Source organism: Phyllostomus hastatus, unplaced genomic scaffold, assembly GCF_019186645.2.
Source record: "Phyllostomus hastatus isolate PE091 unplaced genomic scaffold, TTU_PhHast_1.1 phas_contig_1, whole genome shotgun sequence".
In the NCBI taxonomy this organism is placed as follows: domain Eukaryota; kingdom Metazoa; phylum Chordata; class Mammalia; order Chiroptera; family Phyllostomidae; genus Phyllostomus; species Phyllostomus hastatus.
The window spans coordinates 8,369,165-8,945,880 of NW_025333498.1; the positions used below are offsets into that span (position 1 = coordinate 8,369,165).

Consider the following 576,716-nt stretch of genomic DNA (forward strand, 5'->3'; position numbering starts at 1 on the left):
GAATATAACTGAACCACATTCAAGGCTGCATATGCCATGCCACAATTAATATCAGATTCACCCGTGAAAAGCTGTCTAATTTGAGGAAGATCAGAAACCATATAAGGATGCCCACTCTTGTCACTTTAATAGTGCTGGAAGGCCTAGTCAAACCATTTAGGCAAGAATAAAAAAAGCAACCAAATCAGACAGGAAGAACCAGGTAAGACTGTATTTGTTTGCAGATGGAATGATCTTATGTGTAACAAATCCTAAAGACTCTACCAAAGGCAACAGCTTTTCAAAAGAGGAACTCCTTTGTAATTTTTAAAATTGTTTTATTTATTTATTTTTAGAGAGGGGGTACGGAGGGAGAAAGAATGAGAGAAACATCGATGTGTGAGGGAAACAGGGCTCAGTTGCCACTCACACTCGCCCTGATCAGGGACCAGGCCCTCAACTCAGGCAGGAGCCCTGACTGGGAATCAAACCAGTGAACTTTTGCTTGCTTTGCAGTAGGACACCAACCAACTGAGCCATACCAGCCAGGACCCAAGTAATTCTGATATACTAATTTATGAAATGGAAATGTTTTTCTACTATCTCAATCATTCTACTCATTTTCGTGGAAAGATAATTATTTATCTTTTCTTTTTTTTTAAGGTTTTATTTATTTATTCTCAGAGAGGGAAGGGAGGGAGAAAGATAGAGAGAGAGAAACATCAATGTGCAGTTGCTGAGGGTCATGGCCTGCAACCCAGGCATGTGCCCTGACTGGGAATCGAACCTGTGATGCTTTGGTTCGCAGCCCGCGCTCAGTCCACTGAGCTATGCCAGCCAGGGCTCTCATTTTTCTTTTCTTATTACCACATTTAAGAATATATACAGGAGAATTTGAACTTTATGTCTGTTTACTTTCAAATCAGATTTCTTTCTAAGTAAAAATCCTGTTAGGTGATATTATAAATATTTGTGCTAGCAGTTAAAAAGTGAAATATGGCAGTTTATTGCCATTTTGGTGATTTGAAAACTATCAGCATAAGACAAATTTAATTAGGAGTTTGATCAGATTTCTCCATGAAAATTTTTTGTAGCTACATGCTGCAAATGGAACACTCATGATCATTTCTCTGTCTTCCCTTCCCCCACTCAAAAACTGTGAACTGAAAAAAGTCCTCCAATGTAGCCTGACCAGTCAATTTCATACCTGGCCACACAAAGAATGCAAAAGTAATGGAGAGTATCACTTTAAGCAATAAGTACAACAACTATAACCATACTGGCAAATGGGGTCATTTTCCTTCACCAGAAACAATGGAGCATGCATTTGCAAGGAGAATTTAGTCACTTGTCATGCATATAGGAGGCTGCTATATCATGAGTTGTAACACCAATGATTAAGCCAAGTATGAAGGTCTATTTCTTATCCTACTTGTATCAATGCTTAAGTGTACTAATAGAGGATGTGTGCATATTATTAACATACTGGGGAATAATATTTTAAATATTGCATCTATTCAGGAATATATAACATTGTTTTAGATATTTGCTTCAGCTCTGGTCCCAATAGTGGATATGTCATCCTGTGCGTATATACACAAAATATAAGTGCAAATTCAAGGAGCCATAAAATAGTTGTGAGTCATTCACATCTATGTCAAGATGAGAATGTGAGAAAAGAAGAACACATGAATTTCATAGCCTTGGTCTCCCACTCTCATCACTTGCATGATCAGCCACTGACTGTGGCTGCCGCAGTAATCCATTGAAACTCACTCCTATTAAGGCCTTTATTTCATTGTAGGTGATGTGAATAAAAAGCAAGCTTTTTAGCAGATGTCACAAATTACTTAAATTCATAATTTAGAATCCTTGATATTATTGATATGCCAGATTTTTAGGATGATGAGGAAGACAGCAAAGTATTAGTTAAGATAAAAAAATTTAAGTCCCAGCTTTTAGGCATATTAAGTTGGGAAATAGACCACAAAGTGAGAGAAAAATAAAGAAACAGAAGCCAGAGTTTTATATAGGATTAATTATTTCATTGTCATTGTCATTGTTATGGTGGAAAACCTTTTCTTCTACCTACTTAAAATTAGTGATGGGGTCCATAAGTTAAACTGAAAAGAAAAGACAAATTAAAAGGAGAAATAACAAAGTTTATTCTCAGAGGTTCATGGGAGCTCACAAAGTGGCACATGAAAGTGACTAGAATTTAGAGGTTATACACCATCTTAATAGGGGAAGGACAGGGGAGAAAGGTCACTCGGAGAACATCAACTTACTTTTAGGAAGGGCAAATGGAACTTTAGGAACTTGTATGTGAGGAAAGACAGTGTTATGAAGAGTTCTTTAGGAGATTTCTTATCCAGGTGCAGACTTCTCCTACTTAGTGATAGGAGTCAAGAACCTTGAAGTGAGGTTTATGGCTCTGAATTTAGACAGGTAGTGTTCAGACAAAGACTCTTTTTGCATCTGCTGATTTTCAAATGTCTTCAGTTCAAAATATTTGCTATGCTACAGTGGTAGAATCTAGATACTGCCACCATCTTCTCTTCTCATTAATGGTTCTAACTAGCACTGGATGAAGAAAGCATTGAAGAAAAAAGTGCTAATTATACTTCTTGCTGACATCAACCTGGGATACTTAGCATGCACATTTATGGTATTCCTGAGGTGATTTCTAATCATATATGTTAATTAGTCATCCTTAATCTATTACAGTCCTTTTACTTTGACTTATTTTTCTTTCCAAGCATTTTTATCAGCAACAAATTTAATAACAAAAACAAGAATCTTACGATGTTGCACTCTTCAGATTTCTTCTAATAGTCTACAAACGTCTATTTTCAAACAGCAATGTGAAGGAGTTCTAATCACTGGAAGGAGAAAATGGCATTAGTTTAAGATGGCAAATATATGTGAACTTGAAAAATGGAGTATGCTTGAATTTATCAAGAATTTTATAATGCCTAAATCACACATACTCTTTTCTGAAAAATCAGTTACTCTATGTTATCAATGATTTTTAGTCATTGAATAATAGTGTAATATAGACAAAACCATGTACTTTTAAAAGGAGAATGTAAAATAGTGGGATGCCTTTTGTTTTCCTGCTCTTGGTATGGTAGTCTGTTTATGAAATCACAATTAATATATCAATGCATTGGTTATTATATTTATTCAAAAAATTTCTTGACATATGGAAACAAAGTTCAGGTGGAAATTTGTTTCAGTCACTTAGAGAAAATATATAAGCTAATAGAACCATCTGTTAATTAAAATTCAAAACTGTCCAGCAAAGCTATTTAGCTCTATATTACATAGTTTCTAGATTTGAGTTCTGAATGTGATATGATTAGAAGCTGTCTTTCTTTCATGTCTGAGTAGTTTCTGGACACAATCAACTTGACAAGTGTCCTAGGAGTGACTTGTACAGAAGATGCTCTCTGTACTGCCTCAATCAGCTGTCCAGAGCTCCAGAAAATGAAGATAAAACAATTTCACACTTTTCCTTAAAAATCTCAGACACTGTGTTTTATTGAATTGTTTTCAAATACAGGTTATTATTTCCATGAAGCAGATGTTATTCTAATAAAAAGATATACACAATAAAAAGTTGCATAGTGTTCCAAAGGCTGTATACTTGCTTTTTAAAAAGACTTTTAAAAATGTCTGTACTATGAGCTTTTGATATTTTTCCTCTACTTTAGTGTGTACATTTTTTCTAAATATCACATCATGAAGAATACTAATTAAATGAATAAATTAAATTGATCCAAGAAATCTCCTACTCTGAAATAATCAATTGATTAAATAACCCATAATTAGTAAGGTAAATGCAGGAAAATTGATACATTTTGATGGAAATACTTTAATAATTTTGAACATGTACTATTTTAATATCCTAACTTGGAGTCATACTCGTTGGTTTAGTTTTGCTTTAGCAGATACAATCATGAGAGTGGAGTTAAAATAACCTCTCGAGTTTTTCTATAACCCTCAGTTAATACATAGCAGTATCTTACATTTAACATAAAGCAGTAGATTGGAGTTGAAGGTAATTTTCAGAGAAAGTAGACTCAATTTCATAAGGAAACAAAAATGTCTTTATAATGCAGTGAAATCTGAAATTTAAAAAGGCTTTTACTAAAGGTGTACTAGATGTTAAATCCACATTACAGATTAAAATTACATATTGAAATATCAAAAGTAACATCAGTTATTTGCAAGTGTCTAGAGAAATATCTTAATTATTAGTAGAAAATTAACCAATTTCTCTCCAGCTAAATCAAATTACCCATTCCTTTGCTCCCGTCCTCTATTTTCATTCCTAATCCAATATTTCAGATACCAAAAATATGTAAATATATATGACAGAAATTTGTAAATTGAATTGGCCATAAAATTTACTTTATTTACCGTAAAAAGTTCTACTTAGCCTTCAACATTCTCTTTTTCCCATAAATATATTCTTCTTAAACTCAGGATATATTCATAGTACAGCAGCTCAGAAAATCAGTGGTGATCAGAAAAAGTACAGACACATTAGTTTAATCATAAAAGAATAAAGAATAATGCATGTTTATATTTCATTAGAAATTTATACTATGCCAATTTAAAATATTTTCAAAAAATATATATAGTATTTCTAAATTGCTAAACTGTTTTTTTTTTTCATTTAGGAAAAGTGCCAATAACTAAATGTAATGATGTAAGAAAACTTAAATATATTTTTGACCATGCTTAAACAGTAATATATTACTTAATGTCTTCATTTGCCATCCCTCAGAGTAAACCCAAAAGTAAGATTTTCAGTAAAAGTATTTTATTTGGAAGATGATGATAAGAGAAACAAGGAGAATAAGTAGAGAGGAAGAAGTATGAGGAAATAAGAATAAACTGTCAAACAAGTATACCTGTAGGCAACTGGAGTGTAATCCCACTCAGGAACTCTGAGAATCTGTGAGTTTGGACTTCAGTTAGTCTTCCTGTGGGGCTAGAGAGCTTCCTGTAGGGCTAGAGTGTACTTCCACTAACACTCATCTTTGGTTGAGGGCTGTTCGGAAGGAGTCGGTTAATTCCCTGACTCTGCCTGCCTATCCCACACGTTGGCAGAGTGTCCTCTTTTCACTATAGAAAGCCTCTGTTAGGGATTTTTTGATGTCAGCTTGATTAGATTTACAGTCCCCCATTATTCATGTAAACATTATTGCCGTTAAGGGATTTTACACACATAATTAAAATTTCTCTCAGTTGATTTAAATGAAGATCATCCTGGATGCTCTGGCTGGTACTGACTAAATCATTTGAAAGGTTTTGTATGTGGGCTGAAGCTTCTCTAAGAGAGGAAATCCTGCTGTGTAGAGGAGCACTGACACTATGTTCCAGCCTACCACGTTCTTCCCTTCCTGACTCTGTCTGCCCTGTGCATTTCAGACTTCCTTAGCCAACTCCTGCAATCTTGCAAACCCAGCCAATGCTTGGATATTATATGTATATATAATCTGTCAAAGATGCAATGATGCAGTTACTACAGGTACTGGAAATTGACAATTGAGCCAATGTGCATGAATGATGTGTCAAGTACATATGGGCAAGCTGCTGATCAAATCCTCTGACTGCCCTGATACATTCATAGCTCACATAGAATTACTTTCATCTTATCACTGACTTCTCAAAGTGACTGCCAATGAATTCTCTAAAAAATATTTACATAGTTGAGTAGAATAAGCTACAATAACTCTGCTGTTTTGGTCCTGAGGATGGAACTAATGTCTATTATGTCCCTCCTCCACCATCTATTCTATCCTTCATCTTTAAGTCACTTGCTAACTTTAGTTGCTTGCCTCATTGGGTAACGCAGATCTTCATCCCTGACAGGTCTGTGGCCCTGGTTACAGTATCCTTGTCATGTGTGCTTGACATGGGCTTAACTCATTTCTCTAGAAGTAACAGTCGTTTGAGTTGAGGATAGAAATTGAGGAGCACAAGTTATCTGCCTTAAATTTTTTTATGATGATTTCCAATTAAAGCTACTTTGAAAAAGAGAAAGAGAACCACTTATCGTGGCTTAGTGCAGTGATGTTCAACCAGTGTGCCACTGGTGGGCCACAAGAATGTTTAAAACATGCAATACCTGGCTATTTAGTTGGGACACTGACCTATTTTCCCTTAGTTATTCAAGTAAAAAATGACAACAGCCAACACAACAATAGCTGTCCACTGTGAATGAATCAATATTATACTTAGTTTTGTTAGATCAGCAAAAAATATATAGTTTTTTGCTGTGCAGCAGAATTTTAGTAATTAGTTTATGTGTTCCACAAGATAAAAATGGTTGAAAATCACTGATTTAACACAATCAAATATTCTTAGTACTTTTATTTTGAAGCAAAGACTTTTCATCCTTTTCCTTCTATTTCTCTCAGCAACCACTATGGGGACAAAAGATCCTGCCTCTTGTATTTTAAAAAATTATCTCAAGGCATGAATACACTGCTTATAACCACACCTGCAGCAGACAGAGTCCAGTGAGCTCCAGGAGGTATAGTAATGATTGAAAGCAAGTAGTTAGACTGGGGCAAAGGGATGTTAGACAGAGTGGAACCTAGAAAGACTAATCCTTTTTTTTTTGGTCTCATCCTATGTATATAAGATGAGAAACTTGTATAGCTTGTTCAACAAAGAATGCACTGGTGGATTTCTTCTCATTATAAGATAGGAAGGGCATGATTTCTGTTCTAGCTTTTATGCTATTACATCTGTTTTGTGCAAATTAGTGCAACTGTCATTGCATCATACAATTATAACTGAAAACTCACTTGTCTTTGTAGCACAGGTTTTTTTTTTTTATTCCTTCTTCTACATATATTACAGTCTGGGTGCAATCCTAGAACAGAAAATATACAGGCATTGGAGCAGAAAATTTCAGTGAAGATAATTAATAATATGGGATTGGAGTAATGGGGAATTGGTCAATAAACTAAGAAATAAAAATAAAAATCTTATCCCACTAAGAAGAAATTTGGGGGTGGGGTGGGGAAAGAGTTCCCCGCAAGGCCAGGATTCACACTGCCTTCAGTCCACTGGATCTCAGAGAATTTCACTGCATTGTCCTGGCAGAGGAGTTCTATGGACAGAGAGCCAGGACTCAGATTCAGAAATTAGCTATTGTTTGTCCAAGGAAATTTTATTGGAAGCTTGTGAAGATGAGAGGAAGGTGTGTGCAGCCACACTTTCTGGAAAGTCACAGGAGGTGTGATGTGTTCATGAATTTTGTAGAAAGCTGTCACAGAAAACAAGTTGGAGCACTCATAAAACATGCCGGCTGATCATATGGGAATAAGAACAAGGGGAGATGCTCAGTAGGAACTGCCATCACCACTACCACCACCACCAAACCTGCCTGATGAGGAGAGATGTGCTAAGTAAACCACTTATAGCACTCTGATGTAAAACTAAGAAGGTGGCTACAATGTCCTTCATTTCCAAACATTAATATTGCTAATGGCAAGCATTATTTCAAGCGGGTTTCCATTATTTTATTAACTTCCTTAAAAGGGAATTTAGTATCCTATCAGAATTTAGTATCCTATCAGAATTTAGTATCCTATCAGAACATTAAAGGATATCAGACTGATAGATAAAAAGAAAAAAACAGGAATATACAGAAAACAACTATTTTAATGGGGAGATAAAACAAATAAAATATTTGCACAGAGATATTTATTTATCCAGACCATTATGCCTTAAGTACATTATAAAATCTCTAGTGTTTAATGAGCTTTGAGAAAAATCCATGCCCCTGTTTACCTGCATAGCTTGATCATGCTAGCCATATAGGCATATGCTTCCAATTTCCTTAAAATCCTGTGGATATTACCCTTACCGATTACTTCATAATTATACTCTTTTCCAAACCTGTGCAACTTTACCACAAAATTTACTTGTCTCACTTTCCTACAGCTCAATACAACAAGGGTATAACTATGTAATTTGGGAACATACTTCTAATTAGTAAGTTGTAGATTCAAAATTATTATGAGTAGATTTATAGTTGAAACCTAGAAGTAACCATTGGTTTCATGGAAACCTAAAACAAACTGCATTTGAATACAAAAGCTGACAGGCTTTTGGACAAGAAACAAATGAACACAGACATTCCTCATTTAGTTTTTGGGCTTTTTGCATCAGATTTGCTAGACTACTTAGAGATATTCAAGACCAATAGGAAAGATACAAGAAAAAATTCCATTTTCTCTGCCTGAAATAAAAGAAAGTGAATTTAAAAAGAATTTAAAAAAAATTCTCAGAAGCAAAAAATACTATCATAAAACCCTCCTCTAAACTTAATAATTATGAATACAAGATATTCTGTTGTATTTTAAAGGGTTGTATTATAGTTTTCCTCTGAAAAATTCTTCATAATAGAATTTAATTTTTAATTAAATGTGTTGGAGTGGCATTGGTTAATTAGATGATATAGGTTTCAGGTGTAAAATTCTATGATGCATCATCTGAATCTTACATTGTGTTTCCACAACCCAAAGTCAGATCTCCCTCCGTCAACATAGACTTGACCCCTGGATGTTTTTAAAGATGATAATTAGCCCTGGCTGGTGTAGCTCAGTGGATTGAGCGCGGGCTGTGAACCAAAGCATTGCAGGTTCGATTCCCAATCAGGCCACACACCTGGGTTGCAGGCCACAGCCCCCAGCAACCACACATTGATGTCTCTCTCTCTCTCTTTCTCCCTCCCTTCCCTCTCTAAAAATAGATAAATAAAATCTTTAAAAAAAGATGATAATTATCATTATTTCACCTTGGAAATTAGAGGAATGTAGACTATTATTCTTTCTAAACTCCAAGAAATAAAACAAACTATAATCTTATTCTGGCCTATCTATTTATCTAGTGTTTTCAAAGAGTGATTATTTATATAATATAGTAGTAAATATAACTATTTACTTCCATGATTAGATTAAGAACTTATTCTAAGTTAGAGGGGGATTTTTTGTTCTAAGATTTACTATGCCGTATATTTTTTCCATACTAAATACTTTAAGAGGAATAGTTGATACAACTAATAATAGTAGTTACTTTGATAGTATACAAGTAAAGTAAAAAAGATAGCATAAAACTAGTAACAGTATTATGAAGTTCTTTAGAAAACCATAGGAATTCTATACGGAATCTATCAGCATGGCAGTGGCAAATGTAGCCCAGTATTGATCCAGAAAACCAGTCAGTGTGAGGTGGCACACAAGGGCAGGTGTGCAGATCGGCTTTCCCATGGGGAATCAGGCCTGCATTGTACCTAGGATGCTATAAAATTTGCTTTTGCTAAAACTCCCTCACCCTGAGTTAAGACTGCAGATGTTTAATGTATATCTCTAAAGTAACCCCTTAAAGTCTGTGCTAAGATGTCCCAAGGACGAAATGTAAGCAGATCAATCATTTTTTATAATTCCTTTGCATTTGAAACTTTTTCTCATTTTTTATTATCTGTAAGAAGTAATCACTTAACTAAGTCTAGCAATAATGAGAACCTTCTCTGATGTAATGTGACTGGAAACAAATAAAAGCCTGTGCAGGCAAAGGTCGGGGTGCTTCCCTTTGAGAAAATAGCCATGCCATTCCTTTTTCTCCACAGGACTCAGTAGTCCATGTGGATTTGTGTACCACATGCACAACACACAGACTCCAGAGGGCCAGAATCTGCATTACTTCCAATCAAGATGGAGGCATAGGTAGAAATGCTTCACCTTCTCATGCAACTATAGAAAGAATTACAACCAGATCTTAAAACTAGTAACACCCAGAACCATCAGAAAATAACGCTGTAGGGACTTCAGACAACCAAGTATTTAAAGAAGACATTCACCCAGACTGGGAGGAGTTGTGGAGATGGGTAGGGAGGTGGTGTAGCATGGAAAAGCAGTGGTGGAACAAATAGGACAGATACCTTCGAAGCCAGTGATCCCAGTCCCAGGTCAAACAGCACAACCCAGACCACACAGTGTAGGGTTCTAGCACTGAGAAGACAGATCCTCATTACCTCTGGCTAAAAAATCCAGGAGGGGTTGGGGCAGTGGAAGAAACTGCTGAATTTTTACCACTTAAAGGGCCAGCACAGTCTTAGAATGTATGCAAACCCGCCTGCTCTTGGATTCACCACCAGGACAGCAGCCTGAGGAGTGCCAGTTATACACAGGAAGGGTGTGAAGTTACTAGAAACAGGGCAAACCTCAGGCTAACCTCAAGAAGCCAGGCAGCGACATTGTCCTTTCTTGATGTCCTCCCCACAGAGCCACAAAACAGTGAAGAGGGTTGCTCAGCAGTGAGAATTACCTAAGGCTCCACCCCACACAATTTACAGGTGTCTTTTCTAAGTAGGCCAACTACTAAGACAGGGGGTCAAAATAGCTATACCTAATACACAGAAATAAACACAGGGAGGATGCCAAATTTAGGAGACAAAGAAAAATGGCCCAAATGAAAGAACAGAGCAAAATACCAGAAAAAAATCTAAGTGAAAGGGCGATATCCAAGCTATCAGATGCAGAGTACAAAACACTCGTTATTAGGATGCTTAGAAAAGTCCTTGAGTATGGCAAAAAAGTAAAGGAAGAAATGGAGTTCACACTAAGTGAAATAAAGAATAATCCACAGGAAACCAACAGAGAAAGGAAGGAAACTGGGATTCAGAATAATGATTTAGAACATAAGGAAGAGATAAACATTCAAACAGAATGAAAAGAAGAAACAATAATTCAAAAAAATGAGGATAGGCTGAGGAACCTCTCAGACATCTCCAAACCTGCCAATATCCAAATCATAGGGCTTTCAGAAGGAGAAGTGGTAAGCAAGAAATTGAAAATTATTTGAAAAAATAATGAAAGAAAACTTCCCTAATTTGGTGAAGGAAATTGATATACAAGTTCAGGAAGCAGAGAGTCTGAAACAAATTGGGCCCAAAAAGGAACAGACCAAGACAAATCATAATTAAAATGCCAAAGGATAAAGAGAGAGAATCTTAAAAGCAGCAAGAGAAACACAGAGAGTTACCTACAAAGGAGTTGCCATAAGACTATAAGCAGATTTCTCAAAAGAAGTTTTGCAGGCAAGAAGGGACTGGTAAGAAGTATTTAAAGTGATGAAAAAGCAAGAACCTACAACCTAGATTACTCTATCCAGCAATCCTATCATTTAGAATTGAAGGGCTGATAAAGAGCTTCCCAGGCAAATTAAAGTTAAAGGAGTTCATTTTCACCAAGCCATTATTACATGAAATGTTAAATGGACTTATCTAAGAAGAAAAGGAAGATCAAAACAATGAACATTAAAAAGGCAACAAAGTCACAACAATCAACAACTGAATAAAAAAAATAAAACAAACAAACAAAAATGAAGGAAACAACCAGAACAGGAATAGAATCATAGATATGAAGATCATTTGGAGGGTTACTAGCAGAGAGGGTGAAGGGGAAAAGTGGGAGAAAAGGTACAGGGATTAAGATGCATAATTGGCAGGAACAAAAAAGACAGAGGAGAGTTAACAATAGCATAGGAAATGGAGAAGCCAAAGAACTTTCAGGCAGGACCCATAGACATGAGCTAAGGAGAGAATGCTGGAGGGAAAGAGGGTACTGGGCAGAAGGGAGCAAAAGGGGAAAAATTGGAACAACTATAATAACATAATCAAAAAATGTTTTAAAAAAGAAAACCATAAAGTCAGTCTAACAGGGGCTGTGATCACTGTCTATAAGACCATGACATTATGTAAGGTATTCTTTGTAGGAACAAGAGAAACAGCTTGAAGAATTTATTTTCTTGATTAATTTATTTTCCTGATATGCATGTTGTCTTTTGAATACTAAAGTAGTAAAAATGAGAGAGAGACAGAGAGAGAGATGAAATATGAACCTTTTAAATTAGAGGAAATATTGAGCTAATCAATGAGACTTCATCTCAAAAATCTTGTTTTAAAAACTTTAGTTCACCAAGAGTCACTATCAAGTGCTACATATTTCTTATGATCGTTCAAAAATATAAATGGGTTTAATAAAATCAAAATAAAAACTAACAAATTAAATCTTCAACCAGAGAAAATGTATATGTTAATATATGCAATATAATGTTTAAGTATTTAAAAAGATTTAGAGACTACTGACTTTTGCTTCCTCATATCTGAGGCATTAAACAAAGTGGCTTATTGTCATCATTGGTAATTGTTTAATGCCACAGAATATCAAGATCACAAATTCATTCCTGTATCACTCACCATCTCCACCATCCCCAACCATCCACTCTTGTCCTGGGAATCAAAGAGTGTTGTGATATGTACATGAGATTATATATTACCCCGAGCATCTGCTAAAAGCAACCAATATTGGAGTTGAGCTATAAGCGAGGGAATCAGATTTTGAAATTTAAATACTGAGACACATGTTAGAGCAAAAACAGGAAAGAATTCTCGAGGACTAACACAATAATTTACTTACAGGCAAGGATCTTTGGCCTTAGGTAAAGTTATAACTTGCTCAGAAGATAAAAGTTTAAGGGGCTTTAGAAAGGGAAAACTGCTAAAACCTATCTGTTATAATGCATCAGTTAATAAAGTCTGCCTTAGCCAATGTGATGTCTTGAGTCTGTTAGCAGACAAAGTAGTCAACATTCCTTACAGAGCTTATACTCACTCATCTCTTGTCAACCTACCCACACTCTGCCTGGAATGCATGGAGACGCAGATGAATATTCTAAATTCAGGAATTTTCTTAATACCCAATTCACTTCAACTTCTCTATAAGTAACAAGATAACAGGTTAAAAAAGAGAGAGGGAGAGGCAGACTAATATTACAATTAAAGTCCTCTATGGCAACAGACATAATATTAGGAGCTGGTTGTATTTGCAAATCTCCCAACATACATACCATAGAAATGATTCTGCACTACCTTTTCTGTCAAGGCAGAGGACTCATAAATGTATATGTCTGTTATATGTCCTTACATTCAGATTTAAAGTTGCCAGTTAAGTAGACTGTTTCATTTTAACTTTCCATTTATTTTTGACTGTCATTATTGTCAGGAAAAAAAGTGACCTATATTTCAGTAGAAAGGCTGCCACTGACTGGACTTGTAAAGAATTATTAGAAGTGTTCAAATCCTTCTCTTTAGAAAGAGCTATCATTCTATAAAAGGGAAAATTTATAGCAATCTCAAATACTCTCCTATATCCACTGATGATTAAAATAAGCATAATTATATTATCCAAATATTTAAATAACACAGACAAGCACCAGTAAATATGTCTTTGCTTAACATTGTCCAAATGAGCACAATAACAACATTTGTAACTGTGATCACCCTCACAGCCCAAACGTAATTAGTGCAGCTGCTAGAAAAAGCATTAATCTTGCCATAAAAATCACTTTCCTCACTGTAGAAACTTTAATCTTGTACACTGTATTAATCTGATACTTCCCTGTCAGAAAACACATATTTTCCCCTCAGAATTTTAAACACATTTTGTGTGTTTATTCAAGTAAGGTTGTTAAGAAAATTTTGACATGTTTATAAATTTATTGCAAGTATATTCTAGTTTATAATAAAAAGATAAAGGAGACCAGAAGTTGCTGGGCTAAAAGATGCTATGAGGAACTACTGCTGCCTTCCTCCCCCCAATGAAGCCAAGAGTTTATTGAAAAAATATATAAATATATAAAATTATACACTAAGTTGTATGGTCCAAAATGTCTGTGTTATAAAAGAGATAAGACACCAACTCTAATGAGAACTGGATTAGTTGGTAAAGAAAACATGAAAATCTTTAGAAGTGAAGGAAGATGGAGAAAAATGTTCTTTTGTGGAAGCATAAAGAGGAAAGCTAATGTGGTAGTATATAAAAATCATGCAAATAAATGTAGGTTAGATGTTGCTAGGATTAATAGTGACTTTCTAAGTCAGTTAATAACATGATAAAAGTTCAATTTTAAGATTCTTAATATGGCTCAGGAACATAGGATGAGTTTTCGGGAAACCAAATAGCTTGAAATCCAAGGAGGGATTGTTCCTTCTTCCCAAGTAAAAATTGAATGCCTGTATTTGCTCAATTGTCACTGAGGAAGAAAAAAAGATTTGCTTACTATATAAGCAAATAGTATAAAATGAGCTAAAATATTAACACATAACTGAAGGCCAAGTGTTGGTGAAATTGACAGTATAGAGCCCATGAAAATGAGATAAAAGCAGAGTTTGCATCCATTCACAGTCCCTTTCCTTAGCTCTGCATTGTATGCTCACGGGAAAATTAAAGGCAGGGCTGCAAAGCAGCAAGTGCTACCCTCACAGGGATAGGAAAAAGACCAGGTCCCTGTGGAAGAACTGGTCTTTTTCTTAGAAGCATTAAGCACCAAGGGGAGGAGGAGCAAATCCCCATAACCACAGAATGCAGGGAAATGGTATAGATAAAACTACCCTTTGGGAAGATGAAAACAGAGTCCTGAACCAAAGATAACACACTAAATGGTCTCCTAGACAAAACCCAGCAAAAACACAAGGCAGAATTTTCCTGTCTGTCATAGGAAATGTGAAAAAAGATCCCACACTGGAGGCTCCAAATGGAGGCTGGAACAGGATAACAGCAAAGTAGCCCTTCCCTTGCCCTGGACAGCAGCAGAGCTTTAGCGAGCACAGAATTGCAGGCATCAGAAAGCTACCACTGGGGAAAGGTTACGTGCTTTAAGAGAGAGCACTTGTGCTGTGCAAGCACATGTGGAGAGTTGAAAACCGAGGAGAGAGCACAACACTAAGAAATGACCTGTGAATTCCAGCCTCCCACCTAAGTACAAGGCTAAACTAATTTGAAGCTTGTCTTGCACTGAAGGAAAAGAGCAAAGACCAAACCTAAACCAGGCTCAACTCTTGTCAAGATTGATTCAATCCCCCTGCTACTACATGAAAAGAATACATAGTTTCAGATGTAAACACAATATCTGGCAATTACCTCAGTCTATTCTGCTGCACAAAAAATTTCCAGTGTTCAATCAAAATGTATTAGACCCAAACACATGCAAAAAAAAAATAAAAAGAAAAGACAAACAATTAACAGACTCATACTCAGAGAAAATCCCAATATTGGAACTAATGATAAGTAACCTATTATCTTTTAAAATAATTACAACAAATGGAAAATAATTACAACTAGTGGAAAGTACAAACATGGGTGAACTTGGAAGAATCTAACCAGAGATGGAAGACTATAAAAATATATCAAATACAATGTTAGAAATAAAAATAATAATATCAGAGATAAAGAATTACTGTCATGGGCCCTTTCATAAAATTGGCACAGTCAGGGAAACGATCAGTGACCTGGAAGGTAAGTCCCATAAATCACTCAAATGAGTACACCAAGTGAACAGTGAAAACTTTACACAGCCAAGTAGTGCAAGTATAAAGTATAAATATTTCTACTATTATTAATAATAATAACTCATACAATGCATGCATGAGTAGTTGCTCATGTTCAAATTAATGAAGGCAAAACATAAGAAAGTCTTGAAGGAAGACAGAAAAAAAGACACATTAATTATAGATTAGCAAAGAAATAAATATACAAGATTTTTTGTCAGAAACAATGCAATCTTAAACACAATACTGAAATATCTTTAAACAGTGGAAGGAGGGAAAAATGTTATCTATGCCAAATAAGAGCATGTTTATAAAGTAAAATTGATCTTTCCAGATAAATAATAGCTGCAAGAATTTAATTCTAGCAGAGCTGTGCTTCAAAAATTGTTAAAATAAGTTTTCAAGCACAAAGAACACTGCCAGAGAAATATGTCTACAAAAACAAATGACATGCTTATAATTCATAAAAATGAATGTAAATATAACAGTCATCTTGGCCTATTTTTAATTATTCTAAGAGATAATGTAGTGTTAAAGACAAAAATAAGTGTCAAACACATAGACATACATAACAGATATAAAAATAAAATGTGGAATCGCAATAAAACAAAGGAGAGGGGGGAGAAATTGAAAGAATACTGTTCTAAGATTCATAGACTACAAGTGATGTGATATAGTATCAAAAAGTATACTATAATAAGTTAAGGTACATACTCCAAATCTAAAGAAACTTTTAAAACAGAAGTTAGGAAAAGAGATATATCATAACATCAATAGTGCAGATACAATGTAATTAAAAAATGTACTCAATGGAAAAGCAGTTTGAAGAACAAAGAGTTGAAAGCAGATTAGAGCTAGAAAATAACTACAAATATGAAATTAAATTTAATCATAGTAATAATTATATTAAATGGAAATGGTTTTAATATCTCAATTAAAAGTAGTGATTTATGATTAAATTCATAGGAGATCCAAATATATTATCTTTACAAGAAATTCTCTACATAAATAAAGACATAGATAAGTTAAAAAATAGTTACAAGATAAAAAATGTAACATCATACAATTAATCAAAAGAAATCTGGAAAGGCTATATTGCTGTCTGAGAAAAGACTTCAATTCATAAAATATATTGCCAGAGATAAAGAGAGATATTGCATGATGATTAAAAAGACAAATCACAGAGAAGAAATAGCAATCCTGAATAAGTAAGCACCTAAGACCAGAGTATCACAGTGAAGATAATAATAAAATGTGTTTGTGGATCAGATGCTAGCAGAGTGAAACAGTAAACATGGAGAATTTCAGGGGAGAAATGCTGGTTATTTTATTATGGATGGTGTCATCCAGAATGGGAAGTTAATGTTCAAAGACCAAATCACAGGACACTGTGGGTTAGAGATTCGGTCCTGTTTGGAACGGATTGGTCAGAGGTGAAGTAAGGAAGATAAATCATTTCTTCAGATCTGGACGACAGCTCTGAGGTCAGGCCTGGTGTCCTCCATCTAGTTTCATGGGAAAATAGCTGGAGTTGTTTTCCCTGGGCTCAGGAGGTGAAACATAACTTAGGTCAAAATGTTATCTTTAGGCTGCTAGAGGTCAGGATTTTGTGATCACTAGTCAGGTCCATGCTATTGTGTTTCGATGCCTCTGTGGTTACTTGATTATTCAGAGGGAAAGGCTAGGTCTCTGAGTGTATATTTTTAGAGATAGATGATTTCTAGAGCTAGGATCAAAACTCAATTTAATCAAAACCATAAAGTTCCTTATTTTCAATTTTTTCAGATGAAGTAGTTACCTTATAAATAAAGAAAAAATTAAAAAATAATCTTTTTAAATAATAAGGGATAATCTTTTTAAATAATAAGGAATTAAACTCAAGATAATCTAAAAATGAAAATAATTAAAATAAGATTGACAATAAATGAAATGCTGAACAAATATTAACATAATCTGTATATTGCATTGTGTGCCCACCACCCAAAGTCAAATTATCTTCCACCATCATGTAATTGGCCCTCTGCATCCATTACTGCTCCTCCACCCCCTTTCTTCTGGTAATGCCCATGCTGTTGTCTGTGTCTGTGAGTTTCAGTTTTATATCCCACAAATGAAGGAAATCGCATGGTTCTTCACTTTTGCTGATTGACTTACTTCACTTAGCATAATATTCTCAAGATCCATCTATGTTGTCACAAATGGCAATATTTCATCTTTTCTCATGGCTGAGTAGTATCCCATTGTATATATGCACCAATCTTCTTTACCCAGTCCTCCATCAAAGAACATTTTGGTTGTCTCCATGACTTGGCCACTGTGAATATGCTGCATTGAGTATAGGGGTACATATATCTTTGCAGGTAAGTGTTTTCAAGTTTTTCAGGTAGATAACAGGATGGATTGCTGAATCCTATGGTAACTCTCTTCTTAATTTTTTGAGGAACCTCCATACTGTTTTCCATAGTGGCTGTACCAGTCTGCCTTGCTACCTGCAGTGAATGAGGGTTGCTATTCTCCACATCCTCTCCAATACTTGTTATTGTCTTGTTGATAATGGACATTCTAACAGGTATGAGGTGGTATCTCATTGTGGTTTTGATTTGCATTTCCCTAATAGCTAGTGAAATTGAGAATCTTTTTATAAATCTATTGGCCATGTGTATGTCTTCTTGGGAGAAGCATCTGCTCAGTCCTCTGCTCATTTTTTTAATTGGATTGTTTGTTTGGTGTTGCATTGTATGAATTTTTTACATATTTTGGATATTAACTTTTTGTCTGAGCTGTTGTTCACAACTATCTTCTCCCATTTGGTTGGTTGTCTTTTTGTTTTGTTAGTAGTTTCTTTTACTGTGTAGTTTTGATTTGCATTTCCACACAATGCAATATGCAGATATTATAACATCAAAATGTACACCTAAAAACTACATGACCATATGAACTGATGCCATCACAATAATTTAATTTAAAATTATGAACTGTAAAATTTATCAGTATAATCAATAAAACAAGGACATCACTACAGATACAATGGCATTAAAAATAAAATAAGGGAGTATAAGCAACTTCATTCTGAGAGATTTATTAATTTCTGTGATGTAAACAGTTCCTTAAAAGTCACAAACTATCAGCCCTGGTTGGTGTGGCTCAGTGGATTGAGCACTGGCCTCCGAACCAAAGAGTTACTGGTTTTATTCCCAGTCAGGGCACATGCTTGGGTTGCAGGCCAGGTCCCCAGTAGGTGGGGTGTGAGAGCCAACCACACATTGACGTTTCTCTCTCTCTCTTTCTCCTTCCCTTCTCCTCTGTCTAAAGTAAATAAGTAAAATCTTTAAACAAAGTCACAAACTATCAAAGGTTGCTCATGAAAAACACATAACTGAAATAATTTTGTTTAAAATTGAATTGTGGAAAACATCCTTACAATATAGAAAGCTCCTGGTGAAGATGGCTTCACTAGTGAATTCATATATTTAAGGAAGAAATAATAGTTATTGTACACAATCACAGTCTCTTCTAGATAATAAGAAAGGAGGAAACACTTCAAACTCATTTTATGAAGCCAGAATTATCCCGAGATAAATAGAAGAAAAGGATATTAAAAAGAAAGAAGACTAGCCCTGGCTGGCATAGCTCAGTGGATTGAGTGCAGGCTGCGAACCAAAGTGTCTCAGGTTCAATTCCCAGTCAGGGTACATGCCTGGGTTTCAGGTCATGACCCCCAGCAACTGCATGTTGATGTTTCTCTCTTTCTCTCTTTCTCCTTCCCTTCACTCTCTAAAAAATAAATAAATAAAATCTTTTTAAAAACATTTAAAAAAAAGAAAGAAAACTATATATAAACACCCCTTATGAGCATTTTTCCAAAAATCTTCAACAAATATAAGGTAATAAAATCCAACAACATATATAAAAATTTATCATGAATAGATATATTTTTCTCAGGTAATTCAAAGTTCATTTAACATTTGATAATTAATTTATACAGTTCACTATATCAACAGACAAAAAAGTTATTTCAATAGATGCAGAAAAATATTTTTTTAAAATTTAACATCCGTTTCTAATTTCAAAGTATAAGGAAAAAAGAATTGCAGGAAGCATTCTCAACCTGGCAACCTTTACAAAAAACCTAAAGCTAATATGACATATAGTGGTTAAAAACTTCATGTATTTTCCCTGAAAGCAGTAACCAGGGAAGTATGTCCCATCTCACCACAAGAAAAAAAGAAAGAAAAGACACTCAGATTATAACAGAAGGAATAAAACTGTTTACACTAATAGACAATATGGATTCCAACTTATAAAATATCAGAGTCTACATAAATATAAAACTAAAACAAATGAGTTTAGCATATCCATAGGGCATAAGGTGAATTCAAAATTTATTAATTTATATATATATATAAAGATTAATTGAAAATTAAAATTTCAAAAAGTCAGGTAATATGTTCAACAGAGTACTTACATGACGCTCATTACTCATATTCATTTGAAAATATTCAGAATAGAAATTTTGTTAAAGTTAGATTATGTAACACTTCTGTCCAAAACCCTCTATTATTTCCTACTTTATTAACCATAAAAGTTCTTAAAAATCTGCACAAAGCCCTATATATATTGTCCCCTCCCTATTCTCTCTGACATCTCCTACTTTACCATTCTTGTTTCTGTCTGTTCCAAAAATGAGCCAGATTGTTATTCTTCAAACACAAAAAGCATGTCCTTCCTTGTCTCGAGGCTGTGGTATGAGGCACCTAGCCTGGACCATTCTTCTCCCAATAGTCATATGGTTTTCTCCAACACCTCTTTCAGTGGGTATCTGATTAAAGGCTGTCTTCTTCAATTAGTGTATTTAAACTAGCACTCTTCTCCGAAGCCTACTATACCTATGATTTCTTGGTTATCAAATAGCAAAAACATAGCTTCAAATTATCGTTTGGAACATTTCCCATAAGATTATGGACTAGGTTTTCCAAGAATTTAAGCATGTTTCTTATACACTAGAAATTAAATTACACAACATAATATGTACCTTTACTTTGTTATCTGTAATTGAACTAAATTTCCTCACCTTTTTGAAGTCCCACTGAAAGCTTCAGGGCTGGAGAGGATGGGCAAGAGAGGAGGGGTAAATTGAGAAGACTTTTATTTACTAGCAATCTATCACAATCTTTTCTAATATAAAACAAATCTCTAGGTTTGTTTATTTCTTCCTTTAACACACACCCTGCCCCACAAGTGTCTGGGGAGAACAAAAATCTTAAATGTCTTCATGATAAATAGGAAGGAGATATGTTTCACATCTCCATATCCATGGGTTCTACCTCCAAGGATTTAAACTGAGGATAAAAAATATTAGAAAAAATATTATGCTGTTGCTGACATGTGCTATGTAGTTAGTCCTACAAGGGTTGCATCTACACTAAATATGTATAGACTTTTTTCTCTTGTCATTGTTTCCTAAATAATACAAATACTATTTAAATAACATTTACATTGTATTAGGTTTTATAAGTAATCTAGAGATTATTTTAAGTGCATGGTTGCATATGCATAGGTTATATGCAAATATTATGCCATTTTATATAAAGAGCTTGAGCATCCATGGGTGTTGATATCTGAAGGGGGTCCTGGAACCAACACCAACTCTCTGTGGATACTGAGGGATGTCTCTCTCTCTCTCTCTCTCCTCTTTGGTTGAGTTAGTTCAGACTTTGTCCTATTAAGGTCTTTGACTGATAAGATTATTATCTTCCATATTATGGAGGATACTCCATCTATTTAAATATTTTTAAATATTAATTTCATTTAAAAATACCCTCATAGTAATATCCAGAATAATGTTTGACCAAATATTTGGGCAACATGGTCCAGCCAAATTGATACATAAAATTAACCATGACACTAATAGTCCCCTGATATTCTTTATACCTTAAATATGAATTGTGTAAATTACTTTCTATATATTACAATTATATGTACCTACACATATTTGTCATTCAAATCATGGGAAATATGACATACCAGTTAGCTCATCTGTACTGTCTTAAAATGACAAATGTCCTTTGTTTGCAGTCACACATTGCAAAGAGCATGAAACTATTTTGCAGTAACTTATGTGTGTTAGACTGAAGATGATACTGGATGTTCAGGTAACAGGTGATGCCACAGGTAAGAGACTGTAGGGATTACACTGCTGCTTTTTTGTATTTTCTCATGAAAATGTCCCAAACATAAATATCTACTATTTGAAAGTCTCTGCAGTGGAAGCCTAGGAAATATATACCACTAGCATCTACCTTGTGAATGCATTTTAGAAACTGTTGATACTTTATATTTTTTCAATAAGCACCAAGAATCAGTCCAGATGAGGGTATAAGGAATAATGCAATTTGGACCATTGTAACAATTGGGTAGTATTACCCACCCCACCATTCTTTTGATATTGCTTCTGTAAATACTGAGTCTGACTAAAGTGTAACTTGTAGATAAACAGCATATTTGCACAAGAATCCTAGAAACTAACTTCAAAAGATACAGACCTTCAGTCCCCGCAGCTCTGGAAGATTTGCAGATCTCCAGTCATAAAACTGGGATGGCGTTAAAAGCAGGATGATGCACACCAGACTATTGCTTGATCAGTTTTGAAGTCCTTATCGGAATGTACTGTGCTGCTTTGCGCATAAAGAACTCTTCAACCCTCTCCCCTTAATCACTCTGTTCTGCTTTCCTGCATTCTTATGAAAACCTCTGCCTGCACCAACATTTTGAGATTGGCTTTGAGACAAGAGTTCCCCACCATCTAGGTTGCTGGTGTCTAAATAAACCTCTTTCCTTTTCATCAGTATCGGTCTTACAAGGTTTGGCTTTCATTGCAGCAGGCAACTGGACCTGAGTTCGGTTACATGGCTGACTTCCATGTATCAGTCCTTCTCGATTTGAGAAAATCCAGCCTCAACCCAGCTCCCATACTTACTGTACTACCCCATCCTCAATGATAAGACGTCATCCATACTGAAACCTAGGAATGAGTCTTCAGAGCGCTGTGAGACCACACTATTGAACTAAAATGTTGGTTATCAGTGCATTCTTAAGATTGATTTATGACCAAAACTGTGGATAAAAAAGGGGATTCCATGAAAAGTAACCTCACAGGGTGATGTGATTATAAATTCCTAACTGGGCAGGTTATGTTGGGTAGTCATACTCCAGGCATACAACTTTTTAGTGAAAACATTATTTTGCCCTAAACAAGCCCTGTCCACTATTTCTATGCATCTAGGTTATTATCTTTGAAATAAACCAATCTCACATAATCTTAATTATCCAGTAATTCTATCCCCTTGTTCCTTCCTGCCACCTTACACAATTTTTCTTACATATATCCTTAATTTCAATGCATAAAAACAGCTGCAAATCCATTCTTTTGAGGAAGCACTTGAAATGTTACTCCCCAGCATGTGTCATCAGTTTAGCTCAAATAAACTTACAAATATTCTCTTCTGTTTGGACGTTTCTAACATTTACACTATGTAACATTGCAAAAACAAACAAAAATCCATGCTGTTCTTCCCACTATCATTTAGTAAAATATATCAGAGTTTAAATTTTAAATATAACAAAGTATGATCTCAAATTATCAAACAATACTAAAAGTGGGAAGCTGCTATTTTCTCATTTCATCACAAGTGGCTAAAAATTCCATGAACATTATTGAATTCTGCCTTATGAGAATAATATACTGTCTCCTTTCCATCAGACGAGCTTGCTCCTTCCCCTCAAGGATATATACCACATCTATTTTTTTCTTCCTTGAAAATATGGGTAAATTTTCAATAATTTGGAAAAATAAAAAAGAACAAGGTGAGCGGTTCTTATTACTGGGGAAGGGAAAGCATGTGACAGTATTATGTACTTTGGGTCTTTTTAATACTTTTCTATATGTGTAATTCAAGAGAATGTACTTCTTCTGAAACACACACACACACACAATTGGCCATAATTTCAAGGCCTTCACAGAGTCTCAGGAGCCTAAGGACATTTGGGATCAGAACTCTTGTTCAGACATGGCTGACAAACATTTACCTTCTAGTCAAATACGTTTGAATGGCTTCCTTTTGCACCACAACAGTAGTGATGACAAACTACAGGTGCTTCTCTGAGGTCTCCACTGACATGTATGCCAGAGAACTGCCCTATCAAATCTCCCAGCAAGGTTAAGCTCATATTACCACAGGATAAGACTGAATGAGTAAAGCTACTGGACTGGATGGATTTTTGTCATAAGCACCATTGCCATGATAAACTTTAAAACATTTAAATTCTAAATAAATATTAGTGTTAGGCATACAGGTTTTATACGTGGGTTAACAGAGCTTTGCTTTCTGTGAAAAAAGATTCTGGTGGTTATTTGCTATTTAAATATTTTCAGGTAATTATTCCCTATGGTGCTTCCCAATTCAGGCTCCTGCTGTTCACGCTAATGAGATGTGACTCAGTGTCAGGCATTCCCAGCCTCCAGCATGAAGTGGTTAACTAATAATGGGGTGCTTGAGAAATGGCACACAGAAAGGGGGTACTGATCGACTGAAACTTAATTAGCACTTTTTATGTACCAAAAAAGGCAGGTGATATCTATAGTAGTAGCATTGGTAGTGAGTCCTCTGTGATGAAGCATAGTTCAAAGAGAAGAGGGAAAAACATCTCAGCCATCATCAGAGAAAAGGTATTTCTTTAGATGTACAACCTGATTCCTGAAATTATTAAACCTACAAAAATAATCAAATATTTATAAATCACCAACTCTTGTAGCTCACATTCACAATAAACACATGAAAAGTTCCAGCTGGCCAACGCAAAGAGCCATAAGAGTTGAGTTATGAGTTCTGCATTCTGCATGCTGCCCCTTTGCTAACAGTGCTCCCCTGACTTGGCCTAGGCCCGAGTACACAATAGCTTTACAAATCGATTATCTGTGAAATGTTTAATTTATAATTTAAGTATCATATATTGTCATAAAAATGCTTAGAAAGTTCCAAATAGGTATGTTGCAGAGCACATTCTCATCAAAATGTAATAAGACTATAGGTGAAGTTCAATTTAGAGGAATAAAAAATTTGAACATGATTGTTCTAAAATAATTACTAGATAAATGAGTAAACCAAAATTGAAAATATAAAATAAAAGTGTTCAAATATGAGCCTCAAATCCACATTTGAGGATATTATAAAAGCTGTGTTTTAAACTAGACAATAATAAACAAATAAATTCATTAAATTTTAAATGAAAGAAGAGAATTAAAGGTTAATAAACTAATCAGTATAAAAGAAAAAACTAACAAATTATAGCATACAGAAGAGCTGACCAAATGCCTGGGATAGAAATCTCTGTATCTAAAAAAGATACAGAGATTTCAGTACAAACTGCATTACCTCTAGGAAAGCATGACCAAAACTAAGGTGTGGTGGGTGGGCAGGAAAGCAAATGACATAAGGATAAAGACTGAGGTAAAACTACATACAGTTTATGGATAAAAGTAAAAGGTTTATAAAGGAATAAGGTATGAACATTTTGTAAATAAATAAAAAATATAAATAAGTTATAAAATATTGAGCTACATTGTATGAAAAGATATTTGTTATAAAAGTAATGATGAAAAACATTTATAGCCCAAGGTGTTATTAATTAAATAACTTTCTGGTGTGAAGATATTTGTGCATGCATATTTACGTATGTATAGATATAGGCACAAAAACATCAAAAATAATCTGAAATTCCTGACCACATGGTAGATTTTCATAAATTCCTGAAAACATGGCAGGCTTTCTTAGGGAGGAGGATTGACCATTATACTTTTATTCATATTTTAAGTAGAAAATATATTTTATTTTAAATTTTTCCTTTTGGTCATTTATTTATTAAAAAGATACATTAACAGTAATCAATTTAAAATATAGCTAAATTACTCAGCTGCTTATAAGTATTACTTATTCTTATTGCTATCATCATTATTAGAAATCTGTAGTTCATCAAAGTAAACTCCACAAAATCTCCTAGTCAAAACTATTCAAAAGCAAGTCAAAGGTATTCAGATGCAAGAGTAACTGCTGAATTTAAGGCTGAGTGTGGACATAAAAATTAGAAAGATACGTGCCTTGCAAGTCCAAGAAGCACAGAGAGTACCAAAAAAGATGGATGCAAAGAGGCCCATGCCAAGATACATAATTCAAATGCCAAAGGTTAAAAATAAAGAGAGAATCTTAAAAACAGGGGGAAAAAAAGAAGTTAGTTACCTACGGGGGAGTTCCCATAAGACTATCAGCTGATTTCTCAAAAAAAAAAAAAAACTTTGCAGGCTAGAAGGGATTGATAAGAAATATCCAAAGTCATGAAAAGCAGGGACCTTCAGCCAAGATTGCTCTACCCAAAGATATTTAGAATCCAAGAGTAGATAAAGACCTTTTCAGACAAGAAAAAACTGAAGGAATTATTCATCATCAAACTTTTGTTATATGAAATGTTAAAGGGACTTATTTAAAAAACAAAACAAAATTATAAACAATAAAATGACACTAAATACATATCTATCTAAATCTAAATTTAGATTTAGATTTAGAACTGAATCTAAAAACATGCTAAGCAAACAAGAAGAGCAGAGACAGAATTATGGATATAGAGAGGATTTTGATGATTGCCAGATGGGAGGGGAGTGTGGGGGAATGGTGAAGAAGTGAAAGGATTAAGAAGCACAAATGGTAGTACAGAATAGCCAAGGGGATGTACAGTACAGTATAGGAAATGGAGTGGCCAAATAACTTATATGCATGACCCAAGGACATGAACAATGGTGGTGGGATTGCCTGAGAAAGTAGGGGTGCTGGAGAGGGTGGAAGAGAGCAAAGGGGAAAAATTGGGACAACTGTAATAGCATAATGAATACAATATAATTAAAAAATAAAAACAAACAACAAAAAAGATACATGTCTTACAGAGACAAAAGGGAAAACATTCAGATATTAACTGCTGGATAATTGTCTAACTATTCTTTTATTTTGTTTTAAATATTTTCTTTATTTTTAGAGAGAGGGAAGGGGAAGGAAGGGAGGGAGGAGAGGGAGGGAAACATCAGTGTGTGGTTGCCTCTCATGTGCCCCCTACTGGGGACCTGGCTCACAACCCAGGCATGTGCCCTGACTGGGAATTGAGCCTACGACCCTTTGGTTCACAGGTTGGCAGTCACTGAGCCACACCAGCCAGGGGTATTCTTTTATTTTAAAAAATACATAAATAAAGTAGAAAAATTCTATTTTTGTGAACCCCAACATCACCGTTCTAATTACATGTCCATTTTTGGTTGTATTCTAATTTAAAATGTAAGAATTCTAAATATATTCATGTAATATAATAAAAAATTACTGAGACTCAGTCAATATTAATTTACTCCATACCTGTCCATGTCCTTGTTATGCAGTGTTCACTCTATTAAGAAAGATTTCATCCAACTGAAATTTAACAAAAATTAAAAAATAAAACACTTCAATTACATAAGATAGAATTAGTAAGGAAGATTGATTATCTCATATAGAAAGAGATATATGGATAAAAAAGTGGTCATGGGTGGGGAGGCTATTGGGTAAACATCTAGGAAGTGTCCTACAATAATTTTTGTTTTATCCAACATGTTGGCAGTAGGTGAAATATAGTCTTGTCATTGTAATTTGTTTTAAAACTGGATCTATAATGAATATGTTTTTGTCCTTTTTTTTGACAACTTTATAGAATCACAATGTCTATAATGCTCTTTATTTTAATTTCCTCATCTATTTTTGTCTCCAGGAAAAGGAAATGTGATTTTGTTGACACCAGCTATACCTGATTTTCAATCATATTATTTGTGCACATCTCAGTTGGGGATGCCAGAGATTTATAGCAAAGGCAGAACACTACTATTAAATCCATCTCATGTTTTTAAGAGCATCAGGAGACTGAGGCTAAAGAGAGAAATGGCTGTATTGTTTTCTTGCAAACATTTTTTTTTGTAAATGATTATGATCAGTGTTGTTATTTCCATTCATTCACAATATATTTTTATGCCCACACCGTCAGGTACTAAAACCACTGTTAATGTGGATGGACTAAACCACTGTTAACTTCTGTATTTATGGTTTATAAATTATAAAGAATAACAAAAAATTACTTAATACCTATTATGTACAAGTAATTAGTGTATAAAGCATCCAAGGTACCTCATCCTTTGAATCTGGAGGGTGCCAGAATGTAATGCCTGTTATGTACTAGTTCTTATTCCGGACACATGTTCTCTTTCAAAATCCTTGAACCAGTTATTTTAAATTGATTACTATTTTGAGAATTACCATAATTTCTTACTGTGTTCCAGAATGAGAACACATGTGATAGAGATATAATTTTGAACAAATAATGCAATTTTTTGCAAAATATGGTCTTTCATTTAATTAATAATCATTTAATCAGTTTTTTATTATAATGGAAAAAATCCCTAAATCACCAGATTTCCTAGTTAAAGGTAATGCTCCTTCTAATTGTAAGAGCTAGACAGTGAAATTGTGTTCCTTACCCACTCCTGTTAGATTTGTTTTCTCCCCCTACAAGAGGATGGTCTACCATACTATAAAACAAACAAAGAAAACAAATTGGCTTATGGTCAATGACCTGTAAAAAAACTTTTCAAACATCTACCAAGGGTGTCCAAACTTTTTTTGTCTCTGCGCCACACTGGAAGAAGAAGAGTTGTCTTGGGCCACACAGTAAATACACAAATACTAACAAACAATAATAAACAAACAAAAATAAACAAACAAAACCTCATAATGTTTTAAGAAAATTTACAGTTTTGTTTTGGACCACACTCATAGCCACCCTGGGCCCCTTGTTGGAAACCCCTGACTGGCATTGTTCATTGGCTGGGATAATTTTAATTTACAAAGCTTTAGCCCCTTCTTTCACTATTTTTGGGGCTTTTTCTCCCTTTTTTCTGTCTGTCTTTAGACTAATTGTCATTTTTATTATTTTGAAAACAAGGTCTCCCCAGTAATTTTCAAAAGCACTGGTTATGGAAGAGAATGTGCAAACCCTGTTCCGGCACCTCTCTGCTGCCCTCTCTGTAGTACTGAACACCAGAGTCTTGTTTATCTTCATGGATCAATGCCTTTGCTGTGGCCTCGATATTCCTTGACAAGTTGGAATTTTTATACCTATCGTCAGTAAATATATAAATATAATTAAAGATAAAAGGTACATCCCTGGCTGGTATAGCTCAGTGGATTGCACACTGACCTGCAAACCAAAGGGTTGCAGGTTTGATTCCCAGTCTAGGGCACATGTCTGGGTTGCAGGCCAGGCCCCCAGTTGTAGTGGGTGGGCAAGAAGCCACCACACACTGATGTCTCTCTCCCTCTTTTCCCCTCCCTTCCTCTCTCTAAAAGATAAATAATAAATAAATAAATAAATAAATAAATAAAACCTTAATAAGGGGTACATTTAACAGATAAATTTATTTTTGTTTTTTCCTGTTGTTAATAAACAATGTATCCTAAGACATAGAAATATTTTTTCAAAAATTTTAGGTTAGTACATTATTTTAATTGTTTTTTATTCATTCAAAAGAGAACGGGGACTACTAGAGAAAATGACCAAAATAAGCAAAAATAATGTCAACCAACTACAAATGATATAAATAATTTTATATGAAATCCTTTTAATCGAGAACTGTGTGGAGTCTGAGATTTAGCCTACTGGAAAGATAACAGGCTAGACCACCACACCACCACAGTTTTATGAATTCAGGTAGAAGACATGAGACAGTTGTGTTAGAGATGAAGAACAATAGTTATTCACAGTAGTAGCAGTAATCTGAGTGCATGTTTTATGATCCCAATTCCAACAGATTAATGTGAAAAAAAAACAAAATAGTTGGTTGCATTGAAGAAGAGGAATGCTGAACTTAGAAAACTAGATTGTTTTAAATAATGGACAGTAAGCATGCTTACCCTTTCCTCCAGAAAGAGAAACTGTCATTGGTTGTTCACTATTCAGACACCATTGAAAAGTAAATCAGAACCCAACATAGTCAGTACCTCACTTACAAGTCATGCTCAAACATGAGAGACACATGCAGAACTGCCTTTCAACAGCATCTACCTTATAAAAATGTTTTCTTAGATCTCCTTGTAAAGTAGAGTAGTCTGTGGAAACATTCTGAAATAGAAGTCAAACCCCATTTCAAAACAATATGATTTTAATTAGGTCAACTATAAAAGAAAAATAGAAAATAATGCCAGTGTAGCAGACACTGAAATTTCTTTTCCTCTTGGTGAGGCCTGCTCCTCTGATTTCTCTGTAGTTTTATTTTTAAGGGTCTGCACCAGCAACACTCTTCAGAGAACTTCCCTTGGGATACTGATGCCACCGTGCCTACACTGGCAGAGTTGAAAGAGGCTGAGAGCTTGTTTCCTGATGGCTGCTTTTAGCCAATGATTGATTGGTGCTTGAATTGAAAGCTCACTCTGCTTCTAATCAAGACGAACACTGAAGTGGAGCTTACACTGCCAAGTTTTCCTGAGGGATCAGGCTATATTTACCCTCCCTGAACATTCTGGAAATAACATACTTCTTGACTATTATTTCCTTTTCTGTATTTTTTCCCTTTTACTTTCCTAGTTTCTCCTGAGAGCACTTTTTAAATAAATCATTTTTACAAAAAAAATTCTTCTCAGATTCTGCTTCTCATTAAACATGCAAAAACGGTAAGGAAAAATAAGGAAAGTTATAGAGACTGCTGTTGAATGCTTACTGTATATGAGTACTGTGTATGTCCTTGATTTCATTCTCATAACAACAGTATAAGGTGGGAACAGTCATTCCCTTTTTCTTGGGAGATAGATTTAAAGAAGTTAATCAATTCATTCAAGTCTCATAGATAGTAAGTGACAGAGCTCAGTTCTGGAGTTGTCTGCACCTAAAGACTGTACTTCTGAACACTATACTGTAAGTTGTAAGGAAGATAAGAAGATGAAAATCTCTCTCTCTCCATCCCAGTCTTTTCCTGCAGAGTTTAGATAATCTAATTGAACTTTTAGTCTTTTGAACTAAAAAAGCAGCTCTGAAGAATATTTCTATGAGTCCTTTGGTTAAAATGTTAACAAAGAATACAACCGATGGACATATTTTAGCGGGGATTGCATATATATATATATATATATTTTTTTTTTGATTCAACAGGTTTGTAGTACACCTCAGGTAACTGCAATTGCACTATAGAATTTTTGAAAGTCAAAAAGGGTGAAAAAGAAAATCAATTAATACTAAAAATATAAATGTTAATTTGTCATTGCATAGTGATGTAGTAGAAAATACTTACAAATTCATTATAATATTCTAATAATGTTGTCCTGTTCCTTTTTATTCTCATTGCCTTTTTTTCCTTTTTCCTTATGTCTACCACAGATGTATTTCAAGTAACAGTGCCAGAGCTGATTCTTAGATGTTAGATTACCTAACCTGTAATATTAGAAAGCCTCTAATGAGGTTCCTAGCTTTTCTGCAAATGCTGCAATAGATCCACCTCCAGTGAGCAGAGGCCACTGAGATGAGCCACTCCAAAGTATCCAAGAACAGACTTTGCAAAGGAAAGCATATATTTCCAGGCATATAGATGAATATTTTGCTAAATTCTAACTCACCATGCTGACACAGAAGCAGATTTTGTGATGTAATATCTTTGTATCATCAGCAAGTACCTGAAATGACTTTATTAATCCTGAAAGAGAAGTCTTATGCTTTTTCTTCTACTTTTAACATGAGCTTGCCTTTATTTGATCACAGTACTTATGTGGATGAGAAAAAAATTAGAAAGCCCAGTCCAGTCCTGCTACTACCATTCCTCAGAGTGTTAGAAAGTTCAAAATGCTGGCTTGAATGCCATGTCTAACAAAATTCATTTAAAGTTAATATTTTTAATAAAACAATTACAAAAGACTTTATAAATTATAAGTATGTCTTAAGTTATAGTTTTCTACTTAAAGAAAAAAGCAAAACATCAATAGGGACAGAAGAGAATAAGAGAATCTCTTCTTTCTAAGAAATAATTTATGAAATTATTCAATAGAAATTTATCTTATTTTGCATGGTCAATAAAATTGTAAAAGGGGAAAATGAGATTATATTATTAAACATATTAGGTTATATAATTTAAAGTAGAAAATTAAAAATGACTATAAGATTATTAAATTGTGAATGATTTCATTCTAATATGTTAACTCAGGGGAAACAAACAGTCAGTGATATGGAATGTTTGATTCTCATAGTAATACATTGAAATGTATTAATTGTCACAGTAAAATAACAGATATTCCATATAAATATAAAATATTAAACCTCTACAAAAGCTCAGTTTTCCTTAAACCTAGTATTGTTCAACAAATATCTTTTTTAAAAGATTATATTTATTTATTTTTAGAAAGAAGGGAAGTGAAGGAGAAAGAGAGGAAGAGAACCACTGATGTGAAAGAGGTTGGTTGCCTCTGGTACGTGCTCCAACCGAGAACCAGGCCCACAACCCATGCATGTGCCGTGACTGGAAATAGAACCAGGGACCTTTTGCCTTGTTGTAGGACCCCCAACCAACTGAGCCACACCCATCAGGGCTCAGCTAATACCTTGTAGACTTATGAGTACCTACAATCATTTTTTCATATGGTAAAATATGTTTGTCTTACTCCAGTTTTCTTATATAATGATGTTTCTTACATTCCTCATATATGATGCCACTAAAAGATTCAATAAGTAACAATTGTTTTACTAGAAAATCCAGTCAGCACTTTAATTGAATATCATCAACATTAAACTGCTTTATAGAATCTGAGCCCAGTGAAAGTTCTAAACTTACATTCAAATTTCTAAATTACTATGTAAGAAATATTAATTAAACATAATTGACTGATAACTTGGTTTTATATCTAGTCAAATTTTCATGTATTTATACATGAATATGTATTTCATGTATTTATAGTAGGTTTGGACATCATTATGAAATTTAAAACTTTTTTATAGTTAACAATCACAATTGTATCTTTTTTGTCCCTTCATAGATATTCTAAAAAGTTTTGCTTATACTTTATTGCCCACAATTTTCTTTTAAACTCAACGCATATGTCTTCTAAACCCACTAATTTATTGAAATAACTATATCAAAATGAACAAAAATAATTTATGTCATCAAATGAAAAATACAGAGTTGTTATTTACTTCACCACCCAATGCTATTGACAACCCTCAACATAGTCTTTCACTTAAAACTACCTCTTGCCATTATTTCCATGGCACTGTATTTCTCTAGTTGTTGCTCTAGTTTTGTGGACATTTCTCTGTGTCTTCCATAGCTTCTCTCTCCTCTTTTCAAGCTTAAATGTTGGTTACTTCCAGGATCCCCTTTCCTCTTTACAGATTCTCCCTGGGCCTAATTTCAAATTTTCTAACACTTAAAATGATCAGGATGATGATTACAAAATAAAATTTTTATTATATAGGTCTTGCGAGCTTGCGATCTGTTCAGCAGTTCCTTTTTCAAATGATCTGCATCTCTATCTCAGAGTGATTAAATTCTTCATTTCCTATGAAACTGAATCCCAAAGAGTAATGTGAAGCTATTAGGCCATTCTGTAGGATATCATTATACTTACTAGACTGCTGCTAATAATTTGCCACCAGGAGTCAGATTTGTTCTCCAATCACTCTGTGCATGTTGAGTTCATTACTGCAATTCCATAATTTAATTCAATGTTGAGTAAAATGATGAAATATAAGTGCAGAGGAATAGTTTATTCCTACTATGTTATTATAGCAACAAAGTAAGAATGGAGAAAAATAAATAATTAAAACATTTTTTTTATTTGTTCAGAAGTGCATTTTAAATAAACAAGTCTGTCTGCTGGCAGGCATGGCTCCGTGCATTAAGCACCAGCCTGCAAACTGAATGGTCACTGTTTTGATTCCCAGGCAGGACACATGCCTGGGGTGTGGGTCAGGTCCTCAGATGGGGGCGTGTGAGATGCAAATGATAGAGCTGTTTCTGTCACATATCAGTGTTTCTCTCCCTCTCTTTGTCCTTCTCTTCTCCTCTCTTTAAAAATAAATAAATAAAATCTTAAATAAATAAATGATTGAATGAAAGAAAAAATGAATGAATACACAAACAAACAAATAAATGTCTGAGAAGTCATAGGTGATTTATTTTGAACATGGGCCACAGAAGAAAAGGAGACCAATAACTTCAGCAATAAAACAATTATTCAAAGACAAGGCCTTGGGATGATAGCACTGTATTAGTAAATTTCACATACAGTAAGATGATGTGAGTCAGTGCATGATGCTTAGACTTGGCCGGTGTGCAGGCACCTTAATGTGTGCTTTCCCACTTTAGTCAAGCCACTGACTGTCAATCCATCCCTCATAGTTTCAGGTAAGAGAATTGCTACTCTATATTCATGTATTTACTAGACGGCCCAACTTGGATATATTCCAAGTGCCTAAATTTAATACATCCAAAATCAGATATATCACCTTTCATTCCCTTAAAAGTACTCTAACTTTTGCAAGCTTTCTTCCACTCCTGTCTTCTATTTCTCCATAGTTGGTGAAAGACCAAATCAACCTAACTGCCCCAGCTTGAAACTTAAATTTCATTTTGAGATCCTCTCTTACTCTCTTCCAGAACTTTCTGCATAAATCAACTCCCAAATAGCTCCAGATTATTTAACTTCTAGATTATGTAACCAACATGGTATCTATTCCCTTGATGCAGCTTGAAATTTCCTTTATTTTTCTGGCATCCTCAACACTCCCTAACAAAATCACATGTAATAATGCATTCTTTGTGTAATCCTAGTGGTATTTCCAATCTACAATTCTGATTTTTAAAAATTCATCTCCTTGTTTAAAAACTGTTAATGACTACCATCCTAATATAAAGTCCTAATGATCAGCTTTTTCCCTTGCTTATCTCCTAGCCTTGTCTATTAAAATATCCCCTCCCACTCTTCTGCTCTTTTAATGTGTCACATATACTCTCTCATAACATGCTGTTTAACACACTTATTACATTATGTAGCTGATCTTATTAAAGTTGCTATTTCCTCCTTTTGGCTCATTAGTGATAGGCTCGATTTCCATCTCTCTCTCCCCAGAGCCTAGTAGAGCCCTGGAATATAGTAGATGTAAATGACCATAGAGACAAGTTTGCCTAAACAAGGTATTAAATTAAAGGGTGTGTCAAAGATAAGAATAGTGTAGCCATAGCCTGAAACTATGTTATTAGGCACAGTTTATTCCTTTTCCTCATCATTGATCAAAAGTGAGTACAAACAACGTTATCTAAACACTTATTAAGTATACTTTACTAAAATAGTTATCATGGCATTTTCTTTGAAAAATGAGATTTATTAATGACATGGAAGACAAGGCATCTCAGAGGCTTCCAAGCAGTTAAAAATATTTCCTCATCTTAGACTATATGTACATAATAATACATTCCATTTCAGCTCTTGGCTATCACTATAAAGAGACAGAGTAGCACCATGTTCAGGGAACATCAACTGGGAATTCATGCAGTCTGTGGCAGGGATGTGTGTGTGTGTGTGTTTCACCAAGTGGGTCTGGAAGGACTAAATCTGTCTCATACACTTGGAGTACCAATAACTGGAGCCCTGAGCTCTTGTGAATTCACAGTGATGACCAGCGGAGAACAGTCTGCCAGTGTCCTCCCTGGTGCTAATTCTAACTAAATGATTCGTATTTGAGAACATGCATTATTTTCAAAAGCAGGAATGGCAGTCAATATCTCTCAAAATGGGATGAAAATCTGAAGGGACAGTGAGGGGAAAGCAGCACACCTGAGGGCATGTGACCCTGATTGGGTATCAATCTTAACTTCTTGTGGATAGTTGAGTTCATTACTGAAGAAAGTCGTATTCGATGCCCGATTTTAACATTTACACTCTCACTTTGTAATCCCTCTATTCTCTTAAAAGCCTCAACCAGTCAATTCAGAAAGTTACATGTGTTCTTTTGGAAGGTATAATGGGACAGTGTGTCGTAAGACCAGTGTGGCTTATTGCATTTAACCTTTGCTGTGACTACAGGGAGAGAGAAGCATTGTTGGAGAAACAGTGTCCAAGAGTTCCAGGAAATTAGAATGCAGTACAATCAGCACTGGTTTGGGGGCTGAGGAGAGAAAGCTATCAGTACTGTAAAGCAGCTTCTAAGTTTCCAAGTAACAACTTGAGAAATTAAAAAAAAACACACACCTACTTTTCTTTACTTATCTCCGAGCTCACAATTTATAGGTGGATTCAATTTAAATTTGTGTACAGCAATTCTATAATGTATTATTTTTCATGTAGAGAGAGTTTTATTTTTATAGTTCATCTATATTCAGTTTTATAGTCCATTTATAGTCCACACTATATTCATAGCCATTAAAAATATCTTTATTGTTCGTAAACTCTCATTTCAGTCAAAACATATAAACCAGTTTTTAACATGGAAGGAGACTCTTAACACTTGACAGTATAACTATAATGAGCTTTAACAGCTACCTCCAACTTTAGCTACATTTGTCTGTATAAAAATGCATTTTTGTACATTCTTTTCTATGCTGACATATTTAGGCAAAGGTTACTATGAGAGAATAATATTGTGTCCTATGAATACTAGAGAAAGACTCTGATTCTCATATTTAAAATAGATCTTTGTTTAGCAATTGGAAAGGATAATGTCAAAATAGTGTCTCGTAATAGCACAGCAGATAGGCAAGCACACTGGCAATTCTTGGATATATAAAATGATTAAAATGGTTAAGGTCTACAATGTATTTGGAATATTACATTATGTTTTACACTACCTAAGCAATAGTGTGGCTTCACAAAGGTCATGGTCAGGACAGTTGTGTTTTATAGAAAATAGAGTTTTCATATCAACAGAACATACAAAGTCTGTCCAGAAAGTGTCCAGACATGGAATATGAAAACTAGAGGCATTTATTAAAGATTCAAGATACAAGAAACATTGTATAACACCTAGTCCCCTTCAAAGTAGGCACTGTTAGACCTCACACAGTTCTCCCATTCACCGCCACCTGCCCTGTCGTATTTTCATGAATCTCATTGATGGTCTGAAATGCTTTCCCTTTCAAAGGTGATTTTAGTTTTGGGAAAAGTCAGAGGTCTCGGGGCACCAAGTCTGGGCTGTAGAGAGGCCGAGTCACCTGGGTGATTTGATGTTCCACCTAAAAACTCTGTACAAGATGCCACACAGGAATGGGCACATTGTCATGATGAAGCTACCTATCACCAGTTGCCCATAGCTACAGCCTTCTAATCACCTAAATAGTTCCTTCACAGGAATGTTCAAGCTTACTGCAAAATTTATGCAGATTTATTGCTGTACTCAGTCATTTTGAGTGAGATGGGCACACAGTACACATGCTCACTTAGGGGCATCTACCGCCCCCACTGACTAGTACAGTGAAGTTGTCATTATTCACACATGCACATCTCCTTGATTGCCAAGTTACGTCGATGTCACACAAACCATTCTCATTGTAGTAACAATGACTAGACTTTTTCTGGATAGACCTTGTAATAATATTGCCATCATTTTTGTTTCAGTACAACTGTTCTGGAGATGGAATCCACTTAATAAAACCTATAAAAGTTTTAGGCTTATCATTTTAATTAGAAGGTTAATTCCCTACGAACATATACAAGTTAAAGTAATAGCACTTTTAAAAATATTTATTTATTTATTTATTTTAGAGGTAGGGAAAGGGAGGAAGAAAGAGAGTAAGAAAATCATCAATGTGAGGTTGCCTCTCATGTACCCCCTACTGGGCACCTGGCCTGCAACCTAGACATGTGCCCTGTCTGGGAATTGAACCGATGACTGTTTGGTTTGCAGGCTGGTGCTCAATCCACTGAACCACACCAGACAGGGCTGGAAATGTTAGATTTTTAAAACTCACTCTTCTTAAGTTTAAAATGTTATAACTGGGCAGTTTCAAATCAGAGATATGATGGCGATTTGTTAAAAGGGGGGTAATGTGTACTACAAGTCAGTAAGCATTTAAGACTGACATAATTAACTCAAGTAAAGTAGTTAACTTCTATAAGTACAACTAGGACAGGTGTGTCAAACTGATTTTCATTGGGGGCCACATCAGCCTCAAGGTTGCCTTCAAAGGGCCAAATGTAAGTTTAGGACTGTATAAATGTCACTAATCCTTAAAAGTTAAGTGAGAGCTTGGCGCTGCTGAGCCAGATAAACAAGGTGGAGGGCCAGTTTTGGCCCTTGGGTTTTGTGTTTGTCACCTGTGAACTAAAAGAATAAAGATGACGTGTCCAGGTAGCAAATTTAGGCAACAATAAGATTTGGATCAGTTGGGGCAACACAAAAGGGGCAGCAAACACCAGGTAACAGGTAAATTCTTCAGAATATAATGTGGTGCTGATAGAAGCCTGGAAGAAACTTGAGATGTAGTGTTGTTCTACAGGGGCTGGTGGGCTGAGTAGGGTAACCCAGGGACCTGCATTGACAGGGTTTTCCAGTGAGAGGCCCACTTGCAGAGCTAAGTTAGTGAAGCTAGAGGAACTAGGTTGTTTTATGCATGAGTATTAGAATCTTGTCTCTAGTCCACTGAATCCTAGTTCTTGCAGTATATGATGAAAATTCAGTTGTGGCTATAGTGTTTGGTGAGAGGAATTAAATATTGAAGAGAATTGAAGAACCTATTTGCAGAAGACCTGTCACAAAACTCCTTTACTTATTATGTGAATTTACGCTTCCTACATATATTATCAGTAAACATGTGAAGAATAAAATTAAATTAATATTAAATGATGAAATTAAAAGTCTTAGACATAATACAAACATGATATGGAAGGTAATATTAAATAACAAAATATGATGAATTCAATTGAAATGTAATAAGATTTATTTTTAAAAAATCTGAAATATATGATCTAATATTCTAAATAGTGTGAAAATAATAAATATATAGAAAATATATTCCATAAAAATGTTAGGAGGTTAATTTATAAAAAATTAAAATGGATATGTTGAAATGAGAATTCTATAAATAAAAATATTAGTAAATACTTGAACAAGTATAATAAAAATATTACCAGAAAAATAAAATTAATAAAAACTAATTTTATTTTAGATGATTAAAATATTCTTAGTTTTCTACCAGCTTCCTGAGGCCAGTAGATTTCATAGTTCATATTTTAAGGGTTGAGAGTTCAGGGAAGGTGCTAGCCTATAAGATGACTCCATGAGTAAATAATAGGATCTTGCTCTGGGCATTTTGTTTCATGAGCAATGATGTCTTTGTGTGAAGGCAAAGTGAACTCTTTCTCTGGCCCAGTGTGGCCCATGCTGGGTTGGGGGCAGGGGACAACCCACAGGGCAGGCAGGTGGTGGACTGGATTTCAGTCACACACAAACCTCAGAACAAATGGAATAGTTTTTTACTACTATATCCAAAGCAAGATCTTGAACTTCAACTGATGATATAAATTAGTCTTAAGCTTTTGTCTAATTTTATTTTTGAGAAAAAGTAAACAGTTTATTGGAAAGCCTCCCTGGTGGCAATTTTCACTCTCAAGGACAGGGGTTTAGCTAGGCAAATAAGTAGAGGGCAAAAAAAGTAGAAACAAGAATGAGAAAGGAGAATGCAATACAGTTGCAGGGGTGGGGGGTGGGAGCAGGAAACCCATTGGTGAATGTAGATTCAATCCATTTTGGTAGACATAGTGAAATACCCAACTTTGGAGAGCTAACTAAGATTGCATACGTCTATCTCCCTTTGTACACTTGAATATCTGAGCAGCAGATGTGTTTGATTTATTTCTTTACCTCCTAATCTAGTCTAGTCTCTGACATGTGATGTGTTAATGTTTGATGACAGGTACTAATAGAAAGATAAAAGATTGCCCTGGCTGGCGTAGCTCAGTGGTTTGAGCACGGGCTGCGAACCAAAGTGTCACAGGTTCGATTCCCAGTCAGGGCACATGCCTGGGTTACAGGCCACGGCCCCCAGCAACCGCACATTGATGTTTCTATCTCTCTCTTTCTCCCTTCCTTCCCTCTCTAAAATAAATAAATAAAATCTTAAAAAAAAGATTGTCTTTAAAAAAAGAAAGATAAAAGATAATAGGTGATGGATAGAAGGACAGATAGATAAATAAATATAATTTGTGCCTACCTCCTGCTGTAGGGGAAAGGGTGACTTCAAGTCATGCTTTGATTATTGATTATGTAGTTCTGTTTTAAGTGTTTCATAATCCCATTAAAAACTAAACACTACTTCATGCTAACCAGTGTTTTGAAGTCATAATTTTTTAGCAAATTGTACTTTTAGTTTGACTGATTTAGGACCATTTTGGAGTGAAAATGGATAACAGTTTCAAAACTGTAGTACAACCTGCGAAGATTTTATTTACATTTTTCCAATTCATTTTATTCCCTCATTCAACTTTTATTATTTACTGTGTCACATACTACATTAACTCAAGGGCATCTTATTCTAATGAATTTGACAAATGAGAAAGTATATTCAACACAGAAAACACTACAACAAGATGTGTCCACAGCATGCCTTGTAAGGATAGAGGACAGGAAGCTAATTTATCTGCAGAAAGAGGGAAGCTGCGAAAGAATCCATAAAAAATACTGACACCCAAATTGAATTTTGATTCATAATAGTTATCCAAGTGCAGAAAACTATAGTGAGGAAACCATTGCAGGATAACAGGACATGATTACACACACTTGAAGTTGATTGTGATTCAGTAGACAGAAGGGTTGGGCCTGCAGGAGTGCCGATGAATAGTCCTGAGTGGGGAGGCTGGCACCTAACTCACTCACTGCAAGTGTGTTCCATCATGTTAAGGACTTTGATGTTTGTCTCAGGAATAATTGAGAACCCACAACAGGTTTTTTTTTAGATTTTATTTATTTATTTTTAGAGAGGGAAGGGAGGGAGATAGAGAGAGAAACATCAATGTGCGGTTGCTGGGGGTCATGGCCTGCAACCCAGGCATGTGCCCTGACTGGGAATCGAACCTGTGACACTTTGGTTCGCAGCCCACACTCATTTCACTGAGCTACGCCAGCCAGGGCTCTATAACAGGTTTTAAAGTAGAGGGTTGTAATGATAAGATTACATTTTAAAAATATCTGCCTGGCAGCAGTGAGGAGGATGAACTGCAGGAACTCAGAAACTGGGGGGAAAGACATTAATTTATAAGTCAGCAATTCCACTTACGGAGGAGTAGGGTTAGAACATACAGTGTGTAGGGGTAGGAAAAAAATGAGAAAAAAATAAGGAAATAGAGCTGAACTGATTCTTTGATTGATTCAATATGGGCATGACACCCGGCTTCTGAATTGGTAACAGGGTTTTTTTTTCCCCATTTGTTTTTTGTTTTACAGTAATGAATTCATAGAACTTAAAAACACAGAACAAAGAAAAGGTTTCAGTGGTGCCTGGGTTTGGGTTTTGAGTTCAAAACACTTGGCCAATTTCCAGGGTGAGATATTTTGAGGACAGTTTTCAAATCATAAAGAGAAAGAGAGATGTTATTTGGTTACAGTTACAGCCTATTTTCCGTGTTTGGTTTTTATTATATAATTCATGCAAATTTATAATAAATAAATGATATAGCAATGCCTGTAATTAGAAGACTAGAGAGTTATAAATAATAGGTAAAACATGATGTTAAAATTATTTAAGTATTTGATTTTACAGGTTGTACATTAATTTACACATGGATAGGACTGATATTTCAATAAACGGTAGCCAAAAGCTCTTCCAGAGTGTACTGTTATGCTCTGGAACTCTTGACTGGTGTTCCTCTGAAAGCCCTGTTGCCCCGATTAGTCCATCCTGACTTACCTGTTTGGTTGCTTTTCTTGATGTTGATCTTCAGCCCATCAGCCCGATTGACTTGATTCTGACGTTGGTGTTATCAGAACAGATGAACTAGCATCACATTTTATACTCATTTTGAGTTTCCAACATATAATGAATGCCCAGACTATGTTAACAGCATCTTATCAAAAATGAATTATCTAGATGAATTATTGATCATCAGAATGGCTTTGACATGCTTAACTAACATTTGTTTCTTGTTCAGCCACTGGTATCATGAAAACAAATTGATTTCTGCTGAGTTTCAAGTTGTCTTAACTGAAAAGATTTTCCCTCAGACTTCCCACTTTCTATTGTATATCTAGAAATCAAGCATGCCTAGTCATACCATTTAACCAAAAGGAATATAGGGGAGCGACAGAATTGAAAAAATAAATAAAAGAAATGATACCATGAAAAACAAAGAGGAGAAGACACACATCACATGAATAGTGTCTACAATGAAATTAAGAAGACAAATACCAAGAGGAAACGGAATTAAAGAATAAGAACAAGAGTCAAGGGGCAAACAAATAGGATGATAGAAGATGACAAAAAGAGATAAAGTCTGCATATTTTAAAGCGAAACACTTGGTCTGATTGTAAAAAGCAGAAGCAACAACTCTGCTCTGAGATTGAAACAAACTGGGTCAGCATTCCCCAACAGATATTCTTGTCTATTGTATTTTCAAGGATAGTTTCAAACAGTTTGCTTGGGGAAAAGTCATCCGTTCAAATTCTAGTTCCCATTTTTGGAACATGTTATCTTAGAGCCTTTGAAATTAAATTGCTTCCCTTACCATTTTTATCTTCTATTCATCAATCATAAAATGGTTTATTTACTCTTTCACAACCATTTTTTAGGAAACATTTAAATAAATGATGATTATAGCACAGTATCAATTAAGTATATGACCCTAAGTTTTCTCCCTTATTTCTCTACTTAAATTATAGTTAAATACAGGTTATTTTGATACAGGAATATCCATTTATATTCAATATTATTTAGGATTATCCAGATGCTAAGGGGAACATAAGAAATAGCATTTCGCCCTGGCTGGCATAGCTCAGTGGATTGAGCACCGGCTGCGAACCAAAGCATTGCAGGTTCGATTCCCAGTCAAGGCACATGCCTGGGTTGCAGGCCATGGTCCCCAGAAACTGTGCATTGATGTTTCTCTCTCTCTCTCTTTCTCCCTCCCTTCCCTCTCTAAAAATAAATAAATAAAATATTTTTAAAAAGAAATAGCATTTCTTTAGTCCAACATAAATGTTGTTTCCCTTTAGAAGGACTGAGTTGGAGTCTTTGTGTCAGGATTCATTGCCAGGTGCTATAATCCCTTATCATGTGCACATGATGGAGTGAACCCTCTCTAGAGGCATGTAGACTTTGTCTTACTAAGTGGCATGGACTGGGACAAATACACATGGAAAACCTCTCTTGGGAAGAGTGTGGTGTTTCCTAATGTTCTATTGAATAACTATATTCTTTAGTACAAACAGAAGTACTTGAGTAAACAAAAATGCAGAATTTATTAAAAATAAAGCAGAATCTGGAAGGGTGTCATGAAGAATTTCTAGTTGTTCCTGGATGATTTAGAAATAGGACACAAACATGACCACTAAAAAGATGTGCAGAAGGAAAAGCTATTTATTTATGCTCCTTCCCATTTACCCAAGTAAGAGTATATCTAGATACAGATTTCCTTTATGTCATTTTTCCCAAGATATTACATAATGGATAGTGATTTATTAATTTATTGTCTAGAGGCCAAGTTTTTCAGGAAATTTAGTAAACTGTGAGTATAAGCAACGTTAGAACAAATCAGAAAAAAAAACAAATAGATCTCTTATACTTATTCTGGAAGAGGGTATCATAATTTAAGTCCTGATAAAACTCTAAAGATATTTTGCAGGATCTCTGAGTTTCAGAGGTAACTACGGATAGAAGAAATGGTATAAATCCAAAACCTATTGTTAGCATACAGTCCCCAAACAGTAAAACCAACTAAAACAAAAGTTTTATTTACTTAAATATTTAACAAAAATTTATTGCAAGATATATTTTTACTGACTTTACAGTTTCAAGGAACATGGTACAAAACATAGTGCCATTAGCTTTGTCTAAACATTAAATAGGTGCAAATACACAAAGATTTAAAAAAAAACAAAGCATACTTTACAACATAAAGTACAGTACTATAAATATAATTTATGTACATTATACATACTCTTAAGACATCAATTTAATATACAGCATATATTGTATTGATTTTGAAACTATTCAGTGCCTTAATAATATTATATTGGAAACTAAGAATTTATTTGCATCATTAGACTTACAGTAAATGATTTCATATCAGGGAGGCCACATTTACGCTAGTTTCTTCCCACCATTCAAAAAGGCAACGTTCCACTTAGGTGAGCATTTACACATATGGTAATAGTTTCCACATGAATATTTCCTTTCCCTTTTATGGTGGTGACTAGAAGAGGGGCTGTAGCGGGATGACAGCAGGGTGTGGGGAAAGCAGGGAAGGGAAGAGTGCATGGGGTAAAGGCGGGAAAGCCAGATGGCTAGGATGAAGAACAGAAGCTGGAATGATGGGCATCTGAGGAGGAGCAACAAAAGTTGGCTGATTCCCAGGACAAAGCCTCGGTCCGACCGGTCCTATTGAAAGTTGAGGTAACGATGTTCTGGTGAGAGCTGGGACTTGGGCCAGAAACTGGTGGTGTGGCTGAAGCACTTTAAAGGTTCCTGCAGCAGCTGCAGGGGCTGCAGTGTGGTGGATTGCGGTTACAGAGGTAGAACACAAGGGCTGCTGCAAAGGCAAAGGCTGCAGAGCTGTGCTGGGGGGCGCGAGGGCAGCTGGAGGGAAGGCAAACTTGACTTTGCTGGCCAGCATGTTTGGTGGTATGATGTGCTGGTAGACCTCACAGGGGAGATTTTTGAATTTGTCATGGTTTTCTATTGGGATCAGTAATGCTTGTTCTGGTAAAGCCAGTGGAGCCAGGATATGCTCTGTCGTTACAAAGGTATGACCACTGACATGTGCTTCTTTGAATGGTAATGGTGGTTGTGCGTTAAGAATTCCTGAATTAAAACGCAGCCACTCAGTTGATGTGTCGTTCACCTTTCCTTGTGGAAGGGCTTCAGTCAGTTCATAGTGACAAAGATATGATTTAGGTTGTGACTGTCTAAAGTTCTTTTCTACATTAGGCACCTTGGAAGGAATTTGCTTTTCATTAATATTTCTATTGTTTTTTGCTTCGTGTTCGAGCAAGGTATTGTTAATTTCTTCCTTTGGAGGGGCACTAGCTATGTCAGAAGATGTGGTGGGTTCACTGGAAACCTCTGGCAATGCACCAGAAGTGGAGACTGTTACTAAATGCTCATTTTCACCAGTGGGCCTGGAAGGAAGGGGACTGCTAGGGGGTAAAGTCAGTTTGTTTTCTGCTTGGTCTGTTTGTTCTGAGTTCCTTTCAACATGTGCAATTTCTTGTGGTTTTATTTCTTCTTTTTTACCTTCACTTATTAACTCATCCTGGTGACATAAGGAAGAATTGCCTTTCATGGGATAACCTGTATTCTCTTTGAGTTCCAAAGCTTCAAACCTGGTGTGGCATCTGTTTCTTTTTCTCCTCCGTTTCCTTTTGGGCTTAAAGGGAGCAGAAGCATGTGGTGGTCCCCAAAATTCCTCTGGTAAATAATTCTGTCGATTTAAACTTTCATCTGAAGAATAGCAATATGAATGTTGTCTACGTTTTCGATAAAATATTTCTGATTCATTAATGAGAGAATTATAACCTCTCTTAACAGCCTGATTTTGACGCGTGCATTTTATGTCATTTTGAAGTACTAAGCATCTGTGATCCTGACTACAGCTTGACATTTTTGCTTTACAACTACAGTAAGTTCTGGAGTATGCTAAACAACGTTTCCCAGAATGCATCATTGTTGGATTGGATCGTTCATTTAAAACAAATGAGTTCTTTATACAGTGATTCTCAGAACTGACATCATTGTTACTATTGTATTCAGTGATCCAGGTTTTACACATTTCTTCCCTTTCACTTGAGTATATAGATGCTGACTTGGGCCGTTTATCAGGTAATTGATGTGAGTCCAATAATTGCTCTACAGCTGAATCTGGCTTTTCTGAAACTGGCTCCAGTAGATTTTTCCTACTCGTATCAGTGCAACTATTTTCTGTTTCCATTTTGAAGTGAGCTTTTGATTCTTTGGTTTTCTCCCCATGATGATGGTGACACAACTTTCTTCTTTTTTTCCTTCTTCTGCTTTTATGAAACCAGTGTTCATGTGTATCTTTCAATTTTGTTTTGTGTTTCTCACGAGTATCATGTTTTATTTGCTTTTTAATAAAATTATGTCTTTTCGTTTTTCTGATCCTACAGGAAATATTTTTATACTTCTGACCCATATTCTCACTTCTTTCAGAATCACAACTAGTGGAGAGAGTGTCTTCACCCAAAAGAGGAGTGACTTGGCTGGATTCATTGCTGCTACCTCTAATGCCATCATCAGTGAGTCCTGCAATAGATTTGTCCTTGCAATCCAAAACTGGTCTCTTGCCAATGTCTTCCCCCTTCTGCTGAGAATAAAGGTCATTTAAGGGCAGCTTGTTTTTCCCTAAATTGTTGTTTAATTTAGTGGACTTAAAGTCAAAACAGAGAGGATTGCAGCTATAGGAAATCGATGGCTGAGTAGTTGTGTAAATGAGCATTTCTGATGGCCACTGAAGAACTGTGGATCCGTCTTTGTTAAGTACAGGTACAAATGGCTCACAAGGTCTCTTACAGAAATCTGATTTTTCTTCTAAGGTGGTATTATCCTCCTCAGAATTTGAAAGGGCCAACATCTCAGGACCATAATTTTTATTTTCAACCCCAACTGTGCATGCGTCATTGTCCTTAACATTTTCTTCTAGGGTAACTTGCAAAGACATGCAGTCATTAGCCTTATCAGGAACTGTGCACTTATTTCTTAACAACTCAGAGCTGTGACCACTCATAGCTACGTCTTCATTAATAACATCTTCCAGTGGTAATTCACCTGTTAATGGTACAGAATTTTGACAATTATCAGCATCAGAAACTAAGGGGAATTGAAACTGGCAAAATGAAGGCAATGATAATGTATCTTTTTCACTAGAATCGTCTTTCATCTCTTGAGTTTGAGCAGTTTCTTTGTAAGTGCACATTCCCTCTGGTGGATGAAGAGAGTTAGCTTTCTCCTCAGGACTCAAAAGCACATCTGTTGGTGAAGATAGTTGAAGATGACAAGCACCAGGGACAAATCTGCTTTTTCTACTTAATCCTTTTTCCACAGAGGCTTCATCATTGTGTTCACAGAAGGCTGCAGCTGAGGACTCCAGCTTCACCGATACTTTCTTTGGAAATGCAAAAGAAAAGCCAATTTTGTGTCTGTGAATTCCCTGGGCTTGATCTCCAAGTTGATTATTTTTTGTATAATTATTTGCACCTTCTGGATCTGTAGCAACAGTGGAAACATCTTTAGTATTCTCTTCACTATGAATCAAAGTATATTTGAAATCTTCCTGGTTATTAACGGAATCCACAACAACTCGTTGGGAAATCTCATTACAATTTTCTCTCACAGTAACAGTTGTTGACTTGAACATGGGGCCACTTCCGGGAGCACTACAAAAGTATCGAAAATTATATTAGATGGGGCACTTTGGGGGAAAAGTATTCAAACTTATTTATCTTGAAAATGTCATTATAATATTTTTTCAGTTTTTTTAACCTTTGTGAAAGAATTACTTTCATATGATGCGACTGCCTTCCTAAGCGTCACAATTACATTTAGTTATTGGTTGCCATTTGGTGTGACATGGAGGTGCTGTTGTGAGGTCACTTTTACAGCTATCTGCTAGCAGCAGTGGCACGGGTACTCCCTGCTCTCAACCAGTGCTTCTTGACCAAGATCGTTTACTCCCATGGTCTTTTTAGAGACATTTTTAAGTATTACAAAATTTTCTAAAATAAAATTACTTTGAATTCACAAATACTTAACATCATTTGTACTATATGGAGAATATGAAAGACTTAAAGAAAAACCCCTCATCGTGCCCTCAGAAGGGCTGGGAATTCACCAACATTTACTGAAACTGTAACATAGGCCAGCCGGCATGCTGTAATGAAAAACTTATGAAGAGATAATACTAGCTTGATGAGAGTTTTGAGTTCTTAGAATTGACATTCTTAATGTTTAAAAAACACCCAGAAATTATAAATGGTAAAATAATATACAGTAAATATAAGATAAATTTAAGAGAAAAGACTGCTTACTTAAATTGTGATTTCTTTTATTTGGAATTTCAGTATACCAAAAAAAGTGAGTTGTGACTGAAAGAATTATACTATCTAGCATGTAAACAAGAAACTACCTAAATACCATCTTTACCCAGATAGAATCATGCTATGAAGAATTGTCCAGCTATTTACAAAGTTAGTTTCTTAGAAGTTATAATTGCTAGATTTTAAAAATTATTTTCTTTAACACAATGGATTATTTCATCACCTTATATTTAAAAACAATACTACTTTTTAGCTGCATATCTTTAGAGTCATCAAATTAATGGGAGAATCTTCTGTGGGTGTGTATGTGCATATATGTATAATGTGAGATATGTACTATATACTAAGGAAAGTAACTTAGATAAGAAGTATTGCTTTTTTGAACATTTCCTATTATTAACTTTAGTTCTTTTAATATCTTAGGGTTTATATTTGCAGATGCTGTTCATTGGACATAAATTACACATGTCCTTTGATTATCTATAGTAGCAATTTTCAACCTTTTTCATCTCATGGCACAAATAAACTAATTACTAAAATTATGTGTCACACCAAAAATTTCATTATATTTTTGCCAACCTGACAAAAATAGGTATAATTTTAATTAATTTATGAAAAAAAAGTAATAGTAATTACCTACACATTTTGCTCCAAAGCAACTTTTTTAAAAAGATTTTATTTATTTATTTTTAGAGAGGGAAGGGAGGGAGAAAGAGAGAGAGAGAAACATCAATGTGCGGTTGCTGGAGGCCATGGCCTGCAACCCAGGCATGTGCCCTGTCTGACTGGGAATTGAACCTGTGACACTTTGGTTCGCAGCCTGCGCTCAATCTGCTGAGCTATGCCAGCCAGGCAAAGCAACTTTTTAAAAAATCAAGTGCCTATACTTTTATACAAGGATTTCTGGTATGAAGAATTAACCAATCAGGTGCAACCTTACTATGTAATGTGACCAATAAGATGCAAATCTATTAAATGACTTTCATATTTGTGGTTCAAGACAAGGAATTCATTCCAGTGGCTTCTGTTGTGTTGGAGGCTGTCATTTTTTTTTATTTTGACAGTCTAAGAGAAGAGAGGCCAGTGTCCCTAAGTGGTCAGTTATTGCATGCTTTAAAAATTCATGGAGTAAGCCAGTTTAAAATTACTGCTCTATAACATAAACTTGCACTTGCATAATTTTTCATTTATTACTATACAGAGTGAAAATATCTGGTTGGTACAATTGGATAGCAATTATATTTTAACAGTTACATATATGATTCCAAATGCATGTACATTTTATTTTGATTTTTCCAAATTTTACATTCCAAGGATTATGTGTGTGTGTGTGTGTGTGTGTGTGTGTGTGTGAATATACCTAAGACTATTCTGTATAAAATAATATTATGTAAAATAGCTTGGTGTTAAATAATACTAAGACAGACTTATGTATCGGGAGGAGAAGGAAAGGGCAGTATAAATGCAGTCTTCTTTTCATACCATTGCTCTGGCTTGAATGGTAAGTTCCAAATTTTAACATTAGAGTTGCTATTAGAAACAGGTCAAAGTGTAACAGTTGTGAAACATCTAACAGTCTAGTGACAATAAACTAATTTTGACCTACTTCTGATATGTACAGCATCTTCCCGACCCTTTAAAAATATAATTAAAATAATTTTAAAAAGTTTTTCCAATTTATGATTAAATAGTTCATCTTAAAACTCCATTTATAACAAAGGTCATAAGATGGTGTTTTGGTCTCTTCTTCAAACAAGTGTTTTTAATTTCTCCATAAAATAGAGTACATTTCAATAAGATAGCTTAAATAGCAGAATAATGTGAAATTTACTTTTCATAAACTAAAATTTTACATTGTGGCTTTTTATTGAAATGTGCATCATTTCAATTGAAATTTCAATTCAATCTAATGTTTAAAGCCCATGGAAAGCTATGAAAATGTGAGTCTTATTCTCTGTACAGAAAAAAATAAATTTGTGTCCTTTATTTCTATGTTTCTTTTTTTACATTTTAAGAAAATTTAACATTTTATTGCACACTCACCATACAGTTTCTTTTCTTAGCTCAGCCAGTTTGTGCAGACGTTGAAGTGCTTTTTCCTGTTTTCTTTCATCTTTCCTCGATTTAGATGCTACATTTCGAGCAAATTCCCTTTGTTTCAGTTCTTTGAGCCTCTATTTAAAAAATATGAAAATGATTAATAGTATTTGGGTCTACAGCAATATTAAAGTTAGTATTGTTTTTGTTATTGGGATTTTCCAATACATCATCTTTGTTTTGACCTTATCTAAGGAAAATGCAATATTTGTGACAACCCATTTCAAACAAAGATATTTTCTTACCCTTTTGGCTTATGAAATGCCATAACATATTACTACCTTATGTTAAAAGATACACCAATGCCTTAGGTAAATTGAAATTGAAAGCTTTCATTTCTGCTTCTTGACTGTTTCCTGACAAAATTCTCTGCCTAATTCAGATGAACTTGTGGAGCCTTGTAAATCCCTAATTTTCAAACATAATTATCTTGTGTATTTCAGTTATACATAGTAAATCTCATCATATTTTCATATCCTGTATATTAGAAAGACATCAGGTAGTTTTATATTTGCTAAGAATAGTAAATGTTTTATGTTAATTCATTAGATAAATGGCCTCTACTAATGTGATTTAAAATAATCCCTTCCCTCAAATATTAGGTGTATTTCCCAAATAATTCAAGATATGACAAGAAAATGAATAGTGTTTTTGTGTAAATTCTTTTTATATTAGATGTATTTTAATTTTTTTAATTTATTCGTTTTTAGAGAGAAGGAGAGGAGGATAGATAGATGATGGATGATGATGATAGATAGATAGGTAATAGATAGATAGATGATAGATAAAGATAGATTTGTTTTCCACATTGGTTAATTCTTGTATGTGCCTTGACCAGGAATCGAACTTATATTGCAAATATGCTTCAATAAACCAAGACATCCTGCCAGGGCCTAGGTTTATTTTTTATCTATATTATGAGGCTCATTTTGAGGCTGAAGGCAAGGAAAAGAGCATGTCAACTTGAACAGAATTGATAAAGAGCCATGCATGTGGCATGATTTCAGAGGCACCAAAGTGATTGTATGCCCCAAATATTTTCACCATAGTCTTTCAGAAACACAGCATATAGGCATTGAACATGCTTAAAGTAATATATTTTTCATGAAGGATCATGTTATTATGCAACTGTAGTATGTTAGAGTCTTAGAGTGAAACTATAAGAGAAAAAATATATATACTAATCATGATTTTATGAAGTGATTGAACAAAGTTTTAATAAATGCCTTGTATATATATATACACACACATTGATGTATACAGAGGTTTAGAACAATGCCTGGTATGTAAAATGATTGCTTAATAAATATTTGTTATTTATATGTGAATCACTTTAGGTCCTTCAAATTAGGAATTTTCCTCCCACAAAAAAAAATAGTAATACTAATAAAATAATATTAGACTCTTACAATCCTGAATTGTATCTACTTAATTTCAACTGCTTAAGCTTTAAATAAAGTTTAATATTTTCATTGATGGGAGTTATATAAAATGTGTATAACTATTTAAAATTATTTTAGAATAATTATTAAAAAACAAAGATATTTTGAGAATGAACACTTGCATTGACATATCTCTGAAGAATGGGTTTATTCAGAGTTTAATTTAGATAAAAGACAGATCATGTCACAAATATCTAACTTGTACAAGTGTTTTATAGACAGTAAAACATCAATATAATTACTTTAATACAATGATTAAAAGCAGCTATAATTTTATAATCTATAATACATTATTTATTGATCATAGAAAAGATCAAGAATTAGAGTATAAGAGGGAAAGAACATTTAAGTTTGGTATAAAGTTTGGTATTCCTAGTCTTAGTCATCACTATTTCCTGAATTCTTGCTGTCATATCAAGACTCATCCAAGAGATAATTATTGAGCATTAGTAAAAGTCTATTAAGTGGCTGGGATTTATTAAAAATTGGAGAAAAATGTTTACCTTTATCTGGGCTATGTCTCTATGTCTGTGACTGTATGTTTGGGCAAGTATGTATAAGTGTACATGCAATTTGAACAAATAAGGAAAAAACACACACAGGAAGGAATACCAGCAATCTATGGCTAAGGCATCTGTATTGTGCTGTATAAAGACAGATGGGATACCCAAAAAATCCCAAGAAAGGCTGCCTGGGAAAAGTATACCTGATTTGAGTCTTGAAGGACATAAAAGATCATGAAGGAATAAGGGTTGGATATTGGAAGTGGGAGGATATGTCAGCAAAAATAAAATAATTTTGTATAAATATAATAATAGGAGCATGCATATTCTAAAAAAAAGCCTATTTAAAGTATGACTGAACAAAGTATATTTGTGGAAGTGATGAAAATTGATGAACTATAGGGTCCAACCAAGTCATAGGGCCCTGACAATCATATGAAATGTGACTAGAAGAAAAATTTCTAGAAGAAACATTTCTAAGGCATAGAGTCCCATGCTAGTGGATGCTTATTCACAAACTCAGGAACATGAACTTCCACTCATGAAGAATGACCTGGTTATAGCCCCCATTGTGTGCACAATTTGCTAGCAATGGAAACAAACACCAAACCCCTCAATATGGCACCATTCACAAGGGCAATCAACGAGTTGCCTAGAGGCAGGTTGATTGTATTGGACAGCCTCCTTCATGAAAAGGGCAGGGTTTTGTTCTTCCTGGAATAGAAGTCAACTCTGAATATAGATTTGTCTTCCCTCCACAAAACGCTTCTGTCAAAACTGCAATTCATGGGCTTACAGAACACTTCATACATCATCACGGTATTCCACACAGCATTGCTTCTGATCAAATAACTCACTTCACAGGAAAGAGTAGGCCTATGCTCATGGAATTCACTGAACTTACTATGTTCCCCACCATGCTTGTTTTCACAGAACAATAAATGGCTTTCTGAAGGTTCAGTTACAGCTCTCTGTAGGTGGAGATACCTGGCCGAGCTGGAGCAAGATGCTCTAGGAGGTTGTATTTCTCTGAATCAGTGTCCAATATATAGTTCTAATTCTCTCATAACCAGGATTGAACGATTCAAAATTCAGGAAGTGGAAATGGAGATGACACCTCTCACTATAACTCCTAGTGATCCACTAGAAAAAATATTGCTTCTTCTGCCACAATATGATGCTCTACTGGCCTAGACATCTTAGTTTCAAATGGGGAAATAATTCCACCAGGAGACACATCAGTGATTAAATCTGCTACCCTGTCATTTTGAGTTCCTCAGGATACTGAATCAACGGGCAAAGAAGGAAGTTACTGTGCTGGACTAGATGACAAATTCTGATTGTCAAGGAGAAAACAGTCTACTACTCCACAATGGAAGGAAGAAAGATTATGTCTCAAATATGAGAGATCCCTTTTGGTGTCTCTTAAAATTACCATGTCATATGATTATACAGTGGAAAACTAGAACAACCCAGTTCAGGAAGTACCCTAGACTCTATAGAAATTAAAGTTGGGTCACCCCACCAAAGAAAGAACCATGGCCAATTCCTGTTTTGCTCAGGAAAAAAGGAATTGATAGTGGAGCAAGTCAGTTATAATACCAACTATGACCATTTGGCTAGTTATAGTTTTACTATGCATGAAAATATGAATATATTCATGTATTCATATAAATTTCTTCTACTTTATCTTTTATTATATAACAGGATGAATTAAATTTGGATCATAGTATTTATGTATTAACTTTTACTTTCTCTAGATCAGATATCTAGAGAAAGATGAACATCATCCGCAGAATTTGATCCTCTTCTGGGGAATGAGTTAGTGAGTTTTCTGGTCATATGCAGGATAGTTATATCATGTTAGGTAGTATGTGTCTGGTTATTGTCTTTATTTGGAGGTAAGTACATCTTAAGGAAATATTCACAGGTGCCAATTTGACAAGGGGTAGGTGTGGTAGTACCTTACATATGTCAAGCTGGCTAGTCTGTAATAGCCAGATATTTAGTTAAACCTCTACCCAGATGTCACTGTGAAAGATATTTTTAGATGAGTTTAATGTTTAAATCAGATGAGTGAATCTGATCACTCATTAAATCTTAGTAAAGCAGACCATCTTCTATAGTGTGGGTGGGCCTCATTAAATCAGTTGAAGGTTTTAAGAGAGAACACCGAAGTTACACAGGAAGAATTCTATTTCCAGACAGCCTTTGAACTTAAGACTGTAACACATCAACTTTTTCCTGGGTTTCCAGCCTGGTGGCCTGCCTTGCAGATTTTGGACTTGAACTTGTCAGCTCCCAAAATTGTGTGAGCCAATTCTTTAAAATTAATCTTTCCCTTTCTCCTTCTCTCTCTCCCTCCATCCCTACCTCTCCCAGTCTCCCTGCTCCTGACTGCCCCCTCCATCTCCCTTCTCTCTCTGTTTTTTTGTTGTTGTTGTTGTTGTTCCGTTTCCCTAGAATCCTGATTAACAGAGAACAGGCTTTTGCCAGTGGATGGGTAGTTACTTGTGATGTTTGTGGTGAACATTGCAAATTGCCTCACTTTATCCATTACATCCTTCTACTTCACTAATAGAATTTAAATACTGAAAGTACAGAAAGGTGTTCAACTAAAATAATAAAAATCTCAGCTTCTAAGTAAATAGGAGTAGCTATGCAACAGTCTTCACTGTTACAATAAACTAATTGAATTATAAACTAATATCTCTGAGAAGGATATCCCTGGGGGAAAAAAAGTAAAGTCTCATTAAAAGAAAAATCCCCTTTCCCTTTTTTTAACCATGATGTTTGCTTCCTACCATCATGTAATTGTGTGTCTTAGGTGGGCAGCAGCTGTCTTTCAACTGTGAGGCTATCAGTCTGACAAAGAAGAACTAGATGCTCAAGCTAGCAGAGAACAAAAGTCCCTGTTCCCTAATAGCATCATTGAATTACTGCATCATCCCAGGAATGATCACCTATCTCATTTGACAGAAAAAAATTATATATAAGCCAAAATTATTTGAGCTTCTCTTACTGGCAGCTGAAATAATCTTATCTTATACATCCACTTACCGGATGTGTGACTGGATAATTCACTCCATATTCTTAGACCCTTGCCTTCCCAGGTGAAGATGCTGACGGTGTCTAAAGATTTTTCTAATTTTCACATTCTGCGATCAATGTTTTTATTGCCATCTTTTAAAATGGGTTTAGTTGGTATTAAATAAACATGTATGTTTAGAACAATAAGAATTGCCTTGTTAAGTGTTTTCCCTACTACAAGTAAATTCATTATTCTTTTCAATTGTTCCAATACTCCTGTTTCTAGTTTTATATTTCTTCATAAGTTAATATATTACCCACTATTACTGCTTCCACAAGCTTAAAATTTTCTGTGAATTCCCAAGAGTTGATTCTATCACAAACTATTTCAATGGCTTTTGAAAAATCTAAGTATGCTTTCTATCTTGCATGGAAGTAATATCCTCAAAGAATTACAACTCAATCACCATCTCTATTTCCTGAATCAATTTAGCTTTCTTGGAAGACAGTATGCAGTGAGTACTATTAGAATGTTAGCAAATATATTTCTTCAAAGACAGTTAAGATATTCTGCTGAATGGTATCACACTTCAATGTGTAATTTCCTTCTAGTCATTATTTAATCAATGACATTATGCTGAGTGAACTCATGGAACACTCTTTTTAAATTTCTTTTCCCATTACTATCATGAATGTGTATCATTTGGACTTCTCTCCGGGCAGCTTTAAAAGAATCTAATCTCTTAATGGCATATCAGATCAGAACAATATCTTTCCCCAAGGCCTCTCATTCTTTAAATTCTATTAACTCAAATTTCTCTTTGTGGACAAAAATTTCACTCTAGTTCTAATATAAAAGTATTTTCAATCTGTATGTGTTATATCTAAAACTGTTATTTTGACCATTCAGTTCATTTTCTTAAGTGCTGAATCAAAAGTGTCTTGCACATTGTAAGTGCTCATGAATACTGTCAGATTAAATTGGCACAGGATGACAGTGATTAACTTTCAAATACAATAGAAGGCTTTAGAAATCTCAGTAAGATTTTAGGTAGTACAGGGAAAGCAATGGAAACTTGAGTGTGAGAAATATTGAAACTTATATTTTAATTTTTTATTTATTTTTATTACTAGTTATTTTTTTTTAGAGAGAGGGGAAGGGAAGGAGAAAGAGGGAGAGAAATATCAGTGTGTGGTTGCCTCTCATGCACTCCCTACTGGGGACCTGGCCTGCAGTCCAGGCATGTGCCCTGACTCAGATTCGAACTGGTGACTCTTTGGCTCCCAGCCCACGCTCAAACCACTGAGCTACACCAACCAGGGCTTCACTTGAATTTTTAAAAAATGAAAAATAAAACTTGATTGGCCAGAAATTAAAGAATAGTTAAGAATTATGATACAAGAAAGACAAAACACCCAATTATAAAATGGACAAAAGACTTGAACACACACTTCTCCAAGGAGGACAGAGATCCCAGAGACATGAAGAGATGCTCAGCATCACTAGCCATCAGAGAAATGCAAATTAAAACCACAATGAGATATCACTTCACACCAGTCAGAATGCCAGCATAAACAAACCAACAAATAAGTGTTGGAGAGGATTCAGAGAAGAGAGAACCCTAGTGTTCTGCTGGTGAGAATGCAGACTGGTGCAGCCACTGTGAAAAACACTATGGAATTTCCTCAGAAAACTAAAAATGGAACTTCCTTTTGACCCAGCAATTCCACTTCAGGGGTTATACCCTAAGAGCCCTGAAACACCAATCCAAAAGAACCTATGCACTCCAATGTTCATAACAGCACAATTTATGATAGCCAAGTGCTGGAGGCAACCTAAGTGCCCATCAGCAAATGAGTGGATCAAAAAACTATGGTACATTTATACAATGGTATTCTACACAGCAGAGGAAATGAAGGAGCTTATACCCTTTGCGACAGCATGGATGAAACTGGGGAGCATTATGCTAAGTGAAATAAGCCAGGTGGTGAGGGACAAATACTATATGATCTCATCTTAACTGGAACATAATCAACAAAAGAAAAAAGCAAACAAAATATAACCAGAGTCATTGAAATTAAGAACAATCTAATAATAGCCAGAGGGGAGCAGGGAGGGGACAATGGGGAGAAGGGTTTTCAGGAACTACTATAAAATACACATGGACAAAACCAAGGGGGAGGGTGGAAGCAAGGGAGGGAGGTGGGTTTGGAGGGTGTGTGCGGGGAGGGGTGGGGAAAAAATACAGACAACTGTAATTGAGCAACAATAAAATAATTTAAATTAAAGAATTTTGATACAATTTCATAAGAAAATATTTAAGCTGCTGTTATCAATAATAGTAAAAGTTATAAAATATTAGAATCATTGTTATATTATAATCATATTTAAAAACATGCTAATACGTTTACAAAATATTCAACTATATGTGCATCTATAACAATAAATGCCACAAAATACATGTATAGCTCTATTATCAAATGGATCTGTATCTATGGGGAAAAATGCCAGAAAATACACAAAATGTTAAAGATATTTCTCTTTTTAAGGTAAAATAAGAAGAATAGTAGTTTTAGTTTCCACAGTATGGTATTTTTCCATTTTTTTCTTATTAATATGTTTTATCTTAAGAAGATTTTTTAAATTTAAATTTGAAATATAAAAATGATGTGTATTTAAGAATTTTAACAGAAATTACCATCTTTTGGGTTTTCCAATCATATATTTCTATCTATGGCTCAATAAGAAACCAAATTGTTCCAAACATTCAAAGCTTCTGAACATGCATAAGCAAATAAAAAGGATAAAATCAATCTGGTGAATTTTTAAGTAGTATATGATTTTAACACATAAAACACATAAAATACTTGTGGACTGGTTAATATTTTTATGAGCTGTGTTGTATAACTATAGTGTGAAAATAATATATAGTGACTGTAGTAACAGTTGTCTGTGGGAAATACAATATTAAGTTACATAAGTATATTATTTTATTCTTATTTTCTGTCAAAATATTTTTATACATAGTTTCAAAGATTTACAATTTATTATATAGTACAGTCATTGTGAGTAAAAGGTTAAAATATTTTCTCTTTCTCTGTGGAGAAATTTAACCTTTGTGAAATGTTATAGCTTTGTTTCTTAAACATGTAATGAAAGTGGACTATCAATTGTGTTATCAGGTGATTTTGCTTATGGTTGAGAATAAGTCCTGTTTGGCAAATTGCATTTGAACTAAAGAGAATGTGAAGAATGTATTAACTCTTGGTGGGAAGCCATAACTGGTGACTTCCCTGTGTACAAACCAGGTTTGTCCCTTGCTGGGGACAGTTATACCCATGGAAACTTCTGCAAAAGGTACCAGTGCCTTTTTGTGAGATGAGGCTTTGAAGCCATAGTGGTTCCCACAACCACACATATGTCTTCTCTTTTCTCTCTGAAACTAAATAGTAACTTAGAAAGACAAAGGAAAGGGGCCCAGAACTAATGTGGGAATGTGAGGACTCCTGCTGGGGAGAAAACATCTAGAGTTAGATGCTGGCTTTCAAAGTCAAATAATCATTCAAATATGTAAGTGTGGCAGAATGAACGAGGGAAATACATATTAAAATCACAATTAGATACTGTGTCACACCACCATGGCTAAAATCACAAAAATAACATCGTCAAGGATGTGAAGAAATTAGAACTCATGCCTATTGCTGTTGGCAATGCAAAATGGTGCAGCCACAGCTGAAACAGTTCTTCAGATCTTCAAAAATTAAACACATAATTACTTTGTGACCTAGCAATTTCATTTCTAGGTATATACCCAAATTGTTCAAAAACAGATATCCCAACAAGCACTACTGAAAATGTCCATAAGGTGGAAAGCCCACATGTCCATCAATAATATATCAACAAATTGTGTTACATATATACAGTGGGGTATTATTCAGCCCTAAAAAAGAATGTGCAACATGGATGTACTTCAAAGACATTATGCTAAGTGAAAGAAGCCAACCATGAAAGCTCACATTTTATATTATTCCATTTATGTAAAATATCCAGAACAGCAAAATCCACAGAGATAGAAAGTAGAGTTTCCAGGGGTGGAGTGAAGGAGGAAATGAACAGTGACTATAAGAAAGGTTTAGGGTTTATTTTGGGGTGATAAAAATGTTTCAGAATTAGATATGGTAGTAACACAACACTGTGAACGTATGAATGTCACTGAATTGTTCATTTTATTATGGCGAATCCTATATGATGTGACTATCACCTGAAAAACAAAATGTGCAGCAATGTTCCCACATTGTTAAACATAGTCATCATTTTATCTAAGTATTTCTTTAATCAATTAAACCAAAATGAGTTCTCTCCAAGACTCTCAAACAAAATTGACAGTTGGGGCATTTTAGAAAGGAAGAGGAAGGAAGAATATGAAAAAGTAATAAAAGACTGAAAAAAACTTTATTTTTTGTCCTACTCATTGATTTAGTAAAATCTGATCTATTTAAAATTATTGGCCTTGAAATTGTTTTGTTTCAATAAATCAGTATTGTACATTCCAGAGGATTGCTTTTGACTAAAACAGTTGCAAAAATTGCATAGACTCTTGGCATAATCCTATCCAGAAGCAACTTCAGGCTAAAGAGTACAGCTCTCTCATGCCTTTGAAGAGACAGACCCCCAGCCAGTGTAACTCACAATGCTGGAGGTTGAAGAAATATCTAACAAGAGCTGTAGGGCTTTCTTGGAGGGTTTCAGGAGACTCCTGAGAATTGCAGACATAAAAGGAACTTTATTTTTAATTTAATCTTTATTGTATTTTTTTCCATTACCATTTAGTCCCCTTATATACCCCCTCACTACAATCCCCAAGCTGGTGTCCAGAGTCCGTCCTTCTTTTTGCTCAATCCTTCCACCCACCAACCTCCTCCTGCATCTAGCTGTCACCCTGCTCTCCATCTATGAGTCTGTTTCTGTTTTGCTTTTAGTTCAATTTGTTCATAGACACCACATGAGAGTGAAATCACATGGTGTTTTTCTTTCCCTGACTGGCTTATTTCACTTAGTGTAATATTCTCCAGGTCCATCCATGCTGTTGCAAAGGGTAAATTTTTCTTTCTTTTTATGGCTAAGTAGAATCTCATTGTGTAAATATCTCATAGTTGTTTTATCCACTCATCTACTGATGGCCACTTAGGCTGCTTCCATATCTTGGCGATTGTAAATAATGCTGCAATGAATGAAAGGGTGTTTATGTTCTTTTGAATTGTTTTAGGTTCCTTTGGACACATTCCAAGAAGTCAGATCATTGAGTCAAAAGGCAGATCCAATTTTAATATTTTGCAGAATCTCCATATTGCTTTCCACAGTGGCTGCAGGAAGGTACATTCCCACCGATAGTGCAAAAGGGTTCCCCATTCTCCACATCCTTGACAGCACTTGTTTGTTGATTTATTGATGACAGCCATTCTGACAGGTGTGATATGATATCTCATTGTGGTTTGAATTTGCATTTCCCTGATGTTTAGTGACAGTGAGCATCTTTTCATATGTCTATTAGCCATCTGTGTGTCTTCTTTAGAGAATTGTCTACTCAGGTCCTTTGCCAATTTTTTAATTGGGTGGTTTTTTTGTTGTTGTTTTTTTTTTGGTGTTGGTGAATATATTCAGTGTATTAGTGAATACCTTCTTCAGTTCTGTGGGTTGTCTTTTTATTTTGTTGATGGTTTCCTTTGTTGTGCAAAAACATTTTAGTTTGATATAGTCCCATTTGTTTATTTTTTCTTTTGTTTCCCTTGTCTGAGGAGATATATCCAATAAAAAATTTCTATGGGCAATGTTCCAGATTTTTCTGCGTATGTTTTGTTCTAAGAGTTTTATGGTTTTGGGTCTAGCATGTAAGTCTTTGATCCATTTTCAAGTTATTCTTGTGTGTGGTATAAGGTGGTAGAGTTTCATTTTTCTGTGTCAATCTGTCTAATTTCCCCAACCCCATTTACTGATCAAACTATCTTTAGCCCATTGTATGTGCTTGTTTCCTCTCTAGAATATTAATTGATTGTAAAGATGTTGCAAATCAATAAATGTGATTCACCACATAAAATGAATGATAAGCTTTTGACAAAATCCAGCACCCATTTATGATCAAAACTCTCAGCAAAGTGGGAATAGAGGGGACATACCTAAAAATAATAATAAAGGCTATATATGACAAACCTACTGCCAGTGTGATACTCAGTGGGCAAAAACTACAAGTGTTCCCCTTAAGATAGATAACAAGACAGGGATATCATCCTCTTTCACCTCTCTTATTTAACGTAGTACTGGAAGTCCTAGCCACAGCAATCAGACAAGAAGAAATAAAAGGCATCCAAATTTGAAAGGAAGAAAAACTTTTTATTTGCAAATGACATGATACTGTACATAGATAACCCCCAAAATCCCACCAAGGAATTACTATAACTGATAAAGGAATTCAGCAAAGTAGCAAGGTACAAAATTAATATCCAGAAATAAGGAACTTTATGCACTACCACTTTGTTCTTAAAAAATGTGGGATCTCCTTAGGAGGCTCCATTTCATTTTTAGTTAAACACATTACTGTCACATTCCAATGAAATTGGAATTGAAGGTATATGAAGGAATTGTCCAATATAGGTTTTGATATGCTTTCAACATTAGTTCTCCCTATATATTTATGTCACTGTTTTCAAATCTATGAAGAGTTGGTATTTATAATGGAGAAATTATGAATTGGGGGAGATTTCAAGAGTAGAATTTGGCCTCATTATTTGCTATTGTGTTCCTTTCCCTGTTTGTATAATAGAGAATAAAACACTTATATAAAAGCATATAGGATTTTTACCACTTAATAAATATATTTTTCTCTTCTTTATCTTAACCCTACAGTTAAAAAGTAGAATTCAATAAACAGTATATAGATCTCATTTGAGATTGTGCTCACTGGTCCAAAGGCTACTTTATCTTGTAAACCTAGACAAACACTCTTTTTAAAATATGCTAATGCTAATCAAGTGACATAATTGCATACCAATAAATATTGGAATCATTTTGAATTAGACTTGTTTAATATGTGAATAAACTGTCTTTTCAATAAGCAGTATTATATTTAATCTGGGTAACATACAAATATCAAGTGCATTTCTGAAGGTTAAAGACAGTTTATAATGGAATTTACAGCTTATATTTTAGAAAATCAACACCATATTTCATTCATATTAATTTTTCAGCTTGATTCACATATTTGTATTCATTCTGCATCAATGATCCACACATGTATGTTTTAAAAAATTAAAAATAAATATATATAAAATTCATGCAATAAGTATTTTCTTTTGCCTGTTTTTATATAAATTATTATAAAAACATTTTCAATAGCTAATTATAAAATAATTTATTTATTTCCTTAATTTGATTTGGTATTTTTGTTATATTTTCTTAATGAAACGACCTGAGATTGAGGCAGTATTACTTTATTGTTCCTTTTGTTGAAAGCCAACTTATTCCTGATATAGCAATAAAATTGTTTACAAATGAATTACTAAAAAGGCCTAATTGAGAGAGAGATTGATTTAAATATGCTAGGCTGCTGCTGCTGCTATTGGTTTTGAAGACAGAAGGGTTATAACCCAAGGGATGAAAGTTGCCTCTTGAAATTGGAAAAAGCTAGAAAATGTTTAAAAAAAAAGAAAAAGAAAAAGTAAGAAAATGGATTCTGTTCTGGAATCTCTAGAAGAAACACAGCCCTGCTGACACTTTAATTTTAGGATTTCTGACACGGAAAACTGTTAGATAACTTGTGTTGTTTTAAGCCTTTAAATTTATAGTAACGTGTTGCAGCCACCATAGGAAACTAAGACAAGCATTTTCTAGCAGAAACTTAACATAGCAGGCAAATGCCAGATGTTTTGAGAAAAGATTAATATCACAAGACTGATCACTGATCAGGAGTCCAAGATTCATTAACAGTTATCGGTATGATTTTATAAGTCAGACTATAAAGAACTTTGTGTCTTCATCTATTAAATGTCATCCTCCTATAGTTTAGATATCTTTGAAGATCAAAACAACAAATAGGCTAATGCTTCTCAACTTACAAAATGTTGTATAATTATATGACATAAATCTTGCTATTTTTGTTGTCTAGATGATGAAACCTTTGGAAGTTTGAATCTGCAAGACTAAACCTCTATCAGTATTCCTTTATTTTAGAGTCAACAATGTGATATTTTCTACCAAATTTTTTTCCATTTGAGGGAGTATGTTTAACTCATTACGGTGTTTGCCTCTGTAGTGTCACAATTTAATTAAATGTATGATTTCTTTATTTCCTGGATATAAGACATTATTGGTTTCTATGGAAGCAAAAAGATGGATAAAGAAATGTCTCTTAATCTCAGCAACATAAAATTTGGCAGAATGAAATATATTGTATGTGGAATACAAAGTACATATTTCCCAGAAGGGATTTATGAATAATCTCAAATAACCTTTGGGTAATTGTCAAAAACAGAACAACAACAATGAAAAAATAAACCTTTAAGACATAGAATAAAGGGCATCACAGGTAGTTTAAGCCAGAAACAATGACATCTGAAGATGTAGAAGAAACACTTAAAGTTTAAAAGGACAAATATAGAAAGGTGAGAGAATGTACCAGTTTTTCATTTGTGCCTAAAAAATCATCACAAACTTAAATGGCTTAAAATGACACACAATTATGAGTCACATGTCCTTAGGTCAAAAGTCCGCAGAAAATGACTGTGTTCTCTCCCAGAGTGGACAAAGCTGACATCAAAATGTCAATCAGACTGAAATTTCATCTGAAAGCTCTAGGGAAAAATCTGCTTCCAAGTTAGTTCTAATTAATGGGCTAAATTCAGTTCCTTGTGGTTGTGGAACTGAGAGACCTTTTTCCTTTCTGGCTGTTAATTGGAGACCTCTCTTAGCTCTTAGTGGCTGCTGCGTTCCTTCTCAGGTAGCTCCACAGTCTTCATCGTCAGTCTTCACGAGAAATGAGAATTTCTCATATGTCAAATATCCCTCATTTTTCAAATTTCTGACTTCTTATACAAGCCAGAGAAGGCTGTTTTTAAAGAGTTTATGAAATTAAGTTAAGCCCAATGAAATAATCTTAAAGTAACTTAATTTGGGATTTTAATTGCATCTGTAAGCCACTTCATAGAAGAACATAGACTAATGCCTAAATGAATAACTGGGAAGAAATTTGTATACAGGGGCCAGGAATTTTGAGGGCCATATTAGAATCCTACCTACCATTAAAAACAGCAAAAATTACAATAAAAAGGAAATACATTACTCTTAAGGACAAAAAGCTAAACATTGTGCTAAATTACTTAGATTCTATTCTATGATTACACAAATATGAAGCATTACCCCTCCAATATATTATTTTATGAAGCTTTTAGTAGAAAACCAACAATTTCAAGTGAGTTGAAAAATGTCTGATGCATTAAATGTCTCCTTTCCCTTTCTTTCCAGTGATTCAATAAGATGGCAACATTTAATTGAGAAAAATAAAAATAATAACTGTTTTGAAACCAAGAAAATAAGACAGAAGAGTACCTAAGTGTTTGAAGAAACCTGGATTATGGAAAGCCCATGAGATGGGATAGACAGGAAACACAGAGAAGGCAAATGGCAGCCCAGAACGCTGACGTAGGTGTGCTCATTCTCATGAACTCAAGGGCAAAAAGCTTCTGTAACCGTCAAGAACACGTAAGGTAAACACAAAGTTCGGTTAGTGTCTAGCATATATTCTTTTTTGTGAGACATGTATGTAAGCTTTTAGCGCATCTTTGTTGATGTAAGACAACACAATGACTTTATATTTTAAAATATACTAATCTGCTGAGAAAAGCAGTTTTTAATGTTATGTAGAGGATTTTGTTAGCCAACTTGGTGACATGAATCATGCTTCACTGGTTGGAAAATATCATGCTTATGCTTCAAACTTTACCTTTAGTTACCTTGGGAAATATGAATAATGAGACACCAACCATTTCTCCATTAAATCTATGTTTATCCTACAATTAAAAGCAGCTATTCCTGATGGAGTACATAGGTAGCATTTTCCCAAATGCTACAAATACACCGAAGTAAAACTGAGCAGGAGTGAAGATGAGGGAATGCTGTACCACAGCACATCAAAGTTTCCTGCAGAGGAAAGTCTATATAAAGAACATGGTTTTTGGATGAATATATTTATTTTGATGTATTTTTTAATTGAATGTATTTTATATGTGTCATGTGCCTATTGGGTGTTATATATTTACTTAACATGCAATTGCATAAGAAGAACACTAAAAATCAAAAACATTCATAGAAACATATTAATTTGTGTACATGTGCCTTTAGTATACATTGATATATACCTATATCAATACTTCAATATAAAATATATGTTAGCATACATGTCTGTAATACACAATGCCTGTAATACAAATGTATGATATTAAATTTACATCAAATATTAAATATTTTAGTAATTTAGTTTTATATCATTTGAATCATACCTTCTTGGAAAAAATTTCCTTGACTATGATAAAATAAAATTATTCATTTAGGAAATTTTGACTTATGTAACCATTTTGAAAATTATTTCTATGAAATTAGAGAGTTAGGTCTCCATTTAATTTGCTAAATATTTATAAAGTCAAGAAATGTTAACATCATTTCTATATTTCATTTTCACTTTGGAAATCTTGCAGGGATAAAAATTGAAAGTCTGAAGCTAGTATAAGGGTAATTAAAGTGTCAGAATTTAAAATATCGAAAGAAGATAAATGCAACAGTAGTGAATATTTAAGAAAAAAATAGTTGATGGAATATTTGGATTCCATTAACTATTACAAAAATCATTTAAAAATTAAAAATAATATTGATAATATTGTAGTGATTGCTATAGAGTAAACCCTGCATCTCTATAAAAATATGTGCACATCAAGAAAGCTTGAAAAAATCACTTTGTTTTTAGGTAAACCTATTTGGGAATTTTTTTCTCAGATTTCAAAATGGTTATGTATATATGTGTGTGTATTTTATTTAAAAGAATAAAAAGTAAAAAGAAATAGCAAGCAATGTAAATGTAAGTAGCTTTACATTTTAGCTTTGGGACACAAATTGTATAAAAGCAATTAGATTTATCAGGAAGAGCTAAGGACAGATGCTCTCTTTCCTCCACATATTTTCTTTCTTTAGCCATTTTCCCTTCTTTTCATAGTCCTCCAATAAAAACAAATAAACGAAAACATCAAGAAAAATAATCCCTGGTGCCTGACACGTTGGTTTCCTCAGGCAGCTTTTAGTGCTGACGAGGGACTCAGACTCTGTGATTCTGACACAGTCCTCTTCAATGTTTAAAGCAGCACAGTACAGGTTTAAGTTAAACTCCTAAAAGCTTATTTAACTCACTTTGAAATTAGGTGTTTATGGTCAAAATACATGCCAACAACTAGAAGTCAAAAAATCAGGCAGAGCAAAGGGTGTGAAAGAGCATATTGCTTTGGTAAAGCCAGGGTCACGGCAGAAAATGGGCTCTGAATAAATTTTACCATGGACTTGTGGTAACCTTTCTTATGCACTTGATCTTCAATAACTGGGCAGAAGATGGGGATGAGATTTAGAACACACGATGAAGGTTGGGGTGAATTTATGGATAGTTTTGTTATAAATTCTACTTTACTTTTCAGAACAAATTTTATCATTACTTTTATGTACAAATTGTCAAAACTTAATGTTAAATAATTGCATCTGGAGGTATGCCAAGGTACATACTATGCAAAATTATCTTTACATAGCATCAACTATTTTAAAATTGTCCTTAGACAATTTTTTGCAGGGTAGGAAAAATTCAATATAACTCATTACAGCCCCCAAAACAAAGCAAAGCCATCACAACTCATGCAGCACAAACAAGGAAGTGTTGAGAAAAATATTAATCTCTATCACTTATGAACAGAATACCATCATAAGAGAAAAGTTTTATCATCAAGTAGATTATATAATACTAAAATTATAAAGAGGAAGATTGGGAAATAGAAAATGTTAAAATACTCAATGACTGGCCTTGTGTATTGGTAGAAGATTGTGTTTATTAAGTGCTTAGGACAAAGTGTCCAAAAAAAAAAAAAGCTAGAATCCTACCTTATGGAATATAAAAAGCGAATTTTACTTGCAAGGCATGGTCATTTGAAAATTGCTAGAAATATTTGATACAACTATAAATAACCCATATTATTTTAAGCCTATTTAAGCCTTTCTTAGAATAAACATTACTATTAGAGTCATCTTGAAATCTACATAACAATATTACAACACACACATGGCATCTCCAAAGTTGTATATCCATAGAATAATAATTACAGCAATCCAACAGAATTTCAGTATATGAACATCTGATGACACCAGGTTACACAATGGCTTGTGTTTGCCAATCTTATACTTATGCAAAGTCCATATTTTTTAAAGTGTCATACTTTTAATAATTTGAAAAAAAATGTAAATGATCCAAAGATGCAATGAAAAAGAAGGGCATTTATTTTTAAAAAGAAAGTGTTTCTTAGAGATAGGGTTTTAAACATCACCATGTTCTATTATCAGTGGGTGTGATCATAATAAAGAAGCCAATCTTACATAAACGAGATGAGTTAAAGATAAGATTGACAGAATTCTCCTTAACATAGCTGCTCATGGAGATAAGAATTACTTATAGCCCTTACAACCTTGAATTCCCAAGACTTCAAATATTTGTATTCCCATATAAAGTAAGACTGTAAATGGATATACATATTCATATATATATATATATATGAATATATATATATATATATGGTCATAGGCACATAAATATCTATGTATCTATAAATTTTTTGCTTTCATTACCTTGTTCTCTATTTTTAATACTCCAGGAGACATTATTATCTGTTTGGATAAATATAATTTGTCTTTTTACAAATCATCCAAATCATTAAAAATAAGTTTTGTTTAAGATGCTTGCTGGTAACTTCTATATGTATAAGTTTACCTTGTACTTAAGTATAGCTAAATATTAAACTAGCCAGACAAACATAATAAGTGAACCATTCCATAGACTGTTCACTTCTTATTTATTTATTATCAAAATTGATATAATTTAGAATATCCTGGAAACTTGGTTGGGCTTGTTCCTTGTCAGAGTTTCAAAAATAAAAAAAATCTATTTGTGTAATTAACAATCAAATGAACATTGGTAAAATTTGTAGTTGGGTGGAAAATTTGTACACTTTACATCACAGATGTAAGAAGACATGTTTGCTTCTTTATTTTCTAAATAAATTTACCTTCCTATTTCTTGAGCCATTCCCCACTGGATAGTAGAAAATGGATAGTATTACAATCCATATCTAAGTCAACAATTTACTGGTAATAAGTTTTCTGAAATTACCACTAAGTATCTCCAATTTCCTATTTACTCTCCTTATTTCCCACTAAGCCTTCTTATGTCCTTGGAGTTTAGGGGGACAGGAGAAGACTTACAAGAGCATTTGGCAGCCACGATCCATATATTCTTTTTATGTGGTAGGTGATTTCTCTAACCATAGGCAATGTTGTTGCCTCCATTTCTGAAGTCAGTACCTGGTCTAGGTATTCCATTGTCTGTTCTCATTTTGACCAGGAGGACTTGGTACCCCTCTTTAGCTGACTTAAATTTAGCTGCATATTAGTTCTCACTGGCAAGATAGACATCTCTGAATCTACTCATCCTTCCATTTTGTTCATTAGCTCAGATAATCTACTTGCATATCTCTTTCCTCTCCATGGCAAGAAAACAGCTCTCAAATCAGTTGCCAAAAATTCTGGACACTATCCCTTGTATATTCAAACAGAGCTTCCTAGGAAGACCAAACAGCAGAGCTTGTTGCTTAAACACATTCTTATGCCAAATTTACTTATTTTTTTCTTCTCTCTTTTTTTTATTTTTAAAGATTTTATTTATTTATTTTTAGAGAGGGAAGGGAGGGAGATAGAGAGAAAGAGAGAAATATCAATGTGCGGTTGCTGGGGGTCATGGCCTGCAACCCAGGCATGTACCCTGACTGGGAATCGAACGTGCGACACTTTGGTTCACAGTCTGCGCTCAATCCACTGAGCTACGCCAGCCAGGGCTTTTTTCTTCTCTCTTGAGAACATTTTTTCCCCACTGCTTTTAGAAAGAGAGGAAGGGAGAGAGAGAAACATCAATGTGAGAGAGAAACATTGATTGGCTGCCTTCTCCTATGCACCCCAACTGGGGATTGAACCTGAAACTTGGGTATGTGCACTCATCCCAGAATGAAAACTGTGGCCTCTGGAAAGTCATTCCAACCAACTGAGCCATACCAGCCAGGGTTCTGATGCCAAGTTTATTTTGATATTGGACAAGTTTCATATTGATATGAGGCAGGAGGCCCAAAAGGCATTCTCTTTCCAGGGTCCTCACTTTTACCATATATTTCTAAGACATCTCCTTCCATCTGAGCCATTGCCTGGAGAAGATGAATCAGGATACATATGTGTAACTACTTCCCTATTGTCTTTACTTCTTTCTCCATCCACTTTCTAATATTTCTTTAACAATTTTTCTGGGATAAGAAAAGATACACTTTTGCCATGCATCTATATCATAGAAGCATGCATATGTCATCAAATGACAACTTAAAAGCAACCTCATGACCCTTGGTATCTCCACTCTCCTTTCAAACCTGGCCTCATATTATAATCATCTGAAAAATTCAAACAGAGATACATGTCATGGGCTTATACCAAACTTTGAGGTTACTATTCTTTAAAGCTTTCTTGAGGATTCTAATGTTTAGCTGGAATTAAAGTTTCTTAGTTTTACATTATCTGTACTCCTACCACAGAAAACCAAACTACTGGTGTCTTAATTACTGTAGAAGCCAGGAGAATCTTGAAATGTATTTTGAGACAATGCTCTGTACAGATAATTTAAGGTTTGGTTCTTGATCTGATTAGGAGATAAAAATTGGGTGTTCAGGATGCTCAAAGTTAAGTGCTGCTCCCAATTTCCACATTATGTTAACCTTAAACATTAATTTTTTTCTGTATCAATTTTCTTCTTGAAGATTTGATTTTGTTAAGAGCAATTCCCAGAATCTGTCTCAATTTTTTTTAGGAAAAGAAAGTATAACTCAATCTATATAATAGAATGTATGTAATAAATCTATAGACTACTTTCCAAAATAGACATAGTATCTCAATATATTGTTATCATTAATATATTATAATAAAAATAAAATAGTAAATAGAGTGATACAATTTTATTGATGCCACCAACCAAGTCATTTTGTGACATACAGGAAGAATATACAGGGTGGGGCAAAAGCAGGTTTACAGTTGAGAGTATGTGAAACAGTTTATTCTCATAATATAATTTATTAATTATTGTATTATTTTTCTTGTGAACAACTGTAAACTTACTTTTGTTCCACCCTACACTGCCAAGAGTAAATAAATAATCATTACAAAATAAATAAAGATATACCAGTTGGGCTCAAAATGGTTTCCTTATAGTGATTGTTCTGTTGTTTTAAAGAAATGAAAATTTTGGTGGTAACAAATACAAAGGTGTGGAGGGAATTTTTTATTGGCTTCTAATGCATAATTTACATGTTAGGTGGATTTCTGCACTGTAGTCTATTATTTAAATGCTTTTTGGCATAATTAGGTAACATAGAGTGCAGACCTCTATTTAAAGTTGTGGCAGTTTCTACCTTTCCTAAAGATTGATTGACTCTGTAGACAGCCGTCAATGTAACAAATTCAAGAGCAAACAAAACCCTCAGCTTAATTCTGTGAAATCATGGCTTTGAGTTGAAATGTCCATGCAATGGGGTTCTGTAATTATCTAGACAGGTATGTATGCTTCTTTTGCAGCAGTCACATTTTGGGGAACCAGGGAGGCTCTGTATGAGAAAATTGTGTTCTTCCCTTGTTTTGATCCTAAAGTTGTTTTCAAAATAATATATTACCTCTAAGAAACAATTTAAGCTTATCTACATTTGGAGTTTTGTTATCAAAAACTATAAAAGTTCATGCTCTTTGATCTAGGATTTCCATTCATAAGGACCTGTGATAAGCATACCCAAACCAATGTCCACTGTCTTTTTATTTATGAGAAAAAAGAGTGCTTTAAAGTCTAATGACAAGAGAATAGTAAACAAATCATGGTGTGTTTGCAATAAAAATAATAAGAATACAATTAGGCTGAATGGCATATCACAAGAAAAACCTCAGGGATGTTTGAAATGGATTAAATCATGCAGTTTTATCTGTATCTAATATTTTATTATTAACCTTCAAATATTTTCTTGCAGATGAAAATTTATGCCCAAATATCAAGAAGTGATTCCTTTCTCAAGTATCATATTAGTGAACATAAACTTCAATTATTAGGATACATTCACATTTGAGGAAAGACTGCCCCACTTGTATGGTGATACCAGTCCCTACAGAAACAGCAGATTTCATCTACCAGCCTGACCGTGACTTCCTCTGGAGCAGAACAAAACAGCATGCCTAAAACACTAAATCTTGACTTGCTGGGTGAAGGTCACTTTTGTGCCTTTTGGAGATATTTCAGCCACACTGAAACCTCTAAAACAAAAATCAAAATGTTTGAGGGGTAACAGAAATAAGGTGATCATTCCCTTTTCTATCTCCTCACAGCATCAGTGTGACAAATCTCTTCAGTGTGAAAATAACTCTGAATTGCCATAGGTGGCCATGTGAGAGGACAGGCACAGTATGGCTCTACTTGAGGGCAGATGAACAAGTGAAAGGGTTCAGCAGAAAACCTTTTCTTTTAATTGATGCTAAACTTCCCATTTAAATATATATATATATATATATATATATATATCAATGACTAGAATTCAGAATGATACAGAATTCAGAATTCAGAAAGGTCAATGAATAGAATTCAGAATGGTAACTGGAAACTATTCTAATTTTTCTATATGAAAGAAGCACATAAAAATATGGAATTGAGAATGAAGTAAATATTACTTATGGATGAACATAGAGGCCCTAACTATATATTATATTTGATGATATAGAATTCTTGAATTTTAGAACCAGAGAGGCTAATAAAATTCCCTTAGTCCAAACCCTCTGTCTGTGCATGCACACTTGGAGCCCTGGGAAGACCAAGATGAAAAGTACAGAGACTGGACTAATGGTTGCCAGAGAGGACGGAGGATGGGGACTGTATGAAGGAGGTGAGGGTATTAGAAGCACAAATTAGTAGTTACAAAATGGTCACAGAGATGTAAAGTAAAGCATAGGGAGTATAGTCAATAATATTGCAGTAACAACATATGGGGTTGGTTGGGCACTGTGAATATTGAGGGGAACACTATGTAAAGTATATGATTATTTAGTCACTAAGCTGTACACCTGATTCAATATAGAACAAAATTGGGGGGAGAAAAAAAAAAAGAAAGAAAAGCTTCTCCCATGCCAGAAGTTTAGGATGAGACCTGTCTGAGGTGTTCTAGTATCCTGACTCTTCAAATGTGTTCAAATACACATAGACATGTATGTTTGTATAGTGTCAAAGTGTATATGCTAAGTATATGATTTTAAATATTTTCAGTTACTATAACACAGTCTCCTGTTAAAATAATCAGTTAAGACTGCTGTCTAGCAGAGTTCACAGTGATTTAGATAGTGTATCTGTCCCTAGGGTCTGATGCCCCCAGGTCTTATCAAAAGTGACCCTCTGGATTTCAACATAACAACATAAATTCTGCCTGAATTTCTCTAGCTTATCTGTGGATAGTATACAGTATCCTAATGTCACTAAGAAAATGGAACTAGAATGGTTCTCGTGATAATCTAAGTGAGTTTAATCTTGTAGCACCTATGACTGGGTGAAACAAAAGACATTTTTAAAATATTCCATTTATTTATTTTAGAGAGAGGGAAAGGGAAGAAGAAAGAGAGGGGGAGAAACATCAGTCAGTTGCCTCTCCTATGTACTCCGACAGCAGACAGAACCCACAACTCAGGTATATGAACGGGAATCAAACCTGTGACCTTTTGCTTCGTGGGACGATGCCCAACCAACTGATCCACACAGATCAGGGTGAAACAAAGAATATTAATAGTTGGTAAGATATTCTTAAAACACTGATACAAACACACATATTTCCAAATACCTGATTTATACAGTGTAATAAATGTGTAATAACATATCTTGTGTTTTGGGGTAATTAGAAAAAAATCAGAGGAACAACTCTCTGAGTTGGACCACATAGAGAAAAACATTCCAGAATCACTTTATCAAACAAATGCCAGGAATTGCAGAATGAAATCCATACTATTTCCTGATGGATTTTAATGTTCAAATCAATCCACAGTGTATGCATATGTATGCCTTTAAGTAAGAAAATAAACACTATTTCACCAAAACCTTCCCTTTCACTGATGTGCCAGTGGAACTACTACCAGGAAAAAGAAAGGCAAGGACGGCTTTTTTAGTGTGCACTAATTAGTGGTGTGTGTGAATGAAGGCTTTTCCCTACAGCACCCTCCCTAAGCACAGTTTTGTTGGTATGAGAGAATGAAAGGAACACAGCATAAGAAAACATATACAACTGGTTCATAAGTGCTTACTGTGATCATTTCTCCCTCCTGTTTCTTACTTATGCCAGATAACTCTAACATTAATGGAAAGTTACTATAAGTCTATGGGTTAAATATGTATCTCTTCTTAATGCCAACTGAAATGATACGTGGATGACATTTGTGAGTGCTAGTTAAAAGGAAAGTGTATGTAAATTGATGATAATTAAGACCGCTAGACTGCTGTATCAAACCAGAGTGCTGCCAACACAGAAGTGGCCGTGATGGATGGAAAGTGCATGAGAAAGAGGAGTCTGTGTTATCAACTTCTCTTCTGACATCTTCACTAGTTCAAACTCATTTGTGCAGAATCCTGAAAAAATCATTCTTGGATTTATCATTGATAGGAAAATGAAATAATATTAAAATAAACTAAATTATACACATATTAAGTACTTTATCCAATATCCTTGATTATTTTTACCATCCCTGAACTTTTTCTTTCATGATTTATAGTAGTTAAAATGGCAAATGCTTTATGTAAAGAATTATAGATAAATTTGATAAATATCATTAGTTCAAAATATTTAAAAATTTATAAATTTGAAGATATTTAGATCACAACCTATAGACTATAATTTTCAAAATGCTGTCAATCACTAAGAGACAACTGGATGGTATTTCTTTGTATTGCTCTTTGCAGATTTTACATTTGGTGTTTAAAAAAAAAGAAATTGTCTGGATTGAGCATGGGCTGCTAACCAAAGCATTGCAGGTTCGATTCCAAGTCAGGGCACATGCCTGGGTTGCAGGCCACGGTCCCGAGTAACCACATAGTGATGTTTCTCTCTTTCTCTCTCTTTCTCCCTTCCTTCCCTCTCTAAAAATAAATAAATAAAATCTTAAAAAAAAGGTAGATTACTATATTGTCTTTTGCTGTCATTAGATCATCCCAGAATATCATAATAAATGTATAACAAAGAAAAAATAAATAAAAATATCTTATTCACACAGTCTACACAATTCATATTATTACAAAAGTTCAGAGATACAATATTTTTTAGACATTTCTTACTTACCTGTTTGTGAGCATGGTCATATGAATTAATGTGATTGTCAAACTCTTGATGCTTATAATACTGCTTGTCACAGAGTTCACAGTAAAAATTGGCCTTCAGATCTTCTAGAGCTTTCGCTATTGTGTTCTCCTTCTCCGCATAATCCTTAAAAATAAAATTTCAAATAAGGACGCAGTTAGCTCTCCCCAGAGTGTACTTTCTTCTGATGGTTGTCAACCAGTATGATCATTAGAGTCAGAAACAGAACTGACAGGCAACCAGCACAATGAAGCAAATACCGATAAACCAAATTAAAATAAATTATGAGTTAAAGAAAACAAAAGACTAACGGAAGCAGCCATAATAAGTGATGAAAAATATAGAAGAGCTATCACGAAAAAGACAAGCCATAGAAAGGTATAGAAGCCCTTATGTGAACAAGTGACTATGTTATAATAGCATAGAAAAAATGCAAATTATATAGGTATGTTGATTCAACTGTCAGTTTCTGTCAATAGTTTAGTTAACATAAAACTTGTAAGCTCTGAACAAATCTAAAACATGTCTTCTTAGACAAAGCCCACATGGGTACATCAATATTCAAGTCTGGCACTTTTGTTGGCTTGTTCAGTTCCTTAAATGTCTATATAGTAACATATTCATTACAACTAGATTTCATTTGACTGTTTTCATCTTGATTGTCACAATTTAGGCTGAACTTTCAAATATTCTCTAGCTGTGAAAAAATAAGGTTCTTTTCTACAAGTTCTTTACCTAAACTGCAAAAGATTAAACTGTATAAGCAGACTGCTTTCATCATAAATAAAGGTAGATGTAGTGTAATCAAACTCTGGAAAAGAGGACAAATGTAGCTTTCATTTACAAAACATAAAATAGCAAAATGTTTGACTATAGCTTTTAGGTTTTCTTAAATCTAAACATGCTTGATATTTCATGCTTCCCTAAAATTTAATGTTGCCAAACATGAATAAATTTTACAGGTTGAAGCACTGTCCAAATCTTGCACTGGAGTGTTGATAAGCAGAAGTCCTAAACTTCAATCCCTACTATAGAATATGTTATGCTTCTAATTTACATATTCTCTCATACTCACCACCTATAAAATCCAAAATAACTCTGCATACCCAGACCTCTTATATGCTACTATAAGACACTGTCTTAGACTCTTGGGTGTGGAGATGAAATAATATAGTTCTCTCTGACAATGACAATTGTCCTTTTACCAAATATGGAGGCTAGAAATGACTCATAATTTGAATGTGTAAGTTACTTCTACAAAATTTAAAAGTGGTTTACTAACTCTAAGTCAATGAGTGATAAATACTTACCTGACATTATTGTACTATATTTGTACACATCCCATAACATAATCTTCATCATGGTTTGTTTGTAGACCTTGTAGTATGCCTTGTAGTAATAAACTGTACATAGTAGTGGTTACATTTGCCATAATCTATAAACGCATCACCCACATTCTCAACTTAAAGACAGTGATCTATTGTTCTGTTTTACTAATTTGATCAACTGCATAATGAGGTAATAAAATGCAAAATCACTGAGATTGTTACATGATCCCATCAATTTCCATAATTAATTGACAATTTTTAGCAGATTTGTGAAATATTTTCTATTTTTGATGATTTTTAATATATTAAAAAGGTTGATATGAAAATAAGTCACATACATTAAACTGCTTACTAAATTCTATAAAACCTTCAAAATATTATTTTGTGGATTAGCCAATATAAACAAAACAAAAATTAAGTATTGAGATTTCATGGCTAAAATGTGCAAAGCAAAGATAACATTCCAGCTAATATGAGTAATAACGGCAACAAGTTTTTCTTCAAAGCTGAATTAGTTCTCCAAGCAATAGTTTTAAATAGCAATTTCTTCTCAACTTGTCAATTTTCCCCATTGATTATAAAGTTAAGGTACATCCTGTCTTTAAATAATTGGTTATTGCTTATTATGCTATAAGTTTATTTTCTTCCTGAGATTGATACCCCTCTAGAGAAGCAATAACTGTTTCCTGGGCCAATCTTCCAGTAAAGCAAATTGACATTTTTAGGTAAAGTACATTCTCCATAAATATTAGCCTCATCCTAAATTTGAAAAGAAAAACAAATCTGAAAATAATGGCTAACGTTTATTCAGGGCTTGTTTAGGGTCAGTCACCGAGCAAGAGTTTGGATGCATTTACTCATTTACTCCTGACTAGAATATGGTGATGCTTATTCTAGACACCTTCCTCATTTTACAGGTGTTTAAGCTGAATAATCTGCTCCATAGCATTTCCTTACATTTAAACTTTTAAACACATGAAAGTAGAGAGAACAGTGTAATAACCACTCAGGTTCAACAACTATCAGCTCCAGGCCAATATTGTTTTATCTCATCCTAGTCTATCTCATACCCTCCCCTGACCCAGATAACTTTTAAGGAAATTCTCAAGTTATCTATAAATCTTTCAGTATGTCTCTTTAAAACAGAACTTTTAAAACACATCACAAAATCTATAAACCATTATTATACCTAAACAAACAAAAGGAACTTTCACCATCCCTTGCTATCATAAAAAATCCAGGTAGAAAATTGTACTGCAAAAACAATTTAAATAAAATTAAAAAAAAAGAAATCCAGGTAGTATATTCAAATAAATACAATTATGTAATATTTTAAAGTAGTCTGTTCAAAACAGTATTCAAATAATGAGAGTCATTACCATCATCTGAAGTTTCTTAATCTCTTTTATTCCATAGGTCTTCCCTATTTTTGTTGTATTCCTTATTAAACTTTATTTTCCCAGAAAAAAATAAATTATACTTCACATTTTGAAAAAAAAGTTCAGAAGACCAGAAATATTTAAAAATATGACAATAAACATACAATTTCACTTAAACTCACTGTTAACATTTTGACATTTGTTTGTTCTCTTGTTCTTGCTCTTTACCTCTATATTTTTTTCTAAAATATTAAAAGAAACATAGCCTAGTGGAAGCTTAGATTGTAGTAGATTACACAGTAAAAAACATGTGTAGGTTAGAACTTTCAAGTTGATATGAATAGCAATAAGGAGTCAGGGCTCTATTCTAAAAAGTGTTAGTGGTTAAAAGGACTGGTTATTATACATGAATCATAAGGCAAAAGAGTTAAATGTATTGTCCTCCACTGTACTTTTTTAAGTTTTTTTTTATTTATTTTTAGAGAAAGGGAGGGAGAAATGGAGGGAGAGAAACATCAATGTGTGGTTGCCTCTTACATGCCCCAACTCAGCACCTGGCCTGCAACCCAGGCATACGCCCTGACTGGGAATCGAACCAGCGACACTTTGGTTCATAGGCCGGCACTCAATCCACTGAACCACATCAGCCAGAGCTGATTACACATTTTTTAAAATGTATGTAAACAAAATCATCCCTCACTAGACTGACATGCCCAATGTCCCTTGGCTTCTCTCCTTCCCCTTGTGGATAATATTGGAAGAGGCACTGACCGACATTATAAAGCACAGAAATACATACATACTCTACATAGCCACCCCACTGCAGAAAGTAAGAAACACATCTGAACAAGATGAAAGAGGAGCACAGATGCTCATATATGTCAACCCCAAATGCCACCCCCTCTCTATCTGGCAAAACCATTTTGTCAACTATGTACACAAAATTTCTCTAATGTCTCACTGAGTGGGATGGCAAAAAGTGAAGGAAAAAGGGAAAGCTGCCTGTGACTAATCAGACTATCCAAACCCATCACATTTTACACACATTTATAAGAGGTCAAGTTTGAATTCTTACTTCCAGGAAAGCAGCATACAACTCCAAAGTCACCAAGTCAAGAATTTTTCAATATAAAGCATTAGAATTGTGCAGTGCAATTTTTTTTTGCAGATCAGAAAACTGAAACATAAAAAAAATATTGGTTTATCCACAATTTCAGGGTCACTCAATCCAGCCCACATCAAAAAAGAAATAGTACCAAATTAGGACTTTGAAGGGAGAGCAATATTTCAAAATGATGCCTCTTATTGTGGCTTTAGTATAATATATGGTAGGAAATGATATTCAGCCTTGCATAAAAGGCATTCCTAACTTGGTGCCCTTGAATAACCTTCCCTAAGGAGTGTGAGCTCCATGAGGGCAGGGATTTGTACCTATTCTCTTCACAGCTGTATCTCCAGAGCTTTTAATACAATGCAGCATTGACACTCAACAGGAAAAAAATAGACAATATTAACACCTTTTCTTCTGCACATATATGAAATACAAACAGAACAGAAACTAGCAGCACAAGATGTACAGTACTATTACAATAGTTGTGCTCATGCCTGGGCTTGTGCTGCCCAGTCATTTGGAGAACAACTTTAGAGCTACTACCAAGTTACACCATATACAAATTATCATTGCTAACTAGAAGTTATAATGTACATTACATTCTGATCTTTCTGCTAGAAACTATTTAAAGTGTTAGAGTTGCAAAGCTATAAATAGATGAGGTAATGTTAATATATAATAATTTTCAATGCTAAAAGTAACAATTTGTATGCAATTATCACAAAATACATTGGAAAATCTCTCTCTCTCTCGCTGTTATTTCTGCAGAAAGAATAAAAGCATCTTTGTTATTTATTTGTAGGCTAAATTTTATTAGAGGTTCTTTAAAGAGGGAATGCAAAAAAAATGTTGTTAAGTTTTGATTGTAGTAAAAAGAGTGATCAAAGGAGAGAGGGCAAAACTGTTCTCTTTTAGAAGAATGCCCAGACAGAGGACATTTCATTTCGAGATCCATACCCTACATTTCCAGTAAAAGAGCGCACATCTGGGCCCCATCCTTTGTGCCAGTCACTATTTCAGTGATTGGTTCTGAAACAGTCTCCACAGCAGCACGTGTATGATAACCACCTACCGCCTTTTGCTCCAGTTTGTGCTGACACTCTTTTCCTTTCCCATCTAGGGGCTTCTCTGACACATGGTACCAGAGCATATGGGATCCCACTCAGCACTAAGAAATTCACAAGCCACTGAAGTGCTGAGGAATTAGTACCATGTAAGTTTTCTTTAAAAGGAGGATACGACCTCAAGGTCACATATTTTGTCTTTTATCTATCAGGCAGACATTTTCTGAGACAACATCCTTAGATTCCACAGACAGTCGTCCCAGGGGGTTGGAGCACCAGTTACTTGTTATAGTGACTAATATTTATCCTTAAATTAGTTTTCCTTGCTTACATTTTCTACTTTTTTGGAACTTCATTTCTGCTTCCTGGATTACTTCCCAAATAAATTCCTTGCACAGAAACCTTTATCCTGGTCCTGACTTTAAGAAGAAATGGCTATGATAAGTGTTTTCATGTTTACTATAATGTCTTGCTGACAAGCTACATCTTCTAGAATAGTGTAAAATTATATTATTCTTTAGTTCAAAAATCTCTAGAAGTCTCCTACCATTATTAGAATAAGTGTGCATACAATAGACCTGCAATTCCCACTCTACCTGGTACCTGGCTAACGGCCATCATCTCCTATCATTCTCTTTCCTTTATCTCACTTTGCTTTAGGCACCTTATTTCCTTAATGCCTCCAAAGCCATATTAACTGTACACCCTCTTTGACTCTTGAACTGGTTATTTACTCTCCCTGTAATATTCTTACATCAGATGTTTGCAAGAAACATTTTAGCAAAACTGTACTAAAATGCTATTTCTTTAAAAATGACTTCCCTTACCATGCTTCTAGCAGAGAGACACTTTTTATTCTCTGCCTTCTCTCCCCCCTTTATCTTCTTAATGTAAGAAAAATAAAGTTTATTCAGGGAGAAAACAGTTATAAGACAACTTTGGGCAGTGGAGTCCTATGTTAACAATAAGGAAGAGAAGGAGTACAAAAGAAGGTTTGTGGAAAACTGATGCTAGTTTTATGTGGTTTAAATTCTTCCCTAGTAGGCAAGAGGACAACCATTTCTCAGTCATAAAACATTGTGTTATTACCATATATATATATATAATATTGTTATTACCAGAATATATATATATATATATATATATAATATATATATATATAATATATATATATATTGAGATCGTAAATGTTACGATCTCAAAGGCTAAAGAATATATAACAAGATGATTTTGAGCAATATGTAAGGGACAACTAAAGGGAAAGTTACAAAGTCACATTTTATTAAAAGTCACAGATGTATTGAACAGAATTATAATAAAATGTACATTTAAAAGTAAAGATTTTTAAAGGAGTGCACAGAAATGCAAACTCATCTACACCATCATCCAAACCTGGTGAGCTAAACCAAGTGCAGGCTCACAGCAAGGGCCAAGTTTATCTTAATATGCACATTTACAAGAATTGGAGCAAGAAAACTTGGTTCTCAGGCTTGGTCATTTCTTTCAGAATTAGTACCAAGGCAAGAGAGTTCATTCGTAAAGTTTTATTCTGTTCCATGATCATTTAGCTGAAAACCACTGCATCAATGAGTGGACATGGTGTCTCCCCTTGGAATCTGTTCACATAAAAGCAGGATTGGCCCCCAGCCTCAGCTCTCAGAGCCCAGTCTTGCTCGTCTCACTGGACTATACTCATCATCACAAGGAAGCGTGTTTAAAGGCAAGTGTTTATCTTTTTATTCCATGGATCTTACAAGAAGTCCTAGCCAGTGACTAGTGCTTGTTAGACTCCCCGGTTAATTTAACTCTATATTTAGTACAACTTAAGAATATGAAAGAAAACTGAGTTGGATTTTTCCTTTCATGTTCGGAAAGATCTGAAGGACATGGCATTAATATCAGGTTAGATTTTCACTAAGCAGTCTTCTTGTGCATACAGAAGGCTGTGAGGCATTGCACTTTCAATGCAAACAAGAAAAAAAGTATATCAGGTTTTTCAAAGTTAAATAGTAGCTAAGGTATACAGGATTCCAATCATTCACATATATGTTTGTGTGTGTGTGTGTGTGTGTGTGTGTGTGTGTGTGTGTGTATACACAAATTGCATTAATTTGGAAAAATTGTTTCAATTAGAAACCTCTTAAATTTACAGTGATCCTTTTGTTTGAAAGGTAGAAGGAAGGCACACAATGACCTAATAGATATTTGTTACTCTCTCCATTGTAGCAGAGATCTAGAAGGTCCTCTAGTGAATTGTCTCACTGGTTATCCTAGGTTGAGCTCCCCCATAAACAGATACTGAGATAAGGAACTGGTTTTAAGTGATTTATTTGAGATCTCAGGAAGCACTGGTAGAAGAGTGGTGACATAAGAGAGAATAGGTACAGAGCTTGGAAGTCATCACTGCTGTACTCACAGCAAAAAAACAACCTATAAAAAGTGAAAATCAATCCCTTTTCTTGGACTGTCACTGAATAGAGGCCACAGGGTAAAACATTACTTCAGAACCTGAAGAGACAATCACATTTGGAGACATAGGAACTGATACCTTCTTACTTTATCTAGAAACTGCTGAAGCCATGACCTGGTCTGAACTCTTTAGTGTTAACGCTGATGAATCACTACAGACTGACCATGGTCTAGCATGTGAAACATAAATTCTTGGTGGCTATAACTCAGAAGGACCCCAAAACACTTGTGTAGGCTTTTCTTTCATGAACCCCACCAAATTCTCATGCTAATAATCTGGGAAAGAGTTCCTTGTACCCCTAGAAGCTGCATGGAAAGAAAAATTACAAAATAAAACAAGAGTCTCCTCTACAACTAAAGCCTACTCCTTAGGGATAGAGTATTTCCACATCTCAATTCAAAGACTTTATTTTAGCCAAGGAAAGAATTTACTTTTCCTACAAACTTTGTGTCTCACCTTTCCTACAATCCCTTTGTGTCATGGGAGCAGCATTGTTAACAGGGATCATGGCTTCATGAGAATAGAGTGAAAATTCTATAGCCGAAAAATGGAGTAGGGTCCTGGAGGGGATAGGAAAAATGAAGCTATACCCCAATAGAAACACATGACGGTTGTAGCACTGAGACATGGACACATTACAAGGTTGATATCCAACCAGAAGTTTATAGAGGGCTTTCTCTCCCCTACACTTTAGAACCTAGCTGTAAGGCTCCAGTATAAGAGTGCATTGGAGCTGAAATAGTTTCACAATTCCAATTCTTCCTGTGAAAATGTCTACACAGGAGCACAAAGTGAAAAGGGCATACACCATCAAGGACCCTGGAGGAATATCAAGCCTCTTGTACACAGAGCCACAGAAAACATTAGACAAAGCCCAACACCTAGACAGATGAACAAAAATATACTAAAGGTCTTTTTATCTCAGTTCCTATTACTTTATACATGCTCAGTTTTCAACAAAAAAATTACAAAGCATTCTGAATGGTAAGAAAATAAAAACAAGTTTGAAGAGAAAAGAGCACTAGGGAGAAGCTTGGTCTCAACTATTACACACATTGACATTTCAGAGAAGGAATTTAAAATAACTGTAATTAATGCATGAATGTCTCCAATGAATAAGGTGGACAACATTCAAGAACAGATGAGTAACGCAAACAGAGAGAAATTGTAAGAAATAATTAAAAGAAAATGATAGAAGTCAAAGCATTTTAACTGAAATGAAGAATTCCTTCAATGGACTCATCAGGAGACACAGCACAGCTGAGGACAGAATTAATGAACTGAAAGCTGTTTCAACATAATCTTACCAAGTTGAAATGTAAAGAGAATGGAAGGAAGGAAGAAAACAATAGAAGAACATCTTAAAACTGTGGGATAATATAAAAAATACAATGTGTAGTTGGGGTATCAGAAGGAGAAGAGAGAGGAAATAAAATGAAAGAAATATTTGAATTAACAATGGGTAATTTTTTAATTGATTAACAAATGCCTAATGTGTGTATGAGTGTGTACCTCAGGTAACATCAAAATGATTTAATAAAAATACAACAAACACCTAGCCACATCATATGTATAAAACAGAAAACCAAAGACAAAGACAATCTTGAATTCAAATTTTAAAAGGGAAAGAAAGAGGAGTACTTATCGAGAAAGAATGAGAATTACAACAGTTTTTTCATCAGAAACCATGCAAATCAGAAGACAGTGAAAAGATAGTTCGAAATATTTAAAATGTTGAAAGATGGAACAAAAAACAAACAAACAAAACCACAACACCAACCTAGAATTTTATATCCAGCAAAATTATACCTCAAAAGTGAAGTAGAAATAGACTTTCTTAGATAAACAAAAACTGAGTGATTTCATCACCAAAAAGCCTATCATGCAAGAAATGGTAAAAGTTCTTTATGAAGAAAATTACACAGGAAAACTGCAAGAGAATGAATAAAGTGAGCATATATATATATATATATATATATATATATATATATATACATATATATAAAATATTCTTTACTAATATTATATATAATGTTCTTTTAAATTAAATTTATTGGGTAACAGTGGTTAATAACAGTCTATGAGTCTCAAGTACACATTTCTATGAGGCATCATCTGCTATCGCATTGTTGCATTAAGCCAAGTCCAGTCTCCTTCTGTCACCATGTATTTGACCCACTTGCCCCTCATTATCCTCCTCCCACCCTCCTTTCTATCTGGTAACCACTATAGTGTTTGTTTTTAATCAATCTCCAAGTTAACTTTGTTGAAAACAAGAACACTAAAAATAAACCGGGTGATTATATAACATATGAGAAATAAAATGAAACACCACCATGTCAAAAAAATGTGAAGAATGAATTAGAAATACTCTTTCAGAAATACTCTTCTTAGATACCTTATGTATCTGAACTACATGTCAAATAGTCTAGTGTTATGTGAAGGTGAAATTAAATTAGTAAATGTGTATGTTGTAAACTCTAGATCAACTATTAAAATCCACTGAAAAGAAGTATAATCAATAGAGTAGAGATAAAAATCAAATCACATATCATTCAATTAAAAACAGAGAAGGCAGAAAATAGGGGGAGAAAAACAAAACAAATTAAACAAAAAGCAAGCACAAACATAGTAGCTATTACATCAACTATATCAGTAATCACTTTAAATGTGAAAAGTCTAATATACCAAATAAAGACAAAGATCATCAGAATGACTTTGAAATGAACTAAACTAATTATATGTTGTCTAAAAAATAAAAACACTTGAACTATAAAGACTCTGGTTAAAGTAAAGAGGTGGAACTAGAAGTAAATGAAGCCGGTTTATGCTGGGAACTCTGGAATCTAGTAGAAAGCCCAAACTTCCTAGCTATGTATTAACAAGGAAGGGAGCTACACTATTTATGCAACAGATTACTTTAAGGATTAATTAATGGCAGTTTCTAGAGGGCATTGACACCTGGAACTTTGGGTTTCTTAAGCTCAAGATGGAGCAGCCTCTAGTGCTGGCAGAAAGCTCTCAGGAAGGGAACCCAGATATGGCCAAGTGGAGGCCAGGGCTGTGTGTGTGGAAAGGGTAGCTGTTGTTAGGTGTGGCGGGGCACAGGAATATCAGCCTAACTGACTGAGCCCACAGCTGAAGCTTCAAAGGGAGAGCAGAGTGCGATGTCCCTGAGATCTGTGGGTTCTGGAGAGATCCCTTACAGAAACAGAAGTTTTCCTGAAGCATCCTTCACCATGAGGCTTCTCACTCCCTGAATTGTCTTTCTCATCACTGTAAGTTTTATGAATGCAAGGTCTTCATTTTCATTGTCATATCCCCAATACCTAGGAGAGTACCTAGAACAAAGAAGGGTTTAAAAATATTTGTTCAATAAATGAATCAAGGAACTGTAACTATAATTTTGGAGGTTCTACAGATCATTTGTTGTTATAGTTTTCAACCCTGTTTTTGGTGGTCTGCACTATTCGATTGGGTAGAAAAATATGTTTGAAGTATCAAAAAATACACTTTTTTTGTTTGCTGAGACATAGAGGCTTATATTTACAATGTTCACTAAGTATCTGTGTAAAATATAATGCACTTTCTATAATAATTTTCCAAAAGATAATTTGGAATACTATAATATAAATTAACACTGTCAATTCTACATGAGGTTATGGCTCACTTATTGGTTTATTTTGCAATGGGGAGTAGAAACAATGTACAGAGATGTATGAAAATCTGCCTTGCATAATAAGCAAAACCAGTTTCAGAGAGTGGAATATATATGTATGAAATATTTCTGTATTCTACTAACATCATTATGTTGGAAATGCAAAAGAGACCCAACTTTTGTTCATATGGTACATATAAATGTTATAATCATTTAGATCTCTAAACAAAGGCTATGAGAAGGGCACAGTTGTAGGCAGATACTTCAGTGGAGGGAATCAGAGGAGTCTTTCAAAATAATGCCTAATTCATTGAAAACTGAATAAGTGTGAGTAGGTATAAAAATGGTGCAGTGGACTTTATATTACAGGAAAAGTAACTATATATAAGAATGAAACATTAAACTTTTGAAAAATTGAAAGCTGATGGGTGTGGCTAGGGAATTTTGTGCGTATTTCAGTGTAGTATGAAGGATCACTGTTAGTGACAATCATAGGAAGGTGTGGCCGAGGTTAGATTGTGACAGTGTCTACAGTATGCTAAGAAATCTGAATGCTATAACAGCTGATGGGGAAGTCAGTAAAGATTTTTAATCAAGAAAGGAAATTTATCAGGCTTGCATTTAGGAAACAGGTATGTCTCCTGGGTAGTAAATGAAATAGAAATGGAGTTAAGAATGGAAGCAAAGGGACTAGTTTGAACAATATTTTCCAGGTGGGAAAAATCAATATCATCAGTAACAAGAACAATCAGAGCAGAGATGATGGGAAGGCACAGGAAGTCTGGAGACATCGTGGCAGGAAGTTGTGACTGATGAAATGGAGCACACGGAAGAGAAGAGTTCCAGCGGTGTGATAGAAACAGAGCCCAGTTTTTCCACAATGGTGAGTGATCGGGAGGCAAGAAAGTACATATTCCAAGTATCTTCTTTTAGTAGGGGAAGATATTAGCTACTCACTTCTGCAATGACTAATCTGTTGAATCTACAAAATTGTTCTCAATTTTTTTAATGAGAAAAATTCCCCAGAGCTTGGATATGAGCTCTTAAATATTTTCTGACTTTTACTCAGATTTACTTTCATTTGATTGTTTCTTATAAATCAATTCTTATTCTTTGCTTTCATTGTTACATATATTAAAAATAACATTATACAACAGATTAAAAACTTCAGAACTGCTATGTTGTTATTATATAATGAAACAGAAAGGACCTAATAAACATTGTAATAACCAAAGTACGAGGTAGCTTGTTCACCCATGCAATGATGGCACTATTTTTCCTGTAGTAACTTGGACTGAAATGACCCGTGACTAAATTCTAGAGCTACTTGGAGGCCAAGATGGTATTTTGGATTAGATGAGAAAGAAATATGTATATTTTATATTACTGCATTTTGGGAAGGAAAGATGTAAGTTTTGCATATTTGCTAAAAGATTCATTGCTTAAAAAGATGTTCACATAGAAAAGGGCTGATATGGAGAGGACCTAAGAGTAATTTATATATAAAATAAAAAGATGGATTCCTAATTATTTTAGATGAGTTCTACTACTTTGTAAAGTCATACATTTCTTTCTTTCTTTTTTTAACTTTTTATTTCCTGGCTACAAAATGAAAATGTCTTGCTGAGAACAAAATAAGGTAAAATAATAGTTCTCAAAACTTTTACCTCTATGCAATTTTGGAAAATATTTTCTCAAAAAGCAAGCCTGGCACTGTAGGTGTCACATCATAGGAGCTCTCCGACACCTGCAAAGATCATAATGCAGCTACCGTTTCCATAATAAGAGGAACAATGTGTGGAGACCTGCTCTCCCTCCCATTTGTGCCAGCAGGCTTTGCCCTGCGGCTAATTCTGCTTTGTCTTGAACTCCAAGTGGGAGTGATAGTCTGTGCATTTGATACATTGTTAGCACAGCAGGGAAAGCCCATTTGAAAATAATAATATGTTTCAAGTATCCAAAAGAAAAGGGATTATTTTGCAAAGAGAAGCATTTTACCATGAAAAATTTGCAACCAACATCTGGGTGGAGAAGACACAATGAGGAAGGCAGTACATTATCATGTCCTGACTGACAAAAATGAGCACTGCACTCAAAATCATCTCACCCTGACAATTCTAACCCTTGGGCGAACATTATTAGCCCCATTTCACACATGATGAGAAGGAGACTAGAAGTGCTAGGATAACTGCCCTGAGATTGTGTACATGTAATTGTGAGTCTGACTTTAGTTGGCTCTTTCTGAGCTACCCCTCCCCAACCCTGACAGTTTTCTCCATCAGGGGAATCAACAGTGGCCTATAAGAATTAACACAGGGGAAAATTATATATATTATATATATATATGTAACTATATATATTATATATATGAAACAGATTTTAAAAGAAACTACTAGAAGTTTAAAATGCAGCATTTTTGTTAAAATATGAACTTACTGAAAATTTAAATACATGATAATGATAATGTAAAACATTTAATCTTGTCTATTAATTTAAACATATGATTCTTAGCCAGACTGCATATTTCAGGAAGACAACATTTTAAATAATGTTTATGTAAGACTATGCAAATGCTACAGTAAAACTACACTAAGCTTAAGGAGTAGACCAGAGATGGCAGTTTTACCTGACCGTTGTAAATTGTTTTACCCATGAATATAGTGCATCTTAAATTGTAGTGGCATTAATTAGGTTATAGAAACAGTACGATGATTTTAAAACATTCATGAAATAAAGCTTTAATTAAGCACTAATCAAAGTAAGAGAATATCATGTTAAAATATGGCATTGGAATTCTGTTTAGTAAAAGAGCAGTATTTACTGAGGCTATACTGTGATGTGTTCTCTGTGGCAAAAGGAGAACTATCTTAACCTCTACCCCTTCCTTTGCATCCCTGGAACCAGCCAGGGTCCAGGAAGTCAGGGGTGAATTGCTTTACCTGAAGAAGCTGAGAAATTTCATGATTCTATAGCTCATGGAAAGAAACATAGAGGAATAAATGGGAAAAATACAAAGAAGATAGGGTGGAAATTTCACCAAGATTATTAGATGACAGGATTCAAAGAGAAAATATGTACAGAGAGGAAATCATTGAGGCAAAGATAACTGAAAAGCCTTTATGAAAGAGTGAAACTCATTGCATTTTCAATTGTTCACTTGCAACATGATTTCCCCAATTTTTAATAAAATTCTGCTAGAAATATGATTGAGATGTGGTGATATATCAGGTGTAAGGCCAAAGAGTAGTTTACTATGGCCTATTTTTGAATGACAGAAGGTTAGAGAAGAGAAAAGCTCCTAGATGTTAGGGAAAAAGAATGCTGATTCAGAAGATAGAAAGCAGAATAAGACATAAATAAGAGAAATGAATTCCTTTAGAAAACAATGGTTTGTGAAGTGGTGGTGCGATGGTAGTGGTAGTGGTGTGTGTATGTACATATTTTGCTGTGTATAATGCATATTTTTTGCCTAAAATTTTTGAGGGAAAAATAACCATGTGCATTATACGTAGGCAGCACTAAAAGTGGGTGCACCTTATACAGAGCAAAATATGGGTGTGTTGAAGGAAGAATTAATTGCTAAGTTTTTTTGCCATAAAAAGGGATCAGTAAATATTTTTATTTTGAATTTTAAAGAATTATTCTGTGATTTTGGAATTTGATACCTGAATTACAAATGATTTTTTCTAATTTAGAAATTGATTTAAATTCCTAATAATTAGAAACAAAAAGTTTGATTTTAAATGAATTTGTACAAAGAATACCAGGAAATAGTTGAACCTGAAGTCTTATTTTATTTTATAAATTTCATAAAAATATAGCTTTATTTATAAATTAGACAAAATATTTTCAACACTTTTCATCTCACAGTACATATAAACTAATTGCTGTAATTCCATGGCACACAAAAAAAAGTACATATTTTTTTTTTGCCTGACAAAACATAGGTATAATTTTTATTCATTCACACTGGATGGCTATTGTTGTGTTGGTTGTTGCTATTTTTTTTATTTGACAATATAAAAGACACAAGGTCAGTGTCCCTGACTAAACAGTAAAGTATTACATGTTCTAAAAATTGCTGTGGCACACTGGTTGAAAATCATAGGATTAGACAATAAGTTTAAATAGATTTTTCCAAAGAGACCATCTTAATATTATGAAAATTCTCATTAGGTGCATTCACCACTGTGTAGGCAGACCTAGATATAAGTTCATAGGAATGTCAAATCCTAATGGAAGAGGTTGGTTTGAATTCCTTTCTCTAAGGCTTTTTATTTTTTTTTAAGTAAATTACTAAAGTCAGGCAACTTTTTCTTAAAACAGATTTCACTGAGAACTAATGAAGGATGGTTACTCCAAGATGGAAATTCTCAAGATTATGCATCTATTATTTGGAGTAGAATATTATTTTTTTGCTATGGAATTAGTTATATGTATTGAATATCCTAGGTTATAAAACATTACTCAATGATCTCATGAACTCACCAGCTTGTGCATTAGATGTTTCTGCATATTTAAAAATGTATATTAAATTTTAGACACTATATTCTTTCTTTTGGCATAATTACTCTATGATAGAGTCACTGGTTAAAGATAGGTCAGCCTATTTCTAGCTTCTCTGTTCTGTGATATAGTTAAATCAGTTATGAGTATCCCATTGATAAAGAAATACATCACCAGGGCTCTCAAGGGCCCTGGTGATCATACTAAGTAATAACTCCTGTTATGACTGAAGCCACCGTGGAGGCCTCTGTTACTGCAGGGAAAGGCAGAGCCGATGTGCCAGGCACCCCACAGTTTAGAGACACCTGAACATCTTGGAAACTATGCTTAGTGAGCTTTCATACATAGTCTTTTTAAAAGATGACATTCAAATAAAGTAAAAATTTACAAGTAAATACTAAATAAGAACCACAGAACAATATTTTCTCCATTAATTTTTGTTTTTTCCAATTTATAAAATTATAGAGCATTACATTTTCTGTAGAAATATTCCATCATTCTCTCTCTCTCTCTCTCTCTCTGAATCACTATGAGTATTGTATCTTTTATTGCACCAGTATGTGCGGAAAATTATTTTAACTTTTTAAATATCATGGTATAGACTGAAAAATCAGAAATCTAAAAAAGATTCATGAGAAGAGTATTGAACACAAAATGTTAAGTGAATATTATTTCTCAAAGAAAATATGCTATTATATCTGATGGGACCATAACAAAAATTAAAATAAGTCAAAGGGCAGCTACAGAATATGACATAATCCAGGGACTAAATTAGGTCATGTGTTACCTCAAAGCAAGATTATTTAGGACACAGAGGTGACAACGCAGTCCTGTACTTGACCTACTGCTTAACAAGCACCACTCTAGATTCTGGTTTACAAAAAGGAGCAATCAGGCTTCCTGGAATAGAGTAACATAAAAAAAATAGTGAGAAATACATAAATAGATGTGGTCAGCCTAGAGGCAGAAGTGCCATGGTAAAGATGTCACAGCATTCTTTGGAACACTTAGAGGTCAAGGGAGGCGTCTAGAAAAGGTGACAGCTGAGCTGTAAAGAAGCAGTAGTAATTACCCTAGAAAAGAAATGTCTGAACAGGTTCCCAGCAAGAAGAAACACCACATAAATAGTCACAGAGGCTTGAAAACCCTTGATGAGGTCAGGGGACAAATGCGTTGCGACTTAGCAGAGCACGTAAGACAGAAGGATGGAGAGGGAGGTAAGTTTCTTGACAAAATGAATGGGCACACTAAGGGGTATGCTGTTATTAAGATTATTTATTATAATTGAGAAGAGAGGCTAGGAATAGGGAGGCCTCTTAAAACACTTGTAAATTTGCTCAGGCAAGAAACATTGAGTCTGTATCATCAACCTATAGGTGAAAAACATTTGTTCAATTCTAACAACAAATGTCATACTGATTTTTTAAAAATAATCCTATATTAAAATAAGTTATTAGCAATAAATATATCAAATCTTACTTTGAGGACTATTTTCTAAAATATCCAAGGACTTAATGTCTATAATCATTTATTTTCATAATAGCCCTAACGTAATTCAACCCTACTTATCACTTTACTCTGAGGCAAAGAACCTACATGCTGACGGTCATGAGTTCTTCCTGTGTCACAAGCTGCTCGAGCAGCCAGTTGGGTATGTAAGCAAATCCCCCAGATTTGTGAACGTGGGCAGGTTTCAGGCCTGGTGGCCGCCCTTTTTAGGAAGCTGCTTGTTCTCAGTAACAAGCACCCATGAGAACATAGCCAGCCTCGCTGTCACTCATTGTCCACCCTTGGTCTGTTTCCCCAGGAGACACTGCACTGTTGTTAAACAATTTAATTTGGAAAAACAGCTACATTGTACTAATCACCATGCTAGGTGTTTCTCATCTGATACTCACAACAATCATCCAAAGTACATATTATTAACCCTAATTTATAATTAAGGGAAAGGAGTCCCTGAAAGATTAAGTGGCTCTTCCAAATTTCAGAGATATTGGGTGGCAGAATGAGGATTTAAATCCACAAGTGTTTTGTCTCAGCTTTGATGTCCTGGCCATTGCCTTATACCCATAAAATAGGTACACACAGAAAATAGTACCTACAATATGTCAGGGACACTGCTTGGTGCTGGGGATGCAAACAGGAAAACCAAATCGTTTCTTCCTCAACAAGCTCACAGGGTAGACAGGAACTGGGGAGATTTAAATATAATGTCATGCTGTAACCATGACAACACAAATGAAAGAGAAATAATTAAGTTCACTCAACAAGGCAAAGAAAATCAGAGAAAGATGAAAAGGGGATAGCACTAAGTGGACCACTAAACAATGGACAGACCAACCCAGGTAGAGAATATTTGTCCAAGGGAAGAGCAGGAGTGACCGTGTGAAGCTAAAAGTTCATGGAGTGCTCTGGGGACAACCAGTCACTCAGTGCCAGAGTGTGTGAAGATGGACTCAAAAAATAAAAATGGGAGAGACCCTGGCTTGAGGCTGGGAACACTTCTGTATCATAAAAATGGATACAAGATCTCCATTCTCTAAACAGTGAAGAGCTGACAAGGAATTCTGATCTAGAAAAAGAAACTGGTTATACTCCTCTGGGCAGTATGACAACATTGGTTTCTTCAAGTATTTTTTAAAAAGAAAATGTATTCTTAAAATAATTCAGTATATAGGTGAAATCACTTATTGAAGGTGGTTTCATTTTTAATTCATTTCTATTGCCAATGGATAGAAAATGTGTTATAATAACCATGGTAGAGAGGAAGAAAAAGTAACAGAGAGAAGCTAACTACTTCCTCAGCTTTCAGGTACCTCCAAATTTGTTTGAAAAGAAAATGAATAAATAGATCATATTTAAGTTTTATATTCTTTTTTATATCAATGCATTATGATTTTAAAATTCTTCATCTGCTTTTCTGGATTAAATGTGAATGTACATTTTTTTAAATTAGAAGGAAAAATTGCTGAAAGCACTTTTTGACAAAGAAATCAGTGTTATAGTACTATTATCTGCCTAAATCTCTTTAAAGAGACAGACATTAAATCTAGAGACATGAAAGGATTTTCCTAGACACTTTAGTTTCACACTTCCAAAAATTTCTGTTATTTACTCACCAAACAAATATTTACAATAAGTTATTCTCCTCAAAAACACTCCTAAATATTTTCTAATAACCACATGTAATACTCTTCCCTTTAATGTGAGGCAGAGATAACCAATAAACTTAGCCTCATGTGAACTATTACAAGAAATGTAACAAGAACGCTATGCCTTTTTCAAGGAGATGGACTATATAACACAATGTAAAAGAAGACATGAAATGCTTGAACATTTTCTGATAAAAGTACTTTGTGTTTACAAATTCTGCTAGCTTATTTGCTAGGTTTCCATTTCAGAAAAATAGGACACTTGTCCCAGAATACCCCGAGTGAGTTGGGAGAGCTGTGATTGCATTATCAAAAACCTCACAGTTTCTGACCTGGGTAATGGAAGGGTAGACTTTCTACCCATTTTGATTGACTGCAGGGACTGAACTGCAAGGCACAGGTAATCTTTTGTTTTGCCAGCTCTTGCTTACTAAGCAGCAATGAGAGCTTCAAACCCCAAACCATTAACCATCTGGAGCACTGCAGGTATTAACAAATATTGTGTGGTTATTACAACTGTCATGAAGAAAACAGCAATGAAACCTTTTTATCCCTTCCTTAATATTTTTACTGTCTTCTCATTGCAAGAGTGAACAAATGGAGAAAAAAGTGGTAAATATCTTGTACCTTCATTGAATTTATAATCTAGTGGAGTCGAATGAACAGTAAAGATGAAAATAAACACATGCTTACAAGGATGAAAAAGAACTACAAATCATGTATGCTTTCAGAAGGAAAGACAACGACATTGTAAGGAAGAAAAACTGCATTTCAGCTCCAAACTGCACTCCCCAGCTCAGTATGATGGAAGCCCATTTCAGGCAAAGTGGCTGAAAAGGTGGTCTCCCTCTTCTCTTAGCTTGCATTTCCAGTGACAGCTCTTCCCAAGAGCAGGCTGGTTACTGGCATTCACACCCCCCTAGGCCTGTGTTGGAGAATCTCTATTCTGCTAGAGCTCTAACCAGCTCCCACTCATAGGGCAGGGGCAGAACAGGTCAAGTGTACTGGGCTCTGATTACTCTCACATGAGCTAGTCTGTAGACAAAGGTTCCATGCAGGGGCAGAGGGGTGCAGAAAACTATAGAATAGCTTTCCCCAGCCCAGCACATTGCATAAAGCTTAGATGTCACTCTTAGAAAACCAGACCACTTTTTCACCTTCATTTTGAAAGTGTTAGCACATAGTTTCTGCCCAGAGGCAACATAAAAGCTGTAAGAACAGAAAATTCCATAGTTCTCTCTAAGGTAAATGACTCTATTTAGCACAGAGTGTAGATACTTTAGTGACCAGTCATTAAGGGGAGGTTGTTAGCTGCATGATAGCAGCTATTCCAAATGGTAGACAAGCTAGAGATTTAATAGAGAAAAATCCAGGAAAGAGACCTATGTGAGGAGGGCCATCTGGAGTCTCAGGAAGCTTCAAGGACTAGACACAAAGACCATCATTTCAAAGAGAACAACCTTTAGTTGTATTAGGCTTTGTAGCACTATGTCTCAGGGCATTGTAGAAAACCTTAGAGCAATCATTTCCCATTTCATGGAGGCTGAAATTTTGTTATGATACCAGTAAAGCCATACGAGGGTATAGGGAACCTATCTGCGTGGTATGGGGAATGTAGCCCAGCCCCTACTTGGAAAGGCCAGTGGGGGGATGAGGTTGGCACACAGGACACATGCCCACGGATAGGTTTTCCGTGTGGGATCAGGCCTGCATTATACCTGGGCTGCTTTGAGGCTTGCTTTTGCTAAAACTCCCTAACTTTGGACTGAGGCAGCAAATGTTTACTATGTATCTTTAACTTCCTAAAGTCTGTGCTAAACCTCCCAGCTATGGAATGTAACCAGTTCAACCACTTTTCCCTTTGATCTGCAATACCCTTCTTTGATGTAATTAGCAACATCTTCTCCTTTGTTATCTGTAAAAGGTAACCACCTAAAGCAAACCTGTCTATAGTAAATGAGGACCATCCTCGATATAATGTGCCCAGAAAAACAATAAAAGCTTGTTTGGTCAGAGGTCAGGGCTGGGCCCAGGGCCTGCTCTTTCTCTCTTAGTGGAGTCCTTTTCTCCCCAGGACTTCTGTAGTCTATGTGAATTTGTTCATCACAGCCACAACAACGTGGACCCTGTGGACCAGAGTCACCAGGAATATCATAGAAACAGGTAGTCAAAATACCCTCAGTAATACCGCTGTCCTCTTTTGGAGGAAAAAGGGTCAAGTTAACCTGTGCACTGTCTGAGGCTGTACTCTCACAATAGCAACATCAGGTGATGCATGAGAGAGAAAATAGACTTCACTGAACTAGTCAAGCCAAGTTGCTAAAGAAATGAAAATGAAAACAAGCAAAGAAGACCCAAAGGGAAGGGCCAGTATCCATAGACCAACCCAGAGGTGCTACAAATTATGTTATCTAAAAATATCCTTTTTTCCACAAAAAAATTACAAGACATGCCAAGAAACAGGAAGAAGTGACATAAGGGAAGGACAAATCAAGCAATAGAAAACTGCCTTAAGGAACCCAGGTGTTGGATTTAGAAGACAAAAATTCAAAGGAGCTATTACAATGATAAATGAAATCATGGCATGCTTAAATAACTGAGGAAAGGTATGATAAAAATATCTCATTCAATAGAGAATATTAATAAAGAGGTAAGTGTCATAAAAAACAATAAGGAATTCTGGAGTTAAATGGTATAATAATAAAAAAAATCATCAAAAGTACTCAATAGTTAATTGGATTTGTCAGAAGAAAAACATCAGTGAACTCGAAGATAAATCAATATAGATTATATAATATGGAAAAGAGAGAAGTAAAAAATAAATATTAAGCTCATGAATATATATATATAAGTAACAGAAGGCTAGGAAGAAAGAAAATGGTAAAATAAATATTTTAAAAATATGATATCAAAACTCTTTTTCAATTTGATTAAAAAAATGATCTGCACCTCCAAGAATCATAACCAACTCTGAGTAGAACAAAAGTAGAGAGACCCACACATGACTATTACATTTAAAGTGTTGGAAACCAAACACAAAAAGAAATTCTAAAGGGGAATCTCAATAATTTACCAATTGACTTCTCACTAGAAACAATGAGCATTGGAAGGTAATGAGATGTCATATTCAGAGCACTGAAATTAAATAAAAAACAAAACAAAACACACAACAAAATAGTGTACATCCTGCAAAACTGTCATTAAAGAAAACGTAATTAGGAGATTCCCCACTGAAGAAATTGAGAGAATTTGTTGCTAGTAGAGTGGACTTATAGAAAATACTAAGACAAAACAACAACAACAAAAACCCAAAACACATTTTCAAGGTAAAAATAAAGTGGTACCAGATACTAATTCACATCCCCATACACATAAAAACATTAATAAACATGATTGTATAGTTAAAAATAAAAGAGAATATAATTGCATATTTCTTCCCCTTTTGCCTATTAATTTAAAATATGTATATGTAAAATATATGTATATAATTGTATTGTTAAGCCTATGGCACATAGAAATATAATATTTTTGACAATAACATACAAAGGAGCAAAGCTGCATTAAAGTAGAAAAAATGACATAATGATTAAACTACAGGAAGACGTAAAGAGAACAGGATACAGTAAGTGAGATTAATAGAACAAACACTTTAAATATATACTTGCCTGTTTTGCTTCTCTCAGCTTATTTAAAGGATATAAAACCAAAAAGTACATCAATTTTAACAATGCATTTTGAGGTTGGTAAAGTATATAGACCTAATATGTATTACAATAGAGCATTAAAAAGAAGATAAGATAGAGATAGGAAGAATAACTTTTTATATTTCATAGAAATTAAGTTAGATAGAAGAAGATACTAATAAATTACAATGTCTACTATAAGCCTCAGAACAGCCACTGCTAAAATAAATTTTAAATAAAGTAAAAAAAATAATTAAAATGTTACAATAGAAAAAATTTAGTAAATAAAAATAATACAATAAAGAACTTTCTTACTAAAATGAGGAATAAAAGATTAAGACATTACTAATGAACTTACAAAAATACTAAGATTTACAAAGAAATACTGTAAACACCTACATGCCAAAATATTAAATAACTTAGATGAAATGTACCAATCCTGTGAAGACACAAACTGGGAAAACAACTGAAAATAAGATACAAAATTTGGATATATATTTAAAACATGTAAATTGATTAGGTAGTAGTAATTTAAAAACTACTGACAAAGAAAAGTGCAGACTCAGAGGGTCCTAATAGTGAATTCTACCAATATTTAAATAATTAACACCACTTCATAAACTATTTCACAAAATAGAAGTGAAATAAGTCCTGAGCAGTTCTAATCTCAACACAGGAACAAAGGTATATTAAAAAAGTACAGGCTGATATTAGAATAAGTTATAAATGCAAAATTTTCTAATGGACTATAAGCACACAGGATATATCAACATAGATAATGTATTAGACATCATGACGGTTTAGAATATACCCCAGGGATGTGGGGTTACTTTAACATTCTAAAATCATTCAATGGAACACACTATATTAATAAAATCAATGACAAAAAACACATGATTATTTTATGGTAAGTACACTCCACAAACTAAGAATAAAAGTAGACTTTCTGACCCTGACTTAAAATATCTGCACAAATTCTAAAGTTCGCACCGTACTGATGGGTAAAGTGCCTAATGTTCCCTCCCACCCAGAGAGTAAACAAAGGTACTGGGCCTTGTCTCTTCTACGTTGTACTGGAAGTTCTCTGCAAAGCAATTACCCAATAATAAAAAGTAAAATTTATATAGGTTGAGGAGAAAGTATATCACCTCTATGTCCAGATACCTTGGTATGATATATAAAAATTTCTAAAATAGCCACTAAAAGCAATTATACAAGTCAGCAAGTTTGCAGGATACAAGATCAAAATACAGAATCAGTTGTATTTCTAAACACTACATAGAAATATTCCAAAAATAAAATAAAGATACAATTCCATCTATAACAGCATTTCAATGATCAGAATACTTACGAATAAATTTAATAAAAGAAGTGGAATGCTTGTACATGGATCCAAAAGGATGAAAATACATCACATGTTTATAGATTGGAATAGTTAATGTTGTTAAAATGTGAATAATTCTTAAATTGCCCTACCTTTCTCATAATGTCATCTATTTATTTTGCAGAAAATCATGAGCTAATCCTATAACTCATATTGAAATCTAAGCAACACTAAAGAATCAAAACACTCTTGAAAAGCAAGAGTAAAATTAGAGGAACCACATATCACTATTTTGAAACTTTATGTAGAGCTACAGTAATCAAAACATTCCTGTACTATCATAAGAATACATATGCACAGTCATGAAATAAAAGTAAGTCCAAATATAAGCACATATGTGATCAACTGATTTCCTATAGGGGTATAAAAAGCAGAGAAAAATAGTCTTTTCAAGAGATAGAATTACTGGATATTCACAGGCAAATGAGTGACATATGATTCCTTTTTTACATCATACACAATAATTAATTTAAAATGTATCACAGGGAATGAGGTAAGAACTAACACAGTAAACTTCTTGGAAGAAAGCATAGAAATAAATCTTTGTGACCTTAATTAGGCAAAGTCCTCTTAAAACACCAAAAACATAAATAACAAGAAATAAATAAATAAGCTGGACATCAACAGAATAAAAAAAAACTTCTATCATGCAAACGATACTACAAACAGATATGTGGGAAGGGCACCACAAAATGGGCTAGAATAGTTATAAATCACATATCTGATAAGGAACTTGTATTCAGAATATATGAAGAAGTCTCACAACTCAATAAGAAATTAATCAATCAATTAAAAATGAGCAGAATATCTAAATAAACATTTATCTAAAGAGGACATACAAATAACCAACAAAATGAAAAAATACTAAAATCATCAGCCACTTAAATAATGCAAATCAAAACCAAAATAATATATAATTTCACAACCAGTCTGATGATTATAATTAAAACAAACACAGAAACAGATAACACCTTTGGAAAGTATGTGGAGAAATTGGAGACTGTATGTTGCCAATTTGATGTAGAATGGTGCAATCAATGACTTTGTAAAACAATGTGGCTGTTAAATTGTCAAACATAGAATTATAATATGACCCAGCATTTTCACCAAAGATAAATGAAAACATACATCCACACAAAAACACAGATGTTCACAGCAGTGTTATTCATAATAGCCAAAGGGAAAGACCCAAATATCCATTAACTGATGAATGGAGAAACAAAATGTGATGTGCACAATCGGACATCATTCAGAAATAAAAATGGATGAAGTACTGATACATACTACCATACAGGTAAACAAACCTTGAAAATATTGTGCTAAGAGAAATAAGCCAGTCCCAAACATACTGGAAAATTCCACTTATGTACAAACTTCCATAGTAGGTAAATCTATAGAGAAAGAAACCAGGTTGTGATTGCCTAGTGCTGAGTAGGTGGTGGTTGGAATGGCTACTAATATGATTTTTTTTGGAGGTGAATCAAACATTCTAAAATTAGAGTGCAGCAATGGCTATACAAACCTGTGAATATATTAAAACCATTCAGTGGAAACTGCAAATGAATGGACTGTACTGCATATAAAGTACATTTCAATGACTGTATTAAAGTGACAATATAACTTTTAAGTATCATTTTGGCTGTGTTGATAGAAACTTTATTGTATAAAATGAAAATTAAAACACCCAAATATCACCTTTGATTGTGTATAAATCTAGCTTTATTCAGAAGTAGTTTTCAAGTTCATGTAAATAGACCAATGTAAATAGAATTTCATTTAAATAATTATATAGGAAAATTAAGATCCTCCATTTCTATGACTAATGTTATTAAATTATTGGGCCAATGTTCCCACTGGAAATTAATTTAAAAGTTGCACAAAATATCAAAAACTCCCCCTCAAAAACAATGCACAGGTAATAAGAAATCTCCAGAAAGACAGGTGAAGAAGTAGACCCAGGGAGGAAGTAAATGCACAAAAGCTACTTTTGCCCTGAGTGTATTATCAATATCTCAGGAATGTGGACTTAATTGCTGACCCCTTAACAAGGTGCTCACGTGGAAATACAGCTCTGTGCCTGCTCAGGTGAAAGGTTCATTGGACATCCCCCATCCACGAAGATTGCAAGGACAAAGCTTCACCATCCAGGTCACAGTAAGCCAGAGGAAATCTCAGCCTTGTCATCAACCAGGGGAAATAGCTAACTTCACCTCAGGCCTCAGATAAGTTCTACAGATAATTTTCAAACAAAATGGAGCAGGCCACATAAAAAACCTTCAAGAACATGGGGAAGACTAGGTGAATTCCATTTTGTTGGATATTGGGCTAGAATTAACAATACCTGCATAAACTGGGAAAGAGAGCCAAAGAGGGTGAGGGAAGGGAGGGGAGAGAAGAATGTATGGAATATATACATTTTCTACCTCTGATCACTGAGAGAACTTTGAAGTATTGACATTTCAGTAGAAAACAATATACCTAGCTTCCAGATGTGTGTTCCTAAGTCAAGCACCAGGCTGTATTGGATAAGGACTGATTTGAGGACTAAAGACTGAAAAGGAAAGATAAGCCTTAAACGTCATGTGCCAGCCAGTTAGGAGATATCCAAAGAACTATGGGACATCTCAGAAATAAAAAAAAGCCAGTTTGAAGAGTCTCCTATTGGCCAAACCCTGGGCATATTTAGAATTAAATAAACAATGATATTTCATATAAAGCTTGGATAAAATGAAAATAATGAATCTATATTCATATGTACATAAATAAATGATAGAGAAGAAAAAAGCCTTTTTAATAGTATGATACAAACTGCTACATGAAGAAATTATTTGGAATCAGGAAAATCACCATTTCACAAATATCATAGTAATAATTGATACAAACCAGAATTCTTAATAGATACAAAATAAGTAAGTGAAAATGTAATGAAAAACAGGATTTTAGGTAGGCTCCAAATATCTCCCCATTCATTACTTGCAAGGGAATTGCAAAGGGAAGCATACACAGTTTGCAGTAGAGAGACCTGGTAGACATCGCTTTTACTATGTGACCAAAGTTAACATGAAATATGATGGGACAAACTGACTTCATGCACCTACAGATATGATGCATTAAGGACATTCTATCATTTCCAAGACATTTTTGTGTGAAAAAATTGGGAATATATCAAAATAAGGTGTTTCTGCTTAAAAGAAAATGATTACAAATAGCACACGATAAACTACAAAATATTATCTAGTACCAGCAAAGCATCAATATGTACAGTTGCATGGTAAATATGGCAGTAAGTGGTCACATGTGGTTATATATATTTTAATCTAAATTAGTTAAAATACATCCAGGTGAATATTGAGTTCTGAAGTCACATTTCACGTGTTCAACAGCCACACGTGGCTAGCAGTCACAGTATTAAGTACAACATATATAGAACATTTTCAGCATTACAAAAATTTCTCTTGGAGAGAATTGATATACAGTTCTAGACAACACAGAGAACCCTAAAAAAACATCAGGGAAATTAATAGAAAAATAAAATCAAGTTATAAGACATATGACCCACAAAAAGGGATACCTCAATAATTCATATGTAATCCAATAAATATAAAGTAAAACAAAAATAACACACAAAGAATGAAACTTAAAGAACACGGATCATGCCAGTGCCAGGAAAAAGTGGCAGGACACAATTCTTGGGCACTACTTGAGCTAGTGACACTAGAAGACAATTCATTACAACTCCAAGAGTATGTAATGAAATTGTATATCCATAGGTTTGCAAATCAAGGTATCCACTTTTGGGGTAATAGTTCATATAAATCTTGCTAAATTCCAATACAACTTGCAATAAAATGCTTGAGTACTCTGTGGTAACGTGGGTTAGGAGGCAATGTAGATATCTGCATTCCCAGGGGAATGAACAAGTAGAACATGTTTGAGTTTTACTGGTAATGTGCAGCTAGATGTGCATATTATCAGTAAAACTGGTATAAAGCAATGAAATTTGGCACAATATTATTTATATAGATTTAAAGCACTAAAACTGCATCTCATATAACACTATGTACATTTAAGAAAATTTATCAAAATAAGGTGGAATAGATGTCTTTTGGGGGTGAGGATCAAGGATAAAAAATAGAGTAAAGCAAGAGTGAAGATTTACGTGAATGGATGATAACAATGTGCTATGAACTAAGAGTAAAATTCAACTCATCTATTGACATCCAAGTCTCAAAATAAGAAAGGAAAATGGCCAGATTCAATATTTATGCCAGAGCATTTTTAAAGTTTAAACAACCCACATTTTTGTTTGTATTAGATTATTTTATTTTGTGATCACTTTAAAACAAAAAAGTATTTGTTTTACTGACAGAAATATGCATGAAAAATAAACATTTAAGTAATATAGTTTAATAATAACTTCTGAAAAGAATTTGACATTTCTCAAAACTAAGTTCCAATTATACTTTTCCTACTTATCTTTTGTACTGTAAAGACTTAAAATGGAATTTCATCCTAAAGGAGCCATATAAATCTGCATTTTAAAACACACAGCAGAGTCCTGCTGTGTCAATAATTGCCAGAACAGGAGATCTTTAGATATCCAAGACCACCTACTGGCTAAAGCACCAAGTTGTGATAGACTCTCAATAATTTCTTATGGACTAGGGGAATGGCTGGAGGATTATAACGTGGATAACAGAGAGATAAACTGCATAATTAATTGGTAGAGCTCCATATACTTTGATGTATTTATAGGTCATTGAAATGAGAGAAGCTGCATAAAGCCCCTACAGAGTACAATTAATCCTTCATTGACTTTGTATCCTTGAAACTGCTTATTTTTCTCCATATGGTAAAATAGAAAATCTGAAGCTTTTCTTTATAGTCAAGCGTAGCTGTCAGAGTTCAAAGTTTAAAAAGAAGTATTGACTTCTACAGTAAGAAATTCAGGGTACCACTTATGTTCATAGCATTTTCCATGAATCCAAAACGGATGGAAAGTAAAATTGTTCCCCAAATTATATTTTTTCCATTCCCCTCAGTGTCACTTTTGCTGTTGTGGTGGTTGTGTTGCTTTGTGTTTAGTGAAGCCAACTTCACATACAAGAATATTTCTTTTCTTCAGACATGAGAGCTATTAAAGGAACTGGAAACTCTAAACGATGTGTTTCTAATCCGAACATCCATTTAAACCACCTGTCAAAGTGCAGACTCTGACTGAGTAAGACTGGGCTGGGCCTGCAATACTGAATTTCTGTAAAGTTCTCAAGTTACAGTAATGCCACTGAAATATTAGTTTAGTGAAATATTTAAATCACTCAAATATCTAATGTTTCAAGTACTTTTAATTTTTTCAAAGGGGCTTTAAATAATACAAAAAGAACACTTTCTTCTTTGATTAAAAAATCTGATAGCATAACAAATAATCAGCTCCATTCAGAGAAAGTAAATCAAATAATCAAGTAATACTTATTCCAAGGTTTTCAAAGTATAGCACAATAAAAAAATGAAAAAAACTCTCAAAATCCAAAAAGTTGTTAGCACTAACATTTAAGTTGAATAACATTTACAAGTTTGCCAATAACATGCACACACACACACACAAGTAGGTGTGCAAATAGGTGCTGTGCCTTTAAAGGGAAATTGGCTTTTCTCCTCTCAACTTTTAAAACTGAATATCCTCTGTAGTCCTTTTTCACTTTGAAAGTAGCTTTCAAAAATGTATGACATATAGCAGGTGTTTTCTCTCAGTATTTTCTGGAGACCATAAAACAGACTTTGTTGCAGAGCTTCATTCTAGCAGAATAACTATATTTTTACTTCTTTACCCCATAACTTCCTCTTACAAATAGAGGCTATAGTTAAAAAGAATTTATATTTTATTGTGCCATGCAACTTTTTCAGTAGTATATGGTAAAAATTACAGCCATTTGTACACTCAAGCTGGATTCCATCATCTCCTAAAATGCTTTATTCTGATGAAAATCTTTTCAGTGCTTCAGAGAACCAATTTAGTTCTTAAAGAAAGGATGGAAGGTGACTCACCATGAAATACTGATATTAAAGTTTTGGTGACTAGATATTACAAGGAGCTCTCAATTGTGTACGAACCGTTTTCTTTTTAAATCCAGTCCACCACTTGTGAATTGTCAGATGGGTCAGAGTTACTTGACTACTTAAGACAAGAGTCTTATCTTAGCATTCTACAACATCATTGCTACGTAAGTCACCTCATGAGGAAAAATATGTTTCAAATGACAAAATATTCAGGTAGACATCAATGTAATCACTTCTTTCTTTAATCACCATAATAATGATAACTTGGGACAAACACTACGACAAAAATCATCAAACTTCGCCTCTGAAGAAAATCTGTTATTAAAGCTGAGACAATAAGTTTTGTAAGCAGATCACATTTTTTTTCAGGTAAAAAACTGGTTTGTAATATTTAATACTTGTATCAAGATGGACCTCTCCTAATAAATAAACCAAACAAATTTTAAAACTTACCTATTAAATAGATACAAATAATAATTGTTACATTTTATCAGTAAGTAAAGTCTAAAAATAAATATGTATTTGTTCTGTACTACTTAAAGTTACATTTTACAAAATTAATATTTATAAAATAAAGCTTTTTCAAGTAGATTAATAAAGAATATTTTCTTATTTCATAAGTTTAAAAATGAAAAAGAATTCTAATCAATGGTTCTCCCAAGATTGAGACAATCTAGGAATGGCCTAATAAAACTAATAATTTCAGCCCTGGCTGGTGCAGCTCAGTGGATTGAGTGCTGGCCTGTGAACCGAAAGGTTGCAGGTTTGATTCCCAGTCAGGGCACGTGCCTAAGTTGGAGACCAGGTCCTCAACTGGGGGTGTACAGGAGGCAACCAATCGGTATTTCTCTTGCAGATCAATGTTTCTCTCCCTCTCTTTCTCCCTCCTTTCCCTTCTCTCTATAAATAAGTAAATAAAATAAAAAAACTAATAATTTCAGTAAAAATAATTTATGTTCCCTGCAATGTGTGTATATCAGATATTATAATTCTATTTTTTTCTTACTTGCAAGTTAAGTGATAGCTAAATGAGATTCCTTTGGAGGCAAAACAAAAGTAAATATTGACTGTGAAGGTAGAGTACACATTTTGTAGGGGACTGTCCCAATTGTCTCATAAAGCACCTCATGATAGAAAGAGTATGTTCCACATGGACAAAGCCGACGGGGCCAGGTTGGAGGGTGGGAGGTGGGGATGGTGGGGCAGAGGCAGGGGTGGGTGTGAAAATGGAGACAACTGTACTTGAACAACAGTAAAAAAAGAAAAGTAAAATAAAAAAGAGAAACTGAAGTGCTGCAGAGTTAACAATTGTATAATTAGAATACAATCATTTACTCTTGGCAACATCTTGAAAGTATGAATTTTAAAGAACAATTAAATGTCTATGTATTTGAACAAAAGTATATATTCCTTCAACAATTAATATGACAATTCTAATTCTTTTATATTTTAAATGACAATGACCAGATCACTAAGAAATTACAAAAATAATTTAATGTCTCTGATTATTAATATAAGGTGTTTATGATATTTAAATCCTTAAACATTTATTTAAAAATAGTTTTCACATTATTTAAAATATTACACAAAGGATTTAAATTGTGTGATAGCTACTTATTTATACAAAAAGCTGTGACCACACAAATATAATCAAAAGCAAATAAGATATTATGTTTTACATGCCATTTAATTAGATTCTAAATATGTTACATATAGAACTATAGTATATCTATACATTATATATGATTTTATGTAAAATTTATGTAGAATTAATGACTTCAGGCTTAATGTTTCCTATTTTTGTCAATATAGTAGGTACTTATGAAAAAATTAATATCACTAAATTTTGTTTTACAGGCAGTATATTAAGCATATTATGATGGTTAAATACATAGGATGTGCAATTAATAAAATTTAAGGAAAACATATTTATTTGAGTGTGATATTTGCATCAGTCTCCTTTAAGAAACACAGTTTTAATATCTTCAGATTACATTTGCTGCTTTACAGGTTCACTATTTGGTTCAAGAATAAATATTTTCATAATAATAAAAATAAATGCAATTTATTGATAATCGATGCTTAGACTCACATTATAAGTACTCAGAGCAAGACTTAATTGCAGTTCTAGTGCAGGATGCACATCTACTAAACTCTGCATGTGCACGAGAGCAGCTGACAGAGCTGTAGAATAGAGAACCAAAGAGGAATTGACTTCATTTGCTTGCCTTACATAGAATGAAGTCAAGAAAAACTGTGTACATGGATGTATTAGAAAACAAGTCTTTAGATATAGTATTTAAAAATATAAAAGAAACTAAAAAGTAAAGTATAAATAATTAAAAAATAGAGTGGACAATTAGGGAGAAAGGCACATAATTCCTATTTTCATTCAGGAAGATTTAGACAGAATTGACAAATCTTGATTTAGTTTTTTTATTATTAAATTTATTGGGGTGACATTGGTCCATATGGTTATATAGATTTCAGCTGTATGTTTCCATGATACATGATCCTATATTACATTTTGTGCCCACCACCCAAAGTCAAATCAGTCTCTATCATCATATATTTGGTGGCCTTTACCCTTTACTACTCGCCACCTCCTTTCCTCTAGTAACCCCTATGCTGTTGTCTGTGTCTATGAGTTCAGTTTCATATCCCACATATGAGTGAAATTATATGGTTCTTTGCTTTTTCTGAATGAGCTATTTCACTTAGTATACTATTCTGAAGATCCATCCATGTTACACAGATGGCAGTATTTCATCTTTTCTTATGGCTGAGTAGCATTGCATTATATACAAGCACTGCATCTTTATCCAGTCCTCTATCAAAGGACACTTCGGTTATCTCCATGTCTTGACCACCATGAATAATGCTGAGATGAACATAAGGGTGCATATATCTTTGTAAATAAGTGCTTCTTGAGATTTTCAGATAGACACCCTCTATCCGAGGGATTGCAACCCCTCTTCAAAGCCTCATTGTTCAACACAGTATTTAAAATTGCAATCATCTAACTATCAGATGAAAAGGTAGAGAGTCGTCCCCCATGGAAATAATATGAAGATATAAAAGGTAAGGATATAAAAAGTAAGACATAGTTTCTACTAACAACATCATCAGCTTCTGTTACTTTAATTTTTTTTGTTACCATGTTGAAATTACATTAAAATGATATACATGAACTCTAAGTACACCTTCAACAAATTTATCTAATATTATCTTGTTGGTATCAGGACTGTGTTTGATAAACCCTACTTTCACTATTAATTATGGTTATGTAATATTTACATTATTCTTGGTAAACTATTAAATGGACTAGAATGTAAGAGGATATGGTACTGATGCTAAATTATCTGAAAACTAAATTTTATTGTAATTATGCACTCCAAAGGAAAGAATCAAAAACAAAAAATCTGAATCAAGCATAAAAACATCTGAAGCATGTGAGACGAATCCAGTAACCAGGTGCCTGGAATGAGAACCAGAGAAGATGGGCTGCAGGGAGTGTGACTGAACTTAATGGGGAGAGACTAACATCCAGTATTACAACGGGAGACACAGTTACATAGGTGTGTGTGTTTGTCAAAAGTCATGAACAACTAAAATATGTGAATATTATTGCATATAAACTGTACCTCCATGTTAACTTAAAAATTAAGTGTGTCTGTGGAAAAGTGTTTTCTATATAAAAGTATAACTAGACATTTTAGGTTTAACATTATATAATATCTATTTCTAAGAAATAGATATTTCTAATACCTAAGAAACATTGTAGTCTTATATATCTCATAATAAACTGGATCATTAATATTCTATATTGTAATAAAACTAGCCCTTCACTCATTCAAACACATTGACCATTTCAGGTTAAATACCTAATTAAGACAGTTTAAAAATATTTAGACATTAAACTAGTATATTTTCTTAAGGTGAATTGATTAAATATTCGGCAGTAAGACAAAACATAGAAGACGGACAAGATTTCATGTGCACTTGTTAAGATTAAGTAGAAATTATATAAAGTTAAGATAGTTTCTTGAAGGATTAATGTCAGGGACTTAATTATTTCCTAGGCAGTGCCATTTATCATGTTTCAACAGATTTGTTTTAATGCTGTTGCCAAGTAGAAACATGGATTTGATATAAAAGAATACAAGAATAAATAATGACAACAGGCTTTGATAATACCATGTTTTTTACTGTTTTTTTTTCTGAACCTTAGTTTATAGGATAAGCTTCAAATGAATAATTAACTGGTGTTCCAAGTACCTATTAATAAACTTTCCAGGACTTATTAAAAACAAAACTCCTATTTTGGATGAAATCAATTAATGAAAAGCAATGTCACAATTATTGTTTTTTGTTTGTAGTTTTAGGTAAATGGGAAGGAAGCTAAGGAAATGCAACAATTTTGATAATTTTTTAAGAATTCCTCAAGTGTAAGAGAAACAGTGTTTTGGTTCACTAATTTCCATATAACATCAAGAGAAAATGTATTGCCTTCCAAGGTAACTTCATGTTTCGAAATCAAAATAGTAGGGCTATCTTAAAGTCTAGCTTTAGAAACTTTGTTTTTCATACTACAGCAGGACACATTAAATATACTCATTTCACTCCATAATGCTTTGCTATGTCCTCTAAATTATAAAAGTTTCAAAGAATAAGCTAAACGTATGTTTTTTTAAAAAAATGAATTAAATTGGCAGTATTCAGTTCCTAAAAAAACAAATGAGGCAAGGACACACACATACATGTATATATACACACATATAAATGTATGTGTGTGTAATGTACACCTTATCCATTAATTTATTTTGAAAATACAAGTTTGACTATATCAACACCCGGTACTGACACCTTATTCCTCCTGCTTGTGGAATGGCCTTTGTATATAACGTTCTCTGGATCTCAAATGCCACTGAACCTCCTCCACACCTGACTTAACTGGTCAGGAGGCTCTTTGTCCAGGAAGCCTTATTATGACAACTTTGGAATTTTAAGACATTATAATATGTCATTTCTTTCTTTATAACCTTGGTGTCATCTGTTTGATAAATACATTAACCTTTGTATTTAAATCTGTTTCTTTCAATGAACTCCAAGGTGCAAATAGGGTTGAGTGAAAAAGGTGAACAGATTGTGGTGTGGGAGGAGGTAGAAAAGGGTAAAAGGGATATAAATGGTGATAAATGGACACATAACTTGGGGTGGTGATCACACAACACAATATATAGGTGATAGATTACACAATTGTACACGTGAATTCTATATAATTGTATTAATGTCACCCCAATAATTTCCATTTTAAAAAGTAGAGAGTATGACATTTTTATTGTTATTGTTCACCAGTGGATTCAGTAGCAAGAAAAGAATGAAAACAATCACATTCTGATCTACAGACTGTCCTTTACTGCCATAACAAGCATATCAAACTGCCTATTCTGGTATTTTTACCAAAAGTATTTATATATCACCATGCTTTTCTCATGTATAAAGACTTGATAAACATTGAAGGTGTGCTTTTAAATTCACCGTGACTGTTCACTTCTCATGTCAGTGACCATCCAAAGCAAAGCCCTTTAAATCTTTAGTGTCAAAGTTGTAACAAATGCAATGTACACTATTGCCACTGGTGAATTCCAACTGCAAACATGATATAAATTTGTTCTCTCTTAATGACATTTTCATTTAGAATTCAGTAGCACTGTGTCATCTAACTAGATGTGTTTCATCTCTGCCTGTTTTTGAGTTACAGACTGCTATGCATTTAGAAGAAAAGACCCACTGGGAGGACATTCCAAGATGTCTGTTAATCTTTGTCAGGAGTTCAATAAAAATGTAATCTCAAAACAGTGGAACACTCATATTTAAATAAAACCTATCATAGTTTCTTGTCAGTATATCTATAAGAGGACAATATTTATTATACTGTTTAATATTTTAATAGAAAGTTTGAAAGAAAATTTACATGAATTTTTAAATTAAATGTACAGGGGTAACATTGGTTACTAACATAAATTTCAGGTGTGCAACTATATAATAAATCTTCAGTATATTCCACTGTGCACTCACCACTCAAAGTCTAATCTCCTTCCATGACCCTTTATTTGACCCATCACCCTCTTCATTCTCCCCTCCTCCTTCTCCTCTGATCACCACGGTACCTCCATCTGTGTCTCTGAGTTTGTTTGCTCATTTGTTGCTTTTCACTTTATATCTCACATATGAGTGAAATCATATGTTTTTTCTTTTCCTTTTGACTTATTGCACATACAATGATACTCTCAATATTAGTCCATGTTGTTGGAAATGACAATGTTTCATATTGCTTATGGCTGGATAATAATGCAAAAATAAAAAGCAAAAATAAATTGATGGAATTACATAGAATTAAAAATCTATTGCACAGCAAAAGAAACCATCAACAAAATAAGAAGGCAACCAACCAGCCTAATGGGAGATGATATGTTCAAATATCTCCAATGAGGTGCTAATCCAAAATATATAAAGAACTCAGAACTTAACAACAAAGAACCAAATATTCCAATAAAAATAGGCAGAACATCTGAACACTTACTTTCCCTAAGAAGATGTACAAATGGCCAACAGATATCTGAGGATTTCATATATTTGAATCTGATTTTGTGTATTTAAGCTACTTAATATCTCTCCATTCAACTTTCTGCTCTTCTTCCCTTACTTCCATGGCCTGTTTCTCACACCTCTCTGGGATTAATGGTCTTCTAGCCTCTCCTTCTCCTTCAAACATAGTATTGACAAGGTTGAGAGCACCTTTTTTTAAACTGCAAATCCTAATTGTTCACTGCTCTGCTATAGCTTTTGATTATACAAAATATTTAAGATATTTTTCTTTTAAATTAAATCTATTAGATTGGCATTAGTTAATAAAATTATATAGGGCTTAAGTGTACAATTCCATGATGATGCATCACCTGTATATTATATTGTGTGCCCACCAGTGAAAGTCACCATTAGTTTGCATAAATGTCATTTAAAGTCTCACCCCTCCTGGTTTCAGCCTCCCTTTAATCACTAACTTAAGATCCAATAACAAAAATATACTTGTAGTTACTCAAGTTGATTTGAGCATCCATGGTGTCCCTCAGCTGAGTAAAGGACTAAAGAAGAGTTTTAAAAAATAAAATAAAAATAAGTAAATAAAAATAGCATATAACATGGGGAGACAAAATTTCAAAGTTTAGTACCTTTAGGATTGTTGAAGGGTAAAAATGTGGAAATATAAGGAGGACTGGATTGGGAAATAAGATAGGTTGAAACATTTAAATCTGGCATAAATTAAGCACTTTAAAGATCAAATTCTAAAAAAGTCAAGAAGAATGGAAAAAAGGACATTTGCTAATGTATGCCTGTGCTAAGTAACTGTGCATTAGAAATTTAATAATTAAAAATAAATATACAGGACAGGAGAATTTCTGAACTTAATTTAAGAGATGGAACCTTATAGTATTATGCTTTTACAATTTTACAAGTACTTAAAATAAATAGAACCCACTTCTTTTAAGTCTCAAAATTCTGTCATGGAGAAAGTGCCAAATGATGGTGACTGACCCTCCAAGGGTGGGACTACATTCCACACATAAGTATACGACAGGACTGATAGCCTAATTTCCTTTGTAAAAAGCAATTAGATGTTAAAAGAGATATCAGACAGTCAGTTGGGGGAATTAGGCATCATTGCTGCCTAGTGACTTGCTGAATTCATCTGGGGACAATTGCCATGTTCTTTGTTTAAGCTAATAAACTTGTGGCCTACAGTTGTATTCCATTAAGGAATCTCTTGAGTCTTTTATTGCCTGAGGGGACCTAAATCAGCAGTGAGGAAAATGGGATGTTGAAAGATGTTATGTTCTTAGCTCTGTGTTTACAATGCGTTTGTCCAATGACAACTTATGTACTGTACTAGTGTATTTTAAAATGATATTTTAGAGATTTAATGCTCTTGATATTCATATGTATCAAAACAAGAAAAATTGACAAGGGGTCACAAAGTAACATGTTATAGTGACACAATAAGAACAAAAATTGAAACAAGACTTTGGCTCACTTTTACACACACCCAGATCTCACTTCTTCATCTTGGTAAAGTCAGTGTGACACTGCATTCATTGTAAGGTACTGGCTGTCTGTAGTACATGGTTGATTATTTTAAAGACCAGTAGATCAATTTCTTATAATAAATGCTCTTATAGTTTCTGTCCATGACAGAAAAAATCATGTATCTTGAGATTCTGGTCACTAGCAAATTTAAAATATATCAATTGTTTTAATTTAGAAATTAAAGATACTATAATATTATAAGCTATTTGCATTTTAGAAATATTTTGAAAAGTATGAATTATGAAAATAAAACCAATTAAAAGTATTATATTGCTCTTTAATAACAAGTTTTTACCATTATATAATCTACAGTTATATTTTATACTAATGGATAAGAACATTCATACAATTATGAACACAACCAGATGCCATCATAATTTTTTTTTCAAGAACTCAATATTTTAAAATAAGACTATTTAGGAATATCAAACATTTTGTGACTCCATATTAGGGTTTTATTTTACCATATATTATATGACAAAATATTAGATAACAAAATCTATTAAAATTTAATAATTGTAAGTTATTTTCCATTTTTTCAAAAGCATCTATCCACATCTACAAACGATAAATGTAGATAATTATTTAGTCTGTGGTAATAGAGATTTCGGAACTTCTTACAGTAACTACATTGTATCACTCACTTCCCAATTCTACAAATTTGGTAACACTAGCTTTTTGCCAGAATACATAAAAATGTTATATTGTTTACATTGGCTAGTTTTTTCTCAAGCGTAATTTTAATTTTATAAAAGGAAATTCCTATACATCCCAAAGTATAGTTCAGAGTTGAGACGAATGGATGTTCTTAATAGTGATGATCTATCTGGTATAGACAGGAGCTATAGGACGTTAAGAATGTCGAGTGTTTCAAAGAGGGAGAGATGAGAATATCCTTCACACTAAAACTTCTGCATAAACAAAGGAATTGCTGAAAGCCATATCTATTAAAGGAACAGACATGCAAGAGTAACTACTTAGGTGAAGGAGATTCATTTACATATGTCAAATTAAGTCTCCATGCCCCCCCACAAAAAAAAAAAATATGCCAGATATTTAAGTGGGTTTTAAATAAGTCACAAAAATCTACTCAAGTTTAGAAGGGCCTCTCAGCTACCAGACAAGTGATTATATCCCGGGCAGCACTTGAAAGCCTGAAACTGCCATGCTGTGCTGAATAAATTCTCCTCAACGACCTTTCCTTGACAACTTTCTCATTTCCTATAATGTGAAGACAATTAGGTGTTAAATTACGTGTTTGTGGAGCAAAGAAGCAACCTTTGAAGCAGAGGTTTTTCTGATTAAGGTAGTGGGTGAACATGTAAAAATAGCTCCTAACAAGTAATATAGCTGTACAATGTCCGGTTCCCTAATTTAACAAATGAGAAAACTGACATCCAAATAACTTCACTGACTTGATGAGGGTAACAGCAATTTTGAGTCAGAATAGCACTGCAACTCACAATTAAATTCTCAGGCTGGTGAACTTTCTATCACAATGTTAGTTTTGTACTTTTAAATAATTCAAGTTAGCCATTTGTCCTTCCATCATCTGTTCACTTAATAACAATTTAATGATGTCTCGGAGACAAACCCCAATCACAGAAACTCCTGGGAAGGCATGGCAGTTTCTAGTTCTCATGAGATGAATAAAACACCCTCCTTATCCTCAAGGAGGTCACAGTCTTCAGTCAATGAAAAGATCTTTGAGAAATTTGTATGAGTCAGGTGTATTATATTTTTAGGTGTTTAGGTATATTTAGTGGTGCACAAGACCAAAAAAAAGTGTACCTTTCTCATTGAGCTTAACCAAAAACTACAGGGGTGTGAAAAATGCTATAAAGTGTACATTAAGTGTTTCAAACACAAAGAGGTAAAGAATCTAATGTATACGCTGAACACATCTAAAAAAGGGAATCTTCCTCTTAATGGGACCAATAGAAGAGGCTAGAAGCAGGAAATAACCTAAACACAGGCATAGATAGGAGGAAGATCAAAGGAGAGTGAGGAACCTGTAATATATTTTGGGTGGTTAGTATAGGAGAGAGTGGAAGATTCTGGGATAGGCCTGTAGAGTTAGGCAGGGGTAATGCAATATTGACCCATGTTTGAAAAAATTCCTTACAGATGTTTAAGTAAAATGATGAATAATTAACAAAGTAATACTACATCTTTCCATTTATTTTGTACACATATTTTAATCAAAATAAAAAAGATCTTTGACCAGTCCTTTAATTCTGACCTTGGTACTTTTTACTATATGCATAAAAAATCCAACTTGGGCTAAATCATGTTTAGGGTGGCTAGGTTCTCAACTGAAATATGTAAAGAATTGTTTTCTTCTGTACTTGACTTCTTCCTCATGATTCTGAGATCCTCTCTACTTTCTCCTCTCTCAGACACTAACCAGATTTAACAGAAACTCTCAATTTTGACTGCATGGTTAGAAAATTAAGAGTCAGCACAGCTAGAATATTATTATGGTTCACTCACACAGCTATATCCCCTTCAGGTTGGATATTAGTCACTCAGTAATATCATGCAGCTTGTGGGGCCAGGTAACTGATATTCATTCAAATCTGTACCAAAGTGAATATGGAGGAAGTTTTGCAAATGTACACTTAAAGAAATGGAATATCTTTAGAGTTTGTCACTAACACTGTCAGAATTCAGGCATTTTGATTTGCATTTTGTTTAGGTATTGGCATAAGCTGTGAACAACACAAAACAATTCATAACTTGGCCCAAATTTGCAGAATTCCCCAGTGATGGGGTGATTGGCGATATTGTTCTCATCTGTTCTGAAAGAATCACAACCTGTTTGCAATTCTTTTTGTAACTCTCAGTTAAATTAAACTGCAAAGCTAGGAAGCAAATTCCTAAAATGATATTTTGATTGTTATGTTGCAAATTGTTTTATTATTAAAATATGAAGGTAGAAGTATAAGTTCTTTATAGATTTAATAATATTAAATTCAGATACTTAATTTATAATATAATTTTGGCAGTATAATAACACTGTACATTTATTATTATGCTCAACAATTGTAGAAAAATAAAAGGGAAAAGAAAAGAAATTGATTGTAGATGTTCAGAAAATCATGATATTCATATGTCCAGTTATATACATATTTGCCCAGTTTAGCACACAACTAAAAAGATATGGTTATCATTTATTCTCAGTTAATTTTACTAATAAATTTAATTAAATAGCAAATTTGTGAACAACTGAGAAAGTAAATTGCTATGTAAAGCTGCTGAACTACAAAGGGATGAAGATCAGGCCACTGGTGTGAAGTGTGGCTGGTGATAACGCATCCTTTCCTTGTAAACAATGATGATGTTATGCATCCCTCGGGCTTGGCTGAGTCCTGGAAGTTAATTGTGAGCATAATTTGCCACCTCCAGAGCGTGCCATCCCCAAAGTGGGACATCTGACCAAAGTACAAACTGATTTTTTTACTGCAAATTCAGAACACCTCAGTGCCTGCCACTGAGAAATTCATCTGCTGTCCCAGTGCCCTAATCATCTTCTCTTCTACTTACCAGAGTCTGTGTGAAGTGATATTGTATGAAGAAGAATGACATTGTAAAGAAAGCACTAGTAACATTTGACATTAAAGTTTCCTTTCATATGAAGACATATTTTCAGAGACGGTTTCACATATAAACACTATTTCTTCATATCTATTCTGTTGGAAATTCACATAGTAGAATGATTTTTAGTATATTTGATCAATTTTGTGGGAATAAGAATATTTACAATCTCAGGAACACTGACAATGACTATTATCATAATAAAAGAGTTACATAACTGCCCAGATTGCGTCAAAATAAAAATAAAAACAATGTGTTTGCTTGTTTGTGTTGATGGGACTGTATGACTACATATGTGTTCTCTGGGTGCAAAAAAACAGCTGTGAACATATAAAATTGACTTGTCAATAACCTAAACTCCAGATGAATCTTACAGTCAGGTATGATAATCATCTAGAGCAGAAGCTAGCAAACTCTAAAACAGTAAGCATTACACTTTACGGCCATACATTATTTGTTGCAACTCCTCAACTCTGCTACTGTCGGGAGAAAAGGACTCATAGGCAACAACAGAGACAAATGGCTATAGCTGTGCTTCAGCGAAACTGTTTACCAAAACAGTTGGCAGGTTAGGTCTGGCTCATGAGCCATGGTTTGCCCATTCTTGATCTAGAGACAAAAAAACTAGTATGTGTTTGACATAACAAATGCATTCATGAGAATTAATTGCCTTAATCCATTTTACTATTTTCATTCACGAGAGAATTTAATGGAAGAGTTGTTACCAAAACACAAAATGTTTCTATTCACATTTTTCAAAGGTTTTGAAATGTTAAGGGTTTATGTAGTACTCCTGCTACTTATAAAGCAAAAGATATGAAAGACTATGAAGAATCAAAGTACTGACATTATTTGAAAAGTTTATATGCTCTTTATATAAATAAACATGTACACATACAAATGTTGATTCATACACACTTACATAACACATGGATTATCTTATTAGAATACTTTTAACCAGTACCTTAAAAACTAAACTTTCCCTGGCTGCCATAGCTCAGTGGATTGAGCACGGGCTGGGAACCAAAGTGTCCCAGGTTCGATTCCCAGCCAGGGTACATGCCTGGGTTGCAGGCCATAACCCCCAGCAACCACACATTGATGTTTCTCTCTCTCTCTCTATCTCCCTCCCTTCCCTCTCTAAAAATAAATAAATAAATAAATAAATAAATAAATAAATAAATAAAACCTAAACTTTCATATTGATTACACTACTATGAATAAGTATACTATATACATTAAATAGTATATATTATTAAAAGTCTTTAGCATAATATTTACAAGCATATTACTGGTCTGTCAGAGAGAATTAAATGGCTACCTTTTGATGATTTGTAGGATACGTTAAGTGTGTTTTTTAAGTTTATAAATGTAACCAAGATAAATAAAACTTCTAGACACATGTGCCAATTATATTTTCCATATTACCAGCCTTTGTACTCACTGAACAGTTCATAAAATACTTTATTTTTATCCTGAATTATTTAATATCAATTCATATGAGTAGCATTCCATTTCCTCTCCCTTTTGTTGCATTCCATTTTGTAGCATTCCATTTTCCTCTCCCTTTTGTCTACAAAATGTAGACAATACCTTGTCTATATTTTGTAAATATTTCATTTAAAGATATGCGATCTTATAACTAAATTGTAAAACAAAAATACATTGTATGTTGAAACATTTTATAATAAAATTAATACATGATATTTTAACTTTATAAATTATATTCATCATACCATACATGGCATGGAATATTCTCCAACAGGTTTACACAAATCTGTATTGTCTAACAGATGTTCTTGCAATAATGAATCCCTTCAACCCTTGATTAAGTACAGAAAATGTGTATAAGTTAGAGCTCTGACTGAACTGAAATTGAGTTCATAAAAAGTAGCTAAGACAATATATTATAAAATCTTAACAAGACAAACTTTAGGAACTTATAGTGTTATTTTTTTCCAGGAAAAAGCATATCTAGAATGAACTGTAAGTACGACCCATGGACATGAACTAAGGGGGGAGGAATGCCAGTGGGAGAGGGGCACAAGGAAGAGGAGAATAAAGGGGGGAAAACAGGACAACTGTAATAGTACAATCAATAAAATATATTTTAAAAGTGCACTATGAACATGTATACCAGAGGTGAGAAATAAAAAAGGAACTATTATAAACATACAATGCTTTAAACATTAATAGTCATTATATTTGTAATGCATTTCATTACATTGTAATACTTATTTCTGTTTCTAAAACAAGTCTTTTACTAATAATGTAGGCTTAACATTCATATTTGATTATTGTTTAACTCTTCAAGTGTTCAGTATTTAATTTCTCTTGAGCCATAAAAATGTACTTGAAAACAAATTAAGAATGTTTAAAAATGTAACCTACTTTAATAATTTTAAAAACACACAATGTATATTTTAGCAATAAAATATATCCCACAATTTTATACCTAAAACTAAGTATTTTATACATAGTTTTAAAAACATAATAATAATAATAATGTAATATAAGAACAATAATAATAAATAATAAATAATAAAAACTAGGTATTTTTATTATTCTAAAACTAAATGTGGATTCAAGTTTAAATCTTGCTTTAAATATTGAGTTTTACATTTCTTTCTGAATATGTTCATCTTTTCAAATTTTAATTATTTAGCATCATTTCTGCAAAAAATATATTTTTCAAAAAACAATAGTTTTAGCTCTTACTGAATAGAAAAAACATGTATTTAAATGATTCTAAAGCATACTATAAAAGAAAAATACAATCTATATTATAAAAATTATAGTAAAACAAAAGATTGTATACAATAAATTATTATTTATTCACCCTATTATTGATTCTATAATATTTAAATAAATTAAAAGTAAAGAAACCTATACTGAATTACCTGACAGCTTCATATAATCTGTAAACCATAATACTGATATGTTTTTCCCATAAAGTTGTATTACCTTTTAGTAGGCAATTCTGTACTTTAAAGGAAATGCATTTTTCATATAACTATAAATATGTATATACATAATTATAGAATATGAATTTTCAATTTAAAATAAAAATATAAAATGAAAAAATGATAAGAACAAAATACAATTATAACTCCACATTCATACTTGCATTCCAAATCTAATATTGAATTCATTTTATTTCTTGCTCTTTCTCATTAAGTAATAATGATCTCTGCACAAATGTGCAAGGCTAAAAGGAACAGCTGGAAAATTGAAAGATTTAATAAGTGTTTTTCTTAGGCTACTCCGTTATATTGGACACTTCATTACAAACACAAGTTATACTCCACAGTGACAATTCCACTCATCAGTCAATAATTGAAACAGATTTAAAACTGCTGGATTTTTTGTTTAATTTTTAAAGGTAGAGATATTCCCACCGTGTGGTCCCTGTCTGTGGGCCACCCATACAAGTTGTCTGACTAGTCCCTTCCCCTTCTGTCCACCCTTATCCACATACCTCTTCCCCTCTAGTCACTTTCAGTCTGTTCCATGTTTCCATGTCCATGGTTCTATTAAAATTGGGGCAACTCTAACAGAATAACAATAAAAATGATTTTAAAAATAGAAATATTATACAATAACAAGTTGGCTGTCCTGCACTTTTATTTAGCATTTTTCAAACTTTTCTTCCAGTTGTACAAGTAATTAGGTGCATTTTTAATTTCCTGATTGTGAAAGCAGTAAGAAATCTAAGTTCAACAAACAAGTTGTCTTATATACAATATTCACTTTGAGAATCATTTTTTATTGCACTCTGATGGAAGGAAGTCTTTATAAATATCTTTCAAACATGCTGCTTTACCCACCTTTTCTCCTCTTTATTTTTTCTTTCTTTCACTCAGAAACAAAATGGCAAGCAATTAAACCAGGTTGCTATATTTGGTGCATCCAAACTTCAGGAGTTGATAGCATAATGATTTTAATAACTACTTTAAGTGTAACATGGTGACAAGTTGACACCCCTGGCCTATGTCCTGCAATTTTATTTTCTAGCATTCTATTGTTACACTACAGGGACAGTGATATGACCACAGCCAATGTTACCATGTTTTCTTTACTTCTGATTTAGATCTAATGTACTTATGCAGCATATATTTTTCTCAAGATATTCAAAGTAAAACATATGAAATTAAAATGAGACTTTCTAGAAAAACACAGGTAATGTTTAGTTCTAAGACTGCTCTGTTCCCTCATCACTGTAAGCAAAACATATATGAGAGTTCCCTTTTATCCATGGGAGATACATTCCATGATCCCAATGGATGTCTGAAACTGCAGATAGGAGTAAACTATATATACACTATGTATTTTTCCTATACATACCTATCATGAAGTCTAATTCATTAATCAGGCTCAGTAAGAAACTAACTATAGCTAACAGTAGAACAATTATATTAATATACTACAATAAAAGTTATGTGAATATGATCTCTCTCTTTCTCATAATACCTTATAACTAATCTGATTACCTAGAAGCCAACTAAAGAACAGGTAGCATACAGTGTGGACACACTGGACAGCAGGACAATGCAAGTTCATGGAAGGACTGAGCAGGACAGCTGGAGAGCTCATCCAGCTACTCAGAATGATGCAGTATTTAAATCTTGTAAATTGTTTATTTCTGGGATTTTCCATTTTAAATTTCTGAACTGCAGTTGATTGTAATTCAAACCACAAAAACAAAACCACGGGTAATGGTGGGGGGCTTACTGTAGACATATGATTTCCTTCATGACTTTTGATAATGCATTAGAATTTAATTCCATGTTAAAAATGTAATCTCTATTCTATTTAAATAAAGACTTCAGTATATTGATATTTATTTTCCTTTTAGTCACTAAAAACTTCATGGGACAATTTAATTTTTAATAAAGAAAAAATATTTTGCCATCTTAGAACTCAGCCTTAGTACAATAAGTTCATTTTAAAATACTTCTTAAAAACAAAAATAGCACTTTGTCATAAATATACATAAATTATAAAGATGGTAAATATAACATATTGATATTTATTAAGATACATTTCAAAACACCAATCCAAAAGAACCTATGCACCCCAATGTTCATAGCAGCACAATTTAGAATAACCAAGAGCTGGAAGCAGCCTAAGTGCCAATCAGTAAATTAATGGATCAAAAAAACTGTTACATTTACACAATGGAATACTACACAGCAGACAGAAAGAAAGAGCTCCTACCCTTTGCAACAACATGGATGGAACTGGAGAACATTATGGTAAGTGAAATAAGCCAGGTGCTGAGGGACAAATACCATATGAGCTCATCTTTAACTGGAACCTAACCAACAAAACAAACAAGCAAGCAAAATATAACCAGAGACATTGAAATTAAGAACCATCTGACAGTAACCAGAGGGGAGGAGAGAGTAGATAGTAGGGGGGAGGGGGGAAGGGTTTTCAGGAACAACTATAAAGGACACATAGACAAAACTGAGGGGGCGGAGATCAGAGGAGGGAGGTGGGGATGGCTGGGGTGGGGCTGAAGTGGTGAGGGTAAATGCAGAAAACTGTAACTGAACAACTCTAAAGTAATAAAAAAATCTTTTGATTCCTAATCCAGTGACTTTTTTCACAAGGGACCATGTTTTAAATCATTTAGATCATGTAAAATAAATATTGTTCTGTTGTATTAAATAAAAAGATATATTTCATATCATTACATATATATCATGGTGATTTGTCCTAGTATTTTATATTGCTTGAAAAAAATCTTGTTCATCATCCAGTTTGTAATGATCAATTTAGTAGCACTTATCAAACCATCCCTGAAAGTGTCTTTGAGGAATAAAACTTTTAAAAAATCCGTTCCTTTAAAAACTTGTATAAAATGTTTTTATCCAAATTAAGTACACAAGTATTTATCAATAAAAAAGTACACATTCTAATGTTGAAATTCTATTACATGTCAATATTTCTATTAATAATAACCCATTAGAAAAAATTAACTTAGAAAAGGGGGCTTATGAACGGATGAGAGTGGGACGACCCCGCTGGCAGCAGTGGCTGTGCAGTGTGTCCCTCCCAGTAGCGTGCTGGAGAATTCATTGTCATGTCACCAAGTTGCTCAGGAATTGCCTACTTTCTCATTCAATGCCCTTTATTAAGTGTTTTTAAAGTCGATAGCGATGGATACACAAAATAATTACTATTTTTACTATAAATATCCCAGGGAATCAAAATGGACATTTTCTAACTCCCTTTGATGTAAATTGATCTTCTATGGTTGTTTGTTCAGAGACGATTAAACATTTTCAAAGCCTTAGTTCAATTTCTTGGTTCTCTACAGAATTGTAAGTGATGTGTGCAAATACTAAAAACCTTAATTATTGTTTTAATATACTTCTATATATTTGTCAAAACATAATTTTTAATAAAAGATGTACTTTCTAGATGTTTCAGAGAAGACAAATGTCTTGACTTAAAAATTCAGACTCAGAATTTTTTTTAAATTCATGTTCCCAATGTGAATAAATGTCAAAATTTCAAACTCATCAAATATTTGAATATCTTTCCTTAGTTCAGTTTCTAGTGGCTTGTGATGTTTAGGCTTAACCTAGCTTTACTGAAAAAAAGGCTAAATCCATTTTTGAAAAATAGAATTTGACCAAAATAATAGAGTGCTCCCATTTTATCCCCTGAGCTTCAGCTTTCTATTAGTGATATCCTTGAGGGAGGCTGAAATATTTAGAAAAAAACTGGTAACACACACACACACACGTGAGTATAATTGTTTGCTATGACCAATCAAACTATGGTAGGTGATTTAAGATTATATTCGGTAACATTCATTTAACAGCCACATTTCAAGGCTAGGTCTCCAGCTACAAGTATATGATAATACCATTGAAACATATACAAAGACATTATGACAATTTTAAAAAAATAAAAGACAGAAAGTACTGTTAAGACTACTGGCAATTTTAAGATTTCTCAAAAAATGTATAATTTTATAGGCCCAAATTTTTCACATCTAATCTTTGCTTTCATTTCTACTTTCACCATTTTTTCTTGCAGGCAGGAGAAAAGTATTAATATGTCATATTTAGTTTAAAAGACATCTGAGAAGAAGATTCTTGTGAAAATTTGCAACTGAAGAAACTTAGGCATCCCCCCCACTTAATATGTCTATCTAAATAACACTAAGGAAAAGATTTTTAAACGTAGCCTAGGGACCAGCAACATCAACTTTACCAAAGTTATGTAGATGGCAAATAAACATATGAAAAAATCCTCAACATTTGATATTAGGAAATCACAGAGTAAAACAATAGTAAAATACCACCACACATTAGAATAGCTCAAATCCTAATCACAGACCATGGCAATCTTTGGAAGGATTCAGAGAAAGATGCACTCTTCTCTGTTGCTGGTAGAAATGTAAAATTCTGGAAACCAGTTTGTCAGACAATGATCTCTGACAAAGCTACACATTACTTGAATATGTCCTATGGAATTCAAACTCCTAGACATCTACCCATTTGATTGAAAATGTATGCCTGCCAAAATCCTTTGCTTGAGTATTTATAGAAGCTTTATTTATAATAGCTCCAACCTGAAGCAAACAAGAGGTACTTCAATAGGCGAATAGATTAAAAAATTGTGATGTACCTACACAATAGAATAGCATTTTCTAATATAAGTAAATGAGCTATCAAGCCTTATAATATTGTAGAGGAACCTTAAGTACATTTTGCTTAAAACAAAAAATACACATTCTTAAAAAACTCATTACATTTAGTTCCAACTATATGACATTCTGGAAATGACAAAACTATAGGGACAAAAGAAAGATCAGTGGTTTCCAGCTGCTCGGAGTAAGGGGTGAAGATTCAGTAGATGTAACTTAGAAAGATTTTTATAGCAGTAGAAACCATTCTATATAATAACATAATTGTGAATATGTGGCAATACATATTTGTCTAAACTGAAATAAATGCAAAGCATAAAGAGTGAACTTTAATGTGTGCAATTAAAAAATTTAATTGGAAGTTTGGAGGAATCACAGTGTGGAATGTCAAATGCAAAAAAAAAAATCTAACTGTAATACCAATGTATGAAACCACCCCACTGAAAGGAAGAGGGGGTGCCATGTAACTTTTTAATTGAATTCAATCTTTAAGACTAAAAATAACAGAAATTGTACACATGAAATGTATTCTTCTTAATTAAATCATTTCTTACTAGGATATGGGTTAACAATTCTCATTCTGCAATACATGTATATTGGAATTGAGCAATTAAATAAATGGATCACTAATGGGAGACAAGCTTCTAACTGATGGGAGACCATGTGGCAGTGGATCAGAGCTAGAGACAGCAGTGAAAATTTATGTTCACCTTGATATATATACAGATGACTACCCATAGAAATATGCATAGGTATGCGTATATTTATAAGTAGCATGCACACATGTATGTCCTTGCTCTGTCCACTGAGAAGCTAAGAAGCAGTGACAAGTAATAACAATAGATACTTAACCAGACCCAGTTAAGGTGAGACTGAAGCATATTGTAGTGACAGAAATTAAGCAAGTGTTCAAAAAACAAACAAAAGACCTGACAATGATGGAAGTATGTCAAAGATGCATTCAGAAACCAATTGAAAGAGCACCTACTGGTAAAAGTTCAATAATATGAGCAACAAAAATAAAGAAATAAATATCAATTATTACCAAAAGTATAAAATAAACATCAATGAGCATATGCTTATATAAATAAAACTGATTTTCTGTGCAAAACAATTAGAAATCTTTTTTTTTAAATGCACTTTTTTTTGAGATTTTATTTATTTATTTTTAGAGAGGGAAGGGAGGGAGAAAGAGAGAGAGAGAGAGAAACATCAATGTGCAGTTGCTGGGGGTTATGGCCTGCAGCCCAGGTATGTGGCCTGGCTGAGAATCGAACCCGCGACACTTTGGTTCACAGTCTGCGCTCAACCCACTGAGCTACACCAGCCAGGGCCACAATTAGAAATCTTTTATGTATATCCCACCCACCAGGAGGTAGAGCATGACTCCGTACTCTTTTATGTGAGGCTGTACGTAGTAACTTTCTGTTTTCCCAAAGAGGACAATGTTGAATGGCAAGAGATGAGGAAGTGTACAATAGGGAAACCTAACAATCACTACCTTTGCCAGTTCGCCTAAGACATAATCAACAGAAGTAAGTCATAATAAAGCAGGTAGCCTTGATGTGATGAAAATGGCACTTTAGCTCAAAAGCATTTCTCTCCAGAACCCATAACCCCAGTCTAATCATAAGAAAAACATCAGCAAATCTCAGCTGAGGGGCATTCTATGAATGCTTTTCCAGCACTCCCAAACTGTTAAGGTAATAGAAAAGAAGAAAGTCTGAGAAACGGCCATACCCCAAAGGGAGCCTAGGGAGATAAGATGGATAAATGTAAGGTATTATTCTGGATGAGACCTTGGAATAAAAGAAGCACATTAAATAAATGCTAAGGAAATTTGAATAAAATCTGGATTTTAATTGATACTTGTGTATCAATATTGGTTCATTAATTGTGCTCATATAGACCTTATTAATGTTAAATAATAGCTGAAACTGGTTGTGGAGCATATAAGAACTCTCTGTACTATCATTAGAATGTTTCTGTAAATTTAAAACTATCCTTCTGCATTCCCACCAACAGGGTACTAAGGTTCCCTTTTCTCCACAACCTCTTCAGCACTTGTTTGTTGATTTGTTTATGATGGCCATTCTGACCAGAGTGAAGTGATATCTCATTGTGGTTTTAATTTGCATCTTTCTGGTGGCTAGTGATGCTGAGCATCCTTTCATATGTTTCTGGGCCCTCTGTATGTCTTCCTTAAAGAAGTGTCTGATCACATTCTTTGTCCATTTTTTAAATTGGATTTTTCATCTTCCTGGACTGGAGTTGTATGAGTCCCTTATATATTTTGGAGATCAAGTCCTTGTCTGAGCTATCATTGGAAAATATGTTTTCCCATATATTTGGCTCCTTTTTCATTTTACTGCTGTTTTCTTTAGCCCTGCTAAAGAAATTTTGTTTTGATGAGGTCCCATTTGTTTATTCTTTCCTTTATGTCCCTTGCCAGTGTGGAAAACATATGGAATTTCCTCAGAGAACTAAAAATGGAATGCTTTTTGACCCAGCTATACCACTGCTGGGATTATATCATAGGAATCTTGAAACACCAATTCAAAAGAACTTATGCACCCCAATGTTCATAGCAGCACATTTTGCAATAGCCAAGTGCTGGAAGCAACCTAAGTGCCCAACAGTAAGTGAGTGGAACAAAAAACTCTTGTACATTTATCCAATGGAATACTATGCAGCAGAAAGAAAGAAGGAGCTCCTACCCTCCACAACAGCATGGATGGAACTGGAGAGCATTATGCTAAGTGTAATAAGTCAAGTGGTGAAAGACAAATACCATATGATCTCACCTATAAGTGGAACCTACTCATCAAAACAAACAAACAAGTAAAATATAACCAGAGACATTTAAATAAAGAACAAACTAACAGGAACCAGAGGGGAGGGGGTCAGGGATAATGGGGTGAAATAGGGGAAGGTCCATCAAGGAACATGTATAAAGGACACACGGACAAAGCCAAAGGGGGTGGGTTTGAGGGTGGAGGTGGGGATGTGTGGGGCTGGGAGGGCCATGGTAGGGTGAAGATGGAGATAAACATACTTGAACAACAATAAAAAAAATGTAAAACAAAAAAATCTAAACTATCTTTAAAAATAGTTAATTACAATAAATGCATTAAAATATGACCAGATTTGAAAGTATATGTGATACAAATATGTATCAATATATACAAATTAATAATTGTGTTATACTTCATCAACAAAATAAAGAATAACAAACTTCATGATCACCTCAATAGACAGCAAATGAAAGAATGTGACAAAATTCAACATTTTTTATGATAAAAACTCTCAATTAATTAGGCATAGAAAGAACGTACCTCAATTTAATAGAAGCAATATATGGCAAGTAAACAGGTAACATCATACTCAACAGTAAAGAATTGAAAGATTTTCTTCTAAGACCAGGAACAATACAAAATACCTACTCTTAGCACTTCCATTCAAGATTATACTGGAAGTCCTAGCAAGAGCAAGAAAAAGCCATCCAAATTAAAAGGAAAGAAGTAACATCACCTCTTTTTGCAGAAGACATGACCTTATACATAGAAAATGCTAAGGACTCCACTAAAGAAAAAAAAAAAGTAAGAAGCTCCCTGGCTGGTGTGGCTCAGTGGATTGAGCACTGGACTGCGAAGCAAGAGGTCATTGGTTTGATTCCCAGTCAGAGCACATGCCTGGGTTGCAGGCCAGGTCCCCAGTGGGGGATGCATAAGAGGCAACCACACATTGATATTTCTCTCCCTCTCTTTCTTCCTTTCCCCGCTCTCTAAAAATAAATAAATAAAATATTTTAAAAATTTATGAAAAAATGTAAGAACTAATATACACATTCAGTAAAGTTGCAGGATACAAAATCAACATAAAACCCTGGCTGGTGTGGCTCAGTGGATTGAGCACCAGCCTGTGAACCAAAGGGTTGCTGGTTCATTCCCATTTAGGGCACATGCCTGGGTTGCTGGCCAGATCCCCAGTAGGGATTGTGGGAGATGCAGCCACACATTGATATTTCCTTTCCTTTCTTTTTTCCTTCCCTCCCCCTCTAAAAAATAAACAAATAAAATCTTTTTAAAAATCATTAAATTTTTAAACAGTAATAGCAATCTATCTGAAAAAGAAATGAAGAAAATAATCCAATATTTAATAGCATTGAAAAGAATAAAACATTTAGGAATAAATTCAACCAAAAAGTTTAAAGATCTGTTGAAAATTAAGACATTGCTAAGAAAATTTAAAGAAAATATTTTTATTGTTGTTCAAATACAGTTGTCTCCTTTCTCACTCCATCACAGCCCCCTATCCCACCCATCCCCGCCTCCCACCCTTGAACTTAAAGGAACTTGAAGAAGACACATAAATGGAGAATTATTCTATGTTCGTAGATTGGCAGAATTAATATTGTTAACATGCCCATACTATCCAAAGTAATGGATCTTCAGTTTCAATGTAATCCCTATGAAAACTTTAATGAAATTTTTCACAGAAAGAGAAAAATTCTAAAATTCATATGGAACTACAAACAGTCCAAACAATCAAAGCAATATTGAGAAAGAAAAACAAAGGTGTAAGCATCATATGTCTTAATTTTAAAGCATATTACACAGCTATTGTAATCAAAACAGTATGGCACTAACATTAAAACAAGTACACAGACTAATGGAAAAGTGTAAAGAGCCAAGAATTAAACCCACATACATATGGTCAAATAATCTTTTAAAAGGGTGCCAAGAATACATAATGGGGACAGGAAAGTCTCTCCAATAATGGTATTGGGAAAACTGGATATCCACAGGCAAAAGAATGAAACTGGATCATACTTTCCACAATTCACAAAAAGAATTTGAAGGAGATAAAAGATTTAAATGATAGAATTGAAACTGTGAGACTCTAAGAAAAAAAAATAAGAGTAGAAAAACTCTTTGACACTAGTTCTAGCAATACTGTTTTTCAGATATGACACCACAAGCACAGACAACAAAAGCAAAACTAAGTAAGTAGAGTTACATCAAACTAAAAAAACTCTGCACAGCCAAGGAAACCATGGACAAAATGAAGAGGCAATGTATGGAACTGAAGAAAATATTTGTAAGTCATATGTCTGATGAGTGTTTAATATCAAATATGTAAGGAACTCATATAACTTAATAGCATGAAAATATATATAAGCCAAAAAAATGAATAAAGAACCTGAACAGACATCTTTCCAAAGTGGACATACAAATAACCTCAAGTAACCTGCAGGTATGTGAAAAGATGCTCAAAATCACTCACAGTCAAGGAAATGAAAATCAAAACCCAAGGAGATATCACCTCAAATGTGTTATGATGGCTATTATCAAAAGGACAATAGATACAAAGTGTCTGTGAGGCTGACTGTGGGGAAGAGGGAACCCTTGAACATTACTGGTGAGAATGTAAATTGATGTAGCCAGTATGGAAAAGAGTATATAGGTTCTTCCAAAAAATAACATAATAGTAATACCATTTGATCCCATAATCCCACTTCTAGGTATGTATCTAAAGGTAATAAATACACAGTAGAATATTATTCAGCCATAAAAAGAAAGAAATCCTGACATTTATGATAATATAAAGAAACCCAAGGGACATTTTGTTAAGTGATGTAAACCATGCACAGAGGGAAAAATGCTGCATGATCTCACTTACATCTGCTATCTGAAAACGTAGGACTCACAGAATCAGAGAGTAAAATGGTGGTTGCTGGGGGGCTGGTGATTGGGTTGGTCAAATTATACAACCTTCCATTGTTACAAGTGTGAGTTCATGGGATCTATAGTACAGCACAATAACTGTAGTTAATAATACTGTATTGTATACCTTAATATTGCTAAGAGATTATATTGTAAGTGTTCTCACAATATATACACACATTAACTGTATGAGGTGATAGAGGGGTTAACTTGATTGTGGTAATCCTTTAATGATGTATGTATATTAAATTGTCAGACTGTACACCTTAAAAATCATTTTGTACAATTTAAATACATATAAATCTGTCAATTATAACTCACAAGGCTGAAAAAAAAAGTTAAAGCTAAGTACTGACTCCTGTACACTTTAAAAAAATTCTTTTTGCCCTGGCTGGCGTAGCTCAGTGGATTGAGCGTGGGCTGCAAACCAAAGCATTGCAGGTTTGATTCCCAGTCTGGGCACATGCCTGGATTGCAGGTTAGGTCCCCAGTGGGGGCCATGTGAGAGGCAACAACACATTGATTCTCTCTCTCTTTCTCCCTCCCTTCCCCTCTCTAAAAATAAATAAATAAAAAATCTTTAAAAAAAGAAAAAAAACTTTTCTTTTTTTAAAGATTTTTTAAAAACTTTAAAAATTTTTAAACTTTTTTTAAAGATTTTATTTATTTATTTTCAGAGAGGGAAGGGAGGGAGAAAGAGAGAGATAGAGAAACATCAATGTGTGGTTGCTAGGGTTCATGGCCTGCAACCCAGGCATGTACCCTGACTGGGAATCGAACCTGCGACACTTTGGTTTGCAGCCCATGCTCAATCCACTGAGCCACGCCAGCCAGGGCTAGAAAAAAACTTCTTTTAAACTCCTGACTTCAGGATAGTCTTTTCATTGCTTTTGAGAGAGAGAGAGAGAGAGAGAGAGACATCAATGTGAGAGAGAAACATTGATTAGTTGCCTTCTCATAAGTGCCCCAACTGACCAGGGATCAAAACCACAAGTGAGGTATCTTTCCAGACTGGAAATCCAACCCACGACCATGTGGTCTATGGGCCAATGCTCCAACCAACTGAGCCACACTGGCCAATATACTCCTGTGAATATTTAATGGAGTTATTTCTCTTAATATCTTTAGAGTTAGAAAGTTCTTTGGAATTACATGATTTCCCCTAACTTTTCTTAATGTAAAATCTTACATTTGTACTGTTATCCACACATTTTGAATCTAAGACACTCTATCTGTAACCTCAACTACATCCTAACATAACACATATTGATCATTTGTGCCACAACTCTTGTTCCTGTGGACCTATATACAGGGTCCAGCACAAATAATGCCTCTTTTTTATTACAAAATCTTTTATTACAGAATCATAAGCATGTAATTCTATAACATACCAATATCACACTCAAGCACACTATATGACATTTTAGGTGAAATTGTAACAGGGTGCAGCCAAGAGAGGGGCCCCAAATAGGGGTTTGTAATAGGGTCCAGAAGAGCTTGGGGATAATTGGCTCCACACCACAGGGCCACACCTGCCCAGAATGCTGGCAGCTGTGGCCAATTGCAAGAGGAGCCAGAAATGGGGCTGCAGAGGAAGATTAGCACTGGGATTTAAACAGAGGCACAGCAGCCATTGGACATCTCTCTTTTTGGGACCATGCATCTGTTTAGGACCACGCGGCTTTGGTGTCTTGGTTTGGACCATGAGGCTTGGGTGAGAGTCAGGACCATGAGGCTTTGGAAGTGTTCCCTTTTGCCACGTGGAGGGTGCTGAGAGGACTGTGTGCATTTGTGGGGAACTTTAGTTTGTGTTATTTCAAATGAATAATAAATTCTTTTCCTTTTCACGTATCTCAGGCATTGAGAGATGTCTTTCCTCTGGCAGCGGACATAATGAACCTCGGGGGTTTCTTTCAGGTAATAGTATATTACCTCGGCTGCCCTTGCCCCCCCCTTTTGTACTGTAACAAAATGTTCAAATTAAAACTATAAATTATTACATGCATATTATTACCCTGTCAACCACACTCAAGCAGGCCATACTTCTGCTGGACCCTGTATATGCATGCTAACTATATATTTATATATGCCTTTTACAACCTTATTTTTACCAAGTTAAGCCAGGTTTAAATTAAATTTACATGTTTATGATAAACAGTTTCTGTATGGTCTGATCATTCAAAAGTTAATATAGAACTTGAGATAAAAGAATAGACTGTCTTCATTTAATATTTAATAAAATATTGATAATTTTTACTCCTCTAAAATATCATGAGACCAAAAGATGTGAATGATAAATGTGGTTTTAAGAGATGAAAACCTATTCTTTTTTTGTCTTTTTCCTTTTTTCTTTATTGGTTCAGAGAGAGAGAGAGAGAGAGGGGTGGGGGGAGAAGGAGAGAAACACAGATTTGTTGTTCCACTTATGAATTTATTGGCTGAGTCCTGTATGTGTCCCTACAAGGGGTGAATACACAGCCTCGTCTATGATGATGCTCCAGCAAACTGAGTATCCAGCCAGGGTGAGAAGTTATTCTTATTAGGGACACATTACATTATCCAAAGTGGTGGCTGTGTTTTAATAGTACTTAGTTATATTAATTGCACTTAAGGGCACTTAAAATAATGAGTATTGAGACTTGAAAATCTCTTTTGATTTTTAAAATAAATTACTATTAATTTATGCAGATTGACATACCAAATATTTTGTGGCATACTACTTGTGCAGGAATTATATTCCTGATAAACTTAGATGAGTAAATGGGTAAATTGAACACAAGGAAGCTAGAGGGTCACTTGTTGGTATTTGGGGGGGCAATGGTCCAAATGGTTGTCTCCCCCCAAATTCATATGTTGTAGCTCTAATCCTCATAATAATATTTGAAGGCAAGACCTTTGCAAGGTGATTGTGGTTAGAGTAGATCTTGAAATTGACCTCATGATAAGACTAATGTCTTTTTAAGAAACAAGAGGAGACACTAGATCTTTCTCACCACTGTGGAGGGGTACAGTGAGATGGGGGACAAAAGGGCAGCCCTCACCACAACCTGATCCTGCTATAACCCAAATCTTGGGCTTCCAGTCTCTAGAAGTGAAAAATGAATTTCTGTTGTTTAAGCCACCTGGTCTATGGTGCTTTGTTATGGCAGTGTGAGCTAAGACAAAGAGTTTTATTTACAGAGACGGATAGTCAAATTGGTACACAGCTAGTGATACATGGGTTTTCATGAGCAACAGAAATGTTTACATGAGAACAAAGTCTTACATGTGTGGCATATGTATAACAGGTAGCAAAGGCAGGGAGGCAGGCAGCGTCAGGGTGATGAATAGGTAGTGAAGCCACACCTCATGACCTGATTTTTTAGACACTGCTCCACCTAACACACAAGTCCAAGTTTATCCACAATGGACAGAGTTCTTAAGTTCTACTTTCTTAGAATTTATTACATTGTTGTTTTGAAAGATCAGTATTTCAGATGTGGATCATAATTAAGCAGATATGCATTACACATGGAGAGTAAAGAAACTAGAAATAAATTTCCATCATTTCACAGAAAAAGAATTAGTGACACTTCTCTCAGGAAGGCAAAATTTATAGCGACACATTAGGTTCACACACAACAAAAAGGGAAAACCGGAGGACTGAGAAACTTCCTCTTACTCTAGAGTTTTACCTAATTCCAAACGTAGCATCACAACACACTTGCACTGTGTTGTGACAGTGATTCTCACACAAGCCATCACAGCACAGTTCCAGCTGTTGGGAGTAAAACCTATTATCCACAGCTTTAGATACTGGAAAGGGAAGAAGCTATTGCAGAAGATGGCCCGCTGTTGTTGAGACATGTTGGCAACACTGCCTTGGAGCCTCAGTCCTGGGCTCTGCACTGGAAATGCTATTCCTTTGGGAACCACAGCCAAGGAAGAGATGGGGAGATTCTCAAATAAGAACCTTGGTTCAAACCATCCTGTGTCTCCTCATATCACTATCTACAGGTGGTCTCTTCACATGGCGATGTCTAGTTGCCACCACGGCACTGGTAGAGCCATGAGTGCAGGAGTCTCTCTTTTTGGCTTGTGGACCCTGGTACTGCCTGGGAACTTTGAGTCTCATTTGGAGCTGGTGAAGTCGCTGTGTCTGGGGCGGGCGCTGATCCACATGGCCAAGTTTGCTCTTGCCTTTCTTGTTGCCTACTACACCTGTAATGGGTCCAGCACCTGACATAGGACCTCAGGAAAGGCCTGAAGATCCTGCAGCTCTGCCAGTCGGGTGTGGTGGTCCTGGATCTCACTGTACTGTCCTCTATGGGGCTGGTGGTCATGTTAGCAGCTCCAGTCCCCACTCTGGCCTCTCACAGATGATTAGTGGTCCTGATTTCCTTTTGTCACCCGCCCTCCAGGCAGGGCAGAGTCTCTTGACGTGTCTGATGCTTTTGTGCTTGCAGTTGCCCTTGAAGCTCAGCAGTAGAGTCCCTTAGAGAAGCACAGCCCTGGAGCAGGGCCAAGAGTCCCTTGTTTCTAAAGATGAAATAACCCAGAGATTCCCTTCTCCCACCCCCACGTACAGACTGCTTGGGGCTCTGAGGCACTCATTCTCTCCACCCTGGGCCTTGGTTTGTGTTGAGGGTCAGCTCTTGGATCCTTCTTCCTGAGACAGTGGAAACAAAGCCAACTTTGTGACTCCTGCCCTGGGGACTGGGGGTGGGGCTCTGGGTGCTGCTATGTTCTGCTCTCTGTTGGAGCCCAGGATCTCCTGCACCCATACAGTGGGGATCAGGGAGGTGGCCTGTCTCAGCTGCAGGGAGCAAGGAGGGTGAGCTGGCTCTCGAAGTAGGTGCTTTGGGAGAAGATACATAGATTTTGATGTAAGAGAAAGAGACAGAAAATTATTGTTGAACCTGTTAAGGGTTATTTTTTCTTCTTTGCAATTTCAGAAAAAAAAAATAAGCCTCTTATTGTCATGTTTTCTAATCCAAATCCATGTGATATCTTTTACTGAAAATAATTAAAATATTTATTTCATCTTTGAAAAAAAAGGAAAAGAAAAAGAAGCTATTTCAGATATGACAAAAGAGAATGAGATAAAGGAGATAGAAGTGTATGCCAAGCAGGACTTTAACAAGACTACTCCAAATGTATATTATAATAATATAGAATATAGAATATATATTCCTAGAAATGTCAGATGTATCTATCAATCGTTTATCAATTTATATAAGAGTTCATGCAGCAAAAATCTCTTGCTGTTAGAAATAAGTTTAAAACCCAACATTCTCCTAGAATTGTCATCTTGGGGCACTTAGGGTAAGACTGCCTCTAATGCTTAAAAGATAATATAGCTCACGTTACCAAAAGTGTAGTGAGCCAACATAAAACATGAAGCATACTAATCTTTTAGTGAACATTTGTAATGATAACTTTCTAATAACCAAACTGGATGATTTCATAAGAATTTCACTAGTAAACAATACTTTGAAAAAGAACTACAAAAATGATACCTGATCCCCACAATGTTGTGAAACATGCAATACTTTACTCCATCTAAATGAGGTGATTGCCTTTGAAGGACTTCTGTGGCAATACAATATTGGTGAAGGGGAAGCCTGTTGTTTTACAAACTCAGAAACCACTCTGTGCAACCTGGACAGGAACAGCTTTGTGCCTAAATAGAGGAGACACAACAATGATGCTATCAGTGGAGAAATAAATGACACCCTGACTCCCAGAGCCTAGACATGCTGCGGTGAGGACCATGTGGGAAATGTGTCTTTGTCAGAGTTAAAAACATGCTAAAATTTTAAAAGATGATCTTAGAGATTTGCAAGAAAAACTAGAGAAGCTGATTCAGGAGAAAATTTCCTATTCAGAAATAAGTCAGAAAATCATTGGGGAGAAGGAGCAGAATATGAAAACATAAAGGAGATGGAAAGACAAAGAAACAGTTATTGCATTTAAGTGCCTTTATGTAACATTTTATTTTCCTCCCTTTTAGAACAAAAGAAAGGAATATAAAAACAACAAAACTTACAATTTATTTTACAATGGTCACTCAGTGTATCATAAGATTTCTACTACTTCTTAAAAATACTCCCTAGAAATTCATTATCTTTAATTTCCATGGTTATTATAATTTAAAAGGTGCTTAAAATTTAACGAATAGAATTCAGAAGTGCCTATTTTATATTAAAATATAAACCACCTGATATATTTAAAAATATTTTAAAACAAATTTGAAATCCCACTGGGGGGAGATAGACAGTACTGCAGATCTGAACACGAGAGGGAGTGGGGCTGATGGAAAGCATGCCAGGATGTCTATGAGGAAATCAATGCAAATAAAACTTGTATCTGTATTCTAAATTTCAGAGAACAAGAATAGAAAGAGAAGAGTCCAGAAAAGAAAATCACTTTATTGGAAAATGAAATGTCAAAGGCTAATTATAGATGAACTCTGTTAGGAGCTAAATTATACACCCTGCCCCAACTTCATATGTCAAAGATCTAACTCCCATACCTCAGAAGGTGAATGTATTTGGAGATAAGGTCTTTAAAGAAATGAAGTCAAATAATAACATGGGGGTAGGCCCTAATCCATTGTGACTGATTTTTCTTACAAAATGAGGAGATTAGAACAAAACTGTGTGCAGAGGGGACGCAGATGTGAAGACACAGGAAGGAGACGGCCATCTGCACAGGAAGATAAAGGCCTCGGTACAAAGCCGACCCTACTCACACCTTGATCTTGGACTTTTAATCTCCAAATTCTGAGAAAATAAATGTTTATTGTTCAAGCCACCCAGTCCACAGTATTTTGTTGTATCAGACCTAGAAAACTAATACAAAATTCTGTATGTTTCTCATCTTTCTGTCCTGATTATGAAACTGGAAAATTACAGAGAGATGTTTTCTCTTACACAAAGAGGATGCAAAGAAGCATAAGTTAGAGGAGCTAAAGCCATATGTAATACTTATCAAGATTTAGTCAATGACAAGCTGAGTTTGACATGGCAACTCAACTCCAAGCAGCCAAGGTGCAGTGTGGTGCCCAAAGGAATTTAGGTAGCACAAATGTTCAGGGAACATTTTAAAGTTTTTCCTTAATGCTGGCTGAGTACTTAAACAAGTGTGGTGGAATCAAGAAATCACTAATATTTGAAATTTACTAATTGGTACTTAATCCTGTTTTTTAAATGTGTGCTATTTTAAGAAAATATAAAGAAATTGAATATCTGTTAAATATTATTTAATAGTTATTCTATTTTCAGGAAAAAAGTAGCTAGTTGTGCCTATTGCACATGAAATATATAGAGAAATACATTTACAATATAATAGAAAATGCCTGTTAAACTGTTAACATAAATTAATGCAGAATCAATCTCTAAGTTCACTTGTTATAATGATGTTTCTGTTTTCTTAAAACCCTTAGAATTAAGAAAAACAAAATGTATATTTTAACTGGCAAGATCTAAGTACCTCAAACTTCTAATTTCTAAGGATAAGTGATTAGACATTTCCAAATTCTCATGAAGACAGGGCAAGGACATAGAAAATACCTATCCAAAGCAATCTTCATGGAATTTATGTCTCTCAGTTGCTACAGTTACTTCAAATGGACACCAGCTGCCTGCATTTCAGAATTTCAGAAGATGGGCCCTCTCCTTAGGAAGGAATTTCAGATGCAAGGAAGGCAAAATAGTAAATGACAGTTCAAGTTTGAGTGAAGGCCAAAGTTGTGATTGAAATGCAAATCTTTATCTTTTTAGTTTTCCTTCCATTAAGTTACATTTGCGCTTAACCTGCTGTTGAAGAGAATCTTTAAAGCATTTCCTGTCTTTTGAGACCTAGATTCTTGGATTCAGGATGACTGAGGAAGGCATCATTCACAGTATCCATCACATTACAGGCACTCACAGAATGTTTATGTAATTAATGAAGCACATTATTACAGAAAGCCTGGTGTGGCCTTGAAAGAGGATTTTCCCTAAATGGAATTTTTGGCTACAGTGTTTCTCATTAACTAGAAGGAATCCTATCTATTAGCACAGACTTTTGACAATTTTGAGATGTTCTTTAATGGTGTCAGAATTATGAAGGTTTTATAAATAACAGGTATGCCCTGGTAGCCCCATCTGCCGTAAAGCCATAACTTACTCCCTCTCGTTCCCTTATCCTGATCTATTTCATCTTATAACCACTTGACAGGTATGTGTTAGCTTGTTGATAGACTTTCTCTTATTCCAACAGTGTCCCACAAAATGAGGGATACTGCTGGGCTTTCTTGAGACAATTTTCTAGCATCTAGAAAGAACAGTGGGACCTGGAAGTTGTGTTCAGTGGGGCTCAGTTGTTTGGAGTTTTTCCCTGTAACTGGAAGGTTCTGGGTTTGATTCCTGGTGGGGCACAAATAGAATGCAGGTTCATACCCACTTTGAACTGGTGCGTATAGGAGGCAACCAATTGATGTTTCTCTCTCATATTGATGTTTCTCTCTTTCCTTTTGTCTCTTTTTAAAAGCAATGAAAGAAAGTCCTCAAGTGAGGATAAAAATTTTTTAAATAATATTTATCAGATGAGAAAATGATGTAATGTGGGAGTAACAATTATAACCAGAAGAATCTACGTTAATTAGTGCATGTCAAAAGTCTTTTTATCTGAAGGCAAAGCAAGAGAATGTTCAGGAGTTATCAGAGCTTTGACATAGTTCGTTGGAATAATTCCAAAATCAATCTGAAACAAGGGGTGGATATTTTTTATTTGAATATAGATTCCTCCAAACTGAAGAGGAAAAGTCATATCAGAGAAGCTAACATAATCTGTTAAAACACACTACTTTGATTATAAATTTATAAATGGATAATTAATCACATACACCACCATATGCTGTTCAGTTGATTATCTTTTAATATTCACTGAATATACTTAAAGAATGTAGGTAATATTTTAATCGACTAATCATCATAATTTCCTTGGGAAATGACTAGCTGAGTTTTGGGAAATATTTACTTTTGAAAGGAATTTTTTTTAATTGGTTATCAGTTTTTTTTTTCTAAAGATTTTATTTATTTATTTTTAGAGAGGGAAGGGAGGGAGGGAGATAGAGAGAGAGAGAAAGAGAGAGAGAGAGAGAGAGAGAGAGAGAGAGAGACACATCAATGTGCGGTTGCTGGGGGTTATGGCCTGCAACCCAGGAATGTACCCTGGCTGGGAATCGAACCTGGGACACTTTGGTTCCCAACCCATGCTCAATCCACTGAGCTATGCCAGCCAGGGCGGTTATCAGTTTTTATTAGAACTAGATGCTTTCCTCCTCCAAATCAAAGCAAACTAATTTTACTATGTTTTCTTTTAAAAAAATTTTTAAAGCTTTGGGAGAGTTTTATAACTAATGTTGGATATTTAACTTCAATAAGGTTAAGTAAAAAAATTCTGCAGGTCTGAGGCTAAATTAGAGCTGTCAGCATGAATGTATGTTGTATTTAATTTCCAAAAGAGAAAAAGCTTCAAAACATAGGTGTTAACTCTCTCTATTTAAAGGTCTAGAAACAATTATTAAAATATCTAGTAACATTCAACACCACTGAAATCTAAGACTTTGGTATATAGATATTATTTCTATATCTATAATAGCCTGTAGTAATACCCTAGAAATGAGTCTGTAGTCTATTATGATAGCAGGAAAGCTATCAAATATGATCAGCATCATATCAAAGGACTCAGCATCCATTTTAAAGAGCCTCCCACTGGCCAAAGATTTAAACATATCACAAAAGCTCCAATGGGTTAAAACACATCAAACGTGTATACATTTATGAGTTCATAGTAATAAGCACACATACCCCCACCGTCCCTTGGTAGGATGCAAGGGGACCACATTATTACTTTCTTGGAAAGTGGTAGATAAAGGCAAAGTATGTTGCATTTATTCTGCCATTCCTGTGTGAACCACCTTTAAGTACCAAAACAGCTGATGAAGAAAGTTTTCTTTTTAAAAGTGTAGTAATAAATGAGGAAGTAATGAATATTGACATTTGAAACCTGTAACTAATTGATGCAAGCAGGCAGTCATCATGTTTGGCTATAGCACAGAAGGACATCCCACACCAGCATCTCCCAGTAAGAGAACATTTCAGTGAAGTGGTCTTGGACCACAAGCCTGCAGATCAAACTCTCAGTGCAGTGGACAGGTTTCCATTTTAAATGTCACCACAGAAATACAGGACTCCATCCAAAACGGACAAAAAAAAAAAAGACTGCAGGAAAGTTTGTAGGGCAAATAACAAACATAAAACACCTTTTATGAAATTATTGAATAAATAAATTAATGAAAAAGGAAAGATAGTTAAACTGTAGATTAAAATAAACTTAAGAAACATATCAACAAATGCATGGCTATTATTTGGATTCTAATCTAAACAAAAAAGTTAATAATAGTTATATGAGTTTTTAAACTTTTTTTGTTTTGTATTTAAAATAGGGCTTAGCCCTGGCTGGTGTGGCTCAGTCATTGAGTGTTGGCCTACGAATCAAAGAGTCACTGGTTCCATTTATAGTTTAGGGCACATGCCTGGGTTGTGGGCCAGGTTCCCAATAGGGGGTGTGTGAGAGGCAACCACACATTGATGTGTCTCTCCCTCACTTTGTCTCTCCCTACCCCTCTCTAAAATATAAAATAAACAAAATCTAAAAAAATATATAAAATAGGGCTTAGCTTCCTTTAAATAGACATAGAGAGAGTGACTGCAGTAATTATACAGGATCAGGGTCTTATCACCTGGTATGGGGTAAAGACAGTGATGCAAGGGAATTAAGGTGATTGTGAGAATGTTCAGATACTTTATCATATATAACCATACAGACCAACAAAACATAACATAGCATAACATAACATAACAGCTAATAATCTGGAAGAAAATAAATTAAGGTCTGGAAGTCTTTCTGAGGTTCAGAAACAGATATGGTAGAAGCATAAGTTGGGACACTGAAGAATAAAAACTTGTAAGAAGAAATTCAGAGAAATGATTTTAAGATTTCTGAGTTGGTACATTTACTGGTCCAGCCATTTATTATGTGAACAGGTTAGCTCAGAATGTAGAATCAGAGATTATTACAGTTTAGAGGGTGAAAACACTCCAAGGTATCTTTTGGGTTATGAGGATGTCCCAGGAAATCAGTCTACAAATGGAATAAAAATAAAAACAGAGCCAAGTATCAACATCTCCCACAAATGTGCTGTAATAATCCTTAAATCACAGAAGTTCTTTTTTCTCTCCTACATATGGGTAAACAAGAAAGGAGAGAACTATGGATACTGTTGACCATAGCTTTAGGTGTCTCATTTATTAAAACATAACATTTAAGAAGTTCAAACCATGACTCCAACCCTAACATAAAATAAACCTGTGTCAAACAGTATTTCACTCATTAATTATTCAGGGAACAACTGTTAACCAGTACAAACAACATTTACAAAGCTAGGCAATGTTACGATGACAGTCGTGTCCAATAGAACCGTTTATGCTAATCTCTGGTGTTATCAGTTTCATCTGGATCAATATACAGATTAGTATGCAACTTCATTAAGTTGGAGGGCTTTAAATAACAGTAGTAATGGGTGAGCTAATTACATTTTTTTTTAGATTATCTTCAGGGGACTTTTGCTTCTTTTATAACATTGGAAGGTATGTCTCCAAAATTTCCCTTATTTCAAACTGCATGAATAATTTGTTTTTCTCATTCTCCCACTGTATTTTTAGTGTTCTCTAAAATATTACCAGGTACAGAGAAGCTGCTTAATAAATATCTGTGGAAAAGTGAGTGATCTTAGTTCTACATGTTTTGTAAATACCATCAATAACTATGATGAAATGCAGTAACAATAATTCCAAGAAAAATTCAGGAAGATTGTTAGAGTTTTATAATTTTTGCATTTGGTGACTCTTCCATGAAATCCTAATATCTAGCTTAGCTAAGATTTACTGTCATAACCAAACTTCTATTCCTCCACCCCATTTACCCATTTTCAAATTGATGAGAATTAGTGCAATTTTACCTTGCTCCATGGCTAGGAAATTCTTTAGTGGTACAAATCCTTTGCCCTGTTATTACAGATACCAAGTAGTCAAGCTTGTGTGCACAATTAAATTATAGACAGTAACCTGAGGTAAGTTGCCTGAGAATGTGAAAAGAACATTTTTTTACTAATAATCCTAACTCCCAAAGAAGAAAATTCTTTGTACAAGTATTTACTAAAACCAACTCAGCAGTTCATGTTAGTATGAGATTAATATAAGACAATACTGTTTTCTCTAATTTAGGAGTTTAGCCCCTAGAAATGTCTGCCCACTCTACAGCCTCACAGCAGGCAGTTAAGACTAATTTAGAGAGTAATGTGTCCTCAGTATCTAAGCAGTGATGTTTTCTGAAAATGACTGTCAGTAACATGGTCCTATTTTATAAAAACTAGGAGCCTCTGCTTTCTTAGCATGTACTATGGTTTCATATCATGGCTTTCCATGCTAAGTAAATACACTGTCATTTTTAGGTAATCATAAGCAACATGATTTTCAATAGATCCTGTGAGTTCTGCACAGCAAAAGAAACTGCCAACAAAACAAAAGGCAACCAATTGAATAGGAGAAGATATTTGTAAACAATAGTTCTGACAAGGGATAATATCCAAAATATAAAAAAACTCAGACAACTCAATACCAAACAAACAATCCAAAAAAAAAAAAAATGAGCAGACGACCTGAACAGACACAAATGGGCAGCAGATACAGAAAAATGCTCAACTTCACTAGTTATTAGGGAAATGCTAATCAAACTACAATGTGATACCTCCTCATACTTGTTAGAATGCCTGTTATCAAAAAGGCAAACAAGAACAAGTGTTGGGGAGGTTGTGGAGAAAATGGAACCCTCATTCACTGCTGGGGGCGAATTTAAACTCGTACAGCCACTGTGAAAAACAGTATGAAGTCTCCTCAAAAAATGAAGAATACAGTTATATATGACCCAGCAGCCCTTCTTCTGGGTATCTATTTGAAACATGAAAACATTTATTCATGAAGATAGATGCACCCCTATGCTCTTTGCAGCATTATTCACAGTGGCCAAGACATGGAAACAACAGAATTGTCCTTCGATAATGATTGAATAAAGAAGATGTGATACACATATACAATGAAATACCACTCAGATGTAAGAAAAGATGAAATACTGCCATTTGTAACAATATAGATGGATCTTGAGAATATCAGGCTAAGCAAAATAAGTCAGTGAGAAAAAGTTAAGAAATATATGAGTTTACTTGTATGCAGAATATAAAAATGAAAGCAATAAATGAACAAACTAAACAAATGAACACAAACTCATAGACACAGACAACAGTGTGGTGGTTTCCAAAGGGAAGCAGCATGGGAGATAACATAGGGTATAAGGGGTCAAAATATTTGGGGTCAAAGGGTAAAGGGAGTGACAAGATTTGATTTTGGGTGGTGGGCACACAATGCAGTGTACAGATGATGTATCATAGAAATGTACACTTGAAGCCTATATAATATTGTTAACCAATGTCACCTCCAGAAATTTAATAAAAATATGTTAATTAAAATAATAAGTTTGGATGATATTTTATAAATTTTGCCTAAATACATATTTAAAGTTCATAACAGCTCAAAAATGATTTTAGAGATTTTTTAAGGAAATTATACATGTTAAACAAGCTCACAATTACATATATACATATATTTTACAATGAATCAAAAGGAATTATTAATAAATAGAAATTAAAATAACTATCTCAAAACTATTCCTTTATAGGTACCAAGGCAATTATGTTATAAAATATGGAGATTTTTGTTTTTTATTTCATATTTACATAGAATGCAAAAATTAAAATCTGGCATTAAAAAGAAAAAGCGAGAATAATCAACCTCTTCCTCAGCATGCAGTGACTTTCTTTTTGATTACAAGTCATGTTCAAGGATCACTAATAATATTACTGACATCCAGAAGGCACGTGCTGCTGGCTGTCACTTCTTATGCTTCCATTTGCTCCACACATCTTCATACTCTCTGACCTTTGCCCTCTTCATTAATATCCCCTCGATTAGGGCAATATGCTGGGGAGATCTGATGTAAGATCTGCTCTTAGAGGAAGTATTTTGAATAAAAGAATTAAGAATAAAGCTTAGCTTTTTCAAAAAGCTTTCTAAATAATAGAATAATATGTGCTGTTTATTCTTATCAAACAAACTACCTTAATAAAATGCAGAAAAGGGACTTTTGAAAGGTTAATACAAGAAAGTACACAGATGGAGTAAAAAATAGAAGTGTTAAAGTTCAAGTATGTGTTAATGAGGGAATATTTCCCTTTTAGGATCTCTGACCAAGCCAATTAACAAACACTTTAAAAGTTTTACTTTCTCCACTTCTTTCCTGGCTGGATTTACTTTTCTCTATACCCCTGAAAATCATATACAATGCAAGAAACATTTTCAGGACACAATCTATACATTTCTAGAATGATGAAGTATATCATAGCATATGTTCTTTCGTTATGTCCACAGGAGTAAGACATATGATATATGCGTAGCTTTCATTTGACAACATTGACATTAGTGGACACTGAATTAGTTTACCAGTTACCAAATGATAGGTGATAATTATGAATATTTTTCTCATGTTTAAGGTTCATAATCAAACAGCAGTTTAACCATAACCAATGAAGCCATAGAATTAAGTTTGTGTATTCTTCATAGCATTTACTTAAGAAAGTAGGACTATTTCTTAACATTTGCCAGATACCCAAATTACCACTGAAAGACAGGTTTTCAGAAAAGTTGATAGAACAAACAGCTTTCAATAAATATCTGTGGAGTACAGTAGACTATGTAAGTATTTTCACTTCAATTGACATAGCTCTTCATCCAGATTTAATATATGCATAATGTATGCATATATTCACAAATTTAAATGCATTATCAGTATTTCCCTAAATTCTGCCACTTATCTCTTTACTTTGTGTTAACACTTAATACAGAACTTAAATACGATATTTCCTGCTTACTCTATTTCATAGCACACTGTTATAGTTGTTAGTTTTAATTAGCTACTTGGTTTCCCTCCCAATTATTACTAGTTGATAGTTAATAATATAGGTTCCTAGTACGTTGTCTCTCTTCTTTGCTCCCTCTCTTCCTTTGTCTGTCTTAGTGAATCATGAACTGGAATAGAGACCAGGGGCAATGATTCAGCAGGACTTCCATTTGTATTGGTGTATTCACATTGTGGAGGTGAGATAATGCTGGTGGTTGGAAGGAGAATTGATGACACAGCCAAGAAAAACTGAAATAATTGCTTCACGTCCACATGAACTGAGCCTGAGAAGCTGTAATTGTGTATTTCTCCACACATCATAGTGCAGCACCAGTGACACTTTTTAAAAGAACTGAATGAGTTATAATATACAGAAAAGTAGTTCAATAATGAGCATATAACTTTATAAATTTTACCTAGTAAACACATTTATACTTAAAAAAAATCATCAGCCATCAGGGTACTGCAGATTAAAACACAATGAGGTTCTACTTCATATCCACTAGAAAGATTATAATCAAAAGGAAACATAATAACAAAAGTTGCCACGGATATAGAGAAACTGCAACCCTTGTACATTGCTGGTGTGAATGCAAAATGACGCAGCACCTTTGGGAGCAGTCTGACAACAGTTTTATAGAAGTTTAAATACAGACTTAGGATATGACTCAGAAATCTCACTTCTAGGTACACATTCAAGAGAAATTACAACATATGTCCGTCCACACAACAACTTGTACACAAATGTAATAGCAGCATTATTCATAAAAACCAAATAGGATAAACAACCCAAATGTCTGATGAATGGAACAAGAAAAGTGATATAGCTACACTATGCAATATTATTTGGTCAGAAAAAATAAATGATGTCCTGATACATAGTACAGAACAAATGAACCTTGAAAACATTATGCTAAATGAAAGAAAGACATCGAAACAGGCAATATTTTGTATAATTCCATTTACATGAGAATTCCAGGAAACAGGCGTATGTATCTATGGAGACAGAAAACAGAACTGTGGTAGCCTAGAGCTTGGCTGGGGAAGGAAGAGAAGTGACTGCTAATGGATCTGGTTATTTTGATGGGGTGAAAAAAATTTGTAAAATTAATTGTGGTTTTGGATGCAGAACTCTGTGAATATCATGTAAGTTATATTGCAATAAAGCTGCTATCTAAATAAACCTGTGTTTTGAAGTAATTGTAATACCTCTGTTTATGTACAAAAATGGACAATAACAAAAACAAATAAAATTACAGAACATTCCATTGTGTCAGACAGACAGTAAATTGTCTCCTAAAGATCTTTGTCTCATTGTGTTCACATTCACACCTTGGTGTGTCCCCTCTTCTGGAGAGTGAATGAGACATTTGGCTTTCTTATAACCAGTGGAATATGGCAGGGGGGATGGGATGTGACTCTCATACTTTGGTTACATTATACGGTTACTGTGATGAGGTGTCAACTCCTGTGGTTACATGATGTTCTATAAGACTTTATAGGGCTAAAGTTTTTCTCACTCTACAACTGGTCTTGAGGAAGCAAGAAGCCGTTTTGTGAAATATCCATGAAAATGTCTACATACTAAGAAACTATGGGTGGTACATAGGATCACTCTTCTCAAGTGCTCCTGTAAATGAGAAATCAGTTCCACCGACACCTTTAGTGCAGCCTAATGACACAACGAAGCAGAAAACCCAAATAAACCCTGACCAGACTCCTGACTCCCAGAAACTGAGTTTTTTAGCCCACTAAATCGGTGGTGATTTGTTATATATCAAAAGATCACCATCATTTGGAAAGATTCCATTTCCCCCTCCCAGGAATTACAGCCCCATTACCAAAGGTAACCGATACCTTCGTTTCTAACATGTTAGAAGTATTGCCTCCTTTAATTTATTTAACCGGAATCACAGAGTATGAGTGCGTTTTGTACCTGGGTCCCAGTGATCAATATGGTTATGATTCATGTACTTTAGTGTTTTCTTGTGTGTAGCATCAGTAATCTTCATCACTGTATCTTATTCTACTGCTTGAATATATCATAACAAGCTTTTGTATTTTGTTGTTGATTTAAATGAGAGCTGTTTCCAGTGATTGAGTTACACTGCTATGAAAATTCATATTCATATACATGTTTGGACATAATACAAACAGACACACAAAAATATTTCTATGGAATATATCTACAGACATGATTTTTGGGTCATAGAATAAACATTATTCACACATTCAGGATTTCAGAAACTGTCAAAGAATTCCCCACAATTCTCTCACCAGAAGTGTTTTTCTTTTTATAGCTTTTGTTTCAGGTAGTGTCAATTTTAGATATTTGGCAATGATAATCTGTAGTTTCCACTAAATAACTTGCAGTCACATTATACTGCTTGAATTCTCTGACATTTTTCATGTTAAGTTACTTGTTTATTATCTGTTTTTCTCTACTAAAAGCAGTGTATGATGCTTGAGATAGTAACTTTGTCTTTTTAAATAACTATATAGCCAGTGTCTCACACAGTGGCTTCATAAACAACATAAATATTTGTTAAAGAGTTAATTATATAATGAATTAGTCATTTTCTTTCCTCAGGTACTTAAAAAAACACTTTTAAAGGGAGATGAACACCAGTATATGACTACTAATGCCTTTGCAACTATGCTTGCTGATATTATTTCTAACCTATTTGTGGAAATCTTATCCACTCTAGATTACAAAATTTTGAGCAATATCTTATCAGATTATACAAAGACATGTGTTTTATAGTACTCTGGGTAGTTTGGGTTTGAGAAGAAGTTACATTCTAATGTGAAAGAAAAGAGAACTAAAACACGAAACAAACTCCCATGTACTTTGTTATTTTTCCTTCCCTAAATCCTCCATCATTTGGGTTACAGATTTTTTAGTCATAAAATTAGATAGATAGTTCATAAACCAGATGGTAGCAGTGTGTTTATGTCTTAGCACAAGAAGGTAAAAACCTCGCAGGGAGAGTGTGCAAATAGCTTAGGTCATTCCCTGCCAATTTAAAGGAACATTCAGTGGCTGTGAAGCAGGGCAAACAGTAGTGCACACAACAGGGAGGTACTACATATATTTGCATAAAAACATGATCAGAGCAAGAGTAGAATAGCTCAAATCTGATACATAAAGCCTAAATTCAGCACATTCTTCATCATGTGAATCATAATTAATTTTTGGTGTTTATATGCATGCAGTTAAAAGAGGATCATTAGTTAATATAGACTACAGGATACATTTGTTACATCATGTTAAAAAATCTGCATGTGTGTAATTTTATCATCATTTAGGAGTTTGACCAGTATATGATATAGTGCCACTGAAAAAATCATTAATTTGTATAAATGGCATTATAATTACTAAATGCATGTGTAAATACGAAGATAATAATAGTCCAAGAATAATAGTCTTTGAATTTTATAAAATACGCTCCAACTTCCGGGACTTAACAGTCACTCCTTAATATGCCTCCATATTTGCTATGACAATGACACTCAAAATATGGTCACTAGACCAGCAACATCAGCATCACCACCCCTCAAAAATCTTATAGAAATAGTTTTCAGATCCCATCCCAGACCTGCTTTTGATATGATCATGGGATTTCATTTCAATAGATGTAATAGAAAGTTTGAGGAAGGTGTAAAGAAAGGTGAAATTTAACTTCAAAGAACAGACATTCTTAAGCATTAGATGCATTGGAATGATCTTGAGAGCTTGTTAAACCAAAGACATTGGGGTTGACCCCCTAAACATCCATTTCAGTGGGCCTGAGAAGGGATCAGTCACTTCAGCAAATGATGTTGGGAGAACTGGACTGGTCCTTGCCAAAAAGTGAAGCTAGACCACCAACTTACACAATACACTAGAATAAACTCAAAATAGATAAAAGACATATAGGTTGTGAGACCATAAAAATCCTAGAGGAAAACATAAGCAGTAACATTTCAGATATTACATGTGTAAATGTTTTTGCCAATATATCTCCCAGGGCAAGGGAAATAAAGGGAAATTTTAAAAAAATGTTACTACATCAAATTACAAAGCTTCTGCACAGCTAATGAAATCATCAGCAAAATGAAAAAGGAACCCACTGTATGGGAAAACATATTTGCCAATGATACATAGGAAAAAGCTTTAATCTCAAAGATATGTAAAGAACTCATAAGACTCAACACCAGGAAGACAAACAATCCAATTTAAAAATGGGCAAAGGACCCCAATAGATACTTCTCCAAAAAAGACATACAGGTGACCCATAGACATATGAAAAAATGCTCAATATCAGTAGTCATCAGAGAGATTCAAATTAAAACCACAGTGAGATGTCACCTCACGCCTTCCAAAATGGGTATCATCAACAAATCAACAAACAAGTGCCAATGAGGATGTGGAATAAAGAAAACCTGAGTACACTGTTGGTGGGAATGAAGATTGGTGTAACCACTGTGGAAAACCCTATGGAGTTTCCCCAAAACATTAAAAATGGGACTGCCTTTGACCTAGTAATTCCACTTCTGGGAATATATTCAAAGAATCCCAAAATGCCAATTCAAAAGAATATATACACCCTTATGTCATAGCAGTATTCTTTATAATAGTCAAAATTTGGAATCAGCCTAAGTGCCTATCAGTAGATGAATGGATAAAAAAGCTGTTGGTATGTTTACACATGGAATACTACACAGCAGTAAAAGAAGGAAGTCTTACTTTTTGTGGCAGCATGGAGAGAACTGAAGACGGTTATGCTAAATGAAATAAGCTAGCCAATAAAAAACAAATACCACATGATCTCCTTTATAACTGAGATCTAATGAAAGAAGATGAAGGGATTAGACAAGGTGCATATGTGCATGACCCATGGGCATGCACAATGGTGTGGGGATTGCATGAGGGAGTGGGGAACAAGCCGAGGGGAGGGGTCAAAGGGGGAAAATGAGATAACTATAATAGCATAAACAATAAAAGATGTTTAACTTAAAAAATTCCTCTACTATAGATTTTCAAAGGATGTATTTTCACCTTGTCATAGAATCCACTGGTTTTATATTAGTTATGATGAAAATGCAATGTGTACTAACAATGGTTACTTTGTGCCACTTCCATATTTGCTTTATATTGCTACCGTTACTAGAAAGTTTATTTTTAACAATGTTGTGTTTGATACATAACAGGTTATTAAGCATGACGGAAGAAGTTGAAGAGTGTTTTAACAATGGACAGGTTGAAACCACTGACAAGTATCTTATTTATTCACAACTGGACTATTTACAATAACTATTTGAATTTTTATCTTTTGATTGTCTCCAGGTTTTGAACTTTTGGACAAGGTAGACTCCTTATATTTCCTTATATTTCACTGAAGTTGTTTTTGAGTTTTAAGACTTAAATTATCACTTCACTTTTAAATTTTAAGAGTGAAAGTAAAAATCAATTTAATCATTTTATCTTATAACATTATCAATTCTATAAAATTAGTGTTTTTTCTTTGATTTTTAAAAATTGTGGCAAATATACATCATGAAACTTATCATTTTAACTATTTTATAATTCAGTAGTGTTAAGTATATTCACATTGTTGTGTAACTAACCTCTGGCACACTTTTCTCTTTCAAAATTAAAACTCTACATACTCTGAACAACAACTCTTCATCCTCTCTTTCTCACCAGCCCCTGGAAAAATACCATTCTACTATCTGTTTCTACGAAGTTGAATATTTTGTATACCTCATGTAAGTGAGATAACACAGCATTTGTCTTTTTTGTGACTGGTTTATTTCATTTAGCATAATGTCCTCAAGGGTCATCTATGTTGTAGCATGTGTCAGAATTTTCCTCCTTTTAAAAGCTGAATAATATTCCATGTGTGTATATACCACATTTTGATTATTCATTCATATGTCAATGGGCATTTGAGTTATGTATTAGTCAGTTAGGGTTGTTATAACAAAATACCACAAACAGGGTAGCATAAAGAATAAATATTTATTTCTCACAGTTTTGGAAGGTGGAAGTTCAAGGTCAAGGTGCTTTGGGGTTGGTCTCTCCAGAGGCCTTTGTCCTTAGCTAGCAGAGCACCATCTTCTCACTGCATCATGGCATGGTCTTTTCTCTGCATGCACACACTTTGGTGTCTCTTCCTCTTTTTGTGAGGAGACAAACCCTATTGGATTATGGTTCTGTTTATATAAACTCATTTAATCTTAATCATCTCCTTAAAGGTCTTGTTTCCAAATGCAGTCGCATCAGGGTTAGGGCTACAGCCTATAAACTTCTGGGGAACCCCATTCAGTCTATCACTAGACTTTTCCACTCTTGCTTTTATTGTGTGTGAATGAATCTGTGATGAATACAGTTGCACACACATCTTCTTCAGTTATTTTTAATTCTTTTGGATATATACTCAGAAGTGAAATTGCTGGATCATATAGTAATTCTATTTTCAATTTCTTGAAGAACAACAATACTGTTTTTCATAGAGGTTTCATCATTTTACCTTTCCACCAACAGGGTACAAGAGTTTCAATATTCCACAGTCTTGCCAACTTTTTCTTTATGTTAGCCATCCTATAGGTAGGAAATGATATGTCAGTATGGGTTTGATGGGCATTTCACTAATAAAAGATTTATAAAAATTTATTTAACCTTAGGTGAAAGAAAATAATTGATGTCACTGTTTAAAACATACAGAGATAATAGTTCTGAACTAAAATTGAGTATTTTATTCAATTCACTGTGAATTGATTCCACCAGTCAGTATAAACGGTGAATTCAAGATAAACTTTACCTCATGATAAGTATGAGCGTGTTTTGTATCTCAAAGAATACCTTCAGTACACTTCAATTTGTAGCCTCCATTAAATCAGTGCCAGTAATATCTTTTTTTTAATTATATTACCAAGAAGTTTTATTGGCTCCTAGACTTTTTTCCTTTGGATTGAGATGCAAGTAGAACTGTCAATTTACTTTAAAATAGACTTTATATTCTACTTCTCTTCTTAAATAGATATCGGTTTCTATAGAACTTCACAATTTTGGGTTACAACTAAGCAGAATGAGTATATTAACAAAGCAGATCTTATAAAGTAATGGTTAAAGATCAACTACTACATTAATAAAAGTCCATGTACAATCTATTAAATAGTCTGTTAAAATATTATGTTTTTGTGAGTTGTTTGCATAGAAATTTTAATTACAGTGTAATTTAAAATATATATCTAATTACTGTTTTATGCTTTTTAAGCATATTTTAAAGTTTCTGATATATATTTCAGTTATCTTTCCTGCAAAAGTGACATATAATTATGGTACTATCCATTTGAGGAAACAAATAGTAAACTGACCTACAAGAAAAAGTGAGAAATACAATATATTTTCATTTATTTAGTCAATAAATATAATCATGTAAAAAAATTGAAGGAATGATAGCCTCAAATAATGAATTCTGTACTTGTCTCACTTTTAGTTACCACAATACCTGACTACGTCGTATCTTTTTAATGTGTGCACATGAGTGTGATATGTGTGAACATTGATACAATAGGACTCCAGGTGCAACTGACTTCATTACTTCACTCAACCAAAAAAAAAAAAGTAAGGCTTACAATTATAGGCTATATATCATAATTATAGTTAAAACCCATTTTTTAGTCTCTGCTTAGGACCCTGTGCCTAATTACATTTTGTTACATAGTCTCTTGAGCATAAGTATTGTTTTGCTAGAGACCTATCTTCACTTTATAACTTCTTTAATTTTCAAACAGCTGTCACAGCTTGTCTTAGATTTTTTTTTCTTTTTCACCAGTTTTCAAAAGTGCTCTAACTATAAATCATAGAAATATCTGCAAGGCAGGAAGTAAGATAAAGTATGTTTTCATTGAATAAAATTAAGTTCTATAGCAATTAAGTCAAGGTTGCTCAGATATTTTATAGCCAGTATACAATGCATTTATTTGGATAAACTTACTAGTTTCCAAGTAATCAAATACAAGGTTAAGTTTATTTGATTCATGAATACACTTAAGTATATTTACTTCAAAGCTGAAGCTTTGATTAGCCTGTTTATCAATATGTATATGTTTCTTAATCAAAACTCTACCATAAAAATAATCTTAAAACACGTTTTTAGTATATTTATGGCTATTTATTTGTGTTTAGTTCTGGAATCTAGGAGTCATTATCCAAGTTATATAATGATTCTATGTGAAGGCTTCAGGATGTTAAATACATTACCTACAAAGTTTCAAACCCTCTGATCAGCAAGCTTATCACCAAAAAATGATTTGGTAGTTAAGTAGAAAAATAATGATTACCAAATAATTACTTTGGTTTGATTATCAATATGATTTCTAGTAAAGCAAACAATAAACTATAAGCATGCTTATATGTGTACATTTTTAAAAGATATATTTATGAAATAATGGCCCACTTTTCTTTAAATTATAAGCAGGCTGGCATTTTGTTTTTTCAGGAACAATTTTGTTTTGCAGCTCTAGACAATGTGTTATATTGCTTTTTCTAAGTAAAGTATCAGTAGAAAATACAACAGATATATAACTTTGCTTGAAACTAGTAAATTCCAAAGACCTACATGTACAATTTACTGTGGGAAATATTTTAGAGTCTCATCAATCTATGGAGAAATAATAGTAGTAGAAAAATTGACTTTTCTTTCAGCTTCAGTCTCTAAACTTAGTGTGACTCAGCATCATATTCCAATATGTCCCTGTGTGCATGTTCAACCAAGACAGTTCTTTATATGCTACTGAGGTAATAGATAAAACAAGCTTATTTTAATTGTTTCATAATTCTCTATAGAAATCCTCAGAAAGCAGTGACATTAACAAAGCTTTGTTACAGATATGTTTATAATAAAGACCATGCTAAACATAGCTCAAAATTACTTGTCCATTTGTAAAAAAATTCAATATCAAAATAAAGTCAGCTATTTCCTTAAGGCAAGAACATATTTTTGATAGTTTTACTTTTCCTCAATAAACATTTTACCATTTATTCTAACAGCTTTGAAATTTCCTTGGGATGGTAACAATAAGAATACTATAATAAATTATATGAACTACAAAATCCAGAAATTGGGTGTGGTGCAAGTACACATATATTTTCATAACTCACAACATTGGTTTTAGTTTCAGCTGTCATATATGCAATTACAAATGTCAAGGGAATGATTTGGTCCTGGGATAACAGTTTTATAGTCTTAAGTTGTTATATTGTATATAGCTTATGCATAGATTTTACATTTCTGATTGACAATAGAGCTATATTTTAATAAATATAGTCTGTCTGTATACTTTTCCTAATGGAATGAGGAAATCAGGCATGTGAATCACACAACAGGTAGCTAATGAAGCATTGCACTCGGTGTCGTACAGGTGTGAAGCCTAGTTGCTTGCCTGTTTGAACTCCAAAGGTAAAGTCATAATTTTTCCTAAGAGTATATATGATGGTTTGTAGCTCAAGAAAATAAAAGTTGTATGATTACAATAGGAAAATGAGTAACAAATTGGAAAATACTAAAATTTCTTTGTTTTATGAATCTTTTTGTTCACATCACTAATTACCATGAATTAATGAGTCATATTAATCACTCACATAACCTTACCTAAAGATGGTTTAATGGCTATTTTAGAGAGGAAACATTTAGTGTGAAGATCTGGAAAATGAAAGAAAAATACATGGCTTTTATGTTTTTGCTTATTCAAAAGTTGTTTTGACATTTAACAAAAGTCTTTCATATTTATTTGGGCTTCATACCATGGAGTCATTGACTGAACCATTTAAAAAATGATGGCACACCGATTGTATATGTTGCAGGGATGGAGACTCAGGGTGGTGAAAAACAAGTCCCTGTGCTCACGGGAGTGGGGGGCAAACATTAGTTAATGATTTAACTGTTAAAGACAAAAGCTCTTGGAAGAAAAAAGTAAAGCAATTGTATTGGAGATGGCCCTTACATTAGATATTTAGTAAAGGTCATTCATGATCTTAATAAGTGGTCAGTTTGGTTCAGAAAATCCTGATTTTTAGAGGGTTTGGTGAGAATGAAAGGGTAGAAAAATCAGTAAGAGTAATAGAGATGTGTTTCACACGAGAACAGATAAATAGAACAATAATTGAGGAGCTATATTGGCTCAAGGTGGTCAGCCCTGTGTTCTTCATTCTTTCACTCATTAATAACATATACCACTGACAAGATGCAGGGTTTAAAAAGTGAGCTATAACCACTGAGACAGCCAGTATAAATTTAAGCGTGCATTAAGATATTGCCATTTCATTGTTTTTACATTCAACTTAAAAGTTAATCAACTTGGTTATAGAATTGTATAATTTACCCAGTGTATATGTTATTAACTCTACTTTGATTCTAAATAATATGCTTATCTTTATGGATTAACTATATTGTTACTATATGTCACACTATTTTTAAACAGGTAACATGTACAATGATTTTTTTGAAATAAAATTGCCACACATATAAAAGAAACTTTATTATTATAATTTGAAAATAGTTATTCATTTTACTAAATTCCTGCTTTACAATGATATTAAGTTATGGCAAATAATTCATCAACTTTATATGCTCAGTCATTCTTCTTTTGATTTTGAAGAAGTTTTACTAGCATTGACCTTCCTTTCCTTTGGGTTCAGACCCTGCTTTCTGACTTCTTGGTGCATCCTATATCCCTATTCTCATATTAACAATATGTGTTATTTATCACTCAAGAACTCTAAAATTCATATATATTTTCAAAAATGTTAGTGTTGGCTTCTACCTTTAAACCCAATTAAATCTTGCTGCTCATAATTTTTTTCTGTCTTAGCTGAGTATAGAGCTTATAAAATTATAGCTTTATGAACAAACATTTTTAATTCTCCTATTTCTCTGCCTATTTTGGGTAGCTCAAAATACATAATCCTGTCTTTAAGTGATTATGTCTTTAAGCAGTCCTGTCTAATTTAAAAATGGAAAACTAAGCAGATAAATGATTGAGTAAATTAATTGCTCTTAAAAATAAGATTATTTAGACCTGTTAGGAGTAAATTATACCCTGCAAAATAGAGAGAATGTCAGCCAAAAACATTTTTAAAAAAACAGACCCTGATCTTTAACTTTATTTGTAACATGGGTTACCTTATAAGATGTCTCCATTTATATCTGGAAGTGTCAAGATCTTTTTGTATGTCTTTTACATTGCTGTATTCCTAGCACGGAGAACAACACTCAAAGAATAACAGGTTGTCAATAAAAATGTGTTGAATGAACGAAGAATACAATGGGCAAAGATTCCATCAGCACTAAGACAGGCTGTAGGTTTGGACCCAGCAAGTGGAGAGCAAGAGAGACAGAGAAAGAGAGGGAGATAATGAAAAAGGAGAAGGTGATTGACATCTCTTAGCCCTGTATTTCATATCTAAGCTGTATATCAGCAGTTTAGGGAAAATAATAGCTGTGGAATATATTTCCATAGGGTCGCAAATATGGATGATACAGTTTTCATGAGAAAGTTATGTCAGAAGTTTAGTCTCATAATTCCAATCTCAAAATCTCACTGGGGCCTAGGTAACTAGCAGCCAGGAACACTATCAGGTCGATACACAGTATGCAAAGTCCATCTCATGTTGTGGTCAATGGACACAACCTTGACCTCCTTGAGCAATCTTAGATACTTATATTTTATACATGCTGGTGTACACACATTTGCACTGTGGCACTTAGAAATGTAACTCCAAATTTATTTGCACATATCTGGTGATGTGTGGAGAGTTGGGAACTTGTCTTTGTGTTGTTTAGTTACATGATGTTATTTCCTACCTGTCTTCCAAGTCTCTGGCACGGCAACTAGTATATAAAGGACTCAAATAATTCCTGGATCAAATTTTCCATTATACCTAAAAATATGTACTTAAATAGACTGTTATTAGTAGTAAATGGTATTTTTGGTATCTCATTGAAAACTTGCAACGCTATTTTAATCACTTTCTGTATATGAAAGTAACTTGTGCAAGTCCCTAGAAACCATCCTTAAAGCTTTAAGCTTCTCGTTTAAGCATTATCTGGCTGAGCACAATTTGATTTACAAATGTACACTGAAATTCAAAGAAAGAGATAACAAAACTAAGGAAAAGTGATTTTTTTCATAAAGCCTTACTACATTTTTTAAAATACAAACTTGACAGATTGAAAATACCCTAACTGTGCTTGCCTCCATGCATAATGGTTTTATGCCACTTTTATGTTTGGCAAAATTTCTATAGAAATCACAAACCAGCTTTATCTCTCGCCTTTCAAACATACCTTGAGTAAAATGTGCTGAAGTAGTAAACTTAATTTAACTTCTGTGAAGTGTTTTCAGTAAGGACTCAAAATGCAAAACATCATTGGCTCTAAAGCTTACTAACTGCTCTGATATTAACACAAAGAAAAACGCTGTTTTCTTTATATAACCAAAAGAAAAATGAATCAAATGCAAGTTCATTTAATCAGATAGCTGACACTTGTCAAATTTGCCAATGCCAGGCAGTGAGTTGAACCCTTTACAGATGAGAACACTGAATGAAGCTTAGTGAGTGGAAGGGTCTCACACATTTGTTAGGATTTGAAGTCAGGCAATTCCTTTGATATACTGGGAAGGGATAGGAAGGACAGAAATATTACTAAAAAAAAAATCCCTCCACAAACTAGACAGCAATAAACAAACAAACCCTTCTAGGGACCTCGTTAAATCATATTTTTTTGCCTGTCACTCTCTCTCTTCCAAGCATAAAGTCAAATGCAGCCAACCTGTGATAGAGGGTGTCTTTCTGTTGAGGAAAGAGAGGAGGTTGGGGCTTAGGGATACCTTTGAATAACCCAGTATTAGAAAAAAAATGCCATGTTTGGCCAGTATAAGATATAGCACCTTAAAATTCACACATTATGCCCCCTTAAGCTTTGCCATAAACACACACTATGCCTTTCTGACACCCTTCCCAGCAAAGTAGAGACACAGTACCATATTAAATTTTTCAAAGTGAAATTGTCCCAAATTTACTTTAGTTAATATATATTCCCTGAATAGGAAATTCTGTAGTTTATAATGACAACATATCAAGATATATGCATAATATAATTTTGTATATGGAAAATATCTATGACCAATATTTGTATTATGTAAAGTCATAATTTACTGATTTTTTTATTTCAATTTTACATGGTATATAAAATTATGTGTAGAAAATGAATAAAAAATTTAACATGTCTATTGCACCAAGTTATCTATATCTTTTATTTTCTTCAACCATAGAAAGATTCATTATTTACTATTCATGTTATCTTTCCTTTAAATGTTTTTTGTTTGTTTTGGAATAATGTTATATCTACAGAAGAGAGGCAAATGTAATATGGAGTCTTTATGTACTCCACAAGTTTTCACAAGTTTTCTTTAATAATAATAACTTCCATAACCATGATACATGTGAAAAAACTAAAAAGTTAATATTGAGATATTACTATTAACTACAGAGTCTGTCTGGATTTCATGTTTCCCCACCAGTGTATTTTGTTTGTGTAAAGAGTCAATACAGAATACATTGCTTTAGCATACTATGCTTTTAATTTATTTTATGGACTTGTAATGTACATTTTAAAAGTTAGCTGTTCATACTTTCTTTTTACTAACAAACATTATTTTAAAAATTAACTCCCAAACATTAGTATAAGAACAGGACTTTCATATATTATTATATAGTATATTACATATTTACCATTTTTTCATTTTTATCATATCTTAAATCTTCTGCAAGAATCACTTGGTATCAATGTAATTATTGAATGAAATGAAAGCTAAATAATGTATATGAAAAGTCTTATTTTATTTTAATACATATAATAGATTCAGTGGAACCTATGATACCACTGAAAATATAATAAATATCTTAAACTCATAAATTAGTGAATTTTTTCTTTCCCAAAAGTGGCTGATCTACTCCAAAGATTGATGATATATAATTAAAATTGTGAGTTATATTTATAAATTGACTTTTTAAAATATGAATATTTTAAAAGTAAGTATTAATAACAAAAGCCAATTCAATTGTAGATAAATTCCTGAATAAACTAGTGACACTTGTTATCTGATATGGTTGTATTTTATTCTCAAATTGAATGGGAATTTATTATATTAAATATATGCCTATTGAAAATAAGCTATCTTTTCCCATTTCTACTTATTCTAGATAAAAGAACTTTAAGATGTTCACTAAATATATAAAAGTGCAATCAACTTTTTTAAAAGATTTTATTTATTTATTTTTAGGAAAGGTAAGGGAGGGAGAAAGAGAAGGAGAGAAACATCAATGTGTGGTTGCCTCTCACATGCTCCCTGCTGGGGCCCTGGCCTGAAACCCAGGTATGTACCCTGGACTGGGAACCAAACCAGCGACCCTTTGGTTCACAGGCTGGTGCTCAATCCACTGAGCCACACCAGCCAAGGCAAAAGCACAACCAACTTATTTCATATGTAAAAAGTTATTCTAAACACATTTAAATACCCATTATTAAATATGCTTCCTTAAATCATGTTTCAAAAGATGATAGAAAACTTTTATTTTGAAATCATTTATACATTTATTTTTTAAAAGAAATATGTAATAAAGCTTTAATCTTTCTTCCATCTATGAAATTCTATTAAAAATTCTATAGCTTTTTCATGCAAAATGAATATCAGTATTTTGTAACATATTTTCAGTAGTGATATAGTTTTCCATAGGTAATATTTCAGTTTGCTTTTTTATATAACAGTTTTATTTATTTTATTTTTGTTTTTATTTTTTTTATTTTATTTGTTGTTCAAGTATAGTTTTCTGTCCTTTACTCCCATCCAAAAAAAAGTTTCTTTACTAAGACATTTCATATTTTTATTTCTATTTATAGTTTCCTATGTATTTGATTCTTTACAGACAAGCAGAAATGGTTAGAGTGTAACTTTTTCACCCTTTGAAAACTTTAAGTTTTTCAAAGCTTGTTGTTGAACTAACTAGCTTTTAAAAATTACTGAGAAAAGATATTGAAAATGTCAAAAATATAAAAAAATACAAAAATAGATTCTTGTGTGAAACTGGGAGATGGATTTTAGTTTATTCAGGTAAGCTCTCAGTAATTTTGTAATCTTTTATGGGCTTGTCTAAAATGAAAAGAAAACCTTTTTCACGTTAATTCATAAAAAATACACCCTTTTTGATTCATGCTTCTATTGGGAAAAAAATGATTCACCAAAGCATGAGAACAAAGCTTCCATTTAATAATGTTGGTTTCTTATATTTGGGACAGTAAAATTATTAACATATATACTTTGACTAATTCATATACCATTTGGTATTTTATATAACTTGATTTTATTTCTTGTTATAATTTATTTATCCAATAAACATAGTCCATTATCTACTGTGTCCTAGGCATTATGCTTAGAGATAAAGAAACACATGATCTTGCTCATAAGAAGTTATAATCCAAGTAATTTTTGTTTTTTGGTTTCTGACATTTGCTCCACATTTGTGCTAAATGCAGTATATTTGTAGAATGAGTGGCCTGAGGAGAAATAAAGGCAGGGCCCTCACCATTGCAATCTAATAAAGAACTTAATACAAGAGGCTAAAATCAAAGGGTCTGTGACCCTGTTGTCCTGAGCCTGGTTCAATGAGGCTGCCAGGCATTCTGAACAACACAAGTAAATTGTGATTGGGCAGGAAGGGGAAGCCCTGGAAAATCTGCGTGTATCCTTTCCACTAGCTGGGAAAAGGAAAACCTTGAGACTATGTATTCATTCCAAAGCCTAGAAGGGGGAAAGGGATGAGTCTACAGTGCTCAAAGAAATCCTTTAAAACAACTTGTTTAATTGCCAGCCCCCTGTCACCTGTGCAAAATGAAAAAAATAGAGTCTGGAGCAAGGTAAGGATCAGGGCTAACAGACTCCCACTCATACCTACATTTGGGTAGTCACATCTCCCTGGGTAGAAGTTGGCAATACCGTTACCTGTTAATCAAAATGTAATGTCTTTGCCCTCACCCCACTAACTATATAAGTCCTCAGAATAAAATACTCACTCTCTTGGCTCTTTTTGCCACATGGGGGTCCCCTGGCCACCTAGCTTCTGGCCAGGGGGTCTCTCACCACCAAGCCTCTGGCCACCTCTTTTGGCCACCTGGCATTTGGCCACCTGGGTGTTGACCACCTGGCCTCTGGCCATCCTGCTTTTGCCAACCCCGCTCTAGCCACCCTTGCTTTTGTTTTCACATTGGAACTTAGCATGGATAAACTTTGATTGCAAGCTAGTAGGCTCGTTAATCTGTAATTCTTTATTGTGTCAACACCAAGAACCGAGTTTCTGGGAGTTTCTCCTATAACAGAAGTATTCTAATAATGGGATATTTGCTAATACCTAGAGAAAAGAAGAAAAAATAAATATGCATGAGTTTGTGTTCTGTTTGTATATTTAGTTGGAGGACTTATTTTTTTTTCTTGTAAGAATTTAGACTTTTGTTCTTGATATATCAACACAAATAAGGTCATTTAAATATGGTCCCTGAGGAATAATTGTAATTATATTCTTGAAAAGACGTGTCAGTAGAACATTGACTTAAGAATATTAAAACAAATAAATACTCATTTTTAAAAGTATTTATAAATTTCAAATTACCCTTTGTACTGAGAATTGTAGCTAGTGTAAATGATAAATTGTACAGCAAGATTTACATGAGTGGAGTATCCATCCACTCCACGTTTTAATGTGTTAGTTTAGGTCTTTATAATTATCTGTGAGCTACAAAGGACAGGTGCATCTATCCCTAATTAGTGGTCACTCACATGTAGAATCTAATGAACAAACTGTACTAACAAGCAGAAGAGAGACAGACTCCAATAGAAAGCAGAATGACAGCTCCAGCGGTGGGGGTGGGGGTGCTGTAATTAGGGGATGAAGGGATTGAGCAAAAACAGAAAAGAACTCCTGGACATGGACAACAGTGTGATGATTATGGGTGGGAGGGGGGTATAAGGGAGATAAATGGTAATGGAATAGATACAATAAAAATAAATTTGAAAAGAAAGAGCCTAAGAGAGATCCTAAGTGTGTTAGTGTAGAACTGGATATAATTAAGTGTTTTGATCATTATGAACAAAATAAAAGCATTGTGCATGTGTTGGGAAAAAAAAAGAGAGAAAAGAAAATAAATACCAGAAAAGAAATTTGTCAAAGCTCGCATGACTAGGAGGTGGTGAAGCTACAATGGAAAAGTTGTTCACTTCCTATTATTTTTACCCGTTAATGGGTGAATATTTCAAGTATCATCAAATAGATTCATTATACCATTTATTTACAATTATATATTATTATGTAATTTTGACCCTAGTATTGACAATTGAGTTTCCTAGGGACTATTTCACCATGGCCATTTCTGTACTTGGCAAATTCCAGAATGACTATATAGATGTCAATACGATGATGATCACATGTTACTTACAAGGTTCCCCAGTTAGCTAGCTACTTCTTTATGCTATTATGTTTCCCTCATCCTACTTTTACAATTCACACCTCTTTTGAATGTTATTACTATTGTTCCCTAAAACATTCTTACCTAATTTGCAGCATTTCCTATTTTATTCTACAATACTGTAAACTAGAAGAAATCTCAATCAGTGGCATATACCTGATATGCCACTGTTAAATATTAATATTTTACAGATTGAGACATTTTTCTTCAACTTAACTCTCTTTAACATATGTGTATTGCATATAATATGAAATATGTATATATTTCAATATTTAATAATTTGCACACAAATTCAAAATTATGAGACATATTTCTTTTTACAAATTAGATATTTATTGAGCCTAGTAAATATGTGCCATATATTGTTTTCCATGGATAAAATTTCATTTTGAATTTTAAGGTTTGTTTCTTTGCTTTTACCTTAATGTTCTTCATTTTTTATCTATTTCAAACATTATAGCATTTCAAGAAAAAAATTAAGATAATGGTGGATATGCCAGGCTAGACTTGCCACTTTGAAAGTGCTTAGAAAGTATCTAGTTGCAACTGTTTTCATGCATTAAAATTAATGGCCTAAGCAATGAGAGTTCAATGAGACATTGGCTTTGAAAAAATATACAGAAGCAAGTCAGGGACATAATTTCAATTAAAGACAAACAGAGCAAATAGATGATATCAGAAAAACTTGATGTTTCATTGCATATGTTGGATGATGGAAAGAGAATAAAGAATAATTTTTATTAAACACCCTTTACAATCAATAAATTTTTTAAAAGGTAAAAAAAAAGAATAATTTAGAGTTTTTAGACTTGAACAGTTGGGTGGGTAATTGTGCTGCTTAATGAGACAGAAAAGATTAAAAAATACTCAACTCTGGTGATCTTGAGGAGGGGAAAGAGAGGCAGATATAAAGTTCTCCTTAGGTCATGTTAAGGGTGGATGTTTATTAATGAATGAGACAAAAACATCTGTCAACTGTAGTTCATTGCTCTAAACTAGATGGCAAAGTTAAGTATCTGAAATTGTCAGTACCTGAAAGAAGAGAGCTTTCAAACACAGAGAGACTCAATATTAACTCAGCAGAGTAACATTCCATGAATCTAAAACTGGGGACGATAATTTTTTTTTTATTTATTTGCATACAATGTGGCTCAATTTCATCAGGATATTTGCTATCCACTCCTATAAACTCTTATATCTCAGAACTTGAGACTATAGCTATATGTTGTACCACTAGATTTCCAGGACCTAGTATTTTCTGATCAATAAATGTTTATTGACCAACTAGCTACCAAGCAGGGTCAGAGGCAGTTAAACTGAATGTGAAACTTAAAAAAAAAATCTTTAAAAACAAGGTCTTACAGTAGATTAATGCTATTATTATCAAATACCATATAATACACAAAATATCTTATTCTATCCTTTTATCTGATAAGTTGTCAGATTTGACTTTGTTCTAGCCCTTTTTCAATCCTACCCTACACTTTACTCTTTTCAAATACCTACAAAACATATTCAAAGGCAGCTGTCAGGTATTTTAGAATGAATACAAAAAATAAAATTGAACACAAGAAAATGAATATATTACCTTAGATTTTAAGCGATACAATTTTTTTTCAAAATTATGGTAATTAAAACACTTGCACAGGTTTAACAGCACAGAAAAGAAATAGAACAGCTTTTATTTCTCTAAGCCTATTATCATAATGATTAAAATGAATGCACAAAAATACTTGTATAGTTACACACCATATCCAAGACTAAATGATTAAAAAGAAAGGTTACTTCTTCCAGAATGGTATGTAAATTAGTACTTTGTATTTATGCCAACAGCACTACTTTTTTATTTTAAATCATTTTTATTTTTCAATTAGAGTTGACATATAATATTATATTAGTTTCAGGTGTACACCCCAGTGATTGGACATTACATAACCTACTAAGTAATCTTCCTGATAAATCTCATACCCATCTGACACCACACATAGTTTTTAGAATATTATTGACTGTATTGCCTATGCTGTATTTTATATACACTTGACTATTCTGTAACTACCAATTTTTACTTCTTAATCCTTTTACTTTTTTCACCTATCCCCCAAAACTCTCCTTCCATCTAGCAGCCATCAAAATGTTCTCTGTATCTATGAGTCTGTTTATATTCTGCTTGTTTGCTTATTATGTTATCTCTCACCCCCCTTTTCTTTAAGAAGACCCTTTATCATTTCTTGTCAGTCTGGTTTGGTGATGATGAACTCCTTTAGCTTTTTCTGGGAAGCTCTTTATATGTCCTTTGATTCTAAATGATAGCTTTGCTAGGCAGAGTAATCTGGTTGTAGAAAAACACACTTTGCACTTTACTAATGAAAATCAATATCTAAAACTCAAGATAGGTGAAAAATAAAACAACATAAACAACCTAAAATAATTAAAATTAGATAACATGAAAATTACTGTATTTTTCAGACTATAAGACGCAACCCCACCCCCAAATTTTAGAGGAATAATGGTTGTTAATGCTGCTCTTGAGTTCTGTTTACATTTACGTTGGTGAAATATTATGTTATTTATGTTATTAAATATTTCACCACATTTTTTGCTTCAATTTTTTTTCCTGTTTTCCTCCTCTAAAACCTAGGTGTGTCTTATGGTCCAAAAATATGGTGAACTGCTAAAACATTTATTATATACAAGCAATACAGAAAGCTCTTATCAGATCCCTGGGGAGGAGTAGGGAAGGGCTGTAGGAGGAGGTCACCAGAGGTAATGGTAAACAGTCTATGAAAGGGTTGGCTGAGAAGTTTAACATCTCTGGAGTACATGGAATTATGGGCCAGAAGATTTAAAATAAAAGAAAGGCAGAGACTGGCTCTCTGTATATCTTTCTCAAGGATGCCTAGATGATCGTGCTGCAGCTTCCTGCATTTCCCAAAGGATAGTGTTTTGTCTTGGAGAAGATACTCCAGGCACAGGCTGGGATCAAGCTAGCCTGGTAAAGGGTGGGAGGGTTATTCTTCTGTGGGTGTTCTAGAGGGAATGGGCTCTGAGGCAGAAGCCTGTCCTTTTTTCCAAAATTGTGTAGCTTTTGTATATTATGTTGTTTTAGTTTGTAAGCTAATCCTATAGAAAGAGGGTAATTCAAAACTAACAGGGGGAATGATATAGGAACTCAGGAGTTGAAGATACTATACTTAATTGATAGGCTTCAGTGACTAATGCATATGGAAAACTACTATTCCATAACTGTGAAGCATTTGAATAAAGACTCCTTCTCTTTATCACCAAAACTTTTCTCCCAGAATTTTGTTTAGAGGGTGGCAGTGGGTGGCAGGACCCCACTTGCAATTCAGTAATAGAAGCACAAAATGGAAACTATATAATTTGAAATACGTTGCTTTCTATCCAGAGGGAAAATAAAATTCTAATTAGTTGTACACTAAAACAGAAGCTACTTTAATACACAATTAAGATTTTGTTTTGAAAAAATTATCAGTTGAACTCAATGAAAAACCTATGATAAACAATATACTATTAACTATTTCATGTAATGTACAGCTGCAATTACTACCTCTAGTTTGTATATACATTTGAACTTTGATTTGAAATTCAAATGGGATGAGATGAGCATTAAGAACTTCAGTATCCTTGCTCAAAGTGAGATCTGTTTTTTGTCTTCAGCTCCAGGGAGATAATCTCTAAATCTTTGGAAAGTTTTGCTTGATAAGTGTCTTCTTTGGCCAGAGGCCTGTGGCCATGCTAGGTGATCTGATGATGTGATTTATGATGGAGGCATTGGATCTTGTAGTTGTTCTACTTCCAGAAGAGTCAGACACTGAAGTTAGCCACATGGGTAGTTCGCTATGTTTATACAACCGAGTTCCAGTAATGAAGCGGATATTGGCCAGCAGTATCCATCTCTGCTGCGGATGCTCATCAAAACACGAGAAAAATATACGTAGAGACAACCAAGTCCTGTGGGGAAATAGGGACAGAAGGGCCACTCTCTCTAGTGGAAAATGCCATGGACACCCTCTCTAGTGGAGAGTACCCGGTCTCCATTCCCAAGTAGATTTTTATTGAGAAAACAGACTTAGTTTGTGCATTCACAGTCTGGCAGAAAAGATCAAAAGAAGTAGATGACTTTCAAAGGTGCAGCCAGAACCCCCGCTCTGATTCTGGGCAGAGATTGGAGTTTTAACATTTGAAAGGAGTAACAGAACTCAAAAGGCAGTTTTGGTTTCCTGTTTATGCCTTCAAATTCTAATCTAATAACATCTTCCAGTAAACAGATCTCACAGGACCTTACATATTCTATGTCCCAGACCTGATTACCCCGGGGGTCCACCGTTTCTGGTCTGGGCTGCATTGCCCCTGCTACTTCCGTAGGCCTGAGTTAACAGAGAAGACAAAGGCAGCCAGGAGACTTGGATTTCTTTCATCTAAGAACAAGGACTCAGGCTTTGACAAAGCCGAGGGGGCAGGGGTTGATGTCCATCACCCCTTCATATCCACAGCTCTGAGTCTCTTCCCTTAGGTCATTCTCATGTGATCAAGTCTGTCTCACATTCATTTTCTTTCCTAGAGAATTGTTACCTGTCATTGACTGCCGATCATGCAAAGGGAGCCAGGCATTAGAACAGGCAGCGTTCATGCCAGGGAAATAAGTTTTGTCTCCTTAGTGGCTCCTGGTCCAGAGGTCTTTCACTCAGCCTAAGTCACGGGGGGGTTACAGCTTCCTGAGACCAGTCAGGGTGGTCCCCAACACAGTAAAGTTTCTAGACACCAAAGCTTCAGTGAGCTACATTGGCTGGCATTGTTCCACGAGTGTCGTCACCACCCTTGCTGAGAAAGTTAACATTGTCCCAGACACTAGTCGGAGAGAACAACTGAAAGCTCTATATGCACATTACTTTCCTAGACTGCCTCTTATGTCTCTTCTCTTGGATAATTTCAACTGGTATCCTTTCATGGAAATACTCACGTGTACTTGTGAGTATAACAGCTTTTCATGAGTTCAGTAGTCCTTCTGGCAAAAATATCAAAATTGAGGATGGTCTCAGGAACCCAGAGGTTGCATTTTGTGGCAGAAGTGGGGGTCTTGAGGACCCCTAAATTTGCAATTGGTATTAGAAGTGAAGGTAGTATTACAGATTTTTCCTAATTTTGAAAATATTAAATTACTTTAATTCCCCTTTGTATAATTGCATAACTGATATTTATTAATTATGTCCATAGCCATTTACCCTTGCAATGTACTGCTGAATTAAATATTATAATTAAGCCCATTTTACAGATAGGGCAACTGAAATGGTTAAATAATTTATATTCTGTCTTTGTGGTGGAAGTTACCCATACTAACTTAATGATGTTATTAATGTTGCATATAATAAACATTTTTGAGTTAGAAATAGTAGAATATAAGACATTAAAGTATTACTGAATTTTTAAATTCACAAACAAAAATACTAAAACTTTAACAGAGAAACTCTTCTCTTGCCCAAATAAGCAAAAGAATATCTGACTCACCTCTGTTTCTGAAAGATATCTTTAAAGTTAACATTTCTGAGGTTTTACTTATTCATAAGGAAATGAAGTTTTAAGGAAAAAAATAGAACTTTGGTGTTATGCTTGGGAAACAGAAGATTTGGTTTCTGAACTATCCTGTGTATTGAGACTTGTTCTCTAGAGTCATCAGCAAGTCAGAGTGCAGACTGTATGGCGTTGTGAATGTATTATGAAATCAGCATCAAGATGCAGATGTTGTTGCCTCTTAACATCCTCCTTCTGTCCCTCATCTCCCTTGTTTATGGGGATCTCATGAAGCAATTGGGTATTTCTAGAAAACATTCACTTGGTTTGAATCACATTTCATTTCTCTACCAGAATGCACATGAGCCCTATTCTGAAAGAAGGTAACCAAGAGAGTCTTAAAATATATAATACATATGAAATTTTATTTATAATTTGACTGAGGATTACTAATTATGGCACTAAGCAGCACAATTTGAGACTATGAGTCCCTTGAAAAATTGACATTAAAAAGTGTTGAATGAGTGTCAAAATTCATTTCCCAAGACATTAACATAATTATTAGAGATTGGTTAAAATACAGAAAAATAACAAGTGATATAAGAAAAGAATTGTGTTCCATACCCTAAATTTTAAAATACTATTTATTTTTGTAAAGATTTTATTTATTTATTTTAGAGAAGGAAAGTGAGGGAGAAAAAGAGGGAGAGAAACATCAGTGTGTGGTTGCCTCTTGCACACCCTGCACTGGGGACCTCCTGGCAACCCAGGCATGTGCCCAGACTGGGAATCAAACCGGCAACCCTTTGGTTCTCAGGCCTGCACCCAATCCACTCAGCCACACCAGTCAGGGCTCATCTCCTATTTTAATGAGTTAAACTAATTTTATAAGGAAAACTATATTTGAATATAGCAGTAGATGTTAAGGAATGTTTTCAGTGACTCTAATGTTACTCACATTGTGATTATTTAAGTTTGACTTAAAAAGGACTGGGGCATTCAAGAAAAGACAAGCCTAAAACATTTGAAATCTGTAAAGTAGGGGAGATGAATTATTGGAACACTGAATGACAAGAACTGGCTATTGTATTTCCTTATTTGGCAATACTGGTAAAATGAATAGTTATGAAATAATATATTTGGTAATCACATAAGTAAAAAAATAAATAGTGAATAGTCTTAGTATCTAAGCCTTTTAAATCAGTATGTAACTATACATAGCACATAGTAAATTGTTATTCATCTTTGGTGAATGAATAAATTTTTTGAGTGTATAATTAATTATATAAGTAGCATACTTGTATGTAATCAAGAACCATATTTACCTAACTAAAATGATTTTTAAAAACCTTTATTTTCCTTTCATACAATTATTTTCCATGTTAATCATGTTAGCTAAAGTAAGATCTCAAGCTTTAAATTTAGTCAGCACAATAAAAAGTTTACTGGATCAAAATTCTTATTGTTTGTACAATAATCAAATTGCAGAATCATGTGTAAAACTTTAGACACATTTATTTGCTAATTTTAATTAATGCACCTCCAAATTGAAGATAACAAATAAGTGGAATGATCTGATAACATAGTATTAATTAAATTTAAATAATTATTTTCATTGTTTTTTTCTCTGTAGAAATTTGTCTGTATGTTATTTATATCTGCAAAATATACACAAAATTATGATAAACTCAACTCTCTTTTACCCACAGTGATTTTTTAAAGTGTTTCAATTTATTTTTATTTATTTAGTTTTTAATGATTTTATTTATTTATTTTAGATAGAGGGAAAGGAGGGGAGAAAGATTGGGAGAGAAGTATCAGTGTGTTGTTACCTCTTGCATGCCCCTCACTGGGGACCTGGCCCACAACCCAGGCATGTGCCCTAGACTGGGAATTGAAGTGGTGACCCTTTGGTTTGCAGGCCAGGGCTCAATCCACAGCCACAGCAGCCAGGGCTATTTTTATTTTTTATCACTCTGTTCTGCACATTGTGTTTGCTAAACTTTTCATGGACAAATATTTAACAGTTACACTGGAATCTTAGATTGAACTTCTTTTTGAATTTCACATTTATTTTGATAAGTCTTTGAGGTACTTGCCAAAGATAGGGTCCTTTGAATCCCCAGTCCTTTAGATGCACGGAGGAAAGTAAATGCAGTAAAAGGACTAAAACAAATACATTAATGCTAAATTGGCCAAGGGGATGTAAAATAAAGTTATGCACGAGTTACTGGTTTAGTACAATGCCACAATGCCTTAGTAGGGCAGCCTTAGGTAATCTAATTTACCTGTAGAAGGACATCAGATTTATTTGCTGTCAATTCAGTCCATAAATTGTTCCCCAAAGTTCGTAAAAACTGCTACCACTGCTCCTGGAGCTGGGCAACCTAGGTAGATAAGTCCAAGCTTATACATTTAGAGTGTTCATCCTAAATAATGTTCATCTATCAGAATCTCAAAGCTTATTTATCCTTCTTTTATTCCCTTGCCTCTAATGGGTATGGCTTTTTCCCCTTTGTAACTTTCTCTTCATTAACTTCCATTTCTTTTTGGATCTACTTTGCTTTTTTTCTGAGTAAATATATTTGCTCTTCTCAGAAACAATTCTAATTCCTTACCTAATTAATACTTATTCAGGTCAAAGTGTTTATTCAACTAGGCTAAACAAATGGACTTTATTACTCTGAAATTCAAGCCTTCTGAGTGAATGCTGACTAAACCTTATTTTTTATGTACGGCATAGGCAAAAAAAAAAAACTTGAAATAAATATTAGAAAGAGCAATGGACAAATTTATTAATTAAAATAAAGTCACATTGGAGTAATAAAATAATATATTTTACTTTAGTGCGTAAAGTCGATTAGCAATGATCACATAAAATGTGGTTAAAATTACAACACAAGGTTCTATATCAGAAATAAGTAGCATTGAAATTAATGCTGAAATTATTGCATTACTAATGAAAAAAGCACATACATTTTATCCTTGTTTCAGAACAATTATATGACAAGATTTAATCTTATTTTATGATTTTTAAAATATAGTGTACTACTGGTAAATGAGACTTTTCTTAATTTGATATAAATGTCAGCAAAACCTGTAACGAATGTCAGGCCTAATGACAAATAAATTTTAAATACATTCTCCTTGACACTGAGTTAAAAAACAAAAGTGTTCAGTAACACCTAAACTTTTTAATATACTACTTGGTGTCCTGGCCATCACTGTATAGAAACATAATAAGAAAAACAAGTGTACATATTAGCAGGGAAGAGAGAGAATTCATGATTTATAAATAATAATGACATCTTGCTAGAAAATAAATTAAGCAATATTGAGTTAAAATTCAAACAAATATCAAAATACCAAGTATCATTACTTATGCTGCAAGTAATAACAGTCTCAGCATATTTAATACATGCTGTTTACTACTCACATATATAAGTATACTTGTATTAAGTTACTTATATTAAGAGTATAATATTAAGTATATGCTTGTACTAGAATATTAAGTACTGTATCCTTTATTTTCATAAAAGAATAGTCATTTTGGGTTCAGATCTAGCATGGATAAAATATCAAGCAAAAATATTAGTCGAGTGCAATCGGCAAGTTTGTCTCCACCTCACTGTCCCAAGACATTTGTAAGGCCATGATGGCACTGAACTGCCTCTGTTGCCCGAGGCTGTGTTTTTCATCCTGTGAGCAATTAAAGAGGAGCCGAAGTTGTAACTTCGTCATCCAGGGGCATGTGTGTGTGTTCGAAAAAATGTGGGGGGAGATGGAACATCAGAATTGAAAGACAGGAAAAGTCTGATGTAATCAGTCAGCCAAATTTTCAGACAGGATCTTGTATGTGCCCCAGTTCCAGTATATTCAGATCAGAATCAGATTGCAGTGAACTACAATGACATGGGAAAGTGTAAGATTATTTGTCCACACCACTTTATCCCTTTGCCTGTGCAGTAGTGGAGACTAAAACCACAAAAACTTTTTTTTTCTAAATCTTTTACTTCACCATTTCCCATGGGATTCTTCCATGTTCAAAGTTCTGCCAGTAGTGAAATGTACGCATATTCCCATTAATTTCCTCCTTTTGATTTACATTCTTAGAAAAGAAAATGTAAATTAGCATTAAATGAAGACTGCCTTAAGAGGACTTTCTTCAGCATTAATATTAAATTCCATATTTTTACCTTCAACTCTAAGAACTACAAATTTATTTTATTTGTGTATGTTACATTTTTGTGGGTAATGTAAATATTCTTTTATTGACCAATAATTTAATTGTATTTTTAGCCTGATTTTAGGCCTATGGAAAGAAAAAAAATGATTTCTAAAAATGCATTTAAAAGTAACAAAGTCAAGGAAAACTGTCTTTCTAGTAGGTTACTTAGAAAACAGTTTAAGTTTCTAAAATTACAAATTTCTTAAAATTGAAGAGAGGACATAATTCCTAAAGTTTAGTTGAATCTCAATATAAAGATTTTTAGGAGTTTGCTCAAATAAGGGTAACCATACTAGTAGTTACACCAATATTACTAATCAATATTCATTAATTTTTTTATTATGATACAGGGTCAGTGCGAGTAATTTCCATAGGGTATAATTACATTAATACTTAACATGAACAAGTGAAAAGGAAGTCACATCATCAAAATCTAACAATAATATCTGGTATCTGATCAAACAGGGTGATTTATTTTTGTGTTTGCTTTTGAGTAACTCAGTATGCCATATGGTTTTCCATAGGCTTGGCCTGAGAATATAGTGTTTTATATTGGCATGACACATTTGTAAAGATGTCTAGACATTATAGTAATAAGTGCTATGTAAATACAGAGTTGAGAAAAAATGTTTTACTAACAAAATAATTTCTACATTTTGCATTCAACATTTAATTAAGCATCTTTTTTTCATCATATAAATACATCTTTTTTTTCAGTTTTCCTTTCAATAATTTTCAGAGCAATGATATTTTTAGCTTACCTGGGCTTTGTAAATTGGCCTACAAGGGAAAACAAAATAATATTAATTTTCCCTAACGTTAAGGGAAAACTAAAATACCTGTAAATGATTTTGAAAACAAAAAGCTCAGTGATAAGCTGAACCAATGGAGTAGTTTGGAATCGTGGATTCCATTTCAAATGTACCATTTTAAAAAATGATTTCATTGTATCTGTTATGACAAATAAGGTATTCTTTGCTAGGCTGAGATCCTCTAATTCCCTAAAATAATGTTCCACCAAAGAGAAAGTGAAATTAACAAGGAGATTAACACATTATGATTATTTTCTATTTTTTCTTAAGCAAACTAATCTAATCTCAATGCCTCTTTCTGAGAATTTGGAAGTACAAAGGAAAAGTCAGCCACCTAATCTGTTATTCAAATCCTTTTTGGAAATTATGCTGGTTTGTTTTTCATATTCCTATTGTATAATAGGAAGAACATTTTCCCTTAGTGTCACAAAAGAATAAGAGCATTATGACAGAGCCCACGTGACTCAGACTTCTGCACTAAAGGATCAGAACACAACACATCTTTGTAAAGAGGTATGTCAGACTGGAGGGGATCTCCAGATGTAAAGTCCTTGCACCATTTTTTTCAGTTTTATGGAGATATAATTGATATACAACATGGTATAAGTTTAAGTTGTACAACATGGTATAAGTTTAAGTTGTACAACATACCGATTTGATGGAATCTACTTCCACCCAACGGGAAAGCCTAACCAGAAGATCCAGGCAGCCATTGAGCCCATCCTAAGGTCACACATGAGCAAGGGGCCAGCAGTCTTTGTACTTTTTAAATTCCCTGTCCTGACATCATAGACTTAACTCTGCTGGAAGCAGAGTGGATATATCCTGACTATTATAGGAACTTGTATGCTAGGGCACAGAATCAATAATACACATTGACTAATATCTACCATTTAGTGATTTCAGTTTTCCCATTCATTGCTACTAAAGCATCCAACTATGGCACAGCTTAAAATGGGAGATCAGCTTTCAATTTTGTGTATTCCCACATAACATTTTTTGTCTTTATTTTATATTACTTCTACTTTATTTTTTATGCTATTACAGTTGTCCCACTTTTTCCCCTTCACCATCCTCCACCTAGCCCACCCCCAATTCCATAATCAGTCCCCCACTCTCAATTTCCCACATAATGTTTTATTAATAGTTGCACTGTGGATGACTGTTTATATTAGGCATTTAAAAATGTTTGTTGAAGCCCTGGCTGGCGTAGCTCAGTGGATTGGGCTCGGGCTGCGAACCAAACTGTTGCAGGTTCGATTCCCAGTCAAGATATATGCCTGGGTTGCAAGCCATGACCCCCAACAACTGCACATTGATGTCTCTCTCTCTCTCTCTTTCTCCCTTCCTTCCCTCTCTAAAAATAAATAAATAAACAAAATCTTAAAAAAATGTTTGTTGAGTCCTGGCCAGTGCGGCTTAGTTGGTTGGAGTGTCTCCATAAACAGAAAGGTCATGGGTTCGATTCACCTTCAGGGGACATGCCTAGATTGTGGTTCAGTCCTCAGTCAAGGCATGTATGAGAGGCAACCAATCAATGTTTCTCTCTCACATGAAGTTTCTCTCTCTCTCTCTCTCTCTCCCTTCCCTTTTCTAAAATCAGCAAACATGTCCTCAGGTAAAAAGCTATATATGTAAGTTAGTTGAGTTTTATTTCTGGTGATTTCATCAATTATGCATTTCCTATCCATAAGAATAACATATTTAAATACTTTTCTAATTTTATATCCTTTTAAACACTACTAAGTATTTAATTTTAGGCTGTATTGAAAAGTATTACTCAACCAGCATACTGTAAGAATGGGTATCCTGGCTGCTATATATTATTTTTTTCTTGTCATAGTATTTGTTATCCACAGTTGATGACCACAGAAGACTGCTTTTAATATACTCTCAGTTCACAGATTGTGTTTTCCACTTACTACTTTTATATTCTTAGGCAAGTTATTTTCTGAGTTTCATTTGCAAATGCTCATAATAAAAATACCAAATGAAATTCTGAATGTAAAGTATCTAGTGTGAGATATAACACATTGTAGATGCTCATAAACTGGTAACTCTTTTCATCATATTTGGCTATCAATAACAGTCCTTGATGTAATTACATAAGTAACATTTGGCATTCAAATATCCACTATGAAATCATATAGCATTATATGAAATAATTTTTCCTGATAATGCTTAATGTTATAGTACACAAAGTCATTTCTAAAAATATCTCCTTTGGCGTATTGTGAAAGTCAATCTATACAGTAGTACTGAAATAGTGAGTTGGAAATAATTTATCAACTATAGACAAAAATAGAAGAATTATATAAAATTCACAATATGTTATGTACAAGCACTTAGAATAAACTCAGCCCCATAGATTAATAGAAAAACAATGAGACATAACAAAAATTCAGGGGTGGGAGGGGGGCTGGATTGGAAGTAAAAAGGAGAAAACTGTATTTGAACAATGATTAAAATAAAATTTAAAAAAAAATTCAGGTGAGTGCCTGAGGTAAAAAGACTTCATTACTGAAAGAGAAGCCCAATGATATTTAATGACTGATATTTCTAGCAATATATTAACACCTTTGACTTTAATTGCTTTGATTAAATTCTAGTACTGAGACAATTCTTTCATATTCCTGTATTATTTACTTAATGAAGAATAGATTCTCCTGGAAAAACACATCTTCTGTGTCATATCAAGCTCTGTTAGAAAGGTTAATGTGTTATTTTATAATGCTCAAGATGTGCAGGATAGTAAAGTTCTATGCAGACTAGCAGAAATGCCAGGGCATTTTTAATAAAACCAAGATGAAATGCTAGCATATGTTCTAAAAAATAAGTTCCTTTTAAGAAAATGCAAGGAAAGTGTTATGTTTTTCTGTGCTATTTCAGTTACAGATAAGATTTGCTTTGGCAAAATTACCAAGGAAACTATTTTCTAGTTCTACATAATTCCTCAGTGTTAGTAATGCTAAGGAACATAAATTCTGAGATTTATTCTATGTCTACTATTATTTTATATTAACACATTTCATATGGAAACAATTGTTCTTTAAATATGTTTTTCACATAGACCTTTTAAAAAATAAATTTGGGGAACATATAACTTAGCTTTTTAATTAAAAATTCTTAGGATATGTGTACTTTTTATGATCAAAGGTGGTCATACCCAAGGCACACAACTGTATATTTTTCCAAAAGTAATTTTTAGAACTACATTTATATAATTAGTGTAAGTTCTGGAGTGATGCAGAAAGAAAATAGATAGCAGAGATTATTTTTAATAAAAATTACATATAGGTTATTTAAGAAGCTCAACATAATTATTTTGTAAGCATATACATAGTAAAATGAATACTATAGGTAGGATAATTATGTATTTATCTTTTCCCATAGTTTAAATTTTTGGTGTGTGGTTACAGCACCCGATAACTATTCTGTTAACAAATTTCAGGTATCTGCTACAGCGTTATTAACAATAGTCATTATGCTGTACATTAGATCTCTACCCTCATTCATGCTACATAACTTCAACTTTGTCTTGTTTGACCGGCATCTCCTCATGTCCCCCACCTTCTTGCCCCCAGTAACTACCTTTCTACTCTGATTCTACGTATTTGTTTTTTTATATATATTCATATATAAGTGAGATAAGTGCTTTTTCATTGTTGTTCTTGAAGCCTACTGATAAAATTATTTATTTTCTCATGGAGTGTAAAGTGTTTCTTAACTCTAGTCCGAAAATCTGGTTTCAGAGTAGATCTTTTTCATCCTATTTTTTCAGTTCCTGGATAACTTAAAGCAAACTTACCTTTATCTCAAACATCTATTCAATATTTTTAAAAGACAAGGTATTTTTTACCTATTTGGAAATCTGTTTCTATAAAAATGAGTATTTCCTTTTGATATAAAATATCTTAAGACCGCAACGAAGTATGAGTAAACACTGATTAAAACAGCTAAAATAAAACAACGGTGATCATACCCGATGTTGATGAGGATGTGTAAAAACTCTCCTACACCATTGCCGATAGCAATGTAAAATAATACAAACATTCTGGAAAATGGTTTGACAAATTCTCAAAACCCCCAAAACATAGATTTTACACAACCTGGAAAATGTAGTTCAGGGCACTTATCTAAAGAAATAAAAAACTTATGTCAACACAAAAAAATATGTAAAGGATTGTTTACAGCATTTTTAACTTTATTTTTATTGATGACACTGTTACATATGTCCTCACCTCCCTCTTTTTTGCTCACCTCCACCTGGCCCCTGCCCCTTCCCTCTGGCCATCACCACACTGTTTTCTGTATCTATGAATTATTTGTGTATGTTCCCTGACTGATCCCTTCATCTTCTTTCATCCATTCCCCTGTTTCCCCCTTCCTCTGACAGTTACCCATCTGTTCCATATATTCATACCTCTGTTTCTTTTTTTTCTTCAGTTTATTTTTATTCATCAGACTTCACTATAAGTAAGATCATACGGTATTTGTATTTCTTTCTCTGACTGGCTGTTTCATTTAGCGTAATAATCTCCAGGTCCATTCATTCTGTTTCAAAAGGTAAGATTTCCTTTTTTTATACAGCCATGTGTTATTCCATTGTGTAAATGTAGCATAGCTTTTTTTCCTGTCTTCTACTGATGGGCATTTTATTTGTGATAGCTCCTAAACTGGAAACAATCAAAATGTCCTACAATAGGTGAATGGTTAAGCAAACTTTGATATATCCCAGCTATTGAATACTACTCATCCAAGAAAGCTACCCACTATTGATAAATAACAACTTCAACGGATATCAATGACATCATACTAAGTGAAAAAAACAACATCAGAAGGTCACATAACATATTATTTCATTTATATAACATTCCTGAAGTAAATTATAGAAAAGGAAAACACATTTTTGGTTGCCAGGGATCAGAGAAAGTGTGTGGAGGAGGGGGGTTGTGCAACTGTAAAGAAATGGCATGAGGGAAAGCTAGGGCTGGGATAATACTGTGTATTGATTGTGGTGGTCATGGCACACATTTACCCATGTAGTAAATAAGATAGAACTTACACATACTCTATGTCTTTGTCACATTCTGGCTTTAATATTGCATATGGTTGTGGAAGATGCAACCAATGGGAGAAAATGGGTGAGGGGTACACAGAAACTCTCTGTACCATATTTTTGCAACTTTCTTTAAAGCTATAAGTGTATACAAACAAAAAAATCCAAACTCCTAATTAAAAAATGTTGGGCAGTGGAAGATTATGATTGGAGGTAGATGAGGTTTATTCAAATTGATATGAGTCATATTAGATTTGTATTCATTTTTCTTCCCATTGTAAGAAAAATTCTACTATATATGATCAACACGGTATATTTACATTTTATTGAAGAATAGAGAATACAAAAACTTGCAGACATAGAATTGTTTTTAATACTTTATTTACAGTAGTAATAATAAGATAATGCTCTATCTTAACACTTACCAACTTTTTCATGCTCCAATGGCACATTTTATGTATACTTACAGCAATTTTACAGCTAATTACTGTTATTCTCATTTTTAGAAAATGAAAATGAATTTGGAAAAGCTAAGAAATTTCCAAAGGTCATTTTAATTTTAACAGTCAAAGCTAAGATCAAAATGAAAAACTGATTCCAAGGTCCCAGTAGCTAAACTATCATGGCACATTTGTTGAAAAAAATTTTAATTCTTAAAAGGCTCTAAATGTTCCTAAGGATAATTCTAATAAGAATACCATATGATAATTTAGGCTTTAGCCTAGTGCCCTAAACCCACCACACTATTTTATATCTCTAACTAATTTTTTCAAATATTGATATTCCAGCTTGTAAAATTATTTTCCTATCTGCTTAACAAACTCTTACCCATTCTTCCACCCTGACTTTATCTGTGCTCTCCTTGTACTATGAATTCATTTTAAACATTGATCAAATTGTAATAAATTTATTTACATGTCCTTCCTGATGAACAAATAGCAAGATCCATTGGGGGTGAAACTGCTTCCTGTTCATATTTGTAGAATCTGTACCAGGTACGTATTTAGCAAGAGTTTGTTGAATGATCTTGTGACTGTTACGTTATTGACCACTATCAGCATAAGTATTCTGTTTTTGACTTGAGTTGTTTCCCAAGCAGTGTTATTTAACTCACATCCTCCTAAGTGCTCTCTTGCTTCTGGGTAGTACTGTGTTGAGAGACTCTCTGATTATTTGCCCAATTTCCATTATTATGTAATTCCATCATATCCATAATACCCTCCTTCTGCTTTCTAAGGGAAATACCATGATTTCAAACTCATAAATATTCTTTTAAGTATAATGTGCTCTCCACTTATAACTCAAATAAATGCACATAGAGCGTTACATGTACATATTCTATATACCTCATTTACTTACATAAGGGAATAAGTGTACTTCTAAGTCATTTCTTATTCCATCTTTTAAGAATTTATTCACAATTTTGTTAATGTGCTTTTTTCACTTGAGGAAAGATTATAACAGTGTTTTTTTCTGGTACATAGCTTTGCAAAAATTTACTTCACAAGTAATTCTTGAGAGATACTAGAGAAGGTAGAAAAATAAAGCTAAAACAAGGAGAATAAACAAAAAAAGTGTGAGGGATATGAAACCCTATGAAAAGTATGTTGAACCTCACAAATTCAACATTGTAAAAGGATTATGTCAATTTCTAATATTACACAGTAATTTATGTTCATTTTCAGAACAATGTGCCAGTTAAAATTTTTGCAGACTGGGAGGTTAAAATCTATTAATCTTAGATAGATTGGATGGAATTGGATTGGATCTATCCATCCATTCATCTAGCCTGTCATTTAAACATTTTTTAATAAAATGAAACAGATAATTTCTTGAATACAAAAATTCTCAAATTTCTAAACCATTCGAAGACAACCTATTCCTGGGAACAATGCAAGTATTATTGCTAATCTTGAAGTTTTTCTCTGTATTGTATAATATTGCCCCTTAATCATATGGGAAGCAGTAGTTTGTTGTTTTCACAGCAATCAAAACATACATTTAAAAGAGTAATATGTAAAATGAAAGCAATAAGTAAGATGTATTTGAAGTAAATAGTTTATTTAAAGAAATATCCTCATTATAATATATCAGAGTTTTAGAATTTCAAATAAAAATATTAAAATGTAATGTTGATAAGTATATCATGTCTATAAACCAATCAAACTGATATATCTCTACACAACAATTAGTATCAATATTTGTCAATATATGATGCCTAAATTAACTTTTAAAATAAGATTTTATTTATTTATTTTTAGAGGGAGAAGGAAAAGGAGGGAGAAAGAGAAGGAGAAAAACATCAATGTGTGGTTGCATCTCACGTGCCCCTACTGGGGACCCAGCCTGCAACCCAGGCATGTGCCCTGAGTGGGAATCCAACCAGTGATCCTTTGGTTCACAGGCGTGTGCTCAGTCCACTGAGCCACACCAGCCAGGGCTAAATTAACTTTTATGTTCTATGCAAAATTAAAAATTTTTAATCAAAGTATGCCTTTTAAATTTCTTTGTGAACAAGTTTTATCTTTAATCATTTTAAGATAATATTGAGCTATAAAATAACTATTTGTTCTGCAGGGGAGGAAAAATAATTTTTTCTTAACCCTTTTGGGTTCTTGGCTGAGACAATCCCCATTCCTCCACCAGGCATAATAAAAGAAAGAGTAGGAAGAGAAACAGAAGTTCAGTAGCATGCATACTTCCTGTGTACTCCCTGGAATGGCTCAACCCATCACCTTAAATACTGTCATTCGTATGTGGAAGAATGAAGAGCTAGTTACGGAAGGTTTCAGGAAAGAACCATATACAAAAATATAGTTGTCATGCGGATTTAAGCCTATGTCTTTTCTATTGATAAAGAGTTCCTAGATATTTACACATCCTCCCTTTCCTGGTACAGGGAGGGAGACATACTATAGGAGTTTTTCTTTATAGTAAATATAAATTTCCCTTAAAAAAAGGGTAATGTCTGTATGCTGGATTTTCAAGGCTTCTCCTGTGTGTTATTTCTTTAAAAATAACCACCTCAAGATGACCCTTAGGCCAAAGGGGCACATTTCAGAATGGTACATTCCCCTCCCCTTTCTTCCATTTAGAATATCCTCATGTGCCAATCACAATGAAGCACGTGGGGATGTTGCTAAGTATATGATATGTATGAGGAAATGCAGTTTTTGCAAGCACTTTTCATGTAGACTTTTTTCCCACTTAAATGTATGATTTATTTAAACCTAGTTTTAGAATGGTTTTCTACTAAAAAAGAAGAAAAATTCTTTAATTTGCTTATGTACCTATTTCACCTCTGGGCTTGTGATAACTTTAAAATTGTACAGGGCTATTTAACTGATTATCTGTGTTATTTTATCCTTTCTCTAAAAATTCACAGTAAAATCAATCTAGCCCTCTAGATTATGTATTATGCCAGATGGTGTCTTCACAGTAATATGTTCTTAAATTGGATGATTACTTTAATAGCCTAGCAAAGTTATGCTGTTTTGAAAGGCTGCACATTGTAAATGAAGCCTAGACTTTTCTATAAGTTAAATAATATTAACAGTTTTAAAGCTATTTGATGATGTCTCTCAATGCTAAAGTTTTATTCTCTGATGAAACTCTTAGTGTGGGGGGGATTATTTTTGTAGAATTCACTTTAATGTTAGATTAATGATCACATCTAGAAATGATAAGACAGAATTTCACCTGAATCATCTTTATGGATGTATTTGAAACATTAAAGTTAACAATACACAGTTGGAAGTGATAATTTCCATTGTCGAAGTATTTCATTGACATTATTTGACATAGAGAATATAATGGTAACTTTGCAGAATCTCTATTTCTTTAATATCACCTTTTCTCCATTCTATTTTTTTATTCCAACTGACCTCACCCAGGCTTAAGGCATCGTGACTCATCTACCCATCTCTTTTCCTGTTTGCCCCTCCTTAACCATTAAGCCCTCAGGAAAATGAGGCTCTGATCAATATGCAGCATTCCTAGGAAGAAAGCATCAGGTCTGCTGACTATAGAGAGTTTCAGTGAAACTAGAGACAGCATTCAGTTTTCAGTTGTATTTTATCTCTGAATCCAGGAAAGCAGAATGACCCAATAGCCTTGTGAAGTCAGACAGAAAAATGCCACAGCTGACATCAGGACCAGAGGCCATGATCACCTACCTGCTGCCCTTGTCCTTGACCAATCAGTAGAGACTATGACCCTGACTCCCTAAGTCACCATGATTAACGATCTTTCTGTTATATAACCCATTCCTTTAAAGCCATCATAGAGCCAGGTTCTAGAGCAATGGCTAGCCTGTGACTCCGGGTTTGGTCCCATTTCCTTCAGTCAACCTTTATTGTATTTGCTGCAAAGTCCTGCAGGGTTTGCTCAGGCTTCAATGCGTGTAGGTGAGCAAACCCCTTTAACCATTCCACATGCCAATATCAAATAAAGTATCCTTACTCGCTGTGTCTGCTGAAAGTAATTTTGGGAAACTCTGAAATAATTACAAATATATTCAAACTCCAGTTTTGAGGAACATTCATAGTAGCTTTTATTATACAATCACATTTCCTAAACAACCAATTTTAATACAAAATTCCTAAAGCATAAATGTTTCAGATGGAAAATTTCTAAATGCACCATTTACTTCCCAGTAATTTTAATAAAGCATAAATATAAAAGAAATATAAACTTCTCTGATGGCTCACTTACATTGTCCTAAGTACTGATTACAGTGCAGTATTGAAATTATTTGCTGCAGCTGTAGATATGCAAATAAATTTTTTAAGCATAGAATGACCAAGACAGTAATGGTAAGTCTGGTTTTATGTTCACAAAGCACATTTACGTTAGTTTTATTTTTGAACAATTGATTCTTTTCTCAGAAACGTAAAGTTGTGTCATAGACAAAAATGGTCAAATTTTACTATTTTAAGAAATAACAAAAAAGCCTTGGCTGGTGTTGTTCAGTGTACTGAATGTAGCCTGTGAACCAAAGGGTCACTAGTAGGATTCCCAATCAGGGCATGTACCTGGGTTGTGGACTGGGTCCCCTGTGGGGAGCACACGAGAGGCAACCACACATTGATGTTTCTCTCTTTCTCTTTCTCCCTCCCTACCCCTCTCTAAAAAACTGCATAAATAAAATCTTTTTTAAAATAAATAACATAAAAAGAGCCACTTGAAAATGGAGTCAGAGCTGCCATTCCAAAGAAACTGCCTTGCAGATCTTACTCTTAAAACCTTTGTAATGTTAAAACTTAACAAAAAAACCTTAGATTGGGCCTAAATCAGCAATGTATTCCAATACCTGTCTGCAAGGATGCAAGGATAACAGAAAGCAGGAATTATAACAGCTGCTCTAAAATTAAAGACATTTTAAAATATTAACATCACGATCTTAGCTTATTTGTACCTGTAGAAATTCTTTCTTTGGCTTATTAATACCTATAGAATTTTTTTTCTATTTAAGTAATTACTCCCTTCCCTTTTTCATAAATATGCTTTGCTTTTACTTCTTATTCAGAATACTATTTGGGTTTCTCCCTGAATGAGTGCTTACAGAATAATAATTCTTTTGGATGTCAAGTAAAAACTGTTGCCTCTCACTTTGGGCTTTTATTTATTTGTTTACTTTTATCTTCACGCAAGGACATTTTTTTCATTGCTTTTAGAGAGAGAGGGAGAGAAGAAAGGAGAAAGAAACATTGATGCAAAAGAGAATCACCAATTGGTTCCGCCCAAACCCACCTGGACCACGGGTTGGTGCCCAGACTGGGGGCCACATGTGTACATGCCAGAGCAGATGGTTAAACCGCCAGCCTATGTATGTGCCCTGACTGAGAATCGAACCCACAATTCTTTCGCTACTGGATGACACTCCAACCAACCAAGCCACACTGGCTAAGGCTGGCCTTTTATTTTTTAGGTTAACGCTATCTAGAAAAATCATTTTAACTTTTGCTGTTAATATCTGACTGGTTTCTCAACTTATTAAAATGTACTTGTAATTATGAGAACACTAAAAAAGAGACCATGAGTTTCTTTGACAACTTATACAATATGTGACACAATTCCTTGTTTCCAACAGGTCTTGGTATGGAGAGCAGCAAAACAGAATCTTACTTGTGTGAACTCACAACTTCACTCTTCTCTCCCACATCATCTGTAAGAAGAAGTCCATCTTTGCCAGATGGGGTTTTTGAAATTTACTGTGAAGATTCTGAAATACAGATGTGGTGTGTTACAATGTACTGGGACTTGGAGGACCTGAGTTGCTGCCAGTGCTAAAACAAAGAGGGTGGGAGTCACTGGCTATGTACTTGACCACAAGGCTCCCCATTATCACAGGAAACTGAGGCATAGCCACCAGCATCCTGCTGGAAACCAGTTGAACCCCCACAGCCCCTTCCCCTCTCTCTCTTGAGCATTTCCCAGGAACAAGCTCCATAAGCCTCACGGACATTCTCTCACCAAATCAGTCATCCCTGACTAGACAACATTGTTGTTTCACAAACACCTGACACCCTGGACATCTGCAACAGACCAGCAAGGTGACTCATTCACTTAGGGGTCTGCTCCACATCCTTAAAAACCTCTCTGTCCCTCGCCTTGGGACTGCAGTGTGTTCAGACTCAGACCACCTGATCACAGTGTCAACCCTCTACTAAAGCCCTGATTTGGACTTTTCTGGCTCCGGGTCCTTTTTTAGCCACCTTGGCTACCTGACAAGGTGAAACACAAAGATGCCCTGAAAGTGTTAATTGTGGAGTTAGATCTCAGCCCTTGAGTTTGGCTAAGACAGAACTCAGAGCCAAGAACTCTGGCATAAGAAATTTAGGAAAGAAAGTCACAGAGGTAGAAGAAGTGAGGCAGCTGGGCCACGTGGACTTGGGAAACAAGGTACAGGGGAAAGAGAAGGGCCCTTGGAACACAGGAGAAAGATCAAGGTTATGTGCCTTGAGGGAAGAAGGGGTGGAGAAAGGCAGAGTGATAGCTGGGTCCTTTTTCTTAAAGGTTTTTATGACAGGGATTTTAGGTGACGTCTCAGGAGAGGATCTCAATAGATTCTTCATCTGATCGGCTTCAGGTGTGTCTTTTCAGGGTCCTGGTCTCTACTGACCAGTCAGTGCTATGGTAGGCAGAGGGTCCTTAATCATTGCAGCTGGTCTGGATGTCAGTCTTGGCATTCCTTCATTTGTTTTTGCTGCTTTTCTGGGGCTAGAGCTGAAACACAACTTAGGCCTAAATGTTATCTCTCCTTTGACCAGAACTCTGACTCTGTGGTCAACAGACCTGAGGCTTTGTTCCCAAGATTATTTATAGCAGGTCAGAACCTCGTTGTTCTGAGAACTTAATGCTTAAAAGAGTGATTCTGCAAAGGCTTGTTCCTCCTCATTCCTGCTCTAAGAAAGTCTAACAACACATGACTAGGGACATGAAAGGTCAGGGGTCTAAAACCAAATGACTAGCAACATGCTAGGGGGGTAAAGGTCAAACTTGGGGTGAGGTCCTAGCCTACAATATTTGTTTTCCCAGTTTTGTCATGTTAGGCACCCAAGGTTCTTTGCCCTGGCAACCTTCTGTACCTGGCCTGTCCTTCCTACTCTGCTCATGCCTGTCTAACTGCCTACTGTAACACAGGATCTAGGTCTGATTTTGAAAAAGCAAAACAGAGTTACTGGTAAAAACAACAGTAACAAATAGACCTTGAAGAAAGCGGATATGGAGAAATATCAGAACACTGAAAGTAATGGAGACCTGCACACCTACCATTAGGTCTCCATTAACAGCATTGTACTGGAGTGCCTATCCAATACACTGGGAAGTATTGGACAGAGAACACTATTAGTTATATACCATAGTGCCTATCATTGACAGCACTGTATTATCTACTTGAAAATTTGCTAAGAGGGTGTATTTTATGTTAAATGTTATTATCACAGACAATAAAATAAAGGAGGCAGGAGGAAAATAATAATTGAAGGGAATTCGGTCATTTGGAAATAAAAAAAATTTCCAGGCAGCTGAAGAACAATATTGAGAAACACACACACAAACCTTTTAAGCAACTGTATAGTATTACATGAATAGAATTCTCTTTTGCCAATTTTTAACAAATTAGAATAAAAAGCTATTCAAATTATTTCATGATGTCTACTTGTTTTGTCTTTATGTCTGACACCCTGCCAGGATGAGATTTCTATGGAGTTCTGGGTTTATGGGTCATGATTTTAAAGGACTTATGATCCCTGTTCCACACAGGCTCGTCCAGAGAGTCCTGTCCTGGCCTCAGAAGAGGGCAGTTGGGAAAATAGAAATTTTATTAGCATATGTAAAACACAAAGGACCACACTGAACATTTAATAACCATTTAATAAATAATTCCATCTCTCTTTATATTAGTTACACTTTTCAATATTTTTGCATTCATGTACACACACACTCACCAACTACAAGTTTTTTTAAATCCATCGCTCCTGGAGAGCTTTAGTTGAACCTAGTCATAGAATATGGACAACTGAGGGTGAGTGGCTCCAATCTTCATACCACATAAGTATCTAATACTACTATACAATATATTTACCTCATAACTGGGATATTCACATAATTCTGACTTTTTATATTCTGAGCCTTTTTCTTTGTTGATTAAGATTTTTAATAATTACACTGATCTCATAAATCATGAGGCCTTATGCAAATATTATATTGATTATTCAGATATTATAACATTATTTAAAGGAAATGTCACATGATTAAAATGCTTATATTTAAATATTAATTGGACAGAAAATATAGAATAGTATTTGCAAAAGCATTCTGGAAGAAATGTATGAAATATGTACTCCCAAATAGTAATAATCATGATAGTATTAAGGTATATAAAATTATGGTTATATTCCTCAATTAAATGTTCAGTTGTTCCAGATCCATAATATTTTCTTTGGTTTTATAAATATTTCTAACCTCTTTACTAAAATTAAAAGTTAAATAATACTTTTTGACATCATAAATTAAATACAATTCAATACTTACATGTTACAAAGCTTTTAGGAACCATGGAATTTTGATGGGCTAGTTACAAAAATGTTAGTCTCATATCCATTATTATTGTTGGCATAAAACACTGTACTATGTGCTTAAAACATGTATCCTTTCCCTGGCTGGTGTGGCTCATTCTGGGGCTGGTTGGAGCATAGTTCCCTAGACTAAAAGGTTGCAGGTTCAATTCCAGGTCAGGGAACATGCCTAGATTGTGGGTTCAGTCCCCAGTCAGGGCTCATGTGAGAGACATTTGACTGACATATCTCTCTCACATCAATGTTTCTTCCCCTCTTTCTAAAATCAATAAGCATGTCCTCAGGTAAGGATTTAAAATAAAGTAATATATTCTTGCAATGCCTATAACAGGCCATTATCTGCAAAGCAAAGCAACTCAGTGAAGAACTACCGAGGTAAAAATATCTTTAGATTGTTTATCAGTCCAAATCCAATCTATAACAAATGTTTTAAATAAATAAAAATAAATATCAGTACTACTTGGAATATAGATAAACGTGTTAAAAAGTATTTCAGAGAATTATCTCTTTAAAAATCTTACACTTGTGTTATTTATTCTTCTTTATAGAAAGTATTAAAAAACTGCCAATCTCAGTTACAAATGTGGGCATATTTTCATGAGGTGAACACTGTCCACTTTAAACACCTTGAGTACTCAGGAACTATTGCTTGTGTTACCTAGTCTCCATAGCCTAAAAGTAATCCATTCTCCAGATTCTACCTATTGTACAGAGACATTATTTTACACATGCATTAAAATTTGAGACTTCAAGTTACTTGACTCTTGAGGACTAGAAAAACTTTCACTCTGGAGACTTTTGCAAATTTGCTAAAAAATAAAAGTGCAAATTTTCCTTAGCTTAATCCCATGGGGCATTGGTTATATAATAGGCCCTTAGTCTGGCCACCACTCTCCTATGGAAGCATACCAAAGCCAGAGTGAAACATTTAGTAACTGAACCCTTCCAAATCTTTGCCTTCAGTATTTTCTTTATTTCAGTATAAAGAAGGGATGGAGGAAAACAAGCAATGCCAAATCTTCTTTACTTATGTTCTTTATAAAGTTTATACAATCTTAATTTATTCTTCTGATAAATTAATACTTACCTGAGTTGTCTTACTATAAAAGTTGAAGGGGTTTTATTATTTCTTTCAGCATTCATCATCAACACCAGAGCCCCGAACCCTCTCTTTACATTTGCTTTTTTTAATGCTGCAGTGTCAACATCTTTGTAATAAAAATTTTGAGAGCAGGAACCATAGCTGTCTATTTAAAGATGAAAATTTAAGAACAGTAACATCTTTATCACTGCATTTCAGAGTAAGTTATCCTTGTGCAAGAATGCCATGGGGGAAAAATACCTCATATTTAAAAATAATTCAAATCCATATAAACCAGGATATAAATCATTGAAAGTCCTCAGAAAACAAGGGTTTATGGTCATGTTGGTCTGCTCTAATGATTCTCCTAGATTCATGGTAGAGCTTGTGATTTCTCCTTGTGCTTGACTATGTACGTGACATATGAAGACACCCACTTGCTATGAACAGGCTTGATTACTGATTGTGAGGGGAAGAGGTTCCTTCCTAAATGTACCCTCTCAGCTATTTGAAATAATTCACAACTCACAGAATCCATCTTTGAAAACAATGTTAGCAGTGTTAGCTTTTTTTCTATCAAATGTCAATGTGTTTTTAACATACAAAATGAAATGAAATATGGTAACAATTATAAAACAGAAATGTGGTTGTTAGATATGTAAATACTAATGATTTGTATTTAATGACTTTCAAATGTTAAAATAAAATAAAGAAATGTAAATGCTGTCAGCAAGGGAATAGGACATCCATGTGCATGGGGTTTGTTTTTGCTGGCTGCAGATTGCCAGAGAAAGTGAAATGAACAATATGTGATATAGCAAGAAGTCATCTGATTCTTCCTAGATGGTTTTATATTTTAAGTAAACATGACAGCTATTCAGAACAGATAACTCATTTCCAACACAATTTAAAAGTAAACCACCCTATAATATACAAGTTATTCTAGTTAAGCAGAAATGTTTAGAGTTAAAAAAATAAAATGCAATGAAATAACTTATTAAACTATTAAAAATATAATCCATTAAATCTCTACACTAGTGTGTTCTAAACAAAATCTTATTGCTCAGCATATTTTTAGTAATTATCTGCATATCACTAAAATGTCTCAAAAATTGCCTAATTTAGTTTCTCATGTGTATTAACTTGAAAATGCAATAACCCAAATAAAAATGTAATTTCCATCTCAAAAGGCACATTTGCTCTTTTGCATTAAGGCCAATTTTTCATTGCCTTGTATTGTGTGTGTATCTATACATATATACATACATATATACATACATATGTATATACATATATATCTATATGATCTGTCCAGGAAAAAGTCTAAACATTGTTAATACAACAAGAATGATTTGCACGACATCAGTGTAACCTGGCAGCCAAGGAGAGTGGACTGGAATGTGCATGTGTGAGCACTGAAAACTTCACTGTACTAGTGAGTGAGGGTGGTAGACACTGTTGAGTGAGCAAGTGTAATGCGTGACTGTCACATTCATGACTGAGTAGAGCAACAAGTCTGCATCAAATTTTGCATGATGTTTGAACATTCCTCCAAGGAAAGTATTTTGATGATTCAGAAAGCTGCAGCTATGGGCAACTGATATTGACAGCTTCACCAAGCTGAATGTCCACTGGGAGACACTGGGATATTTGTACACTGGGAGATTTTTGAGATGTTTTAGGCAGGAAGAAAGCATGAGGCAGTTTACATGTTAAAATCCCAAGAGGCTTTTTACTCAGTAAATGAATAGGTCATTTATAGATAGTCTGCATATCTAAGTAGGTATACATTTATTTGTCATGATTGTAATTATAAATGATTATTTAGATGATAATGTATAAAACACTCCCCATATAGACAAATTAAAAGTACCTACATGGATAATTTTGGAGTAAGGCAAGAAAGCCTCCATCCTAGAAAATATTTAAATATTTTCAACTTTATGATAGAATATTATATTTGGGTTTTCAAAGTGAGTTCTAATGAGCCAATGTGGGATTTAAAGCAGTAAATGATTAATAGCCTTGAATCTGTTCACTGCTATGAAGTAAATAAATTTGGCACTTCAGGTAAAAATTTTAATATAAAAGGTTACATACAATGACTTTTGTTGCACTGAAATTATTTACTAAAACTATTGGAATACATATATCAACTCTGCCTAACTTGTCACCAAGACATACATGCAGTTCTACTTCTGTTTCATACAGCAAGTTAGTAAATGTACAGCAGTACAGGAACTCATTTTCTGCACAAATTCTAAATGCTTTGACACTTGAGTCAATGACATACACAAAGTTAAATACTATGAATACCAGGTAGCCAATAGCCATTGGAACATAGAATGCAAGCAAAATATTTCAGCATGTGAAAGTGAGAGGATATACAGGCTAATGCTTAGCCTTAAAACTTAGTGGTTCTGCTGCTGCTCAGGTGATACAAAAGATAGGAGACAGTCATCTGAAGCCTCCTTGGGCTCTTGTTGATAAATCAGACCGGGCAACTCTTAGTCATCTACGTGTCATTGAAGCCAAGTGCTCAGTTATCTGACCAACAAGCCATAAGGTTGGGAAAGGACAGCAACACTACTTCATGGGTTGAAATAGGTTTATATGAAAGTGGCCCTAAAGGCACAAGTAAGTTACATGGAAAAGTGGCCCAAATGCTCATGGTCTACACTCCTGCTATACCATTCTCTCTCTCCCAACCTGAATGTATGGCCATATGGGAAATTCCCTTGTATGGTCGACAATGGAATGACAGAAAAGTCTGGGGAAAAGGCACATGGATAGAACACTCCAAGAAGGCAAAAAAATGTGAAATATCTGTGTCCCAGGTGAATACTCACCAAAGGATTGCCTCAGCAGAAAAGGATTTTAATAGTTAAGTGGATAGGGGATATAAAGCACAGCATAGAAAATATAGCCAATGATATTGTAATAATGATATATGGTGCCAGGTGGGTACTGGAAATACCAGGGGGAACACTTTGTAAAGTACATGACTATCTAACCACTACACTATACAGCAGAAACTGATCCAAAATAACATTGAATGTAAACTATAATTTTAAAAATATTTTTAAAATTTTAAAAAGAAAATAATTAAGTGGTTGGGGTGACTTGTTTTGTGGACACGAGTTTGTCCCCTTCCCCAGTCATCCTCGTCATCAGTAAATGAGCTCTTGAATGAAATGGCCATGTTGACAGGGAGGAAAGTTAAGTCAGTTATCAGTTTATTGTTCAGTTAACATTCTTCAACAATAGCCACTCTTTTCTGTTTTTAAGCCTTGAACAATATTTTCTCTCACCCCTAACATGTGAAATATTCATGTGCCAACATATATAATTATCATGTATTGAGGGGTGGGAAGTTACTTTGGTGTAAAAAATTCTATAGAAACTCTCTGAAATGAACTTTCAATCATGTAGCATAGCCTTACTTTTCTTTGAAAAACAGAAATAAAAGATTTTTTTATTCTTTCAGAGGAGAGGTGTCCTCTGACCTTTTAAGTTACTTACAAATGACACTGCTTGCACTCTGACATAGGAAGTAGGAAATATATTTAAGAGACAGAGAAATAAGAGTATATTCTACATTATATATTTAGCTAAACTATTTATATGCAGACTAGAAAATCTTTGCTGATGAAATCAGTGCATTTTGAATTGTATATGTCTAAAACATAATTTAACATTAACATCTTCTCAAAAAAGTCAGCAACAACAAACATGATTTCCAAAGGGAGCATTATCATTAAGTCAGGATAAACAATGTGAGATCGTTTTTTTGTTGCCTTCTATTACCCCATGTTCATTTACTTGCTAGGCCCTGATTTTTGTTTTCATACCTTCATATAGTCATTTTTTTCTCCCCACTCCAAATGCTAAGATGCTGATGCAGGTCTTTGCTATTCACCTGGGGTATTAAAAAAATTCTAACTGGGCACCCTGTCTTCAGTATATTTGTCTTGGTCACATTGGCATGTCTGTTTTTCTAAAACATTGACACATCAAAGGGCTGTAACATCTCCTACCTTCTGTGCAGCATCGTTCCCATTCTCAGCCCTATTTAGGCTCTGATCAACCTTAAACAAGTGCAGTTTGGAACTGTCTGAATTCTTTCCCAATTTATGATCCAGAAAAGCAGGAATACTAAAAACTCACAGGGTGAATGTTTAACCAATCTAATTTGAGAAGAGATGGTTATGTTATTCTGTGTGTTCTCTTCTCAAAATCCCAATAATTATTTAGATGTACTTAAGCAATGATTTTATCCTGAATACATTAAAATGGGAAATGCCACTTTTATAGCTTTTTTAAAGATCTTGAATGTGGGGAATCATATTTCATACTTTTCATATCTTTGAAAAACAAAGTAGTTTACACTAAAAACTCTGTGCTTTTATTTTTTTTGAAATTCTCATGTGCTTTGAGCTTCATCATGATAACTATTTTGTTTTATTGAGAATCAACAAATTTATTTCCAAAGAATTATTTTGGACTTTTTGTAAATGTAATTTTAAATGTGGCATCACCTTCCATAAGTTAAATGCATACCTGACCTCTCTAAAATGTACCATCCATTCAGCTTATGCAGCTCCTCTTTGAAAACAATCCTTCTCCCAATTTATCTCCCACAAGGAGATTTTAAATTCCACAAACTGATAACATATATGTATATGATTGTTATGAATATTTGATGTTACAGTTTTCAGCAATATAGTTTGTTGTTGTGTTTATATTAAACCAGGCATTAACATTAACACATCCCATTCATATCAGTCAGTTTCTCCACAGTAAATAAACCAATAAAAAACTGCATTTTATCCATAGTAATTGTGTTCTGAGAAAATATATATGATACTCAGATTTTAATACTAAGTAGAATTACTAAAATAAGTGGAATAACTATAATTTTAGAAGTAGTAGAATTTTCCTATGAAAGTTATTTACATAGTAAATTCTTCATGAACACATAAGAAAAAAGAAGCTATCATGATAAGTCATCATAATTATGTGGCAGTCTAATTGCTCATAGTAAAATGGGAGCAACTGTGAAAAAAAAGAGCCAGACAGCATATTCTGATATGCATATTATGATATAAGCATAGCAATTAAAAACCTCAGAGACACAAAAAACATTTACTGAACTGTTGTGTATCAATATGCTTACAAAATTGGGTGGCAAAAAGAGAAGAGACAAATTACTTTAAAACATTCCTTCTAGAATACATACATCTACATTGAGATACAGCAGCTATTTGATGTATGTAAATACAAATCCATAAAAAGCCAAAAAATGTGCCTCAAATATTAACTATCTAAATTGCTGTTTTTCAGAGTTTTCCTATTCAGTGAAATATACTGGATTTTTTTTTACATATATGCATGATCGTGAAGCAAAGTTGCAAACTTACTGCTACAATAGATAACGTCTTTAAGATGAACCAGAACAACTGCTAAACCAAAGTTTCAAGACCACAGTTACTGTTTTAATCACTGTCCATTTCATCAGGATAATTTCATGAACACAGAAGGAAAGAGACGGGGAATAGAGATGGAAGCACAAGTAAGGATCAGAGACTTACACAGGCATAACCAGTGGATCACCGAGCTTCAAAATCAAAACCTAAAGAGTAAGTTTTCAAAATTGCATGCCAAGGGATGCACCTAACTTTCATCAAAAGTACGAGGTTCAATTGTCATCATTTCTCCTTCAGCTTAAGCCAGGAAATGAGGATTTTCTAATGTTCCTGACACTCAGAGTGGAACAATTCTGTGTTGATTGAGAATGCCATGAGCATTGCAGGATGTTCAGTGTAGACAGCCTTTCCCACTAAGTGTCTGTAGCAAACCCCAGTCACTGAAAACCTCACCCACTCCCATTTCTTGATGCTATTTTACAAAGGGTCTGTAGTTGAGAACCATGCCAATAGAAAGTACTTCTCATGAAAGTCACTTGTATAGCTAATCCAGACTTCTTTAACTTTTTTGTTTCTTCATGGCAGTATCTATTTTATGGGAGTAGAGGAACAGCACAGAAGTATATACCTCCTTAAGTCACTTCAGGCAAGTGAGTTAAAATTAAAGGAAAAAAAACTCTGAAAATTTTTCTAACAAACGTGTACTCCAAATATATATAATATCTAGGTTAAAAATACAAACAATGTTAATTATGGTAAATACAGGCCTATTAGAAACTTTGTGTTAAATTTTCTAATTACTGTCAGGTTATAAATTTACACCAGAATGAGAGCCTACACTGTTTATGATTGACACAGATTTAAGAATGTATACACAGTGCAGTGTGGTTCACTCTCTTCTTTAGTGTGCTGCTACAGTGACTCCCTAATAGATCTAATCCAATTACAAATCATTTTTGACCTGTATACTCTCCAAGAGCTGGTAGCTCAATCTCTTCTTCCTTGTTTTTAAAGTAGGCTTTGCAGCACTTATAGAAGAAACCACTGGAAAACAGTTTGAAAGCACTGGTCTGAAAGTTCAGATTAGGTCTTTGGTGATACCCTAAGAATCCTGAGACACCAAGTCAAAAGAATCTATACACCTCAATGTTCATAGCAGCATTATTTATAATAACCAAATGTTGGAAACAACCTAAGTGCCCATCAGTAAATGAGTGGATCAAAAAACTGGTACATTACACAATGGAATACTATGCAACAGAAAGAAAGAGCTCCTACCCTTCGATAGCTTGGATGGAACTGGAGAGCATTATACTAAGTGAAATAAGCCAGAAAGTGAAAGACAAATACTGTATGATCTCACCTATATGTGGAACCTAATCAACAAAACAAGTAAAGCAGAACCAGAGACATGGAAATAAAGAACACACTGACAGTGACTAGAAGGGAGGGGGAGGGGAATAGCGGGGGAAAGAAGGGGAAGGGACAAGTCAAGGAACATGAATAGAAGACTCATGGGCACAGACAATAGGGTGGGGATTGGTGGTGGGGACTGGCTGTGGGTAAGGGCAGGGGACAGGAGAGCAACAGGGAAAAAGTTAGGGCAACTGTAATTGAACAAAAATAAAAAAAATAGATCTCTACAGCAGAAGTGGCATGATTCATTTTCTTGTATGAATAAAAGTGATATTACAACACAAAGATGCAGGAAAGTATCAAATATTTGAATAAATTGGAATTGAAAGTCTCATTTCCAGTCTCTTACTATGTAGGACTCATCAATAACCCTGGTGTATCTCCATTCTCTTTCGTTATTTACCCTGCCTCTAAAGTAAACTTTCTGAAATGTGCATGGGTCATTCCACAGCCTGAATGTAACAATGGCTTTTTCATCACTCATAGGATAACAGACAACATCTTTTGCAATCCATCCTGGGGATCTGATGATCAACCACCTCTCTGCTTTCCCAACTTTCACTCTCATTTGTCTCTTCCATATATCTTATCATGCAGCCAACAAGCTCTATTAAAACGCAGTTTAGCTGTCATTACTCCCAGGAGGCATTTCTTATTTCTGCCAATCAGGGTTATATATATACATTCTCTACTTACAGCCCGGATCATATCACAATTGTGGACATAATACATTGTATCATCAGTATCTCTTCATGTTATCCTAAGCTAACTAAAAGCAAGAAGTGCACCATATTTATATATGTACCCTTCTCACATATAGCAGTTTCTAAATTTGTTAAATGAATTAATTATTTGATAGGCTTTCTATAAATTTTAGTAATGTTTTCTAACTGGTAAAAAACATTTTTATCAGATAACTATGCCTTTTGTTTAAATTGAACTTATGGTAGCTAGAGTCATAAAACTGATTTATTGGAGCAATATACAGGTTGTTTTTATTTATTCTTGTTAAATTTCATCACATTATTTTTAATTTTTTAATATTTAGAGCTACTCTTTGATTCTAATTTTGTAATCTGTTGTATAACTCTTCCTGAAAAGTTTGGTGAAAATTGCATCTAGGTTTTTATTCAACTTATTAATTAAGAATTTCAAATTTGAAAGTATAGTACCAAAAACATAAATTGGAGAAGTTGCCAAGTATTATGAGAAGAAATGTTTTTAAAACAGTAATCTAAAATTTTTAAGTAATATTTTCTCCAATATATAATTCTGTTTTTAACTTTAGTTAAAGACAAGTTTCATTGTTTAAAGTTTAGCTAAAATGAATAGATACTCTCTCTGTATATCAATAAATAGATCATAGATCATAAATGAATAGATCGTTAGCAAGAGAGAGAAGACATTATACAAAGTTTACAGAGCTCTCAACTCTCCTCTTCTCATTTGAGTTTAAACAATTCTTGATTTCTGTAATACTTCTGTTTTGTTCTTGACTCAGTTTCTTGCATGTAAATTCATATTTCTATGGTATGTAACAGTTATTAAACAATTTCATTTCAATTATCTCATCAAATCAAAATAACCAAGATAACTGGAGATTAATGAGCCATGCACTTCTTAACTACAATTAAAATACATTGGTACCTATGAATTTATGCAGACATATCAGTGGTGAAATGTTCAACATTTTTTCCTAAAAACATAGTTTCCTTTTTCCTTACAATGATTATCATTGTAACTCTTACTTTAAGATAGAAATATAGTTAAATTTCTGAAAAGGTCTATAACTAGTCCGGATTTACAAAAGTCCAATCTCTGAAGAGTTCATTTTGACATCAAATTGCCTTATCAAATGAATAATCATTACATATCTATTTTTCTTCACTTAGAGATCCTTAATATTAATGTAAGAAACAAAGATTCTAGAATCATATAACATTAGTGACGAGGAGTAGACTTATAACACCATTTAGGTAACTCTACTTGCAGTAAATTGATTGTAGTTAGTGGTTCTGTACTAATGGCATCTTCCCAAGGAAACTGTTATATGAATTTGTAATATTTTATTTGCCTTAAGATTTGTATAATATTAAGTTGGAGAAAAACTATGAACCTGATTTCTGAGAAAATCAAGCTGTCAATTCCCAGTCAATTATTCTAGAAATCCAGTAACACTGAATTTCTTTTTCCCCTCCTTTGTATAAAATGTTTCCAAGGCATAATAAAATGATTGAAAAGACTAGCAGGCAAAGTAGATGACCTCATTTGAATCAAACTTAATGTTAAGTTGCCATCCTAACAATGATTTCAGGCAAAAAAAAACTTAAAATATAATTTTTAATAAAAGTATGCATTCAAATTATTTTGCAAGAGTTTTGTGTTATTGAGAAAATAGAACATTTATTTTAGCAAACTGAAAAGGGCTCTATTGTCATCCTATATTGCCTTATAATGTATCTTTCTAGGTAATCCCTAAAATTTTGACTCTAGAAACGTTGCATGTCATTTGTTGTATTCTGTTGTACTATCATTGTTGAGTCTCTTGGTATTTTATTTACTATAAAAATATTGATTTTAGAAGGGTTTAATCATTGTTTCATAGTAATATAATGTGCCAAGCATTGCAAACATTGGGCACACATTATAAAACCATTTGTTTCTTTATCTCTCCTTTAGGTTAACAATGTCCAAGAGTTCTTTCCAAATTACATACACATATTCACCTACCATTTAGAATTTTTACAGATACTTTGCTGGTGCAGTTCTGAGTTGCTTAGACAAGTGAAAACTGCCTTCCCCTCATACACAATATATTTCTAATGACAGTTTCTACCAGTTTGGACGTTTTCTTGATTTTGTTTATAGAAATCACTGGTTTTATATTGCTTTTATATCATTTGAGGTTGTCTTCAAATGAAATTCTGAGTTGCAAGTATGGCTTTCCTGATGTCATGTCTTAAGTATTTCCTTCATTATTTAAGCCTGCATCAAATATATGTCAGCATCACTAGCCATCAGAGAGATGCAAATTAAAACCACAATGAGATACCACCTCAAGCAGGTCAGCATGCCTTCATAAACAAATCAACAAACAAGTGCTGGAGAAGATGTGGAGAAAAGGGAACCCTAGTGCACTGTTTGTGGGAATGCAGACTGTTGCTGCCACTGTGGAAAACAGTCAGGAATTTCCTCAGGAAACTAAGAGTGGAGCTGCCTTTAGACCCAGCAATTCCACTGCTGGGATTATATCCTAAGAATCCTGAAATGCCACTCCAAAAGAACCTATGCACCCCAATGTTCATAGCAGCACAATTTACAATAGCCAAGTGCTGGAAGCAACCTAAGTGCCCATCAATAAATAAGTGGATCCAAAAACAATGTTACATTTACACAATGGAACACTACGAAGCAGCGAGAGCTCCTACCCTTTGTGACGGCATAAATGGAACTGGAGAGCATTATACTAAGTGAAATAAGACAGGCAGTGAGGGACAAATACCATATGATCTCACCTTTAACTGGAACATAATCAACAAAAGTAAAAAGCAAGCAAAATATAACCAGAGACATTGAAATTAAGAACAATCTGACAGTGACCAGAGGGGAGGGGGGAGAGGATAATGGGAGGAAGGGTTTTTAGGAACTATTGTAAAGGACACATGGACAAAACCAAGAGGGAAGGTGGAAGCAGGGGAGGGAGGTGGGCTTGGCTGGCAGGGGCGGGGGTGCAGTGGTGGTGGGGGAAATGTAAACAACTGTAATTGAATAACAATAGCATAATTTAAAAATAATAAAAATAAAGAATGCCTGATGTTTTGATGCAATGCTGAATCCATAAATGAGGATTAATCCAATAAAATGAGGATTATAATAGTAAATATATATATATATTACCTATTATTCTACTGTCAAACATTCCTTTTTAACTTTTATCAATTTCAAATGGACTTCATATGATTTTAGTATTTGATTTTCTTTATGGACTTCCTAGACCATTGCAATGCTTATGGATTTATATGAACTACAAGTGTCCTAAAAACCAGTTTTTATGTAGAAAATATTTTTCAATAGATAAAACAGAAAATATTTTTCAATAGATATAACAGAAAACAGAAAACTGGGTTGGCAAATGTATGTCTACCAATCTATCAAGTTAAATTTATTTATTTATTAATTCATGCACCTAACAACACTTGTGTATTCATTTGGCAAACTGTGCATCTGATAAAAATGCTGGATATTTTTAACACAAAAAAATAACCCAGATATAAAATATTCATAAATTTGATTTTGGAATTCTGGTGCAATATATTTTCATGTTCTATTTTAAAAAAAGATTTTATTTATCTATTTTTAGAGAGAGTGAAAGGGAGGGAGAAAGAGAGGGAAAGAAATATTAATGTGTGGTTGCCTCTCCTAGAACCCCTACTGGGGACCTGGTCCGCAACCCAGGCAGGTGCACTGACTGGTAATCGAAACAGCAACCCCTTGGTTTGCAGGCCCGCATTCAATCCACTAAGCCACACCAGCCAGGGTGTTTTTTTGTATTCTGTAAGAAATATGTAATTTGGAAATGTATTGAAGCAACATGGTTTTTTAAAAATTTCACTTAGTGTTACAAATGAGCACCTAAAATACTGTAAAAAGAAAGTAGTCACTATTTCATATTGTAAAATAATTTGTATAAATTCATTTTCTATCTTCTAGAATTATAATTTAATTTTGCCAGATTCTTTCTTAAGTGGTTATATAAGTCTCTTCACTTCTCAAAGTGAAGCCAGTTTTTCATATTAAAATTACATATTTCTTCTTTCTTGAATCTCTGTCAGAGTCAGGATGGCATAGTATTTCAGAGTTGTGAGCTCTGGTGCCCTGTTGCTTGTGTGGGAATACAAGCTCTGTTACACATAACTACAAGGCTTTCCTATCCCTCCTATGAAGATGACAACACAAATAACAGGACCTGCCTCATATATTTGTTGCAGACCTTTAGTTCACTTAGAATGTTGCCTAGCTCTTTAGAAATTTTGGACATTAAACCCTTATCAGTTGTATCAGCAAATATGTTCTCCCATTCCATGGGCTGGTTGTCTTTTCATTTTGTTGATAGTCTTCTATGCTGTGCAAAAATTTTTAGTTTGATGTAGTTCCATTTGTTTATGTTTTTCTGTTGCCTGGGGGATATTTCAGATAAAATATTGCTACAATGTCTGAAATTTTACTGCCTATGTTTTCTTTTAGTATTTTTATGGGTTTGGGTCTAACATTTAAGTCTTTAATCCATTTGGAATTTTTCTTGTGTGTGGTGCAAGAAGGTGGTCAAGTTCATTTTTCTGCATGTGTCTGTACAATTTTTCCAATGCCATTTATTGAATAAACAACCTTTAGTCTTTTGTATGTGCTTGCTTCCTCTGTCAAATATTAATTGACTGAAAAGGTGTGGGTTTATTTTTGGGTTCTCTATTTTGTTCCATTTTTCTGTGTTTCTGTTTTTATGCCAGTATCATGCTGCTTTGATTACCATGGCTTTATAATATAGTTTGATATGAGGTAGAGTGATTCCTCCAACTTTATGCTAAGTGAAATAAGCCAGAGAAAGACAAATAATATATGATTTCACTTATAAGTGTAATCTAATGAACAAACTGAACTAACAAGCAAAATAGAAACAGACTCATAAATAGCATGATGACAGCTCTTGAGGAGGTTAGGAGGTGGAGGGATCAAGCAAAAAAGAAAAAGATTCATTGGCATGGACACCAGTGTGGTGATTGCAGGGGGAACTGGGGTATAAAACAAGTAAATGGTAATGGAAAAAATACAATGAAAATAGTCTTAAAAAACAACAAAACAATATTACCTAATACCACACAATAAGGATTCCATAAATGTTGCCTACCTGTGTTTTTAACTTTCTGTTTTAGTTGCTTTCATCTCATCTGTTTAATGGAATTACTTTGTATGGTGATCATGGCAACATGAACTTGATTTTCAGGATGACTTTTCTGGTTATCCTGACATGCCACTCAGTGTTACACAAGTTGCAGTTGCTTAAGAAGTTGCAGCTACTTAAGAAGTGGTCATGTAAGAGCTAGCTCAAACATTTAAGTCCACACAAACAGTGAAGGTCTGCAGTTTGGCTACAGCTTTGGTAATTTTCTGTACCAGTTTCCTAAGGTCATTTCATTACCTGAATTCAGCAATTAACATTCTCTCTAATCAATGCATCATTAAGCATCATGAAGCCTAAATATTTAACTCACTGAAAGCATTTAGATTAGTATTGCCAGTGAAAATCTGTTCTGTTATTTTTCAACTTATTCTGACAAAATTTTAAATGGCTAGAAAAGCTTGGGCAGGAATGCCTAAAATGATATTTTGAGAACTTTATTCATTTAATTTTACTTTGAGTTCATTACCACTCACAATTGCTGTTTATAAATATAGCCATATGCTACGAGCATTGTATAGTGGCACAGATACTTGTCTAATCATCATCCATTCCGGCTTTCCAGTTTTATCCAGGTGTCCACCTTCAAACAACATGCACATAATTATGTGTCTCATGATAAAATGAACCTCTCTCCATTCCCAACAGTGGGTATAGTTAGATAGATACAGAGTGATGACAGCCGAAGGGAAAGGGGGTTGGGGGTCAGAGGAGATAGGCAAAGTGGGGGAAAGTGGGAATGGAAAGAGACTGCATGGGATAATGGGCACATGGTGCAGATGTTTTGTTGAGTTGTACACTTAAACCTTTATGGTTTTGTGAACCTATGCCACTTCCATAAGTTTAATAAAAAAGAAAAAGAATGTTCACACGAGCCAATTCTAATCTTTGAGACCAGACTCCAAGTCAGCTGAACTGCTTCTACAAAAATATACTTATCTTCTCTGAGACAGTCATGGGAACATCTATTTTTTCCTTTATTTGTGGACTGATTGGGTCTGAACGTGGCATGGAACTTCTTCACACACCTTATTACTGGAAAAGAATGTGCAACCATATCTGACATACTTGGGCTGCTTAGTCCACAAACCTCAGAATCTGCAGTATTTTTGCAAATCTTTGCGATTTCTATTATGTGTAATGATAAGTTTCCTCATTGATTAAGCCAGTATAAATGAGTTTCTCCTACCATTGTCAGTGTAAAGTGTCCAAAATAATACAGACTAGAAAAAAATGATTTAGAACAATTTAATCATCCCCTCATAAAAATAGAGGAAGGTATAAAGATTCAGGCAGAGTAGGTTACCACAATAACAAGAACATTTATTTTTAGGCTCTTGGGTGATTATACAGTTTAAACAGTAATACTGACATATTTCTTTTTCAGCAATATGTTTAAAACATTATTTTAGCTTTAAAAGAGAAGTTGTCAAGGTTATAGTTCTTCTACAGAAATAAATTTGTGATGAATATTTATCTTAAGAAGTTTAAGGATATGAATCTTTTATATTGGTTGAATGTTCATATTTTCTGTACCCCTGTATATACGACTATAGTAGAAAGAATATTATCTAGCACTTTTAGTAGACTAAGTCTTCAAATTCACACTAACAATGAAGGTGCAATTGAAAAGACTTAGAACTTTTAGAAGACTCAGATTTGGTTTTGAGTTAACCAGTGTGTGTATTTCATTGGAAAGACCATACATTTTGCTCTCATGACATAAAATAGACCCAAATTAAATCTGAATAGTTCACCTCCTTTTTAAAGCAGATAAAACTGTTATTTTTTCCCAAATAAAATGCAATGCAAAAGTATTACATATATATGTGTGTATATATGTGTATGTATATGTATATGTGTGTGTATGTGTATGTATATGTATATGTATACAGTATATGAAGTAGATGCTTTGGTTCCAGTGTGAGTAAAGGGCCTAGAGCCACCAATGAATACCAACATCATATTCTGATATCTTCTCTGTGAAACTTTTGTGCTCTACTGAAGACAGGTAAAAGTCACTGAACTACACAGATGATCTCTAAGCTCTCTTTTAGCTCTTAGATTAAAAGTTTCTTTCAAATAAAAAACTAACTTTTAAAATATAAAATGCAATGCATACTGTTTATTTATGTTTTTCTCATTTTTCTGGTGGTAATTTTTCACATTATTGAATTTTAGAAAGGCAACTAAACACTCAGTTTTGATAAATATTAGTTCTTTGAATTACTGTATCCTGATCAGTGCTTTTTCCATGCTAGGAATAATTAAATATATTATTCTGTGACTCTAACTCTGAATGTAGATTTACACATTATCAGATTCAAATACATTACAAAAGTGACAATATGTTCTAATTTTCTAACATTTTTAATATGAATGGTTGCTGTGAATGAACTAGGACATCAATCTCTGGAATCCATTTGGATTTGTAACTGTCTCCCACAGATTCTATGACCAGAAACAAAGATGTGGCATCCAGTGGGAGACTCAGCAGTGGCTTTTCCTCCTCCTGTCTTCATGCTACAGAGAACGGCTCTCCGGAGCTTTATCATCACCTTCACAAGATCCACAAGTCCTCCTCATGTGTTGATTGATGACCTCTTAAATTAATATTATGTGCTGTTTCATTCTATGTTTTGTAATGCTAATACTGTCAACAACAAGGAAAAAATTGGCAATATTTTATATCAATGATGTTTATAGTGAATTACTGAAATCACTTTTTTAATATTGAAAAGTACTAACCTAAAAATAAGAAAATGCAATTGTTTTTCTAAGTCATAGGCCTAAGGTACTAAGTCACAGTTCTTTATTTCATTTATTTCTACATATTTAAAATTACTAGTAAAAAGCAAATACTTTTTATAATCATAAAAACAGATTTTTAAATGAGCTATTTAATTCTATATAAGCCCTTTGATTATAATTATGTAAAAATAATATTCACACCAAGAAGACAGAAAAAGAAAATAAAAAAGGTTAACAATTGTTTTTGTAGTGATTAACTGAGGATGACTTTCTTTCTGCACATTTTCATATTTTAACACCCTATGAAGAAATTTAAGTTAATTTTACAATAAATTTATATTGTCAAACTATTTAAAAGATTAGTTAATTATTTTATTTGGATGCTATAAAAATTTTATTTTGATGGGAAGTATAATAAGTGACATTGTATTTCCTGAAACAATGAGCATTCTATAACAACTTACATATGGGTGAGGGACATCCTTTGAACATTTACTCCCTTAGAGCAAACTCCAAAAATCCAGTACAGGAAAGTCCCAGACACAGCTAAACTTCCAAATAATCACCTTGAATCTTTATCATTTATTTCTAATCTGTTCTCACCCTGGTAACTTTAATCCACTAGATTTTTTTTTTAATCCTCACCCAAGGACATTTTTCTCATTGCTTTTAGAGACATCAGTGTGAGAAAGAAGCATCAATTGGTTGCCTCTCCTATGTGCCCTGACCAAGGATCGAACCCGCACTTGGACCAGAGATTCAACATATCCAGACCAGAAGTCACTCGCACTAGTGTCTAGGCTGTAGGTCAAACCTGCAACCTAATTGGTGTGTCCCCTGACTGGGACTCAGACCCTCAAACTTTTGGTGACAGGATGATGCTTCCACCACCTGAGTCACACTGCCCAGGGCTTCACGAGATTTTAAACCAGGTTCTGTATACCCGCACCTTCAATCCTAATTTCAACGTATGTTGTCTCCTGGTTTCCTCACCATTTGAACTAATATTTTCCAACGATAATTCATTTGGTCCCACTTCTGGTTTTCTTAATGTAATCTTGCTCTGGTTGAAAAGTATTCTTTGACCTGATTTTAGTTGCTTTTAAACCAATTATTTTGTCCTCTGACCAGACATCCATTGATATAGCAGATTATATATATGTAAGATGTATATGTATATATATATTTTATTCTGATAAGATCTTTTTTAAAAGATTTTATTTATTTATTTTTTAGAGAGGGAAGGGAGGGAGAAAGAGAGAGAAAGAAACATCAATGTGCAGTTCCTGGGGGCCATGGCCTGTAATCCAGGCATGTGCCCCCACGGGGAATCGAAACTGTGATGCTTTGGTTCTCAGCCTGCACTCAATCCACTGATCTACGCCAGCCAGGCTGATAAGATCTTAATATATTTGAAATTAACAGTATTGTAGAAGTACAGAAATGAAACTTCTCCATCACTAGTAATATAACAACCTCATGATATTATCATGTAATTGTTTACCCCAGTTAGAACTCTTACACAGTGTTTACACAAACTGCAATTGATTTATAGAGAGTATAACCATTTGAAACGGATAATGAACTAGTCATCTTACTCTGTTTAGCAAATCATGCAATCTAAATTTTGCAAGAATAAGAAGCAGAGGATGCAACTGACTCATTTATTACTAAAACTATTAAAAATTCTAGGAGACAAAGTGTTGACACAGTGAAAAACAGCAAGAAGCCTAAATTCACTTTGTGATTACAAGATGCCCTAAATGCCTGCTATAAAGGACATTCCTTATGTTTTATTGATAATCTATATTCCATTTGATTGGTTAAACCTAGGTATTTCCATTGCCAGGATGAAGTATGTTTGTAGACTCTTAGGTATGAGCTCTTAAACATGTCTACTTTTCATGTGATTGTTGCCCACTAACAGCTCAAATAGACCTCTTTCTCTAGAGTATTACCCTTGCTAGAAAGGAACTTGACCATCCAGGAGGTTGTTTCACTCCCAGTCTCACCCCTGAACCATACAACCTGAAGCTGATGATTAAATAATGCTGGCCTAAGGGGTCAGCTCCATTTTGGGACCAACTTCATAGTATAATTCATACTTCACATAGAATCCACACTTTGCACAGAATCTGGCTGAAGCTAGAGTCCAACTGACAACCAACCTTTGTTTAGCTCGTTGCCTTGCCCTATTTTTCTTCAGTCCCTCTCTGTTGAGTACAATCATGAGATGAAATAAATGTCTCTAAGATCAATATAAATTTCAGAAAAAGAATGATATCACTTTAAAATAGGTATGCTCCAAATATTTTAAACAACCATTCACTGTGTATTTCACTGGGAATACCATATTTTTATTTGCTAAACCTGATAAACCTATTCCTGACAGCAGTCTTCAATAAATTATATTTACTTGAATTATTTTTATATTTTAAAAAATTTTTTATGTATTGATTTAAACAGATGAGAGAAAGAGAGAGAGAGAAACATTGATTTTTTTATTTGCTCCACTTATCTATTTACTCATTGGTTGTTTCCTGACTGTGGCCCTAGAGAGGATCAAACCCACAACCCTGGCATATCAGAAAGATGCTCCAACCAGCTGAGCAACCTGGCCAGGGCTGCACTTGAATTCTTGTCTCAGACTCTGCCTCTAGGGAATTGAACCTTAGATAATGCCAATTATATAATGTCATGCATAAACAATATATTTCTAAACTAAATAACTATGTGTACATATATATAAAAATCAATTTACATACGTCATACAAAAAATTAGTTCTAGAATGGTAAATAGCAAACTGCTAAAAAAAGTTACTTATGGACCAGACAATAGGATGTGGATAAAAAAACGTTTTTAGTAGTCTTTATTTTACCCTGAAATGTTCATATTCTTTGCAGTTTACAATGAAGTGTTACTTTAGTAAATCTAGTATAACAATAAAGATAAAACTAGTTGCATCACTGATTTTTGTGCTTGTAACTGTTGAACACAAGAGAAATTTTTTCCTTATTTTGCTTTGTCAGTTTTATCTTGGTGTCCCTTGACTCTAAGGTGACAGCATATGTCACAAAATGAAGTGTCTAGGAGGAAAAAGAAAGGGTATAAGAATATAAATTATCAATAGGAAAACACTAGCTACATGTAAGTTTTAAAAAGAAAGAAAAAGCAAAGTATAGGCATAGATGGAAACTATTGTCTTTTTAGGTAGATTAAAAATTAAATATATGTCAGAGCTAAGGCATAAACCCACTGGAAGTCAATATTAGACACTTAAAGTTGAACTTTTCTCCTGGGAATGTAGGTAAGTAACAGGAGTCAATTGTAACATATCCTGAAAGTATGAATATATATCTTGAAATCAGGCTTCAGAGAAAACGTGTGAGTGCAACATAAAAGATAAATTATAAGTTTGGGGTTATAAACTAAAATATAAGCAGAAATACCCCTCAACTAAAAGACAAAAAAGTATGAAATGTAGCTGTCATATTATTAACATTAGATTACCTTGGACAAGCTGTTAATGGAAATTCATTTATTTACATAACAAAGTATATATGATATATGGGTTGTAAAGATCTTCCAATTCATAAATTCTATGACCTTTTAGTAAAAAAGGTTGATTATTTACAATACCCAAGATCTGGAAACAGCCCAAGTGCCCATCAGTAGATGAGTGGGAAAAAAGCTGTGGTACACTTTTTAATGTGGAATACTACTTGGCTGGGAGGGAGGGAAGGAAGGAAGGAAAGAAGGAAAGAAGGAAGGGAGGGAGGGAGGGAGGGAGGGAGGGAGGAAGGAAGGTCTTATCTTTTGCACCAACATGGGTAGACCTGGAGATTATTATGCTAAGTGAACTAAACCAGTCAGAGAAGACAAGCACCATATGATTTCACTTATACGTGGAATCTAATGAACAAAATGAAGTGGCAAACAACACAGAAAGAGAGGCAAGTATATATAGAACAGACCGGCAGCTGTCAGAGGGGAGGGAGGTTGGGAGACTGGATGAAAGAAGGTAAAAGGGTTAACCAAAAAAAATATGAGGTCTGTCTAGAAAGTATCCAGTCATGTGATATGAAAAATAAAGACATTTATTGAAGAAGACAAAAGAAACATTGTATACAGGACAATGATGCCTCAGTCCCCTTCAAAGTAGGCACCTTGGGACCTCACACAGTTTTACCAGTTGCCATCAGCTGCCTTATCATATTTTCTTGAATCTCATCGATGGTCTCAAATCTCTTCCCTTTCAAAGGTGATTTTAGTTTTGGGAAAAGCCAGAAGTTGAGGGCACCAAATCTGGGCTGTAGAGGGGCTGAGTCACCTGGGTGATTTGATGTTTCACCAAAAATATCTCCATGAGACGTGATGCATGAGCAGTCATGTTGTCATGATGAAGATGCCAATCACCATTTGCCCATAGCTGCAACCTTCTGAGTTATCTGAATGGTTTCCATGGAGGAATGTGCAAGCTTAATGCAAAATTTTATGCAGATTCATTGCTCTACTCAATCATTTTGAATGCAATGGCCACACAGAACACACTCTCACTCAGTGACATCTATCACCCCCACTGACTAGTACAGCATAGTCGTCATTTTTTATGCATGTGCATTCCAGTCCACTCTCCTTGGCTGCCAGGCTACATCAATATCATGCAAACCATTCTTGTTATATTAGCAACGGCTGGACTTTTTCCAGACAGATCCCATATATACATAACACACAGACACACAAGAGTGTGATGGTGGCCAGAGGAAAAGGGAGGTGGGGCTGGGTGGAGGTGGGCAAGGAGGGGGTGGAGTGGGGACAGAAAGTGACTTTGCTTGGGGCAATTTGCTCACAATACCATATGCAGAAGATGTTTTATTGAGTTGTACACATGAAATCTGTGTGGTTTTGTCAACCAATGTCACCTCAACAAATTCAATAAAAAATATGATAAAATAAAAATAGTTTAGAATGCCTTATTCTAATAAATTATTTTATTCTTAGATTTTCATCTAGCAATAAAAGGGATACAATAATGTGAGGAAATAAGAACCTTACATTTTAGTAAGTATATTTGCCAGATAAGCAGAAACAATGTATGTATTCTGACTCGACAATGAATTGCTGTTGCACTTCCTCTTTTAATCTTATATGATCATATTCTTTTAAGACTTGTCATATCACATCTGAAAATTTCTACTCCTATTAGAATATTTTCATTTATGAATATTTATATGGATGTCATAAAGGCATACATTTTTACAATACCTCGATAATAAAACAATTAATTTTTATAAGGTAATTATAAGGTGATAGCTGGGTATATAGTTCATTATTCATTGGTAAGCATGCTTACATAGAATTTTTATACCCATAATACAACACAGAATCTCAGTACTTGGTAGTTGCTGACTAAAAGCCATGAAACATTCTATTATTAGAATAATATTGGTAAATTTTTAATGTGAACTTAATTGGTTAAAAATAGATGGGATTGTTAAAGGGATCCTTCGCTGAATAATTAAATACACTTATGGGGAAATCAATAAAAAAAGGAAGGTCTATGGTCCCAGCAGCCATCAGCTTTCTTTGAAGCTGTGAAAACTCAGACTCTACAGTGAGACATTGAAAGGACATACGATATCACACATAAATCCTGAGGGCTGCCACAAAACCAGAGTAAAGTGTCAGAAACTATATACTTCCAGCATCACTGACTGGGGGTAGTGCTTTTCATTTTTAATACATGCTCTGAATTATTTCCACTGGGTAATTTCTTGCCTTTGTGCCCACAATGAAGTCCAGACAGTTATGGGTGGTTGGCAGTAAATCTACATCTGTGAATAAACCCTCCTGGGATCCTATGAAAGATGGTAATGAATTCAACACATGGTGCTAGTCCTAAGGCAGACACATTCACACCATGAGAGAAGACAGTTAGAGTTTTCTAATGAAAATTAAGTGCTGAATCAGTGTGTGTGAAGTCTTGCTGCTATTAACTGCGGTGCTCTGGATTCAAACTCACACCCCAGTGAATGTGTATGGAGACACATACTGTTGAACAACTGCTACTTGTCAGCTTGGCCTCTGAAAATATATTTCTATGTCCGTTTTTTTCTAGACAAAGATATACTCAACTGAATAGAAAATTTTAGTAGGTTATATAGTTCAATTCACTTTTTAGAGCAAGTAACATCTAATATACACCTTTACAAACTATCTGTAACAAATTCTGTTTACCTGTATTTAATGAGGAAATTTTAAAATATCACTCACTATTTTTCTCATCAGAAAAGTGTGAATCATTTCTCTGTGTTCTATTCAGCTCTATTTCCTCCAAATGTTAGTTCTAAGAGTAGATGGATAACTGTGTTCTCACTTAAAGTTCTTGGAGAGATACATAGATAGAAATGTGTACTAAAAATATAAATAAATATAAACCCAAAATAAAGGCACTAATAAACTAGAACTATGCAGACATTTTTTAGAAAATTATGCTTTTCCTTGCTTACCTATATTCAGAGACAAGAATAGATGCTGTTTCAGAATAGCAGTCAGATTAAAAGTGAAAGCTTATACCAATATTATATTTAAAGAATGTTACTGAAATTTAATTTCAGAAACACTAGATATAGATCACATAGAATTTGTGACTATAATCTTTTACCTATGTGTTTACATAGAGATTCACTTTGGTAAACTAATTAATCTAAATAGAAAAGACATTTTATACATGGAAATATAAAAGTAAATATAATATAACCAGGTATCTTAAACATGAACATTTAGAATATATTTTTGTATATGATTTTATGTCTCATAGCAATTAGCTCATAACAAAAGGAACACAAATCCTGTAATATATTAGCTTATTCTAGTATTGGCAGTTTTCCTCTAATTTATTATAAACAGTGGTACTTATGGTAAAAAGAGATATGCAAAGCTTTTGAGGATTTTGTGCTGAGCAAGTTGAAGATCAGAGTAAATGTTTCTTCTATTGTCCACTGACATAAATCTGTAGATGCTCACACAGGCCCTAAACATCACTTTGTTAAAAATTGGACTAAGGAAAATCACGACAGTTTCTTCACAAGTTCGGACAAAAACACGGCTTGCACAAAAGTGCCATGCGCATGAGGGGGCCCCACTCACTGTCTTTCTTACAAGACTATGCTCACTAAATGTGCCTCCCTTTAAAAGATTACTGTGGGGTCTTTGGGTATAAAATATATTTTAGTATATTTTTAATAAATTATTTTAAAACATAGATTTGGTAGAATTTATTTGTATATGCTTGTTTATACAATGTAGTTTAACATATATGCTTAGAGAAATAAAAACAAAATAAAAATACAGAAGTAATACTTTTCTAAACCACCCAAAGTAAAATTAGACATGTTTCCAAAGAGATGTTTGGTTTCAGTCAATGGTCATGTTTAGTGATAACACTACGATCAATGTATTTTAATTGAATATTAGGTAAAAGAAGACTTCTTCAGGTATTTCACAAAGGTGACATTCAATAAATAGCCATTTCTCTGGCATGAATTAAGTAATATTTCACCTAGTGACCTATAATTTCATAAGGGATTTTCATCATTAGAATTTCTCCTCTGAGTTAAAACATTTTAATAAAAAGCTGTTGAAAATCATGTATAACCCAACAGGTTGTTGCCAATTTATCTAAACTCATTAAAGAGTAGTTTATCACATTATTCATATATCATTATGCAAGGCTTGTAATTGAGTAAAACGCATAGATACAACGCATCTATGATTTGATGGATGACTAGAAAGGGAACAGCAATCACCTTATATAATCAATTTTTTCTTGATGTTTTTACAAAACACACAGTGCTAGGATACTCAAATTGTGGGTCCAAAAATACACCAAAAGCACAACAGTTCATTCATCCAGGGTGGGTTTATTTTTTTAATTGCATCTCATATTTTCTACTGAGAGATTCCTAACCCCATGCTACATTATCATGACTGAGTCAAATAAATTTTACTCAAGGTTCCCCTAAGGTTATTGTTTATGAGTCCTGGCTAGTGTAGCTCAGTGGATTGAGTGTGGGCCCACCAACCAAAGCGTTGCCGGTTCGATTCCCAGTCAGGGCATATGCCTGGGTTGAAGGCCAGGTTCCCAGAAGGGAGTACAACCACACATTGATGTTTCTCTCCCTCTCTTTCTCCTTCCCTTCTCCCCTCTCTAAAAATAAATAAAATCTTAAAAAAAGATTATTGTTTATGAAATCTCATACTTTTATAACTCATGTTATTAATTAGAAAATCTATACATACCTTTATTTTTTAATTTTTTGAAAGATGTTATAAGTAAATAGGTATTAACTGTTCTTCCAGAAAAGTTGTTTGGTAAAAATTGGGATATTCTCCCTCTTTACATATATTTCCAAGAAAAAGAGCAATTTTAGCATCTAATAGCTAACTGCCCAATTCTTTTATTCTTATATTGCATGTCTTTTTTTACATACAGCCATGTGTTTCATATTATGTAGTGTATTTCAAGGTTACACAGAATGTAAGAGAAGAAACAAAGTCTAGGAAAATTCTAAAAAGCCACTTGCACATATTTACTTTTGGTTATGGAGGCCATATAGAAGGGTAGGACTTTAATCAGAATATAGGAGAAACTAAAGATTTTATGTTTATAAAAAGCTCATTAAACATATCTAATTATATAAAATATGATTAAATATATCTAATATAACTAAAATTTTTATGTGTATAAACATCTCATTAAATATATCTAATCTTATTAAATATATCTAACCACCTATCTCTCGAACTTAGTGATATAATGTTGTCCTAAACTATGGCCCCAATGTTATGACTAGATTTTTAAAATTATGCTGTCATCTTAAAATGCTATTGTTCACAAATAGCTTCCAAATGAATTTTCTTATTAAATCCCCACAGCAAATCTGGCTGTGTAATTAGTGTACGTGTTTAATAGATGAGGTAATTTAGAGACTGCATGCTTTTCCAATGGCCACACAATTATTTAAGGGTACAACTAAAACTTGAATACCAACCTGCTAATTCCAAGTTTATTTTTATTTTATTGTGAAAAAGTTTAGGTGAATATCATGTGAAAACAAGTCTATATCTATAATACAATTGGATGAGAAATCTCATATTTAGAGTATTGTTGAGTAGGTAAGTATTTTGAAGTGAAAGATGCTTTGACTATCTAAAGAATTAACATTATAAAGCATCAATCAGATTCAGCCTGAGGGATGTCATGTTTCTTATGTAAATCAGTGCATACAAGTGTTTATTTAATGGTTTATTTATTTCATTAGGTAGGATATATAGTGAACCAAGGCAAGGAGGTGGAGGGAGACATGTCTCACCCACTAACTCAGCCTGGTCCAATAATATTGCCAGGTGTTCCAACATCTCAAGAAAAATATCGGGAGGAGGGAAGCCCTTGAAATTCTATGTATTGTTTCCACTATTTGGTAAAGAAAGTCTTGAAACTGTGTGTTCACCCCAAGATCTAGAAGGGGGAAGAGGAGGGGCTCCACAGAGCCCAAAGAAGAAGCCCATGAAACAACTTTGGTTAATTGGCTACTTCTGGCCCTATCTGTTTTATGAGGGAGTCCCTAGAGCTTACCGGGAGAGTACATAAATAAGTCTGGGTAAGTGCCCCAACTTGAATTTATCTCTTGTTACATATTTGTTTTACAACAAGATTAACAAAAAAAGCCTGGAGCAAGGTAAGAATTTGAACTAAGAGACCCAGACACATACCTAAGTTTGAGTAGTCAGGTACCACCCTACACCAGGGGAAAGCTGGTACCACCTTCACCCATCAATCATGTAACTTCTTTACCCCCATCCTGCCAACTACATAAGTCCTCAGAACAAAGGACCTGATGCTCTTGCCACACTTGCCCTTGCCTTTTGCCACCCTTACCTTGCTATGCCTTTCACCTCCACCTCAGCAGGGCCAGTTTTCTTCCATAAGAATGTTTCACTAATAAACCCCACTTGCAGTCTAATAGACTGGCTAATATGTAGTTCTTTATTGTGTTTGCAAGAAGAACCAAGATCCTCCCATAACAATTTGTTTATGTTATAGAACCAACAAACTGTATTCGTTGGTTATTGGGGACAAAAGATAGAGATCTTCACTTCTTAAAAACTAGAAATTTTTCAATGATATCAGATATATACTTCAGTGTATTATTCATTTCTTTTCTTTTGATTTTTCCTAGAATAGGTGGATATGTAGTGCACTTCAAATTGAGATTTTTAAAAATAAGTTTAAAAGTATCATTAAATGTGTTTTACATTATAAGTTCTTAAAATGCTCCTTTTAGCACAAAGATGGATCATTATTTCATTTAATTGTTCATGAGGCATTATCCATTAAAACAAGTTTTTCCAGAGAACAAAAACAATTTTATACCCCTAGGCAAGTAAACAATAAAAACAGCTTTGAAGCATTATGTATTGAGGAAAATTTACAGCATGGAATTTTTGTTTAAGTTTATAATATTGAAACAAGCAAGAAAAGTAATCCTTTCTGCTTGAGTTTTGCTGATGGGTTAAGCAAAGTCTGCCTTTGTTTAGTAATTTAATACCTTAATTAAAAAGTAATTTCATATCTTAAAAATTATGTTTTAAGTAATATACCATATATTAATACATATTTTGAATTTACTGTGGAGAGAGACTGAGAAACTGAGATAAACAAATACATGATTACTCCATTAGTGTATAATCTACCTTAACCCCTGCCTAGCACCTTCTAAAGAAAAGAATAAGGGAGAAAAGTATATGATTCATCTGACTAGTATGTTAAAGTATTTATTATATATTGAATTTATGCTATGACTTAGAATTGCTTATTGAATATTACACATATGTTCATAAAGCTGTCTTCGCATGTGGTATGTTTTTGAGTATTTTTTATTGTGGTGAATGCATAACATTAAAATATACCACATCAACTATTTTTAAGCACACAATTCAGTGTTATTAATGATATTCACAATGTTATAAAAACATATTATTTTTTAAAAAAACTGTTTTTATTACCCATAGCAGAAGGACCTCTTAACCATCAAGCAGAAATTCTCCCCATTTCTTAGTCCTCCCAGACCCTGATAATCTCTAATATAATGAATTGTACAACATTCCCTCTCAAACAAGGTAGTGGATTTTAGTCCTTGTATTAATTCCTTTAAACAAGTATGAAGTATAATATTTATTTTCTTTTCCTCAAAGTTTACAATGTATTGATATCTTTGAACATTCCCTATTGCCTTACTTATTCTCCTGACTTGGCTTTCTAAAAATCATTAAAAATGATAATAATAAATTAATTAATTAAATACAACTAGGCATTAACCTTCAACAACTTCTAGCAATATATGCACTAATCATTCACTTCATCTTATAAATACACAATATTTTCTAATGAAATAAATTACAGACTTCATATATACAATGTACTGTAGGATTTATGTGCCATTGCAAGGTGTCCAATAAAATCATATGGAATTTCATGAACCCTGTAACAAAACAAATTTAGTTCTATAATTATAATTTTCTCCTAAAAGACTAATTGGATAGTTATTAACAATATTCTATTCCTTCACATAAACTTAGTTTTTAGCCTATATATTTGGTTTATGTACCCATGCTGTCAGAAAATTCAATATTTTCATAGAAATGCCCATTCTTTCTTCTCAAATATCAGTGTTTATGTTCATTTTTTTTCCTTCCTTCATGGGACTAAAATGTATCCTGTACAAGCTCAGAAATCACTCATTCTTCCTTGGGCATGGATGGTTGTAGAGCTATGTCTTTAAAGGAAGCAACTTCCTTATCAAAAAGAATCACTCCAGAGCCATCTGCCTGCTTATCATTACATCTGGCTAGACTTATGTTTTAAAGGAATAGCTAACTAAATAAGGAAGAGACAATCCAGCTAACAGACATTTCTGGCAGTCAATGAAAGGTTACTGAAGAAAAATAATCACACATACCACCAAAGAACCTGATAAGTACAGGATGTTATCTAGAGCACAGGACAGCAAGGAGGCCCCAATTAAACATTACTGAAAACATTAATGACACATATGATATGAGTAATGACAATATTACCAGAAGAAACAAATTAGTCTTTGCTATATTAAAGAACAATTATAGGGTAGTTTATCTAGTATAATTATTAAAATATGTATTGATCTTTGCATATCTTTAGATGTACAACCATGTTGCTAAATCCAGTATTCTACAATATTATTGATTTTATTTTTTCATCCCTACCTTGCCTCATCTTGTATATATTTTTTCATTTAGCAACTCTGCTTTAGAAAATGTCCTAGTAATTGAAGCCAAAGGGGAAAACTGAAGCAGTGCAATATTACAAAAATCAAAGTCTTTGGGGCAGTGATTCGGGAAAATAACAAGTGCAATAAATCTTGGAACAGGATTACCATGAAAGTAAGGTCAAAATGTCTGTTTTGGGATGTTCATCTTTTATTTGACCTCCAACATCAAGTGTACACTGAGTAGGCAGAAAGGAGTATTAAAATCCCAAATGTGAAGTTTTAGTAATAACTTTAATTAAAAGTTGCCTAAGACAACAGCAGTTTATCTGGCATATTGAAACCTAGAGAAAATAACTTCATCATTGCTCAGGCAAGTAAATTATTTTCAAGAGCAATCATAAAATTCAACAAAGAATATTGTCAATGTGTACATTTTACAAGGTGCATTAGAAAAATTTATCCCTGCAATAAAACCACTGTTGATTTTTAACCCAGTTGTATGTTTGTTTGTATATTCAGTATTATAATCAGAGTTCAGAATTTCCAACATTTTTCCATGTAAATGATTGTGTACCCTTTACATATATTGTTCATGATAATCCCATTCATTTTGCTAGGAATTGGTTCATTAACCCAATTACGGTCAATGAGCGTGAGGGTGAAGGGTGAGTCTGCTGTCAATGGTTCCTTTTCACCTTCTATATTATTATTTAAATGTTGTACTTGCAGTCACTGCAGTCAACACCAAATGGTGGCTAGAAAAGTAGAATAATTTATGTTATCAGTAATACCTCCTGAATCAACTGTACATGGAATCCCTCTCAGTTCAAAAAATTCCTATTATATGAGATAATTAATCATGTACAGTTTTAACCAGATTGATTTTATATTTCTATTGGTTGTATTCCAAATTATCAGATCAGATATAATCAGTGATAACAGAGAAAAAAAAAAGAGGTTTTTTTTTCATTTTTGTTTCACCAAATTAATAGAAACAGTGTTTAGGTAAAGGCTATTCATCTTTATCACGTTATATTTATGCAATTAGTAAGTGTACCTATGACCACACCAGTTTTATTTAAATTATAAAAAGCAAACTGATCTTTAGTAGTGCATATTATAGATTTATCCATACTTAATAATTAAATATAGTTAAAATGAGTAAATTTAAGTAAGCAGTATTTGTGCTAATAAAATTACATATATATTCCATTAATGTTTTAAGTGCTTTTAAAATATTTCCAATGGTTTATCTTTCATGTTTGAAAAAATAAAGCAATACACTTATCCTTACTAAAGAATTCATACAATAGGCATTGTAAAGTATTTAAAGCAACAGTAATCTTGATTTTGATATATTTCTCAGCACATTTTCATTAAAACTAAATTTCTAAACATTCTCAGGGGATGAAATAATATCAGCATTAATTTAACAAATTAAATGATTTATGAGGATTCTTTATAATTTCAATATTCAATATAATTCAGTTACTCTCACATTATTATGAAAGTAACTATGTAAGGAAGAGTATAAGTAAAAGCCATTATTAAATGCATTGTCACTCTTTTCAGTATTGTAGTATTACTGAAAGAATTAGTGAATAATTATTCTTATTTAATAAATATTCTTAATATGTTGATAACATGAAAACATAGACAATAGTGATATTATATATATTAAAATGTATGTATATCTGTTTATCCTGTTAAAATATAGTATTATTTTTGTTAACCCTTTTTAGTAAGAAAAGAATCTCATCCAATGTCAAAAGAAATGATAATCATAGAGATACCAAAAGGAGAAGAAGAAGAGGAAGAAATGGAAAACTTATTGGAAAAAATAATGAAAGAAAAGTTCACCAATCTGGCGAAGGAAATAGACATACAAGTCTAGGAAGCACAGAGGGTCCCAAACAAGATGGATGCAAAGAGGTCCCCTCCAAGACACAACATAATTAAAATGCCAAAGGTTAAAGATAAAGAGATAATTAAATGAGGTCACAGTGGCTATCATAAGCAAATCAACAAAACACAAGTGCTGGTGAGGATGTAGAGAAAAGGAAACCCTAGCACACTAGGGTTGGTGTGAATGCAGATTGGTATAACCACTGTGGAAACATTATGGAATTTCCTCAAAAAACTAAAAATGGAACTGTCTTTTGACCCAGTAATTCCACTGCTGGGATTATGCCTTAAGAATCCTGAAAGAGCAATTTGAAAGAAGCTATGCACTCAATGTTGATAGCAGTGTAAATTTATAATAGGAACTGCTAGAAACAGCCTAAAGGGCCATCAGTAAATGAGTGCTTGAAAAAACTGTGGTATTTTCACACAATGGATTACTATGCAGCAGAAAGAAAGAAGAAACTCCTACCCTTCACAACAGCATGGATGGAACTGGAGAACATTATGCTAAGTGAAATAAGCCAGGCAGTGAAAGACAAATACCATATGATCTCACCTATAAGTGGAACCTAATCAACAAAACAAATAAGTGAGCAAAATAGTAAGAGACATGGAAATAAAGAAAACTGAGAGTCACCAGAGGGGATACAGTAGGGTGGATAACAGAGGAAAGAACAGGAAAGGGCATCAAGGAACATGTATGAAGGACCCATGGACAAAGATAATGAGGGTGGAGGATTGAATGTGGGAGGTGGGTGTGGGTAGGGCGGGGGAGGGTACTGGGGGGAAAATGGGGACAATTGGAATTGCACAACAATAAAAAAAAATGCACAACAATAATCTTAAAAGCAGCAAGAGAAAAGTAGAGAGTTACCTACAAAGGAGTTTCTGTAAGATTATCAGATGATTTCTCAAAAGTAACTGTAGGCAAGAAGGGACTGGCAAGAAGTATCCAAAGGCATGAAAAGCAAGGACCTACAACCTAGATTACTCTATCCAGGAAAGCTATCATTTAGAATGGAAGGGCAGGTAAAGCGCTTGCCCAACAAGGTAAAGCTAAAGGAATTCATCATCATCAAGTCATTATGACATGAAATATTTCATAAAAAGAAGATCAAAATTATGAGCATTAAAATGGCAACAAATTCACAACTATCAACAAATGAACCTAAAAAACAAACTAAGTAAACAAGCAGATCTGGCACAGAATCATAGATATGGAGATCATATGAACAGTTATCAGCTGGCAGAGGGAAGGGAAGAATGAGGGAAAAGGGACAGAGATGAAGAAGCATAAATTGGTAGGTGCAAAATAGGCAGGGGGAAGTTAAGACTAGTGTAGGAAACGGAGAAGCCAAAGAACTTATATGTACGACCCATGGACATGAACTAACCAGGTAGGGGGTGCTGGAGGGAAGAAGGATAGCAGGTGGAGGAGGACAAAGGTGGAAAAGCTGAGACAGCTCTAATAGCATAATCAATAAAATGTATTTTTTAAAAAAGAAAAATAGAGGAAGAATGCAGATGTTAAAAACAAAGTACTGTGTTAGAATCCTGGAATTTTTACTTACTACCTCTAAAACCATCACAATATTGTTAAATCTCTGTGCTCACTTTCCTCTTCCATTAAATGAAGCTTGAAAATAGTAATTATTAATAAGATTAATGTGGGAATTAAGTGACAATACAAGTAAAAAATAAAATCAATAATGTCTGACAATTTTTAAGGTTTAAATTTCTTTAAATTTTATAAATAATATATAAACAGTGTACACATCACAATTTTTGCTCTATAATTAATGGTGTATTTTATCATTTTTAAAAATTATTCTTAACAAGACAGAATAAAATACCTCATTTTCATATTGAATAATGTTGGTTATTTTATGTGTGGTTTCTTCTAAAATAACAGCTGTATGTTTTTTGTATGTATGTGAGAATATAAATATATTTATTGCCAAAACAAGGGCAAATAAACACAAAGTTAGTAAAAATTATGTTTATATTTCTGCAACACATCTTAGTAAATAGTAAGTCTTTTTTTTTCCTCCATTTTACTTGTGAATTTTCTACTAATGACTCACCTGTATTTTTTAGCAAAACAATATTTTGTTTGTGTGTGTGTGTTTTAAGATTTAGGTTTATTAGCCTCAGATACACTCTTAATCTTCTAACACCAATTTGCGTGAGTGTGATTATCTATAATAAGATATGAGGATACTGAAGCAAAGGAAAATCAATAACTTACTAAGGCAACACAACTGGTAAGAGCTACAGCCAAGACCTCAATTTGGATATTGTGGCGTCAGAGTTGGTCATATAGTCTAAGCTGGCTTTCAATGTCATCTCCAGATTAATACATTCTACTTAGTTGCAATCCTTCATTCAGCTAAAAAGCATAATAGCATTTTTGAATTGCAATCAAATATTGTACTAAGTTTAATTAATAGAACAATGATCATTTATCATAATATATTATAAATGGATTTTTTAAAATAAATATACTATTTATATGTGCACTATATATGTGTGCAAATAAACATATAGCTATAATCAATCTCCATATACACATAAATATAAATGTATACACATATAAATTCATATATCATCTATCTATCAAGATTTACTCAATCAAAACTGTCTTGCTGCTAAAATAATTTTGAAACCCAAATATCTCCTAGAATTTGGGGACTATTAGGGCACTATTTTTCTATCTATTCTTCCTTATTATATATATGGACATTTACCCTGCACACCATGTGCATACATATATTGTTAAGGTATATAAGATTTAATAGGCTGCTGTGTAGCTATGAAGTAGGTGGATGTTTGGGTTAGGACTTCTGATATTATTTTATGTTCATGGTTGACTCAGTAAACATCAGATACAAAATTTATGTATTTCTTTATTCATATAATATAAATAGTTGCTGGCATGTAGGATTTTATTTGTTTTTAACAGTGTACACTTTTTGTCATCTCACTTAGATGATTATGTGTTTATATATTAAAGATTTTTTGTAAGCTTTTTAAAAATGAGTATTTGTACTCCTGTTCCTTGGGTATCTAACTGAGGAAAGCACAATTTTTTAAGTTTAATCGCGAGTCTCCTTCCATCACATTTTCTCTGGTATCTCTATCCGATCTTCTGCTCCTCCTTGTTTATCTTACCCCCCCATAGTATTCAACTTACAGTGGCATATAGTGAAATCCTTTCATTACTCTGTCACATTCTAAAATTAACTTTCCACAATCTCAATTTTCATTATGATTTCCAAAGTAGTTTTAATTTTATCTTTCATATTTAGTCTCTTGCTCTTTTTAAGTCATGTTGTTTGTTTAAAAAACACTTATTTACTTTTTGTACTATGGCTTTCTGACTTGGTTTCTTCATTTCATGCCTTCATACATTGTAGTGATGCATTTTCTTTTGTGAGCTAATTTGAAAGATTTTTTAAATTTCACATGCTCCAGGATTATTATATTTATACTACTTTCTGATGAAGGTGAAGCTTGCCAATAATAAAAAATCAAGAGTAATAAGAAATCTTAAATTTTGACAATATGATAGTTTGCTACATTTTAACCTTAAATTGTTGCTCTGAGATTCAACAATATAAAGAAATTTAGGGAAAAGCTACAAACAACAATAATAAAATGTTTTAAATTTTCAAACTTATTGCAAAATATTATTTGGCAGTTTAAGATAGTGGGAGTTATAACTAAATTTGCCTCATTTGCATTTACACATAAAATATCCGGTCTGAAGAAATGAATAAAACTACAGTAATGACCATAGCAGGTAAGACATTTTATGTTGGTTGTAAGTAATATGTCAAAGTAAAACTATTGATTTTAGAATAGAATTCAAATCATTCTATATTTTTCTGTGGAATATTTCAATGCAATCATTTTAAGTTCTTTCTTTGCAGTCTGACCTTGGTGGCAGTGGCAGAAATTCAGTTTTTCCTAATAAAGTCATTTATTTCCCTCCCAATCGTGGTGCTGCCACTAAGTTTTCCTTTTACTCATTTTTCTTTGGCAATCTATTTTAAAGCATAAAGCCATAAAAAAGCAATAATGAAGGAAGAGGCACACAAAGTAATTTTTAATGGATTGTCAGCTCATGAAGGCAATTCACAAGCTGTGGCAAATGAGTTCTATGCACAAAAGAAATCAATACTTATTGTACCATCATTCCTGCTGCACTGCAATTTATCAGTAAACAGGGTACTGTCACATCTTATAGGCCATAGAAAACTAGTTGCTTTCACAAACAATATTCATTCTGATAGGTTTCATCACAGCTGAATCTGATTTAAGCAAAGCAAAGCTTTCCGGGCAATTGAAGAAGCAGGATATAATAAGTGTGTACCTCAATTTGTGGGAAAGGAATCTGAATTAAACACAAAAGCCAAATGGGGTTATGGAGATTCTAAATATTGGAAAGGGACATAAATAGGTTAATAAAAAATGGGTTATCAAATGCATTTGAATACTAGACACAAGCAATGCTTTTCTTTTTGTTGGGGGGAATATACAAACACGAGAATTAAATTGACTGATTTTTCCCCTTTGCTTCCTTTCCCTCCCTCCTTTCCTCCCCCCTCCCTCCCTTTACCTCCCTTCCTTTCTTTTCCTCTGTTCCTTCCTTTCACTCCCTGTTTTCCTCCCTTTCTCCTTCTCCCCCCTTCCTTCCTTTCCTTCAGTTGCTGATTGATGAGCCATCTCTGTAAGACCTCTCTAAACTCTTTCTGCCTGCATTTGGAGTCATTGTTCAATTCATCTCCACTTTCTCATACACTTATCTAGCTTTCTGTTCTGAACCTGGTAGCACCCTGGGATATGAAATATATTCAACAAACAAGATTTTTACAAAAGTAACCTATCTTTATAACTCTTTCATTCCCACACCATTTCAGGAGTTCTAGTGCTATCATTATGTCAGCCTTTGGAGACACTCTTTCAACTTTCATGTCCATAAATAACCTCATAAGAAAAATTGAAGATATTTTTCAACCTATTATAGGTGCAATATCTTAAGTTTTCCCTACCTTGGAAATACTACATAAGTAAGGGGAACCAGTCCATCAGTCAGTATAAGATTTTAATTTCATTTTGTGAACATGAGACTGACTTTACCCCATGCTCAAAGCATTTAGCAATGATAGAGAAATTATTTTAGAAAAAGAATAATAGGACACTATAAAAATCTTATGAATAAAATTAAGTATTTCATCAAACAGACATAGATGAGAAAAACCAAAGAAATAAGTGAATCAAAATCTGCAGACAAGTGAGACCGTTGCTTTAGAATCAAGAAAGGGATAAGGCATAGTCTTAAAGGGAGATGGATTATTAATCAGTCCACAGGAAAGTAGCAGCACACTGATTTAGGATAATTCATGAGGGTCTAGTAAAGGGGTTGATTGCCAAGTAATGTCAAACTATAGCAAAAGCACTATACCTCAGGGGAAAGCTGTTATCACCATGGTAATGAGGAAGAACAATGGTTATGAGAACATGAAAGGATAGGGTCATATAATAAAAAGTAGGTCACTTCAGTTGAGATATAAAGCCAATCTCTCTGCAGAACATCTGCAGTCTCTTCTGATGACTCAGGGAAGTACCCAAAGCAATAAAAACCTCTGCCACTCTCTCCTTCTTTCCATTAATCTCTGGCTGGGGCCTCCAAGGCTAAACCCAGTCAGTTGTCAGAGGGCACAGATGACCATTGATAAGACCTATAGAGGTTAGTCTTCTTGAGTAAGATGAGAATGAATACGACAATGGTGGATGAAGAAGAGCCAATATAATAGCTACATAGATGGGAATAAAATTTCTAGTCTCACTGATTTAAAACAAAACCTCAGGGGAACATTCCCTTCCCAGAAAGTGGCTGAAAAGCCAGGGCTGATCACTTTCTGGGACTCTGACCGACTATATGAACCTGATTGCTTCAGAAAGGCAGCTAAACCAATTCTAAGTCTAATTAAAACCTGAACAAATTGATTATTGATTAAATATTAAATCCATAATATATCTAATATTACCACAGGAAAGGATTCTCATTTAGATATCATTACCTGATTTAAATGAGAACCATATGGAGTCAGAGGAAGGCAAATGCAAATCCAGCAGGCATGGAAGAAAGGAGCCGAGAAAGAGAGAGGTGGAACACACATACGCACACACACACACACACACTCGCACACAGAGCACTCTAGGTGATCTAAAATTAAAATTCTAAAATAAAAAGTCAAAGAAAGATAACCAACAAATAAGCAATAGATGTTAAGAAGAAATATGACACTAATAAAGAATGCTACAAGTAAATTTAGAGTTCTTGAAGGGATTAGTGCAGCATCGATACAAATAAAATATTAACTCATCTTCAACAGACATCAATTGATAAGTGGAAAAGTTAAATCACAGTAAGTAAAATACATGTAGTCATTTAAGTAACTCATAGACACAATATCTAAAACAGTAATAGTCAAAGAATTAGAGAAACACAATAGAGACCATCACCCAGAATGCAATGTGTAGTATACACCATTGCATATATATAACTCATATTTTCTATATTTTTCTGTGGAATATTTCAATGCAATCATTTTAAGTTCTTTTCTCTATAGTCTAACCTTGGTGGCAGTGGCAGAAATTCATGTATGTAAGTATGCATGCATGTATGTGTGTGTACATATATATGAATAAAACTCTGAAAGAACCAGCAAAGGGTATGTGAGTTAAATGGCAGACTTTAACATGTCTTAATGAAATCCCAGAAGAAAAAAATTAAAGAAGTAATAGGAAAGCCCCTTTTTAGGAGAAAACATTAAGATATTCCAAAAATATAGTGACAAGAGTACTCTGATTAAAGGTACACACTATGTGTTGAGAAGGTAAATTAAAACAAATCTGCAGCTAAATGCACTGGCCTAATGATATATAAAGATTCAGGAGAAAGATAGAAGGTAAATTTATCAGATAGGAAAGGCATATTTATCTAAAAAAGAAACAGTACATAGGCTGACAATGGACTTCCCCTAAAATACAAACAATGCCAGAAAATTATGCAGGAAAATTGTCATAATGCTGTACAAAACCAAATGTTCAACTAGAATTCTAAACCTGATGAAGTTTCATTAAAAATTAGTGGAAAATAAACACATTTTCATATGAACAAAGAGAAGGCAGGAAAAATTTATTAAACCTAGAAATTATTCATATCTGCAACAGAAATGTAATGAACACAAATATGAAAATAGCACTTTTCCTTATAAAGATGAAATTAACTTAAAGAAAAAAATTAAAAACTCTTAAAGTGTATGTGTGTGAGTACTTTTTCTGTCACTGATTAGTAGGATTGCAATTAATTTTGGAATGTTCTTCACAAAACTTCTGTGAGTGTTAAATGAAACAACACATGCATTTCGAATAGCTCTTAACACCAAGCAAGCACTAGATGATAACTTATAAAACTACCACATATCTTTCACCTGTTCAGGAAGAGTCCACTTTTATTGGACAGGTGGGATGGAGTGCATTATCCACTATGTTAAAGTTACTTTATTAGCTCAGTGGATTGAGCATGGGCTGCTAACCAAAATATCGCAGGTTCGATTCCCAGTCAGGGTACATGCCTGGGTTGCAGGCCATGACCCCCATCAACTGCATATTGATGTTTCTCTCTCTCTCTCTCTCTTTCTCCCTTCCCTCTCTAAAAATAAATAAAATCTTTTTTTAAAAAGTTACTTTATTATTTTTGGTTTCCGCTCACTAATTACCATTCACAAATTCTCTGTATAGGATCATAGATTTGGTAACCAAATCTCCTAGAAGTATCACTGGCATGTGATTTCAAGGCAGTTAACATTATTTTAAAATAATTAATCATGAAAGAGTTTGAATGAACCCCTTCATTTATGTGTTTATTGATGTATTCAATTGTTTTGTTACTACTCCTACCATTTTCAAAGCTTATGTTGATAGTGGATATTCATATAGTGGGAGAATGGTGGCAAAGAAGGAAATTAGTAATTTTTATGATGTTTTGTCAGTCATACCTTATGTGTTTTAACTTAAAAATATAAATGATCAAATATATGTATTATCAATTTTATCCCATAGAAGACTAGACTGAAGCTCAGAAAAAAATTGAATATTTTTCAAAGGAACTAGAGCTAATAAGAGATAGAGTGTGATTTGAAACTATGTCTCCTCTTTTATAACCCAAAATCGAGAAAGGAAAGACCAACCCCAAACCAACATTTGTATGATATGTAAGAGCTTCCCTTGTACGAAGTTACTCATATGTCACATAATCAAAAAAGTCTCAAAACCTTATGTAACTGCATTTCCAGGAAAAAACAAACAAACTGTACTTTTGGAGACTGTGTAATTGTTGATACATGAATTGCTTTATATACCTTAGTCTTTGTCTCATAATCCTCTTTTCATACACTAAGAGGGAGCACAGCCATTTCCTTTGTTTTCAGCAACCACCAGGAAAGCTCCCTCACCAGGCTGACAAAGTAGGTACAAGCTAGAGACCAAGAGTGGGGTCAGTATTATCCTCAGTGAACTGGTACCAAATGGGGAATGGTGTGCCTTAGACACTCTGCTGGCCAGGAACCAATCTAAATGACAAACTCCATAATCTAAGCCCTAAGTTCATTAACTGAAGGCAATGCCAATTGCGGTGTTACTGAGTTAAATTAAAAAATTAGTCATGGCTAATGTGGCTCAGTGGATTGATGGCAGGCCTAAGAAATGAAAGATCATTGGTTTGATTCCCAGTCAGGGCACATGCCTGGGTTGCAGCCCCAGTCCCCAGTTGGGGGCTGCGAGAAGCAACCAATCAAGGTATCTCTCACACATCATTTCTCTCTCTTTCTTTCTCCCTCCCTTCCCCTCTCTCTAAAAATAAATAGAATCTTAAAAAAATTAAATAAATATTTAATTTATTTATAATTCTTACTGACATTATATGCCCTCTTTGAGTTTATAGATATCTTGTTCTCTCTAGCTGTTTTAAATATAGACAACTTCAATAAGGAAGGTCATTTGCCCTTTGATCTTGTACAATCTTGATTATTACCATCCAACTATATAACTTTACAAATAGCTCTTGAAAAAATATCTTTCCTTTTTTAAGGACTAAAAATAGCATATTTCATGATTTTTTAAACCCTTTGAGTGGCTCCTATGGTTTTCAGTCACTAAATTCCTGACAAGCTTTTATTGTAAAAAGAAAAAGAGAATCATGATTTTTCTTATGAAAATTGGTTGGTGGAGAAAGTAACAATGTTATTTCAATTATATCATCAACTAAACTTTGATGTTCTATTGAAATGCAATTGTAAGAAACAAAAAAAATGCCATTATGTTTTTCTTATAATTTATTATTATAAACATAGAAAATAGCATTTTAATTTTATGGGATCTCATAGATAATTAAACTTCTTTAGTTTATTTCTGAAATTTTAGCTCATTTTATTCTGAAATGTATTCTTTTACCTTTTTTAAATTTTTTGAACTAGATAACACTGAAAACTAGTACATATTTCAAAAGATCACATTGCCAATGAATACTGATTTCAACAATGCTTGATCTTTGACATTTTTAAAGATTTTTTTAATACTTTGAACATATTTTGAAAAATGGTCATTTTTTAATTTTGGTTAGATAAATTATACAATAACTTTATAGTAATATTAAAAATTGCCCTGGCTGGTGTGGCTCAGTAGATTGAGTGTCAGCCTATGAACAAAAGAGTCACCGGTTCAATTCTCAGTCAGGGCACATGCCTGGGTTGAGGGCCAGGTCCCTAGAAGGGGATGCACAACAGGCAACCACACATTAATGTTTCACTCCCTCTTTTTCTCCTTCCCTTCCCCTCTCTAAAATTAAATAAATAAGATCTTTAAAAAATATTAAAGATTTTCACATGAAAAAGTTTTCATTTAATCCTCTGCAGAATTCTCTGATATGTAATTAATGTATGTATCATCATATCAAATATAAAAATGTTGAGATTTATATAGATTTGCTGACTGGATTATGTTACATTTAAAAACTTAATGAAGAATAAACTAGTCAAATAAAAACAAATACTGTATGACTTCACTCATATGTGAAATCTAATGAACAAACTGAACTAAAGCAAAATAGAGACAGACTTATAGATAGAGAGCAAGATGACAGCTAAGGGCTGGGGGAGGTGGGGGGAGGGATTGAACAAAAAGGAATAAAGACTCAGCCCTGGCTGGCGTAGCTCAGTGGATTGAGTGCAGGCTGCAAACCAAAGTGTCGCAAGTTCCATTCCCAGCCAGGGTACATGCCTGAGTTGCAGGCCATAACCCCCAGCAACCGCACATTGATGTATCTCTCTCTCTCTCTATCTCCCTCCCTTCCCTCTCTAAAAATAAATAAATAAAAATCTTTAAAAAAACATAAATAAACAGGACATTTCCTTTAAAAAAGGAATAAAGTCTCATGGACATGGGCAATAGTGTGGGGATTGTGGGGGGAGGGTTGCATAAGGGGGCCAAATGGTAATGAAAAATAAACACAATAAAAAATCACCTGTTAAAAATTTAAAAAAATAGAAACAATAAAGAAGTGATCTAACTCAGATAAATTGTTGAGTGTAACTCTTTTTTTTAAGTTGTTATTTATTTCTTTTAAACAGAGGGGAAGGAAGGGAGAAAAAGAGAGAAATAGCAATGTGTGGTTGCATTTGTGAGGCCCCTACTGAGGACCTGGCTGGCAAACCCAGGCATATGCCCTGACTGGGAATCAAACTGGAGACCCTTTGGGTTGAAGGCCAGCACTCAATCCACTGAGCCACACCAGCCCATACTCAAGTTTAACTCTTTAAAGGCTTTTTCTCTTTTTATATGTACATGAATGTTTGAAGGTCTTTTTCATTATGTAATCCTCCTGGAGGACAATGTTCTTATACAATGCATTACTTTATCTTTATTGGCTCCAGGAGAGTGCCTTTCACAGACTAGATCTTCAAACACAATTTCAGATGAAATATATATGTATGTTATATTTATACATGCATATGGAATGTAACTTATATTTACATATAATTTACATTATATTTATATGCACAATTTATAGGTATATATTACATATAAATATGTATATATACATATAAATATATAAAAAGTTATGTGCCTGAAGAGCTTTATATAACACAAAATTTTACACTGGCTAATTGGGTCAAAGGAAGAATAAAAACCTAAAAATATATTAATTAGTCACTGGGATTTCACAGAGGCTGAATGTTCATTGAATTAAAGAAATAAAGTTACTGAAAGTTAATGAATGTCAGTACTATAGATCTCAATATTCAAATGACAATAAAAAAGTATTTGTTTAACAACTAAAGATGATACTAATTAATGAATAGTAAAATATAAATGATATTACTAAAAGACTGAATTTGTTAAAAATATACTACATAGAGCTAAAATTCATATTATAGCCAAACTCTTAGATTTCCTACCTGAATGTTAGGGTAAGCACATTTTACAAAAGCTTTTTAATTATCTGCTATTTTGGATTATTTCCCTTCCTAGACCATCAATATCATAAACATTTGAAATTAATATGCATCATCATTACAATCAAAAGCAAAATGTATAATGTAGTTAACAAATCTAACAAATCTATTCCATGCAGCTATCTTGTGGAGGCACTTGCTAGATGGCCATCTTCCTGCAATTCAATTTTCATTGCAATGTATTTTGAAAACAAATATTTCTTCCAGGTAAGTTGGCCTAAGAAGCAAATTTTTATATTGTTGCAAAGAGAATAACTAATAAATTCACCAAGCACATCCACTTTATAAGACTACTCTAAATGCAAAATTAATGTGTCAAGATAATTTCCCTACCTCGCCTCTGGCTAATTCTTTAAAGAAGTTAAACTAAACAAATTAGGCTTTGTGCTAATCTGCCTAATACAATAGCATACAATTTGAACATTTTGAATTTCTGTTGATCATGAAAAAACATATTCACACAACTGCTGCAATACAAAATTACCACAAAAGCTTTTTTACCATAGTGTTTAATTGAATTATAATGTGAAATTACAATTGGTAGAGTATGGATATAATTTTTCATCTTAGATCTTGATTAATTGTTCATTTTGCCAGTTGTGCATTTGTTTCCCTGGAATCTGATTAGTTGAATGTTAGGGGACACGCATTTTGAATCTGACATGATAGATTATAATACTGTATGTGTAGTTGTAACAGTATTTTTGTGTTTGCTTTAGAATGAATTGATTTTCCAAATTTTTTTTAAAAAATTTTGATACTAATTTAAAACACTATTTTGAAAAAAATCAACTTAAGATATACACTAATAAATGCACATTTACATCAGTTATGTTCTTTTATACTCTGAAATTTATCTACATGTTTGTTATTGGGTTAAGGGATACATTTGAAAATAAATGTCTTGTATTATACGTAAAAATTTCCTTTGGGACGAAACTGTGGTAGGCTGAATTTTGACCTCCATCAACTACTTGTTGGTGTTACTCTTGAGGTAATGTTTTATGTTACCTGTGAAAAGGGACTTTGCAGGTGAAAGTATACTAACCAGTTGATCTTAAAATAAGAATATTATCCTGAATTATCTGTGTTGTTAATCACATGAGTCTTTAATAGTGGAAGAGGGAGGCAGAGAAGGAAGCCAGATAAAAAGAGATGACCCATGGGGAAATTACTGGAATTTAAAATGTGAGAAAGACACAAAATGTGCCTTTTTTTCTGTATTGAAGATAGAGACTGGCCACATTAAAAAAAATGCAGGCAGTCTGGAGTAGAATGGCCCTGACTAATAGTAGCAAAGGAACAGGGACCTGAGTCCTACAACTTCAAGGAACTGAATTTAGCCTACAACCAGAATGAGAGTGAAAGTAGGTTATTCCCTAGATCATGCTGATAAGAACCCAGCAGTTCTGACATCTTACTGTGACTTTGTGAGAACCTGAGCAGAGAATCCAGCCATCATGCCAGACTTCATACCCACAGAGCTGTGAGATGATAAATGTATTTTAAGCTGCTAAACTTAATTTTTATATAGCATGAGAAAACTAATATGGTAACTCAAGTCAATAAAATTCTCATCTGTACAAGTTCTTCCTATAGAAGTTAAACTGATTAAATACTAGGCTATACTTTAAAAAAATTATTGTAACAGAGATTTATAGATATTCCATGATTCTGATATATCCTGATGACTTTAGGTCCTGAAAGTATTTGCAGAATAATTTACATCAATGATTCAATAATTCAACTAATACAAAAGAGTGCACAATTGTAGTCGCTAAAATATAAACTCTATGGCTGCAAGAGTTGCAATAAAAACAATATTATTGTATTGCAAAGCAACCGTTAAAAAAAAATCTCCTCTGGCTCAAACACTTATGTACATGAAGAATGTAAACACAATATATTGAAACTGATAGAGGTGACTGTATCAAATTATTCTTCTCTATATGACACAAATAAAGAAGATAAATATAAAACTACAATAATATTGATGCAAAACAATAAAAGGAAAATTTATGAATTTTTCTTAGAAGGAATCAATGAAGAATGAGATTATTAGGAAGAGTTTGGGCAAAGAATTATAGATTAGCTTACTAATATTCCAATAACTTTAGAGTGAGAATTGCTAACAGGAAATATTCATTATTCTTACTCAAGAATATAGAAGTATAAATAATATTTAATTTTAATTATTTCTATTTCATTTATTTGGATTTCTAAACAACTCTTATTTTAATATGTAACATGTAAATTATACTATTTAATAAATATAATGAATTAATATCTAATTCAATTATTTATATTTGTTTGAGATGCATAGTTTGGTTCCTCTTATTTATTACCACTGATGTATTAAAAATTTATGAAATATGAACACTTTAAAAAATAAAATATTGCTATCAATACAAATCCTATCATTTAGTTTTGGTTTTGTCACACTACAATTCGTTAAAGTCTGAATGAAAGTCTTCACAAACCAGGCAGGTAACAGACATAAAACATATTGGAGACATATGCTCTATGCAAAGTATATGTTTAAATAATTCGGTAACAGTAGTCAAAAGGGGCAAAACACATCTGCATGCCAAATTCATTACGTAAACACATAAGGCACAAAGCTCAGATTTTACCTCCTGTTGGAAGTGACCTATGTATATGCTCCTCAGCTAGACTGTAGCATTGCAAAGCACATTGATTTTGGACTGCTAAGCCTTTCTTCCTTCCAAGACCCCCCTAAGTATATAATAAATAACTAGACTATAAAAAGAACAAATTCATATTAAATTGAAAAGGCGATGCAAGTGTTTTGTTAGGAATGAAATAGGTATTTTAAGATATTTATGAGAAAATATCTGGGTGGTAATAGTAATGTCACAAAGCATTAACATCAAACAAGAGCACTCTGTAGTCATATGTGAACACAGACAGGCTAATGAACATTGTCCATTGCACAAAAATAATTAGCATCCACCATGCAGGCTAATTGAATCACTGCTGCCTTTTCAGTATTTACAGATTTAGTCTCGATGAATCTAGAAATAGAGTAGAAAATGCATTATCCTACCTTACAAATATTGAGATAACTTTTGTTGGCACTCTAATTTTTGATATAGGGAATCCTTCTTGATAACATTTAAGATGACCAATCATAAAAACATCCCTGCTTCTTAAGACAGACCAAAGACCATTTCTGTGAAACTTTCCCCAGATTATCTAACACAAGCCCCAATCCCCTAAAAAGTTGTTCTAACATTGTTACCTACCAACATGGCTTACAGTTGTCCACGGTGGGGCACTTCAGTGAGCTGCGGTGAGCAACAAAGAATGCTTCTTCACACACAGATGTGTTTCTGGCTGTGTTTGGTGGAAGGGCAATGACAGATGAGTTGGAAGTTTAGATAGTAAATTATTAGAAGTTTTATTTCTGTGACATTTGGGTACGTGATAACCAGAGACTTCCCGGAGTTATATTTCCTATAGAGGAAAATGATTCAATTACATAAATGATTCGAATAAAATAAATGATTCAAAATAAAATTAAAAATGGAGAAAGGGCTACACAGTAAGACATAATGCAATATATTAAAGTATAATAAATGAATATGATTGGAAACTGCAACACATATAAATAATCTAATATGCAGCTTATTTTAGATTTAATTCACTATAACAATATCACTAAAATGTGTCTATTAATAGAAAAATTCCATTATACCATGAGGTACTTCTGCTTAATAGAATTAGAACCTTACTAAAAAAATGTTCATAGAACCCTTCTTTCATTTCTTCTTTTGTTTTATTTTGCCAGTTGTAGATTTCAGTTTGAAAATTAATTTAGAAGAAAGCATCAGTTATAAACTACATAAAAATGACACTTAAAATGTATATTCAAATGGCAACTAAAAAACATCTAACAATGACATCTAATTATTAAAACAAAACAGAAAGCTTAAAAAATGTCAAATTCAACAGTGGAAACAATTTTAAATTTCAATTTGTTATTGGCATAAAATGCTGTAGGGAATTTTTAGCAGGAAAAAATCTAGTTAAAAAATTAATGTCATCTGAATAAACTGGCTTGAATTAAGTCCAAATACTAAAATAAGCAATTCTGCATAAAAATTTGAGCTTCACCAGAGGCAAAATATCTAAGGTTTTTGTGTGTGTGGAAATAAAGGCATCTTATTAAGTAAATTATATCATTTGCAATACTGTAAATATGGTTTCATTTCATGTACTATGAAGTGTTACAAAATTTAATATTTATTTGTACATATTTTAATAACTGTGGTGAGGTACTTTATCACCTTGAAAAGTATTGTTTCTTTTAGTATGATCATCTAAAAATCAGTTTTCTTACTAGAATATATTATCCATGTTTAAGTTTAATTTTACATTAGTGAAATTTAATATTTATTTGGAAGTGCATTTTATTAACTGAGGTGGAACTCTCTTATTGTCTTTGAAAGGACTATATCTTTATTAAGCATCATTACATACAATGAGTTTTATCATGGGAAAACATCTATCTTAGTAAGTTTAAATTTGTGCTACATATAGAACATGCATTCTCCTGGCTTACAAATAGTGAGAAACCTTTTGCTGGTAGTCCCATTTTTGATATCAGAAGCTAGTTAACATAGGAGTGATTCATGGACACTTGGACATGTTCTACGCCCCGGTTCTCTTTAGTGTCCCAGTGGGGAAGTAACTTACTACCTCCTAAATTCCCTTTAAAAACAAAAACAGGCACAAACTAAACCCCTTTCTATCAGATTTTCCTGTTCTGGATTTGAAAATATAAATTATTGATAAAAAGAGCTCTCTGTGATATTTAATTATTTAAAATATTTTTTCTGGGTTCTCCAATTATTTGCTTATGATAATATATGAAATGAAACAAAAATTTGAACAAATTAAAAAGAGTTATAACATCTAAATCTTAGTTTATTGAGAAACACCAGCTACATCTTTTGCCATGGAAGGATGGGTAAACATGACTGTAAAACTATATGTATCAAAAGATGAAAGCAAGGTTACCTGAGAGAAAATTAATGTCCTGAAAAAGTGTTCAATATAAAAAGGGGATCCTTTTAGAAAACTTTTTGAGCCCTGTCTGGAGGGCCTTCATTGGTTGGATGTCATCTCACAAAGTGAAAGTTCTTGAGTTTGGTTCCCAGTCAGGGCATATGCCTGAGTTGTGGGTTCTGTCCCCAGTTGGGCACATGTGTGAGGAAACCAATCGATGTTTCTTGCCTCTCTTTCTCCCTCCCTCCTTCTCTCTCTAAAACAAACAAACAGGAAAAACCCAAACAAACAAAAAATTTTTGAATATATTGATAAAAGGAAAAGGCATGGTCTCACTGAAATGGAAAACCAAAGTCTCACCTGAGAGAACTAAATTAACAAAAAAATTGGGACAGGTGATATTAAAATATAATTTGGGATTAAAATAGAGTTTGATGCAACATAAGAACTGTAGAATGTAGAAGAAAAAGTCAGAACTAAAACTTAAAAAATGAAGATGAAAAAATAATAAGTCAAAAGTATGGAAACTACACCAATTGGAATAACAACAAACTTCAAAATCATAATACAAAAAGGATTTTCTGATAAAAAATGAAATGGAACATTTTAAAGGTATACTGTGTTCTCAGCTAAACAATTTAACAATAGCACATTCAGCAATCGGCTGAACAGTTAAACATAAAGATAAGTATAGAAATTATCTTTTAAAATCAAAACATAAAATTTAGGATGTCAAAAATAATTTCAACATGAGGTTATTAAAACAGTGGTTTGACTCCTCACCTCCAGGTCATTTATTATTGGGTGGAGGAGGGAAAAACCTTAGGGTCTGGTCTAATCACAATAAATGTACCACCTCCACAGGGGGATAATTGTGACTTAAAGGATTGGGCAATTTAGGTTGAACCATGTCTTTTGTAAAATTTCAAGATACTCTCAGGAATATTTAAAAGATTTTTACCTTTAAAACATAGAATTCATTTTAAAAAATGAAAACATTATGTGGCAAATGAAAGAATAAGAATATAAAACTAAATAATAGCAGCAAAAGTAAGTTGGCAAATTTACAAAAATATCTGAAACTCCCATCTGAAAATAAAAAGACCTTTAAATGGGCTTTAAAGGGAGTTAAGCACAAATAAAATAGTAGGTGTACTTTGTTTATTAGTCTAATCAGAGGTTTATAAAAAATGGTTGACAAGTTGAAGTCAGTTCATAAACTAAACTGGAACATTTTTTAAAAGATTTTATTTATTTATTTTTAGAGAGGGAAGGGAGGGAGATAGAGAGAGAGAAACATCAATGTGCGGTTGCTGGGGGTCATGGCCTGCAACCCAGGCATGTGCCCTGACTGGGAATCGAACCTACAACACTTTGGTTCGCAGCCCGCGCTCAATCCACTGAGCTACGCCAGCCAGGGTGAAAAATTTTTAATTATGTAATAAATAAAATGTTCAAAAACTTATAGAATCACAATGGTAATAAACTGCAATGTATTGCTCACCATATCAACTATGTAATACAATTATTATATAAGTACTTATAGAAAACATTAAGAATTTAATAAATTATTCAAATCTGGGTAAAGATAACTTGAATAATGAAACAATTTATGTGTATGTGTATGTGTGTACGAGGGTTTCTAATTTCTATACAAAATGGACTTTCTTTTCAAGTATCTGTGGAATACAATTAATCAAATACTTTTACCCACCAAATATACACTGATATTTCCCAAGCCAGGAATTGTAAAAGTTTCAATATTAATGAACTATATATACTTCAATAACCAAAGGCAGCAATAAAATATCACCTCTCCCTAACTAGTTGGAAACTACTAAAATAACTATAATGATATTACTAAAGAAAAGGGAAATGACTTGAACCAGAACTGTGTAAAAATGAGTAATGTACACTTATGCTAAGCGATACTGCATAACAATTCACAACCAGTTTGTAAAAAAGCATTGCCTGTTATTGGAGATCTTCCTACTGTTATTTGATGATGCAATTTTTGTATATAACATGATTTCCACTTTACAAAAGTTGAAAGAGTATATATAGCAAAATAGTAAAATAGTATATAGTATATATAGCATACTATGTATAGTATAGCAAAATAGTAAAAGTAATATATACTTCTGTGTGTGTGTGTGTATATATATACACACACACACACACACACTAATCTTCCAAGCACAGAGGTATGTAGGTGAGCAGCATAGGTGGATAAATCACAATGGCCCAGGGGTCATCAGATTCATGGACCTCATCCAGTCATGGTCATGAGCTCTCTTGATCTTTCTGACTTTAACAATCAGACTCTAACCTTTCTTCTGTTCTTTCCTTCTCTTCTTTCTCTCCATTTTTAGATATCCGAATTAACCATTGCAATAGTCTGTCCAATACCTATTACTTTTTCTTCTTGCTTAATGGTATAGTTCCCTATTATTAGAATCAACTATTCCATGATTTAAGTTAATCTTGAAATAAAAGCTATCAAGGATGGACATAAGTTCTCCTTATGCAATAATTATGTTAGAAATGTTTAAGTAACAGCCATGAAAACATAGGCATCAAAAATTTAGAGTCTAATACTTCAAACTGGGAGAAAAAGAAAGTATTCATGTATAACTGCTCTTTGTCACTGCTAAATTTTAAGGAATATTTGCACTACTTTCCAAAGAGAAAAAAACTTAACATATGTAATCAGTAGCCTGACTAATTTAAAATCTCATGTCACATTATGCATGTGTTTCAGATTTTTTACATATTGTGAAGTACTGCATTAGCTACAGTGACCACTCTGGGAAGCATTTAAGTTGAACAAGGATGTTCACATTTCAGTCATCTTAAAAAGGAAAGAGAATGTAATTTCTTGGGACCAACAGGCAACATTTTTTTAATGGTATGTAGAATCCTTCAGATGAAATTATAACTAAAAATTTCCTTCAGCCCTAGCCAGTGTGGCTCAGTTGGTAGGAGCATCATCCCATATACCACAAGGTTGTGGGTTCAATTCCTGGTCAGGGCACACACCCAAGTTATTGGGGCACTTTCGGAAAGGCAACTAATCTGTTCTCACTTTGAGTTTTCTCTCTCTCTCTCTCTCTCTCTCTCTCTCTCTCTCTCTCTCTCTCTCTCTCTCTCTCTCTCTCTATCTTTCTCAGCAATGAAGAAAGTACTCTGGTGAGATTAAAAATAAATTTTCTTCACTAAAATGCAATTTGACAATCTTAAGCAATAACAAATTAATTTCCCTAGTAAATTCTCCTCCTTCTTGTTCTTCAACTGCTCCCCTATATACTGCTATGCACAAAATCATTATTCTTCTGATCTCTTTTTCTAGTTTCACCCATTCCTCCCTCCTCTTCCCCAGTCTATAACCTTACATTTTCCCTGTCACTCTAAATCCCCAAGAATACAATTGATTTTAAAGATCTATCCCTCCCATGAGCCAGGTATTCAGTTAACTGTGGAATTTAAACTTTGGTCCCAAAGTGGATTAACAACTATAATTAAGAATTTCCCAAAACCCAAAAAAGATCAGTAACTATTAGCACAAGAATATACAGAGTGTGGTGAAAGTATGTTATAGCTGTTCATATGGAGAATAATATAATAATTAATTAATAATAATACAAGAATGAACTGTTTTGTGTACTGGTAACTGTAAACCTACATTCACCCACCCCATATAATTCATTTGGTTGCATACCACCCAATTACCTGACCTATATCAAATCATATATATTGTGAGGAACCTCAGATGTTAAATGCTGTATTTCATAAAGTAAATTGGGCTAACATTATACCTGCCACCCTGTGGGTTAGAAATAGCACTTTTTATTGCTATTTATTTCATTGGCTGGATGCATCACAGTTTATTTATCCACTCAATTATTGAAAAAATCTTAATAGCTTCCAAGTTTTGACTACTATAAATAAGTGCTATAAACATTCATGTGAAGGCTTTTGTGTGGATATAAGTTTTTAATGTCCTTGTGTACATATAAAGGAGAGAGATCATTGGATCTCAGGGTAAGCGTATGTTTCATTTTGTAAGAAATTGCCAACTGTCTTTCAAAGTAACTGTACCATTTTGCATTTCCACCAGCAATTAATGAGAGTTCCTGTTGTGCCACATTCTTGCTAGCATTTGGTGCTGTCAGCATTTGGTGTTGTTCCAGATTTCGGACACTCTAATAGATGTGGAATAAATAGTATTTCGTCACTTTTTGAACTTCCCTGATGACACATAACGTAGAACATCGTTCTGTATGTTTATTTGTACTCTGTATATCTTCTTTGATAGGGCACCTGTTAAGGTTTTTGGCTCATTTTTTAATGGAATTGTTTGTTTTCTTGTTGATAAGTTCTTTTTTCCCCACAATATTGTTTTCCTACTCTATTGCCTGCCTTTGAGTGTCTGTTACAAATAAAAGTAATGGTATCTGAACCAATAGCTATACCAAAAGCTGAGGAAATAGCATGTATTTCTTGTTTGAGTAGTCTTCGTTTATAGCCAAACAGCTTTTATTATTGGAGTAAAATGTATGTATTTAAGTGTTCATAAAATTTATATATACATATCTATTTATATAAATTATATACATAATTTTACTTTATAGACCATTAAATAGGACTGCCTTACTGCTGTTTGCATTTTCAATCAAGCAAAATGACTTCAATTTGCATTGTGATGATTCACACCGTAATGAGGAAACATGAAAGAACATAGTAGAAGAGATAGAGGAGAGCAAAAGATAAATCTATGCTGCACACAGGCAGGGGAGAAAGTGCTCAGAAAGATACTGGAGACACACACTATTTCACAAACAAATGCAAAGGTGCCTCTTCCACAAATAATTTATTAACAGTCTAGGAATTAATCACATAAGAATTTTATCAAAAACCCTATGTTCTCAAACTCCAATGGATAAAATAATTTAAAACTTTATAACTGTGCTATGAGATGATGGTAGAGTCTTGCTGTCACAGTTTATAACATTCCCTATGATGTGTTAAGCATTTCTTTTTGAAGACAGAGTAATGCTTTTGTTTCCAACTATTTTTCCATTAGAAGTTTATTTTTAAAAATTATAAACAGTTATACATAAGAAATGAATATTTTAAAACATTTTTGTCTTGCTCTACTAAAAATAAAGTCACTTTCATTGTTTTGCTAATCAACTGGCATATTTTTATCATCATAACTGTAGCAATAAAAAAGAGACAACCAAATATTTTCAGTCTAAGTTTCATATGTCTCAATGTCAAATAAAATACCATACTAGTAAATATCATTGGCGTTAAAGAAAAGTATATTTAAGCTAACCTATTACACATGGATAATACTGCTTTCATACATACAAAATAAGATGAAACATTAACAGAGGAGACAGAAAGAGAAAACTCAGGTTAACATCACATTAATATAGTGATTGTGGTCTTAGAGTCTCTCCTTTGTGCCCTCAAACTATTGATAATACACACACAAAAAAATGGAATTAACATTTTGACAGCAAAATAACACCTATATCAGAGATATGAATTACTTTACCAGTAATGAAAATGCAGAAGTTATACAGAAGGTTGTAAATAGAAAACTGTTGAAACCACTATGATGCTTTTCATCAATTTTAAAATAAATATGCAAGAGGTATCTTGCATACCTCTTAATAAGATTATGTCACACATAGGGTTTTAGAGGGTTAATCCAGTACCCAAAATTCTTTGATCAACCAGAAATGTGTCTGTATTGGCTTCTCATAATTAAACTACAACCAGTCTACTGCCTGGTTATATTGTGATAACTATGTTTGGTGTCAGGTGGGTGCTAGAAAATCAGGGCTGGAATTAAAATAAATAAATAAAATATGATAAAATGGAGATAAACTACAAACAGGCAATAGTTTTGAAGCCAATGTATGAAGAAACAAAACGTAAACTTCATTACTCCTTTAAATAAAAGCCAAACATTGGGCACTTGTGGTAGACTATACTTAAGAATACTAATTTTGCTGACTGCTGCCCCAATGTGGTGCAATATTAAACATCATAGATTTGAATAAAATAAGAAGACAAATATCTGCCCAGCACATTTCCCTGACACAGTTCTTTCCATAGTGTAAGAATGAAAATCAAGCTAAATTTTATAGCTTTTTGAGAAATCTGCATTGTGTCTATCTCTTCACAGCATTGAAATGCTTTCATACAAGGAAGAGTATCATACCTCCATTTACATAAAGACTAAAAAGAAACAAGCTTTCCCTCATCCCCTATCAATATTGGACATTAGCATAGTATTTAATGAGTATATTTTTAGGACATAAAATGTCTTTAGAGATCTTTATCTAAAAACATAAAATTTGATGTTATTTGTCAGATATATACTTGTAGATTTTATTCTTTTGTAAATTAAGATAAATTATTATGCTTTTTAATATTTTACTTTGTAATTAGTTCATCTACACTTAAAAAACAAAGACTAACAAAATACTTGCTAAAACACAAAAGCACAAGAAAGTAAAATTATATACATGGAAACATTTTTATTTATGAATTAGTACATTTTGTAAATAATATTTAAATAATCGATTCTATTATTTCCTTTCACAATGCAATTGCTGGTGCGTTTATTATAAAAATTTTAGTTGTCTTCACACCCCTCATTAGTTCTCACTAGTCTGCCAGTATAACTCTGACAGTTAAGTTCCGGCATATTTACTTCCCTATTGGTTTCCTACAAAGTAAGACAATGAATTCCTAACTCCATACTCTACTTCCTCCACTAAAAACAATAACAGAATCAACACAATTCACCTTAAAGGCAGTTTCAGATGTGTTGAGAATGTCACGGTAAAATGCTTCTAGAATCGTGATCATAGTGAAAGTCATTCTGTATGGCCTTCTTGCCTGCAGGAAACCCAGACTGTTAGTTGAGTTGTTCTGAGTTTCCCAAAGGGTTTTTTTTGTTATTTTTTATTCCAAAATATATGTTTACTTCCTACAAGGTTAGTAACTTCCTCAATATATAATATTAAAAATAAAAAAATCTGTAATAAAATAATTCCTCTTGGTTCTATGTCACTATAGAAAGAGCCACAAAATATATAAATATTCTTTTGTTTGAAGGTTTAGTAAAATGTTTATTATGCTTGAATTACTTATCATAGATATATTATGAGACATATCTCATAAAGATAAAATAAAAAAAAATAGTACCTAATATGAGTACATCTCCTCTTAGCCATTCAAAGCAAATTTATGAAATGTGTATTTTTATGTTCTTTGTTAATTCACTGTGAGGAAAAAAATGTGCTAGAAATTACTTTAACTCTCATTTATAAAAGAAAAATCCAAAGATCAGAAAGTTTAGATGATTGACCAAGATGTCTAAACGGTGATAAAACAGAACTAAGACTTAGGTTTGATTCTTTCTACTGCCTCAATCTTTGCAGATCAGAAAAAGTATCCAATGAATAAAGAAAATAAACAACAGGGCTTTAAGTGACTTTTGCTATCAGGACAGGTCGTCTTGATTTTATCATACAAATAATCTACTTCTATGGAATACAGAAACAAAAATTGAGAATGTTCTCTTAGGTATTACCTATTCGGTCTTCTTTCATCTTTGGCACAGAAAACCTTCTATAATTATTATGCCTAAATTGTGTTTATAGGATGGAGAATAGGAAGAATGAGCTGAGAATGTTCCCAGAGTCACTTATCAAACATGGCTCACTGAGCAACTGGCTGCCACGTGCCTACATAAGCTAATGTAGAAAGAGGGGAAAAAAGAAAAATTAAAGGTGAAAGGTACAAGCACATTACTGACTTCTGTGGTTTTTTTCCCTGGTATATCCTAAGTGATATAATTTGAAAACAATTATTGTTTATTGTAAGAAGTTGATCTAAAGAGTCAAGAAAACCTTGAACTTTAATAAAAGGTATTTGGAAGCAAATATGAAGCATCATTCTCCTGTTACAGAGTAGCAGTATGCCCTCAGCTAGGATGTCTAAGGCAACAACAAATAAGAGAATGTCCTTTGAAAGGAAAGTGTAAAGAATGGAGGAGGAGGCTTTGAGTGTAGGGCAGGAATAGTAAATGATAGCAACTTGAGGACACATTAAAAGCAAAGAACATGTAAAAGAAAACGCATTTTCTCTTAGTGAGTAATGAAGTTAGAAAACCCATTAAAATAATTAAATACCGTAGAAAACAGAAGTGAGAAAAACAAAACACAAGCATGGAATTATATAATTAATCTTAGTATCAAGAAAAAACAACCATGCCTCCTGGCAACATTGTAATTTGCAGGTTGTTTGAGGCCTTTCTGCACTGGAAGAGGGTGTAAACAAGAAGTGCATGTGTATGTGTATATTTACATACATGAACAAGGGGGAATGATGTGTTTATGTGTGTGTGTGTATGTGTTGAGGGGACAGGCAGACATCTACAGTTAAAGGGATGACATCTCAGATTATGGGCTCAATCAGAAAGAATTGTGACTGATTTATTCTGTCAATGGTAAATCTGTTGGGGTAAAAGAAATAATTCACATCCATACAGAATATTTGACATCTAATCCTAAGCAATCAGCAAATACAGAAAACCTACCATAAAGAGCTTATCTCTAGATAAAGGAAAACATTCTCACTTACCACATAAGCTACAATTAAATATAAAAAATGTAATGTAAAACACTATAAAGATAAGACACATACCGGAAGTTGTTTTTTTTTAACTGTTGTTCAAGTACAGTTGTCTCCATTTACCCCCGATCACCCTCCCCCACCATAGGAAGTTTTAATTGTACCATTACAATTACTTAATATTTCACAAGTAACTGGGTATGCCCTTTAAAAAATAATTTGCCATTAAACACAGTGATATTTATGTGCATATACATTTATATGTATTTTTCTATACCATATTAAAACAATGTACTTTCCTTTTAAAAATAAACATTTGGAGGTATAATATCCATATAATAAAATGGAATATAAGGTATTCCATTTTAACAAAATATATTCTATATAACAAAACTCATTTTAAGCATGTATGTCTGTTTTAATAAACACATATATCTGCCTAATGATGGCCACAAACAAAATATCAATAATTTCCTTTATTCTAAAAGTTCATTTCTCCTAGTCAATCCCTTCCTTGTTTAAAAAAAACAAATGACCTACTTTCTGTCACTATAGATATTACTTTTGTGTCTAAGTGCTTTCTTCTGAGTAATGTTTTGAGATTTATGCTTGCTGTTCCATGTGTCTGTTGTTTATGTTTTACATTTCCAAGTGGTACAATATTGAACAGAAGTTGTAATAGTTCACATTTTCCTCTTATTTCCAAACAGGGAGAAACAAGTCTTTCATCTGTAATGATGATTCTAATCGTGGGTTGTTCATAGATGTCCTTTTTCCAGATGAGGAATTTCTCCTGTAGTTTGTTTAGATCCATTCTCATGAATGAATCTTGAACTTTGTCCAAACATTTTTCTATATCTACTACTGTAGATGATCCCTATTTTTCTTCGTCATTCTAACAGAATAAATTAAATGATTTTTTGAGGTCATGACATTTTGTTTATTAAATTTTTAAAACATTTTTTATTGTTGTTCAAGTACAGTTTTCTCCCCACCTCTCCCCATCACCCCAACCATCCCCACCTCCCTCCCCTGTTCCCACCCCCCTTGTTATTGTCCGTATGTCCTTTATAATTGTTCCTGCAAACACTTCACCCTTTTCCCCTATAATCTCCTCTCTCCCCTCTGGTCACTGTCAACCTGTTCTCAATTTCAGTGACTTTGATTATATTTTTATTTGTTTGACCAATCTTTGCATTCCTAAAATAAACCCAATTTAGTAACTACTTGATCAGTGTGTATCATGTGTTGTATTTATTGATGTATTCAATTGCTAGTATTTTGTTAATAATGTTTGTACCTATGTTCATAATAGCTATTTGTCTATAGTTTTCTTGCACTGCTTTTGTCTCATTTCAGTACCAAGGAAACACTGGCTACCTAAAATAATCTGAGAAGCCTTCTTTCCTCCTTTATCTTCTAGAAGAAATCATGTGGTATTGATATTTATCTTTAAATATTTGTAGAATTTACCAATGAAACCATCTGATAAGTCACTTTTAAAAAATTGGAAATCCTAAATCCAAACAGTTTATGTAAAAGTTTAACTTTTTAATAATGACATATGAAATAAAGATTACCATATCTTCTGTAGAAAATATTGATAATGTTCATTTTCTAGCATTGTGTTCATGCATTTGTATTTTGACACATATTTGAGTTCGGATCTATGAAATGACAAGGTCACAGTTTCATGCTTACTCATTTGTCTCTAATCTTTTCAATCCTCCCCCCAAATAAAAATCTAACAATTTCAGTATTTAAAATACAGGTGTATTTTAAAATGTGTCCAATCTGACAACTTTTAATTATTAGTAAAATGTCTCCTGTTATTTTAATTGATTCACTTAAAAGACTTTCCTTATAATTGTAATACTTGCTAGAAGTCTAAAAACAAATTCAGCAAATAATATTCAACAATATCAATACTCAATGGAGCAAAAAAATTGAATCATAAAAGTACAGCTTAAGAACACTGGTAGGGCTTTACAAGCATATTTTTGTGTTACTGAGGAGGTTCATCTCATGAATGCTCAGACTTTAAAAAAGACCTCCTAGAGAAGATGATGCTTGTCCTAAGTCCTAAAAAAACACTTAACAAATAGGTGAAAAAAAAATAAAGCACATGAGAGTGCCTCAATGAGAAAGAACACCATACAAAGTGCAGACATAAAAAGAGTTACATGAAGTGCACAAACAACCCTGAAGAGTGTTGATAGACAGAGCTTCTGAAAGTTCTTTCACAACAGTGTTGGAAAGCTCTGCCCAGGAGAAACAGCAGACTAGTTAGGTTATACTTCAGTAATAGATGAGCCAATGCCCTCAGCCCTGCAGGTGTCCGGGGGCCTGTTATGGCTGAAGCCCTGAGAAAAGTCAGTTACTTCAGTAAGCTTCTGTTGTTACTCAAGGAGAGTTAAATATTAGTATTTGAAAATCAGTGGGCTAAAGAGATAAGTAGTTTCCAAATCTTTGAGGACCTTTTAGGCCATATTATATGGTCTGGACTTAGCTTTCATAGTGATAGTGAGAAATGGTAGACATATATGAGTTTCAGGTTGAACACTTCCACACCATCTCTCTAGGAATCACAAGCAGTACAATTTTCACGCACACAACTTATTACTATAAACATAGCCACATGTTTTACTGCTTGGGGAACATAAAAGATGAGTTGCAATTATATAACATTTATTTCCCTTAAAGCACATTATTTTCTAATAATCTTAACCATGAGAACATGCACATTAAAAGTGCAATCTTCCAACTTAAGTCACAAAGGTGACATTATCATTCACCACCCTCAGTGTTGTTTCTTAAAGTTCTTTTTATATAACATCAGATTTTGAAACAGTAGCGGAAAAGATTTCCTTTAGTCCACTAATACTTGCTAATTTAAATGTTTGATTTTTAATGGAGCAATATCCTATCAAGAAATGGAATTGATCAGAAACACGTTTTGAAATAGGAAAATTAAATATTTTTTCTAGTAATCACTCAAGCAACTGCTAAGTTTTCTATTCTATGAAGGTCCACATTTTAACCATATAAACTATAACTTTAAAGTGGAATTTGGTGTAAATGATTAAATATCCTTGTTATGAATTGGCCTTGTTCCATTAAGGTCTCATGAAGAAGAGTAAAGAAAGGTAAATGTGAGCACATCGCCTCTGGGAATATTAATGCTGAATAGTAAGCAGCATGATGAGCTGAAGGTAGAAATATCCATCATTTTTATATCCTTGAAGTATCCATTCTCCTTTTGACTCACAGAATAATGAGAAATATGGAAGCAGAGCACTGGAAATGGTGATTTTTATGAACACCTTCAGTGGTAATACATTAAACCACCTAAGGTTGTATATATCAAATTTTAATAAGCTCTATATTGTAACCAAATTTATATATGCAGGAGTTAATAACTATAATTTAAATTTGATAGAAATTCTTTTGAACTTCAAATTTTAAAGTTTGTAGTATTAACTTTAAAGAATGAACACAAAATTACCAAAAATGTATCCAATGGCTGAACACATTTTGTAAACCACTCACAATGCTTCCGTGAACTGGGGATCCAAAAGAGGAGCATCAACATTGCAGCCCTTGCAAATGTCATATATGATCTCTGGGCCACAAGGGGACCAAGGAACCATGATGCAAACTTAATCCACATACAAGTCTGCTTTTCATCAGATAGGGGTGACTTCTGAAACACCAAGTCTGTTACTGAGATTGTTTCTGACTCCTTCCTCAATGAATTCAGATCCATCCATGGTGGGGATGAAACAAATAATAAGTACGATGGAAGGAGTGTGTTGTGAAAAGCCCTGTGAGACCTGAGCAAACCTAGCAGCTCTTCATTGTTGTGCAGGAAGAATCAGAGAACATTAGACCTTCAGTAGGTGATAATTATTAGCATACAACAACAGGGATTCATTTAAAGTTCTGTCAGATTCAGGACCTCCACCCTGCCAAGTTTAGTCAGGGGAAATCCTTAATAGTCTTTCCAATATTCACAGGCCTAACCAACTGGGAACACACATGACCATCATTGGAAGTGGTGGAGAACAAGGACACCATTCTCTGGCTTCCCAGGGGTGAAGAATGAAAGGATGGAAGCAGGATGAATGAGGAAGAATTTCTTAAATTTTGTGTAAGTACTAGGTTAGAAAATTTGTTTGATTCCTGCTTTTATGATCATGTGGCACCCTCAGGCTTCTGTGTCTCAGAGACACATTGATAAGAGCTTTTTAAAGGTTATGTTAAAATGGTTAGTTCAAACTAAATAGCTTAGTTATTGTTAAGCACAATAATTCTGAAGTTCATTTAAAAATGTTATTTCCCCAAAATAGAAGAATATATTATGGCTGCAGAGTATTCTATAACATTAATTCTGGGTAGAAGTGCACACAACATTAATCTGCACTGTCACCATTTCTGCCTTAAACACAATCACAAGCACATTAGAATCCTGACCATAACGCATTTCAAATGGGAACGCTGTATTACTCCATATTTATTTATTTGTTAACATACCATAATCTACAATGAGTTAAGTTCACAAACTTAGCATATACCTACTGAAATAGTTAATATATTAAGAAATACTAAGAAGCATGATTAATTCTCAAGTATTGCACCTGATCAGAAATAAAAGAAAAAGAAACAGTTTCTAAAATTCCACTGTGTAAAAATATTAAAACTATCAAATCTGTATGTTGTTATTCTCTCTACCTCATCGATTTTGTAGTTCTAACAGTTATTTAGCAAAACTTGAAGTCAGTGAAAATTATTTTTAATGTTTCCAAGGAGCACTTAATTTTCATATATGCATAGACATATTCATCCACAATATAAATTATATATAAGGAAAGCAATTACTTTGGTGAACATTAGATAAAACTGAAAAATTAACTCAATATCCAAAATAAAAATTTATTTTAATGGTCTTTCTATTAAAATAAAACCAACAATATGTCAGTGAAATACTCATTAATATAAACTTATTTTCTTATTCGAGTTGTATGTGTGTGCAATGTAATTTTTTTACCCAGTAAAATGTAATTTAATACATATTTACTTCTCATATTAATATGTGGTATTTTCTCTGATTTTATTACTTTAAATTAATTACTAGTTTTGAATTTACTGTCCTTGAGCTGTGGAGAAAGACGTCACTGTAACCTGAAGGCTGCTGGTCATGGGAAGTGGGTGTTTAGGGTTATAAACCATCCTGTGCCAGCTCTGAGCATGTGATCCTTAGTGAAGGAACCTAGAAGCAAAGGCAGCACAGTAACAACATACACACGTAGTGTCCAGACCCTGGAACATCTCAGAGCTGGGTCAGGAAAACTACCAGATGTGTCTGGAATACTTTATTGTGAAAGAAAATAATGGAGTGTGCAAAAAAGATGACAGAGGAATGTGACAAGGACACCAAGACCACTTTGAAGGAACTCGTACTGACTAAACTTGTCATAAATTGAACCCCAAAACAAAGGACAACATTGACAACAATGAATTAAAAATAATTAAAAAGTAGGAATCCATGAGTTCTGTAGGTCTCAAAATTCATAGCCCGTGTAAATCACCTGAGGATGTTTCAAAATAACAATGCCAGCCTCTCACCCTGAGACATTCTGTTTTTATTTGTGTCAGTAACAGATTTTTCTCTTAAAATTTACCATTAATTATAAATAATTATAAATATAATAATAGTATTTTCTAGAATGCATGTCTTTTTAAAGTCGTGGTCCTGTAAGTAAAAGAAGTTTAGATTTTTTTCAGTCTTTTATTGACAAAATTAGGAAACTGACATCCTCAACATTTATATGACTTGAGGAAGCAAGACCAAGCAAATATTTAGAGGCAAGTTGGAATATTTTCCTCATTCGGAAAAAATGACTTTTCCTAGTAAATGAGGTTTTTCTACTTTACCAAATGAATGAATAAATGAAAATATTTTAAATAAAAAATGTGACACTAGGGTTTAAATAATTATCTTCTTTCCAGTTCCTTCTTTCCTCTCACTTGGCCTACTATTTCCAGCACTCAAGAGCCTAGAACTTTAGGTGTTCAAAGTATTTTTTAAATAATGCATTTCTATGATACTAGTTTGCTACTTGAATGTCAACTGTACAATATAAAAGGTGATTTCAACTTGAGTAAATTCCATTTTTATTTATTATCTCTAATTTATTTTTAATCTCACCTGTGGTTATTAGAAGTTATATTGATATTTTTTATTTTCTTTTTTAATTAATCGCTGAACTTATCTGATATATATATAGAAGTACCAGAAAACTAGAGAGGTCTTGAGACATGAATGTGATAAAACTTGAATTTTCTCCTTCTCCTGACATAATGCTTGGACTAGGAGATGGGTTCAAGGAGTGGTGTGTGTGTGTACGCTGCCCCAATCATAATGCGGACTATTCCAAAGCAGTTTTTCTACTTCCTCTGTTTTGTGTTTCTATTATTTTTAATATCCTTTTCTATATCCAAATTATTTAATGTTCCTGGCTATGAAGGCATTTTAATTATGACAGTCTATACTTTTCATGAATATCAAAGTTGAGTCATAAATTATTTGAGCTATTAAGACATAGAGAAACATCTGACATAAAAATGTGGTTTATGTTCTAGGGTATTACCTTTTTTAGAAGTTATTATGCTTATGTCAGAATCTCTTTCTCTCTAATATTGCTATTTGAACTGAATGGCATTTTAAAATACTGTGAAACACATTTTTATATTGCTTCATAGTGCTGTAAACATGTGATTTCAATAATTTCTGAAACAATATCAGTTTCTTAAGCTGCAAGTTATTCAAGTATGTTCTATTTTATTGTTAATTGTAGTGCATGGAGTTTTAAATTAAAGTCTTTTCGAACTAGGGGCATTTTCGCTTGTCAGACCAATTTTAATCTGCTGTAGGTGGTTCTTTTAGAATTCATGATCATTTTATAGTAAATGAAGAGAAGATAAGATGTGAATTATTTCATAAACTATTTTCCCCAACTGTGGGAGACACTTTAGGCAGAAGGAACCTAAGTACTATACTAAAAATGTGTGTGTTCACAATGACAACTTGATAATCTCTGGGAAAAGAGACATAGGTGAAAGTCTAAATAATTATATTTAAAACATTTCCGTATTTGCTGAAAAAAATATTATTTGTTAAAATAATTAGTTAACATTTTGTTGCTGTATTCCAAATATAAAAACATGGAGCTCCCCAACCCCAGTATTTAATGTTCACAGTGGTCACTGGTATCGGGAACGGCATGGGGGGACCCTTTTACAAGTGGTTGGTAAGGCTATATAATAACACAGCATTTTTGCAAGTAAATGAGGAATTAGCTATCAAAATTTTAAATATTCATACACTTTACCTCAGTAATTCTATTAGTAAAAAATTTTGAGTAGTCTTCTCTAGCAATATCTTTTTTATATATTTTGTTAACAAGTTCATCTATATTCTGGTAAATTATCTTTCACTTATCTGTAATGACTTTTTTGGCAGATTCTTCTACATTTAGTCATTATTATTCATTATAGTAAATACTATTTAGTTTTAATGGTAAACCTCTTATTCAAATGAAATCTCCAAACTACCTTCTATCTTCTTTCTAAACCTCAGCAGATCCAATTGAATTGAATTTGGGTAGGGGAAGGGAAAGGAAAGGAGATAAGTATTCCTTTTATTGTCTGACCAGAATTGTAGCTTTTTGGTCAGATACAGAAACTTTCATTCTAATATTAACTACCCATGTATGCCTCTGTTTAGCAGATAAATTGAATATTAGGTCTAAATTCTTTAAAAGGTAATGTTTGGTTGTTTTATTGAGTGACCCTGTGATTATGGATATCCAAATGAAGCTTAACTTTTCCTATCTGACCTCAGCTTTGCTTACCAGGAGTGTTTCCCAAAACATCTTTCTTCTGGCACATAATTTTTTTCTATAGACAGTTCTCTTTCTGGTAGAGCCCCAGAAAGTTGGTTCAAGTCTCATTTCTACCCATTGTGTCTACTTGACCAATGAAACTTATCCAGCATTGCTGTTTACAACAGTAGGCTTATAAATTACATCAATTCTGCCCCCTTTCTATTTTGCTACCTATCTTAATTCTACTTTCTGTAATCAGGGGCAGATAAAAGAGTCTACTGCTTAAGCTGAACTCTCATCTGGGAATAGAATGTTAGTTCTTTTATCTAGCAATTATCCTCAATCCTCTGGGATTTTCCTTCAAACTGCACTGCTGCAAAGGAGTTGGTTGGGTAGTCCCTCATAAAGATTAGAATATTTTCCACTGGGCACAGGAAACTACAATACTCTCTCCTTTCTTCAGTTCTCTACTTAGATAAACTGAGCAAAGAGAAAGGGGTAGAGGTGATTTTGAATAATAAAATAAGTTAATTGAAGAAGTGGTCTTAAATGGATATAAGTAGCCCTAAATATCAGTTGTTCTTCAGATTGTAAGGTTCTTACATTTCTTGTTCTGAGACTAAAATCCTAGTCAACATCCTGATATAATTCTTGCAACCAAACCTAAGACTATAATCATAAATGTATACAAATATGTTGAATATACAAATCTATGTATTTTAGCACTTTTTGTAAAAACAAAGCAAAAATAAAGGAAAAACAACGTGAATGTTGAATTTAAAGAGAACTTGAATTAACTTTGCTATAAACTTTGAAATTACCTCCATCCCCATTGAATGAGCCCCATCTCTGCTCTAAGACAGACCTTAGTGGTATATTCATGTAGACATATATTTCTGTAAAATTTTTCAAAGTAAGGTATTTTAATGACAAATGGTTAAGATTATTTTTCTTTTCAACTTATCAAAAATGTAGGGAGTATCTTAGTATATTTGACATTTTCTGTGCAGTATGAAGTCTGATGGTTCCAGAAAATAACAACATGGACAGTCACCACAGACAGAAAAGTAAATGGCTGACGAAAAAAGTATTGAAGTTATAAAACTGATATTCCCCAGATTTAAGTCCATTGATAGATCAGAAGAGTAAATTGCTTAGAGAAATATGCAGTTCAGTACACTGTAGCAATAATTTACTAATGTATTTAATTACTCTTCATATGCCTTGATTTCTGGTTAATTTTGTATATTTTAAGAGTTATTGATCATACCCAAATTAAGTTACAATAGAAGAGCCATAACCTGTTGAAAGCAAGTACTTAACCTGTGTGATAGGCAGAACAATAGCCCCAACAGATGCTCACATATTAATCCCTGAAACCTGTGAGTATGTTACTTTATCTGGGAAGGTGATTTGCATATGTGATTAGGCTAAGGATCTTCAGATGAAGAGATTGTCCTAGAATATCTGGGTGGATCCAATGTGATCACAGGAGTTTTGTAGAAAAAGAAGGCAGGAGAACCAACGGCAGAGAAGGACGAATATAATGATAGAAACGGATGTGAGAGAAAGGTTAAATGATTTGAGGATGTTTCATTGCTGACTTTGAAGATGGAGACAAGGAATGCAGGCGGCTTATTTTATTTAGAAGCAGAAAAAGAAAAGTAAGTAGATTCTGCCCTACAACTTTGGAAGGAACATAGCTTTGCCAGAATCTTCATATATCTAAATAAGGCCTATCTTTTGCTTTCTACCACCCAAATTTTAAGCAACTAAATTTGTGGTAATTTGTTACAACAACAATAGAAAACTAATACAAACTAAAATAAAACATTTGTGGTGTTTATCAGAACTATATTTTCGTTTATTATGTTCTTCATTGAAAGTTAATATCCATATTGTTTGAAATGTTGTAATAGTAATTTTGTATACTTTTTTAAAAAGCTATATAAACATGAGACCTACAAAAATTGAATCTTTTCTTGCATAAAAGATTGGTTAGAATTTACAGCATTTTTCCCCCTTTGGAAATAATTATCAACTAGAGATTATTATTTTGGAAAGTACTTGGCAAAGACCTAGAGCTTTTTTAATCATTTTCTTCTTTAATCATAAGGAGCTGTTGAGAAGATTATAATATACACATGTCCAGTTCTACAAGACAGTTTCTCTTTGACAAAACAAGCACACTTTCCTCTAAAACAACTACATATTGTTTGTCTAACACCAGAAAGGATTTCCTATGGAAGTTTAGCAATTAAGTCAAGCCAGATGCTCCACTTCAAGAATAAGTAGTTGCTTGGCAGTAATATTATAAACCTGTCCACTTGTTTTTATTTAGAAGTCATTAAGCACTACAACAAAGAAACTAATTGCTATTGTTCCAGACACTACAATCACCTTACATAGAGAGTCAAGTATGAGAGATAACATAATAATAATGAATCTTAGATTCATGTGGCAAAAGTATTATTAAAGAAAGCAAATAAAATGTTACCTACAGCCTTACCCCTTCTACTTTAGTAAATTTGTGTTAGTTTAACAATTCAATATTTTATTCTTAATTGCTGAAACCCAACTGAATTAAAAAAATTATATGAGGGCATCAAATAGCTGTAGTAGGGCTGGGTCACCTGAAGAATTTGATGTTTCATCAAAAATCTCTGCATGAGAAGTAATGCATGAGCAGGCACATTGTCCTGATGAAGCTGCCAACCATCAGTTGTCCATAACTCTGGCCTTCTAAATCATCTGAACAGTTTCTGTGGAGGAATGTTCACACTTTCATAATAGTTAATGCAGATTCGTTGCTCTACTCAGTCATTTTGAATGCCACAGCCACACAGTACACAGGCTCACTCAAGGGCATCTAATGCCCCACTGACTAGTACAGTGAAGTCGTCATTGTTCACACTTGCACATTCCAGTCCACTCTCCTTGGCTGAAAGTTTACATCAGTGTCACCCAAACCATTCTCATTATATTAACAATGACTTGAATTTTTCTGGGCAGAATTCCTTTTATGTTTATCAAAATACTTGAAGTAAAAATCTGCAAGAGTTTCTCACAGGGAATCATAATGCCATTTTCATTCTCTCACTCTGAATAACAAAAGCTGGAAGACGAAAGTGGGTTTATAGTGTGAGTATGCAAAACATAGAGTTTATTATTGTGTTATGACTTATTTATTATTTGTGTTATTTGTTTTCTTTGATTATTATTGTTATTATTTTGTATCATTTGTTATGCTTGATCTTTTAGGTAATGATGGCTGATAATTTAACCAACTACAATGAAAGTGGATACCTAAAATTACTTTTGCCCACCACTGTACTTGTTAAGCCTGATATTGTATTATTGTTTATAAATTTTTCTAAGGCAACTAGTCAGCTTTTGTACCTTTAGATTTTATTTGACTTTATATGCCTGCTTCTGTGTGAGCTATTTATTGGCCCTTTTCATGGAAGTTTATTTGCTTGAACCACATAGCTTGATACTCACATTTTCCAAATCAAAAAGTCCTACCTCAGAGGTTCATACACTTAAATTCTTGCTAGTTTAATGCACTATCTGCTTTTATTTTAATACAGGTAACAGGCTGGTCCAAATGCAGTGGTGCCTACAATTAATTGATCAATACTTGAAACTGGGTGGGATTTTTTTTTTGTTTCACAATTGAAAGTTACTGATATTTTTGGGGAGAGAGAAAGAAAAATCTGCAGGTTAAAATTTAACCATTGATTTAACAGGAAAAATAGTGTTTCCAAAGTTCATTAATTCGTCTGGAGAATGTGGGTAAATCTTCACCTTCCATCCTGATATTCACTATATACCAAGTGTGGGTTAAATGCTGCCTGTATCTATTTTATTCAGTCAGTGCCTGTGTTGTCTTGACTGTTCAATATTTTGAAAAAGCTCCCAAATGTAGCATTAAGTAATCCTCATTAAATAATGTATAATCAATTATAATTAAAGATACTATGAAAGTAGCTTTCAATATTACCTAGAATATATAATAAAGAAGGTATAATATTTTCACCTTTAATATATTTATAGTATTAAAACCAAAATCCCTATATTAAGCTTGAAGGATACTCCTGATATTTGTTTTCCAGTATTGTCTTGTTTTGCTGGGGAATAGAGAGTTAAAGAAGGTGCAGATTACTATCCATGCTTTGCTTAGGTAAAGATTAAAATTTATTCTCACTGTCTGGAGGCACTAAATTCGAAGAACCCAGAAATATATAAGGCTTACAGGTAGGTTTGGGATACTGGATGACTGCTAATATTTCATAATATATATATATATATATAACATATAATATATATATATAACATATAAACATAAAATCAGCACTATTGTAAGAATTATCTAAAATATACCAAATTTTAGTATTTTAATTCAACAGTGATATATCTATTAGAAAATTTTAACAGATTAAAAATATATTTTCTTAAGTCTATATCACATATTTTTTTTTAATCTAACCTGTGAGGAATACCATATGAGGTCTGCCCAGAAAGCATCTGGTCATGTGATATGAAAAACAGAGATTTATTTATTGAAGAAGACACAAGATACAAGAAATATTATACATAGAACAATGATGCCTTTGTCCCCTCCAAAATAGGCACCTTGGGACCTCACATAGTTCTCCCAACTGCCATTTGCTGTCCCATCATATTTTCCTAAATCTCGTCAACAATGTGAAATCTCTTCCCTTTCAAAGGTGATTTTAGTTTTAGAAAATCCAGAAGTCAGAAGTCTCAAGGCGCCAAATGTGGGCTATAGGGGGGTTGAATTACCTGAGTGATCTGATGTTTCACCAAAAAAACTCTGCATGAGATGTGATGCATAAGCAGTTGCCCATAGCTGCAGCCTTCTGAATCATCCAAATAGTTTCAGTGGAGAAATGTTCAAGCTTAACACAAAAGATGACACACATTTGATGCTCTACTCACTCAATCATTTTGAATGCTACAGTCACATGGTACTTAGGCTCACTCAATGGTGTGTACTGCTCCCACTGACTAGTAGTACAGTGAAGTTGTCATTGCTCACACATAGGCATTCCAGTCCATTCTTCTAGGCTGCAAGCTTACACCGATGTGGTGCAAATCATTCATATTATGTTAACAATGGTTGGACTTTTTCCAGAGACTTCATATAATACTTCTCGTACATGTCTTAAGCAATTTTAATAATCAAAAATTTTACATTTTATTTTAATGGCATTTTATTTATTCATTGTATATTTAAAATGCTTTTACAAATTCTTCAATAGCTCTTGGCAATTAAAAAAAATCCCATTGTACAAATTTAAAGTACTTTATTTTAATACTGGAGCCTCACTGAAATCCCCTGGGTCTTTAGGCATTTAACAGCTAGTACATTGGAAGTAGATTTTCAAAATGATAAATGGATCATTAGTTGCATAGCTTCCATTATAAGTGGTAAATGAACAGACTAAACCTGGGGATTTTATGTCTTTTGAATTTTCTTTTAATAGTACTTTTGTGTAAGATATCATTTAAAGCAGTTCTTTGATATAAATGAAAAAATATTTGGATATCTTTATTTGTTTTTAAATCTGAAACCACAAAACACATACATTTTCTCGTTTTTCTATACACTGTTTTTGGAGAAAGTAAGCAATTAGAGGAAAGTGACATTAATAGATTCTTTTAAATAATTGTGTGCATGTTTTACCTTAGATTCCCCACCCATATTAAAATGGAAAATGGAGGAGTCCTCATTCTGTGGTTTCACAGCTAATGACATTGGACAGGTTACAGCCTCTCTATGGACTTCGATACTCAGCTTTCTGAACAGAGGATGAATAAATTATTTCTAAGTTCTTTTGTAGGTGTTAAAGACTGTAAATCTAGAAGTAGAAAAATCTCTTAGAAAAGGCATATGCCAGTCCCTATCAGTCACTTATATTTCAGCATGAGTTCATCAGAATCTGCTGCCATGCATAACACCTGGGAGTGAAAATAAGAGACTAAAAGAATAAGTAATAAAGAAATTATTCAAAAAAGCCTAAACGGGGTCCTTGAAGTTCAGCACTGCTTTTCAGCCATTATTTTAGCTAAAAATTGCTTGAAAATAGTGTATTGATTTCAGATCAAATATTTCTATTTCTATTTCTATTTCTACTTCTACTTCTACTTCTACTTCTATTTTGAGACAAATTTTTACTTGTCTCTTAAGAGATAATTTATCCTTTTAATCACAGCATTCAGCATAATGTCAGAGACACCCTAAATATTCAGTAAACCAGAAAAAAATAATTATACAATATACCCCTTCCCATATTATTTCCTTCTGTGCCTAAAACAACACGTACATTCAGTAAAGACACTTGATATTTAGTTCAACATCAACTTCAGAATAGTGAATGCAAATGTTATCAATAGATTAGAAATACATTATTTAATATTGAAGCTTTGGCTAATATTACTCTATAATAATTATGATTAACATCAATAGGTTTTCTATTTCAATGGTATATAAAATTGAAATTATGCTTTGAAGTATTTGTACATATTTATGAAACTGTTATTCTTTGTCCATCTAAAAACTCTCAGTATCCTAAATTTATTCCCTTTCATTATCTATCCAGTTTATTACAAAGTTTCCACACAGGGCTTTGAAAATGCAGGAAAATCTCCCTAGACCTTTAATTTTAGAAATTTGACTTTAAGAGTTGGCCTGAAGACAACATTCTGCAAATGATAACTGGTCCACAGGTCAAATTCTTCTATATCAATTCACAAATGTTTAAGCTAAAGAGCTTGGAACAGATGTTTATATTTCTAGATGGCAAATGGATATTTTAATAAAGTAGTAAATCTTGATTAAGTTCATTTTGAGTTGGATAATTTATATCAAGGTTATTTTATTACAAGAATAGAATCATAATACATGAAGCATGCCTTAAAAGCATACACAATTTCACAATACTAGCATAAATATTTTCACTTTTTTCCTTCTTGCCAGTTCATATGTAAGCATATTTTACATTTTAAATATTGCCTTTTCTCAACACTGTATTACATATTACATAATTGCTCAGGTTGCTACATAGTCTTTATACATATGATTTTAATGGATAAGTTAACATTTTAATTGTGTTTTGAAAGTCCCTTAATGATACCTCTGAACATTTTTTTTTCAGGTATGCTCATATAGTTAATATTACACTTATGTATATGCATATAATTTAATATTTTTACTTCTGAAAAGTTCTTAAAAGTGAGATACTTATAAAATTGTTAATTTAAGTAAAGTGATATGCATTTAAAATTAAATATTTTTAAATATTTCCCCTTAATTTTTCTATAAATTAGACATATAGTTCAATAAGAAAAATATTTGGAGAAAATTATACAACTTAGCATGTGACTAATTATTTTACTTTTGGTATTTATTTTATTTTTCATAATTTAGTCAACAGCATATATTTTCAACAATTTTAACAGTTATTCTGTTGAGTACTACTTGTTGTGGGTAGCTAAAATAGCTTATGTTTTTAAATTTTGTAAGGACCTTGTTGCCAATGAAACCATAAAATGTAAATTACTGTAGAAAAAATATAATATGCAACCAAATTTCAAAAGTCAGTGCTTAAACTATTTCTTTATATTCACATGTTCCCCTGGACCTGGAAAAACACAAACTTCAAAAATTATTCCGTAAGTTCTTAAAGAAAAAATAAATTTTACTAAGAAAATGAATTAAAATTTGAAATTGTAATTTCAATAAAAAATTTATAATATATCATTTAAAAGTTTATTTGTAAGATTATTAAATTAAATTTATTGGGGTGACATCAGTTAATAGGATCACATAGGTTTCAAGTGCACATTTCTGTGATACATGATCTGTATATCGCTTTGTGTGTCCACCTCCTGAAGCCAAATTATTTGCCATCACAAATATTTGGCCCTTTACTCCCCACCAATCACCCTACAATCTCCCCATCAACCCCCAACACCTTCCCTCTGGTAATCACGATACTGTTGCCTGTGTCTTTGAGTTAGTTTTATATCTCATATATGAGTGATGGAAACATATAATTAATAAAGGAAAATTCTAGAAAAAGTATTTTGTGTAGTTTATAATTCAATTTATAAGAAATTACTGATTTAGAGAGTAATATTAAATACTAAAATAACTAAAACATTGAATACATTTTTTAAAAAATAAAATAAAATTTAAGTGTATTAATGAGTTAACATGTACATAAATACATTGGAGAGCTCCAAAAACTGGAAACCAGATATATCAGAAGTAAGGAAGTACCAATAGCAACATTCTCAGTGTGTTTATACAAAAATTAAGATCTTGAGCTACAATTTGACCTGTATGGATTACAGAAGACAGGAACTCTAATAGGACAAGACCACAGTGTGGAAATTAACAAGAAACCCTCAATAGAACTGGAATTTATGAGCTAACAAAGAGAAAAAAGGGAAAACATAAAACAGAATATCGTTTATCAACCCTTCTCAAGCAGCCTCACCTAAAGATAATAAAAACCGGAAATATTGCCAGTATCTGTCTTGATATTGCATCAAAGAGGAAATAAAAATTACATGTGTCAATTAAAATTTTAATCCTCCTCAAATGCCAAAATTTGTTTTACAGGAAATGCTTCCAAACTAAGGTATGTATGTATGTATGTATGTATGTATGTATGTATTTTAATGTTTAGAGAGAGGGAGGGAGAAAGAAAGGGAGAAAAACATCAGTGTGTGGTTGCCTCTCACACGCCCACTAGTGGGAACCTGGCCTGCAACCCAAGCATGTGCCCTGACTGGGAATTGAACTGGAGACCCTTTGGTTCACAGGCCCAGGTTCAATCCACTGAACCACATCAGCCAGGGTCCAAACTATGGTTTAATTTAATTTAAAAGAATTTAAAAGAATTTAATTTAATATTTGTCCCAGGTTGGTAGAGCAAATATTGTATGAGCCAACTTACAACCCAGGGCATAAAAATGTCCATAAATGAAATTCAAAAAATATTCAAAAATAATTTAATATGTGGATGTTTTAAAAATGCCATTTTAGGTTTGGGAAGCAACCTAGGAAGAAAAAAATTTAACCTGATACAGGTCAAGAATTTATCATTTTTTTCTGGATTCTTTTTACATAATCTATTTTTGTCAGTTTCTAGCACTATGAGATAGCTATAAACAATATTTGGAGAAAAATCAAAATTTTTACAACATTAATAACTTCAAATTAATCCTCTTACAGTGTTGACTGTCTCAGTAATAGGCTCTGTTATTCACAAGAAGTATCGAAAATCATCCTTGACACCTTTCCCATCTTTACTGCCTAGTCCTAGCTACTCTGAAGTCATGATGACCCCTGCCATCCCCTTGAATTCAAATCTCTCCATCATAAATATCTACTCAAGTTCAAACTGCCCTCATATGGGTCTGAGCTACTGCAATAGCCTTACATATAGTTAAGTCATATACACTTTAAAATCACCTATTCTCTATTTCATAGTCCAATTAAATTTTTAAAAATACACACATAAATGTTTCATATGCATGTCCATAACTACTCAGGAATGGCTTCATTAAACACTTGCTTTTAGGGAAGAGCAAAACTGTGTAGTTATATGTAACAGTTTTATATATCTGATTCTTAACCTGTTTTGGAGGAGGGGGTTTTATATTAAATGAGCCTCTCTGTATTTGTTTACTTTAACCACATGTCTTCTTCCATATTCTAAAATAAACTACGTTCTCTCTCTGATATTGGACAATCAGTGATGTCTTACCATCCCCTAATCCTACTCTTCCCCTGAAGTTAACTCCTACTTGTCCTTCTGCTATTATCTCTTGAAAAGTATTGTATGATCTCCCTGCTATAACGAATCCTATTATAGGCTCTCATAGCATAAAAATCTTCATGTGTGGATCTCCGATAGGAACTACTATGATAAATTTGTTTTTGCAGTTGTTTGGATTAATGACTGTGTAATTCAGCAGATCCAAACTCCACAAAGTAGAAACAGGGCTTATTTGTGTCATAATTTTTTCCCAAAGGTGACAAGTATGTGGGAAAAAGTTTATGTGGAATAAATCTTGAATGAACTAGCACTCTTTTCTTTGTTTTAAAACTTTTTTAGACTCCCCTTGGAAGATGAAGATCACTTCACCCCCTTACTGGTTTAATGAATTAAGAATTCCAAGACCAGCAGTCCTGAAGACTTTGGTTTTTCACCTGGCTGAAACATTAACTTGAGGATCTTCCTAGAACAAATCCATTTTTAATCTCTCCTCATTACCCGTGGAATATAAAGGATGCCTAAGAATCAGGAAAAATTTTGAGATAATAATTTAGACAAATTATTTAAAGACCATATTTCCCTTCTTATGCATGCATAATTTACATGGTACAGTGTATTTGTTTATATATTCAATAATATCTAGTAAGTGTCAAGCTCATACTAATTATTATGCTGGTTCATGTGGGCATATCATAGATACAATTAATTTCAAGACAAAAATCTCTGAAAATGATACCATTTAGTTAACAAAGAATGGAACACAAACTTGAAAGTTGTCAGTAAAAATATGAATTTTAAATAATAAAACACTTCTGTATAATGAAACAGCTTCACAAAAGCAAATTAATTAGAATAATATATAATTAAATATAATTGCATCTTCATTTTAGATAGCAACAATCAACATTTTTATTCTTCCTGGAAAAAGCACAAATATGAAATTTTGATATACTGATTAATTTCACTTGCATTATGATTCACTTCTATATACTAATGAGAGTAGTCAAGATAGATCATCTTAATGATCAGAGTTGACAATAAAATTATAAACAGAGCATAATTAATGAATTCTTATTTAGCATTCTCTGCCATTGGCATTATACCGGACTAGATTGCTAGCATTAAGCATCATCTGAAAACATGTGTTTTGTTTAACAGTATGCTTTCATTGTAGTTGGGGCTAAATTAGGCATTAGGAGACATTACATGTAGAGACCCACTTGAGATATTATAATTTGAACTATAAAGAAGCATACATTTATTGTTAATGAGTTTTAATTATTCTTTTCTGATGTTATATAACACATGTATGGATGTCTTTGAATGTCATTTTTTTCTGCTGGTAATCTTTTTACACATCGAACAGTTCATTTTCATAAATAACCATTTTGAAGGACAGGGAAATAACTCCTATTAGTATTATAATATTCTATTGAAATAGTGCAAGGTACATTACTTACTTAATGTTACATTGTATATTTGTTTAAAACATGGTCTTTGGTAATTAGTTACAGAGGCTAGGGGTCAGTCATATGGACATCATTTCTGGATTTGTAAACATTACGAAAACCTTTCAACAGAACAGCAAGAATATATAACCATACTGACATATTATTTATTAGGCACATACTCTGAACATTGGAGGTATTCTACTTGTATGTAATCCAGATGAAGAAATAATTATTTATGGTAAAATGTACACTTTTTATATGGCTAAGGAAAAACTAATTTTCAAGCTCATTAAGTTAAGGATGAAATTGTGAGTTAACTTCTATCAAGTGGTATATATCTTAAACAGATTTTAAAATCCCAGAAGTATAAATTCTCTCAGTAGTTTTTTATAGAGTCCTTAACAGAGCTTAAAACAAGACATGTAGAAATTCCTTAAAGGCATCGCCACAATGCTGGCAATATACTACTCAAGATGCATGGCATGATACAACTTAGTCATGCAAACTGAGAATAGGAGATTATAAACCAAAAACTGGAAAATTACCCTGCCTTCCAAGTATTATATATTTAAAAATTCTCATTGTCTGTTAATGCTTAGCTTTCTGAAATTTCAAATAAAATAAATTTTCTTTAATATTTTACATTTAAATTAATCTTAAATATAATATGCATTGTAAAATAGTAACAATACTGCTTAAAATAAATTAATGAAAGAATATATTACTAATTGGTAAAATGGTACTAAATAATGTAAAATTATTTATTCTACTTGTCATTGTAGTATAAAAACTAAAATAACTTGAAACAAGATTTGTGAAAATGTGTTCACCTTAAAATTGTACCTTTTTTAAATTTTTAATTGTTGTTCAAGTACAGTTTTCTACCCTTTACCCCCATCCCAGCCCACTCCCCCAGCCCTCCCGACTTCCTTCCCATCTTCACTCCCCCTTGTTATTGTCCATGTGTCCTTTATACTAGTTCCTGCAAACCCTTCCCCTCTTCTCCCTGAAATTCCCTCCCTTCTCCCCTCTGGTTACTGTCAGCCTGTTCTCAATTTTAGTGTCTTTGGTTATATTTTGCTCGTTTGTTTGTTTGTTTGTTTGTTTTGTTGATTAGATTCCTGTTAAAGGCGAGGTCATCTGGTATTTGTCTTTCACTGCCTGGCTTATTTCGCTTAGCATAATGCTTTCCAGTTCCATCCATGTTGTTGCAATTTAGCTAATTATCCAACTTTCCATCCACCTATCTTCTATATTCCATTATAAATAATAACTTATTTATGTTATACTACATCTTATGGAATAAAAACTACTAAGTACTAAGTCATTTATACAGAGCATTTCATTAATACAGATTCAGTTGATACCTGCTTTTATTATTTTGAATGTAAAATGCTATAAAATAATTTTAATGTTTAAGTTGACTATTACTTTTGAATGAGGATTCTTTGTGGAAAATAGAAAGAAAAACAATAATAAAATGCTTAATTTTGTATAATCTAGTAACCAACATGTTTTTATAAAATTTAAATTTTAAAATTATATTTTCACATTCTATTGTTGGAACTGGTGCTTGATAGAGGACAAACATATGTCAGTTATTATGTCTGTCCTTCTACCTCCATCAGCTCAATCCTTAATATTTTCATTTGAGTGATGTAGAATTAAAAATTCAGACATCTGGAAGACTGAATTGTTCTGATAATATCACAAATGTCTTTGGTATCATGAAAGTATGCTGTTTGTTTTAATAATCAGAAGTGATAGAACATGCCCAACACAGAGAAAACAATCGTACATATATTCCTTAGTGCTATGAGAACTGCTGAAACCTGATATGCAGAAGCAGCTTGCACGCCATCCAACCACCCTCATTCATCAAAGTGGTTTATTTTTCAAACTTTATAATGCAGGATTACTTTTCTTTTTTTTTAAAGATTTTATTTATTTATTTTTAGAGAGGGAAGGAGGGGAGAAAGAGAGAGAGAGAGACATCAATGTGTGGTTGCTGGGAGTCGTGGCCTGCAACCCAGACATGTACCCTGACTGGGAATCGAACTTGCGACGCTTTGGTTCGCAGCCTGCACTCAATCCACTGAGCTACGCCAGCCGGGAGGATTACTTTTCTAAATTAAATCATTTCTGTGTTCCCAAGTTATAAATGCCAATATAATCCAGAAATCAATTCCAAAGAATAAGTAGGAAAGTAAAGTATGGTCCAGTAGTAGTCCACCAGAGAGGAAAAGAAATCTGTAGTAGTCTACTAGTTAGAACACAACAGATGGAGTTGCATTTTTTTTTTACTTACATGCTGGAACCTGCATAATGAATAATTCACAAATATATGAATGTGTTTTTCTTCTCCAGATTGTCAGTAATCCAAGTTGAGACATGAACTCAGTCTTTTATATTCATTGCTGGTTCTCTGAGAAAATACGCTACAGACTTACTACATCTCTCACACACAGACGTGCATGTATATTTTTTGTGGAAAGACTGGAATTTAGATAGTTAAGATTTTGCACCAAAATGAGATAAGAAACTTTCACAGAAGGCTAGAAGCATTGTATGTACAACTAGACTCTCTCTCTCTCTCTATATATATATATACACATATACACACACATATGTATAATTTTAATGTTTAAATTATATATGTGTACATTAAATTTTATATAACATATGATTAGAATTATTTTTTATTGTGGCTAAATTGGCATAATATAAAAGTCACCAATTTAAGCATTCTGAAGTGTATAACTCACAGGTATTAAATGCATTCACATTATTATGCAATCATTCTTACATTATTTTAAATCAATATCACCTTAAAGAACCATTCAATAAAATGGGGGCCAAAACTTTACTTATAATTTCAAATGTATCGATGGGCAGCATAATTTGAGCTTCTCTTTTCAATTTATTATGGGGAATACTGACATGCTTGTAAGACTTGGAACAGCCAGGTATATCTAATAATCACCCAGTTGGCTGATTTTCCAAATAAACATATTGATTTCTCGATGCTATTCTATAAGTACCTCTTGATAATGTTTTCCCTTAAAATCAGAGTATTTACTTAAATTATGGTGCCTAGCACAATGTTATAATTTGATTTAATAAAATGATTTGCATTTAACCTATTCATGATATGTCACTCATAATCTTACCATTGACATTTGCCACATAAGAATTTAACATGGCTTTGATACCATAAATGTAATACCCAAAATATACAAAAATCATAAAGCAGATGTTTCTTGAAATAACTAAGACAAGAATGAAAAATATAACATGGCCTTGTTTAGAATTTACATGCACTTAGTAGAATGGCACAGATACTTGAGAAATATTAAATAATATTTGGACTTTTTGAAATCTTGTTAAGTACTTTTTCTGAATATAACAATTTTATGTAAACCAAAAGTATATAGTTAGAGAATATTTCCATGTTGGTTTTATATTTAAAAGTTTAGATTTTTTTTCATGGAGGAATTAAAATGTAATTTGTCTTTTATGTCATACCAGGTTTTTACAGACACATAGATGGAGAGCAGGATGACAGCTGGGGGTGGGGAGGGTAGGAGGTGGAGGGACTGAGCAAAAAAGATAAAGGGCTCATGGTCATGGACAATGGTGCAGTGATTGTGGGGAAAAGTAAAAGGAGACTAAATAATAATGGAAAAATACAATAAAAATTAAATTTAAAAAAGTAAAATAAATAAATTTGAAAGGTTTTTAATTTTAGAAAAATTATTTCTAATATCTCATAGCTCCCCAATATTTAATTCCCTGAATTTTTATACAAATTAACTTTTTATTTACCTTTGGATATAAATGATAAAATCATATATTCATTGTTGTATAGATTTAAGTTAAGAAACAGCTGGTATGTTCGGACATTTTTAGTTATGTCCAGGACTAGAATAGAGAATAGTATACTACAAGGTATCTGTGGCTCCCATATGCACTACTTACTTTTTCAGCAATTAAAGAGAATGATTTTTTGGGGGGTCTGACAAATAACATAGGACTTTTAGCTTGTGTAGTACTACTATTCATGGGGGATTGTATTGTTCCCACCCCTGGTTTCTCAATGCAGTGTCACGGATTAGTCATGTGATCCCCTTTTCAAATGCCATTCTCTAGTTTATTTTATAGGCAATAATTGTATAGCATTCCATTTACTAAAGATTTTCTTCAAAATCTATTTCCCAGTTCTAGATCCTTTTCCTTCGTTGGTTTTCATTTTCTTTTATTTAAATTATATTCTAGAGAATAATTTGAAGTGACTCACTTTTAGTTGATCTCTCTCACACACACACATACACACACACACACAACACAAATCTTTTATTTCAATTGGCTTTGAATTGTTTTTAAACACTTCATATCACAGACCTGAAAGCATCCCCCAAAGAGCACTTGTTTTTTAATGTCATTAGTAATTTTTACAGGTACAGCAATAAAAGAATTTTCATGGGTAGATAAATACCAAACCTCTTCCTTTAGAATTAAGGAGAAAAAGGAAGGAGAAAGTGAATTAAAGAATTAACTAATAAAAAAGAGGTGTGTCGACTTAAAACACCATGTGGAAAAAATAAAAAATTATCTTTCCTACTGAAAAATTATAATGATGGTGGAATTTATCTCATTAAAGGAGTGAAAGTCTAGCTTTGTACCTCAACTAGTGCACATTGTGGCTTCTTTTCAAATCCCAAGTTGAGTCCTCTGGTAGAAAAGGGAAAGCAACAAAAAATTGATATGAGGCAAGAATGACCAGTGACCACTTAAAATACCACTATATAATGGGGAACTCATTTAAACAGTTCTTTATATTTGGTTTTAATATAAAATAAATAAATTAGCATTCTCTGAAAGCAACTTAAAAACTAGTTAATGAAAGTTATATATATTGAAATTGATATAAATGGATGAATCAGTGGTTTGATGTACCACACAATATATATGAAATGAATCACTTTCAGTAAATAGAGAGTGAAGGTCTATTGAAGAAAGTAAGGAGGTTTTTCAATCCACATGTAAAATACTTTAAAAATATCATATTAATATTCAGTAAAAAGTTAAGGTTCCTATTGGTGCAGAGAATTCATCTCAATAGGCTCCATTTCCCAGGTCCTGATGCAGTGCTGAGCACATTGTAAGGTTTAAATTTGACTCAATCTTTGATGACTATTCAAACAGCATTTTAAATAATCCTGTCAGAAAACCATAAATGAATACTGTAAGCAAAGATGTGTATACTTCACAGGAATAAAAATATTGCCTATTTTATGACACAATGTATAGATACAAATAATGGAAAATAGATTAAAGCTATTTATTTTATACTTATTTCCAGATCTGCCTTTATCGTTGTACTTTATCAGTGAACATGAAACATGAGAGACAAGTGAGAATAGTGGATATGAGCTTTGGTTCTGGAGACAGATTACCTAAACTTAAATGACACTTAAAGGTACACTTAATCAGAGTACCTTCCAAATATGGTTCTGTGAAGATAAATGTGTTAATTCAAACCAATTGCTTAGAAATGTGTCTAGAAGAGATTATGTACAAATGAATACATAGCTATGAAACTAGAGGACATCAAATATGTGATACCTCAAAATGTTCAAATGTCCCCAAAATTTCAGCCCTTCCTTAAAAATTATATTATCTTTGACTATAAGATTTTTCATTGCATTTAACTTTTTTATACCTTATACTAATCCAGTCTCTGAAATTTTTTTCATAGAAAAATCCTATTAAATAATTTCAAATTAATATTCCAATATATATACTCATCCCTATATAACATAAAATATTATAAAAACACTTTAAATGAGATAATCCAAATATAAAGATTATTTTTAATATTTCTACTTGTTCCTTATAAAGCCTATTGCATGCTTTCTAGAACGCATGTTCCATATTGCATTAGACTAGACACTTTCAAAGCAAAGAATCAAGTGTTGCCTTCCAATGTATTAATGATGTCTGGTACTGAATTTGATGCTTAGCTATAACCAATAAGTACACATCACAGAAATATTAAATTAAATGACAATATGTCCCTCCATGCAGATATATATTTTCTCAAGCATCATACATATTTATCCAAAAACTAAGTCTTAGTTAATTAGACAGAAACTAATTCTTCAAATTTTAAATCCAATGTCCTGTCAACTATGCCCATCTAGAAATATAGCTGAGGCCTGGGCAGTGTGACTCGTTAGTTAGAGCATCATCCTGTGCATCAAGAGGTTGCAGGTTCGATTCCTATTCAGGGCACATACCTAGGTTGCAGGTTATGCCCCTAGTCAGGGCATCTATGGGAGACAATGAATCTATGTTTCTCACATCATGTTTTTCCCTCTCTCTTCCAATCTCTCTAAAATCAATAAATGTATTCTTGGGTGAGCATTTTTTTAAAAATATTAAAAATATTGGTGAAAGATATATAACAAATATATGAACATAGATAAATCTTAATATAAATACTAATAATGGGAAACATGTATTACTGAGATTAATATGCAAATTTTTAAGGTATTTTACTAAAAAGTTGCTATGATTTCTACATTTTGATCCTGTTACTTAATATTAAAATTATGTTTTTAAATATTCAATTCCTGATAAAAAGTAGAAAATAAAAATAATTTATCTGAAAAGTAACTTCTCTAAATAATTATATATAAAAATTAGACATGAAAAGGTTTGGGAAATAAAAAATTGACTATTTTTACATGTGTGTCTGATATTTTCTTTCTAGTTTTTTGAAATTTCCAAATTGGCAGAAATGGATGAGAGTATGTATGTGTCTATTCCTTCTGACTGTCTATGTCATTATCTATCTACCTACTTACATATCAATTACATGTTAATCATTCTGAATTGCAAGAAATTAAAAATCTAAAAAATAAAATCTATTAAAACTCAAAATAATTATGAAATAAACAGCCATTTAATTACTAAATATGTACTAAAATTAAAAGTAATAATTTCAGGCACTATAAATAATAATCTGCCCTTTTTCTTGATTTCTGAAATTATAAAAATATCAGTGATCAAGTTTATAATTGATTAAAAATTGATCAAATAAGTGTGATTACTTTTATCTTACCAGTTATAGCAATTTTCTGCAGAATGTCTATTACAGCGTTTTTTTTTAAGATTTCATTTATTTATTTCCAGAGAGGGAAAGGAGGGATAAAGAGAGAGAGAGAGAAACATCAGTGTGTGGTTGCTGGGGGCCATGGCCTGCAACCCAGGCATGTGCCCTGACTGGGAATCGAACCTGCGATGCTTTGGTTCGCAGCCCGCACTAAATCCACTGAGCTATGCCAGCCAAGGCTACAGCTTTTATTTTATTTAATATTTTCTGCCTTCCATTTGAAATGATCTTTTCCTGTCTATCCAATTATTATCATATTACACTCTTCTTGAGGATGACTTTCAACAGTCTCAAGCAAGGAGAATAGGCGTAATTCTACACTCTGATGACTAAGCAAGTAGTAGAGGACAAAAGGAGACATATTTGATCACCATAATTGATGAAGAAATGCATGAGTCAATTGTGTTAATCTTAGTGAGAGTTAATTGTTAAAAATCAAATCACTTAGCTACCAATTTGCTATCAAAAACACTACCTTGTTTTCACTGATAGTCTTATAGCCTTCCTTCTAATGAAAATCATTACTTACATCCTTTTTGTGTGAACCAATGTGCTAAACTAGCAAGTTTTTACCAGGAAATAAAGCAATATATTTAATTTCATATTTATGGAAATCTTTGTCACACAAATTTATTCCTTTTAATATGTAATGAAGAAAGTTAAATTATAATGCAACATTTGGCACATGAAACAGATATAAGGGATTTATAGGCAATACCTCAAGTTGTCATTAAACATTAATACTATTTTTCAAGTGTTTCTATATAAACTCTCTTTAATAGTTTGTATTTTTATTTAGTGGAATAAGTATTCACTACTGATTCTCTGACAAACCTATAGAATAATGTGATATAAAATCAAAGCTTAAAAAAACTAAAATACATACTTCCCCAGGAATACTTAAACATTTGATTTTGAAAATATATATTCAATCTCCACATTGATGTATTTTCACTATTATATACAGATTTCATCATAAACTGTTTTAAGGTTAGAATGTAGAATATGTACTTATAAATCATATCCAAAATTTTCATTATATGATTTTCTCTGTTAAATTTGTTTCTGTAAATAATATAAATCTAAGTGCTTATAACATTGTTATTATAAAAATTAATAAAAGAGCTACCATTCATTATGACTATTACTAAAACAAAACTTAAGACAAAATCAGGCCAAACCACTTATAAACTATTATAATCTTTGGCAAGATCTTTACTTTCTCTTCAGTTCTTCATAAGTAAAATTGAGTTATTAATGGCAGCTGCCTAATTTAAAATCACATGCTTTCTGCATTATGGACACATTTATTTAAATATGAACTTAAAGAAATCTGATATAGGGACATAATATTATCTGTAGATCTCCACTTTAAAGACATTTACACCAATTATATTTTTAGCCACACAGTTTGTTTTTAGCTTCTGTTTTGTGACAAATTACATTGACTTCCTTATTTCTCTACTCCAAAAAGTTACTATAATATTTTCTTAGCATAAAGACAATCTTAATTCCTAAAAAGTTCTTATTCCCCCCCAGATCACCCAGAAGCTTGTAACTGCATTTACAGTTTTATCTTGATTTACATATAGACAGTTTGGTCTTAGACCATAGTGATGACAGTAGAGAGAGTAGAAAGCTCTTTACAAATCACACCAAAGGGCCACTCAAAGATTCCATTCTGTTCACACATCACAAGATGCTTTTCTCACCGTCCCTCTTATTCCCTGTTCCTCTCCTCTACAGCATAGTCAGCAACTAGAAAAAAATAAATTTGGAAGCACTAACATCAAAACAAATATATATATATATATATATATATATATATATATATTTGTGTATATATATATATATATTTGTGTGTGTGTGTGTGTATATATATATATATATATATATATACACATACATATTTATAGTAAAACTTCACATCTTTTCATTTTCTTGTACTACACCTGAAAATAATCTTTGAGAAACATGGTAAGATAACCTACACATTATGAACTGTCTAAAACTGAAAGTGAGCCCTCTGCAAATGTGTGTTGCAAAGCCCAATAATTAGAAAATGGATGCTTCTCTAATATTAATTCCTATAAATAGAAAACACAACTGTGAATAGCAGAAAATAATGGTGCTCTTCGAGCTATAAGCAACTTTCAAATAACTCATTACCTGCTTTAATGTGAGAACTTTTATTACTCATACAGTTCATAAATAGAAGATAGCCAACAATGGAAATAAAAAGAGCTTTGGGGAGAAATTACAAAGTGAAATGAAAGCACCAAAAATATACCAAACTGAATTTTACTAAAAACATACTTCCTTTTACTATATAGCCCTTTTTGTTTCCTATCTTGGTGCAATATGTAGTGTACTTGAAGTATACCACTTCACACTTCACTTTAACTAACTGCCTTCTTCAGTTACCCATAAGAACAAAAAGGATCATAAAAACATCTTTGTTGAACACCTCACTGATAAGTAAACAAATGGCCAATACTTCAAAGTTTAAGTCTACAGACTTTGGTACCAAAAAGATACACATAATTAGATAAATAAAATAAAATAAAAGTATTTTTAAGAATAATATCATGGTATCTGGGGAAAATATTTAAGGTTTTTATCTATAGATTTCTTTTTTTAATTTTATTTATATTGTTGCAGTTATGTATAGATTTCTTAATTCTAAATCTTTATAACTGGGCACACCATATTTCCTAGGATATGAGACTTCATAATGTTCATTATTTATGTGCTAAGCTAAACAAAGTAAAACAGACATGGATATGCATATGTTAAGTTCTAGTATTTATTTCCACTCCCTACAGCATCCACAAAACACCTATGAATTAAAAACAACATAAATGACCTTAAATAGATATAATCCCTAAAAACTAAATTTTTTAATAAAACAATCTTTTTTTAAGATTTTATTTATTTATTTATTTATTAGATAGGGAAGGGAAGGAGAAAGAGAGAGAGAGAGAGAGAGAGAGAGAGAGAGAGAGGGAGGGAGAGAGAGAGAGAGAGAGAGGGAGAGAGAGAGAGAGAGAGAGAGGGAGAGAAACATCAATGTGCAGTTGCTGGGGGCCCGTGGCCTGCAACTCAGGCATGTGCCCTGATTGGGAATCGAACCTGTGACACTTTGGTTCTCAGCCTGCACGCAATCCACTGAGCTATGCCAGCCAGGGCCCAAAACTAAATTTTCTTACTTGTAAAATGTCAATTGTAATATTAATGAATAAAAAATTACTTAAATGAATAAATGAAATATTTTATGTAAGTTTTAACATTGGACTTGATACAGAATAAATGTTCAATAATTGAAAACATAACTTAAATGAGTTTATTTATTCTTAGGATTTCAAAATATTGTGTGAAAATATGACTTAAATAAGATTAAACAATGACATTTAGATGATTTATGAAAATATATTAAATAACTGACTCAGCCACACATTTATTACTGTATAATTTATTTCTATGAGATCATAATCATATTATAAATAAAAATTCTAAACAATTATAAAAGATAATCACATATATACAAACATTAACTTAGGAATATCTATACAATATTTTAAGTAAAATATTTTAATTTGAGTCTCAAATGGTAATTGAGATATAGTATGATTTAATAAGGAAATAATTAGTATATATGACTTTATTTATAAATCCATGCTATTAATGATAAATCTTTGATATACTTTTTATTGAAGTACCTAGTATCTCTCTACATTTTATAAGCTGTTCACCTTTATGTTACTATATTTTATAAATTACCTGATATTTACTTCAACCATTTGTTGTGTTGTTCAACCCCATGATTTTCTCAAAACATATACTGAAAATGAATAAATGTTATGAAATGCATTATCACACCTAATTTCTATGTGAATTAATATATTCAAAGTGTAGTTGGAAAGGAAATTGGCCAAGTTAACTAAATTGTCTCATGAGGCTAAACCTAGAACTAGAAAGTTTCTGCTTACAATATGCAATTCTTACATTTTCATTCCTTCTATAGATGTTAGAGTTTATTAAATTTAACATTATGTCCTTTAATAATATTCTAACTAAATTTTTCTAATTATATTTTTCTTCATGATAAAATAAATGTATAGCTGATAGTTTTCTAACAGATCTTTATTGTGGACAGAGTATTGGGCAGAGAACCTAAGGAAGCTCAAGATCAGGGCCTTATCGCCCATCTGACATTGGTGACATCCAAGTGTTCTGGAACAAGCCCATGGAAGCTGGGCCAGATGATTTAGAGCAGAGCAGTGAGAGTTGTCTGAGGGCCTGCTGGAAAGTTAGATTCCTGAGTCCTGCCTGTAGGTATTCAAATTTAGTAGCTCTACAGTGAAGTCCAGGATGTCGTATTTTCTAAATCCTCACATGAAAATTATCATCTAAAAAGGAACCTGCACAGCAGGGGACTGTAGTTTCCTACACAGAACAAACTGGGTGATCCACCCATAGATCATATATGTGCTACATTTTATGATCAATTTCCTGGCCTATTTTTCATTGAACTCCATAAAACACCTATACTTTGTATTATTCGTTTGGCATTCCTTATGCACTATCTGAAAAGCACAAGTCCATGAATCAACTTTGAAAGGAGGAATGATAAGTCTTCTTTAAGATATCAATAATGATAAAAATAATGAAAACTTTGATTATGGGCCAGACACTAAAGCAGATAATTTTCTTATATTGTGTAACCCTTAGTAGTAATAATTACATATAGTTTATATAATCTTTAAAATAATATGTGGTACATAGCAGAAACTACATGAATTATAACTTTTGTCTTTACAGAAAAAGAACAGAAATTAAGAGAAGTTAAGTAACTAGCCTGAGGATAAGTGATGGGAAACAAAGTGAAACACTGTCAAACTCTTTAGGTGTAAAACCCAGCAAAGCGCTCATGTCCTAGAAAAAAATTACAATTTTATAGTTGTCCTAATTCTAGTCAAGTTGTCAGCTAAAAATAACCAAAATTAACTCATCAAATTAAACATAAAATACATTTATTTGGAGAGTATTATATAGCTGACAGACTGTTGAATGAGTGTTGTTGAGAAACCAAACCTGGCAATGCTTGGGTACAGTTGTGCCAACGAGCTCTTCAGCCCCAGGATCCTTTCACTTGCAAGGCTAGGCTCACAGGTGGTCATGGTCAGTCATTGCAGCTCCCATCCCCTCTTCACTCTACTGCAGCTGCCTCAGATTATCTCATGGACCCTGTGCCTTTGCAGCGTCCTGCCTCCGAATACCCCTTCTTCCATGTCGCTAAACTGAAACTGCCAAAAGGTGGGGAGAAAGAATAACAGTAACTGCATTCCTCTTTCTCACTGCATATTATAGGGCTTAGGGTTGTTGAAAATAACAAAGTATCATTTTAATGACATCATCTATGCATAGCTTTCTTGCGGGAATCTACAAATCCTAAAAGAATGCAGAAATTGAACCAGGACAGAAAATGGAGATCCATTTCAGTCAGATTCCTATCACTGTAGAGGTTTCCATATGATGACTATATAAATCATTATTCAAATTAGAATAGTTCAGATGATTAAATGCAGTACCTTAATAGGCATTCTAGAACAATAATCTAAACTGGGATAATCCCAGACATTCCAAGATGTACCATCATTCCAATTATTTAAGTTGATATGCATTCTTTTATTAGTTTACATTCTTCTTAACTGCCTAAGAAGAATTAATAATCTCCTCTTTCCCTTTCTGTCTCTCTCCTTTCATCCTTCTTTCATTGCTCTCCCTTTTTCTTTCCTTCCTTCTTTTTTCCTTCCTTCCACCTGCCTTTCCTTCCTTCCTTCTTCCATTCCTCCCTCCCTTCTCTTTTTTCTGTCTCTCTTTGATTATGTATTTATCTTTTATTCTTAGGATTGTGGCTATCCAGTGGAACTTTGGCCATGGAGTTGCTTCAGATTTACCAAAACCTTACCAATGTTACTGCCAGAACTCTGATACATCTGGTGGCTGAGATGGGGGGAAGGGACAGGGTCTTAATTACTGTTCAAATAAATAATATTTTTTGATCTCTGAACCTGGCTTAAACTGCTATTAGAACTCCATGTACTCCCTAAGAAACAGACGCACAAACAGGCTGAAATCAGGATAACAATAACCTCTCTGCTTTTCTAGATTACTGTGGGGATGGAGATAGAAGTGGGAGAGAGAAAGAGGAGCAAGGAGGAAGGACAAAGGGAGGGTGACAGGGTAGGGGGAGAGGGGAGAAGAGAAGTAGAAGAAAGGGGGAAGAAAAAAAAAGGAGAAAGTGAACATGAATGATTTTTGCTGTGTGTGTACACCTTTATTTCACCTGTGCTGGTGAATAGATATTGTACTTATGTTGTTATGTCAGGTGCTGAGAGAAAAGACAAGAATCTCTCGCATGACCTGTAGTTTCAATAACTGACAAAACTGCATTGGTAGTTCATTAATGAGTCAAAAGAGTTGGCATGCTTAGTGCCTGGAAGACAAATAATTACTCAGACTTTAGCACATGTGAATTAAATCATTGATATAGTATTTTAATTAAAGCAATTTAACATTATAAATAAACAATATCCAAGTCTCTAATTATTTCTTGCATTATCAAATTATGCTTATAGCCATGCTAGGTATTATGCAGAGAAAAATCAATTTGTTTTCATTTATTATTATTATTACTATAATTTACTTCACTAACCCTTTACCAAGGAATAACAAAGTTAACACTATAGATTGTCTTAAAGGTGGTACTGCAGGACCGTGATATTTAGTATGCTACATCTAAAATTTTATCAACATCAGTCTACCTGCAAAAGAACCTTGTGAGTTTTTGAAGAGCTGCATGTATCATATTATCAACTCCTCTAAATCCTGACCCATAAAAATTTCATATTTCCTGTAGCATCAATAATTTCACAGTGATTAGTAACACAAATAGAGCTGTTTGTATAATTATATTCAATCTACACATTCCCTCTAAGAAATATAATCCCAATTTCTATAGAAAAAAATGTTAAATTTTAATAAAAGTTGGAAATTTGAGTTTCAGATATTTTGCAACTTTTTTGTCATATCACTTGCAGAAATCATGAAAATAGGGCTGAGTTTTACAATTTCACATTATTTTATGTTTTAGCTGTTCTTGTTTCAACAAATATTGGTCATCACAGTCTACTCTTTTTGCTTAATAATGCAGTACATGAAAATGTCAGTAAAATTTAATTATAAATTAACTGTAACTTTGAAACAGGGCGTTATGAACCATAAAAATAGTAGGTTGTAGGTACTCAGAAGAACCTAAAAACATCAACTTCAATAGTAAAAACTACCAACTTTATAGGCAAGATGACGGCCTATTAAGGTGTAGTCGGACACCTACTTTACGTCAGCTCCACTACTACATATATCAGCACCACATTCAGCTGAGGTAGAGAATGACCAAGAACAATTACTTGGTGAAGTATACAATAAAGCACATAACAAATACATATGTACATTTTTGTACTGACTTCTTCTGGTTAGTGAAATTTTAAAGTTATTCTTAGCCAAAAAGTAAAACACTATGGTAACTGTATTGAATGAATTTATTAATCCATGATCATTTCCTATACCTGTACATATGAGAGCAAGAGAAAATGTTATGCCGCCCCCTAGTGTAAATACTAATTTTGTAATATCAGAACTGCTGAAATCTAAGACCTGCAAGGGAATCACTGCTGTAGAAATTATGGAGAGAGGTAAAAGATATTCTAAGCTTTCTTAAAGAGCTATCATTCTATGAATACAGAATATAGTTCCATAAACTTTATGAATCAGAATAATGGCTGATATCTGAAGATTTCTATAGAATTTCCATTTCTTTATCTTCTGGAATATTCTGGGCTCAATTCATGTTCAAGGAAGGAGATTTTATAAATCTTGGAGTGGAAATAAGTATGTAAGAGGTGCCATGGGTAAACTGAGAAGAAAGAGAATATTGATATTGTTCAATACTATGCTCAAATTATATAAATTTATTCACATTGAATTGAGTGAATAAGATTCTAACACAGATGTTAATGTTCCAATATGAAATATGTCAATAGCCATCACCGTTTACTGAGTAAATTTACATTACTGTAAATTTACACCATTTACATTCACCATTTACTTTACACCATTTACACCATTTACACCCTTTCACCATTAACACCATTTACTGTACCACCATTTACACTATTTATTAAATTTACACTATTTAAAGGTGTTAAATACACCATTTACTGAGTAATGGTACTGAATGGTACATTAGTCAGTACCATTTACTGAGAGTTTATTACGTGTCAAACCTGGTACAATTTACTTCGTATGCTTTATCTCATCTGATGTGCAAACTTGTCTTCTAAGTAGGTTTTATTATCATCTCCATTTAAAGAAAATATAACTGATAGAGAGGTGAACTTGACGAAGGTAATAAAGCTAGTCACTCATTGTTCTAGATAAGTCTTGTCTGATCAGTCGCCTCTTTTTCATTCTGACATTACACTGGTTTTATTGGGGCTAGCAATGTGCCTGGTTTAACAAATAATGTTTCCATCCTTCCCTGCCCTTAGAAGTGGTCCTGTGACATAACTCTGGCCAAGGAGATGTAAGCAACACTGTTGGTTGAACTTCCTAAAACAGTAATCAACTTTTTGCCATTTCTCCTTACTTATTTATTCTAGCTTAAAATGTAGATGTAATGGCTGGAGAAGTGACCACCTTACAGCTATAGGAAAAAATACAAACAAAATTTACGAGTTTTTAGCCTTAACATTATTGAACTACTTAGTGTCAAAATATACCTACTAGCATATTTCTCTCACATTAAAAACTTACATAAAATACTATTTAGGTACAGAGTTGATATTTGGGGTTTTGTTTAAAAGTAGCTCTTCTCACTATTTATTGATAAAGAAGTATGAGCTCAACTATGACTTGAGCTCAGGTCCATATAGTTATTAAGTATTTATGTTTTATCACTATAAGTATGTCAGTAAATACTTTGATTGAAGACATGCTAAACTAGATGTAAGAACACAATCAATTAACATATCCTCAGGTGAGGATAAGAAAGACAGAAAGAAAGAAGAAAGAAAGAAAGAAAGAAAGAAAGAAAGAAAGAAAGAAAGAAAGAAAGAAAGAAAGAAAGAAAGAAAGAAAGAAAATTATTTCCTCTCACTTAGAGACAGGCTGATTTTATTCAAGTACAATAACTGTATGTATGATTAGCTACCAGAGTTGAGTAGATAAAAATACTATATTTACCATAGTTATAAATGTGGGGTTTAATTGGAGGGTGGTGGGGATTGATTAAAAGATTGTGATCCATGCAAATATTTAAAATAAAATTCTTATAAAGTTTATAAAAACAGAAACATTCCATAATAAGGTTTATCAGTTAAACCTAAAAAGTTTAGGTTTCATCTATTTCCAATTAAACCCAAATATGATTTATATTCTGGTACTGGTATAAGAACAGACACATAGATCAATGGAACAGAGTAGAGAGCCCAGAAATAAACCTAAGTCTCCATGGTCAATTAACATTTGACAAAGCAGGCAAGAGTAAGCAGGCATAAAATGGAGTAAAAAGAGCCTTTTCAACAAATGGTGTTGGGAGGTCTGGAGAGCTACATGCAAAAAATTAAAACTCAACCACCAACTTACACCATACATAAAAATAAACTCAAGATGGATAAAAGACTTAAATATAAGTCTTGATACCATAAAAGTCCTAGAAGGGAACATAGGCAGGAAAATCTCAGATATTCCATGCAGCAATATTTTCACTGATATGTCCCCTAGACCAAGGGATATAAAGGAAAGAATAAGCAAATGGGACTATATCAAGTTAAAAGATTCTGCATGGCTAGAAACAACATCAGCAAAATGAAAAGGTAACAAACCATATGGGAAAATATATTTGTCAATGATACCTTGGACAAGAATTTGATTTCCAAAACATATAAGGAATTCTCATGACTTTACTCCAGGAAGACAACCCAATTAAAAATGGGCAAAGGACATGAACAGACACTTCTCCAAGAAAGATATACAGAGGGCCCAGAGACATGTGAAAGGATGATCAGCATTACTATCAGAGAGATGCAAATTAAAACCGCAATGAGGTACCACTTCACACCAGTCAGAATGGCCATCATAAACAAATCAACAAACAAGTGCTGGTAAGGTTATGGGGAAAAGGGAACCCTAGTGCACTCTTGGTGGGAATACAGATTGGTGCAGGCACTGTGGAAAACAGTATAGAACTTCCTCAAAAAACTAAAATTGGAACTGCCTTTTGACCCGGCAATTCCACTGCTGGGATTATACCCTAAAAATCCTGAAATACCAATCCAAAAGAACCTATGAACCACAATGTTCATAGCAGCACAATTTACAATAGCCAAGTGCTGGAAGCAACCTAAGTGCCCATCAGTAAATGAGTGGATCAAAAAATTATGGTACATTTACAGGATGGAATATTATGCAGCAGAAAGAAAGAAGGGGCTCTACACTTTGTGCCAGCATGGATGGAACTGGATAATATTGTGCTAAGTGAAATAAGCCAGGTGATGAAAGACAAATACCATACGATCTCACCTACAAGTGGAACCTAATTAAGAAAACAAACAAGCAAGCAAAATATAACCAGAGACATTGAAACAAAGAACAAACTGACAGTAACCAGAGAGGAGGGGGAAGGATATAATGGGGGAAAGATGGTGAAGGGTCAAGTCAAAGTACATATATAAAGGACCCATGTACAAAGGCAATGGGAGGGTAGAATTGAGTGTGTAAGGTGGGGGTGGGTGGGGCAGGGGAGAGTCGTAGGGGGAAAATGGGAACAACAGGAGTTGAACAATAAAAAATATTTTTATTTAAAAAATAAATAAATAAACAGTGAGTTACTCTATTGTACAAAGACATAATAAACTAAGCATTAATGTATTAATCAAAGTTCTCCAGATAAACAGAAGCAATGGCTCAGGGAGTGGAAGAAAGAGAGATTGGTTTTAAGGAACGAGGAACTGATACAGTGATAGTGGGTTTGTGGGTATCTGTGGGGCAGGCTGGTATGCTGGACACTTGGGAGAGATTTGATGATGCAGTCTTAGAAGAATTTCTTCTCCAGGAAACTCAGTTTTTGCTTCTACAGCTTTCCATGAGGCATCCTTAGCATGGAGGGTCATTTCATCTATTTTAAGCCAACTGATTGTATATGTTAATCACATCTACAAAATATCTTCACATCAACATCTAGGTTGTTGGATTAAATAGTAGGTTCTATTCTGATTAGCATATACAACTAGCCATCACACTCAGAATAGCTCATTTTTTTCTAAAAATATTTAAGAAAAAGTTTTATAGTAATTTGAATATGGCATTGTCATCATGAACATTTCATACATTCAATGTAGTTACATTTAGACAAGTATATAATTTTCTTCTAACAGTGTCAAACCATTATGTAAAAGTCCACAGTAGTACATCAGGTAATGGACTTTGACAACGAGAATTGCATTTTAATTACTTATTACCCTATTTATTTTATACTGTGCTAGAAAATAAACTGTAATACATGTACAAAATTAATGAAATCATGCTGGTTGAAAATACCACCATAAAATAGTATATATGGTAAAAATTTTTTCTGAGTCAAAGGGTAATTTAGAATAAGATGAGGCAGATAAAATGGTTTCTGGCTAAAATTTTTGGAAAGGAAAATCAATAAAATTATATTTCTTAGTTTTTGTAGTCATCAGTTTTAAAAGTGACAAGTCAAGGTATTCATACATAGTTTCTTCATGAATTCTGACTTCAGTACACCACTGACCAAAACTGCTGTTTTTATTTTTTTCTTTGTTCCTGGAGCACTAAAGCTCATAATATGCAGTTAATTGCCATCTATAGTTATATCTCAGTTAAACAGTATGGTTGGAGGAAATTATCAATATTCTATTAGCATTACCATTATTTAAAAAAGATTATTTCCCTATGCATAATACTTTTAAAGAACTATTTTCCAAATATGTTACATGAACTAAATAAACATGTTTACTAGACATAAATTAAAGAATAAAATTACATTCAAATTTTATTCTTAAAAAGACCAAAACAATAAGAAGTTACCAGAAATGCCTTTGACACAATAGACAGTTTGCAATTTTAAAAGTAAAAAATGCATCACCTTCAATTTAAATGTCTCTTTATTATTATAGTATTCCTAGATACATGATCTGAAAACTACTGTTCAGCACCTCAATGAATATTTAGTAAACAGATACTATGAAAAAATACACTTATGCCAAAAACTTTTTTGAATACTATTATCTATCTAAAGGTTGGTAAAATGAAGGGCATATTATGTGGAATCATAAAAATAATTCTCTCTTCCATATATAAAACTTGGTTCTTAGAATAAACAAGGAGTAGAAAGTGCCTTCATCAGTCAGGAAGATAATGTAATTAAATGAAAAACCTACATAATAGTAAAAAAAATTCAGAAAGTAGCAAACTGTAAAGTGCATTCTTCTTTGAATAGCATTTAAACACATATATTTAAAAATACATCTTAAAATTGAAAACAAATGAAGACCAGCTTTGAATCTTTTTCTGAGCAGACAAAACCAGTTTAGTCATACAAACAAAATTTAATTTTTTTTTATTTATGCTTTTTGTATTTTTTCCCTTACCATTTAGTCCCCTTATAACTAACCTAACCTGGGTCATTTCTTACTTATGCCTCTGCACTTCATAAGCAAAACTCAGTTGGTTACCCAAGATTGATATGAGGTAACCACTGAAAAATCTAATTATGAACAATAACTGTGAAAATAAGCAGCCATTCCCATCTCACTACTTAAGTGCATTATAACTATGTACCCCTGAGACACATCCATGTTGTGGTTTGAGTGGTCCCAGTTTGCACACTATCTTGTTGTTGTGTGCACAACCAGCTTTTACTAATTACTATATACCAGCATACTTGAGATGCATTGGTTTTACTTGGTTTTCCTGAAATTTGATGGTTCACAGCATCAACCTTGAGATATAAAGACAATGCCAATGATGGAGTGAGGTTGGTGAGCAGCCAGGTGTTGTACCTACAGAGAGCCCTTTGAACTCCCTGCCATCTCACCAACCCTGGAGTTGGGGGGTAAGTCTTGCATCTGAGCTCTGCTCTCTTCACATTCTGAGCTCTTCAGCTATATTATGCACACTTGCATTCTGTTTCTGTTTGTTGAAGCTTCTTCCAAATTGCCATATTATGTAAGGGCAGAAAACCATGATTCCCTGTGTTTTAGGCAACAGTGGGATTACCAAGCTCCTCACAAACTATTTGTTTTAGATGATCTAAAGGCAGAGATGTGTTCCAGCTGGTCTAAATCTCCTCTCTGAAAAACTCCAGCTTCTCATACATATACCCACTATGGACTAGATTCTTGTACCCTTCTGAAAAACTGGGTGAACTTTCTGATAATTTAGAATTGTAATGGTCACTTTGGGGGAACTTTAGCTTAGATAAATCCATCTTAAGGGGCACCTTTAAAAGAAGATTCTAAAATTTTCTGAGACAATATAATGAATTCTTTTATTGATATGCAGAAGTTTTAAAAAAACAAAACAACTCCAAAAACAGCTACAAAAGGATCCTTACATGATGCAAATGAAAGAAAATTGTTACTGGAGGTAGTTAACTATTAATAAGGAAGAAAGCAAAGGAATTACACATTGAGCTAAATAAACTGAGGAGCAAAAGCCTATTTGCTTAGCCAGGAAGCTATAGCATCTACAGACTCATTCATACAATCTGGAAGACTGAATTCTAGGAGCACAGGAAATCTGGGAATCTGCCCAGGAGTACTGTTGACCCTCAGGTATCAGATTTATCTGGGGGGCAGGTGAGGTGCTTGGTCACAGAGGCCAATCACTCTAACTAGGGTGGACCCAGCAGAAGCCTGAGGAAGCCTGGGAAATTGGTTATTTTGGAAAAATTCCTATTTATAACCCCAAAGGAACAAAGAAGCCCCCTACTTTTCTCTCCCCCACCTCTCTCTCCCTCTCTCACTAGGTGACCCGCACTTGCCCAGTTCATTCACATATTTTCTCTCGCCCAGGGACACATGCAATTATGTAGGTCTAGCAGTCATGTGGGCCTATAGCAGACCAAAGGGGCTCCCAAAGGACTGAGCTTTAACATGAAATAGAAACTCTGGACACTGGCCTTTGCTTGGACACAATTGGACTTTTTCCAAGGTGGGGTACATGGAGGTGGGATATTAGAAACCTAGGAGCAGATTTCAACACAAATAAACCTTACCACACAACAAGCTCCCCTGCGAGGGCCCATGATATTTTTCTTGTGATCCCATGGAAGGGCCTGATTTCTACCGACAATAAAATCTTTAGCAAAACACTGGCCACATCTGAGGAGGTAAGTCCGTCTGGCCAGATACAAAATTTGGATCCAACCATTCTTTCAAGTTTTGTACCTAGGCATAGCTAAAAATTTTTAAAACAAATGCTATGAGATCTTTATTTCTGTTGTGTCTGTAAGTTTATGTATATGTGTTACAAATATATGATATTTTTCTATCTTCACATGGTATTACCAAAATTAACTTGTAAAGAGCACTATTTAATTGGCCTAAAGAAAACTAAGTATTATTTAAATCAAATATACTGTCAGAAATATGGAAACTAACCCAAATGTTTTTCAACTTCATATGAACTATGATAATCTTTGATAAATAAAAGCTAGTTTAAGTTTGTAGGTTTAATAAAAGCAGGTCAAAAATTGACAAGAAAAATAGCAATATTATGGTGAACTGTTTGGTGTCTGAACCAAGCATGTTCGTTAGACGCAAGTAATTTAAATAAATATAAGTAAGATAAAAGTTTATACTAATTTGAACCAAATAACTGATATTCAGCGAATATCTAAATTATTTTCAAGTAAGATAAACATTAAATGCTAAACATAAGTTAATTTTTTAATGTTTTACAGAGAGATAAAGATATCTATTAACGGGGGGACAGGATGAAGGGTTTACAGGAACAATTATAAAGGACACATGGACAATAACAAGGGGGGATGGAAACAGGGAAGGGAGGTGGGGAGGACTGGGGTGGTAGGGATGGGGGGAAAGGCAGAAAACTATACTTAAACAATAATAAAAAATGTTTTAAAAAACTTTTTTTTTGTCCTGCCTGGTGTGGCCCAGTAGATTGAGCGCCAGCCTGTGAACTAAAGGGTCACTGGTTCAATTCCCAGTCAGGGCACATGCCTGAGTTGCCAGCCAGGTCCCCAGTAGGGGGCACATGAGATGCAACCACACATTGATGTTTCTCTCCTTCTCCTTCTCCTTTCCCTTCCCTCTTTTTTTAAAGATTTTAATTATTTTTATTTTTAGAGAGGGAAGGGAGGGGGGAGAGAGAGAGAGAGAGAGAGAGAGAGAGAGAGAAACATCAATGTGCAGTTGCTGGGGGCCATGGCCTGCAACCCAGGCATGTACCCTGGCTGGGAATCGAGCCTGCGACACTTTGGTCCACAGCCCACGCTCAATCCACTGAGCTACGCCAGCCAGGGCCCTCTCTTAAAAAAATAAAAATAAACTCTTTTTCCACAATGAAAAATTTATTACACAGGCAGAAATTACTCATACAGGCTTTCTACGTAAGTTCTCTAGACTTGGGAAAGGAACAGCACCAGGGAAATCCTGTTTGCCATTGGCATCTGTGTGGGGAAGAGTGGCCTGTATGTTAGATGCTTGTGGACCACCTCATGAGTACAGGGACACTGTGAAAATGCTGGCTGTGTTGATGTGTTTGGTACAAGAACTGTGCATAACACATTGTGGCAAAGAGGCAAATAAGTGGCTGCTGCAATGGGCTGGCCTTTACGGTGAGCACTTCAGCTGGACAACAATACATAAACAGAGGTTGAAACTCAAGTTGGAAAGTTGGAAGAGTTGAGATTAGAGAAGGACAGAAGCTGTTTACTCCTCTGCTAGCTTTGGGACTGGCAGACAAAGTGGGAGAATACGATAATAACCTGGAAATCTTTGAGAGAGCCATTTTGCAAAGCTGGAAGTTCACTTGTGACTAAAACTGATTAGGATGCTGAGAGATAGAATCTCTGGGAAAGTGATGAGAATGAAGAGAACCATGTTGTGGTGTTGTGATTAACGAGGAATGAGATGAAACAAGTGTCCCATGCCATCTTACCCCTAATACACAGGAAAACTTTAGCAATTATCCCATAAATCCTAAAGGGAAAGTTACATTTTTTCTCTGCCTTTTAATATTGTAAATCTTATCATGTCTTTAAAATGTTAAAATATAGTCCTTGCTGGTGAGGCTCAGTGGATTGAGTGCCAGCCTGCAAACCAAAGGATCTCTGGTTTGATTCCCAGTGGGGGCACCTGCTTGAGCTGTGGGCCAGGTCCCCAGTGGGGGGCACATGAGAGGCAACCACACATTGATGTTTCTTTTTCTTTCTTTTATTTTAAAGATTTTATTTATTTATTTTTAGAGAGGGAAGGGACGGAGATAGAGACAGAGAGACAGAAACATCAATGTGTGGTTGCTGGGGCTTATGGCCTGCAACCCAGGCATGTACCCTGGCTGGGAATCAAACCTGGGACACTTTGGTTAGCAGCCCACACTCAATCCACTGAGCTACGCCAGCCAGGACAGTGATGTTTCTATCCCTCTCTTTCTCCCTCCTTTCCCCTCTATAAAAATAAATAAATAAAAACCTTTACAATAAAAAGACATAATTTAAAAAAGATCATAACAGTGAATTGGGTAAGAATTTCTAAAATTTGATGAAAAACTGATAAATTTATAAAACGGTTAACAAAAGGTACAGATGAATACAAATTAATTACAACAGACTAAACCAACTGATGAAGATAATTATAATGTTTAGGAATTCATTTAAAGCATTGCTGGCACTTTAATATTTTGTTTTTTAGATTTAAAAGACCTCCTTTTCTCCTCTTTACAATTATCTATAACTCACAGCAACTTGGTAAAGTATTTCCTTGGAACAGAAGTTTAAATATCTTTCTTCCGACATGACCTCTTTAGAATTCAGAAACTCTTATTTAATACTCTTATTTTCATGACAATATTTGTATCTGCCTAAGTTTAATAAGAACTATGTGCCTAAGTCCAATGTGAATCTATTTTCTTTGTAACAGGGCACAACTGGACAAGTCCTTGATATGGCTTCTTAGCATCAAGAGCTTTTGAAACCCAATTGGAGATTTCATACGAAAAGTTCCAGCCAAGCCTACGTGGTAAACACTATTTTTGCTGCATTTATGTAAGTAATCAGACCAATTTTATCAAAGCTAGACTTAATTTGCAAACAAATTAATTTTATTATGGTTTTCTTTGATAGAAACAGGGATGAGTATAGAAAGGAAAATTATATTTCAATGATACACCTTTGTGGATATCAGAGTCTAGTGCTGTTGTCTTTGATGTTTTGATTTCAACCTGTAAACTGGGCTGAATCCTAAATTCTTCAGATTTTCTCCAATAGTTAGTAAGGACTCTTTAAACTAACACTTTCCATTTTCTCCCACTGTTTTGACTTGAAATCACTGTGAAGCTATATAAAACTGCCCTTTACTCAAAGTCATGCAGACTGAAGCTGCACAACCTGACATAAACTTTGGAGAAGTCACCACAACAGCTCACATGTGGACAGTATTCATGCCTGTTGTTAGGTAGCCACTCAGAAAGACCACCAACGATGTTCAAACCACAAACCAGAAAAATCTGTCTGGTTGCCACGGCTTGCCTTCCCTCCATCTGAAAATGCTTCTAACCTAACATGTAGAAATTTTCTCAGCTGGCTGATCTCCAAACTCAGAAACTGAATTTATAATGTGCTCAAACTATTAACCTTTGTTTTTCTTCTGTTTCTGTAGAAATGCCTCTCATTAAATTACTTGACTGCTCATGCCATATAGACATCGCTTAATTTACATGGAAGCTCACCTGCAACACAGCCTCCCGAAAGAAAACATCTTCATGTTCATCCTGTTCTAAGCAATTGTGAGGATGTGTTTGCTAATGCATCGTGTTATGCTCATGTAAATAACTTAAATAATTGAAATCCAATTATACATTATCCAAATAATTGTTGATTGACTTAGAAAGGGGAAATCTGAATCTGATTATGAACCATTTGAGTTAATTAATTGATTAAATCTTGACTCCTGGGAATTTCTGCTTTGGGGAAATTGCCAATACTTGGTTATTGTTCTCCTCACAGTCATCATATTAACCTCTCTAGTGCATTTTGTGCTTTCAAAGGATTTAAATGCTTGCAGGCAGCCACTCATATCTAATGTAACCATCAACATCAGACAACTGGACGAAAACAACAGTAACCACATAAATGATGAAGATGGCAACTGCATGCCACTCCTATTTGCCTATGTGACTAATGGAAACAGCAAGTGTGTGATTCTTTAGCCTGACTGTATCACTGGTGATGAGCAAGAACACTGCTATTCTGGTTGGTCATTCTCTCAGTTGCTTGAGAGAATAGCCAACCTGGTGGAATAGTTAAATACAAAAACAAATGGAGGCTAGCTTTAAAAATGCCCTGAGCAGACAAAACCAGTTTAGTCATACAAGTTTAATCTGGCTTATTTTGCAAGACTAACTTGAGCCTGATAATTTCTTTCTTAATCATAAGCAAAACATGAACTCTTTCCGAAGGTTGATATGAGGTAAACACTGAAAATTCTAGTAGTATAACCAATCACTGTGGAGGATAAATAGTCACTGATTTTTCACTACATGAGCTGTTTTATGTCTATATCCTCCTGAATTTAAAACAAAAATTCCATGTTTTGGTTGGAGTGTTCCTGGTTTGCAAACTATCTTTTTGGTTGTGTGAACAATAAACTTTTACTAATTTCTACAGCAGATTCTTGAATAATGTCTTTTCATTAAATGTCATTTTGTTATAAACACTGATGACAAATTCAGTCAGTCAATTACAATCTGGGCCATTGTCTGTGTGAAGGGAGTACATTCTCCCTATGTCTGTGTGCATTTCCTCCAGGTACTCTGGTTTCCTCCCATATGCCAAAGATGTGTACATAAGATGACTTGGCCTGTCTGAATTGTCCCAGCCTAGGTGTGTGGTGTGAGTGGCCCTGAGACACAAGAGCATCCTCTCCATGTAGGGTCCTGCTCCATGTGCTGAGCTGCCAAGACAGGCTCCGGCCAATCAGCACCCTGAACTCAAATAAGTAGGTTGAAAAATAGTGATCTTACTTGTTTCTAATGTTTCTTAAAGTATGTATAGGTCACATTTATTCCAATGTTTAATGTTAGAAGTGTTTTGGGTCTTTATTTATAAGTTTGGTGATGTTTTTGTGACCAGAAATATGACATATGAACACCACCCTTATCTACATAAATTAGCCTATGGTAAAATCGGTTTTATTGTACACCATTTGTTTGAGGTTGCCATTTCCAAGAACTTACAGACAACATTAAGTGAGGACTTCCTGTACTTCAAAGTTATTGGTTTTACTTCTGTTACTTCTGAACTTTTGATACATGGTGCACACTAAACGAACTACTTCAGCAGATGAATTTGGCCTTGAATACAACCATACGAAATCTTTGGACTAGATGGTTCTCTAGGCTCTTACTGATCTGTAAAAATGTAATTGCAGTCATCAATAACCTAGAAAATACTGGTACAGAACAGTGAAGTGAAGACAAGATATTTTATCACTATTTGAATTATAGCTATCAAAAACAACTCAATATTTCATGAACTAACAAGGTGTGTTGCAGTCATGGGTATCACTTGACAATATTTGCCTTAAAACATTGCTTAAAGTTTTAGTAAGTAATAACATAAATAATTTAAAGTTATTTTCCTTGCTTCAATAATGTCTTCTGAAAATGCACAAGCTGCAAAGTTTTGCTAGAATAACAAAACAAGTATAGCAGAAGAATATATGACACTTTACATTTGGAAAAGTGAGACACAAGATGATCTCTAACTCTGAATGTATAATAGTTTAAAACAAACTTGGAAGAACAGATAATGACTGATTATGTGAACAATTTTATAAAGTAGGAAAGATTGAAAATATATTAGGATATCACCAAGTTCATCCTCACCCTTGACCTTAGCTGAGGATATTAATCTACCAATGACAATTTTTCATCATCACTTATTCAGCAATTGATATCTTTAGTCTTATGTACAATCTTAAATATGCCACATAAATGGATTTCAATGATTGAAGGAATGTTTCAAATTACACTCCCTAGGATATATACAAATGCATAAGTGAATGACATAAAAATAATGTTATATTAGGTAATAATAATTAAAACTAAAGGCCATATAGTAAGTTTCAAAGACCTTACCTAATTTTTGTGAGCTCCTGTACACCCAAAGGAAAACCTCAGAATATTTTTATACTTTTCAAAATGAATGCATATGAAAATGTTCTGAGTGACAGGAAACCTGCAAACATGTCAAAATTTGTGAATACTTTTTTACCACATTAAAAATGAACATGAGCATCCCTGAATACAACCTAACACACACTGTTTAACACAGAATACTTAGCACAGAGCCTGTGGTGTGTAGAACTGGGCACAACAATTGTGGTTTACAATCGAGGTACCTCAATAAATGTGAATGAACTCAAATATATTGAGAACCCATTAATAATTTAATTCTTCTTTTCTTGCCAAATCTGGTACTTAATATATTGGGAATAGAGGGCAGCCCATAGAAACAATGCTTAGGCCAGACAGATATTATTGATGTTTCCATATTGAACAAGAAAGGCAAGAAATGAAATAAATTTGAACTCAACTTATTTTGTGAATCAGACACTATTTTTAAATAAATGGAAACAAATGGACAAACAGAATGTTTTTAAAAATAGGTGACACCAATACCATCTTTTTATCAATATGACTGTTATCATAGCAATTCCTACAAATTCCATAATTTAGTACATAAATTATAAAGAAAATATGCCCAGAGTCAGGAAATCTGCATTATAATATTGATTCAGTGCATCACTGCTAAACCACCAACCATTCCTTCTGAATTCTAGTCAATAAAAGAGACAATACTCTTACAAGATACAAAAATGCTGATCAACTAACAGAATGTAATGAACAAAATGGTAATGATTTCCAGAGTTCCTGAGGCAAACTCCCAATTCTGTATTAAAAGTGATTAAATTATATTTAAATTCTGTATTAAATATATAATATACATTTAAATGTTTTAAAATACATACTTAAGACAAAGAAATTTTGTGGATCTATTGAAGAACAGAAGTATAATGAAGTGTTTTTATCCAGTAAACAATTACTTACTAAAAGGTAGTTTGCAAAATCTAAGAAGAAGAAAAGTGAATATGAGTGAAAGGTAAACTTAATTCATTCTTATTAAACCATATAACTTATTCAGAGTATTCTGGACCACTAATTAATCACTGATTTCTTTTTCCATGGAATTAAAAGTATGTCACAAGTATGGCACTATTTATAACAGAAATCATGACAAGCATAATGACCTTTCCCTTTGCTTTAAGACATTGCAAAATAGAAATTTGCACATGTTCAGTTAAAATTGTCAAGAGAAATATACTTAGAGGCCCAGGAATAGGGTCAAGGTGGACAATAGACAATTTATAGGCACTTTTTAAAATTTTGTGTGTGAGTGGCATAATGTGACCTATGGAAAGGACTGTATTTTGATCATCTCATCCATGTGACTGGCAGGGTTACATTCCAGACTTAGGACTACAAACAATTAATAAAAGTCAATGAAACTTTTGTTTTATTCTACAAGTAATTTTGTTCTTTAAGTAACTTCTAATTTCATGAAATATCACTGTAGGAATAGTTATAGACCTCTTTATATCAATTCAATGATATTTTGAAGACTATAAAATCATTTTTAAATCTAAATTTAAAAAATTTTTAAAATATCCATTAGTTATCCAGTGTTTGAAAATAATTAGAAATTATTTGGAAAAATTAAAACACCTTTTTTCTAAGTGGTTTTACATTGTAAGTTGTAATTTTTGTGAAAACAAAAGCACTGGAAATATTAAAACCCTTTTAAGTTAATACACATTTTAAAATGCAAGAATTAGATGATTTTTAAAAGAATTCAAAATATGTGAAAATCAAATAGACAAAAAAGTAGAGAAGATCTCAATTTTTATTCTATGAAACAGAAATTAAAAACACTATAATCATAAATTCTTACTTGAAAATGTATAAAATATAGCATATTTACAATTTTAAGGTAATATTCGTGTTTTTATAAGGTTGTTAAATCTAAGAAGTTTCAGGTTCAGTTCTCTGGTTGTACCTTATAGTAAGTTTTATATAACTATAAATGTCTATAGAGGATGTAAGAATATTTATAAAGTATAAATGCTCTTTAATAGAACATACACTTATAAATATATTTAGAATCTCTTCTGTATACTTAATTAATAGGCACAAATCTCATTTTCTTCAATAACAAAATCATCAAAAGGTATACAAAACAAACATATGGCAACTATTACTTGTAAAGTAATAGTTTCAAATATAGTTGGACTGCACATGAAAATCCACATAAGTTTGCTTAGCATAAATTTCCTACACAGGAAATACAGACGTGCTCAGTTTATGAACATAACCTAGAAGGACTAGCTATGAAGTCCTGAAAAGTTCTTTTATTATAATTAAGACAAATACAATAGAAGCTATTTCTAACCCTTCTTATCTCACTTTGTTGCTTCTGACACTTGTATATATTTAGATTTGTTTATCTCATAAAAGTAGCTGCTTTTTCACACCCATTTTAATCCCAAATCAAGGCTTTAACTTATTCTTTGTTAATATGAGTGATAAAGAACCAATAAATTTCAAACCCACAACAACCAAATAAGCATAAGCAAGTTTAAACATTGTTAGAAACCCAAGGTTGATTTAAGCATCAAGGTTACCATAATTTTAACTAATTAAGGTTTAACAAATGTTTTTTTTTCTATGAACTCTGCTGTGCAGTTTTATCACCAATAAAATGACATCTTGTTTTCACTTTTCCCACTAAGTGAAACTTATTTTTAAATAAAAGGTGGAACATACTTTTTTTAAAATGAAGGATTCCCCCTACTTACTTTCCTACACAGCTGAGTTCTCTAAATAGAACTAGAATAGTCTTAATTCCCTTAGCCTTTTTCCTACTGCTCTAAGATGATGGAATAGTACTTTTACTTTCTTTTGTTCAACAGCAACAACAACCAACAACTTTATCCAGAATAACAATAAAAAAACAACAAACTATCCCTGCTTCTTTGTATCTTAAATGAGCTGAGAGGAATGGTCCAACAGATTCATGGGAAAAAGAAAAATTAAATCAAATGCATCACATTAATGTCAGAATTTACTTAAAACTTCTGATGAGGACTTTTTATTCTTGGAAAACACATCACAGCACATTAAAAATACGTAAATCATCTTTAAGATATGCAAAGAAAAATAGATTAAGAATGCTGTATTTGAATTTGGACTAATTGAATCTGTCCATAAGCTACAAAAAACGGGGTGGGGGGAGGGGTTCTGCATGCTAAGGGTCCCAGACTTTAGTGATACACACATTTGCATATTTCCACCTTATTCTGGCTCTACTCTCTTGGCAGTATTTAGCCTAATGAGCCTTCCCTTTACTTTTTTTTTTTTCTTTATTGAAATGTATACTTCTCAGGAGATACCAATACATGGGAGTCAGTTCTGCAGGGAGGTTTTATAGCTAAGAAGGGATTTGAAAGAAAGTTAATGGCTAAAACCCGGCACTATCTCAAAGCTCAGCACATCTCCCACCAATCAGGAGTGCTCTTCCTCCTAGGATGCTGAAACATGTAGCTCTTGTGGTCCAGTGAGAACCTCCCAGCCACTGCATAGGTTCTGTTTGTCTCGCATGTTTCCTAGTGGCCCTGATTGTAACCCAAAGCTCGCCCCTCACACTCATCTCCGAGCTCTTTCGAGTGTATAGCTTAAAGTTGACAGCATGGGGGGCGGGGGCAGGTCTGGAGTCACTCTGTTAAGCTTAGTACGGACAACTTCTCATGAGAGAAGTTTGCTACCAGTCCTTCAGGAGGCCGCCGAATACAAACTCCTCCTGAGACCATCACTCAGTCTGCCACTTGCTACACGCCACGAGCCACATGGCTCCCTACCTCCATCAGAGACACTCACATTCTCATTCACCTTCAGCCTCTTAAGCCGAAAAATGTTACGGGGTTATTTGGGGTTAGGGGTTTCTCTTTTTCTTTCTTAAGAAAGAAGATTGCTGGCACAATTAGCTTCAAATGAGGAGACATGGTGGTAATCTTCAGCATTATGGAGTGAGGTGCAGTCCGGAGCGTTGGCTAAGTGTCAACCGAAGCCCTGGATCACAGCTTCCCTAAGATTCCTGCCTTTGCTACACCTAATTCTTACCCCACGCCCCAAGATACATAAATGAATGCATTTTGAACCAAATTCAATCGCAACACCTTCAAAATCCCTCAGTAACCTCGATCCTCTAATGCCCTCTTAGGAAAGCGCCAGGCAGAGGAGAGAACAGGGGGAGGAGAGGGAGAGTGAGAGAGAGAGAGATTACCAGAGTTTTGTTCCCGTTCTTGCTGAGAGGGCCCCGGAAAACTCCCTTGATGTTGCGAAAGTGTCCGTTGCTGAGATGCGTGGAGCTGATGACAATGTAGTAACACTCCATGGGGCAGCCGCCGCCTCTTCCCAGCGCAGCCGCCTCTTGCACCGCAGCCTCCACTTCCGCGCTCCCAGTGCCCACAGCCGCAGGGCGCCGGACCCCGGGGGGGCTGGGCTGGGGCCCCGCCGGGAGGGCGAACCGCCGCCTCTCTCGCACGCCCTCGGGAGACAAGCTCACTACACCCCTCTGCCGTGCGCTCCCGGGCTCCACCGCCTCCGCATCCTCGCCGCGCTCTCCCTCTGTCTCCGCCTGTCTCCTAACTCGCCTCGGGGCGCTGCGCCCCGCCGGAGGATCGCGGGCGGGGAGGGGCGGGCCGGGCTGCAGTACGGAGTGGAGCTGGAGTCAGTGGGAGCGCCGCGGCGGAGCGGAGCCGGGCAGCGGGAGCCGCCTGAGCCGCAGCGGCGGCAGCGGCAGCGGCGGCGGCGGCGGCAGCATCCCCCGCGCTCGGTGCCTGCTCTCGGAGTTGCTGCTGCTGGCAGGCATGAGTGTTATTATAGTGAGCGGCGTTGCCGGTCCATTGCACTGAGCCAATGGCAGGGAGCCACTGGGCTGATACTGAGAGCTGTCAGAGGAGTACATCTGTCACCCGCTGCCTCCCCCCGCCCACCCCCGCCGGCGCCGCCGGGACCGGGTCGCGCGGGTCGGTGAGCGAGTGGGAGCGCGCAGCGAGAGGGACGCCCCCCGCGCGGCGCCGCGGCCGCAGAGGGCCGGGGACGGACCGGAGGCTCCGCGGGCAGGAGGTGGAACGGTCGGCCGCGGAGAAGTGGGAGACTCCCAGAAGGTGGGGGCGGAGGAGAAGATGAAGAGACAGAGATTTCTTCTTGCCTGGCAGTCGCGGTTGAGGGAGGCGGCGAAGGGGGAATAAATAAATTAATAATTCAATACCAAAAGCCAATTTCTTCCAACTGCAGCGTATCCTAGCAGGTGCCAGCAGCTGCCTTTTTCTCGAGATAGTTGTTACCCTTTGGGTTTGGCTTATTTGATTTTATTTGTTTTAATGTATTTTTAGTTGGGAGGCTGGATCCTGTTCAGACTCTTACAGAAAGAAAATGTCACCCCCCCACCCCTTTCTCCCATTTGTAGAGATCATATGTGCTTGTGTTGGTAGTTGTTTTTTTTGGGTTTTTTTTTTTTTTTTTGGCGGGGGGGTGGCGATGCGAGTGGAAGTGGATAGGCAAAAACAGGGATTCCTGGTTTATGTGTTCCTCGACCTAGGTGGCGTTCCCCTCACCCACCTTTCCTGAGAATCTGGGGTCTTCCTAATTTGCCAAAGCCGAAAGGAAAGGGATGCTTTGACGCAAACAAGCAGCTGCCACGAGCTTGCTTGATATTTCTCTATAGTTCTTTTCGCACTACAGAGAGTGGTATCAAAAAAAAAAAAAAGAAAGAAAGAAAGAAAAAAAAAAACGTTCGCCCTGGAAGCGACCTGAATGGAAAATCGCCTGCAAAGGAACTAATGGGCTGCTTTAGGGAAAATAGAAAATGGGGTCTGGTGTGTTCGATTCCCTGAAGACAGGTTTTCCAGCTGATTTTTAAGGGGCCAAGGAAGCCATAGGCCTGGATGTGCCCTGTCACCCTCCCTCTCACCCAGCCGATTCTTTGTGTAAGTTTAAATCCTCCGAGGTGGTAGGGTGAAAGCATCCCGTCAGGTATGTATAAGATTCATTAGTCTGCACTTAAAAAGATCGATTAACAGACAGTGGGAGGCTAGGAGATGGTACCTTCAATGAATTTGCTGAAGGCTTTATTTTTCTTTTGCCTTGAATGGCTTAATTGGTTAAAGCAGATTCCAGACATTCTGATGCTCGTGCATCAAAGGAAACTGCACTTTGATATAAACTGTGTTTATCTTGTTTATTATTGAAGGTCAGTATTTCAAGATATTCCACTCATGGTGTCCTATATATAAGATGCTATGTAACAGTGACTCTGCACACCATAGTATATGGTCCTCAAATAAATCTGCCAGCTTGACTTTAATCTTTGAAGGAGAAAAATAAGAGAGACAAATATTTATTAGAGAGGCAATAGTTATGTAAGTAAATTATAACATATAGAGATATAAAAGGAGTGTACTAGATTCATTTAAGGAAATTCTCCTTGTGCCATGCTTCAATTTAAACAAAGAAAAAAAGTTGGTGCAGATTGATCAAAGCTCATTATGAAGTGTCAGAATTATTTAGAGATACTTGGCTAAATTTCTCAGATATCCACTTGGGGGAGTCTGGAAATCTTGGGAGAAAGGGAAAGCAAGAATTCATGAAACTTCTGTGCTCTGTGGAACAGGTCACCTAATAATGTGGTAGAATTCAGTATGAACACAATACTATTAGAAAAAAATATTTAAGTGATCTCCACCCAATATTAAATATTAAATCTATTGGGATTTATATCATTACAGTTATTTTTTATTATTATTATACTGTGAGGGTGTAGGCATTCTCTAGAAACATCATTTTGGGAACAACTACTGACCTGTGTGATTTCCATTATGTCTATTGAAGTTTTGGAAACATGCAGTCATTAAACAGAAGATAGCACCTTCCTTGTTACTGAACCAAACCAGGGAGTATTTTAAGGAAATGGAAGATGCCCCATACATGTAAGAATTGAATAATGTAGTTTTCTTGTATGTGCAAATCATAATAGCCTAAGCAAGATTTGTTGTTATTGTCATTTTGCAATATTTTTCTTTCAAAGTACTTCTGACAAAATATTAAGATCTCAATCTACATTATAAAGCTCACTTTCTGATTCAGGAAACAGAATCCACAGTAACATGAACTATTCCACTGGAACAGAGTATCAGCTATATGGAATGTCATATTGTGCTTTTACTGGCAATGTTTATGTATCATATATATTATGTATCTTATGATACGTATATCACAAAAAAAAGTTTTAGTGAAATATCTTTGTAATCTCTGAAAAGAGTCACTTTACTCTTAGTCTATTTTTGTCACTTACATGCTTGAGGATACAATGGGGTGGCTTTTACTGTCTCATCTAAACCCATACATAAATGGTAGTCAACACACCATAGATTTGCTGCCAGTACATGAAAGATGCTAATGGTTAAAAAGAAAGGTAAATTTTTTGTATAATTTTTTCTTATTATTTCTCTATACATGAAGTAACCTATCTCAAACCTAAACTAAGTCTAATCAACAAGATTCAGTACTACATCTTAAACATGTTTCAAAAGAGAGTACGGGTTCCTTTTGTTTTCCCCAACTGATTAGCCACATCTGCAAAGGTCATTCAAATAAAACTGTTAATCGCACTGTATGATACTCACTATGCCATTACCAATGAGTTCAGTTGCCTGTGAATTCTTTATCACATCAACTTTAATATTCAGGAGTACAATGAACCACCACAATGTACGATCTGGTTTCCCACTACAACAAACAGCTACTAGACATATGGAAATCTTATATCAAAACATAAAAGCTCTTTCACTTGAATTTTGTTAAAAATGAAGTGAGAAGTCAAGAAGGAAATCAGGACTTCCTCATCATCTCAGAAAGAAAACATTATGTGGTAATAAATTAAAATCGAAAAATGGTGATAAATTATGGTACCCTTCCACCTTGCTGTTTCTGTTTCTTATCTTTTGTCATTGTGCAAAGATAGAAGTACATAAGTAAGCATCTTTAAATTTACTATTGTTTACAGCCCCTTCGATGTTCATAGTCTTTTCCTATCATTTAAAAGAATTCTGATTTCTATTTTTAGTAACCATTTTGACATGAATTATTTCTATGGAACAATGTTATCCTAATTTTTAAAAATAAAAAAAAAATTCAGCCCTGGCTGGCATAGCTCAGTGGATTGAGTGAGGGCTGCGAACCAAAGTGTCACAGGTTCGATTCCCAGTCAGGGTACATGCCTGAGTTGCAGGCCATGACCCCCAGCAACCACACATTGATGTTTTTCTCTCTCTTTCTTTCTCCCTCCCTTCCCTCTCTAAAAATAAATAAATAAAATCTTAAAAAAAGAAACAAAAAACCTACCTTTAAAAAAATAAATAAAAATAAATAAAATTCTCTCAATGACTTGGAGAATTTATATGAAGCTAAATATCTAACTGCTGTTGTAAACATGCAGAATCAATATATCTTAATTAGAAAAATATATTTTAGAATATTTATAGCTCATTGGGATTTAATTGCTAACTTTTCAGTTACAAATATAATTCATAATTTAAATATAAAAGTTTTAAATGAGTGACTTTAGCTTAAAACAATTCCAGTTCATTTTTATGCCACCATGACACTTCAATTTTAGCCTTTTTAATGCCCCCCTTCGATTTTTCCCCTTCTGCAATTGCAATTTAAATCAAGATCCCCCTTGTTCTGAGCTTGTACTGATTTACCTTTGGGTTAACTTGCTTAACCCAAATCTGGGCACAAGGTTTCTGCTAAGCAACTGAATATTGTTCCTAACCCACTTTTGCCTCACACACGATTTTAGAACCACGTTGCCATGCAATGTAAAACCAAGGTCCTGCTACCTTTCCCAGACCAGTGGCCGGACTTCTGTACCTTGAATCTCTGGCCTGATTCTCCCTGTCCAGATCTTCCAGAAGAAAGTAAATCTCTGAGATTGCCTACTGCTATTTGACACCATATGTTGCTACCCCCTCATGCCTGAACATCTACTTCCTATCATTACAAACTCTGGATGATTTTACTCTGTTAGTCTAGATTACTTCACTAAATGAATGATCCACAAATTAGATCCACTTTTGGGTCTCAGCAACTTTGCCTTACCTTAGCTTCTGTGAATCAAGTTCCTGTTTTTATGTCATCCTGAAGAAAAGAAAAAGAAAAAAAGAAATGTCAGTTATTGCAGTGTTTTGCAAATGTGTCTGTGATGTATTCTTGGTGATTAAAGAGTATATTATTGGGATTAAAAACTATTTTTATTACTATTATAATCCTAATGTAATACGCATATCCTCAATTATTTATAAAACCATATAATATAATGATAATTTGTAACTATGTCCTGTTACTATATGTTTCTTTTGTTTGCCTGCATGTTTGTGATCACATTGATGTCAAGTATTACTGCTCTTATTGTTTTAGAAATAAGAAAAATCTAGGAACTTAACACATAGATTTTTTTTATCCTAAAATGCAACAAATGAGATCATGAGATGCTTCATGAGTGAAGGTGTGGCGTGGCTGAATTGGAGAAAAGTAGTGGGAGACCTGTATCACCAGAGAGCACTCAGATTCACCGTCATCATCACATATGCTTGGATCAGTGCTGACACACCAATACTCACAAACAAATTCATGTTTTGAGATGGGGTTTGGTTTATGCAAAGCAACATCATCTGTTGTATAAAATTAAGATTGTAAATTTGGATATTTTGTCTGTTGTATTTTTATTTGATTTCTATTTTTTTGTTTCATATTTATATAAGAGATCTAAACACATGGGCTTTTGTAATTAGTTTGATGTTAACATATTTAAGTAAAATTGTACTACAAATGAAGTTAATCTATGATAGGAAATCTTTTAAAAAGACCTGTACATTGTTCAAAAATGAAAAATAATTATATATATTAGTCATGGGATATGTATTGAATAACCACAATGAATCTTATCTGCAGCCGATTTTATTATTGTATGATTCAAAAGTAGATTTTTCAAGGTAATTATTAGTAAACTATTACCTAATAGCAGGTCCATCCTCCATATTTCTGTTTCTGTATTGTAATTCTACTGAGTTTAATTGTGGGGGAGGGGTTGTTAAAAGCAAATACTGTATTGTAACAAGTCTAGTATCCCATCAATTATAAGATGGACCCTTTTTTATTTTCACTATAAATGAAAACATACTGGCAGTTAACTGTAAGAAGCCACTTATTATAAGACATCTTAATTACAGAGGTGTTGAAAACGAAAAGGCATCTTAGAAACAGAACCTAAATTTAGGTAGATACTACAGCAATTAATACTGTACTAGAAACTACTTTAAAATATTTCCAACTGAAGCAACCATGGAATATTGAACAGATAATGACTGAACTTCTTTAACTTCAGTAATTTCATCTCTAAAAGAAAAGGAATAAGTTGGATATTATCTATGTGTTTTCAAGCTTTAATTTTCTCTGATTCTCTGGCAACTTGCCTAGAGCTGATATTGCTCAGGCCTGGCAGAACAGAACATCAATTTATTTTCCTACTTGAGAATGTATGTCTTGAATAGCTGGTGGAAATGTACAAATTATGAAAATGTAGAATTTAATGCAAATGTAAAAAGGATTAAAGAGAAATTTCACCATTTTATTTAGGTTCAACCCTAAAAAGTAAATTAAACAATTTACATTATGCAGTTCTTTAATATGTCTTAAAAGATTGTTAGATTACCTATTGAGCAATAAAATATATTGATCTGATACTGAGTTTTAATCTTCTTTATCCCTTACTTTTCAATTCTAATAAGTAGCATTGGGATAGATGCCAGAAGAATGCTAATTTAAGAAGCAAAGTTACATTTCTAATATGTTGCCAAAGAAATGAATGCAATTGGATGCTATAAACTAATTTACCAAAAGGACTAAAGTGAAGATAGATTATTATTATAAGTCAAGGAAAGAGATGAACTATTACTGCCTTTCTAAGTTTTAAGGTCCTTTTGGAAAGCAATCTGGCAAAATCTGTTAACATTAAAATTTCACATAAATTTTCACTTAGCCATTGCATTCCTGGGACTCTCTACATAGAATAAAAAAATTTCCACAGGAATATCTAATGCACCATTATGTAATTGTTTGTAGTCATAATTTTTTTTAAAAATGAAATTATATGTTTTATTAAAAGAAAATTATCAATAAGGGAATGGTTACATAAATTGTTACATATACCACAGACTTTTCATCTAATAAAATAATAAAGTGTATCTCTATCCATCAATTTGGTAAGATTACCTAGTTTTTTCATTGTATCAGATATGTAATATGCAGACAAAAGAAGAATACAAAATAGGACCTGGTTTTGTGTAAAAATTATGAACATGTGTATCTATTTGTAAAAGAATAAGAAGACATAAATATAGGTAAGAGTACATGTAGTTTGCTAACATATCTTAATGTCAAGTATGAGGGAAAACAATAAAACTAATAAAAAAGGAAAAAACTAGGGAAATAGAAAAAAAAATAGCCTGATATGCATATACATATCTGGGTAAACACACACACACACAACAAAAAACAAAAAGAAAGGAAATAAGGAAGAAAGAAATAGAGAGAGGGAGGAAAATAGATTATTCAGTATGTGAAAAAATTGTAGGAGATAGGTGAAAACAGGGAAAATATTGGGAGGAAACTAAGCTGAAAGCAATTTTTTCTACAATGGTGAGTAGAGATGGCTATGAGATGAATTGAGAAGTGACTTAAAACTAGAATTGACAAGACCCACTGATAAGATAGGTGTGGAGTGATGATTAGACAAACTCAGAATAACTGAGAATTTGACCTTAGCAAGTGAAGTGTTACTGGTTCAGTGTATTAAGATGGGGAAGTCTAGAAAGAAGTTAGGGAAAATGTTAAAATTTTGATAAATTTTTAATAAGCTTGGGATGATTTTTAGATATACAACTGGAAAGAGTTGATTTGGCCAGCTATAGGGTCTAGCATCAGCATCAAATACCCATTTGAGAGCCATGGGTATATCAGTGTAATTTACAGGCATGGGCTGCATAACATCACATGAGAGTACATATAGATAGAGGGCACCAGGAAAGATCAGAGTGAGTCTAGGCAAAATAGCTAAAAAATAGACAGGAAATGAGCTGCCAAAGAGGGTTCAAAACCAAGATAACATAATGCCTTAGAGGCTCTTTTCTTTAGGAAAAAAAAAAAGGGAGTCAAATTTAAGGAGAGAATGGGCAGCACTGAAAAATGTTGTGATAGCTCAAATTAGGTGAGATCAGGTAATTGACCTCAAGTTGTCCATCTGGAAGGTCATTGGTAACCCTAACAAAGCAGCCTCTGAAAATATCAAAAAGATTATGGAATTTACAAAAACTAAGTTCTACAACAGAGAATGTATGGTATTCATGTGAGATAAATTTTGTAGAAATATTGCTGTACATAGAACAGATGTGATCAGACTTAAGAAAAGAATAGAAGGTCAAGACTCAATTCTATCCCCCAATACAACCAATGTATACCTGAACTCGCCTCTTCTCTAGCACACCCTTTGCTGATACAAGGAAGAGAAAGTGGACATTTTTAAAGAGGTTTCAAATTCATGTCTGGTTATTTTGACTTAAAACCAAATAAATTATAAATTTAATTAATATATATATAATTAATTTATCAAATAGGTTTATATGTAAATGTTTTATAGGGCTTATAAGGTAATGGTGAAGCAGGCACTTCATAAAATTTAGATAGGGATATTTAACAGTATAATATGTAGGAAAACAAATTTGAACATTTTTATTATAAACCTAACCCTTATTTACCATCCATAAAGCTTTAACTTTTCTAATGATCTAGTTACCCACCAGAATTATCAGAGTGTTCCATGGTGGGCCAAGCACATCCAGGAGTCTACTATTAAGTTTCATGGGCCAATATTTTTTTTGCTTGATCTCCTAGAAGCTTGGGAAGAACTGATGGACATTTTTACCTCAGTGTACCCTCTTCTATATAGATCAAGAATGGAGAATGTTCCCAAAGACATATTCTTAACATCTACTGGCCTTCATATGATGTTTCTATGTGACAGCTCAGAAGCCATAATAAAATTATTAAAGTTAGTATAAATTGGATTTTTATGACTGAATCTATATCATTCAATTTTTATATATGTTCATGAAGATTCTGAATTCTAGTTATAAATCTTAACAAAAAATCAGGTATTTTATTCTTCTTTCTTTTTGTCTTTCTTGTTTTCTTTATAGAAAGTAAAGTTTTAATTTACTCTCTAAGAGAGGAGAGGGGCATTGTGTGGGTAGATGCATCACCATTGAGGAGTGGGGGCTTTGAGCTTTACTGAATTATAATTGGATTATAAAAGGGTGGGAGGTACTGTTGTGGGACCCTGAGCTTTGGGGGTATTGTAGCCCCAGGATCCAGTTTGTTCCAATGTTATCTTCTGACTGTGGCTGCAGACATCAGTCAGTCACATTCTCACTTTCCAGCAATTTCTAGTCCTGGGGACAGAAGCTCAGATAAGATGGCAATCATATTTAACAAGGTCATAGACCTGCTTAGCAAATGGTGCTGACTTTATCTTTTGATCCCCTTCTCTGGTTTTAAAATGGATTTGTTCTTAATTACCTGGGCCAGTTTGGTTTCAGGGAGTAGGGATGAAGGTCTCTTCTTCTGTAACTACTTTAGGAGGGCTAGGGATGTAGAGCTATCTCTGCCTGTTTGTCTGGGTGTGGGTCATTAAGGGGAAGAGGGTGGAACTGTCCAGCCCCAAAAGTGAGAGCTGTGGCCAGGGCCTGTTTGTGTAGGGAATCTCCTAGAGTCTAGATGCTCCGCTGAATGAAGGATATGGGATATGTGAGGAGACACGACATAAAAACAAGAATAAAGAGAAATGTTCCCATAGGTCCTAGGAAGGGAGGTAGCCAGGAAAAGCAGGACCAGACATTGGCCTTAAAATCCCCAAAAGAGAGAGGCAGAGTAGTAGGTAAATTCTATATTGCTGGCACTAGTCAGTAGTTCTCAATAATTTCAAGTCAAAGGATGAAAGGAAAAAATGGAGCATTAGCTTGGAAGAAAAATAGAAAAACTAAAATTCCGTCATTTTTTTGGTGATAGTTGGACATTGCAATTTCCATGGAAACTCAATTTTTCTCCCTAAAATCACCCTCATTTTATTAAAGGGAATGCATATAAGTCCAGTTTCAAGTTATAATTATTTGCATGAACACAACAAGAATAGTAATTGATCATCTAGTCTCTTTTAAATCTGCTTTGCTGGAATTTTACAAGGAGACTTCAGATTGAGCTTTAGTCAGCCATTCAGGGCATAGAAGCCAAGATACACAGTTGCCACCTGGTGTTATCCGCAATACCTATAGATTTGGGTGGATTCTTTAAGTTCTTTAGGTCCTCAAAATGCCTTCAGATTCTTTCTTTGCCATCTTTCAGGAAAGAAACCTTCATTCTTTACCTGGAAAGACTGCCATGAATCATGTGACAGAGTAAGGTACCAGGCTGTTTCTCCAAGGGGCTCTTATGGGCTCCCAAAGTCAATCTGAATTCCTTAAAGCTTTCTGGTGACATCCAGAGTCCAGGCATGACTTTCTATTATGACATTACAGACAAAGACTTGGTTAATAAAGCCACATTTGTACACTGGTGCTATTGTAAAGAGAACAGATTCTTACTGGGTTTATACAAACAAACATATTGCCATGAAAATAATACTCACTAAGACTTGCTGGATTCTGGAGGGATTAGGTAGGGGAAAAATAGAAATGGTTCAATATTGCTTATGAGGGTATAGCTTACAAATTGTTCTAGGAAAAAAAGCTCATAACTGGAAAACAAAAAGAGTTAAAATTAGCAATATTTTGAACAGTCATAAGAATAACAATTGTCTTTAGTTCATTTAGTCACATATAACCAATTTTGTTGATCTTGATTATTTGCCAGTATTTCCATGAATCCATTTATTTCTTGGGGTTATATAAATTTTCATTTTCTTTAAAGATATGACTTAGACATCTGGAATTTAGAGCAAGTCAGTTATTTTTTAAGAACCTTTCCAACAATATATTTGCAAATGCACTATAATAAAACAATGACTGTTTATAAATGACTAAATGTAAAATGACATGGTTGTGGATTTGATTAAAATGCAATTGACAAAGAACTTTGCTTCTTTGTAAGATATACTTCAAGATAACAATTTCTTGATAAGTAATAATTACTATGAAATGACATAAAAGAATAATATAAAGCCCATATTTTTAGATTTAATACACAATCTTTATATAAAGACCACACAGTATACAAAGTTTTAAAGTACTGTACAGGACTTACTGAAAGTGTACATTGAGCATTAGAAACAATTCATAAAGTCTCAATATGTGGGTTACAAATACCCAGAGTACCATTGCTTAATGTCCCCAAAGGGAACCGTCACTCTTGGCATGTCCAGCATGAATGACAGGATATCTGTTACCACTGAGAGCTTCCTGTTTGAACTTTATTTTGAATCTTTGCAAGTTCCTACCTGGTGCAGGTTGAAATTTCTAGAAAATCTATTTTGATTAAAATGTATGTATACAACCCTGTCTGGTTTGGCTCAGTGGATAAGTGCTGGCCTGAGAACCAAAGTGTCACTGGTTTGATTCCCAGTCAGGGCACATGCCTGGGTTGTGGGCCAGGTCCCCAGTAGGGGGCATGTGAGAGGCAGCCACACATTGATGTGTCTCTCCCTCTTTCTCCCTCCCTTCCCTTCTCTCTAAAAATCTCTCTAAAAATAAATAAATAAAGTCTTTAAATATATATATATAAATATATATATATATATTTATAATGGTTTTACAATGGATTATATGTATATATAAAAATGAATAAAGTAGTTATTATTCTTTTCAGCAAAACTTCCAATGTAACTTTGAGCATATTAAATAGGCCTAATTAATTCAAAAACTTTTATAAGGAGAGAGAATAATTCCTTGAGGTATTCTAGGGGCCCACTGGGATAACTCAAAGTCATTTCTCAGTTTTGAAAATTTAAACTTTGGGAAAGTTGTCAAATATACTTAACCAAAAGATTATATTATAAACTTTGTGTAAAACATTTGTTGGTAATAACCTTAAAAGACATTAATTAAACTTAAAACCAGTTGTAATATCAAATATTTTGTCCAGAACATAGAATCCTGCTTAATTTATATAAGTATTCAATATCTTTAAGCCAATAAAATATTACACCTTAGTTATGCCATCTGGAGGCAGAGAATGCACCATATGTAACAAACAGATAAATACATATCACATGAAGACTGAACACATAAAGACCACACACATAATTTGAATTACTAATTTTTGTAGAGAAAATATAAGATTTCTCTTATTTGCTTTTGACAACTTTTAAGAAAACTGGAGAGGGGATGGAAGGTTTTAAATACTAAGCAAGAAGACCTGTTGAAATTCTCAGTAAAAGCTTTAAGGACTGTTAACAAGTGGTGGAAATAAAGTCTCAGCCCCAAGTTGTCTAGCAGCAGGGAAAAGCCAGGGCAGGGCTGCTTTGGCTCCTTGAAGGGTCAGAAACCTGGTAAAAGAGTATAAATACTCCAGATAGAGGACCAGGAGTTTTAGTCCACAACAAAAGAGAAATACAGAGATGGATGTGTTTACCCTGTGCCTGAGGATGACCTTAGCAATGACAAGAACATCAGCCAAATGCCCTGGGAATATATTAAACCCACTAATCATAGGGCACTCAATAGAAAGCCTTTTTAGAGAGCCATACTGGCAGTGACAAAGACAATATGTTTGAGAGAGGAAGCCCGTTTGATCCTTAGTTGTGTTTACCCCATGCCTTGAGGATGACCTTACCAATGGCCAGGATACCAGACAGATACCCTGGGAATGGATTTACCCCACTCATACAGGGGACTCAACTCCACACCTACCCGTGGGTGCATTTATCTCATGCCCTGAGGGTGGCCTTACCAATGACCAGAGCACCAAACAAAGGAGAAGACTAGGTCCTTTTGAACATCAGGGGTGATCAGTGCCCTGAGTCCCTGTACACTGTGTCCCAGGTGTCACCTGGAAATGGTCATGTAGGGTGACTCTATGTCCAGAGGGCAACCTTGCCTTCTACCTCAGCATTGACAAAACATATTTTGAGGAAGGATTTTTTCTACAGCTGACAGGCAGGTTCCCCTCACTGGCAAGGGCAAGAGAATGTGTAATGCAGACAACTCCAGGCACCACCAATATCATCAAAGAATGTCACCAGAGAGAAATTAGGTAGAGGAAGAGGTACTGGAGCCCGAGGTTTCTTTTTTTATATAAGTTTAAAACTTTCACAACCTTTACAAACCTTTGTGCAACATTTACAGACTTTCATATCCCTTTAGAAATAGCCATCTTTAGAATAAATCACCTTCAACCCCTGTATTTCAAAATTGCATCTCCATGCCTTATGTCTTCTATTATTAAAACCATACAATGTTTTCCCAACTTAATTTGAACTTAACTTTTAGAAACCTCAATTTCCAATAATGACCAAAAGGTATCAACTGGTATTCCTTAGATTGACTTATTTACACATCTCATGACCGTTAGAAACATAGGTTTCTCCATTGGTGAACAGACTCTCACTTTCAAGAAACACACCTTCAGTAAAGCACAAGGCACTTAACTACAGCTCCAAATCCACTCCACTGCCCCTTTGAAATAAAAAGCAAAAGCAGGTCTAGCAATCTATGTTTCAGTATTTCAAGTTGTTTTAAAATATCTACACATTCAATAATTTTTATTGGAATTTACTAATTTAGAAAGGAATAGCTGAAATAAATTGATTTGCTCTGATGTAACTAAGGTTTTCCCTATTTGATATGAATTATCTCCCAAAGTTCATAATTTAAAAAATGGCCTGGACAAGAGTTCTTGAAGACCAGCTATTTGTATTTCAAAAATGTAGAGAAAGAAAATCAAACTCTCCTAGAAGGACTTTGGTTTCATCAGGTGAAGGGGTAGAAAATCAGCTTGAGCTTAAAATGCCACCTCTTTGTCTGCATTGAGAGAGGGTCCCAATTTTTCCCAGGATTTAGCAGCTCCCAGGTCTCCAGGAGGAGAATATACGGTGTTTTATAGTCTCAGAGAAGGCTGAGATTTTCTCTCTTTGTACCCTTGTTTTAATAATGTGAGCAAGGTGGAGACAAGCTTAATTCCAAAAGGCATTTGAATGCGGGACTTGGGTTAGGCAGGTAAGGAATAGCCTCACCCCCTGCTGGGTAATATTGATTAAGAGAGCATGGCCTTGTGGTATTTGTTTTCCACTCAGCTGAACAGCAAATACAGGGGGGTGGAACAATGACGGAGTGAGGCAAATTTGAATGAAAAGGCATAGTTTGGAGAAAGAGACCTGGAATCTAAGCTGAAGGTTAAAATCTTGTCTACTCCTCTCATGAACTAAATTTAAGGAGGGGGCAGTAAAGATGGCGACAGTAAAGTTAGGGTTGGAGGATAGTATTATATTTAAGAGATCCATCCATGGGTCAGACTTCCTGGTTACCCAGTTTGTATCGAGGATAGGCTGTGTTACAGTAGAAAATCAAGTGCTTGGGCTTGAGGTCAGTAAGTCCCAGAGACTTCAAGTCCCAATGGGGAGTCCTTGGGCAGAGTGGATTGAGTATTGCCCATGGTGAGAACTACAAAAAACAGAAGGATCACTCAGAAATGAGAACAAATGAGGTGGGGGGGGCAGTTGGAGAAGGGTGTCCCCAACACAGAAGACCTAGAGATCTGCAGCCAGAGCTAAGTGTCCTTGAGCCTGAGGACAGACTGAACACAAGGATCTGTCTCAGAGCCAGGCATCCCTGAGCCCTGAGAGCAGACTGAACCCAGCAGGGAAATGACTGCAGGTGTCCCTCCCAGCTGAAATCCTGAGAAGTGAGAGACCCAGTACTGGGGTTTACTGGCGAGGAGGCAAGGGCATAAACGATTACTTTCAGTAGGACATTATCAGCTAGAGATTCAGAAAGACTTATTGATTCCTGACCATGAAGATGCATGAGGAGAAGGCTGTTCGCAGAGTCAAGAGCGGGGGGATTAGAATTCTCTCTCCAAACCTCACAGAGACAGGGTTAGGGGGATAGTCCAGGTCGAGCTTCCACTGCCTATTACTCCCCTAGTCACAAGTTTCAGGATGCCAGAGGAAAGGGAGAAATAGAGAATTTCCTAATGTAGGCCACCAAAATATTAGGGTGGCCAGTGATGTGGACTGTGAAAGAATTCACAAAAAGAAAGTGTAGATAGTAAAGTTTTTATTCACTCTCCAAGAAAGGAGAAGGGCATTATGTGGAGAGATAACACCAGCCTGACTTTTCACTATGTATGACAGACAAACATCATAAATGACATGAAATTTAAACAATGGAAAATGGTTACACTATACAGGTAATCCAAAAGGTATAGTATTACAGATAATATTTTGATGTGGAAAAATGACCATGAAGACAATGTTAAAAATGGCAGGTGTAAAATTGCATATATATGTGGTATATGATTGCATGTATAAAATTACATATATATATATAAAACATGAGTTTTAAATATAGCACACTCACAATACATTAAAACGACTTTATGATGTTATAGTAAAGTATTAATAGATAAATCTCTCAATAGTAAAACTAGTTGTTTTTTCTTTAAATACTTTTTGCATGTGTTCATATTTAAAGTGATAATTTCTTTCATATGAAGAAAAATAATTTATTGATTATTGAAATTATAAGAAAATTTTGATCTAGAAAAAATAGAAACTAAGAAGTTATAAATGTATAAAAATAGTTGAAACATAAGCACCAGATAAGCATATAGTTTTTCACAATGAATGGAATAATTTTAATCAGAAAGCTTTTTAGACAACAATATCTAACAAGCAATGTGACTAAGAAGTTGAAGATAAAAAGGCAAAAAGAGTAAGCAAATACAAAGAGAAAGAAAACCATAATATCTACATTTTTACTTTATAAAGTAGAATTTAAGGCCAAAAACATCAAAGAATACAATTAATTGATAAAGAGAATAGAGTAACTTCTCACTTAACATCATCAATAGAATTTTGGAAACTGACTTTACTGTGGCTTAAGTGAAGCAATGTACAATGAAAACAGTTTTTCTATAGGCTAATTAGTGTAAACAAGAGTTAAGTTCCTAAAGCATACTTCTGGTCACAAAAACATCACTGGACTTCTAAATAAAGACACAAAACACTTACTATATTCAACATTGAAATAAAAATATAACCACAGACATAGAAATTAAGAACAATGTATAACAATAGCCAGAGGAGAGGGCAGATAGTGGGGAGAAAGATTTTCAGGAACTACTATAAAGGACACATGGACAAAACCAAGGGGGAAGATGGAAGCAAGGGAGGGAGGTGGGTTTGGCTGGGGTGGGGGGAGGTAGGGAGAAAATGCAGACAACCGTAATTGAACAACAATAAAGTAATTTAAAAATAAATAAATAAAGTGGTATTCGAATAAAATGTGTATACATATATTTGATAAAGATAAATAAAAACAAATAGGGTCATTATTTTCAAATAACTTCTTACAGTTCAGAGTCAAGGGTGACTGGAACAGACCACGGTAGCTCAGGGTCCAAGGCAGGAACCAACACTGGACGAAAGGCCCTTTGATAACAGGGCCACTCATACTCATAGTCGCAGCGCTCAGACTGGGAAGATTTAGACACGCCAGGCAACCTGTTGTGCACCTTTTGGGATGTAAGGGGAAACCAGAGTACCCAGAGAAAACCCACTCAGACATGGGGAGGATGTGCAAACCCCACATAGGTTGTCTTCTGGCAAGAATTGATTCTTTTTTTCTCATCAACTTTATAACACAGTGATGTTGAATGAAATGGTATTATTTGAGCATTTAGTATATAACATTCAGAAACTTTCATGCACCAAACAATGATAAGTACAAAATGCATAAAGCAAAACTCTTAGGAAAACAACCAAAATACATAAAGGAACAATTCACAAAAATATGAATATTCAATGAACATGAGGTGTTATTGACTATTTATTTTTTCTACTAGATTATCCAAATACAAATAGATTGATAGCACTTACTGATTGTTTAGGGTTGGTGGTAACATATATTGACAAAACTGTATGAACCATAAATTGGTTTTGTGCATAAAATTTTAAAAATGCATATCCTATGATTCAGCCATCCACTTATTGAAAACTATTATATAGAAATAATATGAAATGATAAAAACATAAGCATAAGAATGCTCACTGCAAAATGTTTGTAATACTTAAAATTTGAAAAGGGCCAATATACACACTAAAGAAGAATAGCAGAACTTAATAAAAATACACACAATGTTATATTAGACATCAATTCTTAAAATATAGGTATGTCTCTATTTATTAAGTAGAATTTTCACCTAAGAAAATCAAGGCCAATAACTACAGTGTTGTCTCATTTTGGTATAAATAAATTAGTGTATGTATTTTTATAGACAAATGAACCAGTGGATACTGATAAGTGTAGGAAAAAGGCAGAAAGGCTGAATATGCAACAATCACTTAACAGTGATTAACATTGTCAAGATTAATTTGGGTAGTTTGGGAGAAAGGGTCAGGAGGTCTTAATTTCTTAAAGGATATAGTTTTAAAATAATTTTAAGTGAGATATAATAATACTTGTTTGGTATATATTTTTTAGAATTTTTAAGGAAATTAAAAAATCTGTATGCCTATTTAAATTGACCTAATTATTTTGCATATAAGAAATGTATGCATCTGCTCAGTTTTTAGTTTCCCAGCAATATAAGGCAACTTTGGGGCAGAAACTTTGGTTGGCCTACCATTGTATCTTTTGGGGCTGAAGACTACTTTGAGCTTAGAATGTGCTTGGTAATTATTCCTGACTGATTGACTTTCAGGATCAAGAGAATTAGGGCCAGTATTTGTAAAGCAAATGCTTTCCCCCATGATTAGTCTTTTCATATTTATGTTATATCAACAGATGGGTTGCCTCCCTATTTAAACACAATGGAACAGGAAGAAATTAGCTTTCTCAGCATTTCAGTGAGAATAAACTTCAACTTCCCTAAAAAGGCCCACAAACAATAAAAGCTTAAGCAACAGTTTATTTCTCTCATGCATAATGGTCAGTATATATGTTGCCCAGGACAAACAGTATCAGTGATCCAGAGTATTCTACCTTGGTGTTCTACCATGCTAAACATGTGGCTTCTATCTTATAATAAAGACTCTCCTTGCTCACATCATTGCATGCATGTTTCAGTGCATTCACAGGTGAGAAGGACAAATAGAGGGCATTGCTCTCTAAGAGAATGGCTCTCAAATTGAGTATGACACTTCTCTAAGTATACTTCATTGGCTATAACTTTGTCGTATAGTCACACAATGCTGCAACAGGAGGCTTGGGAATGTAATTCTTGGCTATGTACCTGAAATTCAAGAGCTGTATAATTAAAGAAAGAAAAGAGACTCACCTGAAGGACTTGTGAAAACACAGATTTCTGGACTGCATCCCAGAGTTTCTGATTCAGTAGGTTCCAAATACGGCCCATTTCTAGCAAGTTCCTTGTATACTGAGTCTATTATTCCTTAGTCTTATAAAAACAATAAAATAAAAGGACTGAAAACTGACACTGCTTTCTCATTCCAAGTTTGAAATTAAAATATAAGGACACATACACCCTTTCAAATAGCAAGATTGAAAAAAATAATAATAAAGTAAGTGAAACTTGACTCTCAATGAAACTTACTTTCATCACACCTAGATCAGAAAGTAAGACTTGAATCAACAGCAAACACAATGAAGCTAGTTGCGGAATTCAATTTTATAGTTTGTGGCCTCGAGTGTACTTTAAGTAAATAGGTATATAAGTATGAATGCAAAGTCCTTTACAACTATCAACCTAGGAAATACTTCCATGGCTCACTCATCATGAAACAGGACAGTAAGAAGAATGATTGACAACTAACAGAAAATACATGCATACCAGCAGAAGCTGATTGAGATGGTCGTGGTGGTTAGCAAGGAAATGAGGCCAGGGAGAGCACGAGGTTCTCTGAGACCACTTCTTTACTCAACTTTTAGTGTGGCCCTCTATTCAAGCACCCACCTCCCTCAGTTCCACCAGACAGCAGCAGGAGTGTTGGTGAGCATTGACATAAATAGGCAATATAATGGCAAATGAGATAAAAGGGAAGTGCCATTGACCAGTAAGTAGTTATATTTTAGCCTAAAAGGTGAATTGGGATTACTTGTGCAAATCCAAACTGCAGCAGTTGAAATAAAATTAAATTATTTATAATAGTATAAGAACCCACGACATACTCGGGGTTCTTAGAAGTAGGTAAAATTATGATGCCTGCAAGAATATTAGGATACTTTTTAACAAGTGGAAGTTTGCTTATACTATATAATTTGAAGATAAATGTAAATGTGACTTCTTTGTGCCAGTAAATGTAAATGTGACTTCTTTGAAGATAAATGTAAATGTGACTTCTTTGTGCCAGTGAACCAGTGAAGCATAAGGAGGTATATACCCTATTTTTCAGACTATAAGATGCACCTTTCTCTCCCCAAATTTGGGAGGAATAATGGTTGTTAACGCTGTTGTTGAGTTCTGTTTACATTTACATTGGTGAAATATTATGTTATTTATGTTATTAAATATTTTACCACATTTTTTGCTTCAAAATGTATTTTCCTATTTTCCTCCTCTAAAACCTAGGTGTGTCTTATGGTCTGAAAACTATGGTAAGCATTTTATCAAATAATAACTCCCCTTTATACATTTTATATGCCACTCTGAAGTCTTTGGCATCTTGGGACTCTATGAAAAAGATGACAGTATTAATACTAACAAGAATGGTATTAATTATACATCATATTGAATGCTTACTATGTAATATACACTGTGCCTAAACTTGTATATAATATATTTCATTTAATATTTATAATAAAATTAGTAATTATGCAAAATTACTCTTTGTGTCTTATAGGTAAAAAAAACTAATATTCAATTAATTGGTACAGTTAAGATTGATTATCTGGAGTTCATACTCTCAATTACTACAATCATACTCCAGAAATTATGTTTACATAACAAAATATTGTTAATATGTTTGACAATTTTTAGTTTGACAACCACTAATTAATTTTATCACTTTTTATTTTAATAGCATACATTTTTCAATATATGTACTTGTATTTGACCCTAATGAATGTACACACAAACATATGTTATTCCAAACCAGCATATATATTAGTTTGGAATAGTTTAGTCCATTAATATAAAATTGTACTTAAGGAAATTTATGTAAATACACAATGTTTCATTAACATTTAGTTAAATGATAAGTTTGTTTCAATTAATTCTTTTTTAAGAAATGGGTTTATGGGAGAAGTTTTACTGCTAATTTGATCACATTTCTTTTTTTTAAATATTTTGTTTTTTTTTTTTTAGAGAGAATGGAAAAAAAGGAGAGAGAGAAAAAATGCTGATGTGTGAGAGAAACGTTGATCCATTGCTTCTTGCACATCCCTAACCCAGGCATGTCCCCCGACTGGGAATTAAATAGGTGATTGTTCAGTTTGTAGGATGACACTCAACCCACTGAGCCACACCAGCCAGAGCTCAATTAATTTTTATAGTTGTTTTTTTTTGATCATATAAGAGGTGAGAAAACCTATATAGTTCTGCAGTTACTCTATTAACTCACAATGATGTTTGTTTATGTTAAAAATTGGAAAATATTTATGTTAAAAATTGTACAGTGTTGAATTTAAATTAAAAAAACAAATTAAGTATTAATATTAATTAGCTAAAAGTATCCTAGTTGATGTAAACTAAATTTAATGTTCTTATTTTAAATTCTATTAAAAATTATTTATATTTATCACAGCATATTTTATACATTGAAAAGCTGAAATACCACTAAAATACCATAACACAAAGAAAACCAACTTATATTGGCTACACAAATCAATTGATTTGACTGAAACCCAACTAATACACTATGTAAGCATTACTTTGAATATATCCAATATAATAATATTTTTATGTGGTTAGAAATTAAAAGGCAAGTTTACTGCATCATCTGTTTCAAATGATCTGGGTTTTCAATTCTATCCAGCTTCCCCTAATAAGGAACATCTTAATGACTGTGTTATTTAAAATAGAATGCTTAACTGTGCTATCTGCATACAAAAATAAAATTGCATGCTCTCACCTCAAGTCATAAGTAATAACCAGATTAGACAAGTCAGAGGATACAATGGCTGGGAGACTATTTTAGACAAGGGAATCCAATGAGGTATCACAAATATAAGTGGTCAGTGGGTTTAAGGTCAATGTTCTAGATCCAGAAAATGAAGGAAATTTCACCTGTAAAATTATGAAGGTATGGTAGTTCATGATTTGAATCCAAGGACTAGAAATCTATCACTATAGAAATATAAGTAGGTCTAGATTATTCAGTTAGGTGGATGCAGACAACATTTACAATGACAATAGGGTGGTGGGGAAGGAAAGGGAGAAAAAAATATGTGTGTCAGTATCAGGCATGCTAGATAATGAATTTGGCTTTGGTGAATAAAGCTGTGATTCTTTCCTGGTAGTTATAACAGTGTTATTAAAAATGCAAAAGCAATAAAGGCCTCATAAGTTTATAACCAAGGGTAGATAAAGGTCCTAGATCTTGGAAAGATTTGTATAAATTTTCAAAGCTCTCAAGTAAAATGTAATAAACTCTAAAACATGAGACTTCCTCATTTGGAGTTGGAATAACTAGTGTGTTCACTTTAACAGAATACTTGTGGAGTAGGGTGTGATACGTGTTATTTATCTTCCCATATGTGATTGTATTATATCGAAGCATAGAAATGATATTTTACAAGTAACTTCACTACAATTGATAGGTTAAATGACTGATTTGTCATATTTCCAATAAAAACTTGAAATAGTTTTCAAGTATTGGGTTTGCACTATTTGCCAATTTGAGGATGATAGGATAGGAATTATTTTTAGCTGCAAAACATTCTGTTCAGATAAGATCTTATACTATACAGGTTGACCCAGTTGAAGCTTGGAGTTAGGACTCACTACTCTTCAGCATCCAAACAAGCCCATTTTAAAAACCACTGGTCTACAAAATGCAGAAGGATAGTGAGGAATTCTTGCTGAACTTAAAAGTCTCGTGCAATTGAATGTATTCAGAGGTCTGGGTATTCACCATAAATTAAAAGTAAAATATTCAGTCCAAAAAGTATTCATCATAATGCCTAATTATTTTATTTGTTTGTATCATTTTGTTCAGTTTTTATTACCTTTTAAATTTGGTAGCCAGATTTTTTTCTGAACGAAGGCAGCAGTATACTGAAATAGTAACGAGGTTTTGAAAAAGAAAGCTGAAACTTTGAAAAATTTCAAAATTATGAGAAAAATATTGCTTAAAGGACTGAGAAATTGGTCCAAGTTATCAAAGGTAGAACTAAATATTAAGATACTTTAATCAAAATAAATTTAATTCTTCAACATAAGTAATTAAAATGATAGTTACCTGTAAAGATTCATTAGTAATTGTGACTTGGACTAATTCCATTATACTGTACAGACATTCTGTTATTAGAGAAAGAATGTTAGAATAGCAGTATTTGAGTTGTCATGCCATTTATTGAAAAAAATAAGAAAGTATGCAGAAATATTCTGGATATTGACTAAGATAATCCAAATAAAAATTAAAACTATTAAAGTAAGGCATCAGATCACACACACATGTACGCACACAGAATAAAAAGCAAAAGTAGTCTGAATAAAGAGCAGGAGGAAGGGTCAATCTAGGACAGGAGAGTAGCTGAAATCCAACCTGCATTCTCCATGCTAATGTAACAGATGCAAACGCTGTAGAGAAAAATCATGCATTAGCTAGAAGATGTATGCCAAGTGTGATTGCTTTTAAGTCCTAAAAGGGACTGAAAATTAAAGACACAAAATCTAGTTAGGGCTTTGAAGAGTCAGCCAGTCTCTTACAAAATTCTATCCTAGGATAACAAAGAAAATAGTATGTGGATATTCAAGGCAGTATAAAATTAATACTCATTAGCATATTAGCAGTATTTTAGTATTCCTCTTTAACGTCTCATTAAAACACACTAAATAAGAATAATAAAGAACACATTAATTCAAACTAGCAAATGCACCATATATTGAATTATGAAGCTGAACCAAGAGGGTATGGCTGAGTATTGACTCATTCCTGTTTTAGACCTTTGATTTGGGTTAAAAATATAGTTAGGTTACCTGTAATGAAGGTTAAATAAATAAAATAACCTACAGTTAAACAATGGTGAGTGACATTTTAAAATTTCCTGGGTGGAAAGGAAGTACCTAAAATATCTTTCAGCTACCACTGTACAAAAATAGAGGGAAAGGTTTCTTAAATTTTTATTTGCAATGTTACATAAACTCTTCAGAAGTTATTGTTTTTTTAAAGAGAAAACATTTTGATGTATTTCCATATCAAGACAAAGTGTCATTCATGTAAAATGGCAATAGAAAACCATTTTAATTTTTGCAGGGGTATAATAGCCTATTTCTTCATCCAGAAATACAAGACAGTTTGATATTAGGAATCACACAGTATATTGCATCAAAAGGTCAAATGAGAATGTACTTTTCATATAATGCAACTTCATCCTTAGGGGATTTGTTAATGGAAACATCATTCATATATAATCTAATTGCTGTTATGAAATTCAGGACATACAATTTACCGTATAGTTAAGAAATAATTTACCTGCCTTTATTAGGGATTTAAGTGTTCTAGTTAAGTGAATTTTCAATACCTTTAAAATTTTAAAAACTCATTAATTTTCTCTATGTTACACACTTCACTGACTTAGTAAACAGAGTATTCCAATAAAATTTGCTAGGTTAATAACTTTAGAGTTTCATTATGAATATAAATTACTATGCTCCATTACAATGACAATTTAGGGTTGTGTTTTTCAAGACCTAATTGTGAACTGCTCTGTAAGACAGACAGTTTGGTGGAAGCCTGAGAAATGTATGTTTGATGCGAGGTGTGAGAATCCTTTCTCTTATTTCGCTCTCTTGACTGCACTGTTAATTCCAATTGGTATATTTATAGTGCTTCCTCTGTTCTCAGATCTGCTGATCTCTAATGTTAGGAGAAAAAACTAACATCTTCTATAAACAGAAAATTATAGTAATTTTTACATTTTCTAATTTTGGAATAGATTTTAATTTACAGAAAAATTACAAAGATACTATGGAGTTCCCATACACCACACATCTGGCTTCTTTTATCATTACTATCTTACAATATTTGTTCTTTGTGCCACAATTAATAAAGAAATATTGATACATGTTATTAAATAAAATCATCCAAATGTCATTAGTTTTTACCTTCTGTTCTTTTATCATTCCAGGAACCTATCCAGGATACAATATTACATTCAGTTATCGTGTTTCCTTATCTTCCTCTTGGCTGAGTCAGTTTCTCACTGTGGTCAGTTATTTGGTAGAATGATCTAAATCCATCATGGTTTGTCTGATGTATTTCTAATAATTAGGCTGGGATATGGGTTTGATGGAGGAAGTAGTAAATTTCCCTTCTCATCACATTTTATCAAGGGTATACACTTTCCACATGAATTATCACTGTTAAGGTTGACCTTGTCACCTGGTTGAGGTAGTAACTTTCAACGAGGTGACAAGGTCAACCTAAAGTTTGTCAACTTTCCCCACTGTAAAGTCACTCTTCTCTTGTCCATTTTCATACTCTGCTATTTGGAAGGAAATCACTATGAGGCGTCCATGCTAAAGGACTGGAGATTTATGTTCTATCTCCTTAAGTGGGGAGTGTCTACACACATTATTTGGAGTCCCTTGGCATGGGAGATTTATGTATTCTCCCCCATTTGTTGATGCATTTAATCATTTATTGACATGAATATTGATTTATGGATATATATCTTATACTTTGGCTATAATGCAATCATATACCTATATCATCTATATCTATATCATCTATATCTATATCTATCTATAATCTATCTATCTATATCATCAATCTGCAAATTGTTTCCCAAAAGTCTTTTGAGAGTTCTTTTATTTGGCTTCTGTGTCCTTTCAACATACCTCCAGATTTTTTTTTTCCTCATACTTCATTGCTTTCTGGCACTTCAAAATGTTCCCAGGTTATCTTTCACAATCAGCCATTGCTCCAAGAGTTCTGGTTCCTCTTAATAAAGATGACATTACAAAATAAAAGCTGAACACTACGTGTGCCTACTGCTACTGGGATAGCATTGCTTCTAGGCTTTCTCTGCTGACAGAGCAAGGACATATTATAGATATGTATATACATATCTATAAATCATTCTAGGTGTAACAATCAGTATATATATATATATATATATATAATACATATATATATATTAAACTAAACATGAGTTCATACTGGTGTCTCCAATTCTAATCTGTGGCTACATAGAACCCTTTGCTTATCTGTAACCTCCCACTCTCACCATTTGCCGTCCCTTTACTTAGTTGTGTAATTCCAGTATATGCATATGTTTCAGAGATGTTAATTCTTACTCCAATGGGAAACAACCGTATCAACTAGTTTATGGTGCTTATGTACAGTTAATTTTATATTTAATCTTAGAGAATTAATTTATTTCCAAAATTGCTTAGGTAAGCATCTATTTTTCCCACATGATTTGGTGAAGATTTTTCAGAAAGGTATAACACAAATATATTCTTTTGTCACATTGTGCATTTCATCCTAGGATCTCCAGCCTCCTAAATGATTTATGAATTTCATACATTCAAGTTCACTCTTTGTGCTATATAGAATTCTAGAAGACAAATACTGTCATATATCCATTAGATAATGGTTTCATCATCCTAAAAATTCTCCTGGGCTTGACCTATTCAGCCCTCTTCCTACCTGAACTCCTGGATACCACTGTTAATTATCACTGTAGTTTTACTTCCTGCAAAATTGAATGACAGAATACATATTCTTTTTCAAACTGGCTTATTTCACTTAGCAATATATATTTGAGATTCATGTACAAGTATGTCTTTGCATGGCTTGATAGTTCATTCTCTGTTATCACTAAATAATATCATGTATAGATTTATCACAGTTTGTTTCTCATACACAAACTGAAAGTAATTTTTCTATGTTCAGTTCTCATCAATTATGAATAAAGCTGTTATAAACATTTTTATGCAGGTCATTGCAAGAACATGTTTTCTAATCAACTGAACAAATAGCTAGGATTATTCCATAAATGTCAATTAGTTCAGGTAGATTGATAATTCTGTTCCACTCTTTTACATACTTACTGATTTTCTGCCAGCTTGGTCTATCAATTTTTGAAGGAAGGGTTTTGAAGTCTCCAATGATAAGAGTGGATTTATTTATTTCTCCTTTCAGTTCTATCAATTTGCCTCATATATTTTGACACTCTGGTGTTAGTTGCATATATGTTTAGGATTATTTTGTCTTCTTGGAGTGTAGGTTGCTTCATCATTATGTAAAGCCCTCTTCTGTCCCTGATCATTTTTCTTGTTCTAAGTCTGCTTTGTCTGAAATTAATACAGCTATACCAGCTTTCATTTTATTTGTGTTATCATATTATATCTTTATCTCTTTACTTTCAGACTATATATTTAGTGAGTTTCTTCTAGACAATATATAATATATTCTTGCATTTTTAACACTGATAACTTGTTTTTTAATAGACATATAGAGATCATTTGTATTTAAAATTATTTTCCATGTATTTGGGTTAATATCTAACAGCCTTGTTAGTGTTTTCTCATTGTTGCATTTATTTCTTGTTTAGTTTTTCCTCTTTTTTGGCTTTCTCTGATTTTAACTACCATTTTACATGATTACAACTAATCTTCTCTGATCATACCATATATATGTCTTTCTAATTTTTTTCTGGTAATTACAAATCTAATGGTAAAATTCTTCCTTGTTTCATATAGATCCATGTTATGACTTACAACATTTTTTTTTCTTCTGCTTTAAATTTTCTTCTACCATTTCTTGCATAGGAAGTCTGCTGACAATGAATTCACATGGTTTCTGTATGCCTCAGAAAGTTTTTATTTATCTTTCACTTTGAATGATATCTTTTCTGTGTATAGAATTCTAGATCAGGGGTCTTTGACTACACTTTCTTCCTGCCTTGCCTAATTTGTCATATGGACTTTGCTATAATTCTCTTTTAAAAATTGTACTTACTTATTTTTAGAGAAGGGAAGGGAGGAAGAGAGAGAAAAAGAGAAACATCTATGTGACAGAGAAACATTGATTACTTGCTTCTCCAACACACCCCAACCAGGAACCAACCCGCTACCCAGGCATGTGCCCTGACCCAGAATCAAACCAGTGATCTTTTACCTTGTGGAATAACATCCAACCACCTGAGACACACTGGTCAGGGCTGCTTTAATTCTCATTGTTGCACCTCATTTAAAAGCTCCTGGTCCTTCATTTTTTTTAAATTTTTTGTCATTAGTTTACTGGTGTTTGTGTATAATATGTGTAAGTCTGTTTGTTTGTTGGTATTTATTCTACTTGGTTATTATATACTCTGCATTTCATGTATCTAGGGTTTGTTTGGTGTCTGTGATTAATTTTAGAAAATTCTGTCATTATTACTTCAAATGTTTCTCATGCTTTCTTCTCTTTTTACTCTTATTCTAGCATTTTAATTACATGTAGTTATATCTTTTGAAAAAATCTCACAGTTTTTGGATATTTGGTTCTATATATAATTTTTGAATTTTTAACATTGTATTTCTAACATTATAACATTTCACCTATTTGAAATATAAAATTTAAACTCATATGTAATTCTTACTAACTTAATAGATTTACATTTTTCCAGTAAATCAAATCCCTGTTGACCCAATTTACTCTCATTATAAAGTTAGAGCAATGGAGCTAAACTACTGTTAACATGGTCCTCGTAGTAAAATGCTTGAGGCTATACTACATGTCCAACACATCATTATAAAGAAGCTAAAGACTTTATACACAGTGAAGTTGTTTAATTTGGAGGATATGAACTGGATTTTATAGCTGAAAATGTTGGCTTTATCGAAATCTGTTTGAGAGGTTTTCATTTTTCAATTACAGTTTATATTCTACATTATTTTGTGTTAGTTTCAGGTAAACAGCATAGTGGTTAGACAATCATATGCTTTACAAAGTGTTCCCCCTAATATTTCCAGCACCCAACTGGCACCCTAAATACTTATTATAGTATTATTGACTACATTTCTTATGTTGTACTTTACAGCTCTGTGACTGTTTTGTAACTACCAATCTTGCTTCTCATTCCCTTCACCTTTTTCACTCAGTCCCCTGATCCTCACCCCCAGTTTGTTCTTTGTATCTATAAGTCTGTTTCTGTTTCATTTGTTCATTTATATTGTTCTTTATACTCCATATAGAAGTGAAAACATATGGCATTTTTCTTTCTCTGATTGACCTTCTAGTTCCATCTCTGCTATCACAAATGGTAAGATTTTGTTCTTTTTTATGACCATTTATTATTTATAAATAATGAATAATTATTCCTTCTCTTTTAAAAATAGTTTTTTTATTTATTTTTAGAGAAAGGGGAAAGAAGGGAGAAAGAGAGGGAGAGAAATATCAATGTGAGGTTGCCTCTCTCACGCCACTCACTTGGGACCTGGCTCACAACCCAGGAAGGTGCCTGACTGGGAATCGAACCAACGACCCTTTGGTTCACAGGCTGACACTCAGTGTACTGAGCCACACCAGCCAGGGCTTTCCTTCTTTTTCTTAAAGAAGATTCTTTAACATTTCCTGTAATACTAGCGTGGTGATGATAAATGCCTTTAGCTTTTACTTTTCTGGGAAGATCTTTATCTGTCCTTCAATTATAAATAGTAGCTTTGCTGGGTAGATCTTGGCCAAAGTCCCTTGTTTTTCATCACTTGGCTATTTTGTGCCAATCCCTTCTGATCTATAGAGTTTCTGTTGAGAAATCAGCTTAAAGTCTTATGGGAGCTCCCTTATAGTTAACTAACTGCTTTTCTCTTGCTACTTTTAAGATCCTCTCTTTGTCTATAAACTTTGTGATTTTAATTGTGATGTGTCTTGGAGTGGGCCTCTTTAGGATCATCTTGTTTGGGACTCTCTGTGCTTCCTGGAGTTGTATGTTTATATCCTTCACCAGGTTAGGGAAGTTTTCCATCATTGTTTTTTTCAAATAGATTTTCAATTCTTTACTCTCTCTTTTCTCCTTCTGGCACCTCCATGATGCAAATATTGGTATGCTTGAAGTTGTCCCAGAGGCTCCTTACACTATCCTCATTTTTTGTTCTTTTTCCTTTTTACTGTTATGAGTGGATGTCTTCTGCTTCCATATATTCCAAATCATTGGTTTTATTATCTGTTTCATCTAATCTACTGTTGATGCTCTATAATTTATTCTTCATCTCAATTAGTATATCCTTCATTTCTAACTGGTTCTTTTTTGTGGTTTCAAAGTCTTTTCATTCTGATCAAGTTGTTACTAAGTTCCTTGAGCATCCTTAAAACCATTGTCTTGAAGTCTGTTTCCAGTAGTTTAGTTGCTTCCATTTCATTTAGTTTATTTTCTGGAGGTTTATCTTGTCATTTAGGACCTGTTTCTTTGTCTCCTCATTTTGTCTGCTTTCCTATGTTTGCTTCTACATAGTACGTATGGCTGCTGTCTCTCTTGTGCTTTGTTATTCTTTTTTTTCTATAGGCATTTTAGTTTGTGACACTTTTATTGACCTATCTTCAAGTTCACTGAAACTGGGCTCAGTATACTGAGGAGCCCACCAAATGTATTCATTATTTCTGTTACAGTGTTACAGTCTTCTTCGCTTCTGGAATTCCCTTCTGAGTCTTACTATTTTTATCTCTTTACTTATATTGCCCAACCAGCATGTGTCTATTCTTCCACTAAAGCCTCCAACATACTTTTCACAGATATTTTATTTAATGTTTTCAAGATTTATTGACATATAATTAACAAAAATATATATAAACAATATATACAATGTAATTATTTGATGCACCTATATGTTGGTTACCATAATCAAGCTAATTATCTCTTCCATCACCTCACATAGTTACTATTATTTGGTGTGGTGATGTAATTATTTGAAATTCTCTGTCTGATAATTCCAACATCAATGTCATATATGAGTCTGTTCCTGATAATTTCTTTGTTTCTTTGGAGTATTTTTTTTCCTTGTTGATATGCCTTGTGATTTTTGTCGTTGTTAAGATCCAGACGTGCTTAAAGGTTTAGTAATATGTAATGTCAATAATAAGAATTAAAATCAAGCCCTTTAGCGTGAACATTTGTGTAAATATGGTTAGGAAAGAATTGTATTTAATTTTTGCTGTATCTATGGATGCCTGTGGGGACACTATTCCTGTAGCATCCTTGATTTTCTCTCCCTTCCTCATTTTAGGCTTCCCTAAGTACTGTTGCTCAAAGAGTCTCTATCTTGTAGCTTTTAAAGCTATAATGTTTTATTCTGGAACATTCATTGTGGGTGTGGTGATAAGGTATATAGGAGGAAAAACTTCTATAATTTTTCTATTAAATCTCCATCTTTTAGTGGACTTATGTTTCAGGGAACTGACCTTCAGAAGTGTTTCTCTAGTAATATAAGAATTTTATTGTTCTCCTTATTCCCTTACCAGGCAATAGTATTCCCAATCTATTACTGGATACCTCAATTCTTGCTGACTATTTCCTGCCCCTTATGTATTATTAGAAGGGTATGGGACTGCGGTGGGAGTACTTTCTTCTCCAGCTGGCATATGGTCCAAATAAATTATTTTTCCTCTGAGAATGAGCTTTTGTTGTATAAAAGACTCTGGGTATGTTTCACAATTATTATTCTTTTCTCTCCATTCAAGTTCCACAAGGAAATATTTCTCAAATTCTCATTATGAACAACTGGTGGAGTTACTGGAGATAAGGCCCATAAAAGTATGAGTTTCTCACTCTTATGCAAGTCTACACTTGATTACACTTTAGTGACATGTGACAATTACATTGAAAGTGTTCCTGCCAGTTTATGGCTTGAGTAGTTTTTTCCTTCAGGTAAGCAGATCTCAGTTATGACTCTCTGAATCGACTTCTCTATCCAATTTTCAGAGTGATGATTTGCACTGCAACCTCATTTCTCTGATAGTTCCAAGAACAGTCAGGTTTTTTTTCTTTTCACAAGGTCTATCCAGATATCCAGAAGGTATCCAGCCATATAGCATGAAAAAAAAATAAAGACATTTATTGAAGAAGACACAAGATATAAGAAACATTGTACATAGAACAATGACACCTCAGTCTCCTTCAAAGTAGGCACCTTGGGACCTCCTCACACAGTTCTTCCAATTGCTGTCAGCTTCCCTGTCATATTTTCCTGAATCTCATCAATGGTCTGAAATCTCTTCCCTTTCAAAGGTGATTTTAGTTTTGGGAAAAGCCAGAAGTCACAGCACACCATATCTGGGCTGTAGGGGTGCTGAGTTACCTGGGTGATTGGATGTTTTGTCAAAAATCTCTGCATAATACATAACACATCGTAAGTGAGCATGCTGTAGTGACAAAGCTGCCAATCACCATTTATCCATAGCTGTAGCCTTCTGAATCATCTGAATAGTTTCCACAGAGGAATGTTCAAGCATAATGCAACATTTGATGCAGATTCATTGCTCTACTCCCTCAGTCATTTTGAATGTAAAATGGCCACAGAGTACACAGGCTTACTCAATGGCATCTACTGCCCCCACTGACTAGTACAATAAAGTCGTCATTGTTCACACATGCACATTTCAGCCCACTCTCCATGGCTGCCAGGTTACATCGATGTTGCACGTACCATTCTCATATTTACTGTGGCTGGACTTTTTGCAGCCATACCTTGTAATTTTCTGACATAACTTTGTTGTAAAGATGAATATGTGAAATTTCATATTCTTTATGTGGTGTAACTGAATCAAAAATATGGTATGTTTTTGATGGTTTAGTAGCATTTTAATTGGGTGGTTAAGTATGTGTACTGTGTGGGTGAGGATGAGTTGAAGCATGGAAGCAATGTTTAGAGGAACTAAAATAGGTGTTATGTGATTGTACTTGTTTTCATTCAGTTTTAAAGTCTTTGACTCCATTTTTTGATAATAGTCATTCTAGAACAATGAGACCTTCCAGAGTCTGTCTATTCATTAAAATCATACAAAGTTTACCTGCAAAAAAACACACAAATAAGCTAAACACACTCTCTAATTTTTTTTCTGTGATAGCATAAATACCTCCAGAAATATGAAGAGCCACTGGATGAAGTTGGCATATCATCCTTGAGTATCAGTTTAGCTGGAAGTTTTGGTGAAATCTTTATAGTAAAACATAATAAATATCATATACTAAAGAAGTGCAAAAATTAGTGTAAACATTAAAAATAATACTTGAGCCTCCATAAACTATTTGTGTTAAGATGTGCTATTCAGATCTTCAGTGTAGATTTCACTCTCCTTTGTTATTAATAGCACTATGATGAAAATTTTGTGCAGTATTGGTATGTAACATTAAAATAGAAAGGTTCCTAGGAGGAGATTATTTTTCATATTAAGCCTTGCATTATCATTTTTGTTCTAGAAAGAGTGGAATTTATAAAATTATTTTAGACTTTGATTTTAAAAAGCAAAAATATGCATTCACTTCACCCATTACTCTTCCTCGTTAGCCCTCTTGAAAGTGTTTTGATTGAATATTTTATTGCACTTATCAATTAATTACAGACACTTAAACAAGTAAAAGTGATTTTTTTTAACTTTTAAATTATCAATTTACTTTTTGATCCTAATACAACTCAAGAGAGGCACATGATACTATATCCAGTGACATGCCAATTCATATGCTCTTCATTTGCCTTGTTATGAAACCATATTCCTACAGTGTTTGAAATTACTAGTAATTTGAACTTTTTATTTCTACAAAAATGTTGTAAAAACTGTCTTGAGTTTTATCTATTGAGGAAAAAAGTTAAGAGTTTAATGACTGGGATAAGAATAGGACAATCTTTTCCTGGTATTTCAGTGTTTTAGAAAGTACTCAATTATTGTACTTCTCTTTGCTGAAAAGAGATATGTAAATCATTTCTATTTTGGGCATTTCTTATTCTTATTTATTGACAAACTCTAGGGAGGAAATAGTCTAACAGTATGCTCATATCCAAGACTTCAAATAAATTAGAAATCATATTGCCTTTTATAAACCTGTATGTGTTGTATAGTTTATTTAACTTTCTTTTTAGTTTTTCATTTATCTTTTACATTCCATGAAAAAGTGTAATAAAATCATTTTTAGTTCAAAGAATGCTCTCTTTAAACATTGTCTAATACATATGGATATAATATTAGAAATTTGCAGAAGTTTTGTACACCAGATACATTCCTCTTAAGGAATGATCAGGGTTTTACTTTTATTACTTTAGATATGTGTAAGAGAATGTATTTTAATATAGTTTTTTAAAAATATATATATAATTATTTTTTACTTGTCCTGGTAGTCCTAGTATTAGATAAGCATCTCTGAAATGGAGAACCAAGCTAGAGCACAGACACTTGGTGTAAAAGAAAAAAAGACTAAAGTTTTTTTGCATTTTGTTAAAAAAGAACAACAAGCACAAAATGGAGTCACTTATGCTAAGCCCACATCACCAAAATGAGACTTGATATCTAACCTAATTGTTGTATCAACCTTCCCCAGGAATATAGTCTTAAGTGGTCAGTCTGGAATTATCTGTTCAGCACCTATGAGGTAAGCTGCTACTCGGGCTCTTTCCATCCCCCAAAGGAAGAGAAGGTTATTCACTCTGCTCTTATTCCCCATTATTCTGTCTATATAAATTTTCCATTTTGTGCTGCTCTTCAGAGCTCTATTTCACTAGCTAGATGAGATGCTGCATGATTTATAAATCATTCAGTAAAGTCAATTAGATCTTCACATCTACTGAGTTGAATTTTATTTTTAACAGTTTAGAATTTATTTTGTTTCATAATAACCATATTTCCCCATTACATCTTACAGTGAACATCAAGGTCACAAATAAACAATTGTTAAAATCTGTTTCTTCTGATTTCATATATATTGGAAACTTCTCTGGGGCTCTAATAGATATGATGCTAAAAGAATGTTATAATAAATTAGGCTGGTGTTTAACAGAGAGTAAAGTAGTTAAGATAAAGTGTCATCATTTGAGGTTAAGTGGTTTTGGGAGATACCTAGCACTAAGAAAATGAAACTGAATCTAAACATGTGATAGATTAGAAAAAAATACTGAAACTTTGTCCTAAAATCAGGAAAGAATTGCATAAAAGAAGTGAGGGTTTTATTTTTTTTCTGGAGAATGGGTTGTTATTTTAATTATTGTATTGATTTCAAAGGAGTACTAATGTTGTGATAGTCTTCTGATGTGTCAGCTTGGCTAGTCTAAAGTTTTCAGTTATTCCAACACTAATTTATATGTTGATGTGAGGATATTTTGTCAATGTGATTAGAGTCTATAATCTGTTAACTTTATTTTTTGAAGATTTTATTTATTTAGTTTTAGAGAGAAGAGAAGGGAAGGAGAAAGAGAGAAAGAGAAACATCAACGTGTGGTTGCTTCCCACAAGCTCTTTACTGGGGACCTGGACCACAAACTAGGCACATGCCCCGACTGGGAATTGAACCTGTGACCCTTCAGTCACAGGCCAGTGCTCAATCCACTGAGCCACACCAGCCAGCCAAGAGTCTGTAATCTGTTGACTTTAAGTAAGGGAGATTATCATAGGTTATCTGGTAGACCTAATTCTTTCAGTTGAAAAACTTTAAGAGTACAGCTTAGGCTTCCCTGATAAAGAATAAATTCTGCTATGGATAGTAATGTTACCCCATGACTAAGAGTTCTGTTCTGCTCTTCTCTGGAAGTTAAAGTGTAGCCAGTACCACAGTTGCTTAAGACCATTCCATGAAATTCTCTCAATATGTATTTCCTTGTGGTTCTCTTTCTTTCTGAACCCTGAATGATACACAATCAAAAACTATATAACTTATAAACACATCAGTATAAATTTAGTTTAAATTTCTAGTTAATATTCATCATAGTTACTACATAATCTTCGTATTATTTGCTGTAAGATAAACACTGTAACATTACAAAAAAGTTACTTAAAAAAATGTGGGTGGAAGGAGAGATCATGGCAGCCAAATAGGTGGAAGCTGAGTCTACTTTCTCTTGACTCCAACTTAGATTTTTGACTGATCTTCCAACAAATAATTTGAACAATAAATGGAATCTTAGCTGATATGAAGTTTTCAGCCAAGGAGTTCATAAGATGCTTCACAACAGGTGGTAAGAAGGTTTTATAGGTTTAAAGAAAATAGCCCATGGGTGACAACTGCAGCAGTGGAGACACTAGTCAGAAATCACAGCTTTATAGCCCCTTCCCCTCCCAGGGCAGGGAGCCTTCATCCCACACAGGGAACCCCCAGCACAGGGCCCTGGAGTGACTTGGGAGGATATAAGAAGTCAGGAAGATCCAAGGTACACACACACAAGGATCAGCAGTCCATAGATGCAGTGCCAAACACCAACCAGAAGAGTAAGAGACAGAGGGGGAATCTATCTCTCAAAATAATCAGGGGCCACACCTGGATTGGGCAGAGGCAGGTTGCTGCCAGCTGTGACCATTAGAGACTTTTGGCTTTTTGGAGAGGTGTTGTGTGTGGAAAACTGGACAGTGACTTGGTACTGCAGTGGGTGTGACACAGAGGAACTTTTTAAAAGAGGAGCTGAACTGTGCTGAGCAAGGACCCCTTGTGTAGCTGCTCTACCAGCAAAGGGTCAATATTGAAAGCACAGTTTGTTCCCACTGGATATAGCTGGGCAGGAAGGTCAGAAAGCTATACAAAAAAAGTATTTCTGTGCCCCAGCCCAGCTCAGCTTGCAAGCCAGGGGCTATGCAAAATGAGTTCAGGTCTCTGTCTACTGTGAGGGGAATGGGCTGGGAATTAGATGGACAAAAGTTGAGCACCTGAGATTACTTATAGCCAGGCAGAACCCCCTTCCCCAGGAGAGTTCAAACTTCTGGGAAGGGAAGGATATACCCAGCCCTCACCTCCTGCAGCATAACAAGCACCACATCCAACAGGGAAGCTCTGTAGAACAGGCAAGAGAGACTTAAGAACCCCCTGTAGGGTGCATATCTGCAACAGAAAGACAGGAAGAGAAACTTGGAAAGGGCCCAGCTTGAACTTCTCTCAGGGGGACAAAATACCCTGGTTCCTAGGTCCATATTCCACTGAGGCCAGCAAGGCAGGGAGATCAGAAATGAGCACAGCAAGGGGTAACCAGGGATCCCAACCAGCCTCAGCTCTCACACAGAATTATGAAGAGTACTAAACAGGAAAGAGCTGACACTCTTATAGAGATTGGACCCTCCCTTGAAACAGACACCTAGTTCATTAGAACCTACATTATTAGAAATAAGCTGGGGCAGACCAAGATAGGTGGTGCACCTAGGGGAAACCCAGGAGTCCCATACTCCTGATTGCAATAGAAGCATCATCTAGAGGCAAGTGAAGGTGATACATGTGGTGCTGCCAGAAGTTGGATGACCCACCCCTAGGCCTTGAACAGAAAAAATCCAGATGCAGATCCAGAAGGAAGAGACATAGGTAACACCAGACTCTGCTGAGATGAATTCCACCTTGTTCTTCTTCAGGATTTTTTATTTATTTCTCTTACATGAATTTTTAACATTTCTTCTTTTTTCTTCTATTGTGTTCCAACTAAGTCACTTTTTTGACTTTTATTATATATTTTTTAGTTCAAACACATTATACTCTTCTCTTTTTTGTACTGCATTTTTCCATCACCCTTCCTATTTTTACTTACATTTTACATTTTATTTTATCTCTCTTTTTGCCTTGTTTCTATTCCTTATTCTTAGTATTTCTCCTCTTTTGTCCCTCTGAAAATCATTTTTTCTCTCCTTTAGTCGTCTCATATTTTTCCCTATCTTATAATATTCTTCATCTCTTTCTACCTTTATTAATCTTTGCTCATTTGCCATTGACATTGCTGATATGGTAAGGGGGCATTTTTGCTGGTGTGGGTTTGGTTTTCTGGGTAGTTTTGCTTTGTCCTGCCAGCACCTATAAATCAGCATTCAAGAAATGGTGTGGGTTTTAACTCTCAGTCAGCCAGCTGGAGGGGAGAACCCACCAACAAATGAGCCATCAATAATCAAAGCCCAAGAACAACAAGAGAGCCTATAGAAACTGAATAAAAATCATCCCTACAGCATTCAGATCAGGAGATCAAAGAGACTGCATCATTGAGTCCCAAAGAACTCCTACCACAGAAGGCCACCCCATGAAGACAGGCAGTCAGAGCTGAGAAAACTGAGATGCATAAACAAACAAAATGAGTAACCTAAAATGAAGAGAAAAAGAAAGGACCCCCAATCAAAAGGAAATGCAGAATCCCCCTGAAAAAGAGATAAACGAAATTGAGGCAAGCAATCTGTCAGACATAGAGCTCAAAATAATGATTATAAGGGTGTTCAAGGAACTCAGTGAGAACTACAAAGAACTTTATGGAAACTACAAGGGACTTAATGGGAATTATCACACCATGAAAAAAGACAGAAAATAGAATAAGAATGAAGAAATGAAAAATACAATATCCAAAATGAAGAACACACTAGAAGGAATTAAAAGCAGCCTAGATGAAGCAGAAGAGCAAATCAGCAAGCTGGAAAACAAGGTAGAAGGAAACACCAGTCAGAGCAACAAAATGAAAAAAGACTCCAAAAGAACTAGGATAGTTTAAGGGAGCTTCAGGACAACATGAAACATAACAACATTCCCATCACAGGAATACCAGAAGGAGAAGAAAATGAGCAAGGGATAGTATCTGGAAACAAATGAAAAAAATAATGACAGAATGATGGTATCTGGAAACTAATAAAAACATAATGACAGAAAACTTCCTTAACCTGGTGAGGGAAAAACGTCACACAAATTCAGGAAGCTCAAAATCTCCAATGAAGATGAACTCAAAGAGGCTCGCTCCAAGACATAATATAATTAAAATGATAAAACTTGAAGACAAAGAGAGAATCTTAAAGGCAGCATGGGAGGAACAGCTAATAACATACAAGGAAGCTCCTGTAAGGCTATCAGCTTCCTCAGTAGGAACATTACAAGCCAGAAGGGAATGGCAAAAAATATTCCAAGTAATGAAAAGTATGGATCTTCAACCAAAAATTTTCTATCCAGCAAAGCTCTCATTTAAAATGGAAGGTGAAATAAAGAGCTTCCCAGGCAAAATAAGACTAAAAGAGTACACCTCCACCAAGCCAGCACTGTAAGAGATGCTAAAGGGACTGCTTTAAGAAGAAAAAATAGAGTCCAAGAGGGACAGAGATACAAAGGGAAAAGATGTTAATGAATAAGTACCTATCAGTAATAACATTAAATGTAAGTGCATCAAATGCTCCCATCAAAAGCTTAGGGTAGATGAGTGAATAAGAAAATATGACCTGTACATATGCTGTCTACATGAATACACCTCAGAACCAAAAACCTACACAGTCTGAAAGTGAAAGGTTGGAAAAAATATTCTAAGCAAATGGACATGAAATAAAAAGCTGGGGTAGCAATACTTATATCAGACAAAATAGACTTCAAAACAAGGGCCATAACAAGAGAGAAAGAAGGTCACTACATACTTGAGAGACTGGTTCAACAAGAGGACATAACTTGTAAACATATATTTACCCAATATAGGAGCACTTAAATACATACGAAAAATGTTGGAGGACTTTATGAAGGAGATCAACAGCAATACAGTCATTGTAAGGGGTTTTTACACCCACTGTAAACAATGGATAGATCTTCCAAAGAAAGAACCAACAAGGGTATTGTGGCACTGAAAATACACTCTAGATCAGGTGAACTTAATTGATATTTACAGATCATTTAACCCCAAAGAAACAAAGTACACATTCTTTACAAATACACATGGGTCATTTTCAATGATAGACCACATGCCAGGACACAAAACAAGCCTTAACAAACTCAAGAAATTTGAAATTGTATCAAGCATAGTCTTGGATCACAATAGCTTGAATCTAGAAAACGGCCTCAAGAAAAAAATAACTCAAAAACATTCAAATACATGGAGGCTGAATAACATGTTATTAAATAATGAATGGATTAACAATGAGTTCAAGGAAGAAATCAAAAAGTATCTGGGAAAAAATTTAAAATCACAACAATTTGAAATCTATGGGATACAACAAAGACAATACTGAGAGGGAAGTTCATAGCAAAACAGGTCTGCATAAAGAGGATAAAAAAATCAAATAAACAACACTACATCTACAAAAACTAGAGGAATAACAACAAGCAAAGCCTAGAGAAAGTAGAAGGAAATAATCAAGATCAGAGAAGAATTAAATGACATGGAAACTAAAAAAAAAAAAATGCAATGAATCATTGAATGCAGGAGACAGTTCTTTGAAAAGATAAACAAAATTGGCAAACCTTTAACCAGACTCATAAGAAAAAAGGAGAGAGGATACAAATAAATAAAATCAGAAAAGAGAGTGTCAACTGATACCACAGAAATAAAGAGGATTACAAAAAATTAATATGAATAACTATGTGCCAAGTCACTGGACAAACTAGGCAAAATGGACACATTTCTGAAAACATACAATCTCCCAAAACTGAATCAAGAAGAATCAGAAAGCCTGAACAGACTGATAACAACAGGTGAAACTAAAATAGTAATCAAAAAACTCCTGACACACAAAAGCCCTGGACCACATGTCCTCAGTGGTGAATTTCACAAATCATGCAAAGAACAACTAACACCTATCCTTCTCAAACTATACCAAAAATTTAAGAAGAGGGAAGACTCCCAAACACTTTTTATAAGGACAGTATTATCCTAATTCCAAAACCGGATAAAGACACAACAAAGAGAAAATTACAGGCCAATATCTCTGATGAACATAGATGCTAAAATCCTCAACAAAATATTGGCAATCCAGACCCAGCAATACATTAAACAGATCATACACCACAATCATGTGGGATTTATCCCACGGATGTAAGGATGGTATAACATTTGCAAATTAGTAAACCTAATACTTCACATAAACAAAATGAAAGACAAAAATCACATGATCATATCAATAGATGCTGAAAAAGCATTTGATAAGGTATAGCACCCATTTATGATAAGAACACTCAGCAAAGTGGGAGTACAGAGAGTATATCTCAACATAATTAAAGGTCATATACAAGAAACCTCCTGCCAACATCACACTCAATGGGCAAAAACTAAACGTGTTTCCCTTAATATCACGAACAAGACAAGGGTGTCCACTTTCACTACTCTTATTCAACATAATACTAGAATTTATAACCATAGTGGTAAGACAAGAAAAAAATAAAAGGCATCCAAATTGGAAAGAAGGAAGTAAAACTGTCACTGTTTGCAGACAACATGATAGTATACATAGAAAACATTAGAGTTTCCACAGAAAAACTATTCAACCTAATAAATGAATTTAGAAAAGTAGCAGAATACAAAGTCAATATTCAGAAATTTATGGTACTCTTGTACACCAACAGGGAATTATAAGGAAGAAACTAAGAAAAAATCCCATGTACTATAGCAACAAGAAAAATAAAGTACCCAAGAATGATTTTAACTAAGGATGTAAAAGACTTGTACACACATATATATAGGACACTGCAGAAAGAAAATGAGGAAGATACAAATAAATGGAACCATGTACTGTGTTCATGGATGGGGAGATTTAACATCATTAATATGTCCATACTACTCAAAGAAATCTATAGATTCAATGCAATTCCTATTAACCTACCAGTGGTATATTTCACAGCTCTGGAACAAATATTCCAAAAATTTATGTGGAAACAAAATGACCCTGAATACCCTCAGCAATCCTGAAAAAGAACAAAGTGGGAGGGATCACAATACCTGACATAGTACAAGGCCACTATAATCAAAAGAGTCTGGTAGTGGATTAAGAACAGACACATAGATCAATGAAACAAAATAGAGAGCCCAGGAATAAACCCATGTCTCTATGGTCAATTAATATTTGACAAAGGGGCACAAGCATATAACACAGTAAAAACAGTCTCTTCAATAAATAATGTTTGGAAAACTGGACTGGTACATGCAAAAAAAGTGGAACTAGACCACCAACTTACACCATACACCAAAATAAACTCAAAATGGGTAAAGAACTTAAATATAAGTTGTGATACCATAAAAGTCCTAGAGAAAAAAACATAGGCAGTAAAATTTCAGACATCCCATGTAGCAATATTTTCACTGATATATTTCCTAGGGCAAGGAAAATATAGGTAAGAATAAACAAATGGGACTACATCAAATTTAAAATTTTCTGAACAGCTAAAGAAACCATCATCAAAATGAAAAGTGAACCAACTGTATAGGAGAACATATTTTCCAATGATACATTAGATAAGGGCTTGGTCTCCAAAATGTATAAAGAACTCATGTGACTCAACCCCAGGAAGACAAAGAACCCAATTAAAAATGGGCAAAGGACCTGAATAGACACTTGTCCAAGGAGGACAAACAGATGGCCCATAGATATACGAAAAAATGATCAACATCACTAGCCATGAAAGAAATGCAAATTAAAACTACAATGAGATATCATCTCACTCCTGTCAGAATGGTTATCATTGATAAACCAACAAACAGCAAGTGCTGGTGAGGATATGGGGAAAAAGGAGCCCTAGTGCACTGTTGGTGAGAATGCAGACTGGTATAGCCACTGTGGAAAACAGCATTTTCTCAAAACAGGAATTTTCTCAAAAAATTAAAAATGGAACTTCCTCATGACCCAGAGATTCCACTGCTGGGAACATACTGTAAGAATCCTGGAACAACAATTCAAAAAACATATGCATCCCTTAGTATCAGAAACCACCCAGGTGCCCATCAGTAGATAAATGGCTTAAAAAACTGTGGTGCATATACACAATGAAATGTTATGCAGCAGAAAAAAAAAGTCTACCTTTTGTAACAGCACAGATGGAACTGGAGACTACTATGTTAAGTGAAAAATGCCAGTTGGCAAAAGACAAATATCATATAACCTCACTTCTAACTGGAATCTAATGAATAAAATAAAATAATGATGAGAAAAATGGAACCAGAGACGTGGAAACGGAACAGACTGATAGCTGCAGGAGGGGAGGAAGGAGGGGAAGGATGGTGGAACGAAGGGGAAGGGACTAGTCAAAGAGCATGCATGAATGACTAATGGGCTGGGACAAAGGAGAGGGGATTGACTGTGGGCAAGAGAGTTGGCTGGGTGGAGGGCTCAAAAAGGAAAACAATTGGGACAACTGCAGTAGACTAAGCAATAAAAAAGTTCTTTTGTTTTCTATTTATTTCATTGAGGTATAATGTTCGTAGAGCAAATTCACTCCTTTTTGGGTGTGTATAGTTCTCCAACTTTTGGCAAATAAAGAAAGTATTGTTTTCCCCACCACAATCAAGATATAAAATTGTTACATCCAAAAACTTCTCCTTGTTCATTTAGTCAACTCCCATGCAAGTTTTTAAAAACCATTGAATTTTGTTTGTTTTATAATTTTGTCTTCTCAAACATTTTTGTAAATGGCATAAAATAATATGTTGCCATTTATAGCTGTATTATTTTACTTAAAATAATTAATGTATTGTTCATGTATATTGTTGTATATATTAGTTATTTCCATTTTATTGTAGAGTAGTATTTTAATGCATGGATATACAACAGTTTGTGCAGACACCATTCAGTTGAAAAACATTTTAATTATGTGACATTTTTTGGCCATTATATATAAGCCTTTATAAATAGAATTTTTTCACATTGCCTCTCAAATGTATTCATTTAAACAATATTTACCAAACTCTTGTTTTGTGAATAGATTTATGGCACTGGGGATAAGATGAATACATGTATCAGTTAGTCACAGTCCCACCTCTTCAAGTTCATACACTTGTGATAAAGATGGATAATTATGCAATGACTTTGAGAGTCACGAATGAATAGGTACATGTAAGTCACACAGCTGTAGCAATTAGTGTATTTTGTGAAATCAGGGAATAATTTCTAAAGTAGATGACCTTTAAATTGATGTCTGAATAATTCAGACATGATTCCTAAAGTCCAGGAACCATAGTTTAATCCTTTGCCTTTTTGAACATTTTCTAGACTTCAAAAAATTTCTTCCCAGAAAAAGAAAAATTAAAACAAAATGCACTGTGTATCAAATTTTGAAGTAAAAAAAAAGAGTAAGTGCAGAGGTTGTGGCTATATGGTATAGAGATAATGTCTATTTGCTCTGTATGGAGAATCATAGTGCCCAATAATGTCTTTGCCATAGTTAATGTATGGAAGCATTCCATCCAAAACAATTCTGGTATAACCTTCAAACTATATACAAGTCAAAGAAAAAAAAAACATTTTTCAGGAGCAATTATTTCTTGTCTAGTGATTTTCATCCTGCTAGAAGCAATTTTTTTTCCTGATATCTCTCTGACAAAAATAGTTTATCAATAGCTTCAGACACAGTCTTTTCACGTTAGTCCTCAAGGGGAGAATTTTAGGAACAAAAAAAAAAAACACCAAACAGTCTTACATTCTAATGTGCCTAGAAGGGCATATGCAAATCACCTAATTTACTTACTCTACTTATATATCACAATTCCATTAAAAGAATGTCTGTGCAAAATTTAAAATTAATTATGTATATTTTAATATCTGGATATGATAAATTTTATACTAAAAGTAATTTTAGTTAAAATGCATGTTCAATACATATTTTTAAGTAGCAAATATACATACAGGCTCTGGAACAAATAATGCCCCTTTTTATTACAAAGCCTTTATTACAAATTCATAAGCATGTAATTCTGTAACATAACAATATCACACTCAAGTATACCATATGACATTTTAGGTGAAATGTTCAAATTAAAACTATAAATTATTAGACACATATTATTACCCTACCAACCACACTCAAGCAGGCATTACTTCTGCTGGACCCTGTATATGTCCACATCTTCTTTATTCATTTTTCTTTTGACTGGAGCATTCAATCCATTTACACTTAAAGTACTTTTTGATAAGCATGTAGCTATTGCCATTTCACTTTTTTCTGATTGTTTTTGCTGTTCTCCTGTCCTGACTCACCCTGTAGATAATTAAAATACATTTTCTATGCTGGAAATCTATAGTGTCCTTCAGGTAATTTTTTAGTTTCTTTTTAATTTAAATCCTCCAGGTATTAATTATGAATTTCTTCCCAACTTTTTTTATTGTGTTTAAATTTCATTTTTAAGTCTTTTTTTGTTTGTTTATAATTAGAAACTTATTTTCTCTTGGAAACAATGTTATGTTTGTCACAAAAATTAAATAAAATGGTATCTGACAAATATTTGAGCCATAACATTTATTCATTCTTTCCTTAAATGTTTATGGCTTTATTCTACGTTTTATTAGATGTCAAGTATTGAGAATAGAAGACTCAACAATATTGTGTCAACTTTGAAGATCTCCACGCTTAAGTGACAGCATCCCAATATAAGAATCTCTCTAACTTTTCTCCTTTCAAAGATACTTAGCACTGTATCAGTTAAATTCATAGTTCTATGCCGTACAAACAACTTGGTTTATATATCAGGAAAGTGTATGTTTCAGAGTATGTGTACTTGCCAGAAGATACAGTCCCTCTTCCTTTCTGGTAAAGCAGTTCCTCTGCCATTTTAAATGACAAAGGGATGGTTTATCTCATTTACCTAAGATAATTACTTTAAAAAGAAAAGGCAGTTTTTTCATGCACCTCACATTTCTACATTTTACTGTTTCCAGACTAACTAGGATAGTGTTCCAGCAGGGCCTAGGGAGACAGTGGGAGCACAATATTTCCCCAATTTCTGAATTTATAGTTAGGATAACTATTGTAAGAAATTGAATTTTTACGTTGACTATTTGACAAATGGAGAATGAGATAATATGGTTAGAAAAGCAAAGTGGAAGAAAATTGATTTTTTTTCCTTTACCACATAATTTACCAATACATAGTGCAATATCCCTAAGGGAATGACAGAGATTAGCACTACATTGAAAATTTAGGCACAGAAATGACAACACATGTCAAATTTCTCTTTTATTTCCATGTTTCCAAGTGGCAAACATGAATACATCTTTAATATCAAATTAGACTAATGTAAATTGTGCTGTGATATATCTTCTAACTAGATTAACTCAGTACAGTTCTTAACCCCTTGGTATGCAGCTATTGAACTGGACAGTGTTTATCTTTGTGCCAATGAAACCTAAGATACCTACTAACATAGTTTTAAAATATAAATAAATAAATAAATAAATAAATCTGACAGAACTTAAAGAAGAAACAGATACATAATCACAGTTAAAGTTTTTAATGCAAATTGTTCAGTATTTGAAGGAGCAGAAAATAAAGAAGAATATAAATTTGAAGAACACAATTATCAATTTAAATTAATTAAATACATACATATGTGTATATTTTGCTGTGAAAATAATTGCATAACACACATAGTTTGCCCTTCAAAGAATTTGCATAACGCAGACTAAGTTCGCTCAATGGATTTAAACTAATTATAATAGAAAATGAAAAATCAATAGCATAAAGATGATCAGATAATCCTCAATGTCTGGAAATGAAGCAGCCCAGTATTTCAGAGTACACCACTCATGGAGCTTAATATGTTACACATAGCTGTTGAATTTGTTTCTCACAACATCTTTATGTGGAATGTTTATTATCCCTCATTTTATACAGACCACTGAGGTTGCAAGAGTATAAGTGACTTTTCTAATGTCACATAGCCAGTAAGTAGTAAAGCTCAGATTTGAGCTCTGGAATATTGGGTTCTTAACCACTCTGTGTAGAGCTTTCCATAAAACTTAAAGCAAAATAATTTAATTAATTGTTTACATATCCATGTATGCTTCAAGGGTTGTGAATTATACAAAAGCACCATACACATACATCTTCCTCATGTTTCTTAAATAACCTGTACACAATGTCTGACATATAATAGGTGCTTAACAATTGTCAGTTAAATTGAATTTAATCTGTGGCTCAACGCTAGTCAATCTCGCACCAAAGCTACCTATGCCTCTTCTTCCAAGGCAGAGCATTCATGGAATATCTATCTTTTCCTCTCACATTTCCTCTTATAAAATGATTTCATGATGGTAACAAGCAATTGGTCAAATATGCAAACATTTTTATGTTAATGAGATGCTTTGATGATAATATTTTACAGGGGGAGCAATTAAGTGATTTTCATCAACTAAGGAACTGAGTTTTAATAATACAAAGAAACCAAAGTCAATTTAATTACATTTAAATAGATCAAGTGAAAGAGTGAAACACCAACTTCATAGTAAAAGCATAAAAAAGAAAACCAACAACAAAAACACATTTTTAAAGTTACCAATAATTTATAGCATTGATTCTCACATGACCTCTCAAGACATAAACTATTAATATAGATGGTATTTTATTATATTTAACCAACTCTTTACAAGTAGAACACAGACACATTTCTTTTAGCATTATTTGAACATTCACTTTCATTACTGTGAAATTATTTTTTATTGTTTTCTCTCCCTTGGTTATTTGAACATTCCTCATCTACATTGAGATCTGTCCAGAAAAAGTGCAGTCATTGCTAATATAATGAGAATGGTTTACACAACATCCATACAAATTGGCAGCCAAGGACAATGGACTGGAATGAGCAAGTGTGAACAATGAAGAATTCACTGGGGTGGTGGGGACGGTAGACACCTTTGAGTGAGCATGTGTTCTGTGTGGCCCTCACATTCAAAATGAATGAGCAAGTAGAGCAAAAAATCTGCATTAAATTTTACATTAAGCTTGAACACTCCTCTACAGAAACTATATGGATGATTCAGAAGGCCCCACTTATGGGCAACTGATGATTGGCAACTTCACCATGACAATGTGCCTGCTTGCACAGGCATCATGTCTCATGTGGAGTTTTTTGGTGAAACAACAAATCAACCAGGTGACTCAGCCCCTGTACAGCCCAGATTTGGTTAACTGAGACTTCCGGCTTTTCCCAAAACTAAAATCACCTTTGAAAGGGAAAAGATTTCAGACTGTTGATGAGATTCAGGAAAATACAATGGGACAGCTAATGGTAAGTGAGGTCCCAAGGTGCCTTCTATGAAGGGGATGGAGGCATCAGTGTTCCTTGTATCTTCTTCAATAAATATTTCTATTTTTCATATGACATGGCTGGATACCTTCTGGACAGACTTCGTATGCTTTGTATCCATCAATAATTTATTCAGGATTTCAATGTGGGTCCTAGAAAATACCAACTAAACATTTGTTCAACAATAGTTCAATGACTGCCTTTAAAAGACCCATTTATGCTCATTATTTTTAAAGAGATAAAGTAGCATTTGACTGAGGAATAAATAAAGGTACTTCTACTTCTTAGAGTTTAAGAATATTAAAATGAAAAACAAATTTCTGTTTTAATCCATTTAAATTTTTATAAAATGAAAAGAAATGTTAAGTTCCCCCAAACAATGATTTTAAAAAATGTTTCAGAATGTCTGAAGATCATAACCAATATAATATAAAAACTTATAAATCCACTTTAGTTGTTATAAACCTGATGAATTACATTTTAATAAGGACAGTAGAGATGTAGTGCTGATAAATAAGTTTAAACTATATAACATTTTGTTTTTAGTTTTACAGATTTCATTTTCAGTTAATGAAATCCTTTCTTATTTACTTCTTCTAATATTGTTTTATATATGAAAATTATCCAAATGAGAAAGATATGGAATATATTTAAAAGAATAGTACTCCCTCGACTTTACTTTTAAACTAAATATAAAAACAACTGTTAGTATACATGGGCTTTTGAAAGACAATTATCCTGAAAATTGCTCCAAGCAGCTCATATACGTTCAGTAAACAATTTTACCCATTTAATGGATGGCAAGGGAGAAAGAAATTCCCAAACTTATTTTTATCATGTTTTATGTGTCAATCAGTTACGTGAAATTGTAAAGCATGTTTTATATCACATTTGTACTGTGCCAAGACTGTTCAAATATAAAAGCTAGTTCTCTGAGGCATCCTGAAATGTATAACCTATATCTCAGATTGTGTCCATATGCTGGAAAAGTACTGTTTAAATTAGCAGAGCACATAGTCTTTTCATAAACAACAAAAACAGGCACCTAAAAAAATCCTTCAATGCAATGCTAAAAAAAATGATAGCTTGTAATGGACTTTCTGTACTCTCTTCATTCTAAAATTTTGTTACTATATTTTACTACCCTGAGACTTTATGTCCTTGAAATCCAAATGCCCTAGTTAAAACTGTAGACTAAGATCCAGAGAATACTGAGAGAGAGTTCCTGATGTTAAAATATCAAATCATTTGGTTTGAACAACTGTCATTATTATAATTTCTTTTTTTAGAAAAAGATGTTTTTGGAGATCATGCTTACAGAACATATTCATGATTTCAACCCCACACAACATTTTAATTCCATAAGGTGTGTGGGTGCCTATTTCAAACTGACATAGTTTTGTGTTATTTTTTACATGCAAAATTATTATCAGATGGAAAGGAAATTAAATATTCTGAATGTGATAAGAGAAAAACTCAGTGTTCTTGACTTATATTACCAACTGCTATTGCTAAAATTTATCCATTTTTGGAAATTGAACCACCTTGACATGAGTAGTCTTAACAAAAAATAAAAAGTAGAACTTTTTCAAAAATATCTGAACAAAAGTTTTGTGTAAAACTGCTCAATGTATATATATGAAAAATTGGTAAGTAATTCATAGTTTTTTCAAATATTTACTGATATTGATGAAAATGTTTTACAAAATGAATTCATTAACTTTGGTGAATATTTTTAGTCAGTTGTATGATACATTTTATAGTATATATTATAATAACTGAATAAACATAGTATTGTATAGAAAATTTTACGCTTACCTTTCAGTCATTGTATATTTCAAATGACAGGAAATTAAATGCTTTTGTCAAACAAAAACATCACAATATTCTTAAAAATAGCCTAATATATGATAATATAGAGTCAATTCAGCCCTGGCTGGTGTGGCTAAGGGAACTGAGTGCCAGCCTGCCAACCAAAGGTCACAGTTCGATTCCCAGGCAGGGCACATGCCTGGATTATGGGCTAGGTCCCAGTGGGACCAGTGGGGTGTGCAAGAGGCAACCACACACTGATGTTTTTCTCCCTCTCTTTGTCCTTCCCTTCCCCTCTCTAAAAATAAATTAATAAAATCTTTAAAAAAAGAATAAATCCAATAACTGAGTAATTAGTATTATAAGGCAACTTATACAATATATCTCATAATAAATCAAATTTTTAGGTTACCATGGACAGATAAGTGAATTTTTAAATATTAATGAATTTTATAAAGTAATAGTGTTTATAAACTAACATTTTAGCACTATTATGGAAGAATAACTTATGTTGTCATTGGAAGAAACAGTAACTACATGTTCACTGTGCTCCTCTGTGCTACAGATTTTTATTTTTTAAAACAATCTGACATAGGAAAATATAACATATTATTAGTGCTTTATTTTTTATATTTCCTGAATTCTAGTGAAGAGATTTATTTATTTCTAGTATTATGGAAATAGTTTGCAAAAGCTTATTTGTGTTCTTTTTTCTATGAATATCTTTTTTATTTTACTATTATTATTTTAATCCCCACCAGAGTTAATTTTTTCCATTGCTTTTAGAGAAGAGGGAGGGAGAGAAGAAGAGTGAAAGGGAGAGAAAGAAACATCAGTATGAGAGAGAAACATTGATTGATTGCCTCCCATACCCACCCAGACCAGGGACTGTAGGCACATGAAACAGGGATGAAACCCGCAACCTAGGTGTGTGCCTTCATCAGGAACCCAACTCGCAGCCCTTTTGTTATGGGACAGCACTCCAATGAACTGAACCACATGGGCCATATGTATCAACCTTATATTGACACATATACTTTTAATAAATGGTACATTAGAATATACTAAGCAGAGTTGTAGGGGATTTTCTCTAAGCACGTGCTTCTTATAATTTTTTAAATTTTATTTTAATCGTTGTTAAAGTACAGTTTTCTGTCCTTTACTCCCATCCCAGCCAACCCACCCATCCCTCCTCACCTCCGTCCCATTTCCACTCCCCCTAGTTTTTGTCCATGTGTCCTTTATATTTGTTCCTGTATACCCTTCCCCTTTTTCCCTGAAATTCCCCTGAAATTCCCTCCCCTCTTCCCTCTGGTCACTGTCAGCCTGTTCTCTATTTCAGTGTCTTAGGTTATATGTTGCTTGTTTGTTTTGCTGTTTAGGTTCCTGTTAAAGATGAGATCATATGGTATTTGTCTTTCACCACCTGGCTTCTTATAATTTCTTTAAAAGAACAAAAAAATCCATGCTCTTTCATCTCTGTACATTCTTTATATTTTCATATTAGCATTAGCTAATTTGCATAGCAACTGATTATTATTATAATAATATCATAGTAGGATTTTTTTTCCTAATGCCCACTTTTAAATGTTGCACCAAGAGAAACTACATACCCTGTAGTAATGTGAATTAATATGTTTCTCACCTGGATTGTAGGCTCTCATTCATTAGCCCCACCATACACACCATCTTCCCTTGTCTAAGAGCAGCATGTTTTCTGATAGTCAACGTTAATGCCATGATAGAAAGAGCTCATTGAACAATTTCTCATTTCACTGTTGCCAAAACTCACTCTCCTGTCAATTTTATATTTACTGTAGAAATGATAGGATTACCAATTTGCTTTTAAATGAGTACTTTTCCATTGGGCAACATTACAATGTACCAGTACATTGGGATCATTTAAAAAATTAAAAGAACATAAACACATTTTTTTCATATAACAAGGCAATCACAGTTGATGAGCTAAAGTAAGTTCTAATTTAGGCAAAGCTTTATAAGCCTTTATCTACCATTTATTACATCCTGTGAACATCATGCTTCAGTCCTGCTTCTCAACATAGATAACTGTATTTTATCCTAACTCTGGTATTTAATGAATCATATTATGTACCTTTTGTAAAAAAGGTATGTATTATGTACCTTTTGAAAAGAGGCTGTTTGGGGGTAGGGGGACATAATATCACAGTTTATAGTTGAGCTGATGCTTTATTTAAAGTCAAATGTTGATATTTAAGTATTGAAATGCAATCCAAACTAAGTCCTTTCTATTCTAATTAACCTTGATCACTGAGTCAAGGATTCAGTCTCCTCTGCATAGCCCTGATCAGATAAAGATGTTACCAGCCACTGTCCCCCAACATATGGGCAGTTTTGCACATTAAATCCATTAGTGAGTTTGATTTTTAAAGCAAATGTCTCTAAAAAGCCTTTTTTAAAAAATACAAAAAGTCTTTTTGAGAAACACAATGCAGACAATATTTTTTTTGGAGCCAGAAGGCATTAATTTGAATCATTGCTTTAACCTCTATTAACTTGGACAAATTAATAAACATCTCTTAGCCTTAAGGTATTTCCTTGGAATAGAATATATACTAATAATAGCAACACATATTAGGCACTTGCTATTTTTCAGGAAATGCTCTAAACAATTTATATGTTTGTGTCATTTAAGTGCACAAAAAACATATGAGTTTAGTATTATTAATCCCCACCTTCTAGGTAAGAAGCTAGAGATAATATAATACCCATGTCTCTTACTATTTAGGGTTGCACCGAAGGTAAATTCATTTAATGCAAATTAAAATGCCTCTTCAGGTCCATGTACTACCATATGATAAAAGTTACTGTTCTTTCTCTTACTGCCCCCATTCCCTACTCTAAACCTCTTGTTTATTCATGAATTTATTGATGTATACATTTATCGGCTTAACTTGTGAAACAATTTTAGTCTTTGGAGAGAATCACAGGATGAAGGTATCTCAGAAGCACACTTTTTTAAAATCCATGAACTTGAAAAAAAGTGAATTGGAGGAAAGAATAGTTTGAGCTTTTCAAATGAGGAAAAATGTAAAGAATTCTTCAGGTTTTGGGAATAAAGGGAGCAGAGCTATATACAAATGCCATTCTTCTTGGAGATACCTCATCCTTTGGAGTGCTGGTAAAAAATTCTGTTTAGAGGGAACCTTCAATATGTGATATTTATTTAAAAATGTACATATATGTGGTCATTCAGATGGCCAAAATACATTTCTCATATGCATTTGGTCTTTATTCCAGTTTCCTGATTTACAGCTCCCCAAACCCTTGAAATTTCTTCTGTGGAGAGTGATAAAGTGTCTTTTGTTATATTAATGAGGTGACTTTCAGAAAGCTCCTAAGTAGCTTTAGTGTGGGGCTCATTGCCAGTGGAGCCAACCATGTGACTAGGGTGTTGGCACTTTTAGTTCCATCCCCTCATCTCCTGGGAGAGGAGAGAGGCTGGATATTGAGTTCAATCACCAAAGGCCAGTGATTTAATTAATCATACCTAGGATATAAAATCTCCATAAAACCCCAGAAAGAATGAGGGTGAAAATGCTTTTGCCATATCTTCTTTGCCCTATGCATTTCTTTTATCTGGCTATTCCTAAATTATAACATTTCACAATAAGCCAATGATGTAGTAAATAGACTGTTTCTCTGAGAATGATGAGCTACTCTAGCAAATTAATTGCACCTGAGAAGGAGATCTTGAAAACTTCTGATTTATAGCCAGTTGGTCAGAAGTACAGATAACAACCTGGATTTTTTTACTGGCATCTAAAGTCCATGGAGGGGGTGATAGAAATTCCCAATTTGTAGCTGAAGCAAGATACTAAGAAGCCAGAAAAGTTCCTTGGCAAGTAAAAAGGGGAAACTGAGACACATAGCTGACTCAAACTTGCCTCATCCAGCACCCTGACTCCCTCACCTCCTTCTCCCTTGTACCACAGTGTTAAGCATGAAGCCCTCAGAACAATGAGGTTTTTAAAGCATCAGACAATCTTAAGAACAAAGTATCGGGTCTGTTGGCCACAGAGAAAATTTTGTTCAAACTAGAGATAACATCTAGGCCTCAGTTGTATTTCAGCTGCAGGCCCAGAAAAGCAGCAAAATCAGACAAAGCATGCTATGGCTGCCATCAGGAACAGATGCAATGACCAATGACCCCCAACCCTAAGTGTTGACCAATCAGTAGAGATCATGACCCTGCCCTTATATGCTCATTTTGACAAATCAACATATTAAATGACATACCTGAAAAACTGATGGATATTCTACTGAGATCCTTCTCTGAGATCTCCCCTCAAAGTTTTGCCTTTAAAAAACAGATAAAAACCCTTAAGCAAAAGAACCTAGTATATGCCCTCTCTAGAACATGCTCTTGCTTTTCTTTAGGCATGTTTCTTTGTTTTTTTATAAACTGTAAGGGTCCTCACAAGACTTGCAATCAGGGGAGCAGCAGATAGCAGTGGTTTGTCTCTGGCTAATCCCCTTAACCTGTCTCCAAGGGTCCTTCTTGTGCCTCTGTATCTTGTTTCCTAAGTCCATGCAGTCAAGCTGGCTTCCTTTTTCTGCCTCTTTGACTTTCTTTCTAAAAGGCCAAGTCAGCTCTCTGAGCAGCCCATTGGAATCTTCTCTACCAGTGTACTTTCATTTTGAATACTAAATAAACTTCCACTTGCACGAGAGTTCTTGGCTCTGAGTTATTTCTTTGCTGAACTCAAGACCCGAGAGCCAACATTACTGATAACATAGCCAGAAGCTATGGTAATAACCAGGGCTTACAATATCTAAAGTGAGAAGGGGGATAGTTTTGAAGGACTAAACTCTTAACCAATGGAATCTGATATTATCTCTGGTAGATAGTGTCAGCATTGAGTTACAATGTAGAACACTCAGCTGGTATGAGAGAAACTTGATTGGTCCTGTGGGGGTTTTCCTCCATTTAGAATTTGATTCAACCTTTTAAATACTGTTAGGAACAGACGGAAATTATAGAAAAAAATGTGTATTTGAATTCCTTCCAAGTAATCGTATTGACCCTAACTTCGAAATAATGGTGTTTTGATTGCCATCATCTTAATTTTCAATGAACCTATTTTTATAGCACATACACACTACAGATAGGAACAATTTCTCCATTTCAGACAGAGGGACACAAAGCTTTAAAAAATAGAAATTAATAAAGTGTTTATTAAGCAATAGAAATAATGTCCAGCAGAGATTTCTAAAAATTCAACTCCCAAGATAAACAAAATTTGCTTTTGTTCACACTAAAAAGATTCAGAATTAGTGTTATAACAGTTTCATCAAAGTATCCCAATGGTGCTGTAAAGCAGAATACATTTAAAAGTTAAGAAGTATGATTTTATTCTATTTTTGTCCTCAATTATTTTGGAGTCCCTGACAGATTGGCACAATAATGTAATGTGTTAGAACTAGATTTACAAAGTAAAACAATCAATGTCACCAATATTAATTCATTTATTCATTCAGTAAATATTTATACAGTCATTACTTGGGCTAAACTTATTGCTGGGCACTAGAGAAATAAACTTGAGTAAGTTACACTCCTGACTTCACGAAGCTCAAAGTAAGAGTGGAGGAGGCAAATATAAAAAACAAAAATGTAAAGTAATAAGAAAAAAGCAAAGTAGAAATATATAGTTTAAAATATTTTTATAATCATGACTAAGGGTATGTAGTTGATGTCAGGGAAGACATTATAAAGGTTCTACATGTGCTGTGTCAAAAAAAGGGGTGTGGTTTAGACAGGTGAGGTCTGCAGAGAGGGACCGGGAAGTGCCTGAAAGTCAGGGAGGGCGTCAGGGAGAGAGAGAGCATGAAGCGCAGTGGATATAACAGCAATAAAAGCATTGAGTGTGTGGAATTATAAAAAGTGCCTCTGAATTAGTGATAAAGTATGAAGCAGGGAGCGGTGGCACTCAGTGCCTGTAAGGTAATTGTATGCTCCCTTAAGTTTTGAAAAGGCCTTTTATGGTCTTATGGTCTACCATTCCCCCTTTCTTTTTTTTGCTGCCCTTCACCCTGTAACTGCAGTGTCCCCAGATATATACAGTTATCCCTCCCTCCCCTGGATTTTTGCTACCGTGTTCTCTTTACCTAGGCATATCCTTACCACTGGCTTAGCATATATTGTACTTCAGATCTCAGCTCAATGTCAGTTTCACAGTGAATGCAATAAGTCCTCACTTAACAGTGCAGACAGGTTCTTGGAACTGCAATTCTAAGCAACACATATGATGAAACCAACTCACCATAGGCTAATTGATATAAATAAGAGTTGTTTCTATAGCACATTTCTAACACAAAAAACATAAACAAACTTCTAAATAAAGACCCAAATCGCTCCTAATATTAAAGACTGAAGTAAATGTGAGCTATATGTACACTTAAGAAATTAATAAAAGCAAGAAAAATCATTATTTTCCAATCCGCTTATTTCAGTTCGACAATGAGGGTGGCCAGAGCTTGTTCTGGCAGCTCAGTGCACAAGGCCGGATGCCACCCTGGAGGAGACCTCGCTCCACAGCAGGGCCACTCAGACACACCCAACAGTCACTTGTACTGGCACCACTTACACTTGCCAATTAACCTAGTGTGTGCGTGTTTTGGATGTGGGAGGAAACAGGAAGACCTGGAGAAACCTACTCAGGCATGGGGAGTGAGTGCACACTTCACACAGACAGTTGTCCTGGTGGGAGGAATTGATTTTTTTCTCATCAATGTTGTAACAAATTGAAACGATGTTAGCAAAAAGTTATTTCAGGACCTGCTCTATTCAGATGATTCTCTCTCTAGTGTCATGCAGATTAGGCTTGTGACTTGCTCTCAAATAAGGTTGTTCCTTAATTTATACCTCAGTACTTTTTTATACATTTATTGTATTAAAGAATGTTTCTCTCACATGACGATAGGCTCCCTGAGAACAGAAACCAGTCTGACTTTCCTCCTCCATGCTTACTCTAGTGCCAAAACCACAGTAAGCAGTCAAAAAATATTTTTAATGAATAAAATCAGAGTCTCTGGCATAATGCTTATTATACTTCACATACACAATTAACACATAATATGTAATAAAATACATAAAGTTAAATATTTAATATATTTATTTAAGATGTATATATTATTTAAAATGCAAAAGGAGGAGATGTCTGACTACCTCCCTGATAGACATTTTGTGATTCAATATGACAAAGCTCCAAATTTTATTCAGGGGAGTGATTGATTAAAATATTTTATTTCTTTGAATCTCTCAGAGTTAATTGTGACTTAGGAAATATAAGCAGAAGTGTTACCTGAGATTTATTGCAAAGTTTCTTAAGTGAGCTGACTCAACTAGGTAATGTCTCTTTTTTTTTTATCTTAATGCACATGCTCTTTCTCTAGAGTGGCTTAAAACTTAAACATGATGTTTTGAGATATCTTGGATTCTGAAGACACCTTAAAAACGGGAGCCCTGGGTTATGATTAAGCATCAGAAAGATAAAAGAAAAGTAAGTGCACTAATTAGTCTACTTTTGTCAGTTTTTTCACCTGAGAAACAGATTTATACCATTCTTGATAAAAGTATTCTAGTTGCAAAGAATATTATTCTGTATCTGGAAAAATGGAGGAGCCAGGGATTATTTGAATTGCCAACTGCTAATATCCTGGATGAGAATAAAGGATGTGCTAACTGTAAAAGCCATCATGAAGAAATTATAACTAATAAATGGTGATTAACTGAATTTGGCAAAAGAGGGACGCATTTATTGTATTTTTCTAGGAGAATTACTATGATGAAAAATTTCAGAGAATGTGCACATTTTGGTAAATATGAAGTTTTTAAAAGACATGCAAAAATTAAACTAATGGTGAGATGACAAGTAAAGGTATTTAATATGTAAAATTGGAATGCTAGAACTCACTGAATATGACACATCAAGTTTATGAAAATACTTTCCAAACATTTTTGACAGGAGATGTGGAGGGAATTTAGTTCCTATAACTACCCTGCTCAAAGAGTGCTCACCAGCCCACTCTGGAAATTATTCCTTCATTTTTCCCCTTTTCACATCATTTTCATTTAGGAGAAAATACATAAAATAAAATTAGCCATTTTAAAGTGAACAATTCAGTGGTATCTAGTGCATTCACAATATTGTGCACCACCAGTTCTATTTAGTTCTGAACATTTTCAGCATCTGAACACAAAACCCCACACTCATTAAGCAGTTGCTCCCTACTTCTCTCTTCTCCTGGCCCCTGGCAACCACCTATCTGTTGCTGTCTCTATGGATTTATCAGTTGTCAGTATATCATAAAAATGGAATAATATAATATATGACCTTTTGTGTCTTCTTTCATTTAACATAACATTTTTAAATATTTTATTTATTTATTTTTAGAGAGGGAAGGGAGGGAAAAAGAGGGAGAGAGAGAAACATCAATGTGCGGTTGCTGGGGGCTGTGGCCTGCAACCCAGGTATGTGACCTGACTGGGAATCGAACCTGTGACACTTTGGTTCGCAGCCTGTGCTCACGCCAGCACTGAGCTACGCCAGCCAGGGCTAGCATAACATTTTGACATTCATTCCCATTGCAGAATGTTAGCAATGCTTCATTCCTTTTTATGGCTTTTGGATTACATGTAAAATAATACATAAATTGTCCTTAGAATTATTTTACTTCACCTGTTTAACCTAGATACCCAGGTTTCTCTCTGCCCTAAAATGACTGTGCAAATCTCCAACTATGATGCCTTTGCTAATGTAGTTCCAATTATGTGAGGTCACTTTCTCTTCCACCACAAATATTCAAATTCTTCTGCTGCATAGCTAGCTCCTATCCTACCTTATCCATTGAAATTCATTTACCATCCTTTGTTGGGAACCGCCCTGACTGGTATCAGAGGCTGAAACCCCCGCCTAAGCTAAGGCTAAGGGAACGCCCTTGGAACCGTAAGCCAGCAAGGAGACAAAAGCTTATCTTCCTGGCAGAAATGCTGCTTCTGCTGCTTTATTCATGACTGAACCCCCAAAAGCTTGGTCGGTTAGCCAAAGACGGGTAAGATTCCCCACGGGAGGAACGACCTAAGCCAGGCACGATCACTTTGGGAGGCCCCCCAAAAGAAGGACTTTGGGGGCTGCAGCAAAAGGGGGTGATGGACCCTCGCTCCTCGGCTTTGACATAGCCTGAGTTCTCAGCGTCTGGAAAAATCTCCTTATCTCTTGGTTGCCTTAGTTCCCTTGCTCCACCTAAGCCTGAAACAATGACAGGATGGTGCAGCTCGGTACTGAGAAGTGCGGATTCCCCAGGGTGATCAGGCCTAAGAAAGAATATGTAAATTACTGTGAAACCTCCTTTGTTTAGAATGCTCTCAGTTGAATGAGAAGGGTCTTAGGAGGAAGTTAGTTTGTTCCTCAGCCTTACAGCTCTGTGACCCCCCAACTCAATAGACCGGCAGAGTTCTTTGTTTTCTATAGTTCCTTACTTCCCCTAATGAGTACTGTACTTTACCTGAATTATTATGCAAAATGAGCCTAATAAAAGCAGGTATGGACGGTAAATCAGCGCGCTCCCCACTAGGGGGGGTGGCCATTTCTGTCCCTACTTCCCCACAGAAACTAGTTTGTCTCTGTGCATGTGGTGTTTTTTCTCGCGTGTTTATCGTCGAGCCATCCACAGCGTTCCGTGGTCACTGCTGGCCGGTGACCCACACACAACAATCCTTCAGGAAAATCTACCTTGAAAATTAGTACAACATTTATTTGATCTGCAATTAATTGCTATTGAGAGTATGTCATATCTCCATATAGAGTAAATCTCCTTACAGGAAGAAATCATTTAATATCCATCACATCACAAATAACTGAAAAAAGTACAATTTATAAACTTTAAATACATTAAAGTTGCATTGTTATTGTACTTGCTTATTTACAAAGTTATTAGGCATATATATTACCTCAGTTTATTTGAAGAGAGCTTAGTTTCCTGGATGGCAATGTAAAGGTTAATATTCCTGATATTTGGACTCAAATTTTATCCAAAGAGTCTTTTCTTGTCAGTAATTGCTAGGAAACAGCCTGAAACATGAGCTTTTACTTATAGAGTAAGCATATATTTCAGTTCAAAAGCTCAGCACAGAAGATGGATAATTTTCTTTATTTTTACAACTCAATTTACTTGGAAGCCTATTTGGCCTGAACACAATAGCTTAATTAAATTGAGATCTGAGGGACCTGACTAGTGAGAAGATGTATATGGAAGGAGTGGTGGATTGCTGTCTTCAATTTCATATGACCGTAAAGACAGCTGCAGAGACTTCCATTATTTCATTGATGGGCTTCAAAAATTGTTGTTTAGTTATCTCCATTCTTATTGGCAAAATTTTCTCAAATCCCATGGTCTATCTGTGATATTATTATTTTACTTATACTTACTTTACGTACTGGAACACAGAAGAGGCTTTGGAAGTGCCTCAGTCCCCTGTACACCTGATGTGGCCAATTTTTTTGAGTCTTCTGGTCCCAATTAAATTTGACTAGTGAAATATGGAAAGGGTTTCTGTTCTGACAGCTTTATATATGTGTGTGTGTGTGTGTGTGTGTGTATAACTTTATATATATAAGGTATATATATACATATGTATTATATACACTTGTATCTACATGGATTTGTGTTGTATACATATACACATACATGTAGCACACACACATCTTTATACATCTGTATTATATACATATACATGTATGTGTATATATATAAATAGCTTTATTGTGGTATAATTTACATATAAAATTGTAAAATATTTTACATAAGGTGTACATTCTGGCAACTTGATATACATATACATTATAAAAGGATTCTCTCCACCCCACATATAACAAACCCATCACCTCAGATATTTGCCTCTCTTTCTCTCCTGCTTCCCCTCTCCTTCCCTGTAAGAACATTCAAGATCTGTTCTCTTAGCTAATTTTAGTTATGCAGTGCAGCAGTATCAATGATAGTCACCGTGTTTTACGTTAGAGCCTCGGCCATTATTTTCATTGTGATGTCTTGAATGTGTGCTGCATTCCACTCACCCCTGCCAACTCAGATTGGAAGAAGAGAACACTACATTTATATGTTCACTAACTCTGTATAAAGTCAAGCCTTTAAAAAAATAACATATATAGAGAACACACACCAGTAGTGTTAGCACCACCTGTTTACCAATAGAAACTAGATAATTTCACATCACAATAGAATTGTTATAGATATCACAAATACTATTTTACTCTCATCACTGATAAAATCATGGTAGTTTATAAACTTAATTTATAAATTAATGTGTTAATAAAAAGCACACAATTTACTATGTCATAATTTTGTTTTTCATAATAATTTGTTAAGTACATTCCAATAAAACTGATTATGCTATGTAATTCTATGAATTTTCTTTCATACACTTAAAAAATACTATTCTAAGAAAGGGACATATGATTTGCAAGACTGACAAAGTCCATATCCTCCTCTTTCAAAATAGTTAAGAATTTTTGTGAAAAAAGGAAAAATTAAAAATACTAGTATAGTAAATATTAAACGTATAATAAATACCCAAATAAATATTAAAATGTCTTTAATATTTTAAGCAAAATGTAAGGTGATGTGAAATCCAATGTACACTGAAGCTTCTAGAATTTATTTTCAGCTGTTATTTTCCCCAATGGTGGGATTTAGGAGTGGGTAAAGAGGGAGAATGGGATGGAAATTAGTGAAAGTAAGTCTTTTGGGAGAGGTGGATTCTGAAATAAAATACATTTTTGTTTTTCATGCAGGTTATTTTCCTATTCTTGGAGAATTTCTAATGTCTATTGTGTAAAATATAGCTTTGCCTCAGAGTTCTTTCAGTTCTTTTCTTAAACCTAATGTTATTTAAAGAATACTCATACAAAATTTTGAAAGGGCAAATTAAAAATAAAGGAATGATGTATTTCTTCTCCTGGCAACTGTGGTTATGTGGTGTGTAACATGGTTCTGATTGCCCGTTCATTTATCAAATTTCAACCTACTCTCCTCTAATCAGAATGTCAAGTACTAAGACTCATATGCATTTCTTAAATCAAATTTTTGGTTTGAGATATTGTTCTTTTACATACAGTTGGAAAACAGTGCAGAAAGACTCTGTATAGTCTTTACCTAGCTTCCTCTGATAATGTCATCTTGCCAAATGTCTGGCATCACCCCCAGGATGATGACATTGATAGAGGCAAGACTCAGGACATTTGAATCACTACCAGGATCCTTTCTATGGGCCTTTAGTGATCACACCCACTTTTTCTCCCGCTTTACTGAGCCCTGAAACCCTGGTAACTGCTAATTTTTTTCAGTATTTCTATAATTTTGTAATTTTAGGAATATTAAATAAATGGGATTATACAGTGTATAACTTTATGGGGACGGCTTTTGTTTCACTCAGCATAATTCCCTGTGACCCATCCAAATTGGACCAACAGTTTGTTCTTCTTGAGCAGTAACCCATGGTGTGGACAAACCACACACCATTTAACCACTGACCTTTAAAGAATCATCTGTGCATACAGTTTGAAATATTTTAAATAAAGTTGCTATAAATATTCACGTACAGGTTTTTGTGTGGACATATGGGTCTATCTTCCTGGGATAAATGTAAAGTGCACTTGCTGGGTCACATGTTACCACATGGATATTTAAAAGAAACAAAGCAAAATGTAGGCAGCAAATTCACTAAAATACTGAAAGTTTGAGTATTTACACACAACAGGTCTCAGTTTTCTCTTCTATAAAATTAGCTTATTAGACTACAAAACAGCAATTGTATCTGTAAAGTTTACAAGACATTTTTGCTATATATACTGAAGGTATATGCATATTCTGTATCTCAGAAATTGCTGCCCTAAAATATACCTATAAGAAATGAGTAATATCTGTTCATCAGATGACATGTACTAGAATGTTTATAGCAGCACCATTTGCAAGGTCCAAAAACACTGATTACTACTCAAAGTGCCAACAACAATAAAAAAATAAAAAATTAAAAAAGGAAAATCAGTAAATACTTTATGTCCTATACATACAATAGATTACTACACACTAATGCAAACAAACTATCTTTATGATTCTTTAAGGACATATATTATAAATATGATTTAAATGTAATAAGCCAGGTGCAAACTAAATATACACACTGTGTGATTCATTTAAATAAACCATACAAATATACAAAGAAGTGACATCTGTTTATACAATAAGGGATCATTTGCATGGAAGTGATCAAAAGGCCACACAAGGGAAGAGGCATTCCCTTTTAATTTCTTGTAATTTTTTCCATAAGTTCCCAAATGTAATTTATTAAGGGAACACATTTATATTCTTGTGGTTTATGTAGGTCAGGACCTGGGCACAGCTAGTCAATCCTCTGCTTTAATGTCTTTCACTTGAATGAAATCAAGGTGTTGTCTAGGGATCTTGTCACTCTAAGACGAGGCTGTGAAAAGATATACTTCTAAGTTCACATGCGTGGTTTTTGGCAGGATTCAGTTTCTCACAAGTTACTGGACTGAGAGATTAAATTCCTTTTTGGCTGTTTATCAGAGGATGAGATTTGTCATGGTTTCTTAGATGTTGGATATTTTTATGGACCAAATTGTGTCCCTTCAAAATTCATATGTTTAAGTGCTGCTGCCCAATGTGATGGTGTTTGGAAACGAGATCTCTAGAGATGTAAATATTAAGGTTAAATGAATTCACAAGGGTGGTGGCATAAGAAGAAACATCAAAAAATTTTTCTTGCTCTTTGTATGCATGCACCTGTAAAGCCATGTGAAGATCCTGCAACAAAAGCTTCCATCTACACGCCAAGAAGAAAACAATCATCAGAAATCAAATTTTCTGGTGACTTGATCGTGACTTCTAGCCTCAAGAGCTGTGGGGAAATAAATGTTTGCTTTTTAAGCCATTCAGTCTGTGAAATGTTATTATGGCGGCCTGAGGAGACTAATACCAATATTATAGATATTATGTTGTCGGTGGCTTGGATCTTGTTGTCTTCATTGCATGAGTGCTGTTTTCTGTTACGATAGACAGTGAAGTTACAAGTGGATTAGTTTGATGCTTTATAAACAGGCTAAAGTTGCTAACATGGTCTAAAGTATTCTTTACTTCATAAAGAGTTTAGTTCTATTATTAAGAAATGTTCCTTCTGGGGATGCCACTGACTCTACCCATGATCCCTGGATGGTTAAAACTCAAACATCTCCTATCCAGCATGACTTCTAGGAATTTTTATCATGACTCTCTGGTCCGTTTTGCCCAAATGAACAGAGTTTCATCCTAGGCATGCACTGCACAAACTCAAGTTCACACCTGTGCAAATCTATGGGATTTCTTTCTTTGTATAGTTCCCTCCTCTCTGCTATGCTTCCTCTCATCTTCTAGCCATCTAAGGCCTCAAACTCAGACCTCTTTCTCCTGAATTTAGGAAATCTGCCAAATTTGAATTCCATTCTTCTTCCTGCCCCCTCAGTTTGGAAATTGCTTCTGGCAGAGATCAATGATAATCTTAACTTACATCTCACTGTTTCCATTATTTTAGAGATCACAGTCCTGTGCTCTGATGTCCATTTTCTGAAAACAGTTATTTCACATATATTGTCTTGTTCTCTAGCTCCTTACATTGAAAAGGCAAAGCTCACTAAAGAGCTAAGGCTTTAAATTTAAAATCATCGCTATAGGTCATAAAGTTGTATGTGTATCTAATCGAATTTCTTTCACTTAGGCCTTGTTGTTTGATATAAGATGGTCATTAAAAATTCTGTCACAGAAAACTTGAAAGAAATAAAGAGATAAAGTATATCTGTAGGAAGAGTTGTATGGGCTAGGAAGAATAGTTAGGGTGAATGTTCTGAATTGGAATGTTCAATGAACAATGAGGTAGACAGTATAACTCTTGTGGAGGGTGGGGAGAAGTAGAGAATAGTAAAAGTTGAGGTGTGTTTTGATGGACCAAAATGTGATTCTCTAGAATCCAATCTAGACTACTGAAGAGAATATTAATGTGTTCTGACATATTTTAAAAGGAATAGTCTGATGATTTCTGAAAATGGTAAATGTGGAAATACTACCATTAGTAACTAAAATATGTACTTACTATATGCTAGTTACTAAGTGCTTTTCAGCTGTTAGTTCATGTAACACCCACAATATAACTATCAAATAGATATGCTATCTTTATCCCCATTGTACAGATAAAAAACAAATAAGGCACAAAAAGTTTAAATAACTTCCCTAAAGTTGCATAGCTAATAATCTATAAGCAATCTGGCTTCAGTGCCATGGTCTTATCAACTATAATATATTGTTTAGCATATTATATTTTTTAACAACCTTTAGAGTTGTTCTGTGGAATACCTAAGATAATCCATATAAAAGACTTGGGAGAAAGCTTTGGCACATAGTTCTTAAGACATGTTAGCTATTATCAGGTCCACTGTGCCATCTCTGATCATTCTTATCTTATGCTTTATTATTTAAGTCATAAAAAACTTATTTCCTTTAGTTTATGTTTCCCCTTATCATTGGGTCTTTGCAAACATCATTCCACCTTTAACTTCATCTTTAGCTAAGCAAATTTTAATCTTTCCTGATAAATGTTCTAAGATATGAAACTCCTAAACCCACTGGAAAATCCTATGAGATAATTCTGTTATGTGTCTTCTTAGGCCCATAGATTTTACCATAAATTTATCACAGCTTATTTAAATACTATTTTAATTGTTGAATTCTGAACTAGTGCTAAGTTTCTTTCAGAAACAAAGCATTAGTGACCTGTGCATGTAAGTGACTTAAAATAAATTATTTATTGATTTGAGAGAGAGAGAGAGGAAGGAGGGGGGAGAGAGAGAGAGAGACATTGATTTGGTGTTCCACTTATTCATGCATTCGTTGACTGCTTCTTGTATGTTTCCTGACTGGAAATCAAATCCACAATGTTGAGTTATTGCGTAAAAAATAAAAAGCAATTGTTTTGCTTCTCCTGTTTGGTCACTTTACCAAGTAAATGGACAAAGATTACAACCGTAGAAGAAATCTTTTTCCACAATCCCACCACCATGGTTCTAAATTTATATATTTGTCAAAAGTACTTTTATTCAGGAACATGCTTATTTTATAATGGTTCTAATAATGCAAATGAATATAGATTGTGTCAGTTATCTATGACTGCTAAAGCAAAATGCCCCAAAGGGTGTTCCTTAAAACAATGCAAATCATCTTACAGTTTGGGAGGTCAGAAATCTGAAATGGGTCCAACTTGGCTGAAATCCAAATGGCACCAGGGCTATATTTCCATTAGAGTTTCTAAAACAGATTCCAATCCCTGACCCCTTTAAGTTTGCAAAGCCACTCACATTCCTTGGTTCATAGCCATCTTTCTCCATCCAACCAGCTTCCTCTATCCAGTGGCGGCAGTGAGTCAAGTTGCCCTCACATCACATCACTCAAACTCTGGCTCTCCCATCTACCTCTCTCTTCCATTTTTAAGGACCCTTGTGATTACACTACATTCTCCTGGATAATTGCATATAATCTCCTTATTTTAAGCTCAGTGAATAAGCAAAATTAATACCATCTGAAACATAGCTCCCCCTTGTCACATAACCTCACATATTCACAGGTTCTGGGGATTAGGAGGTGGACATCTTTAGATATGCTTATTATTCATACAGAATACAGTACTACTAAATCCTAAATGAATCATTTATATTAATTCAGTGTATTGTTCAATTAACTATTTACTATTGGTATAATTATGTGTATCTAGTTATATGACAGATGACAAAGCAAATTATTTGTTTGATAACCCACCTGTTAGGTGTGTTCAACATGGTAAAAGAAATAAAGAGAGTTCTGATATTGTAGGATTTGTGGCTCAATCAAACAAAACCATTTTAAAAATGTATACATAAAATAAGATCCATAGAACATTTGTAAAATGTTTTTAAAAATATTTCAGCATTTTTCAGTTCATTTAGATGTTGAAAATATGTAAAATGCACTAGCAAAAAATGAATTTTCTATCTCATATTATAGACAAGAAAACAGGAACTCAGAGTTTAAGGAACTGACGATAATATAAAAAGGTAGGATTTAATCTTCCAGAGCTTCCACAAAACTCATTCTGTTAAAAGCTGTGTCTGTTAAAAGCTGGATCTGGTAAATACTTGGCTGACCTTACTGTCAATTTAATCTCTTAGAAGCAGAGAGAATGTTGAGAGAAATATCTATTCTGTACTTAATTCCATCCAATAAGAAATAACTGACTGGCAGGGAAGTTGAAATGACAGAAAATCTGAAAAAGATTCTATTTGAACTTATAGAACTTATTATTGTCCAGGTTTGTTACTTAAGTCTAGTCAAATATACAACCTTCAAAAGGAAATAGATATACTTTTTAAAATGCAAGTGATAGATAACAACACAAACAGTTATTGAGGTTTTACCATTTACAGGGTGATATAAGATTCATGAACAGGAAAAATACTAATGGCAATAATTGATTGCTTTCAGGAATAAAATTCTCAAGATACATCCACAAACTATGCTAAGAGAAAAGAAAATAGTAAGAGTGTCTGAAGAGTTTAATTATTGAAATAAAGTGTGTGAAAAACAAAATAGAGAGCATAATAATCAAAGATAGCTATAACAAATGGACATTAACTTGTAAGCTCAATTTTTAAAGCAAAATTAGTATAGAATAATCCTTTTGGAAAAGTATTAAATGAGAATAAAATGATCTTTTAATATAATGATCTTATATTAAATCATTTAAATGATCATCTTAAATGATCTTTTAAGCCCAGTATACTTTATGATAATGGTTTATTGCTAATATATGAGTAAAAAATGGTACAAGTTTTCAGCTTTTACTGTTTAAGTGGATGGTGACCCAGACAACAAAAGGTAGAATAGACATTAGTTAAAGTGATATGAAGCCTAAGGTAGAGGAGAAGGTTTTAAAAAATAATATTTTTAGAGGGTGCTTAGTTGCTCTTTAGAAATGCAAATCTCTTGGCCTGGATGACATATACCCAAGAAAGCCAAGAAAGAAATTGAAGACGAAATCTCTGAATAGCTGTCAGTTTTCTGAGATATATGAAGAGGATAAAAAGATGGCCTGGGAGAGAGGATAAAATGATGTCACAATATTAATAACAGAAATAAGATGACTTTTTCTACATTATAAATGCTATGTAGGTTAATATACTAAAGCATTAATCATTTAATTTTTTAACATTTTGAAAACTACATGTCATTAAAAAATAAAGTTTTTTCTTTGAATTAATAGGAGAAAATAAATGTAACTACATACACATAAGCAAGCCACTCAAAATAATGCAAAAGTGTGAAAAAAGATGATAAATATATTATAAAAAGCTAATAAAATAAGATACACCGATGTACCAATATGATTATTCCATAAAATAAAATATAAGTCAGAAAGCATTTCATGGGAAAAGTTTGATAAAAAGTAGATTGTGGAACTGAACATTTATTCATATTTATAGAGTAATTTGAAATTTTAAAAATAGCAGACATTTTCTTATATTAAATCATTTAATAACACTAAAAATATTAATTCTGTATGATACTGGCTCTATAACATGGAAACAAATAATTAACAAATTTGTGAATGATGAATTATACTATTTTAATATACCATAAGATTGTCATATGAAATCAATGAGATATTGTGTTTTTTTAAAAAGTAGTGTTAGAAATATTGGTTATGCTTTTGGGGAAAAAAGTACTTGACTACTTCTCAAATACTACACTTAAACTCTACATTTGTTAAAGTGTTAATGTAAAATGAATAAATGAATAATACTCATTGTAAAATAAACTACACATGAACACTTTTGCAAAGTTAAAATGGGAATATTTTTTTCTAAAATGACAGCAAAGGCAGAAGCAGTGCTTGTATCTATAGAAACTTAAGTCTTCAATAAATATTTATTAGGGACCTCATATGTTTCAGGCAATAGCTCCTGGGGATGTAATGATAAGCCAGACAGACATAATCCCTGACTCATTAGTTTCAATGGGTTTCCTGGAGCTGAGGAACAAGGGACATGCAGGATCCAGAGAGAGAACAATATTTGAAACTTACTGTGACTAACATGATGGAACCTGTAATACTGAAGTCTATTGTTTGTCTTCAAGGTAATTTTATTTTCAAACATGTTAGAAATATGTTATTTACAACTGTGTGGTTCTACATTTATCTGTAACACAGGCATATTGTTTCTGTAAAAAATGTATATATTTATAATCTTAAAAAATTTAGCATCTAGGAACCAGCATATAACAAGGAATCAAAAAGCAAGAAGAAATAAGTAAAATTTTTTAATATTCTAGTCATTATTAGTTTTTAAGTATAAAGTGGGTGGTTATTGATTACTTATAATGCAGTTGTTCATAGATAAGAGTAGTTAATATTTATAATAAATCAATTTTTACATATCTGTATGTATGTGCTAACTAGATATTTACTTAAAGCATTAAGTTTTCAATCTGCTTTTTCTTTTAATGTTTACGTGTTCTTTATATTTTCTTAATAGTTTAACTTTTAATATTAACATAGTAAAATGACTCATGTTTATAATTTTAAAATAAAAATAACAAACCAAATCCTAAAATTGAACATAGCTCTTTTCCCCTCAATGAACATTACCTCAGACTCTCTGTTCCCAGCAATAAACGTTTTTAATTCCTTCAATTATAACTGGTAGTATTAACTTCCATATCTCTATATAACATCATCATACATTCCTTCATTATATTTCAACTTTATATATTGTTGTTCAATTTTCTATATAGTATATAAAGCTATTTAACCCTTGTTATATTCCTTCACTCTCTTTCTAATTATAACAATATATTATATACAGCTAAGCCACATGGTGAACTTTGCCTTATTTTATTTTATTTTATTTTATTTTTTGGATTTGATGATTCAATGATTCTTTTTGCAGTCTATCTTGTTTATCAAAGGGGATATTCCTCTAACTCCCTAATGAATAGTCTTATTTATTTTTTTTATTGTTGTACATTACAGTTGTCCCCATTTCCCCCATTGCTCTTCCGTGCTCTACCCAAACACCCCCTCCCACATTTTTAGAAAGATTTATAAGCATACTTTATTTGTCCTTTCTCTATGCTTCTCATTCATAATAATCACCATTTGTGTCTATTTTGGTCACGTAAATACATTTGTAATTTGTCCTCTCATTTCCACACTGAATCTGTCACTGCTCCCTTCCTGTATTAGTGCAGTGGTTTACAAACCAGTATTTTTAACTTTACCTCATTTTAAGAACATCAAAATTCTAAGAACTGCCAGAATTATCTTTCCAAAATAAACCTGAATATATAATACCCTGACCTTGATTAAAACCCTTCAATGGTTCACCATAGATTTTAAATTAATTATTGTAACATACAAAGCCCTTACTTATATGGTCTTGCTCCATGAAACCATGTAAATCTGAGCAGCTCTCTATTATAAGAATTTTACACTCTTAATTTCTGTACATTTTGTCTTTTCTGTCTTCTTTAATTAGTTAGGTATCTCAGTCCTGTTTCCTAATGGTTTAAAATAATGCCAGGTATATATAACATGGAGTTTTGATGCATTAAATATATAGGTATCCAAAATCTTGTAATGAGATTTATTTTTGTTTATATGGTAATACATTATTAAATAAAATTATAATATTAATTGAATGAACACTGAAAAAAATCAAATGTTTTATAAATTTCCCATTGTACACTTTTTCATAGCTTTTATCCCTTTATATAATTTTGAATTATTAATATATGCCTTACTTATTCTTTACTAAATACTTGCAGCAGAAAAAAAAGCAAGGCATCATCCCTTTTCAATTGCATTCCTCCTGGAACATAAGCTTTAAAACACACACATTTTTATCCAGATTCTAGTCAGTGGTTTCAGTTAGTTGAAGTCTCCCAAAGGACTGTGCTATGCAACCGTTTCTGGTGAGAATTTGGAACTGCAATAGAAGCTCCATATAAAGAAAAGGCACTCCCTCACAGCTTTCTAACCACCATACCACAGCTCCAAACAATTAAGGGACAGAACAGCTCTGAATCATTTAGCCTGAAATGTACAGGCACAGCTCTCTCTCCATCCTTTTGTAAAGTCGCAGTGTTCTTTCAGGATTTTAAGTAGACAGTTTGAAAGACAAAAGATCACACCCAGCCCCATCTGATCCCCTCTTTCCCATTTGTAGAATGAATACTTAATCCCCTTATTTTGTTACATCCATAGTTACTCTGTCAAAAATAAATTATGGAAAATGAAAGATGTGGTTTCCACTGATTGTATCAGTAGCTGTAAAACCAAGAAAAGCAACTTTATTAGGTCTCATAACTTTTCTAGTTAACTTTTCTGGAAAGATGCCTCATAACAGGACTTGATATAATTACCAAGAATATTGGTGGTTTCTGAGTACAGCCACCAGAATGCTTATAAAAAGTCTTCTAAATATTTTAAAGGTTAAGAAGTGAAACCATAATTCAAATGATTACAATTAATTAAATAATACATTTAAAATACACAATGTAATAATGTCTGAACCATTATTTTAAAAATACAGCAATTTCTCAAAAACAGAACTACCAGATGATTCAGCAATCCCATTTCTGTATATATATATATATTTTTTTCTGACTATATATATATTTTTGAATACACACACACACACACACCTCCAAAAGAATTTGAAGCAGGGTCTGGAAGAAATATTTGCACACCATGATCATGTTCTACCTCAATGTTCTTCATCAGTTGAGTGATGCAATACGATGAAAATGGACACAGCTATGGGCAACTGATGATTGGCAGCGTCCTCACAACAATGTGCCTGCTCACAAATCATGTCTCCTGCAGAGTTTTTTGGTAAAACTTCAAATCACCCAGGTGACTCAGCACTCCTACAATCCAGATTTGGTGACCTGTGACTTCTGGCTTTTCCCAAAATTGAATCACCTTTGAAAGGGAAGAGATTTCAGACTGTCGATGAGATTCAGGAAAATATGCTAGGGCAGCAATGGAAGACTCCAACAAAGGACTTTGCAGAGTGATCTGAACAGTGGAAGAGATGCTGGGAGAGCTATGTAAGGTCCTAAGGTGCCTATTCTGAAAGGGACTAAGGTGTCATTGTCCTATGTGCAACATTTCTTGTATCTTGTATCTTCAATAAATGTCTATTTTTCATATTACATGGCTGGATACATTCGGGACATATTATTCAGCATTAGAAAGAAAGGATATCCTGTTGTACGTCATAACATGGATGAACTTTGAGAACATTATTCTAAGTTAAATAAAGTCATCACAAAAAGACAGATTCACAGAAACAGATTCTAGAATGGTAGTCACCAGAGGCTTAAGAAAAGGAGGAAATAAATTGTTGTTTAATGGGTATAGATTTTTTAGCTTTGCAAGATATAAAGGTTCTGGTGGCCTGCTATAAAAGAATGTGAATATTAATATTACTGAACTGCATATATAAGAGTTAAAATAAAAATGCTATGCACTTTTTACTGTAATTAAAAATAAAAATTATATATAAATATGTAAAACATAAAATATTTCACAAGTCATAAAATGTCAGAATTGAATAGAATCTCAAGTATCATTAAATCCAACATCTGTCATTATTACACATGACTAACTACACAGAAGAGGTAATGTGCTTTGCAGAAAAGCACATGGCTCTTTAGTGGATAAATTAGGTAGCAAAATCAGATAGCATGCATTACTATAGAGCTCTTTATAACTAAGATAACAATTCCTTTTGGGGGATGTGCTTTAAAATTAACACCAACAGCCCTGCTGGTGTGACTCAAACAATTGAGTGCCATCTTATAAACTGAAAGGTTGCTGGCTGGGAGTCCCTGTCTGGGCAGGTGGGGCCATGGGAGAGGCAACATCTCTCACACATGGATGTTTCTCTCTCTCCCACCCCCTCTCTCTAAAAAGAAATAAGTAAAATTTTTAAATTAACACCAAACAAGCAGTGTGTGGGTTTCTATTTATGGGTGTTTTGTTTTGTTTTGTTTTTGGCATACTAACTATAATATATTATATTTAATTCTTCATGTTTATTAGGTGAAAATATTTGTAAAATATCCACACTTTTCTACCCTTCTCATGTAAGGAGAAAGGAGTGAGTTTTCCCATAACAATTTTGCAGAAAAATTCACTGCTCTTTTGGACATATGTTTGTTCTAAGTTAATCATTTCCCTTCCTTTAGCATAAATTCATAAGAAAATGAGCTCCATCATGTCAGGTGTTTCCTAGTAAAGCTCATTTCCCACCTTTCTCCCTAACTGGGGCAGAGCATCATTCATTCAGCACCAGCTATTTATTTTTGGAATACCTTAAAATTTTTATCCTTTTTTTTACAGATTACCTAGACCACTTTTGATTTAAAAAACTGTAGAAAGTTAGCAAGTGGAACTCAAAGTGATGGAACATGCTAATTTTCCACAGAGTCCTGCTTTGCCAGGTGTCAGAATGCACTGCTGGAGGGTCTCTGCTCGCATTCACTAGAATCTAATCCAACACTTTTTAGTCCACAGGCCACTTTTCCCCTATTTCTGTTTAAACTCTTCAGCATTCTTACAGAATTATTTATGGTCCTTAGAATATTTTTCAAATAGGTCAGTCCAAAGGGGTCATTCACCAGTGCTATCAGGGACTGGATTGAGTTTGGTTGCTGGCTTCCAGTTTTCAGAACTAATTACTGGCAGACAGATCTGCCCCTTTTCATCAATGTTAGGGCGATAGATGTTTCTTTTCAATGTGATCATCAGTGGTTTGAATGGATATTCTGCTAGAAGGTTTATTTCTATTGGAAAGTTCCCTTTATTATATGGCGGGTTGTTAAGTACAATAAGCCCTTGATACGTCAATAAATTAACTTCCTCAATATTAAGGAAGTTTTTCATTTCATCTTTGTGAATTTCTTCAGGCTTTTTCGTGAGTTTCTTACTGGCTGCCATCTTGGATCTGAGCACCAACAATTGTTTATTTGTGCTGCAGGGAAAAGAAAAGGGGAAAAACTTCCTCTTCATTAAAAAAGGTATCACAGTAAGTAACAAAAAGTAAAAGTAGTTTAGGATAGATTGCATTTGGATTCACAACAGCTGCTGTTGTTAACAAGTCCATGGCCTAAGGCCTAATCAAAAGATTAAGTAACATCCTAGGATTTTATAATGTATTTCTAAGATCTGTAAAAGAGAGAAATCTAATTTCAGAATTACATACAACTATTATTCATATTATGCAATCTCCCTTTTGACTACTTAATTGATTTATCTTCTATTCAATTAGTTGGTCAAGTCATAAATGAGAAAGAAGCATTGTAGACTCCAGGAAGTAGGAAACGTCAGAAATGGATAAAGCATAAAGATGACATTACCATTTCTTCTTGCTTTGAATTCCAAAGACCTTTTTAAATACATTTCTCAATGAAACATTGTACATGCTCTTAAGGTATTTTCTCTTAATGAAAATTTCCCCTTTCATCCCATTCTTTGCTTCCTTCTCTTTTCTCCTTCCTCTCTTCTCTTCTCTTCTCTTCTCTTCTCTTCTCTTCTCTTCTCTTCTCTTCTCTTCTCTTCTCTTCTCTTCTCTTCTCTTCTCTTCTCCTCTCCTCTCCTCTCCTCTCCTCTCCTCTCCTCTCCTCTCCCTCTCCTCTCCTCTCCTCTCTCTCCTCTCCTCTCCTCTTCTCTTCCTCTCCTCTCCTCTCCTCTCCTCTTCTCTTCTCTTCTCTTCTCTTCTCTTTTCTCTCCCTCCCCTCCCCTCCCCTTCCCTTTGCTTCCCTTCCCTTCCCTTCCCTTCCCTTCCCTTCCCTTCCCTTCCCTTCCCTTCTTTCTTATTAACAGAATAAGAAGAAGCAGCATTGAAATATGAAGTTAAATGAAGGATCTTTTTTGTTCCTGAGAAACCTGCACATACTGCTAGAAATCCCTACAAATGGAATTGATGCCAAATTCAGGTGGAGACCGTGTTGCTGTATTTAGGATAGTCCCAAAGAGCCAAAAGAAGTAGAAAGATATTAATATTAAACATATATTTTAACAAGTTAATACCTATGAAAAGTAGCTTGGACCCATTAGGAAATACTTGAAATTTTATCATTAAATATAATTAAAATCTAACTGTGATTTGATGGAAAAATACTTACAGAATTATGGTTTGGGTTGCATATTTTAATTAGAAACATGATTTGTATTTTAACAAAAAGGGAAATTCCACAAAGTTATGAGTTCTGTCCAGAAGGTATCCAGACATGTAATATGAAAAATACAGATGCTTGTTGAAGAAGATACAAGATAAAAGAAACATTGTACATAGGACAATGATGCCTCAGTCCCCTTCAAAGTAGGCACCTTGGGAACTCACACAGTTCTCCCAATCACCATCAACTGCCCCATCCTATTATCCTAAACCTCTTTGATTATCTGAAATCTCTTCTCTTTCAGAGGTGATTCTAGTTTTAGGGAAAAAAAAAAAACAAAAAAAAAAAAAACAGAAGTCACAGGGTGCCAAATCTGGGCTGTAGAGGGGTTGAGTCACCTGGGTAATTTATGAAAACTCTGCACAAGACAAAATGCATGAGTGGGAGCATTCTTGTGATGATGCTGCCAATCACCAGTTGCCCCTAGCAGTGGCCTTCTGAATCATCCAAATAGTTTCCATGGAGGAATGTTCAAGCTTAATGCATAATTTGAGGCAGATTTGTTGATCTACTTGTTCAGTCATTTTGAATGTGACAGCCACACAGTACACATGCTCACTCAACAGCATCTACCACCTCCACTGACTTATACAGTGAAGTAGTCATTGTTCATTCATGTGCATTCCAGTCCACTCTCCTTGGCTGCCAGGTTATATCAGTGAGAAAGGTTGGGGTAGTATTGGTGGAATCCAGATAAAAGTAAGTGCTAGAGCAGAAAAAAAGAGAATTAATCACAGAATACTAAAAGTGTACTTTTTTTTTGTTGACAGACTCCAAATTCTTTGTTCACTTTTTTTTTTTTGCTATATCCAAACAAAAATGATCTCAGAATCTCTCTGCCCTGACTCCTTTGCTCTTCAGAGCATGGGTGCTGACTTTATTTATCCTCTACATTAACATCTAAAGTGTTACATAATTTACAAATGTAAGACTTTATGGCTAACAATGACCATAACATGTACCAGACACAGAAATTTTCTATCTGCATGTTTCTCTCTTTATAAATCAGCTTTTCACTATGGTTTGAGAAAATGTTTTTTGTTCCATAGTTACTCTCATTCTTTAATCAAGTTCTGGTTCCCAATCCATGGTCACTCATGCACTACTAGTAGGAAAATGTATTTTCACAATACAATGCTGTTTTCTCAAATTTTTTCAATTATGCATTCAATGTTATTTTATATTAGATTCAGGTGTACAGCACAGTGGCTAGACAATCATATACTTTAAAAAATGTTTGCCCTGATATTTTCAGTACCCAATTAGAATCATATGTAGTTATTACATTATTGACTATATTTCTTATGCTGTACTTTATATACCCATGACTGTTTTGTAACAACCAATCTGTACTTCTGAATCCCTTCCCTTTTTATACCCAGTCTCTCAAACCCCATTCCCTAGCAACCATACCTCTATTTTCTGTATTTATCTGTTTTGTTTGCTCATTTACACTGTTCTTTAGATTCTTTTGTATGTTTAATGATTCCATAATAAACATTACATGAAGAATTAATAAAAGCATATATAAACACTGAATAATTAAGAGTGAATGATCAGATAGAGTTTTGATAAAAAGATGTGTCTCAAATTCTGTCATCAGTAAAGTCAATACTATGTCTCCAGTATGGTATCTGGGAAGAGAATTATTTATAATCCTTCACTAGTGAATATATTCTTAACCTTAACAGTATGTTTCTCTAATACAGATTCTTATTCTTAAAGTGGTATCAGAACACAACTTCGCTCTTGTCAAGTGCTGACAGTGCAACTTGTCCCTAGAACCAGGCCAGTCTCTAGACTATCATGTTTCAGGTCTGAAAAGTCCCAATGAAATTTCATAGATTAAAAATAATAACAGCAAAGTAAGAACAAACTTCAAAATAGTTATAACTTTTGAATATCTATGACAGAAATAAACATGTTAAGAATAGAGTTTTGTGAAACCTCCTCAGAAAGATACATTGCTGTTGACAATGTAAATAATCAATTATTTTGCAAAATAAAATTTTATAGTGATATTTGAAAGGATTCTGTTAGTAGAATTCTTTCACAAGTGGCTAATTGTAGTTTTGGATGGACAGTTTAGCATTTCAAATGGAAGGTAAGTTAGTTTATGAAACCAATTACACCTATAGTCATTTCTTTAAATGTACAATTTTACTCTAGTAACTGATTTATAGGATATGAAGTGCTTAGAAACATCAAATATGTGTACAAGTTCTAATAAAGCAAGAGTTTTGTGGGTCCCATGTCTTTCATACATACCTCCTTCTAAAAAATGAGAGGCTTTTTTCTTTATTTTTTCTACCTTGACAGTTTACTTAAATATACAATGATTTCTTAATATCTACCACAATTTGAAAACCTCTGGGAACTAACATATTTCTTTCCTTCTGGCAGGTACTCAATATAGATTTATTAATTATTTTAAATTGAAACAAATAAACTTACTCATAGTAAGAATATTTTACATAAATTTACTTCACCTTAAATAGGACACTAAGCTGCCCAAGTGTCCATCAGTAGATGAATGGATAAAATAACTATGGAACATTTACACAATGGAATACTACTCAGCCATAAAAAAGGATCATTTTACCCTTTACAACAACAGCATGGATGGACCTGGAGAACATCAGGCTAAGTGAAATCAGCCTGAGAAAGACAAAGACTGTATGATTTCACTCATATGTGGAATCCCATGAGCAAACTCAACTAACATGCAAAGTAGAGACAGGCTCATAGATACAGAGCAGTATAACAACAAAGGGAAGGGAGTGAGGGGGTGGAGGGATTGAGCAAAAAGGAAAAAAGTTTCCATGGACATGGACAAGAGTGTGGTGATTGTGATGGGAGGGGTATAAGGAGACTGAATAGTAATGGGAAAAATTGCAATAAAAATTGAAAAAATAGGACACTAATACAAACATGAAGATAAAATCATAATTTACTTGTTAACAGAAATAAGTGAAAAGATGGAGAGATGTTCAGAAAAGAGAAACTCATTATTGTATTGTTATGAACCAAAACACCTGTGTCCTCTGGCATTCACTCATTAAACACCGCTTGCATTAGGTTTCATGAAAATTGAAGAAATTGATAATATAAAGGTCCTTGGCATTAATGTGCTTTTTAATTAGAGAGAAAAATTAAAATAAAAATACAAATACAAATATATGACATAAAATAAGTACAGCAAACTGGACCAACTTCTCATTTTAAATCATAATGAAGGTAAACTAATTTTTTCCCTGGCCTTCCATTCATACATGCTTTTGCAGAGGTTGTACATTCTGTTTTGATGATCTCATCCCCATACACAGCCACCTGGTGAATAGTTGCCCATTCAGTCAAAGTCCTCTGAGGAAGACTCCCTCTACCCCCCAGACGATCTTAGATTATCTGCATGTTGCCACTGCACTTTGCATATCCTGCCCTTACAGCAACTATTTCTATGCCTATATGATGGTGGTGTATGTGGATTGAGTATGCTTTTTCTATCTTCTATACTAAATGGGCACTTTAAAATAATGTGAAAAACTTAAGGATTTCAAAACCTATATTTTTAATAAAATAGTTTCCTAGTTACTAAATTAATGGTAGAATTATTGAATACTTATTTGGATAAAAGGGATTTCTGCAGGTTTAAGATTTGAGGTGATTTGACCTTACAAAATTTAATAAAAAAGAGCTTGTAATAACAGATGAAATCTTGGATTCAAAAGAAGAAACACTGGATTCAGGGTTAAGATCCCCACAGTATATACTGCCTTATCTTGGACAATCTCTGTAATCTCTGTAAATATTCATTTCCTAAATGGTAAGAAGGAATGATCTCTGCCCTAATTATAATTGAATTATTGTGATAAAAAGAGATAAATATGGAGAAGTCACTGGGCAAATAAAGAATTTTATACAAATGTGGATATTAATAAATCATGAAGATGGAAATTTCATATAATATTAACATATCAAACAAAAAATGTCTGCTGTCTCAGATTTTTTAAGAAAAAAGAAGTGGAAAATATAAATTGAATGCATGTTGATAGGAAAAAATGGATGCATTTTAAATATACTGTGGTCTGTCCAGAAGGTATCCAGCCATGTAATATGAAAATAGAGACAGGTATTGAACAAAATATGAGATAAAATAAATATTGTATACAGGACAATGATGCCTAAGTCCCCTTCAAAGTAGGCACCTTGGGACCTCACATAGTTCTCCCAGTCATCATCTGATGCGGATCCTGGCTCACAGGGTCCACGTCATTATGGATGAAAATGAGATATTCACACGGATTACTGAATCCAGTGGAGGAAAAGGTATGGCATGGCTTTTCTCTCAAGGGGAGAGCTCCAATGAGCTTTTCTAGTCTTACTGGGCACATTACAAGAAGATCCTCATTAACTATGCACAGGCTCACTTTAGGTGGTTACCTTATACAGAAAATGAAGGAGAATATGCTGGTAATCACATCACATAAGAGGGATATTTGCAAATGAAAAGGCACAAATGGTTGAATCGGTAACACTGGTCCTTGGAAGGTTTAGCATGGTTTTTAGGACATTGCTTTGCAGTAAAGGTCCTCAGTTCAGGGTGAGGGAGTTTTAGCAAAAAGCAAAACTCATAGCGGCCTAGGTACATTGCAGGTCTGATTCCCCACGGGAAAACCTATCCGTGGGCGTGGGTCCTGTGCATCTTCCAGTGGGAGCTGGGCCCACACCGCAAGAGCGGCCTCCCACAGTCCTCAGCTGCTCCGTCATATTTTCCTGAGTTTCACTGATGGCCTGAAATCTCTTCCCTTTAAAAAATGATTTTAGTTTTGGAAAATGCCAGAAGTTACAGGTCACCAAATCTGGGCTGTAGAGGGGTTGAGTCACCTGGGTGACTTGATGTTTTGCCAAAAATCTCTACAGGAGAAATGATGCATAAGTGGGAGCATTCTTGTGATGATGCTGCCAGTCACCAGTTGCCCCTAGCAGTGGCCTTCTGAATCATCCAAATAGTTTCCATGGAGGACTATTCAAGCTTAATGCATAATTTGAGGCAGATTTGTTAATCTACTTGTTCAGTCATTTTGAATGTGACAGCCACACAGTACACATGCTCACTCAACAGCATCTACCACCCCCACTGACTTATACAGTGAAGTCGTCATTCTTCATTCATGTACATTCCAGTCCACTCTCCTTGGCTGCCAGGTTACCTCAATGTCCCACAAATCTTTCTCATTATATCAATAGTGATTGGACTTTCTCCAGACAGACCTTATATAGTGATAAAATTATATTTTCCTAAGCATTCAAATTGTAGATGCAATGAATGTTTTATAAGTCATTTTCTGAAATTTTTGGTTTGCATAAATAATAAAAAAGTATTTTTAGGTATTGAAACTATTTGGAAAATCTAGAAAATTTTCTCTCAATATTTAGCATTCACCAGTGTGAAAAACATAGGTCTCTTATATAAGTATGTTTCTTTGTTAAAAGTCACTTGGATTCTACAAAATGTTGTTTTTTGAATAAATAATAGTTTTGCCAAGAAACAACCAGGTGTGCATAAATATTTATTTTTTAAAACTTAATCATTATATACTATGCATAAACATTTAATAAATACCTTCATTGGAACAAATTTGAAATAATTTAAAATCACATAATTAAGATAATAAAAACATAAAAGAATCAAGAACATAGTAGAATATCCATGGTAGAATATTGTAATTAAGCATGGCATTAAAATTTAGCTAGCAGACATCAAACTTTCATTTTATTTACTATTTAGCCTGTATAATCTAATATTTTATGATTTTTCCAATGTTTTGTTTGAATTCAGAAAATAAATTGGTTATTAAAAAATATGGGATTTTAATGATAATATGGAAATCAAATATCATTGGTGATATTGTTATGGAAGTAACTTTTAACATAACATCTAGGTGACAACAGTAAATATAACTTGTTATTTAAAAATTACTTTAGTATTTTTGCATTGCCTTTTGCAACTAAATTGAAAGCTTAGTTATGCTTACCTTTAGCAGAGTTAGAGAGGTGAAATAAGTGTAATTTAAGGAACAAATTATCATTAAAAATCCCATATACCAATATACCATTAATAAATTACATGAGCTAACTTGATGCACTATATCTATCTAGCACATGAAATATGTATTTATAAGACCCACACTGGAGTTTTTGCTGAACTAACATTATATTGTGATTTAGAGTAAAAATGTTGGTATTTCTGAAACAAATTTTTCATCTAAAATCTTAGAATGCATTTTAGTAGTGGAGATGGTTTTATTATAAACAGTTTTTAAACTTCTGTGTCTGTTTATGATTGATACTTTTAAGACAATGGGGTCATGCTTGACTCTAAAAGATATCCTGGACATAGAGGAGACATCCAGAAAAACAAATGGTAATTTCTTTAGCAGTTATTTCCTTAAATGCTTTTCCTGGTAGTACATCATCAGCTTTTATTTTGAAATCCACATTCACTATCTCTTTGTTGTTTTGTTTAGTTAATCATTAATTAGACCATTCTGTGTGCCAGGAAATATCCTAAGTCTTAGAAAATACTGAGAAGAAAAAACAAAAAAACAGACACAAAACAACACAAAGCAATACCTGACCTCCTAGAATTTATAAACCAATGAGGGAGACAACTGTTAATAAAACAATCACATAAATTAATGTTAAATTTAACTATATTTAATATTTGGCTATAACAATTAAATAAAATCTTATTTTTGTAAAATCTGATATGGTAAGGAATATTAAAGAAAAATTCCAAAGGAAAGAATATTAGATCTGAAATTTAAATGAGGTATAGTAGTTACTTTGAGGGGTGTCCAACATTTTGACATCTCTGGGACACACTGGAAGAAGAAGAGTTGTCTTGAGCCACACAATAAATACACAAACACGAACAAAAACTGATGGGCTAAAGAAAGGTTTTAAGTACACTTACTATTTTGTGTTGGGCCACATTCATAGCCATCCTGGGCTGCATGTGGCCCCCTGGCTGAGAGTTGGACACCCCTGATGATGAAAAGGAGCAGGTGGTAAAAAGAACAGCATTTCAAATAGAATGGCACATGTAGAGTTCCTGAGCCAGGGAAAGATGTGCTGTGTTCAGAAAGATGTGTTGCATTTAATGAATTAAAGGGAGATCATTGTGTCAACAGTGTGACAAGCACAGGGACGAAGAGTACAAAAGAAGAATGTTTTCCTCTTTTACAGTCCTTTCTACCATTTCAATTTAACAATATCTCCAATTCCTAGGTCACTAATTTCTTTGAGTCATTCACTTTCCATCAATCACTTGGCTCCATTCTTGTGCACTATGGTTCAATCATGTTCCATTGTGTTGTGACCGTTCAAGGCTGTACAGGTTTACAAGGGATTCAGGCAGACAGAAGAAAATTCGAGGAGTCGTTGAGGTGTCTGACATACCTTTATCCTGGGGTGAGGCAATGCACACATACCACAAGCTGTGTGTCACACTGTGGGAAGTCCCAACTCCCCTGTATACTAAATGCTCAAAAAGCCAGCAGGGTGCCAAGGTACTATATAAAAAAAACATGATTCTTTGTGTGAGGGACCATTCTCAAGGCTATGGGAATAGTGCTTATTGGGCCCTGGGAGGGAGCCTGACTGACTCCATTTTTCCTACAGCCATATATGCCAGATTCCAGTTATGGTCCAATATTTGGTGCCCTTTACAATTTTTGGATCAAGAAGGGAGGCAAAAGTCTATTCACAATGTCTTCTGCCTTCCCTACCCAAACACATGCCAGTGCACATACTGCATTCACAGTTTCCTTGGCCTTAAATTGTGGTCAGAGTACAGTTTTGCCACACAACACTTATTTCTTAAAATACAGTAAGTTTCTCTGTCTGTCTCTCTAAAGAGCTGATGGCAAATATAGCAAACATTTCTCCTAGGAAAAAATGTGCACTTTTGCTTACATTTGCAGCAGGCGATCAAAGAGTATGCTTTGTTTTTATGTAGACATAGTACTACACATCTACCTGAAATTCTCCTATGTCTTACATGCTGCTGTTTTTAGTAAATTTATTACATCTTTAAAGCCAACTAGTTCTCAGTGAAAGTCAGTAGATCTCTGTTATCCATGAAAGTATTGTTCTCTTTCTCATTGTAGGAATAGAATGAGAGGTGCCTAGTTCTATCTTGTATATTAACTCACCAGCTAGAGGAGCACGACAATGATTCTAAGAGTTCTAGTAGGCTGTGAGATCTTGATAATTGGAAAATAGGTAATAATTGAGGGCTTCCCATTGAAGTCTACTCTCTGCCTTCCTGGCTATCATTCCTCTTTAAGTTTATTCTTGTTTAACTTCAAACCGTGTCAGGAATGGTATTCCATGTTTTATATATGCCTAGTACAAAATCTACTTTATACATGATTGTGAAGTATACAAAATGCTTCTTCAGTGACCTTAGAATCCAAGACCTGCAGAATTTAGTACTTTGATGGTAATCTCTCCCTTCCTCTGAAGCCCAGCAGAGGCTGCTCCTTATTAAACCTCTTTTCATATGGTCATCGTTGAATTCTGTTGTTTTCTATATTTACTGATTGAATATCACCTGTGAGGAAGAGTATTCTCTTAACTAATTTGTTTCAGAATAATTCCACTGATTCTTATTTTAGTCAGTCGGTTATAATTCCTTACTAGCATTATTTTGACGTTCAAATTATCTCAGATTTGGCCAGTAGAATTTCTTTAAATGGCTTCTGCATTCTTCGACATTTTCTAATTAATCTCTGAGAGCTACTTTGCCTTCTGTCACTACAAAGTTATTACAGGATTCTTTTTCATACTTGCTGCTCTCAGCCAAGAATCACCTACTCCTCATAATATGTAGGCAGTAGTCATCAATGCATGCTAAAACTAGGGGTGAAATTTTGATAAGTAAACAAATATTTACATAGTCTCAAAGCTGCCTCCACAAACATCCTACCTCAGATGTTTTTAATTACAATGGGGGAAAAATTGTAATTTTACAATGAAGAAACTAATAGGCAAGTGATAAAAATTGGATCATCACCAGTAAAAGTTAAGCCAAAATCATACCCTTCCTAATATAATGCACAGAAGAGGATTCAACATTATGAATGTGGTGCTTTTAAAAAAAAAGCATAATATAATATATTCCTTATTGGGAAACATCAAAAAATACACCTAAGGGATACAAAATAACTGACCTACTCATGGAAAAGTCCATCTGATGAGACACACACACAAAAATAGAAACTATTGTAGAGTAAGAAGAGTAAAAAGACATAACAATCAAATAGAATTCATATAATCTGAAATTTTATTTTACTATAAAGAATATTGTTGAAGCAATTGTCAAACTGTAAGTCTTAGTAAATGCTGAATATTATATATCAGGGGTGTCACACTCACTTTCACTGGGGGCCACATCAGCTTCGCAGTTGCCTTCAAAGGGCTGAATATAATTTTAGGACTGTATAAATGTATCTACTCCTCAACTAGGGCCAAGAAGCTCCTCACTACCACTGGGTAGAAACAAGGTGCCAGGCCAGATAAAACAAGGTGGAGGGCCGGATTTGGCCAGCAAGGCTTATATTTGCCACCTGTGCTATATATTATTTGACAATCTTAATTTTCCAATTATGATGATTAGACTAATGTGTCTTGATTTTAGGAATTATACAATAAAGCAATAGGGATAAATAGGTATTTTTTCTGCAACTTTCTTTCAAATGGATATATATATATACTTTTAGAGTAAATAAGGTAAAAACATTAATATTTGAGAAATCTAGGTAAGGAGCATACAGAAATTCTTTGTATTACACTTGTAGTTTTTGTAAGTCTAAAATGAAATAGTTTACTACTATAATCTAAATTACAAAACCTTAAAGTCAATATTTTGAAACTGTGATTTCTATTTGGAAGGACATGCAGTATGACAGCAGGCATCCCAGAAGTGGTCTTGGTTGATTATTTTTTCCTTTAAATCAGTAACAATTCCTACAGTTAGCAAATCATTATTTCATTTAATATTTTTATAATAACTCATTTAACTTTTATGTGGTTTTAATTGGAACAATGTTAGAATTTTAAGGAGATTATAAAGAAAAGTTTTACAAACTCTGAAAATAAAAAAATTGGATTAAGTGACAAATTTAAAAAGTGAATGAAACAGAGAAGAAATCACTCCCTGCTAACTGATTCCAGCACCTTGCCTTGGTTCGTTTGGCTCAGTGGGGCAAGCACCAGCCAGACTGATTCCCAGACCGGGTACATTCCTGGGCTCAGGGCCAGGTCCCCAGTGAGGGCCTGTGAGAGGCAACAGATTGGTGTTTCTCCTGCACCTCCATGTTTCTCTCCGTCTCTTTCTCCTTCCCTTCCCCTCTCTTTAAAAAAATTAAATAAAATGTTTTTTTTTTAACTGGTTCCAGTATCTTACTGACAGAAGAAGGAGGAAGCTCAGAATTACTTTTGCTATTAATTATTCACAGTCCAAAGTGACAAGGATTACTATATTTTGCCATGTGTAATGCCACTTTTTGCCCAAATTTTTGAGGGGAAAATAAGGATGTATATTACACATGGGTATGATGAATATATACCATAGGTATAATAATGGGCCCTGTGTATAAAAGGCACACAAAAACCATGAGTACACATTATACATGGGAGCGCATTATAAGGAACTAAAAATCAGTTAAACAGCAAAATAAGGAACTGATGATCTACCAAAATCAGGAATCAGGTCATATTTTTTATTAGGCTTTCTCCCTCCATTAATGATGAGACTTTTTTTTTTAACTTACACTCTATGTTTGTTGGGGCCTACTGGGCAATGATGATTCTCTCCAGAGTATTCTGGCCACATAAAATAAAATAAAATGTTGCTAAACTTTAACAGATGATTTAGTACACTATTTAATACATAGAGGAAAGTATCTTGTTCATTTGTTTTTTTTTCCTTTATAATCTTGAATATTTTCTATAAGCATTGCCAACTATGAAGAAAAGATTGTGGGTCAAACACCCTAATACGTTGTACTTTGGTACATAACTGGAGGAGGTATAGTATATAGTATACTATATACTTCCATTTAGTATAACAAAGTATATGTGACAGTATTGAAGAAATTCTTAGAAAACTTATGTAATTTCTTTAAAAACCAGCCAATACAGTTCCAAAAGTAATTATATAATAATATATCTATTACTAAAATTACATTTAAAAACATTGCATACTACCTATAATGGCTCAAAATAGGCTTATTTCTTCTGGTGGTTATATGTAAATAATTAATATTAATATATTCTGTGTTTACTATAAACCAGTTATTGTTCCTTGGATATTTTCTTCCTATACAAATTTTAATATTAATTAACTAATCTTAATAGCTTTAGAATACAATTGATAAGTGTTTTCTGTTTTTTTTAAATTGAGTTTAGAGAGAGGGAGAGAGACAGAGAGAGAGAGAGGTTTGCTGTTTTACTGATTTATGCACTTATGGTTGCTTGTTGTATGTGTCCTGACTGAGGATCAAACTTGCAACCCTGGCAAATCCAGACAACTCTCAACCAGCTGAGCTACCAGGCCAGAGCAGGTAAGTATCATTTTTTCTGAAACTACACTAGCATTACTTTTCCTAAGATTTATGAAATTAAAACCACTTTCCAGCCCCTTGGCCCCATTTGTTTGGTTTTATGTTTGTTTTATTTTCTTTTCTTTCAATTTAAGCACCCTGCATTCTTACAGAATTCAGTGTTCAGTTCCAAATATGGCTACATGTATTTTGTATTCTACCCTACAGATTAAGTAAAATTAAATTTTTGTCAGATGCTTTTATTAAGTCATTTTCTAGTTCCCTTCTAATTCAACTAGGATAGGCCAACCCCAGTGAGGAAATGTTCTGTGTTTTCCCAGTATTCTTTGCACCATAATGGTTGACACAATTTCATCTTCCCTACATCTTCAAAATCATGTTGTTGTTGTTGTTCTTAGGTTGTAGTTGCTGCTGAATTTCACAATTAGCTAGTCAATCTATAGGAACCGTTTTTAGTACCAATGAGGCCAACATTGTTTTACAATTCAGAACACACTGGGGCTCCTTGTGTGCTCAGAGCAGATTAGGGCTGACTGATAGAGCTGCTTGCTCTGTAGATAGTAGCATATCGTGGATCATTGGGATTTAATGTGGGAAAATACAAACTAGAATGTAAAGAGTAAAAATTACAAATCCATGAAATCAATACATTGGCCATTTCCAAATGGTTGAAATGTTGTTGACGTAAAGATATTAAAGAGAGTAAGATACAGGAAAAGATATTTGAAAGCAAGGTTGGAGAATTAGAATTTCAGAAGTGGGATAGCATGTTTAGAAGCAGTAATTTTCAGGGTGTGTCAGTGGGAGGGGTAGTTAAGAGAAAGTGGTAAACCAATTATTGGGAAATAAGGTAGTTGTAAAGAGCAAGTTTAATAGGTTATATAGGTCATGGAAATCTGGTGTTCTTGGGTATTAGAGAAAAGTAACACTGAAACAATAATATGAGTCAGGAATAGGATAGCAAACTTGCAGTTTTATAACTGAAAGTTTCTTGTCCCTGAACTCCACAGTCCTAGGTAAATTAGGACAGTTGGTCCCCTTCAGTAAATAAGGTGTGAGACCAGAAGTGAAGAAGTTAGCAGCTTCAGAAGGAACAAAAAATTTTTAGGAAAAAAAAATGACTGTCAGAAAGTGGCATGAAAGTAAAGAAGAAGCCTCTCTCTCTTCATTTGTATGACTTTGAAGGAATAAAACAAACCAGTGTTGAGAACAGGATAATGAGATTTAGTTAAGTCAAAGCTATCTAGAGATACACTGTGATATTGTTGAAGACAAGTGAGAGTCCATAGTGTAGACGTATCTGAGAGAGAGAGAGATAAGGGGAGAGAGTACAAGGGGAGACCATAAGTGTATTTATGAAATAATATGGTTCAAATTCAATGATGTATAATGAGCAAAATGATAAATACTTACTTTTAGAACAGATATAGAGAGAAGCAAGGGAACCAATTAGTATAGATTACTAAAAAAAACAGGAGCATCAAACTATGGTCTGAAAATGTTTTGTTTGGTAGAATGTTGACTTCTGGGCCTCTAACCCCTTGGATTACATAAGGAGATATTTTAGTGAAAATAAATTTACTCCAACATCCCCAGATTATGTGACTAAAATGAGAGTCTGCTCCTGGATACTGCTGTTTTGAGGTGGGGAGAGGGACTGCTGCAGAAGTCCTTTCTTGCTCTGACTTGTACCAACCAGCTGGGCTGAAGTGCATCTACTATGATGTACCTGCTTGCCTGGCATTTATCATTGTGCTGATAGTGAATTCCCAGCACTGTATTCTGCTCTTTCCCTTTATTGGATCTCTATAATCTGATCCATGTAATGGTGCTATATGCAGATACTTTTCAGTTTAATTTCCTATTTAGCTGATGTTGGAAACAAAATAAAAAATAAGCAAACTGTTATAAAAAGTTCTTTAAAAAATAGTTTTACATAATAGAAATCTCACACAATTTTAATCTGTGTGAGCAATTGAGTAGGCCTTGGCGTTCACACATTCAAAATGACCTTTATATGTGTATTTATATGTTTCATCTAAATGCCATAAGGGAAACTATTGTTATTTTCTGGCTGGTTCATCCTTTAACAGCCTTGGAATTTTGTTTTGAAAATTAAAACTGGTGAAGTCATTTCTGTTAACTACTGAATATTTAATGATGTTGAGTTTACCTATTATGGTGCTGACATAATAGGTAAAAACAGTGCCTGTTCATCTAGCTGCTTCCAGAACGTTACTATAAATTCCTTCCACATTGTTCCAATTAATACTTTGTATACACACTTGAACTGCCTGGAAATTTATACGCGGTCTTCTTATTATTAGGTGTATTAGATGTGGTCAGATACTACAAAATCATTTGCTGATAAAATTAAGTAGCTAGATTTTCCCACTAGCTGAGGATAAGATTAAGGAGCAATTATACAATAACAGGAAATAAAACTTAGTTGGGTCATCACCTTTTTATCTTTATTTTCCACCCAAATAACACACTCCTGCTAGACTCTAGATTGAGAAAAAGCTTAATATAATTATGTACCTGTGAAATTGTTACCAGCTTGGACAGAAAGGCCCCTGAGACATTTAACAACTCAATTAATGTCAACAGAACTTGCAAGCTTTTTATAAGTGGAGGAAAAAATCTAGTAAAGAAAGCTATGTAATTAATATTTTTACATTAAAATTATTAAGATATAAATGTTTCCTCTGAAAGCATACTGATAGAATGAATCCACATGATAGAACACACATATATACAGAATACAGAGTAAAGCAAAGATTTTTAAAGAACTGTATGGAAACTTAAGGAAAATAATAAGTTAAGATGTAGTGAAATCAAAGAAAAATTAATAATCTCTGAAAATGATGACATCTGTTTTCTGGGTGAATTTTTCGTGGCCTAGAGTTTAAATGTTAGATTAAAGTTTCAGAAGCAAAGCTGTTTCAGCTCTTTGAGATCTGATGCAATTTTCAAAAATGGACTTTATTTAATCAATGAAATGTATTGCTGTGGATTACTAAAATAACATTTAAAAGTAACACAAAAAAGCACAGTAATACTTATAAGAACATGGTCAAAATATGGTCTGCTTAGCAAAGTTGTAGGTATAACAGATTTATAAAACAAACAACAAAATATGATGTCTATCCAGAAGGTATCTAGTTATATAATATAAAAAATAGAGGCATTTATTGAAGAAGATACAAGATATTAGAAATATAGTACATAGAACAATGATGCCTCAGTCTCCTTCAAAGTAGGCACCTTGAGACCTCACACAGTTCTCCCAGTCACCATCAGTTGCCCTGTCACATTTTCCTGAATCTCATTGGTGATCTGAAATCTCTTCCATTTCAAAGGTGATCTTAGTTTTGGGAAAACCAGAAGTCGCAGGGCACCAAATCTGGTCAGTAGGGGACTGAGTCTCCTGGGAGACTTAATGTTCTGCCAAAAAACTCTGCATGAGACATGATGCATGAGCAGGCACATTGTCATGATGAAGCTGTCAATCACCAGTTGCTCATAACTGGCAGCCTTCTGAATCATCCAAATAGATTTTGCAGAGGAATGTTCAAGCTTAACTCAAAATTTGATGCTGATTCATTGCTCTGTCCTCTCGGTCATTTTGAATGTGACGGCCACACAGTGCACATGCTCACTTAACAGCATCTTCTGCCCCCACCGACTAATACAGTGAAGTCGTCATTATTCATGCATGTTCACTCCAGTCCACACTCCTTGGCTGCCAGGCTACATCGATGTTGTGCAAACTGTTCTCATTATATCAACGATAGCTGGACTTTTTTCAGACAGACTTCATATATGGTGAAGTTAATAAATTTAAATATTACCAGAACTGGGAAAGCTATTTTATTCTTCCCTTGATAAACAACTCTTCATAGGAAGCTACTTTGTAATTTAAACATACATTGAGAACTAAGAAATTAGAACAATAGAAGTCTATTATATAAACTGAATATGCCCAGGATAACACAGTTTGGTGAACACCCTCTCTCTAGAGAGGCGGCCTTACCAATAGAAGGTAAGTCTATTAGGAAGGTCCCTACCTTCTGGACCTGCTGGAAGTCATTGCCAACATTTGCTTAAATGAATGAATGAATGAAGAATGCGTTAACAACTGAATGAGTAAATGAGTTGTCAAGCTTATTGTTATAAAATTGTTCCTACTCTTAATTTTAATTCTTTTAGTACCTGTATTTAGTCTTCTGTGTTACATATCATTTTCTTTTTTTTTCTGAACTAGAATATGTGATTATTTTATTGGTAACTGAAACATTTTATGTTAGCTTGTATATCACCTTATGTGACTAGAAACTTATTGATATTTGTGTTGCTCAGAAAAGTAGATGCAAACACAGGGTTGGCAGCACAAGAGATTTTTTTAGGAAAAAGACTGTGAGGGGAAAAGGAAAAAGGGGTAATCTGGGACAGTCGTCAGAGCATCATGCAGTTTCCATCCCAAGTGAAGATGGAAGGGAAAGGAAGAGGTTTGGGTGGGAGTGTCTAAGACTGCAGTTCAATCTTGAGGTTCAGCAAGGCTGTCAGAAAGTTCTTGACCCAGTCACCCATCAGAGGAGTACCATCTCCCTTAGGAACAAGCCTTAGTATCCCTGGTCACACCTAGCCATTGCTTAGGAGCAGCCCCTGCAAAGCTCAGCTCCAGCAAGAATGCATTTAGAGATTTCAAAGAGCAGCACCTGGGCCATTTGCAATTACACTCCTGGAAAAGGGTCAGAGATCACTAGTACACATTTTTATGATAACATTATATTAGTTTTCTATTACATTATAGTTTGCTTTTTTAAAAAATCAATACATTTCTTCAAATGTCTTTAAATGTATTTTGTTGTTATTTTTCTATATACTTCAGTTAACTCTTAGAATGGAAGGTAACATGTTGTTACATCAGATCATGTTAGGTCTCTGGAGAGTTCTGTTTTGAATAAAAAGAAAAAATAAGCTAAAACGGGTTGTGCAACTCCTCACCTGCAAACAGTTCTACACAGCCTTCCTGGCTCTCTGCCCCTTCTCTGTATCTGTCAAGTCTGAAGCCACCATTTAGAGCTCTCCCTGTGTCTGCTGTGTGCTGGTTGGGTGCCTGGCCCTGGCAGTGGAGCTCCGCAGTCTGGCCATAGGACCTCACAGCCACAGGGGTGACTCAGGTCCTGCACTTTCCCTTTGCCCAGCTCACACTGGCATAGCACTGCCAGTAGTTCCTGGAGCCTCTGGCTCATCAAGAAACTCTCTGTCTTGTGGCTGCTTTTTGTTTGGGAGGACCAATTTCACCTTTGGACCTTTAGTCAAAGTCTTTCCTCAGCTTTAATAATAGGAGGTGATATGAAACCATGGGATGAGCATTAGCTTGGAAGCCACATAAACTTCCTTTCTATCCTTTAAAAATTTTGTATTTTACCATTTCTTAGCAAATGCACTGACCACTCTCTTCAACTTTCTCACACTGAAAGTGAGGCTAAAATCTTACTACTTAGCTCACAGGGTTGCTATGAAGAACAAATGGGATAATTTAGGACAAAAAACTTTATAAGCAAAGCTAAAAATTCTTGATATGTGCATTACACTATGCTAAGGGATCTGATGCATGACAAATTATGGTATGGTCTTCTCTTAAGATATTTATTATAATCTCAGGGAACACAGCAGTGCACAAGAAATTATATATGTCATATATATGTTTTATATATATACACATAATATATATACATATATGAAAGTGCCTGTTAACTGACCATCCAAAGCCATCTTCTTCCTTTCCTGCTAACAGTGGCTCTTTATCTCACAGAGATGTCCCTTGAACTCTGGAGGCTATAAGTGTGCTTTCTCTAAGCCAGTCATGGGAACTGCATCCCCTGGGCTACCGATGGCCCGGTGGTGCATAGGAGATCCAGTTCATTTCTAAGGCGAGAGAAACCTGCTACAAAGTACTAAGAACAGTTTTAATTCACAAATAAAAAGGCAAAACTTCATGACCAAAACAGCCACTCTGCCCCTTCATCCTCATCCTGCGTGGAGTATGGGTGTAACATCTGGACTTTGAGCAGCCATCATGTGACCATGAGACAGCAAGCGTGAAGACAAAAGCCAAACTTCAAGAAAGGTGAGGGAGACAGAGGCTACATCTATGATGAGCTCTTTGACCAAGAAAACCAGGCCTATGATATCAACCTCAGGACTTGCTGCCACGTGAGAAAAATAGACTCTGATATGTTTAACCATTTTCATTTCCTTTTATAAAGCTAAAAGCGTCCCTAACTTATAAAATAAAATAGCAATAAATTTCATTCCTTAGGTTATACTAAAATGTATATGGTGTTTGTATATTTTTGGATTTGTATCCAGTATCCATATATAACTGTAAAATTAACATAAATGTATACTTAAATATTATAAAAGAATAACTAACTGAAGTTAAGATAATTAAAGCAGATTTCCTTTCTTATTGATGAAATCATGTCTAATATCTGGGTCTTCATGATACTTATTATCTTTATTTTTAAACCATATGTATTATGGAATAATATACATATAGTATTTAACCATTTAAAATACAGAGTGTAATACGTTTTCACAAGTGCTACAGTCATGTAATAAGGGCCATGAAAATAATATAGAACATTTTATTACCTGAAAGTTCTCATGTTTCCATTTGTGGCCACTAACCACCAACTGTTGCCATAATTTTGGGATCTCTAGAGTACCATAGAAATGGAATTATGTAGTGTGTGGCCTTTGTGCCTGGCTGCTTGCACTAGCATAGTCCTTTTGAAATTCCCATGTTTTGGGATGCAGTAGTAGTTTGTACCTTTTCATTGCTGAGTAGCAGTTCAGTGGGCTCTTTGATTGTTCACAAGTTGATGCATATTTATTCAGGAGTTAATTAATATTAACATTTGGTTGTTTTTAGTTTTTGACTATTATAAGTGCAGTTGCTATAAATATTATTACATATACATACACATGCACAAACCCCAAACTAACATGCCATAGGTATTACCAAGGTAATTGCTAATAATCATATTAAGCAATCCAATATGTACACCTAGCATCAAATTTCATACTCTAATATTATTCCCCACTAAAGATAATGAAACTAACTGAATATTAGCCATCATCAAAAGGTTGGGGAAAAAGTATACAGGAGTAATAATAAAATTACTGAGATACTTTCCTGTAGAGTAGCTAACAAAGTCTATAAACTTAACAGTGATACTAAAAATTTGAAATTAAAATGGGTAATAGAAAAATATAGTTGAAATTATGCAAATTTTGCTGGATTATTAATAGTACATATTGTATACTGACAAGCCAAATTTAGGCTATCATGCTCTCAAGTTTTTATCAATACTAGTCACAAAATATGCCAGAATAAGAAAGCTGTTTAAATTTTAACACCATAAAGTGTAATTTGATCTTTTAATGGACTATTAAATATTATAGCACTTTCAGAAAATTTGTAAAAAGTAGAGATATGAATTTTGTTTTAAGATAGGGTGTAAGAATTCTGATATATGCCTACAATGTAACTAACAATAAAGATGAGAAGAAGAATGTAATCCTTTCCTTAAAGTAGCATAAGGAGAATGTGTTTGAGATACGCACTTCTTTGAGTCAACACCTGGCTCCACCTTTAATTTCTTCATTTCTAATATAATATGCTAGGGTCTACCAAAGTTTCAGGAATAAAAACAATTATCATATGAAATTGCAGATATACTGCTAACTCCACTCTATTCAGAGTATTTGGATAGATTCTCTAATATTTTAATATATTAGATTCTCTAATATTTTAATTGGGGTTATCTAGAGAAAGAGCACCAAGAGTTTGACTATACAGAGATTGCTTACAGGAATTGGCTCATGTGATTATGGAGACCCACAATCTGCTCTCTGCGAGCTACGAAACCAGGAAAACCAGTGGTGTGAATTAGTCCAGTCCAAAAGTCTGAAAATGGGGTTGGGGGGAAATGTACATCCAAGTTCGAATAGGAAGGCCTAAGAACCCAGACTGTTGATGTCCAAGGGCAGAGGAAGATGGATGTCCCAGCCCAAGCACAGAGCAAATTCTCTCTTTCTCTGCCTTTTTGTTCTATTTAAGCCCTCCATAGATGGCATGATGCCCCCTCAGATAGATGAGGATGATATTCTTTACCAATCTATATATAAATCTCTTCTCTAAACACCTTCACAAACACACCAAGAAATAACAATTTACCAGCTATTTGCGTATTTCTCAGCTCAGACAAGATGACATATCAAATAACCATCACAACTAACAACTAACATTTTAACTAATCTTGCAAAAAAATATATCAGAGTCAGTATATAGTGCAAACTGGTGCTTTGTTAGGTTGTCTGGAGTAGGCTCACACCATCCATGGATGCGAGGACACCAAGTCCACAAGCTGTCATTTATTTTTTAATAAACCCGTTGAAGACTGCATTTTCCTCTGCTCACTATTGTGGTCTGCATTCCAGATATTTGGATATGTAGTATTCTTAGTTTTTGTCTTTTCCACATAATTTAATGTTTTCTTTCTCATGTCCTTTATGATAAGAGGAATCTTTAAACATATGCATCATAATCTCCAAATCAAGAGTTATTTTTATGGAGGTAAGATTATTAAAAATTGTTGTATTTCTCTTTTATTTCACTGTTGCCAGATAATATGCATACTATAATTTTTTAAAAAGTAATATATTGGCCCTGGCTGGCGTAGCTCAGTGGATAGAGCATGGGCTGCGAACCAAAGTGTCACAGGTTCGATTCCCAGTCAGGGCACATGCCTGGGTTGCAGGCTATGACCTCCAGCAACCGCACATTGATGTTTCTCTCTCTCTCTCTCTCTCTCTCTCTCTCCCTTCCCTCTCTGAAAATAAATAAATAAAATTTAAAAAAGAGTATTTCTATGAAAAAAAAAGAAAATTAAAAAAAAGTAATATATTATTGTTACTTTTATTACATAGGTAATTTTATATAGGTATATTACATATGTAATTATGTAAATGTTACATAGATAATTTATATAAATATCTCATGCATTTTTAAAGACAAAATTGTGTCTAATGTTTTCACTGGATACTTACTTTAAAATACTTATGTGTAGTGGATACAAATCTCAGTCTACTGAGTCAAGTGTGCAAGAAATGTCTCTTTATTAACGGTGGTAACTGGATTTTGGATTTAAGCTCCTGTTCTTCCAGATTGGAAGAAACACCAATGTCCTTTTATGCTGTTTTTCTCCCCTTACCTCTAGGTCCTGGGAACTTTGCTAGTACAAAGATATCGATGGTACAGAGTGGAAATAAAGGTCTTTTGTTCATTGATTGTTAACATAAACAGAGAAGACACTATCATTCCATTTCAGGACTGAACTCCTCACCCCTTTCATCTCACACATAGGAAAGGACATTGTTGTCAGTGTAACCATTTATCTGGGAATTTGTTGATTCAGTCTCCTCTACCCCAAAACATCTCCTATTTCCTCTCTTTCTCTACTCTTGGTAATCCTCTGGATGGTTTGGGTAAAGAAGTTTTACCATTTGCTAGAGCATGAGAGGGAGGGGAATAGGAACATAAAAGAAATAAAATGTATAGATAGATAACTCAGAATATTATTATATTATCTCTACTAAGTGTACATTCCTGCAAATAAAATCTTACATATTTTTCCAGATACTGCTAACTGCCAAAATAATTTATAGAATGCATCAGTCTTCTTAGAATGACTGTTTTCTACCACCCTGGGCACTCTCTCATAGCACTAAACCACAAATACCCAAAACTTTCGCCATAGTTACTAGCAGAAATTTCACCAAGAAAGATTAGGCCTAAAGTAAGATTTGTGGGGTTTTTTACCCCATAAAATGGGAAGGAAAAGCTATCTGTTTTAAGGGCAGTTAGATGCAGTCAATTACTGAAGGAAATATAGCCTGATTCTGCCCTCACTGTTCTAAACCTTTATACCCAGTCATTGGACCGCACAGCATACCATGCTGGAGGACAGATCAGTATAATGGTCACTAGATTCTACTGGTGATTAGTTAGTTGTCACACTCAGTTCTGTGTTTGCAGCACATATGTAAAAAGAAATATATGCCTAGAAGCTATTGTGGATCCACAAGAACTTAACTCATTGCTCTCTAATTCCACAAGACAATTTGCATTACAATCTGTAGATTATTTCCCAATGGGTAGAGTTCATCATGAAATTTTCATTTTTCACAGAAGCATGACAAAAAGAGAACACGTGATTTTCAAAATTCTAGTGGGGAAGATATGTTTCATTCTGATGCTAGGAAATTCGCTTTTCAGTGTTGATATGATTTTTTTTCCCACAAAGTCTATTTTTCTATGTGAGTCCAAAAATGGCATACTGGTGTCATAATGGAGGAGGGAGTACTGATTGTCTGGCATATTGGATTTCCTTAACTTAACATCTGATTCTGAGGCTCTGTGGCTTCCCCAAAGTCTACAAAGGGTAAGTCAGGACTTCTAATTCCTGAAATGAATCTCCATCTGTGTCAGCCAGTGCTGTTGTAATACCACCATCTATCCCTAGCTGCTCTTGATAACAGAGCTGAGAAACAAACCCAACTTCATTTTTTTAAAAAATTCAGTCACTGAGAAAGGCCTGTAGGTTGTTCTTACTTAGGTTAAGCTGCAAAGCAGAGCTTGAAAAGCCTGCTCTGAATGGTTTAGATCACCCATGATGAGTCTGAAGATCCTCAGGCCAGTGTCATTCCTACTCCAAAAAATGAGTTTAGTTCTTTTGGAAACCACAGAAAAAGGGACCTTAAAATTCACTTTTCACATTCTCCCGGGGATGAGCAAAAATTATTTCAGCTCACTCTGACAAAACTGTGAGTTGCCCCTTCATCATTCTGGCCAAATCCTACTTCATCTGCTCATGTTTGAAATATTTGCAAGTACTTTTTACAGTCATTCTCATAACATTCCTTAGTTTCAAGAAAATTAACAGTAACTTCTGAGATTATACTTCAGAGCTAGGATTTATTTTTTCAGTCTTCTCCAATAATCTCTATTTTTTCTTTTCTTTTAAAGATTTTATTTATTTATTTTTAGAGGGGGAAGGGAAGGAGATAGAGAGAGAGAGAAATATCAATGTGTGGTTGCTGGGGGTCATGGCCTGCAACCCAGGCATGTACCCTGACTGGGAATTGAACCTGCGATATATTGGTTATCAGCCCGTGCTCAATCCACTGAGCTACATCAGCCAGGGCTCTATTTTTTTTCATAGTATGAAAATTTAGTCAATTTATATTTGATGCAGCAATTAATAAATTGAATTTTATTTATATTATCCTTTTTTATGTTTACTCATTTTATATATTTTTCTTTTCCTTCTATTAGATTGTTTGATCAATGTTGTATTTGTCCTGTTTTCTTCTCTCTGTCTCTCTCTCTTTAGCTTTGGGAGTTCTCTACTTTTTCATTCTTCCACCACTGTTCTTAAAAGATACTAACTTTTTTATTATTATTATTATTATTAAAAAGGCTGACAAGGCCCTTGCTTTATGGGAACTTACTTTTTTTAAAGATTTTATTTATTTATTTTTAGAGAGGGAAGGGAAGGGAGGGAGAAAGAGAGAGAGAGAGAAACACCAATGTGCGATTGCTGGGGGTCATGGCCTGCAACCCAGGCATGTGCCCTGACTAGGAAGCGAACCTGCGACACTTTGGTTCTCAGCCCGTGCTCAATCCACTGAGCTATGCCACCCAGGGCCAGATGCCAACTTTTAAGTATTTTTATTTCCTCATCCTCAGTGAACACTAACAAATACTAGATGAAACATTTTCATTTCCCTTATGAGTCATTTTTATCTCTTCAATTATACATTCTGTTTCATGCTAACATAATTTAAAATTAAATATAAATAGTTATAAACTTTGCTTCCTTTTGTTTGTGTCAGCTTATAGGATATCTTTCTCAAGTCTCTTTCTTAGAAAGGATGTAAGTGAAATATATTTTTAGAATCCTCATATTTATCCACAGGACTTTTTTTTTCACCTGGATGGATGAATAATATCTTAGCTTGGTATAAAATGACTGCAATGTTATACTATTCTCTCTAATCTGTAGATTTCCCCCCAACATCATTGAGCTTCCAATTTAGAAAATAAACATCTAACGCCATTCTAATTCTTTCCTTTAAGTAACCTACTATGAAATCCTAAATGGTGATAAACAAATACTCATTTAGTTCTTGGAATTTATGAATAACACCAATATATACATATATTACATGAAGGTATGAGCATATATGTTTTGTGTATAATCTGGTGAAAACTTGCTTTCTATAGATTTAACTCTTTTTGTAGAAAAATGCCTTCTTGTATATTTAATATTAATATTTTATTTTATTAGCAACTTAATTTGTATTACTGATCTACGCTTATTTCTTCTATTTGTGAAACAACTACTACTACCTCAATATTATTTGTCCTAGATATGTTTTTATTTAATTTTATTTGTTAATTTTTAGAGACAGGGGAAGGGAGGGAGAAAGAGAAGGAAACATCCATGTGTGGTTGCCTCTCAAGCACTCCTACTGGGGACCTGACTCATAGCCTAGTCTTGTGCCCTGACTAGGAATCAAATTGGTGACCCTTTGGTTCACAGGCTGGCATTCAATCCACTGAGCAACACCAGCCAGGGCTGTCCTAGATATGTTTTTAAATGGATGCATGTTTTCTCTTGTACTGTATTCTAAATAATTTTTAAATATTTTATTGATAGTTAATATATTTTGTTAACTAGATATTCAGCTTTCTGAAAGTTAACTTATCCTAATTATATCATATTGGTTTAACCCTTATCCCTACATAGGGAAGAGGTTTATTTCTGTTTCCATAAATTTATGTATAAGTTTGATTATATAATACGTGGGATTGGAAAGACCTTATTTATTGTTAGGTAAAGCTATTTGCCACATTTCAAAAGAATAGCTAATATGTCATTTTTCCACATATGCAAGAAAGAGAGAGAATATTTTGTAATGCAATAGCCTTATAAAAGAAAACAAAAACAGAAAAATCTTAATATATTTTCTCCATACTATTCTAACCATTTTAAAGGATATTGGAACTTAACATACTCTTCAGGATTAAAAGTATTGTTCAACCAAAGTATGTGAAAATTTAGTGAATTCTGTAAATGTGAGCTAATGAGGTTATACATAAGCATTATATTCTTTTGAAAGGTCAGAAACAAGAATATCATGGACACAGCAGGCAAAGTACCCAAATAAACCAAGAAATGAAAGATTAAAAAAGAACCAGAACTTATAAGATTATTTAGCTTGGAAAATAAGAATAGTAATACTGAAATTTAATTATCACAAATTGAGAAATTCAAAATGATAAAGATGTGGGTGCCTAATAAATTCTCAGTTTGATATGCTTAATACCTGGTATCAGGCATTTGCAGATTTGGAAATGTGTACATTGCTAGGAATCACTGATTTATTTGACAAAATATGTCATATTTTTGGACCATAAGACGCACCTAAGTTTTAGAGGAAATAGAAAAAATTTTTGAAGCAAAAAACATGGTAAAATATTTAATAACATAAACAACATAATATTTCACCAACATAAATGTAAACAGAACTCAATAGCAGCATTAACAACCATTATTCCTCCCAAATTTAGGGGAGGGAAAGCACATCTTATAGTACAAAAAATACAGTATGCCTTTCCATGAAAGAAAATGTTTAAATTTACATATACTTTTAAAAAATCTAAACAGTCAAACTAGTAGATGATAAAGAGCAGACAATATGAATAAACTATTTTAAGTCTTAAAAACTAGGCTGTGTTTAATATTTGCTATAGTTATGAGTTCCAGAAGCTTGCTTTTTCCTCCACTCTTGATTTTGGACTTGCTCTTTGGATTGACTTGCCTTTAGAGAGAGTCTGTCTTGCACCACTTCTTTCTGCTGAAATGTAGGCTTTTTTTTTTTTTTAATGGAGAAAGCTCTGGCATACATCATTATAAGTACTTCTCCTCTCCCTCTGCCACAAGGAATTTGTCTCAGATCTTCACTACAAGAAATAAGCGTGATGGGAGTGAAATCTCAAAGTGCTGGGAGTCCCACCAAGATGACAGCTCTTGGGAGTTTTTCTTTCACAAGCTGGTCCACACTCAGACTCCAGCAATTCCTAAAAGTTATTATTTGAGTATTCCCACTGGTTCATACCCCTAGTGGTTCCTGCTCTAGATAAGCAGATCTTAGTTGTCACTCTGGATTATCCCGTCTCCTTGGATTTCAAGTGGTAGGCAATTTGCCCTATAACTCCATTTCTCTAATGGGTCCAAAAATAGTTACTGGTATTCATAGATTTTTCTCTGTTGTTAGTATAGAAGTAATGACTTCCAAGCTTTTTACATCTCAACCTGAAAATGTGGACCTCTTTTTTGGAGGATTATGATGCTTCTGATAATTTGTTAAAGTTGAAGGTATTTTACTCACAAAGGAAAATGCACATATGTTATATTTTTCTGTAACTGAAAACTACTGTAAAAACATGAAATTGCATATGTATGTTACCTATTTTAAAATATGTATTGAAATTACTTTCGTACAGATTATTAAATAGTGTTTATTAGCAAAATAAACCATTTTGCAGTCATTGCATCTGAAGCATGTAATTATATAGCACTTTTAGATGTTAAATGAATGTAGAAAAAGAAAATAATATTAAGATTTAGGCTAATTAATCTCCATTACCCAGCATTTACATCAATATGTTTGACACTAGCAATTTCACCCACAATCTAAGTTATTTTTTAGTTGGCCTCTACTCACCCATTATTTATTCTGTTTCTTAAGTACCTATGAGAATAGTAGTAAACTATTACATAGTTACTAATGGTTACCTAAGTACTTTGTTTTTAATTTGACAATATAATTAAAGAATTCGGTATCATGTCATAATTAAACAACAAATGGACTTTATTATCTGAGCCATTACCAGCCATGAGTAAATGGATCTTTGATGATTAAATAAGACTCAACATTATGGGCCTCTACAAATCAAATAAACACAATCTATACTTTGAAATATTTTATTATAAATATATAACTTAAATTTCATTATTAGGAAAGGATGCATCCTAACTACATGTAATACCTAAAATTAGGTGATACTGACCCACTCAATAAGGACTTTGTTTTTTGGATAGCAGAATTTCTTTTTCTAATAAATGTAGAATAATCTTTAGTTGAGTGAGAAATGAGAGATAAAATATCAATTTTATTTCATTATAAATGCTAAATTAATATTAAAAATAATAAACAGCAGCCTAAAAAATTAGAGTCAAACACCTATATATCATGAGGTAAAAACTATCATCATTAAAAAACACATACTATTTGAATTTTAGTAATGACACTTTGAACTGCTATCTAATTTACTACTTTTTATAAAATGTGCCAATGCTACTTTCTTACATTCAGAACCCGATGGAGTTTTATCCCTATTTACTAAATATGTACTCTATTTCATATCAGTTTTCACAGTCATTTTTTTTCAAGATTTTATTTATTTATTTTTAGAGAGGGAAGGGAGGGAGAAAGAGAGAGAGAGAGAAACATCAATGTGCGGTTGCTGGGGGTCATGGCCTGCAACCCAGGCATGTGCCCTGACTGGGAATCGAACCTACAACACTTTGGTTTGCAGCCTGCGCTCACATTCATCTTAAACTCAAATAAAACTGGACATAGGAGTTTGCTGATATTTGGGCACTCTCTTTTGTCATAAGATAAGAGCCCAAGGTCAGTTCTGATCTGCTTCTGGGAAGGCCCTAGTAAGCTTGGAAAAGCAATAGCTCATGATAAATTGAGTAGAGGAGCCAAAACTGCTAAATAGGCTAAGAGAGTTGAGCATAATAACATTGATTTGTTACATAAAGTCAGGAAATACAGCAAATGCTTCTTTTGAGGGACCAAGAGGGCACTTTGTTTAGCAAGATAACAAGGAACAGTCTGGTAAGGCGGAGGAATAAGGCAAAGTAACACACCATCATCATTGTGAAGCGCAGTTGTTCCTGTTAATTATAGGCTAGAGTCAACTAAAGGAGATTCAGTTGTGGAACTGAGCTTTCCAATAACAATGCAGATAATAGAATCCTAGAATAGCAGAGGACATTGTGCAGAACATCATACTATTCCACCATGTTAATATCTGTTAGTAGGACCTGATAAGCACAGAGTGACAAGCAGCAAAGCTTCTTAGGCCTCATGGCTTACTAAGACAAATGTGCTCCAGCTGGTGGGAGACTAACCCTAAAGAGGCTCAGGACTTACACATGGACAAAGGTTTTAAGTTCCAGTGGTCTGGAACATCTAGAAAACTCTCCATAAAGTGTAGAGCAATTTATTACACTTTTCACAACCCAGAAAAAAAAAAGAGCACTTACAGGAGAGAATGAGGCCATGTGGAATCTCTGGAAAGCTCCAAAAAGAAAATTTAAGTGTAGACCTCTAAGGTTCACTAGCAAAGCCATGCCCCTTGCAACAATGAACTTCATACCATTTACAAAGCAGCTTTTATCATGCAAAGAGTCCTGGTGAATACTGAACTTCTGACCTAGGAATGTCAAGAACCAGGTACCTCCAGACCTACCAAATCATAAAATAAAGTCAGCCCAACACCAAATCTGTCCTAAAATGCAGGTGTCACTTTCAGTATTGGGCCCAAGCATATCCAGGGAGCATGAGGAAACTATACTAACAATCGACACAAGTCACATCATCAGCATTTTTGCACTGACATGTTATGTCAAGTCACACAAAAGGTCTTATAGATGCTGATGACATTTTCTATAACTAGCTGAAGGGAAATGAAACATCATCAATGTGTCAGCTTGGTAGGAAAATGGACTACTACCATATCAGAGACAAATTCGGAGGTGACCCTAAAAGACAATGGTAAGAGGAAATGCCTCCAATGATTACAGCTGTAGGTAGTACACCTGGTTATTTATTTTCTGTGGAGAGAGAATGACTCAAAGAAAGATACCATATGTATGGATTAAAAGCAGTGTCAAAGGCTTTGCTGGTTGGTCCAGAGACTGGAAATATCAAGCTTGTAAGATACACACACACAATAGAATATGACTTCTGTCTGAATTTCTATGTGAACATATGATATACTCATATAGAAAGTATATATAGGTTTTTTGTGTTTAAAGAGAAAGAGAAAGAATCTATAAAAGTTTGACAGTACCACAGTAATATTACAGTGGATAGATGTATTGAGATATAGAGAAGAGAAAAAATACAGATAAAGAGAAAGTTACAGGTATCCTCATTTTATGAAGTGGATGATCACAACAGCCAATTCATTAAAGTCTAAACATATTGCTTTAATTACAAGTAAAATAAAGAGGATCTAAAATTGTTTTTGGAAACAGATCAATTTTTACTGAGGGTGACCTAAATGTGAAAACAGACCACATCTAGAGCTGATAGAACAAGATAAATCTATTTAAAATGTTCTTTATAGCTCGTAATTAACCTCCAGAGGTACTATAAGTAGAAAGAAGCAAACATAGTTTTCTCTAGGAATTCAGACTGGAAGAAGAGAAGGAAAGGTCAGAAGACTGTTGCTTTTCATTATCAGCATTTCTATAAGGTTTGATTATTACACTATGCTTATCGATTTCTCTGATCAAAAAGTAAAAATATCTAATTTGTAAAAAGTAGCCAAGGTGGAACAGAACTACAAAATACAGGCACAGAAATGGGGACTTGTGTAGTTAATTTTATGTGTCAAGATGGCTGGGCCAGGGATACCCAGACATTTGGTCAAACATTATTTTTAGGTGTTTTTTTGAACATCATTTTGGATGAAATTAACATTTAAATCAATGGTCTTTGAGTAAAGCACAACATCCTCAATATGTGAATGGGGCCTCATCCACACATTGAAAGCCTTTCTAGAACAAAGATTGAATGCCCCCAAACAAGAAATTCTATCAGGACCGCTTTGGACTTCGACTGCAACTCTTCCCTGGGTCTCAAGCCTACTGGCCTACCTTGGGAATTTTGGACTTGCATCTTCACAACTGTATGACCCATTTCCTTAAAATTAATCTCTCAGAACTGGCTGGCATAGTTCAGTGGATTGAGCTCGGGCTGCGAATCAAAGTGTCACAGGTTTGAATCCCAGTCAGGGTACATGCCTGGGTTGCAGGCCATGACCCCCAGCAGCCGCACATTGATGTTTCTCTCTCTCTCTCTCTCTCTTTCTCCCTCCTGATGTGTGGGTCACCGGCCAGCAGTGATCACGGAACACTGCGGATGGCTCGACGAAAACTCGCGAGAAAAAACATGCACAGAGACAAACTAGTTTCTATGGAGAAGTAGGGATGAAATGGCCACCCCCTCTAGTGAGGAGCGTGCCAATTTACCGTCCATACCTGCTTTTATTGGGCTCATTTTGCATAATAATTCAAGTACAGTACTCATTAGAGGGAAGTAAGGAACTATCGAAAACAAGGAAGTCTAAGGGTCTATTTTGAGTCAAGGTCAAAGAGCTGTAAGACTTTGAGGAACAAACTAACTTCCTCCTTGGACCCTTCTCATTCAACTGAGAGCATTCTAAACAAAGAAGGTTTCACAGTAATTTACATATTCTTTCTTAGGCCTGATCACCCGGGGAATCCGCCCTTTTCAGCACAGAGCTGCACCACCCTGTCATTGTTTCAGGGTTAGGTGGAGCAAGGGAACTAAGGCAACCAAGAGATAAGGAGATTTTCTCCCAGACTTGAGAACTTAGGCTATGTCAAAGCGGAGGAGAGAGGGTCCATCACCCCCTTTTGCTGCAGCTCCCAAAGTCCCTCTTTGGGGGGGGCCTCCCAAGTGATCGTGCCTGTCTTAGATCGTTCCCCCCTTGGGGAATTTTACCCGTCTTTGGCTAACTGACCAAGCTTTTTGGGGTTCAGTTATGAATAAAACAGCAGAAGCAGCATTCCTGCCAAGGAGATAAGCTTTTGTCTCCTTGCTGGCTTACGGTTCCAAGGGCATTCGTTCCCTTAGCCTTAGCCTAGTCGGGGGTTTCAGCTTCTGATACCAGTCAGGGTGGTTCCCAACACCCTCCCTTCCCTCTCTAAAAATAAATAAATAAAATATTTAAAAAATTATTCTATCTCTCTGCTTTCTCTCTCTTTTATATACACACACATACCTCCTGTTGGTTCTGTTTCTCCAAAGAACCTGCACTAATACAGACACCAAGAATGCATATAAAGGACACGAGTAAAGAGCTAAAAAGGTGTAGGATCAAGGGTGGGAGGTGGGGATGGCTGGGCTGGGGTTGGAGTGATAGGGGGAAAATGGAGACAATTGTACTTGAACAACAATAAAAGAAATGTGAAAAAAAATAAAACAAATTGGGTACAAGTTTCAGTGAAATGTTTTTTTTTTAAGATTTTACTTATTTATTTTTAGAGAGGGAAGGGAGGGAGAGAGAGAGAGAGAGAAACATCAATGTGCGGTTGCTGGGGGTTATGGCCTGCAACCCAGGCATGTACCCTGGCTGGGAATCAAACCTGCGACACTTTGGTTCGTAGCCCACGCTCTATCCACTGAGCTACACCAGCCAGGGCTAGGTTTCAGTGAAATGTTTACAGATTAGTGATGTTTTAACTCTGTTGTGAAAAATAGGAATAAGTGAAACGGATGGAATTGAATTGAGCATTTTCAACAGAGCAAATCATGTGCAAAATCCAGCACAAAGGTTTTGATGCTGAAAGAGTTGGGCTTTTTGTAGGATGTATTTGGAATAAAGATGAGTTTAGAGAAAATAGTAAAAGGTCAGAGAGAATTAGTTAATAAAGGGCCTGTGTGCTTGGGCTTATTAAACAATTTCAGGCAAAGAAAATGTAATGCAATTGTTAGAATTGTTGAGAATTGTCCATGTATAAATAAGATGCATAGGAAAAAGCATAAAAATGTAAATGAAAAGGCAATTTTGGAGACTGTGACAGTTAAACATGAGAAAAATTAACTAAAATTTTGGCTACTGATGTTGGTCATGTAGAAAAATGGATATTTAGGATATAGAAATGACAGAAAATATACCTGAATGATAGAGCTATAACGGGGAGAATGATCATTGAGACTGACTTCCAAGTTTCTGACTGGAGAGACAAGAAGTTTCAAGTCATTCACCAAGCTGAGAATGTAGAAGAATAAATACGGCAGATGGTGACTAGATATAGGGCTGGTTAGAAATGGATGACAGGGTAAGAAGCAGTATAAAAGCCACTGATGCAGTTTTTAAATTTGTTTATGTCAGATTTTGAGCCAGTATTGTTATGTTTGAGTAGCTATGTCCAGTAATCCATTGTACACAGGAGACCAAAATCTACAGATTTGAGAATCATTAGCATATATATTGTCACTTGAGCCATCAAAATCTATCAGTGTGAAGAGAAATGAGAACAAAAATTCTGAAAACCCCACCAGTGGGTACTGGAAGAAGAATGAACTGTGATGACTAAGCTGTAGTGTTCGAGAAGTAAATCAGGCAGAAGTGTTTTTTTCAATGCTGAGAAACAAGAAAGCTTCAAAAAGTAGTCAAGAGCTTCGAAGATCAGATGGTCTTATAAGATGAAATCTGGTGATTACATTTGACAAGAAAAAAAAGACTTCATTTTTAAATATTATATTTTAGAAAAAGTATAGAAAAGATACAGAAAATAAGAGTAAACCTTCATGAAATTTTTGAACAAGAAGGACATCCTATGATTTTTTTTATTTCTATTGTTTTTCTGTGTGTCATCAAGGAAGCAAGGCGAAAGAGGAGAGCAGAATCTCAGCCTTACGGAGCCACATCCACTCTTACTCAGACAACATGACACAGGCAAACTTGGCGTTGAGTAGGATACAGTGAGTGGATGAGACTATTAATTGACACCCTTGAGGGGAGAGGAGGTGGGTATAAACATAATACCTTACCTATTAAATATCAAATTTAAAATATTTTAATAGTTAATGTTCAATATTAATGTTGATATACTATTTTGCCTAAAATTGACATATGTTGCTTGAAGGATAAGAATTGCCAAGAACTTCTAGGACATAATTTCCTAATATATCAAAATATATCTACTATTTGCCTTAAGATTCCCACTTGGAAGTTCTGTACCAGATAACTCATTATATTATATATCTATTATTTTATATATTTGATATATATATATCAAAGAGTTTTATATACATGAAATTATATTATTTTTAATTTTCTTGAATTTGTACATATAATTACATAGTATATATACATTATGCACATACATAAACAAAAATGGCACATATGCAAAAATTCAAGTTATTTATAATATAAAGCAAGAATAATTCATACATTCTCAATAATGTATGAGAATTTAATACATCCATTGAATAGTATATTAAAATCTAATTTTTAATAAAATCAATTAATTTAAAAGATAATCACACTAAATATTAAATAAACATATAAACTCCATGCATGAATTTGTATATTGATGTTAAATTTATCATTTCATCAAAATTTGTGTCTTTGGAAGTGGCAAGAAAAGCCTGAAAGGTATAAGGATAGTTGTACCATAAGTTCCAATATATCTAATTATCACAGAGTGCTTGATATAAATAATCTGGAACAAAGTACAGAATCCAGGAGCAGATACACACACACACACACACACACACACACACACACACACACACGTGTGTGTGTATGTATATGTATACCCACACACACACACATATAGTAATCAACAATGTATATATAAAACTTGGTATGTAATATAACTACATTACCAGGGGAAAAAATGACCCATTCAACACATGTTGCTAGGATATTTGTTTTCCTCACTGAAAGGGGAAATTTAGATCCCTTTTTTATGTAATGCACATAAATACAATGCACATGGATTGATGAACTAAAAGAGAAAAAGAAACTTTTAGAAAAATACATAGTCAATGTATTTATGATATCAAGGTAAGAAAGATGATTTAGTCAAGTCTCAAAATGTATTATGAAGGGACAGGCTGATACATTGAATAACATAAAAATTTCAGGAAAATCGCCACATCAACAGATACACATAACAAACAAAAAAAAAAAACCCAGAGTGAAACCAGTTAGATGCAACCTTTCCAAATGTAAGTATTTTTAATATCAAGTAACTTTTACAAGACAATAAAGTAACAGGTAATCAATAGGAAGCTGGCAAATGATCTAAACAGGAAAATCTGTGGAAGATATATGAAAAAGTAGAAAACATTAAAAGGTACTAGAAATCAAAGAAATGTAGTTAAATGAAACAGCTTCTTGCCAATTAGATAGCACAATTAACATTCATAGAATTGTATAGCATCAAGGGTTGAGTGTTTGGGAATTCTCTCTCTCTTCCATTGGGGATGCAGTTTGGTAAAGACGTTTAGAGAGAATATGTCAATAACCAATAAATGTGGAGATGTTTATACTGTATGAGAGTTAACCACAGAGCACAATTCCTAGAATTTTTGTACATATAGGCAAAAAGACATAAGAATACCCCTTGCAGTATCATTTATAACTACAAAGAGAATAAATACATTATTGATTAATAAATAAATACATTATTAATACATTATAACTGTAAAGAGTATAAATACAAAGAGAACAAATACAAAATGAATGAACTAAACTGTGTTTTTTCCCATATTGGTATACAAAGTACTTAACAGAGATACACGTAACAATGTAAATAAACATCAAATTATTTGAATGGAAATTGAGCTGAAGAATACATGTTTATTTTTATGTTATTTATAAAATTATAGATGAATTATACAGTGATATTTGCATATATCTATGAATATCAATGCATATAGCAAAGTTTTAAAAATTTAATAGATAGTTATTAGTTTAATAGTAACTAAACTCGAAAGAAAAGTGTTGGGTAAGGAATCAAGAAATTGCAGTCATACATGCTTTAGTTCATAAAATATTTGAAACATTTAAAAACACTAATCTACATTGATTATAAATGTCCACTTAAAATTAATTATCTGTGGTATATTTCATAAGTATACTTCTATAAACAAAGTAATGTAATGTAAATATATTTAAAGATATAGTAAAAAGAAAATATATAATTTTCATACTTCAGCATGTTTCTTCATGGACTATTTCTTTATGTAGTACATCAAGTTAAACAAAAGTATCTTTCTTTCATATTTTCCTCTTTTGATATAAAACTACATAGAAATATTAACAAATATAGGATATACACAGATGACTCAGATATTGCAGATTCTTCTTTCATTTGCATGTAAGGACTTGGACACACATTATGCTCTTTTATATTATGTATACAGTAGTACAAAACTAAAGAACTACATGCCAGTTGGCCTGGTTTCCTAGCACCTTCTACTGTACTTAGAACAGTGGCATACCATGGTGGGGGGAGATAAATATAATATTTTGACATCATTTCAAGACTAGCATATATCATTTAGTTGAAAATTCACTGCCCAAAAGCATCTTTCACTGTTCTTTTATAAATAAAATTTTCAGGGATTAAAAATCAAAATACTTCATGGGCATAATTACAAAGTAAAAAGTGGCAACTGTAGATTAGTGGTGGACAGCAAGAAACTGTGTGGTGATTTAATACAGAATACAAACAAAGGGGGGAAAGGGTAAATAGAAAATAGAAGTAGGTACTCAGGATGGCTGGATATGTTTCAGGTTTCTGCGATGTTTAGTTTAGTGTTCCATTTCATGGGGAAAAAATTAAGGTGAATTTATTTTCCAAATTTTGGTGAGGGCACACTGCTCCCATGTGACCCACACTGACTGGAGGTGGACACCATCACATGCCTGACACATCTGTAGCAATTAATGTCTATATGAGTCACTGTATAAATGGTTCTAACCTTTCCTTATTATAAGAAGTGGCTATTTTGGGTTGCATATATTACCTCTTTTTGGGGACACAGGAAGAGAAAAAGGAGACAGTGACTTATTATACAGTTTAAAAATAAAGACAAAAATGAATGGATAGGGAGACAGTCAGAACATACTGAGATTTTACCGGAAGGAACTGCAGTTGAATATTTTTAAACTGGAGCACAACCTCAGGTTAACTTTCATGACCATTACCTGTCTTTCATTTTGCTTAAAGGAAGAGTACATGATTAACAATCTCTTTTGTCATTTTATATTTATTTTATTGCTACTGATAATTTATTGAAAATATAGCAAATCCCATTTGGGTCTTTAAGGTATTTTAGTGTAAAAGCAAAGAACATGTCTTTATACCAGTTAGCAACTTTCACTAACATGCTACTGTTCTTTGAGCATATATTTGCTTGCAATTAACATTGTGTCAACATGGGTGTCCATGCATGCTTGGATACAGCTGGGGAAGGGAGGAATTCACTTTTGACAAGAAAAAAACAGCAGCTACACTTGCTAAATTTTGTTTCTATAAAAAGAATACCTGCTAGCCTGCTGACATGAGGCAGACTAAACTGCAGTGTTGAAAGATTAAGGCCAGCTGGTGTTTTTCCAGTTGATTTGCATTTTTAGAGCTCAAGGTGATCACCCCTTTATTTTTAAAGGATGTTCATGACTCAAAAAGTTGGCATCTTGTAAGCTTAGTACAGTTACATATGTTAAAGGCATAAGAAATGAAGTCTGAGAAACAAATAGAAATCATTAGCATCAAAGTGGCTAATTTGCAATAATTACTATATGAATGTTTAACTTGTTGATTAAATCAACTATTTATAAATGGCCAAAGTTTAATCTATATCCTGAAGAGGTGTAAGAAGCATACAGGAAATGTAGAGGAAGAAATTATATCCCTGTGTTGGAAGAAATTTTTCTAAACAAATGAAAATGAAATTTGCAATAAAAGTTGGTTTGGATTCAAGGAAAAACTAAACTATTAGGCATACATGATTTCATGTTAAGATGTGAAATATCTTCTGTATAATACAAATAAATAATTATTTTCCACTTCCTTCATATTTTACACCCACCCCAGCCCCATAGAATACCACCACCACCACTGCTTTCATGCTGTAACTCTTTCCTTTACATTCCCAGATCCTATTTAACACCACGATTCCAGACTAAAATATTCTGCCAGATGGGTATGATTTCTCAATAATTCATATATTTATAGGGCTATTTGTTGTGTGGTTGGCCCATGCTTACTATATTCACTCCCTATATATGGTTACTATTTATTAATATAGAAAATTAATTTAAGTAAACATTTGTAAAATCTTACATTTAGTTTACTCAGGTATGTCTTACATCTTCACATAAAATTTATAAATGGTTGAAAACATTTTAATGTTAGCTACTGAATGAAAATTCAAATTAAATCAAGAATAAGAATACTTATTTAAAATAAAACTAATGCTTAAAAGTATATTTTAAAAAACACTACCATAAATAGAGCAGGTAATCTTATTTTAAACATAAAAAAGCATACACTTCAGATAACATTTCATAAATTGGCATGTATTTGAAGTACCGTATGTTTTAAGGACATAGCTAACAAAATTATACTTAGTGAGTCTTCCTTCCTTCCTTCTTTCTCTTCCTTCTTTCCTTCCTTCCTTCCTCTCTCTTTCTTCCTCCTTCCTTCCTTCCTTCCTTTCTTTCTTTCTTTCTTTCTTTCTTTCTTTCTTTCTTTCTGTCATTCACTTATAGTTGTTCCCACTTTTTCCCCATTATTCTCCTCTGCCCTACCCACCCCAATTTCTACATCGAATCCCCCCTCCCCCCTCATTGTTGTCTTTGTCCACCGGGTCCTTTATACTTGTGCCTTGACCTTTCTGCTTCTTTCCCCCATTATCTCCTTCCCCTCTACTCTCTGGTTACTGTCAGTTTGTTCTTTATTTCCAGGTCTCTGGTTCTATTTTGCTCGCTTGTTTGTTTTGTTGATTATGTTCTACTTTAGGTGAGATCATATGGTATTTGTCTTTCACTGCCTGGCTCATTTCATTTAGCATGATGCTATACAGTTCTTAGCATAATGCAATCCATGCTGTCACAAAGGGTTCTGCTATGTAGTATTCCACTGAGTAATTGGAAGACAGTTTTTGATCAACTCATTTACTGGTGAGCATTAGGTTGTTTCCAGCATTTGGTATTTTATGATCACTAGTTAAGAAAACATAAAATGTACTTCCTATTTAATGTGAACATATTTAATTACATAACTGAAGAGTCTTCAGTTATGTCAGAGGAGAAGTCTAATTAGACTAATGAGATAATTAGTCTTTCTAAAAGTAGCCTTTTGCTAATTTCAAAATAAAATTATTTGAAGATTCAGCACCATTTGCTCTGAAGGAAAACAATTTAAATGCAACATGAAGTCTATAATGTCCCTTAGTTAAAACTTGAAATTCGTTATATATACAATAAAATCATGGATTTCTGAAGTTTCAAATCTAGCCAAGTAATCATATGGATGTTTTATGTACTGATGAGCTATTTAAAATCAACTATATGTAAATGCGTATTAAGGGACATATAAAAGTGAAGAAGATTGCTGAGACAAGGGACTTTAGTGGTTACTAAGGAACCATCTTTGTTCATGAGGTAAGTATAAATATTAAAAATACCATTAATGTATACTAGTATAAAGATAAAAATGGGTCCCTGGCTGGCATAGCTCAGTGGATTGAGCTCAGGCTGCAAACCAAAGCATCACAGGTTCGATTCCCAGTCAGGGCACATGCCTGGGTTGCAGGCCACGGCCCCCAGCAACCACACATTGGTGTTTCTCTCTCTCTCTCTTTCTCCCTGCATTCCCTCTCTAAAAATAAATAAATAAAATCTTAAAAAAAAGATAAAAATTGGTATATTTTGTAGCACTGTCATGTAATGGAAACTGGACAAAACAGTCTTACTGACGTAGCTTTCAGTGTCAGTCCCTCAAATTACCAACTATCAAAGCCTAGAGAAGTTAAACCTTTTTGAGTCACAGTTTTGTGATCTATAATATGGAACAATAATAACTTTTCATAAAGTTGTGGGGATATATTTAAATAAAATTAAAAAGTGCTTACCACATTGTTAGCAAAATAGCAGATGTTTAATAAATATTAGTTAAAATATTAAATGCTAGTTAAAAACATGAAAGTATTAGATTATTATTAAATGTCAGACATTGCTAAGAGTAAAGTAGATAAAATTTTATAACAGATAGTGCCAGGTAAGCTGCATTTGTCTTGCCATATCACTACATCAAAAGAACTTACAAGGTAAAGTCAGAAAGAAAACAAATAACTCGCTGAAGCTACAAATAATTACCAAAACACTCTTTTTTTAATCTAACATAGTTATTACACATTCTGATACACAGAACAGCACTGGAATGCTCACAAAACTATAATATTTTTTCTTTGAATTCATGTCATCAAAATTTTAGAAAATTTGTAATGCACTTGTACCTTTTCAAAAAATTTGAATTGTAGTTGCACCTTAGTTTCAAAACTGGGAGGTAAAACAGTGATATTTTTTAGCAGCAGGTTTATGCTTCCACAGATTTAAGCTATTAATATATATATACATAGATTAAAAATCCTCATTATTTCTTTTAAAGTTATATTCTCCTTGGAAGATCTGAGGAAATCCCTGTACTTGCTTCCTTTAACTTTTTTTTTTAAATTAGGCACATTTGAAAAACAGCAAAATGCACAGATTTTAAGTGTAGAATTTGGTAAGTCTGGAAATGTATAGACCCATGCAAACAACACTCAGTTCATAGTGAAGAATATCACCTCACCCCAGACACTTTTTTCATGGCACCTCCAGTAAATTTCCATATCCAGTAGGTAACTCCTACACTGACAACTTTCATAATATGTTTAATTTATCTCAACTGATCTGTAAATAAATGGAGGCAAAGAGAATGTAGAACTGTTGTGATATCCCATTCACAGCCTGAGTCTTTTAGGAAGTTAGTGTGTCTACCCCACATTCTTTTAGTCTTCTGCAGTTAGAAATAGACCCAAGGGATGTACTAGAAGGAGCCTTCGTCCTTGTGACTTTGGTATGAGTAAAAGCCACCCCCAACTGTAAAAAACTATACTGGTTCATTGCTTGACTAAGAAAGTACTTCTATCATATGAAGCCTCTGAAATAGTGGTGGCAGCATTACCCCACCTATAAAATTAGTTGGTTAATGTATTGATGTATTGTATTGAAACAGACAAGATTCCTTGGCTGCTGTCAGCATGACAAGGCACTTATGTTGAATGTGAAAGGGAAGTCCAAATCACTTTTACAGTTTAAGTAAGTATCATTAAGTCAAGATGAAACTATTTACTTCTGGTTGTGACCTGAACAGAGTTACTAATTCATACGCAATCAAATTATGAAAAGAGCCAACGGGTTATACACAACCTAATGCAGATGTTCAACTAAGAAATAGCAGTGATTTAAAATTCAGTAATGTCTCAAAATATAACCCATATTTAGAATTTTTAAATGACAACCTAATTTTGTAAAGATAATGCCAGACTGCCGGTTTATGTGATAAAATAAGTAGACTGCTTACCTCAGTCTCGTCCTTCAGCACTTTCACAGAGGTGACATCTCAGGAGTGAATGCTGGAGATGGGAGTAAGAACTAAGCAGACAACTTGGAATTTGTTTTGCATCATCGATGAAAAGAATTTCAAAGCATTGGTATACAAGAAGGGTTTTACACTAGCTAAACAAGCAGATCATTATTAGGGTTAAGGGCTTGGCCTTGGCAGGATGTAAATGTAAAAGTTCTTGCAGAACTTGAACTTTTGAAGAAACAAATCTGGGATACTGGCAATCACAATTAACTCCAGTCAAAGACCCAAATAACCAAATAAAGGATCCAGCAACAAAATGGAAAAAAGCCTTAAAAATGGCAGAAAATATGGGGTGGAATCCCTGATGATACCCTATACCAACCTGGTTCTGAGTTAATTTTGCCAGAGCAGGTTAGAAGCACTTGAATGTCTGGGCATTCATGATACCCCAAGATAAATGAATACAATAAGAAAAGCTTAAAGAAATCATTGGCATCAAGAGGGTCACCAGTGCCTGTTGTGACACTGGCATGGACGGTGGGCCAAAGGAGAATGTCATGTCCAAAAGTGGGCCACTGGCACAGTAAAGAGGTTCATATTGTGGAACTGACGTTATGGGAATCTTAGGTTCATAGCTACTGAGCTAAAGGTATAAACATGTTACAGGCTGAACTCTGGCTTAGGTTCTTAGAAAAGAAACAAAAAATGAGAAGCTGGATAGTGAGATATGATAAGCAAGGACAACTTACACAATTTGAGAAAACAACTGGCTAGGAAACAAAGTAAACTAACACACACACAAACATGTATGCACACATAAGCACAACCATGACCATAACATGTAGCCTTGCAAAGCTGCAATATGAAAAACAGAGAAAATGCAAAGGAAAGTGTGAAATACTAAAAATAGAATATATGGAATAAACCTCTTTCCTGTTGTATTAAAATTTTTAAAAAGCCTTGAAGGTATACACTTTGAAAAAGAGATAAAAAAGGAGATCAAAATACCAAATAGAAATAAATATAAAGCTGAATGGAATATAGGCTGCAAAGCCAAAGGTATTTTGTTTTGAAATAATTAAAAGCTAAGTGAATACCATTCAAAGTATAAACAGAAATGGGAAGAAAAAAACAAAACAGCTGTATTTAGGATGAAGTAAGAAAAGTCAAAGATTATGAAATGATCAGTTACCCTCCTGAACAAATCAATACATATTAAGTAAACTATTTTGTATTTTCAAAGAAATAGTCAGTAAAAGATATTAGGCAATGATAGTTTTATAGATCAATTGTTTTCTGGCTCAAGTATTACAGATGTTCTTCCAGGTCAGACCTTTCTTCAGTTGTTCACAAATGTGGCTACCTGTTAAAAACAAAAAACAACAGCATTCCCTGCTTTTAAAATTCCCTGCTTCCTGGCCAGGCTCAGATCAATTAAGGGAGAATCTCTGGTCATGGCACCAAGGCACTGATTTTTTAATTGTTTTCCCCTGCATGATTTCAATGTGTAAACAAGGTTGAGAAAACTTGACATAGAGCAAAGCCATGCACCTCTCCATTAGGAAGCTGACTTGACAGCTTTTCTTTCCTTTCCTCATTTTGTTTGTTACTTTGTTTCAGAGTTGGTAATGGCTTAGCCTTTTTTTTTTACTGTTTTCCTATATTCACTCATCTATGAATACACTTTCCTTGAATCATTGTACTTGGAGTGTGTGATATGGATGAATTTCCTTTGCTTCTCTTTAAGGTCGTCGACCCTTTACTTTTACATAGCTGTAGTCTCTCAGTCCCTGCTTGCCTTCCTGAGTATTGATCAGACAGTTTTGCCCTCTGTCTGGTGCTTCATCATTTTTTGCCTTTCCATTACACACACACACACACACACACACACACTCTCTCTCTCTCTTTGGGGATGGTTGTATATAAACAGCAATAAATGTGCCTTTCTTGAGAAAATCTTTCCCTTGATGTCATCTTTCCTTTAGTTATTTTCTCATTCCTGTTTCCCTTTACAGCAACCCTCCCTGAAACAGTAGGCTCTCTTTAATTACCTATGTTCTTTAATCCCTCCTGACCCCAAAGGCTCCTTCGCTCACACTCTATTCAAACAGCTCTTGGGAAAGGTACCAATGACTTCCACATTGCAGAATCATGTACTTCATTTAAAGAGCTCATCTTACTTAAACTATCAAAATAATTGGAAATATTTTAACTATTTCCTCCCTGAAACCCTTTTCTTGCCTGGCATTTTGGCATAACTATGTCTATTGCTGTTTATTTATGACCTGATATTTCCTCCTATTATGTAATAAAAATGATCCATTTTTTATTCCATCTGCCTGGAACAAGCACAATGCCAAATTTATAGTGATAATGTTGAAATTATGATAGCAATGCTATTCATATATACTTGTGTTTAATAATTTCAATAATGTAATTATATGAACATATTTTTAAATGTATTATGAAATTCTGTTTAAAATTATAATACTATTTTAAATATTTAAAAATTAAAATTACAAAAGATATTTCATTACTTAAATAACAATAGGTGATTAACAACCTATTGTTACTTCAGACACAAGACATAATTATTATCTGATGAACTCTGCAGGGTCTAAAAAAATTTGTTGGGAAAACATATTGTTAGCATTTTTGTAGAATTTCCACATACAACTATATATTTATGCTTTATTGGTTGTTCAAACAAATGTTTCCCATTATAAAAATGATATTGGATTACCTATAACTGGCAAGAATATTAAGTATTTAAGAAGAAGAGAAAATAATAAAATAAAATAAAACTGGTACAATTATAAATGCACAGGGTAAAAAGTAAAAATTTTGAAAACATGTTGAAGAAACTTTTGTATTTAGTGGTAGGACACTCTTACAAAAGAAAATTTTCCATTTCCCATGACTCAGTTATGGTTAAATGGTTAAAAATGAAAACTATTTGCTTTAAACCATTTCTCATTTAAAAAAACGAGTTCTAATTTCTTGCAACAATCTTCTCAGAGTACTAACTAAAATAAAACCTTCAATTAGTTTAATTTTAAATAATCTCTCTTGAGGCCTTAACTGTCTTAGCTACTGGCTGACATGCCAAACTTGCACAATAACATCTTTTTTCTTCTCAAAGTACAAATTTTTATGCCCTTGGAATATGTTGATAATACAAATTCTGAGCCTGAAAATTTGGAAGGTTATTTGAAATTCATTCACATAAAGAAACAAAAAATTATTACTTTGCTTAAATCTATGAGCCTCTCAGAAATGATTTGCTAAAATTATTACTTATTAAAGATGATGCTAATTGTAAGACTCATTGTTCAAGAAAAATGCAAAGTAATGTTACTTGCATTTGCATTATATGTATTATTGAAAGTGTCCATTATATGTGGCTAATTAATTGCTTGCCTCTATGCCAGTATGATTTCATAACAAGGACATTACTCTGAAAACCTATTGATTGACTGAGGTCAAACTTTCCTATGCAAATCAAAATATGCAATTCAAAATGCTTTCGGTGTCTTCTAAACATCTTTCTAAAATTCCTATTGTTGTTTGCTTTATGAGAGCATGGCCTGTTTGGTCATAACATATACCAAAATTAATCTGCTGAGTTACTGACAAAATGCATTGGTAAGTTACTTCTAATATGCTTCCTGTTTGCATTAAGCACTGCCATAAAAAGTTTAACTTCCACCCAGATCCCAGAGTCTAACTTTCTCCATACTTAAAAAGTAAGTAATACATGATTCAATAAAATCATATTGGGGAAATTCTATTTTAGCCAATTTGTATTAAACAAACTTTATTATCAGATTTCCTGGTTGGAAATTCAGCTATAACTATAACTTCCAACTACAGGACTTTAGAAAACCATCTTAACATTGCTACACTTCTGTTGTCCTTAAAAGTAAAAGATTATGATATTACCTAGTACATGAAGTTTTTCTAAGACTCACAGGATGATTTGTAATGAGCACCAGACCACAGTGCTGTTCTAATGTTTGGTAAAGCTATCGGTGAGATCTTAATCCAAAACACCTGTCATTGGAGTGCCACGTCTCCAAGGAATAGGCCTGCCTTAGTACCCTGCCATATCAGTCATTGGCTGGGAGCAGACTAGAGGAAGTATAGGAAGCCAAGCTATGGACTTTAGTGCATATCAGCTGGAACTCTTGCTCAGTTACATTTCTTGCACTCACAGATCTGAGAGGCACATTCTCATGGCCACCAAAGTTCATCCCTTGAGTCACACAGATCTATTTCTCACTACAGGTTTGGAAAGCAAGTCCTCTATGGTTCCCATAGGGACCCTCTTCCTGAAGAGACACTTACGAAAGGAAAGAAGAGCATGGATGAACTATAATCTCACTGCTGCTTTCTCGGGTTGCAACTGATCGTCATCCTTTCTTTCCACTATGCACTCACTGTCTTTCAGGGCCAGCACAAATGGGGCTGTAAAGCAGCCATTTTTGCCATTCGACTTGCACTTACACATTCAGTGAATCCATCTGTAAACTAACCGCAGACCTTTCCTTCTCTTTAGCTGGTCAGACAAGACCACTTAGGACCACTGGTACAATCTAGAAGAGAGAGGACCTGAGAAGTTGAAATAAGGATCTCTTGGTAATCTGCTTATTTTTTTTCTCAATTCAGGGAGAATTTACACATAAATGTGTACACTTCTGTTACTGAAATGTTTGCATTGGTTCCGGAATCAAATTCAGTTTAAACATGGACACATCCTCATCTGGTTAAAGAAAGCAGAACTGGCAGTCTGGTGATCTGATTAACATTACTACCTAACAAATAATCTTAAAACTTTGTGGCTTAAAACAATCATTTGATTTTGCTTACAAGTTTTTTGGGGGGATAACCTGAGAAGGGCTTAGCTGAGCAATCTTGCTTGGGGTCTCCTGCTGATACTATCCAAGAGACTCAATCACATGGTTGTCAGTTGATGCTGCTTGTCAGCTCGGACCTCAGCTGAGTGTGTAGACTGGAATACCTACCACTGGTGCTTTCTCTATGGCAGCCTTAGGTAGTTGTACTTCCTACCTACTGAGCATCCCTGGGTAAGCTTCTAGTGAATGGGTATTACAGAAAACCCAAAAGGACGCTGTATTAGCTTCCTTTAGGCCTGTATCAGCTGTGATTAGGCCTAAGAAGTCATTCAGTGCTATTTTCTCAACATTTTTTACTGAAGATAGTCAGCTGCCTGGGAGAATTAAGGAAAACAGACAGATTCCACTTCTAAATGGGGAGCGTGCCAACAATTTTGATAAAAGTTTTAAAAAATCACCATCAGGCTTCCTGTGTCACATTTCTGCCTTTAGCTTTCTGAAAATAAACAAACAAAAACAATCATTAAAATAAATTAAAACAGCAGTGCCAGTAAATCCTATACCACTGAGTTTTATACTCTCAACTACTTTGTATCCTGTGTCTCTGTGCATATTCTCATTTTTGAGAGCTCTGAATAACCATATGTCGAGATAAAAAAATATCCTTAGGTAAATAACAAACAAAATAATCAGCATTAATTAGTAAGTTTAGTATCTATATTTTAAATAATTGTTCGTAGTAATTCATGGGGCAGACATAGTCATAATATTATGAGGCCATAACTTCATATTGATAATCAGTTGAAAAAATAAGTAATAATTAGATCATTAAAATTAAAAGTCAGCCCTGGCTGGCATAGCTCAGTGGATTGAGCGTGGGCTGGGAACCAAAGTGCCCCAGGTTTGATTCCCAGCCAGGGTACATTCCTGGGTTGCAGGCCAGAACCCCCAGCAACCGCACATTGATGTTTCTCTCTCTCTCTCTCTCTCTCTCTCTCTCTGTCTCTCTCTCTCCCGCTCTCCCTCCCTTCCCTCTCTAAAAATAAATAAATAAAATCTTTAAAAAAAGACTAATTTAAAAAAAAATTAAAACTCAGGGAATTTCTATCCATTCTTTATAAAGTAATATGGTACTGTCAGATCCTTTATCTATATGTATGTAAAAAAACAGTTTTTTAAACAAAGTACTGGAGGAATTACTCTACTTCATCTTACCATTACCTTATTTTGGTGTTATTGAAAATAAATGATAAAATTTAAAAAATAACTTTAAATAAACTATATAGTTTTTTTTCTAATTTTATTTTAATCATTGTTCAACTACAGTTTTCTGTCCTTTACTCCCATCCCTTTGATTTTTAACTTTTAAATATATCATATGTTAGAATTTTTAATGTTTTAAAAGAATTTGAGCAGATGGCTGAAGTCCAGGAGCCTCAGAAACTGTAAGAAAACCACCTACAGGGAGAAGATGGAAGCAAGATAGGTGGGAGCAGAGTCCACTTCCCCCTGCACACGGGTGAAACACCTAGCCAATCTTCTGAGGAACAGAGTGAACAGCCAACAGTACCCCAGCATATATGAAGATTGGAGAAGAAAAATTGTAGAGGACATAGAAAATTCAGATGGTAAGGAAAGTGCTTCAGGACAATAAGAAAACCACCTAAAACTGGGGATTAGTGACCCATGTTACCTCTAAAGAGGTTTCATGGCCATTCTTATGCTGAAGTATAAGTAACACCAAGATAGCCCCAAAGTCCTGGGGAGATTGGAATACCTTTGGAATCATTTGGTTTTTCCAAGGTCTTAATCTAGGCAAGAACTTCCACCTGACTGTCATAGATACCCGAGTCAACTAGTCCTTGATAAAGTCACAGTTATTATTTTTTCCTATTCCAATTTTGCTCTAGCACAATTTTAAGAGTCTCATTACCTGATATAAACCTGTCTAGTAAAAATTAGCACCTTCAAATAATTCTATCAAAATGGATATAGCAATTGCAACACTGTCTGACACTCCTTACACTGATGCTTTCTTAATAACAAATTTATCTAAATTTGTTTTAAGGGAATAGCAGTAAAAGGTATTTTTCTCAGCAAAATATAGATCCCTTATGTTAGAATTGCACAACAAAATACAAGCTGATTTGCTGCATCAAACTCTGTGCTAATAGGTACATATAATCTATGACAGCCACAGCTGTTATTAATAATACTAAATGAGAGTCGCTGACTCATTCCATGATAGAAAAACACAATAAAGAAAAGGACTTTAGTGTTCATAGCCTGACTAGATATAAAATAAAGATGCTTTTAAGAAAGACTGCCAAAGTTAAAATTGGCTTTTGGATAACGCAAGCCTACTGTGGATCACATACAAACCCAAAGGACCTAGAAAAGCACTGGAACCAGAAAAAAAGGTTGTAAGACACGAAGTCTTCAAATTGCAGTACTGGTGATCTGAGTAGGGAGAATGACTGAAATGTCCAATTATGTTAACTCCAGGTTGATGTCTGGCTTCTGGAAGGTACAGAAAAAGCAAAGTTTATAAATAAGGTTAGGAAAGGATTCTGAATTTCAAATTGACCAAACTGTCCATTTTCTTGCATATTGGAAGCACAGAACTTTATTATAGAGAAATGAACTTTATTTCAGTTAGCATCATTTAACACATTTATCATAAAGTTTAACATAAACATAGACTTTCATTATGAAGTTTCATGGAGAACTTCCTAATAACATATCAAATAGTTCTACTAGTGTTTTATCAATTGTTTTCAAGGCCTTAGTGCTTTGCTCTCACCACCTGAGCAGGGTTCAAATGGTACCACTATCTTAAAGCTGCATCTGTTGAGTCTAGAAAAACTGCAAGTACCTTATTTGGGTGAGAACATCTTTACATGAAGTTTTGCATCCTTTGAAGTCAAATGCCTCTTACATTTTGCATTTGCAAAAATTACAATGAAAGACAAATTTAGAGAACTGGGGTTTATTTTACTCTAACATTTTAAGAAGAAGTGAATTTATAATTGAAGCAAATCTATTTATTGTAAAGATTTAGTGTTCAAATGAACCAGAAAGGGCACAGGTCCTCTGAGCTCTCTGAACCAAGACATTATCTAAGACACAGACATTGCTCAGCCTCTCTCGGGTGACCACGTCAGAGCAACAGCATGACATGCTAGCACAATGTCACCCTAGGGGAGGAGCGCTGGCTTCTTAGTTTTATAGAATTACTTTATCTACACGTTGGTTTATCATATTTTTAACCTCTGGTGTTCTACTGAATATGTTTTTTGTTCTTGACACTTTTGTTTGGCGGTCTAAAATGGACATAGGAAGGAAAAAAGCTTTATTTGGTGCTGTGATGTGATCTTGTTAAGAGAAACATAAAATGAAGATGATTCCACTGTTTTTCTAATTTATAAGGGAGTTTTACTTATTTTTTTTATTTTAATTTCTCTCTAGGGATTTAAATGTGGGAGAATTTTTATGATAACTAAATATGAGGCATAATATGTTCACATTATATTAAATTTAATTTTATGGGGTCTTTTGAATCATTGTATTACCCCTAGTGACTCATAATTAACCCTGCACCTGGGAAAAATAAAGATGAGAACAGAAAAATAGATCATTTGAATCTAGCAAAGAATATGGCTTTAGAATTGTGTACTAGTATATCTGTCTAATCCATTTCAAGTATATCTGAGGCAAAAATTTTAACAACTAAGCACTACTCCTGGAACATATACACTGAATCAGAAAGTGGGGATAAAACTACTATAGTAAACTGGCAGTCACCTTCCCTAAAGAGTATAGCCATCCATTATGCTGGGGATTTTTTTTAATGCTCAGTGTTTGAGAAAAATTAAAGGAGACTATATATAGAATGAACAATTTATTCTTATTTCCTAAGTTCCTGATTATCAAATAAGACTCTTCATTACTTTTCCATGGCTATACACCTGGAAAAATTACTAAGTACGAAACTTCTTTTTTTCATCCATGGAAGGAATGAAGTCTCATTTAAACAGTGGAGATGTGCTGTGATCCCCACACAGAAACAGGGTGGACCCCTCACCCAAAACTTAGTTTGAATGTCATGATTCCTGAATATATCCCCTGCACATTCCAAGAGGCAGGGAAATGATAATTTACATAATTAATATTTTGTGGGGAGAGCAGAATAGAACCCAAGAAGTTCCAAAATAATAGCTTGAGAGAGTACAGAAAGTTGACTGCCTTGAATTTTTTTGTGAGTGGGTGGTAAATTGGGATGGGAGTTGACACACGGTGGGTTGGGGTTTGATTGGTTTGGACTCCTTTAATTAAATAGGCAGGATGCAGGAAGCTATGACTAGACAGTGGGCAGAGGAGGGGTTGAGTAAGGGAGGGATTGCAGGAAACCCTAGAGGCAGTAAGGCTGAAGCTGCATGCTACTAGTGATGCATGTGATAGATTTTCCTACCCCAGGACTAAAGCAGCATATGAGAGAGGCAGTGTTCCCTGGTAAACAAACCAGCAGGGCAGTGCTGTGTTGCCCCAGCAACTGAGCTAGCTGGCAGGTGATGACAGACTCCCTGCCCAGCAGAGACTATGCAGGAGAAAGCCTCGCAGGAGTCTGCAAGGACAAAAGAAAAAGCCCTCCTACTTTTTCAGAACATGGCAGCAGGGGGAGGTGCTGACCTACCAGTTCAGCCTGGAAGAAAAGGATGGATTGCCAAGGAAGCTGGACCCTTCTGGAGTGCATGGGATTGTAGGCCTGGATATGTAAGCAGAGGGTAGAGAGAAACCTGTGGCTTCTTCCCTCTATTACCCCATCATGGGCTGGTCATGCTGAGGCCGAGTCCCGGTGCCCCAGCGGCAGCCCTCAGGCCACCACTGTGTCTTCCGTGCTGCGTGGGGGCGTCCTTCTCCTGGGATGTGTGCTGGGACCTCAGGCTGGAGTCCTTGTGGGACCCAGCAGTGGTCTCTGGGGCCCACAACAGACCCACTACACAAGGGGCTACAGCGAATGGCGGTGCCCCCCACCCCAGCATGGTAAGCGATGGCAGGTGACCAGTTCTGCATGGTACTGCTTGGCCAAGTGCATGGACATGCTGGCAAGCTGATGGCTGGCTGGAAGGACAGGTCACAGGCACTGGGCCAGTGGGCAGCAAGTGGAAGAAAGGGCAGCGTGCAGCAGCAAGTAGGATGCGGGCAGTACATGCAGACTCCAAAAAGAAGCCTGAAGCCCAACACTAAGGGAAAGAAGCACAGCAGGTTGGAGGATGACTCAGCGGCTGCCTGCTATTTCCTAAAGGACAGTCATTTTAAACCTGAGAAGGAGCTCTGGTGCAGCTTCACACTGGTCCAGCAGAGGCTGGTGGGGTTATTTTTCTCTGGGCGTTCTGAAAGGGAGGGGCTCTGAGGCAGATGCCTACCGTTCTTCTGAAACGATACAGTTTTGAATAAACAACCTCTTTCCTAATTCACCAAACCACTGCCTCTGAAGTTTGCTTATTGGCAGCAGGCAATATAACCCCACTTCTTTTCAGTGATGGGCATGTGAAAAGGTCAAGCAGTAGACAAAATATTTTGAAATATTGCATTTTCTTGCTTTTCTTCATTATGTTTCCTTTTCTTCATTTTACCGTTTCAGTGAAATTTTCTCAATACATTGGCTTGTATTTCTTAATCCATCTCTAATCTTTTTTACATTTTCTTTTAGACATATGATGATACTTGAACAAAAACAACATATTGGAAGCATGTAGTTTCCCGTTTGTGATTTTAAAGTCTTAATTTAATGACCCCATAGTCTTTCTTTTAAAAATATTAATTACCCTTACTTTCTCTTTATTCTTCTACCTTATTTTTGTTAAGAGAACTGTAACTCGTCTCTAGCAGTTCTCTGAGACACACAATTTAGTGAACTTACACCATCATCCAAACTCTCCCTGGAGAAATATCAATTTAGAGCTGTAGATTAAATATTCATAACATGATGCAAAAAATTATTATTTTCAAAGTACTGTTACAAAAAAAGAATCTTATAAAGATGCCCCTGAAAATTAAAGCTTATTTTTAACCCAGGGAGGTAATAAGTAAATGGATACTTCTTAAAATATAATTATCACTGCACTTTTATGAACTTGGGAATTCATGTTTCAAATCATAAAGAAAGTTTTATTAGCAAATAAAATAAATGTAACTAATTAGGTAAATTATTTTTTCCTTATTAGATCCATGTAAAAACAAATGTGTGTTATTTAAATTGAAAATATCCTTAGAAAGCCTTTATAGTTCAACAGCTCCATTGCACACATCTGCAGACCGAAATGTGATTAGAGATCAGGTCTAGCCATCGGCTAACAAGTCCAGTGGGAGCAGACCTTCCTGTGCATGCAGTGGTAAAGAAAAACAAAACAAAACAGGGATAAATGATCATCTTACAGCCATACTGAGAACTTGAAATGAATACATCAGCGTTATGAGACAAGAATGTGATTGTTAGAAATAACTGTTTATTATTAAGCTGTTTTAATGTAAATATTGTGGGAAGAAAAATCTGAGCTGGCCTCATAATTTCCCTTGGGAGAAAGGATTTCTTTGGTTAACAAAACACTTCACGAGTCATTTTAATTGGAAAAGTTGTTCTTGGAGTAGCACTCAAATAAATCGAAGAATAAATGTCTCAGGGAAAAAATAAAAAAACATTTGGGGTTAGTTATGTACAAACTAGAGAGGAGTTTGAAGGAAGTGGAAGGAGATCAACCATATAATAGTAGTCTTGAGTCAGATTACAAGAGATAACTAGAAATTCCCTAATGGAAAAGAATAGATAGTTGATTTACTTTTAAGAATAAAAGAGCTCCAAATATGTCTAAGTTTAAGTTTATATTATATGTTGGGCATAATGAAGTATAGTTTTCAATATTTCATTTTTAGAACTAAGGTCACTGTGTAAATGATACTTTGGGGAACTAAAAAAAAATAACCATTTGTCTTTCATAGTTGGGTTGCAAACAAGGAAATGAGTAGAGGGAGAAAGACCTCATAAAGTTCTAGAATGGAGAAGCCACAAAGCTGCCTCAGAAGTAACCAGTGAAATAAAAGATCCCTAAAATCCTTGGCCAGTACTTGAAAGGATGAAAGGCTTTGAGTCCTATATGGAGTAGAGTTGAGCCAATTATCTTTAAATGATGAAAGATAGATGTGCTGATGTGTACTTATATAAATTATAATTCTAATGAACTCTCTACTGTAAATGCAGTTGCCAAATTAGTATATAAGTTTGCAATAACTATGTATGAAAGAAGAACATAGATAAATATGGTTTATATAAAACCATTAGTTTCAGATATTAGATATTTTATTTAAATATTTTACTGCATTATATTTATGTTTATGGCAGACAAATATAAAATACAATTAAAATATAGAAGAAAATAAAGTACATAAAAGTTTACAACCTAATAAACATGATTACCATTAGAAAGTTTAGATATATAACTTTATGAAAATATTATTGAATGAGATGACACTATAAATTCTTTCTGTTGCATGATAAGCTTCTTTATACTTTAGTAATCAATTTCCCATTAAATATTATTTTCTTTACATAAATACTAGTATAATTTACATGGTCTTGCTTTTTTATTTATACTAGATCATAAAAAGATTTTTTTAAATTGTTCTTTCCTTTTAAAGATTTATTTATTTATTTATTTTTAAAGAGGGAAGGGAGGGAGATAGAGAGAGAGAGAAACATCGATGTGCAGTTGCTGGGGGTCATGGCCTACAACCCAGGCCGGTACCCTGACTGGGAATCGAACCTGCGACACTTTGGTTCGCAGCCTGCACTCAATCCACTGAGCTACACCAGCCAGGGCCATAAAAAAATTTTTATATCAGTATATGCAGATCCTAGTTATCATATATATATATATTGTATATATATATATATATACAATTCATAAATTTGATTTAAATTATCCAAAGACAAAATATCTATAAAAATGTAAATAGCAACTCATGTCTCAAGCTTCATTCCTACTTATGCTATTATTTCCAAGTCAAATAGATTATTTACTATGTGACTGTGGACAAATGAATCACCTGTCAAGTCTTACTCTTCTTGTTAACAAATGTTGTAGTACAACCAAATAGAGTTGTTTTGGTAATTGAATGTAGTAATATATTTAAAGCTCTGCATGGTCTGGCAGACATTTTGGGCTAGTACGTGTAGCCATTGCTAAATATCTTCATCAGGAGTAAATGTCAATTGTTATAAAACCCATGTTTTAGCATCTGTAAAAATAATAATATGGCTTTTCTTCTTTGACATGTTGATATGATTCACATTAATTCTTTTTGCTAGTAATAGCAAATAACTAGTGGGTTATTATTAGCCTAGCTAGGTAGTTAATAGTAATTTGCAAATTAGCTAAATCTGTATTTATGAATTGGCCTAGTTAGTTTCAGTCTTGATTTTTTCCCCAGTGAAAGAGAAAGACATGGAGAGAGAAAAATAAAAATCACAGTTAATATTATTGAAAATTAAGGAAGATATACATTGTTCTCTAATGAAATTAAAATTGTTAGAACAAATTATTAAAATTCACCATAAAACTAGAGAGAAGCTCGAACTGACATAAAAATTTCAAAAGGGTAATTTCTAAGAAATACATATTGATCCAACATGTTTACATAGCCAAAATGGTCTAAAACATGTATTCTGCAGGATATTATTAGCTGATATAGAATTTAACTAAAATACACAAAAACTATGCTCAATAGATGCAGGTAACCAAAAAGGAACCAAAAACCTGTAGGGGAATTTTAGCTTCATTTATATGAAAGTCACAGTTATCATACATCGCTTTGATTTTAGTAAAATAGCAGCTATCTAATTGTGTCAAGTAGTTACACTGAGCTTACTCTGATATCCTAATTTTCATCATTTTATACCATATTTACTCTCACATTTTATTCATTAATCTTTACATATTTGTAATTTTTACTGTTATTCCATTACAGTTGTTCTATTTCCCCCACTTTATCAGTGACTCAGGTGCACTGACAGTATAATTAACACATATGTTTAGTCACATCACATCCTTTAATGTGCCTCAGATTAAGTTCAGCTTCCCACTGTAGGCCAAGGTTTGTCCAGAGGATTATCTAGCCATGCAATATGAAAAATAGATACATGTATTAAAGTACCAAGATACAAGAAACATTGTACATAGGACAATGACACTCAGTCCCCTTCAAAGTAGGCACCTTGGGACCTCACATAGTTCTCCCAATAACCATCATGTGCCCCATTATATTTTGCTGAATCTCATAGATGGTCTGAAATCTCTTCCCTTTTAAAGGTGATCTTAGTTTTGAGAAAAGCCAGAAGGTGAAGGGCGCCAAATCTGCGTTGTAGAGGAGCTGAGTCATCTGGGTAATTTGATGTTTCACCAATAATCTCTGCACAAGATGTGATGCATGAGTAGGCATGATGTCATGATGAAGCTGTAAATCACCAGTTGCCCATAGCTGTGGCCTTCTAAATCATCTGAATAGTTTTCACAGAATATTCAAGCTTAGTGAAAAATTTGATGCAGATTCATTGCTTACTAGTTTAGTCATTTTGAATATGACATCCCTAGAGTACACATGCTCACTCACCCACATCTACCTCCCTCACTGACTAACACTGTGAAGTCATTATTGTTCACACACGCACATCCCAGTCCATTCTCCTTGGCTGCCGTGTTACATCCATGTCATGCAAACCATTCTCATTATAGTAAAAATAGCTAGACTTTTTCTGGACAGTTCTCTTATATACGTGGTTTCCTAATATATGTGTTTACATATGTATATGTATACAAAAATGTACATATATACACATACAAATACACTTACACATACACATATATAATCTATAGCTCCTATTCAGGGTATTACATGGGTGGGTTTTATTTATTCAAAACAGCAACTCAAGCTCAAAAATTATATATTTTTAAATAAATGCCTTATGTTCTTTCTCTTGTTCTTTTTAACTGATCTTTCATTTATTTTTATTAAAAAAGAAAATTAATGACTTTAATGTATGCTTTGTCTTGATTTCTACTTTGGCTGCATCCCATGCTTTTATACAGAATGTTCTCAGCACCATTATTCTCTAGATATTGTATCACTTTAGTTTTACTTGTTCTCTGAATCAAAAATTAAATAGAATTTTCTCAAATTGGGTTAATTTACTAATTACTAAATAACTTGTTTTTATTTATGTATGGTTTTATGAACATCTATAATATTCATATTTTAGTCAGTGAACAGTTTTCTTTGATTTTTTTGTGTGTGTTTATATCTGTCTCTTTTGATATCTACTATGTAATCATTTTTGTATGTTTCCAAGACACTAAAAGACCATTAGACATTTCATTTAAGATGTCAAACTGGGGGACTCATTACCAGCTTAAAGGATTTACAGTTCACTGAATAGACTTGTGAAGAGGCCAAGTACATGAATAAACTCAGAAGGGAAATATGGATTTTTCTCTTGTTGAGAAAGTGGTTTTGGCAAAACATTGTGCCAGACTTGGTTTGCTTGGCTGTCACTCCGACACTGAAATGACTTTTCCTTTTCCATCTAATTTTACCAGACAGCCAACCACAGTGTAAGAATAAATACATTCTAGATGCCTTGTGCCAATCAGTGGCACATTTTTTAATTTAATGAATTTTCCCTACCTGAGCCTGTCAAAAATCTGCTGCCTCAAGGAACTTTTTTCTCTCAGGCAAGAATTTAAAATTAATGGTTTAAGAGAAGGGTGATCATAATATTCATTTGTTGTCTAAGCTGGGACACATTCAATGAAAGGTTGTTATTTATGCTAATGAGGGGACAACTATTTTAGCCAAATCCTCAGTTATGGTCTTTGTAACTGTGACTTACAAGTATCCTACAGATGTGTTGATGGGAAGAATATTCAATTAGCTGGCAACAGTTAAAAATCAGGCGAGTTCACAGAAGAGTTCGCATTGCCAGTTTTTCTTTAAAATTATAGTCAGATACTAACACTTTATGTCACAGTTTTGGTTCTCTGGGAAGTAGACTCTAAGATTGAGTTTATTGAGCAGAATGGTCACTAGGAAGTACCCTTGGAATCAGTACCTGTGGAAGGGAAGAATCCAATTCAAGTTAGAGTGATGCAAACGCAACAATAGTCTCAGTGGACCCCACGGGACACTCTAGAACTAAAATGGCCCAGCACAGTTCCATGTGTATTGTCTGCCTCAAACAGGAGTTAAACGTACTACCTGATATGGGATCACACTAGAGAGGCAGCTGCCTGAAATTGGGGCAATCCTTGAAGTGGTTGATAGTTTAAAACAGAATGGGGTGCCAAGGCTTTTCTTGAAGTGGTATTTTGATGATGTGTTAATGTGTTCACCAAAATAAATTAAAGTGTAGCTCACTTTGGAGCAACAGCGGGCTAGAGATGGGTGGTTGATCTAAGTGAAAGGAAGGCATTTCCAATATATTCTATTTGTCCAAGTTACACCTTCCTGTTACTTTCTTGGTCTTTGTCTGCATTTGAGCCAGTGACTCCTAGTCTGGAGCAGTTTCTCCTGCCAATGTTGTTGGCATGACAGAGAACAAAACTTGTCCATTAGCCTTTTCTGAGTTCCCGAGCTTTGTCAACACTCATGCCTTTAAGTTCTACAGAACAGTGACAAAAGCAGTGTTTCACACCCCGTCATATACAATGCCCAATTTTAAAGCAAATATTATATAACCCCCCTTGATTATTCTGAATTAAATTCAGAATTGTGACTACATACATTTAAAAAATGTCATACCCTAAATGTAATATAAAGGTGAAATAAAAGGAAAAATTTGTAAGAAAAAAACATACTTTTAATATGTAAAACCTTGAAGATAACTGTACCATTAGAAGTGTTGGAGGAACCAGAGGCTTGTATCTGAATGGAGGACCATAGTAAATGCAGTGTATACAGGTGTGCACTGAAACAATTATATGGCACAGAATATCCAAATATCAAAGAAACAATTTCCCAAAATGATAAATGACTCATTCTCTCCCTGAAAAGTAGAATCTTTTTTGTTTTGATCTATACAGTAATGGAATTACTAGAAAATTTATTGAGTATTCAAATTATTCAATAATACTTTGTACTTATGTGTAAAATGATTAAAGTTCCAGTCTCAGCTATTAATAAACCAATTTTACCAACATGAATAATCAATGAAACACTCAAAGTGTGATGGATGCAAAATACAGGGCAGATCTTCTCCATGTGGGACTGTTGTCAGCATTGCTATATTTCTAACATCTCTGGCACAAACCCAAATTGTCAGTTGGACCTTTCAATCAATAATGCCTTATACTGGAAGACCCATGTTATTAAAAAAAGAAAACAGGAACAAAAGAACTTTAATCAAATTTGCCAATGTACTTGTCAGTCCTTGACCCATTTTACCTAATCCCTAGTGGTCCATCATCTCCATTGCTTTCCCATTAAGCCCTACTATTATGGGAAGATGATTTATCAGTCTTTCTAGAACTTCATCTAGCCTGGATCTGTCAAAAATTCTCCATAGTTTCTGTCATTTAGAAAATGACCTATGCAAGTTCCCAGGGATGTTACAGGGGAGCCCCTTTTTCACGTCTCCTTATTTCTTAGGATACTTCTTTTAAACTGGAAGTGAAATATTCAAACATGTGAATTCACTCCAACACATTTCTGGGAAGCTCTAAATATTTAATTTTACAAATGGAAACATTCATTATATACAGATCTTGTTACCCTAATTGTGTATTATTTCCTTCAGGAGAAAGCGTTCGCTGGGCTTCTAGGAGAGATCATTCTGACTGCCATTTTTCCAATGTGATTACAGGAACTGTGTTAAAAATGATTGGAACTTCAGTATTATATTTAGAGTGCAGCCTTGAAGTCCACAATCTATAATGTAACCAGTATTTAATAAATAGGATAGGCTGGGGTGGCAGCACAGCAATAAAGCACTGGCAAAAGACTTGCATTTTTGTCCCACTTTTATCAGTAACTATTTATGTGAAGTTAGGTGAAATGTTTAACTTCTCTTGGCTCTGTTTTTCCATCTGTGAAATTATTGAATTGGAAAACCTGATCTCTAAGGGCCCTTTCAAGCTCAAAAATTCACTGACTGTTTTTTATGATTACCTTTTCTACATTTTTCAGATGTTAAACTGGCAAGGTTTTAGGCTTTGAGAATTATGTTGGAAAACTTTCAGTTCTATTTTGCAAATGCAGATGTTTGGTTACATATAGAATTTCCCTGATGCCTAATGATATATGACCTCAGCTGCCTTCAAGCAGATTATCCATCTGCTATTTTATGTTGACTCTGAAAAGATAATTTTAAAATGTCTTCAGGAGAATAGTTCCATAGAATATGACATATCTTGAGACACAAACAGGCATGACCCATTTCAGTGGAGATGGAATAGATCTGGAACCTAATCTACTTAGTGGAGTGGAACTAACACCAATGTGGTTGACCTGTCTCAGCTGTTTTCTTGAGGGAAGCTCACACTGGCAGGCTGAACATGATATACGGTGAGTACACAACAGATGATAGGTAGTAAGTGTAGTTATGTCATTGGTTTCCAAAAATCAATGCACAATAATAAATCATATAAATCAATCTTGACTTAATTTAATATTAAAATATATTATTTACCCATTCATTAAATAGTCATTGAGTGTTTATGATATGTTTATGGAAAAAAGCGTATTTTAAAAAGCAGAGTTCATATGCAGATATTCAGGATTATATAAATATTTCAGCTGGGACAGAGTTTCAAGAACAATAATTTTGGATCTATGTAGGGAAAATTAAACAAAAAACAAACAATTGCCCTGTTTTATAAAACTGGAATATTAAGCTAGATCACTGAAAGTTTATTCAGACTCAAAATACAATAGAAATTCAGTTAGAGAAACTAGAATTCAGTGAATAATTTTACATCAAGATTGACAAAAACATTGTTTGCCTTAAGGCAACAATTGAACTATTTAAATTAACCAATTAATTAAATTAATTAATTTATTACCCCAAAGGTAATAGACTAATTTTAATGCCCTAAACAATGTGATTGTATTTTTCTTTTGTCCCACTTGTTTCAACCCCCTCATTTAATTCCAACTTTGTAAAGGCCCATTTATTACACCAGAACAATAAGCTAAGATCACCTAAGAGAAGTTCATAATTTTCTGCAATTTTTCTGGTGGGTAATTAAATTTATATAAACTGATCTTCACAAGGAAGAAGGCATGAGAGTTGTTTCAGGGTAAATTAAGTCAATTAAAGGCTGCATCAGTAGCCAGAGCTTATAACATTTACTTCTAAATATCATCTTTAAACTTTAATTTCTACAAGTTTTCTAAAATTTCTCAAGCTTAGACCTATAGACACAAGTCAGCTTTCTTGATCTTCATAGGTGCTGTGGTTTTTAAAGACATCATTCCACAACATAAATGAATCAAATACATATCCCACACTAACTTTAAATTTTACTTTAACAATTAAAATAATCTTTTTATTTTTGCATGTGTTTTATAATTAATGGACTATGATTTTTCTGCAACTATCTTTCATGCACATTGTTTTCAAATGTAATGACATTCTTACAAATGCTAAATTTAATAAACTAAAATAGTTACATTTGTCATTTTAATTATACATTAGTTAATTCTGACTTTACAAAATTCTTCTTCTCCTTTCACATTTTTTCAAGTCCTAAACATTTAGTGGTCCTTTGAAATGGGTATAGGCCACCTGTCTTGTGCATGAGCTGTCTATTGCATACGACAACCCTTTCTAGGGCTGTAAATGGGTAAAAGCAGACAGATGTGAGGTCATTGACAATGGTAGGAAGCACATAAAGAGCATACGACCTCTCCATGGAGCACAGTAACTGGAAAACAGATAAATTTCACTAGATTTAAGCTTCTGAAATACTCTTGTGTAAAGCCAAAGACTGTGAGGAAACAAAGGCTCTTGGTGATGGCAACACGTAACAAACAATATTCAAAGGGGAATAGAAACTACAACTAGGCAAATACTGACAGGTCAATTGTCCTATGAAGTTATCTAGGACACTTTCATACACTTGAAATACATTCATTGAGACCTAATGTGTGCTCCATTTCCTGTAGGTATGCCATGTATAATGCAACACATCCAGGTAAATTTAATTTCCTATAACATTGAATACATATTACAGAAAAACTACTATTTATTGTTTATATGATTCCAAACTTAACTGGGCATCCTATAATTTCTTTAGTTAAATTTGGCAACTCTAATTTCTAGACATTGGGGAAAAACAACAGCAGAAATGAACACAACCCCATTTCTAATGGAAATGGCAATGAGATCCCAAGAGAAAATCATTGATCAAGTAACCACAGGAACAAATGTAAATTGTTCCTGTAACAAGTAGTATAAAGGAGTAAAAGAGATGATTATGCTTTTGAGACTCCATTATAGGTTTTTTTTTTAAACCTTATTAAAGAGGTTAGTTAGAGTGTCCTTTTATACCATCCAAAGGAACAGGAGGAGCTAACTAGACTAAGGATTGGGGCAGTGTTGGGGGTAGGAGGAGGTCAAAGAACTGCATCCTGAGAAATAAGAGACAGATTTTGTGCAGAGAGATATGTATAGGGAAATCTAATGCCAGAAGAGCTTAGATGAGTGAAAATTAAAAGGAGAAGCCATATGTATTATATCAAGATCTTTCATCACCTTAAGAACAAACATGAGACCATGAAGAGTTTTCAGCAAGGTGAGGTGAGTAGATGGTGTCACAGAAAGGAACTGGAGAAATCCCAGGATGAACACTTTAAACCAAATTACTTCAGGCCTTGTCTTCTCTGTCTCTTCTCTCTTTATCTGTTCAAGAAAGAAAGAAAAGAAAGAAAGAAAGAAAGAAAGAAAGAAAGAAAGAAAGAAAGAAAGAAAGAAAGAAAGAAAGAAAGAAAGAAAGAAAGGAAGGAAAAGAAAAGAAAGAAAGGAAAGAAAGAAAGAAAGAAAGAAAGAAAGAAAGAAGAAAGAAAGAAAGAAAGAAAGTTAGTTGTATCATACAGTCAGAATTATATCCTTAATCTGATATTATTTCTCTATTTATAAAATCACTCTTGGTCTCCACATAGGTAATAGACTAATTTCAATGTATTAGACAGCATGTTTGTATTTTTCCTTTGGCACATGTGTTTCAACCCACTCATTTAATTCCAACTTCATAAAGGCCCATTTGTTATACCAGAACAATAAGTAAGATCAGTTAAAAAGTTCATAATTTTTCTGGTGGGTAATCAAATTTATGTAAACTGATCTTCACATAGAACAAGGCATCAGAATTGTTTTAGGGTGACAGAGAAGTCAGCTATGAGGGAGAAGTTCTCATTCCTACCCTGCTTCCAGCATAGCATCTCATCATGTAGACATTAAATATTGCAAAGCAGCGTTTTTTACACTTAAGAAATTGTGGAGAGACATAAAAAAATGATCTAAATAATTTTGTCAACTTATTGAAATCCACATTAAAAATGTGTGAAATTACCAGTCTGGGCTGTTTCTTGGGGCATTTAAGATGAAAGTAATACATTTCTAGTACTTTGTACACAGCACCTTGTGTTCTTACTGTGCCAAGCACAGCAATGTGCTTGCAGTTTGCAGTTTTCTACTAAATGTGAACTATTTTGATTTCTAATAAAAGTTGGAGTTAAGACAGTCTTCAACTGCATAATAAACAAAAACAACAATTTTTAGAATCTTATATTACTTCAGTATCATAGTTTTTGAACACACATCGACATAACACATTAAAATGACTGGGATATCAAATAATTCATTAATTACCTCAAAGAACATTTGTTGGCTGACTCCTGTGTGGGCTTATCCATGAGTGAACTGTCACAATACATCAGTGTATTTATTGTGGAAAGGGTCAGAAAGAGCTAAACATTTCTAAAACAATATTGTAAAAAAATCAAATGTATTCAAGCTACAGTGGTTACTGTAAAGGGAGTGACTCTGCCTATGGGTTCGGGGAAGGCTTTGTAGCTGAAATGGTAGGTAAATTCAATTCTGAAACAACATGAGAAAGGAGAGGGAGGATGGGAGGCCAACAGAGATGGAGAGAGAGAGAAACAAAGAGAGAGAACAGATTTCATAGAGCATGGACAGAGAATGAAAAAGAACAGCATCCATAATCAAGAATCAGAGTAGTTCCATTTCAATGGAACAGTTTTTGAGATGAAGATTGAGGATTTTTTTTATTTTGAAAACATGTAACAAGTCCCTGTGTGTAGTGCTGAAGATTTGGGACTGTGATACTAAGTTGATAGACAGTTTTTGAATGGTTGTGTAGCAATGCTGCTTTTTTGAGGGGGAGCCCTCAAAAAATGATATGGGTGCAATGAATTCAATGATTACTAAAAGACTGGTCTGTCTTAATTTGATAAACTGCACAAATGAGAATAGTGGGTAAAATATATTGTAGGTGTTGTTGATAAAGTCATCCACAGATGTTAACAAACAACACATTTATAGTACTACTTGTTATTTATTGCAAAAATACTCTAAAATGTCAAATTATTGAGCGGTTAATTCACTTTAATTTTTGTCATTTAATTTTCTAAACTTATCTATTAAAAAAGGTGTAAGAGCTGTACTAACTCTTACTTCATGCGTTATAAAACTAAAATTGAAAGAAGTTAAGCAGTTTCCATGAGCTTATATATGTTGTGCGTGGGTCACCGGCCAGCAGCGACCACGGAACGCTGTGGATGGCTCGCCGAAACACACGCGAGAAAGAACACCACATGCACAGAGACAAACTAGTTTCTGTGGGGAAGTAGGGATGGAATGGCCACCCCCCCTAGTGGGGAGCACGCCGATCCACCGTCCATACCTGCTTTTATTAGGCTTATCCTGCATAATAATTCAGGTAAAGTACAGCACTCACCAGGGGAAGTAAGGAACTATAGAAAACAAAGAACTCTGCCCGTCTATTGAGTTGGGGGTCAAAGAGCTGTAAGGCTGAGGAACAAACTAGCTTCCTCCTAAGACCCTTCTCATTCAACTGAGAGCATTCCAAACAAAGAAGGTTTCACAGTAATTTACATGTTCTTTCTTAGACCTGATCACCCCGGGAAATCCGCACTTCCCAGTACCGAGCTGTACTACCCTGTCATTGTTTCAGGCTTAGGTGGAGCACGGGAACTAAGGCCACCGAGAGATAAGGAGATTTTCTTCCGGACGCTGAGAACTCAGACTTTGTCAAAGCCGAGGAGTGAGGGTCCATCACCCCCTTTTGCTGCAGCCCCCCCAAGTCCTTCTTTTGGGGGGCCTCCCAAAGTGATCGTGCCTGGCTTGGGTTGTTCCCCCGTGGGGAATCTTACCCGTCTTTGGCTAACCGACCAAGCCTTTTGGGGTTCAGCAGCAGAAGCAGCATTCCTGCCAGGAAGATAAGCTTTTGTCTCCTTGCCGGCTCACGGTTCCAAGGGCGTTCCCTTAGCCTTAGCTAGGCGGGGGTTTCAGCTTCTGATACCAGTCAGGGCGGTTCCCAACATATATAAACATTACTAAAAAAACATATTTTTCCAATTAAAGAACACATTTTGCATTGAAGGATGCTGTTGAAGAGTCATTAGAACCTGAGTAAGATCTCAGAATAATGGAGAGAAAACAGATTTCAAGGAAAAGGATAGTAGGGATTCATGATAATGGAGTAGAGATGACACATGTAGTTGAATAATTTGAGGACTTTGGTTTTGAAGTAAGCATTTTTTTTGTTGTTCAAGTACAGTTGTCACCATTTTGACCCTACCACATCCTCTGCCCCACCCATCCCCACCTCCTACCCTTGATCCTACCCTTCTTTGGCTTTGTACATGCGTCCTTTACATACATGTTCCTTGATGGCCCTTCCCCTATTTTACCCCATCATCCCTCTCTCCCCTTCCCTCTGGTTACTGTAAGTTTGTTCTTTATTTCCATGACTCTGGTTATATTTTGCTTGCTTGTTTGTCTTGTTGATTAGTTTCTACTTATAGGTGAGATCATATGGTATTTCTCTTTCACCGCCTGGCTTATTTCACTTAGCATAATGCTCTCTAGCTCCATCCAAGCTGTTGCAAAGGGTAGGAGCTCCTTCTTTCTTTCTGCTGCATAGTGTTCCATTGTGTAAATGTACCACTGTTTTTTTATCCACTCGTTTACTGATGGGCACTTAGGTTGCTTCCAGCACTTGGCTATTATAAATTGTACTGCTGTGAACATTGGGATTCATAGGTTCTTTTGAATTGGTGTTTCAGGATTCTGAAGTAAGCATTGTTTTTAAAATGAAAGAGACAAGGATATGTTATAGTTAAAAAACTTAAGTGTGTGAAAAAATTTTAGTATAAAATGGAACCACAGGATTTGAAATGGAGAATCTTACCCAAGTACTCTCAGAAGAATGAAACTGAAAAACCAAGAGACTGATTTCCCATAAATTTCTGACTTACAGAAGACCAAGACTTACCTCTTGATGAATGAATATTCATGAAGAATCTCTCCTGATCCCAATGAGACAAAATGGCCAAGCAGTTTATAGCCATCTAGTAAATCACAAAATCCTATCTTCCATAACCCAGGACACTTAAGAGTAAATGCTTTACACTTCTCCTTCTCAACCAGAGGGCAAATAGCTTAAATCCCCTCTACTCAGGGAGATAGCAGATTCCAATTAGTACCATCTCTGCAAAACACAACCAAGGACAGATGAGGTTAAATGAATAAATCTCATTTTGTCACATCAGCATAAAACTGATGAATATTCTATTGAGATCCTCCCCTAAGACCTCCCCTAAACTTCCGTTCTTTAAAACCCTCAGGACAGAGGACCCAGGTGTTACAGGGGGCAGCCAAGAGGGGGGACCCCAAATGGGCATTTGAAATGGGGTCCAGAACTTAAGGTGTCCAGGAGATTTTAAGATGTCTCCATCCCCCCCACGCAGGGTGTGGGTTGGGGGAAGGGACAAATGGAGCAAGGCCATTGAGATCTGTTTTGCATAGCAACAGCCTTGCAGCTACCCTCTGGCGTGGTCATTTAACATATCTATAGCCTTTGGCTGGTCGCTTAGATATGTTAAATAACTGTGATCATCTCTGAGCCAGGGGAATGGAAGTAACTTCCCCACCAACGCGTGACTGGAGCAGATCCCCCAAGCTACAGCGCCTGCGTGGGAGCTCAGAGACGATTGGCTCCAGGACATGGGGCCACACCTGCCCAGACTCAAGATGGCAGCCCAGTAAAGCTGGAAGGATACGAGTTCCGGCATGTGAAGCCGAGTGTGGGAGGAGTCGGAAATGAGGCTGCAGAGGAAGATTGGCCGCGGGGATTTAAAACCCAGACTTGGCGGCCATTGGGGAGAGAGCCACACAGCTTTAGCCGAGTGAAGACTCCCGTAACCCTGAGAGGAAAGAGAACCATGCTGCCCTGAGAGGAAGAACCATGTGCAGCCTTGGGAAGGAGAGCCATGCGCAGCCCTGAGAGAGAGAGAACCACGCGGCTTTGGCAGAGTGGGGACTCTCCCCTTCCCGCAGCCCTGAGAGGGAGAACCACGAGGCCTGGACAGAGTGGGGACCCCCACAGCTTTAGAAGGGGAACCACCACCTGGTTTTAGCAGAGATCCCGGCGACTCAGCCAAGGGTGCCAGGAACCCAGGGAGGTCTCCCAGTCGAGAAGGAGGACTAACTAAGAACCAGAGGGCTGCCTGAGCCATGGACTTCGTTTTCCTTTCCTGAGATACGGTACTCTGGACTGTGCAAAGGGGGAAGGAAGGAAGGACTGTGTCTGTTTGTGGGTGTTTTGGGGGACTTTGGGATTTTTGATGAAGACATTAGGTCACTACTTGAAGTCTGTATAGCATTAAATAAACATTTCCTTTCCTTTTCACGAATCTCTGGCATTGAGAGACGTCTTTCCTTGGGCGGCGGACATGATGGACCTGGGGGCCTTTTAAATAATAGTATGTCGTCCCAGGCCCCCCTTGTTCTGTTCTGTAACACAAGCACACCTTCTCTCGTAGGAGCATGCCTGTACCTTTCCCTTCCCCTCAGCTTCCTCCATAGGTGGAAGGATTTCACTATCTACCTACAGCTTTAATAACGGTACCTTCAAAGTCACCTGGACTTGTTTTGTGAAATCTTTCCTGCAGGAAGTCAAAAACGCACACACTACAGGCTGGCCTGAGGCAGACCAGCTGTGTACTGGTTACTGTCTGGTAATGCTTACTGCTTAAACTCTGGCTGGACTGCCAAGTCTTTGCACTGCTTGCCTATGAAAAATATTCACCCCCAACCTTCACAGGCTCACCTGAATCTTGATACAGCATGCATTTCCCAAATGGCAATTCCTCTGTTATTCTAAAAAAGTTCAATTTCTTGTCATTTGAGCTTGCCTCAGTTTACCTCTTTTTTTAGGTTGAGAAGTGAGAAGAGACAATAAAAAAAAGAAACAGTGCTTTGCTAGCCTGGTATAAGTTTGGAAACTAAGCCATGGGATGATAAAAATCGAAGCCAAGAAATGGATGAATTAACCTTGAATAATAGCAGTGGAAGGACAGTGTAAGGTCAACTTCCTCTCAGTCTTGGGAAAAGGAAATAAAGAGGATTTAAATGATAAGCCCTATTTTCAAAGGGGGAAAAAAAGCAGATTGTTTTCCAAAGTTTTGATTTTGAAGATTTTGTTTGTTTACTTTGATTCCAAACTAAAATTTGTCTTTTTCTTTTTCTCATGAAGTTGAGTTTTCAAAACTGTAGTTAACTGAAGTGTCTGATAAGGTGGCTTCTAGCTCATCAACGCTTTTATCTATGTTGTTTTCTCACTGACAGATTAATTACCTAAATTGCCTTTTTATTTTTAAGTAGTCCTAGGAAGGAAATTTAGCAATTAAAATGATTTAGACTCTGCAGCTTCTGTAGCATTTGAAATGACATTTGAAAGATAGTGGGGAAAATTAATAAATGGTTGTACAGAATAATAGTTATCAGAAATATGTTTTGTTGCTATAATTAAAAGAGTACAACTTAGTGATCTAGGTCAATTTTTATAAAGAAGGAACTAGTAGGGCTTTTAATATTACTTTAAAAATTGATCACTTTTAATCAGTCATTTCAACTTCAGACACGGATTTGAATATTTAATTAACTGATTTTGAAGTAAAGTGTTAAGCAATTTAGTTTATGTAGTTGATAAGTACTTTTTTGTAGAGATATAGTGAATATTTATAAAAGTTTAATTAATTAGAAACTTCAAATAAGTAAAACTTCAAAGTCATTAAGAACAGATTTTTGTTTTTAATTATTAAAGAAGATGTGCTAATTCAGATATTTATTTTCATACTTCAATGTGAGAGTGGGACTCAAGAGTTAATGATTTTAGCCATAACTTTAGTTGATAGGCTTAAGTGATTAATGTCTGTGGAAATCTGTTACTGCAGGAACTGGAATGTGAGACCAACCACTGACTCCAGGAGCTCACAAGTAATTCAACCTCTGTGCTCCAGGGTCTGCAAGCTACAGAGATGGTATCTGAGCAATTGTATTCTAGGCAAGGAACATCTGTGAAGCAGATAAAAAATTGTTGATCAGCAGATAAAGAAATACTAGGAAAATCATTGTAGAACTGCAACTCTTATCTGATTAAGCTTTTTCCAAACTCCTTACCTACCTTTTCTTATTATTAACAGCTCAGTTTGGGATGAGATGGGAAGAGAGTTTTTAGGGTACATAATCAACTATCTTCTCAGATCACCAGCATCTGAATAAGGCACCCATAAAAATTCAATATTTGCCTCTACTTATTGGTTCTTGTAGTGACAGGCAGCAAGAACACTGATTTTTCTGGTTTCAGTTGTAAAATTATATATCACTGTAGAAAAGTAAGTCATATAGGAAATAAAATATTTAAAACATTTAATTATCAGAAGTTATACCAAAAATTAAGAATAGTGTTAAAATGAAGATGGCTAGGATGCAAGGAGTGGTAGGGGGAAAAATGCAGACAACTGTACTTGAACAGCAATAATTTAAAAAAAAATTAACAAAAACGAATTCCAATGTATGCATGTATTTATGTAATCAACACAAATTAATTTTTACACACACATACAAAGTCTGTCCATAAGGTATTCAGCAATGTAATATGAAAAATACATACATTTATTGAAGAAGATACAAGATACAAGAAACATTGTACACAGGACAATGACTCCTCAGTCCCCTTCAGAATAGGCACCTTGGGACCTCACACAGTTCTCCCATTCACTATCAGCTGCCCCATTGTATTTTCCTGAATCTCATGGACAGTCTGAAATCTCTTTCCTTTAAAAGTGATCTTAGTTTTGGGAAAACCCAAATGTCACAAGATGCCAAATCTGGGCTGTAGTCGGGCTGAGTCACCGGGGTGATTTAAGAAACTCTGCACAAGACATGATGCATGAGTGGACATGTCATGATGAAGCTGCCAATCACAGTTGCCCATAGCTGCAGGTTTCTGAATCATCCAAATAGTTTCCACAGAGGAATATCCAAGCTTAATGCAAAATTTAATGCAGATTTGTTGTTGTACTCACTTAATCATTTTGAATCTGATGGCCAAACAGTACACATGCTTACTCAATGTACTAGCCCCCACAGCTAGTACAGTGAAGTGGACATTGTTCACATATGCAAATTCCAGTCCACTCTCCTTGGCTGCCAAATTACATCAATGTCATTCTAACCATTCTTGTTATATTAACAATGGTTGGACTTTTTCCAGATATACCAAATATATTCATTTGATTGTTCTATTTTCCTTTAGGACAAAAATCTAAAACTGAAATTTATGTGTTTTAAAAAAGTAAACAAAAATGTTGATACTTGACTAATTTTTCTCCAGAAAGGACATAAGAATTTATGCATAAATTGCCTTTGCAAGGGTAAATGCCAAAAAACTGTAGTCTGGTGCTGTACCTAGCCTACTATCATTTGTTGTAAATAAAGTTCTCCTGGAACACAGCCACACTCACTTGTTTAGGTACTGTTTCTGCTCCTTTCCCAGAGACTATTTATTATATGTATTATGTTTAAGATCATCTAAATTATTTTCCGTTTCCTTTTACAGTAAAAATTTGCTGAACCCTGTGGTAGAGCTTTTCTCCCACAGTCATATAAATATCTAACAGAAGTTCAGATATAAAGTAAAATAAAATATGTTGTGTCTGTTTTAATTTACTTAACTGAGATTTAATAACATTTTACATGCACATTCCATGTATTTCATTCATTCTGACTGCCACATTTTCCAATATGACATTCATATATTTCTTTGTGATTTGAGAAAGCTCTCAATATGTTGAAGGTATAAATTTTTAAAATAATTTTATTGAGGTATAATTACACACCATGACATTTTTCTGTTTTAGGTGTATAATTTAAGATTCTTAGTTGATTTATAGTTATGCAACTATCATCACAATCCAGTTTTAGTTCATTTCCTCATTTCAAAAATCTCTCCAATGCTTATTATGGCCACTCCCCATTTACAATCCCAGCCCTGAGCAACCACTATGGCCAGTCAATTTTCTGTCACTAAATGAAGTCATACTATATGTGGCTTTTAGTGTAATGTCTGTGTTTGTCCATGTACAAGTGGAAAGTATGTAGATTACTTTCACTATTTTGAATAACTTCTATTATATCTATTTGTATACAAGTCTTTATGCAGAAATATGTTCATAGTTTTTGGGGGGTAGGTACCTAGAATTAACACTGCTGTGTCATGTTGTACATTTTTGTGTAACTTATTAAAAAGTTGTCAGATTATATCCAGTGGTGGCACTATTTTCCCTACCCACTAGTAACATGAAAAGGTTCTAGTTTCTCTGTATAAACCTATTATTTCCTGTGGGTTTTTTTTTTTTTTTGATTGTAGGATAGACAAGCTATAAGGTCTGAAGGAATATCTCATTGTGGTTTTAATTTGAAATTTTTTAATAAGGGATGATGTTGAGTATCTTTCCATGTGCTTTCTGGCCATTTCTATATCTTCTATATTCAAAGCTTTTGACCATCTTTAATTGGTCCTTTTATCATTTATACATCTTCAGTTCAAGCCCTTTATCAGATATTTTATATATAGGTTTTCATTCACTTTTATGTGGCCTTTGTGGATTTCTTGATAGTTAATTTTGAAGCACCAAGTTGTTTATTTTTAGGAAATCCAGTTTACTTATCTTTTTTATGTTTTACATGATTAGTGCTAATCTAGGATGGTGTTGCCAAACTCACTGTCATGAAAATTTACACTGAAGTTTTCCTAAAAGTTTTACAGTTTTATGCCTTACAGTCAAGTCTCCAATCCACATTGAGTTCATTTTTTGTGCAATATGATGTATAGTCAGGCATAGTAATGGAAATCTGAGATCATGAAGAGAAAATGTGTACTCCACTCAACATGCTCACCCTTGCTTCTTAAGTTTTACAGATCAGGCTTTAATGACTATTTCAAAAAATAAAATCTATGTAAAAATGCATACACTTATGAAAAGATATCATTATGCCTATGTATATAGATACAAACGAGCATTTTTTTTCATTTTAGCACAAAAGAGAAAAAAGTGTTTTAGGTTTCTATCATAACTAGCTTAAACTGTAAGGACTTTTTCTTAGGCATTTGGATTCTCTGGAGGTCATGAAACTGACCCATTATTTGACAGATTCTATAGGCCAGGAAACGAATTGTGAATGTGGCATCTATGTAGCTAGTTTCAACTTATCCCCTAGACCCTATAGCTTTCAGGCAAATTATCTATGCTCATGAGGTTAAACATTTCTATAAGGTTTTGTTGTAGAAGTAACTTATTTTTTTTTCTATTCAGTAAGACAGTGCATCTAAAGAATCTGTCTGCTATTCTTAACTGCTTTGCAAGTAAACATCAAGAATGTTAAACTGTTGTAATATATTCTGTGAATGTCTTCTTTGAGATAAGTGGCACAATATTTGTTTATCCACATCAATATAGCAAAAGTGAGAATTTACTTTGTTGTTTACAGGCCTATAACTAAGCTAATACAAAGAAAGCAAAGATGGAGTTAAACCCTCTAAGTTACCTCTGACTGGAATTTCACCAAAAGCTTAATAAAGATTGGTTGTTAATACTTACCCTGTTACAATTTACAGGGCGTTCCTCCCCACCTATCTAGGTTCGTTTTGCCTGCCACCTGAGGAAAGATGTTTCTTAATACCAGAGATCAGTGAAAAGGAAAGGAATGCATTATTCATTTGAAATAACACAAACTAAAGTTCCCTACAAATGTACACAGTCCTCCCAGCACTCTCCACATGGCAAAAGGGAGCACTTCCAAAGCCTCGTGGTCCCAACCAAGACAGCAAAGCCACGTAGTCCTAAACAGACGTGTGGTCCCAAAAAGAGAGACACCCAATTGTTACAGAGCACAACACAGGGGGCCTGGGATGATATACTATTACTGAAAGAAGTCCCCAGGTCCATTATGCCCGCCGCCAGAGGAAAGACGTCTCTCAATGCCAGAGATTCGTGAAAAGGAAAGGAAATGTTTATTTAATGCTATACAGACTTAAAGTAGTGACCTAATGTCTTCACCAAAATCCCAAAGTCCCTTAAAACACCCACAAACATATGCAGTCCTTCCTTCCCCCTTTGCCCAGTCTAAAGTACTGTATCTCAGAAAAGGAAATAGAAGTCCATGGCTCAGGCAGTCCTCTGGTTCTTCCCAGCACTCGATCTCGACTGGGAGACCTCCCTGCGTTCCCCGAACCCTCAGCTGAGTCGCCGGGATCCCTGCTAAAGCCAGGTGGTGGTTCACCCTTCTAAAGCTGCGGGGGCCCCCACTCTGGTTCTCCCTCCAATGGCTGCAGCATCTGGGCCCCCACCCATTGGTTCTCCCTCCAATGGCTGCCGCATCTGGGTTTAAATCCCAGTGCCAGTCTTCCTCTGCAGCCCCATTTCCGGCTCTTCTCACAATTGGCCACAGCTGCCAGCATTCTGGGCAGGTGTGGCCCTGTGGTGTGGAGCCAATTATCTCCAAGCTCTTCTGGATCCTATTACAAATCCCTATTTGGGGCTCCCCTCTTGGCTGCACCCTGTTACAATCCCACACTTGAATAATTTCTGCTTATTATTTGTGATTTTTTTAGTTCTTCTGTATATTATGAAAGTACAACAATGGCTAGTGTAGCTCAATGGATTGAACACAGACCTGTGAACCAAAAGGTCATTGGTTCAATTCTTCAGGGCACATGTCTGAGTTGTAGGCCAGGTCCCCAGTGGGGGGGCATGTGAGAAACAACCACGGATTTATGTATCTTTCCCCTTGCTTTCTCTTTCCCTTCCCTCTCTCTAAAAATAAATAATTAAAATCTTTTTTTAAAAGTATATATTTTGGTAAAATTGCAGATTACATTTAATAGATGGCTTCTGAAAACATAAGTGATATATGATTATATATGGAATTGGCATGAGTGAATCAGGTATGATTTATACGAAAAATGTCTGTCTGGTTAAAGACAGATATTAAATATCACTTTTATTTATTTAATATCAATTTTGATGAAATTAGGCCTAAGGAATGAGTTTAACTGTTCTCTTTTCTTTATCAAGGCCTCTGAGAACATTTTGTTACTGACCAGTGTGCATGAGAAATGTCACACACATGCTGATACAACTTGGAAAATATGATGGCTGTCAAAAAACACTTTCCATACATTTTTAGAAGTGTGTTACTGAACTCTTTCCTTAGTCTCATCAGGTTAAAATTAAAATTTAAATTAATTGTTTAGATGGATGAGATTGATACTAACAAAATTGGTATAAGCATGACACATGACATAAACATTGACCAATCAGAACAGATGGGATTTAATGATCAGGGGTGGCCGTGCTAGATAATATCAACCAAATAAGAGCCCGGAAATTTATTTTTTAGAAGGCATTTTTAATTAAGTGATGAATCATTTATAATTTCGAGAGAGCCAGAAAGCGACTGCATGAGTTAGCAAAATCAGGATTCAAAGGATGAATCCTGTTGATATCACTGTTAAGCTGGATCCATGAGCAAATGTGCTATTTAAGATTAATAATGATAAATGTGAAGCTATTTAGTTGTATTCACAGAAACAGCTACAAAGTTAAAAGAAATGAAACACAACTATTAACAGGAAATAGAACTACAAAAAGGAAAATGATTAAGTTCTATATAATTTGAGAATGTAATATGCTTATAAAAAACAACTCTAATTTAAAAAGAAGCAGCATTAACAGAAAAACAATGTTCAGATCTAAATGGTCATTAGGTTCACAATACACTACCATAGCCTATTAAATATGAAATGTCTCATTTAGATTACCTTGCCATATTTTAAAGAATAATACTTACAAATATGTATAAAATATAAGATTGGCCTTAATAGGAAAAAGCCTTGAAGCTGTATTATTTGAGAAAAGATGGAGAAAGGATGAGATGTTTCAGTTATATAAGGTAACATTTAAAAAATATAGAAGTACACTCAAATACTTGATATACTGTGATGGGAAATGGGAACTAGAGTCAATCATGTGCTTTAGGTGACAAAAGGAATTTCCATTGATGGTAATTATTTAGAGGCAAATTTCAGTTCGAAACAAAGTTGCCTGTCTTAGTAATCACTGAGACCCAACAAGGGAATGTGCTGACTCCCAAAATGCTGAGCTCCTGTCACCAGAAGTGTTCTAGCTGGCCTCAGATGAACACTGGTCACAGATATCAGAAGTGTATGCCCTTTTTCAAAGGAAGATAGAATGAACTGATATTTAAGTTTGCTTCTCCCTCTAATATTCTTTTTTAGGATCACTGTCACATTTCAATGTAACATCTCATTTCACTCCATGCATTGAGACTGAAGCCAAGTGACAATGGTCCATGATGCAGGTTCCTTGGACGCTAGTAGGTAGTGCACTTCTTCCATAGAAATTGTTTTCACTTTTATTTTTATCAATAATTTATATTATGCCCAGAAAACATATAAATGCATATGTTAACATATACAGAGAATTATTAATACATGTATTATATAATTTACAACATTTTGGTTTCAGTTCTACTTTTTTCTCAACTAGGGGTTACATTTTAAAGATTCTATTCTAATCTTAAACTACAAAAAATAACCTGCTTCCCTGATCCAGTGGCTGAGTTGTTTTCTTGTTTTAATAATGAAGAATCCAAATTTTTCAAAGAACTGGTTTTAGACAGAGGCCTGTTTTGGCTCTGTTTCATGTAGTCCAAAGGCCATGTTCAGTGTGTCCTTCCAGAAATTTGAATTCCAAACCCAAGTCCACAGAGATAACATACCTATTCCTTCCCTCTCACCATACAATGGCACATACATGGGTTTAACTTGTTTTGGTTTTATGTGGCTTGATTTTAAATAATTTACTTTTTTGCACGTGGTGATTTAACTTTCTGGCAAGTTCACCTAGGCATTTCATTAATATAGTATATTTCATCCAGTGAGGGAAGACAGTGTACAAAAAAATCTGCTATACTTTTAGGATTCTAGCCAATTTTATCAGAAATTTGAAGAACCCTCACAGGGATCTTCAAAACTTTTATCTCCATAGGGAAACTTTTAAGAGAGTTTAACTCTGTTCAAGTTACCTCCCTATTATTCTTGTATTTTGGGGGGCTTATGCTCATATTTTCCCTTTTCCTAAAATATTAAAAGGGATATAAGTCAAACTGGTACACAATCTACCACAATCTCTCTTTTCTTGCCAAGTATCATTTTACATTTCTTGATCAATTTAGACTAGTAAAGAAAGATGCTTAGTGATGAAACTAATACTAGCAGGCCAAACAGGGCATTGTGATGTCTTAGGTAGTGGCAAACACTAGCATATTGTCTATATAAACTACACTATTTCAAGTTTAAAAATAAATCAATCATTTGTTAAATTGAATACATAACTTCTACCTGAGGAAGTAACAGAGATGGAAGAATACTTTCCTTTTTTAAACTTCTGTATCTATCCCAAACCTTGTGATTTCACATCCAATGATGTCTAGATAGCACTAAATTTCAACCATTTTTTATTTTCATTTTTGTTAGACAATAATTTTTCAACCACAGTCCGAATCTGTAAGGGCAGTTTTTTTTTTTAAAGTTTTGGAGAAATTATTCAAATAAAATCTATGAAGTGAACCAATTTAGTAATTTTAGTAATCAAATCTAGTCTAATATGTGATGAACAAGAGCACAGTCACAGTCATATTGAACAGATTGATTTTCCTGTCACTTAATCAAATAGTTATTTATTCAATTGTTAAAGGTCCATGTCCCCAAAAGATACCCCAGTGTTCTAGCATAAGTAATATTTTCCCTTTTCAAAGGATATCATGGAAGTACTGAATTAAGACAATTGTTTTTAAGGAAGGAGTGCCAACATATGAAAATAAGCTACAAGGTATATAAAGTGACATAATTATCTGAAAAATCATGAACCTACTACTACTTTCGTAGAAATCCTACCTACTTTGTGATATTCCTATACCACCAGATAGGTCAGGGACCACTCCTCTCTGTGTTTCTAATAGGTAGAAGTAATCCACGAATAACATTTCATCATTTTCAACTTTTGTCAAAGGCTGAAAAAAGTGCCAGTTATTATCTGTAGTTTCTTAAAAAATTAATTTTTAAAAAAAGTAAGGAAGGTTCCTGGCTTCCTGTGGTTCAGCAACACAGGCTTGCGGTCTGCACTGCTCAGACTGCACTCACGTCTGCCATCCAGAGCACGGCTGTGGGATTTTTCCTCTTTCGACATTAATACATGTCAGGAATTAATACATAAGGCCTAAGTGTCCCATTTTGTCAGAATTTATTTTTTAAAATTCTGTGGCTAGAACAGGGGCCAAATACTACACTTGACAAGCTCAGGGGAGCTTGTAAATCTGTATGGTAACCTTACAAACTCAGAGACATAAAGTAACCACATAAAGTGGCCCTACATTAAAACTTGTTAACTAAAAGCAAATTATAGCAGGTAGTCAGATCCTAGGATGGTATACAATTTTATATATCATCTATAAAACTTCTATGAAAGCTGGATTATAATGAATGAATTCTTCATTTTAGTTTTATAGGATATGTAGAAAATAAAAAGAACCTCTATTTTTAAATTCTATACGGCCACTGTTTGATATACTTATCATTGCCCAAGTCAGCATGATCCTTCAATGCCCAGTGTTTCCAGGATCTGATGCCAAATTGTCCCTAGGAATCTTTCCCTAGACTGAGAACACTAATGCCTGAAGTTCAGTTTTTCTAAGCAGCAGCATCCCCTCTTCATTCCTAGACCCTGCTTCTCCCTCCCCATTCCACTAAAGAAAAAATTGTATCTCCCCTGAAGCAGAGCAAGCCAGTGCCCAGCGCATTTCACAGAGAGGCTCTTGTGTGATCTACAGATCAGCAGCCCCATTTAAAACTCACAATCTCTCTGTCTCTGTCTCTCTGTCTCTCCTGCTGTCCTCTCATTTCCAGTCCCTACTTTACCCTCAGGGGTCAGAAATTCAAATATCTTCAGAAGGGACTTTACTGTGGGAAGCAGCAGAGGATAAAAACTTCTGGAGTAAAGACTGAAGAATTCAGAAGCACATGCTCCATAAGTGCTCATACTTCTAGAATAAAAATAATGAAATACAACAATCTGCTAACTGAAAAAAAAATTTGACAAGACACCACCACTAATGTGCACTTTTTCATGCTCATTAAAAGATAGGGAAAGTATGATATTTAACTAATTAGTTATTGCTTCTGGCCTTGCATGTCTCTTGGGGCAAGAAATCACAAACCTCATGGATATCTTCTTAGAATGTAAGAATGTAAAGAGTATACAGAACAAAATCAAAATAATATATTCCTACATTATGCTGCCATCTTGAATATAAATTCATATTTTATGTAATATGTGAAAACAATTCAATTAAATAAACATAATTTTCTTTGCAATTTAATGAATTTTGAAATAAGTATGTACTATTAGCAATTGATGAAATTTTTTCTTTGAATCCACCCTCTATTGGAACAAAATACTTTTATATGCTGCTACACTGTCACTTCTTTTCAGCTTTACAGCTTAGTAGGTAGTTCTGCTTAAATTCTTCTGATAATAGTGCACTCACTACATTACATATTACATTTTATTTAATTTCTGAACAGTAAATTTTTGGAAAGTTTTGTTTTCCTTAATTAAAACATATCCTATGGTAATGTCTACCCATTGATTCCAATAGAGACTACTTATGGAGCTAATGGTGTAGTTCAATCTCTCTAACACAAAAAAGGCCCTTCAACTATTTGAATAAAAGCACCATGCACTTTCAAAAGAAGGGATCTATTTTTCAGGTTGAATATCTTCTGTTAGTTTCTTCTCATGAAATGTTTTTATCAGATATTTTTTCCAATTGTTTGTTGTCCTCTGCAAAACTGAAATGTGTTATTTACTTAGAATGTGCTACTAGTTTTCTTAAAATGTGAAATCTAATACTGAACACGGAGCTAGTGTTCTATGGTAGTTTCTTTATCAACTCAATTCTTTGTACAACTCAATTAAGAAGGGCTAAAAACTTTCCTTCCTACTCATTTTATTTTTCTATTAGAAAATGAAATTTACTATAATAAAGATATTGTACAAACAAATTTTAGGAAGTTATGAATATAACAACTTTATAAATAAGGTTATGAAAGATTTATATTTGAATTATAATGCATGTTTATGTTAAAGACCAAGATATGGAAAATAATAGGCTAAAGTTCAATATCAACCAAATATTTATTGTTATGCACTGTAAAGTATCCAAAAAACAAACAAACATAACATATAAAAAACTCAAACTGCAATAAATGGGTGAGGATTACATTGTACTTAAACATATTTATAAGTAAAAAGCAAAGTTAGCAAGACTTGAAAAATGGAACCAATAAAAGACATTATTGAAGATATAGTAATAGCAAAATTTGTATTAAATACTGGTTCATTTGTGTGAAAAGATGTAATATAAACTTTGTAATGTTGTGTAGCCACCCTTTTATTTAAATAATTATTTACAGTTGTCAGTGATCTTACTAACATTAACTTAAATTTTTAAATATTTAATTTGAGTCTTCCTTATTAAAACATTATTAATTATATTCTACCCATTGATCCTTTATTATATTAATTCCACACATACTTTTGAGCACCTACTATGTTTTGGGTAGTGTTCTAGGTAGCAGAGATACTTCGATAAAAAAGAAGTTGAGTCATTGCCCTCATAGAACTTACATTATGAGAAGCCTGATTTAAAATGAAAACATTGGACTTCTGGCCAAAATGGAGGCATAGGTAGACACACTGTGCCTCTTCACACAACCAAACTAAGGACAACAATAATTTAGAAACAAAAAAACAACTAGAACTGATAGAAAAATTGAACTGTACAGAAGTCTGACAACCAAGGAGTTAAAATAGACACATTCATCCAGACGACTAGAAAGGGCAGAGTTGGGCAGCTGGGCAGAGAGGGGTTGTGGCAGACAAAGCAGTGGCACTGGGGGCAAGAGGCAGCAGCTGACAAACCCCAGGCTCTCAAGACAGCAGCAGGCAGACACCGGGCATGAGGTGGCAATGGGCAGACCCGGCAAGGCGGCAGTTGTGCAGCAAGGCACGGCTGGCTAACTGCGTGGTCCCACATTCCCACCCAGATAAACCAGGCAAAACTGGGGAGTGAGACAGACCACACAACCCAGGGTCCCAGCAATGGGAAATAGAGCCTCAAAACACCGATTGAAAACACCTGTGGGAGTAGAGGGAGAGACTCCCAGCCTCATAGGAGAGTTTGTTGGAGGGACCCACGGGGTCCTAGAATGTGTACAAGCCCACTCACATGGGAATTAGCACCAGAAGGGCCCAGTTTGCTTGGGGGAAGCGGCAGAAGGGACTGAAATTTGGCAGAGAGCAGAGCGGGAGCCATTGTTCCCTCTCAGACCCCTCCCCACATACAGCATCACAACCCAGAAACTGGGTTGCCCCGCCCTGGTGAACACCTAAGGCTCTGCCCCTCATATGTAACAGGCATGCTGAGACCAAAAAAAAAAAAAAATGGCCCAAACAGAACAGATCAAAGCTCCACAGCAAATTCAACTAAGCGACAAAGAGATAGCCAACCTATCAGATGCACAGTTCAAAGCACTGGTGATCAGGATGCTCACAGAATTGGTTGAATTTGGTTGCAAATTAGATGAAAAAAATGAAGGCCAAACTAAGTGAAATGAAGGAAAATGCACAGGGAGCCAATAGTAATTGGAAGAAAACTGAGACTCAAATCAATGGAAGGGACCAGATGGAAGAAAGAAATAAACGGAAAAGAATGAAGAAACAAAAATCCAAAAAAAAAAAAAAAAATGAGAAGAAGCTTAGGAACCTCCAGGATCTTTAAATGTTCAAACATCTGAATTATAGGGCTACCAGTAGGGGAAGAGCAACAAGTGGAAAACTTATTTGAACAAATAATAAAGGAGAACTTCCCCAATCTGGCAAAGGAAATAGACTTCCAGAAAGTCCAGGGAGCTCAGAGAATCCCAAAGAAGTTGGACCTAAGGAGGAACACACCAAGGCACATCATAATTACATTAGCCAAGAGTAAAATGGAGAGAATCCTAGAAGCAGAAAGAGATAAGGAGACAGTCACCTACAAAGGAGTTCCTATCAGACTGTCAGCTGATTTCTCAAAAGAGACCTTGCAGGCAAGAAGGGGCAAGAAAGAAGTATTCCAAATCATGAAAGGCAAGGACCTACATCCAAGATGACTCTATCCAGCAAAGCATTCATTTAGAATGGAAGAGCAGATAAAGTACTTCTCAGATAAGATCAAATTAAAGGAGATCATCATCACCAAGGCCGTATTATATGAAATGTTAAAGGGACTTATCTAAGAAAAAGAAGATAAAAAACATGTATAGTAAAATGACAGCAACCTCACAATTATGAACAACCACACCTAAAACAAAAATGAAAACAAACTAAGCAAACAACTAGAACAGGAACAGAACCACAGAAATGGAGATCACATGGAGGGTTAGCTCTAAAAGAAAGAGCTTTTGGTTTCATGGACTTTCTCTATAAATTTTCTGTTTTAAATTTTATTGATTTTTGTTGTAATGTTTATTATCTTTTCTTCCACCTATTTTAAATTCAAGTTGTTCTTCTATTTCCAGTTTTCCAGGGAAGAAGCTTAGATTATTGTTTAGAGAGCTTCTTTTCTACTGTATAAATTAGATGCAATGAATTTCCCTGTAAGGACTTCCTTTAGCTGTCTCCTACACTTTTTACTAGTTGTATTTTCATTTAGTTACAATTTTTTAAGTTAATTGGACTTTGCCTTTAATCAATGTATTATTTAGGAGTTTATTGTTTAATCTCAAGTATTTCAAAATAATCCAGCTCTGTTTCTGTTAGCTATTTTTAGTTTAATTTTATTGTGAACTGAAAAGATGCTTTGTAGGTTTTGTTTTCTGTTATTTACATTAAGGTGGGATTTGTAGCCCAGAAATGTGTGCTCTATTTGCCATTATGGTTTGAATCATGTACTGCTAATATTCATATGTTAAAGTCCTAATCCCAGGATTTAAGAATGTTACCTTATTTGGAAATGTGGATGTAATTAGTTGAGGTGATTTTGAAGGAGGGGCTTGATACAATATGACTGGTGTTCTTATAAGAAGGATACATTTGGAGATAGACATGAACCCCAGGAGGTTGTTACATGAAGATAAAAGGCAAAGATCTGAGGGATGTTTCCAAAACCAAGAATTGTCCAAGTCTGCCAGCAAACCAGCAGAAACAGGAGAAATAGATTGTAACAGACTCTTTCTCACAGACATTAAGAAGAAACTCTACCAATACCTTGAGTGTGAACTTCTAACCTCTAGATGTTTGAAAAAAATATATGTGTTAAGTTAGCTAGCTATGGTACCATTTTTTATAGCATCACTAACAAACTAATGCACATGTTAAATGTTCCAAGTAGCATTGAGAAGAAATGTGAATGTTTTATAAATATAAATAGACCTAGTTGGTGATGCTTAGTTTAACTACATCCGGTGTTTAAGACTCCAACTACAAGAGAGGATTTATTTATTTTTCCTTGCAGTTCTATCAGTTTTTCCCTCAAGTGTTTTGACTCTCTATTGTTAGGCATATACAAGGTAAGAATTGCTAAATCTTCTTGGAAAATTGACACTTTTTTAGGGAAATATTTCTTTTTTTAAAGATTTTATTTATTTATTTTTTAGAGAGGGAAGGGAGGGTGAGAGAGAGAGAGAGAGAGAGAGAAACATCAATGTGCGGTTGCTGGGGGCTGTGGCCTGCAACCCAGGCATGTGCCCTGACTGGGAATCGAACCGGCAACACTTTGGTTCGCAGCCTTCGCTCAATCCACTGAGCTACGCCAGCTAGGGTGACACTTTTTTTTTATGTAATGCCACCTTTTGTCCCTGATTGCTTCACTTGTTCTGAAGTGAGATTTGTATAAAATTAATATAGCTACTCCTACTTGTTTATTAATAGTGTCAGTATGGTATGTTTTTCTCTTTCCCTCTTAATCTGTCTGTGTCTTTACATATAATGCTGATTTTTTTAAGTTGGCTTCTTACAGACAACATAGCTTTGGGTCTTGGTTGCATTTACTTTAAGAATCTCTGTCTTTTAATTATTGTATTTAGACTATTGGCGTTTAAAGTGAGTAATGATATAGGTGAATTAATATCTACAATTTTGAAATTGTTTTCTATTAATTGCTCTTGTTCTATGTTGGCCTGTTTGTTTCTTTCTTTCCTTCTTTTTTGTTTTCCACTTGTTTTCTACCCTCTCTGGTCTTACTGGGGTGTTTTACATAAAATCATCTTCTCTCCTCTTAGCATATCGACTATTTTACACACACACACACACACACACACACACACACACTAAACCTGTAACCCATTTTGAGGTAACTTTTTTATGATTTATAAGAATCAATCTAGGCTCACATTTTGCACATGGAAGTTGACATGCTTTAACACTATTTGTTGAAAATACTACCCTTTCTACATTGTATTGCCTTTGTGCCTTTGTTAAAAATCACTTGACTATTTTGTGTGAGTCTATTTCAAGGCTCTCTATTCTATTCCATTGATTTATGTGTCTATTCTTTTGCCAATATTGTGCTGTCTTTATTACTATAGCTTTATAGTAAGTCTTAAAATTGGGTATGTGAGTTCTTTGAACTTTGTTGTTCTCCAGTATTATCTGGCTATTCTGGTTCTTTTTTATTTTTCATTAAAATTTTAGAATTAATTGTCAACATCTACAAAATACCTTTTTTGGAATTTTGATTGGAATTGTGTTGAATACATTGTGCAAAATGAAAAATATTAACATTTTAATAATATCGAGACTTCTGACTCATGACGCAGAATATCTTCCACATTTATTTTGATCTTCTACATTTTTATCAGTGCTGTAAGTTTCTAGCATATAGATTCAGTACATATTTTAGTTAATTTATAATGAAGTCTTTTACTTCTCCACCTGCTTGTTGACAAAGATGCAAAAGTAATGTAATGGAGAAACAAAAACCTTTTCAATAAATGGTTTTGCAGCAATTGAATATTTGTTGGCTTAAGAGTGAAACTCAATCTAAACCTCACATCTTATGCAAATAATTAACTCAAGTGGATCACAAACTTAAACATAAAGTGTAAAACTACAAAGACAAGAAGAAAAACAATACTCAGGATCTACAGATAAGCAAGGAATTCTTAGGCTCAATACCAAAAACATAATCTAGAAGAGAATAATTAATAAATTGTATTTTATCAACATGAATAACATTTGCTCCATGAAAGACCATCTTCTTTAGGATAAATAAAGAAGCTATAGACTGGGAGAACATATTTGCAAATTTATATCCAAGAAAGTACTTGCATGTAGACTATATACTCAACAGTAAAAATAAAAAAAAATGTAATTAGAAAATGTACATTTAGAAAATTGTGATTTATAAGGAATTTATTAGATTATTCAGAAGATCAAAATATATTTCTCATATATATTTGGTCTTCTTCAGCAGTTCTTGGTTCAAAGTTCCCCAAATTCTTGGAATTTCCTTAGTAATAATTCTTGTCCTCAGTTTCTGAAACCACTTTATAACCATAACAATGAAATGGATGTCTTGGTTATTCATAACATGCCCTTTGATAAAGCAATTTTGGAAAGCACCTAAAGATGAGGAGGGCTGGTTGCCAAAGGAACCAACCAAGAATGGAATGGAACTTTCAGTCCCATCCCCTCATTTCCAGAAAGAAGAGAGGGGCTGTGTGTTGATTTAATTACCAATGACCAATAAATTCATCAATGGTGCCTATGTAATGAAGCCTCTCTAAAAATCAAGAAGGATAGGGTTTGAGGAGCTTCCTGACTGGGGAACATGTGTGGATGCTAAGAGAATGGCATACTCAGAGTATGGAAGCTTCACACTCTTCCAGATATTTTGCCCAGTGCTTCTATCTGTCTATCAGTTTGTTGCTGAGTTATATCCTTTTATAACAAACCAGTAATCTAGTAAGCAAAATGTTTCTTTGAGTTCTGTGAGCCACTCAACAAACTAATAGAACCCAAGAAGGGAGTCCTTGGAAACTCAAATCTATACCCAGATGATCAGAAGTACTACCTGAGCATGCAATTGACAGCTAAAGTGGGAAGTTAGGGGCAGTCTTATAATACTGAGCCCTTATATTGTAGGATCTGATGCTATCTCCAGATACATGTTGTCAAAATTGAATTGAATGATAGGACCCCCTGCTGTTGTCCAAGAGTTGCTCCACCCCCTTGCAGGAACTGGGTGATCAGAACACTGAAAAAAAACATGAATAGACATTTCATTGAAAAGGATATGTCAATGGCAAATAAGTACATGAAAAGATATTCAACAGCATTCGCTATCAGGGAAACACAAATTAAAACTATGATGAGCTACACTCAATACACACAGGAATGGTTAAAATGAGATTTTAAAGCAGTGTTGATTGTGGGGAGTAATTATGAGGATACAGAGAAAATAAACAACTCATACATTATTCATGGAATCATAGAATGCTATAACCACTGTGGAAAACAGCTTGTCCATTTTTTACATAACTGAACCTGCCACTGCAGGATGGCCGGTAACTGCTTCTGAGATGCTCATTCCAGGGATATAAAACACACACTTACACAAATACCTCTATGTTCATTTTATAGCAGCTTTATTTATAATGCACAAAAGTTGTAAATTACTTAAATGTCCTTCAGCAGGTGATTGTTAAACTGCTGTACATACACCATGGTATGCTACTCAGCAATAAAATCCATGAACTATCAATAGTAGCCTGGAAAACCTGCCAGAGACTTATGGTCAGTGAAGTGAACTGATACTCAGATGTTATATATTATGTGAGTCCATTTTTATAACATTCTTGAAATGACAAAATTATTGAAATCCCCAATTAAGTAACCTTGGGATAAATACATATATAAGAATTGAGGTTCTTCTTTAATTAAGAAGGAGAATATAAAGTATGTGCACCCACACACAGCCTCATAAACATCCATAAATACACATTTACATAGCTACCTCAGGGGCTCATCACCCAGAAATTATCCAATCAATAACAAGTACTTTGTGTATTTTTCATTTTTTTTCTTGAGTTGAATATGTAATATATTTATCAACATTAACAGTAGTTTTCTTTGGGTGACAAAATTATGCAGGCCTTATTTTCTTTTTTTTAATTATTTTCCAAAACTTTCACTATGAGCTTTTATAACTTCTATATATACATTTAACATTATTTTTGAAATGCTATTTTCCCTTTTATGAATAATGTGTTATGGACTCATTGGTGTTCTCTCAACATTCACGTGTTGCAGCCCTTACCCTCAATGTGATGGTATGTAGAGATGGGGGCTTTTGGAGACAATTAGATTTAGATAAACTCATGAAAGTAAACTCATGATGGGGCTGGTACCCATATAAAAAGACACTAGAGAGCTTGTATTTTCTCTCTTTCTTCCCCATAGTGAGAAGACCAACAGAGACAAGCTAGTAAGAGGGTTCTGACCAGAAAGCAACAATACTAGCACCTTGTTCTTCAACCTTAGCCCCCAGAGTTGTGAAAAAATACAATTCTATTATTTGGACCAAGTCTGTGGAATTTTGTTATGGCAACTGAGCTAAAGCATATAGTTTGTGGTCTATTTACCCTTAAAGAAGAATGTTTCATTGTTTAAAGTTTCATAACACAGCTGAGAAATTGCTGATATCTTTTACAACTACTTTAATCTTTCAAAGAATATACTGGGTAAGTACTAATATTAGAAGCCATAGTCAGATATATTTTAAGAACAAAACTTTTTCTTTTAATTGTTGTTCAAGTACAATTGTGTCCATTTTCCCCCTTCCACTCCCCCAACCCCAGCCACCCCCACTTCCCACCCCTGATCCCACACCTTTTGGGTTTGTCCATGTGTCCTTTATAGATGTTCCTGAAAACCATTCTCCCTTTCCCCCCATTATCCCCTCCCACTTCCCCTCTCGTTACTGTCAGTTTAAAGAACAAAACTTTTTAAGAGAGTTCTATTGACAGTCATTCTATAATTTATTTTTTGCATTAACTTACATTATTTTTTCTTTATTTCCCCTATTTTTAAAATTAGAGCACTTCCAGATGATTAAGAATCATCTCACAGATAAAAGAAAAATGCTCCAATTATCTTTTGGGAATGAGTTTTCATACTACATGGCACAGCAATTCTTCTCAAGAGGAGACATACCTATTTCAAGGCTTCTTTTTAAATTCCAATTTAAGTAGCTCTTATTTGTGTCAAATTGTTTAGTCTGCCTGAATTGCCCCAAGAAAAAATGTGCTAAAGAAGCTTTATAAAAGGAAAACTTCTTGTTATTCAACTCACATGTTCCTTGGAGAATTTTTTTAAACACATCTATTTTAAGAACCTGTGGGAAAATTTACATTTCATCTACAGTTGTTGTAAACAACAAATATATTTAAAAAGATTCAAATAAAGTTGCTGAAGCTGGAATGTGCTGAATTACTCCAGTAATTCTTTAGTGTCTATTTATATATGTTTCTAATATTTTCCTCTGAAACATTTATGGAGAAAGAAATAAAATGTTAGAAGCAAGGACCTAGTAGTCCCCTCATATAACATGTTCCAATGTATAAATTATTATAACAAAATAGTAATAAAAATATATCTCAGCATTATATACCTGCAGCTGCACTAATAAAAAAATGGTTCAATAATCCACCAATTAGCCATCAATCAGTCTTGTAATAAATATGCATTTAACAACTAGATTCCAGACCATAGCAGATACTAACACATCTTGTTAATTAAAGAACTGATTGTATATAGTTGCTATAAAAATGGAGCCTGAGTACTGTGTAAGTATGTTATAGATGACTGTGATATACACACACATATATGCACATATACACATATAATCATAGATAATGTATAATTGTATAACATACAACTAATGTACTTAGTACATATATAAGTACAAACATGTATACTTTATATATGTATATCAACATATGTACATTCAATGCACATGTAAAACATGTATTTGCATATACACATACACATATAGCTATCTCAAGCACATAACTATATCATGTGATTAATATTTATCATATGCATGTGTAATTATATGATTTATACCCTGCTATCATTGACAAAAACACTGAACACTGCTTACAACTTTCACATAAGTTATGGATATTCATTTCTCCCTTAATTTTATAAGGTTAATAAAGCTAGTTCTACTATTCTAACAAAAGATGGACATCAGGCATTGGGATGGTGTGGTGGCACCTGAAGATCAAGGAAACTTTGACCCCTGCATGTTTACATATGGAAGAGTCATAATCAACCCACATCAGATTTGGGGGCCAAGATTGGGGGTTTTGTCACACCATGCAGTGCTTGACTCATATATTCAACACTATTGTTTCATAAGTGGTCCATGACTTATTCTGCTTTATGTATTAATATAAATCAAATTCACTATGAGCCTATGTCTTTTTGGGGATCTAAAACACGATATTTTTAAATAAGACTTCTTTACCTAATTTTCCAATAATATCACAAAATGATGCTGGCACTCAATATTTGTGTATTCTGAAGTAGACTAAAATCAGCATTTCATTTGCTTTAGGCCCCATGTATTCTGAGAAGGTATGATATCACTGGATAATCTTATACTATATTATGTGTTTGCCAGTTATCACCCTACTGAGAGGAAAGACATCATTCTAATTCACTGTAATTAATTCTGATCACGAAATCAGCCCATTGGAAAGCACCTCTTTGGAGATCAAGTATGCCATGATAGGAATAAAATGTCTGTGTTTACATAGTGTCTGCTAAAGATCTGCAAGTAATGTTTGTGTCTACTCTAACCTCATCCAAATTATACTACATTTTATTTTCCCTCAGAGGAGGTACTGAACCAGTGAATATCATTACAAGTACAGTCCATTGGAGTTAAAAAGGAATAAAGATTCTTTATCTATATCAAAGCAGCAAGTGAAAAAATAATAGTTTAAGAAGTATTCTAATCATAACTACCTAGAACTAGTTGCATCATTATTGTTAAATGCATGCATCCACCAAAGTTTTCCTTAAAGTTGTGTTAAATATTTCTGTTCCTTTCAGTTTCTAATATCTCTCTTCTCATCATTCAAAACCTTATGAAAAAATTGTATGGAGAAAAAACTAAAATATTTTGCTTCTGTTATTGTAAGTAGTAGCTCATATTCAGAACAGACAATAATTTGAAGACAAATCTTCTACTTGTAAGAGTTCAGCATTTTGAGAAAATAAAATGACTTTAGATTTAAAAGGTTAAGGTCTAGAAGGAAGCAAGACAGAATTTATGCAAAAATAAAACAATAGATGGGAAAGAAACCAGAAAAAGAACCAGAAAATCTTTCCCAGCAGTTTTCCTTGTGGTCCCTAGAGCTGCTAGGTACAGGGTTTCCCTGGGGAAGCCTGAGTGGAACTCACTTTATCTATATCAAAGCAGCAAGTGAAAAAAATAATAGTTTAAGAAGTAGTATTCTAATCATAACTACCTAGAACTAGTTGCATCATTATTGTTAAATGCATGCATCCACCAAAGTTTTCCTTAAAGTTGTGTTAAATATTTCTGTTCCTTTCAGCTTCTAATGTCTCTCTTCTCATCATTCAAAACCTTGGACTTTGATTTTGTAATGAGAATTTCAATTACAACTTTTATGTTAATGTTATGGCCCAAGAAGAAAACATTTGAGGTAACATTTTTAAGGGAATAGAATATAAATAACAATCTGAGGATTTTTATCTTTGTTTGTAACATAGAATATTAAACAAAGCAACAAATCCTTTCATTAAAATCATGTCTAATTAATTATATTAAAATATATTGTAAAAATGACTATGTATTTTGGGGATAATTTTTAAACTCTGTGTAAAACAATAATAGTACTGCTCTCCTCTAGCCAAGGGTTAGCACACAATTCAAGTTTTATGTAAAATGATAATCCCCAGGATTTTTGTTTTTAGTTGCAGTTAATTTGGTCACTTTCTCCAGTTCCATTGCTATGGCATTTCTCTTGTAAACTCTGTTCTTGATAGTGTCAAACAATAGGACCCCCTTTAAGAAGTCACCCTTTACTACAAAAGCCTTCACAAGCCAACTCATGTTTCTGAACTTTAAGTTTATTTCATCTCCCTTCACTAGATAATAATGATGATAGATAGATAGATAGATGATAGATAGTTAGATAGATAGATAGATAATAGGTATTAAATAAAACACAGTTTTATTCAAGTAAGCATCTGTTACTGAAATTTACTATAATTATACTAACTATATAGATATTCATTTTAAGGATTTCTATAATCAAGAACCAATGGGTATACTAAAATTGCAAGTGCATGGAGGCATCATTGTACTTATATTGTTTCTTCCCAGTTAAAATAGCTTAAAATTGTCAGCCCTGTAACAATAACAGTACACATGAGAGGGGTTCATTTTAAGTCTGAACTGAGAATTGATCACAATCTGTTTCTGTATGTGCTTTTAAGGAAAACATATTTTTTTTTCTTTTAGGACTCTAAGAGCTGCCCTGAGGATGCTATAATGTGCCATTGCGCCATTCAGACCCTACTGATCATTTAAACTGGAGGAACTCCATGCTACCTTTGAATCTTGGCTTTCTTCCCAAAAAGTGGACCTAATTTCTGTCTTATAAAGTTGATTTTGTTCAATTGTTTGAATATTTAAGAGGCAAGCAATTCATCATAATGATTTTCCAAATCATATGGAAAATCATTATGAATGGTTCTAACAGCAAATCTCTGTAACATGTAATAGCATTAGCTAAACTTCTGAAATAATTATATATCACCACAGAGACACAAATTATAGACCTCAGATTGTAAGATGCTAAATTTGTATTAAGTGCCTTTGAGATCTAGGTAGAAAGTGACATAAGATATTTTTCTTTTTGAGAAAATAAGAGAAAGCATAATATAATAGGCTATTTAAAAATACTTTAACAAATAAAATGCCAATATTTTTTAAAGATTTTTTTTTATTTTAGAGAGGGAGGATGGGAGGCAGACAGAGAGTGAGAGAAACATCAATGTACAAGAGAAATATGGATCAGTTGCCTCTCACACATCCCTAAACAGGTATCCAGCCTGCAGTGCAGGCACATGCCCTGACTAGGGATTGAAGGAGCAACCTTTTGGATTGCAGGATGATACCCCATGCACTGAGCTACACCAGTCAGGGCAATACTCTTATTTTTATAAATCATTATAATGATAATGTTTTATTATAATAAGTCCATAGTTATAACTAGACTTGTTTCAAGTTTGTGCAAACCTGTGGTTTCAGCTAAGAGCATCTGCTTAAACAAGCAGCAATGTGACTATTTGTCAACCCAAACAATCCAAATTGTTTTTAATGTTGAATTATGAAAACTGTCAAACATACAGCCTGTTTAAGAATTTACAATAAACATATTTATCTATATTCATCACCATTCAATTACAATTTACTTATTATTTGTTTTATCACACATTGTTCTATCCTTATCCATCCATTAATTTACCTCATAAGTTTTACATATCAAGGTATCAGTAATCTCTGCCCTCTCTAAATACATCAGCATGGATGTCATTAACTGGATATCATGGAGGTTCGGAGGGTTTTTTCTAACGATGTCATGGAGGTTTGGAGGGTTTTTTCTTTTGATGTGTCATTTATGTATAATGAAATACAAAAATTCACGGCATTTTGGTGAGTGTATTCATATGTGTAGCTCCAAATTTCTATTAAGATATAAAAAAATATCATTTAGAAAGGCACCTCATGCTCCTTCCATGTCAGCTCTCCCATTCCCCAGAAAATAAGTGTTATTCCCATATTTTACGCTATTGACTAGTTTTACGGATTGTTTTTTTTTAGGAAGTCCTATCATGTGAATTATACAGTACATAGTCATTGTATAAAGAGTCTTACATTCAGCATTAGGATCCAAAGATTCATCCAAGTTTTTGGACAGACCAGTATTTCATTCTTTTGCATTTCTGAGTGGTATGGAACTGTATGCATAGACAACAGCTTGTATATCCATTTCTCTATTGATAGCCACTTGGGCTCTCTTTAGCTGTTGATGATCATAAGTAAAACTGCTATGCACATTCATGCACAAGTCTTTTCTGCAGACATATTTTCATTTCTCTAGGGTAAGTACCTGAAAGTGGACTTCCAGGAGAAAAGAAAAAAAGTATTCTCTTCTCTATACCAGCTAAAGGAAAAAGCTGTTTCATATTTCCTACTCACACCAAACTTCTAACACCGGATGTGTGGATTTTTTCCCCTCCCATTAAGCAGTTCTCCAATTCTAGGATACACACTAGGTATCCTAAAATTCAGTCTGCTTCTGACACTGTCTAGCTGAGATACATATCAGATCCCACAAGTTCAGGGCTCAGGCCCGTAAGACTGACCCTCCCCACAACCTCTGTGGCCAATAGCAAGTCTGAGTTGTCACCTGTGTTTCTAACTGAGAAACAATAAACTGGAGGCTCCCATGACTCCCTACACAATTTCAGTAATTCTCCAGAACATATTACAGAGCTCAGGAAAACAATTTACTTACTACATTACCTTTTATTATAAAATGTATAACTCAGCTAGAGGGAAGGGATGCATACCACAGGTATGTGGAAATGGTGGAGAAACTTCTCTGCTCTCTCTGGGCATGTTACTCTCCTGGCACCTTCCCATGTTCACCAATCTGGAATCTCTCAAAAACCTGTCAGTTAGGGTTTTTATGGAGTCTTATGTTGTGAGCATGATTGATCAACTCAATGACCCTTGGTGTTTCAATTGATTCCCAGCCCCTCTCTTTTCACAGATGTCTGAGGTTGGGTTTGAGAGTTTTAACCCTCTAATCCAAGAGCTGATTTCCTTGGCAACCAGCCCTTATCCTTAAGGGTTTTCCAAACCACCTCATTAACATAACCTCATATGTGGTTTACAAGGGTTTGTTAGGAATATGGTGACACCTTTATCACTTTAATCACTTAGGAAATCCCCAGGATTTTAGGAGCACTGTGCCAGGGATGGGGACAAACACCCACTTTGCATTGTAAATAATCCACAATAACACCCTGAGTTTTAGGGTAAATGCATGATTAGTTTTATAAAAAACTGTCAACATCATTCCCTCAAAATGAGCACTATTTTACATCTCCAGAAAATGTGTCTGAGAATTTGTATTGCTCCATATCCTTGGCAACACCAGATATTATAGGTCTGCTTAAATTTTAGTCATTTTTTAGTCATTTTTGTTGGTGTGTAATTGTATAGCATTGTGATTTTAAATTACAAGTCCCTGAAGAGTGTTCATGTTGAGAATTTTTTTCAGTTCTTAGTGATCATACACTTCTAAAGTGTCTATTCACATATTTTCCTCATTTGTTTAATTTAAAAAATTAAGTGATAGAAGTTCTCTACGTCCTGTACTTGTTCAGATATGTATTTGCAAACATTTACTCCCAGTTTGTGCCTTACATATTCATTTCTTCATGATTTATTGGAATGAGCAAAATGATTACTTTTAATGAGGTTTATTTTTCCATTTTTTATACTTATTTCTTTCTGTGACCCATTTTACATTTTGTTTTTATGCCAAGCACAAAAATAGTCTCTTACATTTTCTTTCAAGTATTTACCATTTCACTGTATATTTATATCCATAGTTCATTATGATTGTGTGTGTGTGTATACACAGTAAGTGGTCTCCTTCTATGGAGTTAGCCCATGAGACAACCTTGGGTTATGAGCAGAAGTGATGTGTAACATTTTTAGATAGATGTTCTTAAGAAGCAAATGTGCTTCTCTACCCTCTCTTTTCCTTCTTATTTTATTGATGCAGATAGATATTATGATATTAGAAGGCACTCTAAATATAGTAGGGTCACAATATATAATGAAACTGAGTTTTTAAATCACCCTTCAGAAGAGACCAATTTTCAATTTGGAATTTTCACGAATGAGAAATTAACTTATGTCATGTCTGAGCCATTATGTGTATTTGGGTTTGTTCATTATGTAATGGGATGCTGAGCTGGAGGTCTTCCCCCCTAATCCCCAAACCTGCACAGCTATGAATGGGGGGATGGTGGGAAGGGAGCAGGGCTATTGAGAATTACTTTGCATATCTAAGGAATTTGGCCAGTGTTTTAGTAATGGTAAAAGCTGTGCCTGCCAACTCAAAGCCAGGGAGATGGACAGGACTCTAACCCATGATGCAATATATCCAGAGGGCTTGCTGCTGAGCCATGCTTGCCTGGACTAACAATGGCTGCCAAGAAAGCAGAAGAAACCAGAGTGCTGGCAGGTGTAACCCAGTGTGGAAAGGGTCGGAAATGGGGTTACCGAGGAAGATCCATGCAGGGATTTAAACCCAGGCATGGGAGCAACCAGTCTCTCTCTTTTCCATGCTTGAGATCTGGACCATGTGGGAAGAAGGGTAAGAGGGCCACGAGAGGCTCTCTGGCTGGCTGTCTTGGCCAAGTGGTTTGAAAGGATGCAGAAGGATCTCCCTTCCCACTGGCTGACCATGAGGATGTGGTTTTTGGATTAAGAGCAGGAGCCTAGCCAGCCAAGTACAGACGACTGGAAGAAGCTGGAATACAGGTGGGAATCTGCCCAGCTAAGCTACAGACTTCCATTTCTTTTCCTGAGAGACCGCACCTCTGACAGGCCTGATTTGGCAAGTGGGGCAAGACTGTGTGTTTATGGATTTTTTTGTTTGTTTGTGTCTAAAGGAAATAAGATTTAATGGCAGAATTCCACCATTATTTTAAACCTATATAACTTTTGAATAGTCTCTCATTTTTATAACACTCTGGCATTGGGAGTCATGTTTTTATCAGCAGCGGGCAATAGAACCCGTGGGTTCTGTTACAATTATAGAAATTAGTATTACCGTCATATACCTTTATTCTGGGTCACTTCTTTACCCTGAGTAGGAATTGATATCTGGGTGTAGCTCACAGGTTTTGGTATGTTTTTCACACACTAGTTGGTAATCTAAAAATAAATAAATAAAAGTAAAATGATGGTATAACTTTTTTTAATTGCTGATTTTATACATCCCATATCATCACTTCTATGTCAAGGGAGACATAAGATAGCTACATTAAAATAGCATTTTTGGAAATGCCTTGTCACAATTTTATGTAAATTCACAGTGAGTTTCTTAAGCATACCTCAGAGTTTAGCTAAGCAAGTCCGTATTGTTGCCTCAGCATCCATTTTGTTTGCCCAAAAGACAGCAATTAATGACCTTCAAGTTGCAACTGCATAAAAACTTCATTTCTTTAATAGGAACTTTTCTTCTTTCTTTCCTTTTGATTAAAACTGGCCTCATCCAGCACCCTGACTCACCTGCCTCTTTCTCCCTGTGCAACTGGTCCTTTAATCTTTAAGCCCTCTGGAAAAGGAGGTTCTGGTCATCACCATACAATCTTTAGAAGCAAAACCTGGGGTCTGCTGAGTCCAGAGACAGAGTTTCTGTGAAACTAGGGAAAACATCTAGGCCTTAGTTGTGTTTTAGGTCCAGGCCCAGAAGAACCTCAATACCAGACAAAGCAACATCATAACTAATATCAGGACCAGATGCAATTATCAACAATCCCCTACCCTAGACCCAGTCAATCATTAGAGACTGAGACCCTGACCACGCCTCTAATGCCCTTAGTCATCATGATTATTTTTTTCTCTATATAACCCATACCCTAGAAGCCATGTGGGTAGTCAGATCTTTGAGCATAAGTAACTGTGACTCCAGATGTGGACCATTTCCTAAAAACAACTCTCACTTTCTTTGCTACAAGCTACTGCATGCAGACAAATGGATCTTTCAGTCCAGTAACAAACTGACTGACACTGGCCTTTCATTCAAATGCATACCTTAGATAGCAGCCCAAAGTCTCAGGTAAATGTTAATTCCTGATATGATTTCTCCAACATCCCCTTTGATTAACCACCTCCTCTCCTGCCTCCCAATGCCTCCCCTTATGTGCCCTTTAGGGAAGACCTTCATGGGGTTTACGAAAACCCTGCTCTTTTGATTTGACTTGACCAATCAGGCCTTACCCAGGGAATCCCAAAGCACTCCACCCAAAGACCCTAATAAAGGCTTGTGCTCCAGCTCTTGTTGGTCTGCACTCAGCATTGACCTCCCCATGTGAGCCCTTGAACCAGGCCCAGTACTTCCTCCAGGACCATTGAGTAGTAAGCTCTACTTAACAAATTTCAGTGTTTTTTATGCTCGTTGTTAAACTGCAGTTCACCATTTGGCACCCTGTGTACCACTTAACAAGTTGTAATTTGACAATTCACAACACGACAGCAATCCTGACACTGGTCATCCTATTTCCCTGGTGGAAAAAATATTGTAGCATAAGAAAAATTACTATATGTTGCCCCTTGGTCAATAATCTGTCCCAAGTGCTAGAATGAGCATACTATGCATATTGTAATCTGGTGTTTAAAACTATAATCATAATGTGAAATTAAATGTTTTATATCAACTAATCTCTGCTTATTTAATGCATTGTACATACTTTTACATGAATTCGGAAACAGCACGTGTTCCAAGGTCATACCAAAGAGTTATGTGAGAAAAAAAGATTTCCTTCTTAAATTTAGAAAAGGATGATTTAAGCATGTTGAGTCTTTTCAATTATAGTTCCTCTGGGCATGCTTAAAAATATTCCCAGGACAGGAAACACATAGAAAATGAATGCTACAGTAATCAAGAAAACATATGGTCCAGGCCTGCTCCTTCTTGCCCAGTCTGTCTTCTGCTCAAATGTCATATTTTCATTGATACTTTTTTCCATCTCAAAATGCTATTTTTCTCAGTTACTTTATAATGTTTTTAATAGTCAATTAGCACAATTTAAAAACATTTAATTTGTTTATGTTAATTTGTTTATATGCTTCCTTTCACCGATAGAGTGAAAGCTGCTTGGAACAAAAATCTTATTTATCATCTTCACAACTATACTCTGGCTATCACCACTGTTTAAAAAAGAGGACAAAAATAGAGTTGATTTTGCTAATCCAAGTCACAAAACTGAAACTTGACACCTAGTCTCATTGAAGTTTCAGCTTCTCTTAGGAGTTTAATATTAAACCAATTAGTTTGGAATTTCCTAATCAACAAGAGGTGATCTTCCTGATAAGACCAATCAATTCTTAACTTCTCACAGTCTTTCTGCCTTTAAAAGTCTTTCTTTTTGTATAATTCCTTGGAATACCTTTCTATTTTCTAGATGGAATGTTGCTTGATTCATAAATTGCTTAATTCAGCCAATTAGATCTTCACATTTACTTAGTTGTTTTTTAATGCCACCATCTCTCCTCTTATTATCTCCATAACTGACTCCAACTGGTGTCCACCTTGATTTTCTTCCTGAAGTAAGTCTTATTATCAAGGATAGTGATAAGTAATGGTGCTAAGAATACTGGTTTACAAAAAAAGTGAAATTGGAATGTTATTCTATACCAATTAATTTGAGATGGATTAAACACAAATGTATGACCTAAAAAAATAAAACTCTTAGGGAAAAAATAGGGTAAAAAATCTTTGACATGGGTCTTTGCAATGATGTTTTTAGATTTAACAACAGAAGAAAAATAAACAAGCAGGATTATATAAAACTATAAAGCTTCTATTCAGCATAAGCTATCATCAACAAAATGAAAAGGCAATTAATAGATCAAGAGAAAATACTTGCAAATCATATATCTAATAATGGGTTAGTAACTCAAAAAAACATAAGAAACCCATAAAACTCAATAGCAAAAAGTGAGTGAATGAGTAAATAAGATGAAAATAAAAAATATTTAATGAACAAGAGATAGGAATAGATGTTCTTTTTAAAGAAGACGTATTAATGGCTCAACATCACTATTTATCTAGAAAGTACAAATTGAAACCATAATGAAACAATGATATTTTGAAAGAAAGGAGGGTTAGGAGTAGTTTAGATGGAACATTTTCATAAGTAGCAGATAAAGAGGTCGGTGGAAGTGACAGACTAAAAGTTAAAGAGGGAGAAGGTGACTGTGCAAGGTCCCAGCTCAGACTTGACATGATAGATTTCATTGTCTGTCTTTGTCTATCACTGCATATAGGCAATTTATAAGTTACTTACAGAAAGAAAACTAAAGTTCATAATATCTTTTGTTATTGAAAAATGCAGATATGAAGGTAGATTTTCTTTGTATCTGTCTCTTCAGTTTAAGTGAATTTTCAATTCCTGAATTTTAAAATTCAGTTTAGATGTAAATAAAAATTCAGATTTGCACATATGACATGTAATGCACATGGACTGATTATAAATATATTTCATTGGCCTAGAAATACGTTTATTCTAAGATATCAGTATCAATTAAAAGATTGTTCTACAAGGAGAAAAATGGTATGGACTAAAAAAAAGCACAAAGGACACTTAAAAATTTAAAAACTAACAAATTATTGACCAGGAAAACACTAAGAGAATAGGTTCTGTTACAAAAAAAAACATTAGTACAAGAACTGCTTTCCAAAAACTCAGGATAAACACACTAAGCATAAAATATGTAGATGAAAAGGGGACACTGTAATAAATCTAAGAGAGAATAATCTCATAGAGTGATCTGATCATAAATTCCTACCTGGCCAGGACATGGTAGATAATTATATCCCAGCATATAACTTCTTCAGTAGAAGGTTCATCTTTTCCTTAGCAAGCCCTGCCTACTGTTCTAGGTTACACATCTTTGAAATACCTCTTTTTCAGACCCCTGAGAAGGGGAACTACCCTCAAAAGAGGATATAATCTGGCTAACAATCAATCTTGTAATCCAGTTCTTGCCTTGCTCTCTCCCACCTTCATTTATTGCTCTTTAAATTGTTCCCTTAATTCTAAATGCGTAAAAGAAACTGCAAGCCGTCATTCTATGGAGCATTTGATATTTTCTTCCCAACAATGTTGTCAGTTCAGCTCAAATAAATTCTTGCCAAAATGCTCAATAGGTTGGCTGTTTATTACATGAACAAATACTTCCTATTGAAAATGTTTTATTCTTCAAGAATGTGCACCACTGGTTGGTTAAAATACTCTTCTGATTTTCTTTTCTCATCTAGAATCACAATGCTTTGTATGACTAAAGGTTAAAAGGTTAGTATAATTTCATGACTATTAACTAGTCCCTCTTAACATCTGAGTATAGTTTCAAACTAAACTTTCAAGTGATTTATATTGTGGATAAGAACAAAATGTAATAGCATCATTGAGAATGCTGAACATACTGAAACCACACTTGTTTTTAACAAGTGAGCTGTTATTTTACTTTAAAGTTTTACACTATTCTTTGTGTGTTAAACATTTTTTGTCAAATTTAATAACCTTTTCTTACTTCAAAAAAGAAATGTTATTTTAATGATTCTAGTTAGTCAGAATTTCACACCTGCAGTATAATGTATGCATTCAAATATAACTACATTTTTCATAATTACTCCATCAGTCATTTGATGTTTTTTTAAATCTCATTTTAAATATGTGTATAACAGTTCCCCAAATAAGAAGTCTTTCTACCGATGTCTTACATTTAAATTCCCTCTAATTATTTTTTTGCCTTTGAAATGTTATTGATTTAGAGACTTGACTTTAATTATATTTGCTTCAGTCTTTAGTTGACCTTTATTAAAAGTTTAATAGAAACATTTTAATACAAAATATATTTTCTACACATAACTTGATTCTAATTTTTCTATTTTTTTGCTAGAGGTATTTTTACTGTATTAATCTGAAGACAAAGAAAGGTATTGTACTATAGCCATGAAATTTCATTTGAAAATTGCATGCATATGGTAATAAAATATAATAAACCATATATTCTATTTAACATAAAAATAAATATTTTGTTACCAAATCCAAGCAAGGGTTGTTTCAGCAATAGCTATTACTATATATTTTCAACTCAAGTGGAAATCATTGATTCTAAATATCATTATTCATCTTCCAAAGTAAGTTGGTTTTATTGAAGGTTTTGGATTTTGAAGGGGATAAGCCAAAAACAGAAAATTCTGTTTGTGCAGAATATATCACTAAAAGATTTTCTTCCTACATGTTGCTTTATGGCATGATAACATATTCTCAAATTAGTAAGTATGTTTAGTATATATTTTTTCAAAATAGAATAGTTTAAAATAATAAGTACTTAATATTAAGCAACATAACATTATGGTCACTTAGCAGTTCTCATCCTATCTTCTGACTTTAGCCTCCAGCACCTGACACAGTACATTTCCTTCTTCTTCGCTTACTTTTGTCACTTGTCTCCTGAAAACCTCAGAATCATACCAAATGATCTCCTAATCTCACTTCACATACCCAATCAATCGAAAACTCCTGTTGCCTTGTCTTCAAAATATGTCCAATTTCTGACCACATCTTATCCTCTCCTCTCATCAGGATTAATTCAAGCATATTCAAACAAGTTTTTCATGTCTACTCTTTACCTACCTCCCACTCCATCCACAGGTAGTCTAGTCTCAATAAAATAGGCAGAAAAATCCTCTGAAATCCAAATTTATATCGCTACCTCTCTGCTTACAACTTTGAAGTGACTCCCTATTACACAGTAAAAAGCAAGTGGTTTTAAAGTGCTTTATGAGATCCTTCATAATTTGTTTTTGTAATTAATTTGCTATTCTATCTACATTAGACTCTATTTTCCCTGCTCCAGTTATACTTCACCTCCTTATTGTATCTCAGATAAAACAGGAACATTCCCACTTTCACACTTTTGCTTTATCTATTCTCCAGTTTGGGAGTATTCTTCTTAGACATCTGCTTAGTTAATTGCTCTGACATTGTCTAAGTCAATTTGTGCTGTTATAGCAAAAATACCATATATTACATAGCTTATAAACAATACAAATTTGTTTAAACTCAATCAAGGAATCAATAACAGGAAGATAATTGGATATTCCCCAAGCATTTAGAGATTAAACAAACACTTCTAAGTCACTTATAGGTCAAAGACATATGGAGGAAAGAGGGGTTCTACAGAAAGTAACTTTACAGGGTGATAAATTCCTAGTTGGTAGGTAGTTATCTGCCAGGCATATAACTACATTAGTAAAAAATTTACCTTTGCTTAAGCAAGGTCTGTCCATTGCTTTTGTTAATTTAGGTTTGAAATTACTGTTTTCAGATCCCTCAGAAGTGAAACCATCCAACCTCTGCCTTGCTTTCTCCCACATTTATGTAATCTTTCTTGCATTCCCTCCTTAGACCTAAATGCACAAAACAAGCTGCAAAATGCCATTCTCAGAAACATTTTTCTCAGCCATTGAGATCTTGCTTCCAGGATATCCTCTGTTTAGGTCAAAACATTTTGATAATATTTTAAAATAAATTCCGAATAAAAATTTGCTACAGGTTAGAACATTTTACACTGCCAGAAGAAAGCATATGAAAAGATGTTCTGCATCATACATCATTAGGGAATTGCAAATTAAAACAATGAGATACCTCGACACACCTATCAGAATGGCCAAAATTTAAAACACTAATAACAGCAAATGCTGATGAGGATGTGGAATGTTTGACAATCTTATTCATTTCTGGGGGCATTGCAGAATGGTACAGCCACTTTGTGAGACACTTGGATAGTTTCTTTCAAAATTAAACATATCTCTTAGCAAACCATCCAGTAGTCTCAATCCTTGGTATGTATCCATATGAATTGAAAACTACATTCAAACAGAAACCTGTACATGGACATTTATAGCAATTTTATTCATAACAGCCCAAACTTGGAATCAACCAAGATGTCTTTCAGTAGGAGAGTGGATAAATAAACCATGATACATCCAGAAAATGGAATATTAGTACTAAAAAGAAATGCTCTATCAAGTCATGAAAAAAAATAGAGGAATCTTGGCTGCATATTACTAAGTGAAAAAAGCCAATATGTAAAAGCTGCATACTATGTGATCTCAACTACATGACATTTTGTAAAAAGCAAGCTATGGGGACAGTACAAATATTAGTGATTCCCATATTAGGGACATGAAAGGAGGGATAAAGCTAACATGTAGAGCACAAGGAATTTTTAGGGAGTGAAACTCTTCTGTACAGGACTCTAATGGTAGATACGAGTCATTTTACACTTGTTAAAACCCAAAGAATATACAGCACCAAGAGTGAATCCTAATACAAACTATGGGCTTTTGGTGATAATAATGTGCAAATGTAGGTTCATAAGTTATAACAAATGTGTGTGTACCACTCTGATATACCATGTTGATAACTGAGGAGGTTATACATATATAAGGGCATGGAGTAGACAGGAACTTTGTATTTTGCTCATTTTTGCTTTGAACTTAAAACTTCCCTAAAAATAAATTTTATTAGGTTAAAAAAGGGAATGGATTATTGACATAGGCAGTGACTTAATTAATCTCATCAGAACTACTCTCTGTGAAAAAAAAACAATCTCAAAAGGTCACATACTATGTGGTTTCATTTATAATAAGACATTCTTATTATGACAAAACTATAGAGATGGAAATAGATCACTGTTGCCAGTGACAGTGGTCAGGAGGGGGTCTGGTGTGATCATAAATGGGCAACCTGAAGTAGACCTTTGCGATAGAACACTTTGGAAATTTTATTGTTGTGGTAGTTACAAGAATCTACAGATGATAAAATGGCATAGAATTATGCACACACATACCAATGCTGATTTCCTTCTTCTGATATTGTACTTAGGTAACCTGGCAAAGTGTGAATGGAGCTCTCTCTATTTTTATAATTTCTGCAAATCTATGATTATTTTAAAATAAAGAGCACAAAGAAAATATAGTTTTTGATTGTGTATCTTCAGTCTAAAGACAAAAGAAATTGTAATTATTTTTACTCCACTTAGAGGTTTTCTGTTTGTAGGTTTCCTGGAAGTCCCAAGACTATTTCTAGGTTTGACGATTCCCTAGGGGGACTCGCAGCATTCAGCATATAGTTGTACTCATGACTATAATTTATTACAGCCAAAGCATACAGAATAAAACTAACAAAGAGAAAAGACGAATGGGGTGAAGTCTGGGAAAACAAGAGCAGTCTCTGGAGGTTCCTCTCCCAGTGAAATCACACAGAGTATGCTGAATACCCCAGCAGGGAGTTGTAACAACACAAATGAAGTGCTGCCAAACAGGAAAACTCTTACAGAATCATCACCCACGCTTTTCATTGGGCCTGGTCACATAGGCAACCTGTGCCTGGCATGTACTAACGTTCCAGACCCTGAGAAAGAAAGTAGGCATTCAGTATGAACGATATTGCTGTGCAAACATTTTAAGTGCAGTTAGCAACTCTTCTCACCTTTGGAGGCATGTGGGAACCCTCCAAAGTCCAAGTTCCCAGATGCCAGCCATGCACAAACCTTGCAAGCAAGCCTTCTCAAGAATAGCAGTATAAGCTTGCGATGCTAATTCTTTCCTGCAAAGTAGGGTTATATATACCATAGAATTCAGCAAATAAGTAAAAATATTGACATAATGAGGAGCCATAGGAAGGGTTATAAATATAGAACAAAATGGGTAAAATGAGGATGAATCTTGTAGTATGGGTTTCACATAATAGATATCAGTATAAACTCATTATCTATCTATCTATCTATCTATCTGTCTGTCTATCTATATATCATCATCTATCATCATATATCTACCTACCTTCCTACAAACCTATATGCCTATAGTTCCCTTTGTTGAAAGAATCTAAGTACAATGTCAACCAATAGGAATGAACACATCTAGCAATCATATAATTCTGCACTTAATGAAACTGGAAATTTGGGGGAAAAGTTGATGATTCCAAGGCAAGGGCAGGGGCAGGGGCAGGGAAGGTATAAAATAAGCCTGGAACATTTTTTCTTTTTTAATGACAGAAGGTAAGAAAGTACTAAATATAGGGGGGTTCTGGGGGAGAAGTCAACTTGAAGTTGTCCCCACTGGCCAATTTGGGGAAATTTTCAGCATAAAACAGTATAGTAAATACAGTGGACTCTAATCTATTGAATACAATAGTGATTATTTAAGTACATTAATAAATAAATAAAACAGGTGTAAGAATAATAGATTTTAAAAATCCAGTGCAACTGTTTTCACATTCTTGATTCAGGCAAGAATTTTTAAAACTGTGAAAACTATTAATATCAGTTAAAATTGTATGGGGAACAGAATATTTACATAGTCTCAAATATCTCCAAACATAGTACTTATCAATGATTGGATCTGAGAGATTCCACCTTAATTGAATGTCTCAGGTTAACACACAAAGAATGGAACTCATTGATGTTATATCCCCACAAGATGTTGTATTTGGAAGGACACAATATTATGTACATAGAATTCTAGGCAAATAACATAATCTAATCTAATTATAAGACAATAAGGTAAATCCATTAACTCTTCTAAAAATGTCAAGAGTCAAGAGATATAAAATAGAAAAGCTGAGAAATTGTTCATGGGTAAAGATAGCTTCAAACAACATGCAAGGAAATAAAATGCATTATCCTGGACTAGATTCTCTCTTGACAAAATAATTTAAAAGACATTATTGGAACAATTGGCAAAATTAGACTACATTCAGTGTATTAGATATAATTACATCAATGTTAAATTTCCTGAATGTGTTAATTGCACTGTGGATATGTGATAAAATTTCCTTGTTTTTAGGAAATACATCCTGAATTATTAAGGGATAATAAATCATAATGTCTATAATTTACTCTTAAATGATTCAGTCAAAAGAGAAAAATTACAGGGATGGAGAGAAGAAAGAGGGTATAGTAAATGTGGCCAAATGATGAAAACTGGTAAATATACAGAGTAGTACACAGATGTTCAATGAACTATTCTTGAAACCTTTGTGTAAGTGTGAGGTTTTCTTTTTTAATTAGCAAGCTTATAAATAAAAGCAATTTCTTAAATTTCTTTTATTTAAAATATATACAATAATTAAAATAAAGCTATACACTTTTGAAAAATGTGTTGAAAATGAATATATTGACTGAGCCTAACCCAGAGAAGTGGAAGAAGAGCCATGTGGAATTTTCATATCATTTTAAAATCATTTAAATTAAATTAGCATTGAAAACATCATGCTATTGCTCAGCACATTTACTTGCAAAAGTTATTTCCAACTGCTTAAGCTTTGTAGCTCTCTCTTAAATTACTCTGCTGCTTTTATGAGTATTTTTTGCTTTCATAATATGAAAAGCGAACTCATTACAAAGAAAGCCTTACTTATTAGGGCATAATGTTTATATAACAAGAAACACCTACTAGAGCACCTTCAGAAGCTAAGCCCTAAGCAACCCTTGGCATCTCAGGGTATTTAAACGCTGGGAAAATGTTGTTGTCCAGGGATCTACAGATGGATTGCAGAGAACAGATCATTCCATTACTCACTGGTAAATTTAAGTCTCTCCCTATCATCTTCCTTGTGGAACATTGTAGTTGGGGACTAGCACACATTAAAGGGGTTCTTAGGCCAACATGAAGAATTTCAGAAGTCAGCTTTCCTGTATTTTATAAATCTTGATAGAAATGTGAAGACAAATATTTCAACACACTTAAATTAATTATACTCACATTTTCTAATATTTCTCACCCAGACAAACATGTTTCCTATGAAAGAGAAGCAACTACACTGAGATAAAAATGGGAAAGTTCATTTGCTAGAATTAGGAAGGTGGCTGGGCAGGGGGTGGACTCTCATGGACGGAGAAGTCTCCCTCCATCCTCAGGTCCTGTGAATTGGGCACTGCAGGTTCTGGAGTCTCTGTGACAGCCTAGGCTCTGGGCTCTGGTTCTAAAAAAGTATGAAATACTTAGGCTATCACAGTGTTTTATGTCACAGGTCTCAGGAACTCTACTTATAAATTCTCCAGCTCAAACTTTCATTGTTACCAGCAGCTAACAATGCTTACCTACCATACTTTAATAGTACCTGCTATAGATCAACAGTTTGTGTCCCCTCCAGATTTATATCTTTAAAATCTTACCTTAGTGTTTGATATTGGGAGAAGGGGCTTTTGGAAGGCGATTAGGTCATTGGGGAAGCCATTATGATTGGGATTATTGTTCTTATAACAGAGACCCCAAAGGACTGCTGTTTCTTCTGCCTAGTGAAGTTATAATGAAAATGCAGCTATCTAGGAAGCAGGTCCTCACCAGACACCACATCTGCTGGTGTCCTGACCTTGCACTTCCCAGCCTCCCTAACTGGGAGAGATAAATTTTTGTTATTTATAAGCTACCCAGTCAACGATTTTGGTTATTGAAGCTTGAATGGGCCAAGACAGCATATTTAGGTTTCTTCCTGATATTGTGTGTATGGGCATCGGAATTGGTGGTGAGAGTATCTCAGAGATTTCTTGTATAAGCAAAGTGAGTGTATTGTCTGGGGAGTGTTTCAGCACCCCAGTCTATCCAGTTTACATGCCTCTAGGAGAGCAATACAAAAACCCTCTTCAGTGTTACAAAACAAAGATAATCACAATATCCTAGTGCTTTGTTAGTGCCAAAAGCCAGTGCCCTTTAAGGAGAATGAAATCCCAGTCGCTTTCTCTATGCAAAATAGAGGGAAGAATAGCAGGGTCTATAGAATGCACAACTATCACACTGATTGGAACTCTTCTATGTTTATCATAAAATGGCTTTACATGTAGAATACCTATCTCAAATGTAAACATTTTAACTTGTAGAAAAAGGCAAGTATAATTAAATTTCTTTTTTACATATTTACCACTAGATATCTGTGCACAGAATATAAGGCTACTTCTGGTAGATGTTCAAAGAAATATACATAGCTGATATGAGATAATATTGCTTAGTATGCTGATAATTCTCATAATTTATTATAAAAATATACTTTGTTCTATTTTGGGAATAAAAGTCCCTAAATCTAAATTTTAAAAGAAAATTTCAATTAATAAGAAAACAAAGATTTTTAATTTTTATGAAATAATCCATTTAAAGATATCAGTGCCTAGAAACTTGTTCCAGTTATAAAAGTTTGATAAAACAAAGTATTGGCAGAAGTTATTATTTTCCTTTAGAATTTTATCTTTCTTACTTTAAAATGAGGTTTTTAAAAAAGAATAACAGAACAATGACAAGTTTTATAACTACAATGAAAGGTTGTTTAAAAATTACAACAATTGAATATTCTGAGATAATATTCTAATTAGTGATATTAAAGAGATGGTTAGTATCACAGCCTCACTTGAAACACAACTAAAGTAATTTTGCTCTTATTATATTTTAAACTAATTGAGGTCTTCCCAGAAAATCATGGCTGGGGATCAAGGCACTTAATTAACACTGATTTAGTTTTTATTATTTACTCATATTAAAAATTTAAAAATCATATGAATAAAAATAATATCCTCTTATATTTTATACCCATCTCTGAATCTCCATCTTTTTATCAACAAACTTTCTTCCCATCAATTTTTGTTCCAATATGAGATGAGACAAAACAATTTCTAAACAAATCTGGAATGATTTCCATAGATGTATGAGAATTTCTAGTTTTCTTCTAAAAATAATATGATCACTTTATGACTACTTTTATATAGAGGTTGAACACTATTCATTAACATAAAACAGAAATAAACCTATATCAATCATTTTCAAATCAATTCTTTTGTATCTAATAGTAATACTTAAGAAATGGAATAGTTGATGACTGTCACCAAATCTTTGACCACTGATTCAGTTTTTGGATATGAGAGAACTTAAGGAAAGCACACAGATGTGCAGTTTGTGTAGGTATAATAGCCTAAATACTCTTTTATTTAAAAATAAGATAAATCAAAAGGTAACTATATTTGTAAAATTTCCATTTTATCACACTAGATTTACTTTTAAACTGATAGTATAATTCACACTTATAATGGCAATCATAAAAACTTGGGCTTTCAAAACACAAAATGAAGTTATTAGCTTTTAGTAAAGACTGACATCTTGAAGAATTAAAAATAAGCAACTAAAACTGCTAAAAATAACATCTGATAGAGCAAACATCTGAAAGTAAATATTGAATTTTAATGACATTTTTAAAATGCATAACTACTCCACTCTTCTCAGTATCTTCCCAGAGATATAAGCAGATATAGGACAAGATCATAGAGACAAAGCAAATACAAAAGACAAGCATATTATTTCCTTATCATTTTTTTTGAGATTTACCTTCCTTTCTTGATGTCAAGAAGGAGGGACTAGTGATTTGTAATTAACATAACCCCAAATTGCAAAGAAACTGAAATAGAATGCAGCATTAATGTAAGAGGACAGTTATTTTGTTTTGTTTTCTTATTGTTGTTTTTCCATTATCACTATACAATATGACATCCCTGGTTTAATTTACCACAACTATCTTTATCATCTCTGTATCTTGAAATTTGTTCTAAATGAGTCGTGAAGGGTCAGTATGCGTGCGTATTTGCCTGTGTGTAATGTAACTCTTTTTCAGGTACATCACTTATTTTTGAGAAGTTTAAGTGTCTAAACACTTCACCTGTATCACCTAAGGACAGTTGCCTGGCTCAGGGACTTCCTAATAATTAGGTTGCCATAACAACTATAACTACTCAACTTTTACCACAGATGATACTGTTTTGCCATAATTGATAATGCTCATTAAAAACAACCAGTGCATATTCCTAGCATGACTCTTTTGCAACAGAAAAAGGCAAATATTATGGTAAATGTGATGTACAATCAGATCTTACTTTAGGTGTGAGTTATATCAATTATAGATATATTATAAGATAGTTATTTATTATAAATTTACAAGAAGAGAAGCTAGATGTCCCTAACAGTAGAGTTCAAATCAATCTTGATTTTTGTGTGTGTGTGCAAAAATCAAGACAAATATGTCAGTACTTTAATTGTACTTTTAATGACATTCCATTTCCATCAGAAGTGCTAAGACCCATTAATAATACTTTTCACCTTCCCTTGTAGCCCAAAACAATAAAACAAAATTTATTAAGTAGGTCCTTTTATACCACTGCCCAAAACCTATTAATAATTTATCAGTTAAATTACCTATTTTTTTCTAATTATGCTATGCTCTAACATCTTTATTTGACCAAATGCACTTAGGTATTGTCCAAGCAAAAATTGCAAAGGACAAAATTAAATAGGCAAGATGACTTTATTCAAGGTTATTGCAATAGAGGAGAGAGGCCAAAAATTAAGTCTGAACTCACTTCATTTAAACAAAGAGCTGGAGAATTTTTGCTATCATTACTCAGAGGAGAAGTAAATTTTCTCTTTTTAACAGAAGCTAGTTTTGCAATTTGGAGCTTGGCTCTGGCAGAAAGTTTGCCCCTACCCTCCCACAGAAACTGGAAAATAGAGAGACTATCTTCCTCAATGATCATATTTTAAAAAGATAGCTCCCAACTCCTTGATAAATACATTCTTGTGTTTTAAACTGGCAAGAAGCTTTTTAAAAGTTTTATAGCTCAAAGGAGCAAATAAAGAATTTATAATTATGAAATTTCTAAAGTAATTATTCTGAGAAAAGGGACATCTGGTCCTAGAGGTAGGATGATCCTGTTTAAAGTTTAGTGAAGCTGAGGAAAACATTAAGGCTTTCTTGGTCACTGTCATTGACTCACTATTAAAACCTAATCCCTGCCACTAATCGAAGCCACTGAAATGATTCTTGGAGAACTGCCATGGTCTGTGAAAATCACATACTACTTCCAGATTTTAGTCTTCTCATACAAAATAATGATTTTAGAAGAATTATTTCTTAAATTCATTCTGATTGTACCATTCCACAACCCAATTGTTCTAACATATAAGTATATAATTACAATGGTAACATCAACAAATAATAAAATATTTAAGTATCTAATGAGATTTGTTACCTATAGCTGGGTGTCCTTCATGTTACACTCCAAAGCAACCTTGATTGTTTCAGTGTGACCATCAAGGGAAATATGTATTCTTACTTTATTAATACATAATGACACATAACATTGTGTTAGTTTAAGGCATATAAAATGTTGATTTGATGCATTTATATATTGCAGTATGATTATTACAATAGCTTTAGCTAAAACCTCTATCATATCACATAATTATTCTCTCTCTTTCATGGTGAAAACAATTAAGACCTACTCAGCAACTTTGAAATTTACAATAAAGTTATTATTGTCTATAATCACTATGTTGTGCATTAGATCTCCATGATTTATCTGTTGATTACAAGTTTGTGCTCTTTAACAACATATTCCCAATGTCCTTGTCCCCCTTCTACTGGCAGTCCCCCTTCTACTGTGTCTGCTCCAGTTTGGCTTTTTGAGATTCACATCTAAATGATATCACACAGTGTTTGTCTTTGTCTGACATCACACTTAGCATAATGCCTTCAAGATCCATTTATATTGTTATGAATGGCAGGATTTCCTTCTTTCTCATGGCTATATAATATTCCATTGTTTATACATATCACATCTTATTTATCCTTTCATTCACTGATGGACACTTAAATTGTCTCAATTTCTTGACTATTGAGAATAATGCTATGAAAAACATGGGAATGCAGATAGTTCTTTGATACCATAGTTTCTTTTTTTTTGGTTATATACACAGAATTGCAATTGATGAGTCACACGGAAGTTGTATTTTTAATTTTGGAGGAAACCTCTATGCTATTTTTCTATAGTAGTTTAAATTTGCATTCCCACCAACATAGTAGCTTAATCTATTTGCATTCCCACCAACAGCATATAAGTGTCCTCTTTTTCACATATCCTTGGCAACACTTGTCATTTCTTGTCTTTGTGATGATGGTCATTCTAACAGGTAGGAAATTATATCGTGGTTTTGATTTGCATTTGCCTGATGATTTGTGACAGTGAGCATATGTTTGTGTGCCTGTTGGCCATCTGGATGTCTTTCTGAAAAATGTCTATTTAGTGTTCAATTATTTAAATAATTAATATTGTTTAAATGCCCATACTACCCAAAGTCATCTCCACTCTCAGTGCAATCTCAGTCAAAATTCCAATGGCATTATTTACAGAAATGTAAAAAGCAATCTTAAAATTTATACAGAACCATAAAAGACCCTGAATAACTAAAGAATTCCTGAGAAAGAAGAACAAAGCCAGAGACATCACACTTTCTGATTTCAGACTATACTACAAGTAATTAAAACAGTATGATGCAGTCATTAAAATAGATGCATAGAGGAGTGAAAGAGAATAGAGTGCTAAGAAATAAACCCCACATTTATGGTCAACTAATATTTAACAAGGAAGCCAAGGACATTTAAGGGAACAACAAGTGCTTGAAAAACTAGAAAAACACAAATTTAAAAAAAAAAAATGAAATCAGACCTCCATCTTTCATCACTCACAAAAATTAAAATAAAGACTTAAAGATAAAACCTAATACTATAAAACTCCTAGAAAAAAAAAATACAGAAGGATCTCCTGCACATTGGTCTTGGCAATGATTTTGCACCAGAAGCAAAAAATCAACAAGTGGGAATATATCAAACAAAGAACGTTCTGCACAGCAAAGTAAATAAATAAAATAAAAAGGTTTTCAATACTATACAGATTTCATGCAATCCTCTTCAAAGTCCCAATGATAGTTTTTAAAGAAAAAGAACAAAAATCATCAGATTTGTATGAAACCACAAAAGACCCTGAAGAGCCAAAGCAATCCTGAGAAACAAAGGACAAAGCCAGAGGTATCACCCTCCCTGACTTCAAATTATACAAGAAAGCAACAATATCAAAACAACATGGTATTGGCAGAAAAACAAATACATAGACAAATGGAACACAATTGAGAGTCCAAAAATAAAAACACATGTATTTGGACAAATCATTGTCAACAAAGGAGCCAAAAACATACAAGGAAGAAAATAAGTGATGCTAGGAAAAGTTGGAAAGCCACATGCAAAAGAATAAAAGTCAGCTGCTGTTTGTCCCATATACAAAAATTAACACAAAATTGATCAAAGACCTACATATAAGAACTGAAGCAATAAGTCACCTAGGTGGAAAGAAACATAAGTATTAAAGTTTTGGACTTTGGTCTTAGAGAATGTTTTATGAATTTGACTCCAAAGGCAAGGAAAGTAAAGGAAAAACAAATGAATGGCACTATGTCAAACTTAAAAGATTCTGCACAGCAAAAGAAACTGTAAGCAAAACAAAAGGCAACCAACTGACTAGGAGATAATATATGCAAACAACAGCTCTAAAAGGGGTTAATATCCAAAACATATAAAGAATTTATACAATCAACAACAAAAACAAAAAATCCAATTCAAAAATGGGCAAAGGACCCGAAGAGACACTTCTCCCAGGAAAACATACAAATGATAATCAGATATATGAAAATATGCTCAACTTCACTAGATATTAGGTAAAGGCAAATCAAAACTACAATGACATACAACCTCATACCTGTTAGAATGGCTATTATCAACAAATGAAGTAATCACAAGTGTTGGAGAGGTTGTGGAGAAAAAGGAACCCTCATTCACTGCAGGTGGAAAGGTAAACTGGAGTAGCCACTATGGAAAATAGTACGGAGGTTCCTCAAAAAATTAAGAATAAAATTACCATATGAGCCAGCAACCCCTCTTCTGGGTATCTCTCTGAAAATTTAGAAAACATTTATTCATAAAGATATATGCACCCCTACATTCATTACAGTGTTATTCACAGTGGCCAAGGCATGGAAACAGCTGAAGTGTCCTTTGATAGAGGGATGCATAAAGAAGATGTGCTACACATATACAATAGAATACTACTCAACCACAAGAAAAGATGGAATACTGCCATTTGCAACAACATGGATGAATCTTGAGAATATCATGCTAAGTAAAACAAGGCAGAAACAAAACGTTAAGAACCATAAGATTTCATCCCCGTGTGGGATATAAAACTGAAAGTAACAATGAACAAACAAGAAAAACAAACAAAAACTTATAGACACATTGATATGATGGTTGCCAGAAGGAAGGGGCATGAGGTGGTGATAAAGGGTAAATGGGGTCAAATATATGGTGATGATAGACAATTTGACTTTGGATGGTGGGCACACAATGCAACATACACATCATGTATCATAAAAGTGTACACTTGAATCAGGAAGAAAACAAAGAAGTCTTCTTCACCTTTCTAATTCAACACAGTAGTGGAAGTCTAGCTACAGCAATCACACAAGAGGAAGAAATAAAAGGCATCCAAATTGGAAAGGAAGAAGTAAAGCTGTCTTTGCAGATGACATAATACCATACATAGAGAACCCCAAAGATTCCACCAAGAAACTACTAGAACTGATAAATGAATTCTGTAAAGTAGCAAGTTACAAAATTAATATCCAGAAATCAATTGCATTTTATATGCCAATAATGAACTAACAGAAAGGGAAATTAAGAAAACAATCCCATTAACTATTACTTCAAAAAGAATAAAATACCTAGGAATAAACCTAACCAAGATGTTAAAGATCTGTTCTCAGAAAATAATAAGACACTGAAGAAAGAAACTGAAGAAGATACAAATAAGTGCAAACACATACTATGTTCATGGATAGGAAGAATTAACATCATTAGAATGTCCATACTACCCAACTCAATCTATAGATTCAACTCACTTCTTAATCAAAATTCCAATGACATATTTCATAGAACTAGAAAAAATATTTCAAAATTTTATATGGAATCACGAAAGGCCTTGTATTGCAATGGGTAAAGGACCTGAATAGGCACTTCTCCAAAGAGGACATACAGATGGCCAATAGACATATGAAAAGATGCTCAATGTCACTAATCATCAGAGGAATGCAAATTAAAACCACAATGATATACCATCTCACATCTGTCACAATTGATATAATCAGTAGATCAACAAATAAGCATTGTCTGGGATGTGGAGAAACGGGAACACTTGTTGCACTGTTGGTGGGAATGCCGATTGGTACAGCCACTGTGGAAAGCAGTATGGAGATACATTGAAAATTTTAAAATGGATCTGCCTTTTGGCCCATCTATCCCACTTCAGGGAATATATCTGAAGGAACCCAAAATGCTAATTCAAAAGAACATAAGCACATTTATGTTCATTGCAGCATTATTTACAATCCCCAAGATATGGAAGCAGCCCAGGTGTCCATCAGTAGATGAGAGGATAAAACAACTATGAGATAAAATTTACACAATGGAATATTACTTAGCCATAAAAAAGAAGTAAGTTTTACCCTTTGCAAAAGTATGGATGGACCTGGAGAACATTCTGCTAGTGAAATAAGCCAGTCACAGAAAGACAAATACCTTATGATTTCACTCATATGCGGAATGTAATAAATGAACTGAACCAACAAGCAAAATAGAGACAGACTCATAGACAGAAAACAGGATATCAGCTAAGGCAGGTGGGGAGGGGTGGGGGTGGAGAGACTGAGCAAAAAGGAAAAAAGACTTATGGACATGAATGACAGTGTGGGGATTACAGAAGTGAAGGGTTAAGGGGACTAAATGGTAATGAAAAGAAAATACAATTTTTAAAAATGAGGAAAAAAGAATATAAAAAAGAATTATATACTTGAAACATAAATAATCCTATTAACTAATGTTACCTAAATAAATATATAAATAAATAAATAGCAGCCCCATATATCAAATACTGTGTTAATATTCAAAATATATAAAGAACTCATATAATTCAATAAACACAATTTGGTTACAACATGAGACAAATTTTTTCCCAATGATGATTCTTTTTCTTGAGAAGACATTTTCTTATTTCCTTTTCACCATTTTCATCAGATTCTGAAGTTTCACTCTGAAAATAATATTTGCCATAATAATTTATGTGAAATATGTAATTTCTTGATTAAGCAATAGCCTTACACATTTCAAACTTAACTGGGGGCGAGTAAAGTGACCTCCTGGGGTCTGAGCTTTGTCTAAGTAAGTCCTCCTGCTCTGGCTCCCAAGTATGACATTTTCAATGTTTCCTCAGTTTTTATAAGCATTTATTTAGATATGCTTAGTTTATTTCAAAATGAATAAGTTTTTTGAAGATCTATCTGTAGTTAAAAGTTAAACAATAAAAGTCAAGCATTTCTTTTGGTTTCTGACATACTGTGATATGAATAGGTAATACATAGCTTTAGTTTTTTTCTTGCTTTAAACAAATTTCAATTGACTTAAACCTTGTTTCTTGGCCTCCATTTAAAATTTTGGTTCATAGCAAAGCAAAGAATAATGGACATAGCTAAGAAATTAAAGATTTGTATTCAGATTCAAATGTCAACTCAATTCAAAGAGCTCAGAAAGATGCAGCTGCTTTGAGAGATAAGTAATTAAATAGCTTATGCTATCTATCCAAATTGTAATTAAAATTTATAAGTCTAAATCCTGCAACACCAAAATTGTCTACTATCAAAATAACTTAAACTAGTAAATGCAGTAATTAAGAGTCATAAATAATATGAATATATAGATATCTCTATGATGCATTTCACTCTATAAATCTCAATTTATTTTATTTCAAGTTGCATTCTATGATGTATTCCAACAATTTTTCAAAAGTTCTGATCACAATATTTAAAAAAACGGAAACCAGAGTAAAAGTCCCTTTTCTGAATCAGATAAAGCCAGAGCTGTGCTTTTAACTGATATTGGATGCCCACATTCCAATTTGTCTGTGTTCCTCCTTGACCATCACATCCCATCAATGGAAGCTTCAGAAAATACAGCTGGTAAATCAGTGGTGTATATCATAGTCATGCTTAGTGCATTGTTAACAAAATAATAACCCTGACACAATAACTGACAATAATTCACAGAATTATGCCATAGAACCATAAACAAAAGACTCCTACCTTAGCATCTTTATACTGACCTGAATATTGCAATTACACAAAAATAAATGTATTACTTATTTAAAAAATGTGTTCCTTCTTATGTGGTACACAGAACTGGCACGATACTACCTGTAATCTTAAAAATCCTCTCTATCACCCTTTACCCTCCTTGGCTCTCTTCTCCACATCTTTTTCCCTACATCCTTGGTAAACAAGATGACTGGCTCCATTGTTGGAGCAGTTTGGGACTGTGTCCTAGGTCATGTAGAAACAGACAATATGTAGGAGTATAGGGATAGATCATCTGAGCAGTAGAATTGACTAAATGACAAGACAACTTAATTAACTTGTCAAGTTATCAATGAGAATGTAATCGTTCCTTGCATAACAAAGTATTATTTGTTATCATATTTTTGTTTGTATCCATGACTATTTGTAGTTCTAGTCACAAATTGGTGAGGATTTGCAGGAGTTGCACATGAACTGAGGAAGTTTTTATAATATTAATCAATTTTAGTTACTCATATTTGTATAAATGGAGGTCAAGACAAAATGTACATTAAATGTAAAAATAGTTTACTATTGATATGTTAGCAGATAATACGGAATACTGAATAATATTTTTATATTTATTAACAGATTGAATTTCCTTCTCAAATTAAAATTCCAAATTAATTGAAATGTTTTATTTAAAGTTTAACATTTATTACTTTGAATTTTTGTTTTGTTTTTAATTTTAGTGCATAATATCAATAAGTAATGGATATTTTAGAATACAATAAAAAGTTTCTCAAGTACATATAATTTTTTTATATGTTTTTCATTGTCTTCAATTTGTTTTTGATAAAAACATTTTATGTATTTTTAAATACAATTAAATTTTATGTTGCTACAAATATTGATAATGAAGGGTGAGAGTAAAAGTAAATAACATTGTAGAAACAGAAAAAACAAAAGCACAATTTAGGGAAAAAATCTAGCATGAATTTTTTTGTTTTGAAAACATATAAGCTAACATTGAAAGGTACATGCTTTCAGTTACAAGTAAGTTTCAGAATGAATATATTATTGTGTTCTTGAAATCTGCTCAGAGTAATCTTAAATGTTCTCACCCCCACAACCATCACACACAGAAGTAATAATTGTGAGATGATATATATGTTAATTAGCTTCATTGTGGTAACCATTTCATAATGTATATAAAAATATTGTATTGTGCACCTTAAAATGTACAATTTTCATTTGTCAATTATAACTCAATAAAGTTGGTAGAAAAGCAATTAAGCCAAAATAAAATACAGAATACATTTTATTTATTTAACAGACGTTTAAGCTGGAAATATGATGTTCAAATACTGAGGCATGAGGTAAAGAGTCCCACTGACACTGTGGCCCCAGGCATCACACATTTTAAGGGTGACCCTGAAAATTTATATTTTTGCATAAATTTAATTGTGTTATATAAAAATTACATGTTATGTTCCAGATTTTCCATTAAAAATGGCAAGAGCATTTTTTAAATATTGCTTTTGTCTGGATAGTTATTGGGTATGATCAAGCCAAGTGAGAGATTCTATCAAGGAGAACAGACTGATCAACCATGACAAATGATACCCAAAGGCCAAATAGAAGGTCATTAAATTTAGCTACATGGGAATTATCACTGGCATGTAACAAGTACATTTTGGTGTAGTGGGGGTTAGAGGCTGTTAGTGTGGGTTTAAGAAAAATAATGAATGTGAAGGACGAGATACTGTGAGTTTGAGTTTTACTTCAATGGGGAATAAGTAAACAGGATAATAGCTTGCCCAGTGATAGCGATAAAGTGAGGAAAAAAAGAAATAGCATGACTGCGTTGTGATGAAAACAATTCAGTGGAGCAGGAAAAAATGAGGCTGTAAAGCAGAGAAAACAGAATTGCTATTGCTAAGTTCTAGTCACATGTGGAAGGATTTGAGTTTTATGGGAAGGTAAATAGTTAATCAATGGAAACAGGTAGGAGAGATGGGCATGTGTACAACAGCTGGTGGGTGAGTTGATGTCTACTGTCTTTTTCATCACTCCAGTGCAATAGGAAGCAAGGTCTTCATCGGGGAGTAATAACAATCCTACCAATTTCCTAGGGTTGTTGAGATAAATTAGCATCTGTAACAAACTTAGACCTCTACATGGCATATTGTCATCACCTAAAAATGGTCATTACTAACTTACTGACAGTAACCCCTCTGTAAATGTGTCTGCTTTTAATTTCACCAAATTTTTTTTAAGAGGACACTTTTTCAAATCATTCTTCAAGGGCATGATGAAAAAATTTAATTGAAAACCACTGCATGTGAGATGCCTCTAAATTGTGAGTGATACAAAATATACACTATACACATATGTGTGTGTGTGTGTATACACATATATATATCTTACTTTTTGTGTATTTAATTTTACTCCTCTAACTTCTTTTTTACTCTTGCCATTTATGGTGTTTTCCAGACCTCCATCAACTAATTTTTTTGTAACCAGCTCCCTCTCAGTGACTGCAATCCTATCTCTTCCTAAGTGAAGATGCAAGTACATGGCCTAAGTATAAAGGATGTAACTTTGTTCATTTCAAAGACCTAAATAGAGTCATCTTATAAATAAAGCCTATGCATTCCAGTGTTCAAATGCACAACTGGTTTCTTGGGACTTTTCAAGGTTGATAGAAATGTGAAATCATCTTGATGCCCTGCTTTTGCTTTTATATATTTATCACACTGTAAACAAGTCTAACCATCTAAATCTTGCTGCCCTTCATAAAAATGGAAACCCTGCCACACTTAATCAAAGAGAAGTTCATAAACAGGATCTGCCTAGTGACAGAAATGAAGTAACTAGTGCGTTTCTAACATTAGCTGCTCTACTTTTCCTCTCACAGGAGGTAGTGATTGCAGTGGCCACATCAGGCAGCATTCTAGCAGGACCCTGCAGGTGAATAAAAGCCCTTGCAGGTGTGTAAACACCGTTTTGCTTCCACACTTCCCCGTCGCAGTGGGAAGACTATCGAGTCAGTGGGTTTGTCTTAATCATGACTACTGCAGAGGTGCTGACTCTGATACAGTTTCCCAACTTGACATTTAATTTTACATAGAATAAGACATTAAGGGTCTTTAAGAATGTTTTAGCTGATGGTATTTTACATCCGTTAGTATTCCTTTGTGTGAGACTGAACTGGAGACAATCCTCCTAGGTGTTTTAATAATGATTTCTTAACAGTACTCTTCAAATTATTTTATTTGAAAGAAGAGAAAACAGGTATTTCCTCTCATATGAGTTGAAGAGTTTAGAATAATTTTACAGTGGTAATGATTATTAACTTATACTTTTGGCTATTACTAAACATAAGATGATTATAAATGTCTTGGGTTTAGATTTATTTCATATGCTTAAAACTTGACCATTTAAAAATTCTCATCTTATGGTTTTTTTCTTATCTTTCTTTACTACTTCAACTTAAAGTGTCCTCATCCAGTCTTTGGAAATATGGGATAATTTAAAATCCACCTCTTGCCTGAATGTGTGGCTTCCCATTGCAGTCAGGAGGCATTTAGGCTAAGGGAGAGTCTTAGTATGTTAGCAGCTCTGGCCTCAATAGCTCAAGCCACAGAGCTATTTCATTCTATTTATGTTACTTAGGTCATCATTATCAAAGAATGAAGAAGCTGAAACAGCAGCTTCTTTCACATTTTACTCTCTGAAGGTTTTTGTCACATTAAATGAAAATCTTAGGAAAGGAGGTACTGATACTGTTGATAAGGTTTCTGCAAGGACCTCATTCCCCAATCAGAGATAAACGATCATGTCTTCAGTGTTTATTCCATTTGTAAGTTCATATCTCTAATTATTTTGCTCTATGTGGAGTCAACAGTATTGATTCTTGCTTCTTTGTCTGCATTTAATGTGCTGCATATGCTTTTTAACTTAGAATCAATAATTTCCTTGCTCTAGCACTAACTTGAAACCATCTCATTCCAAAGGAAGTTTCCACTGAGCTAATTTGTAATGTTATCACCACATGATGAATGATCTGGAAGCAATGAAAATGTTCCAATGGTCCAGGAGAAAAAAACTTTGATGTCAAATATTATTTTAGTTTAATATATTAAAGAAAACCTCACAGCTGACATGAAATTGCATGTGAACCTTCTGATTAAAACATTTTTAATGTGAAACATAGATGTTCCATGGTATTTTAAAAAATATGTTTCTCTTACTGCTTGTATGCAACTGCTGATATGTTCATCTCCATCTCTAGATGGTCTTAGATTTTGGACATACTTAATGGATAAATGCATTCACAAGTAGAAACACCTTAAGCACTGCTATTAGTCTATAGGGCTGCCATAACAAAATGTCATACCTTGGGTGACTTGAACAACAGAAATTGATTTTTTTATTGTTCTGGAGGCTAGAAGTCCAAGATCAAGGTTGCTTTCTGCTGAGGCCTCTCTCCTTGGTCTGCACATGGCCTTTTCCCTGTGCACGCAAACTGCTGCTGTTTCTCCCTGTTTGTGTGAGGACAGTAGTCCTAATGGATTAGAACCCCATTCTTCTATATTCATTTAACCTTAATTTACCTTTAATTAACCTTCATTTACCTTTCCAAAGGCACTGTCTCCAAATATAGTCAAACTGGGAGTTAGGGCTTCAACTTACAAACTTTAGGGAACAAAATTCAGTCCATAACAGGGATCACCTAGATTGAGACACCACATGAATAACTGAATAACAAAATGACTGAGGCTCAGAGAGAGCCTGCAACTTATCCAAGGACACACCAGGTTTAAAATCCAAGTGTCCTGATTTTGGGTCTTTCACATTTTCCTTTTAGTCATGTTGCTTTCCCTGAAATGGAAATAGAAACAGGACCTCTGAGTCAAATCTGTCTCCCCAAGACCATGAAGCATATAAGAGCACATTTCCAGTAAATGTAAGAGTATGACCAAGCTGCCAGGCTCAAACTCCAAGTCTACCTGGATTACCCTGCACTGCAAATCTGAGTCTGAGGAGGATGAGGACAAGGACAAGGATAAGGATGAGGATACAGAAGATGAGGGTGAAGAAGTAGAAGATGATGAGAATGGGGACTCCTCTGAGGATGGCAGGGACTGTCTGAGTCCAGCATCAAGGATGAGAGCTAGAAAGGAGATGAGAATGAGGATGATGATGAGGATGAAGACTATGAGTCTGAGGCAGCAGCTCCAGCACTTCCTCTGCAGGGGAAACCTCAGACTATGACTCCAACTGAGACCCAGCACCACCTGGGGTTCTCCTTTCCAACTGACCACCTTTGTTTCTCCCCCTTGTTCTGCCCCCAGCCCTCCCCCACTTTTTCCTTTTCCTTCCTTCCTCCCTCTCTCTCTCTCTTTTTTTTTTTGTTCTTTCTTTCTAACAAAATACAATGGGAGAGAGGGATTGGAGGAGCCCAGGCCTGCACCTTGAAGCCCCAGAGACATCAGCCCTGGTAGCCCACCATGGAGTGCAACCATCAGACCAAGACACCCCCGGACTGGATTGTCCAGCAGGGGTGATGGCCCTGGGAATGGAGTGGGGGTCCCAAAGAGTTCAGTGAGGCCCTGTACCCCTGCAGCCCAACCTGGGGGGTGGAACCTTGAGGGAAGATCCCTCCCTTCCCAGAAGAGCTTGCTGCCTAGACACCTACTTGGAACAGAGGCAGGGAAAATGGAGAGGGGAGGGCAGCTGCCTAAGAGAAGACAGAGATTGCCCCATAGCCATCTTTCCTGCACCCTGTGGGAAGGAGCTACCTGGACCCACTCATGGAGGGAGGGGGCAGAGGTGTTTTTTGGTTTGTTTTGTGCATACACACACACACACACACACACACACACACACATTATATATATGTATAAGCTCTGAGCTGTCAATGAGACGTTTCCTGAGAAAAAACGGAAGGAAGGAAGGAAAGAAAAGAAAGAAAAGAAAGAAAGAAAAAGAAAGAAAGAAAGAAAGAAAGAAAGAAAGAAAGAAAGAAAGAAAGAAAGAAAGAAAGAAGGAAAGAAAGAAGGAAAGGAAGGAAGAAGGAAAGAAGATTGAAAAAAATAAAACTGCAGTAGAACAAATTGTGAAAGAGGATACCATTGTAAAAGAAAATTAATTTAAAAAGCTAAATAGAAGTGAAAATATTCTGAAAGCCACATTTTTCAAAAGTAGAAAATTTATTCATGAAGTTCTAAATTGTATCAATTTATAAGATTATGATAAAATATAAATGTAATTTGGTTTATATAATTGTCAGTTAAATGCTTGATTAATCTTTTTATATGCTAAGCACTCCATTTTATGTCATTATTAACATTAAAGCTAAAGGTGTGGTAGTTTTTTTTAAGGTAGTGCCATAAATCCAGAAATCGCTAAATTAAATCCCATCAATAAAACAGAAATTAGTAAGACTTTATTTCACACATAAAACAGTTTGTGAACTGGGAGCATTTAAATCTAAAACTGACATGCAGCTCAGAGACCTACCTTACAGCATGAGTTATAAAGTGAAAATGAGGAGGTTGTTTAATTTTTACAGTGTTTGGTTATTGCAATGGAGGTCTCCAGACAGCAGGGAATTGATTATGTGATAACCTTCAGATTTTGTGTTTGTTTCCCTGATTATCAGAGGCGTTTTCAAGAAGTTAGGCTTATGTTCATGGAATAAGCTAGGTTTAGTTTTGCTTACATGGCTTGAATGATTTTGTCTGTTTGGAGGATTTTCAAGTCCAATCTCCATTTTAGTCTACTTTAACAACAAGTATACTAAGGCAATTAAATTGTAGGCACTTAAAGGAAATACAGCTATGTGAAACCTAGTGATAAATCATTATTTTTGTTTTGTCAAGTTTTGCATCTGGACTCATTTGCAAGTGATCTCACATCACCAAACACTGTGAGAGGTTTAGATGGCTACCGAGAGAGCACACAGAACAAGTGACAAAGCTCAATCAGACCGTAACCCAAGCGCAGGCATTGTCTGCCATTGGTCATCAGCCAGGCTTACACCAATTCTTTCATGAGATTAAGGAAATTTATAAGCCAGCAAACTGCCAGAGATAAGGCTAAAGATTTTATTTCAGTAAGTCTTAAATATATACTTTCCACATGTTATTTACTGTAAAAATGAATAACACCACTTTAAAAATAGGACTATGTCTCATTAGTCATATAACTTACAGCATTAGACAATTATATACCTACAGGTATAGTAGAATGTATTTAAGGTGAGGTTAGTTGGTGAAGTCAGACTGTAAAGCAATTACTTTTTGTATTAAAAATTAATATTATAATTCTCCTAAATATTAGGTAAAATGTTCATAGCTGTAAGTATAAAGCCTTATAAATTATATCTTATCCACATTAAAATCTGAGGACTAAGGAGCAAAGTTAAGAAGTAACAAGAAAATTCGATTTACAATGTATTAATTTGCTAAGGCTACCATAACAAAATACCACAGACTGGGTTGCTGGTTGCTTAAACCACAGAAATTTTTTTTCACATTCTGGAGCCCAGAAAGTTCAGGATCAAGGAATCACTGATTTGGTTTCTTCTTTGGCCTTTCTCCATGGCTTACAGATGACTTTCTTCTCTCTGTCCTCAATATAACTTTCCTCTTTTTATAAGAATGCCAGTCAGATTGGATTAGGGCTAAGTCTAACAGTCTCATTTTACTTTAATTACCTCTTTAAAGACCCTGTTGCAAAATTCAGTCCTATTCTGAGGTTCTCAGGTTTAGGGTTTTACTGGAGAGATTTTGAGAGGACACAGTTAGGCCCATGACAGCAAGTGTCCAACATACTCAAAATACTCTGCCTTTAGGGTAACTGTCAAAATCTGAGTAGCAAATGTGCGTGTGCTCACAGTGCTGGAGATGAGGATGTGAAGTGGTCAGGAAGTGACGAGTTCTAGACTCTTTCTTCTTGATAGCAAGATTTAATCCATTCGTTTTTAAATTTAAGCCTATATAAATGCATGCTAATTGATATGTTTGCTGTAGAAGTTAAGAGAAGTGATGCGTGTGAAACACATTGCTGACTCTGGCAGACAAGTGTTGAATAAGTGTTTACTTAATTGGAATCATTCTAAACTGTGCTTCATCAGACTAATGTGCACTGTCTCTTTGAAAACATTAAAGTGTGTTGCTTCTTCCTGTTCTTTGATCCTTAAACACATTTTTATTTTGAACTAATTATAGATTCAGAGGAAGTTGCAAAAAAATTGAGAAGCTCTGTGTATCTGTCACCCAGATTTCCATCACAGATATCTTACCTAACCATAGTGCAATATCAAAGTGAGAAAATTGAAATGAGTATAATTCACATCTTTTTCAACTTTATACATGTACTCATTTGTGTGCCTGTGTTTTATAAGTTATTCTATGTAATTTATCATACACATATCTGTGTAACTACCACCATAATAAAGATATAGAACTATCCCATCATCAGAAATAACTCTACTATTTTCTCAAGTCTTTACCAAGTTAATATCTATATAATTTTCAACATGAAGCTTAATTACTATTTGCTTTTGAAACCTTTTCTGATGCCCCCAGGGGTTAACTTTCCATGTGTTTTCAGAGATCCCTGTACAGGCTGTTTCAGAATCCCATACCACATTGCATTCTATTTACTGTTAAAATATGTATCTTACCAGCTAGACTGACTGCAAATTCTTTGAAGCCAAAAGAGTGTCTTTTTAACCAATGTATGTTGATGCCTATGATAATCATATCTTGTTCAAGTAGCAATTTGCTGAACTTACATTTTAAAAATGCTATTTCTGTGCTACAAGTATGTGGATTGACTCTTTAATGTATACGTGCTTTGGGTCCAATTTTCACACATATTTATTACAAGAGCTAGTACAAATAAGAACCAAAAAGAAGTGATTAAAAATATAACTGATAACAGTATGATGTAGTTTTGCTGCCAAAGATACCATAATCATCTTAATTACTATACAGAGAGTCACCCTTCAGTAAAGAGCACTATATATTGCTTAAGTGGCCATGGTGTTCATCAGCTGATCAGTCAGGCAGGTAGGTGACTATTCCAAAATTCCTGGTAGCTAAGCAAGTCTCTAACCGGAAATTATAAATTCCTAAGTGTCTGTACATCAATCTAGCATAAAGTTAATAGTATAACACCATTGCCTCCAATACATCTCCAAGCAACCTATAAAGTTCACATGTGTTTTATTATACAGCAAAAAAAGTGCAGATTCAGAAATCAAATTTTGTCATCATTATTTCAATGTATTTGTGAATATAGGTGTTTTATCACCTAATTTCAGTATATTGAATCCTTCTCCATCTTTCTGAAAATATTTGAAAGGATGGATTTATACAGTTTACATTATTGAGTTTACTCAATATTTGGTAGGTAATTTTATATAAAACAATTATAAACAAATGACCAGTATTAGAAATAGGGTATTTTTAGTTTTTGAAATAATGACTTAAAATAAAATTAATATTTTGTTTTAAGGTACCTCTACATTGTAGGGTCTTATACTTATGGAAAAATATACTTTTTACATACCCTAGTATTTCTCACAAAGACATACATTTATAAATATAAAATATTATTTTGTAGCATCAAACATTTTTTGTCATAAGAAATATAAAAAGATAAATCTAAAAGACAATTAGAATATACAGAAGAAATTTATTAAAAATATTTTTAAATTGCTGTACAGCACTTGTGATGATAAATTCATTGAAGGTATTCGGAGTGTGAATCAATTAAATGAAAACTCAAGAAAACTACTAAGGAAGAATTTTAGCTTTGTAGACAATTTATTTCCTAAATCAAATCACTCTTTTTTATTGCTCACTTTGTGGTCTTTAAAAAATTCACATTTCAATTCTGTTGTATTTATTATAGAGCATTGACTTTGTAATGTGAAAAAAAATGAAGATGTTTTGATGAAGGAAAAAAATTTTAATTATACTTTATTTTTTCCTCTAATTTTAATTCCTCACTCAACTAATATTTAAGAATTATGAAAGAATACCCACTGTTAGGTGTGGAGTCACACGATTAAAAACATACTCCTTTCCCCCAAGTAGTCCACATTCTAAGGGAGTGAACATTCTAATGGAGGCCTTAGCAGAAATCATTTCAAGCTGATGTGTGAAGAGCTAGTTTGGATACTTGTACAATGTGCAGTGTAGTAATATGTTTTTGTACAAATGCTATAGGTATTTTAATACATAGGTATCAAATATGTGTAATTATTTTCTTTAAAAAATAAAAGAAAAGTATCTTTTAGATTTATCTGTGTATTTATCCTTTCTGGTGTCTTGGGTATTTAAAATTTTTCATATGTTGTCATTTTTCTGGCTACATCTTTTAATAGTTTTATTGTGAGTGTTTGCTCACAATAAATGCTTTCAGTGAAAAGAAGAAAGTTAATGAAAAACAAAATAATAAATCTATAATAAAGCAACAGTCATTTTAACTTCATGCAATGAGATTTTTTTGTGTTAAAGATATAACATGAGAAAATCATCTCAACAATTTTTTAAGTGTTCAGTATTGTTAACTAAGCACAATGTTGTACAGCAAGTATCTAGAGCTTTATCAGCTGTCATAATCAAAACTCTATACCTACTGAACAGCAATCTCACATTCCAGTCCCCCAACCCACAAACCCACCCCCTGGCAACCACTATTCTACTCTAGGTTACTATGAGTTTGACTATTTTAGATACATCATCTAAGTGGAATCATGCGGTACATAACCTTCTGCTACTGTTTTTTTTCACTAACATAATGTTCTCAAGATTCATCCATGTTGCAGCATATGTTAGGATTTCCTCCTTTTTTATTTTTTATTAATTATATTTTATTTTTTGCTATAACAATTGTCCCAGTTTTCCCCATATCATTGTCCATATCCATGGCTCATACATATATATTCTTATACTTTACATCCCCATGAAAATTCTGCGACTGCCAATTTGTACTTCTTAATCTCTTCACTTTTTTTACCCATCCCCCAAACACCCCTCTCATATGGCAAATCCCAAAATGTTCTCTGTATCTATGATTCTGCTTCAGTTCTGCTTGTTTATTTTGTTTTTTTTTTACATTCAATTGTTAATAGACATGTATTTATTGCCATTTTATTGTTCATAGTTTTGACCTTCTTTTTCTTAAATAAATCCCTTTAACCTTTCATTTAATAATGACTTGATAATGATGAACTAACTCTTTTATTTTTTTCTTGTCTAGGATGCTCTTTATCTGTACTCTATCTGCCCTTTTATGATAGCTTTGCTGGGTAGAGCAATCTTGTCTATCAGTCCCTGTTTTTCATGACTCTGAATGTTTCTTGCAAGTCCCTTCTAGCCTGCAAAGTTTCTGCTGAGAAATCACCTGACCGTCTTTTGGGAGCTCCCTTGTAAGTAACTGACTGCTTTTCTCTTGCTGCTTTTAAGATTTTCTCTTTGTTTTTAACTTTGGCTTTTTAATTATGTTGTGTCTTGGTGTAGGCCTCTTTGGGTTCATTTTCTGTGGGATTTTCTGCACTTCTTGGACTTTTATATCTATTTCCTTCATCAAGTTAGGGAAATTATCTGTCATTAATTTTTCAAATACATTTTCAATTTCTTGCTTTATCTCTCTTTTCCTCCCAACACCCCCATGATGCAAGTATTGATATACTTAAAGTTATCCCGGAGGCTCATTATACTATGCTCATTTTTGGGAGGGGGGATTCTTTTTTCTTCTTGCTATTCTAACTGGGTGCTTTTTGCTTCCTTATATTCCAAATCACTAATTTGATTCTTGGTTTCATCCACTCTACTGTTGATTCTCTGTAAACTGTTCTTCATTATAGTTAAGGTATACTTCATTTCTGCTGGTTCTTTTTTAATGGTTTCCATATCCTTTTTATGTAATTGAAGTTCTGTCTGAGTTCATCTACTCTTCCCCTAAGTTCCTTAAGTATCTTTATAACCAGTATTTTGAATTCTGCACCTAGTAGATTGCTTATCTCCATTTCCTTTAGTTCTTTTACTGGAGTTTTGTTCTGTTTGTTTTTTTTTTTTTTCATTTGGAATATTGTTTCTTTTTCTCTTCATTTTGGCAGTCTCCCTGTGTTTGTTTCCATGTATTAGGTAGAGCTGCTACATAAAACAAACTTGACAGAGTGAACTAACACAGTAGGTGTCCTGTAGAATCCAGTGGCACAACCTTTCCTATAATCCTAGCTGGGTACAATGTGTGGGCTATGAACACCCTCTTCTTATAGTTGAGCCTTGATTGCTATTGGCAAGTCAATGCGAGGGATTTAGTCAGGCCAATTAGCAGCAAGCACTGTTGCATTTCAAGGTGCTGCCCCAGTGTTAGAACTCAGAAAGAGTGCCTCTGAGTAAGTCCATTTGGGGACCCTTTAAGAGGAACTGTCATGGACTCCAGAAGTTTCTGTATTCCACAGCCTCAATGTCCACTGGTTTTTACAGCCAGAAGTTATGGGTACTTATCTTCCTGGCACTGGAACCCTGGGCGGGGGAGCCTGATGGGTGGCTGGCACCCCTTGCTTCTGAGATATCCCTCCCAATTTTTATCTGCCACATGTGGGTGTGGGACTAACCTGTTCCACATCCTTACCCCTCCTGCCAATCTGGATGTGATTTCTTCTGTTTTAATCCTGTAGTTATAGAACTTCCATTCAGCTAGATTTCTGATGGTTCTGAATGATGGTTGTTCTGTAGGTTAGTTGTAATTTTGCTGTGGCTGTGTGAGGAAGCAAGTTGTGTTTACCTGCTTTGCCATCTTGACTGGAAGTCCAATTTCCTTCTTTTTCATGGCTCATGAATTTTCCATTTATGTATGTATATACCACACAAATTTTTATTCATTCATCTCCAGAGAGCCATTTAGATTGTTGTCACTTTTTAGGGATTGTAAATAATGCTGCAATGAACATGGGAATGCACATATCCTTTTTCTATCTTGATTTCAGTTCTTTTGGATAAATACCCAGAAATGGGAATTATGGATCATGGGGTGATTCTAATTTTTGAGAAACCTGCATACTGTTCCCTCTATTGGGAACATCTTGATCTTGAACTTCTAGCTTCCAGAACTGTGAAAATATGAGTTTCTGTTGGTTTAAATGATCTGGCTTATGATATTTTGTTATCCCAACTCCAGATCATTAATACACTCTTTTTTTCTTCTTAGACCTATCAAATGCTTCAAAACAGATTTACCAAACACACACACACACATATATTTCACAGGAGCACACACATGTGCATACACATATTTATTTGCACACACACATACACCACAGAGTATTTGCTAGTCAAAGAGTGTGTGAAACCCTAGATAAATAGGGTCAAACAATTATCTTCACAGTGAGATTTCCCATGCATGGAATATTCATATACATATTGTGACTCTGAAGTAAGAACTAGTTGATGAAACATTTTTCAATTTACTAAACCCTGATGCTTTTTTTGTCCTTTTAATTGCCTTTTATTTGTTTGAGAAATGTATCATGGGAATACTATTGGCATATTCGCCTGTATATTATATAAGTTGACTAATGATATTTCATTGTTGTGATTGATATTTATCATTTTTACTAACTTGAATAATACTTAATCTCCTTATTTTACATTTCATATCATTCTTTAGATTATTTGGATCTTTGCATTCATCAAGATTCTCCAGAGAAGCAGAAACAATAGTATGTGAGTTTGTATTCACACACATACATGCTCTCACACACAGAGAGAGACAGAAACAGAGAGGCAAAGAGACAGAGAAAGAAATTTATTTTAAGGAATTTGCTCACCAGCTTGTGAGGATTGTGACAAGTGCAAACTTTGCAGGGTAGGCCAGCAGGCTAGAGGTTCTGCAATCTCTGATCTAAAGGCAGGCTGTCTGGAGGTACAGGCCCTGAATTGATGGGATAAAACCCACCCACATGATAGAAAGTAATCTGCTATATTTAAAGTCAACTGATTCAAATGTTAATCACATCTAAAACAATATCTGCATAGCAACATCTAGACTGGTGTTTGCCCAGTCACTGGGTGCCATTGCCAAGCGAAGGTAACACATAACATTGACCATCACACTCTTTAAAACATCTATCATCTCTGATTTGCTTTTGCCACATTTTACCCTTTTAAAAATCAGAGTCTTAAAGCTTAATTTTCCTTCCCTATCTTGATACTTTAGTGGCAGACATAACAATAATTTTGGCAGAGCTAGTTAAGTTCTGTGTGAAAAAGCTCTGCACAGCTGGTGATAGAGCTTAATATGCTGCTATCAGCAAGTAACGCTGGGAGAGAGAACTTGCCACTTCTTTCTCGGTTTATATTCTTCTCCAGGCACTTGCTCTGAGATAGCTTTATGGTCACATAACTTATTCTGCTTTCCACTAACATTATAGGAATCTGTTTACCTTCATTTACTGTTCTTTTCTATGACCATTGTTCTTCACTTTTCATCTTTCCTTCTGGTTCTCACAAATGGGATCATGAAACTTTTCTTAGCTACATCTAGTAAGTGTCTTGTGGACAGAGCCCCCAAATCTCCCTTCGATTATCATATTTTGTAACAGAAAGTTTATTTATTTAGAAAGTCACCGTGGTGGAAGAGTGAACTCTAGAAGGGTTCAAGAAACAAATTACAGAGGCAGAAGATGGGCCCTCAGCGCTTAGGAGAGAGAAGGGTAAATGTGACCTGCTGAAGGAGAGGGAGGGTGGGAATGATGCCAGCATGCTCCCAGAAGGGAGAGCGCCTGACTCTCTCCTTTTTAAATGAGATTTCTTTCCCCCTGAAAAGGAATATTACATAATTTTTATATTGATGACCTTAACTTTTTAGTCTGGTTACTCCATTATTTTATTTATAAAAAGTATTATTACTTGCTATAATAAGTAGTCACATTTAATTTATAGACTTTTCTATGTTTAACCTTCTTTCTCATGATTGTGCATAATTATGACCTACTTTGAAACCTACATCTCTCCTGTCCTAAGTGCAAGAAATAATTTCACTTGTACTTCAAAGAGATCCAACTGTTCACGTATAGCAACTTTGCTATCTCCACTTTCTTACCTTTATATGTATCTTTCCATTCTTATATGTGGCCTCAAAAAAATAGACTGTCCTCGGAAATGAAATTGTTCAATAAATATTTGATAAATACTTGAATACTTTGTATTCATTAAATATTTGTTACACAGACAAATGGATTTTTCTGATTTTTAAAAACACATAGTACCCCATCTGAAGCATTTCTACTTCATTCAATTCCAACCATTTACCTATATATTTATTATTGTGAAATGCACATAATAAAATGTATCATATTAATAATTTTAAATGTACAATTTATTGATATTGTACACATTCATATTATTGTGCGACGAGAGCCCTGCTACCTATCCAGAAAACTTTTTCTATTTTAAAACTGAAACTATGCCCTTAAACACTAACTCCACTGTCCCCCACCTCCCATCCTTTGACGGCCATCATTCTACCTTCTGTACCTATGATTTTAACTACTTTAGAAACTTAATGTTAGTGAAATCATATAGCATTTATCTTTCTCTGACTGATTATTTCACTTAGTATAATGTCTTTAAGGTTTAATCTATCATTTCTTTGGCAAAATCCCTCTGTTCTATTGCCTACATATTTCTTGCATTTCTTTTCTCTACTCCACTCCCGCAACTTATGTTTTTGTTAAATTGTCTATCTTTCTACTGTCTCAATGAAATAGCCTCCCGATAATCGTCCCATAATATCCTGGCCATAATTTATCCATTATCTACTGCTGTCAGAATTATGTTGTTTTTTAGTAGTAGTAATAGTATAATTACTATTATATTTCAGATTACAAATCTAACCAAATTATTCCTTGCTTGTAATAGTTATCTGTCTCCTGATTGTCTACATTTCTCTTATACACTAGGGATATGGGATTCCAAGTTTGACACTAATTTTTAAATATTAACAATTGTGAATGTGTATTCTCCTGACTTCCATTTCTTGATAGGCACAAAATAATTGTTGATTATTTTTAACATAATCAACATGGGCTTCATGGAGCATGGGCTTCATGATTTGTTACATTTTGAAAAAAAAAGGCTGCGTTCCTATATTTGTATCTTACTAAAAAAGAGTAACAAAACTATTCTTTTCATAAAAAGATCATTAATTTTGTGAATCTTTAAAATAAGTATCAACTCACAAAGTGTTCTATGACTATTGTTGGTCATGTATGAAGAAGGCTAATGATTTTAGAATATATCGTCTGATCCATAGAAAAATACAATTTAAATCTACTGTGGAGGAGCCCAAGAATGACACACTAACTGCTGCACATTGAGTATGGTGTGCTGGCCACATGTTATGCTTCCTAAATACAATGTTATTTCAGATAAACCTTCACTGTTTTACACAAAGCATAAAAGTTACACAAGAGTTAGCCAGAAAGATGTTCACAAATCTGTGGTTTTACATGGTTATGCTTTTAGTCATTTGCTAGCAAAGAATATTGGGTGTTTTTAATATTGTAAATAAAAACAGTTTTCTTTCAAATTGTTTATTTAACTTGAACAATACATAGGCATTATTGTTTTTATAGAAAAAGAACAAGCTGAGGATATTTACATATTCTTACCATTATCTAAAATGAAAGTAAAAAATGACTTGGCAGCTGACAGCTGAGAGATAGGCTGTCAATTTCCTAAAGAAACAAATAACTTTTGTAGAACATGACAATAATTAGACAACCCTCATCTATTATTAAGATAGCTGAACATGACAAAATAAAGACACTTGGCAACTATAAAATTTTTTCAACTCCTTCATTCATAATCATGAGTGACTACCTCTTTACCGATGTCACCTCGAACCTTGTTTTCCTAGTCCAGACATCTAGATAGAACAAACACCATGATACCCAATCACTGAATTGCTCTATTGAGGAAGAGTAATGGGAATGGGCAACCTTGCTTTTCGGCAACTTAGGTGGAAATAATTCAGTCTTTTGCTATTATATAAATATAATTTAAGCATAGAGTTTTTGTAAATTCCTTTTAGCAGATCAAGGGAATTCTTTCCCATGTTTCAAGTGCTGAGAGTTTTTGTCATAAATGGTTATTTACACTTGTGAAATATTTTATCTACATTCATTGATGTGATTGCATGTTATTCTTTTAGAATAAAAACATGGTGTTTTACAATGATTGATTTCAACTACTTACTAACCTTATATTCATTGGATAAAACCACTTTGTCATGATTTATTATCTATTATATCTATTACTAGAACTTTTCTCTGACATTAGGCTAAGAAATTTTAGTTGATGTCATAAGTATATTTTTCTCCACTGTGATGTTTTTATAATATCTTGGTTTTAATAACACGAGCCTCATAAAGCTTGTAGAATATTCTCCCACCCTTATTTTTATGGAAGAGTATTATGTAATTTCTATTATTTATTCCTTACAAATTTTGTAAAATTCATTAGGAAAATCATCTTTACCTAAAGTGTTTTTAATGGAAAAGATTTAATACAGATTAATTTTCTTTAATGAATATAGGGTTATTCAGATGATCTATTTCTTTTTAAAGAGAATGCTGATAGTTTCTGTCTCACAGGGAATCTATCCAACTTAACATTTTATAATTTTTATTTTTTATTGAAATTCTCTATATGTTCAGCACCATTCTCTGCTTCTTTTTAGTTCTTTGTCCTTCAGTGCTTTTAACATATTTAAAGCAGCTAAAGTCTTTGTTTAGCAAGTCCAATTTCTGGGCTTCTTCAAGGGATGGTTTCTTTTATTTTTTCTTATAAATAAGCCATATTTTCCTGTTTCTCCTAGGATTTGTAATTGTTATTGAGAACTTTACATTATTAATGTTGCAATGTGGAAATTCTGGAAATAAGATTCTCCCTCTTCCCAGAGATTGCTGATGCTTGTTGAGGGCTGTAGCCATCTATTTATTTAGTAACTTTTCCACCTATTTTGCAAGGACAACTTTCCTTGCCGTTTGCTCCATTATCTCTACATCAGTCACTGACATAACAGAGAATTCTTTGAGCGCCTGAATTCAATAAACAAGAAAAGAAGAAAGTGTTTTGTCTCTCTAGTTCTTTCAACAGGATCTTCCCATGCTGATTTGTCAGTGAACTTCCAGCAAGATCAGAAAACACATCCCAGTTTTTGAAGGACCAGGTCCTTATGGCCCGCCCTGGGATCAGTAAACTGTGTTAGGAATTCAGCCACTATCTCCATAGCAACATGCTACGGGGCTGGGGAAGGGCATTGTAGATGCTTTGTGAAATGTCAAGATTCACCGAAATTTATTTGCCTGTGCTTTAAATAAAGCACTTCCTTGGACAGCATTCTTAAACCATCAAATCTAACAGCTTTTGCCAACTCATCAGTTGTTTCCGTGGTGGAACTGATTTTTGGATCTCCCTATTATGCTGTCTTCTATGACCCCTTTAAATTATAGATTACTTTGGGAAATATGTATTATGTTTATGATATAATTATAAAGAATTGTACACTTATTATGTTTTTTAAATCAGACTATTTTTTATTCATTTAACTCTCTGAAATTCATACATATCCCACAATTTTCCTGTTCCCACCTATGATTTCATTAAAAAAATGAAACTAAACTAATTTAAAACTAGAAATCCTATTTTATTACTCCTTTCCTTACTCTTGATATGTTTGATATAGTCTTAATTTTATTTTTCATCTGCTAATTTCTATTGCCATTGAATGGCACAGAGTGTAAATTGAAAAAATAATAAAAATAATTTCTGGATAATGAACAAAAAAGTAAATGAATAAGATTTATCTAGAAACCTAAGAATAGATAGAAGAACCAATTGCTAATTTCTGATGCAAAAATATAGTAAGTCAGTTAAATCAATCACCTAAAATATTCTAGCAACCAGTAATGAAAATAAAAATGTATTTGAGCATCTTAACACAAAATTATTCATGATATAAATCTTATTTAAAAAATACAGCCCTGGCTGGTATGGCTCAGTGGACTGAGTGCTGGCCTGCGAACCAAAGCATCACTGGTTTGAGTCCCAGTCAGGGCACATGCCTAGGTTGTGGGCCAGGTCTCCAAGGGGGGCGCATGAGACATAACCACTCTTTGATGTTTCTCTCCCTCTCTTTCTCCCTCCCTTCCACTCTCTCTAAAACTAAATAAATCAAATCTAAAAAACCCAAAATATTAAAAGATAATAACAGGGCAGCTCAGTACTGAGATGCTGCTAAAAATTTCTTAAAAGTCTTACAAAGAAATAGGAAGCTATACTACAGAAACAAAAAAGAAAACACAGCCAAAACAATAAGATGTTTACAAATAGAGTATTTGCAAAAGAGCAATAATTACTTAGTTCATAATATTGATGCACAATAAGAAATTACAGACAAAGACTTTAGTCAGATTCAGTAAAGGATATTGAGAGGAAATTACCAGTGATGCAGGTGTAGAACTAAGAGGTAATGATGTCTACCCTGGCAATTAAAGTGAGTGCATTTGGTGAAATTCCCTGTACTAGTGGTGCTGATCTGCAGCTGAGTGAACAAATAGTTTGGCCTAGAACATGCCAAGTGAAGGTTACCACACTGTTACCCCTTTTATATGAGAAACAAAATATTTCCTACCTACTATTAACTTATAGCTTGAGCATGAAAAAGGAGATGAGTAATCGGACAAGAGCAGTGTCAGTTCTTATACTAATTGAAACAAATAGAAAGATCTGTAGAAAATGCATACAGTGCTATGCAAAGCATAAAATAGCTACATAATTCAAAACTTGGCAATGCAGATTTGAGATCTCATAATGCAACAAAAGGTATATTGCCCATTTTGAGTTTCCTGCCAAGTACAAATGTATCTCCTGGGTTACTAGAATTATTAGAAAGCTAATTTTGCTGTACTTTTATTTGTAGATACTCGGTATCAATTGAAGAACATTTCTTCCTGAAGTAAGTGATTATATGCCTTTTCATAATTAGAAAATAGAAGGTTAAGCTAAAAAGAAGCAAATTCTGAGGAAATATTTTTTTAAAAATTGGGTGTTTTGCCAGTGAAGAGAAACAGGCTTTGTAATGTAGAAATGCTGAAGGGTATACAAAAATGACATTAATCCCACTTTGTTTGGATCATTATTCAGATCTTTTTTTTAAATTCGCCGAGTACATTTTTAATATAACATTAAATGCAAGTAAAGTACAAGAGTATAAAATTGACTAATTTACATTTTTACCATCTGAAAATGCATTACTATATGTAGCACATCCAATTTAAAATATTCCTGAAATGTATATATGATAAATATTTTATCTATGCTACAGTATATGAGCTATGAGCAAAAAAGAAACTAATAATTTTATATAACATAATTTAGTATTAACCAAGGATCTTGGAGTATCCACAGCTGTTATTGTTGGACTAGACTCCTGAATTATTGTGATTTGTTACAATTCATTTCATGAAATGTTCTTTTGAGAAATCTTCATAGCAAGGACCAATTTTCAACAATCTCCATGATTCCTCACCAAACATGTTTATCATAATAAACATTTAACCATCTTCTACATCTGAGTCTCTGAAGTGTTTTTATATTACCAGAAGTATTGTAAAAAGAACATTATTAACATTATATATATCATGGATAAAACTGCCCTATGCCTTAGGTTGATTGGGTTAATAACAGGATTATTCAAAATTCCAGAACATAGCATGGGACTTATTTCATTCTGCCTTACAACTATTTCAGTTAGAGAAAAAGTATGAAACTTGACACAACATAGTGTGGCCAATGTTGAAATGTTCTAACTTCAGATTGTATATTAAGAAGTAGAAAGTTAGTCTCTTTGCTCCTCCACACTTCTACTGTTCAAATCATGAAAGATGGTTATTTTAGAGAAATACAGAGAGGATAAATCCTAAAATTGACTTTTTTTTAAACTAAGATAGTATTGGTTAACAGAATACAAGGTCTGCCTGGAAAAAGTCCAGCTATTATTAATATAGCAGGAATGGTTTCTGTGACATCAATGTAACCTGAAAGCCAAGGAGAGTGTACTGAAATGTGCATGTATGAACAATGACTACTTCACTGTACTAGTCAGTGGGGGCAGAAGACGCTCTTGAGTGAGCATGTGACCATGTGGCCACCACATTAAAAAATGACTGAGCAAGTACAGCAAGGAACCTGCATCACATTTTGGGTTAAGCTTGAACATTCCTCTTTGGAAACTATTTGGATGATTCAGAAGGCCACAGCTACAGGCAGCAGGTGATTGGCAGCTTCATCATGACAACACACTCACACACATAACTTGTAATGCAGTTTTTTGGCAAAATCTCAAATCACCCAGGTGACTCAACACCCCCACAGTCCAGATTTGGTGCCCTGTGACTCCTGGTTTTTCCCAAAACTAAAATCACCTTTGAAAGGGAAAAGATTTCAGACCATCGATGAGATTCAGAAAAATATGACAGGCAGCTGATTGCAATTGGGAAACTGTGTGAAGTGCCAATGTGCATCTTTTGAAGGGAACTGGGACATTATTGTCCTGTGTACATTTCTTGTATCTTCTTCAATAAATGTCTCTATTTGTCATATTACATGGCTGGATGTCTTCTAGACAGACCTCATGTTTAAAATTGTAATTAGAATATTTTTGAAATATCATATTTTTAAGACATACTGAATAAACCCTGAAGATACACCTAGTCAATTCAACTATAATCTAAAATAGTTATTACAACAATAGATAATTATCATAACAATTCATTTTAAATGTTTAACCATATGTTAATTCTGGACAAGGTACTTTGTATTATTATATACCTTTTTATTGTTATTAAAAGTAGTTGAATGATGATATTTAATTAAACTATTTATACTATTTACATTTATAAATATTTACTTAAATATTAGTAAAAAACAAACAACAGTTAGATACATACACACAGGTTTATCAAAAAATGTTCTGTCTTATACTCCTAATTTTGAAAAGAAGAGCTTTAGCTATTCATTACATGCATTATTATAAATTAGTATTATGCCCTGGCTGGCGTAGCTCAGTGGATTGAGTGTGGGCTGGGAACCAAAGTGTCCCAGTTTCGATTCCCAGCCAGGGTACATGCCTGGGTTTCAGGCCATAACCCCCAGCAACTGCACATTGCTCTCTCTCTCTCTATCTCCCTCCCTTCCCTCTCTAAAAATAAATAAATAAAATCTTTAAAAATAAATAAATAAATAAATAAATAAATAAATTTGTATTATTATTTATGTTTCCATAACCTACAAAATGAATAAATTACATATTATTATATAGTTCTAAACCTGACATACTGTTAATGTATATTACAAAATACATTATGTATTTTCTCACTGCTTTTCTATAACCTACAAAACACATATTAAACACTCACTTGAATTGAAAAATGAAGTTGCACTAACAGCAGATGGAAAAGTTTGAGTGATCTTTTCTTAGTCTGTTGGCTTAAAGATGGAACAAGTTTGTAAGGAATTATATCCTTGCCTTGCACATTACCTGATTTTATAACATAAGGCCTATTAATTTCCCCTGTGATTTACTCACAGTGGCTAAGTCTGAGACTCTGGGGTATTCTGAGGTCAATGCTACAGTTTGACCTCATGAGGCTGCTTATAATCCTATTGATATAGTCTGTAATGAAATACTTTATGAGAAAAAGGAAATGGTCTTGACCTTTGTTGGTTGGATCAATCAAAACCATCAAATTTTCATGTTCATAAAACAATTTAGTTTCACAAAAACATGTGGGCTGAACTATGGATTATTAGACAAGAAAGAAGCTTTCTTTCACCTGCTAAAAGAGTAGTAAAACTCCCCAAGCTTATTGCTCCTCTCACAATGCAATTCACTCTCAGCTTCCCTATGTGGCCTTTCCCCAGCCCTCTCTCTGAGGACCTTTCAGGACACAGGGAAGTTCTCTGGTTACTGTTTTCCAGGAATAATAAAGTTCTTTGTCTCTGAGCCAGGAATCTTGTGTTTTCTAGCATTATCTAAGAAACAGTAGTAGGTTATCTTGTTAGATTGTCAATGTGGTAAAATTACAGGCCTTTTGTAGTTCTTGAAGTCTCTTAACATAATGCTCTCTCTTCCAGTTCAGCCTGAATAATTCCCACAATGGTGACCAAGAAATGAAACATCTTACATTAAGCATTAAACTCCTAGCTTAATAATAAATACTGAGAACCAAGACTACCTATATCAACATGATTACTATTTAACACAGAAAATTTTTACTCAGATACTTCCATAAACCAGTTAATAATTTCATTGTGTGTCAGCAATTTTCCAAAACTAAAATTTCCAAAATAGTTCATATTAACCTTCTTCTTAGGGTACTAGCTACCTCAACTCAGTAAAACACTTGCTTATTAAATAACTCTTTACTTATTTAATCTTTTTCAAGATCCTCCAACTTGAAACTTACACAGTTTGCCCAATTGAGTTTAAATTATGTACCATGAAATACCCATGTTAAGACACTCAAAACCAGATCCACAATCTCCATAAATTCTTCACTTTAACCTTGTGTTGAAACACTATTAAGACTCTCTCAAATTGGTTCACTTCCTTTACTCAGGAAGTTATAGACTTAGTTCAGTTTCATTCATCAGGTTATATAGTCTGTGAGTGTGTATTAGTGTGAGTGTGCGTGTATGTGTTGGAGTTTTGGGACGAACAGTATGTAAGTGTTACTTCAAATAGCTATACTTCTACTAGGCTTCAAAAATATTCTATTAGGTATTTGTTTTTTATTGTTGTTAAAGTACAGTTGTCTCCATTTCCCCCCACCACTACCCCTTGCCCACCTCTCACGCTCAATCCTACTCCCCTTTGGCTTTCTCCGTATGTCCTTTAAACATGTTCCCAGACAATCCTTCCCACTTTTTTACCCCAAATCTCCCTCCCTCTCCCCCTCCCCTCTGGTTATTGTCAATTTGTTCTTTATTTCAATGCCTGGTGCAGTCACTGTGGAAAACAGTATGGAATTTCCTCAGAAAACTAAAAATGGAACCGCCTTTTGACCTGGCAATTCCACTGCTGGGACTATACCCTAAGAACCCCGAAACACCAATTCAAAAGAACCTATGCACCCCATTGTTCATAGCAGCACAATTTATAATATCAAGAGTTGGAAGCAACCTAAGTGTCCATCAGTAAAGGAGTGGATCAAAAAACTATGGTACATTTACATGATGGAACACTATGCAGCAGAAAAAAAGAAGGAGCTCCTACTCTTCATAACAGCATGGATGGAACTGGAGAGAATTATGCTAAGTGAAATAAGCCAGGTGGTGAGAGACAAATACCATATTATCTCACCTATAAGTGGAACCTAATCAATAAAACAAACAAATAAGCAAAATCTATTATGTATTTTTAAAATATTTTAGGCTTTCTGTATCTATTTCACCAAAAAGATTAGCACCCATATTTTTACTTCCCTGAAATATTGACAAATGGAATTAAATTTCTCTGAGTTATCCCCAGTGTGTTACATGTAAATTCATATTGTTGTAGATATTAACTGCAACCTAAACAACGTGAAAGAGATAATCAATTACCAGGTATTTGTGCCAAATGATTATTTGGCATCTTATACAAAATAAGTAAACAAATAAATGCACTGAGAGATTTGTTTTTGTTTCCATTAAACTAATTTTATGTGACTATAAAGTTTAAACATGATTGAATAAACTGATTCTATAAAAAACTTCTTTGTCCATTAGCTTAGTTCTCTCTGATTCATATTTATTAAATATAAGATAATCATCTACAAAATTCAAGGAAAATGTATATGAGGAATTCTGCCTTTCCTTTAATTCATCTTAGGCAATAAAAAAACTATAAAAGTCAAGAATAAAGAACCACATGATTTATATTATATATTTTGAATTACAAAGTCTCTATTTTTTCAAAGTTGCAATATTATATAAAATCTACCTGGCAATTTATCTTTTTTGAAGTTAGTAGTTGTAGAAGAATGATTTCATTATTTTACCAACGTGCAATGAAATGTAAAGTCTCCCCATGTAAATTCTGTAGGCCATATTTTTCTTGACAATAACCAAACTTGCTTTAAGAGAAATAATGTGGTTATAGCTCTTTTTCTAAATATGCTAAGCTTTGATTACAGGCTGCAGCAGAAAATGGCTTTGACTAATACAGAGAAAATGTGCAAATACAATTTGAAAGTTATTCAGTAACTTGCAGTAGGGAATATATCTGCTACCTTTCAGCTAAGAAAACTTTAGTGAGACATTCAGCTAATTTATATAAAATTGAGATCTGTTGATCCTCAGTTCTAATGTATATTTAATAATTAAAATAAAAATAAATTTTTTGATGAAGAGAAGAAGAGGTAATAAAAAGGCCTTCAATAATCTCTCTGTTTGTTAACCAATAACAGTTCTGTTGTACCAGGTCTAAAGCTTGTTTAATAATAATTATGTGGCAAGAAATAAAATTCAGTTAGTTTCAATGTTAAAGGAAGGAATCTGAGCTAATTATGAAATGCAAAATTATCTATCACCATCACTAATTGAATATCTAGATTTTAAATAGGATTTTCTTAAAATAACTGTATCTGTATATGTATAAGAACATACTATTTTTAGTTGCGGGAAAAATGGTATGCTCCTATGGTAAAAATTCCAACCCAGTTTTATATATTGCAAGTTCCTGTTTGAAATCGTGGCTCATGTTTTAAATAATGAATGTTAACATGACCAGGAAACCTGCACAAAAGCAAACCCAATAATCTGATGAAGCAGGCATACTCTAGACTATCGATGATGGAGACAGTGTGCAGCACCTTCTCAGATGAGATGTGTGCTGGTATGACACAAATCCAGATGGAAAGGCTGCATTCAAAGTCAAGGAGTTAGTCGAGTTAGGCAGAATCACATGAATAGGTGCAGTCTAAGCGCTCAGATCATAAGTATCTAGGACAGCACCATAAACTTGAAACAGAGGCAGACAGTGTGTGAGGCGAAAGTGCAGAAGGTCAGGGATGAAGAGAGTGCAGGATTTATAGTTTATTGTTTTTATCCAGTAGTAGAGAAAAGCAGATATCCAGGAAAAGAGATTTGATTACAAGGTTTGGGAATTCAGGGGTTTTTTTCCTTTTACTTCAGGATTATATAGGAAAAAATAAGCATGCATTTTAATTATATATGCAATTATATATTTATATGGTCTCTTTAAACAAGATCTATATAGAAAGAACAAGCAATATAGGTTAAGAAGCCAGGAGAAGAGTAGGGGCTGGATGAAGTCATACCACAGATCCAGATAAGATAGCAGGCATAGGAAGCAGTAGCAAAAACAAGTTTTAAATATACAGTTGTACTTATAAATTGCTGAAAAACTCAGCAGGCAAGGATAGGTAACTAAAGCAACTTTAAAATTTTTGCCTAGGGGGTAGGCTGGGATGGGAGTAAAAGGCAGAAAATTGTACTTGAACAAGAATTACAAATAAATAAATAAATAAATAAATAAATAAATAAATGAAATTTTGCCCTGAACCACAGACAGGAAACAACAACTTTTGAAATTAAATTAGTGTTTCTTGAAGCAAAATATGATTATATAATCTCTTCAAGGATTCCAGAACTCTGACTGTGCATGGGTAGGAATATAATTATGGGAAATGCACAGGCCTTCCAGGTAGAGAGATACAGAGTAGAATTTGTATGAGAGAGGCCCCCCAAAACAAGAATTTATTTATCATTACAAAAAAATTTGTAGTTATTCTTACATGTTTAAACTTCAGTCACCTTTAAAGCACTCTCCATTTGATTGCTATATATATTAAGACATTTTTTCCAATACTTACAACAGTTTCTGAACTTACCAGTTTTGATGCCATTTCTGGTGTTTCTGCCATTTTTTGTTTCACCTCTTCCACATCAGCAAAATGTTTTCCTTTGTGGACGTTTTTCATCCAGGGAAAGAAAAGCAAGTCACTAGGGGTAAGATAGGATAAATAAGGAGGGTGAGGCATGGGAGTCATGCTGTTTGGGGTAAAAAGCTGCTAAACAATCAGTGTGGCTAGGCAGGTGCACTCATTAATCACCCATCAAGAAATGGGCAAATGCATTGAGTCTTCAAAAATTCACTGCAGACAAATTCAGCCTCTCACAACAACACCAGTTGGTACACTAAAATAGATGGGTTCCTAGAATACTCACCTACCAGGGGAAACCTATACTACAAGGAGTCCACCTTCCAGAAGATAATTCCATTTTAGGGTGTGTTACCCTCATATTTGCTGTTCATAATTGTTTACTGTTTTCTGCTTAGCAGCTAAACAAATGTTTAGGTTTTTGAATGCCACTTTGAAAAAATATAAGATATAAGTAATTGGAATACATCTGAAATGTGTTCATAATTTTAAGGACAGCTCAGCACAAATGCAGTATTTCATCCCAAGGACTAGGGAAATTATCACTAGGGTGGTTAAAGTCAGAGGAACTAAAAGAAATTTTTAAAGTTTAGATCATGGACAAAGTAGGTCATTTGAGAAAAATAAACCTAAATGTCAGGACTGTAAGGATGGAAAAAACTGACATTTAAAAAAAGACAAAAGCTCAGAGTGTGGGGAACATTTCAGGATGAATAGTATAAGAGACATTCAGACAAATGGCTTCATGAGTAAGCACAAGAAAAATGTTACAGGTCCATTTTTAGACTTGCCAGCTACATGGTGTGGAAGTATGCTGAACAGACCAAAGAGACCGTACAGAACTGGTCAGAATGTATGGCAAAATGTCAAATTTCATGCATACAAAATTAAAATATATCTGAGCCCCACTTTTACAGCTTCTCCCAGGAGGCCAAGTTCAAGATGTCTTAGACTTGACATTTATAAAAATTATAGTATTCCAAAAGTATACTCCAGATTTTGAGTCAAAAAATACCATTATATATTATATTGGAAAACAATTAATTCATGTTTAGTTTAAGCAAATAATTGTGTACAAAATATTATGTCCTTTTTTCTTGTAATACTTATACATTTTGGGATAAATACCATTACCTCTCCCATTGTAAAGCTGAGGACACTAACCACATGGCATGCACAGTATCCCATTCTAGGACTGCCAGACTGAGCTCCTAACTTCCAGATAGCCTATCATTTCACATTTAAAGTCTACTCTATTTTCACCTACAATTCTTTGGGCTGAGAAAGATAAATCTAGGAAAGAAATAATCATAGTAAGAATCAACTTTTCATCTCAGCTAATAAATTATTTTTTCTCATAAAAAAAGTCAGAGTTGATAACCCATTAAGATATTGGTGCACTAGCATCAACATAAAATTATTTATAATCTTATGTATTTAAAATAATTTTATGTATTATTTTATTTTTCTAAAAAACTGGCTGAATTAAGTTTATATTACTGCTATATAAAATATGATGAAATTTTTATTGAATAAATATGAAACCATGCCAAGTCATAAACTTATATTTTTTGTCTCAGATGTACTAACTTAACAAATAGCATGAGGGGCATTGCCTTTCTCAGCTTTCTAAACACAATCTCAAAAATTAAACACAATTTGAATGATTAAAATTATGGAAGATATACTTTAAATTCAAAATGTTATTCTCTCTATAAAAGTATATAAAGATTTATAAATAAGAAATTATACAAATAAAGGAAACTTCTGATTCCTGTGTTAGATTCTTGTTTTAAGCAGATGTGGAAATGGGACGTGAAAATCCACTTATGTTTCTCAAATAATTAGCAAAAAACAAGTTTATGCACAAGAAGGGATCAGAAAGATTTAGCTTGTGTTAAGTATCGCTTTCCAGTGAAAGAAACTTACAAGGTTTATTTTGAACATTTTTAAAGAAAATGTTTCACATATTACCCAGGAAAAGTCACAAGATTTTTCTTCTTCAAAATGAAATTTTAAAATCATTTGTTGCTTGTCAGTGGGGTCATTTTATTAGTGATGTGTTTTCTCACTTTACTGTAAAAGTTGAGCCTGAGGCAAAGGCTAGATAAAGCTATGCTCTTTTGGTAAGTGATCTTAAGAAATAGTAGTGGGTAACTGGGAAGATTGAGACAGGCAAGAAGAAAAAGCCTATCCAAGGGTAAGTGTTCAAGTTGACTACCATTGTAGGAAAATTGTTTTTATTCCCACAAGAACACTGACGATCTTTTTACAAATAATCTTGAGGACAAAAGTGTGATTATTCTTCAGATCCCAATGCCTATGTGTGAAGAGTTGCACCATGAGGCATTGACACTTCCACAAATGTCAGAGATGATTGTAGGTTCCTATGGGCATCTCATATGGCAGTGGACAAGAATCCTAGAGCCTAAAGCTAGAGACACATGATTCAGCTAAGCAAGTTACAATTATGCTGTATTTGCATATGCCTGGTTTCCATCATCATTCCTAGAATAAAAGATAAGAGAATGTGAAATAGGGCATAGGTGGTGTCTGATATAGTCAATGAAGTCTTCATTTTATATTTGAAAATACATTCAAACAGAGGTGGCTCTGCTTGTATACATCACTGCATAAACAGAAGGATGACTTCTGGTGATGGAAAGGTTGTTTTCCAGAAAAATATAGCAGCTCTGGTTCTGTTTCTAGTGAAAGAGTAAAAAAAATTTACATTTAATGATTTTCCAGCTGTGTACATGTATTCCTCTTACCAAATGCTTTGCAAATAAAAATGCAGAAAATATGTAAATATTTTTGTTATTCAATAACTCTATTTATACATACGTATGTGCCAGCTGCACAATGCTGAAGCAACATAGGTAAGGGAAACCAATCGGCTCTGTCTTGAGTACTTTCATTGGCTATCCCACAGCAAACAGACTCAGGTAAGCCTAACAAGAGTCAGGGGCTTAGGGGACTTAGGGGACACCTGGAGTGTTTATGAAAAATGGCTATTCTGGGATCACTATGCTGAATCATGCCTCTTGCATGGTTTTGCTTGAGTTAGAATTTTAATTTTACCTTCACAATAAAAGCATTCCTTAGAATTCATACAAAAACTTTTTTATCCCTAGTTCATATATAATATGTGACAGACACAAAATCCCTTCTCAAAATATCTTCCTGGTAGTGTCTGTGAAATGACTGACTTATTAATAAGCACTTCAGAAGATTTGAGAATAACTTGCCAGAATTGGTCATACATTCGAATGGTGTCATAAAAACTACATCAATTCTGGCAGGAACCAATAAGCTAAAATGAGAATTATATTCCTACTCAGGTTTGTCCAATATGTCTATTAACCTGCTACTGTCTGCCACAGTGACCTAAGCCTCACTCTACCCATGAACTACTTGATGGAAGCTATTAGAGGGGAAAGTAATATTGAGAAGCATGATTAGTTTTAAGTCTAAAATTATATCTGTATCTGTGCCTGCAAATTTAAGGTAGAAATCTCCCTTTTTAAGTATGTTCTATTACCTGATTATCTTCCACTTGCACTAACTGGGCTGAAGATTTGAGGAAATTTTTACATTAAATATGTCACTTTTGCAGCAATCATTTATCATTATTCTTGATACATCCTGAAAACTATTAATAAATACATAATGCTTGACATTCTGGAATCCATAGGCTACTGAAATGTTACTATTAGGCATGCCCAGTGGCTTGCTGTGTCTCCTCACCTTACCAAAAATGCTAGAATAATAAAAAAAATGTATTACATTGAGAAGAGGGGGAGAGAAATAAACATTGACCTTTACTTGGGTTTCTCATAGTCACTATAATTTCTCTCTTGCAAGACATTTCTACTGAGAGTGCACCATGTAAACAAAATGTTTATCTATCAAAGATCTCTTTTCTCTAGACATACCTACTGACTGCCTTCGTACTAAAATTTTCAAAATTCCATAAGTTCTGTTTTTAACTTATTTAAATGGGGTCTGGATAAACAGTAAATTTATGAATATGCTAAAATATTTAAGAGACCCTACATATAGCACATAATATGTTATAGGGGAATCAAAAGAAGAAATGATGTAGTCTCTATTTTAACATAACCATAGTCTAATGAAATATTGTGAAATGGGGAACAATGAAGTTGTGATTTGGTATTAATTGTACCTGCAATAAAGGTTGCAAAAAGGTAAAAACAGTGAGCTCAAGAGGTATTACATGAAGTTAGAGATTAATCTGGGAGCTGGAGAATTAATAAGGTTACAATCAAAGAAAAAAACCTTAAAGGATTAAAAATTTAAAAATGCAAATTGCCTATGTATGGGGAGAGTGTACATACTGAGAAAAATAGGTGTTGCTAAATAATGTCTCCAAATAAAGCACTTTCAATAGACTATACAATAAAAGTAAATTAATACCAAGGAATACATTTATAGAGTCTCAAATGCCAAACAACAGAGTTCATACATCTTCAGAAAGGAAGGGATATGGTGAAGCTTATGAAGAAAAAAAAAATATTTTCCTAGTGGCCTAAGAAAATCAGAGAGCATGAAGAATAACTGGAAGGATAAGTTGTGAAAATGAGAATTAAGAATGTCAGGGAGAGCAGTAAGTACAACTAGTACCTACAATAATACAAATAGTAAGGTATAATCCCAAGAGATGCCTCAAGGAAAGTATTATTTTGCTTTTCTCTAAAAGGATTTCAGGAAAAGAATAAAAAGAAAGGAAGAAATGATGCAAAGATCCCTAATTTTTAATAATGCACCCATGAATTAAGAGGGGATATTAGAGAATAAAACCAATGTGGACAGGAAATACATGAAATTTATTTGGGGATATGGTCAACTTGGGTTGAGAAGATGTGGAACTATTCTTTAGGTTGTTGAAAAAATCAGGAAAAAATAAGTACCAGAGAAGAATCGGAGATGCAAGTTTGGGATACATCAGCACAGCTGAGAGTGTGTAACTGAATGTTTCCTAGGATATATTATAAAGCAAAATTTGTTAAGAATGAAATTTTGAAAAGCAGTTACAGGAAAAGACAAAGAAAGGTCAAAACAGTATAGGAAAAGTAGAAGAATCTGTAAAAATAGATTTTTACAAGTAAAGCAATCATTAATACACTTCCTTTCGTATTATACTTGAAAGTGATCTTAAAAGTTAGCAACTGCTATTTGCCACATGGTCTTTTATCACAGAAGCACTTGAAGAAGAGGAGGTCAAAGTGGGCTGGCTTTCGATTTTTAAACAATTGAAAACCCAAAAGCAAAAGTTCCAATTAACCCTCTGACATCTGTATCCTCAGGAGATGAAAAGAAAGTCATAAGCCAAGTCACACCCACTTCCACTCCCCAATCCCCACCTTAAATTAGAGACAATTTAGTGCATCAGGCAGTGATTGAGAACTTGGTACTAGTTTGAAACTCTTGTTTTGTTTTTTAAGTGTATAAGGTAATTATTAATTTTAATTCAGAATTACAGTACCTAGTGTATATTTTATAAACCCCACTTCCAACAATAACAAAGCAAAGAATCAAAGAAAAAACTGAAGGTGAAATCACCATTAGTGGGATTATCTGGACTAAAAACAACCAAACACACGTCCTAAAAGCAATGGCAAAAAACAAGACAGTTTTAAAGACTGGCAAGGAAGACTGTTCTTTACATTCACATTTACTGGATTTGGCTCACCAGAGTTTTAATCTCAGGCAAACAGCTTGCTTCATCTTTGCTTAATACCTTCTGGGTGGAAACTAATTTTACTGTTGATTAGGTAGGAACATATTTAAGCTTGTGCCACTATTTAGAGGAACAAAATTCAAGTACTATTTTTTTTACTTTAGCAATCATTTAATATTTAGGCATATAATTATAGCCCTTTCAAATAAAACAGTTATAGAGATTCAATGGGAATAAAAATAGAAATAAAAAGACCCCTGAATTTTCATTTTTGAAATAGCATGGCATTAGAGTTCAATACCCCCTTGTCCACACACACATTTATTGCATTTCTATAGACAGCCAGACCATATAACTCTCCTCAAGTGCACAGATTTGGTGCTTCTTTTCTTTCTTAGGCTTTGGCTTTCTTCCTCCCCGTGTAGTGCAAATTGTTCTAATTGACAAGTGCCAGTCCCACACCTGCCAGTTTAGTGCCAAATGTTCACTGCACCATGTGCTAAGTATATACACAATGCTCTTTTCAATGTACACTTTTTTACTGTTTATTAAAGGCAAAATTATGAATCTTTAAAAAAGAACTATAAAGGAAAAATATATTACACCATGTACCTTTCTAGGTAAAATGAAGAGTGATACCACCAAATTCATTTTTATTGTAATTACCTAAAATATCTATTTTATGTTTTTTATTATTTTTTATTGTTGTTCAAATATAGTTGTCTTTATTTTCCCCCAACAACTGTTGCCTGCCCCACCACCCCCACCTCCCACCCTCAATTGTTCCCCCCCTTTGGCTTTGTCCCTGTGTCCTCTATACATGTTTCTTGAAGACCCTTTCCCTCTTTCCCTCGTTATCCCCCTTCCCAAATTCATTCTTATATAATCACATCTTCTCATTAAAAATACCTCTACAAACTGGCAGTTACAAAGAAATTTGTATTTGTAAAATCCTTTCCTTGTGTCCTCTCTTTAATTTTTCTACTAGCCTACAACATTCTCAAAAATATGCTAACCTCAGATGGGTAGCGATCAGAGAGGGAGTGGGATATGGGGCCGAGTGAAAAAGGTGAAGGGATTAAAAAAAAAAAAAAAGACCATCACAGACACAGGCAACAGTGTGGTGGTTGCTGCCAGAGAGAAAGGGGCGAGGGGTGTGGAAGAGGTTCTAGGGGAGATAAATGGTGATGAATGAGACATGACTTTGGTGGTGAACAATATACAGACGGTATATTATATATCTGTACACATAAAACCTGTATAAATTTATTAACCAATGTCACCTCAATAAATTCAATGAAAGGAAAAAATACACTAACCTCCTTCATTATAAAGACTGTCTTTAAAAACTTAGTACGCAAATCAAACTGCTGGTTACATAGCATATGCTAAATATATATTTTCATATTTAATTGTATTTAAATTAAAAATGTAATGTTTAAAATGAGAGACTACTGTTTTGATAATCAAACTTCAGTGGATGTTACCAGAAAAGGTGACTGAATAAATAAATAAATAGAGCTCTGGGAATTTTACTTTGATATTTATTATCTTATTCTTAACTTAAATAAGGCTTTTCTACAAATATCCAAACTGAAGTCATCAATGCTAAAATATACCCCCTGACATCTTTAAGGGTAAACTACTACATAACTCAACCATTTTAGATCAACTCATTAAATACAACTCAACAATTCCTCTATTCCATTTACTTTTGTGTAAATGTTGTAAAGGACCTCTAATTCAGGGTAAAGATTCAATAATCTCTCTTTTATTTTCAATTTAAAACTTTATTCTAATTCTGGAATGTTTTATTTCATATTTTCAAACCACAGTTGACCACAGGAATATAATCATTTACATTTGTATAAATGAATATATTGTGTATTCCAAAATACTATGATGCATGCTATTCTGAGACTGGAGACACTCTATCCATCAGGAGTGGAATGAATGCTCATTTTATTGGCTCAGTTGTGCCACAAGTCTTGAAAGCATAACAGAGTCAGCATGTTACCTATATTAGCAACTCGTATGAACTATCAAAGGAGAACTAAAATAAACTTTTTAAAAAAGGCAACTCTTTAGAATACAAACCCAAATATATGGGTGTTTTCTCCAAATGCCTTGTGAAGAAAATTATTTATAATATGTAGAAAAATGGGAATCCCTCCTCAGTTACATTGCTATGCAGGTCACTCAGTTTCTATGAATAGTCTACAGCCATACACTTTGAAACTGTGAGTGTAATAAAATATAATATATATATATATATTACCATATGATATATAATATTTTGCAAATATCAATAGTTAATTACCTAAATTGTATTCACATACCTCAAAGTCCATACCAAATAACCTGAAAGAACTAATGAATAATAATAAGCTGGAGCTTTAATCCACTTTAGTGATGCATCAGAAGAAAAACATGGTTCAGTTGGATCTTACAAACAAAAGCCATTGAACTTATTCATAATTAACATGGCAAGCTATCATGAGTTTGGCAAGAATGACATGGAGGGGACATATATGCAAGAAATAGTAATTTCTACACAGGGACAGAGAGCAGGGTCACAAAATAGGACCAATTAAGACAACTGGTTACCCCAACCCCCACACTAGGAAAATAGAAGCCATTGTATATTAATAGTGTGATAGAAAAGGCAAAAGAAAAATTAATACAAAAAGTAGAAGTAAAAATCACAAATCATAAGTATATAATAGAAAAAAATTAAAAGCAAAATGGTAGGAGGAAATATTTAAAAGAATCATGACTGACTGCAGATTAACTGAGTAAAGAAATTACAAATTGAGCTGGAAAATAAAACTTTAGGTCTTAAAGTTTATAGTGCATCATCTCTAAAGATAAAGGGAAGAAGAAAAATTTCTAAAAATCTTTAAGAGAGAGTGTGTATATTAACTACAAAAACAGTAATCTGCACTAGCTGGTGTGGCTCAGTAGATTGACTGCCGGCCTGTGGATCAAAGGATCGCTGGTTCAATTCCCAGACAGAGCACATGCCTGGGTTGCAGGTCAGATCCCCAGTAGGGCTGCACAAGAGGCAACCACACATTGATGTTGCTCTCTTTCTCTCTTTGCCTCCGTTCTCCACTCTAAAATAAATAAATAAAATCTTTTTAAAAACGGGAATCCAATAGTTACTAGACCACTACAGGGACACTGAAATAAAGAAAAAAAAATAAATAACATGCAAAATTATGAGGTAGAACAGCTTTGGATCTAGGATTTTATATTCACCTAAATTACCACATAAAAAAGAGTTTATAATAAATGTATTCCAAGGCACACATCAATTGAAAATCTTTGTCAAACACAGACCTTCTTTGAATAATGGCTCTGTGGAAAGCACTCTTATTAAAGAAGAAAAATATTCAGAAGAATTCAACAGCACATAAAGAGTATGCATAAGTTATTAACTCATGAAAATTATGGTAGTGTAGGAAAAAAACAAAATACATAACCTTCCCATGGGGAAAAAAGAAAGAAAAAGGAACACATTCCAAGGGGAAAAAAAGAAATGTACACATATAGAAGGCTGAAGTATACATGGTGAAGGTCGAAATGGGGGAGGTGATGGTGGGAGAGGCTGGGCAACAGGAGACAACAGAGAAATGAGGAGAATGAAGTGCTGAAATCTCACCTGTCTTTTGCAGGTTTTATTTAATCATAATATTTTAAATGTTATTAAATGAGAACTTGAAGAAAATAAATACAAATAAAATGCATATATAGGTAAAACTCAGGTGTGAGTCTCAGTTGATAAAAACTGAAACATGTACCTTCCAGAAGAGAAGAAGAATATAATATAAATTTAAATGAAAGCCAGTTATAGTCATAACTAGTCCCAGAGCAGCTAAAATGCTTATATAAACTCTACCTTCTTTCTGGACTGAAAAATCAGAACCCTGGGTATCAGTAGGTACTGATAAAAAGACAGACAAATACCAAAATGAAGAGAACCAGAGAAACGGTGCCTCAACAGTTGTGCATAAAATCTTTACAAGTCTCAGGCTGACTCCTCAGCGATGCATATTTGAAAGAGACTCTGAATAGCCTGAAGTTTTGATCATGAGAGCCAAAATGGGATTTGAGCTGCTATCTCCCATAGACACAACAGGGTCTGAAATCTGATTCTGACAGTTATTTGTTACCTGCCAAGAAAACATGAAAACTTGTCAAAATAACAATATCCACAGTTTCATCTCCCCAGTATAACATTTACAATGTTCAGGACACTTAACATTCAAATAATAGAACACGGCAATCAACGGAGATCAGCATAAAGATGACCCAAATGTTAGATTATCAGGGAAGAACGTTAAGCTGTTTTAATTATTCCTAATGAGATAAACATATACATTCTCATAATGAATGTTATTTAATAAATGTAGTAGAAAAATAAAAATCAAAAACAAAATTTATGCAGTAAAACAAATCATTAGATGAGTTTAATAGCAAAATGAAAATGACAAAGAAAATAGTCAACTGGAAGGCAGATTTAAACTACCCAGTATGAAGAAGAGAGAGAAGAAATAACATGAACAGGACTTTGTGGTGTGTGGGCCAAAAGAAAAAGTCCTGCCCTGGGTTGAATTAAAGTCCCAGAAGGAAAGAAGAGAGCATGGGGCATTGAAAAAATTAAAAAAACAATGGCAGATAATTTGCCAAATGAGGAGAAAGATAGAAAATTAAAATTTCAGAAGGTCATGGAGGCCCAAACAGGATAAATGTAAAATAAAGTATGCTAATGTATATCAAGGCCAAATGACTAAAAACCATGGATTAAAGAAAAACTCTGCAAAGTAACCAAAAGGAAAAAAATTGACATTTTACACACAAGAGAATAACTAGAATTATTAGAATAACTAATAATTAAAATTACTAGCAAATTCTAATCAGAACTTATAATGGCTCTAAGACTGCTCTAACAGCACATCTTCAAAGTGCTGAAAGAAAATATAAAGGAATCTGTATCCTATGAAAATATCCTTCAAAAATCAAAGTGAATAAAACAATTTTAAATAAATAATCTAGAGAAGTTTTAGCAAGCAAACATGAATTATTAGATATGTTAAAGGAATTCTTTCATCCCAAAGTGAAATAACAGATTCAAGCTCAGTTGTTCAGAGGGATAAAGATCTTAGAAATGGTACATATCTAAGCAGAGTTTAAAAAAAAAAACATTTTTTCTCTTAATTACTTTAAAATCTACCTGACTACTTACAGCAAAAATAGTGGCATGTGACAACTCTAGCATTAAAAAAAGAGGGCACTAAGTATAAGGTTTATATAAAATTGGGCAAAGGAACTCTAAAGATGTGGAGCGGACTGACAGCTCTCAGAGGGGAGCAGAGAGGGGTACTAATGAAAGAAGGTAAAGGGATTAGTCAAAGAACGTATATGTATAGCCTGTGGACACAGACAAGTGTGGTGATAGCCAGAGGGAAGGGGGAGAAAGGGCTGGGAGGAGGAAGACAAAGGGGAGGAAAAGGGGGACACTAGCAGTAGTGTCAGCAATATAAATAATGCAAAGAAATATCTAAAAAGTACATTAATTTCAAAAGAATGCTAAAATATTTAAATAATTGATGGGTAGGAAAAGGGACACAGAGAATGAAAAACAGCAGGACAAAGAAAAATTATACCTTTGTATAAATTTTAAACCCTCAAGATAGTTTTAACATTGCCTCTTTATTTTAGACATATATAAAATTGTATTTTTTCCATTGTCATATACGCCCCTTACACTGACTCCCCCTAGCAACCAGCACACTGTTGTCCCTGTCTGAGTCCTTTCTCCTTTTGCTTGATCCCTCCACCCTCTAACGAAATCTGAAAGCTGTCAGACTCCTCTCTATCTATGAGTCTGTCTCTATTTTCCTTGTTAGTTCAGTTTGTTCATTAGACTCTACATATGAAAGAAATCATATGGTATTTGTCTTTCTCTGACTGGCTTATTTCACTTAACATAGTGTTCTCCAGGTCCATCCAAGCTGTTACAAAGGGTAAAATTTTCTTCTTTTTTTGTGACCAAGTAGTATTCCATTGTGTAAATGCACCATAGTTGTTTTATCCACTCATCTACTGATGGGTATTTGGGCTGCTTCCAAACCTTGGCAATTGTAACTAATGCTGCATTGAACATAGGGGTGATTATATTCTTTCAAATTAGTGTTTCGGGTTTCTCCAGATAAGTTCCCAGAAGTAGAATCTGGGTCATGAGGCAGTTTAATTTTTAATTTTTTAGGTATCTCCATACTGCTTTTCACAGTAGCTGCACCAATTTGCATTCCCATAAATCAACAAACAAATGTTGATGAAGATAATGAAAAAAAAAGAACCCAAATGATGTTTCTTTAAACACCAAATAGTCCTGTATTTTCCCACATACTACCCATTACAATGCTCTTTGCTTCTTGCAGCTCCATATTTCTATCTGGAGTCATTTTCATTAGCCTTAAAAATCCTATCTAGTATTTATTATAATTCCTGTTTACTGACAATTAATTCTCTTAGCTTCTTCTTTTTGAAATGTTATCTCACCGTTATTGTTAAAGGTGACTTCTGGGTTGAGAATATTCTGTCAGTCGTGTTTTACAATTATTTTTCCATGGTTTTAAAATGTCATGCAATCCAAAAAAACCCATGCACCCAATGTTCATAGCAGCACAATTTACAATAGCCAAGTGTTGGAAGCAACCTCAGTGCCCATTGGTAAATGAAGGGATCAAAAAGTATGGTACATTTACACAATGGAATTCTATGCAGCAGAAAGAAAGGAGGAGCTCCTACCCTTTGTGACTGCATGGATGGATCTGGAGAGCACTATGCTAAGTGAAATAAGCCAGACAGTGAAAAACAAATACCATATGATCTCACCTTTAAGTGGAACCTAATCAACAAAACAAACAAGTAAGAAAATATAACCAGAGACATCAAAATTAAGAACAATCTAACAGTCACCAGAGGGGAGATGGGATGGGATAATGGGGGGTAAAGGGTGAAGGGTTTTCAGGAACATCTATAAAGGACACATGGACAAAACCAAGGGGGGTTGGAATCGGGGGGGAGGTGGGGATGGCTGGGGTGGGGGAAAAAGGCAGACAACTGTACTTGAACAACAATACAAACAAACAAACAAACAAACAAATAAAATGCCATGCAATTTGCTTTTGTCTTCCATAGAAAATATTGAAAATTCAGCCATCCATTGTATGTTTACACATTTGAAGTTGCAGTTAAGATTTTTATCTTTGTCTTCAGTAGTTTTCAGTACTTTTGATTGCCATTGACTAGGTGTGGTTTTCATTTTTTCTGCCTTGCTTGGATTTTATGCAGCTTCTGAAATCTAAAAATGTGAAATGCTTTTCTCTTTCCCGAATTTTATATTTCAGCTCATTTTGTCTTTTTTCCTTTCAAAGCTCCCCAGTATCTGAAAATTTAAAGTTGCTAATTCATAAACTTTTACAACCTACATGAAAGCATCCTTAAAAGACATTAACAAGGATGTTTTTACTTATTATTGGCTAATTGTTTGAAACAAGTTAAAAGATGCACTAATTACTTAAGTTAATTACAGAGCAAATGGTGACTTCAACAACTTGTTTAAACAAAACATGGCTATGAATCTTAGCAAATAAGAAAGGTATATGCAGCCAATATCAGAATAATCTGAATAATTACAGGTGAGACTAGTGAAACATTGGCCTTGGACACACATACCCATGCCCAGGTTACTTGTGAGCTTGTGAAACTTTGAGAGGTTGACTGTGCTTTCAACTTTTTTGCTTCTGGATTTTCTTTTTAATGACTCACTAAGCCAGTCATCTAGCATTTAGATCCCAGGTCCAAGTCAAGAATGTGTGTGGAAGCGAGAGTCCCATGTCATGGACAAACATCCTTCAAGGGGTTGTTTACACCTGTCCTGGAAAGGGTTTCATAATGCACAGTCTCCACAATGAACACATGAAGAATGTGTATTATTACAATACTATAATAGAGATTCTACTATCCTCTATTTGTTAGGTTTTTCCCCAAGAAATTCTATTTTTCATCTGTTCCACATGGCTAGTGGTTTGTATCCATTACTTCTTTGCATAATAGTGTCCTCATTGGTAAAACAAACAAACAAACAAAAACATGTATATCCATAGTAATTTAAAATGTATTCATGATTTGACTAATCATATTGGGAAAGAAATAAGATATGATGTAAGATCAAATTCTAATTTGGTAGAATATCTTCCATTTACTCCTTGAGATTTATGATCTATCCTTCTCCACTTTACTTTTTGCCCCAAAGCTGACCTGTATGGATTTCATTAACAGGACTCTGGTGTCCTCTGATTTATAAATAGGTTCAGTTAAAAATGAGACTCACACAGAATAGATTGAAAAGGTGTCAATGATATTTTTCAACTCATTAATTAAAGTGAAAGTCAATAAAGATGTCCTACAGGGTGATACAATACAGGTTATCTTTTCTACCAGACAGAAATAATGTGATCTTTATCAGACAAAAAAAACCCTACAACTTAGCATGCAAGTTCAGATAGTAAATAGCAAGGTCAAAGGCTGTTCTGTGTTCCTAGAGAAATAAACATTCTTTAGAGAGCTTGCTAAATAATGCCACAAAATGAAATTAAAAAGACCAGTGATCTTCCTCTTGCTTTATTCTTATGCTTTGAACAATTTTTCTTAAGAAGTTCAGAGGAATATCAGGAAGGAGATTAAAGAATAAAGGAAGACTGAAGAAAGACCAAAAAAAGAGAATGAAGTCACAATGTTTATCTTGTTCCTTTTCTGTGGTGTCCCCATGGGCTGACTTTGTCCTCAATAAGATGATTTGGTTCACCCAATGTGGCCTTCTCCACATGAGTCTCTTTCCAGTTTCTGACAATGTCTCCTTCCATCCTGTCAGGCATAGGGCTGGTGACAGACCAGAGACTACCAGCTCTGGAGCATCTTTCTCTCAGGTCTGCTGAAGTTATATTACATCTTTATAAATGGTCCCTTGTTAATGAAAGATCATCTAATAACTCTCATCTAATACTCTATTTTGAGTGTTCTCTCTTCGGTTGGGCCTTGACTGATACATATATCACACTTCCTGGAAGGACTAGGAAGAAATATTGCATAATTGAGTGGCAATAATAATAATGTGCCTAATAGTAGCAGAAATGTTAACATAATTTTACTTAATTTGTGCCACTATAAAGAGAAAATAAACTAATCAAACTAATTAAAAATAAATGGAAAACTAACTTAAAATTAAATTAAATATTTATGTTTGAGATAAAATAGTGCCAACAAAGGAACCAAATGTATGGAGCATCACCTATTTAAGGCAGAATTTATGAAATCAGAAACACATGTTCATTCTTTATGAAGGAAATAAGCCTTTTTTCTTCAATAATTGCTTTGCTTAATTGATTTATTAGGTGAAGGTTAAATGTCCATTTTGCATGGCATATTTGCAATATGCTGTTATTCCTCACCTTCCCTACTTCCCCCACCAGTTTCTGACACCATAAGATAAGAGATCTTGAATGTGCTGTGTAGCTTATTTTTATCTATGCTTGGGCTAGTTTTAAGGATAGTAAAACATTATTTTAGATAATTACATAAAATTATGAAACAATGACTGTACTGAAAATTAGTAAGTGATGGTTCATGCACTACAACTTCTCAACCACACAAAAATTATGTCACAGTGAACACACTTGGGGTTGTTTTTACTTTCCCTTCCTACTACATGGCTCTGGTTCTCAGCACCATAAAATAAGTCAGTGTAACTTCTAGCGTTGCAACTTCTCACACTAAAACAAAGTGTTCTCAAGTTGATATTAACCTAAATACACCAAAGGTTTAATTTGGTGTTTATATTATAGGCTTTTAATTCTTCATATATATGTACCATCTTAATGAAAGCATATATTTTTAATTATTTGGAAAAACTGTGTGATCCCTAATTTTAATTTAGGACCATGATTGGGAAAACAGTGGTTTAGTGGAGTTTTGGAAAATAATTTCTGTCCTCTTTCTGTTTGTGTACTCCGATAAGAGTAATTATATTATTTTCTTTGCTAAAACTTAAGCAATCTCTGAAAAAAGAGTGAGGATTATTTTTTCTGAGAAATAATTTATTCTATCAATAGTTAAGCCATTTAATCCAACATGTGAGAGATCCAATTCAAGAATGCTCCCAAAATTTAAATATTCATTTCGTCTTTATCTTTCCCTTCAGCCAGGCCCCTAGGAATGGGGTCTATGGGACCTTCATCTGTCCATCAGATGGGACATCCTGGCTGACAGGGATGGAGAACTTAATGAGATGCAAATGTTCCCTGAGGAGTGGCAGATGCTCACACACAAATGTGGTTTTGCTTGGATTTTACCTCCATCAGTGGTCAGTCATGCAATCCACTCTCTCAGATGCACAATCCTTTATGGGATATAAATTTCCTATTAAAATAATTTTTTCTGTGGCTTAAGAGCATCTGCAAGACACAGATAATTCTCAAAATATTTTGCAAGTCTCTTGGTGAGTAAATACAAAGCTTCTTGATAGCCTTGTATCTAAGGATTATTGTAACTTTGTCTAACTGCTAAGCACTTCAGAGATAATGCACTCTGGTACATGTGCATTCGAAAAATGCCCCACTCCCCTGGAATTAACCAGAAAGGCAAAATATTTATATTATAAAATGTTTTCATTTACCAAACAATAGCACACAACTTGAAAAAATGTTTTCTAAGTGTATCTTTCAATATGAGAAAAAGATCCCCTCTACAAGTTTTCTTCCTTTGTTTTTCATGCCTAGTACAATGTACCTCATCCTGAGTTAGAAGTGCAAAAAATACAAGTATTAATTTTCTCATCTAATTGCCACACTTTTCTCTTCTACTGACACCCAACTTCCCATGCAATCCTGAAACTCTACAATGGCAACACAGTAGTTTTTGCTATTTCAGTGCAATATTTTTATCATCTATCATAAGAATGTAACGTTTATCAATTTTTATAATATGGACAGTGATTTTTCATGAGCCCACCACTTTCCTGTGTAAGAAAAGAAAGAAGTTACATTTAACTTCTAAGGAAATTTCAAAGTACAGAGATGAATTCTTCCATAGTTACACTGTTCTGCCTTTTCTGATTCTCTTTCTGATCAGAACAATAACACAATTTATATGTGCTCTTCAGTTTACCAGGCTTTAGTGGTCTGAAAAGAACAAAATGGCATGTAACAAATTTATTCATGCTCTTTCTGCTACTTAAAGGGCTTAGGTTTTCTTTGAAAATATATATACAAGTCTACTGGTATTAATGCCATCCAAGGTTATTTAGCAGGAAGCTTACAAGAAAAAAAATGATTTAAGTGACTAGGAATGGCATTAGAGGAGACAAGATTTTCAATAAGATGCACAAATGACAACATGGCCCCTTAAAGAAACAGTTTCAGTATTTGCTTTCTTCCAATAGGCTTCTCATTCCCAGTTTTGAGATCCAGCTATTCTCCATTTTCTATTCTGTGTTAGCTATTATGTTTTTGCTTTCTTCTATTTGTATCTGCTTGATATATAACCAAATTTTACTGGGCTGACATAGGTGGGTATACAAGGTTTACGTCCTGGGACTAAAGCTCTTTTCAGTCAATGGGTACCAATTCTTATAGAATAATACCTTTTGTTTATCAGACCTTTCATTTTTATCCAGACCTTTTATCATTATATGGCTTCAGGAGCAGAAAGATTTGCAAGCAATTTCCATAAGCCCACAGCCCAGACTGCCACGTCTGCTACACCAGAGAACCAGAACCTGTCTCAGCTCCCACAGCTATGGACACAAGTGAGAGACCACATATGACCAGAGGAGTAAAGAGGAAAAACCACAGGCTACTTCACAGAGAGGCTGACTCTGTATATGGATGCAAACAATTGATGGTAGTTTTCCTCTATTCTAATCAGGGCTCGCCTTGAAAGAAGCTAGTGAAGGAAAACTCTCCTGATTAGCTGAACTTGAAGTATCTTACTGAGTGATCCACCCGAGTGGAAAGAGAAATGGTTAGAATATATACACAGTTGTGGACAGGCACAGTCAGCTTGATCAGGAAATTGGAAATGAAAAGATGGCAAGATTAGAGGTGAGGGAATCTGGGGGGAATTGTATGTGAGTGAACATGGGATAATTGGTATAGAGTGTGAAAATCTTTGAATCCCAAGTGAATTCCCACCAGAGAGCATCCCCCTCAGAGGGCTTAGAGACTATTTGACATAGGACTCCACACAACATTGAGTAAGACATGAAATTCATTTGTATATCGCATATAGCACCACCCACAAATGGCCACATAAAGTTATGGAACATATTGCTGAAGGAAGTCAGTAAGATGGAGTACCATTCTCCAGGACAGAGGCGTATACACTTTAAAGAATCTTATATAGTACTGTATTCTCAGGAAATAGAAAACCGAAATCAAATAGTGCACACAAGAGTGGTTCTGTTTACCATCACAACCAGTGACCTATTTGGGAGAATTTACATTTCTGTTCTTGCAACTCTAGGCTCTGCAGATTTAAAGATTCTGGCTACTCCAGCAGAAATGTTTCTACTAGGAGAACTAGCAAGAGTCTTATTGAACTGAAGACTATAACATCCATATGAGTATTTTAAATTTTTCATGCCAAGAAATCAGCAGGCAAGAAGAGAAAGGACCATCTTGGCAGAGAAAACTACGCCTATCGTTAAAGGAGGTAAGACCAGTATTACATGTGGAGGTAGGCGGGAATTGTTTCACACCCAGTGGATGTGCAGGAACGTAGTGGTGCATCTTTTCCAATTTTTACTGTGCACTCATATAAAAATGGCAGCAACCCAGACCAGATTATGGTCTGATAATAGGTCAAAATTTCAGGAAAGAGGATCTAGATTCTTCTGGATAACAGAGATGAGCAGAGTACTAGCTGAGAGCAAGGGAAACCTGAAAAGGGAAGAAGGGGAGACAGCATTTTATTTGCATTCATGAGACCATCTTTAGTGACAAGGGCTGCCACTAAATTTGTACTTTAAAGTTTCTCCCTGGAAATTATCCTCACCCAAAGCCTGAAGTTGCTGCTTGGATAACCTATGAAAATGTGGATCTGAACCACACAGGGCATGGGCTGTGATGATCAGTCACTCAGGTACTTCTTTCAGGAATAGTGGGCATTGCCTTGGGTGCTGGAAGTCCTTCCAGAATATGGCTTCCAGCTGTCAGCCCTCTTCAGAAATTGTCAGAGCTAAAGCTGTATGCCTAATGTCACCTCTCTTTCCAGATGCAGTAGTCCACATCTAATGAATGCTCAACAAACAGGTATAGAGGTCTGATTCCCTCACCCCAATTAGCATAACATTAAAGATATACTTAAGTTCCAGAATCAATGTTAAGCCTTCTTTAATGATTGTACACCTGAAACCTATGTAATTTTACTAACCCATGTCACCCCAATAATTTTAATTTGAAAAAGACTAAATCTTAGGTCAGATTCTCCCTCCGCATGAACTGCTTCCTTCTATACCCTTTTGAATGCTCTACACATTATACACCATATAAGAATTGACTTCTGGGGTAATCGATTGTATGTTTAATGCCACCTATTAATATTATGTATTGATATACTTCATAAGGAATTCAAAGCACAGATTGGTTACATGAATTATCAAATGTTGTACATGCAGCAATTCACCCAGCTGGGATTTGAACCTTGTGTCAGCTTCCTTATCATATGTTGTGCCAGGAAGGAGGTGTATGTGTGATTGTATGTCCATGTGTGTTTGTGTATGTGCCAACATGGTATTGATTCACTCATGAACAGGCAAGTTCACACATAGATTAAAACAGAATCTCACAATGTAACTCAATATTTGCCTAAAGTTAATCTATAACCACAATGTAAGTTAAGTTGAACCTTAACTTACAAGTATATTTAAATAAAATAATGCAATAATGCATTATACATTTTAGAAGAATATATAGACAGTACAATGTGTATACAATATAAAATGTATCCACAATTATACAATAAAATATATACACTAATATACCTTGGAGAATAATAATATATTTTAAGTATTGTAAAAGTTTTAAAGTAAGTGAGAAAACTCAAAACTATAGAGATGATGAATATTTAAAAAATAAAAATTGAAAAATAAGCACAGAGAAAAAATGTCTAAATGATGGGTTAAAAAATGTTTCAGGACAAATACCAAATCAAAATATTATATAAAATGTTCAAAAATGTCCTTCAAAGATCAAAAGAAAAGTAAAAAAACCTATTCTTAGGCTATTTAAAGAAACATGTCTAACAGCTCAAAAATGATAAGAGATGCTTAATTTCACATTATCTAGTTAATTGTCAGTAAAACTGATGTATTAGTTCTTCCAAAAAATATAAAAAAGATAGTAGCCACTGTAGGATGATATTCAGGAAAAGTGATATTTTCATTACATTGCTGATAAAAATGTGGGTTTTTTTAAACAATTAATTAGAAAGCCAATCTAGCAATAACCATTAAAATTGAAATTAAATGAGACATTCTTCTAATTGGGCAAATATCTTATGGAAATGTTCACACATGAAGAAAAGAGAAAATCAGAATGTTCTTTATAAAGATAACTTGAATAAATATTAATGAATGTATACAATAGAATATTACATAGCCAAATAAATTATGCTGTTGAAAGGAAGTGATTTCTACAATTCATTTCAAGAATTCCTTCACAAAAACATATGATGAAGTCCCACAACAAAGAATAATATATATTATACTGGTGGTGTAATAATAAAAAGTTTATATGTTTGATATGTAGTACATACAATCACATCATCACAAAAACCAAGGTGCAGGGTTCCACAGCAGATCCACAACGTAGATGACCTGGTGGAGGGCAAGGAGTGAGCATGGGAAGGGTGAGATTGTAGGAAAGGATTAATTAAAGATCCTGACACGAAGAAGCCACGTGTATTATTGGTTCCATTTGTGGGTGTAGGTACATCAGTGTGTTAGTGTGCACATATGTGTGTGTGTGTGAGAGAGACAGAGTCGGGGATATAGAGTATACTTGTGAATATGTTTGCATGTGAGGGGGGAGCCAAAGAAATGGAATTTATAAAAAAAACTTTCTGTTTATTCTTACACATTTAAATTCCAGTCACCTTCAAAGTACTTTCCCTTTGATGAACTATACCCATTGAGATGTTTTTATCCCTCCTCAAAACAGTTTTTAAACTCATCAATTTTGATGCCTTTTAGTGCTTCTGTCATTTCTTATTTCACCTCTTCTACATCTACACATGGCAAAATTTTTTCCTTTGAGGACTTTTTTTCATCAAAGAAAAAAAACATTGCTTGTGGTAAGATTGGATGAATAGGAAGGTTGGGGCAAGGGGGTCATGCCATTTTTGATCAAAAACTGTCCAACACTCAGTGTGGTGTGGGCAGGTGTGCTCATAAATCACCCATCAGGAAATGGGCAAAAGCAGTGAAAGAGTCTTCAAAAAAAAACTCACTGAAGCCAAAAGCAGCTTCTCACAACACCACCAGCTGGTACACTGATACAGATGGGTTCCTAGAACACTCACTTAGTGAGGTAAGCCTATACTATAAGAGGCCTGTCTTCTGGAAGATAATTCTGGTTTTGGGGTCTTTTTTGAGATCCTTCCTTGTACATAAACATAGTGAGCTATTTGACATGATAAACAAAACATTGCTGATCTTCATTAAGATGTGATACATTTTTTTCTTCTTCACCGCCATACTGTAAGATTTTCTAAAATACATGTATTGGGATATAAAAAGAAAATATATACATGATGCTATTTTCATAAAACAAGAATCCTGAAAATATTACTGCAAACTTCCTTTCTCTATGGCTCTAATATCCTAATTCCTGTGCTACTCTCCTTTGTAAAATATTCTACTGGTTGATAACAATCATGTTGTACCATAGTTTGCTATATTTGAGAGACATCACTTTCCTGTATGTATCTTACAATGATGTTGTTGGTTTCCCCCTTGCTTCCTCTATATTTTCTATTCTAGATTTTATAATCTTAATAGATAAACTATTAAAACATCTACATTGTGATATAAAATATTTTATTCAAATTATTTTTCCAGAAAATTCCTGACTAGATTGGGGATCTGGAATGGCATAACATTATACCTCAGCTTAAAGCACACATATTTGGCCTTTTGCAGAATGAGTTCTGAACTGCACGGCACAAGGCAGCACTGACTGCAGGGGTGACTCCAAGGACATGTTCATTTGGAATAAACAAAACAGAACGAAACAAAATTCTCAGAGAAACATAGTTTTTCTCTTCTGAAAATATAGTAAAATGTTGGATTCAGTTTATTCTGAAATGTACTCCTAGCTCATCAGTCTAAATACTTTACTTAAATTATTTGGAAGTTGAAGCTAACCTTCTCCAGTTCAGTTTTCCTTCTTGAGTAAATGCTTTAGCGTAACAAATATTTTCTCAGAGTTTAATACATTGCATGTGTAGGCCATATTATATTCCAATATTTTTTTATTTCATTTCATATGCCAAAACACTAATTTGGAACTAGCTTCTACCTCATTTTGTCTTAACAATTAATTATTCTTTCACGCTTTGTATTTTTGGCCACTTGGGGCTTCAGCATAGAGATATTTTCTGAGGGCCTTCGAGTGGGACTTAGAGTTACCCCAAATTTGAAAACGTTTATACTGTTGAAACATTATGGCAACAGATACTACCAAGGGCAACTCACAACTGGAGTAGTAAGCCATTTGACTAAAGTTGTTCTTCTAGATAGACTGGTGTACCTTCATTAAGTACAAGTGTCCATTGTTGGTTTTCATCATAGTTCTGTCCATACAGTGAATGACTTTGAACCTTACTGTTCTTAACTCTTACCAATTTCACTAGTGCTAATCTTGCTTGTTTTTTTTCTAATTTTCCAACCCCTTAAAAAGAAAAACAAACAAAAATAAATTGGATAAGATTAAGCATTGCTATCAATGGCTTTCTAGACAAGTGTGTGCTATTTTGTGATAGAGAGAAATGAAGATAATTTTGTCAATATATTTTACTCTTTATAAGAGCTTGAAAAGCTCTTATATATTATTATTATATATTATTCAAGCTTTATATATATAAAGCTTGAAAATTGTAAATTTGATGATTATTTTAAAGCAAGAATGAAATTAAACACATATTATCAATTGGTCTGAAAATAATCTAAAATTCTCTGCACAGAATTACAGATATAACTAACAATTTTGCATGTATTTAATAGTTGCTCAATGAAATTCAGACATTAAATCATTTAATTACCTATTAATGTTATCGAGACATTTTAATTAATAATATGACAAAAGTATCTAAAATAAAATGGAAATTTTAGTCATAAAAATTGCAATAGTCAGTGGCTAACAGAATGCTTTGAGAAATTATTATTGAGAATGAAAATCATATATTCAGAAATAGAAGTATCTTGCCCCAGATTGCATAGTTCTGAAGATTTCTGAGTGGGTCTTTGATTCAAAATGTGAAGATTGTGTGAATAATGGTGTCATCATGAAAGCAGGGAATCTTTCTGTGAACATTCTGTTGTAAGCATTCTGTGACTCTTTATTAAAATAATAATAGCTAACATTGAGGACTTTGCTTGTGTCACTTCTAAGTTCTTTCCAAAGTAATATGGTGAAACAAAACAAAACAAATCATAGTCACTGACTGAAGTCTGATAACTTATAAAAGCTAAAGTTTGTGTTTGCATGCAGAATATCTGATCTGAGCACTGAGTTTAAACCCTCAATGATTTACTAGGCAAAATAAAATATTTTCCAAATGGTGAATTCTTATTCTGAGTTTGATAGTGTTATTTCCTTTTCTCTATAAGTAGAAACAGAGCAAGTTATGGAGTATGTATTAGTAAAAATCTCTTTATATGAATGTGTGTTTATATTTTATATAAATATTAAGCATGCATTCTAAATTTGTCTATTAGAAATGAATTTATTTTCCAGGTCCTTAGTGTTCTGTAAACTGGCCCCTCCCTCTCACACATACAAATACAATGAAGCAAAGCAAAGCAAAAAAAAATAATATATATGTACACAGAATTTAATTATACTATTCTTATTATTGAAACTGATAGCCAATAGCAGTAGTCTCTTTCATTGAGTGAAAGGTGATAAAAAATATTTAGGATATTATAATATTTTTTAAAGTTTATATTTTTAGGCTGAGTAAGGCAATATTAATATATTTAAGATATTTATTTTACAACCATATATTTTACTTTAAAGATAATACTATGTGCCTTATATAGATTGAAAAGACCTGAGTAATATATAGGCAGGATAGATTATTATCAAAATGTTAAATTTGATGTAGTATGCCAAAGTTTTTCTTATACGGACATTGGTTAGCATTTATCTGTATATATCAATAGCTGCTAGTTTCCAGGTACAATCCCAGGATATAGATATTTAAAAATTTATGGCTAAATAGTCATTAAATAATGTAGGTTTGACAAAATAGTATTGGAACAAAGTAGAAGAAGAGAGTAATATAAAGCAAAGTCAAAGTTTTATAAAAGTGGCAAGATTCCATCTGGGCAATAAAAAAAAACAATAGGCTTGTGTTAGATGAAGAAGCAGAGGGAAGAAATCCAAGAAAAAAAATAACAGTATAACACCAGAGGTAAGAAAGTATGGATCATGGGCAGGGAACTCAGGAGAAACAGAATAGCATTCAAGAAAATCTCAGTATCAGAAACAACAAAGCATTTATAAAGGAATTTGCAATAAGAAATTGATATGCCAAATAATTTTCAAGAAAACACATTTGGTTAAAGGGCAAGAAACACAATGCCATCAATATTGCAGTCTGTATCTTGTCAGGATGGAAAACAGGAATTTTCTCATGTGATTATTCACAAAGATCATTATCTCTCTGAAGATATTAACAATTGAAAAGTCCAAAATAAATGTGTTTTCACTGGGGAGTCAGCAACCATGATAAATGCCAAAGTGTTTCTCTCTCTTTTTTTTTTTTTTTTTTGAGTGAGAATAAGCCAAGGTGACTCATTTTTGTTGTTATTATTGTTCACTTTAAGGTGCAAGGCACAAATTCTTCTTAGCTGTGGGATATGATTTATATGTTCACCATAAATGGCAGCAGGACAAAATATCAGTTTTGTTTCTTTAAGAGCGCTGATTATTGTCGAATTAGTACAACAAATAACAGTGATCAGACTGGAAAGGTATGTTGAGACCAGACTGAAAACACTCAACTTGTGATTTCCAGCCTCAGATTGTTTTACATTTCTTTTATTTTCACATTTTTTATTGTTGTTCAAGTACAGTTGTCTCCATTTTCCCCTACCAAACCCCCCTACCCCAGCGATCCCCACTTCCCACCCTGAATGTGCTCGATCTCACCTGCTTTACATTTCTTTTTTAGAAGCAGTATCCAGAGGTACTTGTCTTCACAAAATTGTCATCAGATTTCTATCCTCTCCATGCAAGCAGATCACAATGAATTAGTTTCTTACTTTAGTGAGACAAATCTTGGTGATTAAAGATAACATGCACAAAAGTGAACGTAGCTCTAGGGAACCCTGAATTGTCTTACAGTGTGGTTCAGGCTGTGAGAGCATCCAAGATAGTGCTTTCTGAGGAGGTCCACCCAGGAAAATGATCAGAATGGAAAGAAGGAGCCTTAGCCTATATTTCAATTTTCTGTTTGAGAATATGTTTCCCATAAAACAAATGTCTAAATTACACATGGTCTTTTGAAACACTGCAATTTTTTCCCTACTCAAATCATACCTTTGGATAAAGGGTAAGAGAGCCTAATATATGAAAAGGAATGTGTTTTACTTATTACTTAAAAAATATTTGCAAACAGATATTTTTCTCAAGTGCTTTACTAATGTAATGTTTTTAATTCTTTCCACCTACACGATTTAGGCCATTTATTCTTGTAGATTAGTTCCTGATCCACAGGGAACCAATATAAGTTCTGTGCTAAAGCAGGCCTTTGCCACACTTACCAAGTACTTTCTCTGTTAATGGTAAGGCTTTGTTTCCTCTTGCTGCTTTGCCTGCTCCTTTATTGCTGACAGATCTTGAGGTTTCTGTTTGCCTGAATACTTGACAAAGCAGTTTCCTCTCTTTGCAGACTTTTCAAATGTACGATTCTCATGCACTGTTGTAACCTGTGACCTTCTGTCCACCCTGAATCATCTTGTGTGGAGTTTGTTTCCAGCTTGCCCACCTAACACTGATGTGTTTCTCTTACTTTATCTATTAAAATACTTGGTTCTTTTCTAGGCCGTGCTTCTGACCTCTTCTCACTAATGTTTGTGAACACTGTGATGCCACGTTTCAGTGTAGTTTCTTTGACTTGCATAACGGAAAAACAGATCACCACCACCACCACCATGCAGGAATTAACATAAATGCTTACAATAAACATTGTTTAAGAGAAGAAAAGAATGAACCACTTGGAACAAGATAAAGAAATAGTCATCGTTACTTTATGGATTTGCCTAAATATTTTGCTCTTCTGCTATTCTGGTGTCCATGTTTCTTACTAGTCTCACTACCAAAGCTTCATGTTCCCTTCTTTTCAGTCCTGGATTCCCAAAGGGCTCTGTGTCACACTTGCCACCCCTCTGGAAAGGTACTAATTACGTAATTCCCAACTCCCTTTCATTAGAAACTCATCTGTTATTCTGTCTTGAGGTTCCCGGCCTCTGAAGAAATGTCTTCAAATATCTCTTTATATAGGCCCCTTTAAATGATCTCTACATGACTGATTCCAAATGAACTACACACAGTAGGGAAAAAATTTCTCAGTACAGCAAAAAGAATAATTCTTTTCACGACCAGCAAAGATCCTGCTGGTTCTGGTGTCCTTGCCTTGAGCCTGCTGCCTTCACAGCAAAGGAAAGTGGTTTAAACACCCCTCAAAATAATTTTATAATTACCCATGTTCTCTAAATAGACTAAATATCATTGTTTCCTCCTCAATTTTAATGCATTTTAAATTCAAAACTATGAGGACTTTTTTAAACACCATTTTTGTTTGTTTTTTACTTAGTGGTTTCTGTAGAGTTTTTTGGATATTCACATTTTACTTACACTTTTATTAATTGATATAATTAAGGGTCTAAATAAATCAGACAAAATCTACATTGTATACTTTTAACTGAAAAGAGGATTTCATCAGAGTTCAATATTTAGTTCCTGTTAATCAGTAAAAAAAATCTCCTTTTAAACATGAAACGAGTGGATCATGATCTCTAGCAGGAAACCTTTGAGACCACTCACTGCTCAATCAATACACAGTCTCCTCCCTGGGAGGCAGATCGGTTCACTGCAGTCTCCCCTTGTGGCTAAGAACAGAGCCTCCAGAATAAGAGTGTCTGGATCTGAATTTTGGCCCTTCCTCCAACTCTGTGACCCTGGGCAAATTACATACCTTTGTCTTTTGTTCCCTTTCTTTACAGTGAGCTCTGAGTGTGGCTGTGTGGAATGGATATGAAAAACACTTAAAAGAATGCCTACCATACAGTAAGTTTTTGATGAATGTTAGTTAATAGTAAATCTTTTTGATCAAGGTATTAGTGGAAATCACATATATATAGTTTTCCTATTTAAATCAGGGCTATTCAGTTTCCATCTGCTGTCATAACTAAATTTTCACCCAGCTGATCTTTAGAAGCAGAGGAAATCAAATAGTTTGCTTTGTGTTTGGGGTTGAAATGTGCCCTCCCATATATATATAAGTTCTAGGCCATAGTACCTCAGAATGTGACCTTATTTAAAAACAGGGCTTTTATAGCAGTAGTCAAGTTCAAGTGAGTTCACTGGGGTTGGCCTTTATCTAAAATGACTGGTGCCTTTATGAAAAGAAGCTTGGAGACAGACACACTGGGGATGTAGCTCCACAGGAGCATTATGAAAGAGATCTGAGTGAAGCATCTATAAGACAGGGAACACCAGCGACTGTTGGCAAAGGCTCAAAACTAGGAGAGAGGCATGGAACCACTCTTCCCTCAGCCTCCAAAAGGAATCATCTCTGCCAACACCTTGATTTCAGACTTGTAGCCTCAAGAACTGTGAGACAATATATTTCTGTTGCCTAAGCCCTCCAGCCCGGGGCACCTTGTTACAGCAGCCACAGCAAACCAATATAACTTTTTACTCCATTTTTTTTAGTGCTCGTTTTCTAGACTTGACTCCAGCCTCCCTGAGACAGAGGCTACCCAGGTGTACATTTTCATGTTAGAAGATGGGGAAGAAAACTGGTATTGAAAAATAGTGAGTTCAGCCAGAATGGTAACATGCAAGTTTTCACCCAAGTAAGTGTGTAAAATATGGACCACAGCCAGGTCCAGTTAGGTGTCTGGATTAAATATGAGATCAATAACATTGAAAGTTCACTCTAGGCCAATGGTTTCCATGACCCTTAATGATGCTTCAGTTTATACACCTTGAAATTGTTTGGCTTAAGTTTGAAAGATATTGGATTTTAATAATAGAAAAAGGTATAACAATCTCTAGATGCATTCTTTATAGATAGCAATTTTGTAATTAACTAGAAAATAGGTCTTAGAACATGGGAAGCATGAGAGGGTTCCAGTTTCCTGAAGGGAGGAAATACAAGGATCACGTAGCTAAAATGAGGTAAAGGGAGAGGAATTTCTGTTAAGAACAGAATTAAGCATCTCACTGTCAATGGACATTGTCACGTATAAAACTTGCAAACATATACGAACTTCCTATATAAAAACAAACAAAAGTTTAGAATAATTAAACCAAAAATGGTTGCAGTATGTTAATGATAAGTTGGTTTGTTCTTATTTTGTTTTTGTTTGTGTTTTTGCATTTAATCACGTTGATTCTTTCCACCAACACACATCTTTTCCCTTTGGGCTCTGAAAACCATAATTGCTAATTAGGTACATAGGGAAAGAATCAATTTAAACTAACTGGGTCATAACCACATACAGGTTTCTAAACAGAGGAAGCAACAGTTTAAAATTGCACTCCAAGGAGATGACTAAATCACAAGTACATTAAAGCTATGTGAATGGTTTCAAAAAACATTCAGAGTTAGTACAGTTATCACTACACAAAATATTCATTTGCTGCTCTTACACTGGTCCACCCACTGATGTCTGCTAATGATAGAGAGGGGACAACGAGCATTAATAACTTGATCCTAAGGGTCAATTTGTCTCCATTAAAAGCACTGTTTGCCCAAAGCGGGCTTGTATTTCAACACTGTAGTTGGGCTTGAGAGGGATCCTTGTTTGCATGGAAACCATTAAAGGTGTATCAGTTCCAGGCCTCCAGAGTTCTGAAGTAGATGAACTTTTAAAATTTTAGTCATCAGATATTCTCAAAAGTTTTGTAAAATGTTTTAAATCATTGTACTGTTCTTAAGCATGGTTCCTCAACCCTTAGTTGCTCTTTAGATCACCTGATGAATTTTTAGAGGTGTAACATTGGCATCTATGAGCTAACCCTTTTAGAGCACAGGTGGCAAACACAAGGTGTATGGGCCAAATCCAGCCCTCCACCTTGTTTTATCCAGCCCAGCACCTTGTTTCTACCCAGCGGCAGCACCGAGCTCTCACTTAACTGTTAAGGGGTAGTTACATTTATACAGTCCTAAAGTTACTTTTGGCCCTTTGAAGGCAACTGAGAGGCTGATGTGGCCCCCAGTGAAAATGAGTTTGATGCCCCTGCTTTAGAGTCTGAGGTGCCTGCATTTGAGATACTCACATTGCCCACAGGCCAGCAGTGTCCACTGACTAGCAACAGTGGCATCATCTGAAAACTTGTTCGAAGTACAGACTCCCAGGTCCCATTTCAGGCCTACTGAATTAGAAATCTCTATTTAACTTGATGCCCAGTTGATTTGTATCTACATTAATGTTATAGAGATCCAGTCTAAATTAGAGGATCTTATACAAGCCTTATCCAAAAACTTCACTGGAGTAATCAGAATAGCTTGGAAAAGCAAGTAATTTAAAGGCTTATATTTTCACATTTGCATTGCTCAGTGCTTTACTCAACTTGCTAGAAATGCACATATTTAAAGAGTATTTCATATGCCATTAAAAGTCAAATACCCTCTTGTATCACAATATATCAACTATGAGGGATTTCATCTAAATTTAAAGAAGATTTGACATTGACAATAATAATTAATACTACCCAAGATACTTGTTCGTTAATTGAGCTTACCCCCTTGATTATTTCGAAAACACTAAAACTCTGTATTTTAAACATGAGTTTTCTTTACTATGTTCTTTAAGATTTTACTTACTTATATGGGGCATGTTCTTATCAATATATATAAAAACATGTGAATGATAAAACCATTTAATGATAAGAAGAAACCAAGGTGACTCACTTATTGATCAAAAACAGTTGGCATTGTGAAAAATTGACTAAATAAAGGTATGTTTTTATAGTGGTCTAATTTAGTTTGAGGTAAGCATTAAAAAGTCACTAGAGGAATAAAAATGCTTTAGGAATTAGATTATATTGCCAGAAAAATGATTGTAGGATGAGCCTCTGTAAATAATGTGTTAACTCAAAAAGCAATAGTAGAATGGGCAAATACAATTCATTATTTTATAAAAACATCAAAGTTGTGTGTAATTATCACAAGTTTCATAACAACTATAAATGAACCTGATGTAATAAAATCAACCTGTGTGCAGCTAACAGAATGACTCAAAAGCTCTGGTGGGTATAACTAAAATTTTTCTAATAAAGAAGCTAATTTTTGACAGGTAAATAAAATTACAATTTGTTGATTATTTCCTCAAAATAATTCAGATTACCATAATTAAATTGTCATAGAAAATTTAAAGAATAAAAACCCCTGTTGATATTCATAATAATACATTAAAATATAATGAAGCAAAATGTTAAAATAGAATGTTAACATGTTATTACAAGATTAAATAAACTAGCCATAGTTTCCTCTTTTAATTAGACTTAAGGTTCTTTTCCACCTTTTCTCACCCCCACTAATTTTAAGTTACTCTGGTACATTAAATAAAAGCAATCATCACAGTTAAATATTTGTTTTAAATTCCCCTTTATATAATTGAGTTCATTGTAATATAAATCTTCATTTCTTCCCCCATTCATATCTAAAACCACCTTCATCTTGCAGTACTCTTTTCTGGTGTCAAATTTTCTACCTAATGTAATATTTTAGCTAGTCTTTTTATCTGCTTATTCTAAATTGTCTTTTACCAATTTAGTAATAAATGCATAAAACTTTGTATATTTTTAGACATCTTATCTGTCTTAAAATCCAGGTGAGTAAACATACCACACACACATGCAATACGCATTGAATTTTCTCCTAAAAACAGGAGTCTTTGGCTCCTGGGTCATATTTTTCATGGGTCATATTTTTATTATTGTGCTCAGTAATAATTGTTATAAGGGTATTTTTGCACAATTTTAAATAAAATTTTAAAATGTGTTCTCCTATGAACACATTTGTTGGTTAGAGTTGTGGTAAAGTTTGCAGATTGTTTAGTTCAATACCAAGTACAGGTCTACAAACCCTTTGGGCCAGTTGTGTTTCACAATTCCAATTTTTGGAAATATTATAGTATGTATATACCAAGTATTACACAAAACACATAGAAGGATCTGATGCAGTATTTTGTAATCAACATATCACTATTTCTATAGCTAGATTTATAAAGTTACTCTAAACATTACAAGTATAGATTATAACTGTATCATATCAGTGTAATGAGATTTGGCTGCCAAGAGAGTTTATTGCATACTTACACAAAACTTTCAGTTTTCAGAGCTTTTGGATTTTAGAATGGAAGATAGGTATGTGATTTCATGTGTTTCATGGGAGAAAGTTAGATCTTATAAATTAATGCTCTCCATTTAAAAGCATTATAAGCATTAGAGTATCGATTTCTTTTTCATTTGGTACTCTCCATGAAAGTTCATGAATGTGTAGCAATAATCATATTTTTTCTAAAAAAAATAGTTTTTATAGTATTAACTTTGTCATTTTACATTTTGTATGGGTCTTTAATATTAAACTGAACATAAAATTTCTTAAAGTGATAGAGCTTGAATATGTTATTAAAATATTTTTTTAATTTCAGGACTTTCTGACCAAGATAAAAATGTAGGTAGATATTCTTTGCTTTCTTGCACAACCAAAAGAAGGACAACAACAAATTTAAAAACAAAAACCAACCAGAACTGCCAGAAAATTGAAGTGTATAGAACTCCAACAACCAAGGAGTTAAAGAAGAAATATTCATCCAGATGGGTAGGAAGGGCAGAAACAGGCAGCGAGGGCATAGGTCCTGTGCAGCAAGGTGGTGGACCAAGTGGTCCCACATCCACATGCAGATAAATTGGGAGGAACAACTGCGGAGCAAGACAGAGCATGCCACCCAGGGTTCCAGTGCAGGAAACTAAAGCCTCAAAACCTCTGGCTCTAAAAACCTGTGCGTGTTGAGGAAGTGGTAGAAACTCCCAGCCTCATAGGAAAATTCATTGAAGAGGTTTACAGGATCCTAGAATGCACACAAACCCATCCACCTGGAAATCAGCACCAGAAGGGCCCAATTTGCTTGTGGGTATCAGGGAAAGCTGGCCAAGAGCCATGCAAGCAGCATTGTTCCCTCCTGGACCCCTCCCACATATACAGCGCCACAACACATCATGGGTTGTCCTGCCCTGGCAAATACCTAAGGTTCCACCCCTTACAATGTAATAGGCATGAAGAGACAAAGAAATATGGCCCAAATGGAAAAACAGATCAAAACTCCAAAAATAGAACTAAGTGATGAAGATATAGACAACCTATCAGATGCAGAGTTCAAAACACTGGTAAGCAGGATACTCACAGAAATGGTTTAGTACAGTTGTAAAATGGAAGAAAAAGTGCAGGTTATGCAAATTGAAATAAGGAAAAATATACAGGGAAGTAACAGTGGTGGGAAGGAAATGGGGACTCAAATCACTGATTTTGGACAGAAGGAAGAAATAAACATCCTTCTTTTCAGAAGAAACAATAATGCAAAGAAATGAGAAATGGCATAGGAAACTCGGGGACAACATTAAACATTCCAACATCTGAATCATAGGGATGCAAGAAGGAGAAGAGGAAGGGCAAGAAATTGAAAATTTATTTGAAAAAATAATGAAGGAAAACTTCCCCAATCTAACAAAGGAAATAGACCTCCAGGAAGTCCAGGATGCTGAGAAAGTCCTAAAGAAATTATATCCAAGGAGGAACACACCAAGACACATCATAATTAAATTACCCAAGATTAAAGATAAGGAGAGAATCGTAAAAGCAGCAAGAGGAAAGGCGACAGTTAACTAGAAAGGAGTGCCCATAAGACTATCAGCTGATTGCTCCAAAGACACCTTGCAGGCAAGAAGGGGCTAGAAAGAAGTATTCAAAATCATGAAGGACAAGGACTTACATCCAAGATGACTCTATCCAGCAAAGCTATCATTTAGAATGGAAGGGCAGATAAAGTGCTTCCCAGAGAAGGTCAAGTTCAAGGAGTTCATCATCATCAAGCCCTTGTTCTATGAAATGTTAAAGGGCCTTATCTAAGAAAAAGAAGATCAAAACTATGAACAATAAAATGACAACAAACTCACAACTATCAACAACTGCACCTAAAAAAAGACAAACCAAAAACTAAACAAACAACAGGAACAGGAACAAATCAGAGAAATGGAAGCTTATCAGCAGGGTGGGGGAGGGAGGAGAATAGGGGAAGGGTACAGGAAATAAGAAGCATAGTTAGTAGGTACAAAATAAACAGGGAGGTTAAGAATAGTATAGGAAATGGAGAAGCCAAAAACTTATATGTATGACCCATGGACATAAACTAAGGGGGGAAAATGGTGGTGGGAGGGTAGATGTAGGGTGGAGGGTGACAAAGGGGAGAAAAAAGTGAGACAACTGTAATAAGATAGTCAATAAAATATACTTAAAATATAAAATAGTTATTTTTATTGCAGACATTTTTGTTAATAAGGGATAATAAAATATTTTTAATTTAAGTAAACATGTAATTTTAAATATAGTAAGTTAATTTTAATTTAAGATTTATTCTACCCTCTGAAATTATGGAGTTTTAAAAAATGTATTGAAAATGTATTTCTATGATAGGAAATGTAGACACATTTTCAAAAATCAAAATCTATGACACCATTTCTTCCATTTTTTGAAAGGATGATACCTGAGATTAAACTGAGTACATAGCTCTAAAAAAATAAAATTTTAACAGTATCTTCACTACTATTGAAGGGAATCATTTTAATTTTCAATAGAGAACCAGACCTAATTAAAATCTATTTCACTAATAATTTTTAAATATTAACTTTTTCTTATTTTGACATTCTCAACTTCTTTGCTGCTTCACTCATAAACAATAACTTGATTAGATAATCAATAGTAAAAATCATATTCAGTTTCTCATGTGCCTAAAATAGTATGCATGTGAAAAGTAAAACAAGTTTTGGATTTACTATACATATTGTCTTTTAAATGTGAAGAGTATTGTCTGAATTTAAGTTTGTGTTATAGGAGTGATATGCCCAAATTTTTTGTTATTTTTATGGGTTGTTTTTTACTTTTTTTGGTTAATGTTCAAGTACAGTCGTCTCCATTTTCCCCCTACCTCTTCCTCCCCACCGCAGCCATCCCCCTTCTCACCTCCATCCTACCCCACTTTGGCTTTGTCCATGGGTCCTTTATACATGTTCCTTAACAACCCTTTCCCCTTTTCCCCCTCATTACCCCCTCCCACCTCCCCTCTGGTCACTGTCAGTTTGCTCTTATTTTTAAAGTCTCTGGTTATATTTTGCTTGCTTTTCTGTTTTGTTGATTAGGTTCCACTTATAGGTGAGATCATATGGTGTTTGTCTTTCACTGCCTGACTTATTTCACTTAGCATAATGTTCTCCAGATTCATCCATGCTGTCATGAATGGTAGGAGCTCCATCTTTCTTTCTGCTGCATAGTATTCTACCACATAAATGTACCATAGTTTCTTGATCCACTCATTTACTGACCAGCACTTAGGCTGTTTCCAGCACTTGGTATTGTAAATAATGCTGCTATGAACATGGGGAGGCATTGGTTCTTTTGAATTGATGATTCAGGATTCTTAAGTATAGATAGCATAGTCCCAGCAGTGATATCACTAGATCAAAAGACAGATCTATCTTTAGTTTTCTGAGGAAATTCCACACTGCTTTCCACAGTGGCTGCACCAGTCTGCTATCCCACCAAAAGTGCACTAGGGTTCCCTTTTCTCCACAACCTGGCCAGCGTTTGTTGTTTGTGGCCTTTTTATCACACTATACAGCTCCTTTTTTATTTAATTTTCTAATAATTAAAATAATTACTTATATAAACATGATTGAAATACCTTTAAGAGTGAAAAGAGATGTCTAATATAAAATATATTCAAGAGTTTAATTCTTTTTATTTAGTACTGACCTCTTTTTAATGTCCTGAAGAAAATTACATTGTTTTAAATTTTATTAAATTTTTCATTGACTCATTAGTTGTAAGAAACAAGAAGAGATCTTATTTGATATTGTATCTCCATTGCACATTTTTTAATTATAATTTTTAAGGTCTCTAATATATGTATGTGTACAGGTATATGTATATATATATATATATGCCTAGGCATGTATATACCTACATATATATATGTACATATACATATACATATACATATACATAGTTTCTCTAGGTTAACTGAACTTTTCCTTGCAGCCTAAGTCATGATTCTTATTCTTGTCATCAGAAAAATAATAATGCTTCATATATCCAATCCAAAAGCATTACTAAGTCATATATTAAAAGAAAAGATAAATAAAACAGGAGGGGTCTTCTAAGCTGCTTAATCAGGAGCATTTTGCTCTCCCTCATAGCCAGAATAGACTTTTTCCTGGAGTTAAGGCAGGCTTTGGTATGTGAAGCAATATTAGCCTTCCTGATTTTGTCTCAATCAAAATTAATCTTTAGACATATATTTTCTCATATAAATGCAATAACTTTGAATCTGGGGTTCTCCATATCCACCAGTGATGTTTTTTAAAAAGGCAGAGAATAATCGATCTTATTTTAAATGAGTGCTGCTCTTACTACTTCCTGAGCTTTCCTACTTGGTGACTATGTCTTTCCTGCTCCTGTTTATTCTGATTGAGCACACTGCAATCAAGACCTATGTTCAACCTAAGCCAACCTGTTTAAATGTGTACATCATTCTAGATTCTCTCATTTATATTACCTCTTTTGTCACTCATGTCCCCAACTTCATGAAATCTGGTTTAATTTACATATTACGATTAAGCATTTAGTAAGTCCCATTTGCTGGATCTTGTACTGCGTGAAAGGCATCATTAATACCTACTTAAATAATACCATGACTTTGAAAGCCTGACTTTGATTGTCAGACTTTTTTTTATTTTTCTCAACTATTCTTTAAAGTGTTTTGAATACTTGACTAAAAGTTTGAGAATTCACAGACTTGATAATAAATAACAGGGTTTATTTTAAACTTGTAAAGCTTTATTACCACCTTGTCACTGCCTTTAGTGACATCTGACAAGATAATTATGATCAATGCATCAGCAAAGAGAAAACAAAGTTTTAATAGACTGCATCTTTAATCATAATCAAATGTTACTTTTATTGACTTGATTTTCAAAAAAAAGAAAAAGATTAAGGGAAGATGTAAATTAAATCCAACACAAGATTCTTAAATGGAAAATAGAATATAAAAAGATTTTGAAGCTATAAGAAACATCTTTAATTTTTTGAGTCCTGGCAATTTACATTATACCACTTATAACCCTTGCAGGACCTAAAACTAGGCATTGTAAATGGTATCTGATATTCATTTAGAGCTTATTATGTACCAGATAGATTGTTTAAGACTTTGCTTATTTAAGCAATATAAAACCATATGAGTGGGTGTTATTTTATGCCCACTTTAGAGGGAAGAATATTAAAATTTAGAGGGAAATGTTGAATAAATTTACTAGAGTTAGTAGGTTGCAAATTGAGGGTCTTAATTGAAGCAGTATAATTCTAAAGCCAGATATTAATCATTATCAGTAGAGCCATTCTTACAAAATATTTATTTATTTTGACTCATTTTCTCAGTGAGTCAAGAAATCTTTGTTAGTTGAATTTCTATTCTATTCTTTTATTTTTAGGGGGGAAAGTGAGATCTAATGAGAAAAACATATTATGTGGAAAGCTCACATTAATAACTTTATCCTCTATCAGGTAGCAAGTAAATCCTGACAAGGCGTCTGATTTTCTAGGGGCTCTGCAAAGAGGATTTTCCTTTCATTTCCAGCACCATTGACCTGCTTTGTTGCTTTGCTTTTTTCCTCCCTAGTCATTGGTAGTCATGCAGGGAGAAAAGTTGTACTGAAGATTAGTGTTATATTCTCAAGCCTGACCTTAGTTCCAAAATAAGGGATAGCTTTAATTTAGGGGAAAAAAAGAGTGGAAGTGACTCTGAAGTGAAAGTTTGAAAGTTCTTTTACGAAGTTCTATGAAGAAACTGTATCAATGAAAAGAGGAGGAAAATACAGATTGTCAAGTATGGACAGATGAATGTATCTATAGCAGGGTGCTTTGGATAAGAGTAGGCTCCCCCCTCCCAAATTTTAAAGCCTTGATAAATAAATATAAGATAAGAAAACTACTAATTTAAAAATGTATATAGTATTTTTATATAAAATTCATTTACTTTATATATTGGACAAAACTACTATATTAGATTATGTAATGACACATATAAAATTTAATCAATATGTGTTCTATAGAAAATAAATATGCAAGTCTAAAAGAATAAAAATGTTTAGACTACATGTCCAAGAGGTCTGATTTAGCATAGCTGTATCATACCACAATAGTTATTTCTCTAGCAAAATGTGGACTGGAGACTTGGTGACCTATGTGAAATGCTATTTAAAGCCAAAGTATCTCTGGCAATAAAAAACTACCTTTGTCAGAGGAACCCCCCTACAGAGAACAACAAGAAAGTCTCAGTAAAACACAAAACCTACCAATAAAAAAAAAAACAACCAGACTTTGTAAGTGTCATGTTAAAACAATACAGCCAGAAATGGACAGACTAAAATCCTGAAGAGAAAGGAAGCACATCATGGTTAACATCCCCTCAGGACATAATCCAGTGTACTGTGTGCTGGGGATAGAGGGCAATCAAAAAGAGTAGCTTAGGGTTTGCTGGGTTGGAAAGGCCGAATTTAGAATTCTATGTGCAAAAGTAGAAGGATATTTCTGAACTATGTAACTTACTCTAAAGAAAAACAATGACAGGATCTCCACTTAATATTTAGTAGTCTTTAATTATTTTTTGAGGTGATTGCCAACTCTTAAGTTTATTTTAGCAATTAAAGGTTATCCTTTGGCTCCTACAATTTTTATTAAAAAGCTAGCTTTTGTTTTTCTTTTTTCTTTTTTGAAAATATTTGCCTTTTAACTCTAGATATTTTATTTATTTTTTATCATTTTTATTGTTGTTTGAATACACTTGTCTCCATTTTCCCACCACCACTTTCCCTTGCCCCACCTACCCCCACCCTCAACCCTACCCCCCCTTTACCTTTGTCCATGGGTCCTTTATACAGGTTCCTTGATGACCCTTTATTCTTCTTTCCCTATTATCTCCCTGTCCCCTTCCCCTCTGGTTACTGTCAGTTTGTTTTTTATTTCAATGTCTCTGATTCTATTTTCCTTGCTTGTTTGTTTTGTTGATTAGGTTTCTCTTATCAGTGAGATCAGATGGTATTTGTCTTTCACTGCCTGGCTTACTTCACTTAGCATAATGCTCTCCAGTTCTTTCCATGCTGTTGTGAAGGGTAGCATATTTTTAAATTTTTTGTCTTTGTTTCATAGCAGTTTTACCACATGATGTTTTAAATGCTTATTTCTTTGAATTTACACTGCTTGAAATTTGTACTGTTTTTCACTGTTTGGCTCGAAGTCTATTTTGAAAATTTGAAACTAATATTTTCACAAAATATCTCTTTCCTCCTTTTACTTTTATCCTGAAACTCTAATATGTTAGAGCATTTTAACATTTCATATGTCACTTGTACCCTTTTTATATTTTCCATTTTTTATATCTTTCTGTACTTCAACCTGTTTTTTGGCAACTTTCAGTTTCTTCATTCTTTCTTCCCCTGTGACTATTCTGTTATTTATAGTGTATTTTATTGTTATCTATATCATCCTACTTTAATAACTCACCCATAAGCTTAGTCCCAGAGAAAACAATCTTTATCAAAAAAAGCAAAAGAGACAGGTTTTCCAAAAGAAAATATATTGCCAGTAAACCAGTAATAAAAACAATATTAAATGAATTTTATCAGGCTAATTCCCAGTTGTAAAAAAGAAAATAACAACTGACAAGGTAAGTATCAAGGTAAATATAAATGAATGTGTTCATTTAAATTAATGATAATAACTTTTTGTGGGTGATTCAAAAATGTAGAATCAAATACTTCACAGAAAAATTCACAAAGTCAGTAGGGTAGTAAGTGGACCTAAACTTTGTTTCCTAGCATTGATCAGAAGTGGTAAAAGTATTTATTTATAATCTAATACATAGTAAATATTATAAGTAGCCTCAAAAATAATATTAAAATAATGTACAATTGTACATTAATGCTAATGTACAATTAGCATTAAAAACAATATTTGGTTAGTTTGCACTATTACCATAGTCTAATTTAGTAGTATTCTCTATATCACATGGCTCTGTGATTACCATATGACCTTGAGTAATTAATATTAGATGTCATAGTCTGATCTTTGTTCTGTAGTCAGGCTTAAAAAAAGCATTAACAGTGACTAGAGGAGCAATGGGTCATCCCCACACTCACATTGGTGGGGAAGTGGCAGCCAACTGTTTTCACAAATAGAATAAGTTCTGCCTAATAACAGATCAATCTAATGTTCAGAAGCAGTAGTTAGCCAAGTAGAACACATAGATTTTTTTTCCTGAGAAAAAAACTGAAGAACTGTCAGAAATAATGAGGGGGATGGGGATCTCTTTGAGAAGCTCTTATGATAATTCAGCCATTTATTTCTCCATTTAACAAATATTTACTTGGATGCCCATTATGCAAGAGGTTCTGTTCTATGCTCTACACATTTTGCAATGAATAAAGTCTCAGGCAGGAGGTAGGAATCAAAAATAAAAGGCTAAATAAATATGTAACTGGGTATTGGCCCTAATTGTCAAGAACAACAAAATGGGTTAGGAAAACAGTACAATGAGTCAGGGAAAGAGGTGTTCTTTCAGGTAAGGTAGCTGGGAAGACCTCTCTGCTCAGGTGGCATATGTGGGGAGGCTTGTGTTAAGTGGGAGTTCTAGTTATGAGGATGTCTGACGCAGAGCATCCCAGGCAAAATGGAAACATGTGAGACTTCAAAAAGTTATATTTAGTGTATTAGCACAGAGAGCATGTGGCTGGTGTGATCGGACTCAATGTGCCTGTGGGGAGCGGAAGGGAGTAAGAAAGAAGAAAAGAAGGGGCCAAAACAGGTGGGGCCACGGAGGTGACACTAAGGGCTGGGGCTTACATTCTAAATGAGAGGGAGATTTTTCATGCATGTGGTGGCTGTTGTTAGAACAATGCGCTGAGGAGAAAGTTAACAGCGGGGGAGCTGGAAGCATTTTCACAGTTGCCACAACCCAGGCAAGAAACAGTGCGGGCAATAAAGGTAGTGAGAAGTGGTTGGACTCTAGATAGAGTTTGAAGATACAATCCAAAAAATTTGCAGAAAGATTATGTGTGAAAAAAATACTTAAGAGTAACACTAAGATTTTTGTCTTTAGGAATAGAAAGAATGATTTGGGAGTAGACTTAAAGGGAAATTACGAGTCTCTTTTATATATATATATATATATATATATATATATATATATTCAGTTTGAGACAAACATTAGACTTTATACATTTTTTCAGTATATAAGTACTAAGTGTCTTCTCCATGGTTAATATTTTCCTGGGTGTTAGGTGTAGAGCAAGTTATAGGATATACGAAGTTCCTGTCTTTATAAAGCTTTCTAGGCAGAGAACATACAATTATACAGTATATAAGCAAATAGCATATAAATAAATGGGACAAAGAGCTGCAGTAGACAGGAGGTGATTAGATGTGTTCAGTCAGAAGATTAACATTTATTTTACTTTTCACTACTTTTTTTAACATTTTCTAGTATTTTGACAATGATCATCTGAAAACATAGCTTACAATTTCTAAAACTAATTCTGTAGATTGATTTTAATAAGTACATTTATGCTTTTATATTTCTTATCACTAAATAAGTTACCACCTTTAATACTTTTATGGCTTTTATTTCAACCTTTTAATTTTTTTAATTGACCACATTGGTCCAAAGTAAAGAAGACAATGTATATACATAAATGAAAAATGTATTTTTCATCACATCATAAGAATTCTGGTCTTAATGGGATAAAGACATATAGCTTTGTTAAAAAGGGAGTAAAAATAAAACCAAACCAAATGATAATATATATCATCTTCTGTGCAAACCTCTCTCTTACTATTTGTGAAATATAGATGCCATTTCCTTCTACTTATAAACACAGAAATTGTACTAATGGGGAAAGATAAACTGTAGAGACATATTCCAAAAAATATTTTTTTCAACAGTCATCGCGGTTTCTAATTGTTGCAGCATATTTTTCTCCTCAAGTGTAAGTACTGTCCTTTGGCCTTTTTTTTCTTTTGAAAATTGAGTGGTTCTGGAGCACGTGCATTTGATCTATGTATGTTTACAATTTTAACCATGTTTTTAACCTCTTGGCACTATATAACTCACATATACTATGGGGTTCGGCTGATGAAAGTGTAAGGTTTGAGCACCACTCTTTCCCCAAGGAAACAAAAAGGCAACAGCAAGCATCAGAGTCCCTGTCAGTGGCTGGAACCAGATCTGTCCTGGCCAGACAAGAACGTGTGGTGATCGGCACCTGTCAGACACGATCTCAACTGAAGATGATACACTGGAAAGTGAGTTTCTAAATGAAATTATTGTAACTTCTCTCCCTCAACATCCTACTCTTCTAACGAATAAATGTTTATCTCTCACCTTTCTAGACCTATTTTCACCAAAGGGAACTGGGGCCCTCAGGCAGGCCAGAATTTAAAGTTAAATTTACATTTAAAATGAACATGTCCTTTCTCCTGTCTGACTGAGACTGTACACCATGGAAGGGACAAAATAAAATGAAAGGAAACGAAAGGATACACGTGTTGCTGTGGCACTGATCTTTCTTTATTCATCTCTCGTTGTTGCCCACACCTGCCAAGGCTGTCCCACCTGGGGCCCACAGGCCTCCTGGGGCCCAGGATGGCTGTGAATGTGACCCAACACAAACTCATAAATTCACTTAAAACATAATGAGATTTTTTTGTGATTATGTGTAGCAATGTATTTACTGTGTGGCCCAAGACAACTCTTCTTCTTCCAGTGTGTCAGAGACACCACAAGTTTGGACACCCCTTTCTAGACCATCGAACAGAATGTTCTCAGAAAAAAAATAAACAAGTGTATAGTCATCACACAGAAGCAGCCACACATGCAGAGCACTTGCATTAAAAGAGAGAAAGAGAGGGAGAGCGCAACATAATGCTATATACTGATGATGTGTTATAGAATTATAAATTTAAGATATATATAATTTTTAACTACTGTCACTTCAATAAATGTAATAAAAATAAAATTTAACAAAAGAAAGAATGAGTTGTGTCAAAATGTTCCTGTCAGTTTATCCAATGAACCTGAATTTCTTTGTTTTACCAAACAGACTTTATTCATTTTTATAAATAAAATGTGCCATTCATATTATAAAAATATTTTATTTTGATGTAAAAAAGTTTTTTGCTCACACTTTCAATAAATTTATGCAATTTAAAGAGAGAGAGAGAGTGCTAAGATAATGAAACAATTCTGAAACTTAGCAAACTAAGGCCCTTTGTATTTACTAATAAGGTTTCTAAAGCAAGAAAGTTACAATCCAGTATGCGTGAAAGATCCATTAGGTTTCTCTCTGAAAGTATTTGAGTAACACCAAACATTTCCAGATCCTGTGGTAAAAGAGTATCTAACTATTCCTTAGTAAGGAAATAGTGAGACTGCTATGGCTAAGTCATGAATTAACTTTATAGGTCATCATATACAATTGAATCTATAACATTAGCATACATGTACAATATGTGTGTATATATTATATATATTATATACAATTGCTCTCTATATCATATTTAATATTATTTTTGATGTGCAGTTATAATTCTCCATTTTATTTGTCATCTATAAAGTATCAAGAATTCTTTCCAAAGTTATTATTAATATTTAAAATTGATTGTTAAAATGATATGACTTTTTCTAAGTCATATCATTTTAAATATGACTTTTAAATATGTGGCATTGGTGGGAAGGTTGATTTATTATGGAGTTCATAAGCAAAAAGCAGAAGTGACTTCCTTCTTGACAGGCTCTGAATTAATTAACTGATTTTTTATAAGGTATTGAACCAATGACTCACACATTTATAAGACAACAGAAGCTTTCTACTTAAAATAATGTTAACTAAGCAATATTTACTTTATGCATTGAGTTTTAGTCCTTTTTTAATAGATTTTATTTGTGCTCCTGTGGCCACTTACATAAATTTTCTTTGAGGTATTGTTAGCCTAGTTAAACAGTGATGCTTCAGTGTCAAGCATAGGGGCCAGTGAGCAGTACTTTTCAAAGTTTTGCTGGCATACCAGGTAAATAGCATTTGATACAGGTCATTTCATTTGTATTTTTACCTTAGACCAACTCATGTTGACTCCAGGATTAGCCTACTCTTTATAATCATCTTAATTATAAATGGTCCATGTGTCATTATAATCACACACAGTCATATCTCATTCTTTTTCATTAAGTTATTTCCCATGCATTCATTTAGCATTAGCATTCAGCATCATTATAAACTAATCAATTTGGCTGATTTCTTTCTATACATTTCCTCAGGAAATAAATGCCACAGATCTGTTAGTCTCTAAATACTGCATATTTATGGATTCAGTAATTATTGTAAAGCACCATAGGAGGTACCTCTGTACCCAAGTTCAGTAAATCCATGTTCCACAGTTTCTTTCTCAGGAGTACTTTTAGACAATGAAGTAATGAAGTTGATACTGGAGAACAAATGACACTAGATAATTTTAGTGATTTCTGTAAAACAAATTATTTCACACATTGGCTTATTGGATATATATGTGTCTATGTATAATTTTTATCAAAAAAGTTTTAAAACAAATTTCCTGTAAAGCCTTATAAAAATTATGTTAGGTTATTTACCTTTTTAATTTTATTTTTTATTTCACAATTACTTTATTCCCTTCTCATTACATTTCTCAATTAAGATTATCACAGTGAAATTAAATAGTCAGAAAGTCCCACTCCACCTGCACTTTCAAAATATTTAAAGATATAAATCTTTTTCTTTCTTTCATTTTTCTCCTCAAGAATAATCTAACTCTGTCACTAGATGTTTTTATCCTATGTAAGATAACTGTAAGATAAGGCCTTTTCCCTGGAAGGCCCTGACATAATCATTAAAGACTGACTTGTGCAGAGGAGGTGCTCCTCGTCTACAGGAACTGACCACTAAGTTGAATTCTTTAAACTAATATTACATGTGGATTTATTACACTTTGTCATCCTTCTTATAAGTTTCTAGGAAATGAAAATATTTAGGCACGAACATCACTACTGAAGATGAAACACTTTGTGTTGAGGAAATATTCAAATTGAAAAGGAGCATTACAGCCTTCATAGAAAAATAAAATTTCAGATTGAATATAATCTTATTGATCTGTATGAAACAATATTTTTCACTAAAATTTCACTTGCTAATATTTTTTTACAACATTTTCAGTGCCTTTACTTGTTCTTACCTCTGTTCCTTTCTCTGCATTTTAAATAACTTCTGCAAGTTTCTAAAAGTCAATTTGTCCTCTTCCCTGAAAAATCTCCTCATTTGTTTACTTTGCTTTTATCATTCATTGTAGCCCTAGTCCCTCAATATTGAGAATCATATGCATATTTTGCCCTCCTTCTCCTAGACTGTCTTTTCTTTAATAGCTATATTCTTTACTTATACTACCTTTATTGAAACTTATTTTTTACTTTACTTGTCTTTTCTAATTTCAAGGTAAGTAAATGGATCATAAATAAATATTAGTCATTTTTACTATGATCAAGCTTTTAAAATTACATCTCTTGTTTTATGTTATTTACCTTTAATATGCTCCCTTCCTAGCCATGGTCTGAGCAACTATATTCTCTTTTTACTTACTGAAATTCACACTTTTGGCTAAGGTGACCATATAATTTATTTCTGGAGTTCAGACACTTTGTGAGTAAAGAAAAAACTATTAATAATTATATAAGAATAGCTGGATTTAAACAGATCTATCCCAGCCAGATGAGAATATATGGTCACATTACCTCTGGAGGACTACAGATTGGAGTTATTGCTAAATCCTGCTTGATCTCTTTTGTGTCTACTCAACAACAGCTATAAAAATTTTCACTTCTGCTTTAAGTGAGAAAAACAACTCTTGGCATGAAGAAAGTAGGTACAGCATCTCCTTCCCTATCTCTACCTGAACAGGTTTAGACCAGGAATTTGCAGGGCACAGAATAGAAAAATTAAGGAAAAATGAAAGATCAAAAGATTATATATCGTGGAAAGCTAGTAGGAAAGCTTCCTTATTAGGCAAGAGTAGGAAATCACAGCAAATTGGTACAGAATAATAGAATTCTTGAACCAAGCATAGTCAAAGATCTAGAATAGCAAGTTCTACCCATAAGAAAATTGAAATGACATATGATTTACTGGGGTAGGAAGCTTGGTTAAATTTCAGTTAATATTTGAATCTACTTTTCAAAGGAAGATTTGTAGGAATAGAGCAACAATCTATCAAGTAGGGTAAGATATATTTTAAAAAAGAAAGTAGTTTTATTGCTAAAATTGAAAAAAAAAGCAGCAGTGTGGTGCCAGGATTTTATAATCATTAAATGATGATAAATGTCTACTAATATTGTGAATGTTATGGCAAACTACAGAAGTAATTACTTGAATTCACCTTATCTCAGAACAAAAATTGTGCATAGGCTAGAATGTGTCTGAGTCTGAAAGAGAGATTAATAAAAGAAAATATTCAAGAACTTAGCCCAGGCAGGAAATAAACAAGGAAACAATGGCCTTAAATGGCACTCTTGAGCAGATAGATTTAATTGGTATCTTCAGAGAATATCACTCTAAAGAAGCAAAATATACATTCTTTTCAAGTGCACATGGAACATTTTCTATAATAGATCACATATTAAGACATAAAACAAGTCTCAATATATTTTTAAAAATTGAAATCATATCAAGTATCTTCTCTCATTATAATGTGATAATACTACATAAAATTATAAGAAAAAAACTGAAAAAGACATAATCATATGCAGGCTAAATAATATGTTAATAAACAGTGGATGAATTAATACCAGATCAAGAAATATAATAAAACATAACTTAAAACAAATAAAAATGAGAACACAACAACCCAAAATCAATGGGACACAGGGAAAGCAGTCTTAAGAGGTAAATTCATAGCATTATAGGTCTACCTCAAGAAACAAGAAAAATCTCAAATATGCAATGTAGCATTACACTTAAAGGAACTTAGAAAAAGAACCAGGAACAAAACTCAAAGTGAGTAGAAGAAAGGAAACAAGATCAGAGCAGAAGTAAACAAATTGAGACTTAAAAAAAAAACAATACAAAAGATCAATGAAACCAAGAGCTGGTTCTTTGAAAAGATAAATAAGATGACAAATCTTTAACCAGACTCATCAAGAAAAAAAAAAGAGAAGGCCCAAATAAATAGAATCAGAAATGAAAAAGGAGAAGTAACAACTAACATTGCAGAAATACAAAGGATTGTAAGAAAATATTATGAAAAACTATACATAAATTGGAAAATCTAGACAAAATGTATAAGTTGCTAGAAATATACCATCTTCCAAAATGGAATCAAGAAGAATCAGAAAATATAAATAGACTGATTCAACTAATGAAATTGAAACAGTAATCAAAAAACTCCCAACAAATATAAATCCTGGACTGAATGGGTTCACACATGAATTTTACAAAATATTCAAAGAACTAATCCCTATCCTTCTCATACCATTCCAAAAAATTCAAGAGGATGGAATATACCCAAACTCATTTTAGTAAGCCAGCTACATCCTAATTTAAAAGCCCAAAAAAGACACTGCAACAAAAGAAATTTATAGGCCAGCATCCCTGATGAACACATATATGTTAAAATCTTTAAGAAAATTTTAGAAAACTGGATCCAGTGATACATTAAAAAGATCATGCACCATGATCAAGTGGGACACAAAGTTAGTACAATATCCACAAATCACTACACATAATACACCACATAAAGAAAAGGAAAGATAAAACTCATATGATCATATCAGTAGATGCAGAAAAGCATTTGTTAAAATCCAGTACCCATTTATAATAAAAGCTCTCAGCAAAGTGTGAATAGAGGGAATATACTTCAACATAATAAAGATAAATATGACAAAATCAAAGCCAACATCATACTCAACAGGTAAAAACTAAAAGTGTTCCAGAATAAGATCTGGAATAAGACAGGGTTGTCTGTTTTCACCACCCTTATTAAACATAGTAGTGGAAATCCTAGCCACAGCAATCAAACAAGAAGAAAAAATAAATTCATTAAAATTGGAAAGGAAAAAGTAAAACTGTCATTTTTTGCAGATGATATGATATGGTATATAAAGAACCCTAAAGATTTCATCAGAAAATACTAGAATTGCCCTGGCTGGCATAACTCAATGCGTTGAGTGCGGGCTTAGAACCAAAGCATCGCAGGTTCGATTCCCAGTCAGGACACATGCTTGGGTTGCAGGCCACAGCCCCCAGCAACCACACATTGATGTTTCTCTGTCTCTCTCTCTCTCCCTCCCTTCCCTCTCTAAAAATAAATAAATAAAATCTTAAAAAAAAACTTTATACTCATGGTTCTATCTCACTGGCATTTATAAAATATAAAAGTTTTGGTATCTTCATCTGGACATCCATATGTAATACCATCAGGGATTGCTTTATTACTTGTGCAAACTGTTGTATTCTCTACAAAGTAAATATTTAGTAATTTCATTATATTGATTGTAATAAAGTTAATAATGATAGAGAAATAATAAATAAACCATTGTATTGTGGCTTGTTAAACAAATGTATCCTAAAATTTGAAAATATCTCTAAGTCAGTGACCTTAGACCCTGATTAAAGTAAAACAATCCAATAATGAATGTTGAGAGTTATAAAATTTTAATTTGGGTAATACAAAGGGAACAGCACGTTGTAACATCTTAGATTTGAAGAGGAACTCAACAAAGAATTTGATCAATAACCTTATCTCCTAGTTGAGAGGTCAGATATGTGAGACAGATTTGTATGTATATATGCATCTATTTACTTTTTTCAATGTATTGCTGCATATGCAAATGGATAATTTTGATGAGCAATTCATTTTTTTATTTAGTCAGTACACTTGATTTATTTTATATGATATAACTTAATTATAAAAAATGATATGGCAGGATTCTTACTAGAACACATTAAAGTAATCCTTGATGAAAGTGGGTCAAAAAGCCTTGAATGTGAATCGAGTTTTGCTCCTGTCTAGCTGTGCGACCATGGGCACATTAATCTGTTTTCCCATTTTTTTTTCAATTTGTATTTTATTTTATTTTTTATTGTTTTTAATTTTATTTTAATCATTGTTCAAATACAGTTTTCTCCTTTTTACTCCCAATCCAGCCCCCTCCCACCCCTCCCCACTTCCCTCCCATTACCACCCTCCCCTTAGTTTTTGACCATGTGTCCTTTAAGTATGTTCCCGTGAACCCTTCCCACTGTCCCCTGAAATTCCCTCTACTCTCTTCTGTGGGCACTGTCAGCTTGACCTCTATTTCAGTGTCTTTGGTTATATTTTGCTTGTTTCTTTGTTTTGTTATTTAGGTTCCTGTTAAAGGTAAGATCTTATGGTATTTGTCTTTCACTGCCTGGCTTGTTTTGCTTAGCATGTTTTCCAGCTCCATCCATGCTGTTGCATAGGGTAGGAGCTCCTTTTTTCTTTCTGCTGCATAGAATTCCATTGTGTAAATGTACCATAGTTTTTTGATCCATTCATTTACTGATGGGCATCTTGGTTGCTTCCAGCATCTAGCTATTGTATATTGTGCTGCTATGAACATTGGGATGCATAGGTTCTTTTGAATTGGTGTTTTAATATTCTTAGGATAGAGTCCCAGCAGTGGAATCACAGGGTCAAAAGGCAGATTCATTTTCAGTTTTCTGAGGAAGTTCCATACTGCTTTCCATAGTGGTTGTACCAGTCTGCAGTCCCACCAACAGTGCACTAGGGTCCCCTTTTCTCCACAACCTCTCCAACACTTGTTGTTTGTTGCTTTGTTTTTGATGGCCATTCTGTCTGGTGTGAAGTGGTATCTCATTGTGGTTTTAATTTGCATCTCTCTGATAGCTAGCGATATTGAACATCATTTCATGTGTCTTTGGATTTTCTGTATGTCTTCCTTGGAGAAGTGTCTGTTCAAGTCCTTTGCCCACTTTTTAATTGGATTCCTTGTCTTCTTAGAGTGCATGCAGTCTTGTAAATTCTTTATATATTTTGGAGATGAAACCCTTGTCTGAGGTATCATTGGCAAATATGTTTTCCCATACAGTTGGTTCTCTTTTAATTTTGATACTGTTTTCTTTAGCTGTGCAGAACTTTTAATTTTGATGAGGTCCCATTTGTTTATTCTTTCTTTTATGTCGCTTGCTCTAGGGGACAAGTCAGTAAAAAAGTTTCTTCGTGAAATATCTGAGATTTTCCTACCTACGTTCTCCTCTAGGACTTTAATGGTGTCACGTTTTATGTTTAAGTCTTTTATCCACCTTGAATTTATTTTTGTATATGGTGTAAGTTGGTAGTCAAGTTTCATTTTTTTGCACGTGGCTGTCCAGTTCTCCCAACACCATTTGTTGAAGAGGCTATTTTTACTCCATTTTATGTTGCTGCCTCCTTTGTCAAGTATTAATTGACCATAGAGACTTGAGCTTATTTCTGGGCTCTCTGTTCTGTTCCATTGGTCTATGTGCCTATTTTTATGCCAGTACCAGGCTGTTTTGATTACAGTGGCCTTGTAGTATAGTTTAGTGTCAGGTATTGTGATCCCTCCTACTTTACTCTTCTTTCTCAAAATTGCAGCAACTATTCGGGGTCGTTTATAATTCCATATAAATTTTTGAAGTGTTTGTTCTATGTCTGTGAAATATGCCATTGGTACTTTAATAGAAATTGCATTGAATGTGTAAATTGCTTTGGGTAGTATGGACATTTTGATGATATTAATTCTTCCAATCCATGAACACGGTGTATGTCTCCATTTGTTTGTGTCTTCCATGATTTCTTTCCTGAGTGTTATATAGTTTTCTGAATACAGGTCTTTTACCTCGTTGGTTAGGTTTATTCCTAGATATTTTCTTTTTCTTTTTGCTATTTCAAATGGGATTTTTTTTCTTGATCTCTGCTTCTGCTGTTTCATTGTTGGTGTACAGGAATGCCTTTGATTTCTGGATATTGACTTTGTATCCCACTGTTTTGCCAAATTCATTTATTAGGTCGAGCAGTTTTTTGGTGGTCTGTAGGATTTTCTATGTACACTATCATGTCATCTGCAAACAGTGACAGTTTTGTTTCCTCCTTTCTGATTTGGATGCCTTTTATTTCCTTTTCTTGTCTGATCACTGTGGCTAAAACTTCCAGTACTATATTGAATAGAAGTGGTGAAAGTGGACAGCCTTGTCTTGTTCCTGATCTTAGTGGAAAAGATTTTAATTTTTGCCCATTGAGTATAATGTTGGCTGTAGGTCTCTCATATATGGCCTTTATTATGTTGAGGAATGCTCCCTCTATTCCCACTTTGCCGAGTGTTTTTATCAAGAATGGGTGCTGCACCTTATCAAATGCTTTTTCTGCATCTATTGATATGATCATGTGGTTTTTGTCTTTGCTTTTGTTTATGTGATGTATTACATTTACTGACTTGCAAATATTGAACCATCCTTGCATCCCTGGAATGAATCTCACTTGGTCATGGTGTATGATCTTTTTAATGTATTGTTGGATGCAGTTTGCCAGTATTTTGTTGAGGATTTTAGCGTCAATGTTCATCAGTGATATTGGCCTGAAGTTTTCTTTCTTTGTTGTGTCTTTATCTGGTTTTGGAATTAGGATGATGTTGGCCTCATAAAAAGAGCTTGGGAGACTCCCATCTTTTTGGATTTTTTGGAATAGTCTGTGAAGGTTAGGGGTTAGCTCTTCCTTAAATGCTTTGTAGAATTCTCCTGTGAAACCATCTGGTCCAGGGCTTTTGTGTGTTGAGAGTCTTTTGATTACTGCTTCAATTTCTTTTGTTGTTATTGGTCTGTTCAGGCTTTCTGCTTCTTTTTCATTGAGTTTTGAAAGGTTATATTTTTCTAGAAATTTGTCCATTTCATCTAGGTTTTCAAATTTTTTGGCATACAGTTCTTTGTAGTAATTTCTTACAGTCCTTTGTAAGAAAGGACTTACACAGAAAGGACTTTCTGTGGTATCTGTTGTAATCTCTCCTCTTTCATTTCTGATTGTGTTTATTTGGGTCTTCTCTCTTTTTTTCTTGATGAGTCTGCTTAAAGGCTTATCGATTTTGTTTATCTTTTCAAAGAACCAGCTCTTGGATTCATTGATCCTTAGAATTGTGCTTTTAGTCTCTATGCCATTTAATTCTGCTCTGATCTTGGTTATTTCCTTCTTTCTGCTTGCGCTGGGCTGCCTTTGTTGTTGTTCCTCGAGTTCTTGTAGACGTAGGGTTAGGTTGTTTGTTTGGAATGTTTCTAACCTTTTTAGGTGGGCCTGTATCGCTATGAACTTCCCTCTCAGGACTGCCTTGGCTGTGTCCCATAAGTTTTGGGTTGTTGTGAGTTCATTTTCATTTGTTTCCAGAAACCTTTTGATTTCTGCCCTAATATCATTCTTGACCCATTCATTGTTTAATAGCATGCTGTTTAATCTCCATGACTTTGAGTGTTTTGGGGTTTTTTCCTTGGGGTTGGTTTCTAGCTTCAGTCCCTTGTGGTCCGAGAAAATGCTTGGTATGATTTCAATTTTATTGAAATTCTTGAGGCTTGTTTTGTGTCCTATCATGTGGCCTATCTTTGAGAATGTTCCGTGTACATTTGAAAAGAATGTATATTTATCTTCTTTTCAATGGAGGGCCCTGTATATATCAGTAAAGCCCATTTCATCAAGGGTATTGTTCAATGCCACAATATCTTTGTTGATATTTTCTTTGGAAGATCTGCCCATTTTTGATAGTGGGGTGTTAAAATCTCCCATAATTGTGTTGCTGTCCATATCTTTCTTGAAGTCCTCTAAGATTTTCTTTATGTATTTGGGTGGTCCTATATTGGGTGCATATATATTTACAATATTTATGTCTTCTTGATGGATTCTTCCCTTTAGTACTATGAAATGACCTTCTGGGTCTCTCTTTATGGACCTTTTTTGGAAGTGTATTTTGTCTGATATGAGTATTGCTACCCCAGCTTTTTTTTCCTGTCCATTTGCTTGGAAGATTTGTTTCCAGCCCTTCACTTTCAGCCTGTGTAGGTCTTTTATCCTGAGGTGGGTCTCTTGTAGACAGCATATATGTGGGTCATTTTTTCTTATCCATTCAGCTATTCTATGTCTTTTGATTGGAGCATTTAATCCATTTACGTTTAAGGTTATTATTGATAGGTACTTATTCATTGTCTTTCATGAACGTTTGTTCCTCTCTCTCTCTCTCTCTTTTCCTTCCCTTCCTTAAAGCAGTCCCTTTAGAATCTCTTGCAGAGCTGGTTTGGTCGAAGGGTATTCTTTTAGACTTCTTTTGTCTGGGAAGCTTCTTATTTGGCCTTCTATCTTGATCGAGAGCCTTGCTGGATATAGTAGCCTTGGTTGCAGACCTCTGGTTCTCATTACCTGGAGTATTTCTTGCCATTCTCTTCTGGCTTGAAGTGTTTCCATTGAGAAGTCAGCTGTTAGCCTTATTGGGGCTCCTTTGTATGTTACTTCCTTTTTCTCCCTTGCTGCCTTTAAGATTCTCTCTTTGTCTTGAAATTTTGCCATTTTAATTATGAGGTGTCTTGAGGTGGGCCTCTTTGGGTTCCTCTTGATTGGGACTCTCTGTGTTTCCTGGATTTGTGTGACTTTTTCTCTCATCAAATTAGGGAAGTTCTCCTTCATTACTTGTTCAACTAGGTTTTCGACCCCTTGCTCCTCTTCTTCTCCTTCTGGTATCCCTATCATATGGATATTATTACATTTCATATTGTCTTGCATTTCTCTTAATCCCTCTTCATTCTTTCTGAGCCTCTTTTCCTTTTCTTGCTCTTTCTGGATGTTGTTTTCTACTTTGTCCTCCAGCTCGCTAATCCGATCTTCTGCTTCATCAATCCTGCTTTTCATTCCTTCTACTGCATTCTTCAGTTCAGAAATTGTATTCTTCATTTCCTCTTGACCTTTGTTGAGAGTTTCTATTTCCTTTTTCATTTCTATATAGTTTGCAGTGAGATTGATGTAGTTTCCCTCTAATTTCTGATAGCTCATTGTGAGTTCATTGAACTTCCTATAATCATTATTTTGAACTCAGTATCTCATAGTTGAGTTGCCTCTATTTCATTTAGCATTTTTCCTGAGGCTTCCTCATTTCCCTTCAATTGGGGGTTGTTTCTTTGTTTTTTCATTGTTCGTGGGTTTCTTCTTTTTTCTTCTTGTTTGTTAAATTGATCTGTTCTGATTCCCTGTAATTATGATGTGAACTTCTGTGGTAGAATATTTGTGAGATTCAGTGGTGCAATCTCCTTCATGTATCCTGGTGTTCACAGCTTCCTCCTACTCTTTTTTGTGATCAGTTGGAGGAGTAAGGCGAAATGGTTTAAGACAGCAAGACAATCTACTATGATATTTACATTAGCAGCCAGTAGAGAAGAGATGGGTTATCCTTTGGCTCCTTATATTGTTAACTGTGATCCTCCACCCCACTATCCACGTTTTAGAAAGAATGGAAAGAGGGTAAGACTCTTATTGGGGATGAGAGGATTGTTAGTTGGATCTAGAAAGCTGTGAGGCTGTGGGAGGTCAGATTCTAAGGTAGGGTTGGATTAAAGATTAGTATATAGGAGTAGTGTGTAAAAGAATAGAGACAACCCCCTCAATAGTATAGTTCAGAAAATTGTAAAGTGGGCTGAGATCAGGTTGGGGTATTGAGTAGTATTTACAATTGTATAGACTAGGTCTTACTAACAGTAATAGTAAAGTGACAGCCTTGTGGCAGAATTGATGAGGTCTAGGTAACAAGAATAAAGAGTATAGAACCTTGAGAGGTGTATTAATGGAACACAGATGAAGGATAGTAACTTATCAACACATTGTCACTGAGATACCAGGGGGAACCTATCAAATGACAGTATAACCAGCCAAGCAAAGAAGATTATACAGAAAGAAAAAGAATACCAAAAAAATATTAAAATAAAAAATGCCAGTTTTTCGGATCTTGCTGGCTTCAGCTGGCTGAGGGACCTTTGAAATGCTTCTCTCTCTTCCCCGCCAGATCTCAGCAAGTCTGTCAGGTACCCTGGGTGCTCCCGAGCACACTGGCTCTCCAGATCTCACTGCCGTGTTCTTCCGGACTCTGGGGTCCTGCAGGGTTCCAGCTCTTTGATCTCAGGAGGCACCTGCGACGTTTTGGGATTCACTGCGCCCTCCCTGGGAATCGTAAAAGGGCGCGCCCCTCCCCCAAACTTTTGAGATTCAGGGTCTAGGATCGCCCTAAACGCCACGCTGCGACCCTTCCGGGTTCACAGTACACGAGTCAGGCTTCCCGATGGTGCTCGAGCCGAGCCCTTTCCTGCTCCGTGTTCCCTGCCGAACCGCACTCCGACCAGGCTAGGGGTGTTGGCGCATTTCTTGGCCACCCCTGGGCAGGCTGGCAGGAAATTTTTGAGTTACTACTGAGGAACACACTAAGTGCTGCATACTTTCGGGATCACAGTGCGCCAGTCAGGCTTCCGGATTGGGCCCGAGCCGAGCCCTTCCCGGTTCGCATTTTCCATCGAACTGCACTCCAACCGGACTAGGGGCGCTGGCGCCTTTCCCGGCTCCCCCGTTCGTGATGGTTGGAAATTTCTGAGCCACTACTGTACAAACGCACCAAGCGCCACGTCCCTCCCGGGATCACAGCACCAGATTCAGGCCTCCCTACAGGGCTCAAGCCGAGCCCGCCCCGGCTCTGTGCTCTCCACTGATCTGCACTTCCACCGGGCTAAGGGTGTGGGCGCTCTTCCAGGCTGCCCCTGGTTGTGTTGGCTAGAGGCCCTCACTTCTCCCAGGTCTCTGGGTGGGTGTTCATAGTCCCTGGGCGATTTTTTCCCAGTCCAACAGGCCAATCTGTTCCTTCAAGCAACACGTTCTCCCCTGGAGTTGCTCATCCCCGTATTCGGGGGAGGGAGCAGCAACTCCCCTCTCCCGGGAGCCCTGAGGCAGACCTGGGAGCACCGGGCCTGGGAACTGCGCACCCCTAGACCCTGTGCTGATCCCTGGGTCCCTTTTATCCTGAAGCAGATTCCTTACTGTCTGGTTTTTCAGTGATCGCAATAATTTTTGATGTTCTGCTTTCAAAAGTGATTCGGTAATCTAGTCCACTTGCTCTGTTTCTCCACCGATCCGCGAGTTTCCCTCCTCTTCACAGAAGTCGAGAAAAACACTGCCTAGAGTAAAGCCGCCATCTTCCGTCTCCAAGCAATTCATTTCTACCATACACAGCCAATCAGTCTTTCATTAAATAAATACTAAGTCTTTAATGACAATCCTCCACAGTAATGGGGGAAGCTAACAGCTTAAATATGACAAAATGCCACAAACTACATACACTTAAGAGTATTTTTTTATCTCACACAAACTTTTCTAGTAATGCTAAACCATTTTATTTCATAACAGAACTCAATCTTTATACTTATTACTCATTCTCATATAATTCGCCATGGCTTTAATTAGGAGAGATTTTCAATATTCCAAAAGGTTTATAAATCTTTATAAAATGTATTTTGGACACAATGTATCAGAGGAAATGGATAATAATTATCACAAAAATTGGAATAGGTAAATCACTACATTACAGTTCATATGTGGCATAGACATTTTTATTTGGTATCCAATCTTATTTCTAGAGCTATTAATGCCAATTCTTAATGTGCTCTATTTATAAATGAGAACCAGGAATGAAAGCAGTACTCTGCCTTATTTAGATTTACAGTTGATAAAAAATGATCTTTAAAAAAGTATTTATATATGATACTAATATTAGAGTAATGATAGCAACAGTTAGTTATTTAATGCTTACTATTTACAAACAATGTAAGTTCTTTCTGGACATTTAATTTTATAATTCTTATAACAACCCTATGAGTTACGTAATATTATCCTCTTTTTCAAGATGAGAAAACTGCAGATTTAAAAGTTTAGTAACTTTATCAGTGTATAGATAGTAATTGAATAAGGCAGAAATCAAACCCTTATCCATCTTAGTACAATATCGGAACACTTCTAGGCTACATTTTTTCCATTTGACTGAATTCATAATGAAACTTGTTTTGGAGAATGGATGCTATTTAGGCGATATAATTGGTCTCAGTAATAAGAAATAATAAACAGTAAAACACACAAAAAAGAAAGATTACCTAATGGTCAAACGAATAGCATTTACTGAAAAATAAATGCTATTCAACTATATTAATGAATTAAATATTGATGTTGATTCCTTCATCCTTTTATTAAGAACCATTTTCTTAGAAAAGAATAATAAACCTGTATTAATTAAAACTACTTATGGTTTAAATCAGTATTATTTGTAGTTCAGTAGTTAAGTTATATGAACTAATAGTGGTAAAAAATATATGGTCACTCAGTTTTCATATTTTACATAATGCCTTCTATGCTCAACTACATTTTGTCCAGTTGAGTGATAGTGCCGAAAGTAGCTGAACAATATGTTTTATCTATCACTTCTAAAACATAAGTATGTCTGCTTACTCATTATTATATTTCAAAACTCCTCATGGCTGTAAAATTTATGCTTAGAAAAAAGAATGTTCAAGTTTGAAAATTGCATTGGAGGCTCGTTATTGACACGTTTACATGTGCATCTTTACTGATGAATAATCAAACACTGCTGAGAGAAAATTGTATTCAGTGACTATTTCTCACTCTGGTTAGACAAACATGTGGCACTATTTCATACTGCCTTGTGAAAAAAATAGATATTTCATATTTATCTGTCTCATGCATTTTATTTTCTTAAATTATTACGCTATTAGGTTTGGCTTTCTGTATTTGTCAGATTAACAGTATAATCAACAACTCTGTACTTCATTTTATAGATAAATTTAATGTTACCCACATATGTTCACATTTTCCACTGGAAAAGGAATCCAAAAAACAGCATGTTTTTTGCACCTGTGTGTGTCTCTGTGTGTTAACGTATGTGTATCTAACATTTTAAACTTAATGTTGGTGCTAAATTTATTTAGGACTGATACTATAGAAATCAAGAGATTATGTCACAGTAAACTGGGAATTGGATTATCTGTGTTACCTCTGAGAGACTGAGCTGTGTCCTATCACACTTCAAATTTTCATGAGAGAATAACAGTAATAGGCATATTTAAAGTTCCCTACAGAGTCTGAAAGAAATAAAATACATTAAATTTGAATTGTTTTGTGCCAAGAACCTCCCTTAAATGCTATAAACTGATTCCTTTTGAACAAGTCTTAGGTGTGAAAAATATCTTTACAATCATTTTCTGTCTATTTCTATTGCCTCACACAACTCAACGTTAAAAAGATATAATGTATTTTTTGATGTCACCCTATATTACTCAGGAGCAAAAGAAGGACACCACCAATCAATCAATAAGTAAAATAAATCTTAAATTAAAAGCTCTGTGTACTTGCCCTTGCTGATGTAGCTAGCAATTTGATTGATGTGCCCCTGCTTTCCTGACAATCATGTGGCTACTTACAAAATGTCAATGACTTTACCACTGTTCCAGGTCTAAATAGTTTTGTACAAGAAGATATGCAATAATTTTAGTCACCTTTTGCAGATTGTTGATCACTTTAGTTTTGTCTTATTTGAGCATTTTAATAACTGAAAATGAGTCATTTCACAAAACAGGTTAAGGTTGACTTAACCTTTTCATAGTTCTTGATCCTCATTGGTAGAGGGTAGTGGAGGAAAGAACCAACTTTTATTGAACCCCTAAAATATAGTTTGTGAACCAAATAAATTATTTCAATAATGGCTATTGTAATTCCAAAAGTCAAGTTCTCTTAGTCACATTTTATATATTAGGGAACTAAGATGCAGTTAGGTTAAATAAATCCTTGAAAAATAAAGCTACTAATAGCCAGAGCTATCATGTATGTCCGGGCCTCTTGTTCCAATCTCACCAGTACTGCACCATTTGAAAATACTTTTGAGCAATTATATTAATTTTTATTTTACTTGAATTGCAAAAAAAGGGTCCCACTTAACCAAATAAATGAGAGCCTGATATTTTAATTCATTTTATTTTTTGCATGCTTTGACCAAACCAGCATCTGATAAAGCATGACTTTTCTCCTTTGAATAGTGTGTGTTTATTTGATGTCACAAAAATTAGATTAGTCTAATTTAACTTAAAATTATAATCAACAAAATAACTTTGCATCAGTCTGGGCAAAAATAATGGCAATATAATTTTCTTACAGTTTCACAAAACGTGGTAATCCACTTTAAAAAGTCAGACAGACTGCTCCAGGGAGCCATGTTCAATAGAATTTTTAAAAAGCTGACTTAGCTCACTCATTTTACACAAGTTTTGATCATTGACAAATTGGATATTTTTAGTTAGCTCACGTTTACATTATTTATCTAAGGGCTGGCACTTTTCTGATCTGCTTCACTTTTCTTTCTTTCAATTATCCCTACCTATCTTTTTTCCCCAGTGTTGCATTAATTCAGAGAAAACTGAGAACAAAACAAAAAATGCCTTAATTTTCCTTTCTGTTTCAAATCCCATTTTAAAATTTGTCTCCCCAGGCCACACCTATTCATGGTTTTTAAACTTTTTGTATGGTTGCATGGCTTTTTAACTTTTTGTATTTTTTACTTGAAAGTCACAAAATTTTTTTCAAGTTATATCACTAAAATTAATTCCTTATACTTATGAATGGCAGAATAAAGTTAAAAAAGTTTTCTTTTATTTATATATTAATTAGATAATGGAGACCTTCAATGTCCTCTTTCAAAGAGGTGTTGATACAGAGGTCAGCACTTTTTAATATTAAGGTCTTCTAAGTCCAGTCTGTAGCCCAAATTATAGTTCTTTTTGTTGACACATCTTGTAGTTGTCTTATTGATAAACCCATTGGTGATTTTTTATCGCATTTCAAATAACTATTTGAACCTACATACAAAATCATTCTTTGCTGCAGTAGCTCAAAAAAATCAACAATTCTCACAAAACTGTAAAACCCAAAAGCTAAAATTCTAACTTGAAGGAGTTATCTCCAGTATTGACAAGTGTTGCCATACTTCCCTTATAATTCAACCCATCAGTTCATTGCTAACTTGACAATAGTATATGACTACTATGGGACAGCTTGGGAGGTCATAAACTTTAGCAGTTGTCAAAAACATCCATTTCTATGGAATATAAACAAAGATTGGCAAAAAATGAAGAGTATTCTGTCTTGAAAAAGTGTTACAATATTAAGCAATAATGAATTCTATGTACTTATTTTTTAAAGTATATTGTATGGATTATGCTATTATAGTTGCCCCATTTTTTTCTCCTTTTCAGTCCCCTCTGCCCTGCACTCCCCTCCAACCACCTTTTCCCCACTTAGTTTATGCCCATGGGTCATACATATAAGTTCTTTGGCTTCTCCATTCCCTATACTATTCTTAATCCTCCTGTCTACTTTGTACCTATGAATTGTGCTTCTTATTCCCTGTACCTTTCCCCTATTCTCTTCCCTCCCCAAATCTTCTGATAACCCTACATGTGATCTCCATTTCTCTGATTCTGTTACTGTTCCAGGTGTTTGCTTAGTTTTTGTTTTTTGGTTTTTTTAGGTTCAGTTGTTGATAGTTGCAAGTTTGTTGTCATTTTATTGTTCATAGTTTTGATCTTTTTCTTAAATAAATCCCTTTAACATTTCATATAATAAGGAATGGTGCTGATGAACTCCTTGAACTTGACCTTCTCTGGGAAGCACTTTATCTGCCCTTCCATTCTAAATTAAGCTTTGCTCGGTAAAGTAATCTTGGATGTAGGTCCTTGCCTTTCATGATTTTGAATACTTTTTTCCAGCCCCTTTTTGCCTGAAAGGTGTCTTTGTAGAAATCCAGCTGATAGTCTTATGGGCACTCCTTTCTAGTTAACTGTCACCTTTCCTCTTGCTGCTTTTAAGATTCTCTCCTTATCTTTAATCTTGAATAATTTAATTATGATCTGCCATGGTGTGTGCTTCCTTGGGTCCAACTTCTTTGGGATTCTCTGAGCATCCTGGACTTCCTAAAAGTCTATTTCCTTTGCTAGATTGGGGAAATTCTTCACTATTTTTTCAAATACATTTTCCATTTATTGCTCTTCTTCTCCTTCTTGCAGATGTTGGAATATTTAAACTTGTCCCAGAGGTTCCTAAGCCTCTCCTCATCTTTCTGAATTCTTGTTTCTTCATTCTATTCCAGTTGAATGTATATTTCTTCCTTCTGCTCCAAATCATTGATTTCAGTCCCAGTTTCCTCCCCTTCACTCTTGGTTCCCTGTATATTTTCTTTATTCCATTTTGCATAGCCTTCACTTTCTCCTCCATTTTGTGACTATATTCAACCATTTCTGTGAGTATCTTGATTACCAGGGTTTTGAACTCTGCATCTGATAGGTTGGCTATCTCTTTATCGCTTAGTTCTATTTTTGGAGTTTTGGTCTGTTCTTTCATGTAGGCCATATTTCTTTGTCTCTGCATACCTGTTACATTGAAAGGGGTGGAGCCTTAGGTATTCACCAGGGCAAGACAACCCATGTTGCTGTGTTGTGATGCTGTATGTAGGGGAGGGGTCTAAGAGGGAACAATGGCGCTTGTTCCTCTCTCTGCCAGTTTTAAGTCACTTCCCCCACTACCTACAAACACATTGTGCTGATTCCCAGGTGGTCAGTTAGTGTACATTCTACAACCCTGTGGGTCACTCCAATAAATTCTCCTGTGAGGCTGGGAGTTTCTCCCATTGCTGCCACCCCTACAGGTTTTTATAGCCAGATGTTTTAAGGCTTTATTTCCCCACATTGGAACACTGGGTTGCATAGTCTGTCTCACTCCCCAGTTGCTCTTCTGGATTTTTCTGCAGGTGAGTGTGGGACCACCCAGTGCTCCAGCCCCTGCCTTGCCTCACATCCTCTCCACCTCAGCTGTCCATCTCCACCCCTTCTACCAGTCTGAACGAGTGTTTCCTCTTTAACTCCTTAATTGTCAGACTTCCATACAGTTTGATTTTTTGATAGTTCTAGTTAATTTTTTTTGTTTTTAAATTTGTTGTTGTCCGTCTTTTTGTTGTGTGAAGAAGCAGAGTGTATCTACTTACACCTCCACTTGGCTGGAAGTAAGAATCGTAAATTCTATATACTTATTGCTTAGAAATGCCACCATTTTCCTCACTTTCAATTCTTTCTGTGAGTATTGTAACTTTACCAGTTTATGGCTGGTTACAAAAACCAGTAGCTTTTCCCTAGAGGTGGATGAATTTTTCTGAGAGGAGATTATGGTGACTTATAGCTTTGGTGGCTCAATAAGAAAAATCAGCTCAGAATGCACAGTTTCATGTCCCATATCAAGACAAACAGCAAAACAACTGAAAATTTAATGTAGAGATCCTGGAAATGGGAGCACCATAGAAGTTCTACAATGAACTTTCTACATATTCCCAGCTGATTTAAATTATACATAGATGAAGTAGAACTGAAATATTCTGTTTAAAAAAAATGAGAGCCAGCGGAGACTTGAGAACTGGCTGCAACTTTGTGTAAGTTTCTCCATGTACATACAGATGAGCTGACAGAGAATTAAAGACTTAGAGGCATAATACTATGGACTGAGTGTGCCCCTCCAAAATGTACTTGTTGAAGACCTAATACCTAATGTGATAGATTTGGGGGTTTGGATGTTTGGGAGGTAATTAGGTTTACATGAGGTCATGAGGGTAGAGCCTTCATAATAGAATTAGTAGCATCATTACAAGAGGAGCAAGAGGCCAAAATAGTCTCACTAGTATGTGAGGATGTAGCAAGAAAGTTTCCAGCCTCCAGAACCATGAAAAATAAATTTATGTTGTTTAAAACACCACATATATATTATTTGTTATAGTGGCCCAAGCTTACTAAAACACATGAGATTTCTTATCAAAAATTTCTCACAACATTGGTTTACCACAAAATACACAAATATGAATCACCTTATAAATATTAGGACTAAAAGTAAAATATATATATATATTATATATATATATAATATATATATATATACTGAACAGAGATATCAGTAGATATTATGAAGGAGATCATTTTATAGTTAATTCAAGAGTACCCTCAGAAAAACAATAAAGAATCTAAAACTCCTGCATTATACTATCTAAAATGAGCAATTATCAAACAAAAATTATTAAACATGCAAAAAACCCCAAAAGTATATGCCTACTATCTCTTATTTCTTAATTTGTTTACACAACACAATTTTTCAAAGTAAAAATTACAGCACAACATTGTTGGGTTTTTATTTCATATTTGGGAGAAATATATATGACAGTAGTAGTGCAAGGGTTAAGGACAAAATAGAGTTGTGCTGGATATAATTGCTATAATTCACCAGAATTAAGAGAATGTTAACCTAAAATAAACAATATAACTAAATATTGCACATTGCAATCCCTGGATGAACTGCTAAAAAATATGCAAAGATATAGTTAAAAGTGCAACAGAAAAATGCAATGGTATACTAAAAATATTTGTTTAACACAAAAGAAAGCAGTAAAAGGAATAAAAAATAAGAATAAGAGGATATGAGTCATGTACAAAACAAATAAAATAGGCAAATTTATTGTAAAAATTATCATAGGAGGTCTGTCCAGAAGGTATCCAGCCATGTAATAAGAAACACAGAGACATTTATTGAAGAAGATACAAGATACAAGAAACATTGTATGTAGGAAAATAACACCTCAGTCCCCTTTGAAGTAGACACCTTGGGACCTCACACAGTTCTCCCAGTCACCATCAGCTGCCCCATCATATTTTCCTGAATCTGATTGAAGGTCTGAAATCTCTTCCCTTTCAAAGGTGGTTTTGGCTTTGAGAAAAGTCACAAGTTGCAGGGTGCCAAATCTGGGCTTTAGGATTACTAACTTACTTGGGTGATTTGATGTTTCACTAAAAACCTCTGTACCAGACATGATGCATGAGCAAATGTGTTGCCATTATAAAGCTTCCAATCACCAGGTGCCCATAGCTGCAGGATTCTGAATCATCCAAATAGTTTCTGTGAAGGAATGTTCAAGCTTAATGCAAAATTTGATGCAGATTCCTTGCTCTACTTGCTCAATCATCTATTTTGAATGCAACAGACACACAGTACATATGCTCACTCAACGATGTCTACTGTTCCCACTGACTAGTACAGTAAAGTCATCATTATTCACACATGTACATTCCAGTCCACTTTCCTTGACTGCCAGGTCCCATTGATATCACCCAAACCATTCTCATTATATTAACAACAGCTGGACTTTTTCCAGACAGACCTCATATGTCTCGAATGTAGATACACTAAGCACTCCAAATAAAAAGCAGAGATTGTAAAGCTAAATAAAAATGTCAAGATACAACTCTAGACTTTACAATAGAAAAGCAATTTAATTTTAGTATAAAAATATAGGTTGAGAAAAGAGGCAAAAAAAAGACATAGAAAGCAATCAATCAGTAACAATAAAAACTGGGGCAGAAAGAGACTTGGCTTTGGGTGCTGAGTGCAATACATAGTATGCAGATGAGGTGTTACAGGATTCTACACTTGAAACCTCTATGGTTTCATTAACCAATGTCACCCCCTAATAAATTCACTTAAAAATAAAATAAAATTCTTTTCAATTTTCAAAACAAAAAACTAGGCTGGATGTATCAATATCACATAATACAGACTTCGAGACATGAATATTTCTGCATATAAAGTGAGATACTTCATAATGACAATAAAACAACAGAGCTCTTAATTTTTGCAGTGAATAAGAAAGATTTTTGATATATAAATCTAGAAGAAATATGGGAAATAAAACATTATTAACTACATTGACTGAATTGATATATAGTACAAATGCCAAATAACAGTAACATAATACACATCCTTCAAGTGCCCCTAGAACACTCTCTGGGATAGACTGGATGATAGGCTCTCACAAAAACGTTCAGCAAACTTTTTTTTAAATATTTTATTTATTTATTTTTAGAGAGGGAAGGGAGGGAGAGAGAGAGAGAGAGAGAAACATCAATGTGCAGTTGCTGGGGGTCATGGCCTGCAACCCAGGCATGTACCCTGGCTGGGAACCAAACCTGCGACACTTTGGTTCGCAGCCCGTGCTCAATCCACTGAGCTACACCAGCCAGGGCTCAGCAAACTTTTTTGAATGTGAAAATTAAACAAAGTATGTTTATGTCTCTGAGCACAATGCAATTAAATTAGAAATCAATAACAACAAGTATGGAAATCAAAATGTGAAAATTAAGCAGCATACTTCTAAATACCATGTGTCAAAAAAAATTGTAAGAGAAATTATAAAAGATGCTTGGAAAAAATTAAAATGCAATTCTAAATACACAGGATACAAACAGCTAAAGCAATACTTACAAGGAAACTTCATAACTTAATGCTTATACTAAAAAAGGAAAAGCCAAAAATCAGTACTCTATACTAACATTAAGAAGTTGTAAAAAGAATAGGTAATTAAACATAAAAATTAGAAAGTAGAAAGTAATATAGATAAGATAGAAAACTAATGAAAGAAAACAAAAAAATTTACAAAAGTTTTTATTTCTACAAATTAATGAGCATTTAGTCAAAGAACAAAGAATAATAAAAATTAAGTTGCCAAAATCAGAAATGAAAGAGATATAATTACTGATTGGATAGAAAATAAAAGAACCATAAGAAAAAAACTATGAACAACTTTATGGTGATAAATATAATAACCTATATGAAATAGATGGTCACTTAGGAAGATACAAAAGAAGTCCCAAACTGACTCAAGATAAAATCAAAATACAAATAGATATCTATCATCTACCAGAATTTAGCGAGTAGTTCAAAATTATAAAGTCAAGTCTTGGCACATAAGACTTCACTTGTAAAATCTATAAATACTTAAAGAAGAAATCATACTATTCGTATTCATAATAGTTTTCAGAAAGTGGAGAAGTGGAGAAAACATCCCAACTCCTTCTATTAGAGCAATAGAAGCAATTTGGTAATATTACCCATTACCAAAGTCTGAAAAAATACTGCAAAAAAAAGAAAACTGATGAAGTTTTCTCAAAAACATAGGTGCAAAAAACCCTAAGCAAAATACTAGACAAAAAAATCTAACCACACATAGAAGGGATTATAAATCACAACGAAGTGAGGTTTTGCACCCCAGAATTGCACTTTGGATTAACATTAAAAAAATAAATGGATATAATACATCATATCAAATGATAAAGCAAAAACCATGTGATAATCTTGATAGATGCAGAAAAAGTATTTTATAAAACTTAGCACCCATTTATGATAATAAAATCTCTCAGCACTAAGAAATAAAAGCATACTCTCTATCTGATAAAGGAGCTCAATTAAAAAATCAATAGCAGATCAATATTTCTCTGGAGCCTGTGGTGGAATTGGAGATTGAAAGTAAAGGGGGTGATTCAATTATTCTAAAACAGGATCGTGATTATACAATAGTTGTTTAACCTTGTGGATTTCCTGAAATTTATTGGCTTGTAAACTTAAAATTGGTGATTTTTTCAGTTGAATGTAAATTATACTTCAATTACCCTGTAAACAAAATGGCACATAGAACAGTGTTGATCGGCTTTCTACACACACTATTTAAAACAACGTTTGGTGATTTTACC

At 34.1% G+C, this 576,716-nt stretch overlaps 2 protein-coding genes and 1 pseudogene across 2 annotated transcripts; 1 reads left to right on the top strand and 2 right to left on the bottom strand.

Annotated features, from left to right (window-relative positions):
- Window positions 1–43,640: 43,640 nt before the first annotated feature.
- Window positions 43,641–294,549, bottom strand: ZNF804A (zinc finger protein 804A). Its single transcript, XM_045859580.1, has 4 exons — window positions 294,025–294,549; window positions 74,533–74,676; window positions 49,785–49,915; window positions 43,641–47,081 (listed from the first exon to the last, which is right to left on the bottom strand). The coding sequence occupies exons 1-4, from the start codon at window positions 294,133–294,135 to the stop codon at window positions 43,886–43,888; spliced, it is 3,582 nt and encodes a 1,193-aa protein (XP_045715536.1). The 5' UTR covers window positions 294,136–294,549; the 3' UTR covers window positions 43,641–43,885.
- On the top strand, window positions 133,324–133,841 carry LOC123807164 (succinate dehydrogenase cytochrome b560 subunit, mitochondrial-like). The gene is given in 2 exon segments (XM_045821163.1): window positions 133,324–133,687; window positions 133,690–133,841. Coding segments are annotated over 2 exon segments (516 nt in total).
- Window positions 294,550–366,792: 72,243 nt separating the features above from the next.
- LOC123814420 lies at window positions 366,793–367,248 on the bottom strand (annotated as a pseudogene).
- Window positions 367,249–576,716: the final 209,468 nt, after the last annotated feature.

Coding starts and splice junctions, on each gene's coding strand:
- ZNF804A (XM_045859580.1), bottom strand. CDS start 294,135: ATGGAGTGTTACTACATTGTCATCAGCTCCACGCATCTCAGCAACGGA. Junction 74,677..294,024: donor AGAACGGGAACAAAACTCTG/GTAATCTCTCTC, acceptor TTTATTTTTAAG/GATTATGCGGAGAAGGAGAA. Junction 47,082..49,784: donor CTAAGAAAAGAAACTGTATG/GTGAGTGTGCAA, acceptor ATACTTTTGTAG/TGCTCCCGGAAGTGGCCCCA.